Source organism: Pleurodeles waltl, chromosome 5 (assembly GCF_031143425.1).
Source record: "Pleurodeles waltl isolate 20211129_DDA chromosome 5, aPleWal1.hap1.20221129, whole genome shotgun sequence".
Taxonomy (NCBI): Eukaryota; Metazoa; Chordata; class Amphibia; order Caudata; family Salamandridae; genus Pleurodeles; species Pleurodeles waltl.
In genome coordinates, this window is record NC_090444.1 from 53,088,113 (window position 1) to 53,664,828 (window position 576,716).

General features: G+C 46.9%; 1 protein-coding gene across 1 annotated transcript; it reads left to right on the forward strand.

The window, feature by feature from the left end:
- Positions 1-143,036: 143,036 nt before the first annotated feature.
- Positions 143,037-441,675, forward strand: LOC138295328 (uncharacterized). The gene is made up of 14 exons (XM_069233552.1): positions 143,037-143,130; positions 186,172-186,309; positions 201,501-201,647; positions 225,269-225,412; positions 236,079-236,225; positions 248,260-248,376; positions 249,202-249,270; positions 277,257-277,403; positions 321,109-321,225; positions 322,051-322,119; positions 327,246-327,314; positions 356,562-356,708; positions 393,288-393,434; positions 441,191-441,675. Exons 2-14 carry the CDS (start codon positions 186,219-186,221, stop codon positions 441,208-441,210), a joined length of 1,431 nt encoding a protein of 476 aa, XP_069089653.1. The 5' UTR covers positions 143,037-143,130; positions 186,172-186,218; the 3' UTR covers positions 441,211-441,675.
- Positions 441,676-576,716: the final 135,041 nt, after the last annotated feature.

Consider the following 576,716-nt stretch of genomic DNA (forward strand, 5'->3'; position numbering starts at 1 on the left):
TTCCTAGCACATACAAACTAAAACAGCAAATCTGGTCATCTGTTCACACCTCGACTGGGGCAAAGTCGAAATTTTAGGCCAACTGCGATCAAGCCCTGCTGGGCTACAGCAAGTAGGAGGCCTCGGTCGAAAGTTTACCTTCGGTCTTAGTCTTACCACATACATCTTGAAGAACACACTTAGGCATTGTCTCCAAAGGGACAGATTAGCAGAAGATGTGAATCAATTTTCAGCTCACGCCTTTTGATTGCCCGTTGCCACTATCTAATAGTTTTGAGACTTTGAACACCCTGGTGCAACTGGGCTGACTGTCATCCAATGGAAATGTACCCAGTGGAGAGCTGGTGGCTGATCTGATTCACAGCCTCCCAAAAAAGTACATCTTTCTCCCATTGTAGCTCCTGGGATTATTTCCTGGAATGTGGCAGGGCTCAAGGCTAAGTTAGCAAATCCAGATTGGCTAAGGTTTGTGGGCCAATACTCTCATATCTGCTGTCAAGATACCTGGCTATCAAGCCCTCCTCACATTAACAGTTTCACCACCTATTGTGCCCCAGCAGTTCAGTCATCATCAGGAAGGGCCAAGTGGGGGTCGGGTTATGTTTATGTCTGTACTTTTAAGGGGGGTGGTTGTACGTGTTGTTGATGTAACACCACATTATCTGGTTCTTCTTCTCAAATTAACCAAATCATTTGATGTTTTGTTGATTAATTATTATAACAACATTTTTGACTCATCAGTTACTAGTGTAGTCGAAGGTCTTGCACAAGTTAAGGAACAAAAGTAAGAAGGAACTTATAATTGTCTGGGTAGGAGATTTTAATTGCTCACTTGTGTGAACCTGAATTCTTAGATTCTTGCAGGACCACTGATGAGCAGGATTGTCTTTTCAGCACTTTAAACACTCTCCCTATGGGAATGCACTCAACAGAATGAATGTCGCCAACTCTATGATTTTTCCATCCCCCGAAGTTAAGGGGGTTCCTACATACGTAGGTGTAAGTGCTCAGTCTATAATTGATTTTATAGTCTACTCAAAAGACTTAACTCCCTTTGTATGGAAGCTTAGTGTGATCAACTTGTATGAGTGATAATAATCCCCTAATCTTGGAAACCCAGATGGGCCTGGACAAGGGTTCTGGTGCTGAGGTCCGGCAACCAAAGCTGAGACTCAACGGACAGAAAGGCCTGACTATCAAGTGGGAAACTATTGACAAAAGGAGCTTTCATAGAGACTTGATGATAAATAAGAAGGAAGAACTTATGGCTGTTCTGAGGGAAAACACCTCCGCGCATAAAGTTATTGGGGCATTTTCTGCCTTAACAAGCTAAATGGCATACAAGCTAGAGAGAGTGACCGTCAATATAGATAGGAACCCCCATGCATGTATGTTTGGCCATAAAGCCCTAAAGAAGGCCATTAGTATGTCCCCTCATAACCAGACTACTATTAAGTTGGCAATAAAGGTATATAAGGAAACCCTTGTAGCAAGGAAGAAAAACTGAGGGAGAAGGTTTGGGCCGAGCAAATCACAACTAAGACATGAGGGCTTTTTGGCTGGTAGTCAACTCCATCCCCTTGGCTGGCAGGGACAATGCTGTATTAGACACTGTCATCCCAGCCCGAGTGTGGGTGGAACATTTCTCTAATACTTTTGAAACTGAGGATCATACCCCCCGGAAGTAGTGAATGGCTCCACCGATGGGTTCGACATGTCGTTAGCTACAGCCTTTAGTAACTTGATTGAAGTAGCTGACTTTTTACAGGCCATTCAAGCGTGTCCCTCTGGCAAAGCCCCTGGACCTGACAGAATCCCTGCTGATGTATAGAAAACCCTACCAGAATTTTGGGGGCCTTTACTTACCAATGTTTTGAGATCTGCTGCCACAGGCCCCTCAATAGACACTTTGAGATAGGCGATCAGTGTGCCCATTTTTAGAAGGGGGACAAGGCTGAACCACAGTGCTTTCATCCAATTTTCCTCTTAGACAGCTCTGTAAAGATTTTAGGCCAAGTGGTACTAACAAAATTGGAGACCTGGGCCGCAGAGACCCATTGCTTATCAGAGGTACAGTTCGGGTTTCGTCCGGGGGTTGGGTACAATCGAACAGACCTGGAATCTAACTCTTATAGTACAAAAATATACCAAGGCCAAAAAAAGCTGTGTTCATCTACTCTTTATGGATCTGTCCTCTGCCTTTGACACAGTTGACAGATCCAAACTGTGGGCTATTATGTCAGACCTGGGGATGGACAAAGGTGTACTTTCTCTCCTCATCAGTCTCCACTCCTGTACTTCTGCTAGGGTTTGTTACAGTCAGAAGGGTGATTTCACAGCGGAATCTCCCTCTTTAAAGGGAGTTAGACAGGGATGTGTGTTGGACCCTTTCGTTTTCTTCTCTATATAAATGGCCTAGAAGACTATTTGCACAGGACGGGCTAGAATCTGCCCTTCATTAATTCCTAACCAATACCAGTATTACACTACGCGGATGATACTGTCTTTATTTCAAGGACAGCAAATGCCTTTAATCTTTGTTGGATGCCTTTAATATCTTTATGAGGAGCCTTGCCCTGAGAACAAATAGAACAAAGTCCTATGCGATGAATAGTGGACCAAACTTATCTAAAACGAATAAATTTGTTCTTGAAGGCTCAGAAATACTAAAAGTCCCCAACGTCACTTATCTTGGGGTCCGATAGATGTTGGTTTTAAATGGAAATTTTTAATGAGTGTTCATGTCTCACAATTTCAAAGAACCATAGATGCTGTTTTTAGGTTCTCAAAGAAGCTGGATCACAAACCAGTGAGGGAAATGTTGACTGTTTTTAGGAATGTAAATGCTCTCCTATTGCGTCGTTTGGAGCAGGGGTGTGGGGTTATAGCAATAGCATGAGCCTCCACGAAGTGGAGAACAAGTTTCTGAGGAGGTTGCTAGTGGTATAGCAATCCATCCAGCTGCTTTTTGTCATAACAGAGATTGGCTTGAGGTGCTTTACGGATTATATAAGATCGCAGCCGCTATTGCTTAGGCTCAGAGTATGGCTGAATCCTGAAGCTTAATTTTGTAGGTCCATGATTTCAGATTGTCTGTCATTGGCCCGGTCTATGAATATTCCTTGACTCAGATATGCTAATACTTTATTTTCCTGTCTTGGGGTCGGGGAACATTTCCATGCTCCTAAATATTTCCCAGTCACGGCTAAAGAGGGAACTAAGAAGTTATACTGGCATTTTATTTTTTAATCGAATGTGACTAGCAAGACATTATGTTGCAGTCGCCATACCGTAAGATGTACCTCACAATCCTTTCTTCTGAGCGGCATAGGTTTTAATTCTCCAGATTCCCATTTGAAGTCTGCACATTTCTTAGTTGCATTCTCCATTCAAGGTGCTTGGTTTAAAAAACTCCCGCCGTGCACATGTGACAGCAAATCTCTTCAAAGCACTTTGCACTTTATAATTTTTTGTAATTTATATAGTGTACGTATGAGAAGGTTGCTCTGTCCCGTGCTTTTCACTTCAGGTATCAGGTCTAGTCATTTAGCATGCTTCTATCTGCATGATTAGGGAAGTGAATTGACAATATATGCTGTGTTAAATTTTATCCTCAGTGCCATTCGAATTCGTAAATTTTATCAACCTTCGTAATATGTGTTTTATTCTTATATTGCAATTTATATTTTTAGCTGACCAATGTATATTTAACAGATTGTGACTTTTATGGCTCTCTTGAATCGAATAAAGTATTTTTTACTGACTGACTGACTAATGGCTTCATTACGACTTTGGTGGTCCTTTTCTAGGGCCACCGAAGCCGCTGCTGCAAAAGACCGCCAGTCCTGGAGGTCTTTTGCCCGCAATATTAGGAGTGTTCCGCTGGGCCACAACATTGACGCCGGCTCATAATTGAGCCAGTGGCAATGTTGTAGTGAGTCCACTGCCCTGGTGGATTATAACCGCTGGGACCACCAGGCTGCAGCCTGGCGATGTCGGCTGAATGACCATGACGGCTCCTCCACGATCATAATGGGGCAGTCGGGCCACCCCATCTGAGGCGGTCCGACCGCCACCCCGTCTGAGGCAGTCTGACCGCCATCACGAGGGCCTTAGTCTATTTCTTGAAAATCTTCTTCAGCGAGGCAGAGTCACCAATCAGATCCGACCTCCCTGGAGCCCTCTTGGATACGCGCCACTGGAGACCTCTGCAAAGATTTCTACATTCAGACTTGGGCAAATCTTCGGTCGGCCAAAGCTAAATCTTGATCCAACGTCGCTGGAGCCCTCCTCGGATACGCTGTGAGGGATGTCCCGGTCAACTTTTTACCTTCAGACTTAAACACTTTTTTGGAGCTTTTTCTCTCCGACCTCAGATGACCCTCCACAGCAAGCCAATTTCGAGTCAACATTGTCTCATTGCCTTTCCAGGAGCCCCCAGTGAAATCCTGAAAGTCTGGGGCTCCGGAGCTTCTAAGCGGCACTAACCTGCAAGTCAGGCCAGGTCGTGGTTGACGTAAGCTGGCTTGACTCTCAATGGCGGGTCGGTCCCTTTATGGAGCTTTTTCTGAAACTTCTTCGACTGTCTGGATCTTTTTCCAGAAGGTCTTTTAGGAGTCCACAGCTCACCCCAAGGTTGCAGCTCTGAGTTGCTCCTTGAGGGCTGGGACTCCAACTCCCAGAATGCACCTGACGCAAACTCCAAATTACCACTGGACAGCTGGTCCTTCTTCCTCTGATGTTGTTCCTTGTAGGGATCTGAGGTGCGGATGCAGCTTTGCCATATTTATCCTTGCCCCTGGGGTGGAAATCATGGGGGGGCAACAACCCCCTTGGATTACCACTCCTGGGAAGTGTGGCATAAATCAATCCAAGGGAGCAACATTTCTTAAAAATGGCAGAAACTGAATTTTGGAAGTTAGGTCTGGCTTAGCCCACCCACTGGTATGGCCAAACAATCCTAAACACACCCCTCTCCTGCCCTCTCCTAATCTAATGAAGAGGGCACCTAATTGTCTGGGGTGGAAGGAAATGGGGGAGGTCCGGAGCTGTTCCAAATGCCCTTCACTTACTTTGAAGATCAGTTTGGCTGCTCTCCCCCATCCTGTTTCACCATCTGCTAAGGCAGCTCTCCTCCCCAGGCACATCCTTTGTGTTCAGCCAAGGCCACTTCACACCTCATCAAGGCAGCCTGGCCAGGCTGCCAGAGGCTGGCCAATCAGAGAAGGGCACTATGGAGCTGAAGTTGTCAACTTTCAGGTAGAGTTTTAAAACTCTTTACCTGAACTAGTTATATTAAATACAACAATGACAAGTTGTGGGATTTATTATAATAATTAAATTGATACAAAACTCAAGGAATCTGGCTTTTATGGGGACTTTGTTAATTAAAATAAAATCCCACCATTTTAGCCTATAGAGACCAATCACTACAGTGAGGGATAATTAATTTGGCTTTGCTCCTCACCAAGCCTTATAAAACAATTGTATACAGTAAGGTCCCTGCTTATAGTTACATGGCACCCAACCCTAGGGGCACTTAGGGCACACCTTAGGGGTGACAAAGATGTGAAAATAAGGTAGTTGAAGAGGTAGTTGAAGACTTTGGAAGTACTATTAATTCCAAAGTCGAATTTGCATATAACTTTAGTTTAAAAGCAGCCAGCAAGGCAGGCCTACCTTTTAAATTACCCTGGGCACCTCAGCAATGCACCTACGTGTGCAACGCCTATGCTAGGGTCCCTAACCCTACATGACCTACCATATACTAGGGATTTATAAGTAGGGTGACATAGCCAATTATAATTAGCCTAATTTGCATACTCATTTTACACAGAGCACAGGCCCTGGGACTGGTTAGCAGTACCCAGGGTACCATCAGAGTCAGGAAAACACCAGCAAAACATTAGGGTGCCTCTGCAACTAGCCATGTTTCCTCATGTGGCAGTAAATAATTTGGTTCAAATGCCGAAAAAAAAATTTTTGATGGTTTGCGAGATTCGTGGATCAACCCACGAGGCTCAGCGTGGCCAGGGTCTAAATCTGCAGGTGATCCGCTAATCTTGCGTACCATCAAAAAAAACAAATGATATTCATACACCCACTGAAACACCCAGAGAAACACCCTCACACCCACTCTCACAATTAGAGAGACAGTTTTAAACCCACTCTGACATCCAGGGAGATAGAGACACACTCAGAGAGACACTGTTCCATCCACTCTCAATCTCACAGAGACGCTCTCACACAGAGAGACACTCTGACATCCAGGCAGAGACTGCCACACACACTCTCACAGAGATGCTGTCACGTCCACTGACACACCCACACAGACAATGTCACGCTCACTCTCAGACACAGAGACACAGTCTCACACCAACTCTCTCATCCAGGCAGACACTATCACATTAATCTCACACTCAGACAAAGACTCTCATGCTCAATCTCACACCAACATAGATGCTCTCACAGGTAGTCTCACATCCAGAGACACACTCTGACACTCTCTCCCACACCCAGACAGGCACTCTCACACACACTCTCATAGCAAGATAGACACTCTCACATCCACTCTCACAGCTAGAGAGACACTGTCACATCCACTCTCATACCCAGAAAGACACTCTCACACTCACTGTCACAATCAGAGAGATACTCTCATACCCACTCTCACATCCAGGTAGACACTGTCAAAATCCCTCTCACACCCAGTCAGAGAATCTCACACTCAGTCTCACACTAACATAGATGCTCTCACATGTAGTCACACACCCTGATACACTCTCTGACACTCAATCTCTCACCCAGAGAAGCACTCTCACACACACTGGCATAGAAAGATAGACATTCTCACACCCACTCTCACAGCTAGAGAGATGCTGTGACATACACTCTGATAGAAAAATGCACAGACACTCTCATGCTCACTCTCACACTCAGACAGGCACTCTCTCACCCATTGTCACATCAAGATAGAGACTTGTATACCCTCTCTTATATTGAGGCAGACACTCAGACACACAGTTTTACACTGAGGCACACTCTTGAACACAGTCTCACGTCCAGATAGATACTCTCACTCACATTCACACATGGAAGGAAACAGTCAGTTGTAAAGGGTCCCGGTAAAGGGTGCCGGGCCAATATGTGGGCACTGATGCATATAAAGGAGTTAGGGTAGGAGTTTCCTGGCCCCATAAGTTTTTATAAATATGGCATATTGAAAAAATATATACAGAATGTCAAAAATAGTATTTCTTTACTTTACAAGATTGGGCATGGACCACGGATCTGAACGACATTTGAAAAAAAATAGTGTATAAAAATAGATATATTTGTATATGGATTGGCTCTGAAAAGAACCTTTGTGTTTATGATGTATAGGTGATTACTAAAAATGACAGAGGATGCAATCTTTCAAGTTTGCAAGAACGCCTTGTTGCCTCTGTCTGTTAGGTGCACTCTATCATTTCTGTATATACCAGCCATACTGAATCATATGTGTTAGAAATTGGGTTTCTGGTTGGCTAGGGTATGCACCTAAGCCAGGCAGAACCCACCCACTCTAGTCAGGGCAAGGGAGTTACACATCCAAGATAACCCCTGCTCACCACCTTGGTAGCTTGGCACGAGCAGTCAGGCATAACCCGGAGGCAACGTATAAAGCATTATCATAACACACACAATGCACGTGACGCAATATGTGCACCACAAAGTAAACACAACACTGAACTAAGTAAAAATAAACTGTATTTCACAAAACATATTTAGACCAAACATTACATGTCAGTAATACCCTGCTACCTTAGCAGTTGTCAGAACGTTCTACAGGTTACTAATACTCTGCAAGAATAAGCAGTAGTCACATTTGAACATTTAAGTACTCAGGATTCTGCAACATAAGCAGTAGTCAGGAATCATAGTAAAGAAATAAAGGCACTTGTCATAAAAATATCACTCATGCCTACATTAGGAACATTATAAAACCATATGGCACAAAACAGCACGTCAGACCCCTAAAAGGCACATCAGCAAATATATGGTGTAAAAAGATACAGGTAAACATAATCCATTCACCACGTCCATACTAGGAACATTGGAAGTCTTATGAGCTTTTGAAAATACCTGTCTTATGCTGCCTAGACACCTCTAGCGCCATAATGTTGACAGGAAGGGCCCCGGGCGCTTTCTGCGCAAAACAGGGGCCGTGAGTTGACCCTGGGAGGACGAGACACACCCTGTCTGGTGGTGGGTGTTGTGACCTTTCCTGAGGCCCGTGCCTATACAGCACTGACACAGTCTGTGGGCCCCCCCACGGGTCATGACTGACCCTCGTGGGGGGGAAGCCACCAAAACAAAGGCTCTAGGTTGCCAGGGCGTCCACGCCCCTAAGGCAGCGGCCAGGGGGGAAGTAACTCCCTTTCCGCCCCTGTGCCTGCAATGCCGAAGACAGCCACCCTCGTCCTCGGTATGGCTCCCTGAGGAAAGGGGGAGAGTCCGACACCTTTCCCAGCTAGCTGCGCTCCTCTCTGGAGTTGAGCGCGAGCCCTCTGGGGCTTCAAAAAGGCACGGTCACACCCATGGCCTGAGGGAGTCATTGACCAGCCCGTCCCCCAAATGGGGCGAGGTGCGCTTCTGCTTGATCCGGGCTGCGGCAGTGATTCTCGCAGAAGGAAGGGCCCAGGGGGCACTCTTCCAGTGCTCCTGTTCCCCGGGGGGATTCAACACAGCGCGGTTCAGACGCGCTTGGCAATCTTCAAAGGCCCGGGCTGCGGTGGTGACTTCTGCATGGGAACATGCTTTTCAAAGCACAGAAACCCGCAAATGGGCCCCAGGCTTCGGCTGTGAATCTCCGGCACAGCAATGCGCATAGAAGCGCAGGGGTCATAAGGAAAAAACGCTCTTCCAGGGGCTTTATGAGAAGCTGCAGTACTCCTTCTATTTTTGGTGAGTTGCAGGGGTCAGGGGCCACAGAACCCTGCTCCTAGAGACAGATGAGGGGAGGGAAGCACAGGCTAGCAGGCCCAAAAACAGGCCAGCACAAGGGATGCAGATGGTGGCAGTTCCTCCTAGTGACCAGGCAGGTGTTCTGCCTTCCTACTTATCTCGTATCAGAGCTTACAGAACCTCTTTGGAATGCACTTCTGAGTTCAAAGAAGACCTTTATTGTTGTTAATTCTTCCCCACCCACAAGTTCTTGAGAGACGAATTAATAGACCTCAAGCACACGTTCAAATGAGTAAAAGTAGTCGCAGCAATGAAAACAAAATATATCACAGTACTTCTCAGTTGCAATGTACACAGCAGATTATATATTGAATGCAAAGCATATAAATCAAAATGCATCACCGTTTGAGCAAGGCGGCAGGGCCTAACTCAGCTTCATCTTTCTGGGGTCTGCAAGTTGATGACTCCGGTCAACTGCAAGAAAGAGATTATCTACCCAAACGGGAGACTGGAAGCTGGCACCTTGTTCCAGCCTGAAGTCAAGCAGATTCGAACCTAAATCCCTGAAGCCCAGATTCATCCTTACAAAAGCGTGCCCCCTCCTCTCAGACTCGGGAAAACTACGCAAGCCTTTGGAGACTGGCCAGATCTCCTAGACTTCTCCTCCTCCCAAGCCTGAGCAGAAAGGAAAACACCAAATGTACTCTCTCTTATCATGTCTAGTCTGGTGTGAAGAAAACAGCACCGTTCATCTTCTGGAAAAACACAGCTTGGAAGAATACAGACATCTGCGATGTTTCAACTGCAATGTCTAACTCCATGTTAAAGCCAATAGGCAGCTAACCTAAATATCAAATGTAATGTCTAATGTCATGTCAAAGCCAATAGGCAACTAGCCTAAATATCAAATGTAATGTCTAATATCATGTCAAAGCCAATAGGCAGCAAAGCTGAATACAGAGTGTAATGTCTAATATCATGTCAAAGCCAATAGGCAGCTAAACTGAATACAGCATGTCAAAGCCAATAGGAAGAATACAAAATGTAATGGCTAATGCCGTGTCAAAGCCAATAGGCAGCTGAACTGAACAAAACATATAGGGGGTCATTTTGACCCTGGCGGTCATTGACCGCCAGGGCCAACGACCACGGAAGCACCGCCAACAGGCTGGCGGTGCTTCCTGGCCAATTCTGACCGCGGCGGTAAAGCCGCAGTCAGAAAAGGGAAACCGGCGGTTTCCCGCCGGTTTTCCCCTGGCCATAGGAATCCTCTATGGCGGCGCTGCAAGCAGCGCCGCCATGGGGATTCCGACCCCCTTCCCGCCAGCCTGTTCCTGGCGGTTTACACCGCCAGAAAGAGGCTGGTGGGAACGGGTGTCGTGGGGCCCCTGGGGGCCCTTGCAGTGCCCATGCCACTGGCATGGGCACTGCAGGGGCCCCCTAACAGGGCCCCATTAAGATTTTCAGTGTCTGCTTGGCAGACACTGAAAATCGAGACGGGTGCAACTGCACCCGTCGCACCCCAGCAAATCCGCCGGCTCCATTCGGAGCCAGCTTCATCTTTGCTGGGGCTTTCCCGCTGGGCTGGCGGGCAATCTTTTGAAGATCACCCGCCGGCACAGCGGGAAAGTCAGAATGGTCCCCGCGGTCATTTGACCGCGGGCGGTGTTTGGGCGGTTTCCGCCCGGCGGGCGGCTTCCGCCGCCCGCGGGGGTCAGAATGACCCCCATAATGTGCTACTGGTGAAGATTGAGCAACTAATATGCGCAGTGGTGAAACACAAAGTCATTGGTCAAACACAATTAATAGCATCACAGCAGGTCACAGGTCAGCACAGCAACAGCAGTCCAAGGTGGGTCATGGTAAGTCCATCCAGCAGCGTCCTGTGTCCAGTTCCAGAAGAGTCTCTGGAGTCCCAAGAATGTCTAATTTGTGGGGAAAAATCCCCTGTATTTATACTCAGTTCTGCAAAGCATTTTCAATGAGGAGGAGAGGGTGTTTGAAACAGTTTCAACTGGTTCTAGGAGTGCTCCCTCTCTCCTCCAGCACAGGCTCCAAACATCAGTTGGGGGTAAACGACCCTATTGTGTGAGGCCAGGGCATGGCTTTTGCAAATGCAGGTGTGCCCCGCCTCCCCCTTCTCTCAGCATAGGAAGGCTATTCAGCATGCAGATGCACCTCTGTGACACGTCCACCCTCCCTGTGTACAGGCTGTCTGAAAAGTATGCACAAAGCCCAACTGTCATTCTGCCCTGACGTGGATTGGAGTCAAGCTGCAAAACAAGTCATAAGCACAGATAAATGCTCACTTTCTAGAAGTGGCATTTCTGTAATGATAATAAAAGATCCACCTACACCAGTAAGTAGCATTTCTCACTACCATTACAACCATACCAAACATGCCTACGCTACCCCTCATGATTCAGACAATACGCCTTACACATAAGGCAGGGCATTTCCAATGCAATCCTCTGAGAAGGCAGCACTCACAGCAGTGAGAAACAAAAAAAAGGCTGTTTGTCACTACCAGGACAGGCCACATTACTATGTACATGTCCTACCCTCTACATACATGGCACCCTGCCCACAGGGCTAGCTAGGGCCTACCTTAGGGGTGACTTACATGTAGTAGAAGGGGTATTCTGGGCCTGGCAAGTAAATTTAGATGCCAGGTCCCTGTGGCAGAAAACTGTGCACACAGGCCCTGCTCTAGCGGGCCTGAGACAGGTTTGAAAGGCTACTTCAGTGGGTGGTCAAGCAGCGCTGCAGGCCCACTAGTAGAATTTAATTTACAGGCCCTGGGTATATGGATACCACTTTACAAGAGACTCATAGGTAAATCAAATATGCCAGTTAGGTATAATCCATATAAGTTAATCATACCAAGTTTACAAGGGAGAGCATATGCACTTTAGCACTGATTAGCAGTGAAAATGTGCTCAGAGTCATAACATCAGCCAACAAAGGTCAGAAAAATAAGGAGAAAAAAGGCAAAAAGTTTGGGGAATGACCCTGTAAAAGGACCAGGTCCAACAGTATGTTATGGTCCCCTGAGAAATGCAGAAACAGTTTTATTAACATGTTTCCTGGATTTGTCTATTTGTGGGCCGAATTAGGTTGACCTGTTCCTGTTTGAAGAAACCAAGGCAGTGTGCGGGAAGAGTGTCATTATTTTTCCAAAGGTATCCTTCACTAGGATTTCCAAACCAACCCCTGTGACTGTGCCCAGGTCATCGCCACCACAGTGCGCAATCATAAAGTCTTGATGTTGGCAATCCTTCATGGTTTCAAGTAATTTATGCCACTTTAACCCTCTCTGACAAACCCAAGTAATAATCACACAAGCAAGCAAGCCAGAGCAAGGATCTCCAAGACTGAGATGTGGAGATGCCGAAGCTGGGGCATGAACGGAGAGGAGCAGTTTGAGGCTGAGTCGGGATCACAGGGGGAGGCTGAGATAAGAGCAAAGATAAGGGGGAAGGCCCCTCTATCTCTGTGTCCAGTACTCTGCTCCTCATCTGCTGCCCATCATCCACCGCCCACTATCCATGCCCTGCCCTTCTCAGGTGGTAGGCAGCAGAGGCAAGCAGGAAGCCGCAGGACAGAGCAGACAGAACGGGACAATCGGTGAGGAGCTGCAGGGCGGAGAGGATCTATAGCGATGTTGTCCCATCGCCACCTGAATCAATTGACCTACTGGCCTGTTGTGGTACTGTAGCTCAGCTGCTTTGCTACCTCCTGCCACCTATGCAACCTGCAACCCCATATACCAGTGCATACATTAGCAATCAGCAACAAGTGAACCTTGCAGCGACCCTGCAAACCAGCAACCCAATATTCAGCATTTTTTCAGTGTGTGAGTAAGGGCCCCTCGGCCAGCCCTTGCAGCCTTGCAGTATCTGCAGCATATGCCTATCTGCCCATTGTCTGCTTGCCTGCTTTCCTGCAAACTGTTAATTAAACTGCTAGCCATCGCTTACCCGGCCTGACCCTCCGGTGACTCACCTATTAGTTATCTGCCTGTCAGCAAAGAGGGATAAGACAGTGACAGTACCAAGCCCGTCTTCAGCAGCACAATCCAACACACTTCAGCATAGTTCAGCAATGTAGGAGAACATTGCTTGTGAGGGGTGTTCAGCGAGCTCAGCATCCCTAGTCGGCTGCTGCTGAAAGTGCACCCCAGTGGGATTTCGTTGGAAGCGGCCCAACTAGGTTTTGGTGCGGCTTGTGGAAACCTGGTGAGACCCACTCACAGTTACCTCACTCCTTCTTAACCCACCTGAGCTGCTCCAGGACTGTCCTTGTTCACCACACCCCACCAGGAATTGTATTCATCTATCTTCAGACTGCAGCATTATAGCCAGTGGCCTGTCTTTCTTCGACTCAGTGAAACCAGCAAAGCCAGTGAAACCAGTATCATCCACGCAGTGGAGTACCTGAGCACAATAAGAAAGCAACTATAGATTACGGAATAAGCAGCGCCCTTGACCGCTGACCCCCCGTCCCTGACATATAGCGGGTAGCAGGACACCCCGGCTACACTGGCTAAAAATGCCTTCTGGCAAGACCAGAACCCTCCCAATTTCTCACCAGAAAAAGAGACCAACTCAGGCAAAAGGGGTTGAAATTCCTGAGGTAATGGTGAATATTATTGACCAAGCTACGCTTTCACAGGGCAGCACTTCAGCCACAACTACCCAGGTGGAAACACAGGTCAAGACCAATCAAACAGCCTCCAGGACTGTGGAAGAAATTCTCACTGTCACTAAGCGTCAGTCTAAAATTGTTGCTAATTTATTTTTTCTCAAGGATCCGGTATCAACAATCTATGCAGCAAACTCAATTATTGCAGGCTTGCCATCTCCAATGGAACCCACAATTATTAGTCAAGTAGCTGCCTTTTTGCTTAATGAGCCTCCTCTTGACAGTTCCGCTCCCCAGGGCAACCCAGAGAGCAACATACAAAAGAATCGTTCTTCACTCACTTCCATGGAATGAGAAGCAATGGTAGCAATTTATGGTGATGGATACACTGGGTGGAACCATACCTTCTTAATGTCGTGCTCACCAGAAGGATTTTGCTGCGACCCAAGGGGCTGCTTTGGCAGCAGTACACACTTTGATACTACAGCAGACCCAGACATACTGGAGTTTCTGAATGCCATTCATGACTCTCTCCAGCTCACCGCTGATTCTATTAACTCCCAGTCAGCAAAAATGGACACTCACATCAAATTGTTAAACACTCTGGCAGTCTTTACTGAATGGGTTGACTCGAAAATTGCAAATCTTATCAACTTGATAGTCAGAGCCCAGACATCAGCTGACTCCTGGCTACCTATTTGTTCTTGCTCTTGCTCTCCAATCTTGGACAAGCTGGCATCCCTACCAGAAATATTAAGTAGCAGCTTTGAAGATCTGAAAAGCGCTTTGACACAACATGCAGTGGTCAATCCTAAGTCTGCTAGCAATACCATGAGTGGCCAGCTCCTGCTGTTTCGAACCACACACTCCTCCACTCTGACCTCCTCACGGCCAGCATGTTAGGAATCCCCCAAGTCGCATGATCGGGAACTTACATGTGAGCATTCAACTCCGGAGATCAATCAAAAAGTGGAGCCCATCAAAGCTATCCTACGAGGCTCCCGCCCTCAGAGTAGTACTTTGGATAGGCAGAATTCAGGTCTAGCAACCGGCTCCGAAGACTACCCTCTAAAACCAAGTGATATCCCAGCCGTAAACAACTCACCGTCCAAGACCCTAAAGAAAAGCCGAGGGAAAGGGCGGAAGCTTAGGATGAAAGGACTCAGGAGGAAGAATATCAACTCCTTTTTCAGTAATCAAGCAGGCAGGACAAAAATGACATTCAGTTCCCCCTTAGGGTAACAGAGTGGCCCTGGAAGGGCAAAGTAAGAGTATTTCGCCAAGTGCCCCCATACTCAAGCATACGTTCTCTCAGAGACCATTGCCCAATGCTAACAAACAGGCAAATCAGTCAACTTTTTCTTCTCCTCCAAATCAACCCCAAGCATGCATCTTTGACACAGAAACAAGGAATAACGCCATAGGCAGTCCTCATGTGTTGGCGAGAAAGTCTTCTCAGAAAACACTGCCCAATGATCCCAGACTGGTGAATCAGTCAAGTCTTGCTTCCTCTTTAAATCAATCCCTAGGCACCCCAGTGCCTTTCAAACAGCCTCTCTCAATGTTGGCAGCCACCCAAGACACTGCTTATTGTAACAACAAACTTTGACAAAACGTCTTGCCTGGTTGAAGTGTCTTTGGACCCATTATATCAAGGAACCACCAGTCTTAGTCCGCAGGGCAGCAACCATTCACATATATATATGTTTATATATATATATATATATATATATATATATATATATATTTATATACATGCACACAGACACAAAAATATATGCAAGTCAATAAATGTTTTTTCTATGGAAACATGGTACTAATTATAACTACCGAGAAGCGATCGCCACTAGGTAGTTATAGTTAGGACCACGTTTCGATTAAAAAACATGTATTGACACACCTATATCTTTAGCATAGTTTGATGAATCTTTACAAAACTTTCCAAAAAAGTGCATGGAACATTTTGTGGTGATCTGTCAAGTGGGCACCAAGAAAAAGAGGGGTGTCAAAAAAGTAATGTTTCCCATTTTAATTCCCATAGGACCTTCGAACAAGGCTACAGCCCGAACCACTGGACGGAATTTCACCACATTTGGCAGAAAGGTAGCTTTCGGTACGCAGATTGTGCTTTAACTTATTTGGTGTAAATAGAAGCTCTGTAATTGGCTGGCCACAACATGAACAGAAAGTTGTGGCTTTGAATTTAAGGTCTATGGACATTGTCCCTGGAGCTGGAAAACAAAATGAAAAGTAGCATAAGGGATCAGGAGGGGTACCCTGACTCCAGGAGTATGATATACAGGTGTTTGAGGATCAAATTATGGGTTTAAAATGATTTTTCTTCACCATGCATGATATGCGCGATTAATTAAGATTAATAAAGATTTGTCGCAAATAAGCAAAAAAGAAAATAAAAGAAATAATTCACAGACTCATTTGTACACTCATTCATTCACTCATAAATGCACTCACAGGCTCATGCAACCACTCACACACCCACTCTGACACTCATGCACCCACCTAGACCCACTCATAGACTCCCACTTTCAGACTCACTCAGACACTCATGCACCCACTCACAAACCCACTCAGACCCTCAGGTATCCACTCACGCACTGACATACCTACTAATACACCCACTTAGAAACAGACGGGCCCATTCAGACCCTAATGCACCCACTCACAAACCAACTCAGACCCTTATGCACCCAGTCACAGACCCACTCAGGCACTGACTCACCCACTCTCAGACCCACTCAGACACTGATGTACCCACTCACAGACCCACTCAGACCCTCATACACCCACTCACAGACACTCTCAGACACTGACACACCCACTCACAGACCAGACCAACTCAGACTCTCACACACCCAGTCACATACCCACTCAGACCCTCACTCACTCAGTCACAGACCCACTCAGACCTTCAAGCACCCACTCACAGACCCACTCAGACACTAATGCACACACTCAGACACCCACTTAGACACTTAGGGCCTCATTATGACCCTGGCGGGCGGCGGAGGCCGCCCGCCAGGATCCCGCCCTCCAAATTACCGCGCCGCGGTCAAAAGACCTTCCCACGAGGATGCCGGCTCGTAATCGAGCCGGCGGAGTGGAAAGGTGCGACGGGTGCTGTGGCACCCGTCGCGTATTTCAGTGTCTGCAAGGCAGACACTGAAATACTTTTCGGGGCCCTCTTATGGGGGCCCCTGCCGTGCCCATGCCATTGGCATGGGCACGGCAGGGGCCCCCAGGGGCCCCGCGACCCCCCCTACCGCCATCCTGTTCATGGCGGCTTTCCCGCCATGAACTGGATGGCGGTAGGGGGGGTCAGAATCCTCATGGCTGCGGAGCGCGCTCCGCAGCCATGGAGGATTCCAAAGAGCAGCGGAAAGTCAGCGGGAGACCGCTGACTTTCCGCTTCTGACCGCGGCTGAACCGCCGCGGTCAGAATGCTCATTGGAGCACCGCCAGCCTGTTGGCGGTGCTCCCGTGGTCGGTGGCCCTGGCGGCCACCGGCCGCCAGGGTCAGAATGACCCTCTTAGACACTGAAACACCCATTCAGAGAACCATTCAGACTCTCATATTCCCAATCACAGAACCACTCAAACCCTCAAGCACCCACTTTCACACCCAGACAGACATTCTCATAACCAGAGACACTCTCTCACACCTAGTCTCACACAAAGAGAGACAGGCTGCTCAGCTGTGCATGGTGCAGGGTTCGGTGGTTATCGGGTTTGGCTGCAGGGCCTAGCCGCATGCCAGCGGCCGTGCACAGTGCATGTTTGGGTGGTTATCAGGGGTTGACCACAGGGCCAGCAGCCATGCGCAGTGTAAGGTTAGGTTTTTATAGGGGTTGGCCGCAGGGCTGTAGGAGGCTGGCCTGGTTTGTAGCGGGTACCTAAGGTACTTACACCTTATACCAGGTCCAGTTATCCCTTATTAGTTAAATGTAAGCCGTGTTCTAGTAGTTTAGGCTGTCTAGAGGTAGCTGTATCAAAGCAGATTAGGGTGAACTAGGAGACATGAAAAGCTCCTGCAATACCACTATAGCTATACAGTACTTATAAACAATAAAAGTTCAATACTCAGTGTTACCAAAATAAAGGTACTTTATTTTAGTGACACAACGCCAAAAATATCTTAAAGGCAATAGTCCTTCTGGAGGTAAGTAGTATACACAATATATACACTAGTAACCAAAATCAGGTACGTACACAGTCAGAAAATAGTGCAAACAGTAGAAAATACCATAGATTGCAATAGGCCTAGGGACAACACAAACCATATACTAAAATAGTGGAATGCAAATAATGAATTGCCACCTAGTCAAGTGTAGTGTGTAGAAGGGCACTGGGAGAGTAAGGAAACACCAAAGAAAATACCCCACCCCAGAGCCCAGGGAGACAGGAGTAAAGTACAGCAAGTTTCCTCAGGACACACTACAAGTCGTGATAAAGGATTTTGCAAGGACTAAGCAAGACTGCAAGAAACCAACAATGGATTCCTGGACCTGAAGACCTGGGAAGAGAGGAGACTAAGGGGGTCATTCCGACCCTGGCGGTCATGGACCGCCAGGGCCGGGGACCGCGGATGCAACGCCAACAGGCTGGCGGTGCATCAGGGGCCATTCTGACCGCGGCGGTAAAGCCGCGGTCAGAAAAGGGCAACCGGCGGTTTCCCGCCGGTTTACCCCTGGCCCAGTGAATCCTCCATGGCGGCGCTGCTCGCAGCACCGCCATGGGGATTCCGACCCCCTTCCCGCAACCCTGTTCCTGGCGGTCTTGACCGCCAGGAACAGGATGGCGGGAACGGATGTTGTGGGGCCCCTGGGGGCCCCTGCAGTGTCCATGCCACGGGTCTGGGCACTGCAGGGGCCCCCTAACAGGGCCCCATAAAGATTTTCAGTGTCTGCCTAGCAGACACTGAAAATCGCGACGGGTGCCACTGCACCCGTCGCACAAAAGCAACTCCGCCGGCTCCATTCGGAGCCGGCTTCATCGTTGCTGGGGCTTTCCCGCTGGGCGGGCGGGCGGCCTTTTGGCGGTCGCCCGCCCGCCCAGCGGGAAAGTCATAATGACCGCCGCGGTCTTTTGACCGCGGAACGGTCGTCTGGCGGTTCCTGCCAGGCGGGCGGCTACCGCCGCCCGCGGGGGTCAGAATGACCCCCTAAGTCCAGAAGTCACAGATACGTCCAGGAAGAACAGGAGCCCCTGCCAACCTAGAACAAGGTGCAAAAGTGGATTCTCCTGTTGGAAGAAAAGTGCAGAATTGCACCAAAGAAGATAGCAGGTTCCTGCATGATGCAAGAGATGTCCCACGTTGAGTCATTGGACGCAGGCAGTTTTTGGCACTGGATTCCTCCAACAAGCCTTGGTTTAAGCAAGTTTGCGGTTTGCATCAAAATGTCACTGTCCGGGCCCAGGAGGGACCTGGGGGTCTCAACTCAGACTGAAGAGACAGAGGGGGCTCTCAGCACTTCAGAGAGCTCTCAGAAGACCAGGCAGCACCCACTGGAGTTCCAGGACACAGGGACAAAGAAGATGAAAAATGCTGCTGTTACAGCACTACCAAGGAAGGTCCCACGCCGCCCGAGAACAAGTCAGCAAGATGTGCATCACAGGATAGAGTGCTGAGGACCTGGGCTACACTATGCATGAAGGATTCTTGGAAGAAGTGTACAAAAGCCCAAGGAGCTGGAGAAGACGTGGAGCACAGGCGTACTGTTGCAGCACGGGGAGGCAAGCTCTTACCTCCTTCAAATTTGGACAGCTGGAACATAGGACATTCTGGGTCATGTCGGTCCACCACCTGTGTTCCAGGGAGCAGGCTCGTAATCAGGAGAGGAGTCCAAGAGTACCGTTCGTCATCGTAGAAGGGTGCATGCTGAAGCAGGGAAGCGACTCCGTCACTCCACGGGAGATTCCTTCGGTTCTTCTGGTGCAGGATGAAGACAGGCAGTCCTCAGAGTGTGCACACCTTGGAAACTATTGCAAATGCTGGCTGGAGCTGAAGTTGCAGCTTACAGTTGCCTTCCTGGAATCTTTGTTGCAGTTGTAGAGTTCCTGGAGCAGTCTGCGGTTGATCCGAAGGCAGAAGGTGAAGCAAAGGTTGAAGAGGAGTCCTGCTGGGTTCTTGCAAACTGAATCTGAGGAAACACCCAGAAGAGAGACCCTAAATAGCCCTGAGAGGGGGATTGCTCACCTAACCAGGTAAGCATCTAGCAGGAGGGGTTTCTGACGTCACCTGCTGGCACTGGCCACTCAGATGCTCCCAGAGATCCCTGACCATCCTGAAAACAAGATGGCAGCACCAAGGGACACTCTGGAGGAGCTCTGGGCACCACCCCTGGGGTGGTGATGGACAGGGAAGCGGTCACTCCCCTTTCCTTTGTCCAGTTTCACGCCAGAGCAGGGACTGGGGGTCCCTGAACCACTGTATACTGGATTATGCAAGGAGGGCACATTCTGTGCCCTTTAAAGCATTTCCAGAGGCTCTGGGGGGATACCCCTCCCATACCTGTAACTCTTATTTCCAAAGGGAGAGGGTGTAATACCCCTGTCCCAAAGGAAATGAATTGTTCTGCCTTCCTGGTATTGGGCTGCCCAAGCCCCAGGAGGGCAGAAACCTGTCTGTGAGGTGCCAGCAGCTGGGGCTGCAGTGGAAACCTCAGAGAGCTGGTATGGCAGTACTGGGGGTCCATGGTGGAGCCCCCAGGGTGCATAGAATTGCCCTCAATACCAGAATCGAATTGGGGTTACAATTTCTCAATCTTAGACCCCTCACATGGCCAGGTTCAGGGTTACCATTGTGAAGCTACATATATATGTTGACCTATGTATAATGGCATCCCGGCACTCACCAAGGCCCTGATTACGACCCTGGCGGTTGGAGATAAAGCGGCAGTAATACCGCCAACAGGCCGGCGGGAAAAATAATTGAATTATGACCATGGCGGAAACCGCCAACACAGACAGCCACTTTAACACACCTACCGCCACGGCGATAGCAACAAGCACTGCAGCGGTAACCGCCAACAGCCAGGCGGAAGAGTGTAATAATATAAAATACTAGAAATACGTCCTCAAAAATCAAAACAATATTTACAGATATACAAAGGAAGGGACACTGCCCAGTCCATAATGTCCGTGGGCCACAGGGCCATATCACACAGGCCAAGGCCCCAGTTGACTCCTGCATCAATAGGGAGAAAACACTGCTGGGGCATCAGGTCGAAAATACACAGGCACCTCAGGGGGAAGGGAAAGGAGGGACACCTCAGCCGGAAGATCGTACACTGCCACTGCTCCTGGAGGGGGCTACATGCCCTCTGCGATGTACTGGGTAGTGCAAGGCCACAGTTTCTCAAGTGGGTGGTTTGCCCATTGCTTGGTCCTGGGGAGTGCAAAGCCACAGTCTCTCAAGTGGGTGGTTTGCCCACTGCTGGGTCCTGGGGAGTGCAAGGCCACAGTCTCTCTAGTGGATGGCTTCTCCACTGGTTCTGGAGGGGGCATTGTGCCCAGTGTGATATCATCCTGGCAAGGAGGGGGTGAGTGGATGTCTTCTTCCACTCGTCCTTGAGGGGGCTTTGTGCCCAGTGTGCTTCGTCCTGGCAAGGAGGGGGTGAGAGGATGCCTTCTTCCACTGGTTTCTGGAGGGGGCTTTGTGCCCAATGTGCTTCATCCCGGCAAAGAGGGGGTGAGTGGATGCCGTCTTCCATTGGTCCTGGAGGGGGCATTGTGCCCTGTGATGCAGCACATGGGGAATGCAAGGTCACAGTCTCTCACCTAGGTGTCAGATCTACGAGATTTGCTGTGGGCAGGATGCATGACACTCCATGGAGGCAGGACTACAGTCCATCCGTCGGCGGCGATGGCCGCTTAGTGGTGACAGTGCCGGTGCTGGTGTCGGTGCTGCCTGTGGTGGGGGGAGGCTCCAGCCTTCCCCTGCAGTCTCGGATGGCTGCCCACTGGAGCTGTTGCTTCTGGCAGTGGTGCTGGTGGCGGTGCTGCTGGAAGTACTGCTGGCGCTACTAGTCAGTGGTGGGGGGAGGCTCCAGCCCTTCCCCCGCAGCCTTGAACGGCTGAAGCGCCATTGTTGGTGGTAGGGGCTCAGATCCTGTCACAGCACCAGGCCGCCTGTCCCTCCTGCCCGCAGGGGCAGGCCATTTGCCCTTTCCCTTGGCAGCTGGTGGCGCCTCCTTGCCCTTGGCAGCTGGTGGTGCATCCTTGGCCTTGACAGCTGGTGGTTGTTCCTTGGCCTTGCTCTTGGCAGCTGGTGCAGGCACACTGCCAGTGCTGATGGGTGTCTCCTTGGAGCCGTTCACACCTGCAGTAGCTGCTGAAACTACAGTGGCCGTGGACTGGCCTAAAGTAAAGGACGGGGGGAGGGGTAATGAGGAGGTCAAGGGTGGAGAGGAAAAGCTTCTTAGGGACACCGGGGCGGGAAGAGGGTGAAGGTTTGGGAGTGGAGGAAGAGAGAGTGGTTGTAGGAGGTGTCTGTCTGCTGTGTTTGGGTGCAGGTGCATGGGCTGGATGCTGTTGTGAGGTGGATGGCTGTTGGGTGCCTGAGTGCTTTTGTTTGTGTACTTTGGGAGTAGGGGGCACAGACACAGTAGGAGAGGACACAGGGGATGGTGACTGCCAGTGAGGGGTGTGTAGTGATAGGCGTGCTGGTGATGGAGGTAGTGGATGAGGATGTAGTGCAGGCAGGTATGAGTGGAGATGCTACTGGGAGGGAGGTGGACGAGGAGGAGGAGGGGGCACAGTGGAGGTGTGTCTGCTTCTGGATGGTGTTTGTGTGAGTACCTGTGGGATGATGTGTGGTGCTTGTGTTTGCCTGAGCCACTCCTGCATGTTGTCTTGGGTGCATGCTGGTCTGATTGTGTGCTTGGGATAGGTTGGGATTCAGGGGATTGGGACTGGGTAGAGGAAGTTGGAGGGGGGAGGCTAGAGACAGGGACAATGGCTGCAATCAGGGAGGAGGCCAGAGCCTGGAATGATCTATGTTGGGCTGTCACACCAGAGTGAATTCCCTCCAGGAATGCATTTGTATGTTGCAAATGCCCTGCCAGCCCCTGGATGGCATTCACTATGGTTGACTGCCCAACAGAGATGGATTGCAGGAGGTCAAAAGCCTCCTCTCTCAGGGCAGCAGAGCTAACTGGGGCAGGGCCTGAGGTGCTTGGGACGAAGGAGATGCCCACCCTCCTGGGTGAGCGGGCACAGAAAACTCGCGAAGGGGCTTCTGGGATAGCGGTGCTGGTACGAGGGGAGGTGGCTGTACCTGTACTTGGGGTGGCCACAGAGCTGTCTGCCACCAGCAGGGAGCTTCCATCGGAGGAGGTATCACTGTCAGAACTGTCCCCTGCTCTCTCCGTCGTGCTGCTCCCCTCGTCCTCTGTCCCACTGGTGCCCTAACGGGCTGTGGATTCAACCTCCAGGGCCATGTGGGATGCAGCTCCCTCTGTCGCCGGTGCCTCTGCTCCTCCTGCAGATGATGCTAATGCACAGAAGGACAGAGTGACAAAACAAAAAGGTGGGGGGAAGAGATAGAGGATACACTTGGTCAATGCCAGCAACAATACCACCGTTGGCATACACAACACACAGGGGACAGCCCTATGCACTTTGCGATGCACTACCACTCACAATGCTAGTCACCAGGCCATGGACAGTAATACCTAATGCCAATAGTAGCATACCTGAGACCCATAGATCCCTGCCCAGTAGTAGATGCCCACTAGCAAGTTTGGGGGTGGAGTGCATCAGTCCCTGCCCAACATGTAACCTACCCTGCAATGTTCGGCCTGGCCTAAGGGCACCCAGAGGCCAACATCCCTGACACCACCCCTCCACACTCAAGTAGTATATTGGGAACTGTACTCACCCCCTTGTGGCTGCTGTGATGCTCTCAAGCGCCCATCCATCTCCGAATAGGCTGCCGCCAGTATGCAGAACATCAGGGAGGGTCAGGGTTCGATGGGCACCACTTCCTCATTGGGAGGCCCTCCCCAGATGGGCCTCTGCCGTCTTCCTTGCCCAGAGTCTCAGGTCCTCCCACCGTTTCCAACAGTGGGTGCTCCACCTGCCATAGACCTCCAGGGCCCTCACGTTCTTGGCGATGGCACACCGTATACACTTTTTCTGATGGCACTGACCTGCAGAAAAATGAAAGGGGAAAAAGGGATCAGTCATACTGTCCGGCCTGTTACACCCAAGGCCCACCATATCCCTCCCATCCCCTTACGCACATACATTGCCCACCATACATGCTGCACACTGCCCAGGACCCCCCCCCTTACACGAGGACTTCACACAAATCACACCATGCATTCATGCCCCATGCATCGTGCCTAGAGTGTACTCACCTGTTGGTCTGGAGGTCCATAAAGCAATCGGTACTGGGGTAGGACCCCATCCACCAGTTTCTCCAACTCCGCAGTGGTGAAGGCAGGGGCCCTTTCCCCAGTGACTCGAGCCATGGTCGCTTCTAGATACAGGTCACAGCAGCACTTGAAGTATAGGTCCTCTCCTATTAAAGGTCAGGTAGCAAGTGAGTGAACACATAGAAAATGTCATGTCCGGTGCAGTGCGTACCGTCACCGCCGGCGTACATCACCATTGGCCACTGTAACCTATACGGCCCAATGATAACCAATGAGGAGTTGCACGGCGATACTCGACCGCCTCCTGCAACAGCACACAACATCAGCGGCATTACCTCATTTCCACCTGTCCCTCCACACAGGACAGGCGTCTGCCATTTCAGGGGGGGGCAGGCCATTGCACCTAACTGCGTCACAGCCGACATAAGCACATTTTGGGAATAAACATAAAGATACTGTTTCTGTCACAACATGCAATGCATTGTACATTGAGGAAATTTTAAGAACTGACCAGATGCTCATCATTTTGCCCCCTAGAGTACAACCGTTGAGGATGAATAGAAGATGGAGGCATCCCCCCATGTACAGGCCCCCGGTGGACTTCGCAACAATGGAGGACAGGCACATTATCCTCACCTACAGACTTGATAGGGCAACAATCCAAGAACTGTGTGCCCAATTGGAGCCAGACCTGATCTCAGCTATCTGTCAGCCCACTGGGATCCCCCCTCTTGTGCAAGCCCCATCTGTGCTTCATTTCTTGGCGTGTGGCTCCTTCCAAGTGACAGTGGCCATGACAGCAGGAATGTCTCAGCCAATGTTCACAAACGTGCTGACCAGAGTGTTGTCTGCCCTGATGAAACACATGTGCAGCTACATCATTTTCCCCCAGGTGGAGGATTTGGCCACAGTGAAAGGTGATTTTTATGCAATGGGACAAATCCTCAACATTATTGGGGCAATAGATGGTACACATATTGCATTTGTCCCCCCTTGGAGAAATTACCAGGTGTTCAGAAATCAAAAGAGCTTTCACTCCATGAATGTGCAGATGGTGTGTTTGGCGGACCAGTACATCTCACATGTCAATGCTAAGTATCCTGGGTCTGTGCATGATGTCTTTATCCTGAGGAATAGTAGCATCCCAAATGTGATGGGTCAACTCCAGAGGCACCGGGTGTGGCTAATAGGTGAGCCCATGGTCCCCACCCAGTGTATGTTGGTATGGGGTTACCCCTAAGGGTTAGTGTGTGGCTAACAAGTATCCCTCGATATTTGCAGTTGACTCTGGTTACCCCAACCTCTCATTGCTACTGACCCCAGTGAGAAATCCCAGGAGAAGGGCAGAGGAACGTTATAATGAGGCACAAGGGCGAACAAGACGAATTATAGAGTGAACCTTTGGCCTCCTGAAGGCCAGGTTTCGGTGCCTCCATCTAACAGGTGGATCCCTGTGCTACTCTCCCAAGAAGGTGTGCCAGATCATCGTGGCATGTTGCCTAACCTTGTTGGTTGACATGTCCTGAGGACAGAGGGATGGGCCCACTGGGGGGAGAGGCTCTGTGGTGATATGGGACTGTGCCAGGGTAACCAACTGTCCGGAGGTCCATGATGGGCCAGGTTGGTCATCCTGATCCAGGCGAGCAGAGCTGCTGTCATCACTGTGGGCCTCTTCTGGGGGGGACAGGATGTTGCTGGCACCTCCTCTCCGGTGACGTTGGGTGTGGGGCCTGTGGGGATGTAAATGCAGTGTTATTGTTTCTGCGTGTGACATCTTGTGCATGGGTGTGTTGCCCTGTATGGTTGTGAGAGCCCTGTGAGCTTTGCCTTGTGTGATTTGTTATTTTGTGGGCTAGGCGACTCTCTAGTGTGCATGCTGTGGTGATGGGTGTCCATGCAGGGCTGTGAGTGGTGTCCATGCATTGGTGGTGCATGCTGTGCTGGGTACTGGGATGGGTGGGTTTTGATGGTGGGGTGTGTGGGAGGTGGTGGAGTGATGGGAGTGAGGGTGAGGGTGGGAGTATGTGATGGTAGTCCTCCTTCTACTCCTGCCAGGCCCTCAGGATGCAGTATTGCCAAGACTTGCTCCTCCAATGTTGTTAATTGTGGGGGAGGAGGTGGGGGCCCACCACCAGTCCTCTGTACAGCTATCTGGTGTCTTGCAACCATGGAATGCACCTTCCCCCATAGGTTGTTCCATCTCTTCCTGTCCACGATCCTCCACCATAGCTCCATCTTCCTTGCAATGGATGTCTGCTGCACCTGTGATCCGAATAGCTGTGGCTCTACCTGGATGATTTTCTCCACCATGACCCTTAGCTTCTCCTCTGAGAACCTGGGGTGTCTTTGTGGTGCCATGGGTGTAGTGTGTGTGACGGTGTGTGAGGTGATGTGTTAGGGTGTGTGCTGTGAGGTGCGTGGATGGTGTATGGGTGATGGGGTTCTGTGGCTCTGGCTCTGTGGGTGCTCTTGGTGTGTCTCTCTCTCAGTTGTCAATTTCTTTGAGTCACAAAGGGATGTGGGTGGTGTGTGTGGGTGTTTTATAGTGGTGTGGGTGTGTGGGTGTGGTGTGTGTATGAGTGTCAGGTGTGTGTAGTTTGAATTGTCCAATGTGGTGTTGTCTTGTGTGTGTATGTGTATTTTGAGCACGGGGGTATGTACCGCCAATGGTTTACTGTGGTTGAATGTCTGCCGCAATGATTCGTGGGTTGTAATGCTGTGGGCGTAGTTCTGTTGGCGTAACGGTGTGGGTTTTGCTACCGCCAGTTTATCACTGACCTTTGGGCTGGAAGACTTGTGTTTGTGTCCGTTTAGAGATGGATTGCTATGTGTGGGTCATAATACGGGTAGCAGTATACCGCCGCAATCGTGGTATGTTGGCAACAGACGGCATGGAGGTAAGCTGGACTTACCGCCAATGTCATAATGATGGCCCAAGTCTGGGAAATTGGTCCTGGACAATGTGGGTGCACCTCTGCTAGTGCAAGTGCAAGGATGCCCTCACACACAGTAACTTTACACCTAGCCTTCAGGTTCTGAAGGTTAGACATATAGTTGACTTATAAGTTACCTGGTGCAGTGAAAATGGCTGTGAAATAGTGCTTGCACTATTTCACTCAGGCTGCAATGGCAGTCCTGAAGGAGTGTTTGTGTGAGCTCCTTATGGGTGGCAAAAGAAATGCTGCAGCCCAGAAGGATCTCTTGGTACCCCAATGCCCTGGGTACCTAGGTACCATATACTAGTGACTTATTAGGGGTTCCAGTATGTCAAGCTGGAGTGGAACATGGAGTCACTAGACTATAGTGACACATTTGGACACAGAGAGAGCATGAGCACTGGAGTTCTGGTTAGCAGGACTCCAGTGACACAATTAAGCATACTGACAACACAATAAAACATACTGACATATAGGTCACAAACTATGAGCACTGGGGTCCTGACTAACAGGATCCCAGTGAGAAAGTCAAAACACACTGACAAACAGGCAGAAATTGGGTGTAACATACCAAGAAAGACTGTACTTTCCTACCCAATGCCCCAAACTGAGGAACAATAAAGCTAACCTTGCCCAGATGAGTCTTCATTGTCTAAGTGGAAATATATGTAAAGTCCACTTGCATTGGATTGGTTACTCCAAGGTCTATGTTCCACTGTAAAGTCCATCCCCTGTTGGGAAATGGACCACCTAAACAATTTAGGGTTTTCTCTTTTCATCTGTTTTAACCATAAGAGAGGTTTGTGGTCTGCCTGAACTATGAAGTGAGTCCCAAATAAGTGTGGTCTCAACTTCTTCAGGGCCCAGATCACAGCAAAGACCTCCCTCTCTATGGCTGACCAACACTTTTCTCTAGGGTTTAACCTCCTGCTGATAAAAGCAACAGGTTGATCCTGGCCCTGTGAGTTTTGTTGTGAAAGCATTGCCCCAACCCCCAGTTCAGAAGCATCTGTCTGGGCAATGACTTTTTTAGAGTAATTCGGGCTCTTTATGACAGGTGCAGTGCATATAGCCTGCTTAAGCTCCTCAAAAGCTTTCTGACAGCTGGCTGTCCATAATACCTTCTTGGGCATTTTCTTAGAGGTGAGATAGTTCTTAATGAACTTCCTGTAATACCCAGTGAGGCCAAGTACGGCTTTGGCCTGGGCCTGAGTGGGAGGGGAGCCCAGTCTAAAATAGTCTGGATCTTCCCCTGTAGTGGTTCAATCTGTTCCCCACTGTCTAGGTGTCCCAGATAAACTACCTTTCCCTGCCCTATCTGGCATTTTGAAGTCTTAATAGTGAGGCCTGCCTTTTGCAAGGCTTCCAAAACTTTCCACAGGTGGGCCAGGTGGTCATCCCAGGTGGAACTAAATACTGCAATGTCATCTAGATATGCTGCACTAAATACTTCCAGACCTTGGAGGACCGTGTTCACCAGCCTTTGGAAAGTGGCAGGTGCATTTTTTAGACCAAAGGGCATAACTGTAAACTGATGATGCCCCCCAATGGTTGAAATTGCTGTCTTTGGTTTAGCATCCTCTGATAGCTTGATCTGCCAATACCCTGTAGTCAAGTCAAAGGTGCTCAGATACTTGGCAGATGCCAGTGCTTCTATCAGCTCATCTGCCTTGGGTATAGGGTGAGTATCTGTTTTTGTAACTGTATTGAGCCCCCTGTAGTCTACACAAAACCTCATTTCCCTTTTACCATTTTGAATATGAGGTTTGGGGACAAGCACCACTGGGCTGGCACAGGGGCTGTCTGAGTGCTCAATTACTCCTAGGTCCAACATCTTCTGAACCTCAGATTTAATACAGTCTCTGACATGGTCAGGCTGCCTATAAATCTTACTTTTGACAGGAAAACTGTGTCCAGTATCAATATTATGCTCACACCAAGAGGTTTGACCAGGTGTAAGTGAAAAGAGTTCAGAGAATTGGCCTAGGAGGTTCTTGCAGTCCTCCTTTTGCTCTGCTGTAAGGCGGTCTGAAAAGGACAACCCCCTCCACTGAGCCATCAGCTGCAGTGTTGGAGAAGAGGTCAGGATCACTATCATCTTCCTGCCCCTCATCAGTGGCCATGAGTAGGGTCAAATGTGCTCCTTTCATAGTAGGGTTTAAAGTGGTTGACATGAGGTGACCTCACCCTTCTTTTCACAATAAGATGTGGTCCACTCCATTTGTCCTGGAGTGCTCTTGGTGCCACAGGCTCAAAAGCCCACACCTTCTGTCCTGGGTGGTACTCAGTAAGGACAGCTTTCTGGTCATGCCATTGCGTTTGAAGCTCTTGGCTGGACTGAAGGTTTTTAGTGGCCTTTTTCATGTACTCAGCCATTCTTGATCTTAGGCCAAGCACATAATCCACAATGTTTTGTTTAGCTCCCACCCCTCTTTGACAAATGGACCCCTAACAGGGTGACCAAAAAGAAGTTCAAAGTGGCTGTAGCCCACTCCCTTCTAGGGTACCTCCCTGTAGGTAATAAGGAGGCATGGCAGTAGGACATCCCATCTCCTTCTGAGTTTTCAGAGAGTCCTATGATCATACCTTTGAGAGTTTTGTTAAATCTCTCAACTAATCCATTTGTTTGTGGATGATAGGGTGTGGAGAATATATAGGTTACACAACATTCCTTCCTTTTAATTATGCAGACATGAAGTTACTACCCCTGTCTGATACTAACTCTTTAGGGAAGCCCACCCTGGAAAATATTCCCAGGAGGGCCTTTGCCACTGAAGGAACTGTAGTGGTCCTTACTGGGATGGCTTCTGGGTATCTTGTGGCATAGTCCACTACCACTAAGATGAATCTGTTTCCAGAAGCAGTTGAAGGGTCAAGGAGGCCAACAATATCAACCCAACCCTCCCAAAGGCCACCCCAACCACTGGCAATGGGATTAAGGGGGCCTTTGGGGTGCCACCAGTCTTGCCACTGGCTTGGCAAGTGACACAAGAATGACAGAACTCTTTTGTGTCCTCTGATATGTGAGGTCACTGAAAGTGAAGGACCAGGAACAGAGTTGTGTCGCTCCCGTGTGACCTTCCAAGCCAGTGGCAAGACTGGTGGCACACCTAAGGTCCCCTTAATTCCACTTCCTGTGGTTGGGGTGCCCTTTGAGAGGGTAGGGGTTGGCATTGTTGGCCCCCTTGCCCTCCAACAGCTTCAGGCAATAGGTTTATCCTTGTGGTAGTGGACCATGCCACTAGGTATCCTGAAGCTATTCCCTTAAGGACCACTACAGCTCCTGCAGTGACAAAAGCCCTCCTGTGAATATTTTCCAGAGTGGGTTTCCCTAAGGAAGTGGTGTCAGACAGAGGTAGTAACTTCATGTCTGCATACCTCAGAGCTACGAGGAAGGAGTGTGGTGTAACTTACAAGTTCAATACTTCTTATCATCCACAAACAAATGGTCTGGTTGAGAGGTTTAATAAGAGACTCAAAGGCATGATCATGGGACTCCCTGAAAAACTCAGAAGGAGATGGTGTAGGTAGGTAGCCTCTTTCTAGCCTTGTTACCCCCACTTTTGGCCTGTTTGTGAGTATATGTCTGGGTGTTTTTACTGTCTCACTGGGATCCTGTTAGCCAGGACCCCAGTGCTCATAGTGAAAACCCTATTTGTCAGTGTGTTTCATATGTGTCACTGGGACCCTGCTAGCCAGGACCCCAGTGCTCATAGTTGGGGCCTGAATGTGTGTACCTGTGTAGTGACTAACTGTGTCACTGAGGCTCTGCTAACCAGAACCTCAGTGCTTATGCTCTCTCTGCCTTTAAAATTGTCAATATAGGCTAGTGACCATTTTCACCAATTCTAATTGGCACACTGTAACACCCTTATAATTCCCTAGTATATGGTCCCTAGGTACCCAGGGTATTGGGGTTCCAGGAGATCCCTATGGGTTGCAGCATTTCTTTTGCCACCCACAGGGAGCTCAGACAAATCTTACACAGGACTGCCACTACAGCCTGAGAGAAATAACGCACACATTATTTCACAGCCATTTTCACTGCACTTAATTAACTTAGAAGTCACCTATATGTCTAGCCTTCACTTGCTGAAGGTTGGGTGCAAAGTTACTAATTGTGAGGGCACCCTTGCACTAGCAAAGGTGCCCCCACATAGTTCAGGGCCATTTCCCTGGACTTTGTGAGTGCGGGACACTATTACACGTGTGCACTACATATAGGTCAATACCTATATGTAGCTTCACAATGGTAACTCCAAACATGGCCATGTAACATGTCTAAGATCATGGAATTGTCCCCCCATTCCAAATCTGGTATTGGGGTGCCAATCCCATGCATCCCCGGGGCTCCACTATGGACCCTGGGTACTGCCAAACCAGCTCTCTGGGGTTTTCTCTGCAGCTACCGCTGCTGCCAACCCACATACAGGGTTCTGCCCTACTGGGGTCTGGGCAGCCCAATCCCAGGAAGGCAGAACAAAGAATTTCCTCTGAGAGAGGGTGTTACACCCTCTGCCTTTGGAAATAGGTGTTAAGGGCTGGGGAGGAGTAGCCTCCCCCAGCCTGTGGAAATGCTTTAAAGGGCACAGATGGTACCCTCCTTGCATAAGCCAATCTATACCGGTTTAGGGCACCCCCCAGTCCCTGCTCTGGCACGAAACTGGACAAAGGAAAGGGGAGTGACCACTCCCCTGTCAATCACCACCCCAGGGGTGGTGCCCAGAGCTCCTCCAGTGTGTCCCAGACCTCTGCCATCTTGGATCCAGAGGTGTGAGGGCACTCTGGAGGCCTCTGAGTTGCCAGTGCCAGCAGGTGATGTTAGAGAACCCTCCTGATAGGTGCTTACCTGACTATGTGGCCAATCCTCCTCTGATGGCTATTTAGGGTCTCTCCAGTGGGCTTTTCCTCAGATAATGACTTGCAAGAATTCACCAGAGTTCCTCTGCACCTCTCTCTTCAACTTCTGCCAAGGATCGACCGCTGACTGCTCCACGACACCTGCAAAAATGCAACAAAGTAGCAAGAAGACTACCAGTGACATTGTAGCGCCTAATCTGCTGGCTTTCTCAACAGGTTCCTGGTGGTGCATGCTTTGGGGGATGCCTGCCTTCATCCTGCACTGGAAGCCACGAAGAAATCTCCTGTGGGTTGATGGAATTTTCTCCCTGCTCCAGGAAGCACCAAACTTCAGCGTCACCGGTTCTCTGGGACCCCTCTCATCCTGACGAGCGTGGCCCCTGGAACACAGGTGGTGGACCCAAGTGACCCAGACTGTCCAGTGGTCCAACTGTCCAAATATGGAGGAGGTAAGTCCTTGCTTCCCCTCTCCAGACAGTAATCCTGTGCTCTGTGTGAACTGTAGCTCCTAAGGCTCCTGTGCACATTTCCAAGGAATCCTTTGTGCACAGCCAAGCCCAGGTCCCCAGCACTCTGTCCTGCATTGCTCAACTCTCTGAGTTGACCACCGGCTTCGTGGGACCCTCTTTTGTTGTGTTGAGATGACCGCCATTCTCAGTCGCTTGAACCCGTGTTCAAGGACTTCTGTGGGTGATGCCTTCTTGTGCGTGGCCTCTCTACGTTGCTGAGGATCCCCTCTGTTCCCTTTCCCAAGTGGCAACATCCTGGTCCTTCCTGGGCCCGGGCAGCACCCTTTTTCTTTCTACTGTAACATTTGCAGCTAACAAGGCTTGTTTGCGGTATTTTGCCAAAGAAACAACTCTGCATCCTCCAGCACTCCGTGGAACATCTTCTGCACAAAGGAGAAGTTAGTTGCAGAATCTTCAGCTTCTTCCATCCGGAGGCAACCATTTTGCACCTTCATCCATGGTTTAGTGGGCTCCTGACCCCCCCTCGACACTTTCACGACTCTTGGACTTGGCCCCCTTCCTTTGCAGGTACTCAGGTCCAGGAATCCGTCTTCAGTGCATTGCAGTCTGTTGTGGTCTTTGCAAAATCCTCTATCACGAAATTAGTGTGTTTCTTGGGAAATAGTAGTTCTTTACTCCTACTTTTGAGGGTCTTGGGGTGGGGTATCTTGGACACCCTTAGTGTTTTCTTACACTCCCAATGACCCTCTACACACTTTACTAGCCTAGGGGTCCATTCATGGTTCGCATCCCACTTTCAGAGTATATGGTTTGTGTTGCCCCTAAGCTTATTGCATCCTATTGTATTCCACAGTGTTTTCAATATTTTCCTAACTGTTTACTTACCTGATTTTGGTTTGTGTGTATATTTTGTGTATTTTACTTACCTCCTAAGGGAGTATATCCTCTGAGATTTTTTTGGCACATTGTCACTAAAATAAAGTACCTTTATTATTAGTAACCCTGAGTATTGTGTTTCTTATGATATAGTACCTATATTATATAAGTGGTATAGTAGGAGCTGTGCATGTCTCCTAGTTCAGCCTAAGCTGCTCTGCTATAGCTATCTCTATCAGCCTAAGCTGCTAGAACACTACTAGTCTACTAATAAGGGATAACTGGACCTGGCACAAGGTGTAAGTACCATTGGTACCCTTATAAGCCAGGCCAGCCTCCTACACTTGTCACCCCCTGTATGAGCTTTCCTGCTCACCTTTGTTCTGACCCATTTGACTGCCTTGTTTCCCAATTCTTAGAGAGAGGTCAGATCTGAGTCCACAAGATACTGGTGTAACAAATCAGACACACAATTGTTAAGAATATACTTTCTCAAGGTTAGATTATATAAGCTCTCATAATCAGACACCTTGCTGCCATGTAATCAACCTTCTAAGGTCTTCACGGAACAGTCCACAAAGTCTGTCCAATCTTGTGAGGATTCTTTTCTGGTTACTCTGAACTTAATTTGGTATTGCTTAGTGGTTAAGACAAATCCATCCCAGAGAGCTGTCTTCAAAACATTGTAATTATTTGAATCATCTACGCTGACAGTAAGGAGCATTTCTCTCTCCTTGCCAGAGAAGGACAACCACATAATAACAGCCCACTGTACCCGAGGGACCCTTTAAACTTTACAGGTCCTCCCAAGTGCAGTAAACCACTTGTAGATGTCATCCCCCTTCTTGTAATGGGGAACAATCTTGTGCAAGTTTCTAGAATCAAATGTGTTCTCCCTAACACTAAAGTTTCTGAAGCTACTGCTGCTGCTGCCACCATAGGGAACTAACACCAACCCCTGTCTTTCCTTTTCCACAGCTAGGGATTCCCTATCTAAGTCTAACTGTTCCTGTTGTTGCCTCGGTCTGGCTTCCTCCAGCCTCAGATTTCTGAGTTCCCTATCTAGGGAGTTTTCCTCAGGGTTGGATGTGGGTGACACTTCTGAAACTGAAGGGACATGGGAGTGGGCAGAGATTGATCTTTCCCTAACTTGCGTAATCCTAGCTACCTGGCTTCTAGGTGTGAAGGGAGTTCTACCTGAGTGTGACCCCCTTCCTCTACCAGCTACACTAGCAGGTCTTTTATTGGAAAGATCTGTGGAATGACCCTCCCTGAAGGCTGGGTGCAGAGTTCCTGTGTGTGAGGACACCCCTGCACTAGCAGAGGTGCCCCCACATCATCCAGGACCATTTTCCCAGATTTCGTGAGTAAAAGGGACTCCATTTTATGCGTGCACTGGACATAGGTCCCTATGTCCAGCTTCACAATGGTAGCTCCGAATATGGTCATGTAAGTTGTCTAACATCTGGGAATTATACCCCAATGCTGATTCTAGCATTGCTTGTATGATTCCATGCACTCTGGGGGCTCTACAGTGGATCCCAGTACTGCCATGCCAGCCTTCGAGGTTTTCAAGGCAACCCTTGCTGCTATCACCTCATAGACATGTGTTTGCCCTCCTGTTGCTCAAGCAGCTCGAGCCTAGGAAGGCAAAACAAAGCATTTTCTTTGGGAGAGGGGTGTTACACCCTCTCCCTTTGGAAATAGGCGTTTCAGGCATGGGAGGGGTAGCCTTCCCGAGCCTCCGGAAATGCTTTTAAGAGCACAGATGGTGCCTTCCTTGCATAAGCCAGTCTACACCAGTTCAGGGACCCCCAGTCCCTGCTCTGGCCGGAAACTGGACAAAGGAAAGTGGAGTGACCACTCCCCTGTCCATCACCACCCCAGGGGTGGTGCCCAGAGCTCCTCCACAGTGTCCTTGGGTTTTGCCATCTTGGATTCCAAGGTGGTGGGGCACTCTGGAAGCATCTGAGTGGCCAGTGCCAGCAGGTGATGTCAGAGCTCTCCCCTGATATGTGCTTACCTGTGTAGCTGACCAATCCCCTTAAAGGGCTATTTAGGGTCTCTCCTCTGGGTTTCCTCAGATTCGGATTTCAAAACTCCAGCAGGAATCCTCTGAAACCTTTACTTCACCTTCAACTGAAGAAACTGCATCTGGACCCTCCAGGTACTCTACAAACCGAAACAAAGAAGCAACATTGTATTTTCAGCTCCTGCCGGCAACTGCAACTGTTTCCAGGTTTTGCGTCCTCAGAGGGCTGCCTGTTTTCAGCCTGCACAAGAAGAATGAAGGAATCTCCCTTGAAGTGAAGGAGTCACTTCCTTGCCTCAGCAGGCACCCCTCTGCAGCGACGACTGGTGGCTTGGGTCTCCTCTCCAGAAGAATTGCCTGGATCCAGCAACACGGGTGGTGGACTGAAGTAGTCCCGACAGTCCTGACGTCCAACTATTAAACTTTGGTGGAGCTTGCCTACCCACGCAAGACAGTACCCCCATGTACTGCGTGTTTTACAGTTGCCAAGGCTTGTTGGCATCCGTCCACAAAGTTCTTCATGTACCGTGCAGGTCCAGCCCACAGCACTCTATCCTGTGAAGCACAGCTTCCTGCGTGGTTCTCCGGTGGCATAGGATCCCTTTGTGAAGGGCTACATGGGCTTCCTTTTATACCTTCTTTGTCCCCGTGCTGTGGGACTCCCATGAATGCTGCCTAGTGTTCTGAGAGCTCTCTGAGTTGCTGGGAGCCCCCTCTGCCTCCCTATTCTTGGTAGAGGCCACCAGGTCCCTCCTGGTACCGGGCAGCACCATTTTCTGCTAATCGCAAGCTTTGCGTGTGCCAAGGTTTGTTGGCAGAATCCAGCAACACAAACCAGACTGCAATCATCAATCCGGCGTGGGACATCATCGGCACCAACCAGGAACCCGCATCCGTCTCTTGGGTGCAGTACTGACTGTTGTTCTACACCGGTGGTTTTATTTTTGCACCTTCATCTGGATTAACAGGTGCTCCTGTTCTCCCTGGACTCTTTAGTGCTTCTTGGACTTGGTCCCCATCTTCCACAGGTCTTCAGGTCCAGGAATCCATTGTTGGTGTCTTGCAGTCTCTTCTGGTTCTTGCATAATCTTCTATCACAACTTTTTGTGTGTTTCAGGAAACTTAGGCCCTCATTCCGACTCTGACGGTCGGCGGTAATTTGGGGAAAGGTACTGCCAACAGGCTGGTGATACCTTTTCCCAAATTAAGAATTAAGACATCAGCACACAAGCCCCCACACAGGAATGCTAGCACTGGTGTACACGCACACCCAACCATTGCACACCATGAAACACACGCATGCAATAATCATGTACTTATACCCCCGCAGGAACCCAAAGGAACGTCACCACACCAGAGGGTCCAGACAACACCACTCCACCCCCAGAAGAGGCCCACAGTGACGACAGCAGCCCTGCCCTACTGGATCTTGATGACCAGCCCGGACCATCGTGGGCCTCAGGACAGTCGGTTCCCCTTGCCCAGCCACAGCCCAACACCAAGCTGCCACCCTCTGGTAACACCAGCACAGCACCCACCCAGCGGGCCCATACCTCCCTACCCAGGACAGGTCAATCAGCGGTGTGTCCACCACTACAGGGCACCCAGGCTAACCCAACACCCCAACAACAACAGGGACCTGGGGGCAGTGGTAGTGGGCACACGGTCCAGGGGATGGAGGCACAGGAACATAGGGGAACTGGGAGGGCTGCTGTGCGACAGAGGGAGGACAGGCCAAGGGAACCTACTCTCAATGAGGCCCTCTCCTCCATCATAGGAGCATACCACCACTCCCAGGAGACGATGGCAACGGTCCTATACAAGTTGCAGGAGACCCTGCGTCTGCAGGAGGAGCAGTATTTGGGGTTCAGGGAGGAGCTCAGGACCATCGGCTCCACCCTGGGCACCATCGTAGGGGTGCTGATGGACATTCAAAAGACCTTGAGGGACACCGTGGCACTCCAAGGGGCCCTTGACACTAGCCAGGACGATGAAATGCCCACCACCTCCGCCGACGCTAGTGGACAGGATGCCCCGCCACAGGACCAACACACCAGCACCCCACCCCCTGCAGACGGACAACCACCACGAAAGCGGTCCCTGAGATCCAGGAACAGGACAGAGCAAGATGGCAAGACCCCCGCCAGGAAATAAGACTACCCTGATTGTCCCCCCACTGTCCGACTTTGTTACCCTGTCCAATTCAGAACTGCCCCAGCTCCACTTCCAATGGCCAGATGTGCAATGTACCTGTGAGACTAATAGACTGGACTCTGCCATGGACATTCTTCCACCATAACCCATCCCCATTTCACAACCCCCCTTCATGTTTATGCACTTAAATAAACACCCTTGAAACACTAATAAAACTGGAGTCAGTCTATGATTTGGAACTTTGTATTGTCAATTACAGTGTCAAAAAGGGTTACCCATTGGAAGGGCAACATACCAAAGTCACACATCACAAGCCCTTCAAGGGTGCAAGCTGTTGACACGTAGGTTACCACATTTGTGAAACTGAAATGGAAGGGGACAACTCAGTTAACAAATAGTGAGTACAGGATAGAGGTAGACATGTGAAAGTTAATGTAATGTGAAACCTGAAAATGTTCTCTCCTGTGTTTCACTGGAAATATTGCTGGATGACTGACTCCCTGTTGTCGTTTTTTTCTTCCTCAGATTCATCCTCATCACTGTCCACAAGCTCCACAGGATCTACCGCTGCTACAACACCGTCATCTGGATCATCCTCCTGCAGAAAAGGCACCTGGCGTCGCAAATCCAAATTATGGAGCATGGAGCAGGCGATGATGATGTCGCACACCTTCTTCGGTGAGTAGAATAGGGACCCACCTGTCATATGGAGGCACCTGAACCTGGCCTTAAGGAGGCCGAAGGTGCGTTCGATCACCCTCCTAGTCCGTCCATGGGCATCATTGTACCGTTCCTCTGCCCTGGTCCTGGGATTCCTCACTGGGGTCAATAGCCAGGAAAGGTTGGGGTAACCAGAGTCCCCCAATAGCCATACACGGTGCCTCTGGAGTTCACACATCATATCAGGGATGCTGCTATTCCGCAGGATGTAGGCGTCATGCACAGAGCCAGGGAACATAGCATTTACCTGCGAGATGTACTGGTCTGCCAAACATACCATCTGTACATTCATCGAATGTTAACTCTTCCTGTTCCTGTACACCTGTTCACTCCTGCGGGGGGGGGGAACCAGAGCTACATGTGTCCCATCAATGGCACCTATGACATTGGGGATATGTCCAAGGGCATACAAGTCACCTTTCACTGTAGGCAAATCCTCCACCTGAGGGAAAATGATGTATCTCCTTACGTGTTTCAGCAGGGCAGACAACACTCTGGACAAAACGTTGGAAAACATAGGTTGGGACATCCCTGATGCCATGGCCACAGTCGTCTGAAATGACCCACTTGCTAGGAAATGGAGCACTGACAGCACCTGAACGTCAGGGGGGATTCCAGTCGGATGGCGGATTGGTGACATCAGGTCTGGCTCCGACTGGGTACAAAGTTGCTGGATTGTGGCACGGTCAAACCGGTAGGTCACGATCAAATGTCTCTCTTCCATTGTCAACAGGTCCACCAGCGGTCGGTACACCGGCGGATTCCGCCATCTTCCCATATGTCCCAACTGACGTTGCCTAAGAAGGACAACAGCAAAGAAACAGTCACCATTCCTCCAGGTATGTACCCACAGTCATAAACAAGACTACAACAGACAATTAACCCTTCCGGGATATGTTTTGAGTGTAGGCCTCGGTATGTGTGATGCAGTAGTAAATGAAGCCATGTGGGCCCCTGAAATGGCGGCTGCCTGACCTCTAAACTGGGACAATGGAATTGTGGGGTAACTGCGCTGGTGTTGGACACCGTCGCGGTAGGCGGTCGTAGACCGCGGCGCAATGCTGCATTGGTTAACATTGGACCCTATGGGTCCCAGAAGCCAATAAACAGGTGCGCCGGCGGTGATGATGCGCCCCGCCGCGGACGTCACCGCCATTTTTCATCTCTTCAGTCACTAGATACCTGACCTTCGACAGGAGAGGACCTACACTGCCAGTGCTGCTGTGACCTTGGTCTGGAAGCGACAATGGCTGCTGCGTCTGGGGAAAGGGCCCCTGCCTTCACTGCACAGGAGTTGGAAAACTTGTGGATGGGGTCCTCCCCCAGTACATGCTACTCTACGGTCCTCCAGACCAACAGGTCAGTACACAGGGAGCACGTTGGATGGGCTAGGCCTGGGTGGACAGGGCTGGGTGGGAGAGGGAAGGGGCAGAGTTCTAAGAACAGAAATGCATGGGGATGAATGGGCCACATGCCCAGAGTTGGGAGGGGGCCACTCACATTGACGATGCAGTTGGTAATGACTGTTCCTCTTTCCTTGTGCATGTCATGGAGGTCAGCGCCCACCAGAAGAGGGACATTTGGCGTGCCATCGCCAAGGAAGTCCGGACCCTGGGGGCTCACCAGAGACGGGGCACCCACTGCCAGAAGTGATGGGAGGACATTAGCCGCTGCAGCAAGAAGACGGCGGAGGCTCAGCTGGGGATGGCCTCCCAACGTGGGAGGGGTGCCCGTCGCACCATGACCCCTCTGATGTTCCGGATCCTGGCGGTGGCCTACCCGGAGTTGGATGGGCGCTTAAGGACATCACAGCAGACACAAGGGGGTGAGTACAACCTCATTCTGTGGACTTTGCGTGCAGTGGGGGTGTCTGGGTGGGGGAGGTGGGCTGTGGGTGTCCCTAGGCCAGGGCGAGTTAGGTAGGCAAGGCCCCTCCGTAATGTAGGCCATGTGGAACTCGACCCCAGCTCAGAACAGTGGCAAGTTGAGGTATAGTTGCCCCTTTGCCATCCATGTGCGCAGATTTCTACCATTGCCATGTAGGCCATATCCCAGAAATTGCATGTGCAGAGGCCAGGAGCACGGCGTAATGCATGGGGCTGCTTCGTCTGCCTTGTCCGCCAACGGTAGCGGTATGCCATGCACTAAAACTCTCTTTCTTTTGTCTCCCCCCCTTTTCCTGCTCTCCCTGTCCTTTTGTACATCAGCATCATCAGGCGGAGGTACAGTGGCACCGGAGCACGAGGGAGCTGCATCCCACATGGCCATGGAGGGCCACACCACAGACTCTGAATGCACCAATGGGACGGAGGGCGAGGGGAGCTTCACGTCGGCCACAGGATCACCAACCAGCGACACTGACTCGTACGCCGATGTGAGCTCCCCTGTGGTGGCGGCACCATCTGTGCGCCCCACTTCTACAGGTACAGCCGCCACCTCCCCTGCCAGCGCCACCCTCCCAGCAGCCCCTCAGCGTTCGCCCTGTGCCCGCTCACCCTGGAGGGTGGGCATCACCTTCGCCCCAGGCACCTCAGGCCCTGCCCCATTCACCCCTGCTGCCCTCAGTGAGGAGGTCATAGACCTCCTCAGGTCACTCACTGTTGGGCAGTCTACCATTGTGAATGCCATCCAGGGTGTAGAACGAGAGTTGAAACACGGTAATGCATTCCTGGAAGGCATTCATTCTGGTCAGGCTGTCCTTCAGCGAACCCTGCAATCTCTGGCCTCCGCACTGATGGCAGCCATTGTCCCTGTGTCCAGCCTCCCCCCTCCAACTTCCTCCACCCAGACCCAATCCCCTGTACCCCAGCCCATCCCACGCACACCTACAGACCAGCATGCACACAAGTCAACACCCAAAAGTAGCTCAAGCAAACATAGACACCACACACACCACAGACACTCACACAAGCATCACACCCATACAGACACAGCAACATCCACTGTCTCCACTGTGTCTCCCTCCTCCTCTTCTCCCTCCTCCCTCCCAGTGTCGTCTACACACACACCTGCATGTACCACATCTACAGGCACTATGACTCGCACCAGGACACCCAGCACCACAAGCCGCTCACCTGCACTCACCACCTCCACTGCCATTTACACGTCCCCTGTGTCCTCTCTCAGTGTGTCTGTGACGCCCCCTCCCAAAGTACCCAAACGCCGGCAATCACTCACCCAACATCCATCCACCTCACGACAGACTCCAGGACCTGCACCTGCACCCAAAACAGCTAAAGTGACATCTCCTAAAACCACCTCCTCTTCCTCCACTCCCAGACCCCCTCCAGCTACCCATCCCAGTGTCCGTCAGAAACTGTCCCTATGTCAAATTGACCTTTTTGCACCCACCCCCCTCCAATTCATCAGTCCTGTCGTAGCACCTCAGCCAAAAAGCCTCCAGTACCAGTGGCGCGTGTTCCAGGTTTTTGGAGTGCACCGTCCACCAGGGCAGGCAGTAGGACCCGGAGCCAAGGCACTGTCAGCCCACCCCCTGTAAAGGCTCTGAAATCGGTAGAGAGTGGACGACAGGACCGTGTCAAGACTCCTGGTGGGACAACAAGTGAAATGGGATCCAAGGCGATTGGTGAGTCAGCTGTAACTCCAAAGAAGGTGGGAAGGTCCCGAGGAAGTCTCCCCAACCTGTTGTGAGTGTCACGGCGGAGAAGTGCGCCATCATTTCCGGCGGTCCAGACACAATCGCCAGCACTGTCGTTACTGGTCAGGAGACCACCGCCAGAGTCACAGCCCAGGAGGGCTCAAGTATTGTTACTGGTCAGGAGACCACTGCCAGAGTCACAGCCCAGGAGGGCTCAAGTATCGTTAGTGGTCAGGAGACCACCGCCGGATTCATTGCCCAGGAGGGCCCAAGTATCGTCAGTGGTCAGGAGACCACCGCCGGAGTCACAGCCCAGGAGGGCTCAAGTATCATTACTGGTCAGGAGACCACCGCCAGAGTCACAGCCCAGGAGGGCTCAAGTATTGTTTCTGGTCAGGAGACCACCGCCGGAGTTACAGCCCAGGAGGGCTCAAGTATCGTTAGTGGTCAGGAGACCACCGCCGGAGTCATTGCCCAGGAGGGCCCAGGTATCATCACTGGTCAGGAGACCACCGCCGGAGTCACAGCCCAGGAGAGCTCAAGTATCGTTACTGGTCAGGAGACCACCGCTGGAGTCACAGCCCAGGAGGGCTCAAGTATTGTTACTGGTCAGGAGACCACCGCCAGAGTCACAGCCCAGGAGGGCACAAGTATCGTTACTGGTCAGGAGACCACCGCCGGAGTCATTGCCCAGGAGGGCCCAAGTATCGTCACTGGTCAGGAGACCACCGCCGGAGTCACAGCCCAGGAGGGCTCAAGTATCGTTACTGGTCAGGAGACCACCGCCGGAGTCACAGCCCAGGAGGGACCAGGATCCCACAGCACCGCTGGCCAATGATGGAACGTCAAGCCACACACCAATGTCCAGTGTGGAGTTCGTCATGCCACACACCAATGCCCAGTGTGGAGTTCGTCATGCCACACACCAATGTCAGTATCCGAACTGCCATGTCAGAGCACCGCTGAACAGTCCATAGACCGCCATGGCAAAGCACCGCTGAACAAGGCAAAGACTGCCATTGTGAAGACCGCTGAACAGGGCAAAGACCGCCATGTCAGAGCACCGCTGAACAAGGCAAAGACTGCCATGGTGAAGACCGCTGAACAGGGCAAAGACCGCCATGTCAGAGCACCGCTGAACAGTCCATAGACCGCCATGGCAAAGCACCGCTGAACAAGGCAAAGACTGCCATGGTGAAGACCGCTGAACAGGGCAAAGACCGCCATGTCAGAGCACCGCTGAACAAGGCAAAGACTGCCATGGTGAAGACCGCTGGGCAGGGCAAAGACCGCCATGTCAGAGCACCGCTGAACAGTCCATAGACCGCCATGGCAAAGCACCGCTGAACAAGGCAAAGACTGCCATGGTGAAGACCGCTGAACAGGGCAAAGACTGCCATGGTGAAGACCGCTGAACAGGGCAAAGACATCCATGGAGAAGACCGCTGAACAAGGCAAACACCGTGTGGGTATGAATAGGCCGCCACATCAGGCATCCTTATCCCATGTGCAGCTGGGACAGTGACAGGACAGGAACTTTCACGGGGAGACTCATCCTGTCTGGGTACCAGTCCCACCCAGTACCAGTAGAGAACTGCATCTACTTGCGAAAACGTGGCTTTGCACACCCCAGGATTGAACAGTGGGCAAACCACCTACTGTAGAGACTTGTGAGACTGTGGCTTTGCACTCCCCAGGATGGCACAGTGGGCAACCCACCCACTGTAAAGACTTGTGAGACTGTGGCTTTGTACTCCCCAGGATGGCACAGTGGGCAAGCCACCCACTGTAGAGACTTGAGAGACTGCAGCTTTGCACTCCTCAGGATACATCAATTGGCATGTAGCCACGTCGTGGATCTGGCTTCGCATTCATATGGCTGAGGTGCCCCCCCTTCCCTTCCCCCTGAGGTGCCTGTAGTGTTTCTATCTGATGCCCCAGCAGTGTTCTCTCGGATTTTGGTCAGGTATCTATTGTGGGCCTCGCCCATGCATTTTTGGACTGTTGGTGCACGGACATTGTTGTGTACATATCTGCACTACTTCTTGTATTGTATATATAATTATGACAGATTTCGAGATATATATCAGTATATTTTTGTATGACATGTATATTGGCACATTACAATGTTTGACCGAAATTCGCTTTGTGTTTTCATTCTTCCGGGGGGATTGTGGGTTGTTCATGTGATATTTTTGACTGCATTGGTGTGTATGTTGTGATATACGAGGGTGGGGTTGGGGGTGTTTGGTGGGTGTCCCCCTAACTTTTGCCTCCCCCTCCCCTGTGTCGTAGATGCAGTACTCACCGGTATCTTCTGCGCCTACGTCGCTGTTGTTCGTAGAGAAGCAGAAAGGCAAGGACAGGTAGGATTTGGAGTTCCGGCTCCATGGAGTCGTCGTTCCTCGTGGAGTGTGTTGAGGTGAGCGTTTTCCCATAGCAAAAGCTGTTTCCGCCGTGTTTTTATCCACGGAGAATCCGCCCTGGAAAAGGTGGCGGATTGGTGTGTTGTGATACTGTGGGCGGTACATTGTCTTCCGCCTGTCTGTTGGCGGTGACCGCCGCGCTGTTTGTCTGTACCGCCATGGCGGGCGAAGTGTTAAAGTGGCTGTCTTTGTTGGCGGTTTCCGCCAGGGTCATAATTCCCTTTTTTTGTCCGCCGGCCTGTTTGCGGTATTACCGCAGCTTTAACACCGTCCGCCAGGGTTGTAATGACCACCTAAGAGTTAGGTAAAGTAGGTAATTTTCTTTCTTTTCACTTTACTCTAACTCACTACACTATGGGGGTCATTATGACTAGTACCGCCAACAGGCTGGCAGTACATACCGCCACATTATGACATTGGCGGGTTGGCTGAAGCCAACCCGCCAATGTACCACACCGACCACCTTGGCGGTAGCAGGCCCCGGTCTGAGATAACAATCTCCAACCCTGCAGCCGCTACTGTCCCTTTGGCGGCATTATAACCCTGCCTACCTCCATAGTTTTTATAGCGTTTGTAACGCCAAGAAAACCATGGTGGTAGGACCTACCAGTGACAGGAAAGGAATCTGGCTGTGGTCATATTATGGCGGACGGATGTTATCTGCGGGGACGATCTTTTGGTGGCCGTTGCCACGGCGATAGGCGGTACTTACCACCAAAGATATAATGTGGGCCTATGTCTTCCTCTGAGGCCACTCTTGGAGACATGAGAACTCCCTATGAGAATCTGACTTTCAAAGTTCTAAGGGGGCTTTGCTCAGGGAGAAACTTAGAGGTAGGGAAGAACCATAATAAGAATTTCCTTTTAAGTCTTCTTCTCCAGGATGACCAGGAGCATTCTTGTAACCAGGAAGAGGAGAGGGAGGGGGATTATAACCATTTAGATTCAGAGGATCAGCCTGAAAATTCAGGGGAGGGCTCTTTACAAAATCTTCCCCCAGCAAACCATCTAGTGCAGCTGGCCGTAGGAGGGTTTCACATACAGGTAGAGCTCCCTTTACACCTAGAGGTCAGGTCACTAGGGTTGCCAACGCTAGGAAAAGAGCTACCTCTGTACATTCCCATGTCACCTCAGTTTCTGAGGGGTCCCACACATCCAATCCAGGTGATGACTCCATAGACAGGGAGCTCAGAAAGCTGAGTTTGAAGGAGGCCAGGCTGAGGCTGCAGCAGGAACAGCAGGCCCTCGATAGGGAGGCCTTAGCTGTTGAAAGGGAGAGGCAGGGGTTAGGTTTAGATACCAATGGTGGCAGCAGCAGTTTCAGGAGTTATGGAGTCCGGGGACACCATTGACTCTAGAAACTTACATAAAATTGTTCCCCCATACAAGGTGGGGGATGACATCCAAAAGTGGTTTGCTGCATTTGAGGGGGCCTGTAAAGTTCAAAGGGTCCCTCATAGGCAGTGGGCTGCAATTCTGTAGTTGTTCTTCTATGATGAAGGGAGGGACAGAGTCCTCACTGTTAGGGAGGAGGATTCAAACATTTATGGCATTCTTAAACATGAACTCATAGATGGTTTTGGGCTCAACACATAGCAACGCAGAGTCAAGTTCAGGGAAACCAAGAAAGAATCCTCACAGGATTGGGTTGACTTTGTGGACTGTTCAGTCAAAGCTTTAGAAAGTTGGTTACATGGCAGCAAAGTGTTTGACTGTAGGAGGCTGGCCTGGCTTATAGTGGGTACCTAGTGGTACTTACACCTTGTGCCAGGTCCAGTTATCCCTTATTAGTAGATTAGAGATGTTTTAGCACCTTAGACTGATAGAGGTAGCTATAGCAGAGCAGCTTAGGCTGAACTAGGAGACATGCAAAGCTCCTACTATACCACTTATATCACTTAGTACTATATCATAAGAAACACAATACTCAGAGTTACTAAAAATGAAGGTACTTTATTTTAGTGACAATATGCCAAACGTATCTCAGAGGATATACTCCCTTAGGAGGTAAGTAAAATACACAAAATATATACACAAACCAAAATCAGGGGAGTAAAACACTTAGGGGGTCATTCTGAACCTGGCGGTCATGGACCGCCAGGGCCAACGACCGCGGAAGCACCGCCAACAGGCTGGCGGTGCTTCTTGGGCCATTCTGACCGCAGCGGTAAAGCCGCGGTCAGAAAAGGGCAACCGGCGGTTTCCCGCCGGTTTACCCCTGGCCCAAGGAATCCTCCATGGCGGCGCTGCTTGCAGCGCCGCAATGGGGATTCCGACCCCCTTCCCGCCACCCTGTTCCTGCCGGTTTTTACCGCCAGGAACAGGATGGCGGGAACGGGTGTAGTGGGACCCCCTAACAGGGCCCCATAAAGATTTTCAGTGTCTGCAAAGCAGACACTGAAAATCGCGACGGGTGCCCTTGCACCCGTCGCACCCCTCAAACTCCGCCGGCTCCATTCGGAGCCGGCTTCATCGTAGGAGGGGGTTTCCCGCTGGGCCGGCGGGCGGCCTTCTGGCGGTCGCCCGCCGGCCCAGCGGGAAAGCCAGAATGACCGCCGCGGGGTGCGGTCATTCGGCGGTTCCCTCCAGGCGGGCGGCTCCCGCCGCCCGCCGGGGTCAGAATGACCCCCTTAGAATGTTAGAGCAAACACTGTAGAACACAGTAGAATGTAATAGGAGACAATAGGCCTATGGGCAACACAAACCATATATTCTGAAAGTGGAATGCGAAAAACGAAGAGACCCCAGGCCTAGTATAGTGTGTAGAGGGTCGCTGGGAGTATAAGAAAACACTAAGGGTGTCCAAGATACCCCACCCCAAGACCCTGAAAAGTAGCAGTAAAGTTACCCTACTACCCCAGAAAGACAGTAAAGTCGAGATAGGGGATTCTGCAAAGACAACAACTGACTGCAACTCACTGAAGATGGATTCCTGGACCTGAGGACCTGTAAAGGATGGGGACCAAGTCCGAAAGTCATAAAAGTGTCCGGGGGTGCAGGAGCCAACTAAACCCCGGATGAAGGTGCAAAAGGGCTGCCTCCGGGTGGAAGAAGCCGAAGATTCTGCAATAACGGAAGGTGCCAGGAACTTCCCCTTTGGTCAGAAGATGTCCCACGAAGTGCTGGAGGATGCAGAGTTGTTTCTACACAGAAGGACCACAAACAAGCCTTGCTAGCTGCAAAGTCGCAGTTGAGGATAAATGATGCTGCCCGGGCCCAGGATGGACCAGGAGGTCGCCACTTGGAAGCGGAGACAGAGGGGGCGCCCAGCAACACGGGGAGCCAATGCAGAAGCAGGCAGCACCAGCAAAAGCACTTGAACAGGCATTCAAGAAAGCTGAACACAACAGTCAACTCAGCAACACAAAAGAAGGTCCCACGAAGCCGGAGGTCAACTCAGCAAGTTGGACAATGAAGGACGGAGTGCTGGGGACCTGGGCTAGGCTGTGCACAAAGGAATTCTTGCAAGAGTGCACGGAAGCCCTAACTAGGGCTGCCCAGACCCCAGGAGGGCAAAAACCTGTCTGAGGGTTGGCAGCAGCTGCAGCTGCCAGGAAAACCCCAGAGAGCTAGTTTGGCAGTACCCAGGTTCTATGCTAGATCCCCGGGGATGCATGGGATTGTCCCCCCAATACCAGAATGGTATTGGGGGGACAATTCCATGATCCTAGACATGTTACATGGCCATGTTCGGAGTCACCATTGTGACGCTACATATAGGTATTGACCTATATGTAGTGCACGCGTGTAATGGTGTCCCCGCACTCACAAAGTCTGAGAAAATTGCCCTGAACAATGTCAGAGTACTTTGCCTAGTGCCAGGGTGCCCTCACACTTAGTAACTTTGCACCTAATCTTCACCAGATGAGGGTTAGACATATAGGTGACTTATAAGTTACTTAAGTGCAGTGAAAATGGCTCTGAAATAACGTTGATGTTATTTCACGCAGGCTGCAGTGGCAGTCCTGTGTAAGAATTGTCTGAGCTCCCTATGGGTGGCAAAAGAAATGCTGCAGCCCATAGGGATCTCCTGGAATCCCAATACCCTGGGTACCTAGGTACCATATACTAGGGAATTATAAGGGTGTTCCAGTGTGCCAATGAGAATTGGTAAAATTAGTCACTAGCCTACAGTGACAATTTTAAAAGCAGAGAGAGCATAAACACTGAGGTTCTGGTTCGCAGAGCTTCAGTGATTCAGTTAGGCACCACACGGGGAACACATACAGGGCATACGTTATGAGCACTGGGGTCCTGGCTAGCAGGATCCCAGTGACATAGGCAAGAACAAACATACACACACGTAAAAATAAGGGTAACATGCCAGGCAAGATGGTATTTTCCTACACTGACTATGAGGGTCTATATAATCTGATTTTGAAAGAGCATATTTTGAATAGTTGTGTGTCTGATTTGTTACACCAATACTTGGTAGACTCAGATCTGACCTCTCCCCAAGAATTGGGAAATAAGGTAGACAAATGGGTCAGAACAAGGGTGAGCAAAAAAGCTTATACAGGGGATGACAAAGAAATAATAAAGATGGTGAAAGAAATCTCAGGACAAGCATGAGGACAAGCATAAACATAAAGATTCCTCTTCAGGTCCACAACACTCCTCTGGGGGTGGGGATAAAATGTTTTCTTCTTCCTCTTCTACACACAATAATAAGCCTTGGTGCTATCTGTGAAGAGATAAAGGCTATAGGCCAAGGTATAAGTCCTGCCCAGTTAAAGCCCCTTAGGCTACCACCACTACTACATCCACTTCAACTTCTAGTACCCCTAGTAGTAGTAGTAATAGTGGTGGGGCTACTGGTAATAGTCAAACTAAAGGTGTGGTTGGGTTCACTTTTGGGTCCATCATAGAAACTGGGGTAGGTGTAGAAACTCCCAAGACAGTTTATGTCTCACCTGATGGCATTGGCCTTGCCAGCTTGGCTGCTTGTCCCCTTAACATGAATAAGTACAAGCAGGCAATTGAAATACATGGTGTTGAGGCCCAGGCCTATAGTGACACAGGTGTCAGTATGACTTTGGTACCTAAAACTTGGTATCATCTGCACAATACCTCCTTGGACAGAAGTACCAGGTTACTGATGTCAACAACTCCACTCAGTCTCTCTCCTTAGCTGTAGTGGAACTTAGGGGTGGAGTACTGTCCCTAAGCAGGTGGCTGTGTTACCTAGCTTTCCTGTAGACTGTCTCTTAGGTAATGACCTGGAGGCCTCAGGCTGGGATGAGGTAGAGTTTAGGGCCCATGCATCCATTCTGGGCATCCCTGAGGAAATGCTTCCTCTCATTTCAAGTGAAATGAAAAAGCAAAAAAAATAAGGAGCCCTGAAGCCTCAGGATTCTCCTCGCCGTACAGGTAAAAAGGGTACCAAAGTATCCCTTCCCCACCCTACCAATAAGAATACCATTCCTGTGGTGGGAGGTACCTCTCCGATGGTGGAACCTGTACCAAGGGAGTCCACAGCTACCACAGCTAACATCCCAGGGTAAAAGTCCCCTTCTGTGAAAACACAGAAACAAACGAGCATGACTGTACTATATTGGTAAATTTAGAGCAACACTCCAGTCCCCCAGGGAAACTTAAATGCAGTACCCCCGCACTACCTCTGAAAACATAGGACAGCAGCCCTGTCCTTATGTGGAGCCTTTAGGACAGCAGCCCTGTCCTGCACTAACCCAAGAGGGACAGCAAACCTGTCCTCTCATAGAGCAATGAGGACAAACGTTTTGCCCTGCTCTTACCTTGCTAAGACAGCATACCTGTAGGAAAGTACCATCTTGCCTGGCATGTTACCCCCATATTTCACTGTATGTATGCTGTTTCAGTCCATGTGTCAATGGGACCCTGCCAGGCAGGGCCCCAGTGCTCATAAGTATGTGCAATGTATGTGTTCCCTGTGTGATGCCTAACTGTCTCACTGAGGCTCTGCTCACCAGAACCTCAGTGGTTATGCTCTCTCTGCTTTCCAAATTTGTCACTAACAGGCTAGTGACTAAATTTACCAATTCACATTGGCATACTGGTACACCCATATAATTCCCTTGTTTATGGTACTGAGGTACCCAGGGTATTGGGGTTCCAGGAGATCCCTATGGGCTGCAGCATTTCTTTTGCCACCCACAGGGACCTCTGACAATTCTTACAGAGGCCTGCCACTGCAGCCTGAGTGAAATAACGTCCACGTTATTTCACAGCCATTTACCACTGCACATAAGTAACTTATAAGTCGCCTATATGTCTAACCTTCACCTGGTGAAGGTTGGGTGCAAAGTACTTAGTGTGTGGGCACCCTGGCACTAGCCAAGGTGCCCCCACATTGTTCAGGGCAATTTCCCCGGACTTTGTGAGTGCGGGGACACCATTACACGCGCGCCCTACACTTAGGGCACCACCTATGTGTAGCGTCACAATGGTAACTCCGAACATGGCAATGTAACATGTCTAAGATCATGGAATTGTCACCCCAATACCATTCTGGTATTGGGGGGACAATTCCATGATCCCCCGGGTCTCTAGCACAGAACCCGGGTACTGCAAAACTGCCTTTCCAGGGTTTCACTGCAGCTGCTGCTGCTGCCAACCCCTCAGACAGGTTTCTGCCCCCCTGGGGTCCAGGCAGCCCTGGCCCAGGAAGGCAGAATAAAGGACTTCCTTAGAGAGAGGGTGTTACACCCTCTCCCTTTGGAAAAGGTGAGAAAGGCTGGGGAGGAGTAGCCTCCCCCAGCCTCTGGAAATGCTTTGATGGGCACAGATGCTGCCCATCTCTGCATAAGCCAGTCTACACCGGTTGAGGGATCCCCCAGCCCTGCTCTGGCGCGAAACTGGACAAAGGAAAGGGGAGTGACCACTCCCCTGACCTGCACCTCCCAGGGGAGGTGCCCAGAGCTCCTCCAGTGTGCCCCAGACCTCTGCCATCCTGGATTCAGAGGTGTTGCTGGCACACTGGACTGCTCTGAGTGGCCAGTGCCAGCAGGTGACGTCAGAGTCTCCTTCTGATAGGCTCTTACCTCTCTTGGTAGCCAATCCTCCTAACCTGGTAGCCAAACCTCCTCTTCTGGCTATTTAGGGTCTCTGCTTTGGGGAATTCTTCAGATAACAATGCAAGAGCTCATCGGAGTTCCTCTGCATCTGCCTCTTCGCCTTCTGCCAAAGGATCGACCGCTGACTTCTCAGGACGCCTGCAAAACCGCAACAAAGTATCAAGACGATTACTAGCAACCTTGTATGGCTTCATCCTGCCGGCTTTCTCGACTGTTTCCAGGTGGTGCATGCTCTGGAGGTAGCCTGCATCCTCTCTGCACCTGGAGCTCTGAAGAAATCTCCCGTGGGTTGACAGAATCTTCCCCCTGCAACCGCAGGCACCAAAAGACTGCATCACTGGTCCTCTGGGTCACCTCTCAGCATGACGAGCGCGGTCCCTGGAACTCAGCAACTCTGTCCAAGTAACTCCTACAGTCCACTGACTCTTCAGTCCAAGTTTGGTGGAGGTAAGTCCTTGCCTCCCCACGCTAGACTGCATTGCTGGGTACCGCATGATTTGCAGCTGCTCCGGCGCCTGTGCACTGTTCCAGGATTTCCTTTGTGCACAGCCAAGCCTGGGTCCCCAAGACTTCTTCCTGCAGTGCACAACCTTCTGAGTTGTCCTCCGGCGTCGTGGGACTCCCTTTTGTGACTTTGGGTGGACTCTTATTCACTTTTCTTCTAAGTGTCTGTTCAGGTACTTCTGCGAGTGCCGCCTGCTTCTTTGAGGGTTCCTTGAGTTGCTGGGTGCCCCCTCTGTCTCCCCCTCCAAGCGGCGACATCCTGGTCCCTCCTTGGCCACAGCATCACCCAAAAACCTCTACCACGACCCTTGCAGCTAGCAAGGCTTGTTTGAGGTCTTTCTGAATGGGAACACCTCTGCAAGCTTTATTGCGACGTGGGACATCCATCTTCCAAAGGAGAAGTTCCTAGTCCTCTTCTGTCTTGCAGAACTCCAAGCTTCTTCCAATAGGTGGCAGCTTCCTTGCACCCTCAGCTGGCATTTCCTGGGCTCCTGCCCACTCTCGACCCTGTCGCGACTATAAGACTTGGTCCCCTTGTCTTACAGGTACTGAGGTCCGGAAATCCACTGTTGTTGCATTTGCTGGTGTTTGTTCTTCCTGCAGAACCCCCCTATCACGACTTCTGTGCTCTCTGGGGGTAGTAGGTGCACTTTACACCTACCTTTCAGGGTCTTGGGGTGGGCTATTTTTCTAACCCTCACTGTTTCCTTACAGTCCCAGCGACCCTCTACAAGCTCACATAGGTTTGGGGTCCATTCGTGGTTCGCATTCCACTTTTGGAGTATATGGTTTGTGTTGCCTCTATACCTATGTGCTCCTATTGCAATCTACTGCAATTTTACACTGCTTGCATTACTTTTCTTGCTATTACCTGCATAATTTTGGTTTGTGTACATATGTTTTGTGTACATATATCTTGTGTATATAACTTATCCTCATACTGAGGGTACTGACTGAGATACTTTTGGCATATTGTCATAAAAATAAAGTATCCTTATTTTTAGTACTTCTGCGTATTGTGTTTTCTTATGATATTGTGCAGATGACACCAGTGGTATAGTAGGAGCTTTACATGTCTCCTAGTTCAGCCTAGGCTGTGTTGCCATAGCTACCTTCTATAAGTCTAAGCTGCTAGAAACACATCTTGTACACTAATAAGGGATAACTGAACCTGGCACAAGGTGTACCTCTGGTACCCACTACAAGACAGGCCAGCCTCCTACAATACCTGTCCAGCATTGCAATCCATAGGAAAGCAGCCCTGTTTTGACATAGGATCCCAGGGACAGTCACACTTCCCCATTTTAATACTTTTTAACCTTACAAATAAGGAATCTCAGAACACACACTTGGACTGTTCTCTAGCTAAAAATCTTCAAACAGGGCGGTTCAACTTCCCACAGGGAAGGGACCATACAGTGGATGATAAAGGGAGTAAACACTCTAGTGCAGATCTACACTCCACTTATCACCAGTTAGACAATAAAGTCTCAACTGGCCAAGGTTAGCCTTATTGTCCTTCGTTTTGGGGGAGGGGGGAGTTGTGTGAGAAAATAGCCTCTTTCTAGCATTGTTACCCCCATTTTTGGCCTGTTTGTCAGTGTGTTTGACTGTGTCACTGGGATACTGCTAGCCAGGACCCCAGTGTTTATGGTTTTTGGCTTGTTTATTAGCATGTTTGACTGTTTTGTCAGTATGCTTGACAGTGTCACTTGGATCCTGCTAACCAGAAACCCAGTGCTTATGCTTTCTCTCTTCCCAAATTTGTCACTACATACTGGTAACCCAGTATTTTATCACAAATTGGCATACTGGTGCCCCCTTATAAGTCCCTAGTATATGGTACTTAGGTACCCAGGGCATTGCGGTTCTAGGGGATCCCTATGGGCTACAGCATTACTTTGGCCACCCAAAGGGAGCCCATGCAATGGATTCTACAAGACTGCCATTACAGCCTGTGGGAAATGGTGTATGCACCATTACACAGCCATTTACACTGCACAAGGTCACTTATAAGTCACCTATATGTCTAACCTTCATTTACTGAAGGTTAGGTGCAAAGTTACTAAGTGTGAAGGCACCCTTGCACTAGAAGAGGTGCCTCCACATAGTTCAGGGCCATTTCCCCGGACATTATGAGTGCGGGGACTCCATTACACGCTTGCACTACATACAGGTCAATACCTACATGTAGCTTCACAATGGTAACTCCGAATATGACCATGTAACATGTCTAAGATCATGGAATTGTCCCCCCATTCCAAATCTGGTATTGGGGTGCCAATTCCATGCCTTCTGGGGGCTCCACCATGGACCCCCAGTACTGCCAAACCAGCTCTCTGAGGCTTGCACTGCAGCTTTTAAGTGGGGGTCCAGTGTGTCAATTGAATTTGGTAAATGAAGTCACTAGCCTATAGTGACAAATTTAAAAGCAGAAAAAGCATAAGCACTGAGGTTCTGGTAAGCAGAGCCTCAGTGACACAGTTAAGCACTACTGACAACACACACATTAGGCCACAAACTATGAGCACTGTGGTCCTGGCTAGCACGGTCCCAGTGAGACAGGCAAAACACACAGACAAATAGGGTTTTCACTATGAGCACTGGGGCCCTGGCCAGCAGGATCCCAGTGACACAGTAAAAACACATTGACACACACTCACAAACAGGCCAAAAGTAGGGGTAACCATGCTAGAAAGAGGCTACTTTCTCACAGTCCATTGGAAGGGATAGCCATGGATGGTAACCCTTGTTGTGATGATTGAGAGGGGCAAGGTATCACATTTTTCCCAGTTCACCCGATAGCCGGACAGGGTTGCAAAATCGGCTATGTGTTGTAAGATTGCCGACAGGGAGCTGTGTAGATTCCGATGAGTGAGTAGGATATCGTCCGCATAAAGGTAAAGTGTAAATGTACCTCCCCGGAGGGGCGTCCCGGCGTGGAGGGGCGGCTGGCGAATGGTTGCGGTGAACGGCATCAAAGCCAGCAGGAACAAAAGTGAGGAGAAGGAACGGACAGGAAGCTGCCACAATTAACCTGGGGCGAGGGGTTATCATATAATAGTCAGATTTTGAGTATGAATTCATCTCCAAGGCTGGATCAGTGCAATGTAGAGAATAGGTATGTCCAATCTATGTGACTGAACGCCTTTTTGGCGTTGGGGGACAGTGCCAGGACTTCCTCCGGCAGGTCCCTAACCTCCTGGAGGACATGTGGCAGGGTGCAGAGATGATTTCTAGAAATGCATCCTGGCACAAATCCCATTTGGGCATTAAGTATAAGGGAAAGGATGACTTTACGGAGATGGGTGGCTAGCACACACGCAAGGATCTTGATTTCGCAGTTCAGAAGAGAGATGGGGCGGTAACTGCCACACAACAGAGGGTTCTTCACCAGTTTGGGGAGGACTGCTATGACTTCCCTGTTGGAAATGGGACCCATGAATCCCACCTAGACAGTCTCGTGGAAAGATTAATGGAGGGAGTCGACGATCTTCTCACCGGCCCATTTACAGATATTCTGCGGGAATGCCGTTGTCCCCTTGCGCCTTATTGTATGGGAGTTTGGAAATGGCTTGTGCAATCTCCGCCTTGCTGATCCCACCCTCGAGGAGGGCCTTTCCCTCTTCTGATAGACTGGGTAGCTGTGTGTTCTCCATGAACACCTCTACCTGGTTAACGTCAACTGTTGTTTCAGGAGTGTAGAGTGTACTGTAGAAGGCTGCAAACTCATTAACTATGTCTTGTGGGTGAGTGAGGAGCACGTAGTTTGAGGAGTGGATGGCAGGGACTGCCTGCCCTGCCTCCATTTGACGCAATTGGACATCCACCTTTTTCCCCTTGTTCGTAGTGGCGGCCTTTCAGGCGCAGTAGTGCAGGCTCCGCTTTGGACGTGAATAGTTTATTGAGGGCTGCTCTGGCTTGTTCAAGATGTCGACAGTAATGTGTGATGAGGGATGAACCACCGTCTCTCAAATGGGCCAGCGACTACAGGTGCCCTTGGGTCTCCACCGCTGGTCTGCGGATACCGGGAAATGCTTCTTCCTCCACTGCGTGCCCGTCAGCACGCAGATCGCACAGATCAAACGGCCATCCGTGTTCTTGGCCAGACCATGCCCCTAGGGCCAGCATCTTAAGGAGGGGAACCCTGCCTGCTGCTGATAAAAGGAGAGCTTGCCAAAAGGCAACAGTCAACTTCAACCTCTGGCGAGCCATTCCATAGTTCCCATTAAACATATCAATGGGAGAGTGATAAATTTTAACACCCAAGTATGGAAGACAATGAAGCTCCACTTTCAGGTCCAGTGGGGGGTCTTGTGGGGCTATGTCCCCACCAGTGGGGAAAAGCTTTGTCCTCAACCAATTTTCCTGCAGTCCTGACACCTTGGCAAAACTTTCCAATAGGGCCCTGGCTCCCTGAAGGTCCTCCGCTGTATCCCGCAGTAACATGAAAAGGTCATTGGCGTACAGAGCTTCCTCTAGATAGTATCCCCTGTCTGAATGCCCTTGTAATGGACCCTGATCAAGCTAACACCGCCAGAGGGTCCATAGCAATGGAAAATAGTAAGAGGGATAGCAGGGACCCCTGCTGCATGCCCCTCTCCACTGCAAAGCTCTCTGAAATGTATTGACCTGTCTGCACTCGAGCCATGGGGCTAGTATAGAAAATATGCATCCAGGCTATAAAGTCTGAGTCTTTTCCCATTAGACCCATGACATCATATGAGTAGTTCCACTTAAGACTCTCAAACACATTCTCAATATCAACTGGCAATACAGTAGCTTTGTTTTTATCACACATGTCATCCTCTAGCATGGTCATGAAATGCCTTATATTGAAGGCAGTGTTGCTTTTGGGAATGAAGCCGTCTGCTTGTGGTGGATCAGATCCATCATAAAACGTCCCACTAACCTTTGTTTTTTTAAGTGAATTTCTATAGATTTTTAAATTATATATCCTGACTATAACAGCCCCATAACCTTTGTTTTTTTCAGTGAAATTCATTTTTTTTTAGATTATGGGGGTCATTCTGACCCTGGTGGTCGGTGTTAAAGTGGCGGCCAACCCGCCAACAGGCAGGCGGTCCAAAAAATGGAATTCTGACCCTGGCGAGAACCGCCAACAGAGCCCGCCACTTTAACACTCCGACCGCCACGGCGGGAAAAACAAACAGCGTGGCGGTCAACGCCAACAGCCAGACGGGAGACAATGTACCGCCCACCCTATCACGACCCACCAATCCGCCACCTTTTCCGGGGCGGTAGCCCCGCCGATAAAAACACGGCGGAAACAGACATTTCGAACGGAAAACGCTCACCTCTACACACTCCACGAGGAATCTGGACAGCATGGAACCGGAACTACACATCCTCCCAGCCATTGTCTTCCTGCTCCTCTACCAGTAGCACGAACGCCGGCGCAGAAGACAACGGTGAGTACTGCACCTACGACACAGGGGAGGGGGGAGGCAAAAAATTACGGGGACACACATACGCGACACTCCCACCCTCACCCACAACTACATACACATCAATGCAGAGCAACAACTCAGAGTGACACCCCCCAAACCCACCGGAAGAATGCAAAGACAAAATAAAATTATCATTAAAATTGAACTATATTGTACGGCTAAGTAAAAAAAAATATATAACATCTTTAACAATATATACATATGTCAAATGTCCTGGCCATATTGGCTATCAGCCATTGTTCGTGGGCCAATGGGCCTAAACACATGGGCAAAGCCGACACAGGAGACCCGAATCCATTGGAGAGAACACTGCAGGGGCATCAGATAGTAAAACTACAGGCACCTCAGGGGGAAGGGAAGGGGGGGCACCTCAGCCACATGAGTCCACGACGCCAGATCCACGAGGGGCCTCCATGGCCACTGTTCAATCCTGGGGAGTGCAAAGCCACAGTCTCTCAAGTCTCTACAGTGGGTGGATTGCCCACTGTACCATCCTGGGGAGTGCAAAGCCACAGTCTCACAAGTCTCTACAGTGGGTGGATTGCCCACTGTACCATCCTGGGGAGTGCAAAGCCACAGTCCATCAAGTGGATTACAGACTCCACTGGTTCTGGAGGAGGCATGGTGCCCAGAGTGCTTCGTGAAGCCCTGCCCGACACAGATCCGGGCCTGCCCCTTCTGCCAATGGGCCAGCGGAGCTTGAGACGGCGGTACTCTGTTCAGCGGTGCCTGACTTGAAGGGCCCAGCGGAGCAGTGCTTGAGATGAAGGACCCAGCGGAGCGATGCAGAGACGGCGGTGCCCAGCGGAGCGGTGCTTGAGATGAAGGGCCCAGCGGAGCGGTGCTTGAGATGAAGGGCCCAGCGGAGCAGTGCTTGAGAGGAAGGGCCCAGCGGAGCAGTGCTTGAGAGGAAGGGCCCAGCGGAGCGGTGCTTGAGAGGAAGGGCCCAGCGGAGCAGTGCTTGAGAGGAAGGGCCCACCGGAGCGGTGCTTGAGAGGAAGGGCCCAGCGGAGCGGTGCTTGAGAGGAAGGGCCCAGCGGAGCGGTGCTTGAGAGGAAGGGCCCAGCGGAGTGGTGCAGAGACGGCGGTGCCCAGCGGAGCGGTGCCTGACTTGAAGGGCCCAGCGGAGCGGTGCTTGAGATGAAGGGCCCAGCGGAGCGGTGCAGAGACGGCGGTGCCCTGTTCAGCGGTGCTTGACACGGCGGTGCCATGTTCTGCAGTGCTTGACACGGCGGTGCCCTGTTCAGCGGTGCTTGTCTTGAAGGGCCCTGTTCAGCGGTGCTTGACACAGCGGTGCCATGTTCAGCGGTGCTTGACACGGCGGGGCCCTGTTCAGCGGTGAAGAGACGGCGGTGCCCTGTTCAGCGGTGCTTGAGACGGCGGTGCCCTGTTCAGCGGTGCTTGACAAGGCGGGGCCCTGTTCAGCGGTGCAGAGACGGCGGTGCCCTGTTCAGCGGTGCTTGTCTTGAAGGGCCCTGTTCAGCGGTGCTTGACACGGCGGTGCCATGTTCAGCGGTGCTTGACACGGCGGTTGTGAGAAGGTAGCCTCTTTCTAGCCTTGTTACCCCCACTTTTGGCCTGTTTGTGAGTGTATGTCAGGGTGTTTGTCACTGTTTTCACTGTCTCACTGGGATCCTGATAGCCAGGCCTCAGTGCTCATAGTGAAAACACTATGTTTTCAGTATGTTTGTTATGTGTCACTGGGATCCTGCTGGTCAGGACCCCAGTGCTCATAGGTTTGTGGCCTATATGTATGTGTCACTGGGACCCTGTCACACAGGGCCCCAGTGCTCATAGGTGTGCATGTATATGTTCCCTGCGTGGTGCCTAACTGTCTCACTGAGGCTCTGCTAACCAGAACCTCAGTGGTTATGCTCTCTCATTACTTTCAAATTGTCACTAACAGGCTAGTGACCAATTTTACCAATTTACATTGGCTTACTGGAACACCCTTATAATTCCCTAGTATATGGTACTGAGGTACCCAGGGTATTGGGGTTCCAGGAGATCCCTATGGGCTGCAGCATTTCTTTTGCCACCCATAAGGAGCTCTGACAATTCTTACACAGGCCTGCCACTGCAGCCTGAGTGAAATAACGTCCACGTTATTTCACAGCCATTTTACACTGCACTTAAGTAACTTATAAGTCACCTATATGTCTAACCTTTACCTGGTAAAGGTTAGGTGCAAAGTTACTTAGTGTGAGGGCACCCTGGCACTAGCCAAGGTGCCCCCACATTGTTCAGAGCCAATTCCCTGAACTTTGTGAGTACGGGGACACCATTACACGTGTGCACTACATATAGGTCACTACCTATATGTAGCTTCACAATGGTAACTCCGAATATGGCCATGTAACATGTCTATGATCATGGAATTGCCCCCTCTATGCCATCCTGGCATAGTTGGCACAATCCCATGATCCCAGTGGTCTGTAGCACAGACCCTGGTACTGCCAAACTGCCCTTCCTGGGGTTTCACTGCAGCTGCTGCTGCCGCCAACCCCTCAGACAGGCAGCTGCCCTCCTGGGGTCCAGCCAGGCCTGGCCCAGGATGGCAGAACAAAGAACTTCCTCTGAGAGAGGGTGTGACACCCTCTACCTTTGGAAAATGGTGTGAAGGCAGGGGAGGAGTAGCCTCCCCCAGCCTCTGGAAATGCTTTGTTGGGCACAGATGTGCCCAATTCTGCATAAGCCAGTCTACACCGGTTCAGGGACCCCTTAGCCCCTGCTCTGGCGCGAAACTGGACAAAGGAAAGGGGAGTGACCACTCCCCTGACCTGCACCTCCCCTGGGAGGTGTCCAGAGCTCCTCCAGTGTGCTCCAGACCTCTGCCATCTTGGAAACAGAGGTGCTGCTGGCACACTGGACTGCTCTGAGTGGCCAGTGCCACCAGGTGACGTCAGAGACTCCTGCTGATAGGCTCCTTCAGGTGTTAGTAGCCTTTCCTCTCTCCTAGGTAGCCAAACCCTCTTTTCTGGCTATTTAGGGTCTCCGTCTCTGGGGAAACTTTAGATAACGAATGCATGAGCTCAGCCGAGTTCCTCTGCATCTCTCTCTTCACCTTCTGATAAGGAATCGACTGCTGACCGCGCTGGAAGCCTGCAAACCTGCAACATAGTAGCAAAGACGACTACTGCAACTCTGTAACGCTGATCCTGCCGCCTTCTCGACTGTTTTCCTGCTTGTGCATGCTGTGGGGGTAGCCTGCCTCCTCTCTGCACCAGAAGCTCAGAAGAAATCTCCCGTGGGTCGACGGAATCTTCCCCCTGCAACCGCAGGCACCAAAAAGCTGCATTACCGGTCCCTTGGGTCTCCTCTCAGCACGACGAGCGAGGTCCCTCGAATCCAGCAACTCTGTCCAAGTGACCCCCACAGTCCAGTGACTCTTCAGCACAAGTTTGGTGGAGGTAAGTCCTTGCCTCACCTCGCTGGGCTGCATTGCTGGGAACCGCGACTTTGCAGCTACTCCGGCCCCTGTGCACTTCCGGCAGAAATCCTTTGTGCACAGCCAAGCCTGGGTCCACGGCACTCTAACCTGCATTGCACGACTTTCTAAGTTGGTCTCCGGTGACGTGGGACTCCTTTGTGCAACTTCGGCGAGCACCATTTCACGCATCCTCGTAGGGCCTGTTTCTGGCATTTCTCCGGGTGCTACCTGCTTCAGTGAGGGCTCTTTGTCTTGCTCGATGTCCCCTCTCTCTTCATGTCCAATTTGCGACCTCCTGGTCCTTCCTGGGCCCCAGCAGCGTCCAAAAACGCCAAACGTACGATTTGCGTGTAGCAAGGCTTGTTGGCGTCCTTCCGGCGGGAAAACACTTCTTCACGACTCTCCAAGGCAAGAGGGATCCGTCCACCAAAGGGGAAGTCTCTAGCCCTTTTCGTGCCTGCAGAAACCTCAGCTTCTTCTGTCCAGTCGAAGCTTCTTTGCACCCGCAGCTGGCATTTCCTGGGCATCTGCCCATCTCCGACTTGCTTGTGACTTTTGGACTTGGTCCCCTTGTTCCACAGGTACCCTAGATTGGAAATCCACAGTTGTTGCCTTGCTGGTTTGTGTCTTTCCTGCATTATTCCTCTAACACGACTATTTTGTCCTTAGGGGAACTTTAGTGCACTTTGCACTCACTTTTCAGGGTCTTGGGGAGGGTTATTTTTTCTAACTCTCACTATTTTCTAATAGTCCCAGCGACCCTCTACAAGGTCACATAGGTTTGGGGTCCATTCGTGGTTCGCATTCCACTTCTGGAGTATATGGTTTGTGTTGCCCCTATCCCTATGTTTCCCCATTGCATACTATTGCAACTATACATTGTTTGCACTGTTTTCTAAGACTATACTGCATATTTTTGCTATTGTGTATATATATCTTGTGTATATTTCCTATCCTCTCACTGAGGGTACACTCTAAGATACTTTGGCATATTGTCATAAAAATAAAGTACCTTTATTTTTAGTATAACTGTGTATTGTGTTTTCTTATGATATTGTGCATATGACACTAAGTGGTACTGTAGTAGCTTCACACGTCTCCTAGTTCAGCCTAAGCTGCTCTGCTAAGCTACCATTATCTATCAGCCTAAGCTGCTAGACACCCTATACACTAATAAGGGATAACTGGGCCTGGTGCAAGGTGCAAGTACCCCTTGGTACTCACTACAAGCCAGTCCAGCCTCCTACATTGGTTGTGCAGTGGTGGGATAAGTGCTTGAGACTACTTACCACTCTTGTCATTGTACTTTTCATAAGAGAAAAATATACAAAACAAGGTCAGTGTATATACACATAGCCAAAAAGTTTTGCATTTCCTCTTTTCACTCTTTTCTAAGTGCTGAAAAGTACTTCTAAACTTTCAAAAAGATCTTAAAAGTTTAAAAAGTTTTATTTCTGTCTTTCCAAAAAGTTCTGAAAACTTGTTTCTCTTTTTCTATCACTTTAACTCTCTCTAAAAAATGTCTGGCACAGGCCAAAGTGTTGATCTGTCCAAACTTGCATTTGACAACCTTAGCTGGAAAAGAGCAAGGAGTCTCTGTATAGAGAGAGGTTTGAGTGTAGGGAAGAACCCTGCCTTGGAACTGTTAATTAACATGCTTAGAGAACAGGATAAGGCCAGAGGTGGCCCATCTGTTGAAAAAGTACCTAATAGTTCCCAATCTGATTCAGGGACTCCCCCAGGAAAAGATTCAGGAAAGAAACTTCCTAGCCTGCCCATTACTAGACAATCTAGCATAGATGGTAATGATGATGAGCCACACCAAAGAAATAGTGTTGTCTCACATCATAGCAAAAACATTTATTCTCACCATACTGGTAGTAATGTTTCTGTAAACCAAGCTGTTAGGGTGCCTTCTGTAAGGGACAGGTCTCCTTCTGTTCATTCCCATCATAGCTCTGTTTCTAGAAATGTCCCTCCCACCAACCCTGATGACAGAATGTTAGAGAGGGAACTCAATAAGTTGAGGGTGGAACAAACCAGACTGAAGCTTAAAAAGCAACAGCTGGATTTGGATAGACAGTCTTTTGAATTAGAGAAGGAAAGACAGAAGTTGGGTTTAGATACCCATGGTGGCAGCAGCAGTATTCCCCATAGTCATCCTGCAAAAGAGCATGATTCCAGGAATCTGCACAAGATAGTTCCCCCTTATAAGGAGGGGGATGACATTAACAAGTGGTTTGCTGCACTTGAGAGGGCCTGTGTTGTACAGGATGTCCCTCAAAGGCAGTGGGCTGCTATCCTATGGCTATCATTTAGTGGAAAAGGTAGGGATAGGCTCCTTACTGTGAAAGAAAATGATGCCAATAATTTTACAGTTCTTAAGAATGCACTCCTGGATGGTTATGGCTTAACCACTGAACAGTACAGGATAAAGTTCAGAGAGACCAAAAAGGAGTCTTCACAAGACTGGGTTGATTTCATTGACCATTCAGTGAAGGCCTTGGAGGGGTGGTTACATGGCAGTAAAGTTACTGATTATGAAAGCCTGTATAACACAATCCTGAGAGAGCATATACTTAATAATTGTGTGTCTGATTTGTTGCACCAGTACCTGGTAGACTCTGATCTGACCTCTCCCCAAGAATTGGGAAAGAAGGCAGACAAATGGGTCAGAACAAGGGTGAACAGAAAAGTTCATACAGGGGGTGACAAAGATGGCAATAAGAAGAAAGATGGTGAAAAATCTCAAGATAAGCATGGGGATAAGGGTAAAACCAAAGATCCCACTTCAAATCTTAAACACTCTTCAGAGGGTGGGGATAAAACAAATTCTTCCTCTTCTTCCCAACCTGCACACATTAAAAAGCCTTGGTGCTTTGTGTGTAAAAATAGAGGCCATAGGCCAGGGGATAAGTCCTGTCCAGGTAAACCCCCTGAGCCTACCACCACTAATACATCAAGCTCTAGTGCCCCTAGCAGTAGTGGTACTAGTGGTGGGACTGCTGGCAACAGTCAAGCAAAGGGTGTAGTTGGGTTCACTTATGGGTCCATAGTGGAAACTGATGTCATCAGTCCCAAGACAGTTTCTGTCACACCTAGTGCCACTGGCCTTGCCACACTGGCTGCTTGTCCCCTTACAATGGATAAGTACAGGCAGACAGTTACAATAAATGGTGTTGAGGCCTTGGCCTACAGGGACACAGGTGCCAGTTTCACTTTGGTGACTGAAAACCTAGTGCACCCTGATCAACACATCATTGGACAACAGTATAAGATTATTGATGTCCATAACTCCACTAAGTTTCTTCCCTTAGCTATAATTCAGTTTAGTTGGGGTGGAGTTACTGGCCCTAAGCAGGTGGTGGTATCACCTAGCTTGCCTGTAGACTGTCTCTTAGGTAATGACCTAGAGGCCTCAGGTTGGGCGGATGTAGAGTTTTATGCCCATGCAGCCATGCTGGGCATCCCTGAGGAATTGTTCCCTCTCATTTCTACTGAAATGAAAAAGCAAAGGAGAGAAGGCCTGAAAACTCAGGATCCCTCTCCATCAACAGGTAAAAAGGGTATCACAGTATCCCCTAACCACCCTACCATTCAGGATACCATTCCTGTGGTGGGAGAAACCTCTCCTGGGGTGGCACCTGTTCCAAGGGAATCATCAGCTGGCAAAGCTGGATTCCCTGAGGTAGAAGTACCTCTCTGTGGGATAACTAACAGTGGTGACAAAAAGAGCACCATTTTAGTTAACATGGAGCATCCCTCCAACCCTCCCAGAGAAACTTTAGTGCAGAAACCCTGCACTGCCTCACAACACTTAGGACAGCATCCCTGCCCTAGTGTGGAGCTAATAGGACAGCATCCCTGCCCTGCTCCAACTCAAGAGAAACAGCATCCCTGTTCTCTCTTCCAGCCAAATGGACAAAGTTTTTGCCCAGCTATGGCTTTATTGAGACAGCATCCCTGTCTGGCATTTCCATCACTACAAATAGGTTCAGTGGACAATTCCCACTGCTCTAAACTAAAACTTACTGATAGAAACTCTGAAAATACATCTTCACATTGTTGCTTAGCTAAAAAACTTCAAACAGGGTGGTTTACATCCCCACAGGGAAGTAACCATATAGTGGATGATAAAGGGAGTAACCAGTCTATTGCAGAGCTACTCTCTACTTATCACCACTTAGACAATAAAGTCTCAACTGGCCAAGGTTAGCCTTATTGTCCTTCGTTTGGGGGGGGGGGGTTGTGTGAGAAGGTAGCCTCTTTCTAGCCTTGTTACCCCCACTTTTGGCCTGTTTGTGAGTGTATGTCAGGGTGTTTGTCACTGTTTTCACTGTCTCACTGGGATCCTGATAGCCAGGCCTCAGTGCTCATAGTGAAAACACTATGTTTTCAGTATGTTTGTTATGTGTCACTGGGATCCTGCTGGTCAGGACCCCAGTGCTCATAGGTTTGTGGCCTATATGTATGTGTCACTGGGACCCTGTCACACAGGGCCCCAGTGCTCATAGGTGTGCATGTATATGTTCCCTGTGTGGTGCCTAACTGTCTCACTGAGGCTCTGCTAACCAGAACCTCAGTGGTTATGCTCTCTCATTACTTTCAAATTGTCACTAACAGGCTAGTGACCAATTTTACCAATTTACATTGGCTTACTGGAACACCCTTATAATTCCCTAGTATATGGTACTGAGGTACCCAGGGTATTGGGGTTCCAGTAGATCCCTATGGGCTGCAGCATTTCTTTTGCCACCCATAAGGAGCTCTGACAATTCTTACACAGGCCTGCCACTGCAGCCTGAGTGAAATAACGTCCACGTTATTTCACAGCCATTTTACACTGCACTTAAGTAACTTATAAGTCACCTATATGTCTAACCTTTACCTGGTAAAGGTTAGGTGCAAAGTTACTTAGTGTGAGGGCACCCTGGCACTAGCCAAGGTGCCCCCACATTGTTCAGAGCCAATTCCCTGAACTTTGTGAGTACGGGGACACCATTACACGCGTGCACTACATATAGGTCACTACCTATATGTAGCTTCACAATGGTAACTCCGAATATGGCCATGTAACATGTCTATGATCATGGAATTGCCCCCTCTATGCCATCCTGGCATAGTTGGCACAATCCCATGATCCCAGTGGTCTGTAGCACAGACCCTGGTACTGCCAAACTGCCCTTCCTGGGGTTTCACTGCAGCTGCTGCTGCTGCCAACCCCTCAGACAGGCAGCTGCCCTCCTGGGGTCCAGCCAGGCCTGGCCCAGGATGGCAGAACAAAGAACTTCCTCTGAGAGAGGGTGTGACACCCTCTCCCTTTGGAAAATGGTGTGAAGGCAGGGGAGGAGTAGCCTCCCCCAGCCTCTGGAAATGCTTTGTTGGGCACAGATGTGCCCAATTCTGCATAAGCCAGTCTACACCGGTTCAGGGACCCCTTAGCCCCTGCTCTGGCGCGAAACTGGACAAAGGAAAGGGGAGTGACCACTCCCCTGACCTGCACCTCCCCTGGGAGGTGTCCAGAGCTCCTCCAGTGTGCTCCAGACCTCTGCCATCTTGGAAACAGAGGTGCTGCTGGCACACTGGACTGCTCTGAGTGGCCAGTGCCACCAGGTGACGTCAGAGACTCCTGCTGATAGGCTCCTTCAGGTGTTAGTAGCCTTTCCTCTCTCCTAGGTAGCCAAACCCTCTTTTCTGGCTATTTAGGGTCTCTGTCTCTGGGGAAACTTTAGATAACGAATGCATGAGCTCAGCCGAGTTCCTCTGCATCTCTCTCTTCACCTTCTGATAAGGAATCGACTGCTGACCGCGCTGGAAGCCTGCAAACCTGCAACATAGTAGGAAAGACGACTACTGCAACTCTGTAACGCTGATCCTGCCGCCTTCTCGACTGTTTTCCTGCTTGTGCATGCTGTGGGGGTAGCCTGCCTCCTCTCTGCACAGAAGCTCTGAAGAAATCTCCCGTGGGTCGACGGAATCTTCCCCCTGCAACCACAGGCACCAAAAAGCTGCATTACCGGTCCCTTGGGTCTCCTCTCAGCACGACGAGCGAGGTCCCTCGAATCCAGCGACTCTGTCCAAGTCACCCCCACAGTCCAGTGACTCTTCAGCCCAAGTTTGGTGGAGGTAAGTCCTTGCCTCACCTCGCTGGGCTGCATTGCTGGGAACCGCGACTTTGCAGCTACTCCGGCCCCTGTGCACTTCCGGCAGAAATCCTTTGTGCACAGCCAAGCCTGGGTCCACGGCACTCTAACCTGCATTGCACGACTTTCTAAGTTGGTCTCCAGCGACGTGGGACTCCTTTGTGCAACTTCAGCGAGCACCATTTCACGCATCCTCGTAGGGCCTGTTTCTGGCACTTCTCCGGGTGCTACCTGCTTCAGTGAGGGCTCTTTGTCTTGCTCGACGTCCCCTCTCTCTTCAGGTCCAATTTGCGACCTCCTGGTCCCTCCTGGGCCCCAGCAGCGTCCAAAAACGCGAAACTCACGATTTGCGTGTAGCAAGGCTTGGTGGCATCCTTCCGGTGGGAAAACACTTCTGCACGACTCTCCAAGGCGAGAGGGATCCGTCCACCAAAGGGGAAGTCTCTAGCCCTTTTCGTTCCTGCAGAAACCTCAGCTTCTTCTGTCCAGTCGAAGCTTCTTTGCACCCGCAGCTGGCATTTCCTGGGCATCTGCCCATCTCCGACTTGCTTGTGACTTTTGGACTTGGTCCCCTTGTTCCACAGGTACCCTAGATTGGAAATCCACAGTTGTTGCATTGCTGGTTTGTGTCTTTCCTGCATTATTCCTCTAACACGACTATTTTGTCCTTAGGGGAACTTTAGTGCACTTTGCACTCACTTTTCAGGGTCTTGGGAGGGTTATTTTTCTAACTCTCACTATTTTCTAATAGTCCCAGCGACCCTCTACAAGGTCACATAGGTTTGGGGTCCATTCGTGGTTTGCATTCCACTTCTGGAGTATATGGTTTGTGTTGCCCCTATCCCTATGTTTCCCCATTGCATCCTATTGTAACTATACATTGTTTGCACTGTTTTCTTAGACTATACTGCATATTTTTGCTATTGTGTATATATATCTTGTGTATATTTCCTATCCTCTCACTGAGGGTACACTCTAAGATACTTTGGCATATTGTCATAAAAATAAAGTACCTTTATTTTTAGTATAACTGTGTATTGTGTTTTCTTATGATATTGTGCATATGACACTAAGTGGTACTGTAGTAGCTTCACACGTCTCCTAGTTCAGCCTAAGCTGCTCTGCTAAGCTACCATTATCTATCAGCCTAAGCTGCTAGACACCCTATACACTAATAAGGGATAACTGGGCCTGGTGCAAGGTGCAAGTACCCCTTGGTACTCACTACAAGCCAGTCCAGCCTCCTACAGCGGTGCCCTGTTCAGCAGTGCTTGACACGGCGGGGCCCTGTTCAGCGGTGCAGAGACAGCGGTGCCCTGTTCAGCGGTGCTTGTCTTGAAGGACCCTGTTCAGTGGTGCTTGACACGGCGGTGCCATGTTCAGCGGTGCTTGACACGGCGGGGCCCTGTTCAGCGGTGCTTGTCTTGAAGGGCCCTGTTCAGCGGTGCTTGACACGGCGGTGCCATGTTCAGCGGTGCTTGACACGGCGGTGCCATGTTCAGCGGGTCTTGACACGGCGGAGCCCTATTCAGCGGTGCAGAGACGGCGGTGCCCTGTTCAGCGATGCTTGAGACGGCGGTGCCCTGTTCAGCGGTGCTTGACACGGCGGGGCCCTGTTCAGCTGTGCAGAGACGGCAGTGCCCTGTTCAGCGGTGCTTGTCTTGAAGGGCCCTGTTCAGCGGTGCTTGACACGGCGGTGCCATGTTCAGCGATGCTTGTCTTGAAGGGCCCTGTTCAGCAGTGCTTGTCTTGAAGGGCCCTGTTCAGCGGTGCTTGTCTTGAAGGGCCCTGGTCAGCGGTTCTTGACATGTGTCTCCAGGGCACCAGATCCGGCCAATATTTGGAGTTCACTCGCCATCCGACTTCTCGCTTGCGGGGCCCTCCTGTGCTGGAGTCCTGGGCCCGTGGGTGTCCTCCTTCACACCCGGAATGGGGCTGGTGGGGCCCTCCTGGGCAGCTCGCCTGCTGCCGGACTTGTCGGCCGTTCTGCCCTTACCATCCTTCCGTGATTCTCTGTGGCCCTTGCCTCCCTTTGTCGATGTGCCAGGTAACACCCCACTTCCTGACGGTGCCAGGGTAGGGCCTTTGGAGGCTGCTGTCTGTGGCCTCTCGCGCCGGCCCTTACCTTTCTTTGTTTTTTTCCCAGGGGGTGGGCTGGCTGTCCCTTTACTGCTGGCCGATGTTGCTGCCCTTGAAGGTGGCGGACTCCAATATCCCTGTACTATGGTCCTTGTAGGTCCAGGGGTTGTGGTGGCTGAGGTGCTGATTGGAATCTTACGAGATGGAGGGGGTGGGTCAGGTGATGGAAAGAGGTTAATTTTGGAGAGCAAAAACTTTTTAGGAGCAGTGGGAAGGGTAGGTGCAGTGGGTATGGGATTGGAGGAAGAGGATGTGGTTATAGGAGAGTCAAGTGTGGTGTCTTTGGGTGCAGGTGCTTGTGACGGAGGCTGTCGTGAGGTGGATGGCTGTTGGGTGGGTGGCTGTCTGCGTTTGTGTGGTTTGGAAGAGGGGGTGACAGACACACTGGGAGAGGACACAGGGGACGTGTAAATGGCAGTGGGGGTGGTGACTGCACTTGTGCGGAGTGTTCTGGTGGGTGTGTTGGTGATGGACGTAGTGGCTGATGATGTTGTGCATGCAAGTGTGAGTGGAGACGTCACAGGGAGGGAGGGGGGAGACGAGGAGGAGGGGGACACAGAGGAGGCAGTGGCTGTTGGCATGTCTGCATGTGGATGTTGTTTGTGTGAATGCTTGTGTGATCTGTGGTGCTTATGTCTGGATGAGCTGCCCATGGGTGTTGAGGTGTGTGCAGGCTGGTCTGTAGGTGTGTCTGGGATAGACAGAGGTACAGGGGAGTGGGACTGGGATGAGGAAATTGGAGGGGGGAGGCAGGAGACAGGGACAATGGCTGCCGTCAGTGCTGAGGCCAGAGCGTTGAACGATCGCTGATGGGCAGCCTGACCCGAATGAATGCCCTCCAGGTATACATTGCTCCTGTGCACCTCCCTTTCTACACCCTGGATGGCATTCAAAAGGGTAGACTGCCCAACAATGAGCGTCCTGAGGAGGTCAATGACCTCCACACTGAGGGCAGCAGGGGTAACTGGGGCAGGGCCTGAGGTGCCAGGGGCGAAGGTGATGCCCGCCTTCCTGGCTGAGCGGGCACGGGGCGAACGCTGAGGGGCTGCTGGGAGGGCGGAGCTGGTGCGCTGGGTGGCGGCTGTACCTGTTGTTGTGGTGGGCACGGATGTTGCCGCCACCACAAGGGAGCTCCCTTCCGAGGACGTGTCTGTGTCGCTGGTGTCTCCACGTGTCCCCGTTGTGGAGCTCCCCTCGCCCTCCGTCTCACTGGTGAACTCCGAGTCGGTTGCATGGCCCTCCAGGGCCATGTGAGATGCAGCTCCCTCGTGCTCCGATGCCACTTCTCCTCCGCCTGATGATGCTAATGCACACATGTACCGGAAGAGCAGCAAAAAAGGGGGGGGGGGAATAAAGACATGTTGAGTTCATGCATTGGCGACACAGTTGGCGGAGAGGACAGACCCAGAAGCCCCCTGCACTACGCCGCGCACTTGGTGTACACTACTCAATCATTGGGACTTGGCCTACAAGCCTATGGACGACAAATGCACACATAGGTGACACAGGGCCATGGATAGCTGTACTTGGCACCTTACAGAGGTAGGGGGCGGGGCACAGGGCCATGCCTTACGGAGGGGCCTAGCCTACAGAAATCGCCCTGGCATAGAGATACCCACAGCCCTCCTCCCCCACCCAGACACCTCCACTGCGCGCTAAGATACCAGAATGTGCTGGTACTCACCCCCTTGTGTCTGCTGTGATGTCCTCACGCGCCCATCCAAATCTGGGTAGGCCACCGCCAGGATCCAGGACATCAGGGGGGTCAATTGACGTGTGGCACCCCTCCTACGTTGGGAGGCCATCCCCAGCAGAGCCTCCGCGGTCTTTCTGCTCCCGCGGCGGATGTCGTCCCACCTCTTGCGCCAGTGGGTGCCCCGTCTGTTGTGGACCCCCAGGGTCCGGACGTCCTTGGCGATGGCACGCCAAATGTCGATTTTCTGATGGGCGCTGACCTATGTGACATGTACAGGGGGAGAAAATAAAATATCATCATTTTCTGCATGCTCTATGTGAGTGCCCCCCCCTTCCCACCCTTGCCATATGGCACATGCTCTCATCTGTCGTGTGATGCATGCCTCATTCGCTCCCCTCCCCACCATCGTTCATCCACCCCACTCAACACAGGCATTGCCCACAAAGCATGCTCCCAGTGGACTTACCTGTTGGTCTGGAGGACCGTAGAGTAGCGTATACTGGGGGAGGACCCCATCCACGATTTTCTCCAATTCTTCAGAATTGAAGGCAGGGGCCCTTTCCCCAGTCGCTTGAGCCATTGTCTCTTCCAGACCGAGGTCACAGCAGCACTTGCAGTATAGGTCCTCTCCTGTGGATGATCAGGTATCGAGTGAGTAAGCAGATAGAAAATGGCGGTCACGCCCGCACTTCGTCATTGGCTCCTGAAACCCATAGGGTTCAATGTTAACCAATGCGGCTTTGCGCCGCGGTCTTCGACCGCCTACCGCCACGGTGTGCCACGCCAGCGCATTTACCTCACATCCCATTGTCGCACTTCACAGGTCAGGCCGCCGCCATTTCAAGGCCCCACATGGCTTAATTACTACTGCGTCACACATACCTAGGCCTTGCATCAACACTCATACAAGCCATTCAATGCATTGAGAATCGTGTACTGTGCAAGCTGTGGGAACGTACCTGTGGGTTGATTCAATCTGTGCTCCATGTTGTCCTTCCTAGGCACCGTCCGCTGGGACTTGCGGGGAGACGGAGGAATGTTCCTGTGTACAGACCGCCGGTGGACCTGTCGACAATGGAAGAAAGACATGTCATACTGACATACAGGCTTGACCGAGCCACTATACGGGAATTGTGTGCCCAGCTGGAGCCAGACCTGATGTCACCCATCCGCCAACCCACAGGGATCCCACCTCTAGTGCAGGTGCTGTCAGTACTCAATTTTTTGGCAAGTGGGTCATTTCAAACAACAGTGGCCATTTCTTCAGGGATGTCTCAGCCTATGTTTTCAAAGGTGCTGTCCAGAGTCTTGTCTGCCCTGATGAAATACATGCGGAGCTACATCGTTTTCCCTGAGGTGGGGGATTTGCCTAGAGTGAAGGGTGATTTCTATGCCCTTGGACATATTCCCAACATCATTGGTGCCATTGATGGGACCCATGTGGCTTTGGTACCCCCCAGAGAAAGTGAACAGGTGTACAGGAACAGAAAATGTTATCATTCCATGAATATCCAGGTGGTCTGTTTGGCTGACCAGTACATCTCCCATGTAAATGCCAAGTTCCCAGGGTCAGTGCATGACACGTACATCATGCAAAATAGCAGCATCCCTTACGTGATGGAACTACTCCAGAGGCACCGTGTGTGGCTAATTGGTGACTCTAGTTACCCCAACCTGCCGTGGCTACTGACCCCAGTGAGGAATCCCAGGACAAGGGCAGAGGAACGGTACAATGATGCCCATGGGCGTACTAGGAGGGTGATCGAGCGGACATTCAGCCTCCTGAAGGCCAGGTTTAGGTGCCTGCATATGACAGGTGGATCCCTAATGTACTCACCAAAGAAGGTGTGTCATATCATTGTGGCCTGCTGTATGCTTCACAACCTGGCTTTGCTACGCCAGGTGCCTTTCCTGCAGGAGGATGCTCCAGATGTTGGTGTTGTGGCAGCTGTGGAGCCTGCGAAGAGTGAAGAGAAGGAAGACGAAGAGGACGACACAGACAACAGGAACACAGTAATACTGCAGTATTTTCAATAACACACAGGTAAGAATCAACACCGGCATATTACATTTACTTAAAGACTACTGCCTCTCTACTGACTGACCTTTCCCCCCAGTGTATGGTAACTGAGTTTGACTTTCCCTTCCAATTTCAGAGATGTGGGCCCCACTGCGTGACATCTGCTTTGTTTCCCCATGGACTACAGCTGTGTGACAGTGGTATGTTGTCATCACAATGTAACTGGACAATTTTGAACGGTTATGTCTAACACATTTGTTTAAAAATACAGGCAGACTCCAGATGAATTTTGTGCAATAAGTATGTTTATTAAAGTGCTCAAATTTGGGAAATGGTAGAAAATCGGTGATGGGTGATGGTGGAGGAATGTCCATGGCAGAGTCCAGATTCTCAGTCTCACAGGTGCACTGCCCATATGCCTGTGGAAGGTGGAGCAGGGGCAGTTTAAGGTTGGACAGGGTGAAAATGTGGGACAGTGGGATGACACCAGGGGGTATCCTTTCCTGGCGGGGGTCTTGGCATCCTACTCTGTCTTCTTACGAGATCTCAGGCACCGCTTGCGGGTGGTTCTCCTTCTGCAGGGGGTGGGGTTCGGGTGGCCCGTTGTTGTTGTGTCGGGGCCTCCTGTCCACTAGCGCCGGCGGAGGTGGTAGCCTGTTCTTGGTCCATGCTAGTGACAGGGGCCCTTTGTGGTGCCACATGGTCCCGCAATGTGGTGACAATCTGGTTGAGTGCCACAACGATGGTACCCATTGCGGAACTAATGTTTCTCAGTTCTTCCCGGAACCCCATGTACTGTTCCTCCTGCAGAACCTGGATCTCCTGGAACCTGGCCAGGACCGTCGCCATCGTCTCCTGGGAGTGGTGGTATGCTCCCATGATGGAGGTGAGGGCCTTGTGGAGAGTGGGTTCCCTGGGCCTGTCCCCCCCCTGTCGCACAGCAGCCCTCCCAGTTCCCCTGTTTCCCTGGGCCTCTGTCCCCTGGACCGTGTGCCCACCACCACTGCCCCCAGGTCCCTGTTGTTGTTGGGTGGTGGGTTAACCTGGGTGCCCTGTAGTGGTGGACACACCGCTGATTGACCTGTCCTGGAAACAGAGGCATGGGCCCGCTGGGTGGGTGCTGTGCTGGTGTTCCCAGAGGGGGGTAGGTCTGCTGTGGCCTGTGGCTGTCTGAGGGGAACCGACTGTCCCGAGGTCCCCGATGGGCCGGGCTGGTCATCTGGGTCCAGGGAGACAGAGCTGCTGTCATCACTGGGGGCCTCTTCTGGGGGTGGAATGGACATTTCTGGACCCTCCTGGGCGGTGTGGTGGCGTTCGGGTCCTGCAGGGGTATAAGAGTATGGTTATTGCTTCTGTGTGTGCCATAGCGTGCAATGTGTGGGTGCCCTTGTACCCCAGCGCTGGCATTCCCTTGTGGGAGCAGTTGTGACGGTGGTTTGTGGGGGGGATGGGTATGTGCAGTGGGCATGCTTAGGTGATGGGTGTCCATGGTTTGTGGTGGCATGCAGGGCTTGGTGTTGGGATGGGTGGGTTGTGCTGGTGAGACATTAGCAAGGAGGATGTGTGATTGGGGGGGGAGGGTGGGGGTATGAGTTGGCATGCTGGTGGGCGGGGGGGATGAAGTAGTTGAGATTAGACTTACCAGAGTCCATTCCTCCGCCTACTCCTGCGAGGCCCTCAGGATGCAGGATGGCCAAGACCTGTTCCTCCCATGCTGTAAATTCTGGGGGTTGAGGTGGGGGTCCGCCGCCAGTCTTCTGCACCGCGATGTTATGTCGGGATACCATGGAACGCACCTTCCCCCGTAGGTCGTTTCACCGCTTCCTGATGTCGTCCCGATTTCTGGGATGCTGTCCCACAGCATTTACCCTGTCCACTATTCTGCTCCATAGCTCCATCTTCCTGGCAATGGTGTTGTGCTGCACCTGTGTCCCGAAGAGCTGGGGCTCTACCCGAAGTATTTCCTCCACCATGACCCTGAGTTCTGCGTCTGAGAACCTGGGGTGTCTTTGGGGTGCCATGGGGTGGTGTGGATGAGGTGTGGGGTGGTGTTTGCGGTGATGAGTGTGGTGAGTGTGATGGTGTGCGGTGTTTTGTGCGTGGATGTAGTGTGGGTGATGATGTTGTGTGCCTCTGTGTGATGGGGTTGTCAATAGCTGTGCTCTCTCTCTCGCCTTCTCTCAGAATTTCTGGTTGTAGGGGTTTGTGGGTGATGTGGGTGTGTGTTTTATAGTTGATTGGATGTGTGGGTGTGGTGTGTGTATGTGTTTCAGGTGTGTGTATTTCAAATTGGCCAATGTGGCTGTGTTTTGGAGCTGGGTGTGTATTTTGACCGCAGCGGTGTGTAACGCCAATGGAATACCGCGGTTGAAAGACCGCCGTGTGGATTCGTGGGTCGTAATGGCATGGGCGTATTTCTGTTGGCGTGACAGTGGAGGTTGGGTCATCGCTAGTTTTTCGCTGCCCGTTGGTGTGGCGGACTTCTGTGGATGTCGGGTTTTTGGCGGTTTGCCTGTTGCGGGTCAGAATGACCGTGGCGGTTTACCGCGACCGCGGCGGTGTTATGGCGGTCTTCTGACCGGCGTTAAGCGCCTTTTACCGCCGAGGTCAGAATGACCACATATATTTCCTGACTATAACGTTACATATACTTCTGTATTTATTTTTGAAAATTTGCAAGGTTTTTAAGGATTTTTAAGTATGACATCCATGAAACCATTATTTTGCTGAATGTTAGAGGTTCATTTAGTTTTTTCATGCTGTCTCAAACTTTTCACAGTGGTCCTGTCAGTGGCTATGTTGGCAAATAACTTTGTGTCAAACCGGCTGTTAGGGTCTTGTACTTAGTATGTCAGTGGCAGTATGAGTCGGTGACTGCTTGAACGAAATAGTGTGAGAATGTCCATACTTTAACATATAGGCCCTTATTACAACCCTGGCGCTCAGTGATAAAGTGGCAGTAACATGGACAACAGGCCTGCGGTAATTATCGCCAAATTATGACCATGGCGGAAAGAGCTCAGATAGACAGCCACTTTACCACACCTACTGCCAGGGCAGAAACAACAGCCACCACGGCGGTAGCCGCCTACAGCCAGACGGAAGACAATGTTACGCCCACTGTATTATGACAGCCCAATCCGCCACCTTTGATGGGGCGGTACCAACGACATCAAACGCCTGGCGGAAACACTGCACAGAAGGGAAAGGACTCACCATGGGAGACACAGGCAACAACCACGCCGCCATTGAGCCCGAGCTGAAAATATTTCCGATGATTTATTTATGTCCTGCTCCACCACGGACACCAACGATGGCGAAGGCAACCACGGTGAGTACAGACGCCTAGCACACAGGGGAGGGGGAGAGGAAAAAGAGAGTGACACACCCACCGCCCACCCCATCACCATACACACAATCAGATGCAATAAGAAAACATATTTACCCCATACCCCTCAGGAATAATGCAAGGACTACAGGAATAGATGAAAGTTAGTGTAATAATATAAATACAGTAAAAATACGTACATCCAATCTAAAAGTATACACATATGTACAATTCAAGAGACAATACCCAGTCCTCAATGTGCGTGGGCCACAGGGCCACATGACAAAGTCCAAGGCCCCACTTGTCTCCTGCCACAACACGGAGAGAACACTGCAGGGGCATCAGTTGGAAAATAGGCAGGCACCTCGGGGATGGGGAACGGGGGGGCACCTCAGCCGGCAGATGGAACAAATCCACCGGTCCTGGAGGGGGCAACATGGCCATTGCTCTGTCCTGGGGAGAGCAAGGTCACAGTCTCTAGAGTGGGTGACTTGCCCACATGCTCTGGAGGGGGCATTGCGCCCTGTCCTCTTTATCCTGTGGAGGATGGGGTGAGTGGGTGCCATACCCACTGGTTTTGAAGGGGGCATAGTTCCCTGTTGTTAGAAATGGGGTTTTTGGTTGGCAGTCAGGTTACCCTCTGACCAAGCAAAAGCCCTCACTCTAGTCAGGGTAAGTCACACACTATCCAAGATTATCCTGTGCCCACCCTCTGGTAGCTTGGCACGAGCAGTCAGGCGTAACTTAGAAGGCAATGTGTAAAGTATTTGTGCAATAAATCATACAATACCACCATATAGCACCACAAAAATACACCACACAGTGTTTAGAAAAATATATAATATTTATCAGGATAATTGTAGGTCAAAAAGAATAAAGTTGCAATGGAAAATTGTAGAAATATCACAGAAAAGTGATATAAAGGGGGTCATTCCAATGTTGGCGGGCGGCGGAGGCCGCCCGCCACAATTCCCCCCTCCGAAATACCGCGCCGCGGTCAAAAGACCGCGGCGGGTATTACAAGTTTTCCCCTGGGCTGGCGGGCGGTTGCTGAAAAACCGCCCGCCAGCCCAGGGGAAAACGACCTTCCCACGAGGATGCCGGCTCGTAATCGAGCCGGCGGAGTGGGAAGGTGCGACGGGTGCAGTGGCACCCGTCGCGTATTTCAGTGTCTGCAAGGCAGACACTGAAATACTTTGCGGGGCCCTCTTACGGGGGCCCCTGCCGTGCCCATGCCATTGGCATGGGCACGGCAGGGGCCCCCAGGGGCCCCGCGACCCCCCCTACCGCCATCCTGTTCATGGCGGCTTTCCCGCCATGAACAGGATGGCGGTAGGGGGGGTCGGAATCCTCATGGCTGCGGAGCGCGCTCCGCAGCCATGGAGGATTCACACGAGCAGCGGAAAGTCGGCGGGAGACCGCTGACTTTCCGCTTCTGACCGCGGCTGAACCGCCGCGGTCAGAATGCTCGTTGGAGCACCGCCAGCCTGTTGGCGGTGCTCCCGTGGTCGGTGGCCCTGGCGGCCACCGGCCGCCAGGGTCAGAATGACCCTCAAAGTGTCTTAAGTCTTTAGGATATAAACAAAGTCTCTTTCAAGCACAAGTACCTGGTTGGGAGTGGAAAAATCTCCTCAGAGGGCCACAAGAGAAGAGGTGCGTGGAAAAAGGGTGTGTGCGTCGATTTCTCCCCAGCACACACGGACTTGCGTCGTTATTTTCCACGCGAGGAAGTCGGGCGTCGTTTTCCGGCGCGCGGACAGTCTCTTTCTGTGGATCGCGGGGATTACCAGATGTCCGGGGTCTGTGCGTGGATTTTCCTACTTGTTCTCCGGCTGCGCGTCGGTCTGCGGGGCTGCGCGTCGAAATTACGATCTCACGGCAGGCGTTGCGTCGATTTCTCCTCTAGACATCGATCTGCGGGGCTGCGCGTTGAAATTATGATCTCACAGCAGGCGTCGCGTCGATTTCTCCTCTAGAGGTCAGGCGGCGTTGTCCTTGCGAGGCCGTGCGTCGGATCTTCGATCGTCCCAAGAGCGTCGCGTCGATCAGCGTCGGAGTGTGGCGTTTTTCTCGCCGCGAAACAAGCTGTGCGTCGAAATGTTCGTTGCACGGAGTGTCCAAGTAAAAGAGAGAAGTCTTTTTGGTCCTGAGACTTCAAGGAACAGGAGGCAAGCTCTATCCAAGCCCTTGGAGAGCACTTTCACAGCCAGACAAGAGTTCAGCAAGGCAGCAAGGCAACAGCAAGGCAGCAGTCCTTTGTAGAAAGCAGACAGGTGAGTCCTTTGAGCAGCCAGGCAGTTCTTCTTGGCAGGATGTAGTTTCTGGTTCAGGTTTCTTCTCCAGCAAGTGTCTGATGAGGTAGGGCAGAGGCCCTGTTTTATACCCAAATGTGCCTTTGAAGTGGGGGAGACTTCAAAGAGTGGCTCAGAAGTGCACCAGGTCCCCTTTCAGTTCAATCCTGTCTGCCAGGGTCCCAGTAGGGGGTGTGGCAGTCCTTTGTGTGAGAGCAGGCCCTCCACCCTCCCAGCCCAGGAAGACCCATTCAAAATGCAGATGTATGCAAGTGAGGCTGAGTACCCTGTGTTTGGGGTGTGTCTGAGTGAATGCACAAGGAGCTGTCTACCAAGCCCAGCCCGACGTGGATTGTAAGGCACAGAAGGATTTAAGTGCAAAGAAATGCTCACTTTCTAAAAGTGGCATTTCTAGAATAGTAATATTAAATCCGACTTCACCAGTCAGTAGGATTTTGTATTACCATTCTGGCCATACTAAATATGACCTTCCTGCTCCTTTCAGATCAGCAGCTGCCACTTCAACAGTGTATGAGGGCAGCCCCAATGTTAGCCTATGAAGGGAGCAGGCCTCACAGTAGTGTGAAAACGAATTTAGGAGTTTTACACTACCAGGACATATAACTACACAGGTTCATGTCCTGCCTTTTACCTACACAGCACCCTGCCCTAGGGGTTATCTAGGGCACACATTAAGGGTGACTTATATGTAGAAAAAGGGGAGTTCTAGGCTTGGCAAGAACTTTTAAATGCCAAGTCGATGTGGCAGTGAAACTGCACACACAGGCCTTGCAATGGCAGGCCTGAGACAAGGAGAAGGGGCTACTTAAGTGGGTGGCACAACCAGTGCTGCTGGCCCACTAGTAGCATTTAATTTACCAGCCCTATGCACATAGAGTGCACTTTACTAGGGACTTATAATTAAATTAATAGTCCAATCAGGTATGATTCCAGGTTACCATGTTTTAGGGGAGAGAGCATATGTACTTTAGCCCTGGTTAGCAGGGGTAAAGTGCGCAGAGTCTATAAACCAGCAAAAACAGTGTCCAAAACGTGGAGGGAGGCTGGCAAAAAGTTAGGGGTGACTACCCTAAGGTTGTCAGGTCTAACACCTGTGATCTTCATCCTGGGGAGGATGGGGTGAGTGGGTGGCTTTCCTACTGGTTCTGGATGGGGCATCATGCCCTGTGATGCAGATCTAGTGAAGGGCAAGGTCACAGTCTCTCAAGTGGGTGTCATTCCCACTGGATTTGCAGGAGGAGGCCGCACAACAGCCCATTGAGGCAGGTCTACAGAATGTCCGCCGGCAGTGACGGATGCTCAGTGGTGGCAGTGGTGGTGGTTCTGGTGCTGCTGCTGGTGGTGGTTGTGGGTGCAAGCTCCTGCTCATCCCCTGCAGCCTCGCACGGCTGCCCACTGCTGCTGGTGGTGGTGCGGCTGCTGGTGGTGATGGTGGTGGGGGAAGCTCCTGCCCATTCCCTGCTGTCTCGGACGGCTGCCCACTGCTGCAGGTGGTGGTGGTGCTGCTGATGCTGCTGGTGGTAGTTGTGGGGGGAATTCCTGCCCATCCCCTGCAGCCTCGGATGGCTGCACAACCATGGTTGGTGATGGGTGCTCCGACTGAGTCCCAGCACAAGGCCCCTTCTTCTTCCTGCCTGCTGGTAGAGGCCCCTTGCCCTTCCAGGCAGCAGCTGGGGATGGCTCCTTGCCCTTTCTTACAGCAGCTGGGGCTGGCTCCTTGCCCTTCCTGGCAGAAGCTGGGGATGTCTCCTTGCCCTTCAGGGCAGAAGCTGGGGCTGGCTCCTTGCCCTTCCAGGCAACAGGTGGGGATGGCTCCTTGCCCTTCCTGGCAGCAGCTGGGGATGGCTCCTTGCCATTCAGGGCAGCAGCTGGGGATGACTCCTTGCCCTTCCTGGCAGCAGCTGGGCCTGACTCTTTGCCCTTCCTATCAGCAGCAGCGGATGGCTCCTTGCCCTTCCTGGCAGCACTTGGGGCAGGCACCCTTTCAGTGAAGCAGCCTGGTGCACTTGATCCTTTCCCACCACGAGTGGTTGTGGACACTACTGGGCCCGTGGACTGGGTGGCTGAGGTGCTTGCCTGGGTTTTAGCCACCGTGGCCAGACATGAAGGATGGAGGGGAGGGGTAGGGAAGAGATCAATGGTGGAGAGGAAAAGCTGCTTAGGGACATTGGGGTGGGGAAAGGGAGAAGATATGGGAGTGGAGGTAGAGGGAGTGGTTGTGGGAGGTGTCTTTCTGCTGTGTTTGGGTGCAGGTGCATGGGCTGGATGCTGTTGTGAGGTGTATGGCTGTTGGGTGTCTGAGTGTTTGCGTTTCTGTACCTGGGGGGGGGGGCAGACACAGTGGCAGAGGACACAGGGGACGTGTGCATAGCTGTTGTGGTGGTGACTGCCAGTGAGGTGTGTGTTCTGATAGGTGTGCTGGTGATGGCGGTAGTGGATGTGGATGTAGTGCATGCAGGTGTGAGTGTAGACAGAACTGGGAGGGAGGTGGAGGAGGAGGATGGTGACACAGTGGAGGCAGTGGGTGTTGGTATGTCTGCATCTGGATGGTGTTTGTGTGAGTGCCTGTGGGATGATGTGTGGTGCTTGTGTTTTTCCGTACCACTCTTGTGTGTTGTCTTGTGTGCATGCTCGTCTGCCTGTGTGCTTGGGATAGGTTGGGGTTGAGGGGAACGGGATTGGGTAGAGGAAGTTGGAGGGGGGAGGGTGGAAACAGGGACAATGGCTGCCATCAGAGAGGAGGCCAGACCCTGGATTGATCTCTGTTGAGCCACCAAGCCAGTGCGAATGCCCTCCAGAAATGCATCGGTCTGGTGCATTTGGGCTGCCAGCCCCTGGAAGGCATTCACAATGGTTGACTGCCCAACAGAGATGGATCTCAGGAGGTCACTAGCCTCCTCACTCAGGGCAGCAGGGCAGCAGGGCTCACTGGGGCAGGGCCTGAGGTGCCTGGGGCGAAGGAGATGCCTACCCTCCAGGGTTAGCGGGCACAAGCAACTCGATGAGGGGCTGCTGGTAGGGCGGTGCTGGTATAGGGGTGGCGGATGTACCTGTAGCTGGGTGGTCACAGAGGTGTCTGCCAACACCAGGGAGCTTCCATCAGAGAAGGTATCACTGTCAGAACTGTCCCCTCCAGTCTCCACCGTGGTGCTCCCCTCACCTCCATCCCACTGGTTCCCTCAGTATCAGTGGACACTGCCTCCTGGGTCCTGTGGGATGCAGCTCCCTCTGTCACCGGTGCCACTGCTCCTCCACCAGATGATGCTAATGCACATAAGGACAGGATGACAGATCAAAAAGGGGGGGAAACAAAGGATACACTTGATCAATGGATGCACCAACACCACCGTTGGCGTACACAGCACCCTCACACACAAAGAACAGGCCTACACACTATGCAATGCACTACCAGTAACAATGTTAGTCACCAGGGCATGGGGAGGGACATATACCGCCAATTGCAGCATACCTGGGACCCATACAGCCCTGCCCAGTAGTGAATACCTACAAGCTAGGTAGGAGGACTATCACATCAGAACCGTGGCCAATATGGGACCTACTCTGCAATGTCAGGCCTGGCCTAGGGGCTCCCATAGACACACATCCCCCACCCGGATGCCACCCCACCAGGCGTAAGCAGTAATGATGGGCACTGTACTCACCCCCTTGTGGCTGCTGTGATGCCCTCAAGCGCCCATCCAGCTCCGGATAGGCCACCACCAGTATGCGGACCATCAGGGGGGGTCAGGGTTCAACAGGTACCCCTTCCGTGTTGGGCCTCTGCCGTCTTCCATGCCCAGCGTATCAGGTCCTCCCACCGTTTCCGACGGTGGGTGCTCTGCCTGCCGTAGGCCCCCAGGGTCCGCACGTCCTTGGCGATGGCACGCCATATACCCTTTTTTTGATGGGCGCTGCCCTGCAGAGAAAATGCACAGGGGGAAAGGTGTTAGTCAGACAGTCCTGCCTGTTACACTCATGGCCCACCATACCCCTTCCAATCCCCATTTGCACAGACCTGCCGAGCACACAAGCAGCACGCCACCCAAGAGACATCCATCAACCCCCCAATACACGAGGCCTTCACACACACCACTCCATGCATTCATGAACCATGCATCGTGCTCACAATGTACTCAGCTGTTGGTCTGGATGCCCAGACAGTAGTCCGTACTGGGGTAGGACCCCATCCACCAGTCTCTCCAACTCCGGCAAGGTGAAGGCAGGGGCCCTTTCCCCAGTCACACGCCCCATGGTAGGTTCCAGACACAGGTCACAGCAGCACATGCAATGTAGGTTCTCTCCTATTGAAGGTCAGGTAGCAAGTGAGTGAACAAACGGAAAATGGTGGTGACGTCCGCGGTGATGCATACCGTCACCGCCGGCGTACATCACCATTGGCCACTGTACCCTATAGGGCCCAATGTTATCCCTTGAGGCGTTGCACGGAGGTTCCTGACTGCCTCCCGCAACAGTGCACAGCGTCAGCGGAATTACCTCACTTTCACCTGTCCCTCCACACAGGACCGTCGAACGCCATTTCAGGGGGGGGCAGGCCCTGTATTATAACTGCGTCACAGTTCACAATTGTACATACAGGAAAGATGCCACTTATACACTTCAAATTAACTTCATGCATTGTACTGTTGTGGCTACGATGTTCAGTTTGTGACTGACTCCTCACTCTTTTGCCCCGCTGCGGATGAATAGGAGATGGAGACATACCCCCATGTACAGACCCCTGGTGGACTTGGCAACAATGGAGAACAGGCACATCATCCTCACCTGTAGACTGGGCAGGGCCACAATCACAGAGCTGAATGCCCAATTGGAGCCTGGCTTGATATCTGCTATCCGTCACCCCACCGGGATCTCACCTCTTGTACAAGTCCTATCTGGGCTCCATTTCTTGGCACCTGGTTCTTTCCAAGTGACAGTGGGCTTGGCAGCAGGAATGTCACAGCCATTGTTCTCAATAGTGCTGATAAGAGTGCTGGATGCCCTGATTAAACACATGTGCAGCTACATTGTTTTCCCCCAGGTGGAGGATTTGGCCACAGTGAAGGCTGACTTCTATGCAATGGGACATATCCCCAACATCATTGGGGCAACTGATGGCACACATATTGCATTTGTTCCCCCACGGCAAAATGAACAGGTGTTCAGAAATTGAAAGAGTTTTCACTCAATGAATGTCCAGATGGTGTGCCTGGTGGACCAGTACATCTCCCACGTCAATGCTAAGTATCCTGGGTCTGGGCATGATGCCTTTATCAAATCAAATCAAATCATTAACATTTATAAAGCGCGCTACTCACCCGTGCGGGTCTCAAGGCGCTAGGGGAAAAGGGGGGGTTACTGCTGCTCGAATAGCCAGGTTTTTAGGAGTCTCCGGAAAGCGGAGTGGTCCTGGGTGGTCCTGAGGCTGGTGGGGAGGGAGTTCCAGGTCTTGGCTGCCAGGAAGGAAAAAGATCTCCCACCTGCTGTGGAGCGACGGATGCGAGGGACGGCAGCGAGTGCGAGACCAGAGGAACGGAGGAGGCGGGTGGGGACGTAGAAGCTGAGGTGTTGGTTGAGGTATTCCGGTGGAAGGCTTTGTGTGCGTGGGTGAGAAGTCGAAGGGTGATCCTTTTGCTGACTGGGAGCCAATGCAGGTGTCTCAGGTGTGCGGAGATGTGGCTGTTGCGGGGTACGTCACGGATGAGGCGTGCCGATGCGTTTTGAATGCGTTGTAGGCTATTTTGCAGTTTGGCTGTGGTCCCGGCGTAGAGGGTGTTGCCGTAGTCCAGGCGGCTCGTGACGAGGGCGTGGGTCACGGTTTTTCTAGTGTCGGCGGGGATACAGCGGAAGATCTTGCGGAGCATGCGGAGGGTGAGGAAGCAGGCGGAGGACACGCCGTTGACTTGCTTGGTCATGGTGAGAAGGAGGGTCCAAGATGAAGCCGAGGTTGCGGGCGTGGTCTGTGGGGGTCGGTGCGGTGCCGAGGGCCGTGGGCCACCAGGAGTTGTCCCAGGCGGACGGGGTGTTGCCGAGGATGAGGACTTCCGTTTTTTCAGAGTTCAGCTTTAGGCGGCTGAGCCTCATCTAATCTGCGACGTCCTTCATACCCTCTTGTAGGTTGGTCTTGGCGCTGGCGGGGTCCTTGGTGAGGGAGAGTATAAGTTGAGTGTCGTCGGCGTAGGAGGTGATGGTCATGTCGTGCTTGCGTACGATGTTGGCGAGGGGGCTCATGTAAACATTGAAGAGTGTCGGGCTGAGCGATGAGCCTTGAGGTACGCCGCAGATGATCTCAGTGGGTTCTGAGCGAAACGGAGGGAGGTAAACTCTTTGGGAACGGTTTGCGAGGAAGGAGGCGATCCAGTCCAGGGCCTAGCCTTGGATCCCGGTGGAGCGGAGGCGGGTGATTAGGGTGCGGTTACAGACGGTGTTGAAGGCAGCCGAGAGGTCGAGGAGAATGAGGGCGACTGTTTCACCGTTGTCCATCAGGGTTCTGATGTCGTCAGTGACTGAGATGAGGGTGGTTTCTGTGCTGTGGTTGGTTCGGAATCCGGTTTGTGAAGGGTCGAGCAGGTTGTTGTTTTCCAGGAAGGTGGTCAGCTGTTTGTTGACGGTCTTCTCTATTACCTTGGCTGGGAAAGGCAGAAGAGAGATGGGGCGGAAGTTTTTCAGGTCGCTCGGGTCAGCCGTAGGTTTCTTTAGTAGGGCGTTGACTTCGGCGTATTTCCAGCATTCAGGGAAGGTAGCAGAAGAAAAAGAAGAGTTGATGACGGTCTGGAGGTGCGGGGCGATGATGTTGTCGGCTTTGTTAAAGATGAAGTGAGGACAGGGGTCCGAAGGGGCGCCGGAGTGGATAGAGTTCATGATGGATTTGGTTTCTTCAGTGTTGATGTGGGTCCAGTTGTTGAGGGTAATAGCCGGAGGTGCGGGTTCGGTGGTGTTATGTTGGGTCTGTTGTCCGAAGCTGTCGTGGAGGTCGCTGATCTTGCGATGGAAGAAAGTGGCGAGTGATTCGCACAGATCCTGTGAGGGCGTGACGGCGTTGGCGTTGGGGTTGGATAACTCCTTGACGATGCTGAAGAGTTCTCTGCTGTTGTGGCTGTTTTTGTCCAGTCTGTCGGTGAAAAAGTTCCTGAGGAACAGCAGCATCCCAAATGTGATGGCCCAACTGCAGAGGCATAGGGTGTGGCTAATAGGTGAGCCCTGGTTCCCACCCAGTGGATGTTGGTCTATGGGTGCGGTGTGGGCCATATAGGATTGTATGTTGCTAAATGTTGTCCCTCAATATTTGCAGGTGACTCAGGTTACCCCAACCTATCATGGCTACTGACCCCTGTGAGGAATTCCAGGACAAGGGCAGAGGAACGTTATAATGAGGCACATGGGTGAACAAGAAGGATTATCGAACATTCCTTTGGCCTCCTGAAGGCCAGGTTTCGATGCCTCCATCTAACAGGTGGATCCCTGTTCTACTCACCCAAGAAGGTCTGCCAGATAATCGTTGCATCCTGCATGTTGCATAACCTTGCCTTGAGACACCGTGTGCCTTTTCTGTAGGAGGAGGAGGCTGGAAATGGCCGTGTGGCAGCAGTGGACCCTGTGGACAGTGAGGATGAGGAGGCAGAGGATTAGGATGAGGATAACAGAACTGGAGTGATTTTACAATACTTCCAATGACACACAGGTAAGACAGTGTAACTTCACATTTCAATGTCATTTGTTTGTTTCACATGAATCTGAGAGGAGCCACAAATTTCCTTCCACTCAGCGTTCTCCCAAGTCTCCCGGTAAAATTGATACCTCACTTGTGTGGGTAGGCCTAGCGCCCGCGACAGGAATTGCCCCAAAACACAACATGGACACATCCCATTTTTTGACAGAAAACAGAGGTGTTTTTTGCAAAGTGCCTACCTGTAGATTTGGGCCTCTAGCTCAGCCGGCACCTAGGGAAACATACCAAACCTGTGCATTTCTAAAAAATAGAGACCTAGGGGAATCCAAGATGGGTTGACTTGTGGGGCTCTGACCAGGTTCTGTTACCCAGAATCCTTTGCAAACCTCACAATTTGGCTAAAAAAACATATTTTCCTCACATTTCGGTAACAGAAAGTTCTGGAATCTGAGAGGAGCCACACATTTCCTTCCACCCAGCGTTCCCCCAAGTCTCCCGATAAAATTGATACCTCACTTGTGTGGGTAGGCCTAGAGCCTGCGACAGGAAATGCCCCAAAACACAACATGGACACATCCCATTTTTTGACAGAAAACAGAGGTTTTTTTTGCAGAGTGCCTACCTGTAGATTTTGGCCTCTAGCTCAGCCGGCACCTAGGGAAACCTACCAAACCTGTGCATTTTTTAAAACTAGAGACCTAGGGGAATCCAAGATGGGGTAACTTGTGGGGCTCTGACCAGGTTCTGTTACCCAGAATCCTTTGCAAACCTCAAAAGTTGGCTAAAAAAACATATTTTCCTCACTTTTCGGTGACAGAAAGTTCTGGAATCTGAGAGGAGCCACAAATTTCCTTCCACCCAGCGTTCCCCCAAGTCTCCTGATAAAAATGGTGTGGGCAGGCCTGCTGCCCGCGACAGGAATAGATCACACAACGGTCAATGTTGGTCCTTACATGAGGAAGCTGTTGACCCTGGGGTGATCCATTCCTGACGCAGGCACTAGGTGTAGGCGCTCAAGTGGGGTAGTGTTTTTATCAGGACAGGTGAGGAATCACTGGGTGGTAGGAATTTTGTGGATCCCAGCATATTCCTGTAGTTTGTGTGACAGAAATGCGAGAAAAATAGAGTTTTTATTCAACATTTCAGCTTTGCACGGTATTCTGAGTAAGAAAACTTTGGGGAATCCACACAAGTCACACCTCTGTGGACTCCCCTGAATGTCTAGTTTCCAGAAATGTTTGGGTTTAGTGTGTTTCTCTATATGGCCGCCGAACCCAGGACCAAAAACACAGGTGCCTGCCTTACAAAACCAGTTTGTTTTGCGATAGATAATTTTGATGTCTCCACAATACGATTTGGGCGGTGGAATTTGGGGCTGAACTAAAATGGGGAGCTCGCAAGAGAGCACTCTCTCTCTCTGCTTGCCACCGCATTCACCTGCTCTCTGGGTTGGGCTAACCCACTATTACCCCGTTGCACAGACTGTGCTTGCGAAGGGACAGCAGGACTGTCCTCATCACCTCCCTCATAATTTACTGGAAGAGGAGTTATCGAATGGGACTCCTCCGACTGAAAAATCACTCCCAGAGTCTGCGCCATTGTCCTATCCCTCAGTCTCTGATCCTATGTCAGAGCTGTCCTCTATAACCCGAGTGACGGCAGCAGTCATCCATCAAGATGCCATCTCTGCTATTGGCTCAACTGTTGCTCTAAAACACTAGCCTACGTAGACAGTCACAAAATCAATGGTGTGTGTGAGATACGTGCAACAGTAGAGGCCACCTTACCTGCGCTTCTTCCCTCAATCAGCACGTTCTTTCAAGTCACTCAAAAAACACCTTGTCACATACCATTCATCACAGTCTTTAGCACCTCCTGCACCCAGTCCAACAATCATTATTGGTGCTCCCACTCCCTCCTCGGATTCCCTCATTACCACCCAGCAAAAGTTCCCTTCATCTCTCCATAGCCGCCCTCCACCCCGCACATACATTTCATTTGTATTATAGCGCAGGTAATGGCTGACTTTACTAATTTGTAATGGCTGACTTTACTAATGTACTCAGCTATTTACATAAAATACAGATTTGCTCTTTGCAGTAGGCATATAAACCTTCTGCGCTTCTTTATGGCACTAAAACTAGACAAGTCTGACCCTTTTGTAGCAGAAACATAATCACAATACTTACTTGACTTTTTTATTGCTGCCTAAAAGCTACAGTTGAAATGCGTCAGTTGAAGTATGTGCATTGCTTTGAAGACGCAAGCTGCAACTGCAAGACAACTGGTAGCAAATATATATATATATATGTATATATATATATATATATATATAGATCACTTTTATATGTGGGTCTGGTTTTCCTGGGGGCCGATCTCAGCCCCCAGGGAAACCATACAAGTATTGACAAAAGTGATTTATATATATATACATATATTGTATTGGAATGTCCATGCCATCTTTGGTATGTGGGAAGCACTAAACATGCAGTGAAAAAACGCATTCTTGAACATATGCGTGCTATTACAACAAAGGACCCTCATTACCCTGTAGCTAGACACTTTCAAGATATTCATAATTCTGACACTACCTTATTATCTTATTTCGGTATTGAACATGTGCCATCTCATCATAGAGGTGGGAACAGGGAGCTGATTTTACGTAAAAAAGAATCTCGACATATTGTTGATTTGGAGACCAAGACACCGAAAGGTTTGAATATGGGGGAAGAGTTAAACACCCATCTATTTAATGATTAATAAGATGAATTTGTTTTGAAACATGAAAGTGTTGATGATGTATTACATTTTTTTATAGCAGTTTCTTAGTGTGAGGAGCAGTGTTCCTCTGATTATCTTTGATTTTGATTTTAATTATGTCATTTTGATTATGTCTTTTCAGAATGGTGGGGTCCGGCTGGATTCCTGATTCCTGAATTATTTATTGCTTGTTTTATCACGTGGTGATGCATATTAATATCATAGAAATTGTGTTGGGTTGTTCCTTTCTTTTTCTTTTTAGAAGTTTATTAGGATTCAATATGGAAAATATATAAAATATACTATTGATATCATTTGATAATTGGGGGATTCTGATTTGAAATAACAAAGATATATATGGTATGTGAATTTTATCATCTTTTACAGGAGGGTAAGACACCTAGATGTTTTAAATATATTTAAGCAAAATCTAATTTAATAATTTTAACAATAAGTTTTTTTACTGAATATATACATGTGAATTATAATTATATTTATATTTATATATATTCATATACATTGATATTTTCAGTATTTATTGTGTTATTGATTGTAATATAAGTATCTAACCTCTGTATAGTTGATTAAGTTATTATTAATGAGATAGATATACATATATTTACTTCATACTCATTCAGCTCCTCAATTTGATTTAATTTAATTTAAATTTAAATTTAAGTTTAAAATTTGAAATTTAATTTTTTTGTAAAGAAAGGTAATTAACTCAGTCCTGTTTCTATGACTATGTTCTTTTTGGGTATTTAAGGCTGTGTATATGGGTTAAAATTATACATGTGATCAAGGCTGCTTGTCAGCCGAAACGCGTTGTGTTTGAAATAAATACTCTACTTATGATTTCCTGAGTGTGCGGCTTTATAGTTACTTTTATTGTGGATATATATATATATATATATATATATATATATATATATATATATATATATATATATATAGATAGATCTATCTCTATATATATAGATCTATATTTTTTTAACTTGTTGTATGGTTTCCTTGGGGGCCAAAATGGCCCCCAGGGAAACCCAACAACAGCTAAAAAAAATATACAGACCTGAATTTAACATATGTATCCTTATTCAATAACATTCAAATCGATTTCTTCTGAACTGATGTGTGCAATATCTTACTGTAAACCTTAAGTATGATAGCCTTGCTATCCAAATGCATCAATGTAGGTGAATGTACATCTCCTCACTACTGTTTAACCCTTTAGGTTCTTTGGTGTCGAATGTTAATATGTATTTGGATTCTAATTTTCTTAACTTCTTTTCTCTGTCACCTCCTCGAATGTCTTTCTTAATACCATCTATGACACTATATGAGATGTCCTCTATTTTGCCTCCATGTCTATCATGTATGTGTCTAGCTACTGGGTAAGAATCATCTTTGTTCGAAATTGCCCTCAAATGTTGCAGAATCCTTCTATGCACTTGTAATTTTGTGCTGCCCACATATATTTTGGGACAGTTACACTTCAAAATGTAAACTACAAAATCACTTTTGCAGTTATATCTGCCCTTAATACGATGAACAATCTTCTCATTTATTTCAACGAATTTTATGTTTTCACTATTCCTGCAAGCTTTGTATTTGGAACATCTATAGAAGCCATCTTGTGCTTAAATCCAATTCTTTTTAGACTTGTCCTGTCTTACGTCACCCTTTACTAGGATATCCTTCATCGAAGTTCCTATCCTATATGTGATTAAGGGTTTAATGGGTAATTGCTCCCCTATTACTGGATCACTTCTCAATACGTGCCAGTGTTTCTTCAACAATTTTCTCACATCATAATGTGCAGTATTATAGGTTGTTAAGTTTTGTGTAACACGTACGATGGTTGGTTGCAAACAACAACATGAAAGTATTTAAACTGAGCCAATATGGCTATCGACAGGTTGAAGAAGGCGGCAACGCCGAAACGCGTCCCTGTTGGCGATTAAATAAGTAACTTGCTGTGTTCGTGGAGTGCTGTCTTTCTTCGTAAACGTGGAAGAAATGTGTTGATATATATATATATACAGATATATATATGTGTATATATATATATATATATATATATATATATAGATCACTTTTATATGTGGGTCTGGTTTTCCTGGGGCCGATCTCAGCCCCCAGGGAAACCATACAAGTATTGACAAAAGTGATTTATATATATATATATATATATATATATATATATATATATATATATATATATATATATATATATATAGATCTATCTCTATATATATAGATCTATATTTTTTTTACTTGTTGTATGGTTTCCTTGGGGGCCAAAATGGCCCCCAGGGAAACCATACAACAGCTAAAAAAAATATTGCCCCCACAGGGGATCGCCCTACCCACGGGCGACCCCCTGTCCATTTCTTTTTTTTATTTAAAAAATATATATATATATGCCCCCGGGGGGGGGGGGCAGCCCGGTTTCCGAGGGAGCCGACCCCCCAAGTGAAATCCCTGGTGTCTAGTGGTGTTTCCTGGACCCCGATCGCAGCTGTGCTGCGATCGGGGGCCAGGAAACACTTTCAGGAAGGCCTTGTAAGAAAGGGGAGAGTCTTATGAGGCCTTCCCGAACGTGGGGAAGGCCGTTTGGGGCCGTTTTCCCCATTGGAGCTGCTCCGATGGGGAAATCCACAAAGTGACGTCAGCGCGCCTCGTGGCGCGCTGACGTCACAAAGGGACGGGTGGGGGGTGGGGGGAGACACAGAAAAGCTTCTGTGTCTCCCGGGGAGAGAAAAAAAAAATCCTCTGGTGCGACGCATCTAAGGCTATAACACTGATCACAGCCAAAGTGATTGTAAAAACTATATGGCTGCATTTTCGTTCTCAGAAAGCAGCTATTACCCACAAATATACTGGCTTGCCAGTGCTATGTACCACTGTATCCCGCAAATTTATCACAGTACACCTAGGCCCAATATATAATTAAGGCAGTGCTGTATTATTGGATTGCGGTACTCTTGTGTTACTCATGGTGTCACATAGGCAATACAATAATTAAGCCAGATTTACAAAGGAAAACTCCGCACACTATAATCTACATTGCTGCTAAATTTCACATTCATTCATGTGCCACATTACTGTAGCTATGCCATTATACACTATAGCACTCTACGCCACTTCTCTCTATGTCACTCCAGTGTACAACACTCTGCTCCATACCACTCCTCTCTATGATATTATACTGTACACAACTCCACTCTATGCCAGTCCACTCTATGCTACTACACTGTATGCAACTCCATTCTAGTCTTCATCAGTGTACGCCACTACACTGTATGCCAATTCACTATATGTTACTCCAGTATATGCTATTCCACTCTGTGCCATTCCACTGTATGTCACTCTGCTCTATGATATTCCACTGTGTGCCACTCCACTGCATGCTACTCCAATCTACTCCACTCCATTCTACGCCATTCCATTGAAAGCCACTCCACTGCACCCCACTTCAGTGTATGCTATTACCCTCTACTCAATTCTGATGTACTCCCTCCAGCCTACACCAGTACACTGTTCACCACTGCACTGTATTCTATTCCATTAAATGCTATGCCAATCTACACCACTCTGCAGTACTCCAATGCCTTATTCCATTGTATGCAACTCCATTATTGCCATGCCACTCTATGTCATTGAATTGTGCACCACACTACTCTAAGCCACTGTAGGAAAGTACCATCTTGCCTGGCATGTTACCCCCATTTTTCACTGTATATATGTTGTTTTAGTTGTATGTGTCACTGGGACCCTGTTCTCCAGGGCCCCAGTGCTCATAAGTGTGCCTGAATGTGTTACCTGTGTAGTGACTAACTGTCTCACTGAGGCTCTGCTAATCAGAACCTCAGTGGTTATGCTCTCTCATTTCTTTCAAATTGTCACTAACAGGCTAGTGACCAATTTTACCAATTTACATTGGCTTACTGGAACACCCTTATAATTCCCTAGTATATGGTACTGAGGTACCCAGGGTATTGGGGTTCCAGGAGATCCCTATGGGCTGCAGCATTTCTTTTGCCACCCATAGGGAGCTCTGACAATTCTTACACAGGCCTGCCACTGCAGCCTGAGTGAAATAACGTCCACGTTATTTCACAGCCATTTTACACTGCACTTAAGTAACTTATAAGTCACATATATGTCTAACCTTTACCTGGTAAAGGTTAGGTGCAAAGTTACTTAGTGTGAGGGCACCCTGGCACTAGCCAAGGTGCCCCCACATTGTTCAGGGCCAATTCCCTGACGTTTGTGAGTGCGGGGACACCATTACACGCGTGCACTACATATAGGTCACTACCTATATGTAGCTTCACAATGGTAACTCCGAATATGGCCATGTAACATGTCTAAGATCATGGAATTGCCCCCTCTATGCCATCCTAGCATTATTGGGACAATTCCATGATCCCAGTGGTCTGTAGCACAGACCCTGGTACTGCCAAACTGCATTTCCTGGGGTTTCACTGCAGCTGCTGCTGCTGCCAACCCCTCAGACAGGTTTCTGCCCCCCTGGGGTCAAGCCAGGCTTGTCCCAGGATGGCAGAACAAAGGACTTCCTCTGAGAGAGGGTGTTACACCCTCACCCTTTGGAAAATGGTGTGAAGGCAGGGGAGGAGTAGCCTCCCCCAGCCTGTGGAAATGCTTTCTTGGGCACAGATGTGCCCAATTCTGCATAAGCCAGTCTACACAGGTTCAGGGACCCCTTAGCCCCTGCTCTGGCGCGAAACTGGACAAAGGAAAGGGGAGTGACCACTCCCCTGACCTGCACCTCCCCTGGAAGGTGCCCAGAGCTCCTCCAGTGTGCTCCAGACCTCTGCCATCTTGGAAACAGAGGTGCTGCCAGCACACTGGACTGCTCTGAGTGGCCAGTGCCACCAGGTGACGTCAGAGACTCCTTCTGATAGGCTCCTTCAGGTGTTAGTAGCCTATCCTCTCTCCTAAGTAGCCAAACCCTCTTTTCTGGCTATTTAGGGTCTCTGTCTCTGGGGAAACTTTAGATAACGAATGCAAGAGCTCATCAGAGTTCCTCTGCATCTCTCTCTTCACCTTCTGCCAAGGAATCGACTGCTGACCGCGCTGGAAGCCTGCAAAACTGCAACATAGCAGCAAAGACGACTACTGCAACTCTGTAACGCTGATCCTGCCGCCTTCTCGACTGTTTTCCTGCTTGTGCATGCTGTGGGGGTAGTCTGCTTCCTCTCTGCACCAGAAGCTCCGAAGAAATCTCCCGTGGGTCGACGGAATCTTCCCCCTGCAACCGCAGGCACCAAAAAGCTGCATTACCGGTCCCTTGGGTCTCCTCTCAGCACGACGAGCGAGGTCCCTCGAATCCAGCAACTCTGTCCAAGTGACCCCCACAGTCCAGTGACTCTTCAGTCCAAGTTTGGTGGAGGTAAGTCCTTGCCTCACCTCACTGGGCTGCATTGCTGGGAACCGTGACTTTTGCAGCTACTCCGGCCCCTGTGCACTTCCGGCAGAAATCCTTTGTGCACAGCCAAGCCTGGGTCCACGGCACTCTAACCTGCATTGCACGACTTTCTAAGTTGGTCTCTAGCGACGTGGAACTCCTTTGTGCAACTTCGGCAAGCACCATTTCACCCATCCTCGTAGTGCCTGTTTCTGGCATTTTTGTGGGGGCTACCTGCTTCAGAGAGGGCTCCTAGTCTTGCTCTGTGTTCCCTCTCTCTCCTGGTCCAATTTGCGACCTCCTGGTCCCTCCTGAGCCTCAGCAGCGTCCGAAAATGCTAACTGCACGATTTGCAGCTAGCAAGGCTTGTTTGCGTTCTTTTGGCGGGAAAACACTTCTGCACAACTCACCACGGTGAGAGGAATCTGTCCACCAAAGGGGAAGTCTCTAGCTCTTTTTGTTCCTGCAGAAACCGCAGCTTCTTCTGTCCAGTAGAAGCTTCTTTGCACCCGCAGCTGGCATTTCCTGGGCATCTGCCCATCTCCGACTTGCTTGTGACTTTTGGACTTGGTCCCCTTGTTCCACAGGTACCCTAGATTGGAAATCCACAGTTGTTGCATTGTTGGTTGGTGTCTTTCCTGCATTATTCCTCTATCACGACTTCTTTGTCTTTTGGGGAACTTCAGTGCACTTTGCACTCACTTTTCAGGGTCTTGGGGAGGGCTATTTTTCTAACTCTCACTATTTTCTAATAGTCCCAGCGACCCTCTACAAGGTCACATAGGTTTGGGGTCCATTCGTGGTTCACATTCCACTTTTGGAGTATATGGTTTGTGTTGCCCCTATCCCTATGTGTCCCCATTGCATCCTATTGTAACTATACATTGTTTGCACTGTTTTCTAAGACTATACTGCATATTTTTGGTATTGTGTACATATAACTTGTGTATAATTGCTATCCTCATACTGAGGGTACTCACTGAGATACTTTGGCATACTGTCATAAAAATAAAGTACCTTTATTTTTAGTATATCTGTGTATTGTGTTTTCTTATGATATTGTGCAAGTGACACTTGTGGTACTGTAGTAGCTTCACACGTCTCCTAGTTCAGCCTAAGCTGCTCTGCTAAGCTACTATTATCTATCAGCCTAAGCTGCTAGACACCCTATACACTAATAAGGGATAACTGGGCCTGGTACAAGGTGCAAGTACCCCTTGGTACTCACTACAAGCCAGTCCAGCCTCCTACATTGGTTGTGCAGTGGTGGGATAAGTGCTTGAGACTACTTACCACTCTTGTCATTGTACTTTTCATAAGAGAAAAATATACAAAACAAGTTCAGTGTGTGTACACATTGCTAAAAAGTTTTGCATTTCCTCTTTTCACTCTTTTCTAAAGTGCTGAAAAGTACTTCTAAACTTCCAAAAAGTTCTTAAAAGTTTTAAAAGTTTTTTTTTTCTGTCTTTCTAAAAGTTCTGAAAACTTTTTTCTCTTTTTCTATCACTTTAACTCTCTCTAAAAATGTCTGGCACAGGCCAAAATGTTGATCTGTCCAAACTTGCATATGATCACCTTAGCTGGAAAGGAGCAAGGAGTCTCTGCATAGAGAGAGGTTTGAGTGTAGGGAAGAATCCTTCCTTGGAACTGTTAATTAACATGCTTAGAGAACAAGATAAGGCTATAAGTGCCCCATCTGTTGAAAAAGTACCTAATAGTTCCCAATCGGATTCAGGGACTCCCCCAGGAAAAGATTCAGGAAAGAAACTTCCTAGCCTGCCCATTACTAGACAGTCTAGCATAGTTGGTAATGATGATGAGCCACACCATACAAATAGTGTCGTCTCACATCATAGCAAAAGCATGTATTCTCACCATACTAGTAGTAATGTTTCTGTTAGCCAAGCTGTTAGGGTGGCTTCTGTAAGGGACAGGTCTCCTTCTGTTCATTCCCATCATACCTCTGTATCTAGGAATGTCCCTCCCACCAACCCTGATGACAGAATGTTAGAGAGGGAACTCAATAAATTGAGGGTGGAACAAACCAGACTGAAGCTTAAAAAGCAACAGCTGGATTTGGATAGACAGTCTTTTGAACTAGAGAAGGAAAGACAGAAGTTGGGTTTTGAAACCCATGGTGGCAGCAGCAGTATTCCCCATAGTCATCCTGTAAAAGAGCATGATTCCAGGAATCTGCACAAGATAGTTCCCCCTTATAATGAGGGGGATGACATTAACAAGTGGTTTGCTGCACATGAGAGGGCCTGTGTTGTACAGGATGTCCCTCAAAGGCAGTGGGCTGCTATCCTATGGCTATCATTTAGTGGAAAAGGTAGGGATAGTCTCCTTACTGTGAAAGAAAGTGATGCCAATAATTTCCATGTTCTTAAGAATGCACTCCTGGATGGTTATGGCTTAACCACTGAACAATACAGGATAAAGTTCAGAGAGACCAAAAAGGAGTCTTCACAAGACTGGGTTGATTTCATTGACCATTCAGTGAAGGCCTTGGAGGGGTGGTTACATGGCAGTAAAGTTACTGATTATGACAGCCTGTATACCTTGATCCTGAGAGAGCATATTCTTAATAATTGTGTGTCTGATTTGTTGCACCAGTACTTGGTGGACTCTGATCTGACCTCTCCCCAAGAATTGGGAAAGAAGGCAGACAAATGGGTCAGAACAAGGGTGAACAGAAAAGTTCATACAGGGGGTGACAAAGATGGCAACAAGAAGAAGGATGGTAAGTCTTCTGACAAGGGTGGGGACAAATCTAAAAATGAGTCTTCATCAGGCCCACAAAAACACTCTGGTGGGGGGTGGTGGGCCCAAATCCTCTTCAAATCAGAACAAGGAAAAGAAACCATGGTGCTATTTATGTAAGATAAAAGGCCATTGGACAACAGATCCCAGTTGTCCAAAGAAAAGCACCAACGCTCCTACCACTACAACCCCTACTGCTACACCTAGTGTCCCTACTAATAGCAGTGGTGGTGGGAGCAAACCTACTAATAGCCAATCCAAGGGAGTAGCTGGGCTCACTTTTGGTAATTTAGTTGGGGTTGGCCTTGTTAGGGAGGCCACAGAGGCTGTGTTAGTCTCTGAGGGGGCTATTGATTTAGCCACCTTAGCTGCTTGTACCCTTAATATGGATAAGTACAGGCAGCTACCCCTAATAAATGGTGTTGAGGTTCAGGCCTACAGGGACACTGGTGCCAGTGTGACTATGGTCATAGAGAAACTGGTCCACCCTGAACAACACCTACTTGGTCACCAGTACCAAGTAACCGATGCTCACAACAACACACTTAGCCACCCCATGGCTGTTGTTAATCTCAACTGGGGGGGGGTTACTGGTCCAAAGAAAGTTGTGGTAGCCACAGATTTACCTGTAGACTGTCTACTAGGAAATGATTTGGAGACATCAGCTTGGTCAGATGTGGAGTTGGAGGCCCATGCAGCAATGCTGGGCATCCCAGGGCATATTTTTGCTTTAACCAGGGCTCAGGCCAAAAAGCAAAAAGGACAGGGAAGCTTGGATCCTGGAACAATGGACCAAGTGCTCCCTAAAGCTAGGGCTAGTAGAAGCAAACCACTTCCTACTATCCCTCCCTCTACAGTGGATTCTACTTCTGAGGAAGAAGAATTCCCTCCCTGTGCAGAACCTACACCAGAGGAGCTGAAAGCAGACACTGCTAAGCTTTTGGGTGAAGGGGGGCCTGCCAGAGAGGAGCTAAGTGTGGCACAGCAAATCTGTCCCACATTAGAGGGTCTGAGACAGCAAGCTGTCAAACAGGCTAATGGGGATGTCAGTGACTCTCACAGAGTTTACTGGGAGAACAACCTCTTGTACACTGAGCATAGGGATCCTAAACCTGGAGCTGCCAGGAGACTAGTGATTCCTCAGAAGTACAGAAAGTTCCTCCTAACTCTGGCACACGACATTCCCCTAGCTGGGCATCTAGGACAAATGAAAACTTGGGACAGGCTTGTTCCCCTGTTTCATTGGCCTAGGATGTCTGAGGACACAAAAGATTTTTGTAAGTCCTGTGAAACCTGTCAAGCCAGTGGCAAGACAGGTGGCACTCCAAAGGCACCCCTTATTCCACTGCCTGTGGTTGAGGTTCCCTTTGAAAGGGTAGGGGTTGACATAGTTGGCCCCCTTGACCCTCCTACTGCTTCAGGCAATAGATTTATCTTGGTGGTAGTGGACCATGCCACAAGATATCCTGAAGCTATTCCTTTAAGGACCACTACAGCTCCTGCAGTGGCAAAGGCCCTCCTGGGAATATTTTCCAGGGTGGGCTTCCCAAAGGAAGTAGTATCAGACAGGGGAAGCAATTTCATGTCTGCATACTTAAAGGCCATGTGGAAGGAGTGTGGTGTAACTTATAAGTTCACAACACCCTATCATCCACAAACAAATGGACTGGTGGAGAGATTTAACAAAACTCTCAAAGGCATGATTATGGGTCTCCCTGAAAAACTCCGCAGGAGATGGGATATCCTTCTACCATGCCTCCTTTTTGCCTACAGGGAGGTACCCCAGAAAGGAGTGGGCTTCAGCCCCTTTGAACTTCTTTTTGGACACCCTGTTAGGGGTCCACTCACACTTGTAATGGAGGGTTGGGAACAACCTTTAAAAGCTCCTAAGCAGGATATTGTGGACTATGTACTTGGACTCAGATCAAGGATGGCTGAGTATATGAAAAAGGCCAGTAAAAACCTTCAGGCCAGCCAAGAGCTCCAGAAGCAATGGCATGATCAGAAGGCTGTTTTGGTTCAGTACCAACCAGGGCAGAAAGTGTGGGTCTTGGAGCCTGTGGCCCCAAGAGCACTCCAAGATAAATGGAGTGGTCCCCACACAATTGTTGAAAAAAAGGGTGAAGTCACCTATTTAGTTGACTTAGGCACTGCAAGGAGTCCCCTTAGGGTACTCCATGTAAACCGCCTGAAACCCTACTATGACAGGGCTGATCTCACCCTGCTCATGGCAACTGATGAGGGACAGGAAGAAGACAGTGATCCTCTACCTGATCTCTTCTCTTCCACAGAACAAGATGCTCTTGTGGAAGGTATAGTTTTGGCTTATTGTCTTACTGCTGAGCAGAAAGATAATTGCATAAATCTCCTAGATCAATTCTCTGAACTCTTCTCTACTGTGCCAGGTACCACTTCTTGGTGTGAGCACACTATAGATACTGGAGACAGCTTGCCTGTCAAAAGTAAGATCTATAGGCAGCCTGACCATGTCAGGGACTGCATAAAGCAAGAGGTCCAGAAAATGTTAGAACTAGGAGTGGTTGAGCACTCTGAAAGTCCATGGGCTTCTCCTGTGGTACTTGTACCAAAACCCCATTCCAAAGATGGAAAGAAGGAAATGCGGTTTTGTGTAGACTACAGAGGTCTCAACTTGGTAACCAAAACTGATGCTCACCCTATACCCAGGGCAGATGAGTTCATAGATACACTGGCATCTACCAAGTATCTAAGCACTTTTGACTTGACTGCAGGGTATTGGCAGATCAAATTGTCAGAAGATGCTAAACCTAAGACTGCATTTTCAACCATTGGAGCACATTACCAGTTCACTGTAATGCCTTTTGGTTTGAAAAATGCACCTGCCACTTTTCAGAGGTTGGTGAACACAGTCCTGCAAGGGCTGGAAGCTTTCAGTGCAGCATATCTGGACGATATAGCTGTCTTTAGCTCCAGCAGGGATGAGCACCTGGTCCACCTATGGAAAGTTTTAGAGGCCCTGCAAAAGGCAGGCCTCACTATCAAGGCTTCAAAGTGCCAGATAGGGCAGGGTAAGGTGGTTTATCTGGGACACCTTGTTGGTGGGGAACAGATTGCACCACTTCAGGGGAAAATCCAAACAATTATTGATTGGGTTCCCCCTACTACACAGACTCAGGTGAGAGCCTTCCTAGGCCTCACTGGGTATTACAGGAGGTTCATTAAGAACTATGGCTCCATTGCAGCCCCTCTTAATGACCTCACTTCCAAGAAGATGCCTAAAAAGGTATTATGGACAGCAAACTGTCAGAAAGCTTTTGAGGAGCTGAAGCAGGACATGTGCTCTGCACCTGTCCTGAAAAGCCCTTGTTACTCTAAAAAATTCTATGTCCAAACTGATGCATCTGAATTAGGAGTAGGGGCAGTCCTATCACAACTTAATTCTGAGGGCAAGGATCAACCTGTTGCTTTTATTAGTAGAAGGTTGACCCCTAGAGAAAAGCGTTGGTCTGCCATAGAGAGGGAGGCCTTTGCTGTGGTCTGGGCTCTGAAGAAGTTGAGGCCATACCTGTTTGGCACTCACTTCATTGTTCAAACAGACCACAAACCTCTACTTTGGCTAAAACAAATGAAAGGGGAAAATCCTAAATTGTTGAGGTGGTCCATATCCCTACAGGGAATGGACTATACAGTGGAACATAGACCTGGGAGTAGCCACTCCAATGCAGATGGACTCTCCAGATATTTCCACTTAGACAATGAAGACTCATCAGGTCATGGCTAGTCTTATTGTCCTTCGTTTGGGGGGGGGTTGTGTAGGAAAGTACCATCTTGCCTGGCATGTTACCCCCATTTTTCACTGTATATATGTTGTTTTAGTTGTATGTGTCACTGGGACCCTGTTCTCCAGGGCCCCAGTGCTCATAAGTGTGCCTGAATGTGTTACCTGTGTAGTGACTAACTGTCTCACTGAGGCTCTGCTAATCAGAACCTCAGTGGTTATGCTCTCTCATTTCTTTCAAATTGTCACTAACAGGCTAGTGACCAATTTTACCAATTTACATTGGCTTACTGGAACACCCTTATAATTCCCTAGAATATGGTACTGAGGTACCCAGGGTATTGGGGTTCCAGGAGATCCCTATGGGCTGCAGCATTTCTTTTGCCACCCATAGGGAGCTCTGACAATTCTTACACAGGCCTGCCACTGCAGCCTGAGTGAAATAACGTCCACGTTATTTCACAGCCATTTTACACTGCACTTAAGTAACTTATAAGTCACATATATGTCTAACCTTTACCTGGTAAAGGTTAGGTGCAAAGTTACTTAGTGTGAGGGAGCCCTGGCACTAGCCAAGGTGCCCCCACATTGTTCAGGGCCAATTCCCTGAACTTTGTGAGTGCGGGGACACCATTACACGCGTGCACTACATATAGGTCACTACCTATATGTAGCTTCACAATGGTAACTCCGAATATGGCCATGTAACATGTCTAAGATCATGGAATTGCCCCCTCTATGCCATCCTAGCATTATTGGGACAATTCCATGATCCCAGTGGTCTGTAGCACAGACCCTGGTACTGCCAAACTGCCTTTCCTGGGGTTTCACTGCAGCTGCTGCTGCTGCCAACCCCTCAGACAGGTTTCTGCCCCCCTGGGGTCAAGCCAGGCTTGTCCCAGGATGGCAGAACAAAGGACTTTCTCTGAGAGAGGGTGTTACACCCTCTCCCTTTGGAAAATGGTGTGAAGGCAGGGGAGGAGTAGCCTCCCCCAGCCTGTGGAAATGCTTTCTTGGGCACAGATGTGCCCAATTCTGCATAAGCCAGTCTACACCAGTTCAGGGACCCCTTAGCCCCTGCTCTGGCGCGAAACTATACAAAGGAAAGGGGAGTGACCACTCCCCTGACCTGCACCTCCCCTGGGAGGTGCCCAGAGCTCCTCCAGTGTGCTCCAGACCTCTGCCATCTTGGAAACAGAGGTGCTGCCAGCACACTGGACTGCTCTGAGTGGCCAGTGCCACCAGGTGATGTCAGAGACTCCTTCTGATAGGCTCCTTCAGGTGTTAGTAGCCTATCCTCTCTCCTAAGTAGCCAAACCCTCTTTTCTGGCTATTTAGGGTCTCTGTCTCTGGGGAAACTTTAGATAACAAATGCAAGAGCTCATCAGAGTTCCTCTGCATCTCTCTCTTCACCTTCTGCCAAGGAATCGACTGCTGACCGCGCTGGAAGCCTGCAAAACTGCAACATAGTAGCAAAGACGACTACTGCAACTCTGTAACGCTGATCCTGCCGCCTTCTCGACTGTTTTCCTGCTTGTGCATGCTGTGGGGTTAGTCTGCCTCCTCTCTGCACCAGAAGCTCCGAAGAAATCTCCCGTGGGTCGACGGAATCTTCCCCCTGCAACCGCAGGCACCAAAAAGCTGCATTACCGGTCCCTTGGGTCTCCTCTCAGCACGACGAGCGAGGTCCCTCGAATCCAGCAACTCTGTCCAAGTGACCCCCACAGTCCAGTGACTCTTCAGTCCAAGTTTGGTGGAGGTAAGTCCTTGCCTCACCTCACTGGGCTGCATTGCTGGGAACCGTGACTTTTGCAGCTACTCCGGCCCCTGTGCACTTCCGGTGGAAATCCTTTGTGCACAGCCAAGCCTGGGTCCACAGCACTCTAACCTGCATTGCACGACTTTCTAAGTTGGTCTCCGGCGACGTGGGACTCCTTTGTGCAACTTCGGTGAGCACCGTTTCACGCATCCTTGTAGTGCCTGTTTCTGGCACTTCTGCGGGTGCTATCTGCTTCAGAGAGGGCTCCTTGTCTTGCTCGACGTTCCCTCTCTCTCCTGGTCCAATTCGCGACCTCCTGGTCCCTCCTGAGCCTCAGCAGCTTCCGAAAACGCTAACTGCACGATTTGCAGCTAGCAAGGCTTGTTGGCGTTCTTTTGGCGGGAAAATACTTCTGCACAACTCTCCACGGTGAGGGGGATCCGTCCACCAAAGGGGAAGTCTCTAGCTCTTTTTATTCCTGCAGAAACCGCAGCTTCTTCTGTCCAGTAGAAGCTTCTTTGCACCCGCAGCTGGCATTTCCTGGGCATCTGCCCATCTCCGACTTGCTTGTGACTTTTGGACTTGGTCCCCTTGTTCCACAGGTACCCTAGATTGGAAATCCACAGTTGTTGCATTGTTGGTTGGTGTCTTTCCTGCATTATTCCTCTATCACGACTTCTTTGTCTTTTGGGGAACTTCAGTGCACTTTGCACTCACTTTTCAGGGTCTTGGGGAGGGCTATTTTTCTAACTCTCACTATTTTCTAATAGTCCCAGCGACCCTCTACAAGGTCACATAGGTTTGGGGTCCATTCGTGGTTCACATTCCACTTTTGGAGTATATGGTTTGTGTTGCCCCTATCCCTATGTGTCCCCATTGCATCCTATTGTAACTATACATTGTTTGCACTGTTTTCTAAGACTATACTGCATATTTTTGGTATTGTGTACATATAACTTGTGTATAATTGCTATCCTCATACTGAGGGTACTCACTGAGATACTTTGGCATATTGTCATAAAAATAAAGTACCTTTATTTTTAGTATATCTGTGTATTGTGTTTTCTTATGATATTGTGCAAGTGACACTTGTGGTACTGTAGTAGCTTCACACGTCTCCTAGTTCAGCCTAAGCTGCTCTGCTAAGCTACCATTATCTATCAGCCTAAGCTGCTAGACACCCTATACACTAATAAGGGATAACTGGGCCTGGTGCAAGGTGCAAGTACCCCTTGGTACTCACTACAAGCCAGTCCAGCCTCCTACATTGGTTGTGCAGTGGTGGGATAAGTGCTTGAGACTACTTACCACTCTTGTCATTGTACTTTTCATAAGAGAAAAATATACAAAACAAGTTCAGTGTGTGTACACATTGCTAAAAAGTTTTGCATTTCCTCTTTTCACTCTTTTCTAAAGTGCTGAAAAGTACTTCTAAACTTCCAAAAAGTTCTTAAAAGTTTTAAAAGTTTTTTTTTTCTGTCTTTCTAAAAGTTCTGAAAACTTTTTTCTCTTTTTCTATCACTTTAACTCTCTCTAAAAATGTCTGGCACAGGCCAAAATGTTGATCTGTCCAAACTTGCATATGATCACCTTAGCTGGAAAGGAGCATGGAGTCTCTGCATAGAGAGAGGTTTGAGTGTAGGGAAGAATCCTTCCTTGGAACTGTTAATTAACATGCTTAGAGAACAAGATAAGGCTATAAGTGCCCCATCTGTTGAAAAAGTACCTAATGGTTCCCAATCGGATTCAGGGACTCCCCCAGGAAAAGATTCAGGAAAGAAACTTCCTAGCCTGCCCATTACTAGACAGTCTAGCATAGTTGGTAATGATGATGAGCCACACCATACAAATAGTGTCGTCTCACATCATAGCAAAAGCATGTATTCTCACCATACTGGTAGTAATGTTTCTGTTAGCCAAGCTGTTAGGGTGGCTTCTGTAAGGGACAGGTCTCCTTCTGTTCATTCCCATCATACCTCTGTATCTAGGAATGTCCCTCCCACCAACCCTGATGACAGAATGTTAGAGAGGGAACTCAATAAATTGAGGGTGGAACAAACCAGACTGAAGCTTAAAAAGCAACAGCTGGATTTGGATAGACAGTCTTTTGAACTAGAGAAGGAAAGACAGAAGTTGGGTTTTGAAACCCATGGTGGCAGCAGCAGTATTCCCCATAGTCATCCTGTAAAAGAGCATGATTCCAGGAATCTGCACAAGATAGTTCCCCCTTATAAGGAGGGGGATGACATTAACAAGTGGTTTGCTGCACATGAGAGGGCCTGTGTTGTACAGGATGTCCGTCAAAGGCAGTGGGCTGCTATCCTATGGCTATCATTTAGTGGAAAAGGTAGGGATAGGCTCCTTACTGTGAAAGAAAGTGATGCCAATAATTTCCATGTTCTTAAGAATGCACTCCTGGATGGTTATGGCTTAACCACTGAACAATACAGGATAAAGTTCAGAGAGACCAAAAAGGAGTCTTCACAAGACTGGGTTGATTTCATTGACCATTCAGTGAAGGCCTTGGAGGGGTGGTTACATGGCAGTAAAGTTACTGATTATGACAGCCTGTATAACTTGATCCTGAGAGAGCATATTCTTAATAATTGTGTGTCTGATTTGTTGCACCAGTACTTGGTGGACTCTGATCTGACCTCTCCCCAAGAATTGGGAAAGAAGGCAGACAAATGGGTCAGAACAAGGGTGAACAGAAAAGTTCATACAGGGGGTGACAAAGATGGCAACAAGAAGAAGGATGGTAAGTCTTCTGACAAGGGTGGGGACAAATCTAAAAATGAGTCTTCATCAGGCCCACAAAAACACTCTGGTGGGGGTGGTGTGCCCAAATCCTCTTCAAATCAGAACAAGGAAAAGAAACCATGGTGCTATTTATGTAAGATAAAAGGCCATTGGACAACAGATCCCAGTTGTCCAAAGAAAAGCACCAACGCTCCTACCACTACAACCCCTACTGCTACACCTAGTGTCCCTACTAATAGCAGTGGTGGTGGGAGCAAACCTACTAATAGCCAATCCAAGGGAGTAGCTGGGCTCACTTTTGGTAATTTAGTTGGGGTTGGCCTTGTTAGGGAGGCCACAGAGGCTGTGTTAGTCTCTGAGGGGGCTATTGATTTAGCCACCTTAGCTGCTTGTACCCTTAATATGGATAAGTACAGGCAGCTACCCCTAATAAATGGTGTTGAGGTTCAGGCCTACAGGGACACTGGTGCCAGTGTGACTATGGTCATAGAGAAACTGGTCCACCCTGAACAACACCTACTTGGTCACCAGTACCAAGTAACCGATGCTCACAACAACACACTTAGCCACCCCATGGCTGTTGTTAATCTCAACTGGGGGGGGGGTTACAGGTCCAAAGAAAGTTGTGGTAGCCACAGATTTACCTGTAGACTGTCTACTAGGAAATGATTTGGAGACATCAGCTTGGTCAGATGTGGAGTTGGAGGCCCATGCAGCAATGCTGGGCATCCCAGGGCATATTTTTGCTTTAACCAGGGCTCAGGCCAAAAAGCAAAAAGGACAGGGAAGCTTGGATCCTGGAACAATGGACCAAGTGCTCCCTAAAGCTAGGGCTAGTAGAAGCAAACCACTTCCTACTATCCCTCCCTCTACAGTGGATTCTACTTCTGAGGAAGAAGAATTCCCTCCCTGTGCAGAACCTACACCAGAGGAGCTGAAAGCAGACACTGCTGAGCTTTTGGGTGAAGGGGGGCCTGCCAGAGAGGAGCTGAGTGTGGCACAGCAAACCTGTCCCACATTAGAGGGTCTGAGATAGCAAGCTGTCAAACAGGCTAATGGGGATGTCAGTGACTCTCACAGAGTTTACTGGGAGAACAACCTCTTGTACACTGAGCATAGGGATCCTAAACCTGGAGCTGCCAGGAGACTAGTTATTCCTCAGGAGTACAGAAAGTTCCTCCTAACTCTGGCACACGACATTCCCCTAGCTGGGCATCTAAGACAAATGAAAACTTTGGACAGGCTTGTTCCCCTGTTTCATTGGCCTAGGATGTCTGAGGACACAAAAGATTTTTGTAAGTCCTGTGAAACCTGTCAAGCCAGTGGCAAGACAGGTGGCACTCCAAAGGCACCCCTTATTCCACTGCCTGTGGTTGGGGTTCCCTTTGAAAGGGTAGGGGTTGACATAGTTGGCCCCCTTGACCCTCCTACTGCTTCAGGCAATAGATTTATCTTGGTGGTAGTGGACCATGCCACAAGATATCCTGAAGCTATTCCTTTAAGGACCACTACAGCTCCTGCAGTGGCAAAGGCCCTCCTGGGAATATTTTCCAGGGTGGGCTTCCCAAAGGAAGTAGTATCAGACAGGGGAAGCAATTTCATGTCTGCATACTTAAAGGCCATGTGGAAGGAGTGTGGTGTAACTTATAAGTTCACAACACCCTATCATCCACAAACAAATGGACTGGTGGAGAGATTTAACAAAACTCTCAAAGGCATGATTATGGGTCTCCCTGAAAAACTCCGCAGGAGATGGGATATCCTTCTACCATGCCTCCTTTTTGCCTACAGGGAGGTACCCCAGAAAGGAGTGGGCTTCAGCCCCTTTGAACTTCTTTTTGGACACCCTGTTAGGGGTCCACTCACACTTGTAAAGGAGGGTTGGGAACAACCTTTAAAAGCTCCTAAGCAGGATATTGTGGACTATGTACTTGGACTCAGATCAAGGATGGCTGAGTATATGAAAAAGGCCAGTAAAAACCTTCAGGCCAGCCAAGAGCTCCAGAAGCAATGGCATGATCAGAAGGCTGTTTTGGTTCAGTACCAACCAGGGCAGAAAGTGTAGGTCTTGGAGCCTGTGGCCCCAAGAGCACTCCAAGATAAATGGAGTGGTACCCACACAATTGTTGAAAAAAAGGGTGAAGTCACCTATTTAGTTGACTTAGGCACTGCAAGGAGTCCCCTTAGGGTACTCCATGTAAACCGCCTGAAACCCTACTATGACAGGGCTGATCTCACCCTGCTCATGGCAACTGATGAGGGACAGGAAGAAGACAGTGATCCTCTACCTGATCTCTTCTCTTCCACAGAACAAGATGCTCTTGTGGAAGGTGTAGTTTTGGCTGATTGTCTTACTGCTGAGCAGAAAGATAATTGCATAAATCTCCTAGATCAATTCTCTGAACTCTTCTCTACTGTGCCAGGTACCACTTCTTAGTGTGAGCACACTATAGATACTGGAGACAGCTTGCCTGTCAAAAGTAAGATCTATAGGCAGCCTGACCATGTCAGGGACTGCATAAAGCAAGAGGTCCAGAAAATGTTAGAACTAGGAGTGGTTGAGCACTCTGAAAGTCCATGGGCTTCTCCTGTGGTACTTGTACCAAAACCCCATTCCAAAGATGGAAAGAAGGAAATGCGGTTTTGTGTAGACTACAGAGGTCTCAACTTGGTAACCAAAACTGATGCTCACCCTATACCCAGGGCAGATGAGTTCATTGATACACTGGCATCTGCCAAGTATCTAAGCACATTTGACTTGACTGCAGGGTATTGGCAGATCAAATTGTCAGAAGATGCTAAACCTAAGACTGCATTTTCAACCATTGGAGGACATTACCAGTTCACTGTAATGCCTTTTGGTTTGAAAAATGCACCTGCCACTTTTCAGAGGTTGGTGAACACAGTCCTGCAAGGGCTGGAAGCTTTCAGTGCAGCATATCTGGACGATATAGCTGTCTTTAGCTCCAGCTGGGATGAGCACCTGGTCCACCTATGGAAAGTTTTAGAGGCCCTGCAAAAGGCAGGCCTCACTATCAAGGCTTCAAAGTGCCAGATAGGGCAGGGTAAGGTGGTTTATCTGGGACACCTTGTTGGTGGGGAACAGATTGCACCACTTCAGGGGAAAATCCAAACAATTATTGATTGGGTTCCCCCTACTACACGGACTCAGGTGAGAGCCTTCCTAGGCCTCACTGGGTATTACAGGAGGTTCATTAAGAACTATGGCTCCATTGCAGCCCCTCTTAATGACCTCACTTCCAAAAAGATGCCTAAAAAGGTATTATGGACAGCAAACTGTCAGAAAGCTTTTGAGGAGCTGAAGCAGGCCATGTGCTCTGCACCTGTCCTGAAAAGCCCTTGTTACTCTAAAAAATGCTATGTCCAAACTGATGCATCTGAATTAGGAGTAGGGGCAGTCCTATCACAACTTAATTCTGAGGGCCAGGATCAACCTGTTGCTTTTATTAGTAGAAGGTTGACCCCTAGAGAAAAGCGTTGGTCTGCCATAGAGAGGGAGGCCTTTGCTGTGGTCTGGGCTCTGAAGAAGTTGAGGCCATACCTGTTTGGCACTCACTTCATTGTTCAAACAGACCACAAACCTCTACTTTGGCTAAAACAAATGAAAGGGGAAAATCCTAAATTGTTGAGGTGGTCCATATCCCTACAGGGAATGGACTATACAGTGGAACATAGACCTGGGAGTAGCCACTCCAATGCAGATGGACTCTCCAGATATTTCCACTTAGACAATGAAGACTCATCAGGTCATGGCTAGTCTTATTGTCCTTCGTTTGGGGGGGGGGGTTGTGTTGGAAAGTACCATCTTGCCTGGCATCTTACCCCCATTTTTCACTGTATATATGTTGTTTTAGTTGTATGTGTCACTGGGACCCTGTTCTCCAGGGCCCCAGTGCTCATAAGTGTGCCTGAATGTGTTACCTGTGTAGTGACTAACTGTCTCACTGAGGCTCTGCTAATCAGAACCTCAGTGGTTATGCTCTCTCATTTCTTTGAAATTGTCACTAACAGGCTAGTGACCAATTTTACCAATTTACATTGGCTTACTGGAACACCCTTATAATTCCCTAGTATATGGTACTGAGGTACCCAGGGTATTGGGGTTCCAGGAGATCCCTATGGGCTGCAGCATTTCTTTTGCCACCCATAGGGAGCTCTGACAATTCTTACACAGGCCTGCCACTGCAGCCTGAGTGAAATAACGTCCACGTTATTTCACAGCCATTTTACACTGCACTTAAGTAACTTATAAGTCACCTATATGTCTAACCTTTACCTGGTAAAGGTTAGGTGCAAAGTTACTTAGTGTGAGGGCACCCTGGCACTAGCCAAGGTGCCCCCACATTGTTCAGGGCCAATTCCCTGAACTTTGTGAGTGCGGGGACACCATTACACGCGTGCACTACATATAGGTCACTACCTATATGTAGCTTCACAATGGTAACTCCGAATATGGCCATGTAACATGTCTAAGATCATGGAATTGCCCCCTCTATGCCATCCTAGCATTATTGGGACAATTCCATGATCCCAGTGGTCTGTAGCACAGACCCTGGTACTGCCAAACTGCCTTTCCTGGGGTTTCACTGCAGCTGCTGCTGCTGCCAACCCCTCAGACAGGTTTCTGCCCCCCTGGGGTCAAGCCAGGCTTGTCCCAGGATGGCAGAACAAAGGACTTTCTCTGAGAGAGGGTGTTACACCCTCTCCCTTTGGAAAATGGTGTGAAGGCAGGGGAGGAGTAGCCTCCCCCAGCCTGTGGAAATGCTTTCTTGGGCACAGATGTGCCCAATTCTGCATAAGCCAGTCTACACCGGTTCAGGGACCCCTTAGCCCCTGCTCTGGCGCGAAAATGGACAAAGGAAAGGGGAGTGACCACTCCCCTGACCTGCACCTCCCCTGGGAGGTGCCCAGAGCTCCTCCAGTGTGCTCCAGACCTCTGCCATCTTGGAAACAGAGGTGCTGCCAGCACACTGGACTGCTCTGAGTGGCCAGTGCCACCAGGTGACGTCAGAGACTCCTTCTGATAGGCTCCTTCAGGTGTTAGTAGCCTATCCTCTCTCCTAAGTAGCCAAACCCTCTTTTCTGGCTATTTAGGGTCTCTGTCTCTGGGGAAACTTTAGATAACAAATGCAAGAGCTCATCAGAGTTCCTCTGCATCTCTCTCTTCACCTTCTGCCAAGGAATCGACTGCTGACCGCGCTGGAAGCCTGCAAAACTGCAACATAGTAGCAAAGACGACTACTGCAACTCTGTAACGCTGATCCTGCCGCCTTCTCGACTGTTTTCCTGCTTGTGCATGCTGTGGGGGTAGTCTGCCTCCTCTCTGCACCAGAAGCTCTGAAGAAATCTCCCGTGGGTCGACGGAATCTTCCCCCTGCAACCGCAGGCACCAAAACGCTGCATTACTGGTCCCTTGGGTCTCCTCTCAGCACGACGAGCGAGGTCCCTCGAATCCAGCAACTCTGTCCAAGTGACCCCCACAGTCCAGTGACTCTTCAGTCCAAGTTTGGTGGAGGAAAGTCCTTGCCTCACCTCACTGGGCTGCATTGCTGAGAACCGTGACTTTTGCAGCTACTCCGGCCCCTGTGCACTTCCGGCGGAAATCCTTTGTGCACAACCAAGCCTGGGTCCACGGCACTCTAACCTGCATTGCACGACTTTCTAAGTTGGTCTCCGGCGACGTGGGACTCCTTTGTGCAACTTCGGTGAGCACAGTTTCACGCATCCTCATAGTGCCTGTTTCTGGCACTTCTGCGGGTGCTATCTGCTTCAGAGAGGGCTCCTTGTCTTGCTCGACGTTCCCTCTCTCTCCTGGTCCAATTTGCGACCTCCTGGTCCCTCCTGAGCTTCAGCAGCGTCCGAAAAAGCTAACTGCACGATTTGCAGCTAGCAAGGCTTGTTGGCGTTCTTTTGGCGGGAAAGCACTTCTGCACAACTCTCCACCATGAGTGGGATCCGTCCACCAAAGGGGAAGTCTCTAGCTCTTTTCTTTCCTGCAGAAACTGCAGCTTCTTCTGTCCAGTAGAAGCTTCTTTGCACCCGCAGCTGGCATTTCCTGGGCATCTGCCCATCTCCGACTTGCTTGTGACTTTTGGACTTGGTCCCCTTGTTCCACAGGTACCCTAGATTGGAAATCCACAGTTGTTGCATTGTTGGTTGGTGTCTTTCCTGCATTATTCCTCTATCACGACTTCTTTGTCTTTTGGGGAACTTCAGTTTCACTTTGCACTCACTTTTCAGGGTCTTGGGGAGGGCTATTTTTCTAACTCTCACTATTTTCTAATAGTCCCAGCGACCCTCTACAAGGTCACATAGGTTTGGGGTCCATTCGTGGTTCACATTCCACTTTTGGAGTATATGGTTTGTGTTGCCCCTATCCCTATGTGTCCCCATTGCATCCTATTGTAACTATACATTGTTTGCACTGTTTTCTAAGACTATACTGCATATTTTTGGTATTGTGTACATATAACTTGTGTATAATTGCTATCCTCATACTGAGGGTACTCACTGAGATACTTTGGCATATTGTCATAAAAATAAAGTACCTTTATTTTTAGTATATCTGTGTATTGTGTTTTCTTATGATATTGTGCAAGTGACACTTGTGGTACTGTAGTAGCTTCACACGTCTCCTAGTTCAGCCTAAGCTGCTCTGCTAAGCTACCATTATCTATCAGCCTAAGCTGCATGACACCCTATACACTAATAAGGGATAACTGGGCCTGGTGCAAGGTGCAAGTACCCCTTGGTACTCACTACAAGCCAGTCCAGCCTCCTACAGCCACTCCATTCTATGCTAGTCCATTCGACGCCACTCTACCCTATGACACTCCACTATATGCTATTTCATTCTATCCCACTCCACAGTACACTGCTCCAGTGTACACCACTCCACTGTATGCCACTCCACTCTATGCTATTCTACCCTACTCCACTTCACTCTACTCAACAATACTCTAGTCCACTATACAACACTGTACGCAGCTATTTGTATGACACTGCACCCCACTTTACTCCACTCTGACACAGTGCTTCACTCTATTCCATTACTCTACTGTACCCCACTCTAAGCTACGCCCCTCAATGCCATTGTACTCTATAACTGCTGTGTGCCAATCCACTGTACCACACTCTACACCACTGTACTGTACACCACTCTACTCTATAAAAATCAACTGTAGCCTGTATGCTAACCTATTCTACTGTAGTCTACATCACTTTCCAATACTGTACGATACCCCTTATACCTCGTGCCCCGCCATGCACAGTTTTTTCCTAAAAATGTTTATTGCAAATATTGCATTGATATTTTCAAGCATGTTATCAAAGATGTCATGGGTGCCCTAATTTGTGGGACAATTAGCAGTGCAAGGAGCGTGTGAGAGCTTGAGAGCAGGAGTTACAGTTACCTTAGGGCATGAGTTATAGTTGCTTGAGGTAACCCTAACTATAACTGCTGAATTTCTATGGTTATGTATGCTAGAAATGTGAGCCTAACTATAACGCCCATCTAAACTTTATTTTTTCAGTGAATTTCTATGTTTAAAAAAATATCTATTTCCTAACTATAGCGTCTCTTTAACCTTTGTTTTTTCCAGTGAATTTCTATGGTTTTTTAACGTATACTAAATGAGTCCAATCCCTTCTAAGCACCCAAACTTGCACTGTGCACGCCCTTCTCCCATGAGCAAGGGAGGTTGCCCGCAAGACCTTGCCTGCAGCCAGACCCTGTGGCCAACTTCCCCTAACCACTCAACCCCATACTTTTAGCCATGTGTGTCACGAGTTGACCGCGACCTCTGTGGGTGTGAGAATAGATGTAAGAGGGTGTGAATGACTGTCAGATTGTCTGTCTGGGTGTGAGAGTGTGAACATAAGTGTTTTAGTGGGTGTGTCAGTGTGTGCGTGGGTCTGTGAGTGGGTGCATGAGGGTGTGAGTGGGTCTGTGAGTGGGTGCATGAGTCTCTAAGTGAGTGTGAGTGGGTGCGTACGTTTCTGAGTGGGAGAAATTGATTGATGGAGAGAAAGAGAGAAAGAAAGTGAGAGGGGAAGAGATAGAGATTTTTTAGGCTTTAGTGTCTCATATAGTTAGAATGAGATATTTGGGTTTAATTTAAAATAAAATAAAATATTTATTATTTGAAATAAAAATATTTTTTTTATTTAAAAAAATGGCAATAAGTCCAGCTGGACTTGAATCCCCAAACCTCAATGTGAAGGTCTAACGACCTTCACACTGAGCTCCAGGAGTTTTTTTTCCCCTTTATGGGCTTTCTGGGATCACGAGGGAGTCCTCAAGGGCTCCCCCAAGAGCCCTCGGGCTACCTGACACTGCATGATGAGGCCTTAAGGCTTTCCTGCAGTGCCATTGCTTCATTTGAAAGCAGCTCCGTGCTTGTGAACGCATTTAATCTCTAAAGCTCCACTGTTTGACAGCCAGACCTGCTTTAAACGTCCCACAGTCAAACAGCAGAGAGTTTGCTCTGGCTTGACATATCATAACAGTCCTGGGGAGGTGGCGATCCCGAGGGCAGTGGGGAGGCAGGTGGACCCCCCTCTCCTGAATAAACAATATAAGCCAGAGGAGGTGACTGTCCCATGGCAGCAGGAGGGGGCCAAGAGCCCCCCGCATTTCTAATAAAATTGGCCCCGGGACTTGACCCACCCTCAGGCTTTTTAATAAGGAAGCGCTGGAGACCGCACTTCTGTTTTTTTTTCTATGGTGGATCCACAGATCCGCTGCGGATCTGACCATAAAATTAAAAAAAATGTTTTTTTGACCTGGTGGGGACCCCACCACCAGAGCTAAGGGGTCATGGTGTTCATACCGTTGGCCCCGTTTGTGTTTTTTTATATTATTTTCTGAGACTCAGCTGAAGCTCAGTCCGAAGATGTCTGACAACACTTGAAGTGTTATCAGCCAATCAGATCTCTGCATGAGATCGGGAGGGGTAGAGAATCCTTTGCGTCCATATATATACAAATTTGGATTTCCTTGAATTTCTCAAAAACAACTGACTGGATTTACACCAATTAACAAATAGTCCCTTTCTGGACCAAGAGCTACCTTTCTGTCAAATTTGGTGTAATTTCATCCAGTGGTGTTTGCGCTATCGCTGTTCAATTTTTCCTATGGGAATTAACATTGGAAAAGCTCTAAATCCCCCCCTCATTTATCTCGTCCCCGCTTGATGGATCACCCTGACATTTACCAGACAGCAGCTCACATGACTGTTAAATATTTTGGGAAACTTTCATCAAGGTTCGTCAAGCAACACCAAAGATATAGGCAAGAAAAAACAGCTTTGTCTGTGGAAACATGGTCCTAACTATAACTACCTAGTGGCGACCGCCACTAGGTAATATATATATTCACGGAAAAACCAAAGGTTAGATGGACGTTATAGTTAGGATCTGCATTTACTCGTACAAAACTGTAGACATTCAGCAGTTACAGTTACCTGAGCTAACTATAACTTGGGCTCCCGTAATTCACTGCTTATGACCTCACATATTACATTACTCATGACATGGTCAGTGATATCACTGATGACATCTGTAAACTGTAAAACTTTGCACAGCGCACTATTCACCCGTTAGGGTCTCAAGGCGCTGTACACATACCGCTGTGGAACCCCTCCTGGTTTTTCCCTGAGAATGCCCACTCCTGGGCAACATCCAAGGTGAAGCCAGGTATCCCAGCGCTGTTGGGGCCGTTGTGGAGATTAAGCAAGCTATTGCCCAGAGTTACAGAGTGGGACCCATGAATTAGATTAGGCACTGATGCGAGAATTAGCAGGTCTGAGGAAATTGAGCCCAAGACCCGCTGAGGCAGGAATTGAACCCTGGTCCAGGGCCAGATTTCTGCATCAGGGTCTGCTGCTCTAACCATTAAGCCACACTTCTCCACTTGAGCTGTACTTCTCCACCTCATATGATATCACAGATGACATCATCCCCACAAACAGTCATACACCCACTCATTTGTTGATACCAACTCTTGATTACACACACCTCTACTCACACACTTATTCAGAGATGCATTAAAGTAATGATATACCGACCTTCATTTAGTCAAATTTCTTCTAGTAGCGATAGTGATCAGACCATTAATGATAAAAATGTGCGTTTGGATGATATTGTTTGTCCAACCATCAAATGGAAGAAATCTGCCCCCAGAACTGAGGTGTGACCAAGATGAAAAGTTCTAAATCCAGTGGGCCTGAGAAGGTCTTCCCCCAGACACGTAAGACACAACTAGTAGGGAAGAGACCGCTGGAGAATATAACAGGACCCTAGCACGTAGAGAGCAATTGTCTGTGCCGAGCTTTTGCTGAGGCTCAATTCTGGAAAGTAGTTAATACTCTGTTTTTTAGGCCAGACTCAAATAAGGGAGTTGAGGTCCATATCCCAGAGCACAGTTGGATTATTCTCTTTACAAAGGTGTATTCATGTAATATGGATGAATGCAAAAATACTGTGTTAGAAGGATTTGATAATTATATCAGTGACAAAGTAGATATATATTTGAGTGATGTGACACTGGCAATTAATTGCTCAACCCTCAATGAGACCCCTGGTCCTAATGGTGTTCCAGGCGATCTTTTTAAGAACAATCTTGATTTATGGGCGCCAAGTTTGGTTCATGTTTTTAGAACTGCCCTAAGCACCGCCCATCCCTTAACATGGTTCAAAGCCACCATTGTGTAAATTTTAAAAAAGGCTGCAGGAACGATCCTGCGTGCTATTGCCCTATCTCTTTGATCGATGCCACAGTAAAACTTTTTGGGAGAATTCTCCTGGATCGCCTGGAAGCATGGGCTTTGACAATAATATTATTTCAGAATCACAGTATGGTTTTCGGAAGGCGGTGGGGACAGTTGATCAATGTGGTAATCTCCATATGCTCAGAGAAAACTATGTGGGGGCAAAACAAGGGTATTTGTATTTGCCGTTTATGGATCTAACAGCGGCATTTGATAATGTTGTTAGAAGTAAATTATGGGCAATGCTGATTGGGAAAGAGAAAACCCTAGGCTAATATGTCTGCTGGTGCAACTACATAGTAATGAGGAAGCTAAGATCAGATACGGCCAAGATGGGGAATGCACCCATTTCTCTAAGGGTGAGAAAGAGGTCAGGCAAGGGTGCATTCTGGCCCCCTTTCTGTTTACATTTTATATAAACATCTTAGAGAAAGCCTTGATAGACGAAAAGGCAGACCCTCCTAAGATTGAAGGCAGACCACAACCGGTTCTAATGTATGCCCATTATTGAGTTCATGACAGCGCTAGGTTTGACCACAATCAAATCAAAATATATACTATGGTCTATGGCTGCCCGAGAAGTAGAGTGCCCCGCTTTTATATCCAAGGCATCAGTTTGAACCGTGTGAATACATTCAGGTATTTGGGGATTCCTTTTGACAGTGAGTGTAAATGGAATCACCTTAGAGAAATAAAGGTCATGCAATACAATCAGGTGGTAGTAGCATTGCGCAAATTTATTACTAAATTGGGTTGTGCCCCATGAAAGCCTATCCGTACTATTTATAAGGTACGGCCTACATCAAGTGTTAGGAGTGGTGCTGGGGTGCGGGGATATATGGGTGCTCGATCTTTGCAAATCAGTGAAAACTACTTTTTGAGAAGTTTACTTTCACTCCCTCCAAGTGTACCTGCCATTATTCCGCATGAGGAACTGGGACTCCCTTTTATTGAGGATCTGATTAAGTTAGCCCCCCTATCTCTCTGGATGCCTGTTTGGATTAGACCAGAAGCGGCCCTTACTCAGTCTTTGCTCAAGAACTGTGTGAGACTGGTCGGGGTGCAGAGGTGTTTGTGGATTAGTTATGTTAAGGAAACTGTAGGCAGACTTAATAGGTCAGGCCTATTTTTTAATCCTAGGTCCATAACTAGACAGGATGCTACACTCGTTAAAAATGAATTTTATGGAAAAATGGTGGATGATAGATGGAGGCGTGACTTGCGGAAAGGCATGGTGGCAGAGTACCTTCCTCTATGTACTATGCCGAATATTGAACCCTATCTGTTAGTTGTCCCACAACACCATAGATTTCATTTGATGAGGTTTCAGAACACCAACGACAACAACTCCACCACCCCACTCAACAAACTCGACAACCTCGTCCTCAAGCAGCTCATCACGACACCCACCCACTCCGCTGGTCACACGCTCAACCCCATATTCTCTGCCAGAAAACATGTCTCCTTCAGCCACACCACTGAACTCCACTGGACCGACCACCACTGCATCCACTTCTCCTCGAGAAACCCACAACACACCATCTCTGTCAGCGGATTCCCCCCTGCAGATGGAACAAGGTCACTGAAGACCAGCTGATCACCACCCTCTCCCGGAACCCACCTATCGACACCACCGACAACGACACAGCAGCCTGCAACCTCAGGCAAAGGATCGATGACTGTGACAACACTCTCGCCCCGATCAAGAAACCTTCTAACAGACGCACCGACAGAAAGGCCTTCTGGTTCACCATTGACCTCCAAGAATTCAAGCAAACATGCTGAAGACTCAAGAAAAAGTGGCACCAAGAATATACCCCGGACAACCACACAGCCTTCACTTCAAGAACGCCATCCGCAGACACCACCAACTCATCCAAACGGCCAAAAGAACCGCCTTTAAATAACACATCGACAACAATGCGCACAGCTACAAGGAACTCTTCAACATTGTGAAGGAACTCTCCAACCCCGGCGCCAACATCAAGGACATCCCACCATCACAAGACCTCTGCAACTCCCTATCCACCTTCTTCTACCGCAAGATTGCAGACATCCATGACAGCTTCAATACCCAGACGCCCAAGTCAACCACTGACACCGCCCCCAAGCCACACCAGCCTCCTGCTCTCCTGGACCCCCATCAACTACGACGACACCATCCAAATCATGAACACCATCCACTCCGGCTCACCATTCGACCCCTGCCCTTTCAACAAAGTGAGCTCTGTCATCGCACCCCAACTCCAGAAGATCATCAACAGTTCTTTTGAGACTGCCACCTTCCCGGAGAGCTGGAAACACACTGAGATGAACTCCCTCCTCAAGAAACACAAGGCAGACCCAAAGGACCTCAAGAACTTCCTGCCCATCTCCCTGCTCCCTGCTCCTCTTCACAGCAAAAGCCATAGAGAAAATTGTCAACAAGCAACTGACCCGCTTCCTCGATGAGAACAACAACCTGGACCTGTCCCAATCCGGATTCCGCAGCAACCACAGCACCAAAACCGCCCTCATCGCCGCCACCAACGATATCAGGACCATACTTGACAACGGCGAAACCGCAGCCCTCATCCTCCTGGACCTCTCAGCCTTGTTCGACACAGTCTGCCACCACACCCTCCGCACACGCCTCAACGATTCAGGGATCCGTGACTAAGCCCTGGACTGGATCACCTCCTTCCTCACCGGCAGAACCCAGAGAGTCTGCCTCCCTCCATTCCGCTCTGAAGCCACTAAAATCATCTGCAGCGTATCCCAGGGATCGTCCCTCAGCCCGACCCTCTTTAATGTCTACATGGCTCCTCTCGCAAACATTGTCTGATCTCACAACCTCAACATCGTCTCATATGTTGATGACACTCAGCTGATCCTCTCACTCACCAAGGACCCCACCACCACCAAAACCAACCTCCACGAAGGAATGAAGGCCATCGCCGAATGGATGAAGAGCAACTGCCTGAAACTGAATTCTGACAAAACTTAGGTCCTCATCCTCGCTCCACCCCCTCCGCCTGGGATGACTCCTGGTGGCCTGCCACACTGGGAACTGCACCACAACCCACCGACCACGCCCAAAACCTGGGCTTCATCGTGGACTCATCGCTATCAATGACCCAGCAAGTCAACGCCGTCTCCTCCGCCTGGCTCAACACACTCCGCATGCTTCAGAAGACCTACAAATGGATCCCCACTTGAACCAGAAGGACGGTCAGCCAAGCCCTCGTAAGCAGCAGACTGGACTACGGCAACGCCCTCCACGCAGGAACCATGGCCAAGCTCCAGAAAAGACTGTAACGCATAGAGAACGCCACTGCATGCCTCATCCTGGACATTGCCCGCCACAGCCATATCACAGTCCACCTGACTTCCCGTCAACAAGAGAATCACGTTCAAACTCCTCACCCATGCTCACAAGGCACTGCACAACACCGGACCAGAATACCTCAACAGGTGGCTCTCCTTCTACTCCCCGACCCGACAGCTTCGCTCCGCTGACCTTGCCCTCGCCACCATCCCACACATCCACAGAACGACCACCAGCAGCAGATCGTTCTCCCACCTCGCCACCAAGACATGGAACACTCTCCCGATCCACCTGCGACAGACACAGGACCTACTTACCTTCAGGAGACACCTCAAGACTTGGCTGTTCGAGCAGTAGCAGCCCCCCCCTCAGCACCTTGAGACCCTCACGGGTGAGTAGTGCCCTTTACAAATGCCTTGATTGATTGATTGATTTATCTCGGACTGCCTCACTTTCTGGTGGCTTATTCACCAAAGGTAAATTGCCACAGGGATTTATTACCCTGTCTATTTGACAATCACAAATGCACATGTTTCTATTTTGTGAATTATAAAAAGAGCAGAGAAGGGCTTTTTTACTCCCAATTCTTAGATCATTGAATATTAGGAGGTGTAAGGAAGCAATCTTTTATCTGCAGTTATTACAATCTGCTGTGTAGTGCTATCTATTGTTTTATTGTGTGAGTGATAAAAGAGAGGGAAAAAGCGGGGAACTGATTGTTAAATGTATGGAACTTTTTGCTGGGTATTAGCACATCTTATACTATTCATTTAAATCAAATTTGACATATTGACCATTTTAATAGATATCTGACATTTTAATGATTTTAACTTGTGTAATTTTGCCCTTGATTTATCTTATCTGGATTTTTTTTCAATTAACTTGTGTAATGTTTTATCTATGTCCTTTTATGGATATTTTTAAAGATCTGAATAAAGATTATGACTGACGGACTGACTAACTCACAAATGTTATTTATTTACAATAGAACACAAAACTTATGTTACAATATTCGTGGAACTGTGACTCCAGTTCGGAACCGCATAGCCGCTCTATGTATGAAGAGTAATCTGGCATTTTATTTGTTATTTTTGAACCACACCTAGTTTTGGGTAAGGTCACTCTCTAAAACAATTATTTTTCTACTAGCTCTTGAAGGAGAAGCATCTTAGGTTGAACCTCCTGCTATAGAAGGTTCTAGAATGGATGAAGAGAGTGTTACATCACAACCTGTACAGTCTCAAGATATTCCTGAAAAAGATGATACTCAACAGGTGCCTTTTTCATCTAGAAAACAGAGTGATCTATGGAATTTTTTTCCCCTACCTAGTGGGGAAAAAAGTAAATGCAAGAATTGTGAAATGCAACATCTGTGAAAACAGCCTTCTCATGGTACATTAAAGAAACACAGCCATGGAACGCCAAGTATGTGGAAGCATCTGCGCACACTTTTTGAATGAACATATTAACGAATGATAAGAGAAAAAGAACTGACACATTTCGATGTAGAACCTGGTACACATCTAGCCATGCTACTGTTCAGAATATAAATATGCCAGCTACATGCATCGAATTAGGTTGAATAGTAACATCCTGCAACATCTGCCATAATATTGTGGTTGCAAATATAAATAATGTCAACTTCATTTTGCAGGTCAAAAACCACTGTTGCTATTTTTTTTCACAAGGTTTGTCTTCAAACTAGCTGTTATTGCACACTGCTGTGCTTTCATCATGCAAATGTATTGCATTCAAGTTTTTCCCAAGTTTCCAATACATTTCCTGAAAAAAATAAAACTTGTTCTATAAAAAACAAAAAAAAACAATTCTTGTTAGTACCATCACAAAATTAAACAAAGAGCCTTGTTTGAGTCTTTATTACTCACCAGTATGTCCATACCTGTGTGAGTTTAAATATAACTTTGTATTTCCATGTATGTCAATTTATCGGTTTCTGTATAGGTGTCTCAATCTATTCATAATTGTGTCCCTGGGTGTGTTAGTGTATGTGTAAATCTGACCCCGGGTATGTCTGAGTATATGATTGTGTCTACCTGTATGTTTGAATGGAAGCATTACTACATAACTGGCTCTTTTAGTTTATGCATTAGTGTCTGCCTTGGCCTCTCAGTGTATGCATCAGTGTGTATCTTGGTGTGTTAGTGTGTAATGTTTGTTTAAGAGTATTTTAAAACTATGACTTGTGTATCCTTTTTTTTTTTAGGTAATTATAATATTTTTCTCATACATACTTAGATATTAACCACAGATGTCTGTGGAAACAGGTCTAGGAATCCTTTCATTAAGCTCTCTCCCACAATGAATAGCACCAACACTGTACAGTGTTGCAAATCTCTGGATGTATTAATCTATACATCAGTGTGCATCTGAGTGTGTCAATGTATCCAATCATGAGGCCTCGGTGTGTTGGTGCATGCATGATTTTGCATTTGGGTGTCTCAGCATAAGCAGTAGTATCTGTATAGCTGTATCAGCGTTTGCATATGTTTGTAGATGGCTGTCTTAGTGTATGCATGAGTTTCTACCTGGCTATCTCATTGTATGCAACAGTGTGTGTTTAAGTGTGTCAGTGTATATATTAGTATGTATCTGGATGTATCAGTGTTTTCATCAGTGTCCATGCGGGCTTGTCAGTTTATGCAATAATGTGCACCAGAGTGTCTCACTGTGTGAATGGAAGTGTACCTGGGTGTGTTATTATATGCATAAGTGTGTGTCATTATGTGAATGAGAGTGTACCTGGGTGTGTCAGTTTCTAGATCATTGTGTAACTTTGTGTATTAGTATATGTGTAACAGTGTCCCTCCTTGGGTGTGTTACTGTATGCTATGGAGTATACATCAGTGTATCACTGTATACATAAATGTCTGGCTGGGTGTGTTAGTATATGCATCAGTATACACCAGCAAGTGTCAGTGTACAAATGACAGTGTACCTGTGTGCGTTAGCATATGCATAGGTGTCTGCCTGGGTGCCTTTCTATCTGCCTGAAAGTGTACCTGGGTGCATTAATGTATGGATCATTGTGTGCCTTTGTGTATTAATGTATGTATAAGAGTGTCCCTGGGTGTGTCAATGTGTGCGGATGTTTTAGTGTATACATACGTCTATGGCTGGATGTGTCTATGCATCAAAATGTACCCTGGTATGTCAGTGTACAAATGACAGTCTACCTAGCTCTGTTAGTATATGAATAACTATTGGTCTGTGTGTATCAGTGTTTTTTCATCAGACTATGGCCCTCATTACAACCCTAGCGGTAAATCCCGCTTACCGCCGTGCAGAAGACCGCCAACATACCGTTACGGCAGCAGAATTCCGCTACAGGTATTACGACCCACATCTCGGAATCCGCCACAATACAGACACCCACACAAGTCCGCCACACCAAAGGTCAGTGATAAACTGGCGATACCAAAACCCACACCGTTACGCCATCAGGAATACGCCCACACTATCACGACCCACGAATCAACACGGCGGTCATTCAACCGCGGTAAATCAATGGCGGTACACACCGCCGCGCTCAAAATACACACACATCTACAAAACACAACCACAGTGGACAATTCAAAAGACACACACTTGACACACATACACACAACACATCCACACACCCACAACACTTTAAAACACACACCCACATTACCCACAAACCCTTACAACCAAATATTTCGAGGAAGGCCAGAGAGAGAGATAAGCGAACACAACACCAGCATCCACAGGCACATAACACCATCACTAATACAACATCCATGCACAAAACACCACACACCCCAAAACATCACCACACACATCACCCCACACATCACTCACACCACATCATGGCACCTCAAAGACACCCCAGGTTTTCTGACGAGGAGCTCAGGATCATGGTGGAGGAAATCATCCGGGTAGAGCCACAGCTATTCGGAGCACAGGTGCAGTAGACCTCCATTGCAAGGAAGATGGAGCTATGGCGGAGAATCGTCGACAGGGTCAACGCAGTGGGACAGCATCCAGGAACACAGGATGACATCAGGAAGAGGTGGAACGACCTACGGGGGAAGGTACGTTCCGTGGTATCCAGACACCAGATTGCTGTACAGAGGACTGGCGGTGGACCCCCACCTCCTCCCCCAGAACTAACAACATGGGAGGAGCAAGCCTTGGCAATACTGCATCCTGAGGGCCTCGCAGGAGTAGCAGTAGGAATGGACTTTGGTAAGTCAGATCCTAACTACTTCATCCCCCCCATCCCACCTGCATGCCATCACATACTCCCACCCTCACCCCCATCACTCCACGATCTCCCACACACCCCACCATCACGCCCCACCACTCCCACAACCAAGCCCTGCATGCAACACCAAAGCATGGACCACCGTCACCAAAGCATGTCCAATATAGAAACCCACACAGCCCCCAAACCAACTATCACAAAAGGGCTAACACAATGACGCAAGCACAGGAGTAGAGGGTACCCCACCCAATGCAAAAGATGGCACACACAGATACTAAAACTATGCATTTACTCCCCAACAGGACCCCTACCCAACGTCACCGGACAGGAGGTGCCAGACATATCCAGTCCCCCCACAGAAGAGGCCCACAGTGATGACAGCATCTCTGCACGCCTGGATCAAGATGACCAGCCCAGCCCATCTGGGACCTCGGGACAGTCGGTTCCCCTGTCACAGTCCCAAAACACCACAGAGCCTCCCCCCTCAGCACCCACCCAGCGGGCCCATCCCTCTGTCCCCAGGACACGTCAATCAGCAGTGTGTCCACCACTACAAGGACCCCAGGCAAACCCACTAACACAAGACAATCAGGGACCTGAGGTCAGTGGCAGTGGGCACACGGTTCAGGGGACAGAGGCACAGGGTAACAGGGATGCTGTGCGACAGCGGGAGGACAGGCCCAGAGAACTGACACTCCACGAGGCACTCTCCAACATCATGGGAGCTTACCACCATTCCCAGGAGACCATGGGCACGGTACTGGCCAAGTTTCAGGAGACGCAGTGGCTGCAGGAGGAAAGCTACCTGGGGATCAGGGAGGACTTGAAGTCCATTAACACCACCTTGGTCACCATTTCAGGGGTGCTGGCAGACCTTGTCAACACCATGAGGGACACAGTGGCACAGAAACGGGCCCCTGACACTAGCCTGGACGATGAACAGCCCTCCACCTCCGCTGGCACTAGTGGACAGGAGGCACCCCCACAGGACCAACAGGACACCAGCACCCCACCCCCTGCAGAAGGAGAACCACCCCGGCAAGAGTCCCTGAGATCCAGGAACAAGACAGAGAACATTGCCAAGACCCCCGCCAGGAAATAACACTCTCCTGAATGTCACCCTTCTGTCCCCCTTTGTCACCCTGTCCACCTTAAACTGCCATTGCTCCACTTCCTATGCCCCATTGGACAATGCACCTGTGCAACAAATAGACTGGACTCTGCCATGGACATTCCTCCCTCCACCATCACCCCAGCCCATTTTACAACCCCCCCCCACTTATTTGCACAGAAATAAACATGCTTGAATCACAAACCAATCTGGAGTCAGTCTGTGCTTTCACAAATGGGTAATTGCAAAATATCTGGAAGATAGCAAAGTCAATGTACTTGTTCACATACCAATATAATACAGCTGTAGGCCAGCTGTAAACATAGCAGAGGACATAAAGTGGGACCCAGAACTCTGAAGTCAGGGTCCATACACTGAGTGAAAATAACAGACTTATGCTAGCTCCAACAATAGTATGGGATGTGGGAAGCAGTTCCATCTTCTTACCTGTGTCTTACTGGAAGTATTGCCTGATGATGTTGTTTCGGTTGTCGACATCTTTTTCTTCTGCCTCCTTTCCTTCACTGTCCACAGGCTCCACAGCTGCCACAAGACCACCATCTGGCCCATCCTCCTGCAGAAAACACACCTGGCGTCGCAATGCCAGGTTGTGCAGCATACAGCAGGCCACGATTATCTGGCACACCTTCTTCGGTGAGTAGTATAGGGAGCCACCTGTCAGATGGAGGCACCGGAATCTGGCCTTCAGGAGGCCGAAGGTGCTTTCGATCACCCTCCTAGTTCACCCATGTGGCTCATTGTAGCGTTCCTCTGCCCTTGTCCTGGGATTCCTTACTGGGGTCAGTAGCCATGACAGGTTGGGGTAACCAGAGTCACCTGTAAATGTCGAGGGACAACTGTTAGACGCACACTAACCCTTAGGGACAACCCCATACCCAGACACCTAGGTCAACTGTGTTGGGACCTTGGCCTCACCTATTAGACACACACAGTGCCTCAGGATTTGCCCCATCACATAAGGGATGCTGCTATTCCTCATGAAGTAAGCGTCATGCACTGATCCAGGAAACTTGGCATTCACATGAGAGATGTACTGGTCTGCCAAACACACCATCTGCACATTCATCGAATGGTAGCTCTTCCGGTTTCTGTACACCTGTTCATTCGTGCGGGGGAGTACAAATGACACATGTGTCCCATCAATGGCACCAATGATGTTGGGGATATGCCCCAGGGCATAGAAGTCACCTTTCACCGTGGGCAAATCCTCCACCTGAGGGAAAACAATGTAGCTGCGCATGTGTTTCAGCAGGGCAGACAACACTCTGGACAACACGTTAGAGAACATTGGCTGGGACATCCCTGATGCCATGGCCACTGTTGTTTGAAACGACCCACTGGCCAGGAAATGGAGTACAGACAGTACCTGCACTAGAGGGGGGATTCCTGTGGGATGGCGGATAGCAGAAATCAGGATTGGCTCCAACTGGGCACACAGTTCCAGAATAGTTGCACGATCAAGTCTGTATGTGATTATGAAGTGTCTCTTCTCCATTGTCGAAAGGTCCACCAGGGGTCTGTACACCGGAGGATGCCGCCATCTCATCACCTGGCCCAGCAGATGTGCCCTATGGAGGAGAACAGCGAGCAGAGGGTCATCCAACACTGAGGTATCACAATGTGTTATTTGCTGAAACGATGTAAATTCCCAATGTGCCTGTATCTGTCTGTATTCCCGGCCTAGATAGGTGTGACACAGTTTATATCCATCCCATGTGGCCCCCTGAAATGGCGACTGCCTGACCTGTAAGGTGGGACAAGGGGAAATGAGGTAACTGCGCTGGCATTGTACACCATCGCAGTGGTTAACATTGGGCCCTATGGGTCCCAGGAGCCAATGACGATGTACGCCGGCGGTGACGGTACGCACCGCCGCGGACGTGACCGTCATTTTCTATCAGTGCCCTCACTTGATACCTGACCTTCAACAGGAGAGGACCTAGACTGCAAGTGCTGCAGTGACCTGTGTCTGGAAGTGACAATGGCTCGAGTCATTGGGGAAAGGGCCCCTGCCTTCACTTCGGAGGAGTTGGAGAAACTAGTGGATGGGGTCCTCCCCCCCCAGTACACACAACTGTACGGTCCTCCAGACAAACAGGTGAGTACACAGTGAGCATGCTGCGTGGGCAATGCCTGTTTTGAGTGGTGTGGATGGAAGATACATGGGGGGGGCTGAGGCCTGCTTGTGCAGATGGTGAGTGTATGTATGTCAGGGCATGGGTGGGAACTGGTGGGCAATGAGTATGACGGTCTGAAGGGGTGAGTAATTTCCTTTCCTCCTGTACCTTTCCTCTAGGTCAGCGCCCACCAGAAGAAGGGAATTTGGCATGCCATCGCCAAGGAAGTCCGGACCCTGGGATTCTACCACCGACGGAGCACCCACTGCCGTAAAAGATGGGAGGACCCGCGCCACTGGAGCAAAAAGATGGCGGAGGCCCAGCTGGGGCTGGCCTCCCAACGTGGAAGGGGTGCCCGTCGCACCATGACCCCCCTGATGTTCCGGATCCTGTCGGTGGCCTATCCGGAGTTGGATGGGCGCTTGAGGGCATCACAGCAGCCACAAGGGGGTGAGTACAGTCTCCTTCAAATTACTCTGTGCGCATTACGAGGTGTCTGGGTGGGGAGGTGGGCAGTCGGTTCCCCTAGGCCAGGGTGAACTTGGTAGAACAGGTCCCTTGTTAGGCAGGCTCTGTGGCACCCCAACCCCACTAGTGGTAATAGCCATATACACCTAATCAGGCTCCTGTGACTTCCAGGAGTGCAGCTATTGGGCTTAGGCCTCGTACCCCATGGGCATGTGAAGTTGCTAGGAACTGTTAGTGCATGGCGTAGTGCAGAGGGCAGCTCCCTGTGTGTTGTGTCCGCCAACGGTAGTGGTGTTGCATGCACTGAACATGTTTTTCTTCAGTCTTCCTCCTCCCTTTTTGTATTGTCTCCCTGTTCTTGTGTGCAATAGCATAATCTGGCGGAGGAGCAGTGGCACTGGAGCAGGAGGGTGCTGCAACCCACTTGGCCCTGGAGGGTGAAGCAACGGAGTCTGAAGCCACCAGTGGGACGGAGGGCGAGGGAAGCTCCACGACGGGGACAGGAGCAGACACCAGCGACAGCTATTCCTCCGCTGATGGGAGCACCCTTGCGGTGGCGGGCCCCTCTGTGCCCACCGCATCAACAGGTACAGAAGCCACCCACCCTAGCAGCACCGCCCTCCCAGCAGCCCCTCAGCGTGTGTCCCGTGCCCGCTCACCCAGAAGGGTGGCATCTCCTTCGCCCCAGACACCTCAGGCCCTGCCCCAGTCAGCCCTGCTGCCCTCAGTGAGGAGGCTATTTACCTCCTGAAATCCCTCACTGTTGGGAAATCTACCATTGTGAATGCCATCCAGGGTGTTGAGAGGCATTTGCAACAAACACATGCATACCTGGAGGGCATTCATTCTGGGCAGGCGGCCCAACAGAGAGCATTTCAGGCTCTGGCCTCAGCACTGATGGCAGCCATTGTCCCTGTGTCCAGCCTCCCCCCTCCCCCCTCCAACTTCCACTACCCGACCCAATCCCCTGTACCTCAGCCTATCCCAAGCAGACCAGCATGCACACTCATCAACACACAAGAGTGGACATGGCAAACATAAGCACCACACATCCCCCAATCACTCACACAAGCACCATCCCCAAGCAGACATACCAACATCCAGTGCCTCCACTGTGTCCCTCTCCTCCATGTCTCCCTCCTCCCTGCCTGTCTTGTCTCCACTCACACCTGCATGCACTACATCCTCAGCCACTACCTCCAGCACACCCATCACCACACACCGTTCACGTGCAATAACCACCCCCACTTCCATTCACACATCCCCAGTGTCCTCTCCCAGTGTGTCTGTGAGCCCTCCTCCCAAAGTACACAAACGCAGGCACACACCCACTCAACAGCCATCCACCTCACAACAGCCTCCGGCCCATGCACCTTCACCCAAATTCAGCAAACGTACACCTCCTACAACTACAACCTCTTCCTCCACTCCCAAACCCCCTCCATCTTCCCGTCCCAGTGTGTCTAAAAAACTTTTCCTGTCAAGCCTTGACCTCTTCCCCTCACCTCCCCCCCCGTCCTTCCCCTAGGGCCAGGCTTTCCAGGTCCCAGCCCAGCACCTCAGCCACCAAATCCCCAGGCACTGTGGTGCCAGCAACTGCAGGCTCATCGAGTGCGCCACCCATCAGGACTGCCAGTGTGTCACGTAGCGAGGGCAAGGACATTCCGCCACCTGCCAAGGTGAAGAAGGTGCCTCATTCCGGAAAGGAAAAGCTGCACCTACCAGCCACCAAGGGCTCTGCCAAAACCAAAGGGGACAGTGGCAAGACACTTGCGGCACCAGCAAAGGTGGGGAAGGGACCAAGGCAGAAGAGCAGGACAGGGCACGGTGGCAGCGACTGAGGGACTAGTGTCACGCCTTCTGTCCACGACTACACCTACCTGTACGGCGGCGAACACCGCAACCTGCCCCACCACCTGCACAGCCACAGCACGTCTGCAGACTCAGCAACAGTCCCCAGCATCATCCCCAGTGGGCAGCTGTCCGAGGCTGCAGGGGGCGTCCTGCTGTGTCCCTCAACAGGTGCTGACCCATGCACCACCCCCAGCCCCGCCGCCACAGACACCGCCGCAAGGATGGCCACCAGCCCTGCGACGTGCCCGGACAGTGGCACCAACGCTGACATGCCTACCATCCCCAGTGGTCAGTCGTCCGAGGCTGGAGGTGACTTCCTGGACCCTGGGCAGCTTCCATGAGGCATGACTTCCATTACTGTTTGCACCTTCAGGTGGAAGGCGAAGCCGCAGCATTGTGTGGTATGTCTCAGCCTCCATGGCGTATCATGCTACCTGTTCCTAGCCAAGCTCGTGGCACACGCACCCAGGTGAGGGAATTGGACCGGCCACACTGCATGTGGAGCACTCTGGGCACAAAACCCCCTCCAGAACCAGTGGAGAATGACATCTACTACCTCAGTCCTTGGCAGGATGTAGCACTCTGGGCACAAAGCCCCCTCCAGAACCAGTGGAGAATGACATCCACTACCTCAGTCCTTGGCAGGATGTAGCACTCTGGGCACAAAGCCCCCTCCAGCACCAGTGGAGAATGACATCCACTACCCTAGTCCTTGGCAGGATGAAGCACTCTGGGCACAAAGCCCCCTCCAGAACCAGTGGAGAATGACATCCACTACCCCAGTCCTTGGCAGGATGAAGCACTCTGGGCACAAAGCCCCCTCCAGCACCAGTGGAGAATGGCAAACACTTGAGAGACTGTGGCTTTGCACTCCCTTACCTTTCTACCTTATTTTGTTTTTTACTGTCAGTTGTGTGCAGATAGTACATTTGTTTCATTTTTTTCCTTGTTTCTCTTTTGTCGGGCATTCTCAAACTTCTTACTTAAAAAAAAAAAAAAAACTATATCTGGAAACCAAATAAAGAATACATTTACACATGCAGTTAACAATAACATTTCCTAAAACAAAGTTTACTTCATACTAAGTTTGCAAACATACACTACATCACTGTTTAACTGTATCTGTGAGACTATATCTTAGACTGTTTATTACTGCATCGCTTAACACAAGTCTTTCCCCTACATCTATCAGTCAATGTAACACTGTATGTCTGCCTGTGTCACAATATTCATAAGTGTTATCTTGTTCACATCACTATATGTATCACTGTCTTCTTCACAGCATTTGTAAATGGGTCAATGTCCTCCCATATGTGTCACTCTATCGATATGTGTTGTGCTTAGTCTCTTACTATATGCATTAATCTCTCTCAAGATGTCTGACAGTATTCAGGACTGGGTGCATCACTATGTACATCAGCAAATATCTGGGAATATCAGCCTCTGCATAGCTGTATGTCCTGGCTATGTCAGTCTATCCATTAGTGTGTAGCTACCTGTCTCAGTGTATTCACCAATATGTTCCTTGCTATGTCGGTATGTCAGTGTATGTATATACCTCTATACCTCTATATATCACTGTGCACCTAAGTATCTCAGTATAACTATATATTTACCTGAGTGATTCAGTGTATTCATTGGTATGTGCTTGTGTCTGGTAGTGTATACAGCAGTATACCCCTAGGTGTGTTAGTGTCAGTCTGTCCATCTATTTCTGCCTGGCTGTCTTAGTGTATACTGTACATATGAATGATTCTCTGAATACATCAGTGTCCACTTGGCTGTGTCACTGTATGAACTAATATGTGCCTGGATCTGTTCTTAGATGCATAATTGCATTCATAGATGTAGCACTATATGCACTGTCACCTAGTTATTATAGTGTATGCATTACAATGCACCTGGGTGTCTCAGTCAATGCATCAGTGTCCACCTGGTTGTGTCAGTGCATGCAAGGTGCTTGCCAGGGTCTGTCACTCTACTCATTAGTAAGCGCCTAGGTATGTTAGTCTATATCCACAATGTGCATAGGTGTATCAGTGTACTGATCAGTGTGTGACTATGTATGTCAGTGTGTGCATCAGTGTGTCCATGATTGTGTTATTGGACCTATCAGTGTGAGCCTTGGTGTATGGCTTGGCATATTAGTATCTGCATTGGTGAATACACAAGTGACTATCACTATTTCACTAGATACGAGACTGACTGTATCTTTTTCTTATTAGCTATATAAGAACCATATGTTCTAGTAGAGTGCATATATACCTGGGCATAGGCCTCCACAACCTTTCATCTCAGTCAGTAAAACTCAAAACATCATGTTTCATCTTTTAATAAAAATATCCTCTCTTCTATAGTCTACATGCATCTCACTTTAGGGTGACTTTTTCACAACACACAATATAAACCTACGTAAACACATTTTCCAATGCCAAAATAACTCAAAAATAAAACTGCTAGTACCCTAAACCATATTTAAACCACACATTATATCAATACGAATCTATATAATCAATATATCAAACTACATATTATATTCAATAAATTACATCCTAAATACATCTATTACTACAGCCTATATACTTAAATTCTCTATGTGTACATCAATATACAAGCGATTGTTAATGTCTCTAAATGAGTATGTCTCCCTTTATATTTGTATGATTTTCTATCTCCTTAACAGTATACAATAAACAGTATAAAATATACCTTAAGATAGCAAGTGCACTTTAAACACAATTACAATTAAAAACACTTTTTTCTCTTTTATAGACATAGCAACCTCCTCTTCAGCCTACACACAGTATATCTGACCCCTTCACCTTCTACAGCAAAAGCAGTTCAACCTGCTCTCACCCAATCCTTTTTCTTACCTTTTCAAGTCATACACTTCACTCATATTAATGTCTAGCTCATAGTGAAATTACCCCTATCTCGCAAAACATGTGTGACTCTGCATGCATTCAACACTGCTTTTATAAATGCCCATTTCTGTATAGTCAAACACATTAAATTTTTAGAACGCAAAATAACATTTTTACCCATTAAATTACTAATTAGTGCATTCTCCATACTAACTTCAGCATACATGAGGGATGACTTTACTATACTGATAGAAACAGGAAACATCCATGAAACCACGTATCCAAGTTCAGATGAATACCGTTCTTATATAATGAACTACTTGTATAATTCCTTTACATAAATCACAAACCTAGTATTCATATATTTTATAGTATTTTGTGAAAACACTGCTCACTTTCTTTCACCTAATATTAATGTATTCGTATACTAACATTTTGCAAAATAAAGTACATTTCACTACCCATAAATGGTGATTCTCTTTCTTGTGCTCTATGTTTCTCTTACAGTATCAGTTAGAATTTCTTCCCACTGAACAGAGTTCAGAAAATCAACCACAAGAATGGAATTCTACTCTCATAGCAGGCAACCAGGAATGGCAACCTCTTCAACTCTCTGTTTTCAAGGTTACTGAGTCAGTAAACCAATCACAATCTCCCATTCATGTCAATACAATGTTCTACAACTTCTCACTGGTTTGTATAGTTAACCCTTTTCAGTGCTACAGAAGAGTTAGCCAATGATTTTCGCCATGAATTTTTAAGTGTGTGCTATGTCATTCTGATCACATTTTGTGAAATGATATGCTAAAACGCTGTTGCTGGAATATTTCTGTGTGTGTGGAGTGATAATCAGGAAGTATTCTTGTTGTCTTATTTGTGGTATACAAGAGTTGTGCAGTGTGTAGGTTTGTGCGTGTGCTCTTGTAGAGTGTGCAGGAGTTTGGATGACTGTAGGGTGCCAAATCACCCATTGTTAATTTTACCAAATGCACTTTTGTCGGGATGAGTGAGGGCTAGAAGAGATCCCTTGCAAGGGTTGAAAACACCCATTGTTAAGCAAGGGTTGGAAGACACCCGCTGTTAATTTTCACAAGATGCCTGTATGTTGGGATGAGTGAGGGTTGGAAGAGACCTATTGTGAGGATTGAAAGACACCCATTGTGAAGCAAGCGTCGAAAGGCACCCGTTGTTCATTTTCCCAAGATGCCCTGTCTGTGGGGATAAGTGAGGGTTAAAAGAGACCCATTGCGAGGGTTGAAAGATACCCTCGGTATGAAAAAAACTGTAATTTTCATAGATGCCCTGTGTGTTGGGATGAGTGAGGGTTGGAAGAGACCCACAGTTATTTTCACTAGATGCCCTCTGTGTTGGAATGAGTGTGAAGTGAAGAGTGAAGGGGTTATGTATGTTATGCACCCTAAGTAGAAGGGGGGTTTGTGTGTTGCACCCTATTGATGCATTTGTCCCACATGTATTACGCAGTGTAACGTGGGTGTTGTGATTTGCAACCTGATGTAGTATTAGTCTTTCCTTATGGGTAGCTTCAGTAAAGGGTGTTTGTCCATTTTCCTGCCATGTATTTATCTGTCTTGCTAATCTAGGAGTGTAATCGTATTTTTCTTGCTTGACTATTTGTGTTCCAGTATTTACAGAAATTACTGATTGTTGTGATTTCCATCTTTTGTCCTGTTGTATTTGTTTTGTTTTTGTAATGGGAAGAGATGTGTTGTAACCTGATGTTTTTATAATGCATCCTCCCCATGGTTACCTATTTTCCCTGCTGCTCAGCTAGTGTGTGTGATGTAATGAAATGTTGATGAAGGCTGGAGTTGGGAAAGTGGCAGTTGGGGAGAATAGACTGAGCAGTAGGATGCTGCTCCTGGTGTGGCATTTATCAATTTACCTATTTACTTGTAACCTGTAACTTAAGAGACTTCATCCTAACAAATCTACATCTTTTAAATACATGACTGTCAACCTGATTTCCTGCCTACAAGAGAGGTATCTTCATTTTCAACAGTAAATCAAGAAATAATTAGAGTACAAAGATAATGGAGAGTCTCAATAGCAACACAATTTTGACAATTCTGAGCGCGACTTCAATGGCATAACTTCTAGGATTCAAAGACAAAAACTTGGCAGAGCTGCATTGGAAGATAGAACTGGCAGCACTGGTGCAGGGAGAGAGAGTGCCAAAGGAGACAGCAATGTGAAGGTAATCAGACAGATCCTGGGAATTGGAGCTCACCTGTGTTGGAAAGCACAGTACTGGTAAGGGCCGGTAGGTACCTAAACTTAGCCATAGACCACAAACCCCTAGTAGGTCCAGTCAAGGTCTCATTAAATTAATCCTGGCTCAACCCTTTGTAGTTTGGCAATGAGCAGTTAGGATTAACTAGGTGGAAGATGTGTAGAGCTTTTATTAAGTAAAACACAAAACACAAACACACTAGCAATCTAACACTAATTGATATTAATAGATTATATTGTTATCTTTAAAATGACACTGAAATAACAAAAATCAAACAAAGTGAACCGGAGATATGATTTTTTAAAGATTAAGGCCCTCATTATGAACACAGCAGTAAATACCGCACCGCCGGCGGTGGCAGTAACAATCGCCAACAGACGTGCGGTCCAAACCGCCAAATAATGAACCAACTGAAACACAGGAATCCTGAAAACCACTCACCGCAAGCAGAGGAGTGCTGACAACGACGGCAGAGCCCACCCACAGTCCGACGGAAAGGCCCTACCCGCCCATCAAATAATGAAGCACTAGACCGCCGTCAGTTCCGGGGCGGTAACCACCGCCAAGCAAAGCCAGGAGGAAACTAACCAAATATAAGGAAACACTCACTAGAGGCTCACATAACACGCCAAAGCAGACATGGAGAGAGAGTTGCAGATCATGCTAGCCCTGCTCCTTGCCATATGCCTCCACAAACGAGACCGCCAATGAAGACGACGACGGTAAGTACCACAACCTACTAAACAAGGGAGGAAAGGGCACAGTTCCATACCCACCCACCCTGCAACGCTCCTACAACCCTTCACACAGCACAAGCCATATTCCCCACAGCAAGAGGTACCCGACACAAGGCAAATCCAACCTGCCCAAAGTAAACACATGTGCCCAACAACCCCAAACAATGAAACGAGAGACCACGGATCCAGAGTGTGCCTCAAACAACACAGGCCACACATTAACTTTTATTCAGCTCACAGAGCAACAGAAGTGCATAGAAGGCCAATGGCCAGTCCATGGTGCAAGAAGTCCGATGGGCCACAATGGCCCCAACTTGACTCCTAGAAGTGCAATGGTACTCCACCTCAGAGGGGCAACAATGGGGCATCCAGTCACCCCAGGGACAAGGGGCAGGGAGTGGTGGGGGTGGGGATTTACGACTGGGAAAGGGGGCTTAGATTTACGTTTGGAAGGTGGAGGGGGCTTAGGTTTAGTCACAGTAGCTGGTGGAGCGGACTTGGACTGGGGTGCAGCAGATGTTCCTGGGCCAGCACGGGATCTCTTCCACACAGGGGAGGTAGCGCGGGAATGGGAAGGGCGGACAGAGGTGGGCTGTGACGGGGGAGGAGTAGACAGGGCAAGGAGGTGAGGACAAGACGAGGTGGGCCAGTGGGTTCAAATAGGTCAACACAGGATAGGAAAAGTTTCTTAGGTGCAATTGGGGTGGACCTGGAGGAAGGCGTGGGAGTGGAAGTAGAGGGAGTGGTCGTGACAGGTGTAGGTGTGCGTGACGTGGATGCAGGTGACTGGACAGTATGCTGATGTGTTGTGGATGTGTGATGGGTGGGTGTTTTGGTACGTTTGAGTGTCTTGGGAGGAGGGGGGGTGGACAAAGTGGGACAAGACAGGCTGCCAGTGTAAATGGATGTTGAGTGTGCTGCATGTGTCAACTAAAGTAGTTGTGGTAAGTGCAGGTGTGGTGTCTGGGTGCATGAATGGATGTGTGCTATTGTGGTGACCGCATGAATAGGGTCAGCAACATTGAATGAGGGTGCAGTGCCTGTGGGTGTGCATGTACAGGGGACAGACAGGGAGACGGAAGAGGTGGACACACTGGGGGAAGTGGAAGTGATGTGTGTGCATGTGTATGTTGGCTGTGTGTATGCTTGTGGTGGGAGGTGTGGTGCTTGTGTTTTGAAGTGTGCTTCTTGTGTGTTGAGGTGTGTGCCTTCGTGTCAGAATGTGTTCTTTGGACGGGTGAAGGGAGTGGGGTGCTGGAAGGGGTAGAGGTGGTTGGAGGGGGGACAGAATGACCACTAACACTGGCTGCCGTCCAAGAGGAGGCCAGAGCCTGAAAAGATCTCTGTAGGTCAGACACAGCACCGTGAATGCCATCCAAATAGGCATTGGTCTGCTGCACCTCTGATGCTAGCCCCTGGATGGCATTGACGATGGTTGTCTGCCCTACAGAGATGGTTCTCAGGAGGTCAATAGCCTCCTCCGTGAGGGCAACAGAGCTGACTGCGGCAGGGGACGAGGTGCCTGGGGCAAATGAGACGCCCACCCTTCTGGGTGAGCGGGCACGGGCAACTTGGTGGGGAGCAACTGAGAAGGAAGTTATGGTATGGGGGTGGCGGAAAATGACAAAGTAGGGGTGGGCCCACTAGGGTCCTGCCACCACCAGGGAGCTCCCATCGGAGAAGGTATCAGAGTCACTACCTCCAGTGGTAGTTGCCTCCCCGTGGTACTCTCCTCGCCCTCCAACCCACTGGTGCCCTTGGCGTCGGACGACTCTGCCTCCGAGGATCTGTGGGCTGCTGCCTCCCCACTCGCCAGTGCCTCAGCTCCCTCGCCAGATGATGCTGATGCACACAGACATCACAAGAGAACAGGGATGGGGAGACAAAACAGGAGAGACACTTAAATAGCTGAATGGAGGTACATTAGTGGTTCACATATACACCCACCCAGAAAATGTTCCACCAGGCAGCACCTACCGCTATACACATGGCTATGCCCCTGCCTAGTGGCCAGAACCCTGTTCTACAGCCATTCCCCAACTACCTTAAGGACCTGACGTGCTGCAGACTTGGGCCATTGTGTAGATGGACATCAGTCACAGTCCCTGCCACTAGACAGCTTAAATACGAATGTACACACACATCCATCAAGGGGCCAAAAAATGGTATATGTACTCACCTCCTTGTGACTGCTGTGCAGCCTTCGAGTGCTCATCCAAGTCTGGGTACGCCACTGCCAGGATGCGTTGCATAATGGGGGTCAGTGCCCGACGGGCACCCCTTCCTCGTTGGGAGGACTTCCCCAGCTGGGCCTCACAGATCTTCCTCGCCCAGCGCCGCAGGTCCTCCCACCTCTTCCTGCAGTGGGTGCTCCGCCGGTTGTAGACCCCCAGGGTCTGCACCTCCTTGGCGATGGCATGCCAAAGTCCCCTCTTCTGGCGGGTGCTTACCTATAAGGGACACACAGAAAAGTTAAACTGAGGTCAGACACTGGCCAAACATATACAGCTGGCTATACGTTTACTATGGGATGGACATTTCAAACAGCCTAACAGTACACACACACGCAGCATGTCAGGAACTCTAGACCATACAGTGTCACAAGTGCACACATGTATGCAGCCAACACCCACAAATACACACATCCATGCACCCCAATCCTCCTACTCACCTGTACCTCTGGCCGACCGTAGAGCTTGGCGTTCAGGGGCAGGACCCTGTCCACGAGCTTCTCCAGTTCCTCGTTGGTGAAGGCCGGGGCCCTTTCCCCTGCAACATGTGCCATTTCCATGACCAGAGGCAGGACACAGCAGTACACTCAGTGGAGTACCTGCATGCATGAGATCAGGGAGTCAAGTGAAGTTGGGATGACGAGTTCTCGTACGCACTGCGGCGGTGTGCACCGTCACCGCTGGCGGCGATCATGATACGCTAAGAATAACTCCGAATATGGCCATGTAACATGTCTAAGATCATTGAATTATCCCCCCACACCAAATCTGCTATTGGGGTGCCAATTCCATGCATCCCCGGGGCTCCACTATGGACCCCAGGTACTGCCAAACCAGCTCTCTAGGGTTTTTCTCTGCAGCTACCGCTTCTGCCACCCCATGCACAGGGTTCTGCCCTCCTGGGGTCTGGGGAGCCCAGTCCCAGGAAGGCAGAACAAAGAATTTCCTCTGAGAGAGGGTGTTACACCCTCTCCCTTTGGAAATAGGTGTAAAAGGCCGGGGAGGGGTAGCCTCTCCCAGCCTCTGGAAATGCTTTGAAGGGCAGAGATGGTGCCCTCCTTGCTTAAGCCAGTCTACACCAATTTAGGGAACCCCCAGCCCCTGCTCTGGTGCAAAACTGGTCAAAAGGAAAGGGGAGTGACCACTCCCCTGTCCATCACCACCCCAGGGGTGGTGCCCAGAGCTCCTCCAGTGTGTCCCTGACCTCTGCCATCTTGGATCCAGAGGTGTGAGGGCACTCTGGAGGCCTCTGAGTGGCCAGTGGCAGCAGGTGACATCAGAGACACCTCCTGATAGGTGCTTACCTGACTAGCTGGCCAATCCTCCTCTGAGGGCTATTTAGGGTCTCTCCAGTGGGCTTTTCCTCAGATAACGACTTGCAAGAATTCACCAGAGTTCCTCTGCACCTCTCTCTTCGACTTTTGCCAAGGATCGACCGCTGACTGCTTCAGGACACCTGCAAAACTGCAACAAAGTAGCAAGAAGACTACCAGTGACATTTTAGCACCTAATCCTGCCGGCGTTCTTGACTGTTTCCTGGTGGTGCATGCTTTGGAGGCTGTGTGCCTTCATCCTGCACTTGAAGCCAAAAAGAAATCTCCAGTGGGACGACGGAATCTCCCCCTTGCTTCTGCAGGCACCAAACTTCAGCGTCACCGGTACTCTGGGACCCCTCTCATCCTGAAGAGTGTGGCCCCTGTAACACAGGTGGTAGACCCAAGTGACCCAGACTGTCCAGTGGTCCAACTGTCCAAATTTGGAGGAGGTAAGTCCTTGCCTCCCCTCGCCAGACAGTAATCATGTGCACTGTGTGAACTGTAACTACAAGGGCTTCTGTACACATTTCCACAAAATCCTGCATGCACAGCCAAGCCTAGGTCCCCAGCAATCTGCCCTGTGATGCTCAGCTCACTGAGTTGATCTCCGGTGTCGTGGGACCCTCTTTTGTAGTGTTGAGATGACTGCCATGTTCAGATTTCTTGAACCCAAGTTCAAGGACTTCTGCCAGTACTACCTTCTTGTGTGTGGGCTCTCTACGTTGCTGAGGGCACCCTCTGTCTCCTCTCCCAAGTGGCGATATTCTAGTCATTCCTGGGCCTGGACAGCATCCTTTTTTTTCATCTGCGACTCTTGTAGCTAGCAAGACTTGTTTGCGGTATTTTGCCAAGGAAACAACTCTGCATCCTCCAGTACTCCATGGGACATCTTCTGCATGAAGGAGAAGTTCCTAGCACCTTTTATTGTTCCAGAATCTTCAGCTTCTTCCATCTGGAGGCAGCCATTTTGCACCTTCAGCCGGGGTTTAGTGGGATCCTGCCCCCACCTGGACACTTTTGCAACTCTTGGACTTGGTCCCCTTCCTTTGAAGGTCCTCAGGTCCAGGAATCCGTCTTCAGTACTTTGCAGTCTGTTGTGGACCTTGCAAAATCCTCTATCACAACTTTAGTGTGTTTCTGGAGAAATAGTTGTACTTTACTCCTACTTTCCAGGGTCTTGGGAGGGGTATCTTGGACACCCTTAGTGTTTTCTAACACTCTCTGCGGGAGTATATCCTCTGAGATATTTTTGGCACATTGTCACTAAAATAAAGTACCTTTTTTTTAGTAACTCTGAGTATTGTCTTTCTTATGATATTGGCCGTCATTTCAACTTTGGCTGGCGGCAAGCGCCGCCCTCCAAGTTGAAACCGCCGGGCAGCCGCTGATGCGGCCGCACTCCCGCAGCGCCTATATGGAGATCCCCGCTGGGCCGGCGGGCGGAAACCTGGTTTCCGCCCGCCGGCCCAGCGGGGATCTAGGCCGCAACACGGGAGCTGGCTCCAAATGGAGCCGGTGTTGTTGTGGCAGTGCGACAGGTGCAGTTGCACCTGTCGTGCTTTTCACTGTCTGCGATGCAGACTGTGAAAATCTTCACGTGGCTGTACCAGGGGGCCCCTGCACTGCCTATGCCAAAGGCCCCCAGGACCCCCAGACTTCCCTTTCCGCCAGCCTTTTCATGGCAGTTCATACCTCCATGAAAAGGCTGGCGGGAGGGGGACTCATAATCCCCTGGGCAGCGCTGCAAGCTGCGCTGCCCTGGGGGATTACAACCGCCGGGACCAAAGTGCAGGAAACCACCGGTCCCGGCGCTGCGACCGCGATGCTTCCGTCGCGGTCGTAATCTCATGGTTTGCACTGCCAGTCTTTGACCGCCAGGGTTGTAATGAGGGCCATAGTACCTTTATGATATAAGTGGTATAGTAGGAGCTTTACATGTCTCCTAGTTCAGCCTAAGCTGCTCTTCTATAGCTACCTCTATCAGCCTAAACTGCTAGAACACTACTAATCTATTAATAAGGGATAACTGGACCTGGCACAGGGTGTAAGTACCATTGGTACCCAATATAAGCCAGGCCAGCCTCCTACACAGAGGCTGACCAATCAGAGAAGGGCACTACATGGCTGACATTGGTAACTTTTATCAAGAGTTCTGAATATCTTTCCCTGTGCAAGTTATATTAAATTCAACAGTGGCAAGTTGTTGGAGTTGTTGGATTTAAATTTTATACCAAATTGCTATATGTAGCTCCTTCCTATGGAAAATAAGACTTTATTATGCCCACTCACTACAATAGGGGAAAACAACTTTGGCTATTTGTCCCTCACTGGGGCTTATAAAGCATCTTTTATACATCCCTGCTTATAGTTATACTGCATCCAACTCCGGGGGAACTCAGGGCATATCTTAGGGGTGACTTATATGTAAATAAAGGTAGCTGGGTACTATGGAAGAGCTTTAAATTCCAAAGTCGAATTTAGAATTAAAAGCAGCCAGCAAGGCAGTCCTTCTTTTAAAATGGCACTGGACACCACAGCAGTACACCTATGGGTGTGATATCTATTCTGGGGACCCTAAACCAACATGCCTTACCATATACTAGGGAATTTTAGGTAGGTTGGTACGCACAATTATAATCAACCTAATTTGCATATGCCACTTTAATAAGAGCACAAGACCTGGGACTGTTTAGCAGTGCCCACAGCACCATCAGAGCCATTAAAACACCAGTATGAGTGAAAAAAGTGGACAAAAAGTGATGGGGCTTCTGCAATCAGCCCAGTTTTCCCACATACCGCGTGAGGGGAGGCTGCACTGGGGCTTGGAGAAGCAAAGACTAAAGAAGCCAGAAGGCACAACAGCAGAAACAAGGAAACTACAAACAGTGGGGAACAGAGCTCAGACAGAGGACAGTGCAAAAACCATATATGGATCAGTTTGTTGATCTGTACAGTCTAGGAACCATGATACCAATCAGGGCTCCATTTCCAGAAAGTCTTCTTGGCACAGACTAGATTTCATCATTTTGGCACTGTAAGCACCAAGACGGGAGTGAAAGCAGCAACTTAGGATCAGTAATCAGTGTGTTTGGTAGAATTTTGTTGTAAACTGAGGTGAAGGGGTGACCTCACTTTACTTGCTCAGTGACTTGCACAATATGGTTCAAAGTGCTCTATATGTTGATGCATAATAATACATACGCATGTATGAGGGGCAGTACAATTAGGTTGCATCACTGCTCCGTAATAAAGCTATTGCTTCATAGAGTCCTGGGCACATATAAACTTCACACTGTCTTCTGTCGCATTCAAGCAATATCTTTGTTCAGTGCTTCATACCACAACTATAAACATTTCAAAGAGCTGTACTTTGCTACTGTTAATTTATTTTTTGGTATTCAGTGAGAGTACATGTTGTATTGCCTTGCCCATTACTGGCCATATTTTTGTGAACATTGTACTGGGTTAATAAAAGCTACAGTCTCTTCAAGATTAAGTAAGGAACTTCCAATAATCATATCTTCAAATCCCCACTTAAAAAATAGCACTAAAAAATATGGGGCTGATTTAAGAAAGGTGACACTGCACCCAGTGCAGCGACACTTTCCTTGTGCCCCTTAGCACCCCCTACAGCCTCCATGTGTGCGGTGTATTTAAAATACGGCGCACCATGGCGCAGGGTAGTGGGCAATAGCATCAGAATTCCTGATGCTATTGATGTACTCTGCATGAGTAGCGCCAAAATCTTGGCGATACTTCTGCAGAGTACACAGGGGCCCATTGTATTCAATGGCATGCCCCGTTCAAATGCCTGCTCTGAGCAGGCGTTAAAAGTGCCAAAACAATGGCACAAGGAAATCTCTTAGATACCCTTGCACTATGTTTTTGCCCCCCCTAACAGGGGAACACCCCCCCTTGCATACATTATGCCCGGCCGGGCATAATGTGGTACATGGGTTTATAAAGTGGCACAAAGCATGCATTGCACCACTTTCTAAATATGTGATGTGTAAAAAGCCACTTTAGCACAGCCTTAGCATAAAAAAATTATGCTATGGTGTCGCTGAGGTGGAGGTAGGGCTTCTTAAATCAGGCCCTGTGTGCTTCATCACCATTTGAGGTTATCTGACACGCCCTGAAGAGAGGACTTGAGAAGCATAATAATCTTCTAATCACGGGTTGAAGAGGGGTGCTGTTGGGGGGGGCATTGCTGGGGCCCTAAAAGAGTGGACCCGGGGCACTTGCCCTCCTTACCCATGCCTGTGAACATTGCCGATCACAGGCTAGGTACACGTGTTTGCCAGGGGACCTCAGGTTGTTTTCGCAGACCTGCTCCTAACTTCTGATTCAGCAGTAAACACAAGTATAAACTTTGATGACGGTGCACCACTGCCTTTATTTGCTCATCCAAATCTCTTGAGCAATTTCAAAACTGCGATATCCAGTATTGTCATAGTCTGCAAAGAAAGAAGGAGGGTGAAGTCACCAACAAAAGACACTGAAGAAAACGACACGTTGTCAGGAAAATGCTGGAGGCTGCCACATGGACAGTTGTTAAACAATGATTGGCTAATGCCTGTTTTGATTAGCATCAGTTTCCCCTCCTTCTCTACCTGTAGTAACCCATAAATCCCAGACACAAGTGCAGCAGAGATTCAGATACCACTGTCTACACCACAACAAAGACTACAGGCACCATTGTGCTCCTTCCTGCCCTCCTTTGGGTCTGCAGAGCCCTTCCAGTGGAAAGAGAGGACTCTGCTGCAGGTGAGTGCGCAGAACTCGGGACTTCAAGACTCTCAGCATCTCTTTGGAGATTATGTTTCTTTGTCTAGATTCCCAGAAATAATTGTCTTGGTATCAGGCCCAGTTCTAGGGTGGGAAATTGACGGGGAGGGTTGGTTGGGGCCGGTCCTCCCAAGGTCAATGTATTATTGCAAAAGCATCCTTTGTTCTTATTGGTAATGATACACATGAATGTCTTGGCCTATTTCAGGTGTCTGGGATTGGTATGAAATCATCTGGATTTGTTGTTGTTTTCATGCTTATGTGAATGTGTGTGTGTGAGAGAGAGAGAGAGAGAGAAGTTGATGCAAAGACATATGCGATCAATGAAATCAACAAATACAAATTTGGCTCATAAAGACTGTCTTTTGAGAATGTGCAAAATCTAAAACTTGTAAATATGGGGTGAACAAACAAAGGTATGAGCTGTATAATAATAAACAACAGAAAATTAAAGAATGTATTACATGTAAAACAGACTACGTTGTCTCTGAGCTACTATGTACTTGTAACAGAAATTATGTAGATAGCACAACAAACAAAGTAAAACTCAGAATTCTCCAACATATACATGCAATAAAGAACTGAGAATGTCTGGGAGAAGCATACTGGGCACCCCAATGAATAAAGCTACTTTGGAATCAAACCAATAAAGCAAAAAAGCAAAAAGGAGAGCGGAAATGACTGTGGATTAAAATTATGAAGGAAAGAGTTGAGACTAATTGTACTGATGAAAACTAAGGCTCCTTTTAGTCAAAATTTGGATGCAAACTTGCATGTTCATTTTTAAGACAGCAGTATTAATATATGAAATGAAGAGCTTTCGTCTTCTTGTCAGTATTCAGACTTCTGAGAATAATGAACATAAAATAAGAGGAGCCTGGTTAGAAGAACTGAGAGTACTTGATGTATTTTGATATCTTGGAACTAAGATTTGAAAAGAGCTTTAACATGTATTTTACAATTTAAAGCACTTTAGTATTTTATGAGTTTAGAGTGAATGTGCATTTTATTGTTTAAAGCATTTCATGATAATGTTGGTTGAAATCTGAAATGTACTTTTGCATATAATGCACTTTTATTTGAATTTTGAGATATCTTTGTTTGAAATAATGAATGGTTTAATTCTTCCAATGGTCCTGAAATGTCAGAAAAGTATATGATGACATTAATATTATATTTGTACTTGCAGTTTATTATGCTTCATTACTTGTACAAGTCACTTTCCATGAGATTTTAGGAGGCTTGTAATTTCATGTAATTTGAATAATATTTGTTAAAAAAGTATCAAATAATTGAATGACTTACAAAATTACATTGGGATTGTCCTAAAAAGTGTAACAATAATTTAACATGATTATTTGTTCATATTATTATTAGATATATGCAATACGTTCTCTCATCTGGGAAAGGAGAAGACAATAAAAAGTATAACGAAGCGAATGTAAGATTTGCTGCCTGGCCTTAACTTCTTTTGTTTGTGGTTTATGTGGAAATCTATTATTTCATTTAGGGACATATGTAGGATTATGCACTTTACAGTGATTTTGTTAGTTCCCAAGAAATATTTATTTTGTAGTGGATCCTACTTAGTTATATTGGGAATCAGGAGTTTGCTTAGCCTTCTGGCTTGCAGACCTGCGCCCTGTCACCTGGTGACTTCTAACCTACTTAGCCTGCTCTGCTTTAGCACATTTATTTAATTATTTCTTCCAAGATGGCTGCTATGTTTACTGTCACGTTGTAGATGCTCCTCAGACTCGGTGCGATGCAAATAAGGGTCCGCCTCCTGACTCCACCAAGTCACCTATATAAACCACGGTGCATTGGAGTAATCGGGTGAGGGAAGGAAGGGGAAGGAACAGCAGGGACGGGATATCTGTAAAGAGAGGAATACACAGTGTTAATATCACATTGCCTGTCTACTCTCGCAATGTCTCGCTAAAGTACCGACCGTACCTGCCCATAACTCATGAGGGCAGAACTAATCCAACACCTATCTGTGCTCCATCTAAATCACAGATGGACGCCCCAAGCCAACAATTAATACCGATGATCTCTAATGGGTTGCTCAACACCCACTTTATATACAAGATAGTCACGAAATAATGAGGAGACAGAAACGAAGAGAAAGGGAATAAAATTAACGATGATAAGAACCTATCTCGTAGTCCTTTCTATGACTCAGTTAATCCACTAAGCCCCATGTCATAGTCACGCAATTTGTAGGAATAACCCGGTGTTATTTCATTACGTATTGAAAAGAAAAATCGTCCCGGCAGTTCAATTCCCGCAAAAATAAACATTAACCCCTTGTCGTAGCCAAACATATAATGTTCTCTGGCCCCAAGGATAATCGTTCGTGCTTTATTGGTAACTCAAACAAAAGACCGCCGTGCTTCAGAAGTTACCAGTGTCCTTGTCGAACTGTAAAAAGAAAGGCGAGGGATTCCGGCACCAAATCGTCTCACCGCTTACCACCTCTCCTTCGTGGCAGGTTCTCCTGGGAAAAAAAACTCGACACTCCCCCTGATATCGGGAAGGTCCCAGGCTCCACGGAAAACCGGAGGAGGAATTAAACCTCCTAAGCAAACAACTCAACCTCGGAAACGCCGTCAGCAAGAGCCCTCGTTGTCCATCCGACTGGTTTCTAGGAAACGAATAACGCACATTACTTCCTGTATGTGCTTGCTTTTTAAGCGATCTCTTCCCCTCTAGGCGTCATGGGATATGTAGTCCAAAAGGACTATGTTATCCCGATCAGCAATGTAGGCGCCGTGGCTAACACCTGACAGTACGCCCGCCTCCAAAGCGCCTCCTAGGACCAGGTTTAGAGGGATGACGGGCATGAAACAGCCGTACTGCCCTAGGGGCATGGACATTGCTTTCCGGCTCCCATGAATCGTCCTCAGCATTGTACCCCTTCCATGAAACCAAGTACCACAGCTTACCCCCCCGTCGTTTGGAATCCAACACTCTGCGCACCTCGTACTCCAGCTGCCCATCTCTGACCACCGGAGGCACCGCCTGCCGGGTCGCTGAAAGAGCCGGTTTCAAAAGGCTGCAATGAAATACCGGATGGATCCTTAAGGAAGCAGGTAAGTTGAGACGATAAGCCACAGGGTTTATCTGGCGTAACACCTCATAGGGACCAATGTAACGAGGATGAAAGACGCTACGCATCTTGAAGCGTATATACTTGGTGGAAAGCCACACTCTATCGCCTGGCTGATATGCCGGCCCCTCACGCCGATGTTCATCACCCCACTTTTTATACTGTTCTTTGGCCTTCTCCAGATTGAGTCGTATCTTCTTTTGCACGGATTGGAGATTCTTAATCATGGCATGAACCGTAGGTTGATCCGTGACTTCCCTAGGTATGTTTATGGGCAACATTTCCGCGTGGAACCCCGTGTTAGCACGAAAAGGAGATTCTCGTATCGAGCTATGCCAAGCATTGTTGTATGATAGTTCTGCCAGCCATAGCAACGAAACCCAGGATTCGTGAGCGTCCTTTGCATAGCACCTCAGATATTTTTTCAGGGTTTGATTGAGGCGCTCCGTCTGGCCATCGGTTTGTGGGTGGAAACTGGTGGACAGTGCGGATTCAATGCGCAGCACCTTGCACCACATACGCCAAAACCTAGCAACAAACTGGGGGCCTCTGTCCGAAATAATGGTTCTCGGTAGACCATGTAACCGCACCACTTGAGACAAAATTAGATGGGCGGTTTGACTGGCTGTAGGCAGATTTCTACAAGGGAGAAAATGACCCATCTTGGTAAGGCTGTCGATTACCACCATGATAGCGTTGTACCCCTGATCCATTGGTAATCCTACCACAAAATCCACGCTAATGTTTTGCCATGGTTTATCCGGAGTGGGCAAAGGTATCAGTCTGCCCTGGCTCTTCGCGTTTTCTCCCTTGGCCCGTGCACTTATCTCACACCGAGCCACCCAGGCCGCAACGTCTTTAGCCCAACCTTCCCACCTGAAATGTCGTTGAACTATTTGCGCCGTTTTGGTGTAACCAGGATGACCAGCCGTTACCGCATCATGACACCAATTAAAGGCTTGCACTCGGAGTTCACGTGTTGGCAAATACAAACGATTACCTTGCAACGGTATTCCATGCTTAAGGGTACGGTCCTGACTTAACTCTGCCCATTTCTTCCACTGAGCAGCAGACTTATGCTTAGAAACCTTTTCTAAGAAATGGGAGATATGAAGGGCACAAAGCACTCTTTCAGGTTTGATGATTGCTTCCTCAGGTCTTGAAGCGATGGTTCTCACGTCCTCTTGTCGAGACAGTGAATCTGCCTTGCGATTGTCAACCCCAGGACGGAAGGTCACCACAAACTCGTATTCTGAAAAAAACAGCATCCACCTCATTTGCCGCTGGGTAAGTTGTCTTGCCTCCCTCATATACTGCAGATTTCGGTGATCAGTATATACCGTGACCGGGTGTTGAGCTCCCCATAGGTAGTGTCGCCATTCCTGGAATGCCTTTTTGATGGCTAACAATTCCTTTTCTGCCACCGTATAGTTAAGTTCCGCAGCCGATAGTTTCCTAGATAAAAACGCAACAGGATGAAGCTGTCCGGTGGTTTTGTTTCTTTGTGATAACACGGCCCCTATCGCTATATCCGAGGCATCCGCTTCGACGATAAAAGGGGCATCCGGCTGTGGATGTTGAAGTATAGGTGCGGAGCAGAAGGCCTGTTTCAAAAAGCAAAAGGCCTCCTCTGCTTCCTCTGACCAAACAAAAGACACCCCCTTTCTTAGTAACCTTGTTATAGGTGACACAATGTGAGAAAAATGAAAGATGAATCTTCTATAGTAATTGGAAAACCCAAGGAAGCATTGCACGTCTCTCACACTAGTGGGTACTGGCCACTCCTGAACAGCCTGTATTTTTCTTGTCGACATGCAAAACCCTTCAGGGCTTAAATCCACCCCCAAGAACTCAACCTTCCGGACATGGAACTCGCATTTGCTCAGTTTGCAAAAAAGACTATGCTGTCGCAATGCTAGGAGTACTAAGGAAACATGGTCAAAGTGGCGCTCCCGGGATGTGGAATACACCAGAATGTCATCTATATAAACGATCACGAAACGGTCTACGTATTCCTTGAGAACATCGTTCAGAAAATACTGGAATGCCGCCGGGGCGTTACACAAACCGAACGGCATTACCAAGTACTCAAACAGACCATAACGGGTTTTGAACGCCGTTTTCCACTCGTCCCCTTCGCGGATTCTGACCAGATGGTAAGCTCCCTTCAGGTCCAACCTTGTATAGATTACCGCCTCTTTCACCTGTTCCAATAATACAGGAATAAGAGGAAGAGGGTATCTATTCCTCACTGTATTCTTGTTCAGCATTCGATAATCGATGCAGGTTCTCAACTCTTTATTAGCTTTAGCTATGAAAAAGAGTGGAGAGGCTGCCGGAGAACAAGATGGTCTAATGAACCCGATCTCCAGGAAGTGATCCAAGTATTTTCTCAAATGCTTGGTTTCTGGGTCTGATAGAGCATATACAGGAAGGAAGGAGAGCTCCAGGAATCAGATCTATCTTGCAATCATATACACGATGGGGTGGCAATGTCTCAGCCTGACCTTCGTCGAACACATCCTCGAACTCGGCATAAACAGAGGGCAATATCACTGTTTTCTCCATCACTGTGGCCAACTGTAACCCTTGAGCCAATGCTAACATGGGGGATTCGTCATACAAGAAGCAGATATTCTCACACCTCGAGGACTGAAAACTAACCGTCTTGGTTTGCCAATCTATAACAGGATTGTCTTTTCTTAACCAGGGCATTCCTAAAATAATTTCATACTGAGGAGCCTCTATTATATCCAGTCTAATTCTTTCTTTATGTTCCGGAGATACCCCATTGAAGATCAACCCAACGTCCTCAGTATGTTCTGTAAGGGGCCCAGATTTCAGCGGTGTACCATCAACCGCCAACACTATTTCGGGGTCCTTTCTCGGAATGCTAGGAAGTCCCAATCTCCTAACCACCCCTGCATCTATGAAATTTCCCGTGGCTCCGGAGTCTATCATCGCCCATACTGGAAACTTTTGTTCTTTGGACACCAGCTCCACTGCTAACAAAAGGTGGGACGCCTTTTCCTCCTGTGGAAAAAGGGCTAAGGAAGTTAACCGTAACACCGGTTGGGGTTCTATAACGGGCAATTCCTCTTTCTCCGAAGTTTTTCCTGCCGTAACCGCTGCCTTTTGAGTGGGGGAGTAGGAGAATCTCTTACGTGGTTTCTGGGGACAATCTCTTACATAATGACCCTTCCTGCCGCAATACATGCACAACCCCTGTACCCTCCTACTCTCCTTCTCGGACTTCGACAAGGGTGCCCTAACGGCTCCCACGTCCATAGGCTCCCCACCTATATCATTGGGAGTAGAAACAGATCGCACTTCCCTTTCTGGAATGCCTGGTCGCCTATCCCCCGCTCTACGCTCTCCCCTTCTTTCTGCTAATCTGTGATTCAGTCTCAGGGTAAGATTCACAAGATCTGTACAAGTGGAAGGCTGCGGGTCTATTTGAGCGAGTATATCCTTCATGTCGTCTCGTAAACCTTGATGATAGAGAGACATTCTCTTCTCCTCTGGCCACCCTGATTCTGCCACCAATCTATTAAAGGTCGTGAGATAAGAGAACAGATCAGACCTCCCCTGTCTCAACTCCAGTAATTCCCTGTCAGCACTAAAAGTGGTTGTTCTATGATCAAACACCCTCTCGAAAGCCGTCCGAAAGGCATTCCAGTCCGATAACAAGGGGTCATCGTTCCTGACTAATGGTACGGCCCAATTGGCTGCGTCTCCCGAGAGATAAGAAATAGCGAACATTACCCTGGAAAGGTTAGAGGGAAAAGACGCGGGTCTACAAGAGAATTGTAGAGACAACTGAGTTAGAAAGGCCTGAACTTTCCTGGGGTCCCCTGAATACCGTTCCGGGCTGGCCAAAGGGATAGGAGGGGAGACATTCACGGTTACCTGTGGTGTGGATGCTGAAGCATCGAAGGGATTCCTAGTAAGCCTTTCTACCTTTTCCTTTAACGCTGCTGCCTCCACCCTAGAATTAGCCAACTCTTGTTGCACTACTACTAACGCCTGTAATACATCATCCATAGATGCCATCTTTGTATCACACCGAGCGGGAGGAGCGTTATTCGTGGGTGCGTTATTCTGTCACGTTGTAGATGCTCCTCAGACTCGGTGCGATGCAAATAAGGGTCCGCCTCCTGACTCCACCAAGTCACCTATATAAACCACGGTGCATTGGAGTAATCGGGTGAGGGAAGGAAGGGGAAGGAACAGCAGGGACGGGATATCTGTAAAGAGAGGAATACACAGTGTTAATATCACATTGCCTGTCTACTCTCGCAATGTCTCGCTAAAGTACCGACCGTACCTGCCCATAACTCATGAGGGCAGAACTAATCCAACACCTATCTGTGCTCCATCTAAATCATAGATGGACGCCCCAAGCCAACAATTAATACCGATGATCTCTAATGGGTTGCTCAACACCCACTTTATATACAAGATAGTCACGAAATAATGGGGAGACAGAAACGAAGAGAAAGGGAATAAAATTAACGATGATAAGAACCTATCTCGTAGTCCTTTCTATGACTCAGTTAATCCACTAAGCCCCATGTCATAGTCACGCAATTTGTAGGAATAACCCGGTGTTATTTCATTACGTATTGAAAAGAAAAATCGTCCCGGCAGTTCAATTCCCGCAAAAATAAACATTAACCCCTTGTCGTAGCCAAACATATAATGTTCTCTGGCCCCAAGGATAATCGTTCGTGCTTTATTGGTAACTCAAACAAAAGACCGCCGTGCTTCAGAAGTTACCAGTGTCCTTGTCGAACTGTAAAAAGAAAGGCGAGGGATTCCGGCACCAAATCGTCTCACCGCTTACCACCTCTCCTTCGTGGCAGGTTCTCCTGGGAAAAAAAACTCGACACTCCCCCTGATATCGGGAAGGTCCCAGGCTCCACGGAAAACCGGAGGAGGAATTAAACCTCCTAAGCAAACAACTCAACCTCGGAAACGCCGTCAGCAAGAGCCCTCGTTGTCCATCCGACTGGTTTCTAGGAAACGAATAACGCACATTACTTCCTGTATGTGCTTGCTTTTTAAGCGATCTCTTCCCCTCTAGGCGTCATGGGATATGTAGTCCAAAAGGACTATGTTATCCCGATCAGCAATGTAGGCGCCGTGGCTAACACCTGACATTTACAGTTAGGAAGATGTTTTGATTTCACGTTATCAGTGCCACTCTGTGAAGGTGTCATTATCAGCTTCAAAGACAAGTAATATCCATACGTTTTCACATCATGTCCCTTTCCCACGTACGTGAGACAGGGACATAATGTACATTTGGAGGGAATTGTTTATATAATTGCCACCTCAAGCATGCCTTCTCATCTATTGTTTGGGAAAATACCCCCGTCAGGGGTCCTACAAGAGCTAGGAATCCAGATGCTGTAGACATTATCTATGCTACACGTTGTCTTGATGCAGACCCAGCCTTCGTGTCACCACGGAGTCTGATTTAGAGACCTCATTCCAAGGTAACAAGCGTTGAGGGGTGGTTCTCATGGACACGGTACTGGCAGATTAGGTTTATCACACCTAGCGCTCTTTAGGTTATAAATTAGGTGTATCATGCTAGGGTATTACGGCCTATTTTACAGCTTATGTTTTTACAATATGGTGTGGGTCTTCGTATTCATGAATCTCAACTTTACCATTCCGCGTCTTGCATCGTTCATTATTCTAATCATTGTAGCTCATGCATTTTACAGTAGATTGCGGTGTTGTTAATAAAACCTATTGAAAACTTCACTGCATCTCCTTCATTGCCTGTGTGTGACTTAGACTCGTTGCTCAAGTGAGAAAAGGGTAATCTCCATTCTACTGCGACTCTCCTGAGATGTCGCACTCTTGAATCCATGTGTAAAGGCCGACAGAAATCACCTATTACTGTTTGGGTTTTTGGTGAGGTACTGCTTGTGTGCCGGAAGGGTTGGGCCGACAGCTGCAACTTGTTGTAGGAATAGCCTAGTCGCCTACAAACAAAAGTGCTGTCATCCCTAAACCAGCAGTCTTGCCTAGAGCAAGAGTCCAACTATGACAATTTTGCCTTTTAAATTAACTTTTGTCATTGTATTAGTGATTTTTAATCAAATGGATACAAAAAGAGGAAAGGGATAATGTAAGAAACACCATTTTACTTTTGGGAATCGAACCAAATGACAAATGAAAGAATAGAAAATATAAGGTGAAATTAAATGAATACCTTGGAAACAGGAGATAGACCATGTTTTGTATTTGGTTACCATTCTAGTGGTTTTTAGAAAGAGTGAAAAGACTACACTATGTTGTGTTAAAAAGCATGCTGATATTCTTGAACTCTATGGTCTAGTTGAAGGTGAAATTCTGGAATGCATCGGCCTTTGGGTGCATGTGTGTATTTGTGGTGAAGATTCAATAGAAAATAAAGAAAATAATTGGCCTACAAAGATCGTGGTGCTGCTTCTCTTTTCTGGGGGAAGAAACATACATTTGTATATATATATATATATATATATATATATATATATATATATATATATCGAAACAAAACCGTCCTTTAACGGCGTGCTCCTCGGGTGGTGCCTGCGTCAGGGATGGACCAATTCCCAGCAATTAATTCTTTCCAAAAGTAATTTGCAGCACTCCAAAAGACTTTGGGGGTGATTCTGACCCCGGCGGGCCAGGGTCGGCGGGAGCACCGCCAACAGGCTGGCGGTGCCCCGCAGGGCATTCTGACCGCGGCGGTACAGCCGCGGTCAGAAGAGGAAAACCGGCGGTCTCCCGTCGGTTTTCCGCTGCCCTTCTGAATCCTCCATGGCGGCACAGCTCGCTGCGCCGCCATGGGGATTCAGACACCCCATACCGCCATCCTGTTCCTGGCGGTTCGCCCGCCAGGAACAGGATGGCAGTATGGGGTGTCGTGGCATGGGCACTGCCGGGGCCCCCGTAAGCGGGCCCTACTTTGAATTTCACTGTCTGCATTGCAGACAGTGAAATTCGCGACGGGTGCAACTGCACCCGTCGCACCTTCCCACTCCGCCGGCTCAATTCTGAGCCGGCGTCCTCGTGGGAAGGGTTTTTGCACTGGGCTGGCGGGCGGCCTTTTGGCGGTCGCCAGCCAGCCCAGTGCAAAAGCCAAAATACCCTCAGTGGTCTTGCGACCGCGGAGCGGTATTTTGGAGGGGGGAAGTCAGACTTAGAATGACCCCCTTTGTATCAATATTTATTTTTCTTCAGAACAACCATCCTCATCACCAGCGCGTTTCGACTATCACAGTCTTGATCACGGTAATTGAGTGCATTGTTTACGTTGCCTATATATATGTACTTCCACTCTCTGCCATTAAGCAGCATTCTGGGAAATGTAGTGCAACTAAACAAAATACAACCTAAACACAACTAAAACCATTGTGCATACCACTCTTGCGGTACCCCATACCTTTCCAACTACATTGATGTTCCTATTTCCCTTCCCCAACTTATATTTTATATATACATGGTTCTCTCATTAAAAGTATGTCAGCTGACAGGTAACATTACAATTATTCTCTCAATCTGTCATTGTGGCCATCTACTGGATAGTCTCCTCGTTCCTTTTGCTATATATTTCCCCACTTCGTTCACCATGGATACATTTGGGTCCACTTCTTTAACTCTTTTATCTTTTTTATCTTTGTTATCTCATCACTTACACCACCTTTACCGTGATACGTAGTCTATGTGTGTCACCATATGTTGTATAGGTTTATTCTTGGGATTTAGTATTGCTATTGTCACACATATTTATGTATTATATATATATACTTCTTGGACTATGTTTCACCTAATAAGTACTAATACATTTTAATCGGACCCCTTATCCCATGGAAACATACCCAATGTTTATCAATGGCCCTAGCCTTGTATTATCTATCTTTACAAGATGTTTTACCCTTCCAACCAATATGAAGCTGGTGACATTACATGAATCATATGCATTTCCTTTCTGGCATAGACATTACATTCTATTTGAATCATACACCTTTCTCTGTGCTCTATACTTAAGCCACTGGATCTGTGGACTATAGTCTTTATCTGTTTCTCCCAACCCTTATCTGCGTGGTTGTTATAAATTTCCTTGTCCCCGTTGAGTCCATATGGCACTTAGTCTTGAGTTTGATAATCATTTTGGACTCCAAACGTCTCATTTTCAGTATCCTATTACCTCCCCTTTCATGTTTTTTCACACAGGTAATTCCATAATATCGTATATATTGCCAGTCTGCTTCATCATGTCACTGTAGGTGCTTTGTTAGGGCATAGCTCCTATCTCTGTTTTGTACCGCCCTTGTATGTTCCAATATAAAATAATTTAGAGGGCATATTGTGCTGCCCACATATCGTAAGCCACACAAACAAACTATAACATACATGGTCAAGAAAAAAAAGTGTAAGGAATTCTTGGACATATTAAATATCAATGATCTGGGTCTACAATTCACGTACAAAATGAGCAGGACAAGGATAGAAGTTTTTGATGTGACTATATATATTGAGGATGAGAAAATACAGACAACGCTATACCGTAAGACAACAGCAACCAATAGTGTACTACATGGCTCGAGCTTCCACCCGATATCACTAAAGAAGTGTATTCCTTATGGGGAATTGATCAGGATGAAAAGAAACTGTTCTGATGCAAAAGAAATGGAAATTAAGTTTAGAGAAACACAACAGAGGTTCCTTAAGAGAGGATATAAGTATTGGAATGTAAAACAAGGGGAAAAAAGAGCAAGATCTATGACACGTACACAGATACTGATGAACAGTCAGAATTCAGTGAAAGAGGAGGATAATACAACCATCAGACTGATTCTGACTTATAGTAAAGAAAATCATAAAATTCTGAATATTTTAAATAAACATTGGACTGTGATAAAAAAAAGATCAAGATATTGGTAAACTCATAGGGATGCAACCGGATGTGACATATAGAAGGGTACCCTCATTGAGAGACTATTTGGTAAAGAGCCACTTTAAGTTGACAACACAAGAGAATTGGCTACAAGACAAAAAAACAAAGGATTCACACATTGCAATAAATGCAAGGCTTGTGGCAATGGCATCAATAAAAAGGACTTCTTGGATTTCAAAGGAAGAAGTATACCCATAGAAGGGAAAATAACATGTGACACCTCATTTGTTGTGTATGTTGTAGAGTGTTTGTGTGGCTGCAAACTGGATTACAGCAACGTACTCTACGCCAGCATCACAAAGAAGCTACAAACAAGACTACAGAGAATCTAGAATGCAGCAGCCAGACTCATCCTTAACATCTCCCGCCACACTCACATCTCCACCCAACTCGGAGACCTTCACTGGCTCCCTGTCACAAATGCATCACCTTCAAGCTACTGACACACACCTACAAGGCACTGCACAACATCAGACCGGCCTACCTCAACCCCCACCTGACTTTCTACACCCCTGCCAGACAACTCTGATCCTTCCAACTCGCTCTCACCGCCATCCCACGAGTCAGGAAGAGCACAGCTAGAGGCAGATCCTTCTCTTACCTTGCAGCTCGGAGCTGGAACACGCTCCCACTCAACCTCAGACAGGCCCCATCGCTGAAACAGTTTACAAAGGACCTCAAGACCTGGATCTTCGAATGATCAGCATGCCTTGAGACCCCACAGGTGATAAGCTGTGCTCTATACGTACTTGATAGATTGGTTGATTGATATAGATAGATAGATATTGAGAAATATATTTATATTCACTGAAAAAAACAAAGGTTACATGAACATCATAGTTAGGCTCACATTTTAAACATACAAAATCATAGAAATTCAGCTGTTAGAGTTATTTTAAGTAACTATAACTCGTTACTGAAAGTAACTAGAACTCGTGCCCCCTCCATACACAGTTTTCTCATCAATGTGCTTACTAATGTTACATTAATATTTTTTTTAATGATGTTATAAAATATGTCATGAGTGCTGTCATAGCTGGGGTAATTAGCAGTGAATGGCAAGGGCGTTAGTTATAGTTACCTTAGGGCACGAGTTATAGTGCAAATGTGGGTGCAAACTGAAGCCATCTTGATTGAATCAAACTGGTAAAATTTAAAACATTTAGGTTCAAATTTAAGAAGGGCCTAGTGCCAACTATCGCCACATTACCGTCTTTTTTTACACTAATGTGGCAATAGTATGACAAAAAACACTGCGCCATATTCACAAAGTGGTGCAATGCACGCATTGCTACACTTAGTAAAAACTTGTGCCACAATATGCCTGCACCACACAAAACGTATGCAGTAGGGGGGGTTCCTCCATTAGGGGGGCCGCAAAAATGGTGCAGTGGAATTTATGAGATTCCACTGTGCCAAATTTATAGACATTTTTAATACCTGCACTGAGCAGGCATTAAAGGGAGGTACACCATTATTTTTTAATGTTAATGGGGCTCAATGGGCTGCAAAAAAAGTTACGCTTTCTCACAGAAAGTGCCACTTTTCTTAAATCTGGGCCTAAATTTAGAAAGGAACAAAATGAGGAGGTTCATTTTGTCATTGAGATTATGATTAGTGCTGCAGCAAGAAAAATTAGGACACTTCCCTTGAGGACCCCTTCCCGTTTGTGAATGGGTTACCACCTCCATATAGGAGTAGGTAAATGAGAATGTTATGCAACCGCATTTTGGTTGCATAAATTCACACATACCAGTGTGATTTAGTTTTAGGAAGGGATGTCTTAAATTCACTCCTTCCTAAAACCAAATCGCAAAAGCAAAATGAGATTCAGTAACAAGTTACAGAGTCACATTTTGCCTTTGGTACATTGTCAAAATCATTTTCTGGTTGCAAACGGCCCAATGGGCAATTTGTGACAGGAAAAATTATTTGTACATCTGGCCCTAAGTCCTGACTATAACTACCTACTGATACCCCACAATAGGTAATATATATATATATATATATATATATATATATATATATATATATATTCTATTTTACTATACTATACATTCTATTCAGCAATCAATAGCCTCACAAGACATATGAACAGAAAGAGCAGTCCAGCAGGAAATTTTATTCACTGCTGAGATAAACACACATCTTGTCACTGAACGTCTTTCTAGACGTGACATTTTAAGCTGCATTTATCACTGCCAGGACATCTGCACAGAGTGAAATTACCAAATGGTACATTCTGGAGAGCCATATTTAAGATAGTTTTTCCAAATGAGCTATTGGTTTTAGAGATTGTTCTGAAATTATCCCACAGAATATTTGATATGAAGAGATGTCATGTTTTTGTCGGTCTGGTGACTTTCCACAAGGTCCCAGGGTCACCATCGCACAACAGCCAGATCCAGCTCTTCACCCTGCACTGTCTCTATTCTCAGGGCTCCCTGCCTTATTCTTTGATCAGTGAGTTTTGAAAAAAGAGGAAAGAGCATTTAAACGCACATTCTGGAGGGAAAAACAAGCAATAGAACTCAGGAATAAGAAAGTGGAAAAAGCAAATAAACACAGACAGGGAAAAGAAAGAGAATAGAGAAACAAAGTCAGAGAAAAGGTGGGAAAATAGAAGGAAGGAAATGATAATATGGACAGAGTAAAGAGAGGTGTAAAAGAGAGGCACAGAGAAGGGAGACAGGGAGTGTTTAGTGACAACAAGTGTGACATTGAAAGGTAGAGGGGGATTAGCGGAAAGGCTGCCGTAAAAGAGGAATGAGGCACAGGAATGAGTGACAGAAACTGAGAGAAGTATGGGTGAGTGGAAAGAGGGCTAGAGTCAAACAGAAAAAATAAAACAAAAACAGAAGAAGGGGAAAGGAAGCAATGAAAAAGAAAGGGCATGAGACACAACCCAAGGAGCAAAAAAGAAGACAGGGAGAAAGAAAGGAACATAAGCAGTCAAAATAATAGTAGAGAAAACTAAAGATAAAAAGTAACAGAACATTTTGTTCTTTTTAGACTCCTCTGCCACTAGACTCAAAGACCCACCGCAGCACCCCTGATCACAGTTCCCATTATTTTTTGGACAATTCAAGATCTGCTTGTACATGAAGGTAGCCTGGAAATGGCACCAAATAAAGAAGGTTGATCTTCCAAGAAATCTTCATTTACACTTATTGCTGAGGCCTTTGTGCCCCCTGGGAATGAAGCCATGGACCCTATGGGGGTGCAATCCACAGTTTGAAGTCATCTGCTCTAGCCTGATGCATGGTGTGACCTGGTACAAATCTGTTATTTGTCTTACAGAGAATTGCTTAAACCATGGCTTCCAATGTTTGGGGGCAGTGCAGGGGCCCACCTGCCCAGCGCTCTTGAAATGCACACTGCCTGCTGTGCAGACAGTGTGCATTTCAAGGGTGCTGGTGCAATTATGAGCTGGCAGCAATGCCGTTGCACCTTTCCAACTGGGCTGATGAGTGGGAACCTTGGCTCCTGTCTGTTAGCCTAGTGGGAAAGTTGTAATAGGGCCAGTGGGGAGACTGCCACCTCGACGGGGGAGTCTCCTTACTACAGGTCTTGCGATCAGCAAAGTCGACCCCAAAACTTATAATCAGGCCCTTTATTTGAAAACATCCAGGATTAGGATTTCATTTGCTGCTGGACAAAGAACAGCAGAAATAATGTTTGCCCAACCTCACTTGTAATGATTGGCATCTAATTCCTCCCTGTCAGCTAAATGTTCCAATTAATCTGAAAAATGGCCATTGTCCAAACTATCAGGGCCCCACTGCTTTTTCATGCGAAACACTTTGGTGAGATGGCAGAGAAGATTTCTGAGAACAGGAAGATTTAAGATCTGATGCCAAGCATGTGATTCTTTTTTAATAGAATGATCAGTTGCCAGAACCAGAAAAACAGCAAGGGTAACACCACCAACAACTAAATGATATGACAAAATAGACATACTCAAACACTTGTTAACCACACATGAAAAATAAATGATTGTGAATGATAGAAGAACAATAATTTATGCTACTAGCAGCAGTTTACAAAAGTTAACACCATGTAACACATGGATGATAGATGGCATTGATGATGGATGGCATATTCAGGCCCCTTTAATAATCCACTCTTAGTATGGAATACGTAACTAAGATAGAATTTGCAAATGCAATTAAAAAACCACAGGGCAGAATTATTAAAGGCTTGTTTTGCCCTTGTGTGACGCATCAATGCAAAGCAGCAAAGTCCATAAATGGGATTTACTAAGCCATGCAAAGCCACCTTGGCTCTTTGTGGTTTAGTAAATCCAATGCAACACAAGGTAGCACATATCTCTGCCTTGCATTACCCTGCAGCACAGAGGCTATGCAAAGGCGGAGTGTGAGCACTCGCACACATCCACCCATGGTTATTCACACAATCACAGATTTCTTACTGCCAGGGAGCTTGGGATTGATCTAAAAAGCTGCACCTTCCTGACCAAGGAGTAACAAGGAGAAATATCTTTATTTCTCCTCATTACTTCTTCTTTCTATGCCTGCTGCATTCTGCAATATGCATAGAAAGAGGAAAATGCCTCTCTAGATCCTATTTGAGAAGGCAAAAATGGCTTCCTTCTCTTAAAGCATCCTGCTGGTAACAAAGGCACCATTAGAGCATGACACAAGGTTGCCTGCATTGGCATTAGGCAGCACACAGTGCAACATGAGGCAGCAGAAATGTGCCACATCTTGCTAAACATTGTGCATTCCTGCTGTCACCCTTTCATTCAGCACAAGTTGTTTTGCTGCATTTCGTGAAATGTTAGTAAATCTGCCCCTACTAGTTTTAGCATGTGGCTCTTTAAACATTATGACATTCTATTTAAATGCCCTATTAATTATGAAACAAAACTACCCCTGCTAATGTATGATTTGAAGATACCTGGTTGGGCCACCTGTACTGATAAGGACACATCTGTCAACCCAAGTATCACAATTTCATATTGGAATGTCTATGACAGCACCATGCCCAAAGAAGCACAGATTAATAACACAGTGGAAGGGTGGTATGATTCTGTCCAAGACACACAATACACTATTATTTCTAGAAACAATTAAAAAGACCAAAGCTACCAGAAAGGCATCAAATCCTACCATGCAAAGCATTATTATTATCTAACATTCAAGGCCTACCATATCTCTTTTCCGTAGCAAGACTCCTACTTAAAAATTATCACACTAAATAACAACTGTTTTAATTTCCCAAAAAACTAAAAACATACTACTAATATTAACATTAAAGAAACTTTTGAGTATCAATTTTGAGGATAATTAAAAAATGATTCATAAATCATGATTATTAAGGCTGCAAATTAAATATTGTATTAATAAAATTCATCAAACATTTCTCTCTTATTCACCTACTCTAACATAATGCGAAGGGAGAATTATTCTTTGTAAAATAACATACATGCCATCAACAAATTAACATTGCCCACCCAATAATATGCAGCCCAGATTTACCATGACTTTGCATCAGGTTTGCATTACTTTTTTAACAGAACCTGATGCAAAGTCTACTGGTAGAATTTACCATCCAGAGCAAGTTGAGATTTGCATTCTGTTGTACCACAAAGTAACTAAAGAGAGTGAAATGCTTCTGCTTTGCTTTACTTTGCATCAGGGGGACGTTCAATGGGTGGAAATGGGCGTTCCCATACAATCACCTATGAGCTTTGACGCAAATCCCTATCTACAAACAAATTGTAGACAGGAATTTATACCACATTTTGCACCTCCGTGGGGCAGGTATAACAAAAAGAAATGTTTTCAGTGTTCCTTGTTTGTCCCTCCATCAGCACACACACAAAGAGTGAAGATATTTGTACAAAAACTATGCTTATAAAAATGCAGACACCCATGCACCATGGCCCATGGGTGTTAAAAATGCACCAGTGCAGGAAGAGATAGAACAGTAAATATGGAGCTGTGCTGCTCTCTCCAGTTCAAGCAACACAGTCTAGCAAATTTACTTGTTCTGCTGTGTTGTGTGATTTCTTTGTATATTTGGTCCTAAATATATAAAATTACACATTCAACTTTATACCTGAAGTCTTCTTCTACACCCCGAACCGGCATCTCCACTCCGCTGACCTCGCCCTCGCAACTGTCCTACGCGTCTGCAGAACTACAACTGGCGGTAGATTATTCTTGCACCTCGCCGCCAAAACGTGGAACACTCTTTCTACCCACCTGTGCCAAACCAAAGACCTTCTTACTTTCAGGAAACTTCTCAAGACCTGGCTGTTCGAGTATTAAGCACCGCCCCCTCTCACGTCCCCCTCCCCTCCTCAGCACCTTGAGACCCTCACGGGTAAGTAGTACGATTTACAAATTCCTGATTGATTGATTGATTGGTTAGCGATATTATGAGTCCATAGTAACTATTCTAAAGAAGATCCCCAAAAATGCTGAAATAAACAAGCCACAAATAAAACATCCAGTACAATCTCAGTAATACAGGTAATCCATCCAAACCTCGCAAAATATAAAAGGAAAACTGAATAATCATGGACAAAAATATTTTGGGACCAAATATAGCAAGCTATTCTTCCTTGAAAAAAAATGTACACATATTGAGGTTAAAATATAAACTCAGATTTCCAAAAATAAAACCTGTAATACAAAACACATGTAAATCAAACCAAGCAACATTTACAACCCACATATAAAAAAATAACACAAATGACAAGCATTCATAAAAATCACATCGAAAATACATAACAAATACAAAGATAACAGGCTCTGCCACATTAACCAAAAGTAGTTAATACATACTACACTACAACAAACAAAGGCCTGATTACGAGTCTATAGACTGCTACACTTGTGGTGGCGGTCTGGACTGCCGCCAATGCAGCAGTCTGATCATCACATTACAACCCTGGCAGTTGTACCACCAGCTCTGCCAGGATCTCATATTCTGTTGGTCCGGAGGATGGTGGCGGTCCCAATCTTGCAGCGCTGCCTGGGGATTATGAACTTACTTTTCAGACATTTATAGAGAGCAATATGGAAAAACACACAAAAATTGGAAAGACAGAGAAGGAGAGAGACAAAATAGTCACACGGAGACAAAGCAGGAACCTGCACTAGAGAAAAAAAGTGGCTCGGGATGTTCTGTAGTGGATTAAAGAGGCCTGAGGTGGATTCAAGACAAGGTAGCTTTAGTAATGGGTACACTGACATTGACTAGTGCAGAGCTTTGGGCACCGGCACTGATTTTTTTACAAATTAACCACCTTAGGTGATACCAAGCAATGCCCAAGCTGTATGCCCCCTACCCATCTTCTATGATTTGTGAGCTCCTTTTGATACTTTGAGCTGAGTGGAGGAGTTGCCAGCCTCAAGGTGTGAGTATTCCAATGATTCATGCCAACTGCCGTGGCACACAATTTTCTATTTTTAATGACTACCAAAAATGAAAGATGCCACTAAAATCTGATTGAATATGATTTTTGGCAGGCCAATTTACCTGACATCTGGCTTGACTGTAGGTTGAGTGGTAGTGGGAGATACTTTGGTTATGACATCACTACAATAAACACATTAACCACAGTCACAGAATTTTCAAATACAAAAATTCTCACTTGTCTCATTAAGGCCAGTGTCTTTGTCTACATTTCTTTGATTGTTATTACTAGTCTGATGAACTATTAAGTTTCCCAAATTTACCTTCAGTGGTTCTAAGATTAAGGGGCATATTTATACTCTGTCTGTGCCGAATTTGCAACAAAAGTTTTGACGCAAATTCAGCGCAAACCTAACACCATATTTATACTTTGACGCCCGAGGCCGCGAACGCCAAAATTCCGTGGTGTGTGTTATTTTCTGGATGTGTGAAACCGCCTTGTGTTAATGACATGCAAGGTAGGCATTCCCGTCCAAAAAATGACTTAAACACCCGTGCGCCATATTTATGCACAAATCCAGCACGGCTGGAAGGCGGAGGCGGAAAATGGCACACAGCCCGATTTGCGTCAGAAAATAACACCTGGGTCAGGGCAGCTGTTAAAATGAGGCAAACACACCACTACTTAAGGAAAACACACAGAAGCAACATCAGAGCTCCAAAAGGAAGACATGGAGGTGTTATTCATCCTGCATGCACGAAGGCACAGAGCACAGGACCAACAGCAGCAGCTTCCACAACCCCAACAGGAACCCCAAAGGCAACGCAGAAGGCAGGAGAGGATATTCCGGGCCAGGACAACCCTTCTGGGCTTCAGGGAACATGACATCATCCAGAGGTACAGACTAAACTGGCAAGCCATACAGCAGCTGCTGTGCCACATTGACCCACAGTTGTCGCCCAGCTTGCAGACACCCCACATCATTCCACCAGAGACCAAGCTGCTAGCTGTCCTCCACATGTTGGCAAGTGGCTCTTTTCAAACCACTGGTGCCCTGGTTGCTGGGATCTCACAGCCCTCACTCTCTGCCTTCCTACCCAAGGTACTGGATGCCATCATCTCCCTCACACCCTGCCACATCAGCTTCCCCAACACACAGCAGAAGCAGCAGGAGACAAAACAGGGCTTTTACCAAATCAACGGCTTCCTATACGTTCTTGGTGCCATTGACTGCACACATGTACGGATTGTTCCACCTGCTGCAACCGAGCATCTATACTGCAACAGGAAGCACACACACTCCATCAATGTGCAGGCCATTGTGGATCACCGTGGATTGATCACCAACATCGTGGCAAAGTATCCTGGGAGTGTACATGATTCATTTATCTTCCGCCACTGCACCATCAATCAACACTTCCAGGATGGACGATATGGAAATGGCCTACTTGCTGGTAAGTACAAAAACCGACTTATACACACACAGCACAGCAACCCTGTAGGACACACAACACATACACCACTACATTGACACGTGGCCAGGAAGACACTGAGGTTGTGACACTGCTAGTCATGTTTGATATCCTGACCCAATGGGATACACACCTAGGGACAAATGACAGATGCAAATAACAACAGATGCCACTACAGAGACACACGGGAACAATTTAAAACCACACAGTGACAATGACATGCCTTAACTGGCAGTACAACTTGGAAGATGAATCTTCCAACATCACATCAATAACACTCAATCACATACCCTTCCAACCAATATGTACTGTGTAAGGGGTGTTTAATGTGTTTCGCTGCAGGTCAAACACCATGAGACACATAGCATGATGATGATAACTGTAATGAATGGGACATGGAATCATTGATGCTGTACCAGCATCTCACATCACTCCTGGGGTGATATCGCCCGCTACTAATAAGCAAGTGGACTGGGCTAAGAACACATATTGATGTGACAATATTGCAAAGTGCACATTGCTACACATACGGATTGAGACAATTACACATATACACAACCGATGTACAGGCATATGGACCTTCTGACACTTAAACCTTCACCCCCACAACCAAGTTAGCCACATTACGTGGACCAGGTTCAGTAGTGTAGGTACACGTTTGAACATGAGCCAACTTGGCGAGGGCAAAAAAATAGTTTTGCCTAGACCTTGTCACACATGGGATATTTGTGCATTGTCAATAGTCAACACTTCAGTGCTGCCAACCTATGGAGATGTGTTGTACATTGTCACCTAGCCAAATCAAAGGGCCTCACTGATGTTTAACAAATTCTATTTCATATGTTGAATTGTATGGGATGTTCAGGCCATATAGATGTAACCGTGTTACCACCACTGTGGAATTGATTCTGTGTATGGAAGTATCATGTCACCCCCAGTTAAGACACATGGACATCTCTTTCATATGACATAATGCATGGGAGTATACAATGTGCTGCAAGTGTACAAAAACACTGCTGACATCCGGTCAATCAGCCAAACACCAGTTCAGATAATGAAACAACCCAATGCTGATGGCACATCCTAGAAGCCTAGGATTCCACACAATAACAAAACACAGATGAGTCACAGACAACACAAGAGAACAACTGCCATGCAAAGTGATAATCATGGTGCAACTCCATCAAAAATGTTCACTCATTTTCTCTTTCAGCTGATCAGGGGTATGGGATCCAGCCATGGATCATGACCCCATTTGCAAACCCAAGCACTGCAGCAGAGCGTGCCTATAATGAGGCACATCAGAGGACACGCACCATAGTTGAGATGTCCTTTGGCATTCTGAAGTCAAGATTCAGGTGCCTCGACATCACCGGAGGCAGCCTCTCATATTCACCGGAAATGGTCTGCAAGATCATTCTGACCTGTGTCAACCTGCACAATATATCTGTAAGGAGGAACATTCCCCTCTATGAACCAGACCCACAAATGCCTGAAGAGGAGGAAGATGAGGATGCTGTCCATCAACATGAAGGGGATCATCCAAACACTGCAGCAGGATTGCGTTGGAGACAACACATTGTACAAAATTACTTTTAACTAAAGTCACCATCTCCACTTTCTTATCATATGTCATTAAACATCTAATCTAATCACTAAATCATGGCCTGGGTAATTATTTATGCATCACATGATCCGTAGGAATCAGAGTTTAGCCTCCTGGAGCAGTGCAGTAAGACATATTAGGATACTGAAAAAGCCATATCACAATTGTTGGGTATGAATGTACACCCAACTTCACACACAGTGTAAATGACATATATTGTGTTCATTTCACATTTGAAGGGCAATATCAGAGTAGCACAGCTATGGCACACATCCATGTTGGCAACATGGTTCATCGCAGCATATGGCACACAACTAAGACACCATCAATCACAAGTAAAAAATCTGCTTCATACACGAGGCAGTGGATTTGCAATTGCATTGGTAACAGGAATGTATGACCAGACCCTTGACAGCAGTAAGTGTGACATCAGCTATCTCTGCAAGGAGCATGTGTGACAAGAAGTCCATGTAAGCTAAAAATGGATGGCACGCGTGCCCCAAGTATGACAAGCACTGCTCACAAGACATGCCCTGTGTATGCCATCCCAGTTTATAAGTTCTGTCACAGGCATTTATTCAGTCGCTCCCCACCCTTCTCTAGGTGGCCCTGTAACAGGACTATTTGTACCCTGATAATCCTTCATCTACACACACCCAGACTCACATTCTGACTCCAGTGCGGTTCCCTCTTTAGTATGGCTTGCCATAGTCCTAGTTCATCTGTCTGCATGGACTTCATGTCTGATAATGCACTGCCTGGTAGTCTGTAGGACCTGTAATCACCTGTCCATTGCTTCCCATGTGAAAGGTACTATTGGCCCTTTGAACTTGATTCTCACCTACAGGACTTGTGAGAGACTGAAGCTGCACACACCTGTGAGCACTACCATGCAGACCAGCCATTTGAACCTGCACTGCCATTGCTGCTGCCTGGAACTGCTTACAAGCTGCCATTTTATGTATATCCTTGTTGTGCATTGTCATATAAACCACTTGTGTAACACAGCCCTTGGGTTATTGTGTAACGTTGCAGCCTACAGCACAAATCCAGTTTTCGTTTTTTCCACAGTGTTGTTCAGGCTTTTCCCAGTCTAAGTCTGTTCACTGTGCATTTTCTTTGTTCATGTAAGTTCCTGACAGAGCGAGCATCCTGTTAGCCTGATTGTTACCTGTCTTTGTGTTACCATAGACGTTCCCTGTGGCTACATTTCTCTCATAGATGCTTTCCATGCCCTCACTTTCCTCCTGGGGTATTGTGTCTGGTAGGTCTATGATGAATCCACAAATATATTGTATAGTTTAATCAGTTTACATATGGTATCAAGGTTTGGGACATGTATTCAAATAGTCTAACCCCGGCCCTATCCCTTGACTTTGTTTCATGTATTTATGCGTGACAAACAGTGACAGTGTACTATGGCTGTATACATGGATTGAGTATGGTGCCTCCAGCACAACAAACAACGTTTGCTAATGTGCATGAAAGGACAAAACATATCTGTGCCCTCACGGTCCACACACAGATTCACATTGGCTGCAACCCAATGATGGTGGTTGCATGGTGACTAGCTGTGAGATTAATCAGCACAGAGGCACTGATGTTCCCTTTTGCAGTGGGAATTTTCAATACCACCCTGTGTACAAATGTTGTGATCAATCAATCAATCATTGGATTTATAAAGCGCACTACGTACCCGTGAGGGTTTCAAATCGCTGGGGGCGGGGGAGAGCTGGTGTTACTGGTCGAAGAGCCAGGTCTTGAGGAGTCTTCTGAAGGTGAGTAGGTCTTGAGTCTGTCGTAGGTTGGTGGGGATGGTGTTCCAGGTTTTGGCGGCGAGGTATGAGAAGGATCTGCCGCCGGAGGTCTTTCTGCGGATGCGGGGACGACAGCGAGGGCGAGGTTAGAGGAGCGGAGCTGACGGGTGGGGGTGTAGAAGCTGAGTCTGTTGTTTAGGTAGGCTGGCCCGGTGTCGTGGAGCTCTTTGTGAGCGTGGGTTAGAAGCTTGAGAGTGATTCTTTTGTCCACGGGAGCCAGTGAAGGTTTCTCTGGTGGTGGGAAGATGTGGCTGTGGTGGGGTACGTTGAGGATCAGTCGGGTGGAGGCGTTTTGGATGCGTTGGAGGCGTAGTAGGTCTTTAGCTGGGATGCCTGTGTAGAGTTTGTTGCCATAGTCCAGCCTGCTGCTGACGAGGGCCTGTGTCACTGTTCTTCTTGTTTCTGTCGGGATCCACTTGTAGATTCTGCAGAGCATGCAGAGTGTGTTGTAGCAGGAGGAGGAAACTGCATTGACCTGTTTAGACAAGGTGAGGGAGGAGTCGAGGATGAAGCCCAGGTTGCAAGTGTGGTTGGTCGGTGTTGGTGGGGTTCCTAGTGCGGTGGGCCACCAGGAGTCGTCCCAGGCGGAAAGGGTGGATCCGAGGATGAGTACCTCCGTCTTGTCCGAGTTCAGTTTCAGACAGCTGATTCTCATCCATTCGTCGATGGATTTCATCCCCTCGTGGAGGTTGGTTTTGGTAGTGCGCGGGTCTCTGGTGAGTGAGAGGATGAGCTGGGTGTCGTCGGCGTAGGTGAGAATGTTGAGGTTGTGTTGTCAGGCCACTTGTGCCAGGGGGGCCATGTGGATGTTGAACAGCGTCGGGATGAGGCAGACTGTGTCGAAGGCAGCAGATAGGTCCAGGAGGATGAGGGCTGATGACAGCTGCCGGGTTCTATTTATTGATCCATTACGTTTGTGAGCACAGCAAGGTTGCCCTGTTGTCAGCCTCATAAAACTTCTGCAGTGCCAAAGCTGGACTATCCCCATGTGTGTTGTCGATTCCCCTTTGGCTTTCGGTCAATTCTGCTTTGAAGGATACTCTGTTAATGCAGGGAATGGATCCACAGACTCATGAGTAGACATGCACGTAACAGTGATAACATGGAGGACAATAATGACACAGGGTACACATGACCACACACTTGAACTAGACACCTTTTGCAATTAACCACTGAAAATTTGTGAACACATGCAGCTTGGTCTGCTGGTCCTCCACTGCCACAGGATAAACATAGGTCATTTGTATGACTCAAATTGTGGAGTGACATTACATTTAAACACTGTACCTACATAGCATTTTCAAATGACTGACTCATGGCTAATATACAAACAAGTGACCAGGATGTGGTTTCCAACATTCCTGTACATGTGATGGCTTACTCATTGCCATTATCAAACGTCCTCTATCTATTCTGTGCATAGTTTGTCATGGGAGATGTATTGTCCCAAATGTCAGTGCAGTTCACACAACATTAGATGCTACGTGTATGACAAACACATCTCTACAATGAATAGTTTCTGATGGTTGTCCACATTTACAACACATGCATACAAGCACATTAGTGAAAGCACGTCTTGTGACGTTCACACAGAGGCCCAACAAAAATTGAAATAGCCAATTCACAGACATTAACACACAGGCAATGAGTTAATGTATTAATTTGCGTAGCCCTGCTATCCTCTATTGACACACAACCTGCTCAAACTGGGTAATACTAATTTTTATTCAAAAAGTTTGGCTACCTATTGCGTCGGTGAAGAGTGCTCATGTGGTACAACAACATGAGTGTCATGGTCGGCAGTAGTGTGGTCTGTCACATGTGCCCAAACACTGGAACACACAATACAGGTGCAAACAGCCTATCTCTGTACAGTTACAACTTTCATGTAATTTAAAAATGAGAGAAATGGCACAAACACAGTAAAAGACAGATATTTTGATGCAAACAAGTAAAAAAAGACGCATATGCGTCTAAAATTGCCGCATATGCATTGAAAAATGACGCTCACAGCCATTATACATCCATTGGCCCCGAGCGGTAATTTCTACACTGTACCCCATGAAATTGGTTAGCAATGCAAAATATTTTGAAATATGAATGCGGGGTAATTTTTAAGCATTTGCGTCACAAAAATTTGACACACAGACTATAAGCGTCATAAAATTTTTATGCATCATGATAAAAACGCACTGCATTTGAGGCAGGAAGTGATGTAATAGGATATCCTGTTTGCAGAAATTATACAGTGGGTGTACTTTCACTTTCACTTTGCAGTTTGTGATTTTTCTAGACTGTGTGGCTGTGCTGAGAGATTTGTCTGTCTAATTTGTGCTTTTGTCTCCTGTGTGCCATCCTATTTGTCATCTGTTTTATTTGTAATTGTCTAAGTGTGTATTTGTCATATTTGGTGTCTAATTTTGTCTCTGTACTGTTGGGAGTGTGTAGTGGGTATTGGTAGTTTGGGAATAGTTCGGCTGTTTGTGGGTTATTTTACTTTCATTTTCCTCTCTCCTTTCCCTTTATTTTCCTCTGTACTCTTTACTAGTACTATTCTTTCTGTCATGTTGGGTAGTCCACGTCTGGGGAGAATAGGTGAGGAAGAGCTGGGGGCATTCATTTGGCTGGTGTGCCACTTCCTCCTCCTGATGATTGAAGCAGGTGGCAGGGTGATACAGGGGTATCACTAGAGGCGAGGAGGCTCAGGTGGTCTAAGGTGCTGTACCATCTGTGTCGCATTTTCAACACACCGCGCAAGGACCACCAACTGAAGCACCGCTGGGCTGACCTTGTTCCCAGAGAGCAAGACCTGCTGGACCACCTGGTTCTTGTGATCGGTGGCCCTGTTGGTGAGTACAATTCAGAGTAATGTGCACATGTAAATGCTCTGTAGTGACAGTAGCAGATTTAATAATATGCTGCAGGCAATGTTTTTGGCCATGTGGAATGCAAGTTAAACATACAGTGGCCCTGAGTTATACAATAATTGCTACACATTTGTTGACGCAACAGCTGCACAAACTTATAAAACACAACTTGATCTTGTAAATTAGTGCTGCTTTTACGTCAATAGATGATGGTAATGCAGCTCAAACATATGTTTTATCCATGGTCTGTGAGTGTACTAGGAAAGAGATGTATTTCACAAGCTAAAGCAAGAAATTAATGTGGTCCCCAATTATTTTGAAAACATGTCTCAACTGTATTCCGGGCCATACGTACAAAGTTCTTCCTAACCTCAGGTAATCTCAGACTGATAGTTTGACTTGGTTTGAGCCGCAATTAAATTAGGAATGGATGCCAAAGTAATGCACATGGGTTCATAGCTAAATGTTTGGTGCTACTTTCCATAGCTGTAGCGTAAAACATGAAGCAAATGCTGCAAATTGAGGAATAACAAATATCCCTGGCCCTCTGTTCTTTGTTCCTGTGTTTTAAATTGGGCACAATAGCTGGAACAGAACTGATGCATATGCCATCTGTGTTACTTAATAGCCATGCACTTCTCATAAGTTATTGGGTCATCATGGATACCTGAAGGTGGGGAATGCATGGTCACAATGTATTACTTGCATGATGTTGTACAAGGGACCCCTGACCAATTCCATCATATATATAAAGTCCTCAAATACGTTGCTACTATACGTTTGGTACACCCCTGCTGATCTAGTGCAGCATATGTACAATAGCTAACTTCCCAGTATGAAGGCTATCACAGACATGGGTGTATGCTAAAATCAGAAGACCAGCATTCCTGTGACTGCTGCCATTCCCAAGGTACATACAAATTCAAACCTACATCATCATGATTGACACAGTAGGATATTTTCTAAACCATGTTTCAATAATAGGACAGTGTCAGTTTGCTGTATACCCGCTGATCTCTCAACTTGGCTAATGTAAGATGATGAATGTGGCTAACTGTGAATTCCAATACCCAATATGGGTACACAGGGCAATGAGTGACACACTCAGGTGCAATGACTACACCTGTGCCCATGCATGGTGTCATGGATGACAAAAATATACACTGTCAGCATATATTTCTTTGTTGCATTAATTTAGATAAATGGCCAATCCATGTTTAGCGTCAGATTGTCTTCAAGTAACGCATATGATCCCTGCCATTATGTTGTCATAGGGGGCATATGTGGCTCAGGGTACACTGTAACATATGCAACCTACACACAACACAGGCCCACATTTAAGGGACCATAGAAAGCATAATAAATCATGAGCTTAACTCCAACCACCTGAGCATCACACAGTAACTGATTGTCCCTTGATGCACAAGCCACAATACCTGAGTGACAGGTATTGCAGTGCACCAGGAATGTGGCTTTGCATGTCTCTCATAACAACAAATGATGATGAAATGGAGTACACTCTATAAATGAGTATGCAAACAATTGAGGAATCATGTTTGTCACCACATGATAGTTAGGGCCACTGCATGTGTGTATATGTGTGTGTATCACTCACTGGAGTGACAGGGTCTTTACATGTTTGCAGTGGTATGTATGTTGGAGTATCATCATGCCTGAGGGGCTGGACTCAGATATAATGTCACATACAGTAATTTTACTTTAAAGTGTTGTACAGTACACAGACATTGAGCACATTTCACCCTTCCATGCTTTACAGGTGGACCTGTCCCTTACACAATTGGAGAAGTGGCTCTATTTGCGGACCCAGGCATATCCAGTAAGTGTTGATATTTCAGTTCTGTGTTGTGTTTGCAGCTGTTGTGTGATTGACTCCTGTGTGTTGGACACATAGCGAGGTATGATGTGCTGGCACATGATCTGATATGTGACTTGACTGGAGTTTGACTTATTTGTCCATATTTGAGTTGGACATTCAGTGGCGTAGAGTCATATTTTGGGATTGTAGTGCAGCCCTGTAGGCATGGCCATGTGAATAGTGTGACATTTGTTGTTACATTTCTTGTAATGAAAAATTTGCAGAGGGATATTTTCATGATTTATGTCAGCAAGTCATACCCTGAATCACACAGAGTAGGGATACCAAAGTATTACCCACAGACTTGAGCCTCCCTGTTCACTAATGAACATATTAGACTGCATGTTTGACTTCCTAGCACCATCTAGCTCCACATGTTGTGCTACGTTTATGTGGCACTTGCGTAAAATGTCATAGGTGAGCATGCAGCTCATGCCCAGATGGGTGCTTGCATCTATGTGCTTGTTGTAGGACAGGTATTGGTGGTATCAAATGAAGTTGGCAATTGTCCACAATTAGGGACATAAATGTGGATGGAATTGTCCAATGTTTGTGTCTATCCTATTTGGACACCCTCCTTACCTGTGGTGGACTGACTGAACCCATGGACAGCTGCCCAAAACTTCCTGGCTGTCCTTGATGTTTGAACGCATGTGTTTCTTGTCCATTCCCCCCTGAGGACAGGCTTAGGGTTATGAAATATGTGTACCTAGGTGTGAGGATCTAAGTGTAGTACACAGACATGTAATTCTGTAATTCATTTGTTCCAACCTAGAATACCAACTCTTGACTAGCAACTGCATACCATCCTGGCAATTCCATTTACAAATCACAGATCTCGTGGCCCTTGATTGTCATCCAGAAGATAGTCATTAGTTTGCCTGTCACATGTGGAGGACTTGCAGCATTTGTTATGTGACTAATGGCAGAACAATGATACTTAGAGCATTTAAGTATGTACACATCTTTTTGAGCATTGCTGTGCTGTTAGATAGGACATGTGTAGGCTGCGTTGGCATGTACTTCCTCAGGGACAATCTGTGATCTGTACTGTGATTTGGCCGGTTTCAGATACCTTAGATGTATTTCTTGATTATCATCAGTAGCTGTATCACACAATGATGTAACTAATGTTTGGCTTAATCTTTTTTAACAGCAGCCAATATGGATGCCAACCAGATCCGCAAATTCCAGAGGAGGGCAATGAGTTACTGCCACTTTCTGGATGTTGAGTCTGGGTTCCACCACATGGCACAGCATTATCGCCATGAGAGAGCCACAGGGGTGTGGAGGGCATTTGCCCAAGGGGGCCCATCTGTGTTCACAACAGCCGCCACCACCAGCACCACCACAACGACCCAAGTGGCAGTAAGGATGACAGCCACCACTGCAGGTCCATCAACATACTCCGCTCCTGGACCACTGACAGCACCACCTGCACCTCCCCCTCCAGGCATAGCACCAGCAACTACACAACCCTCCACAACTGTCTCACTGACCACCCCTGCTGCAGTCATTGACAATGTGGAATTTCGTTCAATGCAACGTGACATGAAACGGATGTTGCACAGACTGGACAGGCTGGAGCAGGAGGTGTCCCAGATCAACAGGAGAGTGCGAGGGATAAAGAAGACCCTGCGGAGGGCGAACTGTGACTTGGAGACCCTCAGCCATGATTCCCTCTCCTCCCTCCTCTTTCCTGGTTCTTACATTTAGTGGGTATAGGGGAGTTAGAGTTAGGTTAGACTAAGCTGTTAGTTTAGTTAGTATTAGTGGGTTGGGGGGTGGCGGGTATAACATTTTTACATGTGGTTTTTTTTGTGGGTGGGTGGGGGATGATGTTGGGGTTTTTTTGTATTAAAAAAAAATTATTAAAAAATTACAAAAAAATATATAATTGTTTAGGATAAGATAGTATGTGTTTAGGTTAGTATACGTTGTCCTCCATGTGTCCCGTCACATAAGGGGGGTGTGGGGCTGATGTTTAGAGTGTTTAGTTATATGTGATAAGTACGTTTAGCTTATGGTAGTTAGGGCCAGTTGTGGGTAATGTGTAGTTAAGATAGGTTAGGTTAGTTAAGGTATTTCCCCTAGTTTTATTATCCTTATTTACGGTTCAATAAATATTTAGGTACTCCTTTACAGTATGTGTCTTATGCTTGGGGGTCAGTGCCTTGGCATGGGTGAACAGTGTCAATTTAGTATTTGCATTTGTGTTCCATCCTGCATCCAAATCCCAATTGACCTGTCACATTGGCATCTACACAAAAGCTACTTTGCTAAGAATCTGCCATCCACTGCACCCACCACTCAAGGTTACTATTGTTCCCAATGTGTAGTTAAGTTTGGATGTATGTTTTCAATCTGTCATACTTTGAAACAAGATTTTGTACTGAGGACCACCCACTGTGGTACGTCTGCCTGCAGCCTGATGTTCATGTGAACCCTGATAAGGAGAGTGATGGTATAATGTCATGTAGTGTAGTATACATAACTCATACCTATCATTTATTACATTGTACTGCAAGGTTACTTATTTGTACGTACACTCGTACACATCCATTCCTGATGTATGGTGTGTGTGATGAAATTGTTAAGTCAAATGTCACATACCTAAAGATTGTCTGGAAGAAAAAATTGAAGACAATGATTTTCTGCTTAGACATCCCTTGGAGCAGAGTTATTCTGTCTAACACAGCATTATTCTGTAATATTTCTATTTACTTCAGATTTAACCCTCATGAAGGGCAGATAATGGTACAATCCAGACCCCAGTGCATAGTTATCTGCCCACAATCTTTCAAGACAGTTGTATTGACATTCTATGGGCATTGACATGAGGCTAACATCACTAATCTCCCTTACAGTTGATGTGTCACATTACACAGAGACAAAGTGGTTGTGTAAGTGCTATTTATTTTAAAGTGCTGTAGTGCTATATTTACATAGTCCAGGATTGTGAGTCCATGAATGTGACGCTTTCTAGTGTGATACTACACAAGTTCAAAAGGACATGTCATTGGACATGCTGGGGTGAAGTGTCATACAGTGCAGAGGGACATTAATTGCCAATGAGGTAGTGAGAGACAATCACAGAGCATACTGTCAAGGTAAACATTGGGCTGGAGAACAGTGCTTGTGAGCAGCTATTTAAAGACTGGCATGTTACAAAGCACAGGACTTTGGTTATAAGTGCCCATGTGGCAGGGACTAGTGCTACTGAGTACTCTTATGGGTGAAGGTGATCTGTTCCACATCTTCATCTTCTGATGTGTGTGTCATCTCCTCTGCCCTTGGTGGTGGTGGGCTTGAAGGGACAACACACATTTCAGTGTTTGAAGACGTGGAGTCTGAAATCACGGTAGCTGCCAACTGTGGGGCTATTAAGGGCAGTACTGCAGCAAGGAGGAGCTGCTGGTTCTTAAGTATAGCAGCTACATCATTGTGGTATGCAGCCAGGTCGACCCTGAGGGGGTCAAGATTGCATTTGTGCACACGTTGAAAGGTTTGGTGTTGGAGGTGTTGTGTCAACTCCCTTAATGCTGTGCTGTGCTGTTTCTTTCACACTTTGTTGAAGTTCTTGCAAGATAGATGTTCGCCCTTGCATGGCTGCTGCCTGTTCAGCAGATGACATCATGCACAAACGCACACCCTCTAGGCTGGCTGCCATATTTTGCATCCCCACCAGTACCTCCTTGGTCAGCTCCCTCTGTACTCCAACTACAGTCCTCTCAAAGCTGGTACCAGTGTCGTCAGAGTCCTCAGCTGGGTTGGAGCTGGCAGGTTGTACAATTGGGGTGGTAGGTGGGTCCTCTGTGATGGGTGCTACTTCTGTGCTCCTCCTTGCGACAGAAGGTGGGATCTGGAGGATTACAAGGACATCTTGGAGGGTCTGCTGGCTGATGTTTGTCAGCTTGTCATCCATGTCATCAGGGAAGTCCAGGACAGGCATATCCCTAGGAGAGCCATCATCCTCTGCAATGAGATATTGTACAATTAGTGTGTCTGTTCTGTGGCATTTGTAACATGACGTGCCTGACTTCCCATTAGTTGTACATTGTGATCTTGGTTCCTGTTCATTGTTACTGTCATTAAGATTAGCATTCTCCCAGGCCTCTGCCCCACCTGCATGTCACATGTAGTGTGGGCAGTTTGGGGAATTGTCTGTGTCACATCCTCTAGGTGTACTGTCTGCCCAAATTGTATGTTGCCACCTTATTGTACAACTCAACCCTCCGTCTACTTTCATTCTCATGTTGTGGCCTTGCACTGGCTGTGGGTGTTCTGATGGCACTTGCACCACACTTAACAATCTGGGACTGACCCAGTCTCAGATATTTCACATCCAGCTATATGTTGCTGAGACCTAGCGTATACTATGTATAGCACTGGCATGGCACAATACAGATGTGAGCATTGGTAGTGTGTAACGTTGATGTTGGGAAATGTGTGCAACATAGGATTGCACTGATGGTCCTAGCAGGGTTCCATTTCCTTTTCTGACTGTGCAGGTGTGTTTCACTAGCCGGAAACATATGTCCTCCCCTTCAATGCTGTTGTCTGAGCAGTATGACAGTTGGGATGTTGCATGGTGTCATTGCAGCTATTGTGACCCAGGCACATGGTGGACCCTGACATGTGCAGCATGGGTATGACATTACTGCTGTGTACCTCATAATGTTTATGACAATGGCTGATGTTTGTAGCGATTATGGACATTAGCATTTGACAGGATTAGCAAATTTTTATTGATTACAGGGGATTGATAACGCTGGCATCCTGAACCCTCTAATTTGGGTGTGTTTGATGTATGGGCACCTAACTGCCATTGGCTACTTGACCTGCACACACAGCAGAGGTGGTAGTGGCAACTGTTGTCAATGTTAAATTCCCTTTGCGGATATGGCCTGAGACTGTTAATTAAGCACTAGTTCATGTAGCAAGAATACCAGCTGTCGTGTGACCCCAATGCAAAGGTTGTTGGCGTAGTGTTGTACTGTGCCCCAGGTTTGCCCTGCACAGCCCATGCCCCCGTGCTGTGCCCCTTTGCCCTTTCCACTCCCTGATTATCATGACTTACATGCATTGTGTAGTAGTTATGTCCCCCATCCTGCTTGCAGTTAACAATTAGGCATTTTTGTCCCCCATGCGATTTACCCTGCATCTGTGTTGTTTCCTGGTAGTCTGCGCTGTCCTGTCCTTGAATCTCGGTGACGATCTCCTCAGGGATGACGGCTGCCACCATCTCCTCCATGTGGTCCAAGGCCTCCTGTGCTGCTCGACTCCCACCTCCAGTCTGCAGTGCTGCCTTCCTGTTCCTTGCCATCTTTTCCTTTGTCCTGCGCTTGCAGTTATGCCAGAGTTTCTTGCACTCAATGACTGTTCTCCGTACTTCTGCCACACTTTTTATCTTGTCAACAATTTGTTGCCAAATTGCCTCTCTCCTACTAATTGGCAATTTTGAGGTGACAAAAAGTTGGTGCTGGTGTTCCGTCACCTCTTTCACCAGTATTTCCTGCTCCTCTGCACTGAATCAACACTTCCTTTTCTTCATCTCCCTCTCCTGGGTCTTGTGTGGGTCCTCCTGGCTGGTTCCTGGTTGGTTGTCATCTTCCTGTGGTCTCTCAAAGCTTCTGGGATCCATTTTGGCTCTCCTTTGCACATTTTGCTGTGTTTGCACCGCTTTTTGATGCAATTGCGGCAAAAAAAGGCGCGTGTCCGGTTTTCAACGTCATAAACCAGATCTAAGTCATTTTCGCTGCGTTAACGTAATTTTTCTTTACGACGTGGCACATTGGTTTGAGTAAAAAAAAATGACTCAAACCAGTGGTTTGCGCCGCCGAGCGTCAATGTATAAATTTGACGCCCGAGCTGCGCAAAGAAATGTTGTTAGCCGACGTTACATTTTTTGACGCAAAACTGCGTCGGCGCAGTTTTGCGTCAGAAAGTGTAAATATCGGCCTAAGTTTATAACAAGCATAAGGCCTAGTCAAATTGTTGCTCCTCTTTATTTACAACGTTATTAAGGGCCCTCCAGCCCGAACAGGGCTAGTTTTTACCAGTACAAAACACACATATTAGCATTTTTCCAATCAAGAAAAATATGTATGTTTCCTTTTCTTATTGCTCATTTTCAGTTCCTCAATTTAAAAAGAACCAAAAGGCATATATTAATACAATACAAAACGCAGTCACAAGAGATCCTAAAATAATAACTGAAGGCCTAGGCACTTCTTTATCTGAGCCATAATACTTGAGCTGCCCTAATAAAGCATGCACAAAGAGGGCCCAGGGTGGCTGGATTCATACCAGTGTTGTGGAAAAATAAACAAGAACTTTGAAAAAGAGTTTATCAGTTTCAATGCCTGCAAGGGTGTCTTATATATACCAACATGGAAGCTGCAGGAATGTAACCTAACTCCCACAGCCCACTCTAAAGCAATAGGATCACTCAAAATATTCCCATAATGGCATCAATAATCAATGTACTGAAGGCCATTGTTGCACAAACTGACCCAGACCAACGTAGGGCTGCTTAATAACATGGAGATGCACAAAGCCACCCAAGGGCCCTGTAAGATCTTAAAGGCAAATGTTCAAGAACCAAACGGCATCACGAGAAAGAAAGTACGTTTATTTTTATAAATAAAGCCCCAGCCATCGATTCCACTTCACCGTCAGTCAATCCTCCAACCGTCTTCTCCCCGTTGCGAACTGCGCAATCCCTCAGAGACCGCACGAGGATTCTTCCTCGGCATCTCCGTGGAGACCTGCGCGCTGCGCCGCTCGGCGCGCGCGACGCGCGCGGCACGGCTCCAATACATCACACATCTCCCCCGCTTATAATGAACAAATATTTAAACAAAGAAACATATCTTAACTACATATACATCATGAACATTGACCAAACACAACCGTATGTAATAAAAAAACAAATAAAATAACTGCATTCCAAACGGATACACCAAAAACCCTTTTAGATAAATAACATTCGATTTAGACCATAGTCATTCAGCTGTTCAGGATAGAATCCTGCAATCTCTTTAATTCTAACCTCACCGACTCTTGTAGTGCCAACGGTATTTTCCTCACTTTGGCTACTACCGGAGTGGCACCCTTCTTCAGTCTAATTCTATGTCTGTATCCTTTTAAACAACCGAATTTCTCCACAAACACTTCAGGAAATTCAGAGATCACTTCACCTTCCACACCCTTAACACACTGTATTTGCACTTGTGGTTGTGCATTGGGATTCAATATTACCCCCAACAATCTTTGATGTGCCCAACTTAAAAGATTGTCCCCCTTATTGGACACATAAACTTTACCAACTAAATGTCTCCCTTTCAATTCAAGATGACCCTCAAAGAATCCTAAAATTTTTATTGGTTGACCACCATAACCACCCGGGTGTACGTCCATTTTATTTAAAACCTTAACTTCCTTTGCTAATAAGTCAAAGCTTTTCTTGGAAATTATTGTTAATTGCGAACATGAATCAAACCTCATCAAAAGATCAACTCCCTCTACTTTCATCACTTCGCTTGGATGTTCTTCATTTTTTTTCCATGTTTCAACTTGGAAAACTACTTCCTGAGACACTTCTTTAATCTCCTTCACAGTGTTGCCATTACCATACCTTTTCTTCTTGTTACGACAACATCTATAGTAATGACCTTTTTTACCACAGCCATTGCACACTACATTTAAGGCAGGGCACATACTAGCATTAGCCTTGTGGCCAATTTTCCCACATCGAAAACATTCCTCTTTAAACTTAGACTCACATTCTCCTTTAAACTTAGACTCCTCATCTTTTCTCCTCACAGTATTAAGTTCTTTGCTTTTTACTTCACATATCACCTCATCCACCTTTGAAGATTCATAAGTCATAACCTTGTTACTGCCTAGCTCTTTAACACATTTAAGCATATGTTCAACTCCTTTTGCTACCAAAATCACTTCTTCTAAAGGTGGTTCATCCTTTAACCACAATTCTTCCCTAATTTTGTCACTACTACACCTAAGTACAAATTGATCCCTCATTCTTTCGTCTACTGAAGATCCAAATTTACAAAAGGCTGCCAGTTTTCGCAAACTAGTAATGTATTCTTCCACCGATTCATCTTTTCCTTGTTCTCTTCTACCAAAATAATACCTCTCCATTATCGTACTGACTCTTGGTATATAATGTTTGTCCAATTTTTTAATGCACAACTCATATTCATTCAAATTTCTAGATTCTTCAAGACTTAACTCTGGTAGATTTTCAAGTACCTCTTGACCTTCACCTCCTAAACAGTGCATCAAAAGTGCATGTTTTCTCTCTGCGCTGAGTGTTGGCCCACACACTCTAGCATAATGAACAAACATTTTCTTCCATTTAGCCCAAGAATAAGTAGGATCACCAGGACTGCTTAAGAAAAAGGGGGGGGGGTGTAACGTTCTGCATTGTTAAATATCAGATAATTTAAACAACTAACACAAATACATAAACTACGTTAGTGTAAGCTGAAAACAGAATCCTAACTTCTCCAAATTCCTATATAATATTCATCACACACATTTTACATTTTCTGAATACTTAAATGAATCCCAAAACCCTTCCCCCAAAGGTGTGCCTATCACCGTGCAATGTTTGTGACAGGCAAATTCGCTTTCAAGTCAAAGGTGTGCCTATCACCGCATACAGATGCTACAGATCATTTCATAAAATTGGATCCATCATTGAAAAATGGTGTTGAACAAAAGAGCAAAACATCCTCCTTTAACGGTGATTCACGACTATCCCTTTAAGAGGAAACCATTCCTATAAGTCTTGAAAGCATTTCCAACACTGCTGAAAAGAGACACTTCCCCTTTAACACTGTTCTCCAAAAGTGCCTTTACGACTATCCCTTTAAGAGGAAACCACACCTCCGTGAACTCATGAAATCCGGCTGATTTCACTTCTTTTCTTCAATTCCAAGTGCACTTCCTTCGACTGCCTCCAAGAAAAATGGGACTTTGGTTTCCCAAAACAAGTCTTCACTCGATGTTGGGGCAAAATTTAATCCACCTCGTCGCCAGTGTAAGATCTTAAAGGCAAATGTTCAAGAACCAAACGGCATCACGAGAAAGAAGGTACGTTTATTTTTATAAATAAAGCCCCAGCCATCGATTCCACTTCACCGTCCGTCAATCCTCCAACAGTCTTCTCCCCATCGCGAGCTGCTCAATCCCTCAGAGACCGCACAAGGATTCTTCCTCGGCATCTCCGTGGAGACCTGCGCGCGGCGCGCGCGGCGCGGCACGGCTCCAATACATCACAGGCCCCATGAGAGGTCAGATGCCTGCATCCCGCCAAGGCTTTAGCCATCTGTTCTTTTGTATGACCCCTTCTGGAGGAGTAAGCTCACAGTTGCAAAAGGGACTACCTGCACCCGATTAGAAACTGCTAAGCAGTTGGCTTGATAGCACCCATGGTGCTACGCAGTACCTTGATATCGTCTTTGGTGCTTAGCAATATGATTTGATAGCACCCAAGATGCTAAGCAATATGCCTTGATACCGCCTACGGAGTAGGATTTTGGCATCTCCCACTACGTGCCCTTCTTACTTTGAGTTTTATGGATAAAGGAATGGGTTTGTCCTTTAGTGCATGCATTTTAAATCCACTTATTGGCTGGCAGCATTGGAGACTGGATGATGGTGAAGACAGAGCACAGAACAAGCACAGACTGCTGGTGGCTGCAATACATACTGCATGGGCCAGCGTGCAGTTACATGTGCACCAGGTAAAGATGTGAGAAAATGCCAGTAGGGCGCATTAGTATAGCAGCACACGCTAGAGATGGAGATGGGAAACTAAGTTCAAAGCTTGATTTCAATGGAGAATCGGTGACTCCCAGCACAGAGCTCCTCGCCGGTGCAGCCACAAAACAAGTGTTAGACAAGGCAGAGACGACTCAGAGCTCCCAAGTCAGGGCTATAAGTGGGATGAAGAAACTGGGAGGTCTTTCAAGGGGGCATGGCCTGTATAAATAAGGGTGCGGCTTGAAAAATTTTAAGCTCAAAATCTGCACTTAGCATAGTGTGTCACTCACCTGGTATTTTCCTGCTTCTCTCCGTCATTGCATCTAGATATATAATACAGCAAGCAATATCTCACCTAAAACAAGACAGAACTATTGACTTTGTCAAAGATGGTTAGTTGCATGCAATAAGTGCAACAATGGCTTTGTTGTATATAGTATTAAAAATGCTTCAGATCTGAAATTATTGGGTTGTGAAATAACTATAACGAGTCTCTAAAGCTGCAGTGAAAGGCGGTGGTGCAGCCAAGTTAAGACAGGAATCAGCCCACTTAAAGCCATGTGCCATGTGCCCCCGCCATGGAAGACTCCTTTGACCAAGCGCGCACTGCAGCTGGTTGGCCCATTTCTAAAGTGATGGATAGATGGCTCATGAGGTCACGCTCGCCACAAACACTGTGGCCCTCATTATGACTTTGGTGGTCAATTTAATTGACCACCAAAGCCAAACCTGCCAGACAACCGCCAGTGCAGCAGGTGAGCAGATCGCCATATTATGAGTGGTGGCTGCTCTCCGCCAATATTGAGACAGAAAGCAGCCATCATTCGTTCTGGTGGTCGACGCTGCAGAGGCTGTTCCCTCGCCGGCACCGCCATGCCAGAATCTCTCTGCCCGCTATATAATGAGCATTACTATGGCTTGGCGGTGTCCTGCTGGTGTGGCGGTGGCAGAGAGGGAAGACTGCCAGGACTCAGCCCCTCCAGGCATCCTTCTCAACTCAGACGGTAAGTGAGAATCTGAAAATGGAGGGGGTCTGTGTATTTGGGTGCATGTGTGCGTGTCTGCGGGGGGTGGTGAATACGTGTGTGTATGCAAATGAATGTGAATGAGTGTATGCGTGTATGTGCGCATGTATTGGGGTATCTGAGTGGATGCATGCGAGTGAGTGGGGGTGTCTGAGTGGATGCTTGCGAGTGAGGGGGGATTTTGAGTGGATGTATGCGTGTGCTGCATGTGTGTGTATGTGAATGCATGCATGCATGAAGGGGGCTTTCTGAATGTGTGGATGGGTGATGAGTTGTGCGCATGTGCGGGGACATGTGTGTATGTGTGTGCCGGCAACATGAATGGAAATTATTGTTGCCGGGTGCGTGACCGCCAGGGTTTTCGTGGCGGGGTGACCACCACAGAAAGCCTGGCAGTTTGCAACCTCGTAATTCAGGCCACCGGATTAGAGGAGGTCACTGCCAGCCCATGTGGTGCGAACGCGGGACAGGCAGAGTTATGGAGGTTTGGCCTCAGCCAAACCTCACAACTCGTAATACGGCGGTCTTCACCGCCTGCTCCGGGACGGTGAGACCCCCATAGTGAGGCTGGCAGACTCCCCAAGCCTCGCACGTCAGGACCACTCAAGAAGTCAAGACACAGGGAGGGGGCACCTCATGGAGTGACATCACCCGGCACCCGCTCACATTTTCATCTTGCAGGCAGGAAGCTCAGCTGCCAAGCCCTGCAGCCAGACAACTATATTACATTTGGGATTGTATTCTCCCTAATGGGGCGGCTTCTGGGGCTATTGTTGGGAGACAAAGAAGCCCCTGTTATCTGTCTGCGGAGGCCCGGGGCCAGAAGAAACAGGCCCTGGGGCAGTAGAGTGTCTCAGAGGCTGCAAATCACATCAGGGACACAATGACGTGTAAAAAACTTCAGACAGCAAAAACAACTCTATCAGGTTTGCAGCTTTGTCGCGAGAGCGCACACTTTAAACAAATCACAGAGAAGATCTGCAGCATGAAACTGGAAAGAGGATGCAAGCAGAAGACCCCCTACCCTTAATTTGTTTATAGTGGCTCCTGCACTTGTGGGCTACCATAGTGGGTGAAATAGGTAGCTCAGCGAGCTGAGCACTCACTGACAAGATCAGCAGGTTACAGATTCAAATCTCTGCAAAGTCAGACGTTCATCTTTTTAATGTTGCTAAACTGGTGCAAAGTTTGCTTGGTTTCAAATAACTGCATATAAAAGGTGGTATGTTAAAGCGCCTTATGGACAACATTAGGAACAAGTTAAGGAGCGCATTTCTGTACCAGTTCTTTCACCACCAGGCTCTTTTTCTGGTCTAAATAACTCTTTGTTGTACTTTTATACACTTGGAAATTCTTAAGGTTTCACATTGCCTCTAAACCGGTTTATGCTCACGGGGCAGATCAGGCTGGCAGCGATGCGGGCCATGGGTGTTTGTTTTCTCTCATGACTTCTAAGGAGGCTCCAATGGATACAAAAAAACGCAAGCCAAGGGAAAAGACAGAATTCAGGCTTCCTAAAGAAAACAAGCCAAATAAATGTCTTATCAGCCAAATCCTCTAATCCGCTCCAGCTGCACTCTGAAGGTCACATGTGCCTGGGCAGGGGGGGAGGTGGATGTGTACAGCCCATGTGCACCCTGCTCGAATGCCAGGTGCTCTGCTCCCCTGTACAAGCCAGTTACCAGTGCATTTTGCTTTATATGGTAAATAAACTATGTGCTGTAAAAGGAGCACAGAGGGTTAAAAACCCCACCACCCAGGAAACCAGAAAAAGGCAAAAGGGGCTGATGCAAAACAAGACAGAAGAAAGTAAAATGTGCTTTTTGTCACCAAATTAAGCACGTCTGCCATGGTACTCTCATTAGCACAAAAATAGTGCCAGGGAATGGGACTACCTGCTTGGTAGTTTGTCTACAGCCTGAAACTTGAGTATATGGAACAAACAAAAGCATAGACAAGCAAAAACTAGAGCACCCGTGGCAATGTATATGTGCAGCGGCTGCCGCCGCAAATCTCTTGGAGCGCCCAGGTGGAGTTTTGGATCGGGATGGGGGAAATTTACTAAATAATATTTTTTTTTAAAACAAGCGCAATCATGCTGTGTAAAACCCAGCGAGATCGCGCTGTGTAGGAATTAAAAAGAAAAAGTAGTCCAGAAACCATGCAGAAAACATGGAGCCTCATATGTTTTCAGTAGTTTACCAGTGTTGTCGAGGAGGGCTAAAGAAGGCGAAAGGCCTTGACGTATGAATGCCTTTCGCAAATGAAATCAAGTGAATTTTAAAAGGCAAGCCCACTGATGGACATGCGGTGGGCGTGGTTAAAAGCCCAAACAGATTACAACAGAGGCCAGAGCCCATATCTGCAAATTTTTTGCATTTCCAAAATTGCGATTTCTGAACCAGAAATCGCAATTTTGGAAATGCAAAACCCCAGGGTGCTGGGGGCCTAAGGTCCCCTCTGCTGCACCCCAATTTTTTTTTTGTTCACCATGTAAGGTGCACACATGCCAAAAGGACATATGTGCTTTACATGTACAATTTAAAAATGCACTTTAAATGCATTTTTACATTTTGCACATGGTTACCACCAAGTTCAACTTGGTGGTAATGTAGCAAATCCGAAATGCCAAAATCGCATTTAGGAATTGCTTCATACATGTGCTAAGGAAGAGCAAATAAGGATTCCTTGTTTGCGATTTGTAATTTAGAGAGTCGCAATTTGCGACTCTCTAAACAGGTTCGCAATTTTAAGGAATCGCTATTTTAGCGATTCCTTAAAATTGCGTTCAAAATGTATTTCATACATTGTGAAATGGCATTTTGCATTCGCAAACGGGCATTCACACCGTTTGCGAATGCAAAATGCTTTCATACATCTGGCCCTAAATCCCTTGGGGAATTCCCATGGTTGACTACAGTAGTCAAACATCTATTCTGTCTTTAACAAAAGAAGTTCACAATGACGAAAATTGGTTTGTCTGGGAGTGTCTATAATGCTGCAGGTTTTGGCAGGGGTGGTTTTAAAAATACTTGGCTGGTGTTGAGTCTGTCTTTTCCTGTGTCATCCATCCCTTCTTCTCTTCCTGTGCCATCCTATAGATCCCAGACACTGGTGCAGCAGTGGTTCTGATATTGCTGAAGACCTCATGATGAAGACTCCAGGTGCCATTCTGCTCCTTGCTGTCCTCCTTGGGTCCTACAAGGCGCTTCCAGCGGAGGAAGAAAACTTACCTGAAGGTGAGTACACAAGGATCAGGCTTTCAGCATCTGACTGCTCAAGTCATCTGAGTGATCGAGGTTGTGTCTTTTTCTAAAGAGCTGTAGGGGTCTGTGCTATGCCACTGTGTTGTTTCCTGGTGGCGCATGCTGCAGGATACAATAGTAGCTGGATTACTCCTAAGTGCTCTGCCCGGTGCTAGGGGCATATTATTGTGAACACGGTTATCACCAGCTGTGGCACACCAGTGCTGTGCTGGATGCATGCAAGATGCTCCATATAATATACTTGACGAAAATCGTGGAAGTGCAAGAAATTGCACCATGAAAAAGTTCAGCCCCTTCTGTACTATTACACATGTACATACGCTACACAACCCATGTTTATCCCTGAATGTGGCACTTTAGTTATTGTTACTTGCCTATTCACTGTCTTTTCTGACACACTGTGTGGTGTGGAGGAATACGCTATCTCTGAGTGTGACCCTGTAGTTATTGTTACACTCCCATTTGCTGTCTCCTCTGACACACACAGGAAGATACTACCTCTGAGCTTGATACTGTAGTTATTGTTCCATGTCCAGTCACTGCCATCTCTGACACATTGCTAGGTGTGAAGGAAGGTGATATCTCTGAGTGTAACCATTTAGTTATTGCTCCATGTCCATTCCTTGTCTCCTCTGACACACTGCTAGGTGTGGATGAAGGCGCTATCTCTGAGTGTGACCCTGTAGTTAGTGTTGCATGCCCATTCACTGTCTCCTCTGACGCACTGCTAGGTGTGGATGAAGATGCTATCTCTGAGTGTGACCCTGTAGTTAGTGTTGCATGCCCATTCACTGTCTCCTCTGACTCACTGCTAGGTGTGGATGAAGGTGCTATTTCAGAGTGTGACCCTGTAGTTATTGTTGCATGCCCATTCACTGTCTCCTCTGACGCACTGCTAAGTGTGGATGAAGGCGCTATCTCTGAGTGTGACCCTGTAGTTATTGTTGCATGCCCATTCACTGTCTCCTCTGACGCACTGCTAAGTGTGGATGAAGGCGCTATCTCTGAGTGTGACCCTGTTGTTATTGTTGCAAGCCCATTCACTGTCTCCTCTGACGCACTGCTAAGTGTGGATGAAGGCGCTATCTCTGAGTGTGACCCTGTTGTTATTGTTGCATGCCCATTCACTGTCTCCTCTGACGCACTGCTAAGTGTGGATGAAGGCGCTATCTCTGAGTGTGACCCTGTAGTTATTGTTGCATGCCCATTCACTGTCTCCTCTGACGCACTGCTAGGTGTGGATGAAGGCGCTATCTCTGAGTGTGACCCTGTAGCTAGTGTTGCAAGCCCATTCACTGTCTCCTCTGACGCACTGCTAAGTGTGGATGAAGGTGCTATCTCTGAGTGTGACCCTGTAGTTATTGTTGCAAGCCCATTCACTGTCTCCTCTGATGCACTGCTAGGTGTGGATGAAGGCGCTATTTCAGAGTGTGACCCTGTAGTTATTGTTGCATGCCCATTCACTGTCTCCTCTGACGCACTGCTAAGTGTGGATGAAGGCGCTATCTCTGAGTGTGACCCTGTAGTTATTGTTGCATGCCCATTCACTGTCTCCTCTGACGCACTGCTAAGTGTGGATGAAGGCGCTATCTCTGAGTGTGACCCTGTTGTTATTGTTGCAAGCCCATTCACTGTCTCCTCTGACGCACTGCTAAGTGTGGATGAAGGCGCTATCTCTGAGTGTGACCCTGTAGTTATTGTTGCATGCCCATTCCTTGTCTCCTCTGACGCACTGCTAAGTGTGGATGAAGGCGCTATCTCTGAGTGTGACCCTGTAGTTATTGTTGCATGCCCATTCACTGTCTCCTCTGACGCACTGCTAGGTGTGGATGAAGGCGCTATCTCTGAGTGTGACCCTGTAGTTATTGTTGCATGCCCATTCACTGTCTCCTCTGACGCACTGCTAAGTGTGGATGAAGGTGCTATCTCTGAGTGTGACCCTGTTGTTATTGTTGCATGCCCATTCACTGTCTCCTCTGACGCACTGCTAAGTGTGGATGAAGGCGCTATCTCTGAGTGTGACCCTGTAGTTATTGTTGCATGCCCATTCACTGTCTCCTCTGACGCACTGCTAGGTGTGGAGGAAGGTGCTTTTTAGGAGTGTGACCCTGTTGTTATTGTTGCATGCCCATTCACTGTCTCCTCTGACGCACTGTTAGGTGTGGATGAAGGCGCTATCTCTGAGTGTGACCCTGTTGTTATTGTTGCATGCCCATTCACTGTCTCCTCTGACGCACTGCTAGGTGTGGATGAAGGCACTATCTCTGAGTGTGACCCTGTAGTTATTGTTGCATGCCCATTCACTGTCTCCTCTGACACACTGCTAGGTGTGGATGAAGGTGCTATCTCTGAGTGTGACTCTAGTTATTTCTCCATGCCCATTCTCTTTTCTGAGGCAGCACATGTAAAAGATAGTCCTATACCTGAGGATGGAATTGGGTACACAGCAAACAAATTGTAAGACCATTTCTAAAGACCATAAAAAATGTGTGTGTACTTTACATGATGCATCAAAACAAAAAAAGTTATCAACGTTAATGACGTGTAAGTTGAGTGCAAAGAACTCACAAACAGTACTTGTGGTGTGATTACTTAAAAGAACTATATGTGCCCTGCACTCCTGTCTTGAGAGCAGTTCCATCTGAAACCCTGCAGGTTGTATAATAGGTGAAAAGATAGCTCTACTCGAAAAAATCACAACCTACATAAAAGGCGCTGGAAAATCAAATGCCCAATATCTTGATAAGATTCCTATGACCATATTAAAACAGAATAATAAAGATTGGAGTACTCTCTTGTTCCCAAGTTTTGATGGGCCAAATTCTAAGCACCTGTAAAGGAAGTACCTTGCCGCCTCATAACAAGCACTGGCAAAGTCAATAGAGGTTTTGCCATGGCTTGTCCGATGGTTAATTATTTATTATTGCAAGCGTATGCCACGAAAACAAAAATTGCATTCCACCACTCTATTGTGGTGCCTGTGTTCTTGCAATATTCAATCTAAATCAAAATAAGCATTTGCAATGCAATGGGTCTCGCATATGCTTGAGTTAGAGCCATTAACGTTGTAAACTCCTAACTGAACTGATCTTGCCACATCAATCGAAAATGGAAAGTAAAACAGTTTCACATAAGCGAGCCGATTCACAGCGTCACGGCCACCATGAGCATGAGCGCTAATGAGAGACGCAAAAGGAAAAAGAAGTTTGCTCGCAGTCAAACCTATCGGCAAACGTGCATTTAGCCATGTAACAGGGGCGATGGCCTAGCTGATAACAAACCCTTCCTAAGGAGGGACAAGCGTAAACCATTAACCAATGTCATCTAAGCATTTTTGAAGGGCAAGCCCATGAACGAGTGGTAGTCATGGGCGTGAGTTGGGCGTTGTTAAAAGCGTCAGAAGAAAATCGCTTGCACGCTGCTAAGCTCAACCTAAAAAGGGGCGTGGTAAAATAAAATATCTATTTGCCCAGGGTCACACAATTTGGTAAAGCGGGGACGCTGGGATTAATTAAAGGTTTTTTTGTTTATATACTGTGGAATTTAGTCATGAATTGATTATCTCTTTCTCTCAAAAGTTTTACATCAAAGGTTATTGGTTTAGATTTAATTCTTGATGCGGGAGATTATACTGTGAACGTTGTAGTGTCCTGCTGGACACCTTCTAGTGTTTTGCCAGCCACTCTGCTGAGGGCCGGCCTTCCATTTACACCCCACACAGGCGTCACCGGTCAGGTGACCCTGAAAATAAAAAGGGCCGGGTGCACGTGCCCAGGGCCAGTTCTACCGACCATGCCACTGTGTCTGGGTGACTTATTTCAGTAGCATGAGGGCCCAGGGCCCCAACACTACAAAGGTCAGGCAGAGGCCATACGATCGCTATGATCATTTTGTGCTTGAGGTGTAAATACTCACTCGAGCTGGACCGGAGCCATGTTTTTGGATCGGGCAGCGCCTTGCCCGCTTCGACTTAATATCCTTGACAAGGCGCCAAAGCACTTTCAACAGAGAGGCAGCTCCCTACTCCACTCGTCAGGACCATGGGTGAGAGCTCAGTCAGATGGATATGGACTTCGAGTTTACCTCAGTCTGATACACAAGTCTGACTACGGGCCCCGCTTGATCAGCACGGGAGGTTAGGAGCCTGACCTACCCATGAAAATGTGGAAAGTGATTTTACTCAAAAGACGAGGACTGCCTTAAGGGGCCTGCCATGTGTAAGAACGGACACATTCAAAGCTGATACTTCAGCCATGTAACTTTTAGTAACTCTGAATGAAAGCGGTACGCTAGCAATTAATAAGCAGGAGGAGGCGGATATGCCCTAGCTCGAGCCTTTTAGAAAAAATATGACAGAGCCAATCAAAATCCTTACCTGAAACCTCCAGTTTTGTGTCAAAAGTGGACTTCACCCAGCTGCAGAGATACCCGAGCTAGAAAGTTGCCCCAAAGTTATGGGTAACACTTTGTTAGTGCTAGCCTTTAAGGCAACGTATGATCGGATCTCTGAGTACATACTTACGATGTCAAAAACCAAACTACAAGTCAGAGAATAAATCATTCTGTTAGCAAAAAAAGACACACAGGCTGCTTTAATGTTCAACATGACAATAGACAACGATGGGAGCTTTAAGGGTCATATTTATACTTTTTGACGCAAAACTGCGCTAACGCAGTTTTGCGTCAAAAAAATTAGCGTTAGCCGGCGGCGCTGCCTGGTGTGCGTGAAAAAAAACGACGTACACCAGGCAGCGCCGGCGTAGGGGGATATGGAGCTTGGGCGCCAAAAAATGGGGCAAGTCAGGCTGAGTCAAATTTTTCGCCTCAACCCGATTTGCGCCATTTCTTTTGACTCCCAACCCCCATTGAAATGACTCCTGTCTTAGCAAAGACAGGAGTCATGCCCCCTTGCCCAATGGCCATGCCCAGGGGACTTCTGTCCCCTGGGCATGGTCATTGGGCATAGTGGTATGTAGGGGGGCACAAATCAGGCCCCCCTATGCCACAATTTTTTTTTTTAAAAAACACTTACCTGAACTTACCTTAATGTCCCTGGGATGGGTCCCTCCAGCCTTGGGTGTCCTCCTGGGGTGGGCAAGGGTGGCAGGGGGTGTCCCTGGGGGCATGGGAGGGCACCTCTGGGCTCCTTCCGAGCCCACAGGTCCCTTAACGTCTGCCCTGACCAGGCGCTAAAAAACGGCGCAAAAGCGGCCAGACGTCATTTTTTTTGACCCGCCCACTCCCGGGCGTGAATTTTGCCCGGGAGTGTAAATACGGCGCACATGCCTCAGAGTCAAATTTTAGACGGGAACGCCTACCTTGCATATCATTAACGCAAAGTAGGTGTCCACGCTAAAAAATGACGCAAACTCCATGGACTTTGGCGCTAGACGCGTCTAATGCCAAAGTATAAATATGGAGTTAGTTTTGCGTCGGAATTGCGTCAAAAAAAATGACGCAATTCCGGCGCAAACAGAGTATAAATATGCCCCTAAGTATCCATGAGTTGCTAGCCCACACCTTGAACGTTAAACACTCCAATGTCCCACATGCCACATGTACTGGTCCGAGTGACCCTATTTCCTGTAAAACTTTTACCCAAGCTTGACATTTATGCCAACATGTTTGTGTGATGGCATTGTTAAGCCCGTGCATAAAATGGTCAAAGTAGAACTTCAAGTCCCAGAATGCAAAGTGCTAATGACCATGCAGTCAGGCTTGAGGAATAGCGTCACATGGCCTTGGACAACTTGGTACATTTTCAGGTGACAGCGGAAACAACTGCATGGCGATGCTTAGTTTGTCAGACATTCTAGACAGGGATACTCATAGGCAATCAAATAGAAAACTAGAGAAAGCTCACACACACACCTACAAGATAGCAACTGTAATTAGATCGTAGAAAAAGTATCACACAGTTACACAGCATAAGCAGGATCTTGTCTCCCATAGAATGCACAAGCAATCACAAATGACTGCTAGGCCTAACACATTTCTAGCACAAACAGTGCAGCCCAAAACAGGCCAAATCAATGCACCAGGGACCATAATTTAAAACGAAAATACATAAGCACATTTTGTGTTTTTTTTAAACTACATACTCTCCTTTAATTCACATAAGCAGTTGCATATGTGTTAGCCCACTGGCAGCTCATGTGGCATATGTATTGTGAATGTGTCATCTGACAGGAGTGATGCGGTCAATCAAAAAACTTGGATGTGACAGGGACTATGCAACACAATATAACACCACCACCTCCTGGACTCATAAAACAGTAAAATAAATCTGTAGCCACAGCAAATCAGGCGGAAATGGAAATAACTACCCGCTAAAATGACACCGGATGCAGTATAACTCCGATGTGCCGCTGGTGATATAACACATTGAGTTGGTTAGTTTACAGTGGGTTAACTGGGTCTGCATTGGTCATACCGCCACAAGTAAACAGCTGTCACCTTTTGTCTGGCACAATTGTCAAAATCCAGCTCTGCCAGCACTTTCAAAACAAAAGAAACCAGCCGACGGCCACAAAGCAAACACACATAAGGAAACAGAAGGTAGCTCTCAGTGAAACGTACCTGCAAACGTGCAATTATCTAAGTTACCGATAAAAGTGCAATTATCTATGTAACAGGATCGATGTCATGCAAAGCACGTGACTACCACCCAGCGAGATCGCGCTACCTACGAAACAAAGAGAAAAAGTAGTCCTGAAACCATCCTGAAAACATGGAGCCTCATATGTTTTCAGTAGTTGGCCGGTGCGCTCGAGGAGGGCTAAACACCAGAAAAGGCATGACATATGCATGTCTTTCACTATTCAAATCAAGCCAATTTTAAAAGGCAAGTCCACGAACCAACCAAAGTGATGGGCGTGGTTACAAGTCCATAGAGAGATAACAAAAGAGACAGAGCACTTTGCACGCTCGACCCTAAAAATAGTACTTACCCAATGCTTATAATAGTTTATTTATTCATTCTAATACATGACTCTTTTAGGTAAAAAGAAAAGTGTCTAATGGCTTTGAAATATTGTTACCTGAATGCATATTATACATATAAAAAGATGATTACAAAATATTTTTTAAATAATAATAATTTGAAAAGTAAAGTGTTTGCACAACAAGTGAGGCACTGAAGTGCACTTATTTTTAGTTGAATGTGCACATGTGGTCAGACAAAATAGCATCACTCACAATGCAATAGCGACACCAGCCAATCAGCGTTTACACATTGACCTATGATTTATTGTGTAGTGGATGGAACCAAAATATGAATGGCCGCTGAAAAAAACCCATGGATGAAGAGGGAAGACCAACCATCCCTCTTTACCTGTGTATATGTACATATTTTTATTGAAGATTTTTTAAATATATTAGCTGGTGAGAAGTCTAAAGATTTGTCAGGGTCAGACCTTACTAAAAGCCTTCACTTATTGTTCACAATGGAGAGTTTATATATCTAAGCCGCTGTTGACAGACCCCAGTCATGTTCTGTGGCTAACCTCTAATCTTGTGAAGGGACGTCATTTAGGGGTTGCCAGAGGTCACAACTGCGACCTGTGGCTTCTATCCTGCAACCTCTGATACTGCCTTTGTGAACCATGGCCTTGGAGATGGCAAAATGTGTGCTAAGAACATGGGGGCAGCTCCACAGTCTTTGTTTTCTTTGCATGTTTCTCATTATACTAATAGTGAATAATATTCATTTATTCACTTTTAGTGTAATTTAAAATGGAGCACACTTAGCTGGAACCGGACCTTTGGTGCCAGCTGAGTTAAGTTCTTGATTTTAAATGCATGATGCATGTATGTACGTGGGTGGGAATGTGCCTAAGTGATAGATGCAGTGTGTTTGTGTAAGCAAGTGTATGTGTGAGAGAAAGTGAGTGAGAGTCAGTGACAGGTAGTGAGTGAGACTGTGTGGGACTAAGGCTCAGATTTACTGTGATTTGATGCAAGGCAATGCAGTATTAAAGCTGCTGGACTGCAAGTGTCAAAAGGAGAGAGACAAATGTGCCATATTGGTGCACTTTTGGCAGTCATGCACCAATGTGCACTCTCTGAGGCATAGGTTTTGTAACAAAAGGGGTCTGATCCAGTTAAAAAACTATGCTGTAATGCTTCTTTCAATTTGTGTGTGTGTTGTATGATGCTGTACACATGCAAAGTTAGAAAAACAAGGCAAAATCAAAACATTTCTCTTCAGTACACCTGCCTGAAGGATGCGTAAAACTGTGGTGAAAATTTACGTTTAGCAATGTTTGTAGATAAGGATTGCATGATAACCCAAAGGTAGTTGCATGGGAATGCTCATGCACCCCCCATGGAATACCTCTTTGACTCAAAATAATGCAAAGCAGCACTTTGCATTACTTTCTGTTTCTAACCATTGCAAATCCTAATTTGTGTTGGATAGTAAATCCCATTCGAACATTTTGCGCATTTTGCGTCAGGTTTGCATCACAAAAGTGAAGCATGCCTGGTGGAAAACATTAGAAAACCTGGGACAGAGTTTCAGTAAGTAGAGCGACTGAGAATGAGTGATATTAAGAGTGAATATAAGTGAGTGATTGAAAGTGAGTAAAGCATGAGTATAAGAGGGTGTAAGAGAGTGTGAGAGAGAATGAATGAGAGAGATTTGGTGTGAATGAGGAAAAGAGTGTGAATGAGTAAATGTGAGTGTGCCAGCTAACTCCTCAAAACAAATGACGAAATTCATTAGTAGTTCTGCTGAGCTCACCAAAGCTGTGTCCTCTAGCCACTACTCAAACAGGTTCTCCCCCTGGGATTCAAAAGCGCATAGTGGCAATGAGAGTATGGGAAATATAATCCAGGGTAAGCTATCCTTAAGGGAATCATTGACAACAGAATTCAAAGAATTAAAAGGTTTATTGAGAATTTTGTTGGAACACACTAAGTGATGTGGATCTGAGTAACACCATAGGGTTACATCATCCAGTCGCTGCTGAGCCTATTAAACACTCTTGTAAGGCCCAATTCCACTCTAGTTGGGGGAATAGTCAAAGCAGTTGAATGCAAAGGCAGCGGGAGCCCAGAGGGTTTGTGCGGACAATGTCACTCCTCTTTGTGTCCATCCTGGCCCATGGGTAGATGACAAACCTAGGCATTTTTCTATTTCCTAGTATATCAGTCTTCTATGGCCCATCAACCATGAGAAGGTTGGAGAGAGATTTCCATCAAATTCCTCCTACTAGGCTGAACTCTCATGACACACTTTTGCAATGAACTAATGCATATACTAAAATAAGCGTACAAAAACAAACTGACAATGCAATGTATATGATAAATGCTCCCAAATTAGGTTGTAATGCAAGGGAAGGTTGGGAGTCCTTGAAAAATAGAGAAATATACTGGATAAGGTTCAAGCTTCAATGTTTGTCTTTAGTATGCTGTGATATTTTAGGTGCCAAGTGCATTCTGAGTGATGCTGGAGTGTCAGATTACATTAAAATGTATGTAAGAATATGAGATATGGTGAAACTTAGAGCCCCTTTTATGTTCAATCACCAATCCAAACTTTCCCTGCTTAATGAAGCTTAAATCAATCAGGAAGCTGCTATATCTGCTCCCAAAAGATACCCTAAAACTTTTTCCCAGGCTCTTGTACCATCTTGCATAGATTAAGCCAAGAGCCACTATCTTGGTCTTCCAGCTTTCCTGATCTATAGACTTCAGATCATACCAAATACAGCTGCAAGGCTGATACGGCGGGTCCCGCATCACCTAAACATCTCACTCCATCTGAAGCAGCTCACTTGGCTACATTTGGCAAAAAGGATTCAAGTTAAGGCCCTCACTTGTTTTTAGAGCACTGGAGGGCCAAGGCCCCCGTTACCTGAGAAGCAGACTTGGAAGGTACCACCAGAAGAAGTCCCTGAGATCTAACCACCTTTGACTTATGCATATCCCCAGGTTTGCTAAAGTCAGTTGTGGTGGTAGTATTTTTTCAGTACTAATGACAAAACTCTGAAATTCTCTGCCAATCAAACATTGTATGGCCAAGTCCAAACACTGTTTTAGGAAGCAATTAAAAACTTGGATCTTTGACCAAAAGTAGTCAGGGTAAACCCCCTTCTGTTCTCACTCTCTGTTTTAGAGTGCTGGGACACTTCAGCTCAAGCAGTTGAGTGCTTTACATATTCCATTGATTGATAGTAGAAATCTGAGGAACAATTCCTTACCTATACCTGCTTTAACACCTGCAGGTACTGCTCAGGCTACAAGAGACCCATGTCATCTAATAGGAACATCCATTTTCAAGCAATTACAGATCATACCTCGTCTAATTTGGAGTCCATAGATTGACTCTCTTTCCCTGCAGTGACATCCCATCAAATAGGCTTGTCTAGGACGAATTATACTCTGCACTATGAGACATTTCCATCTCTAAGCCCTGATACTGTGACAGAATCAAGTCGGGTAGCTTACGACTCTACAGAGATCTCTATAGTGCACCACATGGATGTAATTATTGGTGTCTCCTCTCCCAAGCATGCTGACTTTCAATCTGTTGAGACCTTAAATAGACTTTCATGAAGCATCGCTGGGCTTAGACAAAAACTCTCAAACCCCTTTTGGCAGAATTATATTGAGTGATTCCATCTCTGTATGTTACATGAAACCTGGTTAACGTATTTACCTCATAAACCAGGATGTAAAACATTCTGGCCCTCATTGCGACTTCGCGGTCTTTCAAAAAGACAGTGAAGCCGGGGGGCCACTTTACCGCCAGTGCTGCCGGTATTGGTGGCTCTCTATTATGACTTTTTCACTGGCCCAGCGGACGGAAACAGCATTTCTGTCCGCTGGCCCAGCAGAAAAGTCACATCAACATTGCAGCCGGCTCATAATAGAGCCGGCAGCAATGTTGATGTGCAGCGGGTGCAGCAGTACCCGTCGTGCATTTCACTGCCCGAAATTCAGGCTTGGAGGAAGCCTGGTAGTCAAGTGCAGGGGCCGGCGGTATGGCTGTGGCTAATGCGCCACGGTCATAATACACTGGCGGTGGTACCGTCGGCCGCCAGGGTCATAATAAGGCCCTCTGTGTTAACGCCATTGCCTCTACCAGTGCCATGGGGCCTTGATGTTTAGGGTAAATCTTGGATTAAAATCTACACTCTAAAAGGGCGCAGATTGTATTTCTTTAATTTTACATCAGGCCGAGACAGAGGAACATGGAATCCACCACCACTAATGTATCAGAAAATTTTATGAACACCATTAAAACAAAGAGCAGTATTGTCATTGGAGGGTATTAATATTACATATGAGCTACTTTGTGGCTTTGATCTGGCCACAGTGGAGGAGGATGTGTCATGGGGTATACTCTCTCTTCACTCTAGCTCTTATGTCCCCTGTGTGGTGGCCACCATGCAGATGGCCCTTTTTATAGTAAAAATGGCCTGCTGACTTTTAATGGCAGATCTGATTCATACAAGCTAGGTTCTTCCACCTTTAAGAGAGGTGTGACTAGATCAAAGATCGAATATTTTCACTATGTGGACAAGGTGTTAAATCTCAAGATAGATATCTGAGATGATAGTAATCATTACTAATGTTGTCAGAATCTTTTATCGAGAAACTGGGTGTCTCTGTCAGCACCCCTGCTTTATTACCAATGGTGGGAAATGATTGTAGGTCAATTAAGTGGCCCTTGATATTGGGAAACACAAAGGTTTAAACTGATATTTCTAATGCTTATTCTAGGGTTCCCTGTTTCTGATAACCCTATAGTCGAGACACATAATATTTGGCTGGTACTTTAAAAGCACTTTTAACCAAAGCGTCAGCAAAGCTGCACTTTCAATAGAAAACATCTTGAGTAATCCCTGGTAAATGTAGGAAAGTTGCAGGCAAAAACAGTCCTAATGAAAGCTTTAAAATCTAAATCCTATGTGAGGCATGGGTAGCTAGAGCTCAGTATGCGGGAGCACTGGAAGCAGCCAAGCATAACCGGGATAATTCAAACTGGTTAGATTTAGTTGAGACAGCAAAGTATGGAGACAATAGGACCTTCTGGGAAATCATAGCCCATGGAACCAAGGAACCAGGCTCACAGAATGAATCATATTTGACTTCAAACAAATGGGTGGAACACTTTGCTAATCTCTACTAATATGGCAATAATGATGATGATGACCTACTCTCCACAGCCCGTCTAACCTTGTATGTGGTTACTCAATTAGGGACATGTCAGTACAACCATATTGTATCCTTGGGGAGACAAAAGTAGCCATAGAGGCTATGAAATCGTGCAAGGCCCCTGGGCCATATAAATTCCCAAGGGAGTTACTGCAACACAATCTATCAATATGGTACCCAACTATTAATCTGTTGTGTAATTCTATAGCTTTAGGAGTCCCAATACCTGGAAAGGTGCAGGAATATTTCCCATACACAAAAAAGGAGATTGATACAATCAGGAAACAATAGACCAATTAGCCTCCTGGACACTCTACAGAAGGTCTATGTGAGGCAGATTCTGAATAATCTTCCAGACTGGATAGAGGTCAATAACTTTGTGTCACCTTATCAGGAGGGATTTAGATCAAGAGGGACCACAGTAGATCAGGTGTTTAGGTTCATTCTTATTATCTGGAAATACACAAAATTGAATGTTGTCCATTTATATATTGCTTTTGTAGATCTAAGGACAGCTTTTGATCTATTTCTGAGGGGTTCGTTGTGGTCTTCACTCAAGGAGCTGGGAGCTCCTGCGGGCTTTCTTATCCAAGTAAAAAGATTACATCATGAGAATTATGTTCAGGTCCACTGGGGACCTTAGGGTGAACTTAGTGATCATATCCCTAAATGTATGTGTGTAAGACAAAATTGTGTGCTTGTGCCTACACTTTTCTCACTTTACATATATGATGTTATCATGGCTCTCCTAAAATGCAATAATGACTCTCCAAAGTTAGATGGGGTCCAGTTCCCGCCCTTTTATTCACAGATAATACCCTTCTGATATGCCAAACATCTGGAGGCTTGCAGCAATTATTGGATAATTTTAACACATATTGTGAAAACAAGGGACTGGAGATTAATGCTACTAAGACCAAATTTAGGGGGATCAGACCCCACAAGTCATTCAGAGGGGATTTATTTCTGCAGCAGAAGATGCTTGAACGTGTACCAAAACTTTAGTTTCTGGCTATTATGCTTGATAGTAAATTATCCTGTACTTCGCACATTCAAAACAAAGGGCAGTATTTCAGCATAGAGCTATGGCAATCTTTAAAAATCATCAGGCAACATTGCCCAGACCAGTCTTCCCACTATTGACCTCTATAACTTAAAAGCACAAGTAGTGGCCCTATATGGTGCCAAAATTTGGGGGACATTCAAATGTTAAAAGGCTGACCCAGAGTGAGAATACGTGTCCCAAAAGCACTCCCCTTATCCCCATGTTCTATGATGGTGCACTCAAGAGAGAAGAGCATGTAGCAGTGTTAAGGCCTCTTCTCTTCTGGGTGAGGATTTGGACAGTACAGGAGCTTGCTCCATATCAGAAGGGTATGAGAGAACTTTTGGAACTAGATGAGAACACCACTTTTCCCTGGTTCAGGTATATTGAATCTTGGCTCACCAAACTGTGGCTTTGGACTTTCTGAACTGACCCTTCCTTCCTAACATTGTCTTCCAAAACCCAAATAAAATTCATATTTTGGGATCATTTTATCACTAGCACATCACAGCTCTCGTTTAGGTAGATTATCAACTCAATTTTTGAAATTTAAACCCTGACCCTATTTCAAGAGTGTCTGGATACCCGCCAATCCCAATTGGCCTAGACCCTGTACATAAAGTTCTGTTATGATATATTATAAATATAGGGGCATATTAACAAGCTCCATGCGCCAACAGTGAGTCACCTTTGTGGTGCTCTGGCACTGCAGAGTGCAGACCCTTATCTACGAAGCCATGCACAGCTTTTCATAGCCTCGTAGATAAGGTGTAAGGCAATGCAGCACAAGTCACTGTGTTTCCTTACACCACGATATGGGAGAGCTCCATGGGCATTGTGGTGGGTTTTCCTATGCAAAATCCATGGGTTTTGGCACATACTGAGTTTTACAAAGATGTGTAAACTTGAGAAGGCATCAAAATCATACACCTCATCAAGGGAGGAGGTTCGAGGAGAAATACATTTGTTTTTCCATGTTTTTTCTCCTACTGCATGTGCTGCATTCTGGAAAAAAACCTCCATGGATTGTTTCTGTGCAGGTGCCTCTTCCTACATAAAACAGCCCAGCCAACAAGGCAGACACCCTTGCATCATGGTACAAGGGTGCCTGCGTTGGTGCTAGTGGTATAGAAAAGAAAAGTAGAGAACAGTATGGGAGGCAGGAGTGTTATAGAGAAAAGCAGTAGAATAAGAGAGCAAGGAGTAGAAGAAAGAACGGAAGAGGAAAGAACAGTAGAGAGAATAACGGTGGGCTGATGAACTGTACAGAGAAGATTGATGCTAGGAAACATGGTGAAAGAAGGAGAGATGGAGAAAAGAGCTGTAGAAAAACTTCTGGACAGCGAGGAGCACTAGAAAAGAGTGGTATAGAGAGGTCCAGTGGAGTCAGGAGTGGTACGTTGAAGTGAAGGGGTGAGGAGTGATAGAAAAAAGAGTGGCAAGAAATAAGAGATTAAGGGCCAGATGTAGCAAAGGGTTTTTCCCATGCTGTGTCAATGGGAAAATGTGTTCGTACATATGGCCTAAGGCACATTAGGGAGAACAGCAATAGAAAGAATAGGGTAGAGTGGAGATCAGTAGAGCTATCAGCAGTATGGAGATGAGTATACGTAGGACAGAAGTAAAATGAGGAGTGCTAGAGAAGAGCTGTAGACTGAGTCACAGAGAAATAGTGCGGGGAAGACAAATAGGAGCAGTAGAAGAGGGAGGAGGATGATATGAGAGGGAGGAAAGGGGTTCTATATGAGGCACCTTAATGTAACCTACAAGAGATGGTAGTTTCAGCTGTGTGCGGTTTCTCTGAAGATATTGGAAGCTTTTTCCCCTTAGTTCCAAAGGAGTCAAGCAATCTATAAGGATAATTCAGTGTGAGGATCTGTGAACAGCCTGTGGCAGTTGTGCTGTTAGCTCAGGATGGCTGTGTTTTTAGTTCAATCCTGTTGGTGTTTTACAGATGCACCACATCCGGGGACCTTCCCCAAAGAAATAGATGCGTGCAATCTGCCCCTGCCTCCCCACCAGTGCCAAAGTGACACAGACTGTCAGAAGACTCAGAAGTGCTGCAACCTCTGCAGGAAAAGATGTGTGTCTGCTGTGAGAGGTAAAGTATCTTCAAACAATCTACCATCTTGGGGGTCTGGAGTCAGTTACTAAGCTCTACTGCTTCCTTTCCACAAACAGCACCCAAAAACCTTTGAGTGAGTTATTGGGATTTAGAAGACCAACATTACAGAATACTACATGAGATAGCATAACACGACATGACATAGCATAACATTGCATAAGATAAGATAAAATGACATGATATACCATAGCATAAAATTACATTAAATAGAATAACATGGCATGACATAGCATAATACAACATTACATAAGATAGCATGACATGACATGACATAGCATTACATAACATTACAAAATATAAATGACATGGCATAACATAACTTTATAATTCTATTGGCCTCACATAATATGATTTCTTTCTCCTGCTGTTCTCATCTTTTTCTTGCTTTGCACAATTTAAGGAGTATATAATTGAGTGCACTTGAATATGAATTAAAAACACAATTAAAAATTCTCAAGTATAAAGAACAAAAACGTTCTATTCCATATTATCTTCCATTATTACACAGTGACAGTCACTACTGTGGAGTTATGATTCACACTACACTTTCCACAGAAATATCTTTTTTTTATTTGCCCATCAATGTGGCCTTTTTGGATGAACGTGCGCCAAATTTGGCCTTTGTCTACTGCAGCGAGGTGAGGTCCAGGTTGTTACACTTCATGCAAACCTGTGCACATTAAAAAGGTTAAGGTGATAGGGACTCAAAAAATGAGCTTTCCCATTTTAGATACCATTATACATTTTGCTCTCAGTTACAACAACTGAACCTATTCACACTTTGAAACTGGACATTTTCTGGGAAAGCATGCTTCTGTAAATCCTTTCAGTAGTTTTTGAGAGACTGACATTTAAAAAACATGCCAGTGAAATGGTTTGAAATTGTTTTGTATATATTAGCCATTTGAAGTCACAATTTTGAAAAATGATTTCTGTCAACTAGATTGACCGATAAAGGGTATAATTTTTCCCTGAAAGTTTGATAATCACAATTTTGTTAAAAAAAACAACAAAAACGAAGCTGAGGAAAAATAATTCCTACAGAAATGGGAGGGCACTGTGAGACGTGCCACACTATACTCCAGGTGGGTGCTCGGGCCCTCTGAAACAAGCATTTGCAATGTAACAGGGTCTTGCATTCCTCCGAGTGAGAGCTATTAGCAGTTGTTAACTCCCAACCGGATTTTTCTTGCTGCATTAAATGAAAAAAAAACGCACAATCAAGTTGCTTACAGTTCACTCGTAGTGAAACCTATCGGCAAAAGTGCAATTATCTACGTAACCATCAAAAGTGTAATTAACTATGTAACAGGGTCGTTGTTATGCAAAGTGCTCGACTCCTGCCAAGAGAGATCGCGCTGCGAAAAAAAGATAAAAAGTAGTCCATAAACCTGACGGGAAACAGCGAAAATCGCACGTTTTCAGTACTTGGTCGCTGCGCTCTAGGAGGGCTAGCCACCGGAAAAGGCATGACGTATGCGTGCCTTCCACTAATGAAAGCAAGCAGATTTTAACAGGCAAGCCCACGAACCAATGAAAGACACTGATGTGACATGGACGGGGCTCCAGGCCCTTTTCTAACTCCTAAATCGTCTCACAAGCAAAACGCATGAGCAAGCGCATGCGATGCAGGCTCGACCCTGACAAGAAAAACGAGGACACATTCAGGAAAAACTAATGCCCAAATTTAGGAAGGGCCTAGCGCCACCTAGTGTCACATTAGAATAATTTTTTATGGTGTGTGGAGGTAGATTGGCAAAAACGCTGTGCCCAATTTACAAGGTGGTGCAATGCATGCATTGCACCACTTTGTAAATCTTTGCGCCACATTATGCCTCTGTCAGGCATAATGAATGCAAGGGGGGGGGGGGTTCCTCCATTAGGAGGCCCAGAAAAGTGGGATTCCACGGCAACATTTTTCTCGGAATTTTAATGACTGCTCAGTGCAGGCATTAAATTGAGGCACACAATTGTTTCATAATGGGCCTCTATGAACTTTAGAGGATTAGTGCCAATCAGAAATTATGATGCTATTGATCCTAACGTGCGCCGTATCATTAATAATATGGCGCACACATGGTGGCATTAGGGGGGGTGCAATTGGCACAAAAAAAGTGGCCCTTCATTTAATGAAGCACCACTTTTCCTAAATCTGGGCCTAGGTGTACTAGTGTAAAATTTTGATTTTCATACCCGGACAGGTGCTGCAGGTCAGGCCAAATATCAAACCTTCTGGGCACCTCATAGTGTGCTCATCAAAACGCAGTGATGAAGGGTCGATGGCAGGTGAATGACATACATAAAAAAAAACTAAAAAAAACCTAGCAATTCGCAGAAAAACACACAGTTAAAGGTTGCTTATGTTTCAGTGAATACAAAACCATGAAACCACTGAAATTTGCTATTTATGCTAAGCACTGCAGACACGCCATACCTCACACCATATTCCTTGTTGTACCCATTTGCTGAGGGAGCTTGATTAAAAGCTTTTGGAAAAAAGCTTTTAATCAAGCTCCCTCAGCAAACGGGTACACTGGGTGTGGCACATGTTACAATGTGCATTGCCCACATTTCATGCAAAACTGGGGAATTTCAGGCATTTTAAAGGATTCTAATCACTGAAATACACCTGACCTGTCACTGTGGTTCTTCAGTGAGTAACTAATGGAAGCCTCCTTTTAACACCTGTTCTGAGCGGGCATTAAATGTGTCAAAAACAATGACACATAGAAATCTCTTGACTTTCTTTGCACAATGTTTTTGCCTCCGCTAACAGGGGAATGCCCTCTTTGCATACATCATGCCTGGTGCAGGCATAGTATTGCGCAAAAGGTTGCAAAGTGGTGCAATGCATGCATTGCGCCATTTTGTAAATATGGCGCAGCGTTTTTGGCCTTCTAATGCCACATTAGTGTAAAAAGAATGATGCTAATGTGGCATTAGAATGGTGCTAGGAGCTCCTATATGTCCCTTAGACTTTTGGTCTAAGTTTACCTTTGTGAATCGGGGCAATGGTGTGGTATCAGAACATAGCTCGCAGGTAGGGTTACCACCTAGCCGGTTCTCACCTAAATCACCTAATGCCGGTATTTTTAACCCTTATCTATACACACATCAAACAGCACACACAAATAGAAAGCCTTTTTACATGTGCTAATGATCCCTGGCTAACTATTAAAGTAAACAAAGGCAGAAAGTCATGTTGCAAGTGAATTCATACGCTGTTGTTTGCAGTCCTATTTGGTGTCACTTCCGGGTCTTTGGAGATTCTGAAAGCAACAACACTGCACTCAGGAAATTGTCTGGCGTGGGTTTCAAGCCTTAAATACAGAGACGTCATTTAGGGGTCACCAGGGGTGTTGTTGAAAGTCATAATATATTCATCAATCCTTCATTCTCTCCATACGATTCTGTGAGAAATAGCAGAATTAGGCCACACTCATCCTTTTACTAGATGTGTCCATTAATGGAACGTCAAGATATATATATCATACCTAATCTACTATGAGAGGGACCCCGAAGTACATAAGTGGCTCCCACCATAACTTACTTAAGTAGGATTGTTTACTTATGTATGTAACATAATTCCCTATTTTAGAGTGCACGCCTTCTTATGCATGTGACTTGAAAGATAAAAATAATGAAAAACAATCTCACTCACATGTATGCATGCCAAGTGCATAATGGGCACATCACACCTCACACGTATTCATTACACTGCCAACAAAAAAGTAATAGCACAAAACAGTGTTAAAAGTTAAGGAATTCCATACATACAATGTTTTATTCTTCTATCTTCCATACAACAGGGGTGTGTCTAACTGGGACTGTGATGAATGTCTGCTGTGATGTACACATATCTTTAGTTACGATGTTAGTAATTTCAACCAGGGCATAACACTGATACGTCTTTCTCATTTTCTAAGCAATTCTGAGACTTATAGGATGCTTTTCCTACTGAAAATCTGTGGGTGAGGGCATTGTGTAGTTCGCATGTGAAATCCACAGTTGATTACTTTGCATCATAAAGTCATGAAGTATCTCTGCAAATGTTGTTTTATTAACAGATAAGTCTGGTGTGTGCCCTACAGTTATATAAACCTGCATGATCATTCCTCTGCCCAGAACATGCAACAGTGACAGCGACTGTTTTGGGGTCAAAACGTGCTGCCAGCATGGCTGTGGCTTTGGATGTATAGACCCTGTGACAGCTACAGTAGTAGTACAAACCTGTCCATGAACAGGGCACAGATTCACTGCTCTGATCCCATTACAGCTTGTTAGATAATGTGATGTTTACACCATAGAGATCTCTTTGGAAACTCCAAGCTGAATACCAGTGGTCCATAACCTATCCTTAAATTTACAAAAGTTGTAAGAAATCTACTAAGTGTATGCCTCATTATAGCCCCATTTTAGAGATCGCATGGACATCGTACATGCTGCATTGCCCATTCTTAAACTGTACTCTTTACCATTCCAAAACAGTTATCAGTAGAAGCCCTGCATTGTATTTGGGGCTCTTGTTAGATGGAATCACAAATGTTTCTTTATTTAACTACACGACTTGCATCTGGTGTAGGATCCTTCTGCAGCAATGAAAAGATCTGAACCACAGCAAAGAGTTGTACTAAGCAAGGCAGGGAGAAGGAAGAAACTGCCAAATTAAGCGACATGGCCCAATCCTATATTACAGAATGAATCACATGGCAATCTACCCCACTCATAAAGCAGTGATTCCTTCTCAGAAACACGCAACTACCGGCAGAACTCACCTGAGATAAGAGAAACTGCTGAGCAAAAAAGTGACAGCCTCAATCCAGCCCCAATCCAGCCAGCAACGCAGGGCCATTGCACTCAGTCAGCAGTAGAGTTGAATTGCCATCATACGGATAGGCATCGATCATGTGATGCCCAACAGATAGAGCCATATTGACCTGTGAAGAAGCATCATCACTGATCCGTGCAACCTCATAAACTGGCAAGTGCCCATGCAATAAAAAGAACAAAATATCTTGGAGGGAAATAAGAGAGAATTTCGGTCCAGCACACGTCTTCCCAGTCAATACTGTGCTTAGCAAACAAGGAGGGCTGTTCTGTAAAGAAGCCAGATTAGCCAAACTATGGTAAAAAGGTCCCTTCAGTTTCACAGGAGTAGCCTTTATAGGATGCACAGTACCTCACCCACCAAAGCTGTATGTTTCAGTATCAGGTCATCAGCATTGTGGGGTCTATGGATCCCCAGACTACTCCTGGTCACAGGTTTATCCTCTTTGTCCGAGGGGAGCTCCAATAATCAACACAGCCGCCAGGGGGCTCTTCTACAGAGATCTTTTCCTGTCTGTTTGTCTGATGGTGTTCAGTCTGAAAACAATCATTCTTTTGTGCTGTGAGTGCAGATCAGGGTGGTGCCAATAAATAAAATTAACACCCAAATCAATGTTATTCCGGGTGGATGTCCTTGTTAAGGTAAAAGAAAGTCTAACATCTGCGATGTGGACTGTCCCAGTGTTCAGTATGTAGCCAAAATGTGTCCTAGAGGGTCAATGGCAATTCATCAGGACCATAATCACAAACATCTAATCTACTGTGGGGGACAACCCAAAGGGCAGAAATGGTGCCCTCTGTAAGTAACTTAAATGCAATTGTTTACTTATATATATATATGACATAATCCCCCATTTTGAGGGGTTACGTTGTTTTATGCATTGTACTTGAAAACTAAACATTACAACAAATAAACAACACATATTAAAAACCTGCAATATTGTTTTGTGCTTTAAAATGTGTACTGTGTCACCAAATTGCACGCACATGTGTGCATGCTGAGGTGGATATTTACAAGAAAGTGGTGCATCGGTCCTGATGTGCCACTCTTCTTGCTTCACCCTTGCCCCACCTAACGACACCATGGTTGTGCCATTTTTAGAATGCGGCGCACCCTGGCGGTCATTAGCACAACATCGTCACAATTCTTGACACTGTAGCGGCGCTTTCCTGTACTAGCGTCAATAGCGACAATAGTGCAGCAAAGCAAAGGCAGACCCATGGGTGGGTCATTTGAATGCGTGCCTTGAGCAGGCATTAAAAATGATGGAAAAAATGGTGCAGTGAAATGATGTAAATTTCACTGCACCATTTTTTTGGGCCTTCCTGCACAGAAACACCCCCTTGCATACATTATATCTGGCGCAGGCATAATGTGGCGCATGGGGTTACAAAGTGGCGCAATGCGTGCATTTCACTACTTTGAAAATATGGCGCGGGGCAAAGGCAATGATGCTATGGCGGTGCTAAGATAGCACAATGTGCCCCTTAGTGTCATAGTGGGCACAGAACAGCACACTTAACACAATGACGAATGTGAACTCCTAATGGTTCAGAGTCATGATACAAGTGGTAAGGAAAATATATCAGTTGCGTACCCATTTCCCACGTTTTTTTAGAGCCCCTGGGTACAAATGGATGTAAACTCCCTTGCCGCTATAAGCGGATCGATACAAGGATTACTGAAGGGTAATATAGAGGGAAATACTCTTTTGGCAGTTTGAGTTCTCTGATTCACTTATTTGCTAATTGTTAATCTTTGCTGAGTACCTGCCCACATCCACAAACATAAACATGGGTTGCAGCAGGGTGGTTGGCTTTTTTATGGAGACTGTGGCTAATGCAGATAGCAGTGCATTGAGTCACCGCATGAGTGTGTAACTTATTTATGCTTGGGAATGTTCCAGCGCATCTAGGGGCAGATTTATGGAAAGTGGTGCTGCTCCTTAGCGCCCCCTACCGCTACCATGTGTGCACCATATTTAAAATACGTGGCACCATGGCGCAGAGTAGGGGGCAATAGCGTCATTTTTCATGACGCTATTGATGTACTCTGCAGGAGTAGCGCCAAAATATTGGCCCTACACCTGCAGAGTATATAGGGGACCATTATAAATAATAGAAGCCCCCTTTTACCGCCTGCTTTGAGCAGGCATTAAAAGTGGCGTTCAAAATAACGCAAGGAAATCTCTTTGATTCTTAGGCCATTTTTCCGCCCCCTTTCTAACAGGAGAAGGACCCCGTTGCGTACATTATGCCTTGCACAGGCATAATGTAGCAGAAAGAGTTACAAACTTTGTAAACAAGGAGCTAGGATTTTGACCTTGTTGGGCGACATTAGTGTAAATAAAAATTACGCTAATGTGGCGCATGGTGGCACTAGGGGATTATAAATATGCCCCCTACTATGTAACTCCATGCACTGAGTTATAAAAACCTGTTCAGCTCTAAAAGGCAACAGGTTGGTATTTTTGAGTGCCATCTTTGAAATGACAAGGGCCATATGAAAATGCATTTTGGCATATTTATGCTGCTGTGATGTGACTATAGTGCATTACTTTTCGAAGTCGGAGGGTATGTGAGTTTCAAGTGCGATTGGAGTAACATAACAAATAAAATCTGCCCTCAGTATTACACATAAACATCAGTACATGTTGATGGCGTTCCAGCCTTGACCTGTAGCCACTCCAACACCACCCACAGCCAAAGGCCATGCATGGCCAGGGGTTGGCTGCCACATGTGGTTGGGTGCAGGGCCTGCCCACAGACCAGGCCCTATGGCCAACCTCTGCCATGCATAGTCTAACACTGTGGTTGGCCATCTGTGGGGAGGGTTGGGTGCTAGACCTGGCCCAGGCCAAAAGGTAGAGATGGGTCATACATGACAAAGGTAGTTAGATTTTAACTTAACATTTTAAAAAAACGTAGAAATGCAGTGAAAAAACACTACCATTTATAAACAATAAAACTCTAAAACACACCAGATATACGTAACTGACATAAGTAAGACTTGCACCTCTGTGATGCGCTTCTTATGACCTCACAAATTACATCAATAATGGAATCTGAAATCTATGGCAGCAAAAGTTATATATATATATATATATATATATATATATATATATATATATATATATATATATATATATATGTCAGTTACATATAACAGACACATTTCAGTTTTTTTAGTTTTTAAATTGAACTATCTACCTCATTTGTTACTCCACATCGTGAAGTTCTCATGTGAAATAGAATTGGTGATATTTGTCTGCTGATAAATTTGCATCATCCTCTCATTTGATTTGCCTGCAAATGTTTTACTTACTAATAAGCCTGCCATATGTCCTGCAGTAGGACTCATGTGTGACATATTTCCTCTGCCCAAATTTGCAACAGTGACACCTACTGCAAAGGGATACAGAAGTGCTGCCAGCAATCATGTGGTTATGGGTGTACAAACCCTGTGAGCAGAGGTACAGTACCAATCCAACCCTGTCTATAAACAAGGGCATAGATTAAGGGACATATTTATACTTGTTTTGCGCCGAATTTGGGTCATTTGTTTAATGCAAATTTGGTGCAAAACTGACTCGATATTTATACGCTGGCGCTAGACCCATCTAGCACCAAGGTTATGGAGTTAAAGTAATTTTTTGGACATTGAAACCTACCTTGCGTCAATGAGATGCAAGGTTGCGTTCCTGTGCAAAAAATGACTCTATGGCCTTAGTGCCATATTTATCCCCTGTATTAAAATCACGCATGGGGGAGGAGGGGTCAAATAATGGTGCAAAGCTTGCTTTGCACCATTATTTAATGCCTGGGTCAGGGCAGGGGTTAGGGGCCCTGTGGGCCTATTTCCATGGTGGAACACAAGGAAATAAGCCCACAGGTGCCCTCCCCAGGCTCCAGGGACACCCCCACCCACACCAAAGGGACAGCAGAGGATGAGGACCCCATTCCAGGTAAGTATAGGTAAGTACAGGAAAGTTTTCCTTTTTAAACTGCCATTGGTGGCCCTGAAATGGGCCCCCCAACATGGCATTGGGTGCCATGGCCATGAGCGGGGAACCCTGGCCCACTGTGCTCGCCATTGGGGTGATGGGCATGACTCCTGTCTTCTAAGACATTACCGCCAAAATTTACACACCCACACAAGTCCACCACACCAAAGGTCAGTGATAAACTGGCGAAAACAAAACTGACACCGTCACACCAACAGAAATACGCCCACACTATCACGACCCACGAATCCACGCAGTGGTCTTCCAACCGCGGTATTCCATTGGCGGTACACACCGCAGCGCTCAAAATACACACACATCTACAAAACACAGCCACATTGGACAATTCGAAATACACACACCTGATACACATACATACACCACTCCCACTCACCCAATACAACATAAAACACACACCCACATCACCCACAAACCCCTACGCCCAAAATTTCTGAAAGAAGGCCAGAGAGAGACACTACAAACTACAACCAAGCATCCACAGGCACACAATACCTTCACCCACACTACTTCCACGCACCTCACACAACACACCACTAAATATCACCCCACACATCACAACACACACCACCCCACACATCACCCACACCACCCCATGGCACAGTGGGACAGCACCCATGAACAAGGGATGACATCAGGAAGAGGTGGAACGACCTACGGGGAAAGGTGCGTTCCGTCGTATCAAAACACCACCTGGTGGTTCAGAGGTCTGGCGGCGGACCCCCACCTCCTCCCCCACAACTAACAACATGGGAGGAGCAAGTCTTTTCTATTCTGCATCCTGAGGGCCTTGCTGGAGTAGATGGAGGAATAGACTCTGGTAAGGCAATTCTTCACTACTATATCCCCCACCCTACCTGCATGCCATCACATACCCCCACCTTCGCCCTCACCCCCATCACTCCAACTCCTCACAAATGTCCCAATATCACAAACCACACATCCCAACACCAAGCCCTGCATGCAACAACAAAGCATGGACACCCATCACCAAAGCATGGCCACTGCACATACCCATACACACCTCTAAACCATCATCACACAAGCTCCCACACAGGAATGCTAGCACTGGGGTACACAGGCACCCACCCATTGCACACCATGGAACACACAGATGCAATAATCATGCTTTTATACCCTTGCAGGACCCCTACCCAACGTCACCGCACAGGAGGGTCCAGACATGTCCACACCACCAACAGAAGAAGCCCACAGTGATGACAGCAGTTCTGTCCAACTGGATCTAGATGCCCAGCCCGGCACATCTGGTCCTCAGAACAGTTGGTTCCCCTCACGCTGGCACAGTCCACCACAGAGCTACCCCCCTCTGGAAACACCAGCACAGCACCCACCCAGCAGGCCCATACCTCTGTCCCAAGGACACATCAAGGAGCAGTGTGTCCACCAATACAGGGAACCCAGGCTAACCCACCACCCCAACAGCAACAGGGACCTGGGGGAAGTGGCCACACGGTCCAGGGGACAGAGGCCCAGGGAAACAGGGGAACTGGGAGGGCTGCTGTGCGACAGAGGGAGGACAGGCCCAGGGAACCGACTCTCCACGAGGCCCTCTCCAACATCCTGGGAGCCTACCATCACTCCCAGGAGACAATGGCAACGATAATGGCCAAGTTCCAGGAGACCCAGCGGCTGCAGGAGGAACAGTATTTGGGCTTCAGGGAGGAACTCAGATACATCAATTCCACCCTGGGCACCATCGTAGGGGTGCTGAGGGAAGTCCTCAACACCAGGAGGGACACTGTGGCACAACAAGGGGCCCCTGACAGCCAGGACGATGAACTGCCCACCACCTCCGCCGGCGCTAGTGGACAGGAGGCACCGCCACAGGACTACCACACCAGCACCCCACCCCCTGCAGAGGAAGAACCACCCCGCAAACCGTCCCTGAGATCCAGGACAAAGACAGAGAACGATGCCAAGACCCCAGTCAAGAAATGAGACCACCCTGAATGTCATCCCCCTGTCCCACTTTGTAACCCTGTCCATCCATCAACTGCCCCAGCTCCACTTCCTATGCCCCTTTGGACAATGCACCTGTGAGACCAATAGACTGGACTCTGCCATGGACATTCCTCCACCATCACCCCTCACCATTTTACAACACCCTCCAATATTTAGCACTTAAATAAACACCCTTAAAGCACAAAACAATCTGGAGTCTGTGATTTCGAAATGTTTTATTAGCAATTACAGTGACAAAATGCTCTTTCAATAGTAATGTCAACATACCTATGTCACACAGCTATAGTCCATGAGGAAACAAAGCAGATGTCACACAGTGGGACCCACATCACTGAAATCGTAAGGGAAAGTGACAACTCAGTGACCATACACTGTGTGAAAAGGACAGACAGTAGAGAGGTAGTAGTGATAAAGTACATGTAGGAGGCAGGTTTGTTTACTTACCTGTGTCTCACTGGAAGTATTGCAGGATCACAGAGTCCCTGTTGTCGACGTCATCTTCTTCTGCTTCCTCGTCTTCGCTGTCCACAGGCTCCACAGCTGCCACAACACCTCCATTTGGACCATCCTCCTGCAGAAAAGGCACCTGTCATCGCAAAGCTAGGTTGTGAAGCATACAGCAGGCCACGATGATCTGGCACACCTTCTTTGGTGAGTAGAATAGGGAACCACCTGTCATATGGAGGCAGCGGAACCTGGCCGTCAGGAGGCCAAAGGTCCTCTCTATAACCCTCCTAGTTCGCCCATGTGCCTCATTGTAGCGTTCCTCTGTCCTGGGATTCCTCACTGGGGTCAGTAGCCATGACAAGTTGGGGTAGCCAGAGTCACCTGCAAACTGTTAGACACACACCAACCTGTAGGGATATCTCCAGACCCAGACAAATATTCCCAACAATTTTGTTCCAGGTGCTCACCTAATAGCCACACATGGTGACTCTGGAGTTGCCCCATCACATAAGGGATGCTGCTATTCCGCAGGATGTAAGTGTCATGCACTGAGACAGGGAATTTGGCATTAACATGGGAGATGTACTGGTCGGCCAAACACACCATCTGCACATTCATCGAATGGTAACTCTTCCGGTTTCTGTACACCTGTTCACTCCTGCGGGGGGGGACCAAGGCCACATGTGTCACATCAATGGCACCTATGATGTTGGGGATATGTCCCAGGGCATAGAAATCACCTTTCACTGTAGGCAAATCCTCCACCTGAAGGAAAACGGTGTAGCTCCGCATGTGTTTCAGCAGGGGAGAGAACACTCTGGACAATACGTTGGAAAACATAGGTTGGGACATCCCTGATGCTATGGCCACTGTTGTTTGAAATGACCCACTTGCAAGGAAATGGAGTACTGACAGCACCTGCACTTGAGGGGGGATTCCTGTGGGATGGCGGATAGCTGACATCAGGTCCGGCTCCAACTGGGCACACAATTCCAGGATTGTGGCACGATCAAACCTGTAGGTGATGATTACATGCCTTTCCTCCATTGTCGACATGTCCACCAGTGGTCTGTACACCGGAGGATGCCGCCATCTCCTCACATGTCCCAGCGGACGGTGCCTATGAAGAACAACAATGAGCACAGAGTCAACCAACGTTGAGCCGAGGCCTAGGTATGTGTGACGCAGTTATAATTCAAGCCATTTGGGCCCCTGAAATGGCGGCTGCCTGACCTGCAATGGGATGTGAGGTAACTGCGCTGGCGTTGTACACCGCCGCGGTAGGCGGTCAAAGACCGCGGCGCAATTCTGCATTGGTTAACATTGGACCCTATGGGTCCCAGGAGCCAAGGACGATGTACGCCGGCAGTGACGGTACGCACCGCCGCGGAGGTGACCGCCATTTTCTATCTGTTCAATCACTCGATACCTGATCTTTGACAGGAGAGGACCTACACTGCAAGTGCTGCTGTGACCTCAGTATGGAAGAGACAATGGCTAGTGCATCTGGGGAAAGGGCCCCTGCCTTCACCACAGAGGAGTTGGAGAAACTCGTGGATGGAGTCCTCCCCCAGTACACGCTACTCTACGGTCCTCCAGACAAACAGGTAAGTAAACTGGGAGCATGTTGTATGGGCAATGCCTGTGTGGAGTGTGGTGGATGAAAGAGAGGGGGGGTGAGAATAAGGCATGCATGAAACGACAGTGAGTGCATGTGCAACAAGGCAAGGGTAGGGATGCGGGCCAATGACTGTGACGGTGCAGTTGGTAATAATTTCTCTTCTTCCCCTGTACAATTCCTGTAGGTCAGCGCCCACCAGAAGAAGGATATTTAGCGTGCCATCGCCAAGGACGTCTGTACCCTGGGGGTCTATCAGAGACGGAGCACCCACTGCCATAAAAGATGGGAGGACATTCGCCGCTGGAGCAAGAAGACGGCGGAGGCCCAGCTGGGGATGGCCTCCCAACGTGTGAGGGGTGCCCGTCGCACCATGACCCCCTGATGTTCAGGATCCTGGTGGTGGTGTACCTAGAGTTGGATGGGTGCTTGAGAGCATCACAGCAGCTACAAGAGGGTGAGTACACTCTAATTCTGCTGATTCAGCGCGCAGTGGAGATGTCTGGGTGGGGGAGGTGGGCTGTGGGTTTCCCTAGGCCAGGGCGAGTGTGCTTTTAAGTCCCCTTTTTCATGCAGAACCTGTGGCACCTTCCCCACCTGGGTACAGTGCCAATTACACCTAGTCCGGCTCCTGTGACATCCATGTGTGCAGATATCGGCCATAGCCTTGTAGGCCATTTACCAGGCATTGAATAGTGGACCCCAAATGTGCGGCGTAATGCAGGGGGCTTCTGTGTCTGTCGTGTCCGCCAACGGTAGCGGTAATACATGCTCTCACCTTGTTTTTCTTCTGTCTCCCCCCCCTTTTGTGGTCTCCCTGTACATGTGTGCATTAGCATCGTCAGGCGGAGGAGCAGTGGCACCGGAGCAGGAGGAAGCTGCATCCCACATGGCCCTGCATGGTGACACTACGGACTCTGAGTTCACCAGTGGGACGGAGGGCGAGGGGTGCTCCACGGCGGGGACAGGAGCTGACACCAGCGAAACGGACTCGTCCTCTGATGGGAGCTCCCTTGTGGTGGCGGCCCCATCTGTGCCCCCGCATCTACAGGTACAGCCGCCACCCCCCCTCCAGCACCGCCCTTCCAGCAGCCCCTCAGCCTTTGCCCCGTGGCCGCTCACCCAGGAGGGTGGGCATCTCCTTTGCCCCAGGCACCTCAGCCCCTGTCCCAGTCACCCATGCTGCCCTCAGTGAGGAGGCCATTGACCTCCTCAGGTACCTCACTGTTGGACAGTCTACCATTTTGAATGCCATCCAGGGTGTAGAGAGACAGTTGCAACAAAGCAATGCATTCCTGGAGGGCATTCATTCTGGTCAGGCAGCCCTTCAGCAAGCTTTTCAGACTCTGGCCTCAGCACTGATGGCAGCCATTGTTCCTTTCTCTAGCCTCCCCCCTCCAACTTCCTCCACAAAGACCCAATCTCCTGTACCTCAGCCTACCCCAAACACACCATCAGACCAGCATGTACATACCTCAGCACACAAGGGAAGCTGTGGCAAACATAAGCACTTCACATTCCAGAGGCACTCACGCAAGCATCACACACATGCAGACATACCAACACCCACTGCCTCCACTGTGTCCCCCTCCTCCTCGTCTCCCTTCTCCCTCCCTGTCTCTTCTCTTCTCACACCTGCATGCACTATATCTACAGCCACTACGTCCATCACCAGCACAACCACACCAACACCCCGCTCACGTGCAGTCACCACCCCCACTACCATTCACACATCCCCTGTGTCCTCTCCCAGTGTGTCTGTGACGCCACCTCCTGAGGTACACAAACGCAGGCACACACCCACCCAACATCCATCCACCTCACGACAGCCTCCAGCGCATGCACCTTCACGCAAAGTCACCAAACATACACCTCCTATAACCACAACCTCTTACTCCACTCCCAAACCCCCTCCAGCTACCCGTCCCAGTGTTCCTAAGAAACTTTTCATGTCCACCCTTGACCTCTTTCCCTCACCTCCCCCACCCCGTCAGTCTCCTAGGGACCGACTCTCCAGGTCCCAACCTAGCACCTCAGCCACAACATCTCCGGGACCAGTGGTGCCAGTAGTCACCGGATTCTGGAGTCCACCAGACAGCAGGGCACCCAGTGTGGCAAGGAGCCACAGCACGGACAGTCCCCCACCTGTCAAGCATCAAAAGGTGGCCAGTGCCCAGCAGGAGAGTGGGAACACAACAGCCAGCAAAGCCGCTCCCAGGGGCACAGGTGGGAGTGTGGAGTCAGCAGCAACACCTTCCATGGTGGGGAAGGGGCCCAAGAAAGCCGCAAATTCGGGGAGGATCACCATGGTGGAGAAGACTACCAGCAGCCCAGCTGTGCCAGACAGAACCGCCATCAGCCCCGCAGGGGCAGAGAGGACCGCCAGGAGGAGCCCCCTGGGCCAGACAGAACCGCCAGCAGCTGAACCGCTGGGCCAGACAGAACTGCCAGCAGCTGAACTGCTGGGCCAGACAGAACCGCCAGCAGCTGAACCGCTGCCCAAGATAGGACCGCCACATGCAGCGCTGCCAAAGACAGGACCGCCACAAGCACCGCTGCCAAAGACAGGACCACCACTTGCACCGCTGCCAAAGACAGGACCGCCACAAGCACAGTTGCCAAAGACAGGACCGCCACATGCACCGCTGGCAAAGACAGGAATGCCACAAGCACCGATGCCAAAGACAGGACCGCCACATGCACCGCTGCCAAAAACAGGACCGCCACATGCAGGATGAAGCACTCTGGACACCATGCCCCCTCCAGAACCAGTGGAGTATCACGCCCACTACCTCTGTCCTTGGCAGGATGAAGCACTCTGGGCACCAAGCCCCCTCCAGAACCAGTGGAGAAAGGCATCCACTACCTCTGTCCTTGGCAGGATGAAGCACTCTGGGCACCAAGCCTTCTCCAGAACCAGTGGAGAAAGGCATCCACTGCCTCTGTCCTCGGCAGGATGAAGCACTCTGGGTACCAAGCCCACTCCAGAACCAGTGGAGACTGTTATACACTTGAAAGACTGTGGCTTTGCACTCCCCATGATATAGCAGTGTGCAACCCACCCACTGTAGTGACTTGAGAGACTGTGGCTTTGCACTCCCCAGGATGTAGCAGTGGGCAACTCACCCACTGTAGAGACTTGAGAGACTGTGACTTTGCACTCCCCAGGATAGAGCAGTGGGCAACCCACCCACCGTAGAGACTTGAGAGACTGTGGCTTTGCACTCCCCAGGATTGCACAGTGGGCAAACTACCCACTGTAGAGACTTGAGATACTGTGGCTTTGCACTCCCCAGGATATAGCAGTGGGCAACCCACCCACTGTAGAGACTTGAGAGACTGTGGCTTTGCACTCTCCAGGATTGAACAGTGCGCATGGGGCCCCCTCGTGGATTTGGCGTCGTGCACTCAACCGGCTGAGGTGCCCCCCCTTTCCCTTCCCCCTGAGGTGCCTGTTTTATTTCAATCTGATGCCCCTGCAGTGCTCTCTCCGTCACGTTCGGATATCTTGTGTGGGCCTCGCCCATACAGTGTGGGCCCAGTGGTCCACAGACTTTAATGCTGGAATACCCTGGACTAATATTCTTGGTGTATATATTTGTAAATAGTGTATGTATATTATTTGACTACAGAATTTTAATATATTGCAATCGTTCATCTCATTTCCTTTTGTCTTTGCATTCTTCCGGGGGATTGGGGGTGTAACTGTAATGTATCATGATGTATTTGTGTGTGTGTTGTAGTGGGTGAAGGTGGGGGTGTTGCGTGAGTGTGAGTGTGTTCTGTTTTTTCCCTCCCCCCTCCCCTGTGTCGTAGGTGCAGTGCTCACTGTGGTCTTTTGCGCCGGCGTTTGTGCTCCTGGTAGAGGAGCAAGAAGATGAAGGCTGGGAATATGTGAATGTCTGGTTACATGGCGTCCTGGTTCCTCGTGGGGTGTGCAGAGGTGAGCATTTTCCCTTCGGAGTTCTGTTTCCGCTGTGTTTTTGTTCGCAGTGAATCCACCCCGGAAAAGGTGGCGGATTGGCCTGATGTAATACTGTGGGTGGTACATTGTCTCCTGCATGTCTGTTGGCGGTGACCGCCGTGCTGTTTGTTTGTACTGCCGTGGCGGTCGGAGTGTAAAAGTGGCTGTCTTTGTTGTAATTCAATTTTTTTATAACGCCGGCCTGTTGGCGGTCTTACCGCCGCTTTAACACCGACCGCCATGGTTGTAATGACCACCATAACCTTTCCACATGTGTGTTAGAAATTGTTTTTTTTGGTTGGCAGTCAGGTTATCCCCTGTCCAAGAAATGACCCTCACTCTGGTCAGGGTAAAAGAGAATCACCCTAAGTTAACCCCTGCTCACCCCCTTGGTAGCTTGCACGAGCAGGCAGGCTTAACTTCAGAAGCAATGTGTAAAGTATTTGTACCAACACACACAGTAATACAATGAAAACACTACAAAATAACACAACACAGGTTTAGAAAAATAGTTAATATTTATGTGAACAAAACAAGACCAAATAGGATAACATACACAACATACAGTTAAAAAATATTAATTTACCACTTAATAGCATGAAAACAGTGCCTTGAGGCACAAATACTGCAAGTTGGTATTATGCGATGTCGTGATGGAGTTGTTTCCTACAATGCAACGCCAATGGCGTAGTTTATGGAGTCGTTCGACCTCCAAGTACAGTACCTTAAGAAACAAGTAGAAAACAGGCTGATGCACGGAGTTGGGGAGAGCGGCATCGCTGGGTCTGATGCTGCTTCAGTTATGGTGAAGCGGTATCAGATGTGAAGTCGGTCCCTTTGTTCTGACAGATGCAAAGTCCGGCGGAGTCACGATGCTACGGGGCAACCTCACCGGGTTGTGATGATGTCACAGGGCTGCAGGCGCGGCAATGGCATTGGGCACTGGTTTTTGTCCAGGAATTCACTTCCAGGGGTCCAGGAACTGGAATGGCACCCTCTTGCAGGCTAGAGTCCACAGCAAGTAGACTCAGGTCTGTCTGGTGAAGCCTTTGCTGTCCCTGAGGCTTCAAAACAGGAGGCAAGCTCTAATGCAAGCCATTAGAGTTACTTCTCAAGCAGGAATATACCACAAGGTCCAGTCTCCGTCCCCTTGCACAGGCAGAAGCAGCAACTGCAGAATAGCCCAACACAGCACAGTCACAGGCCAGGGCAGCACTTCTACTCAGCTCTTCAGCTCTTCTCCAGGCAGAGGTTCCTCTTGAATCCTTGAAGTAATCTAATTTTCAGGGGTTTTGGGTCCACTACTTATACTCCTTTCTGCCTTTGAAGTAGGTAAACGTCAAAGAAAAGTCTCTCTTGTTTGAAAGCTCCTGCCTTGCCCAGGCTAGGCCCCAGACACACACTAGGGGGTTGGAGACTGCATTGTGTGAGGGCAGGCCCAGCCCTTTCAGGTGTAAGTGACCACTCCTCCCCTCCCCTGAGCACAGATGGCCCATCAGGATATGCAGGCTACACCCCAGCTCTCTTTGTGTCACTGTCTAGAGAGAAGTGCCAACAGCCCAACTGTCAAACTGACCCAGACAGGGAATCCACAAACAAGCAGAGTCACAGAACGGTTTAAATAAGAAAATGCCTACTTTCTAAAAGTGGCATTTTCAAACACACAATCTAAAAACCAACTTTACTAAAATATGTATTTTTAAATTGTGAGTTCAGAGACCTCAAACTACACATTTCTATCTGCTCCTAAAGGGAATTTGAGCTTTAATAAAATTTAAAGCTCGCCCCTATGTTAACCTATGAGAGAGATAGGCCTTGCAACAGTGAAAAACGAATTTGGCAGTATTTCACTGTCAGGACATGTAAATCACATAAGTACATTTCCACCTTTAACATACACTGCACCTGCTCATGGGGCTACCTAGAGCCTCCCTTAGGGGTGCCTTGCATATATAAATAGGGACGGTTTAGGCTTGGCAAGTGGATACACTTGCCAAATCGAATTGGCAGTTGAAAACTGCAGACAAAGACACTGCAGTACAGGTCTGAGCCATGTTTACAGGGCTACTAATTTGGGTGGCACAACCAGTGCTACATGCCCACTAGTAGCATTTGATTTACAGGCCCTGGACACCTCTAGTGCACTGTACTAGGGACTTACTAGTAAATCAAATATGCCAATAATGGAAATCCAATTACACATACATTTCACATAGGAGCACTTGCACTTTAGCACTGGATAGCAGTGGTAAAGTGCCCAGAGTATCAAATACAGCAAAAACAGAGTCCAGCACACATCAACAACTTGGGGAACAGAGGCAAAAAGTTAGGGGGGACCACACCAAGGATGCCAAGTCTAACAATGTGCAACATGGAGTTGGCCCCAGGGCCCAGCCTGATGTAGACCTCATTGCCAGCCCCTCATTGTTAAACAACCCTACTTTTTGTAACGTTTATTTATTAGTACTGTTGCACTCCCATTGTAGCTCAGAGCCGTCTGGGCTGTCTGCTGCAGGAGTCCCACATGACCACAAGGGGTTCTTGTGGACTTCTGCAGGAGCTTTTGACTGCTCCTTCAAAGCTCTTCAGTGCATCAGGACCACTGAGTCCATAGTACCAAGTAGGCTAATGAGGAAAAAGGCCTTCACAGATTTCTATGTTGTGGTCCCACCGGACTCCTATGGGACCAACCGTACTGATGTCTTTACATTTTGAACTCAAAAACATCTGAGCACATTTTCTCAAAATCATGAAAATATCATACTTTCTGGGTTAATATCTTTATATAGTCGCCACTAGGTAGTTATAGTTAGGACCATGTTTCCATAGAACTAGAGCTATTTAAGGAAAAAAAAAAACTATAGATATCTAGGGATGCAGCTCCTCCACAAATCTACTGCAGGTCAATCCACAGATCCACCCACCACAGGAAGAATCTGATTGGCTGGCCACAATCTGGCAGGGAGATTGTGGCCACCATTTTGATGATCATCCCCAGCAGGGCTCAGAGCGGATCTCGGTGTAAATCCACCAGTGCATCTACAGATCTTGTAAAACTTCAAAAAATATGTACAAATGCTTGTACACACTTTTGGCATCCCTCTACACACTCTCACACTCAGTCACAGACATTGTCACACCCAGTGTCTCAGCCAGACACTCACTCTCACATGCAGCCTCCCTGCCAGACACACTATTTCATACCCAGTCTCACATCCAGACATAACCCTTTCACACCCAGTCTGACATTCTAATACACCCTCTCACAACCAGACAGACACTATCACAACTGCTCTCATAACAATACAGACACTCTCACACCCACTCTCACACCCAGATAGGCACTCTCTGTAGGAAAGTACCCTATTTCTTGGCATTGTTACCCTCTTTTCTGCCTGATGCCAGCTTGTTTAATTGTGTTCACTGGGATCCTGCTAACCAGGGGCCCAGTGATTATGCTCTCACTCCCAAAACTCTGTATTTCATCCCACAATTGGCATACTGGCCTTCCATGGAAGCCTTTAGTTTATGGTACCTAGGTACCCAGGGCATTGGAGTTTCAGGGGATCCCTATAGGCTGCAGCAATTTTTCTATCACATATAGGGAGCCCATGCAAAGGGTTCTGCAGCCTGCCATTGCAGTCTGCGTGAACCGGGTGCATGCACCCATTTTCACTATAGATCAATGCACCAGGTCACTATAAGTCACCCCTATGGTAGGCCCTCTCAGCTCGGGGAAAAGGATGCATGTACCTGTTTGTGAGGGCACCCCTGCACTAGCAGAGGTGCCCTCACAAACTTCAGACCCACTTTCCTGGACTTTGTGAGTGCAGGAACGCCACTTTACGTGTGTACTGGACATAGGTCACTACCTATGTCCAGCTACACAATGGTAACTCTGGATCTAGGCATGTTTTGTATCAAACATGTTGGAATCATCCCCCAATATTTTCGCAAGTATTGGTTGCATGATTACATGCACTCTGGGGGCTTCTTAGAGGACCCCCAGCATTGCTTCCACATCCTTCTGAGGTTTTCCAGGCAGCCTCAGCTTCTGCCACCCCTCAGACAGGTTTCTGCCCTCCTGTTGCTTGACCAGATCAAGGCCAGGAAGGCAGAGCAAAGGATTTCCTTTGGGAGAGGGGTGTTACACCCAATCCCTTAGGAAATAGGTGCTAAATGGCTTGGGAGGGGTAGCTTCCCCAAGCCACGGGTATGCTTTGAAGGGCACATTTGGTGCCCTTCATGAATAAACCAGCCTACACCAGTTCAGGAACCTACAGTCCCTGCTCATGCACAAAACAGGACAATGGAAAGGGGAGTGACCACTCCCCTGTCCATCACCACCCCAGGGTTGGTACCCAGAGCTCCTCCAGAGGGTTCCTGGGTTTTGCCATCTTGAATCCAAGGTTGACAGGGAACTCTGGGAGCATCTGAGTGGCCAGGCCAGGCAGGTGACATCAGAGCCCCCTCCTGATAGGTGGTCCCCCAGCTAGGTGACCAATCCCCCTTTCAGGTCTCTCTTTTGGGTGATTCCTCAGATTCGGCGTGCAATATTCCAGCAAGATCCCTATGCATCACTTCCTTCTACCTCTGACCAAAGAAACTGCTCCTGGACTCTCTAGGACCTGACAATCTGCAACAAAGATAAGGATTTTGCCTGGCCCCTTCCAGCTTTTGCAACATTTCCCCGGTTGTGCATCCTTTGCGGACAGCCCGTCTTCAGTCTGCACAGGAAAGAAGAAGGAATCTCCCTTGAAGTGAAGGAGTCACTCCCCAACATCTGCAGGCATCAACAGCAACAACAACTGGCTGCTTGAATCCCCTCTGCTGCTGAGCTGCGTGGATCCTGCAACAAAGAAAGTGGTCAGAAGCGGGTACCAGCTGTCCAACTTGGGTGGCGGTAAGCCCTTGCCTTCCCACGAAGGACAGTACCCCTGTGCACTGCATCCTTTGCAGTTGTCAAGGCTTGTTGACACTTCTTCCAAGGAGTCTTCAGTCTTCCCGTAGCTCTAGCTACTAGCACTCCTTCCTGTGATGCACAGCAACCTGAGTGGCTCTCCTGCATCGTGGGAGTTCTTTTTGTAGTGCTGCATGGGCTCCATTTGCATCTTCTGTGTTCCCATCCTGTGGGACGTCCGTGCATGTTGCCTGTGCTTCTCTGGGCTGTCTGCGATGCTGAGGCCCCCTCTGACTCCACCTCCCAGGTTTAGTCCTCCTGGACCTTGCTGGTCCCCTTCAGCTCCACTTTCCACCAACCGCGAGTCTTGCCTGTGCCAAGGCTTGTTGGTGGAATCCAGACAAGCAAACCTGACTGCAATCTTCCTTCCGACCTGGGACATCACCTGCATCCTCCAAGAACTCAACTCTATCTCCAACTCAAGGGCTGCATTGCTGTCTTTTTTCCCTCACCGTCGACCAACTCCTGCTATCTTCAGCTTGGTGGGTAGGGGCTCCTGCCCCCATTGGACTCTGCTGTGTATTCTCTACTCAGTCCCCTCTTTCCACAGGTCTTCCTCCTCAGGAATCCACCGTTGGTTTCTTGCAGTCATCTCTGGGTTTTGCAATTCTCTTCTTTTCTTCTAAGTTGGTGTTCTGGGGAAATTCTAGTAATTTACTTCTGCTCTCCTGGTTGCTTGGGGGTGTTGTGGTACTTACCTTTGTGTGTTCCTGGTACCCCTATCAACCCTCTACACACTCCACTTACCTGGGTGGGGGTGACACTCTTGCATTCCATCTTTTTAGAGTATGGTTTGTGCTCCCCGAGGTCCCCTATTCTCTATTGTGTTTTATATTATTTTGACTGTTTTCTAAATGTTCTAATGCCTATTTCTGATAACTAGTCTATATAACTTGTGTATTACTTCACCCCAAGTGAGTATTGTCTCTATAGTAATTTTGGTGTTGTGTTACCATAATAAAGTACTTTACTTTTTGTAACACTGAGTTTATTCTTTCATGTGTGTAAGTGATGTGTGATTACAGTGGTATTGCATGAGCTTTGCATGTCTCCCAGATAAGCCTTGACTGATCACCCACAGCTACCTCTAGCAAACCTGGCTTCTAGACACTGCCTACATTTCACTAATAGGGGATACCTGGTATAAGTGTAAATACCTTAGGTACCCACCACACACCAAGCCAGATTGTTACACTCTCACACCCACAGTCGCACCCGGACAGACACTCTCACACCCACTGTCACACCAACACAGACACTCTCAGACCCAGATAGGCATTCTCACACCCACTCTCACACTCACTGTTATACCAACGCAGACACTCTCACAACCATTATCACACCCAAAGACCTAAATCAGGCGCCATGTGGCAAATGTAATGTTGAGTCACCTATATTCATTACATCGTCAACAAACGTGATAACACAAAACAGTGTTGAAAGATAAAGCATTCTATCCATACAATACTTTACTATACTATCTTCCATACAGCAGGGGTGTGTCTAACTGAGACTGTGATGAATGGTGGCTGATGTGATGGACACATATCTTTAGTTACTATCTTTATAATTTCAACCAGGGCTTCACACTGATGAGTCCTTCTTCTTTTCTAAGAAATTCTGAGACTTATAGGATGCTCTTCCTACTGAAAATCCATGGGTGAGGGCATCACGCAGTTCTCGTGTGAAATTCACAGTTGTTGATATTTTTCCCCTGGTGATTATTTTGCATCATAAAGTCATGTAATATTTCTGCAAATGTTGTTTTATTGATAGAGAAGTCTGGTGTGTGCCCTACAGTAAAATTTACCTGCATGATGAGTCCTCTGCCCAGAACATGCCACCATGATACTGACTGTGTTGGGGTCCAGAAGTGCTGCCAGCATGGCTGTGGCTTTGGATGTACAGACCCTGTGACAGGTACAGTACTAATGCAAGCCTGTCTATGAACAGGGCACAGATTCACTGCTCTGATCCTATTACAGCTTGTTAGATAGTGTGATGTGTTGATGTGCACACCATAGAGCTCTCCTTGGAAACTGCAAGCTGAATCCCAGCGGTCCATAATCTAACTTTCAATTTACAAATTTACCAAGTGTATGCCTAATTATAGCCTCATTGCAAGTTTTGGGAAGCTCTTCGACATTCCATATGGAGTATTGCTCATTATTCAAATGTACTCGTTACCATTCCAAAATAGTTATCAGTAGAAGCCCTGCTTCATATGTGGGGCTCTTGTTAGATGGAATCAAAATTGTTTCTTAATTGATGTGGTAGTCTTGCATCTGGTGTGGGAAAACACTTAAAGACATGTGATTCTATAACCTGAATTCCTGAACTAAACCATTAGACATTTCATTAAGCATTTAACAATGCTTTTTGACAGGGCATGTTTTTTGTCTAAGAACGCCTGGGTGTTTCATAGTAGATGTGCGCTCCTTAGATTGTGTGCTGGCAGCAGTGTGTGCCTGAGGGCTCCGTGTGCTCAGAATGTAGGCCCATATAAATGAAGAATAGCGCACAACTGTGCTAATGCAGTTGTGTGTCATTTTTCGCAACGCTTGCTAACACCATTCCTTAAAGCCATTCGTGTGTCATATTTATGGAATGACGCACAGTGGCACTAAGGAATGGCTAGCAAAAAAAAAAAGACGCTAGTCGGGGTGGCTTTAGGGGGAATGGCGCTAGTGGGTCGGAAATGATGGTAGGCTGGTTAGCGGGAAAACTTTTGCTGCTAATCAGCCGAGCGACAGGTACTGATGCACAAGCAGCCAAAAAATAACTCCTGCCTAGCGGGCTTAGTGCCATTATATAGGTCCTCTTCCCACCCGCATGTAGTTTCTGCGCCAGGAGGTAAATATGGCTCTGGGGGGGGGGCTAGCATCATGTTTAGAATGGGAACGCCTACCTTGCATCTCAGTGACGAAAGATGGGTTTGCGCATCCTAAACTTAGTGCTAACTCCAAACTTTTGACTCTTGATGGGCATAGAATCGAAATAAAAATATAGAGTTAGGTTAGCACCATTTTAGTGCCAAAATAAGTGCTAAGGTGACGCTAACCATCTATAAATATGTTCCTTAGGGGCAGATTTAAGGAAAGTGGTGCTGCACCGAGTGCAGCGCCACTTTCCCTGCGCCCCTTAGTACCCCCCTACCGCCACCATGTGTGCGTCATATTTATAATACGGTGCACCATGGCGCAGGGTAGGGGGCTATAGTGTCATTTTTCTTGACGCTATTCATGTACTCTGCAGGAGCAGCTCCAAAATGTTGGCGCTACTCTTGCAGAGTACATAGGGTCCCATTCTAAATAATGGAAGCCCCCTTTTAATGCCTGCTCTGACCACCTTGCACCAATTTTCCAGCCCCCCCTAACAGGGGAACGCCCACTTTGCATACAGTATGCCTGGCGCAGGTATAATGTAGCACAAAGGGTTACAGAGTGGCACTATGCATGCATTGCGCTACTCAGTAAATATGGCACAGGGATTTCAGCCCTGTTGGGCCTCATTAATGTAAAAAACAATGGTGCTAGTGTGGTGCAAGATGGCACCAGGGGACCATAAATATGCCCTTTAGTTTCTTACCTGCATCCATTGTTTAATCAAGCACCAATGTTTTCTAAGCTTCTTCAATTATGGACTTAGGGCCAGATGTAGCAAAGGGTTTGCGCCTCGCAAACGGCGAAAATCGCCGTTTGCGAGGCGCAAAAGCCTCTTTGCTATTCAGAAATGCATAATGCGAGTCGGGACCGACTCGCAATATGCATTTCAGAATCGCAAATAGGAAGGGGTGTTCCCTTCCTATTTGCGATTCGGAGTGGAATGCAATTCCATTTGTGACCGCATATGCGGCCGCAAATAGAGTCGCAGTTACCATCCACTTGAAGTGGATGGTAACCCACTCGCAAATTGGAAGGGGTCCCCATGGGACCCCTTCCACTTTGTGAATGGACCCACAAATATTTTTTCAGGGCAGGGAGTGGTCCAAGGGACCACTCCCTGCCCTGAAAAAATACCGAAACTAAAGGTTTCGTTTTTTTTTTAAGTGCAGTTTGTTTTCCTTTAAGGAAAACGGGCTACACTTAAAAAAAAAACTGCTTTATTTAAAGCAGTCAAGAACATGGAGGTCTGCTGACGACAGCAGGCCTCCATGTTTGCGAGTGCCTAGACTCGCTATGGGGCCGCAATTTGCGACCCACCTCATGAATATTAATGAGGTGGGTCATTGCGACCCCATAGCGAGTCGCAGTCGGTGTCTGAGACACCGTACTGCACAACATTTTGCGAGTTGCAAATAGCGAGTCGCTATGACTCGCTATTTGCAAGTCACAAAATGTTTCTTTGCTACATCTGGCCCTTATTGTCTAATTAGGCCACAATCTGTTTGAAGGCATGGAGTGTGTGCCGGGTGAGTTGTGTGCTGATGTTGTAAATGCTTTTAGATCAATTAGGCATTAGTTGGCCTTTAAATAAAACCCTTTCAAGTTTCCTATTTGACTCCATTCTTAAGAGAACTTTTCACCTTATTCCGGTAAGTGAGGGAGTTGGGCCTAAACCTTCTCTTAACTTTAAACAGCTATGTGGTTTTGGCTTAGTCCTGATGTTGTGTGATATTTTTGTGTTTCGTATTTTTTACATCATGTTACTTGTTTATATACCATACAACATTCCCCTCTCTATTTGATATTTCATCTACTTCATTCAGACCTGCCCTTGGCAGCAGGTCATACATGTTGTCCTACTAACCTACTACCTGTGTTGGAATTCTAACTGAAAACGCCCCTGCCACCTTAGCGGTTATTCTCCAAATGCATGCTAAAATTACTTGTATCATACAACCTATCAGTAACAAGCTCACAGTAATTGGTAACAAAGTCCCCAACAGTCCCGACATCCATGATGGTAGTGGTGCAAACCAACCACTGAACCACTATCTGGTGCACCTCCTTCCTCTATCATTTTAGTATCAAAATGATGCAGTGTCTGTATTGCTTCTGATGAAGTTCGATTTTCTCTATCAGTTGCTGGGATGAATGTGCAGCATGCAGATCTTATCTTGCTGCACTCCACCTTGCATGACTGTCATAAGGTCCAGTACGTAACGGTGTTGCAGCATAATCATTCTTAGGGTACACATTTCCTCTTCTATGGCTGAAGCCATCATTGGTGGTGTTGATGAGTTTGAGGAGCTACCACCTTGTGATTTGGATTCAACGAGCTGTTGCTTTAGCTTGGACAAATGGCAGGATGCTCCCAAAGAAAAGTTCAGCATCGTTGAACAGCCTCTATTCTTGGGCAACTTCGTTCCAGGTAATTGTACCATAATATTCTGCAGTTCTTGTTCTTCTGTTGAGATGTAGCAAAGGCGTTTGAAGGCTCATGGGGTGTTTATGTAAAGCAGATATGTTTATTCCAGGGATCAACAAAACTGGAGCATGCAAAGTTACTGTGCATCAGATCCCACCCCAGTTGTGTGGTAACTGTGCATACACCAGTTCCCCACACTGTCAGAAGAAATCCATGACGCCTGAGGTGCCTCCCTGCATGTTAGTGTGGAAAACTGTGACCTTGCAACCAATATTTTGACCTACGTAAATGGTGCCATTTCCTCCCTGCACCCGTTCTCGGCCTGCCGTTTTATGGCAGAGCTACCGCCATTAAATGGCTGGCAGAGAACAAGGTCATAATTGTGCTTGCAGGGCTTTCCCTGGCAGATTATGACCGCCGCAACTACCAGACCTCCGAGATCTCTGATCCTGGAAGTGCTGGTGGTCACATCATGGCACGACTGCCAGAGTTAAAATATGGCACTCGAACCACTGCATTGGCGTAGGTCCAACCGCCATCCGCAAGGGGGCCTAAGTGTCATAGCTGGCACAGCACAGGCCACTTCACACAGTGACAGATGGGACTCGCTAATGGAACAAAATCATGATACGAGTAGTAAGGAAAATATATCAGATGTTCATGCATTCCCCAGGTTGTTCAGGTCCCCTGGGTATACATGGATAAAAGAATCCTCTGTAGCTATTAGGAGGATCAATAAAAATATTACTGAGATATAATGTAGAGGGAAATACCCATGTGGCACTTTGAGTGCTCTGATTCACTTATTTGCCAATTTGTAATCTTTGCTGAATACCTACCTACATCCACAAACTCAAACATGGGTTGCAGCAGGGTGGTTTGCTTTTTCATGGAAACTGAGGCTGATCCATATAGCAGTGCGTTGCGTCACTGTGTCAGTGTATAACATAATGATACCTGGGAACGTGCCAGCAAATTTAGTATGTAACTCCATTAGACAAGTAAAATTAATTATTTAAGTCTTAAATGCAATAGTTTGGTATATTAAAGTGCTATCTTTGAAAGTTCAAGGTGCATAGGAAAATGCATATCAGAGCTATGTAAGCTAGTTCTCATCCATTTGGCGAAACTGGTTATGGCATTGCAGAAATTACTTCTGGTGGTGGTCTTTGCTGAGTAAGAGGATGAGTTGTCTGTTGCCTGAATAGGATATGATGTTGAATTTTAGGGATCTGACATGTTAGTGAGGGGAGCCATGTAGGTGTTGATGCTTGGGGTACGCTGCAGATGATGCTCTTACGTTTGGAGGGGAAGGGTGGTAGGTGGATTCTCTGCAGTCATCCTGTGAAGAATGAGGCAACCCATTTGAGGGCATTTTCCTGCACACCAATGCTGTTCGGTCTATTGAGGAGGGTGTTGTGGAATACAGTATTGAATGCCTTTGATAAGATGAGGAGGGTCAGGGCTGCTCTGTGGTCAAGGAGAGATCTGATGTCACCTGTGGCTGTGATATGGGCAGTTTCTGTGCTGTGGTTGGTGCAGAAGCTGGATTGGTAGGCCTCAAGGAAGTTGTTTTTCTCCAGGTGTTCTGTGAGCTGGTGGTTGATGGCCTTCTTGAGGACTTTTGTGGTGTATAGGAGCAGTGAGGTGGCGCAGTAATTTTTCAGTTCACTGGGATCTTCAGAGATTTTCTTGAGAAGCGGTTTTACCTCTGCATGCTTCCATTTGTTAGCGAAGGCTACCATTGTAATGGCGGCATTGAGGATGTTGATGAGTTCTGTACAGAATTCCTTAGTTCCTAGGTTGAATAAGTGATGGGGACTGGGATTGGTGTGTGCTCCAGAGTGGATGGTGGACATGATGGCTACAGTGTTGTACGTGGTGATCTGGTTTCATGTGGTAATTACTTGGTTGGTGTGAGTGGTTGGGTTGAGGTTGCTGAAGTTAATATCGGTGAGTTGGGGCTAGATGTTGTTGTAGATGTTGGCTATCTTGCTGTGCAAATAGTCTGATAGAGTGTGGCAGAGTTCTTGGGAGGGGAATTGTTAGAAATGGGGTCTCTGGTTGGCAGTCAGTTTGCACTCTGTCTAATCAGGGACCCTCACTCTAGTCAGGGCATTGGAGGTACACACTTAAGGTAACTGTTGCTCACCCCTTTGGTAGCATGGCACACGCATTCAGGCTTATCTCAAAGGCAAAGTGTAAAGTATTTGTACCAAAACACACAGCAATACAGTGAAAACACTACCAAAATGGACACCACACCATTGAGAAAAATAGGCAATATTTATCTAAATCAAACAAGACCAAAATTACAAAAATCCAACATACACAAGTGAAGTTATGAATTATTAAAATGTAGAATCTTAGTCCATAAAAAACAATGGATACATTGCTGTTAGATAAAGTACCTGGTTTGCGTCAAAAATAAAGCTGCACGGGCGAACGTGCTGCAGAAAAGTTAGAAATATGTCAATTCCATATTCTCAAGTGAGGCCGTGCATCGTTTCTTCTATGGTCGGGTAGGCAATGCACTGGTTTTCTCTCCCACAAGAGAGCGATGTGTCAATTTCTGGATGCAGTACCTCCGATCCGTGCAGGTTCACATTGATTTTGATGCCTTGCGATGATGCGTGCAAAATCCAGCTGCACGGTGATGAAAAACTGTGCTGCGTGGGGTTTGCGCCATTTTCAGCAGCCGCAAGTGGATATTGTGTCATTTCTTCAGCTGCAATGCAGGTGATGCATCGATTTCTCAACCACAATGCAGGTGGTACATCCATTTTCAGCTGCGATGCAGATGGCGCATCATTTTTAAAGTCGGGTTGCAGGTGGTGTGTCGATATTTTCCCTGCACGGCTCCTGTGCGTGGATTCCCACGTGGGTTCCACCAGCTTCACCTTTCAAGGGACCAGGGACTGGGGAGGGCACCACTTGGCAGTGTAAGAGTTTCAGCAGAGAGTCCAGGTGCTGGCAGAGGAAATCTTTGATGGCTCTGAGACTTCAAAACAAGAGGCAAACTCAGTCCAAGCCCTTGGAGACACTTCACTAGCAGGAATATACCACAAAGTCCAGCCTTTGTCCTCTTTTAGGCAGAAGCAGCAACTGCAGACCAACGCAGCAAAGCACAGTCACAGGCAAATGGGCAATACACCTCCTCTAGCTCTTGAGCTTGTCTCCTTTGGAGAGGTTCCTCTTGTATCCAGAAGCAATCTAAAAATCTGGGGTTTTGGGTCCAATACTTATACCCCTTTCTGCCTTTGAAGTAGGCAAACTTAAAAGGAACGTCTCTGTTGTTCACAAGATCCTGCCTTGCCCAGACTCACCCCAGGGGATTGGAGACTGCATTGTGTGAAGGCAGGCACAGCCCTTTCAGGTGTAAGTGACCACTCCTCCTTCTACCCTAGCCCAGATGGCCCATCAGAATATGCAGGCTACACCCTAGCTCTCTTTCTGTGACTGTCTAGTGTAGATTCACAAACAGCCTACTGTCAGTCTGACCCAGTGAGGGAATACACAAGCAGGCAGAGTCACAGAATGATTCAAGCAAGAAAATGCCCACTTTCTAAAAGTGGCATTTTCAAACTGACAATCTAAAAAAACAACTTTTCCAAAAGATCTATTTTTAAATTGTGAGTTTAGAGACCCCACACTATAGATCTCGATCTGCCACCAAAGGGAAACTGCACTTAAAAGTTATTTAAAAGCAGTCCCAATGTTAACCTATGAGAGAGATAGGCCTTGCAACATTGAAAACCTAATTTGGCAGTATTTCACTGTTAGGAGATAAAAACACTAAATAAAGAAACAGAAAATGAAAACAAAACTAAGAGAATAGAGCAAACATGATACAAAGGTAAAAAAGGAAGGAAGCTACTGAATGAAAGATAAAGAGGAAAGAAATAACAAAAGAAGTGTGAAAAAAAAATTAACATCAGAGAAAAAAGAGAGATGGTGAGAGAAACATGCAATAAAAGAACCAGGGCATGTATGTACTAACACATTTCCCACAGACACAGAATTGGAAAACAACTTTAACACTTAGGGTCCCGACTAGTAACTTGTGGCTTCCACATACAGATAGGAAAAAGAGGGATTTATAGTAAAACATGAATTGACAGATAAAGATAAGAAAAACAGCAGAGGAAGGAAGAAAGATCTAAAAAAAAAGTGAAAGGACGTTTACTGAGTGAAAGGAAAGAGCAAATAAAGAAGACAAAGAAAGAATGAAGGGAAGAGAAAATAGAGTGAAAGAATGAACACCTGATGAAAAAAGAGAGGAATGAAACAAGGAAAGAAATATAAAAGTTTTTATAAGTTTGAATGGGGAAGTAGCAAGAGGAAGAAGGAAATAAAAAAAAGGAGAGGAGTACAAATAAACAGTTGAAAAGAAAGAGCAAAACTGTTAATATGTGGATTTTAAGAGCTGGAAAGAGAAAAGTGAGGAAGAAAGAAAATATTGAGAGTAAAGGGAGTTAAGGAAAGAAAGGAGTGAGCTAAGTGAAACAGACCCTTCCAAATAAAGATGGCATCTAAGAATAGATTTAATTTGTTCCACTACATCCTCAAACAGAAGTCAGAGTGTGGAACAGCAGGAGGCACCGCAGAACAGCAGGAGGTTCATTAGGTGTATGTGAACCCTGATACAGCATTATTGTGGCACTTCAGATCAGGATTAGGGGTATAGACAGAGCTTAATCCTGGCCCTGTGCAGGAATAACAGAAAGGCAGTGGGTGAGGATTGAGAAACGGAGTGCTGTGTAACTTCTTGTATTGGAATAATGGGGCCCTGCAGGTTAGGGAGGATTGGAAGATTGCAGCAATTATTGGATAATTTTAACACATATTGTGAAAACAAGGGACTGGAGATTAATGCTACTAAGACCAAATTTAGGGGGATCAGACCCCACAAGTCATTCAGAGGGGATTTATTTCTGTAGCAGAAGATGCTTGAACGTGTACCAAAACTTTAGTGTCTTTCTATTATGCTTGATAGTAAATTATCCTGTACTTCGCACATTCAAAACAAAGGGCAGTACTTCTGCATAGAGCTATGGCAATCTTCAAAAATCATCAGGCAACATTGCCCAGACCAGTCTTCCCGCTATTGACCTCTATAACTTAAAAGCACAAGTAGTGGCCCTATATGGTGCCAAAATTTGGGGGACATTCAAATGTGAAAAGGCTGATCAAGAGTGAGAATATGTGTCCCAAAAGCACACCCCTTGTCCCCATGTTCTATGATGTTGCACTCAGGAGAAAAGAGCATGTAGCAGTGTTAAGGCCTCTTCTCTTCGGGGTGAGAATTTGGACAGTATAGGAGCTTGCGCCATATCAGAAGGGTATGAGAGAACTTTTGGAACTAGATGAGAACACCACTTTTCCCTGGTTAAGGTATATTGAATGTTGGCTCAAACCGTGGCTTTGGACTTTCTGAACTGACCCTTCCTTCCTAACATTGTCTTCCAAAACACAATTAAAATTCATATTTTGGGATAATATTATCACTAGCTTACATCACAGCTCTCATTTAGGTAGATTATCAACTCAATTTTTGAAATGTAAACTCTGAACCTATTTCGAGAGTGTCTGGATACCCCCCAATCCCAAATGGCCTAGACCCTGTACATAAAGTTCTGTTATGACATATTATAAATATAGGGGCATATTTACAAGCTCCATGCGGCAACAGTGAGTCACCTTTGGGGTGCTCTGGCACTGCAGAGTGCAGACCCTTATCTACAAAGCCATGCACAGCTTTTCATAACCTCGTAGATAAGGTGTAAGGCAATGCAGCACAAGTCACTGTGTTTCCATACACCACGATAGGGGGGAGCTCCATGGGCATTGTGGTGGGTTTTCCCATGCAAAATCCATGGGTTTTGGGACATTCTGAGTTTTACAAAGATGTGTAAACTTGAGAAGGCATCAAAATCATACACCTCCTCAAGGGAGGAGGTTCGAGGAGAAATACATGTATTTCTCCATGTTTCTTTCTCCTACTGCGTGTGCTGCATTCTGGAAAAAAACCTCCATGGATTGTTTCTGTGCAGGTGCCTCTTCCTACATAAAACAGCCCTGCCAACAAGGCAGACACACTTGCATCATGGTACTAGGGTGCCTGCGTTGGTGCTAGTGGTATAGAAAAGAAAAGTAGAGAACAGTATGGGAGGCAGGAGTGTTATAGAGAAAAGCAGTAGAGCCAGGAGTTGTGTGGAGCAGAGCAATAGAGTCAGGAGTAGTATAGAGAAGAGCAGTAGAGTCAGGAGTGGGATAGAGAAGAGCAGTATAGTCAGGAGTAGTATAGAGCAGAGCAGTGGAGTCAGGAGTGGTAAAGAGAGGAGCAGTAGAGTCAGGAGTGGTATAAATATGAGAAGTGGAATCAGGAGTGGTATAGGGAAGAGCAGTAGAGTCAGGAGTAGTATTGAGAAGAGCAGTGGAGTCAGGAGTGGTATAGAAAAGAGACGTAGAGTGAAGCATGTGAAAGAGGAGCAGTTGAAAGAAGAATAAGAGAGCAAGGAGTAGAAGAAAGAACGGAAGAGGAAAGAACAGTAGAGAGAATAACAGTGGGCTGATGAACTGTACAGAGAAGATTGATGCTAGGAAACATGGTGAAAGAAGGAGAGATGGAGAAAAGAGCTGTAGAAAAACTTCTGGAAAGCGAGGAGCACTAGAAAAGAGTGGTATAGAGAGGTCCAGTGGACTCAGGAGTGGTACGTTGAAGTGAAGGGGTGAGGAGTGATAGAAAAAAGAGTGGCAAGAAATAAGAGATTAAGGGCCAGATGTAGCAAAGGGTTTTTCCCATTCTGTGTCAATTGGAAAATGTGTTTGAACATATGGGCTAAGGCACATTAGAGAGAACAGCAATAGAAAGAATAGGGTAGAGTGGAGATCAGTAGAGCTATCAGCAGAATGGAGATGAGTGTACGTAGGACAGAAGTAAAATGAGGAGTGCTAGAGAAGAGCTGTAGACTGAGGAGTCACAGAGAAAATAGTGCGGGGGAAGACAAATAGGAGCAGTAGAAGAGGGAGGAGGATGATATGAGAGGGAGGAAAGGGGTTCTATATGAGGCACGTTAATGTAACCTACAAGAGATGGTAGTTCAACTGTGTGCAGTTTCTCTGAAGATATTGGAAGCTTTTTCTCCTTATTTCCAAAGGAGTCAAGCAATCTATAAGGATAATTCAGTGAGAGGATCTGTGAACAGCCTGTGGCAGTTGTGCTGTTAGCTCAGGATGGCTGTGTTTTTAGTTCAATCCTGTTGGTGTTTTACAGATGCACCACATCCGGGGACCTGCCCCAAATTACTAGCTGCGTGCAATCTGCCCCTGCCTCCCCCAGAGTGCCACAGTGACACAGACTGTGCGAAGACTGACAAGTGCTGCAACCTCTGCGGGACAATATGTGTGTCTGCTGTGAGAGGTAAAGTATCTTCAAACAATCTACCATCTTGGGGGTCTGGAGTCAGTTACTAAGCTCTACTGCTTCCTTTCCACATACAGCACCCAAAAACCTTTGAGTGAGTTGTTGGGATTTAGAAGACCAACATTACAGAATACTACATGAGATAGCATAACACGACATGACATAGCATAACATAACATTACATAAGATAAGATAAAATGACATGATATACCATAGCATAAAATTACATTAAATAGAATAACATGGCATGACATAGCATAATACAACATTACATAAGATAGCATGACATGACATAGCATTACATACCATTACATAAGATAAATGGCATGGCATAACATAACTTTATAATTCTATTGGCCTCACATAATATGATTTCTTTCTCCTGCTGTTCTCATCTTTTTCTTGCTTTGCACAATTTAAGGAGTATATATATGAGTGCACTTGAGTATGAATTAAAAACACAATTCAAAATTCTCGAGTATAAAGAACAAAAACCTTCTATTCCATATTAGCTTCCATTATTACACAGTGACAGTCACTACTGTGTAGTTATGATTCACACTACACTTTCCACAGAAAAAATCTTTTTTTATTTGCCCATAAATGTGGCCTTTTTAGATGAGCGTGCGCCAAATTTGGCCTTTGCCTACTGCAGCGAGGTGAGGTCCAGGTTGTTACACTTCATGCAAACCTGTGCACATTAAAAAGGTTAAAGTGATAGGGAGTCAAAAAATGAGCTTTCCCATTTTAGATCCCATTATACATTTTGCTCTCAGTTACAACAACTGAACCTATTCACACTTTGAAACTGGACATTTTCTGGGAAAGCATGCTCCTGTAAATCCTTTCAGTAGTTTTTGAGAGATTGACATTTAAAAAATATACCAGTGAAATGGTTTGAAATTGTTTTGTATATATTAGCCATTTGAAGTCACAATTTGGAAAAATGATTTCTGTCAACTAGATTGCCTGGTAAAGGGTATAGTTTTTCCCTGAAAGTTTGATAATCACAATTTTGTAAAAAAAAAAACAACAAAAACGAAGCTGAGGAAAATTAATTTCTACAGAAATGGGAGGGCACTGTGAGACGTTCCACACTAAACTCCAGGTGGGTGCTCAGGGCTCTCTGAAACAAGCATTTGCAATGCAACAGGGTCTTGCATTCCTCTGAGTGAGAGTCATTAGCAGTTGTTAACTCCTAACCGGATTTTTCTTGCCGCATTAAATGGAAAAAAAACGCTCAATCAAGTTGCTTACAGTTCACTCGTAGTGAAACCTATCGGCAAAAGTGCAATTATCTACGTAACCATCAAAAGTGTAATTAACTATGTAACAGGGTCGATGTTATATAAAGTGCTCGACTCCTGCCAAGAGAGATCGCGCTGCGAAAAAAAGATAAAAAGTAGTCCATAAACCTGACGGGAAACAGCGAGCCTCGCATGTTTTCAGTACTTGGTCACTGCGCTCTAGAAGGGCTAGCCACCAGAAAAGGCATGACGTATGCGTCCCTTCCACTAATGAAAGCAAGCAGATTTTAACAGGCAAGCCCACGAACCAATGAAAGACACTGATGTGACATGGACGGGGCTCCAAGCCCTTTTCGAACTCCTAAATCGTCTCACAAGCGAAACGCATGAGCAAGCGCATGCAATGCAGGCTCGACCCTAACAAGAAAAACGAGGACACATTCAGGAAAAACTAATGCCCAAATTTAGGAAGGGCCTAGCGCCACCTAGTGTCACATTAGCATCATTGTTTGTGGTATGCGGGGGTAGATTGGCAAAAACTCTCTGTCAGGCATAATGAATGCAAGGGGGGGGTGTTCCTCCATTAGGAGGCCCAGAAAAGTGGGATTCCACTGCGCCATTTTTCTCGTAATTTTAATGACTGCTCAGTGCAGGCATTAAATTGAGGCACACAATTGTTTTATAATGGGCCTCTATGAACTTTAGAGGATTAGTGCCAATCAGAAATGATGATGCTATTGATCCTAACGTGCGCTGTATCATTAATATGGCGCACACATGGTGGCATTAGGGGGGCGCAATTGGCACAAGATAAGTGGCCCTTCATTTAATGAAGCACCACTTTTCCTAAATCTGGGCCTAGGTGCACTAATGTAAAATTTTGATTTTCTGACCCGGGCAGTTGCTGCAGGCCAGGCCAAAGATCAAACCTTCTGGGCAACTCGTAGTGTGCTCATCAAAACGCAGTGATGAAGGGTTGATGGCAGGTGAATGAAATACATAAAAAATAAACTTTAAAAAAACTAGCAATTCACAGAAAAACACCCAGTTAAAGGTTGCTCATGTTTCAGTGAATACAAAACCATGAAACCACTGAAATTTGCTATTTATGCTAAGCACTGCAGACACGCCATACCTCACACCATATTCCTTGTTGTACCCGTTTGCTGAGGGAGCTTTTAATCAAGCTCCCTCAGCAAACGGGTACACTGGGTGTGGCACATGTTACAATGTGCATTGCCCACATTGCATGCAAAACTGGGGAATTTCAGGCATTTTAAAGGACTCTAATCACTGAAATACACCTGACCTGTCACTGTGTTTTCTTCAGTGAGTAACTAATGGAAGCCTCCCTTTAACACCTGTTCTGAGCGGGCATTAAACGTGTCAAAAACAATGACACGTAAACATCTCTTGACTTTCTTTGCAGAATTCTTTTGCCTCCGCTAACAGGGGAATGCCCCTTTGCATACATCATGCCTGGTGCAGGCATAGTATTGTGCAAAAGGTTGCAAAGTGGTGCAATGCATGCATTGTGCCATTTTGTAAATATGGCGCAGCGTTTTTGGCCTTCTAATGCCACATTATTTAAAAAAGAATTATGCTAATGTGGCATTAGAATGGTGCTAGGAGCTGCTAAATGTCCCTTAGACTTTTGGTCTAAGTTTACCTTTGTGAATCGGGGCAATGGTGTGGTATCAGAACATAGCTCGCAGGTAGGGTTGCCACCTAGCCGGTTCTCACCTAAATCACCTAATGCCGGTATTTTTCACCCTTATCTAGACACACATCAAACAGCACACACAAATAGAAAGCCTTTTTACATGTGCTAATGATCCCTGGCTAACTATTAAAGTAAACAAAGGCAGAAAGTTATGTTACAAGTGAATTCATACGCTGTTGTTTGCAGTCCTATTTGGTGTCACTTCCGGGTCTTTGGAGATTCTGAAAGCAACAACACTGCACTCAGGAAATTGTCTGGCGGGGGTATCAAGCCTTAACGTCATTTAGGGGTCACCAGGGGTGTATGTGAAAGTCATAATATATTCATCAATCCTTCATTCCCTCCATACGATTCTGTGAGAAATAGCAGAATTAGGCCAGACTCATCCTTTCACTAGATGTGTCTATTAATGGAACGTCAAGATATATATATCATACCTAATCTACTATGAGGGGGACCCAGAAGTGCATAAGTGGATCCCACCATAACTTACTTAAGTAGGATTGTTTACTTATGTATGTAACATAATTCCCTATTTTAGAGGTCACACCTTCTTATGCATGTGAGTTGAAAGATAAAAATAATGAAAAACAATCTCACTCACATGTATGCATGCCAAGTGCATAATGGGCACATCACACCTCACACGTATTCATTACACTGCCAGCAAAAAAGTAATAGCACAAAACAGTGTTAAAAGATAAGGAATTCCATACATACAATGTGTTACTCTACTATCTTCCATACGACAGGGGTGTGTCTAACTGGGACTGTGATGAATGTCTGCTGTGATGTACACATATCTTGAGTTACGATGTTAGTAATTTCAACCAGGGCATAACACTGATAAGTCTTTCTCATTTTCTAAGCAATTCTGAGACTTATAGGATGCTTTTCCTACTGAAAATCTGTGGGTGACGGCATTGTGTAGTTCGCATGTGAAATCCACAGTTGATTACTTTGCATCATAAAGTCATGAACTATCTCTGCAAATGTTGTTTTATTAACAGAGAAGTCTGGTGTGTGCCCTACAGTTAAATATACCTGCACGATCAGTCCTCTGCCCAGAACATGCAACAGTGACAGCAACTGTTTTGGGGTCAAAAAGTGCTGCCAGCATGGCTGTGGCTTTGGGTGCAGAGACCCTGTGACAGGTACAGTACTAGTACAAATCTGTCTATGAACAGGGCACAGATTCACTGCTCTGATCCTATTACAGCTTGTTAGATAATGTGATGTTCACACCATAGAGATCTCTTTGGAAACTCCAAGCTGAATACCAGTGGTCCATAATCTACCCTTAAATTTACAAAAGTTCTAAGAAATGTACTAAGTGTATGCCTCATTATAGCCCCATTTTAGAGATCGCATGGACATCGTACATGCTGTATTGCTCACTCTTAAAATGTACTCTTTACCATTCCAAAACAGTTATCAGTAGAAGCCCTGCATTGTATGTGGGGCTCTTGTTAGAAGGAATCACAAATGTTTCTTTATTTAACTACACGACTTGCATCTGGTGTAGGATCCTTCTACAGCAATGAAAAGATTTGAACCACAGCAAAGAGTGGTACTAAGCAAGGCAGGGAGAAGGAAGAAACTGCCAAATTAAGCGACAGTGCCCAATCCTATATTACAGAATGAATCACATGGCAATCTACCCCACTCATAAAGCAGTGATTCCTTCTCAGAAACATGCAACTACCGGCAGAACTCACCTCAGATGAGAGAAACTGCTGAGCAAAAAAGTGACAGCCTCAATCCAGCCCCAATCCAGCCAGCAACGCAGGGCCATTCCACTCAGTCAGCAGTAGAGTTGAATAGACATCGATCATGTGATGCCCAACAGATAGAGCCATATTGACCTTTGAAGAAGAATCATCACTGAGCCGTGCAACCTCCTAAACTGGCAAGTGCCCCTGCAATAAAAAGAACAAAATATCTTGGAGGGAAATAAGAGAGAATTTTGGTCCAGCACATGTCTTCCCAGTCAATACTGTGCTTAGCAAACAAGGAGGGCTGTTCTGTAAAGAAGTCAGATTAGCCAAACTATGGTAAAAAGGTCCCTTCAGTTTCACAGGAGTAGCCTTTATAGGATGCACAGTACCTCACACACCAAAGCTGTATGCTTCAGTATCAGGTCATCAACATTGTGGGGTCTATGGATCCCCAGACTACTCCTGGTCACATGTGTATCCTCTTTGTCGGAGGGGAGCTCCAATAATCAACACAGCCGCCAGGGGGATCTTCTACAGAGATCTTTTCCTGTCTGTTTGTCTGATGGTGTTCAGTCTTAAAACAATCCTTCTTTTGTGCTGTGAGTGCAGATCAGGGTGGTGCCAATAAATAAAATTAACACCCAAATCAATGTTATTCCGGGTGGATGTCCTTGTTAAGGTAAAAAGAAGTCTAACATCTGCGATGTGGACTGTCCCAGTGTTCAGTATGTAGCCAAAATGTTTCCTAGAGGGTCAATGGCAATTCATCAGGACCATAATCACAAACATCTCATCTACTATGGGGGACAACCCAAAGGGCAGAAATGGTGCCCTCTGTAAGTAACTTAAATGCAATTGTTTACTTATATATATATGACATAATCCCCCATTTTGAGGGGTTACGTTGTTTTATGCATTTTACCTGAAAGCTAAACATTACAACAAATAAACAGCACATATTAAAAACCTGCAATATTGTTTTGTGCTTTAAAATGTGTACCGTGTCACCAAATTGCATGCACATGTGTGCATGCGAAGGTGGATATTTACAAGAAAGGGGTGCATCAGTCCTGATGTGCCACTCTTCTTGCTTCACCCTTGCCCCACCTAACGACACCATGGTTGTGCCATATTTAGAATGCGGCGCACCCTGGCGGTCGTTAGCACAACATCGTCACAATTCTTGACACTGTAGCGGCGCTTTCCTGTACTAGCGTCAATAGCGACAATAGTGCAGCAAAGCAAAGGCAGACCCATGGGTGGGTCATTTGAATGCGTGCCTTGAGCAGGCTTTAAAAATGATGGAAAAAATGGTGCAGTGAAATGATGTCAATTTCCCTGCACCATTTTTTTGGGCCTTCCTGCACATAAACACCCCCTTGCATACATTATATCTGGCGCAGGCATAATGTGGCGCAAGGGGTTACAAAGTGGCGCAATGCGTGCATTTCTCTACTTTGTAATATATGGCGCGGGGGAAAGGCAATGATGTTATTGCGGTGCTAAGGTAGCACAATGTACCCCTTAGTGTCATAGTGGGCACAGAACAGCACACTTAACACAATGACGAATGTGAACTCCTAATGGTACAGAGTCATGATACAAGGGGTAAGGAAAATATATCAGTTGCGTACCCATTTCCCAAGTTTTTTTAGAGCCCCTGGGTACACATGGATGTAAACTCCCCTGTCGCTATAAGCGGATCAATACAAGGATTACTGAAGGGTAATATAGAGGGAAATACTCTTTTGGCAGTTTGAGTTCTCTGATTCACTTATTTGCTAATTTTTAAATCTTTGCTGAGTACCTGCCCACATCCACAAACATAAACATGGGTTGCAGCAGGGTGGTTGGCTTTTTTATGGAGACTGAGGCCAATGCAGATAGCAGTGCATTGAGTCACTGCATGAGTGTGTAACTTATTGATGCCTGTGAATGTTCCAGCGCATCTAGGGGCACATTTATGGAAAGTGGTGCTGCTCCTTAGCGCCCCCCTAACGCTACCATGTGTGCACCATATTTAAAATACGTTGCACCACTGCGCAGAGTAGGGGGCAATAGCGTAATTTTTCATGACGCTATTGATGTACTCTGCAGGAGTAGTGCCAAAATATTGGCCCTACACCTGCAGAGTACATAGGGGACCATTATAAATAATAGAAGCCCCCTTTTACCGCCTGCTTTGAGCAGGCGTTAAAAGTGCCGTACAAAATAATGCAAGGAAATCTCTTTGATTCTTAGGCCATTTTTCCACCCCATCCTAACAGGGGAAGGACCCCTTTGCATACATTATGCCTGGCACAGGCATAATGGAGCACAAAGAGTTACAAATTGGCGCAATGCATGCATTGCACCACATTGTATACAAGGAGCTAGGATTTTGACCTTGTTGGGCCACATTAGTGTAAACAGAAATTACGCTAATGTGGCACATGGTGGCGCTAGGGGATTATAAATATGACCCCAACTATGTAACTCCATGCACTGAGTTATAAAAACTTGTTCAGGTCTAAAAGGCAACAGGTTGGTATTTTTGAGTACCATCTTTGAAATGACAAGGGCCGTATGAAAATGCATTTTGGCATATTTATGCTGCTGTGATGTGACTAGAGTGCATTACTTTTCGAAAGTCGGAGGGTTTGTGAGTTTCAAGTGCGATTGGAGTAACATAACAAATAAAAACTGCCCTCAGTATTATTCATAAACATCAGTACATGTTGACGCCGTTTCAGCCTTGACCTGTAGCCACTCCATCACCACCCACAACCAAAAGCAATGCATGGCAAGGGGTTGGCTGCCACATGTGGTTGGGTGCAGGGCCTGCCCACAGACCAGGCTCTATGGCCAACCTCTGCCATGCATAGTCTTACACTGTTGTTGGCCATCTGTGTGGAGGGTTGGGTGCTAGACCTGGCCCAGGCCAAAAGGTAGAGATGGGTCATACATGACAAAGGTAGTTAGATTTTAACTTAACATTTAAAAAAACATAGAAATGCAGTGAAAAAACACTACCATTTATAAACAAAAAAACTATAAAATACACCAGATATACGTAACTGACATAAGTAAGACTTGCACCTCTGTGATGCGCTTCTTATGACCTCACAAATTACATCAATAATGGAATCTGAAATCTATGGCAGCAAAAGTTATATATATATATATGTGTGTCAGTTACGTATAACAGGCCCATTTCAGTTTTTTTAGTTTTCAAATTGAACTATCTCCCTCATTTGTTACTCCACATAGTGAAGTTCTCATGTGAAATAGAATTGGTGATATTTGTCTGCTGATAAATTTGCATCATCATCTCATTTGATTTGCCTGCAAATGTTTTACTTACTAATAAGCCTGCCATATGTCCTGCAGTAGCATTTCTTTTGCCACCCATAGGGAGATCTGACAATTCTTACACAGGCCTGCCACTGCAGCCTGAGTGAAATAACGTCCACATTATTCCACAGCCATTTACCTCTGTACTTAAGTAACTTATAAGTCACCTATATGTCTAACCTTCAACTGGTGAAGGTTGGGTGCAAAGTTACTTAGTGTGTGGGCACCCTGGCACTAGCCAAGGTGCCTCAACATCGTTCAGGGCAAATTCCCTGAACTTTTTGAGTTAGGGGAAACCATTTCACGCGTGCACTATACATAGGTCACTTCCTATGTATAGCGTCACAATGGTAACTCCGAACATGGCCATGTAACATGTCTAAGATCATGGAATTTTCACCCCAATGCCATTCTGGCATTGGGGAGACAATTCCATGATCCCACGAGTCTCTAGCACAGACCTGAGTACTGCCAAACTGCCTTTCCCAGGGTTTCACTGCAGCTGCTGCTGCTGCCAACCCCTCAGACAGGTTTCTGCCCTCCTGGGGTCCAGCCAGGCCTGGCCCAGGAAGGCAGAACAAAGGACTTCCTCAGAGAGATGGTGTTACACCCTCTCCCTTTGGAAAAAAATGTCAGGGCTGGGGAGGAGTAGCCTCCCCCAGCCTTTGGTTATGCTTTAATGGGCACAGATGGTGCCCATCTCTGCATAAGCCAGTCTACACCGGTTCAGGGATCCCCCAGCCCTGCTCTGGCGCAAAACTGGACAAAGGAAAGGGGAGTGACCACTCCCCTGACCTGCACCTCCCATGGGAGGTGCCCAGAGCTCCTCCAGCGTGCCCCAGACCTCTGCCATCTTGGATTCAGAGGTGTGCTGGCACACTGGACTGCTCTGAGTGGCCAGGGACAACAGGTGACGTCAGAAACTCCTTCTGATAGGCTCTTACCTGTGTTACTAGCCTATCCTCCTTCCTAGGAAGCCAAACCTCCTTTTCTGGCTATTCAGGGTCTCTGCTTTGTGGAATTCTTCAGATACCGAATGCAAGAGCTCACCAGAGTTCCTCTGCACTTCTCTCTTCACCTTCTGCCAAAGGATCGACCGCTGACTGCTCAGGACGCCTGCAAAACCGCAACAAAGTAGAAAGACGACTACTGCAACCTTGTATCGCTTCATCCTGCCGGCCTTCTCAACTGTTTCCTGGTGGTGCATGCTCTGGGGGTAGCCTGCCTCTTTCTTGCACAGGAGCTCTGAAGAAATTTCCCGTGGGTCGACGGAATCTTCCCCCTGCAACTGCAGGCAGCAAACAACTGCATCACCGGTCCTCTGGGTCCCCTCTCAGCATGACGAGCGTGGTCACTGGAACTCAGCAACTCTGTCCAAGTGACTCCCACAGTCCAGTGACTCTTCAGTCCAAGTTTGGTGGAGGTAAGTCCTTGCCTCCCCACGCTAGACTGCATTGCTGGGTACCGCGTGATTTGCAGCTGCTCCGGCTCCTGTGCACTCTTCCAGGATTTCCTGGTCCTGTGTCCCCGACATGCTAACCTGCAGTGCACAACCTTCTGAGTTATCCTCCAGTGTTGTGGGACTCCCTTTTCTGACTTCGGGTGGACTCCGGTTCACTCCTCTTCTAAGTGCCTGATCTGGTACTTCTGTGGGTGCTGCTTGCTTCTGTGAGGGCTCCCTGACTTGCTGGGCGCCCCCTCTGTCTCCTCATCCAAGTGGCGACATCCTGGTTCTTTCCTGGGCCTCAGCAGCATCCAAAAACCCTAACCGCGACCCTTGCAGGTAGCAAGGCTTGTTTGCGGTCTTTCTGCGTAGGAACACCTCTGCAAGCTTCTTCACAACGTGGGACATCCATCCTCCAAAGGGGAGGTTCCTAGTCCTCTTCGTTCTTGCAGAAACCAAAGCTTCTTCCATCCAGTGGCAGCTTCTTTGCACCCTCAGCTGGCATTTCCTGGGCATCTGCCCACTCTCAACATTGCTGCGACTCTTGGACTTGGTCCCCTTGTTTCACAGGTACTCAGGTCTGGAAATCCACTGTTGTTGATTTGTTGGTGTTGGTCTTCCTTGCAGAAACCCCCTATCACGACTTCTGTGCTCTCTGGATGTTATAGGTGCACTTTACACCTACTTTTCAGGGTCTTGGGGTGGGCTATTTTTCTAACCCTCACTGTTTTCTAACAGCCCCAGCGACCCTCCACAAGCTCACATAGGTTTGGGGTCCATTCGTGGTTCGCATTCCACTTTTGGAGTATATGGTTTGTATTGCCCATATACCTATGTGCCCCTATTGCAATCTACTCTAACTTTACATTGCTTGCACTACTTCCTTTTGCTATTACTGCATATTTTTGGTATTGTGTACATATATCTTGTGTATATAACTTATCCTCATACTGAGGGTACTCACTGAGATACTTTTGGCATATTGTCATAAAAATAAAGTACCTTTATTTTTAGTATATCTGTGTATTGTGTTTTCTTATGATATTGTGCATATGACACCAGTGGTATAGTAGGAGCTTTGCATGTCTCCTAGTTCAGCCTAAGCTGCTTTGCTATAGCTACTTTCTATCAGCCTAAGCTGCTAGAAACACCTCTTCTACACTAATATGGGATAACTGGACCTGGTAAAGAGTGTAAGTACCCCTTGGTACCCACTACAAGCCAGGCCAGCCTCCTACATTGGCTGTGCAGCGGTGGGATAAGTACTTGTAACTACTTACCACTTTGTCATATTGTACTTTTCATAAGAGAATAATATACAAAACAAGTTCAGTGTATCTACACCTAACCAAAAACTTTTGCTTTTCTTCTCTTACACTATCTGCTAAGTGCTGAAAAGTACCTCTAAAACTTTCTAAAAGTTTCAAAAAGTTGAAAAAGGATTTTTTTCTGTTCTTTAAAAAGTCCTGAAAGTATTTGTCTCTTTTATCTGTCTCTAAACTTTCTTCTATCATGTCTGGTGTAGGAACTCCTCTTAATTTAGTCAATACAACTTATTAGCACCTTAACTTTAAGAGCCTAAGGAGTCTCTGCATTGAGAGAGGTTTAGTGGTAGGAAAGAACCCTTCTAGAGATTTGCTGTCTAATATGCTTGTTGAGAATGATAAGGCCCCGGGTGGCACCTCATCGGAAAAGTTAGTAGACAGCTCACACTCTGACTCAGGGGAGCCCCTTGAGGTAGTGGTACAGGGTTCTCTTCCTAATCTGCCCCTTAGCAGAACACCTGGCATAGCTGGTAGTAATAGAATCTCCCATCACAGTAGGGATGTTTTTGTTCCTGGAGGCCAGGTTGTTAGGGTGCCAACTGTTAGGGACAGGTCTCCCTCTGCTCATTCAAAATATTCTTCTGTGTCAAAACATTCCCAACCCACCCACCCTGATGACAAAATGTTAGAAAGGGAACTCAATAAGTTGAGAGTGTAAGAGACCAGGCTGAAGCTTAAACAGCAACAGCTGGCTCTAGACAGGGAATCCCTAGACTTAGAAAAAGAGAGACAGAGGTTGGGATTTGGACCCCATGGTGGCAGCAGCAGTATTCCTGATAGCAATCCTGTGAGAGATCATGATTCTAGGAATCTGCATAAGATAGTTCCCCCTTACAAGGAGGGAGATGACATTAACAAGTGGTTTGCTGCACTTGAGAGGGCCTGTATGGTATAGGGGGTCCCTCAAAGGCAGTGGGCTGCTATCCTATGGCTATCTTTCAGTGGAAAGGGTAGGGATAGGCTCCTTACAGTTAAAGAAAGTGATGCCAATAATTTTACAGTTTTGAAGAATGCACTCTTAGATGGATTTGGCTTAACCACTGAACAATACAGGATTAAGTTCAGAGAAACCAGAAAGGAGTCCTCACAAGACTGGGTAGACTTTGTTGACTATTCAGTGAAGGCCTTGGAGGGGTGGTTACATGGCAGTAAAGTTTCTGACTATGAAAGCCTGTACAATCTAATCCTGAGAGAGCATATTCTGAATAACTGTGTGTCTGATTTGTTACACCAATATATAGTGGACTCAGATCTGACCTCTTCTGAAGAATTGGGAAACAAGGCAGACAAATGGGTCAGAACAAGAGTGAACAGAAAAGTTCATACAGGGGGTGACAAGGATTGCAAGAAGAAAGATGGTAAGTCTTCAGACAAGGGTGGGGACAAATCTAAAAATGAGTCTTCATCAGGCCCACAAAAACACTCTGGTGGGGATGGTGGGTCCAAACCCTCTTCTAATCAAGTAAAAAAACCCTGGTGCTATTTATGTAAAGTTAAAGGTCATTGGACAACTGATGCCAATTGTCCAAAGAAAAGCACCAAGCCTCCCACTACCACAATCCCTACTGCAACCTCTAGTGCCCCTAGTAATAGCAGTGGTGGTGGGAGCAAACCTACTAATAGCCGATCCAAGGGAGTAGCTGGGCTCACTCTTGGTAATTTAGTTTGGGTTTGTCTTGTTAGGGAGACCACAGAGGCTGTGTTAGTCTCTAAAGGTGTCATTGATTTGGCCACCTTGGTTGCTTGTCCCCTTAATATGGATAAGTACAAGCAACTGCCCCTAATCAATGGTGTTGAGGTTCAGGCCTACAGGGACACAGGTGCCAGTGTTACCATGGTAATAGAGAAACTGGTACACCCTGAAAAACAACTACTTGGTCACCAGTACCAAGTGGCAGACGCTCATAAAAACTCTCTTAGCCACCCCATGGCTGGTGTGAATCTCAACTGGGGGGGGGCGGTTACTGGTCTGTGGGGGATTGGGGTTGTTATCTTGGATACAGAGAACACAGACGCAGATTTTTAACCCTTAACAGGGGTTTTTCTTTCTTTATTTTAAGTTCTAGGAGAGGTGGAACACAGTGATAGGATGGTAGCCTTTTTTTCCTCTCATTTGTTGCTCTTCCTCCAATCTGTAGGACTTTGCAGGTCTTTAATGGTTTCCTTAAATTTTTCTTTTCCAGGTGGCGAGTTTCAGGTGTCCTCCCCTGGGTCCACGATTTCCCTCGGAAGAACAAAAGAGGATACAGCAGGTAAGTGGGACGGTATTTTCTTGGTCTACTGATTTCTGTGATTAGTGAGGGGAGGGGTGGAGCTGTGAGGGAGTAGTGAGGGACTAACAAAACAAACACTAATAGGTCTTGTGGAATTTTTACTTTAGTGGGATGGTTAGGATTTTGTGAGGAGGAGGGGGTTTTTGATCTCTCTATTAGTCGAGTGGCAGGGTGCCCTGGGAGTTTCCCCCGTCTTTCACCTCCTGTCTTTTCCCACCCTCTCTCTCTCTCTCCCCCTCCCCTTCTTTCCCCTTATTGTTGCTGCCCTTAAAAAGGGTCCGTACCTTGTGCAGCCACGACCCTCCTGGGCCGTGGCAGGCTGCTTCGTGTCCTCTTTGTCTTTCTGCTCCGGCCGTCTTTTCTGTGTCGGGATCTTCTCTCCGCTCCTGGTCTCCTCGTTCGGGTGCTCAATGGAAATCCTTTGGCTCCGGTTTCTCCTCTCTCCTCTTGTTCGCGGCGTCTTCATTATTTAAAGTTCCGGCAACCCGGAAGTCTGGGGCCAATTGCCGTCTCCGCCTCTACGCGTCTCCATGCCGACGTGGGCGGAAGTCGGGGAAGGTGCCGGGCGAACGCCAATTCTGGATGTTCGTAGGCGAGGCGAGCGACGCCCGCCTACATGGTCCAAAGAAAGTTGTGGTTGCCTCAGATTTACCTGTAGACTGTCTACTAGGGAATGATTTAGAGACAGCTTGGGCAGAAGTGGAGTTGGAGGCTCATGCAGCAATGCTGGGCATTCCTGTGCATATTTATTTTTGCTTTGACAAGGGCTCAGGCCAAAAAGCAAAACGAACAGGGTGACTTGGATCCTGGAACATTGGACCAAGTGCTCCCTAAAGCTAGGGTTAGTAAGGGTAAATCCCTACCCACTATCCCTCCCTCTACTGATGATTCTACTTCTGAGGAAGAAGAATTTCCCCCCTGTGCAGAACCTTCACCAGAGGAGCTGGAAGCAGACACTGCTGAGCTTTTGGGTGGAGGGGGACCTGCCAGGGAGGAGCTGAGTGTGGCACAGCAATCCTGTCCCACATTAGAGGGTCTCAGACAGCAAGCTGCAAACAACAAAATGGGGATGTCAGTGACTCACATAGAGTTGACTGAGAGGACAACCTCTTGTACACAGAGGCAAGAGATCCAAAACCTGGAGCAGCCAGGAGATTGGTCATTCCCCTGCAGTACAGAGAGTTCCTCCGAACTCTGGCACACAACATTACCTTGGCTGGACATTTGGGTCAGATTAAAACATAGGAAAGGCTTGTCCCCCTGTTTCACTGGCCTAGGATGTCAGAGGACACAAAAGATTTTTGTAAGTCTTGCGTGACCTGCCAAGCCAGTGACAAGACTGGTGGCAATCCAAAGGCTCCCCTTATTCCACTGCCTGTGGTTGGGGTTCCCTTTGAAAGGGTAGGGGTTGACATAGTTGGCCCCCTTGGCCCTCCTACTGCTTCAGGTAATAGGTTTATCTTGGTGGTAGTGGACCATGCCACAAGATATCCTGAAGCTATTCCTCTAAGGACCACTACAGCTCCTGCAGTGGCAAAAACCCTCCTGGGAATCTTTTCCAGGGTGGGTGTCCCAAAAGAGGTTGTATCAGACAGGGGTAGCAACTTTAATTCTGCATACTTGAAGGCCATGTGGAAGGAATGTGGTGTAACATACAAATTCACCACAGCTTATCATCCACAAACAAATGGACTGGTAAAGAGGTTTAATAAAACTCCCAAAGGAATGATAATGGGACTCCCTGAAAAACTCAGGGGAAGATGGGATGTCCTGTTACCTTGCCTCCTTTTCACTTACAGGGAGGTATCCCAGAAAGGAGTGGGCTTCAGCCCCTTTGAACTCCTATTTGGGCACCCTGTAAGAGGTCCTCTAACACTTATGAAGGAGGTTTGGGAACAACCTTCAAAAGCTCCTAAGCAAGATATAGTGGACTATGTACTTGGCCTAAGATCCAGAATGGCAGAGTACATGAAAAAGGCCAGTAAAACCTTCAGGCCAGCCAAGAGCTCCAAAAGCAATGGCATGACCAGAAGGCTGTTCTGATTCAGTACCAACCAGGACAGAAGGTGTGGGTACTGGAGCCTGTGGCCCCAAGAGCACTCCAAGACAAATGGAGTGGACCCCATCTCATTGTTGAAAAGAAGGGCGAGGTCACCTACTTGGTTGACCTGGGCACTGCCAGGAGTCCCCTTAGGGTGCTCCATGTCAATCGCCTAAAACCCTACTATGACAGGGCTGATCTCACCCTGATTATGGAAACAGATGAAGGACAGGAAGAAGAGAGTGACCCTCTCCCTGATCTCTTCTCTTCCACAGAACAGGATGCTCTAGTGGAAGGTGTAGTTTTGGCAGACTGTCTCACTGCTGAGCAGAAAGACAACTGCATAAATCTCCTAGGTCAGTTTTCTGAACTCTTTTCTACTGTGCCAGGCACCACTTCTTGGTATGAGCACACTATAGATACTGGGGACAGCATGCCTGTCAAAAGTAAGATCTATAGGCAGCCTGACCATGTCAGGGACTGCATAAAACAAGAAGTTCAGAAAAGGTTTGAACTAGGAGTGGTTGAACATTCTGAAAGCCCATGGGCCTCCCCTGTGGTGCTTGTACCGAAGCCTCACTCAAAAGATGGGAAAAGGGAGATGAGGTTTTGTGTAAATTACAGAGGTCTCAACGAGGTAACAAAAAATGATGCTCACCCTATACCCAGGGCAGTTGAGCTCATAGATACACTGGCATCTGCCAAGTATCTAAGCACCTTTGATTTGACTGCAGGGTATTGGCAGATCAAGTTATCAGAGGATGCTAAAGCAAAAACAGCATTTTCAACTATTGGAGGGCACTACCAATTCACAGTAATGCCCTTTGGTTTGAAAAATGCACTTGCCATGTTTCAGAGGTTGGTGAACACAGTCCTGCAAGGGTTGGAGGCTTTTAGTGCAGCATATTTGGACGATATAGCTGTTTTAGCTCCACCTGGGATGTTCACCTGGTCCACCTGTGGAAAGTTTTAGAGGCCCTGCAAGAGGCAGGCCTCACTATCAAGGCTTCAAAGTGCCAGATAGAGCAGGGGAAAGTGGTTTATCTGGGACACCTGGTAGTTGGAGAACAGATTGCACCACTTCAGGGAAAAATCCATACAATCATGGATTGGGTTCCCCCTACAACTCAGACCCAGGTAAGAGCCTTCCTAGGCCTCACTGGGTATTACAGGAGATTCATTAAAAACTATGGCTCCATTGCAGCCCCACTTAATGATCTCACTTCCAAGAAAATAACTAAAAAGGTATTGTGGACAGCTAGCTGTCAGAAAGCTTTTGAGGAGCTCAAACAGGCCATGTGCACTGCACCTGTCCTAAAAAGCCCATGTTACTCCAAGAAATTCATTGTTCAAACTGATGCATCTGAATTAGGGGGAGGGGCAGTCTTATCACAATTCAATTCTGAGGGCCAGGATCAACCCATTGCTTTTATCAGCAGGAGGTCGACCCCTAGAGAAAAGCGTTGGTCTGCTATAGAGAGGGAGGCCTTTGCTGTGGTCTGGGCACTGAAGAAGTTGAGGCCATACCTGTTTGGCACTCACTTCATTGTTCAGACAGACCACAAACCTGTACTTTGGCTAAAACAAATGAAAGGTGAAAACCCTAAATTGTTGAGGTGGTCCATATCTCTACAGGGAATGGACTATACAGTGGAACATAGACCTGGGAGTACCCACTCCAATGCAGATGGACTCTCCAGATATTTCCACTTAGACAATGAAGACTCATCAGGTCATGGCTAGTCTTATTTTCCTTCGTTTGGGTGGGGGTTGTGTAGGAAAGTACCATCTTGCCTGGCATGTTACCCCCATATTTCACTGTATATATGTTGTTTTAGTGTATGTGTCACTGGGACCCTGCCAGCCAGGGCCCCAGTGCTCATAGGTGTGCCCTATATGTGTTCCCTGTGTGATGACTAACTCTCACTGAGGCTCTGCTAACCAGAACCTAAGGGGTTATGCTCTCTCTGCTTTCCAAATTGTCACTAACAGGCTAGTGACCAATTTCACCAATTCACATTGGTATACTGGAACATCATTATAATTCCCTAGTATATGGTACTCAGGTACCCAGGGTATTGGGGTTCCAGGAGATCCCTATGGGCTGCAGTATTTCTTTTGCCACCCATAGGGAGCTCTGACAATTCTTACACAGGCCTGCCACAGCAGCCTGAGTGAATTAACGTCCATGTTATTTCACAGCCATTTACCACTGTACTTAAATAACTTATAAGTCACCTATATGTCTAACTTTCACCTGGTGAAGGTTGGGTGCAAAATTACTTAGTGTGTGGGCACCCTGGCACTACCCAAGGTGCCTCACATCGTTCAGGGCAAATTCCCCGGACTTTGTGAATGCCGGGACACAATTTCACGCGTGCCCTATACATAGGTCACTACCTATGTATAGCGTCACAATGGTAACTCCGAACATGGCCACGTAACATGTCTAAGATCATGGAATTGTCACCCCAATGCCATTCTGGCATTGGGGAGACAATTCCATGATTCCCCGAGTCTCTAGCACAGACCCGGGTACTGCCAAACTGCCTTTCCTGGGGTTTCACTGTAGCTGCTGCCAACCCCTCAGACAGGTTTCTGCCCTCCTGGGGTCCAGCCAGGCCTGGCCCAGGAAGGTAGAACAAAAGACTTCCTCAGAGAGAGGGTGTTACACCCTCTCCCTTTGGAAAAAGGTGTCAGGGCTGGGGAGGAGTAGCCTCCCCCAGCCTCTGGAAATGCTTTGATGGGCACAGATGGTGCCCATCTCTGCATAAGCCAGTCTACACCAGTTTAGGGATCCCCCAGCCCTGCTCTGGCGCGAAACTGGACAAAGGAAAGGGGAGTGACCACTCCCCTGACCTGCACCTCCCAGGGGAGGTGCCCAGAGCTCCTCCAGTGTGCCCCAGACCTCTGCCATGTTGGATTCAGAGGTGTGCTGGCACACTGGACTGCTCTGAGTGGCCAGGGCCAGCAGGTGACGTCAGAGACTCCTTCTGATAGGCTCTTACCTGTGTTACTAGCCTATCCTCCTTCCTAGGTAGCAAAACCTCCTTTTCTGGCTATTTAAGGTCTCGGCTTTGGGGAATTCTTCAGATACCGAATGCAAGAGCTCACCATAGTTCCTCTGCACTTCTCTCTTCACCTTCTGCCAAAGGATTGACCGCTGACTGCTCAGGACGCCTGCAAAACCGCAACAAAGTAGCAAAGACGACTACTGAAACCTTGTATCGCTTCATCCTGCCGGCCTTCTCTGCTGTTTCCTGGTGGTGCATGCTCTGGGGGTAGCCTGCCTCCTTCTTGCACCAGGAGCTCTGAAGAAATCTCCTGTGGGTCAACGGAATCTTCCCCCTGCAACCGCAGGCAACAAACGACTGCATCACCTGTCCTCTGGGTCCCCTCTCAGCATGACGAGCGTGGTCCCTGGAACTCAGCAACTCTGTCCAAGTGACTCCCACAGTCCAGTGACTCTTCAGGCCAAGTTTGGCGGGGGTAAGTCTTTGCCTCTCCACGCTAGACTGCATTGCTGGGTAACGAGTGATTTGCAGCTGCTCCGGCTCCTGTGCACTCTTCTAGGATTTCCTTTGTGGACAGCCAAGCCTGGGTCCCCGACACTCTAACCTGCAGTGCACAACCTTCTGAGTTGTCCTCCGGCGTCATGGGACTCACGTTTCTGACTTTGGGTGGACTCCGGTTCACTCCTCTTCTAAGTGCCTGATCCGGTATTTCTGTGGGTGCTGCTTGCTTCTGTGAGGGCTCCCTGACTTGCTGGGCGCCCCCTCTGTCTCCTCATCCAAGTGGCGACATCCTGGTCCGTCCTGGGCCACAGCAGCATCCAAAAACCCTCACCACAAACCTTGCAGCTAGCAAGGCTTGTTTGTGGTCTTTCTGCGTGGGAACACCTCTGCAAGCTTCTTCACGGCGTGGGACATCCATCCTCCAAAGGGGTACTTCCTAGTCCTTTTCGTTCTTGCAGAAACCAAAGCTTCTTCTATCCGGTGTCAGCTTCTTTGCACCCTCAGCTGGCATTTCCTGGGCATCTGCCCACTCTCGACATTGTCGCGACTCTTGGACTTGGTCCTCTTGTTTCACAGGTACTCAGGTCCGGAAATCCACTGTTGTTGCTTTGCTGGTGTTGGTCTTCCTTGTAGAAACCCCCTATCACGACTTCTGTACTCTCTGGGGGTTATAGGTGCACTTTACACCTATTTTTCAGGGTCTCTGGGTGGGCTATTTTTCTAACCCTCACTCTTTTCTTACAGCCCCAACGACCCTCTACAAGATCACATAGGTTTGGGGTCCATTTGTGGATCGCATTCCACTTTTGGAGTATATGGTTTGTGTTGCCCCTATACCTATGTGCTCATATTGCAATCTTCTGTAACTTTACATTGCTTGCATTGCTTCCTTTTGCTATTACTGCATATTTTTGGTATTGTGTACATATATCTTGTGTATATTTGGCATCCTCATAGTGAGGGTACTCACTGAGATACTTTTGGCATATTGTCATAGAAATAAAGTACCTTTATTTTTAGTATATCTGTGTATTGTGTTTTCTTATGATATTGTGCATATGACACCAGTGGTATAGTAGGAGCTTTGCATGTCTCCTAGTTCAGCCTAAGCTGCTCTGCTATAGCTACCTTCTATCAGCCTAAGCTTCTAGAAACACCTGGTCTACACTAATAAGTGATAACTGGACCTGGTACAGAGTGTAAGTACCCCTTGGTACCCACCACAAGCCAGGCCAGCCTCCTACAGACACCTACTGCAAAGGGATACAGAAGTGCTGCCAGCAATCATGTGGTTATGGGTGTACAAACCCTGTGAGCAAAGGTACAGTACCAATCCAAACCTGTCTATAAATAAGGGCATGGATTAAGGCACATATTTATACTTGTTTTGCGCTGAATTTGGGTCTTTTTTTAATACAAATTTGGTGCAAAACTGACTCGACATTTATACGTTGGCGCTAGACCCATCTAGCACCAAGGTTATGGAGTTAAAGTCATTTTTTGGACCTGGAAACCTACCTTGCGTCAATGAGATGCAAGGTAGGCATTCCCGCGCAAAAAATGACTCTATGGCCTTAGCGCCATATTTATTCCCTGTATTAAAATCACGCATGGGGGGAGGAGGGGTCAAATAATGGTGCATAGCTTGCTTTGCACCAATATTTAATGCCCCATTTTTTTGATGTTAGCCTACCCTTTGCACCAGCTTGCACCATTCCATAAATATGGTGCCCTGCTGGCGCACAAGAATGGTGCAAGCCGGTGCAAAACTTTTTGATGCTAAACTGCCTTAGTGCAGTTTTGCACCATAAAGTATAAATATGCCCCTAAGTGATCAGACACTATTATGGTTTTTTAGATAATGTAATGTGTTGATGTGCACTTGTCTGCAAGATGCAGATCATGTTAGAATCCCAATGGTCCCAAATCCGGCCATTAAACTTACAAAGTTGTGACAAAATTACCATGTGTATTCCTAATTGTACCCCTGCTGCAAAATTTGGAAAAAACCTAGACATTATAGAGTATTTCTCATTATTAAAATGCACACTTGATCATTCCAAATGAGTTATAAGTAGATACCTGGCTTCATCAGGTGTTGGGCTGTTGTTAGATCAAAACATGTAGCTTTTTGTACCATATTTACTTTCACTGGAAGTCTTGCTTCTGGTGTGGAACCAGTCCAATAGCTATGAAAATATCTGTATTGCAGCAAAGTGCACCATTATACATAGCAGGAGTGTAGGTGATGGGATCTCCCTCTTTAATCCCCCTGGATTATTTTGCTTTTAGACTTCGACCTTTACAGTGTGTAAGTCTCACTACACAAGTTTCACTCACTGTAAATTCTGTGTAAACAGACAAAGAGTATTAACCACCAGTGTTTAAGATAAATCTGCTGCACAGCTAGGGCAAGAGACTCCGGGCTAGTCACATGTGAAAAAAAGGGCACATGAATATGTGCACTTGTGTGGACTGTGTGAGTGGCATTTGAACCATGTGAAGCCCCATATCTGCGCAAAGGTAGCCTGAGGGAAGATGTGGTGACCTTCTATTGGCCAAGAGTCCTGGCTTCTAGAACGTTCCACCCCCAACTTGAAAACTCCTACACAAGGGAGAGACTGATGTACAGACATTAGACCTGGGGGTTACAGCAGTAGAAGAATGTCCAGCTGGAAGAAGCCACCTGATGAAACTGCAAGGATGGTATGAAGGACTAGAGTGGTTTTCTCCAGGACCAGTGGTGCTGGCCCATTTATGACCTCTAAGGAACAATAGGAGGAATGGACCTACTATGGGACTCGGAAGGGTTTGCCTGAGAATTCTGTGGATTAGTTCTGCAGCTGGTGTTCCCTATCAGGCCAATTGCTACTGACTCCACAGACATCTAGGTGCCTTGCAAGATGACTAAAGCAAGGTTGCCTGGAGAGTGTGGCAGAGGGTATTCAATTTGTTGGTTTCTGAGAAGGCTATGCAAGATGCTCACACAAGCAGGAAAAAGCACCAGGAGTCAGGCAGTGGACAGGTCTTATGCAGGGAGCTAGGAAATACAGTTCTTAACCAAAAGTGTCCGTTGCATGCTGGAAGGCTTGAAAAACATGCTAGTGGTGATCATAGCTGGCTACCAGGAACACACGGAGCCAAAATAAATAGAAATTGACTGTATGGGTGGGACATATCTGCAATTAAAGCTCAGTTTCTGGTAGACACCCAGCATGAAATGGAGCATTCACACTCTACTGCAAAACCTTGAAAACCCAATGCCCTAAAGGTCACTGCAACTTTCCTCTTCCAGTAAGTGAATGGGGAGGTAGCCTGTGTAGAGCTTTATCCCCTGAGCATAATTATGCCTCCCTTCCTATGTCTCCACCCCTAAAGACATCATCTGCCGCATCCCCCAGGGCTTCTCCCTCAGCCCTATCCTCTTCAACATCTACATGACCTCCTTAGCCAACATTGCATGTATCTACTGACTCAACATAATCTTCTATGCTGATGGCACCCAGCACGTCCTCTCCCTCACTGACAATGCAACCTCCACATACACCAACTTCTAAAACACCATGACCAACATTGCCACCTGGATGAAGACCAACTGCCTCAAGCTGAACTCAGGCGAAACATGGATCCTCACATTCAGAAACAAGCCATCCCCATGGGATGACTTGTGGTGGTCCACCACCCTCGGCCCCTCTCCCACACTCTCCAACCACGCATGCAACCTCAGAATAATCCTGGTTACCCGACTCACTTTGAAAAAACAAATCAACGCTGTGTCCTCCGCCTGCTTCCACACATTCCGGATGCTCCGCAAGATGTTCCACTGGATTCCCCTCTTAACCGAGAAAACAGTCATCCAGGATCTCAAAAAAATCCGCCTCGACAATGGTAACGCACTCCATGCCAGCTCACTACCCACCTCCAGACCATCCAAAGCACTGCAGCAAGTTCTCAACCTCATCAGAAGAACCAGCATCTCTCCACACCTCAGGGCCCTCAATTGGCTCCCCGAACAGCACAGATGTCTTCAAGCTCCTCACCCACGCCTACAAGGCCCCCTTCAACGCCAGACCCACCTATCTCAACAACCGCCTCACCTTTCACCAACCTAACAGAGCATTCAATCATCAACCTGTGCCCAGGCCCATGTACCCAAATCCATAGTGAACTACTCTGAAAGGTGATCTTTTTTCCTCGCCCCCAGACTGGAACAACCTTCCCCTTCACCTATGCACATCCCCCTTAATGGAGAACTTCAGAAAGCAGCTCAAGACGTGGATTTTTGACTGCCATGTCCCACTGGGCCTGACCCACAGCACCACCACAGTGCCTGGAGACCCCCCCTGGGTGATAATCCTGCGCTCAAATGAACCACCTGATTGATTGATGCCCCAGGGACAACCGTCTCCACTCAGATCTATGCATAAACAAACCATCTGGGGACCCTTATCCAGAGGCACATTGTCCGCCCCCATGCCTATCTGGGGAGGTTGGGTGCCATAGCTTGTTTATGTATGCCAGTAGCCAGTGAAGGCAGGGGACTTATTGCTTCTGTCTGTGGGCTAGAGCCAAGGAACAGTTGTGGCTCCCACTACAGGAAGGGTGCTCCTAACTGCCCCAATTGGAAAAAGAGGTTGTGGGAAAACCCTACTGAACAAGTCCATAATATTAAAAGAAATACAAGTAACGTGGAAGCCACTTATTAAATATTCATCACCTGGTGGCAGAAGTGCCACAAAAGCATTAGTGATGACACTTTCAATGGAAAACTTGCTTCCTTGTAGACATCAGCAGAATGCAGAAACACCACCAACATTTTGGAAATGTGTTGTGGGTGGGGAACTGCATGGATTGCAGCACCCTTCCAGAAGAGGCCCCAACAAAAGTCACCTTAACTCTCCCATATAGTTTTAATTATGCCACTGGTAAGAGGTTTTGCTACTTTTCCAAGCTTTCGAGCAGCTTTGGCCCATAGGCTCTAGAATGTGAAGACCTCTGTTGAGGGGTCCTATAGTTGTAGAAGCACTTTAATAAAAGTAAAACAAACTCCATGTCATATTTTTTTTTAATGTAATGTTTTGTTGACAATATTAATAATTAACAATGCACAGTTGTATATTGCTATGAAAAGTACTTAATATTGGCACTGTTCCAAATTGATTTCAACGGTGTTGCAGTGGTGAACTATAACATGTTAACATGTTTTCTACATTTGCTAGTAGGATGATAATATGACACAGCCGAAAGGCATGTCTTCTTGATACTGATAGTCAGAGAAAGCTAATAGGTCTGCCTTACTGAAACTGACACCCTCTTGTATGACATTTTGTGTAGTATAGGCAAAGAAAATTATAATTATATGATTTAGGACTTGCTAGGCCTGTACAGTATTATGAGGGTAAGGCTAAAAGTATTTCCATCTACCTTACTGCACTTTTTTCTGTAATTCATTATCCTAGGTATAACCTCCACCATCAGTGATGGAATAAGTGTGGTCATAGCACCATAGCAGTGTACATTTTACTTAGGACAGCTATGTATAACTGGTGAATTTCAGTGTTTTTTCTGTTTTTAAGTTGTTTGTTTTTTCTATTTAGAAGACCTGTGTATAAGACCACTTTAACCTAGGTTGCTTACAGTGAATTCCAAGATTTTTTAATGAAAGTTAAAATAATACTACCTTACTTACATATAACCTCACTTTAAAATCAGTTTCTTTTCAGTGAATTTCTGCTTTTTTAAAGTAGTCACCCCCTTGCGCAGCCTTAGGCTGTACCCAGCAGGAGGTAGACTGTATGGTCTGGCAGAGCACCACCACACGTTGGTGCCAAACTCCCCACACATGTGACTTGCAATCATGTATGTCATGGGTTGGATGCAGGGGCTGGCATGTGGTCATGCCGTGTGCCAACCCCCATGGGTGGGAAAATCCCTGTCACACATAACCTTTACACATGTGTGTTAGAAATTGTTTTTTTTGGTTGGCAGTCAGGTTACACCCTGTCCAAGAAATGACCCTCACTCCAGTCAGGGTAAAAGAGAATCACCCTCAGTTAACCCCTGCTCACCCCCTTGGTAGCTTGCACAAGCAGGCAGGCTTAACTTCAAAAGCAATGTGTAAAGTATTTGTACCAACACACACAGTAATACAATGAAAACACTACAAAATAACACAACACAGGTTTAGAAAAATAGTTAATATTTATCTGAACAAAATAAGACCAAATAGGATAAAATCCACAACATACAGTTAAAAAATATGAATTTAACACTTAAAAGCATGAAAACAGTGCCTTGAGGCATAAATACTGCAAGATGGTATTATGCGATGTCGTGATGGAGCTGTTTCCTACAATGCACCGCCAATGGCGTTGTTTACGGAGTTGTTCGAACTCCAAGTACAGTACCTTAAGAAACAAATAGAAAAAAGGCTGATGCACGGAGTTGGGCAGAGCGGTGGTGCTGGGTCCAATGCTACATCAGTTATGGTGCCACGGGACAGAAGGACAGAGGCGTCACGCAGCGGGGTCGGGCCCTCACTACAGGTCCGTTTAGGTGAAGCGGTATCAGATGCAAAGTCGGTCCCTTCGTTCTGACAGATCCAAAGTCCGGCGGAGTCACGATGCTGCAGGGCAACCTCACCGGGTTGTGATGATGTCACAGGGCTGCAGGCGCTGCAATGGCATCGGGCCGTCATGGATGTTGGACTTACGACACGCCAGTGTCAGCGAAGTCGGGAGGGATCAGCAGCTGCAGCGATGTGAGGCCTACAGAGTTGTCAGACTTCTACAAGGTCAATAGCCTTGGGGCAGGTGGCGTTGTAGTTCCGGGGTAGTGCCATCAGCTTACTGGGTCATCAGCATCGCACTCAGTGAGGTCCACGGCCTCGGGGCAAGCAGCGTCATGGTTCCAGGCAGCAGCATCTTTTGCGAAGTCGCACAGCATCGTCCAACGTCGTTAGACTGGTTTCTGTCCAGGAAATCACTTCCAGGGGTCCAGGAACTGGAATGGCACCCTCTTGCAAGCTAGAGTCCACAGCAAGTAGACTCAGGTCTGGCTGGTGAAGCCTTTGCTGTCCCTGAGGTTTCAAAACAGGAGGCAATCTCTAATCCAAGCCATTAGAGTTACTTCTCAAGCAGGAATATACCACAAGGTCCAGTCTCCGTCCCCTTGCACAGGCAGAAGCAGCAACTGCAGGATATCCCAACACAGCATAGTCACAGGCCAGGGCAGTACTTTTCCTCAGCTTTTCTCCAGGCAGAGGTTCCTCTTGAATCCTTGAAGTAATCTAATTTTCAGGGGTTTTGGGTCAACTACTTATACTCCTTTCTGCCTTTGAAGTAGGTAAACTTCAAAGAAAAGTCTCTCTTGTTTGAAAGCTCCTGCCTTGCCCAGGCTAGGCCCCAGACACACACTAGGGGGTTGGAGACTCCATTGTGTGAGGGCAGGCACAGCCTTTCAGGTGTAAGTGACCACTCCTCCCCTGAGCACAGATGGCCCATCAGGATATGCAGGCTACACCCCAGCTCCCTTTGTTTCACTGTCTAGAGAGAAGTGCCAACAGTTCAACTGTCAAACTGACCCAGACAGGGAATCCACAAACAAGCAGAGTCACAGAACGGTTTAAACAAGAAAATGCCTACTTTCTAAAAGTGGCATTTTCAAACACACAATCTAAAAACCAACTTTACTAAAATATGTATTTTTAAATTGTGAGTTCAGAGACCCCAAACTCCACATTTCTATCTGCTCCTAAAGGGAATTTGAGCTTTAATAACATTTAAAGCTAGCCCCTATGTTAACCTATGAGAGAGATAGGCCTTGCAACAGTGAAAAACAAATTTGGCAGTATTTCACTGTCAGGACATGTAAAACACATAAGTACATTCCCACCTTTAACATACACTGCACCCTGCCCATGGGGCTACCTAGAGCCTACCTTAGGGGTGCCTTGCATATATAAATAGGGATGGTTTAGGCTTGGCAAGTGGGTACACTTGCCAAATCGAATTGGCAGTTGAAAACTGCAAAGTCGCTGCAGTGCAGGTCTGAGCCATGTTTACAGGGCTACTAATGTGGGTGGCACAACCAGTGCTACATGCCCACTAGTAGCATTTAATTTACAGGCCCTGGCATACTGGCCTTCCATCCATCCTAGTTTATGGTACCTAGGTACTCAGGGCATTGGAGTTGCAGGGGATCCCTATAGGCTGCAGCAATTATTCTGTCACCTATAGAGAGCCCATGCAAAGGGTTCTGCAGGCCTGCCATTGCAGTCTGCGTGAACAGGGTGCATGCACCCATTTTCACTATAGATCAATGCACCAGGTCACTATAAGTCACCCCTATGGTAGGCCCTCTCAGCCCAGGGAACAGGATGCATGTACCTGTGTGTGAGGGCACCCCTGCACTAGCAGAGGTGCCCTCACAAACTTCAGAAAACTTTCCTGGACTTTGTGAATGCAGGAACGCCATTTTACGTGTGTACTGGACATAGGTCACTACCTATGTCCAGCTACATAATGGTAACTCTGGATCTAGGCATGTTTTGTATCAAACATGTTGGAATCATCCCCCAATATTTTTGTAAGTATTGGTTGCATGATTCCAGGCACTCTGGGGGTTTCTTAGAGGACCCCCAGCATTGCTTCCACATCCTTCTGAGGTTTTCCAGGCAGCCTGAGCTGCTGCCACCCCTCAGACAGGTTTCTGCCCTCCTGTTGCTGACCAAGGCCAGGAAGGCAGAGCAAAGGATTTCCTTTGGGACAGGGGTGCTACACCCTATCCCTTAGGAAATAGGTGCTAAATGGCTTGGGAGGGGTAGCTTCACCAAGCCAGTGGTATGCTTTCGAGGGCCACTTTTGGATGAATAAACCAGCCTACACCAGTTCAGGGACCTCCAGTCCCTGCTCAGGCACAAAACAGGACAATGGAAAGGGGAGTGACTACTCCCCTATCCATCAGCACCCCAGGGGTGGTACCCAGAGCTCCTCCAGAGGGTCCCTGGGTTTTGCCATCTTGAATCCAAGGTTGACAGGGAACTCTGGGAGCATCTGAGTGGCCAGGCCAGGCAGGTGACATCAGAGCCCCCTCCTGATAGGTGGTCCCCCAGCTAGGTGACCAATCCCCCTTTCAGGTCTCTCTTTTGGGTGATTCCTCAGATTCGACTTGCAAGATTCCAGCAAGATCCCTCTGCATCACTTACTTCTACCTCTGACCAAAGAAACTGCTCCTGGACTCTCTAGGACCCGACAATCTGCAACAAAGACAAAGACTTTGCCTGCAACATTGTTTCTCTGGCCCCTTCCAGCTTTTGCAACATTTCCCCGGTTGTGCATCCTCTGCGGACAGCCCGTCTTCAGTCTGCACAGGAAAGAAGAAGGACTCTCCCTTGAAGTGAAGGAGTCACTCCCCTGCATCTGCAGGCAGCAACAGCAACAACAACTGGCTGCTTGAATCCCCTCTCCTGCTGAGCTGCGTGGATCCTGCAACAAAGGAAGTGGTCAGAAGTGGGTCAGACAGTCCTCTCTACCAGCTGACCAACTTGGGTAGAGGTAAGCCCTTGCCTTCCCACGAAGGACAGTACCCCTGTTCACTGCATCCTTTGCAGCTGCCAAGGCTTGTTGAGACTTCTTCCAAGGGGTCTTCAGTCTTCCTGTAGCTCTAGCTACTAGCACTCCTTCCTGTGATGCACAGCAACCTGAGTGGCTCTCCTGCATCGTGGGACTTCTTTTTGTAGTGCTGCATGGGCTCCATTTGCACCTTCTGTGTTCCCATCCTGTGGGACGTCTGTGCATGTTGCCTGTGCTTCTCTGGGCTCCCTGCGATGCTGAGGCCCCCTCTGACTCCACCTCCCAGGTTGAGTCCTCCTGGACCTTGCTGGTCCCCGGCAGCTCCACTTTCCACCAACCGCGAGTCTTGCCTGTGCCAAGGCTTGTTGGTGGAATCCAGACAAGCAAACCTGACTGCAATCTTCCTTCCGGCCTGGAATATCACCTGCATCCTCCAAGAACTCAACTCTAACTCCAACTCCAGGGCTGCAGTGCTGACTTTTCTTCCTCACCGTCGACCAACTCCTGCTAACTTCAACTTGGTGGGTAGGGGCTCCTGCCCCCACTGGACTCTGCTGTGTCTTCTGGGCTCAGTCCCCTCTTCCACAGGTCTTCCTCCTCAGGAATCCACTGTTGGTTTCTTGCAGTCATCTCTGGGTTTTGCAAGTCTCTTCTTTTCTTCTAAGTTGGTGTTCTGGGGAAATTCTAGTAATTTACTTCTGCTCTCCTGGTTGCTGGGGGGTGTTGTGGTACTTACCTTTGTGAGTTCCTGGTACCCCTATCAACCCTCTACACACTCCATTTACCTGGGTGGGGGTGACACTCTTGCATTCCATCTTTTTAGAGTATGGTTTGTGCTCCCCTTAGGTCCCCTATTCTCTATTATGTTTTATACTATTTTGACTGTTTTCTAAATATTCTTAGGCCTATTTCTGATAACTAGTGTATATAACTTGTGTATTACTTCACCCCAAGGGAGTATTGCCTCTATAGTGATTTTGGTGTTGTATTACCATAATAAAGTACCTTTATTTTTGTAACACTGAGTGTATTCTTTCATGTGTATAAGTGATGTGTGACTACAGTGGTAATGCATGAGCTTTGCATGTCTCCTAGATAAGCCTGGACTGATCACCCACAGCTACCTCTAGCAAACCTGGCTTCTAGACACTACCTACGTTTCACTAATAGGGGATACCTGGACCTGGTATAAGTGTAAATACCTTAGGTACCCAACACACACCAAGCCAGATTTTTACACTCTCACACCCACTGGCGCACCTGGACAGACACTCTCACACCCACTGTCACACCAACACAGACACTCTCACACCCAGATAGGCATTCTCACACCCACTCTCACACCTAGACAGACACTCTCACTCCCACTGTTATACCAACGCATACACTCTCACAACCATTGTCACACAAAAACTGTCTGCTGCTGCGGCGATTTGGCAGTAATAGTGCCAAGATCTAAATCAGGCCCCATGTGGCAAATGTAATGTTGAGTCACCTATATTCATTACATCGTCAACAAACGTGATAACACAAAACACTGTTGAAAGATAAGGCATTCTATTCATACAATACTTTATTATACTATCTTCCATACAACAGGGGTGTGTCTAACTGAGACTGTGATGAATGGTGGCTGATGTGATGGACACTTATCTTTAGTTACTATCTTTATAATTTCAACCAGGGCTTCACACTGATGAGTCCTTCTTTTCTAAGGATGCTCTTCCTACTGAAAAGCCATGGGTGAGGGCATCATGCAGTTCTCGTGCGAAATTCACAGTTGGTGATATTTTTTCCCCTGGTGATTATTTTGCATCATAAAGTCATGTCATATTTCTGCAAATGTTGCTTTATTGATAGAGAAATCTGGTGTGTGCCCTACAGTGAACTTTACCTGCATGATGAGTCCTCTGCCCAGAACATGCCACCATGATACTGACTGTGTTGGGGTCCAGAAGTGCTGCCAGCATTGCTGTGGCTTTGGGTGTAGAGACCCTGTGACAGGCACAGTACTAATGCAAGCCTGTCTATGAACAGGGCACAGATTCACTGCTCTGATCCTATTACAGCTTGTTAGATAATGTGATGTGTTGATGTGCACACCATAGAGCTCTCCTTGGAAACTGCAAGCTGAATCCCAGCGGTCCGTAATCTAACTTTAAATCTACAAATTTACCAAGTGTATGCCTAATTATAGCCTCATTGCAAGTTTTGGGAAGCTCATAGACATTCCATATGGAGTATTGCTCATTATTCAAATGTACTCGTTACCATTCCAAAATAGTTATCAGTACAAGCCCTGCTTCATATGTGGGGCTCTTGTTAGATGGAATCAAAATTGTTTCTTAATTTATGTGGTAGTCTTGCATCTGGTGTGGGATCTTTCTACTAGCTGTGAAAAGATTTGAACTGGAGCAAAGCACTGAAAGTACACAAAGTGGAAAGAAGGAATAAACTGTCATCTGAAGATACAATGCCCAATCCTATATCACAATAGCATACAATAATGTCTCAACCGTATCAATCAAAATAGCTTTGCAAAGTTCATTATTAATAATAAGAAAAAGGGAAACACACAAATCAAGTTACTGAGGTCATATTTACAAGATCAGAAAGATAATATAAAGCAGCATAAGCAGCTGTCTGAATCATATGCACTAAATAACACATGAATGCGTTACGAGGTGGGCAAAACGCTCCCAACTCAAATAGAAATGCAGACTCTTCTTGGCAATTCAAAGACAGTATGTACTAACTGTTGTGACAGGGAGAAGATCACTACAGACTGCACCTCAGCACCCTCAAGCTACCTAAGCAGTTTATCTCAAATGCCTGTTCCCGCAGGCAGACCTTTTTATACAATTCAATGCAAGGCTTTATTCCACATAGTAAATAATAAGTAATTTGTAAGTTACAAATTCAAGGCAGAAAACACTTAAAGACATGTAACTGTATAACCCTGAATTCCTGAACTAAACCATTAGACATGTCATTAACCATTTAACAATGCTTTTTGACAGGGCATGTTTTTTGTCTAAGAACGCCTGGGTGTTTCATAGTAGATGTGCACTCCTTAGATTGTGTGCTGGCAGCACTGTGTGCCTGAGGGCTCTGTGTGCTCAGAATGTAGGCCCATATAAATGAAGAATAGCGCACAACTGCGCTAATGCAGTTGTGTGTCATTTTTCTCAACGCTGGCTAACACCATTCTTTCAAGCCATCCGTGTGTCATATTTATGGAATGACGCACAGTGGCACTAAGGAATGGCTAGCAAAAAAAAAAAGACGCTAGTCGGGGTGGCTTTAGGGGGAATGGCGCTAGTGGGTCAGAAATGATGTTAGGCTGGTTAGCAGGAAAACTTTTGCTGCTAGTCAGCCGAGCGACAGTTACTGATGCACAAGCAGCCAAAAAATGACTCCTGCCTAGCGGGCTTAGTGCCATTATATAGTTCCTCTTCCCACCCGCATGTAGTTTCTGCGCCGGGAGGTAAATATGGCTCTAGGGGGGGGGCTAGCATCATGTTTAGAATGGGAACGCCTACCTTGCATCTCAGTGACGAAAGATGGGTTTACGCATCCTAAACTTAGTGCTAACTCCAAAATTTTTACTCTTGATGGGCATAGAATCGAAATAAAAATATAGAGTTAGGTTAGCACCATTTTAGTGCCAAAATAAGTGCTAAGGTGACGCTAACCATCCATAAATATGGCCCTTAGGGGCAGATTTAAGGAAAGTGGTGCTGCACCGAGTGCAGCGCCACTTTCCCTCCGCCCCTTAGTACCCCCCTACCGCCACCATGTGTGCGTCGTATTTATAATACGGTGCACCATGGCGCAGGGTAGGGGGCTATAGTGTCATTTTTCTTGACGCTATTCATGTACTCTGCAGGAGCAGCTCCAAAATGTTGGCGCTACTCTTGCAGAGTACATGGGGGCCCATTCTAAATAATGGAAGCCCCCTTTTAATGCCTGCTCTGAGCACCTTGCACCAATTTTCCAGCCCCCCCTAACAGGGGAACGCCCACTTTGCATACAGTCTGCCTGGCGCAGGTATAATGTAGCACAAAGGGTTACAGAGTGGCACAATGCATGCATTGTGCTACTCAGTAAATATGACGCAGGGATTTCAGCCCTGTTGGGCCTCATTAATGTAAAAAATAATGGTGCTAGTGTGGTGCAAGGTGGCACCAGGGGACTATAAATATGCCCTTTAGTTTCTTACCTGCATCCATTGTTTAATCAAGCACCAATGTGTTCTAAGCTTCTTCAATTATGGACTTATTGTCTAATCAGGCCACAATCTGTTTGAAGGCATGGAGTGTGTGCCGGGTGAGTTGTGTGCTGATGTTGTAAATGCTTTTAGATCAGTTAGGCATTAGTTGGCCTTTAAATAAAAACCCTTTCAAGTTTCCTATTTGACTCCATTCTTAAGAGAACTTTTCACCTCATTCCGGTAAGTGTGGGAGTTGGGCCTAAACCTTTTCTTAACTTTAAACAGCTATGTGGTTTTGGCTTGGTCCTGATGTTGTGTGATATTTTTGTGTTTCGTATTTTTGACATCATGTTACTTGTTTATATACCATACAACATTCCCCTCTCTATTTGATATTTCATCTACTTCATTCAGACCTGCCCTTGGCATCAGGTAATACATGTTGTCCTACTAATCTACTACCTGTGTTGGAATTCTAACTAAAAAAGCCCCTGCCACCTTAGCGGTTATTCTCCAAATGCATGCTAAAATTACTTACAATCTATCAGTAACAAGATCACAGTAATTGGTAACAAAGTCCCCAACAGTCCCGACATCCATGATGGTAGTGGTGCAAACCAACCACTGAACCACTATCTGGTGCACCTCCTTCCTCTATCATTTTAGTATCAAAATTATGCAGTGTCTGTATTGCTTCTGATGAAGTTCGATTTTCTCTATCATTTGCTGGGATGAATGTGCAGCATGCAGATCTTATCTTGCTGCACTCCACCGTGCATGACTGTCATAAGGTCCAGTACGTAACGGTGTTGCAGCATCATCATTCTTAGGGTACACATTTCCTCTTCTATGGCTGAAGCCATCATTGGTGGTGTTGATTAGTTTGAGGAGCTACCACCTTGTGATTTGGATTCAACGAGCTGTTGCTTTAGCTTGGACAAATGGCAGGATGCTCCCAAAGAAAAGTTCAGCATCGTTGAACAGCCTCTATTCTTGGGCAACTTCGTTACAGGTAATTGTACCATAATATTCTGCAGTTCTTGTTCTTCTGTTGAGATGTAGCAAAGTCATTTGAAGGCTCATGGGGTGTTTATGTAAAGCAGATATGTTTATTCCAGGGATCAACAAAACTGGAGCATGCAAAGTTACTGTGCATCAGATCCCACCCCAGTTGTGTGGTAACTGTGCATACACCAGTTCTCCACACTGTCAGAAGAAATCCATGACGCCTGAGGTGCCTCCCTGCATGTTAGTGTGGAAAACTGTGACCTTGCAACCAATATTTTGACCTACATAATGGTGCCATTTCCTCCCTGCACCCATTCTCTGCCTGCCTTTTTATGGCTGAGCTACCGCCATTAAATGGCTGGCAGAGAACAAGGTCATAATTGTGCTGGCAGGGCTTTCCCTGGCAGATTATGACCGCCGCAACTACCAGACCTCCGAGATCTCTGATCCTGGAAGTGCTGGTGGTCCCATCATGGCACGACTGCCAGAGTTAAAATATGGCACTCGAACCACTGAATTGGCCTAGGTCCAACCGCCATCCGCAAGGGGGCCTAAGTGTCATAGCTGGCACAGTACGGGCCACTTCACACAGTGACAGATGGGACTCGCTAATGGAACAAAATCATGATACGAGTAGTAATGAAAATATATCAGATGTTCATGCATTCCCCAGGTTGTTCAGGTCCCCTGGGTATACATGGATGAAAGAATCCTCTGTAGCTATTAGGAGGATCAATACAAATATTACTGAGATATAATGTAGAGGGAAATACCCATGTGGCACTTTGAGTGCTCTGATTCACTTATTTGCCAATTTGTAATCTTTGCTGAATACTTACCCACATCCACAAACTCAAACATGGGTTGCAGCAGGGTGGTTTGCTTTTTCATGGAAACTGAGGCTGATCCACATAGCAGTGCGTTGCGTCACTGTGTCAGTGTATAACATAATGATACCTGAGAACGTGCCAGCAAATCTAGTATGTAACTCCCTGAGACAAGTAAAATAAATTATTTAAGTCTAAAATGCAATAGTTTGGTATATTAAAGTGCTATCTTTGAAAGTTCAAGGTGCATAGGAAAATGCATATCAGAGCTATGTAAGCTAGTTCTCATCCATTTGGCGAAACTGGTTATGGCATTGCAGAAATTACTTCTGGTGGTGGTCTTTGCTGAGTAAGAGGATGAGTTGTCTGTTGCCTGAATAGGATATGATGTTGAATTTTTGGGATCTGACATGTTAGTGAGGGGAGCCATGTAGGTGTTGATGCTTGGGGTACGCTGCAGATGATGCTCTTAGGTTTGGAGGGGAAGGGTGTTAGGTGGATTCTCTGCAGTCATCCTGTGAAGAATGAGGCAACCAATTTGAGGGCGTTTTCCTGCACACCAATGCTGTTCGGTCTATTGAGGAGGGTGCTGTGGAATACAGTATTGAATGCCGTTGATAAGATGAGAAGGGTCAGGGCTGCTCTGTGGTCAAGGAGATATCTGATCTACCATTGCAATGGCGGCATTGAGGATGTTGGTGAGTTTTGTACAGAATTCCTTAGTTCCTAGGTTGAATAAGTGATGGGGACTGGGATTGGTGTGTGCTCCAGAGTGGATGGTGGACATGATGGCTACAGTGTTGTACGTGGTGATCTGGTTTCATGTGGTGATTACTTGGTTGGTGTGAGTGGTTGGGTTGAGGTTGTTGAAGTTAATATTGGTGAGTTGGGGCTAGATGTTGGCTATCTTGCTGTGCAAATAGTCTGATAGAGTGTGGCAGAGTTCTTGGGAGGGGAATTGTTAGAAATGGGGTCTCTGGTTGGCAGTCAGTTTGCACTCTGTCTAATCAGGGACCCTCACACTAGTCAGGGCATTGGAGGTACACACTTAAGGTAACCGTTGCTCACCCCCTTGGTAGCATGGCACACGCATTCAGGCTTATCTCAAAGGCAAAGTGTAAAGTATTTGTACCAAAACACACAGTAATACAGTGAAAACACTACCAAAATAGACACCACACCAGTTCAGAAAAATAGCCAATATTTATCTAAATCAAACAAGACCAAAATTACAAAAATCCAACATACACAAGTGAAGTTATGAATTATTAAAATGTAGAATTTTAGTCCATAAAAAACAATGGATACATTGTTGTTAGATAAAGTACCTGGTTTGCGTCAAAAATAAAGCTGCACGGGCGAACGTGCGGCAGAAAAGTTAGAAATATGTCAATTCCATATTCTCAAATGAGGCCGTGCATCGTTTCTTCTATGGTCGGGTAGGCAATGCTCCGGTTTTCTCTCCCACAAGAGAGCGGTGTGTCAATTTCTGGATGCAGTACCTCCGATCCGTGCAGATTCACGTTGATTTTGACGCCTAGCGATGATGCGTGCAAAATCCAGCTGCACGGTGATGAAAAACTGTGCTGCGTGGGGTTTGCGCCATTTTCAGCAGCCGCAAATGGATATTGTGTCATTTCTTCAGCTGCAATGCAGGTGATGCATCGATTTCTCAACCACAATGCAGGTGGTACATCCATTTTCAGCAGCGATGCAGGTGGCGCATCATTTTTAAAGTCGGGTTGCAGGTGGTGTGTCGATATTTTCCCCGCACGGCTCCTGTGCGTTGATTTCCACGTGGGTTCCACCAGCTTCACCTTTCAAGGGACCAGGGACTGGGGATGGCACCACTTGGCAGTGTAAGAGTTTCAGCAGAGAGTACAGGTGCTGGCAGAGGAAATCTTTGATGGCCCTGAGACTTCAAAACAAGAGGCAAACTCAGTCCAAGCCCTTGGAGACACTTCAGTAGCAGGAATATACCACTAAGTCCAGCCTTTGTCCTCTTTTAGGCAGAAGCAGCAACTGCAGACCAACGCAGCAAAGCACAGTCACAGGCAAATGGGCAATACTCCTCCTCTAGCTCTTGACCTTGTCTCCTTTGGAGAGGTTCCTCTTGTATCCAGAAGCAATCTAAAAATATGGGGTTTTGGGTCCAATACTTATACCCCTTTCTGCCTTTGAAGGAGGCAAACTTAAAAGGAATGTCTCTGTTGTTCACAAGATTCTGCCTTGCCCAGACTCACCCCAGGGGATTGGAGACTGCATTGTGTGAAGGCAGGCACAGCCCTTTCAGGTGTAAGTGACCACTCCTCCTTCTACCCTAGCCCAGATGGCCCATCAGGATATGCAGGCTACACCCTAGCTCTCTTTCTGTGACTGTCTAGTGTAGATTCATAAACAGCCTACTGTCAGTCTGACCCAGTGAGGGAATACACAAGCAGGCAGAGTCACAGAATGATTCAAGCAAGAAAATGCCCACTTTCTAAAAGTGGCATTTTCAAACTGCCAATCTAAAAAACAACTTTTCCAAAAGATGTATTTTTAAATTGTGAGTTCAGAGACCCCACACTAGACATCTCGATCTGCCTCCAAAGGGAAACTGCACTTAAAAGTTATTTAAAAGCAGCCCCAATGTTAACCTATGAGAGAGATAGGCCTTGCAACATTGAAAAACTAATTTGGCAGTATTTCACTGTTAGGAGATAAAAACACACTAGTAAATGTCCTACCTTTAACATGCACTGTACCCTGCCCATGGGGCTACCTAGGGCCTACCTTAGGGGTGCCTTACATGTATAACAAGCATTTTCAATGCAATGGATCTCACATTTTTTTGAGTTAGAGCGACTGGCATTGTACATTCATAACTGGACTTTTCTTGCTACACAGATTGGTCAACCCTGCCACATAATTTCATCTTTTCCTGCCATGTCATTCCAGTGGTCCAGGATTTAACTAAAGCACCTCCATTTACCTTATTCCTCTATCTTAGAAAAATATACATTTATCATATAAACCTTTAACAGAAATAAACTTTTGGCATGAGAGTGTAATGCTCATGCACCATAAGAAAAATATATTTTGGGATGGATTGGATGGTGAAAGGAAAGAGGGAGTCAGGAGTAAATATGGAGAGGACAAGTGGCGTAGTTACATTGTCATGGGCTCTGGAGTAAGAAGGGAAAATGGTTGACTGCAATTTCAGTAGGAAAATAGAGCAGTAATTAGAGTTGAGTGAAGCCCATAGGTTCCGGTGCCACTGCACCTGTTGCTCTTTTGATAACTAGACCTCGGGAGAGAAAGCGAATGGAGCAGAAAAAGCGAAGCAAAATGAATACAACAAAGAAAAGGAAGAAAGAGAAAGGGGTCACAAAGAAATAAAAGAAGTAAGGGAAATAAAGAAACAGAAAATGAAAACAAAACTAAGAGAATAGAGCAAACATGATACAAAGGAAAAAAGGAAGCAAGCTACTGAATGAAAGATAAAGAGGAAAAAAATAATGAAAGAAGTGTGAAAAAAAAATTAACATCAGAGAAAAAAGAGAGATGGTGAGAGAAACACGCAATAAAAGAACCAGGGCATGTATGTACGAACACATTTCTCACAGACACAGAATTGGAAAACAACTTTAACACTTAGGGTCCCGACTAGTAACTTGTGGCTTCCACATACAGATAGGAAAAAGAGGGATTTATAGTAAAACATGAATTGACAGATAAAGATAAGAAAAACAGCAGAGGAAGGTAGAAAGATCTAAAAAAAAAGTGAAAGGACGTTTACTGAGTCAAAGGAAAGAGCAAATAAAAAAGACAAAGAAAGAATGAAGGGAAGAGAAAAAGAGAGGAATGAAACAAGGAAAGAAATATAAAAGTTTTTATAACTTTGAATGAGGAAGTAGCAAGAGGAAGAGGGAAATAAAAAAAAAGAGAGGAGTAGAAATAAACAGTTGAAAGAAAGAGCAAAACTGTTAATATGAGGATTTTAAGAGCTGGAAAGAGAAAAGTGAGGAAGAAAGAAAATATTGAGAGTAAAGGGAGTTAAGGGAAGATAGGAGTGAGCTAAGTGAAACAGACCCACCCAAATAAAGATGGCATCTAAGAATAGATGTAATTTGCTCCACTATATCCTCAAACAGAAGTCAGAGTGTGGAACAGCAGGAGGCACCGCAGAACAGCAGGAGGTTCATTAGGTGTATGTGAACCCTGATACAGCATTATTGGGGCACTTCAGATCAGGATTAGGGGTATAGACAGAGCTTAATCCTGGCCCTGTGCTGGAATAACAGAAAGGCAGTGGGTGAGGATTGAGAAACGGAGTGCTGTGCAACTTCTTGTATTGGAATAATGGGGCCCTGCAGGTTAGGGAGGATTGAAAGATTGCAGCAATTATTGGATAATTTTAACACATATTGTGAAAACAAGGGACTGGAGATTAATGCTACTAAGACCAAATATAGGGGGATCAGACCCCACAAGTCTTTCAGAGGGGATTTATTTCTGTAGCAGAAGATGCTTGAACGTGTACCAAAACTTTAGTGTCTGGCTATTATGCTTGATAGTAAATTATCCTGTACTTCGCACATTCAAAACAAAGGGCAGTACTTCTGCATAGAGCTATGGCAATCTTCAAAAATCATCAGGCAACATTGCCCAGACCAGTCTTCCCGCTATTGACCTCTATAACTTAAAAGCACAAGTAGTGGCCCTATATGGTGCCAACATTTGGGGGACATTCAAATGTGAAAAGGCTGACCAAGAGTGAGAATACGTGTCCCAAAAGCACTCCCCTTATCCCCATGTTCTATGATGTTGCACTCAGGAGAGAAGAGCATGTAGCAGTGTTAAGGCCTCTTCTCTTCTGGGTGAGGATTTGGACAGTACAGGAGCTTGCGCCATGTCAGAAGGGTATGAGAGAACCTTTGGAACTAGATGAGAACACCACTTTTCCCTGGTTCAGGTATATTGAATCTTGGCTCACCAAACTGTGGCTTTGGACTTTCTGAACTGACGCTTCCTTCCTAACATTGTCTTCCAAAACACAATTAAAATTCATATTTTGGGATAATATTATCACTAGCTTACATCACAGCTCTCGTTTAGGTAGATTATCAACTCAATTTTTGAAATGTAAACTCTGACCCTATTTTGAGAGTGTCTGGATACCCCCCAATCCCAATTGGCCTAGACCCTGTACATAAAGTTCTGTTATGACATATTATAAATATAGGGGCATATTTACAAGCTCCATGCGCCAACAGTGAGTCACCTTTGTGGTGCTCTGGCACTGCAGAGTGCAGACCCATATCTACGAAGCCATGCACAGCTTTTCATAGCCTCATAGATAAGGTGTAATGCAATGCAGCACAAGTCACTGTGTTTCCTTACACCACAATAGGGGAGAGCTCCATGGGCATTGTGGTGGGTTTTCCCATGCGAAATCCATGGGTTTTGGCACATTCTGAGTTTTACAAAGATGTGTAAACTTGAGAAGGCATCAAAATCATCACCTCCTCAAGGGAGGAGGTTCGAGGAGAAATACATTTATTTCTCCATGTTTTTTCTCCTACTGCGTGTGCTGCATTCTGGAAAAAAACCTCCATGGATTGTTTCTGTGCAGGTGCCTCTTCCTACATAAAACAGCCCTGCCAACAAAGCAGACACCCTTGCATCATGGTGCAAGGGTGCCTGCGTTGGTGCTAGTGGTATAGAAAAGAAAAGTAGAGAACAGTATGGGAGGCAGGAGTGTTATAGAGAAAAGCAGTAGAGTCAGGAGTTGTGTGGAGCAGAGCAATAGAGTCAGGAGTAGTATAGAGAAGGGCAGTAGAGTCAGTAGTGTGATAGAGAAGAGCAGTAAAGTCAGGAGTAGTATAGAGCAGAGCAGTGGAGTCAGGAGTGGTAAAGAGAGGAGCAGTAGAGTCAAGAGTGGTATAAATATGAGAAGTGGAATCAGGAGTGGTATTGAGAAGAGCAGTGGAGTCAGGAGTGGTATAGAAAAGAGACGTAGAGTGAAGCATGTGAAAGAGGAGCAGTTGAGAGAAGAATAAGAGAGCAAGGAGTAGAAGAAAGAACGGAAGAGAAAAGAACAGTAGAGAGAATAACAGTGGGCTGATGAACTGTACAGAGAAGATTGATGCTAGGAAACATGGTGAAAGAAGGAGAGATGGAGAAAAGAGCTGCAGAAAAAATTGTGGACAGCGAGGAGCGCTAGAAAAGAGTGGTACAGAGAGGTCCAGTGGAGTCAGGAGTGGTACGGTGAAGTGCGGGGGTGAGGAGTGATAGAAAAAAGAGTGACAAGAAATAAGAGATTAAGGGACAGATGTAGCAAAGGGTTTTTCCCATTCTGTGTCAATGGGAAAATGTGTTCGTACATATGGCCTAAGGCACATTAGAGTGAACAGCAATAGAAAGAATAGGGTAGAGTGGAGATCAGTAGAGCTATCAGCAGAATGGAGATGAGTGTACGTAGGACAGAAGTAAAATGAGGAGTGCTAGTGAAGAGCCATAGACTGAGGAGTCACAGAGAAAATAGTGCGGGGGAAGACAAATAGGAGAGTAGAAGAGGGAGAAGAAGGATGATATGAGAGGGAGGAAATGGGTTCTATATGAGATGATAGTTTCAGCTGTGTGCAGTTTCTCTGAAGATATTGGAAGTTTTTTCCCCTCATTTCCAAAGGAGTTAAACCATCTATAAGGATAATTCAGTGTGATGATCTGTGAACAGCCTGTGGCAGTTGTGCTGTTAGCTCAGGATGGCTGTGTTTTTAGTTCAATCCTGTTGGTGTTTTACAGATGCACCACATCCGGGGACCTGCCCCAAAATACTAGCTGCGTGCAATCTGCCCCTGCCTCCCCCAGAGTGCCAAAGCGACACAGACTGTCCGAAGACTGAGAAGTGCTGCAACCTCTGCGGGAAAATATGTGTGTCTGCTGTGAGATGTAAAGTATCTTCAAACAATCTACCATCTTGGGGGTCTGGAGTCAGTTACTAAGCTCTACTGCTTCCTTTCCACATACAGCACCCAAAAACCTTTGAGTGAGTTGTTGGGATTTAGAAGACCAACATTTCAGAATACTACATGAGATAGCATAACACGACATGACATAGCATAACATAACATTGCATAAGATAAGATAAAATGACATGATATAGCATAGCATCAAATTACATTAAATAGAATAACATGGCTTGACATAGCATAATAGAACATTACATAAGATAAATGACATGGCATAACATAACTTTATAATTCTATTGGCCTCACATAATTTGATTTCTTTCTCCTGCTGTTCTCATCTTTTTCTTGCTTTGCACAATTTAAGGAGCATATATATGAGTGCACCTGAGTATGAATTAAAAACACATTTCAAAATTCTCGAGTATAAAGAACAAAAACGTTCTATTCCATATTGTCTTCCATTATTACACAGTGACAGTCACTACTGTGTAGTTATGATTCACACTACACTTTCCACTGAAAAATATTTTTTTATATGCCCATAAATGTGGCCTTTTTGGATGAGCGTGTGCCAAATTTGGCCTTTGCCTACTGCAGCAAGGTGAGGTCCAGGTTGTTACACTTCATGCAAACCTGTGCACATTAAAAAGGTTAAGGTGATAGGGAGTCTAAAAATGAGCTTTCCCATTTTAGATCCCATTATACATTTTGCTCTCAGTTACAACAACTGAACCTATTCACACTTTGAAACTGGACATTTTCTGGGAAACTATGCTCCTGTAAATCCTTTCAGTAGTTTTTGAGAGATTGACATTTAAAAAACATGCCAGTGAAATGGTTTGAAATTGTTTTGTATATATTAGCCATTTGAAGTCACAATTTTGAAAAATGATTTCTGTCAACTAGATTGCATGGAAAAGGGTATAATTTTTCCCTGAAAGTTTGATAATCACAATTTTGTAAAAAAAAAAAAAAAAACGACAAAAACGAAGCTGATGAAAATTAATTTCTACAGAAATGGGAGGGCACTGTGAGACGTGCCACACTATACTCCAGGTGGGTTCTCAGGGCTCTCTGAAACAAGCATTTGCAATGCAACAGGGTCTTGCATTCCTCTGAGTGAGAGTTATTAGCAGTTGCTAACTCCTAACCGTATTTTTCTTGCCGCATTAAATGGAAAAAAAACGCACAATCAAGTTGCTTACAGTTCACTTGTAGTGAAACCTATCAGCAAAAGTGCAATTATCTACGTAACCGTCAAAAGTGTAAATAACTATGTAACAGGGTCAATGTTATGTAAAGTGCTCGACTCCTGCCAAGAGAGATCGCGCTGCGAAAAAAAGATAAAAAGTAGTCCATAAACCTGATGGGAAACAGCGAGCCTCACATGTTTTCAGTACTTGGTCACTGCACTCTAGAAGGGCTAACCACCAGAAAAGGCATGACGTATGCGTGCCTTCCACTAATGAAAGCAAGCAGATTTTAACAGGCAAGCCCACGAACCAATGAAAGACACTGATGTGACATGGACGGGGCTCCAAGCCCTTTTTTAACTCCTAAATCGTCTCACAAGCGAAACGCATGAGCAAGCGCATGCGATGCAGGCTCGACCCTAACAAGAAAAACGAGGACACATTCAGGAAAAACTAATGCCCAAATTTAGGAAGGGCCTAGCGCCACCCAGTGTCACATTAGCATCATTGTTTGTGGTATACGGAGGTAGATTGGCAAAAACGCTGTGCCCAATTTAGAAGGTGGTGCAATGGAAGCATTTCACCACTTTGTAAATCTTTTCGCCACATTATGCCTCTGCCAGCAGGATGTATAGACCCTGTGACAGGTACAGCACTAGTACAAACCTGTCAATGAACAGGGCACAGATTCACTGCTCTGATCCCATTACAGCTTGTTAGATAATGTGATGTTTACACCATAGAGATCTCTTTGGAAACTCCAAGCTGAATACCAGTGGTCCATAATCTAACCTTAAATTTACAAAAGTTGTAAGAAATGTACTAAGTGTATGCCTAATTATAGCCCCATTTTGGAGATCACATGGACATCGTACATGCTGTATTGCTCATTCTTAAACTGTACTCTTTACCATTCCAAAACAGTTATCAGTAGAAGCCCTGCATTGTATGTGGGGCTCTTGTTAGATGGAATCACAAATGTTTCTTTATTTAACTACACGACTTGCATCTGGTGTAGGATCCTTCTACAGCAATGAAAAGATCTGAACCACAGCAAAGAGTTGTACTAAGCAAGGCAGGGAGAAGGAAGAAACTGACAAATTAAGCAACAGTGCCCAATCCTATATTACAGAATGAATCACATGGCAATCTACCCCACTCATAAAGCAGTGATTCCTTCTCATAAACATGCAACTACCATCAGAACTCACCTCAGATGAGAGAAACTGCTGAGCAAAAAAGTGACAGCCTCAATCAAGCCCCAATCCAGCCAGCAACGCAGGGCCATTGCACTCAGTCAGCAGGAGAGTTGAATTGCCATCGTAAGGATAGGCATCGATCATGTGATGCCCAACAGATAGAGCCATATTTACCTGTAAAGAAGCATCATCACTGATCCGTGCAACCTCCTAAACTGGCAAGTGCCCATGCAATAAAAAGAACAAAATATCTTGGAGGGAAATAAGAGAGAATTTCGGTCCAGCACATGTCTTCCCAGTCAATACTGTGCTTAGCAAAGAGGGAGGGCTGTTCTGTAAAGAAGCCAGATTAGCCAAACTATGGTAAAAAGGTCCCTTCAGTTTCACAGGAGTAGCCTTTATAGGATGCACAGTACCTCACCCACCAAAGCTGTATGCTTCAGTATCAGGTCATCAACATTGTGGGGTCTATGGATCCCCAGACTACTCCTGGTCACAGGTTTATCCTCTTTGTCCGAGGGGAGCTCCAATAATCAACACAGCCGCCAGGGGGCTCTTCTACAGAGATCTTTTCCTGTCTGTTTGTCTGATGGTGTTCAGTCTGAAAACAATCATTCTTTTGTGCTGTGAGTGCAGATCAGGGTGGTGCCAATAAATAAAATTAACACCCAAATCAATGTTATTCCGGGTGGATGTCCTTGTTAAGGTAAAAAAAAAGTCTAACATCTGGGATGTGGACTGTCCCAGTGTTCAGTATGTAGCCAAAATGTGTCCTAGAGGGTCAATGGCAATTCATCAGGACCATAGTCAAAAACATCTAATCTACTATGGGGGACAACCCAAGGGGCAGAAATGGTGCCCTCTGTAAGTAACTTAAATACAATGGTTTACTTATATATATATGACATAATCCCCCATTTTGAGGGGTTACGTTGTTTTATGCATTGTACCTGAAAGCTAAACATTACAACAAATAAACAACACATATTAAAAACCTGCAATATTGTTTTGTGCTTTAAAATGTGTACTGTGTCACCAAATTGCACGCACATGTGTGCATGCTGAGGTGGATATTTACAAGAAAGTGGTGCATCAGTCCTGATGTGCCACTCTTCTTGCTTCACCCTTGCCCCACCTAACAACACCATGGTTGTGCCATATTTAGAATGCGGCGCACCCTGGCGGTCGTTAGCACAACATCGTGACAATTCTTGACACTGTAGCGGCGCTTTCCTGTACTAGCGTCAATAGCGACAATAGTGCAGCAAAGCAAAGGCAAAATTTACACACCCACACAAGTCCACCACACCAAAGGTCAGTGATAAACTGGCGAAAACAAAACTGACACCGTCACACCAACAGAAATACGCCCACACTATCACGACCCACGAATCCACGCGGTGGTCTTCCAACCGCGGTATTCCATTGGCGGTACACACCGCTGCGCTCAAAATACACACACATCTACAAAACACAGCCACATTGGACAATTCGAAATACACACACCTGATACACATACATACACCACTCCCACACACCCAATACAATATAAAACACACACCCACAAACCCCTACGCCCAAAATTTCTGAAAGAAGGCCAGAGAGAGACACTACAAACTACAACCAAGCATCCACAGGCACAATACCATCAGCCACATTACTTCCACGCACCTCACACAACACACCACTAAATATCACCCCACACATCACAACACACACCACCCCACACATCACCCACACCACCCCATGGCACCGCAAAGACACCCCAGGTTCTCTAAGGAGGAGCTCAGGGTCATGGTGGAGGAAATCGTCCGGGTAGAGCCACAGCTATTCGGATCACAGGTGCAGCACACCTCCATTTCTAGGAAGATGGAACTATGGCACAGAATAGTGGACAGGGTCAACACAGTGGGACAGCACCCATGAACAAGGGATGACATCAGGAAGAGGTGGAACGACCTACGGGGGAAGGTGCGTTCCGTCGTATCAAGACACCACCTGGCGGTTCAGAGGTCTGGCGGCGGACCCCCACCTTCTCCCCCACAACTAACAACATGAGAGGAGCAAGTCTTGGCTATTCTGCATCCTGAGGGCCTTGCTGGAGTAGATGGAGGAATGGACTCTGGTAAGGCAATACTTCACTACTATATCCCCCACCCTACCTGCATGCCATCACATACCCCCACCTTCGCCCTCACCCCCATCACTCCAACTCCTCACAAATGCCCCAATATCACAAACCACACATCCCAACACCAAGCCCTGCATGCAACAACAAAGCATGGACACCCATCACCAAAGCATGGCCACTGCACATACCCATACACACCCCTAAACCATCATCACACAAGCTCCCACACAGGAATGCAAGCACTGGGGTACACAGGCACCCACCCATTGCACACCATGGAGCACACAGATGCTATAATCATGCTTTTATACCCATGCAGGACCCCTACCCAACGTCACTGCACAGGAGGGTCCAGACATGTCCACACCACCAACAGAAGAGGCCCACAGTGATGACAGCAGCTCTGTCCAACTGGATCTAGATGCCCAGCCCAGCACATCTGGGACCTCAGAACAGTCGGTTCCCCTCACGCTGGCACAGGCCACCAGAGACCTTCCCCCCCTGGAAACACCAGCACAGCACCCACCCAGCGGGCCCATACCTCTGTCCAAGGACACGTCAAGCAGCAGTGTGTCCACCACTACAGGGAACCCAGGCTAACCCACCACCCCAACAGCAACAGGGACCTGGGGGCAGTGGCAGTGGGCACACGGTCCAGGGGACAGAGGCCCAGGGAAACAAGGGAACTGGGAGGGCTGCTGTGCGACAGGGGGAGGACAGGCCCAGGGAACCGACTCTCCACGAGGCCCTCTCCAACATCCTGGGAGCCTACCATCACTCCCAGGAGACAATGGCAACGATACTGGCCAAGTTCCAGGAGACCTAGCGGCTGCAGGAGGAACAGTATTTGGGCTTCAGGGAGGAACTCAGATACATCAATTCCACCCTGGGCACCATCGTAGGGGTGCTGAGGGAAGTCCTCAACACCAGGAGGAACACTGTGGCACAACAAGGGGCCCCTGACACTAGCCAGGACGATGAACTGCCCACCACCCCCGCCGGTGCTAGTGGACAGGAGGCACTGCCACAGGACCACCACACCAGCACCCCACCCCCTGCAGAGGAAGAACCACCCCGCAAACCGTCCCTGAGATCCAGGACAAAAACAGAGAACGATGCCAAGACCCCCACCAAGAAATGAGACCACCCTGAATGTCATCCCCATGTCCCACTTTGTAACCCTGTCCATCCATCAACTGCCCCAGCTCCACTTCTTAAGCCCCTTTGGACAATGCACCTGTGAGACCAATAGACTGGACTCTGCCATGGACATTCCTTCACCATCACCCCTCACCATTTTACAACACCCTCCAATATTTAGCACTTAAATAAACACCCTTAAAGCACAAAACAATCTGGAGTCTGTGATTTCGGAATGTTTTATTAGCAATTACAGTGAAAAAATGCTCTTTCAATAGTAATGTCAACATACCTATGTCACACAACTATAGTCCATGAGGAAACAAAGCAGATGTCACACAGTGGGACCCACATCACTGAAATCGTAAGGGAAAGTGACAACTCAGTGACCATACACTGGGTGAAAAGGACAGACAGTAGAGAGGTAGTAGTGGTAAAGTACATGTAGTAGGCAGGTTTGTATTCTTACCTGTGTCTCCCTGGAAATATTGCAGGATCACAGAGTCCCTCTTGTCGACGTCATCTTCTTCTGCTTCCTCGTCTTCGCTGTCCACAGGCTCCACAGCTGCCACAACACCTCCATTTGGACCATCCTCCTGCAGAAAAGGCACCTGTCATCCCAAAGCTAAGTTGTGAAGCATACAGCAGGCCACGATGATCTGGCACACCTTCTTTGGTGAGTAGAATAGGGAACCACCTGTCATATGGAGGCAGCGGAACCTGGCCTTCAGGAGGCCAAAGGTCCTCTCTATAACCCTCCTAGTTCGCCCATGTGCCTCATTGTAGCGTTCCTCTGCCCTTGTCCTGGGATTCCTCACTGGGGTCAGTAGCCATGACAGGTTGGGGTAGCCAGAGTCACCTGCAAACTGTTAGACACACACTAACCTGTAGAGATATCCCCAGACCCAGACAAATATTCCCAGCGATTTTGTTCCAGTTGCTCACCTAATCGCCACACACGGTTCCTCTGGAGTTGCCCCATCACATAAGGAATGCTGCTATTCCGCAGGATGTAAGTGTCATGCACTGAGACAGGGAATTTGGCATTAACATGGGAGATGTACTGGTCGGCCAAACACACCATCTGCACATTCATCGAATGGTAACTCTTCCGGTTTCTGTACACCTGTTCACTCCTGCGGGGGGGACCAAGGCCACATGTGTCACATCAATGGCACCTATGATGTTGGGGATATGTGCCAGGGCATAGAAATCACATTTCACTGTAGGCAAATCCTCCACCTGAGGGAAAACGGTGTAGCTCCGCATGTGTTTCAGCAGGGGAGACAACACTCTAGACAATACGTTGGAAAACATAGGCTGGGACATCCCTGATGCTATGGCCACTGTTGTTTGAAATGACCCACTTGCAAGGAAATGGAGTACTGACAGCACCTGCACTTGAGGGGGGATTCCTGTAGGATGGCGGATAGCTGACATCAGGTCCGGCTCCAACTGGGCACACAATTCCAGGATTGTGGCACGATCAAACCTGTAGGTGATGATTACATGCCTTTCCTCCATTGTCAACAGGTCCACCAGTGGTCTGTACCCCGGAGGATGCCGCCATCTCCTCACATTTCCCAGCGGATGGTGCCTATGCAGAACAACAGCGAGCACAGAGTCAACCAACTCAGAGGTACGTAAACACAGCTTACTCAGAAAACCATTCATAACCCGATTTATGCCTGTATGAGTGTTGAGCCGAGGCCTAGGTATGTGTGACGCAGTTATAATTCAAGCCATTTGGGCCCCTGAAATGGCGGCTGCCTGACCTGTAAAGTGGGACAATGGGATGTGAGGTAACTGCGCTGGCGTTGTACACCACCACGGTAGGCGGTCGAAGACCGCGGCGCAATTCTGCATTGGTTAACATTGGACCCTATGGGTCCCAGGAGCCAATGACGATGTACGCCGGCAGTGATTGTAAGCACCACCGCGGACGTGACCGCCATTTTCTATCTGTTCAATCACTCGATACCTGATCTTTCACAGGAGAGGACCTACACTGCAAGTGCTGCTGTGACCTCAGTCTGGAAGAGACAATGGCTAGTGCGTCTGGGGAAAGGGCCACTGCCTTCACCACGGAGGAGTTGGAGAAACTCGTGGATGGGGTCCTCCCCCAGTACACGCTACTCTACGGTCCTCCAGACAAACAGGTAAGTAAACTGGGAGCATGCTGTATGGGCAATGCCTGTGTGGAGTGTGGTGGATGAAAGAGAGGGGGGGGGGGTGAGAATGAGGCATGCATGAAACGACAGTGAGTGCATGTGCAACAAGGCAAGGGTAGGGATGCGGGACAATGACTGTGACGGTGCAGTTGGTAATAACTTCACTTTTTCCCCTGTACAATTCCTGTAGGTCAGCGCCCACCAGAAGAAGGATATTTAGCGTGCCATCTCCAAGGACGTCCGGACCCTGGGGGTCTCTCACAGACGGAGCACCCACTGCCATAAAAGATGGGAGGACATTCGCCGCTGGAGCAAGAAGACGGCGGAGGCCCAGCTGGGGATGGCCTCCCAACGTGGGAGGGGTGCCCGTCGCACCATCACCCCCTGATGTTCAGGATCCTGGTGGTGGCGTACCCAGAGTTGGATGGGTGCTTGAGGGCATCACAGCAGCAACAAGAGGGTGAGTACACTCTCATTAAGCTGATTCAGCGTGCAGTGGAGATGTCTGGGTGGGGGAGGTGGGCTGTGGGTTTCCCTAGGAAAGGGCGGGTGTGCTATTAAGTCCCATTTTTCATGCAGAACCTGTGGCACCTTCCCCACCTGGGTACAGTGCCAATTACACCTAGTCCGGCTCCTGTGACATCCATGTGTGCAGATATCGGCCATAGCCTTGTAGGCCATTTACCAGGCATTGAATAGTGGACCCCAAATGTGCGGCGTGGTGCAGGGGCCTTCTGCATCTGTCGTGTCCGCCAACGGTAGCGGTAATACATGCACTCACATTGTTTTTCTTCTGTCTCCCCCCCCTTTTGTGGTCTCCCTGTACATGTGTGCATTAGCATCATCAGGCGGAGGATCAGTGGCACCGGAGCAGGAGGGAGCTGCATCCCACATGGCCCTGCATGGTGACACTACGGACTCTGAGTTCACCAGTGGGACGGAGGGCGAGGGGAGCTCCACGGCGGGGACAGGAGCTGACACCAGCGAAACGGACTCGTCCTCTGATGGGAGCTCCCTCCAGCACCGCCCTTCCAGCAGCCCCTCAGCCTTTGCCCCGTGGCCGCTCACCCAGGAGGGTGGGCATCTCCTTTGCCCCAGGCACCTCAGCCCATGCCCCAGTCACCCCTGCTGCCCTCAGTGAGGAGGCCATTGACCTCCTCAGGTACCTCACTGTTGGACAGTCTACCATTTTGAATGCCATCCAGGGTGTAGAGAGACAGTTGCAACAAAGCAGTGCATTCCTGGAGGGCATTCATTCTGGTCAGGCAGCCCTTCAGCAAGCTTTTCAGACTCTGGCCTCAGCACTGATGGCAGCCATTGTCCCTGTCTCTAGCCTCCCCCCTCCAACTTCCTCCACAAAGACCCAATCCCCTGTACCTCAGCCTACCCCAAACACACCATCAGACCAGCATGCACACACCTCAGCACACAAGGGAAGCTCTGGCAAACACACATCCCAGAGGCACTCAAGCAAGCATCACACACATGCAGACATACCAACATCCACTGCCTCCACTGTGTCCCCTTCCTCCTCGTCTCCCTTCTTCCTCCCTGTCTCTTCTCACACCTGCATGCACTATATCTACAGCCACTACGTCCATCACCAGCACACCCACACCAACACCCCGCTCACGTGCAGTCACCACCCCCACTACCATTCACACATCCCCTGTGTCCTCTCCCAGTGTGTCTGTGACGCCACCTCCCGAGGTACACAAACGCAGGAACACACCCACCCAACATCCATCCACCTCACGACAGCCTCCAGCGCATGCACCTTCACCCAAAGTCACCAAACATACACCTCCTATAACCACAACCTCTTACTCCACTCCCAAACCCCCTCCAGCTACCCGTCCCAGTGTTCCTAAGAAACTTTTCATGTCCACCCTTGACCTCTTTCCCTCACCTCCCCCACCCCGTCAGTCTCCTAGGGACCGACTCTCCAGGTCCCAACCTAGCACCTCAGCCACAACATCTCCGGGACCAGTGGTGCCAGTAGTCACCGGATTCTGGAGTCCACCAGACAGCAGGGCACCCAGTGTGGCAAGGAGCCACAGCACGGACAGTCCCCCACATGTCAAGCATCAAAAGGTGGCCAGTGCCCGGCAGGAGAGTGGGAACGCAACAGCCAGCAAAGCCGCTCCCAGGGGACAGGTGGGAGTGTGGAGTCAGCAGCAACACCTTCCAAGGTGGGGAAGGGGCCCAAGAAAGCCACAAATTCTGGGAGGATCACCATGGTGGAGAACACTACCAGCAGCCCCGCTGGGCCAGACAGAACCACCATCAGCCCCGCTGGGCCAGAGAGGACCGCCAGCAGGAGCCCCGCTTGGCCAGACAGAACCGCCAGCAGCTGAACCGCTGGGCCTGACAGAACTGCCAGCAGCTGAACTGCTGGGCCAGACAGAACCGCCAGCAGCTGAACCGCTGCCCAAGACAGGATCGCCACGTGCACCGCTGCCAAAGACAGGACCGCCACAAGCACCGCTACCAAAGACAGGACCGCCACCTGCACCGCTGTCAAAGACAGGACCGCCACAAGCACCGTTGCCAAAGACAGGATCGCCACAAGCACCGATGCCAAAGACAGGACCTCCACATGCACCACTGCCAAAGACAGGACCGCCACATGCAGGATGAAGCACTCTGGACACCACGCCCCCTCCAGAACCAGTGGAGTATCACACCCACTACCTCTGTCCTTGGCAGGATGAAGCACTCTGGGCACCAAGCCCCCTCCAGAACCAGTGTAGAAAGGCATTCTCTACCTCTGTCCTTGGCAGGATGAAGCACTCTGGGCACCAAGCCCCCTCCAGAACCAGTGGAGAAAGGCATCCACTGCCTCTGTCCTTGGCAGGATGAAGCACTCTGGGGACCAAGCCCCCTCCAGAACCAGTGGACACTGTTATCCACTTGAGAGACTGTGGCTTTGCACTCCCCATGATATAGCAGTGTGCAACCCACCCACTGTAGTGACTTGAGAGACTGTGGCTTTGCTCTCCCTAGGATGTAGCAGTGGGCAAACCACCCACTGTAGAGACTTGAGAGACTGTGGCTTTGCACTCCCCAGAATAAAGCAGTGTGCAACCCACCCACTGTAGAGACTTGAGAGACTGTGGCTTTGCACTCCCCAGGATAGAGGAGTGGGCAACCCACCCACTGTAGAGACTTGAGAGACTGTGGCTTTGCACTCCCCAGGATTGCACAGTGGGCAAACCACCCACTGTAGAGACTTGAGAGACTGTGGCTTTGCACTCCCCAGGATATAGCAGTGGGCAACCCACCCACTGTAAAGACTTGAGAGACTGTGGCTTTGCACTCCCCAGGATTGAACAGTGGGCATGGGGCCCCCTCGTGGATTTGGCGTCGTGCACTCAACCGGCTGAGGTGCCCCCCCTTTCCCTTCCCCCTGAGGTGCCTGTTTTATTTCAATCTGATGCCCCTGCAGTGTTCTCTCCGTCACGTTCGGATATCTTGTGTGGGCCTCACCCATACAGTGTGGGCCCAGTGGTCCTGGACTTTAATGGTGGAATACCCTGGACTATATATTTGTAAATAGTGTATGTATATTATTTGACTAGTGGATTTTAATATATTACAATCGTTCATCTCATTTCCTTTTGTCTTTGCATTCTTCCGGGGGATTGGGGGGGTGTAACTGTAATGTATCATGATGTATTTGTGTGTGTGTTGTAGTGGGTGAAAGTGGGGGTGTTGCGTGTTGCATGTGTGTGTTCTGTTTTTTCCCTCCCCCCTCCCCTGTGTCGTAGGTGCAGTTCTCACTGTGGTCTTTTGCGCCGGCGTTCGTGCTCCTGGTAGAGGAGCAAGAAGATGAAGGCTGGGAATATGTGAAGGTCTGGTTCCATGGCGTCCTGGTTCCTCGTGGGGTGTGCAGAGGTGAGCGTTTTCCCTTCGGAGTCCTGTTTCTGCCGTGTTTTTGTTTGCAGTGAATCCACCCCGGAAAAGGTGGCGGATTGGCCTGATGTAATACTCTGGGTGGTACATTGTCTCCCGCCTGTCTGTTGGCGGTGACCGCCGTGCTGTTTGTTTGTACTGCCGTGGCGGTCGGAGTGTAAAAGTGGCTGTCTTTGTTGGCGGTTTCCGCCACGGTTGTAATTCAATTTTTGTTATAACGCCGGCCTGTTGGCGGTCTTACCGCCGCTTTAACACCGACCGCCAGGGTTGTAATCACCACCATAACCTTTCCACATGTGTGTTAGAAATTGTTTTTTTTGGTTGGCAGTCAGGTTATCCCCTGTCCAAGAAATGACCCTCACTCTGGTCAGGGTAAAAGAGAATCACCCTCAGTTAACCCCTGCTCACCCCCTTGGTAGCTTGCACGAGCAGGCAGGCTTAACTTCAGAAGCAATGTGTAAAGTATTTGTACCAACACACACAGTAAAACAATGAAAACACTACAAAATAACACAACACAGGTTTAGAAAAATAGTTAATATTTATCTGAACAAAACAAGACCAAATAGGATAACATCCACAACATACAGTTAAAAAATATGAATTTACCACTTAATAGCATGAAAACAGTGCCTTGAGGCACAAATACTGCAAGTTGGTATTATGTGATGTCGTGATGGAGTCGTTTCCTACAATGCAACGCCAATGGCGTAGTTTACGGAGTCGTCGACCTCCAAGTACAGTACCTTAAGAAACAAGTAGAAAACAGGCTGATGCACGGAGTTGGGGAGAGCGGCATCGCTGGGTCCGATGCTGCATCAGTTATGGTGCCACGGGACACAAGGACAGAGGCGTCACGCAGCGGCGTGGGGCCCTCACTACAGGGCAGTTTAGGTGAAGCGGTATCAGATGCGAAGTCGGTCCCTTTGTCCCTTTGTTCTGACAGATGCAAAGTCCGGCGGAGTCACGATGCTGCGGGGCAACCTCACCGGGTTGTGATGATGTCACAGGGCTGAAGGCGCGGCAATGGCATTGGGCCGTTATGGATGTTGGACTTACGACACGCCAGTGTCAGCGAAGTCGGGAGGGAGCAGCGATGTGAAGCCTACAGTGTTGTCGGACTTCTACATGGTCAAAAGCCCTAGGGCAGGTGGTGTTGTAGTTCTGGGGTAGTGGCGTCAGCTTACTGGGTCATCAGCATCGCACTCAGTGAGGTCCACGGCCTCGGGGCAAGCAGCGTCATGGTCCCAGACAGCAGCATCCTTTGCGAAGTCGCACAGCATCGTCCAACGTCGTTAGACTGGTTTTTGTCCAGGAATTCACTTCCAGGGGTCCAGGAACTGGAATGGCACCCTCTTGCAAGCTAGAGTCCACAGCAAGTAGACTCAGGTCTGGCTGGTGAAGCCTTTGCTGTCCCTGAGGCTTAAAAACAGGAGGCAAGCTCTAATCCAAGCCATTAGAGTTACGTCTCAAGCAGGAATATACCACAAGGTCCAGTCTCCGTCCCCTTGCACAGGCAGAAGCAGCAACTGCAGGATAGCCCAACACAGCATAGTCACAGGCCAGGGCAGCACTTCTCCTCAGCTCTTCAGCTCTTCTCCATGCAGAGGTTCCTCTTGAATCCTTGAAGTAATCTAATTTTCAGGGGATTTGGGTCCACTACTTATACTCCTTTCTGCCTTTGAAGTAGGTCAACTTCAAAGAAAAGTCTCTCTTGTTTGAAAGCTCCTGCCTTGCCCAGGCTAGGCCCCAGACACACACTAGGGGGTTGGAGACTGCATTGTGTGAGGGCAGGCCCAGCCCTTTCAGGCGTAAGTGACCACTCCTCCCCTCCCCTGAGCACAGATGGCCCATCAGGATATGCAGGCTACACCCCAGCTCCCTTTGTGTCACTGTCTAGAGAGAAGTGCCAACAGCCCAACTGTCAAACTGACCCAGACAGGGAATCCACAAACAAGCAGAGTCACAGAACGGTTTAAATAAGAAAATGCCTACTTTCTAAAAGTGGCATTTTCAAACACAATCTAAAAACCAACTTTACTAAAATATGTATTTTTAAATTGTGAGTTCAGAGACCGCAAACTACACATTTCTATCTGCTCCTAAAGGGAATTTGAGCTTTAATAAAATTTAAAGCTAGCCCATATGTTAACCTACGAGAGAGATAGGCCTTGCAACAGTGAAAAACGAATTTGGCAGTATTTCACTGTCAGGACATGTAAAACACATAAGTACATTCCCACCTTTAACATACACTGCACCTGCCCATGGGGCTACCTAGAGCCTCCCTTAGGGGTGCCTTGCATATATAAATAGGGACGGTTTAGGCTTGGCAAGTGGATACACTTGCCAAATTGAATTGGCAGTTAAAAACTGCAAACAAAGACACTGCAGTACAGGTCTGAGCCATGTTTACAGGGCTACTAATTTGGGTGGCACAACCAGTACTACATGCCCACTAGTAGCATTTGATTTACAGGCCCTGGACACCTCTTGTGCACTGTACTAGGGACTTACTAGTAAATCAAATATGCCAATCATGGAAAGCCAATTACACATACATTTCACATAGGAGCACTTGCACTTTAGCGCTGGATAGCAGTATCAAAGACAGCAAAAACAGAGTCCAGCTCAAATCAACAACTTGGGGAACAGAGGCAAAAAGTTAGGGGGTACCACACCAAGGATGCCAAGTCTAACAATGTGCAACATGGAGTTGGCCCCAGGGCCCAGCCTGATGTAGACCTCATTGCCAGCCCCTCATTGTTAACCAACCCTACCTGAATGCTCAACCTCCCACAGACTCTAAAACCACACTTTACTTTTTTAATGTTTTTTTATTAGCACTGTTGCACTCCCATTGTAGCTCAGAGTTGTCTGGGCTGTTTGCTGCAGGAGTCCCACATGACCACAAGGGGTTCTTGTGGACTTCTGCAGAAGCTTTTGACTGCTCCTTCAAAGCTCTTCAGTGCATCAGGACCACTGAGTCCATAGTACCAAGTAGGCTAATGAGGAAAAAGGCCTTCACAGATTTCTATGTTGTGGTCCCACCGGACTCCTATTCGACCAACCGTACTGATATCTTTACATTTTGAACTCAAAAACATCTGAGCACATTTTCTCAAAATCATGAAAATATCATACTTTCTGGGTTAATATCTGTATGTAGTCGCCACTAGGTAGTTATAGTTAGGACCATGTTTCCATAGAACTAGAGCTATTTAAGGAAAAAAAAACTATAGATATCTAGGGATGCAGCTCCTCCACAAATCTACTGCAGGTCAATCCACAGATCCACCCACCACAGGAAGAATCTGATTGGCTGGCCACAATCTGCCAGGGAGATTGTGGCCACCATTTTGCTTTATTGGGAAATGGTCGCCGGGGCTGACATGAGGGGGACAATGTACAAGATGGGGTCAGGGAAGAGGTCCCTGACTCCAGGGGGATCATATAAAGGTGCCTTAGATATACATAACTTGTAAAAAATGCATAAGTAATATTTTTTATGTTTTCTGAGCTCTGATGATCCCCAGCAGGGCTCAGAGCGGATCTCGGTGTAAATCCACCAGTGCATCTACAGATCTTGTAAAACTTAAAAAAATATGTAAAAATGCTTGTACACACTGTTGGCATCCCTCTACACACTCTCACACTCAGTCACAGACACTGTCACACCCAGTATCTCAGCCAGACACTCAAACTCACATGCAGCCTCCCAGCCAGACACACTATTTCATACCCAATCTCACATCCAGACATAACCCTTTCACACCCAGTCTGACATTCTAATACACCCTCTCACAACCAGACAGACACTATCACAACTGCTCTCATAACAATACAGACACTCTCACACCCAGATAGGCACTCTCTGTAGGAAAGTACCCTCTTTCTTGGCATTGTTACCCTCTTTTCTGCCTGATGCCAGCGTGTTTAATTGTGTTCACTGGGATCCTGCTAACCAGGGGCCCAGTGATTATGCTCTCACTCCCAAAACTCTGTATTTCATCCCATAATTGGCATACTGGCCTTCCATGGAAGCCCCTAGTTTATGGTACCTAGGTACCCAGGGCATTGGAGTTGCAGGGGATCCCTATAGGCTGCAGCAATTATTCTGTCACCTATAGGGAGCCCATGCAAAGGGTTCTGCAGGCCTGCCATTGCAGTCTGCGTGAACCGGGTGTATGCACCCATTTTCACTATAGATCAGTGCACCAGGTCACTATAAGTCACCCCTATGGTAGGCCCTCTCAGCTCGGGGAAAAGGATGCATGTACCTGTTTGTGAGGGCACCCGTGTACTAGCAGAGGTGCCCTCACAAACTTCAGACACACTTTCCTGGACTTTGTGAGTGCAGGAACGCCATTTTACGTGTGTACTGGACATAGGTCACTACCTATGTCCAGCTACATAATGGTAACTCCGGATCTAGGCATGTTTTGTATCAAACATATTGGAACCATCCCCCAATATCTTCGCAAGTATTGGTTGCATGATTACATGCACTCTGGGGGATTCTTAGAGGACCCCCAGCATTGCTTCCACATCTTTCTGAGGTTTTCCAGGCAGCCTCAGCTTCTGCCACCCCTCAGACAGGTTTCTGCCCTCCTGTTGCTTGACCAGATCAAGGCCAGGAAGGCAGAGCAAAGGATCTCCTTTGGGAGAGGGGTGTTACACCCAATCCCTTAGGAAATAGGTGCTAAATGGCCTGGAAGGGGTAGCTTCCCCAAGCCACGGTATGCTTTGAATGGCACATTTGGTGCCCTTCATGAATAAACCAGCCTACACCAGTTCAGGGACCTACAGTCCCTGCTCAGGCACTAAACAGGACAATGGAAAGGGGAGTGACCACTCCCCTGTCCATCACCACCCCAGGGTTGGTACCCAGAGCTCCTCCAGAGGGTCACTGGGTTTTGCCATCTTGAATCTAAGGTTGGCAGGGAACTCAACTCTGGGAGCATCTGAGTGGCCAGGCCAGGCAGGTGACATCAGAGCCCCGTCCTGATAGGTGGTCACCAAGCTAGGTGACCAATCCCCCTTTCAGGTCTCTCTTTTGGGTGATTCCTCAGATTCGGCTTGCAAGATTCCAGCAAGATCCCTCTGCATCAGTTACTTCTACCTCTGACCAAAGAAACTGCTCCAGGACTCTCTAGGACCCGAGAATCTGCAACAAAGTTAAACATTTTGCCTGCAACATTGTTTCTCTGGCCCCTTCCAGCTTTTGGAACATGTCCCCGGTTGTGCATCCTCTGCAGACAGCCCGTCTTCAGTCTGCACAGGAAAGAAGAAGGAATCTCCCTTGAAGTGAAGGAGTCACTCCCCTGCTTCTGAAGGCACCAACAGCAACGACAACTGGCTGCTTGAATCCCCTCTCCTGCTGAGCTGTGTGGATCCTGTAACAAAGGAAGTGGTCAGAAGTGGGTCAGACAGTCCTCTCTACCAGCTGTCCAACTTGGGTGGAGGTAAGCCCTTGCCTTCCCACGAAGGACAGTACCCCTGTGCACTGCATCCTTTGCAGTTGTCAAGGCTTGTTGGCACTTCTTCCAAGGAGTCTTCAGTCTTCCTGTAGCTGTAGCTACTAGCAGTCCTTCCTGTGATTCACAGCAACCTGAGTGGCTCTCCTGCTTCGTGGGACTTCTCTTTGTAGCGCTGCATGGGCTCCATTTGCACCTTCTGTGTTCCCATCCTGTGGGACTTCTGTGCATGTTGCCTGTGCTTCTCTGGGCTCTCTGCGATGCTGAGACCCCCTCTGACTCCACCTCCCATGTTTAGTCCTCATGGACCTTGCTGGTCCCCAGCAGATCCACTTTCCACCAACCGCGAGTCTTGCCTGTGCCAAGGCTTGTTGGTGGAATCCAGAAAAGCAAACCTGACTGCAATCTTCCTTCCGGCCTGGGACATCACCTGCATCCTCCAAGAACTCAACTCTAACTCCAACTCCAGGGCTGCAGTGCTATCTTTTCTTCTTCACCGTCGACCAACTCCTGCTATCTTCAGCTTGGTGGGTAGGGGCTCCTGCCCCCACTGGACTCTGCTGTGTCTTCTGGACTCAGTCCCCTCTTTCAACAGGTCTTCCTCCTCAGGAATCCACCGTTGGTTTCTTGCAGTCATCTCTGGGTTTTGCAATTCTCTTCTTTTCTTCTAAGTTGGTGTTCTGGGTAAATTCTAGTAATTTACTTCTGCTTTCCTGGTTGCTGGGGTGTGTTGTGGTACTTACCTTTGTGTGTTCCTGGTACCCCTATCAACCCGCTACACACTCTACTTACGTGGGTGAGGGTGACACTCTTGCATTCCATCTTTTTAGAGTATGGTTTGTGCTCCCCTGAGGTCCCCTATTCTCTATTGTGTTTTTAACTATTTTGACTGTTTTCTAAATATTGTTATGCCTATTTCTGATAACTAGTGTATATAACTTGTGTATTACTTCACCCAAAGGGAGTATTGCCTCTATAGTAATTTTGGTGTTGTGTTACCATGATAAAGTACCTTAATTTTTGTAACACTGAGGGGGTCATTCTGACCCTGGCGGTAGGTGATAAAGCGGCGGCCAACCCGCCAACAGGCTGGCGGTCCAAAAATTGGAATTCTGACCCTGGCGGGAACCGCCAACACAGGCCGCCGCTTTAGCACTCTGACCGCCACGGCGGGACAAACAAACAGCGCGGCGGTCACCGCCAACAGCCAGGCGGCAGACAATGTACCGCCCACACTATCACGACCCATCAATCCGTCACCTTTTCCGGGGCGGGAGCCCCGCCGATAAAAACACGGCGGAAACAGACATTTTCAATGGAAAACGCTCACCTCGAGACACTCCACGCGGAAACCGGGCATGATGGAACCCGAACTCCACATCCTCCCAGTCATTGCCTTCCTGCTCTTCTTCCAGGATCACGACCGTCGCCGCAGACGACAACGGTGAGTACTGCACCTACGACACAGGGGAGGGGGGAGGAGGAAAGGTTACGGGCACACACATACGCAACACACCCACCCCCACCCTCAACCCCACCCAAATACCTACACACCAATGCTGATTAAAAAGTCAGAGTGACACCCCCAAACCCCTCAAAAATAAATGCAAAGACAAAAGGCCATAATCGTAAAATTAAAACAAATTATATTAGTAAGTAAGTATAGCGAACTCAGCAATATAAAAATAAATATTTACACATTTTTAACGAAATATTTACAGTGAGCCAAAGTCCGGCACAGTTATACAACTGCAAATGTCCGTGGGCCAATGTCCAGTAACACACGGGCAAAGCCCACACACGAGACAGACTCCATTGGAGAGAACACTGCAGGGGCATCAAAGAAATTAAAAACAGGCACCTCAGGGGGAAGGGAAGGGGGGTTACCTCAGCCACATGAGTCCACGACGCCAGATCTACAAAGCTCCTCCATGCCCACTGTTCCATCCTGGGGAGTGCAAAGCCACAGTCTCTCAAGTCTCTACAGTGGTTGGTTTGTCCACTGTGCCATCCTGGGGAGTGCAAAGCCACAGTCTCTCAAGTCTCTACAGTGGTTGGTTTGTCCACTGTGCCATCCTGGGGAGTGCAAAGCCACAGTCTCACAAGTCTCTACAGTGGTTGGTTTGTCCACTGTGCCATCCTGGGGAGTGCAAAGCCACAGTCTCTCAAGTCTCTACAGTGGTTGGTTTGTCCACTGTGCCATCCTGGGGAGTGCAAAGCCACAGTCTCTCAAGTCTCTACAGTGGTTGGTTTGTCCACTGTTCCATCCTGGGGAGTGCAAAGCCACAGTCTCACAAGTGGATAACAGACTCCACTGGTCATGGAGGAGGCATGGTGGGCAGAGTGCCTCGTGAAGCCATGCCCGACACAGATCCGGGGATACCAATGGGCAAGCGGTTCTTGAGATGAGGGCCCAGCGGAGCGGTGCTTGACAGGAGGGCCCAGCGGAGCGGTGCTTGAGATGAAGGGCCCAGCGGAGCGGTGCTTGAGATGAAGGGCCCAGCGGAGCAGTGCTTGAGATCTTGAGATGACGGCCCAGCGGAGCGGTGCTTGAAAGGAGGGCCCAGCGGAGCGGTGCTTGACAGGAGGGCCCAGCGGAGCAGTGCTTGACAGGAGGGCCCAGCGGAGCGGTGCTTGACAGGAGGGCCCAGCGGAGCAGTGCTTGACAGGAGGGCCCAGCAGAGCGGTGCTTGACAGGAGGGCCCAGCGGAGCAATGCTTGAGATGAGGGCCCAGCGGAGCGGTGCTTGACAGGAGGGCCCAGCGGAGCGGTGCTTGACAGGAGGGCCCAGCGGGCCAGTGTTTGAGATGAAGGGCCCAGCGGAGCGGTACTTGTCTTGGCAGGCCCTGTTCAGCGGTGCTTCTCACAGCGGCCCCTCTTCAGCGGTGCTTGTCTTGGCGGGGCCCTGTTCGGCGGTGCTTGTCTTGGCGGGCCCTGTTCAGCGGTGCTTGTCTTGGCGGGGCCCTGTTCAGTGGTGCTTCTCTTGGCCGGGCCCTGTTCAGCGGTGCTTGTCTTGGCGGGGCCCTCTTCAGCTGTGCCTGTCGTGTGCCTCCAGTGCCCCACACCTGGCCAATACTTGCCCCTCATTCTGCATCTGTGCCTTCCTTTGCGGGGCCCTCCTTTGATGGAGCCCTGGGTCTCCTCGGATACCCCCAGGATGGGGCTGTTGGGGCCCTCATGGCCAGGTCGGCTGCTCCCTGCCTTTTGCTCCTTGGCAGACTGTACGTGGCCCTTGGCTCCCTTCCCCGTGGTGGCAGGTGAGGGTGTAAGGCTACCGTCCTTGGGGGCAGGAGTGTCAGGCCTGTCGCGCCTGCCCTTGAGTTTTTTGCTCCTCTTCCCAGGGGGTGGGCTGGCGGTGCCTTTGCTGCTGGTCGATGTCCCAGACCAAGGAAAGGGCGGACTCCAAAAACCAGGCACGACGTGCTTGGGAGTTGCTGAGCTGGTGGTGGCTGAGGTGTTTGGGGAACTCTTACGGGACGGAGGGGGTGGGTCAGGTGAGGAAAAGAGGTCAAATTTAGAGAGGAAAAATTTCTTTGGAGCCATGGGAAGGGTAGCTGGACTGGGTATGGGAGTGGAGGAAGAGGACGTGGTTGTAGGAGAGTCAAGTGTGCTGTCTTTGGGTGCAGGTGCTTGGGCTGGAGGCTGTCGTGAGGTGGATGGCTGTTGTTTGGGTGCCTGCCTGCGTTTGTGTGGTTGGGAAGCGGGGGTGACAGACACAGTGGGAGAGGACACAGGGGACGTGTACATGGCAGTGGGGGTGGTGACTGCACGTGTGCGGAGTGCTCTGGAGGGTGTACTGGTGATGGGTGTACTGGCTGATGGGGGTGTGCATGCAGGTGTGAGTGTAGACGTCACAGGGAGGGAGGAGGGAGACGAGGAGGTGGGGGACACAGAGGAGGTAGTGGCTGTTGGCATGTCTGGATCTGGATGTTGCTTGGGTGAATGCTTGTGTGTTTTGTGGTGCTTATGTTTGGATGAGCTTCTCTTGGGTGTTGAGGTGTGTGCAGGCTTGTCTGTAGGTGTGGATGGGATAGGCAGAGGAACAGGGGAGTGGGACTGGGTGGAGGCAGTTAGTAGAGGGAGACTGGAGACAGGGACAATCGCTGCCGTCAGTGCTGAGGCCAGAGAGTTGTACGATCGTTGATGGGCAGCCTGACCCGAATGAAGGCCCTCCAGGTATGCATTGCTTTGATGCACCTCCCTCTCCACACCCTGGATGGCATTCAAAAGGGTAGACTGGCCAACAATGATGGTCCTCAGGAGGTCAATGACCTCCTCACTGAGGGCAGCAGGGGCGACTGGGGCAGGGCCTGAGGTGCCTGGGGCGAAGGAGATGGCCGGCTTCCTGCCGAGGGGCTGCTAGGAGGGCGGAGCTGGTGCGCTGGGTGGCGGCTGTACCTGTAGTCGAGGTAGGCACGGATGGTACCACCACCGCAAGGGAGCTCCCATCCGAGGACGTGTCGCTGTCACTGACGTCTGCACGGGTCCCCGTTGTGGAGCCCCCCTCCCCCGTCTCACTGGTCACCTCGGAGTCCGTTGCATGGTCCTCCGGGGCCATGTGAGCTGCAGCTCCCTCTTGCGCCGATGCCACTTCTCCTCCGCCTGATGATGCTAATGCACACATTCACAGAAAAACAAAGAAAATGGGGGGGGGGGGTGGAAAAATAAAGACAAGTTGAGTGCATGCATTGTGTACACCGTTGGCGGAGAGAACAGACACAGAAGCCCCCTGCACTACGCTGCGCACTTGGGGTACACTACTCATTCACTGGGACATGGCCTACATGCCTATGGGCGACAAATGCCCACACAGAATACACAGGTCCATCAATAGCGTTACTATGCACCCTACAGAGGTGGGGGGCGGGGGCACAGGACCATACCTCACGGAGGGGCCTAGCCTACAGAAATCGCCCTGGCCTAGGGATACCCACAGCCCTCCTCCCCCAACCAGGCACCTCCACTGCGCGCAAAGATAGAAGAATGTTCTGGTACTCACCCCCTTGTGTCTGCTGTGATGCCCTCAAGCGCCCATCCAAGTCGGGGTAGGCCACCGCCAGGATCCGGGACATCAGGGGGGTCAAGGTACGACTGGCACCCCTCCTAGGTTGGGAGGCCATCCCCAGCAGAGCCTCGGCGGTCTTCCTGCTCCCGCGGCGGATGTCCTCCCACCTCTTGCGGCAGTGGGTGCCCCGTCTGTTGTGGACCCCCAGGGCCCAGACGTCCTTGGCGATGGCATGCCAAATCTCAATCTTCTGATGGGCGCTGACCTATGTGACATGTACAGGGGTGTAAAAAAAAATCATAATTTTTCTGCATGGTGGGTGTGAGTGGCCCCCCCTCCCCAACCTTGCCATGTGGCACATGCTCTCATCTGTCGTGCCATGCATTCCTCATTCGCTCCCCTCCCCTCCATCGTACATCCACCCCACTCATCCCAGGCATTGCCCACTAAGCATGGTCCCAGTGTACTCACCTGTTGGTCTGGAGGACCGTAGAGTAGCGCATACTGGGGGAGGACCCTGTCCACGAGCTTCTCCAACTCTTCTGAACTGAAGGCGGGGGCCCTTTCACCAGTAGCAGCAGCCATTGTCATTTCCAGACCGAGGTCACAGCAGCACGTGCAGTATAGGTCCTCTCCTGTGGATGATCAGGTCTCGAGTGATCAAGCAGATAGAAAATGGCGGTTACGGCCGCGGCGGTGAGTACCGCGGCGGTGCGTACCGCGACCGCCGGCGCACTTCGCCATTGGCTCCTGAAACCCATAGGGCTCAATTTTATCCAATGCGGCTTTGCGCCGCGGTCTTCGACCGCCTACCGCCACGGTGTGCCACGCCAGCGCAATGACCTCACTTCACATTGTCACACTTCACAGGTCAGGCAGCCGCCATTTCAAGGGCCCACATGGCTTAATTCCTAATGCGTCACACATGCCTAGGCCTTGCATCGACACTCATACAAGCCATTCATTCCATAGTAAAATCAGTACTGTACAAGCTGTGGGAACTTACCTGTGGGTTGATTGACTCTGTGCTTGCTGTTGTCCTTCCTAGGCACCGTCCGCTGGGTCTTGCGAGGAGAAGGAGTAATGTTCCCGTGTACAGACCGCTGGTGGACCTGTCGACAATGGAAGAACGACATGTCATCCTGACCTACAGACTCAACTGTGCCACTATACAGGAACTGTGTGCCCAGCTGGAGCCAGAGCTGATGTCACCCATCCGCCAACCCACAGGGATCCCCCCTCTAGTGCAGGTGCTGTCAGTACTCCATCTTGTGGCTAGTGGATCATTTCAAACTACAGTGGCCATATCTTCTGGGATGTCTCAACCTCTGTTTTCCAAAGTATTGTCCAGAGTGTTGTCTGCCCTGATGAAATACATGCGGAGCTACATAATTTTCCCTGAGGTGGGTGACTTGCCTACAGTGAAGGGTGATTTCTATGCCCTTGGACACATTCCCAATATCATTGGTGCCATTGATGGTACCCATGTGGCTTTGGTCCCCCCAAAAGACGATGAACAGGTGTACAGGAACCGAAAGAATTATCATTCGATGAATGTCCAGGTGGTCTGTTTGGCTAACCAGTACATCTCCCATGTAAATGCCAAGTTCCCAGGGTCAGTGCATGACGCGTACGTGATGCGAAATAGCAGCATCCCTTATGTGATGGAACAGCTACAGAGACAGCGTGTGTGGCTAATTGGTGACTCGGGTTACCCCAACCTGCCGTGGCTATTGACCCCAGTGAGGAATCCCAGGACTAGGGCAGAGGAACGGTACAATGATGCCCATGGGCGTACTAGGAGGGTGATCGAGCGGACCTTCGGCCTCCTGAAGGCCAGGTTTAGGTGCCTGCATATGACAGGTGGATCCCTAATGTACTCACCAAAGAAGGTGTGTCATATCATTGTGGCCTGCTGCATGCTTCACAACCTGGCTTTGCGACGCCAGGTGCCTTTCCTGCAGGAGGATGGTCCAGATGGTGGTGTTGTGGCAGCTGTGGAGCCTGCGGAGAGTGAAGAGGAGGAAGACGAAGAGGACGACACAGACAACAGGGACAGAGTGATAGAGCAGTATTTCCAATGACACACAGGTAAGAATTTACTCCAGCATTTCAAACTATCTGTAACAGTACAGGCTCTCTACTGTCTGACCTTTCCCCCCAATGTATGGTATCTTAGTTGTGGATTTCCCTTCCTATTTCAGGGATCTGATCCCCACGGAGTGCCCTCTGGTTTCTTTCCCCATGGACTGCCGCTGTGTGACACTGGTATGTTGTCATCACAATGTAACTGGACTTTTTGGGTTGGTTATGTCCATTACCTTTGCTTTAACGAAAATAAATTACAGACTCCAGATGGTTTTGGTGCAATAATTGTGTTTATTAAAGTGAAGAAATGGGTGAATAGTTCAAAAAGGGTGATGGGTGATGGTGGAGGCATGTCCTTGGCAGAGTCCAGACTATTGTTTGCACAGGTGCATTGTCCATATGCCTGTGGAAGGTGGAGCAGGGGCAGTTCTGGGTTGGACAGGGTGAACAAGTGGGACAGTGGGATGACATCCGGGGGGATCCTTTCCTGGCGGTGGTCTTGACAACCTACTCTGTCTTCTTCCTGGATCTCAGGCCTTTCTTGCGGGGTGGTTCCTGTTCTGCAGGGGGTGGGGTCCGGGTTGGCCATTGCTGTTGTGTGGGGGCCTCCTGACCACTAGCGGCGGCGGAGGTGGTGGGCTGTTCTTCCCCCATGCTAGTGGCAGGGGCCCTTTGGGAGGCCACAAGGTCCCGCAATGTGGTAACAATCTGGTTGAGTGCCACCACGATAGTACCCATTGCGGAACTGATGGTGCGCAGTTCGTCCCGGAACCCCATGTACCGTTCCTCCTGCAGTGCCTGGATCTCCTGGAACCTGGCCAGGACCGTCGCCATCGTCTCTTGGGAGTGGTGGTAGCCTCCCATGATGGTGGTGAGGGCCTCTTGGACAGAGGGTTCCCTAGGCCTGTCCTCCCTCTGTCGCACAGCAGCCCTCCCAGTTCCCCTTTGTTCCTGGGCCTCTGTCCCCTGGACGGTGTGCCCACTACCACTGCCCCCAGGTCCCTGTTGTTGTTGGGGTGGTGGGTTACCCTGGGTGCCCTGTAGTGGTAGACACACCGCTGCTTGACCTGTCCTGGAGACAGAGGCATGGGCCTGCTGGGTGGGTGCTGTGCTGGTGTTTCCTGAGGGGGGTAGGTCTGCTGTGGCCTGTGGCTGCCTGAGGGGAACCGACTGCCCAGAGGTCCCCGATGGTCCGGGCTGGTCATCAGGTTCCAGGTCGACAGAGCTGCTGTCATCACTGGGGGCCTGTTCTGGGGGTGGGATGGACATTTCTGGACCCTCCTGAACGGTGTGTTGGCGTTCGGGTCCTGCAGGGGTAAAAGAGTATGATTATTGGTTGTGTGTGTGCCATGGCGTGCGATTTGTGTGTGGCCTTGTCCCCCAGTGGTGCCATACCCTTGTGGGAGGAGTTGTGAGGGTGGTTTGTGGGGGGGGATGGGTATGTGCAGTGGTCATGCTTAGGTGATGGGTGTCCATGGTTTGTGTTGGCATTCAGGGGTTGGTGTTGGGTTGGGTGGGTTGTGCTGGTGAGACATTATCGGGGAGGATGTGTGATGGGGGATTGGGGGTGAGGGTGGGGGTGTGGGTTGGAATGCTGGTGGGGTGGGGGGGATAAAGTAGTTGAGATTCGACTTACCAGAGTCCATTCCTCCGGCTACTCCAGCGAGGCCCTCAGGATGCAGGATGTTCAAGACCTCTTGCTCCCATGCTGTGAATTCGGGTGGGGTGGAGGGGGGTCCGCCGCCAGTCTTCTGCACCGTGATGTTGTGTCTTGACACCATCGAGCGCACCTTCCCCCGTAGGTCGTTCCAGCGTTTGCGGATGTCCTCCCGATTTCTGGGATGCTATCCCACAGCGTTGACCCTGTCTACGATCCGTTGCCATAGCTCCGCCTTCCTGGCTATAGTGGCGTGCTGCACCTGTGTGCCGAAGAGCTGGGGCTCTACCCTTATTATTTCCTCCACCATGACCCTGAGTTCTTGGTCCGAAAACTGTGGGTGTCTTTGGGGTGCCATGGGGTGGTGTGGATGAGGTGTGGGGTGGTGTATGTGGTGATAAGTGTGTTGGTGTGTGGTGCTTTGTGCGTAGATGTGGTGTGGGTGATGGTGTTGTGTGCCTCTGTGTGATGGGGTTGTCAATTGCTGTGCTTTCTCTCTCTGTCCTTCGTCTCTGATTTGTGGTTGTAGGGGTTTGTGGGTGATGTGGGTGTGTGTTTTATATCGTATTGATTGTGTGGGAGTGGTGTGTGTATGTGTTTCAGGTGTGTGTATTTCAAATTGTCCAATGTGTCTGTGATTCGGAGCTGGGTGTGTATTTTGACCGCGGCGGTGTGTACCGCCAATAGAATACCGCGTTTGAATGTCCGCCGCGTGGATTCGTGGGTCGTAATGGCAAGGGCGTATTTCTGTTGGCGTGACAGTGGAGGTTTGGTCATCTCCAGTTTATCGCTGGCCGCTGATGTGGCGGACTGCAGTGGAGGTCGGATTTTTGGAGGTTTGGCAGTTGTGGGTCATAATGACCGTGGCGGTTTACCGCGGCCGCGGCAGTATTATGGCGGTCTTCTGACCGGCGGTAAGTGCCTTTTACCGCTGAGGTCAGAATGACCCCCTGAGTGTATTCTTTCATGTGTGTAAGTGATGTGTGACTACAGTGGTATTGCATGAGCTTTGCATGTCTCCTAGATAAGCCTTGACTGATCACCCACAGCTACCTCTAGCAAACCTGGCTTCTAGACACTGCCTACATTTCACTAATAGGGGATACCTGGACCTGGTATAAGTGTAAATACCTTAGGTACCCACCACACACCAAGCCAGATTTGTACACTCTCACACCCACTCTCACACCTAGACAGACACTCTCACTCCCACTGTTATACCAACGCATACACTCTCACAACCATTATTACACCCAAACTGTCTGCTGCTGCAGCGATTTGGCAGTAATAGTGCCAAGATGTAAATCAGGCCCCATGTGGCAAATGTAATGTTGAGTCACCTATATTCATTACATCGTCAACAAACGTGATAACACAAAACACTGTTGAAAGATAAGGCATTCTATTCATACAATACTTTATTATACTATCTTCATTACAACAGGGGTGTGTCTAACTGAGATTGTGATGAATGATGGCTGATGTGATGGACACATATCTTTAGTTACTGTCTTTATAATTTCAACCAGGGCTTCACACTGATAAGTCCTTCTTTTCTAAGAAATTCTGAGACTTATAGGATGCTCTTCCTACTGAAAATCCATGGGTGAGGGCATCACGCAGTTCTCGTGTGAAATTCACAGTTGGTGATATTTTGTCCCCTGGTGATTATTTTGCATCATAAAGTCATGTCATATTTCTGCAAATGTTGTTTTATTGATAGAGAAGTCTGGTGTGCGCCCTACAGTAAACTTTACCTGCATGATGAGTCCTCTGCCCAGAACATGCCACCATGATACTGACTGTGTTGGGGTCCAGAAGTGCTGCCAGCATAGCTGTGGCTTTGAGTGTACAGACCCTGTGACAGCCACAGTACTAATGCAAGCCTGTCTATGAACAGGGCACAGATTCACTGCTCTGATCCTATTACAGCTTGTTATATAATGTGATGTGTTGATGTGCACACCATAGAGCTCTCCTTGGAAACTGCAAGCTGAATCCCAGTGGTCCGTAATCTAACTTTAAATTTACAAGTTTACCAAGTGTATGCCTAATTATAGCCTCATTGCAAGTTTTGGGAAGCTCATAGACATTCCATATGGAGTATTGCTCATTATTCAAATGTACTCGTTACCATTCCAAAATAGTTATCAGTAGAAGCCCTGCTTCATATGTGGGGCTCTTGTTAGATGGAATCAAAATTGTTTCTTAATTGATGTGGTAGTCTTGGCATCTGGTGTGGGATCTTTCTACTAGCTGTGAAAAGATTTGAACTGGAGCAAAGCACTGAAAGTACACAAAGTGGAAAGAAGGAATAAACTGCAATCTGAAGATACAATGCCCAATCCTATATCACAATAGCATACAATAATGTCTCAACCGTATCAACCAAAATAGCTTTGCAAAGTAAATTCTTAATAATAAGAAAAAGGGAAACACACAAATCAAGTTACTGAGGTCATATTTACAAGATCAGGAAGACAATATAAAGCAGCATAAGCAGCTGTCTGAATCATATGCACTAAATAACACATGAACGCGTTACGAGGTGGGCAAAACGCTCCCAACTCAAATAGAAATGCAGACTCTTCTTGGCAATCCAAAGACAGTATGTACTAACTGTTGCGACAGGGAGAAGATCACTACAGACTGCACCTTAGCACGCTCAAGCTACCTAAGCAGTTTATCTCAAATGCCTGTTCCCGCAGGCAGACCTTTTTATACAATTCAATACAAGGCTTTATTCCACATAGTAAACAATAAGTAATTTGTAAGTTACAAATTCAAGGCAGAAAACACTTAAAGACATGTGACTGTATAACCCTGAATTCCTGAACTAAACCATCACACATTTCATTAACCATTTAACAATGCTTTTTGACAGGGCATGTTTTTTTGTCTAAGAATGCATGGGTGTTTCATAGTAGATGTGCACTCCTTAGATTGTGTGCTGGCAGCACTGTGTGCCTGAGGGCTCCGTGTGCTCAGAATTTAGGCCCATATAAATGAAGAATAGCGCACAACTGCACTAATGCAGTTGTGTGTCATTTTTCTCAACACTGGCTAACACCATTCCTTAAAGCCATCCGTGTGTCATATTTATGGAATGACGCACAGTGGTACCATACAACATTCCCCTCTCTATTTGATATTTCATCTACTTCATTCAGACCTGCCCTTAGCAGCAGGTAATACATGTTGTCCTACTAATCTACTACCTGTATTGGAATTCTAACTGAAAACGTCCCTGCCACCTTAGGGGTTATTCTCCAAATGCATGCTAAAATTACTTGTATCATACAATCTATCACTAACAAGATCACATTAATTGGTAACTAAGGGCCAGATGTAGGAAACACCAATTTTGCAACTTGCAAATTGCGAGTCTGACCGACTCGCAATTTGCAACTCGCAAAATTGGATGCAGAAAGGTGTCTCAGACACCTTCTGCAACTCGCTATGGGGTCGCAAAGACCCACCTCATCAATATTCATGAGGTGGGTTGCAGTTTGCGACCCCATAGCGAGTCCCTGCACTCACAGGGATGGTGGCCTGCTGTAGTCAGCAGACCTCCATATCTGTAACTGCTTTGTAAATAAAGCCGTTTTTTTTTTTCATTTTGCAGCCCGTTTTCCTTAAAGGAAAACGTGCTGCAAAACGAAAACTAAACCGAAACCATTTGGTTTCGTTTTTTTCAGAGTAGGCAGTGGTCCATAGGACCACTGCCTGCTCTGAAAAAATATTTTTTTCGGCATTCACACAGGGGAAGGGGTCCCATGGGGACCCCTTCCCTTTTGTGAATGAGTTACCACCAGTGTGACACTGGTGGTAACTGCGAGTTGGTTTGCGACTGAATTCGCGGTCTCAAAGCAACTCTGAATTGCGATGCGGTCGCACATAGGAAGGGAACACCCCTTCCTATTTGTGAGTCGCATTCCCAAATTGCGAGTCGGTACCGACTCGCAATTTGGGAATGAGCATCGCGTTCGGCCGTTTGCATGCCGCAAACTGCAATTTTTGCAGTTTGCGACATGCGAACGGCTTCGTACATCTGGCCCAAAGTCCCCAACAATCCCGACATCCATGATGGTAGTGGTGCAAACCAACCACTGAACCACTATCTGGTGCACCTCCTTCCTCTATCATTTTAGTATCAAAATTATGCAGTGTCTGTATTGCTTCTGACGATGTTCGATTTTCTCTGTCATTTGCTGGGATGAACGTGCAGCATGCAGATCTTATCTTGCTGCACCCTACCTTGCATGACTGTCATAAGGTCCAGTACGTGACGGTGTTGCAGCATCATCATTCTTAGGGTACACACTTCCTCTTCTATGGCTGAAGCCATCATTGGTGGTGTTGATGAGTTTGAGGAGCTACCACCTTGTGATTTGGATTCAACGAGCTGTTGCTTTAGCTTGGACAAATGGCAGGACGCTCCCAAAGAAAAGTTCAGCATCGTTGAACAGCCTCTATTCTTGGGCAACTTCGTTCCAGGTAATTGTACCATAATATTCTGCAGTTCTCGTTCTTCTGTTGAGATGTAGCAAAGTCATTCGAAGGCTCATTGGGTGTTTATGTAAAACAGATATGTTTATTCCAGGGATAAACAAAACTGGAGCATGCAAAGTTACTGTGCATCAGATCCCACCCCAGTTGTGTGGTAACTGTGCATACACCAGTTCTTCACACTGCCAGAAGAAATCCATGACGCCTGAGGTGCCCCCCTGCATGTTAGTGTGGAAAACTGTGACCTTGCAACCAATGTTTTGACCTACGTAAATGGTGCCATTTCCTCCCTGCACCCGTTCTCTGCCTGCCTTTTTATGGCAGAGTTACCGCCATTAAATGGCTGGCAGAGAATGAGGTTATAATTGTGCTTGCAGGGCTTTCCCTGGCAGATTATGACCGCCGCAACTACCAGACCTCCGAGATCTCTGATCCTGGCAGTGCTGGTGGTCCCATCATGGCACGACTGCCAGAGTTAAAATATGGCACTCGGACCACTGCATTGGCGTAGGTCCAACCGCCATCCGCAAGGGGGCCTAAGTGTCATAGCTGGCACAGCACAGGCCACTTCACACAGTGACAGATGGGACTCGCTAATGGAACTAAATCATGATACGAATAGTAAGGAAAATATATCAGATGTTCATGCATTCCCCAGGTTGTTCAGGTCCCCTGGGTATACATGGATAAAAGAATCCTCTGTAGCTATTAGGAGGATCAATACAAATATTACTGAGATATAATGTAGAGGGAAATACCAATGTGGCACTTTGAGTGCTCTGATTCACTTATTTGCCAATCTGTAATCTTTGCTGAATACCTACCCACATCGACAAACTCAAACATGGGTTGCAGCAGGGTGGTTTGCTTTTTCATGGAAACTGAGGCTGATCCACATAGCAGTGCGTTGCGTCACTGTGTCAGTGTATAACATAATGATACCTGGGAACGTGCCAGCAAATCTAGTATGTAACTCCATGAGCCAAGTAAAATAAATTATTTAAGTCTAAAATGCAATAGTTTGGTATATTAAAGTGCTATCTTTGAAAGTTTAAGGTGCATATGAAAATGCATATCAGAGCTATGTAAGCTAGTTCTCGTCCATTTGGCGAAACTGGTTATGGCATTGAAGAAATTACTTCTGGTGGTGGTCTTTGCTGAGTAAGAGGATGAGTTGTCTGTTGCCTGAATAGGATATGATGTTGAATTTTTGGGATCTGACATGTTAGTGAGGGCAGTCATGTAGGTGTTGATGCTTGGGGTACGCTGCAGATGATGCTCTTAGGTTTGGAGGGGAAGGGCGGTAGGTGGATTCTCTGCATTCATCCTGTGAAGAATGAGGCAACCCATTTGAGGGCATTTTCCTGCACACCAATGCTGTTCGGTCTATTGAGGAGGGTGTTGTGGAATACAGTATTGAATGCTGTTGATAAGATGAGGAGGGTCAGGGCTGCTCTGTGGTCAAGGAGAGATCTGATGTCACCTGTGGCTGCGATAAGGGCAGTTTCTGTACTGTGGTTGGTGCAGAAGCTGGATTGGTAGGCCTCAAGGAAGTTGTTTTTCTCTAAGTGTTCTGTGAGCTGGTGGTTGATGGCCTTCTTGAGGACTTTTGTGGTGTATAGGAGAAGTGAGGTGGCGCAGTCATTTTTCAGTTCACTGGGATCCGCAGAGATTTTCTTGAGAAGCGGTTTTACCTCTGCATGCTTCCATCTGTTAGCGAAGGCTACCATTGTAATGGCGGCATTGAGGATGTTGGTGAGTTCTGTACAGAATTCCTTAGTTCCTAGGTTGAATAAGTGGTGGGGACTGGGATTGGTGTGTGCTCCAGAGTGGATGGTGGACATGATGGCTACAGAGTTGTACGTGGTGATCTGTTTCATGTGGTGATTACTTGGTTGTGTGAGTGGTTGGGTTGAGGTTGTTGAAGTTAATATTGGTGAATTGGGGCTAGATGTTGTTGTAGATGTTGGCTATCTTGCTGTGCAAATAGTCTGATAGAGTGTGGCAGAGTTCTTGGAAGGGGAATTGTTAGAAATGGGTCTCTGGTTGGCAGTCAGTTTGCACTCTGTCTAATCAGGGACCCTCACTCTAGTCAGGGCATTGGAGGTATACACTTAAGGTAACCGTTGATCACCCCCTTGGTAGCATGGCACACACATTCAGGCTTATCTCAAAGGCAAAGTGTAAAGTATTTGTACCAAAACACAGTAATACAGTGAAAACACTACCAAAATGGACACCACACCAGTTCAGAAAATTAGCCAATATTTATCTAAATCAAAGAAGACCAAAATTAAATAAAAAACAACATACACAAGTGAAGTTATGAATTATTAAAATATAGAATCTTAGTCCATAAAAAACAATGGATACATTGTTGTTACATAAAGTACCTGGTTTGCGTCAAAAATAAAGCTGCAAGTGCGAACGTGCGTCAGAAAAGTCAGAAATATGTCAATTCCATATTCTCAAGTGAGGCCGTGCATCATTTCTTCTATGGTCGGGTAGGCAATGCACCGGTTTTCTCTCCCACAAAAGAGCGATGTGTCAATTTCTGGATGCGGTACCTCCGATCCGTGCAGTTTCACGTTGATTTTGACGTCTAGCGATGATGCGTGCAAATTCCAGCTGCACGGTGATGGAAAACTGTGCTGTGTGGGGTTTGCGCCATTTTCAACAGCCGCAAGTGGATACTGTGTCATTTCTTCAGCTGCAATGCAGGTGATGCATCGATTTCTCAACCACAATGCAGGTGGTACATCAATATTCAGCTGCGATGCAGGTGGCGTATCATTTTTAAAGTCGGGTTGCAGGTGGTGTGTCGATATTTTCCCCACACGGCTCCTGTGCGTGGATTTCCACGTGGGTTCCACCAGCTTCACCTTTCAAGAGACCAGGAACTGGGTAGGCCACCACTTGGCAGTGTAAGAGTTTCTGCAGAGAGTCCACGTGATGGCAGAGTAAATCTTTGATGGCCCTGAGACTTTAAAACAAGAGGCAAACTCAGTCCAAGCCCTTGGAGACACTTCACTAGCAGGAATATACCACAAAGTCCAGCCTTTGTCCTCTTTTAGGCAGAAGCAGCAACTGCAGACCAACGCATTAAAGCACAGTCACAGGCAAATGGGCAATACTCCTCCTCTAGCTCTTGAGCTCGTATCCTTTGGAGAGGTTCCTCTTGTATCCAAAAGCAATCTAAAAATCTGGGGTTTTGGGTCCAATACTTATACCCCTTGCTGCCTTTGAAGTAGGCAAACTTAAAAGTAACGTCTCTGTTGTTCACAAGATCCTGCCTTGACCAGACTCACCCCAGGGGGTTGGAGACTGCATTGTGTGAAGGCAGGCACAGCCCTTTCAGGTGTAAGTGACCACTCCTTCTTCTACGCTAGCCCAGATGGCCCATCAGGATTTGCAGGCTACACCCTAGCTCTATTTCTGTGACATTCTAGTATAGATTCACAAACAGCCTACTGCCAGTCTGACCCAGTGAGGGAATACAGAAGCAAGAAAATGCCCACTTTCTAAAAGTGGCATTTTCAAACTGACAATCTAAAAAACAACTTTTCCAAAAGATGTATTTTTAAATTGTGAGTTTAAAGACCCCACACTATATATTTCGATCTGCCTCCAAAGGCAAAAAAACTAATTTGGCAGTATTTCACTGTTAGGAGATAAAAACACACTAGTACATGTCCTACCTTTAACAAGCACTGTACCCTGCCCCTGGGGCTACCTAGGGCCTACCTTAGGTGTGCCTTACATGTATAACAAGCATTTTCAATGCAATGGATCTCAAATTTTTTTTGAGTTAGAGCAACTGGCATTGTACATTCATAACTGGACTTTTCTTGCTACACAGATTGGTCAACACTGCCACATAATTCAATCTTTTCCGGCCATGTCATTCCAGTGGTCCAGGATTTAACTAAAGCACCTCCATTTACCTTATTCCTCTATCTTAAAAAAATATACATTTATCATATAAACGTTTATCAGAAATAAACTTTTGGCATGAGAGTGTAATGCTCAAAGCACCATAACAAAAATATATTTTGGGATGGATTGGAGGGTGAAAGGAAAGAGGGAGTCAGGAGTAAATATGGAGAGGACAAGTGGCGTTATTACATTGTCATGGGCTCCGGAGTAAGAAGGGAAAATGGTTGACTGCAATTTCGGTAGGAAAATAGAGCAGTAATTAGAGTTGAGTGAAGCCCATAGGTTTCTGGTCCCAGTGCTATTGCACCTGTTGCTCTTTTGATAACTAGACCTCAGGAGAGAAAGCGGATGGGGCAGAAAAAGAGAAGCAAAATGAATACAACAAACAAAAGGAAGAAAGAGAAATGGGTCACAAAGAAATAAAAGAAGTAAGGGAAATAAAGAACCAGAAAATGAAAACAAAACTAAGAGACTAAAGCAAACATGATACAAAGGAAAAAAAGGAAGGAAGCTACTGAATGAAAGATAAAGAGGAAAAAATAATGAAAGAAGTGTGAAAAAAAAATTAACATCAGAGAATAAAGAGAGATGGTGAGAGAAACACACAAAAAAAGAACCAGGGCATGTATGTACTAACACATTTCCCACAGACACAGAATTGGAAAACAACTTTGACACTTAGGGTCCCGACTAGTAACTTGTGGCTTCCACATACAGATAGGAAAAAGAGGGATTTATAGTAAAACATGAATTGACAGATAAAGATAAGAAAAACAGCAGAGGAAGGAAGGAAGAAAGATCTAAAAAAAAAGTGAAAGGACGTTTATTGAGTCAAAGGAAAGAGCAAATAAGAAAAACAAAGAAAGAATGAAGGGAAGAGAAAATAGAGTGAAAGAATCAACACCTGAAGAAAATAGGAGGAATGAAACACGGAAAGAAATATATACGTTTTTATAAGTTTGAATGAGGAAGTAGAAGAGGAAGAGGGAAATAAAAAAAGGAGAGGAGTAGAAATAAACATTTGAAAGAAAGAGCAAAACTGTTAATGTGTGGATTTTAAGAGCTGGAAAGAGAAAAGGGAGGAAGAATGAAAATATTGAGAGTAATGGGAGTTAAGGAAAGAAAGGAGTGAGCTAAGTGAAACAGACCCTTCCAAATAAAGATGGCATCTAAGAATAGATTTAATTTGCTCCACTACATCCTCAAACAGAAGTTAGAGTGTGGAACAGCAGGAGGCACCGCAGAACAGCAGGAGGTTCATTAGGTGTATGTGAACCCTGATACAGCATTATTGGGGCACTTCAGATCAGGATTAAGGGTATAGACAGAGCTTAATCATGGCCCTGTGCTCGAATAACAGAAAGGCAGTGGGTGAGGATTGAGAAACGGAGTGCTGTGTAACTTCTTGTATTGGAATAATGGGGCCCTGCAGGTTAGGGAGGATTTGAAGATTGCAGCAATTATTGGATAATTTTAACACATATTGTGAAAACAAGGGACTGGAGCTTAATGCTACTAAGACCAAATTTAGGGGGATCAGACCCCACAATTCATTCAGAGGGGATTTATTTCTGCAGCAGAAGATGCTTGAACGTGTAGCAAAACTTTAGTGTCTGGCTATTATGCTTGATAGTAAATTATCCTGTACTTCGCACATTCAAAACAAAGGGCAGTACTTCCGCATAGAGCTAGGGCAATCTTTAACAATCATCAGGCAACATTGCCCAGACCAGTCTTCAGAATTTTGGTCCAGCACACGTCTTCCCAGTCACTACTGTGCTTAGCAAACAAGAAGTGCTGTTCTGTAAAGAAGTCAGATTAGCCAAACTATGGTAAAAAGGTCCCTTCAGTTTCACAGGAGTAGCCTTTATAGGATGCACAGTACCTCACCCACCAAAGCTGTATGCTTCAGTATCAGGTCATCAACATTGTGGGGTCTATGGATCCCCAGACTACTCCTGGTCACAGGTATATCCTCTTTGTCGGAGGGGAGCTCCAATAATCAACACAGCCGCCAGGGGGCTCTTCTACAGAGATCTTTTCCTGTCTGTTTGTCTGATGGTGTTCAGTCTGAAAACAGTCATTCTTTTGTGCTGTGAGTGCAGATCAGGGTGGTGCCAATAAATAAAATTAACACCCAAATCAATGTTATTCCGGGTGGATGCCCTTGTTAAGGTAAAAAAAAGTCTAACATCTGCGATGTGGACTGTCCCAGTGTTCAGTATGTAGCCAAAATGTGTCCTAGAGGGTCAATGGCAATTCATCAGGACCATAGTCACAAACATCTAATCTACTATGGGGGACAACCAAAGGGGCAGAAATGGTGCCCTCTGTAAGTAACTTAAATACAATTGTTTACTTATATATATATGACATAACCCCCCATTTTGAGGGGTTACGTTGTTTTATGCATTTTACCTGAAAGCTAAAAATTACAAAAAATAAACAACACATAATAAAAACCTGCAATATTGTTTTGTGCTTTAAAATGTGTACCGTGTCACCAAATTGCACGCACATGTATGCATGCGAAGGTGGATATTTACAAGAAAGTGGTGCATCAGTCCTGATGTGCCACTCTTCTTGCTTCACCCTTGCCCCACCTAACGACACCATGGTTGTGCCATATTTAGAATGCGGCGCACCCTGGCGGTCGTTAGCACAACATCGTGACAATTCTTGACACTGTAGCGGCGCTTTCCTGTACTAGCGTCAATAGCGAAAATAGTGCAGCAAAGCAAAGGCAGACCCATGGGTGGGTCATTTGAATGCGTGCCTTGAGCAGGCATTAAAAATGACGGAAAAAATGGTGCAGTGAAATGATGTAAATTTCACTGCACCATTTTTTTGGGCCTTCCTGCACAGAAACACCCCCTTGCATACATTATGTCTGGCGCAGGCATAATGTGGCGCAAGGCGTTACAAAGTGGCGTAATGCGTGCATTTCACTACTTTGTAAATATGGCGCGGGGCAAAGGCAATGATGCTATGGCGGTGCTAAGGTAGCACAATGTGCCCCTGAGTGTCATAGTGGGCACAGAACAGCACACTTAACACAATGACGAATGTGAACTCCTAATGGTACAGAGTCATGATACAAGGGGTAAGGAAAATATATCAGTTGCGTACCCATTTCCCAAGTTTTTTTAGTGTACCCTGGGTACACATGGATGTAAACTCCCCTGTCGCTATAAGCGGATCAATACAAGGATTACTGAAGGGTAATATAGAGGGAAATACTCTTTTGGCAGTTTGAGTTCTCTGATTCACTTATTTGCTAATTTTTAAATCTTTGCTGAGTACCTGCCCACATCCACAAACATAAACATGGGTTGGAGCAGGGTGGTTGGCTTTTTTATGGAGACTGAGGCCAATGCAGATAGCAGTGCATTGAGTCACTGCATGAGTGTGTAACTTATTGATGCCTTTGAATGTTCCAGCGCATCTAGGGGCAGATTTATGGAAAGTGGTACTGCTCCTTAGCCCCTCCCTAACACTACCATGTGTGCACCATATTTAAAATACGTGGCACCATGGCACAGAGTAGGGGGCAATAGCGTAATTTTTCATGACGCTATTGATGTACTCTGCAGGAGTAGCACCAAAATATTGGCCCTACACCTGCAGAGTACATAGGGGACCATTATAAATAATAGAATCCCCCTTTTACCGCCTGCTTTGAGCAGGCGTTAAAAGTGCCGTACAAAATAATGCAAGGAAATCTCTTTGATTCTTAGGCCATTTTTCCGCCCCATCCTAACAGGGGAAGGACCCCTTTGCATACATTATGCCTGGCACAGGCATCATGGAGCACAAAGAGTTACAAATTGGCGCAATGCATGCATTGCACCACTTTGTATACAAGGAGCTAGGATTTTGACTTTTGTTGGTCCACATTAGTGTAAACAGAAATTACGCTATTGTGGCACATGGTGGCGCTAGGGGATTATAAATATGACCCCAACTATGTAACTTCATGCACTGAGTTATAAAAACTTGTTCAGGTCTAAAAGGCAACAGGTTGGTATTTTTGAGTGCCATCTTTGAAATGACAAGGGCCGCATGAAAATGCATTTTGGCATATTTATGCTGCTGTGATGTGACTAGAGTGCATTACTTTTTGAAAGTCGGAGGGTATGTGAGTTTCAAGTGCGATTGGAGTAACATAACAAAAAAAACTGCCCTCAGTATTATACATAAACATCAGTACATGTTGACGCCGTTTCAGCCTTGACCTGTAGCCACTCCATCACCACCCACAACCAAAAGCAATGCATGGCAAGGGGTTGGCTGCCACATGTGGTTGGGTGCAGGGCCTGCCCACAGACCAGGCTCTATGGCCAACCTCTGCCATGCATAGTCTTACACTGTGGTTGGCCATCTGTGTGGAGGGTTGGGTGCTAGACCTGGCCCAGGCCAAAAGGTAGAGATGGGTCATACATGACAAAGGTAGTTAGATTTTAACTTAACATTTAAAAAAACATAGAAATGCAGTGAAAAAACACTACCATTTATAAACAAAAAAACTATAAAATACACCAGATATACGTAACTGACATAAGTAAGACTTGCACCTCTGTGATGCGCTTCTTATGACCTCACAAATTACATCAATAATGGAATCTGAAATCTATGGCAGCAAAAGTTATATATATATATATATATGTATATATATATATATATATATATATGTGTCAGTTACGTATAACAGGCCCATTTCAGTTTTTTTAGTTTTCAAATTGAACTATCTCCCTCATTTGTTACTCCACATCGTGAAGTTCTCATGTGAAATAGAATTGGTGATATTTGTCTGCTGATAAATTTGCATCTTCATCTCATTTGATTTGCCTGCAAATGTTTTACTTACTAATAAGCCTGCCATATGTCCTGCAGTAGGACTCATGTGTGACATATTTCCTCTGCCCAAATTTGCAACAGTGACACTGTAGGAAAGTACCATCTTGCCTGGCATGTTACCCCCATATTTCACTGTATATATGTTGTTTTAGTGTATGTGTCACTGGGACCCTGACAGCCAGGGCCCCAGTGCTCATAAGTGTGCCCTGTATGTGTTCCCTGTGTGATGACTAACTGTCTCACTGAGGCTCTGCTAACCAGAACCTCAGTGGTTATGCTCTCTCTGCTTTCCAAATTGTCACTAACAGGCTAGTGACCAATTTCACCAATTCACATTGGCATACTGGAACACCCTTATAATTCTCTAGTATATGTACTGAGGTACCCAGGGTAGTGGGGTTCCAGGAGATCCCTATGGGCTGCAGCATTTCTTTTGCCACCCATAGGGAGATCTGACAATTCTTACACAGGCCTGCCACTGCAGCCTGAGTGAAATAACGTCCAAGTTATTTCACAGCCATTTATCACTGTACTTAAGTAACTTATAAGTCACCTAATTGTCTAACCTTCACCTGGTGAAGGTTGGGTGCAAAGTTACTTAGTGTGTGGGCACACTGGCACTAGCCAAGGTGCCCCAACATCGTTCAGGGCAAATTCCCTGAACTTTGTGAGTTAGGGGAAACCATTTCACGCGTGCACTATACATAGGTCACTACCTATGTATAGCGTCACAATGGTAACTCTGAACATGGCCATGTAACATGTCTAAGATCATGGAATTGTCACCCCAAAGCCATTCTGGCATTGGGGAGACAATTCCATGATCCCACGAGTCTCTAGCACAGACCCGGGTACTGCCAAACTGCCTTTCCCAGGGTTTCACTGCAGATGCTGCTGCTGCCAACCCCTCAGACAGGTTTCTGCCCTCCTGGGGTCCAGCCAGGCCTGGCCCAGGAAAGCAGAACAAAGGACTTCCTCAGAGAGATAGTGTTACACCCTCTCCCTTTGGAAAAAAATGTCAGGGCTGGGGAGGAGTAGCCTCCCCCAGCCTTTGGACATGCTTTAATGGCACAGATGGTGCCCATCTCTGAATAAGCCAGTCTACACTGGTTCAGGGATCCCCCAGCCCTGCTCTGGCGCAAAACTGGACAAAGGAAAGGGGAGTGACCACTCCCCTGACCTGCACCTCCCATGGGAGGTGCCCAGAGCTCCTCCAGCGTGCCCCAGACCTCTGCCATCTTGGATTCAGAGGTGTGCTGGCACACTGGACTGCTCTGAGTGGCCAGGGCCAGCAGGTGACGTCAGAAACTCCTTCTGATAGGCTCTTACCTGTGTTACTAGCCTATCCTCCTTCCTAGAAAGCCAAACCTCCTTTTCTGGCTATTCAGGGTCTCTGCTTTGGGGAATTCTTCAGATACCGAATGCAAGAGCTCACCAGAGTTCCTCTGCACTTCTCTCTTCACCTTCTGCCAAAGGATCGACCGCTGACTGCTCAGGACGCCTGCAAAACCGCAACAAAGTAGAAAGACGACTAATGCAACCTTGTATCGCTTCATCCTGCCGGCCTTCTCAACTGTTTCCTGGTGGTGCATGCTCTGGGGGTAGCCTGCCTCCTTCTTGCACCAGGAGCTCTGAAGAAATCTCCTGTGGGTCAACGGAATCTTCCCCCTGCAACCGCAGGCAACAAACAACTGCATCACCGGTCCTCTGGGTCCCCTCTCAGCATGACGAGCGTGGTCACTGGAACTCAGCAACTCTGTCCAAGTGACTCCCACAGTCCAGTGACTCTTCAGTCCAAGTTTGGTGGAGGTAAGTCCTTGCCTCCCCACGCTAGACTGCATTGCTGGGTACCATGTGATTTGCAGCTGCTCCGGCTCCTGTGCACTCTTCCAGGATTTCCTTTGTGCACAGCCTAGCCTGGGTCGCTGACACTCTAACCTGCAGTGCACAACCTTCTGAGTTGTCCTCCGGTGTTGTGGGACTCCCTTTTCTGACTTCGGGTGGACTCCCGTTCACTCCTCTTCTAAGTGCCTGATCTGGTACTTCTGTGGGTGCTGCTTGCTTCTGTGAGGGCTCCCTGACTTGCTGGGCGCCCCCTCTGTCTCCTCATCCAAGTGGCGATATCCTGGTCCCTCCTGGGCCACAGCAGCATCCAAAAACCCTAACCGTGACCCTTGCAGGTAGCAAGGCTTGTTTGTGGTCTTTCTGCGTAGGAACACCTCTGCAAACTTCTTCACAACGTGGAACATCCATCCTCCAAAGGGGAAGTTCCTAGTCCTCTTCGTTCTTGCAGAAACCAAAGCTTCTTCCATCCGGTGGCAGCTTCTTTGCACCCTCAGCTGGCATTTCCTGGGCATCTGCCCACTCTCAACATTGTCGCGACTCTTGGACTTGGTCCCCTTGTTTCACAGGTACTCAGGTCTGGAAATCCACTGTTGTTGCTTTGCTGGTGTTGGTATCCCTTGCAGAAACCCCCTATCACGACTTATGTGCTCTCTGGATGTTATAGGTGCACTTTACACCTACTTTTCAGGGTCTTGGGGTGGGCTATTTTTCTAACCCTCACTGTTTTCTTACAGCCCCAGCGACCCTCTACAAGCTCACATAGGTTTGGGGTCCATTTGTGGTTCGCATTCCACTTTTGGAGTATATGGTTTGTGTTGCCCCTCTACCTATGTGCCCCTATTGCAATCTATTCTAACTTTACATTGCTTGCACTACTTCCTTTTGCTATTACTGCATATTTTTGGTATTGTGTACATATATCTTGTGTATATTTGGCATCCTCATACTGAGGGTACTCACTGAGATACTTTTGGCATATTGTCATAAAAATAAAGTACCTTTATTTTTAGTATATCTGTGTATTGTGTTTTCTTATGATATTGTGCATATGAAACCAGTGGTATAGTAGGAGCTTTGCATGTCTCATAGTTCAGCCTAAGCTGCTTTGCTATACCTACCTTCTACCAGCCTAAGCTTCTAGAAACACCTCTTCTACACTAATATGGGATAACTGGACCTGGTAAAGAGTGTAAGTACCCCTTGGTACCCACTACAAGCCAGGCCAGCCTCCTACATTGGCTGTGCAGCGGTGGGATAAGTACTTGTAACTACTTACCACTTTGTCATATTGTACTTTTCATAAGAGAATAATATACAAAACAAGTTCAGTGTATCTACACCTAACCAAAAACTTTTGCTTTTCTTCTCTTACACTATCTGCTAAGTGCTGAAAAGTACCTCTAAAACTTTCTAAAAGTTTCAAAAAGTTGAAAAAGGTTTTTTTTCTGTTCTTTAAAAAGTCCTGAAAGTATTTCTCTCTTTTATCTGTCTCTAAACTTTCTTCTATCATGTCTGGTGTAGGAACTCCTCTTAATTTAGTCAATACAACTTATTAGCACCTTAACTTTAAGAGCCTAAGGAGTCTCTGCATTGAGAGAGGTTTAGTGGTAGGAAAGAACCCTTTTAGAGAATTGCTGTCTAATATGCTTGTTGAGAATGATAAGGCCCCGGGTGGCAGCTCATCGGAAAAGTTAGTAGACAGCTCACACTCTGACTCAGGGGAGCCCCTTGAGGTAGTGGTACAGGGTTCTCTTCCTAATCTGCCCCTTAGCAGAACACCTAGCATAGCTGGTAGTAATAGAAGCTTCCATCACAGTAGGGATGTTTTTGTTCCTGGAGGCCAGGTTGTTAGGGTGCCAACTGTTAGGGACAGGTCTCCCTCTGCTCATTCAAAATATTCTTCTGTGTCAAAACATTCCCAACCCACCCACCCTGATGACAAAATGTTAGAAAGGGAACTCAATAAGTTGAGAGTGGAAGAGACCAGGCTGAAGCTTAAACAGCAACAGCTGGCTCTAGACAGGGAATCCCTAGACTTAGAAAAAGAGAGACAGAGGTTGGGGTTTGGACCCTATGGTGGCAGCAGCAGTATTCCTGATAGCAATCCTGTGAGAGATCATGATTCTAGGAATCTGCATACGATAGTTCCCCCTTACAAGGAGGGAGATGACATTAACAAGTGGTTTGCTGCACTTGAGAGGGCCTGTATGGTATAGGGGGGCCCTCAAAGGCAGTGGGCTGCTATCCTATGCCTATCTTTCAGTGGAAAGGGTAGGGATAGGCTCCTTACCGTTAAAGAAAGTGATGCCAATAATTTTACAGTTTTGAAGAATGCACTCTTAGATGGATTTGGCTTAACCACTGAACAATACAGGATTAAGTTCAGAGAAACCAGAAAGGAGTCCTCACAAGACTGGGTAGACTTTGTTGACTATTCAGTGAAGGCCTTGGAGGGGTGGTTACATGGCAGTAAAGTTTCTGACTATGAAAGCCTGTACAATCTAATCCTGAGAGAATATATTCTGAATAACTGTGTGTCTGATTTGTTACACCAATATCTAGTGGACTCAGATCTGACCTCTTCTGAAGAATTGGGAAACAAGGCAGACAAATGGGTCAGAACAAGAGTGAACAGAAAAGTTCATACAGGGGGCGACAAGGATTGCAAGAAGAAAGATGGTAAGTATTCAGACAAGGGTGGGGACAAATCTAAAAATGAGTCTTCATCAGGCCCACAAAAACACTCTGGTGGGGATGGTGGGTCCAAACCCTCTTCTAATCAAGTAAAAAAACCATGGTGCTATTTATGTAAAGTTAAAGGTCATTGGACAACTGATGCCAATTGTCCAAAGAAAAGCACCAAGCCTCCCACTACCACAATCCCTACTGCAACCTCTAGTGCCCCTAGTAATAGCAGTGGTGGTGGGAGCAAACCTACTAATAGCCGATCCAAGGGAGTAGCTGGGCTCACTTTTGGTAATTTAGTTGGGGTTTGTCTTGTTAGGGAGACCACAGAGGCTGTGTTAGTCTCTGAAGGTGCCATTGATTTGGCCACCTTGGTTGCTTGTCCCCTTAATATGGATAAGTACAAGCAACTGCCCCGAATCAATGGTGTTGAGGTTCAGGCCTACAGGGACACAGGTGCCAGTGTTACCATGGTAATAGAGAAACTGGTACACCCTGAAAAACAACTACTTGGTCACCAGTACCAAGTGGCAGACGCTCATAAAAACACTCTTAGCCACCCCATGGCTGTTGTGAATCTCAACTGGGGGGGGGGGTTCACTGGTCTGTGGGGGATTGGGGTTGTGATCTGGGATACAGAGAACACAGATGCAGATTTTTAACCCTTAACAGGGGTTTTTCTTTCTTTATTTTAAGTTCTAAGAGAGGTGGAACACAGTGATAGGATGGTAGCCTTTTGTTCCTCTCATTTGTTGCTCTTCCTCCAATCTGTAGGACTTTGCAGGTCTTTAATGGTTTCCTTAAATTTTTCTTTTCCAGGTGGCGAGTTTCAGGTGTCCTCCCCTGGGTCCACGATTTCCCTCAGAAGAACAAAAGAGGATACAGCAGGTAAGTGGGACGGTATTTTCTTGGTCTACTGATATCTGTGATTAGTGAGGGGAGGGGTGGAGCTGTGAGGGAAGTAGTGAGGGACTAACTAAACAAACACTAATAGGTCTTGTGGAATTTTTACTTTAGTGGGATGGTTAGGATTTTGTGAGGAGGAGGGGGTTTTTGCTCTCTCTATTAGTCGAGTGGCAGGGTGCCCTGGGAGTTTCCCCTGTCTTTCACCTCCTGTCTTTTCCCACCCTCTCTCTCTCTCTCCCCCTCCCCTTCCTTCCCCTTATTGTGGCTGCCCTTAAAAAGGGTCCGTACCTTGTGCAGCCACGACCCTCCTGGGCCGTGGCAGGCTGCTTCGTGTCCTCTTTGTCTTTCTGCTCCGGCCGTCTTTTCTGTGTCGGGATCTGCTCTCCGCTCCTGGTCTCCTCGTTCGGGTGCTCGATGGAAATCCTTTGGCTCCGGTTTCTCCTCTCTACTCTCTTTCGCTGCGTCTTCATTATTTAAAGTTCCGGCAACCCGGAAGTCTGGGGCCGATTGCCGTCTCCACCTCCACGCGTCTCCATGACGACGTGGGCGGAAGTCGGGGAAGGCGTCGGGCGAACGCCAATTCTGGATGTTCGTAGGCGAGGCGAGCGACGCCCGCCTACACACCCCTTCCCATGAACGGGACTGGTAGAGTACCGTGGAGTCCGGACAGCGGGAGAGAAAGTCAGCGGGACACTGCCGTGCCCCTGGGATGTGACGGACCTGAAATGTAAAGGGTTGCAATTCAAGGAACCAGCGTAATACTCGTGAATTGGTATCCTTATGGGAAGACAACCATGTTAAGGGGGCATGATCAGTGTAAAGGATGAAAGGACGCCCCAGGAGGTAATATTGTAAACACTCTATCGCCCACTTTATGGCAAGGCATTCCTTCTCGATGGTAGGGTAGTTTAGTTCTCTAGGTAACAACTTCCTACTGATATACACAATGGGGTGATCGTACCCCTGCTCATCTGGCTGTGCTAATACGGCCCCCAATCCTACATTCGAGGCGTCGGCAAAAAGATGAAAAGGTCTGGAAAAATCGGGACATCGTAATATGGGTTCACTAGATAGGGCTTCTTTTAGCCAGTGAAATCCCTGGAGTTGCGCGGGGGAAAAAGGGGGAAGGGTATTTGAGTACTGTTTCTTTAATAGGTCAGTCAAGGGGGCTGTAATGGTCGAGTACTGAGGTATGAACCGTTGGTAATACCCTACCAGCCCCAGGAATGAACGGAGTTCCTTCTTAGTCTTTGGAAGTGGTATTTGTCTAATGGTGGCTACCTTATCTTTTTGGGGACTCAGTACTCCCTTACCGATGACATAACCAAGATAGGAAATCTGGGTCTGTCCTAGGACACATTTTTTGGGGTTGGCGGTAAGGCCTGCGGCTGCTACTGCTGAGAATATTTTTCCTAGGTGTAGGAGATGGTCTGACCAGGTAGAGCTAAAAATGACAATGTCGTCGAGATAGGCAGCCGTAAAGTCATGGAAGGGTCTCAGAAGACGATCCATCAACCGTTGGAACGTAGCCGGGGCACCATGAAGGCCGAATGGGAGGACGGTAAATTGATATAACCCCGAAGGGGCAACGATCGCTGTCTTCTCTTTGTCTGAGGGAGCTAAGGGAATCTGCCAATATCCCTTCGTCAAGTCAATAGTGGTCATAAAGCGGGCTTGTCCGATTTTTTCTAACACCTCATCCACCCGGGGAATGGGATAGGTATCAAAAAGTGATACCTCATTGAGTTTCCGAAAGTCGATGCAGAAGCGGACCGACCCATCCGGTTTCGGCACCAGTACTATAGGAGAACACCATGGGCTAGTGGACATCTCAATAACCCCAAGAGATAACATTTTTGTTATTTCTTCCTCTATAAGGATTTTCCTCGCTTCGGGGATACGATAGGGAAGTTGGCGTACAATTTTGCCCTCAGGTGTTCGTATATGATGTTGGACCCAAGAAGTTTTGCCTGGCAGTTCGGAGAAGAAACGGGCATGACTTTGAATAAGCTTCATTATTTGCCGTGTCTCCATCTCAGAAAGGGACTCTTTGACCCTGGGAAGTTTTTGTGGGTCTACTTGGGAGATGGGACATAGTTCTAATGCTAGTGGTTGATTCGGGGTGATCAGGTACGCCCTTGCTGGTGCATGGCTTCCATTTTCCGGGTCTTCCCATTTCTTTAATAGATTGATGTGATAAATTTGGGTTCGTCTGGGTTGGGTGTTTAGTTCCACCAAGTAGGTAACCGGTGTGACCGCTTTTATTATCCGATACAGCCCTTGTCATTTGGCTATCAGCTTATGTTCCGAGGTGGGTCGGAGGATTAATACTTTATCGTCGGGTTGTAGTACCCGTAGTTTAGTACCCTGATCATAGTAATTTTTTTGAGTGTCTTGTGCCTTCTCTAAATGTTGTCTCACCTCCTCCCACACTGTCTGGAGATGGACTTTTAATTTGTGAATATAGTCTAGGATGGGTCGCTCCTCGTTATTCTCCTCTTCCCATAATTCTGCCGCCATATCTAGTAGATTTCTAGGTTGCCTCCCAAATACAAGTTCAAACGGGCTATGCCCGGTAGAGGATTGCTCGTGCGTTCTTATTGCATATAACACTAGGGGAAGTTTTTGATCCCAGTCTTTCCCAGTTTCGCTCACTATTTTCCTCAAAAGGGTTTTGATCGTACGATTATATCGTTCCACTAAACCATCCGTTTGTGAGTGATATACTGATGTCTTGATTTGGAGAACACCTAGGGACTTACATATCTGTTTCATCAGTCCAGATACGAACGGTGTTCCCTGGTCGGTAAGAAGTTCTTCAGGAAACCCCACTCGGGCAAAGAACGTTATCATTGCTTGTGCAACTGCTTTAGTGGTGATACTAGTGAGTGGAATTGCCTCAGGATATCTGCTTGCATAATCTACTAAGACGAGAATATGAGTGTGTCCTTTACTGGATGGCAGAAGGGGCCCAACTAGGTCCATACCGACACGTTTGAAGGGAGTATCAATAATCGGTAATGGCCGTAACGGGGCTCTCCTAATGGCTCCTGGTTCTACCAGTTGACATTTCGGACAGTGGGCACAATATCACCGGATATGTGCATATACTCCAGGCCAGTAAAACCGTCTTAGTAAATATTCCTCTGTTTTCTCCCGGCCACAATGACCTCCCCCCGGTTGGTTATGGGCTAGGAAGAGGACCTGTGTTCTATATGGTTCGGGGACTACGAGCTGCCTCTTTTCCTTATTTGCGCTGGTGATTACTCTATACAGCAAGTCCTTGTGTACCAAGAAGTAGGGACCTACCGCCCCAGTAGGGGCATTTTTGGCAGTCTTCCAGGTATTCACTAGGATAGGATCTTCGTGTTGACTCATTCTAAAAGACATGGGGGCAGAGTCTATATTGGCCACCAATCTCCCCTCTTCTTTTCGTTCTGGTTTGGTTACAAATTTATGTTTCTCTGCTCTCCTTTCCTTTCGGGTCAACTTTTTCCTTGTGGGGGGGCTACATATGGAGCCATCCCAGAAAGGGGCCGTACCCCACCACTCATCTACTGGATTATGTTTCCGTGTTTGATCCAGAATCTCGTAGAATCTCTGATAATCAGTCCCAATAACGCACTCCTCTATTAAGTTATCCATGAGCCCCATGGAAAGAGGGTCAAGGTGAGTGTTCCATCCAACTTCTACCCTTGCAAGTGGATACTGAGCACGGTCTCCATGAATACAACATATGGTTACCCACTGATCATCAGTCTCTGGTACAGGGTGTATTATACTACGACGTATCACCGACCGACTGCATCCGGAGTCAATCAAGGCCATGACCGGAGACCCATTTATCCTAAGGGGGTGTTTAAAGGACACATCACTTTTTCCCAGGCATAGAACCCTTCCCCGAGTCACGCCTATTTCCATCGGTTCTACTCCCTCATGTTTTTTTGGACATCCGCGGGCGATATGACCCCACTCCCCACAACTAAAACACTGAGGTTGTTGCATGGGACTTCTTTCCGTACTGCGTGAGGGTCCTGGTTCTTCTGTTATTCGTCTGGGAGAAAAATGAGGAGGAGTTATAGGCAATTTCCCCAAAGGTCGGGTTGGCTGATGTTTAACCTCCCCTGACCTGTGGTAGGCGCATGCTAGCTCGACGGCCGTCTCGGTGTCTATTTTTGGGTGTTGCCTTATCCAGTTTCGGGTGCTGATCGGCAGGGAATCTAAGTACTGTTCTAGGATTATCACTTTGATAACGTCCTCACGGTCAGTCCTTATGGGTCCCAGCCATTTTAGTCCCAGGTCCTTCACCCGGTAATAATAGGTTCGCAGGTCTTCATTGGGCCCCCATTTTACCTTTCTGAATTTTGCCCTGGAATACTCAGTGTCATGTCCCACACGCTCCAAAATACTTTTCTTTATCTCAGAGTATGGGGTGATACCACCCGGATTGGCAGCCTGATAAGCAGATTGAAGAGTGCCCGTTAGGAGGGGGGCAATATATTGGCCCCACCTATCTTCAGGCCATTGGGCGGAGGAGGCTACTCTTTCGAAGTTCGTGAAAAAAGAATCAGGGTCTTCCCCCTCCTGATACTTTTGCAATACCGAACTTGGCACATTTGGATGCACCTTGCTGGCAGCGATGGTGTCGATTAATTTTTTTAACGCAGTCTCATGGACCAGTTGATTACTGGCCATGATAGTCGCCTTACTTTTTAGAGCGGATTGCAGTGCCTCTCTGTCCTCCTTGGCCTCTCTTTGTTGTGCTTCCCACAGTAACTGGAGGTGGCGCTGAACTTCCGCAAGTTGTTTAATCATGTCCTCGAGACCAGGTTTGTCCTCCATGATAGCACTGTCTCTGTAACCCGTCGGGACCCTAATCCCACTTCTGACACCACTGTGGGGGATTGGGGTTGTGATCTGGGATACAGAGAACACAGACGCAGATTTGTAACCCTTAACAGGGGTTTTTCTTTCTTTATTTTAAGTTCTAGGAGAGGTGGAACACAGTGATAGGATGGTAGCCTTTTTTTCCTCTCATTTGTTGCTCTTCCTCCAATCTGTAGGACTTCGCAGGTCTTTAATGGTTTCCTTAAATTTTTCTTTTCCAGGTGGTGAGTTTCAGGTGTCCTCCCTTGGGTCCACGATTTCCCTCAGAAGAACAAAAGAGGATACAGCAGGTAAGTGGGACGGTATTTTCTTGGTCTACTGATTTCTGTGATTAGTGAGGGGAGGGGTGGAGCTGTGAGGGAAGTAGTGAGGGACTAACTAAACAAACACTAATAGGTCTTGTGGAATTTTTACTTTAGTGGTATGGTTAGGATTTTGTGAGGAGGAGGGGGTTTTTGCTCTCTCTATTAGTCGAGTGGCAGGGTGCCCTGGGAGTTTTCCCCGTCTTTCACCCCCTGTCTTTTCCCACCCTCTCTCTCTCTCTCCCCCTCCCCTTCTTTCCCCTTATTGTTGCTGCCCTTAAAAAGAGTCTGTACCTTGTTCAGCCACGACCCTCCTAGGCCGTGGCAGGCTGCTTCGTGTCCTCTTTGTCTTTCTGCTCCGGCCGTCTTTTCTGTGTCGGGATCTGCTCTCCGCTCCTGGTCTCCTCGTTCGTGTGCTCGATGGAAATCCTTCGGCTCCGGTTTCTCCTCTCTCCTCTCGTTCGCGGCGTCTTCATTATTTAAAGTTCCGGCAACCCGGAAGTCTGGGGCCGATTGCCGTCTCCGTCTCCACGCGTCTCCATGACGACGTGGGCGGAAGTCGGGGAAGGCGTCGGACGAACGCCAATTCTGGATGTTCGTAGGCGAGGCGAGCGACGCCCCCCTACATGGTCCACAGAAAGTTGTGGTTGCCTCAGATTTACCTGTAGACTGTCTACTAGGGAATGATTTAGAGACATCAGCTTGGGCAGAAGTGGAGTTGGAGGCTCATGCAGCAATGCTAGGCATTCCTGGGCATATTTATTTTTGCTTTGACAAGGGCTCAGGGCAAAAAGCAAAAAGGACAGGGTGACTTGGATCCTGGAACAATGGACCAAGTGCTCCCTAAAGCTAGGGTTAGTAAGGGTAAATCCCTACCCACTATCCCTCCCTCTACAGATGATTCTACTTCTGAGGAAGAAGAATTTCCCCCCTGTGCAGAACCTTCACCAGAGGAGCTGGAAGCAGACACTGCTGAGCTCTTGGGTGGAGGGGAACCTGCCAGGGAGGAGCTGAGTGTGGCACAGCAATCCTGTCCCACATTAGAGGGTCTCAGACAGCAAGCTGCAAACAACTAAATCGGGATGTCAGTGACTCACAAAGAGTTTACTGAGAGGACAACCTCTTGTACACAGAGGCAAGAGATCCAAAACCTGGAGCAGCCAGGAGATTGGTCATTCCCCTGCAGTACAGAGAGTTCCTCCTAACTCTGGCACACAACATTACCTTGGCTGGACATTTGGGTCAGATTAAAACATGGGAAAGGCTTGTCCCCCTGTTTCACTGGCCTAGGATGTCAGAGGACACAAAAGATTTTTGTAAGTCTTGCGTGACCTGCCAAGCCAGTGACAAGACTGGTGGCACTCCAAAGGCTCCCCTTATTCCACTGCCTGTGGTTGGGGTTCCCTTTGAAAGGGTAGGGGTTGACATAGTTGGCCCCCTTGGCCCTCCTACTGCTTCAGGTAATAGGTTTATCTTGGTGGTAGTGGACCATGCCATAAAATATCCTGAAGCTATTCCTCTAAGGACCACAACAGCTCCTGCAGTGGCAAAAACCCTCCTGGGAATCTTTTCCAAGGTGGGTTTCCCAAAAGAGGTTGTATCAGACAGGGGTAGCAACTTTATGTCTGCATACTTGAAGGCCATGTGGAAGGAATGTGGTGTAACATACAAATTCACCACAGCTTATCATCCACAAACAAATGGACTGGTAAAGAGGTTTAATAAAACTCCCAAAGGAATGATAATGGGACTCCCTGAAAAACTCAGGAGGAGATGGAATGTCCTGTTACCTTGCCTCCTTTTTGCTTACAGGGAGGTATCCCAGAAAGGAGTGGGCTTCAGCCCCTTTGAACTCCTATTTGGGCACCCTGTAAGAGGTCCTCTAACACTTGTGAAGGAGGTTTGGGAACAACCTTCAAAAGCTCCTAAGCAAGATATAGTGGACTATGTACTTGGCCTAAGATCCAGAATGGCAGAGTACATGAAAAAGGCCAGTAAAACCTTCAGGCCAGCCAAGAGCTCCAAAAGCAATGGCATGACCAGAAGGCTGTTCTGATTCAGTACCAACCAGGACAGAAGGTGTGGGTACTGGAGCCTGTGGCTCCAAGAGCACTCCAAGACAAATGGAGTGGACCCCATCTCATTGTTGAAAAGAAGGGCGAGGTCACCTACTTGGTTGACCTGGGCACTGCCAGGAGTCCCCTTAGGGTGCTCCATGTCACTCGCCTAAAACCCTACTATGACAGGGCTGATCTCACCCTGATTATGGAAACAGATGAAGGACAGGAAGAAGAGAGTGACCCTCTCCCTGATCTCTTCTCTTCCACAGAACAGGATGCTCTAGTGGAAGTTGTAGTTTTGGCAGACTGTCTCACTGCTGAGCAGAAAGACAACTGCATAAATCTCCTAGGTCAGTTTTCTGAACTCTGTTCTACTGTGCCAGGCACCACTTCTTGGTGTGAGCACACTATAGATACTGGAGACAGCATGCCTGTCAAAAGTAAGATCTATAGGCAGCCTGACCATGTCAGGGACTGCATAAAACAAGAAGTTCAGAAAATGTTTGAACTAGGAGTGGTTGAACATTCTGAAAGCCCATGGGCCTCCCCTGTGGTGCTTGTACCGAAGCCTCACTCAAAAGATGGGAAAAGGGAGATGAGGTTTTGTGTAGATTACAGAGGTCTCAACCAGGTAACAAAAAATGATGCTCACCCTATACCCAGGGCAGTTGAGCTCATAGATACGCTGGCATCTGCCAAGTATCTAAGCACCTTTGATTTGACTGCAGGGTATTGGCAGATCAAGTTATCAGAGGATGCTAAAGCAAAAACAGCATTTTCAACTATTGGAGGGCACTACCAATTCACAGTAATGCCCTTTGGTTTGAAAAATGCACTTGCTATGTTTCAGAGGTTGGTGAACACAGTCCTGCAAGGGTTGGAGGCTTTTAGTGCAGCATATTTGGACGATATAGCTGTCTTTAGCTCCACCTGGGATGATCACCTGGTCCACCTGTGGAAAGTTTTAGAGGCCCTGCAAAAGGCAGGCCTCACTATCAAGGCTTCAAAGTGCCAGATAGGGCAGGGGAAAGTGGTTTATCTGGGACACCTGGTAGTTGGAGAACAGATTGCACCACTTCAGGGGAAAATCCAGACAATCATGGATTGGGTTCCCCCTACAACTCAGACCCAGGTAAGAGCCTTCCTAGGCCTCACTGTGTATTACAGGAGATTCATTAAAAACTATGGCTCCATTGCAGCCCCACTAAATGATCTCACTTCCAAGAAAATGCCTAAAAAGGTATTGTGGACAGCTAGCTGTCAGAAAGCTTTTGAGGAGCTCAAACAGGCCATGTGCACTGCACCTGTCCTAAAAAGTCCATGTTACTCCAAGAAATTCATTGTTCAAACTGATGCATCTGAATTAGGGTGAAGAGCAGTCTTATCACAATTCAATTCTGAGGGCCAGGATCAACCCATTGCTTTTATCAGCAGGAGGTCGACTCCTAGAGAAAAGCGTTGGTCTGCTATAGAGAGGGAGGCCTTTGCTGTGGTCTGGGCACTGAAGAAGTTGAGGCCATACCTGTTTGGCACTCACTTCATTGTTCAGACAGACCACAAACCTGTACTTTGGCTAAAACAAATGAAAGGTGAACACCCTAAATTGTTGAGGTGGTCCATATCTCTACAGGGAATGGACTATACAGTGGAACATAGACCTGGGAGTACCCACTCCAATGCAGATGGACTCTCCAGATATTTCCACTTAGACAATGAAGACTCATCAGGTCATGGCTAGTCTTATTGTCCTTTGTTTGGGGGGGGGGGGTTGTGTAGGAAAGTACCATCTTGCCTGGCATGTTACCCCCATATTTCACTGTATATATGTTGTTTTAGTGTATGTGTCACTGGGACCCTGCCAGCCAGGGCCCCAGTGCTTATAGGTGTGCCCTGTATGTGTTCCCTGTGTGATGACTAACTCTCACTGAGGCTCTGCTAACCAGAACCTCAGGAGTTATGCTCTCTCTGCTTTCCAAATTGTCACTAACAGGCTAGTGACCAATTTCACCAAATCACATTGGTATACTGGAACACCATTATAATTCCCTAGTATATGGTACTGAGGTACCCAGGGTATTGGTGTTCCAGGAGATCCATATGGGCTGCAGTATTTCTTTTGCCACCCATAGGGAGCTCTGACAATTCTTACACAGGCCTGCCACAGCAGCCTGAGTGAAATAACGTCCACGTTATTTCACAGCCATTTACCACTGTACTTAAGTAACTTATAAGTCACCTATATGTCTAACTTTCACCTGGTGAAGGTTGGGTGCAAAATTACTTAGTGTGTGGGCACCCTGGCACTACCCAAGGTGCCCCACATCGTTCAGGGCAAATTCCCCGGACTTTGTGAATGCGGGGACACCATTTCACACGTGCCCTATACATAGGTCACTACTATGTATAGCGTCACAAAAGTAACTCCGAACATGGCCATGTAACATGTCTAAGATCATGGAATTGTCACCCCAATGCCATTCTGGCATTGGGGAGACAATTCCATGATCCCCCGAGTCTCTAGCACAGACCCGGGTACTGCCAAACTGCCTTTCCCGGGGTTTAACTGTAGCTGCTGCCAACCCCTCAGACAGGTTTCTGCCCTCCTGGGGTCCAGCCAGGCCTGGCCCAGGAAGGTAGAACAAAAGACTTCCTCAGAGAGAGGGTGTTACACCCTCTCCCTTTGGAAAAAGGTGTCAGGGCTGGGGAGGAGTAGCCTCCCCCAGCCTCTGGAAATGCTTTGATGGGCACAGATGGTGCCCATCTCTGCATAAGCCAGTCTACACCGGTTCAGGGATCCCCCAGCCCTGCTCTGGCGCGAAACCGGACAAAGGAAAGGGGAGTGACCACTCCCCTGACCTGCTCCTCCCAGGGGAGGTGCCCAGAGCTCCTCCAGCGTGCCCCAGACCTCTGCCATGTTGGATTCAGAGGTGTGCTGGCACACTGGACTGCTCTGAGTGGCCAGGGCCAGCAGGTGACGTCAGAGACTCCTTCTGATAGACTCTTACCTGTGTTACTAGCCTATCCTCCTTCCTAGGTAGCAAAACCTCCTTTTCTGGCTATTTAGGGTATCTGCTTTGGGGAATTCTTCAGATACCGAATGCAAGAGCTCACCAGAGTTCCTCTGCACTTCTCTCTTCACCTTCTGCCAAAGGATTGACTGCTGACTGCTCAGGACGCCTGCAAAACCGCAACAAAGTAGCAAAGACGACTACTGCAACCTTGTATCGCTTCATCCTGCCGGCCTTCTCTGCTGTTTCCTGGTGGTGCATGCTCTGGGGGTAGCCTTCCTCCTTCTTGCACCAGGAGATCTGAAGAAATCTCCTGTGGGTCAACGGAATCTTCCCCCTGCAACCGCAGGCAACAAACGACTGCATCACCGGTCCTCTGGGTCCCCTCTCAGAATGACGAGCGTGGTCCCTGGAACTCAACAACTCTGTCCAAGTGACTCCCACAGTCCAGTGACTCTTCAGTCCAAGTTTGGCAGAGGTAAGTCTTTGCCTCTCCACGCTAGACTGCATTGCTGGGTACCGAGTGATTTGCTGCTGCTCCGGCTCCTGTGCACTCTTCAAGGATTTCCTTTGTGCACAGCCAAGCCTGGGTCCCCGACACTCTAACCTGTAGTGCACAACCTTCTGAGTTGTCCTCCGGCGTCGTGGGACTCACTTTTCTGACTTCGGGTGGGCTCCGGTTCACTCCTCTTCTAAGTGCCTGATCCGGTACTTCTGTGGGTGCTGCCTGCTTCTGTGAGGGCTCCCTGACTTGCTGGGCGCCCCCTCTGTCTCCTCATCCAAGTGGCGACATCCTGGTCCGTCCTGGGCCACAGCAGCATCCAAAAACCCTCACCGCAAACCTTGCAGCTAGCAAGGCTTGTTTGTGGTCTTTCTACGTGGGAATACCTCTGCAAGCTTCTTCACGGCGTGGGACATCCATCCTCCAAAGGGGTAGTTCCTAGTCCTTTTCGTTCTTGCAGAAACCAAAGCTTCTTCTATCCGGTGGCAGCTTCTTTGCACCCTCAGCTGGCATTTCCTGGGCATCTGCCCACTCTCGACATTGTCGCGACTCTTGGACTTGGTCCTCTTGTTTCACAGGTACTCAGGTCCGGAAATCCACTGTTGTTGCTTTGCTGGTGTTGGTCTTCCTTGTAGAAACCCCCTATCACGACTTCTGTACTCTCTGGGGGTTATAGGTGCACTTTACACCTACTTTTCAGGGTCTCTGGGTGGGCTATTTTTCTAACCCTCACTGTTTTCTTACAGCCCCAGCGACCCTCTACAAGCACACATAGGTTTGGGGTCCATTCGTGGATCGCATTCCACTTTTGGAGTATATAGTTTGTGTTGCCCCCATACCTATGTGCTCCTATTGCAATCTACTGTAACTTTACATTGCTTGCATTGCTTCCTTTTGCTATTACTGCATATTTTTGGTATTGTGTACATATATCTTGTGTATATTTGGCATCCTCATACTGAGGGTACTCACTGAGATACATCATTCACAGTTTTTCTGCATAACAAACGAGCAGAAACAGAAATTCGGGTACAAAGATCAAGTCAAGACCTCAAGATCAAGAAGGCAACTTTTACATAACAGTGAACTGGATTCATAAACAGCGTTTTTCTAATTTAAGGATCTGATCGGATTTAAGTACCTTTATTTTTAGTATATCTGTGTATTGTGTTTTCTTATGATATTGTGCATATGACACCAGTGGTATAGTAGGAGCTTTGAATGTCTCCTAGTTCAGCCTAAGCTGCTCTGCTATAGCTACCTTCTATCAGCCTAAGCTTCTAGAAACACCTCGTCTACAGTACTAAGTGATAACTGGACCTGGTACAGAGTGTAAGTACCCCTTGGTACCCACCACAAGCCAGGCCAGCCTCCTACAGACACCTACTGCAAAGGGATACAGAAGTGCTGCCAGCAATCATGTGGTTATGGGTGTACAAACCCTGTGAGCAAAGGTACAGTACCAATCCAACCCTGTCTATAAATAAGGGCATGGATTAAGGCACATATTTATACTTGTTTTGCGCTGAATTTGGGTCTTTTTTTAATACAAATTTGGTGCAAAACTGACTCGACATTTATACGTTGGCGCTAGACCCATCTACCACCAAGGTTATGGAGTTAAAGTCATTTTTTGGACCTGGAAACCTACCTTGCGTCAATGAGATGCAAGGTAGGCATTCCCGCGCAAAAAATGACTCTATGGCCTTAGCGCCATATTTATTCCCTGTATTAAAATCACGCATGGGGGGAGGAGGGGTCAAATAATGGTGCAAAGCTTGCTTTGCACCATTATTTAATGCCTGGGTCAGGGCAGGGGTTAGGGACCCTGTGGGCTTATTTCCATGGTAGAACACCAGGAAATAAGCCCACAGGTGCCCTCCCCAGGCTCCAGGGACACCCCCACCCACACCAAAGGGACAGCAGAGGATGAGGATCCCATCCCAGGTAAGTATAGATAAGTACAGGTAAGTTTTCTTTTTTAAAGTGCCATTGGTGGCCCTGAAATGGGCCCCCTACATGGCATTGGGTGCCATGGCCATGGCCAGGGGACCCTGGCCCACTGTGCTCGCCATTGGGGTGGTGGGCATGACTCCTGTCTTTTCTAAGACAGGAGTCATGTGGTATGGATAGTTCTGTGTCAAAAAATGATGCTAGGCTGGTTAGAGTCATTTTATTTTTTTAAACTCTAACCTGCCTAATGTCAATATTTGGTGCCAAACCCCCTTCTCCCATACCACCACCCCAACACCATTTTTTTGATGTTAGCCTACCCTTTGCACCAGCTTGCACCATTCCATAAATATGGTGCCCTGCTGGCGCACAAGAAGGGTGCAAGCCGGTGCAAAACTTTTTGATGCTAAACTGCCTTAGTGCAGTTTTGCACCATAAAGTATAAATATGCCCCTAAGTGATCAGACACTATTATGGTTTCTTAGATAATGTAATGTGTTGATGTGCACTTGTCTGCAAGATGCAGATCATGTTAGAATCCCAATGGTCCCTAATCCGGCCATTAAACTTACAAAGTTGTGACAAAATTACCATGTGTATTCCTAATTGTACACCTGCTGCAAAATTTGGAAAAAACCTAGACATTATAGAGTATTTCTCATTATTAAAATGCACACTTGATCATTCCAAATGAGTTATAAGTAGATACCTGGCTTCATCAGATCAAAACATGTAGCTTTTTGTACCATATTTCCTGTCACTGGAAGTCTTGTTTCTGGTGTCGGACCAGTCCAATAGCTATGAAAATATCTGTATTGCAGCAAAGTGCACCATTATAGATAGCAGGAGTGTAGGTGATGGGATCTCACTCTTTAATCCCCCTGGATTATTTTGCTTTTAGACTACGACCTTTACTGTGTGTGAGTCTCACTACCCAAGTTTCACTCACAATAAATTCTGTGTAAACAGACAAAGAGTATTAACCACCAGTGTTTAAGATAAATCTGCTGCACAGCTAGGGCAAGAGACTCCGGGCTAGTCAAATGTGAAAAAAAGGGCACATGAATATGTGCACTTGTGTGGACTGTGTGAGTGGCATTTGAACCATGTGAAGCCCCATCTCTGCGCAAAGGTAGCCTGAGGGAAGATGTGGTGACCTTCTATTGGCCAAGAGTCCTGGCTTCTAGAACGTTCCACCCCCAACTTGAAAACTCCTACACAAGGGAGAGACTGATGAACAGACATTAGACCTGGGGGTTACAACAGTAGAAGAATGTCCAGCTGGAAGAAGCCACCTGATGAAACTGCAAGGATGGTATGAAGGACTAGAGTGGTTTTCTCCAGGACCAGTGGTGCTGGCCCATTTATGACCTCTAAGGAACAATAAGAGGAATGGACCTACTATGGGACTCGGAAGGGTTTGCCTGAGAATTCTGTGGATTAGTTCTGTAGCTGGCTGATCCCTATCAGGCCAATTGCTACTGACTCCACAGACATCTAGGTGCCTTGCAAGATGGCTAAAGCAAGGTTGCCTGTAGAGTGTGGCAGAGGGTATTCAATTTGTTGGTTTCTGAGGAGGCTATGCAAGATGCTCACACAAGCAGGAAAAAGCACCAGGAGTCAGGCAGTGGACAGGTCTTATGCAGGGAGCTAGGAAACACAGTTCATAACCAAAAGTGTCCGTTGCATGCTGGAAGGCTTGAAAAACATGCTAGTGGTGATCATAGCTGGGTACCAGAAACACACGGAGCCAAAATAAATAGAAATTGACTGTATGGGTGGGACATATCTGCAATTAAAGCTCAGTTTCTGGTAAACACCCAGCATGAAATGGAGCATTCACACTCTACTGCAAAACCTTGAAAACCCAATGCCCTAAAGGTCACTGCAACTTTCCTCTTCCAGTAAGTGAATGGGGAGGTAGCCTGTGTAGAGCTTTATCCCCTGAGCATAATTATGCCTCCCTTCCTATGTCTCCACCCCTAAAGACATCATCTGCTGCATCCCCCAGGGCTTCTCCATCAGCCCTATCCTCTTCAACATCTACACGACCTCCTTAGCCAACATTGCATGTACCCACTGACTCAACATAATCTTCTATGCTGATGGCACCCAGCATGTTCTCTCCCTCACTGACAATGCAACCTCCACATACACCAACTTCTAAAACACCATGACCAACATTGCCACCTGGATGAAGACCAACTGCCTCAAGCTGAACTCAGGCGAAACATGGATCCTCACATTCAGAAACAAGCCATCCCCCTGGGATGACTTGTGGTGGTCCACCACCCTCGGCCCCTCTCCCACACTCTCCAACCACGCATGCAACCTCAGAATAATCCTGGTTACCCCACTCTCCTTGAAAAAACAAATCAACGCTGTCTCCTCCGCCTGCTTCCACACATTCCGGATGCTCCGCAAGATGTTCCACTGGATTCCCCTCTTCACCGAGAAAACAGTCATCCAGGATCTCAAATACATCCGCCTCGACAATGGTAACACACTCCATGCCAGCTCACTACCCACCTCCAGACCATCCAAAGCACTGCAGCAAGTTCTCAACCTCATCAGAAGAACCAGCATCTCTCCACACCTCAGTGCCCTCAATTGTCTCCCCGAACAGCACAGATGTCTTCAAGCTCCTCACTCACGCCTACAAGGCCCTCTTCAACGCCAGGCCCACCTATCTCAACAACCGCCTCACCTTTCACCAACCTAACAGAGCATTCAATCATCAACCTGTGCCCAGGCCCATGTACCCAAATCCATAGTGAACTACTCTGAAAGGTGATCTTTTTTCCTCTCCCCCAGACTGGGACAACCTCCCCCTTCACCTATGCACATCCCCCTTACTGGAGAACTTCAGAAAGCAGCTCAAGACCTGGATTTTTGACTGCCATGTCCCACTGGGCCTGACCCACAGCACCACCACAGTGCCTGGAGACTCCCCCTGGGTGATAATCCTGCGCTCAAAAGGAACCACCTGATTGATTGATGCCCCAGGGACAACCGTCTCCACTCAGATCTATGCATAAACAAACCATCTGGGGACCCTTATCCAGAGGCAAAACCACTTGGGAGGGCACATTGTCCGCCCCCATGCCTATCTGGGGAGGTTGGGTGCCATAGCTTTTTTATGTATGCCAGTAGCCAGTGAAGGCAGGGGACTTATTGCTTCTGTCAGTGGGCTAGAGCCAAGGAACAGTTGTGGCTCCCACTACAGGAAGGGTGCTCCTAACTGCCCCAATTGGAAACAGAGGTTGTGGGTGTCAAAACCCTACTGAACAAGTCCATAATATTAAAAGAAATACAAGTAATGTGGAAGCCACTTATTAAATATTCATCACCTGGTGGCAGAAGTGCCACAAAAGCATTAGTGATGACACTTTCAATGGAAAACTTGCTTCCTTGTAGACATCAGCAGAATGCAGAAACACCACCAACATTTTGGAAATGTGTTGTGGGTGGGGAACTGCATGGATTGCAGCATCCTTCCAGAAGAGGCCACAACAAAAGTCACCTTAACTCTCCCATATAGTTTTAATTATGCCACTGGTAAGAGTTTTTGCTACTTTTCAAAGCTTTCGAGCAGCTTTGGCCCATAGGCTCTAGAATGTCAAGACCTCTATTGAGGGGTCCTATAGTTGCAGAAGCACTTTAATAAAAGTAAAACAAACTCCATGTCATATTTTTTTTTAATGTAATGTTTTGTTGACAATATTAATAATTAACAATGCACAGTTGTATATTGCTATGAAAAGTACTTAATATTGGCACTGTTCCAAATTGATTTCAACGGTGTTGCAGTGGTGAACTATAACATGTTAACATGTTTTCTGCATTTGCTAGTAGGATGATAATATGACATAGCCAAAAGGCATGTCTTCTTGATACTGATAGTCAGAGAAAGCTAATAGGTCTGCCTTACTGAAACTGACACCCTCTTGTATGACATTTTGTGTAGTATAGGCAAAGAAAATTATAATTATATGATTTAGGACTTGCTAGGCCTGTACAGTATTATGAGGGTAAGGCTAAAAGTATTTCCATTCACCGTACTGCACTTTTTTCTGTAATTCATTATCCTAGGTATGACCTCCACCATCAGTGATGGAATAAGTGTGGTCATAGCACCATAGCAGTGTACATTTTACTTAGGACAGCTATGTATAACTGGTGAATTTCAGTGTTTTTTCTGTTTTTAAGTTGTTTGTTTTTTCTATTCAGAAGACCTGTGTATAAGACCACTTTAACCTAGGTTGCTTACAGTGAATTCCAAGATTTTGTAATGAAAGTTAAAATAATACTACCTTACTTACATATAACTTCACTTTAAAATCAGTTTCTTTTCAGTGAATTTCTGCTTTTTTAAAGTAGTCACCCCCTTGCGCAGCCTTAGGCTGTACCCAGCAGGAGGTAGACTGTATGGTCTGGCAGAGCACCACCACACGTTGGTGCCAAACTCCCCACACATGTGACTTGCAATCATGTATGTCATGGGTTGGATGCAGGGGCTGGCATGTGGTCATGCCGTGTGCCAACCCCCATGGGTGGGAAAATCCCTATCACACATAACCTTTACACATGTGTGTTAGAAATTGGTTTTTTTGGTTGGCAGTCAGGTAACCCCCTTACCAAGAAATGACCCTCACTCTAGTCAGGGTAAAAGAAAATCACCCTCAGTTAACCCCTGCTCACCCCCTTGGTAGCTTGCACGAGCAGGCAGGCTTAACTTCAAAAGCAATGTGTAAAGTATTTGTACCAACACACACAGTAAAACAATGAAAACACTACAAAATAACACAACACAGGTTTAGAAAAATAGTTAATATTTATCTGAACAAAACAAGACCAAATAGGATTAAATCCACAACATACAGTTAAAAAATATGAATTTAACACTTAAAAGCATGAAACAGTGCCTTGAGGCACAAATACTGCAAGTTGGTATTATGCGATGTCGTGATGGAGCTGTTTCCTACAATGCACCGCCAATGGCGTTGTTTAAGGAGTTGTTCGAACTCCAAGTACAGTACCTTAAGAAACAAATAGAAAACAGGCTGATGCAAGGAGTTGGGGAAAGCGGTGGTGCTGGGTCCAATGCTACATCAGTTATGGTGCCACGGGACAGAAGGACAGAGGCGTCACGCAGCGGGGTCGGGCCCTCACTACAGGTCAGTTTAGGTGAAGCAGTATCAGATGCAAAGTCGGTCCCTTCGTTCTGACAGATGCAAAGTCCGGCGGAGTCACGATGCTGCAGGGCAACTTCACCGGGTTGTGATGATGTCACAGGGCTGCAGGCGCTGCAATGGCATTGGGCCGTCATGGATGTTGGACTTACGACACGCTAGTGTCAGCGAAGTCGGGAGGGATCAGCAGCTGCAGCGATGTGAGGCCTACAGGGTTGTCAGACTTCTACAAGGTCAATAGCCTTGGGGCAGGTGGCGTTGTAGTTCCGGGGTAGTGCCGTCAGCTTACTGGGTCATCAGCATCGCACTCAGTGAGGTCCACGGCCTCGGGGCAAGCAGCGTCATGGTTCCAGTCAGCAGCATCTTTTGCGAAGTCGCACAGTATCGTCCAACATCGTTAGACTGGTTTCTGTCCAGGAATTCACTTCCAGGGGTCCAGGAACTGGAATAGCACCCTCTTGCAAGCTAGAGTCCACAGCAAGTAGACTCAGGTCTGGCTGGTGAAGCCTTTGCTGTCCCTGAGGTTTCAAAACAGGAGGCAATCTCTAATCCCAGCCATTAGAGTTACTTCTCAAGCAGGAATATACCACAAGGTAAAGTCTCCGTCCCCTTGCACAGGCAGAAGCAGCAACTGCAGGATAGCCCAACACAGCATAGTCACAGGCCAGGGCAGTACTTCTCCTCAGCTCTTCTCCAGGCAGAGGTTCCTCTTGAATCCTTGAAGTAATCTAATTTTCAGGGGGTTTGGGTCCACTACTTATACTCCTTTCTGCCTTTGGAGTAGGTAAACTTCAAAGAAAAGTCTCTCTTGTTTGAAAGCTCCTGCCTTGCCCAGGCTAGGCCCCAGTCACACACTAGGGAGTTGGAGACTCCATTGTGTGAGGGCAGGCACAGCCCTTTCAGGTGTAAGTGACCACTCCTCCCCTGAGCACAGATGGCCCATCAGGATATGCAGGCTACACCCCAGCTCCCTTTGTGTCACTGTCTCGAGAGAAGTACCAACAGTTCAACTGTCAAACTGACCCAGACAGGGAATCCACAAACAAGCAGAGTCACAGAACGGTTTAAACAAGAAAATGCCTACTTTCTAAAAGTGTCATTTTCAAACACACAATCTAAAAAACAACTTTACTAAAATATGTATTTTTAAATTGTGAGTTCAGAGACCCCAAACTCCACATTTCTATCTGCTCCTAAAGGGAATTTGAGCTTTAATAACATTTAAAGCTAGCCCCTATGTTAACCTATTAGAGAGATAGGCCTTGCAACAGTGAAAACCGAATTTGGCAGTATTTCACTGCCAGGACATGTAAAACACATAAGTACATTTCCACCTTTAACATACACTGCACCCTGCCCATGGGGCTACCTAGAGCCTACCTTAGGGGTGCCTTGCATATATAAATAGTGATGGTTTAGGCTTGGCAAGTGGGTACACTTGCCAAATCGAATTGGCAGTCGAAAACTGCAAAGTCGCTGCAGTGCAGGTCTGAGCCATGTTTACAGGGCTACTAATGTGGGTGGCACAACCAGTGCTACATGCCCACTAGTAGCATTTAATTTACAGCTCTAGTGCACTGTACTAGGGACTTACTAGTAAATCAAATATGCCAATCATGGAAAGCCAATTACACATACATTTCACATAGGAGCACTTGCACTTTAGCACAGGATAGCAGTGGTAAAGTGCCCAGAGTATCAAAGATAGCAAAAACAGAGTCCAGCACACATCAACAACTTGGGGAACAGAGACAAAAAGTTAGGGGGACCACACCAAGGATGCCAAGTCTAACAATGTGCAACATGGATTTGGCCACAGGGCCCTGCCTGATGTAGACCTCATGGCCAGCCCCTCATTGTTAAACAACCCTACCTGAAATGGTCCCCAGAGTTGAAATGAGGGGGACAATGTACAAGATGGGGTCAGGGAAGAGGTCCCTGACCCCGGGGGGATCATATAAAGGTGCCTTAGATATGCATAACTTTTAAAAAATGCATAAATAATATTTTTTATGTTTTCTGAGATCCGATGATCCCCAGCAGGTCTTAGAGTGGATTTTGGTGTAAATCCACTGGTGTATCTACAGATCTTGTAAAACTTCAAAAAAAATGTACAAATGCTTATACAGACTTTTGGCATCCCTCTACACACTCACACTCAGTCACAGACACTGTCACACCCAGTGTCTCAGCCAGACACTCACTCTCACATGGAGCCTCACAGCCAGACACACTATTTCATACCCAGTCTCACATCCAGACATAACCCTTTCACACCCAGTCTGACATTCTAATACACCCTCTCACAACCAGACAGACACTATCACAACTGCTCTCATAACAATACAGACACTCTCACACCCACTCTCACACCCAGATAGGCACTCTCTGTAGGAAAGTACCCTCTTTCTCGGCATTGTTACCCTCTTTTCTGACTGATGCCAGCGTGTTTAATTGTGTTCACTGGGATCCTGCTAACCAGGACCCCAGTGATTATGCTCTCACTCCCAAAACTCTGTATTTAATCCCACAATTGGCATACTGGCCTTCCATCCATCCTAGTTTATGGTACCTAGGTACTCAGGGCATTGGAGTTGCAGGGGATCCCTATAGGCTGCAGCAATTATTCTGTCACCTATAGAGAGCCCATGCAAAGGGTTCTGCAGGCCTGCCATTGCAGTCTGCGTGAACAGGGTGCATGCACCCATTTTCACTATAGATCAATGCACCAGGTCACTATAAGTCACCCCTATGGTAGGCCCTCTCAGCCCAGGGAACAGGATGCATGTACCTGTGTATGAAGGCACCCCTGCACTAGCAGAGGTGCCCTCACAAACTTCAGAAAACTTTCCTGGACTTTGTGAGTGCACGAACGCCATTTTACGTGTGTACTGGACATAGGTCACTACCTATGTCCAGCTACATAATGGTAACTCTGGATCTCGGCATGTTTTGTATCAAACATGTTGGAATCATCCCCCAATATTTTTGCAAGTATTGGTTGCATGATTCCAGGCACTCTGGGGGTTTCTTAGAGGACCCCCAGCATTGCTTCCACATCCTTCTGAGGTTTTCCAGGCAGCCTGAGCTGCTGCCACCCCTCAGATAGGTTTCTGCCCTCCTGTTGCTTGACCAGATCAAGGCCAGGAAGGCAGAGCAAAGGATTTCCTTTGGGACAGGGGTGCTACACCCTATCCCTTAGGAAATAGGTGCTAAATGGCTTGGGAGGGGTAGCTTCCCCAAGCCAGTGGTATGCTTTCGAGGGCCACTTTTGGTGCCCTTCATGAATAAACCAGCCTACACCAGTTCAGGGACCTCCAGTCCCTGCTCAGGCACAAAACAGGACAATGGAAAGGGGAGTGACCACTCCCCTGTCCATCAGCACCCCAGGGGTGGTACCCAGAGCTCCTCCAGAGGGTCCCTGGGTTTTGCCATCTTGAATCCAAGGTTTACAGGGAACTCTGGGAGCATCTGAGTGGCCAGGCCAGGCAGGTGACATCAGAGCCCCCTCCTGATAGGTGGTCCCCCAGCTAGGTGACCAATCCCCCTTTCAGGTCTCTCTTTTGGGGGATTCCTCAGATTCGACTTGCAAGATTCCAGCAAGATCCCTCTGCATCACTTACTTCTACCTCTGACCAAAGAAACTGCTCCTGGACTCTCTAGGACCCGACAATCTGCAACAAAGACAAAGACTTTGCCTGCAACATTGTTTCTCTGGCCCCTTCCAGATTTTGCAACATTTCCCAGGTTGTGCATCCTCTGCGGACAGCCCGTCTTCAGTCTGCACAGGAAAGAAGAAGGAATCTCCCTTGAAGTGAAGGAGTCACTCCCCTGCATCTGCAACAGCAACAACAAGTGGCTGCTTGAATCCCCTCTCCTGCTGAGCTGCGTGGATCCTGCAACAAAGGAAGTGGTCAGAAGTGGGTCAGACAGTCCTCTCTACCAGATGTCCAACTTGGGTGGAGGTAAGCCCTTGCCTTCCCACGAAGGACAGTACCCCTGTGCACTGCATCCTTTGCAGCTGCCAAGGATTGTTGACACTTCTTCCAAGGGGTCTTCAGTCTTCCTGTTGCTCTAGCTACTAGCACTCCTTCCTGTGATGCACAGCAACCTGAGTGGCTCTCCTGCATCGTGGGACTTCTTTTTGTAGTGCTGCTTGGGCCCCATTTGCACCTTCTGTGTTCCCATCCTGTGGGACGTCTGTGCATGTTGCCTGTGCTTCTCTCGGCTCCCTGCGATGCTGAGGCCCCCTCTGACTCCACCTCCCAGGTTGAGTCCTCCTGGACCTTGCTGGTCCCCGGCAGCTCCACTTTCCACCAACCGCGAGTCTTGCCTGTGCCAAGGCTTGTTGGTGGAATCCAGACAAGCAAACCTGACTGCAATCTTCCTTCCAGCCTGGAATATCACCTGCATCCTCCAAGAACTCAACTCTAACTCCAACTCCAGGGCTGCAGTGCTGACTTTTCTTCCTCACCGTCGACCAACTCCTGCTAACTTCAGCTTGGTGGGTAGGGGCTCCTGCTCCCACTGGACTCTGCTGTGTCTTCTGGGCTCAGTCCCCTCTTTCCACAGGTCTTCCTCCTCAGGAATCCACCGTTGGTTTCTTGCAGTCATCTCTGGGTTTTGCAAGTCTCTTCTTTTCTTCTAAGTTGGTGTTCTGGGGAAATTCTAGTAATTTACTTCTGCTCTCCTGGTTGCTGGGGGGTGTTGTGGTACTTACCTTTGTGAGTTCCTGGTACCCCTATCAACCCTCTACACACTCCATTTACCTGGGTGGGGGTGACACTCTTGCATTCCATCTTTTTAGAGTATGGTTTGTGCTCCCGTTAGGTCCCCTATTCTCTATTATGTTTTATACTATTTTGACTGTTTTCTAAATATTCTTATGCCTATTTCTGATAACTAGTGTATATAACTTGTGTATTACTTACCTCCGAAGGGACTATTGCCTCTATAGTAATTTTGGTGTTGTGTTACCATAATAAAGTACCTTTATTTTTGTAACACTGAGTGTATTCTTTCATGTGTGTAAGTGATGTGTGACTACAGTGGTATTGCATGAGCTTTGCATGTCTCCTAGATAAGCCTTGACTGATCACCCACAGCTGCCTCTAGCAAACCTGGCTTCTAGACACTACCTACGTTTCACTAATAGGGGATACCTGGATCTGGTATAAGTGTAAATACCTTAGGTACCCACCACACACCAAGCCAGATTCTTACACTCTCACACCCATTGGCGCACCCGGACAGACACTCTCACACCCACTGTCACACCAAAACAGACACTCTCACACCCAGATAGGCATTCTCACACCCACTCTCACACCCACTGTTATACCAACGCAGACACTCTCACAACCATTGTCACACCCAAACTGTCTGCTGCTGCGGCGATTTGGCAGTAATAGTGCCAAGATGTAAATCAGGCCCCATGTGGCAAATGAAATGTTGAGTCACCTATATTCATTACATCGTCAACAAACGTGATAACACAAAACACTGTTGAAAGATAAGGCATTCTATTCATACAATACTTTATTATACTATCTTCCATACAACAGGGGTGTGTCTAACTGAGACTGTGATGAATGGTGGCTGATGTGATGGACACTTATCTTTAGTTATTATCTTTATAATTTCAACCAGGGCTTCACACTGATGAGTCCTTCTTCTTTTCTAAGTAATTCTGAGACTTATAGGATGCTCTTCCTACTGAAAATCCATGGGTGAGGGCATCATGCAGTTCTCGTGTGAAATTCACAGTTGGTGATATTTTTCCCCTGGTGATTATTTTGCATCATAAAGTCATGTAATATTTCTGCAAATGTTGTTTCATTGATAGAGAAGTCTGGTGTGTGAACTACAGTAAACTTTACCTGCATGATGAGTCCTCTGCCCAGAACATGCCACCATGATACTGACTGTGTTGGGGTCCAGAAGTGCTGCCAGCATAGCTGTGGCTTTGAGTGTACAGACCCTGTTACAGCCACAGTACTAATGCAAGCCTGTCTATGAACAGGACACAGATTCACTGCTCTGATCCTATTACAGCTTGTTAGATAGTGTGATGTGTTGATGTGCACACCATAGAGCTCTCCTTGGAAACTACAAGCTGAATCCCAGTGGTCCCTAATCTAACTTTAAATTTACAAATTTACCAAGTGTATGCCTAATTATAGCCTCATTGCAAGTTTTGGGAAGCTCATAGACATTCCATATGGAGTATTGCTCATTATTCAAATGTACCCGTTACCATTCCAAAATAGTTATCAGTAGAAGCCCTGCTTCATATGTGGGGCTCTTGTTAGATGGAATCAAAATTGTTTCTTAATTTATGTGGTAGTCTTGCATCTGGTGTGGGATCTTTCTACTAGCTGTGAAAAGATTTGAACTGGAGCAAAGCACTGAAAGTACACAAAGTGGAAAGAAGGAATAAACTGCAATCTGAAGATACAATGCCCAATCCTATATCACAATAGCATACAATAATGTCTCAACTGTATCAACCAAAATAGCTTTGCAAAGTCAATTCTTAATAATAAGAAAAAGGGAAACACACAAATCAAGTTACTGAGGTCATATTTACAAGATCAGAAAGACAATATAAAGCAGCATAAGCAGCTGTCTGAATCATATGCACTAAATAACACATGAACACGTTACGAGGTGGGCAAAACGCTCCCAACTCAAATAGAAATGCAGTCTCTTCTTGGCAACCCAAAGACAGTATGTACTAACTGTTGCGACAGGGAGAAGATCACTTCAGACTGCACCTCAGCACGCTCAAGCTACCTAAGCAGTTTATCTCAAATGCCTGTTCCCGCAGGCAGACCTTTTTATACAATTCAATACAAGGCTTTATTCCACATAGTAAATAATAAGTAATTTGTAAGTTAGAAATTCAAGGCAGAAAACACTTAAAGACATGTGACTGTATAACCCTGAATTCCTGAACTAAACCATCACACATTTAATTAACCATTTAACAATGCTTTTTGACAGGGCATGTTTTTTTGTCTAAGAACGCATGGGTGTTTCATAGTAGATGTGCACTCCTTAGATTGTGTGCTGGCAGCACTGTGTGCCTGAGGGCTCCGTGTGCTCAGAATTTAGGCCCATATAAATGAAGAATAGCGCACAACTGCACTAATGCAGTTGTGTGTCCTTTTTCTCAACACTGGCTAACACCATTCCTTAAAGCCATCCGTGTGTCATATTTATGGAATGACGCACAGTGGTACCATACAACATTCCCCTCTCTATTTGATATTTCATCTACTTCATTCAGACCTGCCCTTAGCAGCAGGTAATACATGTTGTCCTACTAATCTACTACCTGTGTTGGAATTCTAACTGAAAACGTCCCTGCCACCTTAGGGGTTATTCTCCAAATGCATGCTAAAATTACTTGTATCATACAATCTATCACTAACAAGATCACAGTAATTGGTAACTAAGGGCCAGATGTAGGAAACACCAATTTTGCAACTTGCAAATTGCGAGTCTGACCGACTCGCAATTTGCAACTCGCAAAATTGGATGCAGAAAGGTGTCTCAGACACCTTCTGCGACTCGCTATGGGGTCGCAAAGACCCACCTCATCAATATTCATGAGGTGGGTTGCAGTTTGCGACCCCATAGCGAGTCCCTGCACTCACAGGGATGGTGGCCTGCTGTAGTCAGCAGACCTCCATGTCTGTAACTGCTTTGTAAATAAAGCAGTTTTTTTTTTTCATTTTGCAGCCCGTTTTCCTTAAAGGAAAACGTGCTGCAAAACGAAAACTAAACCGAAACCATTTGGTTTCGTTTTTTTCAGAGTAGGCAGTGGTCCATAGGACCACTGCCTGCTCTGAAAAAATATTTTTTCCGGCATTCACACAGGGGAAGGGGTCCCATGGGGACCCCTTCCCTTTTGTGAATGAGTTACCACCAGTGTGACACTGGTGGTAACTGCGAGTTGGTTTGCGACTGAATTCGCGGTCTCAAAGCAACTCTGAATTGCGATGCAGTCGCAAATAGGAAGGGAACACCCCTTCCTATTTGTGAGTCGCATTCCCAAATTGCGAGTCGGTACCGACTCGCAATTTGTAAATGAGCATCACGTTCGGCCGTTTGCATGCCGCAAACTGCAATTTTTGCAGTTTGCGACATGCGAACGGCTTCGTACATCTGGCCCAAAGTCCCCAACAATCCCGACATCCATGATGGTAGTGGTGCAAACCAACCACTGAACCACTATCTGGTGCACCTCCTTCCTCTATCATTTTAGTATCAAAATTATGCAGTGTCTGTATTGCTTCTGACGATGTTCGATTTTCTCTATCATTTGCTGGGATGAACGTGCAGCATGCAGATCTTATCTTGCTGCACCCTACCTTGCATGACTGTCATAAGGTCCAGTACGTGACGGTGTTGCAGCATCATCATTCTTAGGGTACACACTTCCTCTTCTATGGCTGAAGCCATCATTGGTGGTGTTGATGAGTTTGAGGAGCTACCACCTTGTGATTTGGATTCAACGAGCTGTTGCTTTAGCTTGGACAAATGGCAGGACGCTCCCAAAGAAAAGTTCAGCATCGTTGAACAGCCTCTATTCTTGGGCAACTTCGTTCCAGGTAATTGTACCGTAATATTCTGCAGTTCTCGTTCTTCTGTTGAGATGTAGCAAAGTCATTCGAAGGCTCATGGGGTGTTTATGTAAAACAGATATGTTTATCCCAGGGATAAACAAAACTGGAGCATGCAAAGTTACTGTGCATCAGATCCCACCCCAGTTGTGTGGTAACTGTGCATACACCAGTTCTCCACACTGCCAGAAGAAATCCATGACGCCTGAGGTGCCCCCCTGCATGTTAGTGTGGAAAACTGTGACCTTGGAACCAATATTTTGACCTACGTAAATGGTGCCATTTCCTCCCTGCACCCGTTCTCTGCCTGCCTTTTTATGGCAGAGTTACCGCCATTAAATGGCTGGCAGAGAACGAGGTTATAATTGTGCTTGCAGGGCTTTCCCTGTCAGATTATGACCGCCGCAACTACCAGACCTCCGAGATCTCTGATCCTGGCAGTGCTGGTGGTCCCATCATGGCACGACTGCCAGAGTTAAAATATGGCACTCGGACCACTGCATTGGTGTAGGTCCAACCGCCATCCGCAAGGGGGCCTAAGTGTCATAGCTGGCACAGCACAGGCCACTTCACACAGTGACAGATGGGACTCGCTAATGGAACAAAATCATGATACGAATAGTAAGGAAAATATATCAGATGTTTATGCATTCCCCAGTTTGTTCAGGTCCCCTGGGTATACATGGATAAAAGAATCCTCTGTAGCTATTAGGAGGATCAATACAAATATTACTGAGATATAATGTAGAGGGAAATACCAATGTGGCACTTTGAGTGCTCTGATTCACTTATTTGGCAATCTGTAATCTTTGCTGAATACCTACCCACATCCACAAACTCCAACATGGGTTGCAGCAGGGTGGTTTGCTTTTTCATGGAAACTGAGGCTGATCCACATAGCAGTGCGTTGCGTCACTGTGTCAGTGTATAACATAATGATACCTGGGAACGTGCCAGCAAATCTAGTATGTAACTCCATGAGCCAAGTAAAATAAATTATTTAAGTCTAAAATGCAATAGTTTGGTATATTAAAGTGCTATCTTTGAAAGTTCAAGGTGCATAGGAAAATGTATATCAGAGCTATGTAAGCTAGTTCTCATCCATTTGGCGAAACTGGTTATGGCATTGAAGAAATTACTTCTGGTGGTGGTCTTTGCGGAGTAAGAGGATGCGTTGTCTGTTGCCTAAATAGGATATGATGTTGAATTTTTGGGATCTGACATGTTAGTGAGGGGAGCCATGTAGGTGTTGATGCTTGGGGTACACTGCAGATGATGCTCTTAGGTTTGGAGGGGAAGGGCAGTAGGTGGATTCTCTGCAGTCATCCTGTGAAGAATGAGGCAACCCATTTGAGGGCATTTTCCTGCACACCAATGCTGTTTGGTCTATTGAGGAGGGTGTTGTGGAATACAGTATTGAATGCTGTTGATAAGATGAGGAGGGTCAGGGCTGCTCTGTGGTCAAGGAGAGATCTGATGTCACCTTTGGCTGCGATAAGGGCAGTTTCTGTACTGTGGTTGGTGCAGAAGCTGGATTGGTAGGCCTCAAGGAAGTTGTTTTTCTCCAAGTGTTCTGTGAGCTGGTGGTTGATGGCCTTCTTGAGTACTTTTGTGGTGTATAGGAGCAGTGAGGTGGCGCAGTCATTTTTCAGTTCACTGGGATCCGCAGAGCTTTTCTTGAGAAGCGGTTTTACCTCTGCATGCTTCAATCTGTTAGCGAAGGCTACCATTGTAATGGTGGCATTGAGGATGTTGGTGAGTTCTGTACAGAATTCCTTAGTTCCTAGATTGAATAAGTGGTGGGGACTGGGATTGGTGTGTGCTCCAGAGTGGATGGTGGACATGATGGCTACAGTGTCGTACGTGGTGATCTGGTTTCATGTGGTGATTATTTGGTTGTGTGAGTGGTTGGGTTGAGGTTGTTGAAGTTAATATTGGTGAATTGGGGCTAGATGTTGTTGTAGATGTTGGCTATCTTGCTGTGCAAATAGTCTGATAGAGTGTGGCAGAGTTCTTGGAAGGGGAATTGTTAGAAAAGGGGTCTCTGGTTGGCAGTCAGTTTGCACTCTGTCTAATCAGGGACCCTCACTCTAGTCAGGGCATTGGAGGTATACACTTAAGGTAACCGTTGATCACCCCCTTGGTAGCATGGCACACGCATTCAGGCTTATCTCAAAGGCAAAGTGTAAAGTATTTGTACCAAAACACACAGTAATACAGTGAAAACACTACCAAAATGGACACCACACCAGTTCAGAAAAATAGCCAATATTTATCTAAATCAAAGAAGACCAAAATTAAATAAAAACCAACATACACAAGTGAAGTTATGAATTATTAAAATATAGAATCTTAGTCCATAAAAAACAATGGATACATTGTTGTTACATAAAGTACCTGGTTTGCGTCAAAAATAAAGCTGCACGGGCCAACGTGCGTGAAGAAAAGTCAGAAATATGTCAATTCCATATTCTCAAGTGAGGACCGTTCATCGTTTCTTCTATGCACCGGTTTTCTCTCCCACAAAAGAGCGATGTGTCAATTTCTGGAAGCGGTACCTCCGATCCGTGCAGGTTCACGTTGATTTTGACGTCTAGCGATGATGCGTGCAAATTCCAGCTGCACGGTGATGGAAACCTGTGCTGCGTGGGGTTTGCGCCATTTTCAGCTGCCGCAAGTGGATACTGTGTCATTTCTTCAGCTGCAATGCAGGTGATGCATCGATTTCTCAACCACAATGCACGTGGTACATCAATATTCAGCTGCGATGCAGGTGGCGTATCATTTTTAAAGTCGGGTTGCAGGTGGTGTGTTGATATTTTCCCCATACGGCTCCTGTGCGTGGATTTCCACGTGGGTTCCACCAGCTTCACCTTTCAAGAGACCAGGAACTGGGTAGGGCACCACTTGGCAGTGTAAGAGTTTCAGCAGAGAGTCCAGGTGATGGCAGAGGAAATCTTTGATGGCCCTGAGACTTTAAAACAAGAGGCAAACTCAGTCCAAGCCCTTGGAGATACTTCACTAGCAGGAATATACCACAAAGTCCAGCCTTTGTCCTCTTTTAGGCAGAAGCAGCAACTGCAGACCAACGCATTAAAGCACAGTCACAGCCAAATGGGCAATACTCCTCCTCTAGCTCTTGAGCTCGTATCCTTTGGAGAGGTTCCTCTTGTATCCAAAAGCAATCTAAAAATCTGGGGTTTTGGGTCCAATACTTATACCCCTTGCTGCCTTTGAAGTAGGCAAACTTAAAAGTAACGTCTCTGTTGTTCACAAGATCCTGCCTTGACCAGACTCACCCCAGGGGGTTGGAGACTGCATTGTGTGAAGGCAGGCACAGCCCTTTCAGGTGTAAGTGACCACTCCTTCTTCTACGCTAGCCCAGATGGCCCATTAGGATTTGCAGGCTACACCCTAGCTCTATTTCTGTGACTGTCTAGTGTAGATTCACAAACAGCCTACTGCCAGTCTGACCCAGTGAGGGAATACAGAAGCAAGAAAATGCCCACTTTCTAAAAGTGGCATTTTCAAACTGACAATCTAAAAAACAACTTTTCCAAAAGATGTATTTTTAAATTGTGAGTTTAAAGACCCCACACTATATATTTCGATCTGCCTCCAAAGGCAAAAAAACTAATTTGGCAGTATTTCACTGTTAGGAGATAAAAACACACTAGTACATGTCCTACCTTTAACAAGCACTGTACCCTGCCCCTGGGGCTACCTAGGGCCTACCTTAGGGGTGCCTTACATGTACTGTATAACAAGCATTTTCAATGCAATGGATCTCAAATTTGTTTGAGTTAGAACGACTGGCATTGTACATTCATAACTGGACTTTTCTTGCTACACAGATTGGTCAACCCTGCCACATAATTTCATCTTTTCCTGCCATGTCATTCCAGTGGTCCAGGATTTAACTAAAGCACCTCCATTTACCTTATTCCTCTATCTTAAAAAAATATACATTTATCATATAAACCTTTATCAGAAATAAACTTTTGGCATGAGAGTGTAATGCTCAAAGCACCATAACAAAAATATATTTTGGGATGGATTGGAGGGTGAAAGGAAAGAGGGAGTCAGGAGTAAATATGGAGAGGACAAGTGGCGTTATTACATTGTCATGGGCTCCGGAGTAAGAAGGGAAAATGGTTGACTGCAATTTCGGTAGGAAAATAGAGCAGTAATTAGAGTTGAGTGAAGCCCATAGGTTTCTGGTCCCGGTGCTACACCTGTTGCTCTTTTGATAACTAGACCTCAGGAGAGAAAGCGGATGGGGCAGAAAAAGAGAAGCAAAATGAATACAACAAACAAAAGGAAGAAAGAGAAATGGGTCACAAAGAAATAAAAGAAGTAAGGGAAATAAAGAACCAGAAAATAAAAACAAAACTAAGAGACTAAAGCAAACATGATACAAAGGAAAAAAAGGAAGGAAGCTACTGAATGAAAGATAAAGAGGAAAAAATAATGAAAGAAGTGTGAAAAAAAAATTTACATCAGAGAATAAAGAGAGATGGTGAGAGAAACACACAATAAAAGAACCAGGGCATGTATGTACTAACACATTTCCCACAGACACAGAATTGGAAAACAACTTTGACACTTAGGGTCCCGACTAGTAACTTGTGGCTTCCACATACAGATAGGAAAAAGAGGGATTTATAGTAAAACATGAATTGACAGATAAAGATAAGAAAAACAACAGAGGAAGGAAGAAAGATCTAAAAAAAAAAGTGAAAGGACGTTTATTGAGTCAAAGGAAAGAGCAAATAAGAAAAACAAAGAAAGAATGAAGGGAAGAGAAAATAGAGTGAAAGAATCAACACCTGAAGAAAATAGGAGGAATGAAACACGGAAAGAAATATATACGTTTTTATAAGTTTGAATGAGGAAGTAGCAAGAGGAAGAGGGAAATTAAAAAAAGGAGAGGAGTAGAAATAAACAGTTGAAAGAAAGAGCAAAACTGTTAATGTGTGGATTTTAAGAGCTGGAAAGAGAAAAGGGAGGAAGAAAGAAAATATTGAGAGTAAAGGGAGTTAAGGAAAGAAAGGAGTGAGCTAAGTGAAACAGAACCTCCCAAATGAAGATGGCATGTAAGAATAGATTTAATTTGTTCCACTACATCCTCAAACAGAAGTCAGAGTGTGGAACAGCAGGAGGCACCGCAGAACAGCAGGAGGTTCATTAGGTGTATGTGAACCCTGATACAGCATTATTGGGGCACTTCAGATCAGGATTAGGGGTATAGACAGAGCTTAATCCTGGCCCTGTGCTGGAATAACAGAAAGGCAGTGGGTGAGGATTGAGAAACGGAGTGCTGTGTAACCTCTTGTATAGGAATAATGGGGCCCTGCAGGTTAGGGAGGATTGGAAGATTGCAGCAATTATTGGATAATTTTAACACATATTGTGAAAACAAGGGACTGGAGCTTAATGCTACTAAGACCAAATTTAGGGGGATCAGACCCCACAATTCATTCAGAGGGGATTTATTTCTGCAGAAGATGTTTGAACGTGTAGCAAAACTTTAGTGTCTGGCTATTATGCTTGATAGTAAATTATCCTGTACTTCGCACATTCAAAACAAAGGGCAGTACTTCAGCATGGAGCTATGGCAATCTTTAACAATCATCATGCAACATTGCCCAGGCCAGTCTTCCCGCTATTGACCTCTATAACTTAAAAGCACAAGTAGTGGCCCTATATGGTGCCTAAATCTGGGGACATTCAAATGTGAAAAGGCTGACCCAGAGTGACAACACGTGTCCCAAAAGCAATCCCCTTATCCCCATGTTCTATGATGTTGCACTCAAGAGAGAAGAGCATCTAGCAGTGTTAAGGCCTCTTCTCTTCTGGCTGAGGATTTGGACAATACAGGAGCGTGCGCCATATCAGAAGGGTATGAGAGAACTTTTGGAACTAGATGAGAACACCACTTTTCCCTGGTTCAGGTATATTGAATCTTGGCTCACCAAACTGTGGCTTTGGACTTTCTGAACTGACCCTTCCTTCCTAACATTGTCTTCCAAAACCCAATTAAAATTCACATTTTGGGATAATATTATCACTAGCTTACATCACAGCTGTCGTTTAGGTAGATTATCAACTACATTTCTGAAATGTAAACCCTGACCCTATTTCGAGAGTGTCTGGATACCCCCCAATCCCACTTGGCCTAGACCCTGTACATAAAGTTCTGTTATGACATATTATAAATATAGGGGCATATTTACAAGCTCCATGCTCCGACAGTGAGTCACCTTTGTGGTGCTCTGGCACTGCAGAGTGCAGACCCTTATCTACGAAGCCACGCACAGCTTTTCATAGCCTCATAGATAAGGTGTAAGGCAATGCAGCACAAGTCACTGTGTTTCCTTACACCACGATAGGGGGGAGCTCCATGGGCATTGTGGTGGGTTTTCCCATGCAAAATCCATGGGTTTTGGCACATTCTGAGTTTTACAAAGATGTGTAAACTTGAGAAGGCATGAAAATCATACACCTCCTCAGGGGAGGAGGTTCGAGGAGAAATATATTTATTTCTCCATGTTTTTTCTCATACTACGTGTGCTGCATTCTGCAGCACACATGCAAAGAGGAACAAAACCTCCATGGATTGTTTCTGTGTAGGTGCCTCTTCCTGCATAAATCAGCCCTGCCAAAAAGTCAGACACCCTTGCACCATGGTACAAGGGTGCCTGCGTTGGTGCTAGTGGTATAGAAAAAAAAAGGAGAGAACAGAATGGGAGGCAGGAGTGTTATAGAGAAAAGCAGTAGAGTCAGGAGTTGTATGGAGCAGAGCAATAGAGTCAGGAGTAGTATAGAGAAGAACAGTGGAGTCAGGAGTGGGATAGAGAAGAGCAGTAGAGTCAGGAGTGGGATAGAGAAGAGCAGTAGAGTCAGGAGTAGTATAGAGCAGAGCAGTGGAGTCAGGAGTGGTAAAGAGAGGAGCAGTAGAGTCAGGAGTGGTATAAATATGAGCAGTGGAATCAGGAGTGGTATAGGGAAGAGCAGAAGAGTCAGGAGTGGTATTGATAAGAGCAGTGGAGTCATGAGTGGTATAGAAAAGAGACGTAGAGTGAAGCATGTGAAAGAGGAGCAGTTGAGAGAAGAATAAGAGAGCAAGGAGTAGAAGAAAGAATAGAAGAAGAAAGAACAGTAGAGTGAATAACAGTGGACTGATGAACTGTAGAGAGAAGATTGATGCTAGGAAACATGGTGAAATAAGGAGCGATTGAGAAAAGAGCTGTCGAAAAAATTCTGGACAGCGAGGAGCGCTAGAAAAGAGTGGTATAGAGAGGTCCAGTGGAGTCAGGAGTGGTACGTTGAAGTGAAGGGGTGAGGAGTGATAGAAAAAAGAGTGGCAAGAAATAGGAGATTAAGGGCCAGATGTAGCAAAGGGTTTTTCCCATTCTGTGTCAATCGGAAAAAGTGTTCATACATATGGCCTAAGGCACATGAGAGAGAACAGCAATAGAAAGAATAGGGTAGAGTGGAGATCAGTAGAGCTATCAGCAGTATGGAGATGAGTGTACATAGGACAGAAGTAAAATGAGGAGTGCTAGAGAAGAGCTGTAGACTGAGGAGTCACAGAGAAAATAGTGCGGGGGAAGACACATAGGAGCAGGAGAAGAGGGAGAAGGAGGATGATATGAGAGGGAGGAAAGGGGTTCTATATGAGGCACCTTAATGTAACCTACAAGAGATGGTAGTTTCAGCTGTGTGCAGTTTCTCTGAAGATATTGGAAGCTTTTTCCCTTTAGTTCCAAAGGAGTCAAGCAATCTATAAGGATAATTCAGTGTGATGATCTGTGAACAGCCTGTGGCAGTTGTGCTGTTAGCTCAAGATGGCTGTGTTTTTAGTTCAATCCTGTTGGTGTTTTACAGATGCACCACATCCGGGGACCTGCCCCAAAATACTAGCTGCGTGCAATCTGCCCCTGCCTCCCCCAAAGTGCCAAAGCGACACAGACTGTCCGAAGACTAAGAAGTGCTGCAGCCTCTGTGGGTTCAAATGTGTGTCTGTTGTGAGAGGTAAAGTATCTTCAAACAATCTACCATCTTGGGGGTCTGGAGTCAGTTACTAAGCTCTACTGCTTCCTCTCCACATACAGCACCCAAAAACCTTTGAGTGAGTTGTTGGGATTTAGAAGACCAACATTACAGAATACTACATGCGATAGCATAACACGACATGACATAGCATAACATAACATTACATAAGATAAATGACATGGCATAACATAACTTTATAATTCTATTGGCCTCACATAATGTGATTTCTTTCTCCTGCTGTTCTCATATTTTTCTTGCTTTGCACAATTTAAGGAGTATATATATGAGTGCACTTGAGCATGAATTAAAAACACAATTCAAAATTCTCGAGTATAAAGAACAAAAACGTTCTATTCCATATTGTCTTCCATTATTACACAGTGACAGTCAATACTGTGTAGTTATGATTCACACTACACTTTCCACAGAAAAATCTTTTTTTATTTGCCCATAAACGTGGCCTTTTTGGATGAGCGTGCGGCAAATTTGGCCTTTGCCTACTTCAGCGAGGTGAGGTCCAGGTTGTTACACTTCATGCGAACCTGTGCACATTAAAAAGGTTAAGGTGATAGGGAGTCAAAAAATGAGCTTTCCCATTTAGATCCCATTATACATTTTGCTCTCAGTTACAACAACTGAACCTATTCACACTTTGAAACTGGACATTTTCTGGGAAAGCATGCTCCTGTAAATCCTTTCAGTAGTTTTTGAGAGATTGACATTTAAAAAACATGCCAGTGAAATGGTTTGAAATTGTTTTGTATATATTAGCCATTTGAAATCACAATTTTGAAAAATGGTTTCTGTCAACTAAATTGCCTGGTAAAGGGTATAATTTTTCCCTGAAAGTTTGATAATCACAATTTTGTAAAAAATACAAAACAACAAACACGAAGCTGAGGAAAATTAATTTCTACAGAAATGGGAGGGCACTGTGAGACGTGCCACACTATACTCCAGGTGGGTGCTCAGGGCTCTCTGAAACAAGCATTTGCAATGCAACAGGGTCTTGCATTCCTCTGAGTGAGAGTTATTAGCAGTTGTTAACTCCTAACCGGATTTTTCTTGCCGCATTAAATGGAAAAAAAACGCACAATCAAGTTGCTTATAGTTCACTCGTAGTGAAACCTATCGGCAAAAGTGCAATTATCTACGTAACCATTAAAAGTGTAATTAACTTTGTAACAGGGTCGATGTTATGTGTAGTGTTCTCGACTCCTGCCAAGAGAGATCGCGCTGTGAAAAAAAAATTAAAAGTAGTCCATAAACCTGACGGGAAACAGCGAGCCTCGCATGTTTTCAGTACTTGGTCACTGCGCTCTAGGAGGGCCAGCCACCAGAAAAGGCATGACGTATGCGTGCCTTCCACTAATGAAAGCAAGCAGATTTTAACAGGCAAGCCCACGAACCAATGAAAGACACTGATGTGACATGGACGGGGCTCCAAGCCCTTTTCTAACTCCTAAATCGTCTCACAAGTGAAACGCATGAGCAAGCGCATGCGATGCAGGCTCGACCCTAACAAGAAAAACGAGATCACATTCAGGAAAAACTAATGCCCAAATTTAGGAAGGGCCTAGCGCCACCTAGTGTCACATTAGCATCATTGTTTGTGGTATGCGGAGGTAGATTGGCAAAAACGCTGTGCCCAATTTACAAGGTGGTGCAATGCACGCAATTGCACCACTTTGTAAATCTTTGCGCCACATTATGCCTCTGCCAGGCATAATGAATGCAAGGTGGGGGTGTTCCTCCATTAGGAGACCCAGAAAAGTGGGATTCCACTGCGCCATTTTTCTCGTAAATTTAATGACTGCTCAGTGCAGGCATTAAATTGAGGCACACAATTGTTTTATAATGGGCCTCTATGAACTTTAGAGGATTAGTGCCAATTAGAAATTATGATGCTATTGATCCTAACGTGCGCTGTATCATTAATATGGCGCACACATGGTGGCATTAAGGGGGCGCAATTGGCACAAGATAAGTGGCCCTTCATTTAATGAAGCACCACTTTTCCTAAATCTGGGCCTAGGTGCACTAGTGTAAAATTTTGATTTTCATACCCGGGCAGGTGCTGCAGGTCAGGCCAAAGATCAAACCTTCTGGGCAACTCATAGTGTGCTCATCAAAATGCAGTGATGAAAGGTCGATGGCAGGTGAATGACATACATTTAAAAAAACTAAAAAAAACCTATCAATTCACAGAAAAACACACAGTTAAAGGTTGCTTATGTTTCAGTGAATACAAAACCATGAAACCACTGAAATTTGCTATTTATGCTAAGCACTGCAGACACGCCATACCTCACACCATATTCCTTGTTGTACCCGTTTGCTGAGGGAGCTTGATTAAAAGCTTTTGGAAAAAAGCTTTTAATCAAGCTCCCTCAGTAAACGGGTACACTGGGTGTGGCACATGTTACAATGTGCATTGCCCACATTGCATGCAAAACTGGGGAATTTCAGGCATTTTAAAGGACTCTAATCACTGAAATACACCTGACCTGTCACTGTGTTTTCTTCAGTGAGTAACTAATGGAAGCCTCCCTTTAACACCTGTTCTGAGCGGGCATTAAACGTGTCAAAAACAATGACACATAGAAATCTCTTGACTTTCTTTGCAGAATTCTTTTGCCTCCGCTAACAGGGGAATGCCCCCTTTGCATACATCATGCCTGGTGCAGGCATAGTATTGCGCAAAAGGTAGCAAAGTGGTGCAATGCATGCATTGCACCATTTTGTAAATATGGCGCAGCGTTTTTGGCCTTCTAATGCCACATTAGTATAAAAAGAATGATGCTAATGTGGCATTAGAATGGTGCTAGGAGCTGCTAAATGTCCCTTAGACTTTTGGTCTAAGTTTACCTTTGTGAATCTGGACAATGGTGTGGTATCAGAACATAGCTCGCAGGTAGGGTTGCCACGTAGCTGGTTCTCACCTAAATCACCTAATGCCGGTATTTTTAACCCTTATCTATACACACATCAAACAGCACACACAAATAGAAAGCCTTTTTACATGTGCTAATGATCCCTGGCTAACTATTAAAGTAATCTTTCAGGCGCGCGTCTCCGGGTAGGTTTAGCGGCTGGGCAAGAGGAAGATATCAATGCATTCTCCATTTGTCTGAGAGCTACGCGTCCCTAGGATGCCTGGTTTCCACCTGGGATGGGCGGACTATTGGGTGCCTGACCGTGACGACTAATGACGTACAGTAAGTGACTTTTTCAGCACACACTGCACTCTCTTTTGTAGGAGAAGTGACGAACTCTGGTCCTGATGAAGCGCATGAGCGCGAAACATGTTGACCCCTTGGTGGAAGGATAGAGTATTTCTCTTCTTTCCCCGCATATAAGGAGTGACGGGGGTCATTATTTCCTCCAAAACACTCCTTCACTGATTTTAATCTTGGCCTGATAGCCAGTTTAGAACCATTAAATTCAACCTTTGGGTATACAGAGCCAATTTTAACACCACATAGCACTCTCCTTTTTTCCTTTTTTTGTCAGCACGTACTGCAGATACCTACGGATCTGCGTAACCACTTTTCAGTATAGAGTCACCACCATTGGGATGGTGACCCATCAGATATTGCAGTGCCGGTCTGGCGAGGAGCAAGCCCGATGATGATGCCTAGCGTCTTCATTGACGCATGAGGGCACTCCTGACAATATACCTTTACCCGGCGCCCTATCTGGACTTTTCCCTTCTTTTTGGAACAGTGTACTCTTTTATTTTTATTAGTGCCTATACAGGGAGAACGTACACTGGACCAGTAATCTCCCAGTCCCTCTCATTGCTTAACTATTAAAGTAAACAAAGGCAGAAAGTCATGTTGCAAGTGAATTCATACGCTGTTGTTTGCAGTCCTATTTGGTGTCACTTCCGGGTCTTTGGAGATTCTGAAAGCAACAACACTGCACTCAGGAAATTGTCTGGCGTGGGTATCATGCCTTAAATACAGAGATGTCATTTAGGGGTCACCAGGGGTGTATGTGAAAGTCATAATATATTCATCAATCCTTCATTCTCTCCATATGATTCTGTGAGAAATCGCAGAATTAGGCCAGACTCATCCTTTCACTAGATGTGTCCATTAATGGAACATCAAGATATATATATCATACCTAATCTACTATGAGGGAGACCCCGAAGTGCATAAGTGGCTCCCACCATAACTTACTTAAGTAGGATTGTCTACTTATGTATGTAACATAATTCCCTATTTTAGATGTCACGCCTTCTTATGCATGTGACTTGAAAGATAAAAAAATAATGATAAACAATCTCACTCACATGTATGCATGCCAAGTGCATAATGGGCACATCACACCTCACATGTATTCATTACACTGCCAACAAAAAAGTAATGGCACAAAACAGTGTTAAAAGATAAGGAATTCCATACATACAATGTGTTACTCTACTATCTTCCATACGACGGGTGTGTCTAACTGGGACTGTGATGAATGTCTGCTGTGATGTACACATATCTTTAGTTACGATGTTAGTAATTTCAACCAGGGCATAACACTGATAAGTCCTTCTCATTTTCTAAGCAATTCTGAGACTTATAGGATGCTTTTCCTACTGAAAATCTGTGGGTGAGGACATTGTGTAGTTCGCATGTGAAATCCACAGTTGATTACTTTGCATCATAAAGTCATGAAGTATCTCTGCAAATGTTGTTTTATTAACAGATAAGTCTGGTGTGTGCCCTACAGTTATATAAACCTGCATGATCATTCCTCTGCCCAGAACATGCAACAGTGACGGTGACTGTTTTGGGGTCAAAAAGTGCTGCCAGCATGGCTGTGGCTTTGGATGTACAGACCCTGTGACAGGTACAGTACTAGTACAAACCTGTCTATGAACAGGGCACAGATTCACTGCTCTGATCCCATTACAGCTTGTTAGATAATGTGATGTTCACACCATAGAGATCTCTTTGGAAACTCCAAGCTGAATACCAGTGGTCCATAATCTAACCTTAAATTTACAAAAGTTCTAAGAAATGTACTAAGTGTATGCCTAATTGTAGCCCCATTTTGGAGATCGCATGGACATCATACATGCTGTATTGCTCATTCTTAAACTGTACTCTTTACCATTCCAAAACAGTTATCAGTAGAAGCCCTGCATTGTATGTGGGGCTCTTGTTAGATGGAATCAGAAATGTTTCTTTATTTAACTACACAACTTGCATCTGGTGTACGATCCTTCTACAGCAATGAAAAGATCTGAACCACAGCAAAGAGTTGTACTAAGCAAGGCAGGGAGAAGGAAGAAACTGCCAAATTAAGCGACAGTGCCCAATCCTATATTACAGAATGAATCACATGGCAATCTACCCACTCATAAAGCAGTGATTCCTTCTCATAAACATGCAACTACCGGCAGAACTCACCTGAGATAAGAGAAACTGCTGAGCAAAAAAGTGACAGCCTCAATCCAGCCCCAATCTAGCCCGCAACGCAGGGCCATTGCACTCAGTCAGCAGTAGAGTTGAATTGCCATCGTAAGGATAGGCATCGATCATGTGATGCCCAACAGATAGAGCCATATTGACCTGTAAAGAAGCATCATCACTGATCCGTGCAACCTCATAAACTGGCAAGTGCCCCTGCAATAAAAAGAACAAAATATCTTGGAGGGAAATAAGAGAGAATTTTGGTCCAGCACACGTCTTCCCAGTCAATACTGTGCTTAGCAAACAAGAAGTGCTGTTCTGTAAAGAAGTCAGATTAGCCAGACTATGGTAAAAAGGTCCCTTCAGTTTCACAGGAGTAGCCTTTATAGGATGCACAGTACCTCACCCACCAATGCTGTATGCTTCAGTATCAGGTCATCAGCATTGTGGGGTCTATGGATCCCCAGACTACTCCTGGTCACAGGTTTATCCTCTTTGTCGGAGGGGAGCTCCAATAATCAACACAGCCGCCAGGGGGCTCTTCTACAGAGATCTTTTCCTGTCTGTTTGTCTGATGGTGTTCAGTCTGAAAACAGTCATTCTTTCGTGCTGTGAGTGCAGATCAGGGTGGTGCCAATCAATAAAATTTACACCCAAATCAATGTTATTCCGGGTGGATGTCCTTGTTAAGGTAAAAAGAAGTCTAACATCTGCGATGTGGACTGTCCCAGTGTTCAGTATGTAGACAAAATGTGTCCTAGAGGGTCAATGGCAATTCATCAGGACCATAATCAAAAACATCGAATCTACTATGGGGGACAACCCAAGGGGCAGAAATGGTGCCCTCTGTAAGTAACTTAAATGCAATTGTTTACTTATATATATATGACGTAATCCCCCATTTTGAGGGGTTACGTTGTTTTATGCATTGCACCTGAAAGCTAAAAATTACAACAAATAAACAACACATATTAAAAACCTGCAATATTGTTTTGTGCTTTAAAATCTGTACCGTGTCACCAAATTGCACGCACATGTGTGCATGCTGAGGTGGATATTTACAAGAAAGTGGTGCATCAGTCCTGATGTGCCACTCTTCTTGCTTCACCCTTGCCCCACCTAACGACACCATGGTTGTGCCTTATTTAGAATGCGGCGCACCCTGGCGGTCGTTAGCACAACATCGTCACAATTCTTGACACTGTAGCGGCGCTTTCCTGTACTAGCGTCAATAGCGACAATAGTGCAGCAAAGCAAAGGCAGACCCATGGGTCGGTCATTTGAATGCGTGCCTTGAGCAGGCATTAAAAATGACAGAAAAAATGGTGCAGTGAAATGATGTAAATTTCACTGCACCATTTTTTTGGGCCTTCCTGCACAGAAACACCCCCTTGCATACATTATGCTTGGCGCAGGCATAATGAGGCGCACGGGGTTAAAAAGTGGCGCAATGCATGCATTTCTCTACTTTGTAAATATGGCGCGGGGGAAAGGCAATGATGCTATGGCGGTGCTAAGGTAGCACAATGTACCCCTGAGTGTCATAGTGGGCACAGAACAGCACACTTAACACAATGACGAATGTGAACTCCTAATGGTACAGAGTCATGATGCAAGTGGTAAGGAAAATATATCAGTTGCGTACCCATTTCCCAAGTTTTTTTAGAGCCCCTGGGTACACATGGATGTAAACTCCCTTGCCGCTATAAGCGGATTATTACTGAAGGGTAATATAGAGGGAAATACTCTCTTGGCAGTTTGAGTTCTCTGATTCACTTATTTGCTAATTGTTAAGTCTTTGCTGAGTACCTGCCCACATCCAGAAACATGTTCCAGCGCATCTAGGGGTAGATTTATGGCAAGTGGTGCTGCTCTTTAGTACCCCCCTACCGCTACCCTGTGTGCACCATATTTAAAATACGTGGCACCATGGTGCAGAGTAGGGGGCAATAGCGTAATTTTTCAAGACGCTATTGATGTACTCTGCAGGAGTAGCGCCAAAATATTGGCCCTACCGCTGCAGAGTACATAGGGGACCATTATAAATAATAGAAGCCCCCTTTTACCGCCTGCTTTGAGCAGGCATTAAAAGTGCCGTACAAAATAACGCAAAGAAATCTCTTCGATTCTTTGGCCATTTTTCCGCCCCCTCCTAACAGGGGAAGGACCCCGTTGCGTACATTATGCCTGGCACAAGAATAATGCAGCACAAAGAGTTACAAATTGGCACAATGCATGCATTGCACCACTTTGTAAACAAGGAGCTACGATTTTGACCTTGTTGGGCCACATTAGTGTAAATAAAAATTACGCTATTGTGGTGCATGGTGGCGCTAGGGGATTATAAATATGCCCCCTACTATGTAACTCCATGCACTGAATTATAAAAACCTGTTCAGGTCTAAAAGGCAACAGGTTGGTATTTTTGAGTGCCATCATTGAAATTACAAGGGCCGTATGAAAATCCATTTTGGCATATTTATGCTGCTGTGATGTGACTAGAGTGCATTACTTTTCAAAAGTCGGAGGGTATGTGAGTTTCAAGTGCGATTGGAGTAACATAACAAATAAAATCTGCCCTCAGTATTATACATAAACATCAGTACATGTTGATGGCGTTCCAGCCTTGACCTGTAGACACTCCATCACCACCCACAGCCAAAGGCCATGCATGGCCAGGGGTTGGCTGCCACATGTGGTTGGGTGCAGGGCCTGCCCACAGGCCAGGCCCTATGGCCAACCTTTGCCATGCATAGTCTAATACTGTAGTTGGCCATCTGTGGGGAGGGTTGGGTGCTAGACCTGGCCCAGGCCAAAAGGTAGAGATGGGTCATACATGACAAAGGTAGTTAGATTTTAACTTAACATTTTTAAAAAACGTAGAAATGCTGTGAAAAAACACTACCATTTATAAACAATAAAACTCTAAAATACACCATATATACGTAAATGACATAAGTAAGACTTGCACCTCTGTGATGCGCTTCTCATGACCTCACAAATTACATCAATAATGGAATCTGAAATCTATGGCAGCAAAAGTTATATATATATATATATATATATATATATATATATATATATATATATATGTCAGTTACATATAACAGACACATTTCAGTTTTTTAGTTTTCAAATTGAGCTATCTCCCTCATTTGTTACTCCACATCGTGAAGTTCTCCTGTGAAATACAATTGGTGATATTTGTCTGCTGATAAATTTGCATCATCATCTCATTTGATTTGCCTGCAAATGTTTTACTTACTAATAAGCCTGCCATATGTCCTGCAGTAGGACTCATGTGTGACATATTTCCTCTGCCCAAATTTGCAACAGTGACACCTACTGTAAAGGGATACAGAAGTGCTGGCAGCAATCATGTGGTTATGGGTGTACAAACCCTGTGAGCAGAGGTACAGTACCAATCCAACCCTGTCTATAAACAAGGGCATAGATTAAGGGACATATTTATACTTGTTTTGCGCCGAATTTGGGTCATTTGTTTAATGCAAATTTGGTGCAAAACTGACTCGATATTTATACGTTGGCGCTAGACCCATCTAGCACCAAGGTTATGGAGTTAAAGTAATTTTTTGGACATTGAAACCTACCTTGCGTCAATGTGATGCAAGGTTGCATTCCTGCGCAAAAAATGACTCTATGGCCTTAGTGCCATATTTATCCCCTGTATTGAAATCATGCATGGGGGAGGAGGGGTCAAATAATGGTGCAAAGCTTGCTTTGCACCATTATTTAATGCGTGGGTCAGGGCAGGGGTTAGGGGCCCTGTGGGCCTATTTCCATGGTGGAACACCAGGAAATAAGCCCACAGGTGCCCTCCCCAGGCTCCAGGGACACCCCCACCCACACCAAAGGGACAGCAGAGGATGAGGACCCCATTCCAGGTAAGTATAGGTAAGTACAGCAAAGTTTTCTTTTTTAAAGTGCCATTGGTGGCCCTGAAATGGGCCCCCCAACATGGCATTGGGTGCCATGGCCATGACCGGGGGACCCTGGCCCACTGTGCTCGCCATTGGGGTGATGGGCATGACTCCTGTCTTTTCTAAGACATTACCGCCAAAATGTACACACCCACACAAGTCCACCACACCAAAGGTCAGTGATAAACTGGCGAAAACAAAACTGACACCGTCACACCAACAGAAATACGCCCACACTATCACGACCCACGAATCCACGCGGTGGTCTTCCAACCGTGGTATTCCATTGGCGGTACACACCGCTGCGCTCAAAATACACAAACATCTACAAAACACAGCCACATTGGACAATTCGAAATACACACACCTGATACACATACATACACCACTCCCACACACCCAATACAATATAAAACACACACCCACATCACCCACAAACCCCTACGCCCAAAATTTCTGAAAGAAGGCCAGAGAGAGATACTACAAACTACAACCAAGCATCCACAGGCACACAATACCATCACCCACATTACTTCCACGCACCTCACACAACACACCACTAAATATCATCCCACACATCACAACACACACCACCCCACACATCACCCACACCACCCCATGGCACCGCAAAGACACCCCAGGTTCTCTGAGGAGGAGCTCAGGGTCATGGTGGAGGAAATCGTCCGGGTAGAGTCACAGCTATTCGGATCACAGGTGCAGCACACCGACATTTCTAGGAAGATGGAGCTATGGCACAGAATAGTGGACAGGGTCAACACAGTGGGACAGCACCCATGAACAAGGGATGACATCAGGAAGAGGTGGAACGACCTACGGGGGAAGGTGCTTTCCGTCGTATCAAGACACCACCTGGTGGTTCAGAGGTCTGGCGGCGAACCCCCACCTCCTCCCCCACAACTAACAACATGGGAGGAGCAAGTCTTTGCTATTCTGCATCCTGAGGGCCTTGCTGGAGTAGATGGAGGAATGGACTCTGGTAAGGCAATTCTTCACTACTATATCCCCCACCCTATCTGCATGCCATCACATACCCCTACCTTTGCCCTCACCCCCATCACTCCAACTCCTCACAAATGTCCCAATATCACAAACCACACATCCCAACACCAAGCCCTGCATGCAACAACAAAGCATGGACACCCATCACCAAAGCATGGCCATTGCACATACCCATACACACCCCTAAACCATCATCACACAAGCTCCCACACAGGAATGCAAGCACTTGGGTACACAGGCACCCACCCATTGCACACCATGGAACACACAGATGCAATAATCATGCTTTTATACCCCTGCAGGACCCCTACCCAACGTCACCACACAGGAGTGTCCAGACATGTCCACACCACCAACAGAAGAGGCCCACAGTGATGACAGCAACTCTGTCCAACTGGATCTAGATGCCCAGCCCAGCACATCTGGGACCTCAGAACAGTTGGTTCCCCTCACTCTGGCACAGGCCACCACAGAGCTTCCCCCCTCTGGAAACACCAGCACAGCACCCACCCAGCGGGCCCATACCTCTGTCCCAAGGACACGTCAAGCAGCAGTGTGTCCACCACTAAAGGGAACCCAGGCTAACCCACCACCCCAACAGCAACAGGGACCTGGGGGCAGTGGCAGTGGGCACACGGTCCAAGGGACAGAGGCCCAGGGGAACAGGGGAACTGAGAGGGCTGCTGTGCGACAGGGGGAGGACAGGCCCAGGGAACCGACTCTCCACGAGGCCCTCTCCAACATCCTGGGAGCCTACCATCACTCCCAGGAGACAATGGCAACGATACTGGCCAAGTTCCAGGAGACCCAGCGGCTGAAGGAGGAGCAGTATTCGGGCTTCAGGGAGGAACTCAGATATATCAATTCCACCCTGGGCACCATTGTAGGGGTGCTGAGGGAAGTCCTCAACACCAGGAGGGACACTGTGGTACAACAAGGGGCCCCTGACACTTGCCAGGACGATGAACTGCCCACCACTTCCGCCGGCTCTAGTGGACAGGAGGCACTGCCACAGGACCACCACACCAGCACCCCACCCCCTGCAGAGGAAGAACCACCCCGCAAATCGTCCCTGAGATCCAGGACAAAAACAGAGAACGATGCCAAGACCCCCGCCAAGAAATGAGACCACCCTGAATGTCATCCCCCTGTCCCACTTTGTAACCCTGTCCATCCATCAACTGCCCCAGCTCCACTTCCTATGCCCCTTTGGACAATGCACCTGTGAGACCAATAGACTGGACTCTGCCATGGACATTCCTCCACCATCACCCCTCACCATTTTACAACACCCTCCAATATTTAGCACTTAAATAAACACCCTTAAAGCACAAAACAATCTGGTGTTTGTGATTTCGAAATGTTTTATTAGCAATTACAGTGACAAAATGCTCTTTCAATAGTAATGTCAACATACCTATGTCACACAGTTATAGTCCATGAGGAAACAAAGCAGATGTCACACAGTGGGACCCACATCACTGAAATCGTAAGGGAAAGTGACAACTCAGTGACCATACACTGGGTGAAAGGGACAGACAGTAGAGAGGTAGTAGTGATAAAGTACATGTAGTAGGCAGGTTTGTATTCTTACCTGTGTCTCACTGGAAGTATTGCAGGATCACAGAGTCCCTGTTGTCGACGTCATCTTCTTCTGCTTCCTCATCTTCGCTGTCCACAGGCTCCACAGCTGCCACAACACCTCCATTTGGACCATCCTCCTGCAGAAAAGGCACCTGTCATCCCAAAGCTAAGTTGTGAAGCATACAGCAGGCCACGATGATCTGGCACACCTTCTTTGGTGAGTAGAATAGGGAACCACCTGTCATATGGAGGCAGCGGAACCTGGCCTTCAGGAGGCCAAAGGTCCTCTCTATAACCCTCCTAGTTCGCCCATGTGCCTCACTGTAGCGTTCCTCTTCCCTTGTCCTGGGATTCCTCACTGGGGTCAGTAGCCATGACAGGTTGGGGTAGCCAGAGTCACCTGCAAACTGTTAGACACACACTAACCTTTAGGGATATCCCCAGACTCAGACAAATATTCCCAACGATTTTGTTCCAGGTGCTCCCCTAATAGCCACACACGGTGCCTCTGGAGTTGCCCCATCACATAAGGGATGCTGCTATTCCGCAGGATGTAAGTGTCATGCACTGAGCCACGGAATTTGGCATTAACATGGGAGATGTACTGGTCGGCCAAACACACCATCTGCACATTCATCGAATGGTAACTCTTCCGGTTTCTGTACACCTGTTCACTCCTGCGGGGGGGGACCAAGGCCACATGTGTCACATCAATGGCACCTATGATGTTGGGGATATGTCCCAGGGCATAGAAATCACCTTTCACTGTAGGCAAATCCTCCACCTGAGGGAAAACGGTGTAGCTCCGCATGTTTTTCAGCAGGGGAGACAACACTCTGGACAATACGTTGGAAAACATAGGCTGGGACATCGCTGATGCTATGGCCACTGTTGTTTGAAATGACCCACTTGCAAGGAAATGGAGTACTGACAGCACTTGCACTTGAGGGGGGATTCCTGTAGGATGGCGGATAGCTGACATCAGGTCCGGCTCCAACTGGGCACACAATTCCAGGATTGTGGTACGATCAAACCTGTAGGTGATGATTACATGCCTTTCCTCCATTGTCGACAAGTCCACCAGTAGTCTGTACACCGGAGGATGCCGCCATCTCCTCACGTTTCCCAGCGGACGGTGCCTATGAAGAACATCAGCGAGCACAGAGTCAACCAACTCAGAGGTACGTAAACACAGCTTACTCAGAAAACCATTCATAACCCGATTTATGCCTGTATGAGTGTTGAGCTGAGGCCTAGGTATGTGTGACGCAGTTATAATTCAAGCCATTTGGGCCCCTGAAATGGCGGCTGCCTGACCTGTAAAGTGGGACAATGGGATGTGAGGTAACTGCGCTGGCGTTGTACACCGCCACGGTAGGCGGTTGAAGACCGCAGCGCAATTCTGCATTGGTTAACATTGGACCCTATGGGTCCCAGGAGCCAATGACGATGTACGCCGGCAGTGACGGTACGCACCGCCGCGGACGTGACCGCCATTTTCTATCTGTTCAATCACTCGATACCTGATCTTTGACAGGAGAGGACCTACACTGCAAGTGCTGCTGTGACCTCAGTCTGGAAGAGACAATGGCTAGTGCGTCTGGGGAAAGGGCCCCTGCCTTCACCACGGAGGAGTTGGAGAAACTCGTGGATGGGGTCCTCCCCCAGTACATGCTACTCTAAGGTCCTCCAGACAAACAGGTAAGTAAACTGGGAGCATGCTGTATGGGCAATGCCTGTGTGGAGTGTGGTGGATGAAAGAGAGGGGGGGTGAGAATGAGGCATGCATGAAACGAAGGTGAGTGCATGTGCAACAAGGCAAGGGTAGGGATGCGGGCCAATGACTGTGACGGTGCAGTTGGTAATAACTTCTCTTTTTCCCCTGTACAATTCCTGTAGGTCAGCGCCCACCAGAAGAAGGATATTTAGCGTGCCATCGCCAAGGACGTCCGGACCCTGGGGGTCTATCACAGATGGAGCACCCACTGCCATAAAAGATGGGAGGGGATTCGCCGCTGGAGCAAGAAGACGGCGGAGGCCCAGCTTGGGATGGCCTCCCAACGTGGGAGGGGTGCCCGTCGCACCATGACCCCCTGATGTTCAGGATCCTGGTGGTGGCGTACCCAGAGTTGGATGGGTGCTTGAGGGCATCACAGCAGCAACAAGAGGGTGAGTACACTCTCATTCTGCTGATTCAGCGCGCAGTGGAGATGTCTGTGTGGGGGAGGTGGGCTGTGGGTTTCCCTAGGCCAGGGCGAGTGTGCTATTAAGTCCCCTTTTTCATGCAGAACCTGTGGCACCTTCCCCACCTGGGTACAGTGCCAATTACACCTAGTCCGGCTCCTGTGACATCCATGTGTGCAGATATCGGCCATAGCCTTGTAGGCCATTTATCAGGCATTGAATAGTGGACCCCAAATGTGCGGCGTAGTGCAGGGGGCTTCTGTGTCTGTCGTGTCCGCCAACGGTAGCGGTAATACATGCACTCACCTTGTTTTTCTTCTGTCTCCCCCCCCCTTTTGTGGTCTCCCTGTACATGTGTGCATTAGCATCATCAGGCAGAGGAGCAGTGGCACCGGAGCAGGAGGGAGCTGCATCCCACATGGCCCTGCATGGTGACACTACGGACTCTGAGTTCACCAGTGGGACGGAGGGCGAGGGGAGCTCCACGGCGGGGACAGGAGCTGACACCAGCGAAACGGACTCGTCCTCTGATGGGAGCTCCCTTGTAGTGGCGGCCCCATCTGTGCCCCCAGCATCTACAGGAACAGCCGCCATCCCCCCTCCAGCACCGCCCTTCCAGCAGCCCCTCAGTCTTTGCCCCGTGGCCGCTCACCCAGGAGGGTGGGCATCTCCTTTGCCCCAGGCACCTCAGCCCCTGCCCCAGTCAGCCCTACTGCCCTCAGTGAGGAGGTCATTGACCTCCTCAGGTACCTCACTGTTGGACAGTCTACCATTTTGAATGCCATCCAGGGTGTAGAGAGACAGTTGCAACAAAGCAATGCATTCCTGGAGGGCATTCATTCTGGTCAGGCAGCCCTTCAGCAAGCTTTTCAGGCTCTGGCCTCAGCACTAATGGCAGCCATTGTCCCTGTCTCTAGCCTCCCCCCTCCAACTTCCTCCACAAAGACCCAATCCCCTGTACCTCAGCCTACCCCAAACACACCATCAGACCAGCATGCACACACCTCAGCACACAAGGGAAGCTCTGGCAAACATAAGCACCACACATCCCAGAGGCACTCACGCAAGCATCACACACATGCAGACATACCAACATCCACTGCCTCCACTGTGTCCCCCTCCTCCTCGTCTCCCTTCTCCCTCCCTGTCTCTTCTCACACCTGCATGCACTATATCTACAGCCACTACGTCCATCACCAGCACACCCACACCAGCACCCCGCTCACGTGCAGTCACCACCCCCACTACCATTCACACATCCCCTGTGTCCTCTCCCAGTGTGTCTGTGACGCCACCTCCCGAGGTACACAAACGCAGGCACACACCCACCCAACATCCATCCACCTCACGACAGCCTCCAGCGCATGCACCTTCACCCAAAGTCACCAAACATACACCTCCTATAACCACAACCTCTTACTCCACTCCCAAACCCCCTCCAGCTACCCGTCCCAGTGTTCCTAAGAAACTTTTCATGCGCACCCTTGACCTCTTTCCCTCACCTCCCCCACCCCGTCAGTCTCCTAGGGACCGACTCTCCAGGTCCCAACCTAGCACCTCAGCCACAACATCTCCGGGACCAGTGGTGCCAGTAGTCACCGGATTCTGGAGTCCACCAGACAGCAGGGCACCCAGTGTGGCAAGGAGCCACAGCACGGACAGTCCCCCACCTGTCAAGCATCAAAAGGTGGCCAGTGCCCGGCAGGAGAGTGGGAACACAACAGCCAGCAAAGCCGCTCCCAGGGGCACAGGTGGGAGTGTGGAGTCAGCAGCAACACCTTCCAAGGTGGGGGAGGGGCCCAAGAAATCCGCAAATTCTGGGAGGATCACCACTGTGGAGAAGACTACCAGCAGCCCCGCTGGGCCAGACAGAACCGCCATCAGCCCCGCTGGGCCAGAGAGGACCGCCAGCAAGAGCCCCGCTGGGCCAGACAGAACCGCCAGCAGCTGAACCGCTGGCCCAGACAGAACTGCCAGCAGCTGAACTGCTGGGCCAGACAGAACCGCCAGCAGCTGAACCGCTGCCAAAGACAGGACCGCCACATGCACCGCTGCCAAAGACAGGACCGCCACAAGCACCGCTGCCAAAGACAGGACCGCCACCTGCACCGCTGCCAAAGACAGGACCGCCACAAGCACCGTTGCCAAAGACAGGACCGCCACATGCACCGCTGCCAAAGACAGGACCGCCACAAGCACCGATGCCAAAGACAGGACCGCCACATGCACCGCTGCCAAAGACAGGACCGCCACATGCAGGATGAAGCACTCTGGACACCACGCCCCCTCCAGAACCAGTGGAGTATCACACCCACTACCTCTGTCCTTGGCAGGATGAAGCACTCTGGGCATCAAGCCCCCGCCTGAACCAGTGGAGAAAGGCATCCACTACCTCTGTCCTTGGCAGGATGAAGCACTCTGGGCACCAAGCCCCCTCCAGAACCAGTGGAGAAAGGCATCCACTGCCTCTGTCCTTGGCAGGATGAAGCACTCTGGGCACCAAGCCCCCTCCAGAACCAGTGGAGACTGTTATCCACTTCAGAGACTGTGGCTTTGCACTCCCCATGATATAGCAGTGTGCAACCCACCCACTGTAGTGACTTGAGAGACTGTGGCTTTGCACTCCCCAGGATGTAGCAGTGGGCAAACCACCCACTGTAGAGACTTGAGAGACTGTGGCTTTGCACTCCCCAGAATAAAGCAGTGTGCAACCCACCCACTGTAGAGACTTGAGAGACTGTGGCTTTGCACTCCCCAGGATAGAGCAGTGGGCAACCCACCCACTGTAGAGACTTGAGAGACTGTGGCTTTGCACTCCCCAGGATTGCACAGTGGGCAAACCACCCACTGTAGAGACTTGAGAGACTGTGGCTTTGCACTCCCCAGGATATAGCAGTGGGCAACCCACCCACTGTAGAGACTTGAGAGACTGTGGCTTTGCACTCCCCAGGATTGAACAGTGGGCATGGGGCCCCCTCGTGGATTTGGCGTCGTGCACTCAACCGGCTGAGGTGCCACCCCTTTCCCTTCCCCCTGAGGTGCCTGTTTTATTTCAATCTGATGCCCCTGCAGTGTTCTCTCCGTCACGTTCGGATATCTTGTGTGGGCCTCGCCCATACAGTGTGGGCCCAGTGGTCCACGGACTTTAATGGTGGAATACCCTGGACTAATATTCTTGGTGTAAATATTTGTAAATAGTGTATGTATTTTATTTGACTACTGAATTTTAATATATTGCAATCGTTCATCTCATTTCCTTTTGTCTTTGCATTCTTCCGGTGGATTGGGGGGTGTAACTGTAATGTATCATGATGTATTTGTGTGTGTGTTGTAGTGGGTGAAGGTGGGGGTTTTGCGTGTGTGTGTTCTGTTTTTTCCCTCCCCCCTCCCCTGTGTCGTAGGTGCAGTACTCACTGTGGTCTTTTGCGCCGGCGTTCGTGCTCCTGGTAGAGGAGCAAGAAGATGAAGGCTGGGAATATGTGATGGTCTGGTTCCATGGCGTCCTGGTTCCTCGTGGGGTGTGCAGAGGTGAGTTTTTTCCCTTCGGAGTCCTGTTTCCGCCGTGTTTTTGTTTGCAGTGAATCCACCCCGGAAAAGGTGGCGGATTGGCCTGATGTAATACTGTGGGTGGTACATTGTCTCCCACCTGTCTGTTGGCGGTGACCGCCATGCTGTTTGTTTGTACTGCCGTGGCGGTCGGAGTGTAAAAGTGGCTGTCTTTGTTGGCGGTTTCCGCCACGGTTGTAATTACAAAATTTTAGAACACCGGCCTGTTGGCGGTCTTACCGCCACTTTAACACCGACCACCAGGGTTGTAATGACCACCATAACCTTTCCACATGTGTGTTAGAAATTGTTTTTTTTGGTTGGCAGTCAGGTTATCCCCTGTCCAAGAAATGACCCTCACTCTGGTCAGGGTAAAAGAGAATCACCCTCAGTTAACCCCTGCTCACCCCCTTGGTAGCTAGCACGAGCAGGCAGGCTTAACTTCAGAAGCAATGTGTGAAGTATTTGTACCAACACACACACTAATACAATGAAAACACTACAAAATAACACAACACAGGTTTAGAAAAATAGTTAATATTTATCTGAACAAAACAAGACCAAATAGGATAACATCCACAACATACAGTTAAAAAATATTAATTTACCACTTAATAGCATGAAAACAGTGCCTTGAGGCACAAATACTGCAAGTTGGTATTATGCGATGTCGTGATGGAGTTGTTTCCTACAATGCAACGCCAATGGCGTAGTTTATGGAGTCGTTCGACCTCCAAGTACAGTACCTTAAGAAACAAGTAGAAAACAGGCTGATGCACGGAGTTGGGGAGAGCGGCATCGCTGGGTCTGATGCTGCATCAGTTATGGTGCCACGGGACAGAAGGACAGAGGCGTCACGCAGCGGCGTCGGGCCCTCACTACAGGGCAGTTTAGGTGAAGCGGTATCAGATGCGAAGTCGGTCCCTTTGTTCTGACAGATGCAAAGTCCGGCGGAGTCACGATGCTGCGGGGCAACCTCACCGGGTTGTGATGATGTCACAGGGCTGCAGGCGCGGCAATGGCATTGGGCCGTTATGGATGTTGGACTTACGACACGCCAGTGTCAGCGAAGTCGGGAGGGATCAGCAGCTGCAGCGATGTGAAGCCTACAGTGTTGTCGGACTTCTACAAGGTCAATAGCCTTGGGACAGGTGGTGTTGTAGTTCCGGGGTAGTGGCATCAGCTTACTGGGTCATCAGCATCGCACTCAGTGAGGTCCACGGCTTCGGGGCAAGCAGCGTCATGGTTCCAGACAGCAGCATCCTTTGCGAAGTCGCACAGCATCGTCCAACGTCGTTAGACTGGTTTTTGTCCAGGAATTCACTTCCAGGGGTCCAGGAACTGGAATGGCACCCTCTTGCAAGCTAGAGTCCACAGCAAGTAGACTCTGGTCTGGCTGGTGAAGCCTTTGCTGTCCCTGAGGATTCAAAACAGGAGGCAAGCTCTAATCCAAGCCATTAGTTACTTTTCAAGCAGGAATATACCACAAGGTCCAGTCTCCGTCCCCTTGCACAGGCAGAAGCAGCAACTGCAGGATAGCCCAACACAGCATAGTCAAAGGCCAGGGCAGCACTTCTCCTCAGCTCTTCAGCTCTTCTCCAGGCAGAGGTTCCTCTTGAATCCTTGAAGTAATCTAATTTTCAGGGGTTTTGGGTCCACTACTTATACTCCTTTCTGCCTTTGAAGTAGGTAAACTTCAAAGAAAAGTCTCTCTTGTTTGAAAGCTCCTGCCTTGCCCAGGCTAGGCCCCAGACACACACTAGGGGGTTGGAGACTGCATTGTGTGAGGGCAGGCCCAGCCCTTTCAGGTGTAAGTGACCACTCCTCCCCTCCCCTGAGCACAGATGGCCCATCAGGATATGCAGGCTACACCCCAGCTCTCTTTGTGTCACTGTCTAGAGAGAAGTGCCAACAGCCCATCTGTCAAACTGACCCAGACAGGGAATCCACAAACAAGCAGAGTCACAGAACGGTTTAAATAAGAAAATGCCTACTTTCTAAAAGTGGCATTTTCAAACACACAATCTAAAAACCAACTTTACTAAAATATGTATTTTTAAATTGTGAGTTCAGAGACCGCAAACTACACATTTCTATCTGCTCCTAAAGGGAATTTGAGCTTTAATAAAATTTAAAGCTAGCCCCTATGTTAATCTATGAGAGAGATAGGCAGTGAAAACCGAATTTGGCAGTATTTCACTGTCAGGACATGTAAAACACATAGGTACATTCCCACCTTTAACATACACTGCACCTGCCCATGGGGCTACCTAGAGCCTCCCTTAGGGGTGCCTTGCATATATAAATAGGGACGGTTTAGGCTTGGCAAGTGGATACACTTGCCAAATCGAATTGGCAGTTTAAAACTGCAAACAAAGACACTGCAGTACAGGTCTGAGCCATGTTTACAGGGCTACTAATTTGGGTGGCACAACCAGTGCTGCATGCCCACTAGTAGCATTTGATTTACAGGCCCTGGACACCTCTAGTGCACTGTACTAGGGACTTACTAGTAAATCAAATATGCCAATAATGGAAATCCAATTACACATACATTTCACATAGGAGCACTTGCACTTTAGCACTGGATAGCAGTGGTAAAGTGCCCAGAGTATCAAAGACAGCAAAAACAGAGTCCAGCACACATCAACAACTTGAGGAACAGAGGCAAAAAGTTAGGGGGGACCACACCAAGGATGCCAAGTCTAACAATGTGCAACATGGAGTTGGCCCCAGGGCCCAGCCTGATGTAGACCTCATTGCCAGCCCCTCATTGTTAAACAACCCTACCTGAATGCTCAACCTCCCACAGACTCTAAAACCACACTTTACTTTTTTTAACGTTTTTTTATTAGTACTGTTGCACTCCCATTGTAGCTCAGAGTCGTCTGGGCTATCTGCTGCAGGAGTCCCACATGACCCCAAGGGGTTCTTGTGGACTTCTGCAGGAGCTTTTGACTGCTCCTTCAAAGCTCTTCAGTGCATCAGGACCACTGAGTCCATAGTACCAAGTAGGCTAATGAGGAAAAAGACCTTCACAGATTTCTATGTTGTGGTCCCACCGGACTCCTATGGGACCAACCGTACTGATATCTTTACATTTTGAACTCAAAAACATCTGAGCACATTTTCTCAAAATCATGAAAATATCATACTTTCTGGGTTAATATCTTTATATAGTCGCCACTAGGTAGTTATAGTTAGGACCATGTTTCCATAGAACTAGAGCTATTTAAGGAAAACAAAAACTATAGATATCTAGGGATGCAGCTCCTCCACAAATCTACTGCAGGTCAATCCACAGATCCACCCACCACAGGAAGAATCTGATTGGCTGGCCACAATCTGGCAGGGAGATTGTGGCCACCATTTTGCTTTATTGGGAAATGGTCCCCTGGGCTGACATGAGGGGGACAATGTACAAGATGGGGTCAGGGAAGAGGTCCCTGACTCCAGGGGGATCATATAAAGGTGCCTTAGACATACATACCTAGTAAAAAATGCATAAGTAATATTTTTTATGTTTTCTGAGATCTGATGATCCCCAGCAGGGCTCAGAGCGGATCTCGGTGTAAATCCACCAGTGCATCTACAGATCTTGTAAAACTTCAAAAAATATGTACAAATGGTTGTACACACTTTTGGCATCCCTCTACACACTCTCACACTCAGTCACAGACACTGTCACACCCAGTGTCTCAGCCAGACACTCACTCTCACATGCAGCCTCCCAGCCAGACACACTATTTCATACCCAGTCTCACATCCAGACATAACCCTTTCACACCCAGTCTGACATTCTAATACACCCTCTCACAACCAGACAGACACTATCACAACTGCTCTCATAACAATACAGACACTCTCACACCCAGATAGGCACTCTCTGTAGGAAAGTACCCTCTTTCTTGGCATTGTTACCCTCTTTTCTGCCTGATGCCAGCGTGTTTAATTGTGTTCACTGGGATCCTGCTAACCAGGGGCCCAGTGATTATGCTCTCACTCCCAAAACTCTGTATTTCATCCCACAATTGGCATACTGGCCTTCCATGGAAGCCCCTAGTTTGTGGTACCTAGGTACCCAGGGCATTGGAGTTGCAGGGGATCCCTATAGGCTGCAGCAATTATTCTGTAACCTATAGGGAGCCCATGCAAAGGGTTCTGCAGGCCTGCCATTGCAGTCTGCGTGAACCGGGTGCATGCACCCATTTTCACTATAGATCAATGCACCAGGTCACTATAAGTCACCCCTATGGTAGGCCCTCTCAGCTCGGGGAAAAGAATGCATGAACCTGTTTGTGAGGGCACCCCTGCACTAGCAGAGGTGCCCTCACAAACTTCAGACCCACTTTCCTGGACTTTGTGAGTGCAGGAACGCCATTTTACGTGTGTACTGGACATAGGTCACTACCTATGTCCAGCTACATAATGGTAACTCTGGATCTAGGCATGTTTTGTATCAAATGTGTTGGAATCATCCCCCAATATTTTCGCAAGTATTGGTTGCATGATTACATGCACTCTGGGGGCTTCTTAGAGGACCCCCAGCATTGCTTCCACATCCTTCTGAGGTTTTCCAGGCAGCCTCAGCTTCTGCCACCCCTCAGACAGGTTTCTGCCCTCCTGTTGCTTGACCAGATCAAGGCCAGGAAGGCAGAGCAAAGGATTTCCTTTGGGAGAGGGGTGTTACACCCAATCCCTTAGGAAATAGGTGCTAAATGGCTTGGGAGGCGTAGCTTCCCCAAGCCACGGGTATGCTTTGAAGGGCACATTTGGTGCCCTTCATGAATAAACCAGCCTACACCAGTTCAGCGACCTACAGTCCCTACTCAGGCACAAAACAGGACAATGGAAAGGGGAGTGACCACTCCCCTGTCCATCACCACCCCAGGGTTGGTACCCAGAGCTCCACCCGAGGGTTCCTGGGTTTTGCCATCTTGAATCCAAGGTTGACAGGGAACTCTGGGAGCATCTGAGTGGCCAGGCCAGGCAGGTGACATCAGAGCCCCCTCCTGATAGGTGGTCCCGCAGCTCGGTGACCAATCCCCCTTTCAGGTCTCTCTTTTGGGTGATTCCTCAGATTCGGCTTGCAAGATTCCAGCAAGATCGCTCTGCATCACTTACTTCTATCTCTGACCAAAGAAACTGCTCCTGGACTCTCTAGGACCTGGCAATCTGCAACAAAGATAAAGATTTTGCCTGCAACATTGTTTCTCTGGCCCCTTCCAGCTTTTGCAACATTTCCCCGGTTGTGCATCCTTTGCGGACAGCCCGTCTTCAGTCTGCACAGGAAAGAAGAAGGAATCGCCCTTGAAGTGAAGGAGTCACTCCCCAACATCTGCAGGCATCAACAGCAACAACAACTGGCTGCTTGAATCCCCTCTCCTGCTGAGCTGCGTGGATCCTGCAACAACGGAAGTGGTCAGAAGCGGGTCAGACAGTCCTCTCTACCAGCTGTCCAACTTGGGTGGAGGTAAGCCCTTGCCTTCCCACGAAGGACAGTACCCCTGTGCACTGCATCCTTTGCAGTTGTCAAGGCTTGTTGACACTTCTTCCAAGGAGTCTTCAGTCTTCCTGTAGCTCTAGCTACTAGCACTCCTTCCTGTGATGCACAGCAACCTGAGTGGCTCTCCTGCATCATGGGAGTTCTTTTTGTAGTGCTGCATGGGCTCCATTTGCATCTTCTGTGTTCCCATCCTGTGGGACGTCTGTGCATGTTGCCTGTGCTTCTCTGGGCTCTCTGCGATGCTAAGGCCCCCTCCGACTCCACCTCCCAGGTTTAGTCCTCCTGGACCTTGCTGGTCCCCGGCAGCTCCACTTTCCACCATCCGCGAGTCTTGCCTGTGCCAAGGCTTGTTGGTGGAATCCAGACAAGCAAACCTGACTGCAATCTTCCTTCCGGCCTGGGACATCAACTGCATCCTCCAAGAACTCAACTCTAACTCCAACTCAAGGGCTGCAGTGCTGTCTTTTCTCCCTCACCGTCGACCAACTCCTTCTATCTTCAGCTTGGTGGGTAGGGGCTCCTGCCCCCACTGGACTCTGTCCCCTCTTTCCACAGGTCTTCCTCCTCAGGAATCCACCGTTGGTTTCTTGCAGTCATCTCTGGGTTTTGCAATTCTCTTCTTTTCTTCTAAGTGGGTGTTCTGGGGAAATTCTAGTAATTTACTTCTGCTCTCCTGGTTGCTGGAGGGTGTTGTGATACTTACCTTTGTGTGTTCCTGGTACCCCTATCAACCCTCTACACACTCCACTTACCTGGGTGGGGGTGACACACTTGCATTCCATCTTTTTAGAGTATGGTTTGTGCTCCCCCGAGGTCCCCTATTCTCTATAGTGTTTTATATTATTTTGACTGTTTTCTAAATATTCTAATGCCTATTTCTGATAACTAGTCTATATAACTTGTGTATTACTTCACCCCAAGGGAGTATTGTCTCTATAGTAATTTTGGTGTTGTGTTACCATAATAAAGTACTTTACTTTTTGTAACACTGAGTGTATTCTTTCATGTGTGTAAGTGATGTGTGACTACAGTGGTATTGCATGAGCTGTGCATGTCTCCCAGATAAGCCTTGACTGATCACCCCCAGCTACCTCTAGCAAACCTGGCTTCTAGACACTGCCTACATTTCACTAATAGGGGTTGCCTGGACCTGGTATAAGTGTAAATACCTTAGGTACCCACCACACACCAAGCCAGATTTTCACACTCTCACACCCACTGTCGCACCCGGACAGACACTCTCACACCCACTGTCACACCAACACAGACACTCTCACACCCAGATAGGCATTCTCACACCCACTCTCACACCTAGACAGACACTCTCACAACTTTTATACCAACGCAGACACTCTCACAACTTTTATCACACCCAAACTGTCTGCTGCTGCGGTGATTTGGCAGTAATAATGCCAAGATCTAAATCAGGCCCCATGTGGCAAATGTAATGTTGAGTCACCTATATTCATTACATCGTCAACAAAAGTGATAACACAAAACAGTATTGAAAGATAAGGCATTCTATACATACAATACTTTATTATCCTATCTTCCATACAACAGGGGTGCGTCTAACTGAGACTGTGATGAATGGTGGCTGATGTGATGGACACATATCTTTAGTTACTATCTTCATAATTTCAACCAGGGCTTCACACTGATAAGTCCTTCTTTTCTAAGAAATTCTGAGACTTATAGGATGCTCTTCCTACTGAAAATCCATGGGTGAGGGCATCACGCAGTTCTCGTGTGAAATTCACAGTTGGTGGTATTTCTGCAAATGTTGTTTTATTGATAGAGAAGTCTGGTGTGTGCCCTACAGTAACATTTACCTGCATGATGAGTCCTCTGCCCAGAACATGCCACCATGATACTGACTGTGTTGGGGTCCAGAAGTGCTGCCAGCATAGCTGTGGCTTTGGATGTACAGACCCTGTGACAGCCACAGTACTAATGCAAGCCTGTCTATGAACAGGGCACAGATTCACTGCTCTGATCCTATTACAGCTTGTTAGATAGTGTGATGTGTTGATGTGCACACCATAGAGCTCTCCTTGGAAACTGCAAGCTGAATCCCAGTGGTCCGTAATCTAACTTTAAATTTACAAATTTACCAAGTGTATGCCTAATTATAGCCTCATTGCAAGTTTTGGGAAGCTCATAGACATTCCATATGGAGTATTGCTCATTATTCAAATGTACTCGTTACCATTCCAAAATAGTTATCAGTAGAAGCCCTGCTTCATATGTGGGGCTCTTGTTAGATGGAATCAAAATTGTTTCTTAATTGATGTAGTAGTCTTGCATCTGGTGTGGGATCTTTCTACTAGCTGTGAAAAGATTTGAACTGGAGCAAAGCACTGAAAGTACACAAAGTGGAAAGGAGGAATAAACTGCCATCTGAAGATACAATGCCCAATCCTATATCACAATAGCATACAATAATGTCTCAACTGTATCAACCAAAATAGCTTTGCAAAGTAAATTCTTAATAATAAGGAAAAGGGAAACACACAAATCAAGTTACTGAGGTCAGATTTAGAAGATCAGAAAGACAATATAAAGCAGCATAAGCAGCTGTCTGAATCATATGCACTAAATAACACATGAACGCGTTACGAGGTGGGCAAAACGCTCCCAACTCAAATAGAAATGCAGACTCTTCTTGGCAACCCAAAGACAGTATGCACTAACTGTTGCGACAGGGAGAAGATCACTACAGACTGCACCTCAGCACGCTCAAGCTACCTAAGCAGTTTATCTCAAATGCCTGTTCCCGCAGGCAGACCTTTTTATACAATTCAATACAAGGCTTTATTCCACATAGTAAATAATAAGTAATTTGTAAGTTACAAATTCAAGGCAGAAAACACTTAAAGACATGTGATCCTATAACCCTGAATTCCTGAACTAAACCATTAGACATTTCATTAACCATTTAACAATGCTTTTTGACAGGGCATGTTTTTTGTCTAAGAACGCCTGGGTGTTTCATAGTAGATGTGCACTCCTTAGATTGTGTGCTGGCAGCACTGTGTGCCTGAGGGCTCCGTGTGCTCAGAATGTAGGCCCATATAAATGAAGAATAGCGCACAACTGCGCTAATGCAGTTGTGTGTCATTTTTCTCAACGCTGGCTAACACCATTCCTTAAAGCCATCCGTGTGTCATATTTATGGAATGACGCACTGTGGCACTAAGGAATGGCTAGCAAAAAAAAAAAGACGCTAGTCGGGGTGGCTTTAGGGGGAATGGCGCTAGTGGGTCAGAAATGATGTTAGGCTGGTTAGCGGGAAAACTTTTGCTGCTAGTCAGCCTAGTGAAAGTTACTGATGCACAAGCAGCCAAAAAATTACTCCTGCCTAGCGGGCTTAGTGCCATTATATAGGTCCTCTTCCCACCCGCATGTAGTTTCTGCGCCGTGAGGTAAATATGGCTGTGGGGGGGGCTAGCATCATGTTTTGAATGGGAACGCCTACCTTGCATGTCAGTGACGAAAGATGGGTTTGCGCATTGAAAACTTAGTGCTAACTCCAAAAGTTTGACTCTTGATGGGCATAGAATCGAAATAAAAATATAGAGTTAGGTTAGCACCATTTTAGTGCCAAAATAAGTGCTAAGGTGACACTAACCATCCATAAATATAGCCCTTAGGGGCAGATTTAAGAAAAGTGGTGCTGCACCGAGTGCAGCGCCACTTTCCCTGCGCCCCTTAGTACCCCCCTACCGCCACCATGTGTGCGTCGTATTTATAATACGGTGCACCATGGCGCAGGGTAGGGGGCTATAGTGTCATTTTTCTTGACGCTATTCATGTACTCTGCAGGAGCAGCTCCAAAATGTTGGCGCTACTCTTGCAGAGTACATAGGGGCCCATTCTAAATAATGGAAGCCCCCTTTTAATGCCTGCTCTGAGCACCTTGCACCAATTTTCCAGCCCCCCCTAACAGGGGAATGCCAACTGTGCATACAGTCTGCCTGGCGCAGGTATAATGTAGCACAAAGGGTTACAGAGTGGCACAATGCATGCATTGCGCTACTCAGTAAACATGGCGCAGGGATTTCAGCCCTGTTGGGCCTCATTAATGTAAAAAATAATGGTGCTAGTGTGGTGCAAGGTGGCAGCAGGGGACTATAAATATGCCCTTTAGTTTCTTACCTGCATCCATTGTTTAATCAAGCACCAATGTGTTCTAAGCTTCTTCAATTATGGACTTATTGTCTAATCAGGCCACAATCTGTTTGAAGGCATGTGTGTGTGCCGGGTGAGTTGTGTGCTGATGTTGTAAAGGCTTTTAGATCAGTTAGGCATTAGTTGGCCTTTAAATGAATACCATTTCAAGTTTCCTTTTTGACTCCATTCTTAAGAGAACTTTTCACCTTATTCCGGTAAGTGTGGGAGTTGGGCCTAAACCTTTTCTTAACTTTAAACAGCTATGTGGTTTTGGCTTGGTCCTGATGTTGTGTGATATTTTTGTGTTTCGTATTTTTTACATCATGTTACTTGTTTGTATACCATACAACATTCCCCTCTCTATTTGATATTTCATCTACTTCATTCAGACCTGCCCTTGGCAGCAGGTAATACATGTTGTCCTACTAATCTACTACATGTGTTGGAATTCTAACTGAAAACGCCCCTGCCACCTTAGCAGTTATTCTCCAAATGCATGCTAAAATTACTTGTATCATACAATCTATCAGTAACAAGATCACAGTAATTGGTAACAAAGTCCCCAACAGTCCCGACATCAATGATGGTAGTGGTGCAAACCAACCACTGAACCACTATCTGGTGCACCTCCTTCCTCTATCATTTTAGTATCAAAATTATGCAGTGTCTGTATTGCTTCTGATGAAGTTCGATTTTCTCTATCATTTGCTGGGATGAATGTGCAGCATGCAGATCTTATCTTGCTGCACTCCACCTTGCATGACTGTCATAAGGTCCAGTACGTAACGGTGTTGCACCATCATCATTCTTAGGGTACACATTTCCTTTTCTATTTCTGAAGCCATCATTGGTGGTGTTGATGAGTTTGAGGAGCTACCACCTTGTGATTTGGATTCAACGAGCTGTTGCTTTAGCTTGGACAAATGGCAGGATGCTCCCAAAGAAAAGTTCAGCATTGTTGAACAGCCTCTATTCTTGGGCAACTTCGTTCCAGGTAATTGTACCATAATATTCTGCAGTTCTTGTTCTTCTGTTGAGATGTAGCAAAGGCATTTGAAGGCTCATGGGGTGTTTATGTAAAGCAGATATGTTTATTCCAGGGATCAACAAAACTGGAGCATGCAAAGTTACTGTGCATCAGATCCCACCCCAGTTGTGTGGTAACTGTGCAAACACCAGTTCTCCACACTGTCAGAAGAAATCCATGACGTCTGAGGTGCCTCCCTGCATGTTAGTGTGGAAAACTGTGACCTTGCAACCAATATTTTGTCCTACGTAAATGGTGCCATTTCCTCCCTGCACCCGTTCTCTGCCTGCCTTTTTATGGCAGAGCTACCGCCATTAAATGGCTGGCAGAGAACAAGGTCATAATTGTGCTTGCAGGGCTTTCCCTGGCAGATTATGACCGCCGCAACTACCAGACCTCCGAGATCTCTGATCCTGGAAGTGCTGGTGGTCCCATAATGGCACGACTGCCAGAGTTAAAATATGGCACTCGAACCACTGCATTGGCGTAGGTCCAACCGCCATCCGCAAGGGGGCCTAAGTGTCATAGCTGGCACAGCACAGGCCACTTCACACAGTGACAGATGGGACTCGCTAATGGAACAAAATCATGATACGAGTAGTAAGGAAAATATATCAGATGTTCATGCATTCCCCAGGTTGTTCAGGTCCCCTGCGTATACATGGATAAAAGAATCCTCTGTAGCTATTAGGAGGATCAATACAAATATTACTGAGATATAATGTAGAGGGAAATACCCATGTGGCACTTTGAGTGCTCTGATTCACTTATTTGCCAATTTGTAAACTTTGCTGAATACCTACCCACATCCAAAAACTCAAACATGGGTTGCAGCAGGGTGGTTTGCTTTTTCATGGAAACTGAGGCTGATCCACATAGCAGTGCGTTGCGTCACTGTGTCAGTGTATAACATAATGATACCTGGGAACGTGCCAGCAAATCTAGTATGTAACTCCATGAGACAAGTAAAATAAATGATTTAAGTCTAAAATGCAATAGTTTGGTATATTAAAGTGCTATCTTTGAAAGTTCAAGGTGCATAGGAAAATGCATATCAGAGCTATGTAAGCTAGTTCTCATCCATTTGGCGAAACTGGTTATGGCATTGCAGAAATTACTTCTGGTGGTGGTCTTTGCTGAGTAAGAGGATGAGTTGTCTGTTGCCTGAATAGGATATGATGTTGAATTTTTGGGATCTGACATGTTAGTGAGGGGAGCCATGTAGGTGTTGATGCTTGGGGTACGCTGCAGATGATGCTCTTAGGTTTGGAGGGGAAGGGTGGTAGGTGGATTCTCTGCAGTCATCCTGTGAAGAATGAGGCAACCCATTTGAGGGCATTTTCCTGCATACCAATGCTGTTCGGTCTATTGAGGAGGGTGTTGTGGAATACAGTATTGAATGCCGTTGATAAGATGAGGAGGGTCAGGGCTGCTCTGTGGTCAAGGAGAGATCTGATGTCACCTGTGGCTGTGATATGGGCAGTTTCTGTGCTGTGGTTGGTGCAGAAGCTGGATTGGTAGGCCTCAAGGAAGTTGTTTTTCTCCAGGTGTTCTGTGAGCTGGTGGTTGATGGCCTTCTTTAGGACTTTTGTGGTGTATAGGAGCAGTGAGGTGGCGCAGTAATTTTTCAGTTCACTGGGATCCGCAGAGATTGTCTTGAGAAGCGGTTTTACCTCTGCATGCTTCCATTTGTTAGCGAAGGCTACCATTGTAATGGCGGCATTGAGGATGTTGGTGAGTTCTGTACAGAATTCCTTAGTTCCTTGGTTGAATAAGTGATGGCGACTGGGATTGGTGTGTGCTCCAGAGTGGATGGTGGACATGATGGCTACAGTGTTGTACGTGGTGATCTGGTTTCATGTGGTGATTACTTGGTTGGTGTGAGTGGTTGGGTTGAGGTTGTTGAAGTTAATATCGGTGAGTTGGGGCTATATGTTGTAGATGTTGGCTATCTTGCTGTGCAAATAGTCTGATAGAGTGTGGCAGAGTTCTTGGGAGGGGAATTGTTAGAAAAGGGGTCTCTGGTTGGCAGTCAGTTTGCACTCTGTCTAATCAGGGACCCTCACTCTAGTCAGGGCATTGGAGGTACACACTTAAGGTAACCGTTGCTCATCCCCTTGGTAGCATGGCACACGCATTCAGGCTTATCACAAAGGCAAAGTGTAAAGTATTTGTACCAAAACACACAATAATACAGTGAAAACACTACCAAAATGGACACCACACCAGTTCAGAAAAATAGCCAATATTTATCTAAATCAAACAAGACCAAAATTACAAAAATCCAACATACACAAGTGAAGTTATGAATTATTAAAATGTAGAATCTTAGTCCATAAAAAACAATGGATACATTGTTGTTACATAAAGTACCTGGTTTGCGTCAAAAATAAAGCTGCACGGGCGAACGTGCGGCAGAAAAGTTAGAAATATGTCAATTCCATATTCTCAAGTGAGGCCGTGCATCGTTTCTTCTATGGTCGGGTAGGCAATGCACCGGTTTTCTCTCCCACAAGAGAGCAATGTGTCAATTTCTGGATGCAGTACCTCCGATCCGTGCAGGTTCACATTGATTTGGACGCCTAGCGATGATGCGTGCAAAATCCAGCTGCACAGTGATGAAAAACTGTGCTGCGTGGGGTTTGCGCCATTTTTAGCAGCTGCAAGTGGATATTGTGTCATTTCTACAGCTGCAATGCAGGTGATGCATCGATTTCTCAACCACAATGCAGGTGGTACATCCATTTTCAGCTGCGATGCAGGTGGCGCATCATTTTTAAAGTCGGGTTGCAGGTGGTGTGTCGATATTTTCCCCGCACGGCTCCTGTGCGTGGATTTCCACGTGGGTTCCACCAGCTTCACCTTTCAAGGGACCAGGGACTGGGGAGGGCACCACTTGGCAGTGTAAGAGTTTCAGCAGAGAGTCCAGGTGCTGGCAGGGGAAATCTTTGATGGCCCTGAGACTTCAAAACAAGAGGCAAACTCAGTCCAAGTCCTTGGAGACACTTCACTAGCAGGAATATACCACAAAGTCCAGCCTTTGTCCTCTTTTAGGCAGAAGCAGCAACTGCAGACCAACGCAGCAAAGCACAGTCACAGGCAAATGGGCAATACTCCTCCTCTAGCTCTTGAGCTTGTCTTCTTTGGAGAGGTTCCTCTTGTATCCAGAAGCAATCTACAAATCTGGGGTTTTGGGTCCAATACTTATACCCCTTTCTGCCTTTGAAGTAGGCAAACTTAAAAGGAACGTCTTCACAAGATCCTGCCTTGCCCAGACTCACCCCAGGGGATTGGAGACTGCATTGTGTGAAGGCAGGAACAGTCCTTTCAGGTGTAAGTGACCACTCCTCCTTCTACCCTAGCCCAGATGGCCCATCAGGATATGCAGGCTACACCCTAGCTCTCTTTCTGTGACTGTCTAGTGTAGATTCACAAACAGCCTACTGTCAGTCTGACCCAGTGAGGGAATACACAAGCAGGCAGAGTCACACAATGATTCAAGCAAGAAAATGCCCACTTTCTAAAAGTGGCATTTTCAAACTGACAATCTAAAAAACAACTTTTCCAAAAGATGTATTTTTAAATTGTGAGTTTAGAGACCCCACACTATACATCTTGATCTGCCACCAAAGGGAAACTGCACTTAAAAGTTATTTAAAAGCAGTCCCAATGTTAACTTATGAGAGAGATAGGCCTTGCAACATTGAAAAACTAATTTGGCAGTATTTCACTGTTAGGAGATAAAAACACACTAGTAAATGTCCTACCTTTAACATGCACTGTACCCTGCCCATGGGGCTACCTAGGGCCTACCTTAGGGGTGCCTCACATGTATAACAAGCATTTTCAATGCAATGGATCTCACATTTTTTTGAGTTAGAGCGACTGGCATTGTACATTCATAACTGGACTTTTCTTGCTACACAGATTGGTCAACCCTGCCACATATTTTCATCTTTTCCTGCCATGTCATTCCAGTGGTCCAGGATTTAACTAAAGCACCTCCATTTACCTTATTCGTCTATCTTAGAAAAATATACATTTATCATAAACCTTTATCAGAAATAAACTTTTGGCATGAGAGTGTAATGCTCAAAGCACCATAAAAAAATATATTTTGGGATGGATTGGAGGGTGAAAGGAAAGAGGGAGTCAGGAGTAAATATGGAGAGGACAAGTGGCGTAGTTACATTGTCATGGGCTCTGGAGTAAGAAGGGAAAATGGTTGACTGCAATTTCAGTAGGAAAATAGAGCAGTAATTAGAGTTGAGTGAAGCCCATAGGTTCCTGGGCCCGGTGCCACTGCACCTGTTGCTCTTTTGATAACTAGACCTCAGGAGAGAAAGCGAATGGGGCAGAAAAAGAGAAGCAAAATTAATACAACAAACAAAAGAAAGAAAGAGAAAGGGGTCACAAAGAAATAAAAGAAGTAAGGGAAATAAAGAAACAGAAAATGAAAACTAAGAGAATAGAGCAAACATGATACAAAGGAAACGAAGGAAGGAAGCTACTGAATGAAAGATAAAGAGGAAAACAATAATAAAAGAAGTGTAAAAAAAAATTTAACATCAGAGAAAAAAGAGAGATGGTGAGAGAAACACGCAATAAAAGAACCAGGGCATGTATGTACTAACACATTTCCCACAGAATTGGAAAACAACTTTAACACTTAGGGTCCCGACTAGTAACTTGTGGCTTCCACATACAGATAGGAAAAAGAGGGATTTATAGTAAAACATGAATTGGCAGATAAAGATAAGAAAAACAGCAGAGGAAGGTAGAAAGATCTAAAAAAAAAAGTGAAAGGACGTTTACTGAGTCAAAGGAAAGAGCAAATAAAAACGACAAAGAAAGAATGAAGGGAAGAGAAAATAGAGTGAAAGAATGAACACCTGATGAAAAAAGAGAGGAATGATACAAGGAAAGAAATATAAAAGTTTTTATAAGTTTGAATGAGGAAGTAGCAAGAGGAAGAGGGAAATAAAAAAAGGAGAGGAGTAGAAATAAACAGTTGAAAGAAAGAGCAAAACTGTTAATATGTGGATTTTAAGAGCTGGAAAGAGAAAAGTGAGGAAGAAAGAAAATATTGAGAGTAAAGGGAGTTAAGGAAACAAAGGAGTGAGCTAAGTGAAACATACCCTCCCAAATAAAGATGGCATCTAAGAATAGATTTAATGTGTTCCACTACATCCTCAAACAGAAGTCAGAGTGTGGAACAGCAGGAGGCACCGCAGAACCGCAGGAGGTTCATTAGGTGTATGTGAACCCTGATACTGCATTATTGGGGCACTTCAGATCAGGATTAGGGGTATAGACAGAGCTTAATCCTGGCCCTGTGCTGGAATAACAGAAAGGCAGTGGGTGAGGATTGAGAAACGGAGTGCAGTGTAACTTCTTGTATTGGAATAATGGGGCCCTGCAGGTTAATGAGGATTGGAAGATTGCAGCAATTATTGGATAATTTTAACACATATTGTGAAAACAAGGGACTGGAGATTAATGCTACTAAGACCAAATATAGGGGGATCAGACCCCACAAGTCATTCAGAGGGGATTTATTTCTGTAGCAGAAGATGCTTGAACGTGTACCAAAACTTTAGTGTCTGGCTATTATGCTTGATAGTAAATTATCCTGTACTTCGCACATTCAAAACAAAGGGCAGTACTTCTGCATAGAGCTATGGCAATCTTCAAAAATCATCAGACAACATTGCCCAGACCAGTCTTCCCGCTATTGACCTCTATAACTTAAAAGCACAAGTAGTGGCCCTATATGGTGCCAAAATTTGGGGGACATTCAAATGTGAAAAGGCTGACCAAGAGTGAGAATACGTGTCCCAAAAGCACTCCCCTTATCCCCATGTTCTATGATGTTGCACTCAGGAGAGAAGAGCATGTAGCAGTGTTAAGGCCTCTTCTCTTCTGGGTGAGGATTTGGACAGTACAGGAGCTTGCGCCATATCAGAAGGGTATGAGAGAACTTTTGGAACTAGATGAGAACACCACTTTTCCCTGGTTCAGGTATATTGAATGTTGGCTCACCAAACTGTGGCTTTGGACTTTCTGAACTGACCCTTCCTTCCTAACATTGTCTTCCAAAACACAATTAAAATTCATATTTTGGGATAATATTATCACTAACTTACATCACAGCTCTCGTTTAGGTAGATTATCAACTCATTTCTGAAATGTAAACTCTGACCCTATTTCGAGAGTGTCTGGATACCCCCCAATCCCAAATGGCCTAGACCCTGTACATAAAGTTCTGTTATGACATATTATAAATATAGGGGCATATTTACAAGCTCCATGCGCCAACAGTGAGTCACCTTTGTGGTGCTCTGGCACTGCAGAGTGCGGACCCTTATCTACGAAGCCATGCACAGCTTTTCATAGCCTCATAGATAAGGTGTAAGGAAATGCAGCACAAGTCACTGTGTTTCCTTACACCACGATAGGGGGGAGCTCCATGGGCATTGTGGTGGGTTTTCCCATGCAGAATCCATGGGTTTTGGCACATTCTGAGTTTTACAAAGATGTGTAAACTTGAGAAGGCATCAAAATCATACACCTTCTCAAGGGAGGAGGTTCGAGGAGAAATATATTTATTTCTCCATGTTTTTTCTCCTACTATGTGTGCTGCATTTTGCAGCACACATACAAAGAGGAAAAAAACCTCCATGGATTGTTTCTGTGCAGGTGCCTCTTCTTACATAAAACAGCCCTGCCAACAAGGCAGACACCCTTGCATCATGGTACAAGGGTGCCTGCGTTGGTGCTAGTGGTATAGAAAAGAAAAGTAGAGAACAGTATGGGAGGCAGGAGTGTTATAGAGAAAAGCAGTAGAGTCAGGAGTTGTATAGAGAAGAGCAGTAGAGTCAGGAGTGGGATAGAGAAGAGCAGTAGAGTCAGGAGTAGTATAGAGCAGAGCAGTGGAGTCAGGAGTGGTAAAGAGAGGAGCAGTAGAGTCAGGAGTGGTATAAATATGAGCAGTGGAATCAGGAGTGGTATAGGGAAGAGCAGAAGAGTCAGGAGTGGTATAGGGAAGAACAGTAGAGTCAGGAGTGGGATAGAGAAGAGCAGTAGAGTCAGGAGTAGTATAGAGAAGAGCAGTAGAGTCAGGAGTGGTAAAGAGAGGAGCAGTAGAGTCAGGAGTGGTATAAATATGAGCAGTGGAATCAGGAGTGGTATAGGGAAGAGCAGAAGAGTCAGGAGTGGTAAAGAGAGGAGCAGTAGAGTCAGGAGTGGTATAAATATGAGCAGTGGAATCAGGAGTGGAATAGGGAAGAGCAGTAGAGTCAGGAGTGGTATTGATAAGAGCAGTGGAGTCAGGAGTGGTATAGAAAAGAGACGTAGAGTGAAGCATGTGAAAGAGGAGCAGTTGAGAGAAGAATAAGAGAGCAAGGAGTAGAAGAAAGAAAAGAAGAGGAAAGAACAGTAGAGAGAATAACAGTGGGCTGATGAACTGTACAGAGAAGATTGATGCTAGGAAACATGGTGAAAGAAGGAGAGATGGAGAAAAGAGCTGCAGAAAAAATTCTGGACAGCGAGGAGCACCAGAAAAGAGTGGTACAGAGAGGTCCAGTGGAGTCAGGAGTGGTACGGTGAAGTGCGGGGTGAGGAGTGATAGAAAAAAGAGTGCCAAGAAATAAGAGATTAAGGGCCAGATGTATCAAAGGGTTTTTCCCATTCTGTGTCAATGGGAAAATGTGTTCGTACATATGGCCTAAGGCACATTAGAGAGAACAGCAATAGAAAGAATAGGGTAGAGTGGAGATCAGTAGAGCTATCAGCAGTATGGAGATGAGTGTACGTAGGACAGAAGTAAAATGAGGAGTGCTAGAGAAGAGCTGTAGACTGAGGAGTCACAGAGAAATAGTGCGGGGAAGACAAATAGGAGCAGTAGAAGAGGGAGAAGGAGGATGATATGAGAGGGAGGAAAAGGGTTCTATATGAGGCACCTTAATGTAACCTACAAGAGATGGTAGTTTCAGCTGTGTGCAGTTTCTCTGAAGATATTGGAAGCTTTTTCCCCTTAGTTCCAAAGGAGTCAAACCATATATAAGGATAATTCAGTGTGAGGATCTGTGAACAGCCTGTGGCAGTTGTGCTGTTAGCTCAGGGTGGCTGTGTTTTTAGTTCAATCCTGTTGGTGTTTTACAGATGCACCACATCCGGGGACCTGCCCCAAAGAAATAGATGCATGCAAGCTGCACCTGCCTCTCCCAAAGTGCCAAAGCGACACAGACTGTCCGAAGACTCAGAAGTGCTGCAACCTCTGCGGGAAAAGATGTGTGCCTGCTGTGATAGGTAAAGTATCTTCAAACAATCTACCATCTTGGGGGTCTGGAGTCAGTTACTAACCTCTACTGCTTCCTTTTCACATACAGCACCCAAAATCCTTTGAGTGAGTTGTTGGGATTTAGAAGACCAACATTACAGAATACTACATGAGATAGCATAACACGACATGACATAGCATAACATAACATTGCATAAGATAAGATAAAATAACATGATATACCACAGCATAAAATTACATTAAATAGCATAACATGGCATGACATAGCATAATACAACATTACATAAGATAGCATGACATGACATGACATAGAATTACATAACACTACATAAGATAAATTACATGGCATAACATAACTTTATAATTCTATTGGCCTCACATAATATGATTTCTTTCTCCTGCTGTTCTCATCTTTTTCTTGCTTTGCACAATTTAAGGAGTATATAATTGAGTGCACTTGAATATGAATTAAAAACACAATTCAAAATTCTCGAGTATAAAGAACAAAAACGTTCTATTCCATATTATCTTCCATTATTACACAGTGACAGTCGCTATTGTGTAGTTATGATTCACACTACACTTTCCACAGATTTTGTTTTTTTTATTTGCCCATCAATGTGGCCTTTTTGGATGAGCATGCGCCAAATTTGGCCCTTGTCTACTGTAGCGAGGTGAGGTCCAGGTAGTTAAACTTCATGCAAATCTGTGCACATTAAAAAGATTAAGGTGATAGGGAGTCAAAAAATCAGCATTCCCATTTTAGATCCCATTGTACATTTTGCTCTCAGTTACAACTGAACCTATTCACACTTTGAAATTGGACATTTTCTGGGAAAGCATGCTTCTGCTTCCTTTGAGTAGTTTTTGAGAGATTGACATTTAAATAACATGCCAGTGAAAGGGTTTGAAATTGTTTTGTATATATTAGCCGTTTGAAGTCACAATTTTGAAAAATAATTTCTGTCAACTAGATTGCCTGATAAAGGGTATAATTTTTCCCTGAAAGCTGATAATCACAATTGTGTTAAAAAAAACACAAAAAAACGAAGCTGTGGAAAAATAATTTCTACAGAAATGGGAGGGCACTGAGAGAAGTGCCACACTACACTCCATGTGGGTGCCCAGGGCTCTCTGAAACAAGAAAAACGAGGACACATTCAGGAAAAACTAATGCCCAAATTTAGAGAAGGCCTAGCGCCACCTAGTGTCACGTTAGCATCATTTTTTATGGTGTGTGGAGGTAGGTTAACAAAAACGCTGTGCCCAATTTACAAGGTGGTGCAATGCATGCATTGCACCACTTTGTAACTCTTTGCACCACATTATGCCTCTGCCAGGCATAATGAATGCAAGGGGAGCGTTCCTCCATTAGGAGGCCCAGAAAAGTGGAATTCCCCTGCGCCATTTTTCTCGTCATTTTTAATGACTGCTCAGCACCTGGGCTCTCTTGCTAAGAGTCCTGACTTGCCAGGTGGTGCCAAATACAGTTCCTGTGCCCTTGGGAGTAAGTTCTGGTGCAACCAAGAAGAAACCATGTACATCGACTCCAGAGCGACTTCGGAATAGGTGCCTCGGTCTGACTCCGTGCAGCTGTAAAGACCTGAGCCGTGGTCTCCACTGAGTACAAAAATCGAGACCAATGTTGCAGGTTCCACACCGCTAAAGCACCTGTGAAGTCCCACCACAGCTTGAGTCCCGAGTGCAGTGTCACTGACGCTCGTGACACCCAACTCTTACTCCACCACAGCACCTGTGACACGCCTTGTGTCTTGACCTGCTGGATTCATCGACCCCACCTTGTCAAAAGAAACTGATGCCTCGCCACTGATGCCGCATCACCTCCTCTGCAACTGTAAGGAACCGATGCCTCACCTCTCCCGCCTAGCAGGAAGGAACCAACACCTCTCCTGCCTAGCAGTAATGAACCAATGCCTCCCTTCCCCAGCAGCAGTAAGGAACCAACACCACACCGACTCCAGTGACGCCTCACTTCCCTGACTCCATGTAGTTTTTGTTTCCTCATTTTCCAGGGTACTGTACCTGGGGTCCGTGCGACTCCGTGACCAGCCCACACTCCCACCCGAGTGGCGTTGCACTATTGGGAATGACTCTGTCAAGACGTTGTGATAGCCTCAGTTGGAGCTATTGTGTTTCTAAGTGCTATACTAATATTTAGGGCCTGATTACGAGTTTGGTGGTCAGCCCGCCAGACTGCCATGTTGGCGGTCCCCAAACAAATGCTGCGCTGGCCGTCCCCAGAACACCATTTTATGATTTATACAGGAAGGACCATCATCCACCAAGCAAAAAAGGCAAACTGGCAAGCAAAAAAGGCAGACCGCCAGTGGCACAGGGGCTTCGATTTAGGGCGGTCTGACCTCCAGTGCCATCAGCACCTGGACCAAACACCAAGCCTACTTCAAACACACAGTTGCCGTGGCAGTCAACCACCTCGGTCCTCGTTCAGCAAAGTAACAGACAAGTGCACACTGGATGAATTCAAAACAACACAGCTGACACACATTGGCCAAGTGGACACACCTACAAAGGACACTATAAAACACACCCTTCACAAACCACAATCCTTTGTATTGCCACTGTAGCACAGCAAGACAGACCACAAATCATTTTGTCAATTTTTGGTCATAAGTCAGTGCTTTTTTCCCCCATCCCATTTTACACCTTTCACACACATCATCTATTTTTTCCCCATATTCACCTGTCTTGTTTAATTAGTCACTTTCATCCCCCTTTGATTTCTAGGCATGTCACGGCCCGAAACCCATGATTTTTAGAGGATGAGTTGAGAGTCATGGTGGATGAAATCATTAGAGTAGAGCCACAATTGTTTGGAGCCTAAGTCCATTACAATCCTCTCAGTAGGGAAATTAAAATGTGGGACAGGATAGCCGATAGAGTGATTGCTGTAGACACCATCCTGCGCACAAAGGAGGACATTAGTAAGAGGTGGAACAACCTCAGGGACAAGGTCATTTCCCTGATCACCAGGAAGCAGCTGGAGGCCAAGGAGACTGGCAGTGGCCCTCACAGTGCCCTGTTAAGACTCTTTTCCTGGGAGGAGAAGGTCTTGGCCATCCTGCATCCTCAGGGCTTGACAGGAATAACTGGGGGAGTGGAGTCTGGCAAGTCACAACACAATGTCACAAAACTGCAATGTCATGCATGCTCACAGCTTAGCTGTTGCCACTGTCTTGTTCATGTACCTCAACAAAATTCAATACCCAGAGTATCTGAGTTGTAACACTGTCAATCTGTATAACATTTCGAGGGCCTTCTATAAGTACTTGCAAATCCCTGGGCCTCTACATCATACAAAGGATTAATGGCATCTGCTGATGCAATCAGACTTTGTCATAGTAAGGGGTGCCATATAGCAGTGGAGATTTCTCTGGGGCCATTGTGTTGTGGATTTTAGAGACATATCTCACAGACAATTTGCACATTTTGTTTACAGTATACATTTTCATGCCAAATATGGAGTATATCTGAGCAACATTAGTACTACCTCCATGACTCCATTGGTACAATTTACACATGGTGAAGTGTGCATTGTTGATATGTTTCCAGTGTGACATGAGTATTTCCATGTCACCTTCTTCAGGATACTGTACTGTTGTCAGGAACATGGCAGGATTTTGGAACATCATTTCTTGTTGTGTTATTGTGTATGTGATGAATAGATGTCTGCATGACCTTGTGTGGGATCTGTTGGAATGAACTTGACATTGGCATACTATTGTATGACAACAGGTAACAGGTATGCTCCACAAGGCAAAACATTGAATGTGATATGGTCTCCTACTTGTTCAATGGTTACTGTGATTGCACAACTTCACCCATGCAATTGGAGTTGTCTGAGATCCTGTTTTTCCTGTGGGCAACTGTTGACAGTTCATGTGGCATGCATGCATATGGTATGGTACATGTAGGAGGCACCTGGATGTAGTTTGTTGCTATGGACTACTTGACATCATGGTAATGTTTGCTAATCACAGCTGATGCATTTGCAGCATCATCCCAGGCAAGTGAATGAGACAGGGTGCAACCAACTGGGGAAGCATCTGGCCACAGTGCCTCCAGTCATGACACCACCAACACAGAGGGATCCAGTAGCCCGGAGGGTGAGGGGAGTGCCACAGAGGACACAGGATTGACCTTCTCATCTTCTCATCTTCATATTCTACCTCCAGTGCCACTCCCTAGTGGTGGGGGACCCATCAGGACCTGCTCCTGTACCATCCTTGTCCGCCACCCTCAGTTCTATCACCATCCTCCCTGTTGCTTCCCACCCAGTTGGCCATGCCCACTCACCCAAGAGGGTTGGTGTCTCCTTTGCCCCAGCCACCGCAGCACAAGTCCCTGTTACCCCTGCTGCCCTGAGTGAGAAGACGATTAACCTCCTGAGAAATATCTCTGTGGAGGAGATTGCCATTGTGAATGCCATCCATGGGTTAGCAAGCCAACCTCATCAGACAAATGCTTTCCTAGAAGGCTTTCTATTCTGGCCTAAAGAGATCTTTTCAGGCTCTGGCCTCCTCACTGATGACAGTAATCCACCCCCAATTCTCTCTCCCACCACCTCTCTCTTCCCAATCAAAACTCCCTATTGCCCTACCGGTCCTAAGCACACAGACACATCCGCATGAACCTACCTCAACACACACAAGCAGCAAACATCGACACAAACACCACAAGACACACCAGCATGCATGCACTCGGCATTTACCCACAGACACCACATCAGCCACCATTTCAACAGACACCCCCACCTACCCACACACCACATCCACATACCCACAGACACCACCACAACACCCAGTGACACATCCTCCACACCCACCATACACCCAGACAACAGCTCACAACCCACGGACCCTCACTCCTCAGGAACCATACCCCCAGAGACCACCACAACACCCACAGAGACATCCACCACATCCAGCATACCCACAGACACCACCCGAACAGACACACACATCCACCATCCCTCATCACCCAGTACCTCCACCTGCCAGCCCCCCTAAAATGCACAAATGCCCACACCCACACACATAATAGACAGCACCCAAACACAGACATACCTCGCAGATGTACACACCCAAGGCATCTACACCCACAGACAAGCCCACCACTCCATCAACCTCCAACTCCCCAATCCCTTCTGATGACCCTACCTGTTTTCCCAAGGAGAGTATTCTTTTCGACCTTACCCTTTCCCCTGTTACCTCCAAACTCCCTCCCAAACTCAAAAGGCCCCCACCTACAGCCCAACCCATCCCTTTGACATCCAGGTCCTCCCCTGTCACGCCTTTTCCCCTGCAAGCACCCACACCCATCCCCCCACAAGGAGATGCCCACCCCTCTGAAGAAAAAGCCCCCCCTCCCAAATCCATCCATCCAAAATATGACCACACCACACATAAGGATGGACTCTGAGGTGCCTGTCTGCCACTTGATACCCCTTCCTGTAGAGGGTCCCTGGCAGCGACTGGAGTCTAGGTTGGGCACAGTAATGTGCATGGACTCACATAGAGTGGCCAATGGCCTTTGCTTTTCAGCATTTGAATTGAATAAACCCAAGCTGTTATTTTGTTGGGAGCACATTTGCCCTACCATTACTTTTCTACCTTTATGTTGTTCCTGAATCACTTGTGTATGCCTACAGTTGTGTGTGTTTCACCCTGATTGCTGATCCAGTTGCTGTTTTTTGCAATATCTGATTTAGTGGGCAGTGCTGGTCACCTAAGACAAGGGCAGGTGTTCAGTGTATGGATATATTGGTATTGATCCAATCGGGGTGTCATTGCATTGTGTTATGTTTGCTAGGGTAAGTATTTCATCTAGTGTTGGCCAATGTCAGCATGTATGGTGTTAGATTTGTCCCCCTGATATGGATTGTACTTTCATCTCATGTGTGGGAGGTAGAGTTTTGTTTGTCCACACATGTAGGGTGTTCAATAGTGGTAGCTTCCTTTGCATTTGATTGACCCTGTGTCCATTTTGATGTTTGTACCTTACAGCGACTTCATCTAGAAGTATGGCCTATGCTGTTGCTGTTGTGTGTGCTTTCTTGACTTGCACTTACACATTTGGCAGATAGGCATGTCACCCTGCTCAAATATTGTTTGTCCCTGAGATATATGAAGGGCCGGTTCCTGTGCAAAGGCAGTTTTAGGGGCATGTGCACCGTGAAATGTGTCCCAGAGCAGCCTCTTCCCATGAATGCTGATGCTGCCATTCCTATTCTGCAGGTATTGTTTGCATTGTGAGATTTGGATATTTGTTTCACAACCTATTATGCATCCCATTGACCTTCCATTGTGTTGCAATGTGGGTGCTGTATTGGTCCATCAATGAGCAGCACCTGCTGCAGGACGTGTGTGATGGGCTCCATGGTGGCACAGGATGTCTAATACGGCCTGTAGGTGAGTTGCTTCCTTTATTCTCTCCATTTCCAACTCCTGGGTTGTGGTGGTTGGACTGCCACAGTCATGTTGGCAGTATGCAATATCATAATGTTCCCAACGGAAGCACTGGCTCCCTCGGCTTGTTTGGCCGGCCTCGCCACCGCGGTGGTCTGCGCTGCCTGGTGGTGGCAGTGGGACATTGGTGGACTTTCCCCTATGGGACTGCCAGAATTGTAATACGGTGGTCCAACAGCCAAGCAGATGGTGGTTGAACCGCCAAACTCGTAATGAGGCCCTTAATCTTTGAAAATGTGTATCTTTGCTTGTGTATGTTGGATTTATTGTTGTTTCGGTCTTGTTTTATTCAGATAAATATTGGCTATTTTTCTAAACTGGTGTGGAGTACTTTTGTGGTGTTTTCACTGTGTTACTGTGTGTGCGTGTAAAAATACTTTGCACATTGTCTGTGAGATAAGCCTGACTGCTCATGCCAAGCTACCAAGGCTTTGAGCAGGGGTTATCTTAGCTGTGTGACTCCCTTGCCCTGACTAGAGTGAGGGTCCCTACTTGTACAGGGTGCAAACCACTGCCAACTAGAGACCGCATTTCTAACACCTCCCTTTACCTCTACCCGCAAAGTGTGTTATTTAGAAAAATACTTACCTGTGTGATAAAGTACTGTGTGCCAAATGTGGAAATACTTACCTGCGTTATAAATTGATGCATGTAATGGATTCGTTGTAAAGGCTGGTTCCTTGTTTTATATTCTGTTAAATGTGTGGTATATTCATTTCAGCTAATTCATTTTAGTACATATCAAACCCTTTGAGAATATGTAATATTACATTTAATATGTAATGTTAATTTTAAAGCAAATCAACATCAGTTCAATGCAAGCATATTCATTTAAACAGGGTAATATTCATTTAAACATGGCATGTGTTCACTTTGATATGTACTTTATTCATTTCAAAGTATGCTACATTTATCTCACATAGTTCAATATTCATGTCAAAAAGTGTCAAATTCATTTTAATGAATGTCATATTCATTTTGATATGGGTCATATTAACTTCACCAGATGTCATATTCATGTCAAAGTGGCTCATATTCATCTTAACATGTGTCATATTCCTTTCAATGAATGCAATTCATTTCAATGGATGTCATATTCACCTTAACACCTGTCATAATACTTTTAACACTAGTCATATCCATTTAATTATTTCATTTCAATACATGAAATATGTGTTTTGCTGTGTATCATATCACTTTCAAAGCATAACATATTCATTTTGACAAGTTTCATTTTAATTTCAGCATTAAACATATTCATTTTAAGACATGTTGACTTCATTTCAGTGAGCTCATATTCATTTCAATGCATGTCATATTCATCTTAGCATGTGTCATATTCCTTTCAATGGATGCTTTATTCATATTAACACATCTTAATTTTAACTTGAATCATATCCATTGCAACATATATCATAATCATATTCATTTGAGTATGACTGACATATCTCAGTAGATTTCTTATTCAATTCGGTGTGTGTTATTCATATTAATCACTAAGTATCATATTCACTCTACCAGGTTTCATATTTGTTTTGGTTCAATTCAAATTCACTCTGCCAGGTATCATAATTATTTTGACACATAGTACATTCATTCTGGTGTGTGTCATTTTTATTTTGCAGCACGCTATGCATTTCAGAAGGTGTCCTATATGGGGAGCTGTAATTTTGACATGAACGGCTTCCCATAACTCTAATCACTGAAATGCAACTGACCTGTAACTGTGTTTTCTTCAGTGAGTAACTAATGGAAGCCTCCTTTTAACACCTGTTAAACAATCTCACTCACATGTATGCATGCCAAGTGCATAATGGGCACATCACACCACACACGTATTCATTACACTGCCAACAAAACAGTAATAGCACAAAACAGTGTTAAAAATTAAGGAATTCCATAAATACAATGTTTTATTCTACTATCTTCCATACAACAGGGGTGTGTCTAACTGGGACTGTGATGAATGTCTGCTGTGATGTACACATATCTTGAGTTACGATGTTAGTAATTTCAACCAGGGCATAACACTGATAAGTCTTTCTCATTTTCTAAGCAATTCTGAGACTTATAGGATGCTTTTCCTACTGAAAAGCTGTGGGTGGGGGCATTGTGTAGTTCGCATGTGAAATCCACAGTTGATTACTTTGCATCATAAAGTCATGAACTATTTCTGCAAATGTTGTTTTATTAACAGAGAAGTCTGGTGTGTGCCCTACAGTTAAATATACCTGCACGATCATTCCTCTACGCAGAACATGCAACAGTGACAGCAACTGTTTTGGGGTCAAAAAGTGCTGCCAGCATGGCTGTGGCTTTGGATGTATAGACCCTGTGACAGGTACAGTACTAGTACAAGCCTGTCTATGAACAGGGCACAGATTCACTGCTCTGATCCTATTACAGCTTGTTAGATAATGTGATGTTCACACCATAGAGATCTCTTTGGAAACTCCAAGCTGAATACCAGTGGTTCATAACCTAACCTTAAATTTACAAAAGTTATAACAAATGTACTAAGTGTATGCCTCATTAGAGCCCCATTTTGGAGATCGTATGGGCATCGTACATGCTGCATTGCTCATTCTTAAACAGTACTCTTTACCATCCCAAAACAGTTATCAGTAGAAGCCCTGCATTGTATGTGGGGCTCTTGTTAGATGGAATCACAAATGTTTCTTTATTTAACTACACGACTTGCATCTGGTGTAGGATCCTTCTACAGCAATGAAAAGATCTGAACCACAGCAAAGAGTTGTACTATGCAAGGCAGAGAGAAGGAAGAAACTGCCAAATTAAGCGACAGTGCCCAATTCTATATTACAGAATGAATCACATGGCAATCTACCCCACTCATAAAGTAGTGATTCCTTCTCATAAACATGCAACTACCGGCAGAACTCACCTGAGATAAGAGAAACTGCTGAGCAAAAAAGTGACAGCCTCAATCCAGCCCCAATCCAGCCAGCAACGCAGGGCCATTGCACTCAGTCAGCAGTAGAGTTGAATTGCCATCGTAAGGATAGGCATCGATCATGTGATGCCCAACAGATAGAGCCATATTGACCTGTGAAGAAGCACCATCACTGATCCGTGCAACCTCATAAACTGGCAAGTGCCCATGCAATAAAAAGAACAAAATATCTTGGAGGGAAATAAGAGAGAATTTCGGTCCAGCACACGTCTTCCCAGTCAATACTGTGCTTAGCAAACAAGGAGGGCTGTTCTGTAAAGAAGTCAGATTAGCCAAACTATGGTAAAAAGATCCCTTCAGTTTCACAGGAGTAGCCTTTATAGGATGCACAGTACCTCACCCACCAAAGCTGTATGCTTCAGTATCAGGTCATCAGCATTGTGGGGTCTATGGATCTTCAGACTACTCCTGGTCACAGGTTTATCCTCTTTGTCCGAGGGGAGCTCCAATAATCAACACAGCCGCCAGGGGGCTCTTCTACAGAGATCTTTTCCTGTCTGTTTGTCTGATGGTGTTCAGTCTGAAAACAGTCATTCTTTCGTGCTGTGAGTGGAGATCAGGGTGGTGCCAATAAATAAAATTAACACCCAAATCAATGTTATTCCGGGTGGATGTCCTTGTTAAGGTAAAAAAAAGTCTAACATCTGCGATGTGGACTGTCCCAGTGTTCAGTATGTAGCCAAATTGTTTCCTAGAGGGTCAATGGCAATTCATCAGGACCATAATCAAAAACATCAAATCTACTATGGGGGACAACCCAAAGGGCAGAAATGGTGCCCTCTGTAAGTAACTTAAATACAATGGTTTACTTATATATATATGACATAACCCCCCATTTTGAGGGGTTACGTTGTTTTATGCATTTTACCTGAAAGATAAACATTACAACAAATAAACAACACATATTAAAAACCTGCAATATTGTTTTGTGCTTTAAAATGTGTATTGTGTCACCCAATTGCATGCACATGTGTGCATGCGAAGGTGGATATTTACAAGAAAGGGGTGCATCAGTCCTGATGTGCCACTCTTCTTGCTTCACCCTTGCCCCACCTAACGACACCATGGTTGTGCCATATTTAGAATGCGGCGCACCCTGGCGGTCGTTAGCACAACATCATCACAATTCTTGACACTGTAGCGGCGCTTTCCTGTACTAGCGTCAATAGCGACAATAGTGCAGCAAAGCAAAGGCAGACCCATGGGTGGGTCATTTGAATGCGTGCCTTGAGCAGGCATTAAAAATGACAGAAAAAATGGTGCAGTGAAATGATGTAAATTTCACTGCACCATTTTTTTGGGCCTTCCTGCACAGAAACACCCCCTTGCATACATTATGCTTGGCGCAGCCATAATGTGGCGCAAGGGGTTAAAAAGTGGCGCAATGCATGCATTTCTCTACTTTGTAAATATGGCGCGGGGGAAAGGCAATGATGCTATGGCGGTGCTAAGGTAGCACAATGTACCCCTGAGTGTCATAGTGGGCACAGAACAGCACACTTAACACAATGACGAATGTGAACTCCTAATGGTTCAGAGTCATGATACAAGTGGTAAGGAAAATATATCAGTTGCGTACCCATTTCCCAAGTTTTTTTAGAGCCCCTGGGTACACATGGATGTAAACTCCCCTGTCGCTATAAGCGGATCAATACAAGGATTACTGAAGGGTAATATAGAAGGAAATACTCTTTTGGCAGTTTGAGTTCGCTGATTCACTTATTTGCTAATTGTTAAGTCTTTGCTGAGTACCTGCCCACATCCACAAACATAAACATGGGTTGCAGCAGGGTGGTTGGCTTTTTTATGGAGATTGAGGCCAATGCAGGTAGCAGTGCATTGAGTCACCGCATGAGTCTGTAACTTATTGATGCCTGGGAATGTTCCAGCACATCTAGGGGCAGATTTATGGAAAGTGGTGCTGCTCCTTAGCGCCCCCTACCGCTACCATGTGTGCACCATATTTAAAATACGTGGCACCATGGCGCAGGGTAGAGGGCAATAGCGTAATGTTTCGTGACGCTATTGATGTACTCTGCAGGAGTAGCACCAAAATATTGGCCCTACACCTGCAGAGTACATAGGGGACCATTATAAATAATAGAAGCCCCCTTTTACCGCCTGCTTTGAGCAGGCGTTAAAAGTGCTGTACAAAATAATGCAAGGAAATCTCTATGATTCTTAGGCCATTTTTCCGCCCCCTCCTGACAGGGGAAGGACCCCTTTGTATACATTATGCCTGGCACAGGCATAATGTAGCACAAAGAGTTACAAATTGGCGCAATGCATGCATTGCGCCACTTTGTACACAAGGAGCTAGGATTTTGACCTTGTTGGGCCACTTTAGTGTAAACAAAAAATACGCTAATGTGATGCAAGGTGGCGCTAAGGGATTATAAATATGCCCCCTAGTATGTAACTCCATGCACTGAGTTATAAAAACCTGTTCAGGTCTAAAAGGCAACAGGTTGGTATTTTTGAGTGCCATCTTTGAAATGACAAGGACCGTATGAAAATGCATTTTGGCATATTTATGCTGCTGTGATGTGACTAGAGTGCATTACTTTTCGAAAGTCGGAGGGTATGTGAGTTTCAAGTGCGATTGGAGTAACATAAAAAATAAAAACTGCCCTCAGTATTATACATAAACATCAGTACATGTTGATGGCGTTTCAGCCTTGACCTGTAGCCACTCCACCACCACCCACAGCCAAAGGCCATGCATGGCAAGGGGTTGGCTGCCACATGTGGTTGGGTGCAGGGCCTGCCCACAGGCCAGGCCCTATGGCCAACCTCTGCCATGCATAGCCTAACACTGTGGTTGGCCATCTGTGGGGAGGGTTGGGTGCTAGACGTGGCCCAGGCCAAAAGGTAAAGATGGGACACACATGACAAAGGTAGTTAGATTTTAACTTAACATTTAAAAAAACATAGAAATGCAGTAAAAAAACACTACCATTTATAAACAGAAAAACTCTAAAATACACCAGATATACGTAACTGACATAAGTAAGACTTGCACCTCTGTGATGCGCTTCTTATGACCTCACAAATTACATCAACAATGGAATCTGAAATCTATGGCAGCAAAAGTTATATATATATATATGTCAGTTACGTATCACAGGCATATTTCAGTTTGTTTTTTTTTAAATTGAACTTTCTCCCTCATTTGTCACTCCACATCGTGAAGTTCTCATGTGAAATAGAATTGGTGATATTTGTCTGCTGATAAATTTGAATCATCATCTCATTTGATTTGCCTGCAAATGTTTTACTTACTAATAAGCCTGCCATATGTCTTACAGTAGGACTCATGTGTGACATATTTCCTTTGCCCAAATTTGCAACAGTGACACCTACTGCAAAGGGATACAGAGGTGCTGCCAGCAATCATGTGGCTATGGGTGTACAAACCCTGTGAGCAAAGGTACAGTACCAATCCAACCCTGTCTATAAATAAGGGCATGGATTAAGGGACATATTTATACTTGTTTTGCGCCGAATTTGGGTCATTTTTTTAATGCAAATTTTGTGCAAAACTAACTCGATATTTATATGTTGGCGCTAGACTCATCTGGCACCAAGGTTATGGAGTTAAGGTCATTTTTTGGACATAAAAACCTACCTTGCGTCAATGAGATGCAAGGTAGGCATTCCCGTGCAAAGCATTACTCGATGGCCTTAGCGCCATATTTATCCCCCATATTAAAATCACGCATGGGGGGAGGAGGGGTCAAATAGCAAGCTTTGCACCATTATTTAACGCCTGGGTCAGGGCAGGGGTTAGGGGGCCTGTGGGCCTATTTCCCTGGTGGAACACCAGGAAATAAGCCCACAGGTGCCCTCCCCAGGCTCTAGGGACACCCCACCCACACCAAAGGGACAGCAGAGGATGAGGACCCCATCCCAGGTAAGTATAGGGAAGTACAGGTAAGTTTTCATTTTTAAAGTGCCATTGGTGGCTCTGAAATAGGCCCCCCTACATGGCATTGGGTGCCATGCCCAAGACCAGGGGACCCTGTCATATGGATGGTTTTGTGTCAGAAAATGATGCTAGGCTGGTTAGAGTCATTTCTTTTTTAACTCTAACCTGCCTAATGTCAATATTTGGTGCAAAACCCCCTTCTCCCAAACCGCCACCCCAAAACCATTTTTTTTAAATGTTAGCCTACCCTTTGCACCGGCTTGCACCATTCCATAAATATGGTGCCCTGCTGGCGCACAAGAATGGTGAAAGCCGGTGCAAAACCTTTTGATGCTAAACTGCACTAGTGCAGTTTTGCACCAAAAAGTATAAATATGCCCCTAAGTGATCTGACACTATTATGGTTTCTTAGATAATGTAATGTGTTGATGTGCACTTGTCTGCAAGATGCAGATCATGTTTGAATCCCAATGGTCCCAAATCCGGCCATTAAACTTACAAAGTTGTGACAAAATTACCATGTGTATTCCTAATAGTAGCCCTGCTGCAAAATTTGGAAAACACATTGACATTATAGAGTATTTCTCATTATTAAAATGCACACTTGATCATTCCAAATGAGTTATAAGTAGGTACCTGGCTTCATCAGCTGTTGGGCTGTTGTTAGATCAAAACATGTAGCTTGTTGTACCATATTTACTGTCACTGGAAGTCTTGCTTCTGGTGTGGGATCAGTCCAATAGCTATGAAAATATCTGTATTGCAGCAAAGTGCACCATTATACAAGGCAGGGGTGTAGGTGATGGGATCTCCCTATTTAATCCCCCTGGATTATTTTGCTTTTAGACTACGACCTTTACTGTGTGTGAGTCTCACTACACAAGTTTCACTCACTGTACATTCTGTGTAAACAGACAAAGAGTACTAACCACCAGTGGTTAAGATAAATCTGCTGCGCAGCTAGGGCAAGAGACTCTGGGCTAGTCACATGTGAAAAAAGGGCACATGAAGATGTGCACTTGTGTGGACTGTGTGATTGACATTTGAGCCATGTGAAGCCCCATATCTGCGCAAAGGTAGCCTAAGGGAAGATGTGGTGACCTTCTATTGGCCAAGAGTCCTGGCTTCTAGAACGTTCCACCCCCAACTTGAAAACTCCTACACAAGGGAGAGACTGATGAACAGTTACGACAGTAGAAGAATGTCCAGCTGGAAGAAGCCACCTGATGAATCTGCAAGGATGGTATGAAGGACTAGAGTGGTTTTCTCCAGGACCAGTGGTGCTGGCCCATTTATGACCCCTAAGCTAATAGGTCTGCCTTACTGAAGCTGATACCCCCTTATATGACATTTTGTGTAGTATAGGCAAAGAAAATTATAATTATTTGATTTAGGGCTTGCTAGGCCTGTACTGTATTATGAGGGTAATGCTAAAGGTATTTCCATCTACCTTACTGCACTTTTATTTCTGTAATTCATTATCCTAGGTATAACCTCCACCATCATAGATTTCAGGTGTCATCAGTGATGGAATAAGTGTGGTCATAGCATCATAGCAGTGTACATTGTACTTAGGACAGTTATGTATAAATGGTGAATTTCAGTGTTTGTTCAGTTTTTAAGTTGTTTGTTTTTTTCTATTTAGAAGACCTGTGTATAAGACCACTTTAACCTAGGTTGCTTGCAGTGAATTCCAAGATCCTTTAATGAAAGTTAAAATAATACTACCTTACTTACATATAACTTCACTTTAAAATTAGTTTCTTTTCTGTGAATTTCTGCTTTTTTAAAGTAGTCACCCCCTTGCGCAGCCTTAGGCTGTACCTTAGGCTGTACCCCAGATTTAAGGAAAGTGGTGCTTCACCGAGTGCAGCGCCACTTTCCCTGCGCCCCTTGGTACCCCCCTACCGCCACCATGTGTGCGTCGAATTTATAATACGGTGCACCATGGCGCAGGGTAGGGGGCTATAGTGTCATTTGTCAATATGCTATTCATGTACTCTGCAGGCGCAGCTCCAAAATGTTGGTGCTACTCCTGCAGAGTACATTGGGGCCCATTTTAAATAATTGAAACCCCCTTTTAATGCCTGCTCTGAGCAGGTGTTAAAAATGCCGTAAAAAATGATGCAAGGAAATCTCTTGGATTTCCTTGCACCAATTTTCGACCCCCCCTAACAGGGGAACGGCCCCTTTGCATACAATATGCCTGGCACAGGTATAATGTAGCACAAAGGGTTACAGAGTGGCACAATGCATGCATTGCGCCACTCTGTAAATACTGCGCAGGGATTTAAGCCCTGTTGGGCCTCATTAATGTAAAAAATAATGGTGCTAGTGTGGTGCAAGGTGGCACCAGGGGACTATAAATATGCCCTTTAGTTTCTTACGTGCATCCATTGTTTAATCAAGCACCAATATGTTCTAAGCTTCTTCAATTATGGACTTATTGTCTAATCAGGCCACAATCTGTTTGAAGGCATGAAGTGTGTGCGGGGTGAGCTGTGTGCTGATGTTGTAAATGCTTTTGGATCAGTTAGGCATTAGTTGGCCTTTAAATAAAAACCCTTTCAAGTTTCCTATCTGACTCCATCCTTAAGTGAACATTTCACCTTATTCCGGTAAGTGTGGGAGCTGGGCCTAAACCTTTTCTTAACTATAAACAGCTATGTGGTTTTGACTTGGGCCTGATGTTGTGTGATATTTTTGTGTTTCGTATTTTTTACATTATGTTACTTGTTTATATACCATACAACATTCTCCTCTCTATTTGATTTTTCATCTACTTCATTCAGACCTGCCCTTGGCAGCAGGTAATACATGTTGTCCTACTAATCTACTACCTGTGTTGGCATTCTAACTGAAAATGTCCCTGCCACCTTAGCGGTTATTCTCCAAATGTATGCTAACATTACTTGCATCATACAATCTATCAGTAACAAGATCACAGTTATTGGTAACAAAGTCCCCAACAGTCCCGACATCCATGATGGTAGTGGTGCAAACCAACCACTGAACCACTATCTGGTGCACCTCCTTCCTCTATCATTTTAGTATAAAAATTATGGAGTGTCTGTACTGCTTCTGACGAAGTTCGATTTTCTCTATCATTTGCTGGGATAAATGTGCAGCATGCAGATCTTATCTTGCTGCACCCCACCTTACATGACTGTCATAAGGTCCACTACATAATGGTGTTGCAGCATCATCATTCTTAGGGTACACACTTCCTCTTCTATGGCTGAAGCCATCATTGGTGGTGTTGATGAGTTTGAGGAGCTACCACCTTGTGATATGGATTCAACGAGCTGTTGCTTTAGCTTGGACAAATGGCAGGATGCTCCCAAAGAAAAGTTCAGCATCATTGAACAGCCTCTACTCTTGGGCAACTCTGTTCCAGGTAATTGTACCATAATATTCTGCAGTTTTCGTTCTTCTGTTGAGATATAGCAAAGTTATTCGAAGGCTCATGGGGTGTTAATGTAAAGCAGATATGTTTATTCCAGGGATCAACAAAACTGGAGCATTCAAAGTTACTGTGCATCAGATCCCACCCCAGTTCTGTGGTAACTGTGCATACACCACTTCTCCACACTGCCAGAAGAAATCCATGATGCTGGAGGTGCCCCCCTGCATGTTAGTGAGGAAAACTGTGACCTTGCAACCAATATTTTGTCCTACGTAAATGGTGCCATTTCCCCCCTGAACCCGTTCTCTGACAGCCTTTTTTATGGCAGAGCTGCCGCCATTAAATGGCTGGCAGAGAACAAGGTCATAATTGTGCTGGCAGGGCTTTCCCTGGCAGATTATGACCACCACAACTACCAGACCTCCGAGATCTCTGATCCTGGCAGTGCTGGTGGTCCCATCATGGCACGACTGCCAGAGATAAAATATGGCACTTGGACCACTGCATTGGCGTAGGTCCAACCACCATCCGCAAGGGGGCCTAAGTGTCAAAGCCGGCACAACACAGGCCACTTCACACAGTGACAAATGTGACTCGCTAATGGAACAAAATCATGATACGAGTAGTAAGGAAAAGATATCAGATGTTCATGCATTCCCCAGGTTGTTCAGGTCCCCTGGGTATACATGGATAACAGAATCCCCTGTAGCTACCAGGAGGATCAATACAAATATTACTGAGATATAATGTAGAGGGAAATACCCATGTGGCACTTTGAGTGCTCTGATTCACTTATTTGCCAGTTTGTAATCTTTGCTGAATACCTACCCACATCCACAAACTCAAACATAGGTTGCAGCAGGGTGGTTTGCTTTTTCATGGAAACTGAGGCTGATCCACATAGCAGTGTGTTGCGTCCCTATGTCAGTGTATAACATAATGATACCTGGGAACGTGCCAGCAACTCTGGTATGTAACTCCATGAGCCAAGTAAAATAAATTATTTCTAAAATGCAATAGTTTGGTATATTAAAATGCTATCTTTGAAAGTTCAAGTTGCATAGGAAAATGCATATCAGAGCTATGTAAGCTAGATCTCATCCATTTGGCGAAACTGGTTATGGCATTGCAGAAATTACTTGTGGTGGTGGTCTTTGCTGAGTAAGAGGATGAGTTGTCTGTTGCCTGAATAGGATATGATGTTGAATTTTTGGGATCTGACATGTTAGTGAGGGGAGTCATGTAGGTGTTTATCCTCAGGATACGTTGCAGATGATGCTCTTAGGTTTAGAAGGGAAGGGTGGTAGGTGGATACTCTGCATTCATCCTGTGAAGAATGAGGCAACCCATTTGAGGGCATTTTCCTGCACACCAATGCTGTTCCGTATATTGAGGAGGGTGTTGTGGAATACAGTATTGAATGCCGTTGATAAGATGAGGAGGTTCAGGGCTGCTCTGTGGTCAAGGAGAGATCTGATGTCACCTGTGGCTGTGATAAGGGCATTTATTGTGCTGTGGTTGGTGCAGAAGCTGGATTTGTAGGCCTCAAGGAGGTTGTTTTTCTCCAGGTGTTCTGTGAGCTGGTGGTTGATGGCCTTCTTGAGGACTTTTGTGGTGTATAGGAGCAGTGAGGTGGCACAGTAATTTTTCAGTTCACTGGGATCCGCAGAGATTTTCTTGAGAAGCGGTTTTACCTCTGCATGCTTCCATCTGTTAGCGAAGGCTACCATTGTAATGGCGGAATTGAGGATGTTGGTGAGTTCTGTACAGAATTCCTTACTTCCTAGGTTGAATAAGTGGTGGGGAGTGGGATTGGTGTGTGCTCCAAAGTGGATGGTGGACATGATGGCTACAGTGTTGTACGTGGTGAGCTGGTTTCATGTGGTGATTACTTGGTTGGTGTGAGTGGTTGGGTTGAGGTTGTTGAAGTTAATATCGGTGAGTTGGGGCTAGATGTTGTTATAGATGTTGGCTATCTTGCTATGCAAATAGTCTGATAGAGTGTGGCAGAGTTCTTGGTAGGGGGATTGTTAGAAATGGGGTCTCTGGTTGGCAGTCAGTTTGCACTCTGTCCAACCAGGGACCCTCACTCTAGTCAGGGCATTGGAGGTACACACTAAAGGTAACCCTTGCTCACCCTCTTGGTAGCATGGCACACGCAGTGAGGCTTATCTCAAAAGCAAAGTGTAAGGTATTTGTACCAAAACACACAGTAATACAGTGAAAACACTACCAAAATGGACACCACACCAGTTCAGAAAAATAGCCAATATTTATCTAAATCAAACAGGACCAAAATGACACAAATCCAACATACACAAGTGAAGTTATGAATTATTAAGTTATAGAATCTTAGTCCATAAAAAACAATGGAAACATTGTTGTTCCATAAAGTACCTGGTTTGCGTCAAAAATAAAGCTGCACGGGCGAACGTGCGTCAGAAAAGTCAGCAATATGTCAATTCCATATTCTCAAGTGAGGCTGTGCGTCGTTTTTTCTATGGTCAGGTAAGCAATGCACCGGTTTTCTTTCCCACAAGAGAGCGATGTGTCAATTTCTGGATGCAGTGCCTCCGATCAGTGCAGCTTCACGTTGATTTTGACGCGTAGCGATGATGCGTGCAAAATCCAGCTGCACGGTGATGGAAAACTGTGCTGCGTGGGGTTTGCGCCATTTTCAGCAGCCACAATTGAATATTGTGTCATTTCTTCAGCTGCAATGCAGGTGATGCATCGATTTCTCAACCACAATGCAGGTGGTACATCCATTTTCAGCCGCGATGCAGGTGGTACATCATTTTTAAAGATGGGTTGCAGGTGGTGTGTCGATATTTTCCCCGCACGGCTCCTGTGCGTGGATTTCCACGTGGGTTCCACCAGCTTCACTTTTTAAGGGACCAGGGACTGGGTAGGGCACCACTTGGCAGTGTAAGAGTTTCAGCAGAGAGTCCATGTGCTGGCAGAGGAAGACCTTGATGGCCCTGAGACTTCAAAACAGGAGGAAAGCTCAGTACAACCCCTTGGAGACACTTCACAAGCAGGAATATACCACAAAATGCAGCCTTTGCCCCCTTTCACAGACAGAAGAGGCAACTGCAGGATAGCTCAACAAAGCACAGTCGCAGGCAGGGGCAGCACTTCTCCTCAGCTCTTCGGCTATTCTCCTGGGCAGAGGTTCCTCTTGAATCCAGAAGTAATCTAAAATTTGGGGTTTGGGGTTCACTACTTATACCCCTTTCTGCCTTTAAAGTAGACAAACTTCAAAGGAAAGTCTCTTGTTTACAAGATCCTGTCTTGCCCAGGCCTGGCTCCAGACTCACACCAGGGAGTTGGAGACTGCATTTGCGTGAGTGCAAGCACAGCCCTTTTATGTGTAAGTGACCAATCCTCCCTCTACTCAAGCCCAGATGGCCCATCAGGATATGCAGGCTATACCCCAGCTCCCTTTGTGTCACTGCCTAATGGAGATCCACAAACAGCCCAACTGTCAGTCTGACCTGGACAGGGAATATGCAAGCAGACAGTGTCACAGAATGGTTTGAGCAAGAAAATGCCTACTTTCTAAAAGTGGCATTTTCAAACTGACAATCTGAAAGAAACAACTTTACCAAAAGATTCCTTTTTAAATTGTGAGTTCAGAGACACCAAACTCCAAATCTCCATTTGCTCCCAAACGGAAACTACACTTCAAAGTTATTTAAAGGCAGCCCCCATGTTCACCTATGAGAGAGGAAAGGCCTTGAAACAGTGAAAAACGAATTTGGCAGTATTTCACTGTTTGGACATGTAAAAACACATCCCTACCTTTAACATACACTGCATCCTGCCCATTGGGCTACCTAGGGCCTACCTTAGGGGTGCCTTACATGTATAAAAAGATATGTTTTGAGCCCAGCAAGTGGGTACACTTGCCAGGTTGAATTGGCAGTTTAAAACTACACACACAGACACTACAGTGGCAGGTCTGAGACATGTTTACAGGACTACTCATGTGGGTGACACAACCAGTGCTGCAGGTCCACTAGTAGCATTTGATTTACAGGGCCTAGGTACCTGTAGTGCACTTTATTAGGGACTTACTAGTAAATCAAATATACCATTCATGAAAAGCCAATTACACATACAATTTACGCAGAGAGCACTTGTACTTTAGCACTGAGTAGCAGTGGTAAAGTGCCCAGAGTTCCAAAACCAGCAAAAACTATGTCCATCACACAGTCAAACCATGGGAAGCAGAGGCAAAAAAGACAGGGGAGACCACGCCAAGGATGCCAGGTCTTACAGGCGTATAGTGTTCTTTGTGGCAGATGGGCTGAAAAATTCGCCAACTGTGGTGAGAGGAGCTGGGGGGCTTGGTGGTACTGTCCTGGGCACCTGAAATGATGAAGTGGATGACGGCGTGGTCGGTCTGTGGCGTGGCTATATTTGACGCTGTCTCTAGATATGAAGATCAGGTCCTGTGAGTGTCCTGTTTTGTGTGTGGGGTCAGTGACCAGTTGGATGAGCCTGATGTTGTTTATACTCTCCAGGAGAATGGTGATTTTGGTGTCTTTGGGGTCATCAAGGTTGAAGTTGAGGTTACGGAATAGGATGTAGCATTTGGAGTCAATGGTGAGAGGGGTGTTGAAGTTGGAGCTGGTGTTGCAGAAGGTGGGTCAAGGTCCAGGGGATTGATAGGCAAGGGTAGGAGGTCCAGGGAATAGATCTTCAAGGGAGCCTCTAATGGTCTTTTTAGCATCAATTAAAAGTTGGAATTTGAGGTGTTCATGATAGCTGTGGGGTAGTCCTCAGTGGCAATGCAACAGATACTTTCCCTGTGGATGATGGCTATGCCTCACCCAAGTTGGTTTGTGCGGTCTTGGAGTATCATCGTGTAGCTGACTAGCCTTGCCGTGGTGATATTGGTGTTTGAGGAGGAGTTGAGTGAAGTCTTGTGATGAAGAGCACGTCGGGAGTGAGGGTGGTGGTGGGGTCCCACATTTCTGTGGAGTGTTTCCAGAGGGATCAAGCATTGAGTAGAAGGCACTGAAGGAGTTCTGGGGCATTCAAGTTCCTCAGGTTCGGTGAGGTGAGAATTCCTGTGGGTGCAAGGGGTCCTATGTTGAAGGAAAAGTAGCAATCTTGGCAGGTGAAATGTTTTTCAGTTGATCTGGAGGATGTGGTGCAACAGTTTGTCATGGCATCTAGGATCCAGGGCTTGCAGCTCAGTGGTGGAGTACCGGTAGGGAGTAGGAGGGCCAGGATTCCTGGAGATGGGTGGGGTCCTGGCATGGACTGGTGCAGACAGACTTTCATTTGGCGAGCCTTTGGCATGTCAGCAGCTTGCCTGCTGCATGCAGCTGCAGTGTTGCCTTCATTAAGCAGGTCCTGGGGGAGGGTCACGGAAGGCAATGGGTGGAGCCAGCGGGTGGTAGAAAATGGGCAGAAAGGGAGCAGCAGGAAAATTCAAAAGGACCGACAGGGAAAGACAATGAACATTACAATGACAATACAATGAAAATACAATTGCAAGCATCAATAATGAAATCTGGTCTCTATGTGGCGCAAGACATACATATGTCAGATAGGTATAACAGGCAAATGTCAGTGTTTTTTTTTTTTAACATTGCTTAGATTTTAACTATCTGCCTCATGTGCTACTCCACATCGTAAAGTTCTCATGTGAAGTTCACAGTTGGTGATATTTTTTCTGCTGGTTATTAATTTGCTCATCAACCCATTTAATAGATGTATATCTTTTTTTCACTTACAGAGAAGCCTGGGGCACGATTCACAAAGGTGGACTTACACCTATAGTCTAGCCTAAGTTTAGACCAAAAGGAGAAGGGGCTGATTTAAAAGCCTCTAGTGCCTCATTGAGCCACATTAGCGTCATTTTTTTTAATGCTAATGTGGTCCAATGAGGTCAAAATCTCTGCACCAAATTTACAAAGTGGTGCAATGGATGCATTGAGCCACTTTGTAATGCTTTGCACTACATTATGCCTGTGCCAGGCATAATGTATGCAAAGGGGGCGGTCCCACATTACAGAGGCCAAAAAGTGGTGCAAAGAAACCTAGGATATTTTTTTGCATAATTTTTATTGGCAAAAGGGGCACACCATTGTTTTTAATGGGCTTTGCAGGATTAGCGTCAACATTTTTGATGCTAATCTTGCGAAGCTCCGAACAAGCGTAAAAAATGTCGACACTAGTACCCCTAATTATCACTATGGTGCGCCATATCTTAGATACGGGGCACACATGGTGGTGTTCAGGAGGTGTTAAGGGGCACAAGAAAAGTGCCACTGCACTGGGTGCAGCTCCACTTTTCCTAAATCGGGCCCTAAGTTTAGATCTAAAGTCTAACTTTACTCATAGTAAACTTAGACTTTCAGTTTAAGTTTAGACTTGTGGTCTTAATCTAGACAAAAAGTAAATAGAGAGTGCTAACAACCAGCATTTAAGATAAATCTGCTGCTGAGCATCTAGGGTAATGGGCTCTGAGCTACCTGCATGCGAAAACAAGAGAACATGCATATGCACGATTGTTCAGACTGTGGGAGTGAGACTACTCTCATATCTCTGCAAGGATGATGTGGTACCCAGGGACTGGCCAGTCTAGAATGCTCCAACCCCACTCAAAAACTCATGCACAACAGATAGTGATTAGAAGACATTGGACCTGGGAGTTAAGGTGGTAAAAGAATGCCCAGCTGAAAGGAGATGACACTTGATGAAACTGCAAGGATGGGGTGAAAGACTGGAGTGGGTTTCTCCAGGGCCAGTGATGCTGGCCACTTCGTGACCCCAAGGAAACAGTTGGAGGTTTAACCTGCTGTGGAATCATGTACAATTTGCTGGAGACTTCTGTGGACTAGGTCTGCACCTGAGTGACCCCTATCAGGCCAATTGCCACTGACTCTACAGACATCTAGGGACCCTGCAGGATGGGTAAACCCAAAGGGCCTGTGGAGTGTGTCAGAGAGAGCCTTCTATTTGTTGATTATGAGCATGCTGTACAAGATGCTCAACCAAGCAGGAGAGAGCACCAGGAGTCAGGTAGAGAACAGGTCTGAAGGTGGTACAGACATCCATCTCTCAAGCAAAAGTGCTTTTGCATGCCTAAAGGCTTGGAAAACATGCTACTGGTGGCTAGAGCTGGCTCCCAGGAGCAAACAGAGCCAAAATTGATAAAAATCGACTGTATGTGTAGGACATATCTGCAATTAAAGTTCAGTTTCCTGGGGGGCACCAAGCATGAAATGGAGCATATAGCATTCTACTGGAAAATCTTGAATACCCAAAACCCTGAATGGTCCTACAACATTTCTCCCCTGGTAAGTGAATGGGGAATGAACCTGGGAAGAGCCTCACCTTCTGAGCATATTTATGTTACGGGGGCAACATCTACAAACCATCCTGGGGACTTATATCCAGGGGTGAAAGCCACGGGCCAGGGCACATTATAGGCCTGCCATACCCATGTCGGTAGAGGTTGGGTGCACCAGCTCTTTTATCACTGCCAGTAGCATGTGCAGTCAGGAGACTGTATTGCTTGTGTCTGCAGGCTGGAAAAGTTGTGGCTCCCACCACAAATTGGGTTTTCCAAACTGCCCTCAACTCAAAAACGAGGCTGTGGGTACTAAAATGATTCTGCACAATGCCACAAAATTAATAGAAATAGGACCGACATGGAGGCAACTTATCAAATATTCATCAGCAGGTCCTAGGAGGTCTCCAACAGCCCTAGTGATGGTTCTATCAACAGAAATATTGCTTCCTTGTAGACAAACATGGAATTCATGAGCACCAATCACATTTTGAAATGAGTTGTGAGGGACTGCATGCCACATTTTCTGAGAAGAGGCCCCGTCAAAAGTTGACCTAACTTTTCCATGGAGGTATAATTATGGTACCTTTCAAAGCTGTCCGGGAGCTTTGTCTTATATTCTATAGAGTGCTCAACCTCTTTTGGAGGGACCTAGGGTTGAGGCAGCACCTTACTGAAAATAAAGCAAACTCCATGACAAATGTTTTTTTAATATATTGCTTTGTTGACAATATTGATGTTTAACAGTGCAAATGTTTTATATTACTATGAACAGTATTGAGTGAAATTAGGTTGGACACAGGGCCTGGCCTGTGGTAGGTCCTGCGGCCAACCACTCAATTTTAAGCAACGCCACATAATCGGTCAACCTCCCAACAACACAGCAATCAAAGTTTTCTTTTTCTGAAATATTTTTGTAGTCCTACAGTTCTGTGGAAACACAGGGTGGTCTATGATATCTGCTGTAGGTTTCCTGCATGCCCACCTGGGGAACTTCTGGACTTCTGCAAGAGATTTTGGCTTTGAGAGCTCCTGCCAAGCTCCTTGGTTCCTCAGGGCTGCTGAGTCTCATTGTATCAAGTAGGCTGATGGGGGAAAAAAGCCCTCATGACCCATCAGATTGCTATATTGTGGACCTGTGGATTCCCATGGAACAAACCGCACAGATATGTATGTTTTGAACTTTCATTTCTCAAAAACATCTGATCACATTTTCACTAAATAAAAAAAAAACATGCTTTGTGGGTTAAGATCTAAAAAATAGAAGGGGACAGGGTAGGAACATCCTGATCCCCCAGAGCCAAAAAGCATTTTTAAAACATTTTTCTAGTGAAAATAACTAAGGACCTGTGGATCTCATGAAAAAGTACAAATAAAGCACAGTTTACCACACTTGTTTATAGTTGAGTGCCTGGGTGGGCCATATCATAGGCACATATATAAATATAGATTTTGAGGAGGGAGCTCACATGGACTCCCTCCCCATGGCTGATATTGGCCCCAGGGACCGTCACCTGCTTGGGGGCGGACCAACATTAAAAGGAGCAAAGGGGAGCTGTGCAGCTCCCCTCCCAGACTGTTTACAGCCCCAATGACCACCACCTCCCCGGAGCAAGGACGAAGTAATGCAGAGGAGGAAGACCCTCCTCCTGGACCTATAACAGCCCCAAGGACCACCACCTCCTGGAACCAGCTCAAATTAGAAAAAGGGAGAGAGCGGCTGTGTAGTGCCTCATCTTGGTCCATTTTCTGTACTGGGGACCACCACCTCCCCACGGCAAGACCTGCAGAAACAAAGGAGGGGGGTGCATGGCCCTCCTCCTGGAGTCATTAATGGTCCTGGGGACTGCCACCCCCCAGGGCCTGCTCCCAATGTCCTGAAGTGCCCCCCTGAGGTACATAGTTGTATGCTGGCTCTTGTTGGGAAAATTGACAGTACCCGCCAGGGTACAGCAAAGAAGAGAGAACAAACATTGACTCCCAGAGGCAGGAGCAGGAAAACTGCAACCGCTTGCTGGCAGTAGACTTTTCATCTATTTTCCTGCTTGCCTGAAAAAAAAGTGGGCAGACCCTGGGGCTAAAATCAGCATGCACCCTCTGCCCCTGAACTAAACGCCTGGACCCAAGGGAATGGGGTCCCTGGAGCCAACAATTGGCCCAGGGAGTGGTCCATGTGCCCCCCCCCATTTTTTTTTTATTGGCTGGACCCTGGGTGACAGCATCCTTGGGACCAAAATCAACCAGGGGAGCACCTCTTTAACTAATTGGCTGGCCTCCAGGGATAGGGTCCTCGGGGTGAAAATATGACCAGGAAGGGGGGAGGTGCTCCCTTATTTGTAAATGGGTGGCCAAGGAGATTGGATCCCTGGGGCCGTAATTTGCCCAGGGGGGGGCTGGGTGCTCCTTTCCCAGGTAGCCTACGTCTGGAGGATGGGCCACAGGGGCTGGTGTTGGGTGCCTGTGGGGAGTTTGCTGCAAGGCCTGGCCACAGGCCACTTCCTATACCCAACCTCTGGTGTTCACAGCTGAAGACTGTGTGTGGTACGGGGTGCCTACAGGTAGTTGGGCACAGGTCCTGGTAACCGGCCATGTCCTGGGGCCAACCCCTACGCTCATGGCCGAAGGCAGTGCATGGTGCAAGGTTGGATTAAAATAAGGTAAATAATATTTAGCATTAAGAAATCATAGAAATTCACTAAAGGAAGCAAAGGTTAGGGGGACGATATACTTAGGAAATAGAATTTTAAAAAAACTTAGAAATTCACTCAAAACCAAAGGCTAGCAGGACTTTACAGTTAGGTTCAGATTTTATGTGGAAAAAAAACATAGATTTTTAACAGTTATAGTTATAATTATCCCAACACATTATAACTCACGATCTAAGTAACTATAAATTGCACACTCACCATGCGCTCAACTCACATATTACATCAGTATTGGCATGTTCTTCAATATCATTCATAATATAACTGCAACATTCACTCCAATATTAGTGATGAGAAAACTGTGCATGGGGGGCACAAGCTTGGCCATAAATGGCAGGGAGTTGGTTGCAGGGTCTGGCCATCAGCCATGACCTGTGACCAAATCCGCGGCATGCAGCCAATCCCACATTGTGAGTCTGTGGGTGGGCGTGTGAGTGGCCAGGCCACTCAAAAATAGACCAAAAGGAGGAGGCCATGCACCTCCTTCTCCAGGTCAATTTTGGTCCCATGGGACCCCATCCCCTGGGGCACAGCCAATTATTGGAAGGGGGGGGGCTGCATGTCCCCCCTCCATGGGCTGAGTTTGACCTTGGGGACATGCTTGTTGCCAGGAATATTTGCTTTGGAGAGAATGGCCCCAGTAATAACAACATCAAGAGAAAGTTCCAACCAGGTCATATTGCCTTAAAGTGTTCAGAGAAATATCTACTGTTTTAATGTGATTTGAAAGCAGATGATGTATTTTCCTTTGCATTTTAATGATTATAGTACACAGGTCCCTGTGGATATTTGGTGAAAATGCACAGCAATTTTTTATTTTAAAGCATGTTATGTAAAAAATCAACAGAATTTTCAATTACCATTTTACAGGATGACGCAGGATGGTCAGGTTTTCGATAAGAGGGTTTGGGAACATTAATGGACATTGGTGTGCATATAGCATTTGTAAGCTTTGCAGCGCTAGTTAAAATGTTTCACGTCAACTTTGGACACTCCACCCGAGTAGTTTTGTCTGATGTTGTGGCAGATGAAACATCACACAGCTTATTGGGACATTTACCATAGCCGCCACTGGATATAATCAAAATGCAATGTTACAGGAGATTTGGGAAATTTTTTAGGAAGCAAAAAAAAAAATGAATAAGATTACTGAAAAATGGACAGAAGAAAGACATATTTTAGGTATTTTCTCAACACCAAGAGTGTCAGAAAAACCCATAAATACCAAGAAGTACCTCCTGGAAAATATATGTCAAAGTATAGGATTTCATGCTAATATTATAGAGATTGAGTTTGCATGAGCGTTCTAAAAATGTGTGTAACTGCTTCACGTCAGTGACAGATTCTTACTGTACCAAAACATCTGTGAGAGCTCTACGCTAGCCCAATATTGCCAATTTTCTATTAGTTCATCTCAAAGTTCTTATTTGGAACTTTATTCAGGTTTAAAAAATATCCAATGTTTCAATCCTCAGCTGGAGTGCACATCCACTTTTAATTCAGTTATAGCTACCTAGGGCCGACTTTTAGTTACTTCAAATCACCATAACAATAACTTATGAATTTATGTGGCTTTGTGCGAGTAAAATCTGAACCTAGCTATAACGTTCCTGTACGCTGTGGTTTCTTAAGAGGATTACTAAATTTTTTTTTCAAATTCTATTTCCTAACTATAACGTCCTTGTAACCTTCGTTTTTTTTCAGTGAATTTCCATGTTTTTGAACGTTAAGTAATATTTAATAATTTTAAATTTAACCAAACATTGTTGCGCACGGCCTTCGGAAAACCCTTCATAAGCCCCCAACCCCACATACAGCGTTTGGTTTTGGGTTGGGGGACGGCCAGGCTCCTGCGGCCTACCCCTTATAAGCACCCAAACCAGCTCTGCATGGAAGCGGTTGCCACAGACCAGGCGCTGTGGCCACGCTCCAATGAGCAGCCAACCTTGCACCAAGAATGGCCTTTAGAGGTGGAAGGTGGGGGGGGTTAGCTGAGGGTGTAATCTGCAGGTATGTCCTGATGCCAAACACACCATAAGCATCCAACCCTGTACCACTCACAGCTTTCAGTTGGGTGTGGCAGTGGTTGCCACAAGGGCGGGTCTGTGGACAACCCCCAAAGAGCCCCTCGCCCTGCCAGATTTGGACCCCAGCCACCCCATCCCAAGGCCAGCCAATTTTTGAAAAAGGGAGGAGACTGCGATGCCTGGAACGATTTTGGTCTCAGGGACCACAATCTCTGGGGCTTGGCCCATTATTAAAGTGGTTGGAGCCATGTGGTCTCCCTTCCCAGGCTGAATTTGGCCCTGGGGACACTATCACCTAGGCCCAGCAAATTAACATGTGCCCTAAGACAACTATAACTCGCACCCTTGCCATGCACATCATCAATATTTTTTAGTGCAAATGATAAAGTGATAATATCAAAGATATCGTAGAAGATGTCATGAGTGATGTAATATCTGGGGTAATTAGCAGTAATTGAGGAGTGCACAAGGGAGAGTTACCTTATATCACAAATTATAATTATTTGAAATAACTTTAAATATAACAGCTGGATAGTTTTGTGTGGGTAAAATCTGAGCCTAAATAAAACATCCATGTAACATTTGTTTTTTAGAGACTTTCTTAGATTTTTTTGTATTCTATTTCCTAACTATAATGTCCTTGTAGCCTATGTTTTTTTCAGTGAATTTGTAGGGTTATATTAACATTATGCAAGATGCAAATTCCCCGAACTTTGTGAGTGTGGGGACACCATTACACGCGTGCACTACACATAGGTCACTACCTATGTGTAGCGCCACAATGGTAACTCTGAACATGGCCATGTAACATGTCTAAGATCATGGAATTGTCATGACCAACTGAACCATACAGGCCCTCTCAAGTGCAGCAACCCAGTTATTGTCATCCCCCTCCTTGTAAGGGGGTACTATCTAATGCAGATTCCTGGAATCTTGTTCTCTAACAGGATTGCTATCAGTAATACTGCTGCTGCCACCATGGGGAACTAACCCCAATCTCTGTCTTTCCCTCTCTATATCCAGGGATTCCCTGTCTAAGGCCAGCTGCTGCTGATTAAGCTTCAGTCTGGTCTCTTTTATCCTCAGCTTTCTGAGTTCCCTTTCCATTAAGTTATCCTCAGGGTGGGAGGCTTGGGAATGTTTGGACACAGAGGAGATTTGGGAATTTGCAGAGAGAGACCTGTCCCTAAATGGTTGGACCCTATTAACCAGGCCTTTAGGAGTAAAAGATGCCCTACTAATGTGTGAACCTCTCCCACTACCAGTGTCACTAGGGGGCCTGCTAGAGGGCAGGAATTTGGAAGAACCCTCCCCACCATCTTCAGGGAACTCCTCTGAGTCTGACTGGGAAGCCTCCCCTTTTTCCACCCTTTCCTGGGATGTCCCAGACTGGTTCTGGTCATCCTTTATGAGAAGGTTAAAAATAAACTCTTTTGTTGGATTCTTACCAATGCTTAAACCTCTATCCAGACAGAGATCCCTCAAACGTTTGAAGTTTAAACTCTCATAAGTTGCCTGAACAACTTTGGGAGTGACCTCTACTAAAGACATGATAGAAAAAGGTTTAAGACAGAGAGAGAAAAAGTTTTAGAACTTTTAGAAAGCACAGAGAAAAAACGTTTTCAAACTTTTGAAAACTTTTTAAAGTTTTCAGAACTTTTCAGAAACTTAGTAGAAAGTTTTAAAGCAGAAAAGTAAACTGTTTTGGTTCAATGTACATATACTGAACAATTTGGTATATGATTTTCTCATGAAAAGCACTAAATGACAAAGTGGTAAAGCAGTTACAAGTACTTATCCCACCGCTGCACCACCAATGTAGGAGGCTGGCCTGGCTTATAGTGGGTACCTTGTGGTACTTACACCTTGTGCCAGGTCCAGTTATCCCTTATTAGTAGAATAGAGGGGTTCTAGCAGCTTAGGCTGATAGAGGTAGCTATAGGAAAGCAGCTTAGGCTGAACTAGGAAACATGCAAAGCTCCTACTATACCACTTATATCATATAGCACAATATCATAAGAAACCAAAATACTCAGAGTTACTAAAAATAAAGGTACTTTATTTTAGTGACAATATGCCAAAAGTATCTCAGAGGATACCCTCACTTAGGAGGTAAGTAATATACACAAATTATATGCACACAAACCCAAAACAGGTAAGTAACAGTTAGAAAATGAGTGCAAACAATTTAGAATCACAATAGAATGCAATAGGTAGGAATAGGCCTGGGGCAACACAAACCATATACTCCAAAAGTGGAATGCGAATCACGAATGGACCCCAGGCCTATGGTAGGTTGTAGAGGGTCGCTGAGACTGTAAGAAAACAGTAAGGGTGCCCAAGATACCCCACCCCAAGACCCTGAAAAGTAGGAGTAAATTCACCCTTCTACCCCAGAAAGACAGAATAGTCATGATAGGTTATTCTGCAAGAACCACAAGCACCAGCAAAACACTGAAGACACATTCCTGGACCTGAGGACCTGTAAAGGAAGGGGACCAAGTCCAAGAGTCACACAAGTGTCCAGGGGGGAGCAGGAGCCCACTAAACCCCGGATGAAGGTGCAAGAGGGCTGCCTCTGGGTGGAAGAAGCCAAAGATTCTGCAACGACGGAAGGGGCCAGGAACTTCTCCTTTGGATGGAAGATGTCCAACGGCGTGCTGAAGGTGGCAGAAGTGTTTCCACGCAGAAATACTGCAAACAAGCCTTGCTAGCTGCAAGAGTCATGGTTGAGGATTTTGGGTGCTGCTGGAGCCCAGGAAGGACCAGGATGTCGCCCCTTGTAGGAGGAGAAGGAGGGGGCGCTCAGCAACTCAGAAAGCCACTGCAGAAGCAGGCAGCACCAGCAGAAGTACCAGAGCAGGCACAATCTGAGGACAGCGGTTGACTCAGAGTCACAAAGGAGGGTCCCACAATGTCGTATTTCAACTCAGGGAGTTGGGCAATGCAGGACGGATTGCCGGGGACCCAGGCTAGGCTGTGTACAAAGGAATCCTTGGAAAAGTGCACAGAAGCCGGAGCAGCTGCAGATCACGCAGTGCACAGGATTACTGTCTGGCATGGGGAGGCAAGGACTTACCTCCACCAAATTTGGACATAAGGGCCACTGGACTGTGTGAGACACTTGGACCCAGCTCCTGTATTCCAGGGATCATGCTCATCAGGATGAGAGGGAACCCAGAGGACCGGTGATGCAGAAGTTTGGTGCCTGCGTTAGCAGGGGGAAGATTCCGTTGACCCACGGGAGATTTCTTCTTGGCTTTCAGTGCAGGGTGAAGGCAGACATCCCTCAGAGCATGCACCACCGGGAAACAGTCGAGAAAGCCGGCAGGATGAGGTGCTACAAGGTTGCTGGTAGTCTTCTTGCTACTTTGTTGTGGTTTTGCAGGCTTCCTGGAGCAGTCAGCGGTCGATCCTTGGCAGAAGTCGAAGAGGGAAGTGCAGAGGAACTCTGGCGAGCTCTTGCATTCATTATCTGAGGAATAGCTCAGAGGAGAGACCCTAAAGAGCCCAAAAAGGAGGTTTGGCTACTGAGAAAGGAGGCTTGGCTACTAAGAGAGGTAAGCACCTATCAGGAAGGGTCTCTGACGTCACCTGCTGGCACTGGCCACTCAGAGCAGTCCATTGTGCCCCAACACCTCTGAATCCAAAATGACAGAGGTCTGGGACACACTGGAGGAGCTCTGGGCACCTCCCCTGGGAGGTGCAGGTCAGGGCAGTGGTTCTCTGCTAGAGACCCGGGGGATTATGGAATTGTCCACCCAGAATGGTATTGGGGTGACAATTCCATGATCCCCCGGGTCTCTAGCACAGAACCCAGGTACTGCCAAACTGCCTTTCCGGGGTTTCCACTGCAACTGTTGCTGCTGCCACCCCCTCAGACAGGTTTATGCCCCCTGGGGTCTGGGCAGCCCAGTCCCAGGAAGGCAGAACAAAGGATTTCCTCCGAGAGAGGGTGTTACACCCTCTCCCTTTGGAAATAGGTGTGAAGGGCTGGGGATGAGTAGTCTCCCACAGCCTCTGGAAATGCTTTGATGGGCACAGATGGTGCCCATCTCTGCATAAGCCAGTCTACACAGGTTTAGGGAATCCCTAGCCCTGCTCTGGCTCGAAACTGGACAAAGGAAAGGGGAGTGACCACTCCCCTGACCTGCACCTCCCGGGGGGGGGGTGCCCAGAGCACCTCCAGTGTGTCCCAGACCTCTGCCATCTTGGATTCAGAGGTGTTGGGGCACAATGGACTGCTATGAGTGGCCTGTGCCAGCAGTTAACGTCAGAGACCCCTCCTGATAGGTGCTAACCTCTCTTAGCAGCCAAGCCTCCTTTCTCAGTAGCCAAACCTCCTTTTTGGGCTATTTAGGGTCTCTCCTCTGGGCTATTCCTCAGATAACGAATGCAAGAGCTCAGGAGAGTTCCTCTGCACTTCCCTCTTCGACTTCTGCCAAGAATCGACCGCTGACTGCTCCAGGACGCCTGCAAAACCGCAACAAAGTAGCAAGAAGACTACCAGCAACCTTGTAGCGCCTCATCCTGCCGGCTTTCTCAACTGTTTCCCGGTGGTGCATGCTCTGAGGGCTGCCTGCCTTCACCCTGCACTGGAAGTCAAGAAGAAATCTCCTGTGGGTCAACGGAATCATCCCCCTGCCAACGCAGGCACCAAACTTCTGCATCACTGGTCCTCTGGGTCCCCTCTCATGTTGACGAGTGTGGTCCCTGAAAGACAGGAGCTGGATCCAAGTGTCCCCGACAGTCCAGTGTCCCTTCTGTCCAAATTTGGTGGAGGTAAGTTCTTGTCTCGCCATGCCAGACAGTAATCCTGTGTACTGCGTGAACTGCAGCTGCTAGGGCTCCTGTGCACTTTTGCAAGACTTCCTTTGTGCACAACCTAGCCCAGGTCCCAGCACTCCGTCCTGCATTGCCCAACTTGCTGAGTTTTGGACTCCGACTTCGTGGGACCCTCTTTCGTTGTGGTGAGTTGACCGTCATGCTCAGATCTTCTGAACACCTGGTCAGGTGCTTCTGCGGGTGCTGCCTGCTTCTGCATGGGCTCTCCGTGTTGCTGATTGCCCCCTCTGTCTGCTACTCAAAGGAGCGACCTCCTTGTCCTTCCTGGGCCATGGCAACACCAAAAATCCTCAACCACAGCAGCTAGCAAGGTTTGTTTGTGGTCTTTCTGCGTAGAAACAAATCTGCATCCTCCAGCACGCTGTGCGACATCTTCTGACCAAAGGAGACATTCCTGGCACCTTCCGTTGTTGCAGAATCTTTGGCTTCTTCCACCCAGAAGCAACCCTTTTGCACCTTCATCTGGGGTTTAGTGGGCTCCTGCCCCCCCTGGACACTTGCGTGACTCTTGGACTTGGTCGCCTTCCTTTACAGGTCCTCAGGTCCAGGACTCCGTCTTCAGTGCTTTGCAGTCAGTTGTTGTCTTTGCAGAATTCCCTATCTCGACTTTACTGTCTTTCTGGGGTAGTAGGTTAACTTTACTCCTACTTTTCAGGGTCTTGGGTTGGGGCATCTTGGACACCCTTAGTGTTTTCTTACACTCCCAGCAACCCTCTACACACTATACTAGGCCTGGGGTCCATTCGTGGTTCGCATCCCACTTTTGGAGTGTATGGTTTGTGTTGCCCATAGGCCTATTGTCTCCTATTGCATTCTATTGTGTTCTACAGTATTTGCACTACTTTTCTAACTGTTTACTTACCTGATTTTGGTTTGTGTGTATATTTTGTGTATATTACTTATCTCCCAAGGGAGTATATCCTCTGAGATACTTTTGGCATATTGTCACTAAAATAAAGTACCTTTATTTTTAGTAACTCTGAGTATTGTGTTTGCTTATGATATAGTGCTAAGTGATATAAGTGGTATGGTAGGAGCTTTGCATGTCTCCTAGTTCAGCCTAAGCTGCTCTGCTATAGCTACCTCTATCAGCCTAAGGTGCTAGAAGACTTCTAATCTACTAATAAGGGATAACTGGACCTGGCACAAGGTGTAAGTACCACAAGGTACCCACTGTAAGCCAGGCCAGCCTCCTACATTGGTGGTGCAGCGGTGGGATGAGTACTTGTAACTGCTTTACCACTTTGTCATTGGTGCTTTTCATAAGAAAACCTTATACCATATACTTCCGAATATACACAGTAACCTAACCAGTTTAACTTTCCTTCTCTAAAAAATTTTAAAACGTTTCTGAAAGTTTTCTGAAAACTTTCAAAAGTTTTCAAAAGTTTTCAAAAGTTTTTCTCTGTTCTTTTAAAAGTTCCAAAAACTTTTTTTCTCTCTGTCCTAAACTTTTTCTGTCATGTCTGCAGTAGAGCTTACTTCCACAGTTGTCCAGGCAACATATGGGAATCTAAACTTTAAAAGTTTGAGGGGTCTCTGCATTGAAAGGGGTTTAGCATTTGGAAAGAATCCTACAAAAGGTCTTCTCCTCAGCCTTCTCCTAGAAAGTGACCAGTACCAGTCTGGCCCATCCCAGGATCAGGAGGTAGAGGAGGGGGGTACCCAGTTAGACTCAGAGGAGTTCCATGAGGTTGCTGGGGAGGGTTCTTCCAAGGACCTGCCAGCTAACAGGCCATCTAGTGACACTGGTAGTGGGAGGGGGTCACACACTAGTAGGGTACATTTCACTCCTAAAGGCCAGGTTACTAGGGTCCAGCCAGTTAGAGACAGGTCCAACTCTGCCAATTCCCACATTTCTTCTGTGTCTCACAATTCCCAAGCCTCCCACCCTGAGGATAATATTATGGAAAGGGAACTCAGAAAGCTGAGGTTGGAAGAGGCCGGCTGAAGCTTAAACAGCAGCAGCTGGCCTTAGACAGGGAATCTCTGGATGTGGAAAGGGAAAGGCAGAGGTTGGGGTTAGTTCCCCATGGTGGCAGCAGCAGAGTTTTTGATAATAATCCTGTTAGAGAGCAAGATTCCAGAAACCTGCATAAGATAGTCCCCCCTTACAAGGAGGGGGATGACATTAACAAGTGGTTTGCTGCACTTGAGAGGGCCTGTATGGTACAGTTGGTCCCTCAAAGGAAGTGGGCTGCTATCTTGTGGCTATCTTTCACTGGCAAGGGTAGTGATAGGCTCCTTACTGTCAGAAAAAGTGATGCTTACAATTAAAAAGATTTGAAGGATGCACTCTTTGAAGGATTTGGCTTAACCACTGAACAATACAGGATTAAGTTCAGAGACACCAGAAAAGAGTCCTATCAAGACAGGACAGACTTTGTAGACTGTTCAGTGAAGGCCTTGGAGGGTTGGTTACATATCAGTAAGGTGACTGACTATGAAAGCCTGTATAATCTAATCCTGAGAGAGCATATTTTGAACAATTGTTTGTCTGATTTGTTGCACCAGTACTTGTTAGACTCAGATCTGACCTCTCACCAAGAATTGGGAAAGAAGGCAGACAAATGGGTCAGAACAAGAGTTCATACAGGGGGTGACAAGGATGGTAAGAAGAAAGATGGTAAGTCTTCTGACAAGGGTGGGGACAAAGATAAAAAACATTCTGAGTCTTCATCAGGCCCACAAAAATCCTCTGGGAGTGGTGGGTCCAAATCCTCTCCCCACAATCAGAAAAAGCCTTAGTGTTATTTATGTAAAGTAAAAGGCCATTGGGCAAGTGATGCCACTTGTCCAAAGAAAAACACCAAACCTCCCACCTCCACAACCCCAACTGCAAACTCTAGTGCCCCTAGTAATAGCAGTAGTGGTGGGAAATCTACTACAAATAGCTAATCCAATGGTGTAGCTGGGCTCACTATTGGCAGTGTAGTTGGGGTTGGTCTTGTTAGGGAGACCACAGAGGCTGTTTTAGTCTCTGATGGTGGCATTGACTTGCCACCTTGGTTGCTTGTCCCCTTAATATGGGTAAGTACGAGCAACTACCCCTAATTAATGGTGTTGAGGTTGAGGCCTACAGGGACACAGGAGCCAGTGTAACTATGGTTATAGAGAAACTGGTTTACCCTGACCAACACCTACTTGGTCAGTAGTACCAAGTGACTGATGCTCACAATAACACACTTAGCCACCCCATGGCTATTGTGAATCTCAACCGGGGGGGAGTTACTGGTCCAAAGAAAGTTGTGGTAGCCACTGAATTAACTGTAGATTACTTACTAGGCAATGATTTGGAGACATCAGCTTGTGCTAAAGTGGAGTTGGAGGGTCATGCAGCAATGCTGGTCATTCCTGGGCATATTTGTGTTTTGAAAAGGGCTCAGGCCAAAAAGCAAAAAGGACAGGGAAACCTGGATCCTGGATCAATGGACTAAGTGCTCCCAAAGCTAGGGGTAGGAAGGGCAAATCCTTGCCCACTATCCCTCCCTCACCAGAAGATTCCCCTTTTGAGGAAGAGGAATCCTCTCCCTGTGCAGAACCTACACCAGATGAGCTGGCAGCAGATACAGATGAGCTTTTGGGTGCCGGGGGCCCTGCTAGGGAAGAGCTGAGTGTGGCACAGCAGACCTGTCCCACACTAGGGGGTTTGAGACAGCAAGATGTCAAGCAGCCGAATGGGGATGTCAGTGATAGACATAAGGTGTATTGGGAAGACAACCTCCTGTATACTGAGTCAAGGGACCCTAAACCTGGAGCTGCCAGGAGATTGGTCATCCCTTTGCATTACAGAGAGTTTCTTCTTACCTTGGCACATGACATTCCCTTGGCTGGGCATTTGGGTCAAAGTAAAACTTGGGACATGCTTGTCCCCCTATTTCACTGGCCTCATATGTCAGAGGACACCAAAGAGTTTTGTCGCTCTTGTGTGACCTGCCAAGCCAGTGGCAAAACTGGTGGCACTCCAAAGGCCCCCTTAATTCCACTTTCAGCAGTTGGGGTGCCCTTTGAAAGGGTAGGGGCTGACATAGTTGCCCCCCTTGACCCTCCATCAGCTTCAGGCAATAGGTTTATCCTTGTGGTAGTGGACCATGCCACTATGTATCCTGAAGCCATCACATTAAGGATCACTACAGCTCCTGCAGTGGCAAAGGCCCTCCTGGGAATCTTTTCCAGGGTGAGTTTCCCTAAGGAAGTGGTGTCAGACAGAGGTAGTAACTTCATGTCTACATACCTCAAAGCAATGTGGAAGGAGTGTGGTGTAACATACAAGTTCACCACTCCGTATCATCCACAAACAAATGGTCTTGTTGAGAGGTTTAATAAAACTCTCAAAGGTATGATAATGGGACTCCATGAAAAACTCAGAAGGAGATGGGATGTCCTGTTACCTTGCCTCCTTTTTGCTTACATCGAGGTTTCCCAAAAAGGACTGGGCCTTAGCCCCTTTGAACTCCTCTTTGGGCACCCTGTGAGAGGTCCCCTTGCACTTGTTAAGGAGGGTTGGGAACAACCTGTAAAGGCTGCTAAACAGGACATAGTGGACTATGTACTTGGCCTAAGATCAGGTATGGCTGAGTACATGAAAAAGGCCAGTAAAAACCTTCAGGCCAGCCAGGAGCTGCAAGAGCAATGGCATGACCAGAAGGCTGTCTTGACCCAGTACTACCCATGACAGAAGGTGTGGGTATTGGAGCCTGTGGCCCCAAGAGCACTCCAGGACAAATGGAGTGGACACCATCTAATTGTTGAGAAAAAGGGTGAGGTTGCCTACTTGGTAGACCTGGGTACTGCCAGGAATCCCCTTAGGGTGCTCCATGTCAACCGCCTAAAACCCTACTATGACAGGGCTTATCTCACCCTGCTCATGGCAACTGATGAGGGACAGGAAGAAGAGAGTGACCCTCTCCCTGATCTCTTCTCCACCGCTGAAGCTGATGGCTTAGTGGAGGGAGTAGTACTTGCAGATTGTCTTACTGCTGAGCAGAAAGATAACTGTGTAAATATTTAAAGTCAGTTTTCTGAACTCTTCTCACTAATACCAGTACCACTACTTGGTGTGAGCATACAATCAATACTGGAGACAGTTTACTTGTCAAAAATAAGATTTATAGGCAGCCTGACCATGTCAGGGACTGCATTAAACAAGAAGTTCAGAAAATGTTGGACTTAGGAGTGATTGAGCCTTCAGAAAGCCCATGGGCTAGCCCAGTGGTGCTGGCTCCAAAACCTCACAGTAAAGATGGAAAAAGAGAGGTGAGGTTTTCTGTTGACTATAGACGGCTCAACCAAGTAACCAAGACAGATGCTCACCCTATACCCAGGGCAGGTGAGCTGATAGATACACTGGCTTCTACCAAGTATCTAAGCACTTTTGATTTAACTGCACGGTATTGGCAGATTAAGTTATCAGAAGATGCAAAACCTAAAACTGCATTCTCAACCATTGGAGGGCACTATCAATTCACTGTGATGCCCTTTGGTCTGAAGAATGCACCTGCCACTTTTCAAAAGTTGGTGAACACAGTCCTGCAAGGGTTGGAAGCTTTTAGTGCAGCACATCTAGGCGATATAGCTGTCTTTAGCTCCACCTGGGATGATCACCTGGCCCACCTGTGGAAAGTTTTGGAGGCCCTGCAAAAGGCAGGCCTCACTATCAAGGCCTCAAAGTGCCAGATAGGGCAGGGAAAAGTGGTTTATCTGGGCCACCTAGTAGGTGGGGAACAGATTACACCAATCCAGACCATTATGGAATGTGCTCCCCCCTACAACTCAAACCCAGGTGAGAGCCTTTTTAGGCCTCACAGGGTACTATAGGAGGTTTATTAATAATTATGGCTCCATTGCAGCTCTTCTTAATGACCTCACTAGTAAAAAGATGCCTAAAAAGGTATTGTGGACAGCTAGCTGTCAAAAAGGTTTTGATGAGCTCAAACAGGCCATGTGCTCTGCACCGGTCCTAAAAAGCCCTTGCTACTCCAAAAAGTTCATAGTCTAGACTTATGCTTCTGAATTAGGGGTTGGGGCAGTGCTATCACAGCTTAATACTGAGGGCCAGGATCAACCTGTTGCTTTTATTAGCAGAAGGTTGACCCCTAGAGAAAAGTGTTGGTCTGCCATAGAGAGGGAGACCTTTGCTGTGGTCTGTGCACTGACAAATTTGAGACCATACCTGTTTGGAACTCACTTTATTGTTCAGACAGACCACAAACCTCTACTTTGGCTAAAACAAATGAAAGATGAAAACCATAAATTGTTGAGGTGGTCCATATCTCTACAGGGAATGGACTATACAGTGGAACATAGACCTGGGAGTACCCACTCCAATGCAGATGGACTCTCCAGATATTTCCGCTTAGAGAATGAAAACTCATCTGGGCAAGGTTAGCCTTATTGTCCCTCGTTTAGGGGGGGTTTGTGTTGGAAAGTACCATCTTGCCTTGCATGTTACCCCCATTTTTACTGTATGTATGTTTGTTTTTGCCTGTGTCACTGGGATCCTGCTAGCCAGGACCCTATTGCTCATAAAGTGTGCCCTGTATGTGTTCCTTGTGTGGTGCCTAACTGTATCACTGAGGCTCTGCTAACCAGAACCTCAGAGTTTATGCTCTCTCTGCTTTTAAAATTGTCACTGCAGGCTAGTGACTAATTTGACCAATTCTGATTAGCACATTGGAACACCCTTATAATTCCCTAGTTTATGGTACCTAGGTATCCAGGGTATTGGGGTTCTAGGAGATCCCTATGGGCTGCAGCATTTCTTTTGCCACACATAGGGAGCTCAGACAATTCTTACACAGGACTGCCACTGCAGCCTGAGTGAAATAATGTCCACGTTATTTCACAGCCATTTTACACTGCACTTAAGCAACTTATAAATCACCTATATGTCTAACCCTCACTTAGTGAAGGTTAGGTCCAAAGTTACTAAGGGCCATATGTACGAACACATTTTCCCATAGACATAGAATGGGTAAAACCCTTTGATACATCTGGCCCTAAGTGTGTGGGTGCCCTGGCACTAGCCAAGCTGCCCCCACATTGTTCAGGGCAATTTCCCTGGACTTTGTGAGTGCGGGGACACCATTACACGCGTGCATTACATATAGGTCAATACCTATATGTAGCCTCACAATGGTAACTCCGAACATGGCCATGTAACATGTCTAGGATCATGGAATTGTCACCCCAATACCATTCTGGTATTGGGGGGACAATTCAATGCATCCCCGGTGCTCCAGCATAGAGCCCGGGTACTGCCAACCTAACTCTCTGGGGTTTTCTCTGCAGCTACCGCTGCTGCCAACCCTCAGACAGGTTTCTGCCCCCTGCGGCCTGAGCAGCCCAGTCCCAGGAAGTCTGAACAAAGGATTTCCTCTGAGAGAGGGTGTTACACCCTCTCCCTTTGGAAATAGGTGTTAAGGGCCTGAGAGGAGTAGCCGCTCCTGGCCTCTGGAAATGCTTTGAAGGGCACAGATGGTACCCTTCTTGCATAAGCCATTCTACACCGGTTCAGGGATCCCCAAGCCCTGCTCTGGCGTGAAACTGGACAAAGGAAAGGGGAGTGACCACTCCCCTGACTAGCACCTCCCAAGGGAAGGTGCCCAGAGCTCCTCCAGTGTGTCCCAGACCTCTGCCATCTTGGATGCAGAGGTGTGAGGGCACAATGGACACCCTTGAGTGGCCAGTGCCAGCAGGTGACGTCAGAAACCCTTCCTGATAGGTGCTTACCTTTCTCTGTAGCCAATCCTCCTCTGAGGGCTATTTAGGGTCTTTCTTGCTCGTATCTCACCAGATAACGAATGCTAGAGCTCACCAGCGTTCCTCTGCACTTCCCTTTTTTACTTCTGCCAAGGATTGACCGCTGACTGCTCCAGGATGCCTGCAAAACCGCAACAAAGTAGCAAGAAGACTACCAGCAACATTGTAGCGCCTCATCCTGCTGGCTTTCTCGACTGTTTCCTGGTGGTGCATGCTCTGAGGGCTGCCTGACTTCACCCTGCACTGGAAGCCAAGAAGAAATCTCCCGTGGGTCGACGGAATCTTCCCCCTGCCAACGCAGGCATCAAACTTCTGCCTCACCGGTCTTCTGGGTCCCCTCTCATCTTGACGAGCATAGTCCCTGGAACACAGGAGATGGATCCAAGTCTCCCCGACAGTACAGTGCCCCTTCTGTCCAAATTTGGTGGAGGTAAGTCCTTGCCTCCCCACTCCAGACAGTAATCCTGTGTACTGCGTGAACTGCAGCTGCTAGGGCTTCTGTGCAGTTTTGCAAGACTTCCTTTGTGCACAGCCTAGCCCATGTCCCCAACACTCCGTCCTGCATTGCTCAACTTGCTGAGTTGGACTCCGACTTCGTGGACCCTCTTTTGTTGTGCTGAGTCGACCATTGTGCTCAGATCTTCTGAATGCCTGTTCAGGTGCTTCTGCGGGTGCTGCCTGCTTCTGCGTGGGCTCTCCATGTTGCTGAGTGCCCCCTCTGTCTGCTCCTCCAAGGGGCGACCTCCTGGTCCTTTCTGGGCCCTGGCAGCACTTAAAATCCTCAACCGCTCTTGCAACTAGCAAGGCTTGTTTGCGGTCTTTCTGCGTGGAAACAACTCCGCATCCTCCAGCACGCCGTGGGACATCTTCTGACCAAAGGAGAAGTTCCTGGCACATTCTGTTGTTGCAGAATCCTTGGCTTCTTGCACCCAGAGGCAGCACTTTTTCACCTTCATCCGGGGTTTAGTGGTTTCCTGCCCCCCCCCAGACACTTGCGTGACTCTTGGACTTGGTCCCCTTCCTTTACAGGTTCTCAGGTCCAGGAATCCGTCTTCAGTGCTTTGCAGTCAGTTGTTGTCTTTGCAGAATCCCCTATCTCGACTTTACTGTCTTTCTGGGGTAGTAGGGTAACTTTGCTCCTACTTTTCAGGGTCTTGGGGTGGAGTATCTTGGACACCCTTACTGTTTTCTTACACTCCCAGCAACCCTCTACACACTTCACTAGGCCTGGGGTCCATTCGTGGTTCGCATTCCACTTTTGGAGTATATGGTTTGTGTTGCCCCTAGGCCTATTGTCTCCTATTGCATTCTATTGTGTTCTACAGTATTTGCACTACTTTTCTAACTGTTTACTTACCTGATTGTGGTTTGTGTGTATATTTTGTGTATATTTCTTACCTCCTAAAGGAGTATATCCTCTGAGATACTTTTGGCATATTGTCAATAAAATAAAGTACCTTTATTTTTAGTAACTCTGATTATTGTGTTTGCTTATGATATAGTGCTATGTGATATAAGTGGTATAGTAGGAGCTTTGCATGTCTCCTAGTTCAGCCTAAGCTGCTCTGCTATAGCTACCTCTATCAGCCTAAGCTGCTAGAACACTTCTAATCTATTAATAAGGGATAACTGGACCTGGCACAAGGTGTAAGTACCACAAGGTACCCACTATAAACCAGGCCAGCCTCCTACAGTCTTCAATTCCTTGATTGTATTCAGATAAATCCATGGTTAGGCACCACTTTAGCAACTATTTGTATTTACTATGCTTCATTGTTCTTTATCATTAAACAATAAGACATCCACCACACAATTCATATTACTTGTATTCACCTCTGCGACTGCCTAACAATGTCCTTTGATAGCTCCATCCTTCATAGGAGTTCCATATACAACTCTTGTCGAACTCACATCTCAATGGACAAAATAATACATCCAGGAACCTCATATTTTATTACACTTGTGGAGGCAGCCTCAATACACCATATGCCACCTGTTTGTATTGTCCCTTGTTTCTTCAACAGTGAACTTCCTCCAGATGCAGTGTATTGTTCCATGCTCCTTCCTGCTTCCACATTTTCCTTCAATGCTCACATCCCACAGCAGACTCTTACTTCTTCTTTTCATTTTGTACCCACTTGCAATCTTTTCCTACTACCTTGAAGCTAACCTGCTATCCCAAAACGTCATTACGCCAACTTGCACATGTAAAGAATGGACCCTTTTGAGGACAAAAATAACAAAGCATTGGTGGATATTTACATCCCTGTTTAAATACACTATAATGGTTTTTCCATTTCACAAACCTTTGCAGTACTGCACCTAGAAAGCTGCGCCAAGCAGAGTTACCTCATATAACTACTGTTAGAAATGGGGTCTTTGGTTGACAGTCAGGTTACCCCCTGTTCAAGCAAGGACCCTCACTCTAGTCAGGGTAAAAGAGAATCATCTTCAGCTAACCCCTGCTTACCCCCTTAGTAGCTTGGCAGAGCAGTAGGCTTAACTTCAGAGCGCTAGGTGTAAAGTATTTGTACCAACACACACAGTAACTTCATGAGAACACTACAAAATGACACAACACCGGTTTAGTAAAATAGGAAATATTTATCTAAACAAAACAAGACCAAAACGACAAAAATCCGACATACACAAGTCAAGTTATGAATTTTTAAAGATTAAACTCAAAAATAGCGCTTGGAAACAAAAATGCTTCGATGAGATGTTAACACGGTGTCGTGACGGAGTCGTTTCCAACAAGCCGACACCAGCGGCGCAGGACACGGAGTCGTGTAGACCCCCAAGTACAGTACCTTTGGTGAAGAGTGAAAACAAGCCGATGCGCAAAGTCGGGGATCGCGGCGTCTGTGCGACACGTTGAATCCACGCACTTCGAGCGGCGTCGGTCACGACGTGGTGCGGCGACTTTCACGGAGTCGTGGACTTCAGCAGGGCTGCAGCGGTGTCGGGCCTGCGAAGAGCGTCGCGTTCCAGCAAGGGTCACGGCGTCGGGTGCAGGTGGCGTTACCGGATTCAGCAGCGGCGTCGGTCCGGAGTCGTCTGAAGTCGATTTCCTTGGATTTCCACCCGCTTTCCTATCAAGGGCCCAGGGACTGGATAGGGCACCACTTGTCAGAGCAGGAGTCTCTCCAGAGACTCCAGGTGCTGGTAGAGAGAAGTCTTTGCTGTCCCTGAGACTTCAAACAACAGGAGGCAAGCTCTAAATCAAGCCCTTGGAGATTTCTTCACAAGATGGAGGGCACACAAAGTCCAGTCTTTGCCCTCTTACTCTGACAGAAGCAGCACTGCAGGAAAGCTCCACAAAGCACAGTCACAGGCAGGGCAGCACGTCTTCCTCAGGTATCAGCTCTTCTCCAGGCAGAGGTTCCTCTTGGTTCCAGAAGTGTTTCTCAAGTCTGTAGATTTGGGTGACCTTCTTATACCCATTTTAGTCTTTGAAGTCACCTTTCTTCAAAGGGGACTCACACCTACTTGTGAAATCCTGCCTTGCCCAGGCAAGGCATCAGACACACAGCAGGGGGTTGGAGCCGGCATTGTAAGAGGCAGGCACAGTCCTTTCAGGTGAGACTGACAACTCCACCCCTCCCTCCTAGCAGAGATGGCTAATCAGGAAATGCAGGTTACACCCCAGCCCCCTTTGTGTCACTGTCTAGTGCGAGGTGAAAAACAACCCAACTGTCAAACTGACCCAGACAGGGAATCCACAAACAAGGCAGAGTCACAGAATGGTTTAAGCAAGAAAATGTTCACTTTCTAAAAGTGGCATTTTCAAACGCACAATCTTAAAATCAACTTTACTAAAAGATGTATTTTTTAATTGTGAGTTCAGGGAACCCAAACTCCACATGTCCATCTACTCTCTAGGGGAATCTACACTTTAATCATATTTAAAGGTAGCCCCCATATTATCCTATGAGAGAGACAGGCCTTGCAACAGTGAAAAACGAAGTTGGCAGTATTTCACTGTCAGGACATATAAATCACATTACTATATGTCCTACCTTATCCATACACTGCACCCTGCCCTTGGGGCTACCTAGGGCCTACCTTAGGGGTGCCTTACATGTAAGAAAAGGGAAGGTTTAGGCCTGGCAAGTGGGTACACTTGCCAAGTCGAATTTACAGTGTAAAAATACACACACAGACACTGCAGTGGCAGGTCTGAGACATGATTACAGAGCTACTTATGTGGGTGGCACAACCAGTGCTGCAGGCCCACTAGTAGCATTTGATTTACAGGCCCTGGCACCTCTAGTGCACCTTACTAGGGACTTACTAGTAAATCAAATAGGCCAATCATGGATAAACCAATTACATACAATTTACACGGAGAGCATATGCACTTTAGCACTGGTTAGCAGTGGGAAAGTGCTCAGAGTTCAAAAGCCAACAGCGACAGGTCAGAAGAAAATAGGAGGCAGGAGGCAAAAAGATTCAGGATGACCCTGCATAAGCAAAAGTCCAACAACTACACATGTCTTGTGACATCTCCAAGGTGATCCTATGTAGAGTATTCTACACAGCATAGTTTTCTGCTCAGGGAAATAGAGCCCCCTGCATAATCCCACTCTTCTGCCTGTGGAGAAGGCCCTTTCCCTACACCTGCATCAAATGTGAGGATGGCCCATCCCCCTTCCCATCATGGAAGGAGAGTTACTGCAGCTGTTGGCTGGAGTACATTTTCCAACCATTTCCAAGATTGGAAAGGGTCAGATTATAATTTACATTTATGGATGTTTACACATTCTTAGCCAGGCATTGTAGATTTCACTGTTCTTGAAACTGCAGAGGTAAATCTATTCAAGCCAGTCTGGAATCTAGAAAGGTGTCAATGAATGTATTCCCTAAACCATAAACACGTTTGCATCTCAACCTTTGTAACCCAATATGTTCTTCACACAGAGGGCCAGATTTACAAGGTTTTAGCGGTACCGGAGCATCTATTTTACTGACGCATGGTGCCTTTCACTGCACCATATCTAGATGGAGGCATTAAGCCACTTTTTGTAATGCCGTCTTCTAAACATGGGCCCCTTCAACACAATTTTCTGCGTCAGAGGGGCGTGCAATGGTGGTTGCTGTGGGTGTTCCACCCCAACACCCATTGCTTTTGACGCTGCCCCAGATTAACAAGAAGACATAAATCTGAGGCAACGCCAAAATCTAACGCCACCCTATGGGTGGAATCAGCATGACACAACAAGGAGGAATACTTTTAATCCTCCTCGTTTTTGCTCTTTCTATGTGTGCTGCATTCTGCTGCACACATAGAAAGAGCAAAAGGCCATGAATGATTGTGTATGTGCAGGAAGGTGTACTTTCTTGCACATAAACAATCATTCCAATCATTCCAAAATGACACTTTGGTACTTCTATGTGTGCTGCATTTTGCAGCACACATAGAACTGAAAAATCACCAATGTAGATAGTTTATGTGCAGGAAGGGGGAAAAAAAACAATCTATTCCCTCAATGCAGACACCTTTGCACTATGGTGCAAGGATGCCTACATTGACGCAGGCAGCTTAATTCAGCACCGGCCTGGGGGCAAACACAGGGGTGCTCCGTATTCCTGTAAATATAACGCATCCCTGCGTTTTAAAAGCGGTGCGGTGCAGCGCGGCACTGCTATTTTTGGCGCAGCAGTACGCTGCGCTGCTCCACTTTGTTGTAAATCTGGGCCATAGTGTTTATAAAATCTCTTGACACTCTTCAAATTGCTTTCCAAAATATCCAAAACAAGCTGAATGGGGAAATGCAGGATGATCTGAAGAGTTTGGGGTTGAATGTTGTAAATGCAGTGATGTTGATATTTCACAGTGAGCAGAATTAATGGGGATAGACTTTGTGTAAAGAGATTTAGGAGAGCTCATGATACCTGAGTCTTTGCTTTCATGGTCTTCTAGCGTTTATCAACATGTCAGTGAAGAATTATACACATTATACAGGTGAAGGGCCTGCATCAGCTCTTTCCCTGTTGAAACTAATGTTGAACCCTATCATTTTTTTCATATATAATAACATTACAATAAATATGATTTTGTTTTTGTTTGTTAACTTAAAAGCCAATAGAAATAACCAACTAGTGCATACTGTCTAATTGTACAAAGACTTGATCCCTCTGCATGAGACCTGCCACAAGTGTTTTGCACCCACTAACCAATAACAAGCATCTGTGTATGAAGGATGTTACACTGGGATTCCTTGTATGTGTAGTCAGTGCATGTATCATAGTGCACATATAGTGATTTGTGTCTCATGCACTGTGCTTGTATGTTTACAGATTCCTCCATACCAGCCTGAATCCACCCTCATATGAAGTTCAAACTCCTGGGACCAGAAGGATTGTGGTCCACGCTTCCACCGCGGAGACAGGAAACTCACCATGTTCAGTCTGGTTTTGTAGCAATGGCCTCTTTGGTATTGAGGGAAGCTCTTCATTGCTGACCTCTTTCACAGCTTCATTGCTTGGATCACCTAATTGATAATGCTTCATTTATTGTCAAATATTATTAATTGGCTCATGGAATAAAAAATATGTGGCACACCTTCAAGGCTAATTATTCTCTTTTATGCAAACATCCACTTGTCTATTAAAATCCATTTAGTTGTTATTCTAAATAATTCTCTTAACATCAAGAATGTTTGACTTTTCTAGTGAATTTCCCATCCAGTAATCGATCAAGCCTCGATCTTGTTTTTCTTGGACTGTATTACTTATTTTAGGAGCTACGCCAATATGCAGGTGTTCACCCTGTAAAATAAAAGGATGATGTGATGCATCTCAAATAAAGTTCATTAAAGATTACAATATTTATTGTCCTTAGTTCCTGAAATCCATTACACTTTGATTCACTTTAAGTTCCATCTTCCTTAGTTTATGTAAAACATAACTTTTGTATGTATTGTAATCCTTAATTTCAAACTACCTTGGGCCTGCTGCAGTAAAGCATTCTTATCTATCCAGAGCCTGTGCCGTGTACACTAGAAGGCTTCAAAACCGGAACCATTAAAGTGCAAAAGCACCACAAACCCCACCCATATTATCAGCACAAACACTCTAACAGTGTGAAGCACAGCCAGCCAGCTGGCAGGAGAACTGATCTTTTGGCATTTCAAAAAACATTTAACACTATGAACAACTCTTTGAGAAAAAAGCATGGATGATATTTACTGGCTCCCCAGCGGAGTGGTTGTGCCGATTACTCGGCTACCATTTTTTAGTGTCGAGCCTGGGTCGAATGCGAGTGCGCATGCGTTTCACTTGTGAGATGCTTTAGTAGTAAGAAAAGGGCTCAGAGCCCCGTCCATGTCACGTCATTGTCTTTTATTTGTTCGTGGGCCTGCCTCTTAAAATCTGCTTGCTTTCATTAGTTGAAGGCAGCATACGTCACGCCTTTTCCGGTGGTTATCCCTCCTCAAGCGGAGCGACCAAGTACTGAAAACATGCGAGGCTCGCTATTTTCCGTCCGGTTTGCGGACTACTTTGCAGCGCAATCTCGCTCAGCAGAAGTTGAGCGCTTTCCATGACATCGACCCTGTTACATAGTTAATTGCACTTTTGCCGACAGGTTTCACTACGAGTGAACTGTAGCAGCGTGATCGCGCTCTTTTTTTCCATTTAATGTGGCAAGAAAAGTCAGGTTGGGAGTTTACAACTGCTAATAGCTCTAACTCGGAGAAATGCGAGACCCGTTGCATTGCAAATGCCTGTGATGACTTGAGATGTTTTCGTCTCACAGTCATATTGCTTTTTGAGGAAAATTAGAAGATTAAAATAAAAAAAATACAGCATGGAAATTAGCAACCAGTGATTTGCAAATGTGATTGAATTGGAAGCAGCGCGCAGTGTTTGATTTCATGTGCACGCGTCGTGTGATCTGCTTCTCCTACAAACGAAATTCTGGAATCCGCGCGGCCATCTGGAAAAACTTTGTTTTGTAGCGTTAATTATTAATTATGTTCACTAGTGAAGGGATTGAGATTGAGGGCTACTGTGATGCAATAACTGTCATGAGTGTGTTCATCTTTTGTGGCACATTATTTTTTGTGGCTATGCAATCAGTGACACAGTAATGTGAATATTCTTTAGCGTTGTCATTAAGGGCATTTGTCTGACACTGAAATTTGTGATGGGCCAGTAATTGTGAAGTAGAAATTATTTTGCACAATAGTTAAGAAAAAGACGAATTCACTTGTGTGATAATTGTGATGGCCATTTTATCTGAAATATTATGTGTGATAGACATAGGCACTGTATTAATAAATGTTTTAGAAATGTCTTCTGGCACAATAATTGTAGTGGTCATGTTCTACTGCCCGCTTTACTTTGACAGCACATGTCACTACGAAATTAACTGTACTGAGTATATTTTTCTGAAGCATTAATTATAATGAACGTGTTTATAAAATACGTTTGTGATGGCATAATCAAGTGTAAAGGTAATTCTGACTGGCATATTTTATGGCTTCAATCTGTTCTATTACTGGCATATTTTAAGCTTGCACAGGTGTACAAGGGTATTCTCTTCAGTTTTTGGAAATCCTGATGTTCATATCTCGTAAGCACTGAATCTGAAAGGGAACTATGCCATGTCACTGTTGGCATTACTGTGTGGCACAATATTGCAAAAGACATCATATTATTGTTTATGGCCAGTAGTTCTACACAAATCATTATTGATGATGAAGATCATTTCTTTTGTTAGAGTGTTTTATATGTTTACTACTCCTAATGAGTGTTGTTTTCCTTTGTACATTAATACATACAGAAATCATGTAAGTGACACATTTTTAGTGTCGAGCGGGCAAGCGCTCTGGCCTGTTGTAATCTCTGTGGGCTTTTACCACGCCCATTCTTGCTATTCATTCTCTGTTGTGCTTATTTTAAATACTTCATTTTTATTGGCCCATTTTGTGAAATGTCCCTCCTTTGTGTGTCGAGTTCCCTCCCAGGCAAATTCACTTAGTGAACATTTTTGTTGGCCATCACACTACATCATGCTTCCTCCTGTTACAGTGTGTGATGGCCCCTCCTCCGGTTTAGTTTTTCCTTTCATCCCAGCCGTGATCCTTTTTAGTCATTCACGCAGGGAGCCAATAACTCTCGCACTCACGCTCATTGCAGCTGCGGCGCTTTGAATTGCCTTGCTTATGTCAACTGTTTTACTTTTCATTTTCAATTTATGTGTCAAGAAAAGTCCAGTTCGGAATGTACAAGGCTAATAGCTCTAAGTCGAGCAAATGCTAGACCCATTGCATTGTAAATGCTTGTTATTTCTTCAAGCAGTTTCTTTTACCCAATACTCCGACCAGCAACACAGTGAAAGGACTGAATGTTTACCACCTGCTGTGGTTTGTTCACGGACTTCGAAAAAAGGGAAACTGCACAGGATTGAGATGGCAGACTGTAATAACGCGCCACACACTAATGTAGTAGAACGAGGTTTATTGACAGACTCCTTGCACAGCACCTCATCTCCTGTCTGCCTCCTGCTCAGCTCTCTACCAACATTCTAAGTGCACTCCCGGTTGTTCCATACTCCAACATTCTGTAGGAGAACCTTTGAATGCTCCACTATTACAAGGAAATGTGGTACATATAATTACACAAGGTTAAGTTTCCTAAAAGATAAGATTATAATGTTTGTATAATGATTACACTATATAACTTGAATAATATTCCTATGTGAGTTGTAACACTTCCCCCTTTCCACCAAAACATAATAGAGTCTGCATCTCAATTGTATATTACTACTGCATAATATAGGGCCATATGTAGGAAGCCGTTTGCATGGTGCAAACTGCGAAAATCGCAGTTTGCGCCATGCAAACAGCCTAACGCGATGCTCATTCACAAATTGCGAGTCGGTACCGACTCGCAATTTGTGAATGCGACTCGCAAATAGGAAGGGGTGTTCCCTTCCTATTTGCGACTTGCATCGCAATTCGCAGTTACCACCAGTGTCACACTGGTGGTAATTCATTTGCAAAAGGGAAAGGGTCCCCATGGGACCCCTTCCCCTTTGTGAATGTGGGCATAAAGGTTTTCTTCAGAGCAGGCAGTGGTCCAGTGGAGCACTGCCTACACTGAAAAAACGAAACCAAATGTTTTCGTAATTATTTTCATTTTGCAACTCGTTTTCCTTTAAGGAAAACGGGCTGCAAAATGAAAAAAAAAAAGCTTTATTTAAAAAGCAGTCACAGAAATGGAGGTATGCTGACTTCAGCAGGCCACCCATCCCTGTGAGTGCAGGGACTCGCTATGGGGTCGCAAAATGCGACCCACCTCATTAATACTAATGAGGCGGGTCTTTGTGACCCCATAGCGATTCGCAGAAGGTGTCTGAGACACCATTCTGCATCTGATTTTGCGACTTGCAAATTGCGAGTCACTCAGACTCGCAATTTGCAAGTCGCAAAATCGGATTTTGCTACATCTGGCCCATAGTCCTTGTGCCATGTTGGACGAATATTCCTCCTTGGGGGATCAGTTGGGCTTCTCCTCGTCGTAGTATCATTCAGTTCCTTGCTATTTCCCTGTTCAACCTCCAACTCGCTGCCTTGGTCTCGAGTTATGTGGTCCATACTCAATGTGCGACCGTCCTCCAGGGTCACAACATTCTAATGCACCTTCGCTATTCTCAAAGGTTTAGAGAATTTGCTGCCTTCCTTCCGAGTGGGTCCAGGGAGTTTTACTCTGACCCATTGCCCAATGACCCATTGTTTATTTCTTGTGCCCTATTTGTTGTCGTACCAGTCCCGGTACTCCCTCTGGTTCTTTCGTACTTTCGTTACAACCTCCTCTTGTCGTACCCAACAGGGTTCGCCACCTGTCAACCAATTAGGATTCAATTTAGTCCCTGGTAGCCTTCCTTTGAGTGAGAGGAACAGGGATATCCCTGTGACCAAATTGGGTGTGGTGTGATATGACCACAACATTTGTTTGAGCGCCACTTCACTAGATTCTCGTGACATAGTCGCTAACTGCAAACACTCCTTGATCATCCTGTTAACTCTTTCCACGAGGCCATTAGCTTTGGGGTTATACAATGCTGTCCTAAAGTGCTGGACCCCACTTTTCCTCAAGAACTCATCCATGCCCCCTGATGTGAATTGTACGCCATTGTCTGTAACAATGGTACTTGGGATCCCTTCTCTGGTGAATGCCTCCTTCAAGAAATCCATGACATCTTGTGTTGTCACATTATGCACGATTTTAGTCATCACCCAATGTGAGTGATAATCGACTAAGACTTGCTCCTGTTGAAATTTGTCGTGGGTAGGTACTCCAGCAGCTAGCAAAACCTGCAGTTCTGAAGGTGATCCAGATGCCAAGACATGATTAGCTTCTTGCTTCGCATTCTGCTTTCTCTCTGGAACAGGTGTGATGGACATTGAAGCCCTAGTCTGTTTCTTGCAAACCTGGATGGTCCCAGTCTCTTCCTGAGACTGACGTTCAGCTCTGGCCAACACAGCTGATGTATGCATGCCATGTAGGATTCTGGTCCTAATATTAAACCAGGGGCAATTATATCATGACCCTAGAAACATTTAGGATCTTGCTTCTCTTCCTCCTACATTGATTATGGCTAACTTGACATTGATCTCCAACTCAACTCGGTCAATCGAGTAATCCATGCCACCTCCATTCTCTACCAAGCCTGTGCCATTGCCACAGAGAGAATATTCCTCATGTTTGAAATCCTTATTCCCATTGTAAAGCATAGACCTACATATTCAAGAGTGTAGGAATCTTCCTTACATTGATAGTGGCTTCTAACCCAATGCTGTTTGGATGCTTGTCCTTAAGAGTATTTGAGTCCCTTTCCCAAGAGCCCATTGCAACTAAGTTCACAAAATACTGACTACAATGGGTGCAGCTGGTACAAGGTCTTTCATCTGACAGTCTCTTTTGTAGGGCCCTTCCTTGTGACACCTAAACAAGTCATCACCCTTAGTTTGGATGGATCTTCCTATCCTCCCTTATCCGTGTGTTCCTCTTGTGTTCCTGACTTGGAACCCAAATACCTTTTTGCCTTTGACCTCTGTTGGACCTTTGGGAATTGCAATGACCCTTCCTTCTACTATGGAACCAGTCTATTAATAGTTCCACTCTCGCTGTTGGCTTAGAACCATGCTGCTCCAGCCCTTTGTTAACCCTGTCAGATAACCAATTATCAGCTAACAACAGAAAGTTCTCTAAATCTTTTTCTCTCAAAACAGACAGCTATTTCTCACAGGGGATAGAGCATTCCTTTTTGGGGCATCGTATAACAATAAACTGGTTTAGAGTTTGGAAATGTTTGGCCTCCATCCACCTCATCCACTCACTTCAACCACACAGCACACCATGATTCAAAGTGACCAACAGAACACGATCCACTCATTTGCTTACTTTGAATCTCTGATATACTGTGCTAAATTGTGCCAAATCATCTGAAGAGAACGTCCTTTTTTGCTCAAGGATCATCTGATCAACCATAGGACTGACATTTCTTCTATAAGCAGACAATTCATTAACGTGACCCTAACCACATCCTTAAAAACCTAAAGTCTAGACATTATCTCAAAACTCACATACCATTTCAAACTATACTTGTACACAAGCTGTTTTAAAATCTTGGCAGGTACACCTGCACAGGTTGAATTGAAATTGCTTTTCTCAGATGTATCTGTCTCTGCTGCTATATTGAACTCTTCCTTTTCTAAGGCTATTCTCTTTCTCTCCATCGCCCTCTCTCTCGTTCTTATTTCCCTTTTCTTCCTTTCCCATGTTTGTTTTTCTCTGGTCCTCCCCTCCTATCACTTCCACTACCTTTTCTCTTGTTTGCTGTTAGTTTATTTCCAGTCTTTCCTCTCAAACATGCTAGCCTTCTCTTCTTCATCAACAATAGCACTTTAGGGCACCAACGGCAGGATAAGGGCCTTAGCCAGACTTAACCCACACAGGGGAACCACTATTGAAGTTGGTGACTGTCTTACCCTTGAAATTGGAAAGGGCTTATGGGAGATCTCAAAGAACACATAGAAGGAAAATGTCAAGGGTGTCTGGAGAAATCCTGTGCTAAATATCTAAGAAGAGCCTAACACCACAGTACTTCCACCATAGGTTCCTAAGAGGGTAACCTTTCAAGAGTCTAATAAAGTTTCTTGCCTACCACCCAGTTTCTCTAACTCGTCTTTTAAAAACTTACAAGTACTTCTCTAACTTTTTGGGCTTCTCTCCCAACAAGATATGTTAATTGATATATGGACAACGTGTTGAGATCTGCTTCCCTCATCCTTGTATCTTCCAGTTTAATGTGTAGGTAATTAAATGTTTAGCTGAACTTACTGTTCTCCTCAAAATGTTTGTAACTGGAACATATAGATCTCAAACTGCTTGCCACTAATTGTCTGAACCTGTGTGGGGCTGCATGGCAGTTGAAGGGTACAGTGCCCCAGCCTCGTTGGTTGAGGCGATTTGCCACTAATATCCTACCTGTTCTGACGATTGGGTCATGTACAACTATTTCCACACTTGACTCAGGGAAGAGAGAATTAGCAGTTGCAGGCTTCTCAGGGAGATAGTTTGGAAGGCAAAAGCTCAGAACTGATCACATAACTAATTAAACAATAACATCTAAAACAAAAGTTCTTTAATCGCAAAGCAGACATAAATACTACACAAAGTGGTGTCTATTGGGCAGCTGCAGCCTCTGTGGCAAACAAGTCTTCTTGCTTTAATTGTTAATTCATTGACAGTGGCAGCATTAGGCTTCTGAGCCCATGGTAGACAGTGCGGCAACAGGCAGGCCCTTGATGTGGTAGAGAGAATGGAGACCCCTTCCAGGTGCTGGTCAATCCTGGCCTCACTTTGTGGCAGAGATAGCCTTTCCTGGGTGTTCATCCGGGCTTCTTCTCCTGGACAGTCCCTCCTCCTGCAGGGCCAGGCAGACTTCTTCCCTCCCCCGCAGGCAGGTGGGCTTCTTGGCACTTAAGGCAGACCCCAAGCTCCACCAACAGAAAGTGCAGACTTCAAGAAATATCCTTCAGATCTGAAGCACTGGCTGTCCAGCAGACACCAGACCTGGTTGAACAGCAGCTTTTTGACTACTCTGAGTACTCGAGTACTTTTAGTGCAAAGAATTTAAATCCAGACAGCACCCTGGGTTTCAGATACAATTAAAAGCTAAAAAAAGAAATGTTGCAAGCAAGAGAAAGTCAGGAAGTAAGATGATAAAATAGCAGAACAATAGAAATATAAGGTGCTGATTAGAAAATATAAACATACTATTACAGATGTAAATTATTTACATTAAAAAAAGACATGGTACAAAAACCCCACTGAAGAGCTTTTTTTCAGTGGTGAACCATTAGACTAACTCTCGCTATAAAGGTTTTACTCAGGTTTTTTTCTGTCAAATTAGCTAGCTTCTTCCAAATCAAATTCAGTACAATCTATTGTTATATGGTTCCTACTATGATAATAGGACTGCACACATTAGGACAGCAGAACTTCGTAATGTGGGTACAAAGTCCTTCACATCAATAGTAACTGTTGGCCCAATTCCTGGCTAGGTCACAGTGCCTCATCTGGACTTCCAAATAATAGGGATGGAAAGAGATTATGGAGACCTCAACATTACTCTTATACTCCCCAGGGAAGGCGAGAAACAAAGGAGATACAAGATAAGTTTTCAATACATTATTGAAACAATCGCAATCTAGAATATAACAAGTGAGCAGCAATAATTACTCAGATCAAACAAGTCAGAGTAATCAGCATTATAAGCAACCATGATGAACGTAGTTCTAGAGGCTCCTATCTAATCCTAAAACTATGCTGATAGCATAGTGTATGTACCCTTCTGCCTGGCCCAATCTTAGGGATTAGCCACAGCCCCAAATTTAAAGGCTATGTCCGGAGTCAGCCTGCAGCATAGATGGCAATCCTTACTGGGCTGATAGATTAGCACCAGCAGAGCTGCATGTCGAACACAGCATTTGTCCCAGGGTGGTCGTGGCTGGCATGCCTTCTGCCCCTTCACGGTCAGTGCATCATTTATATATTAAACTCAGGCTGTGTTGGAAGCACAGCGCTGATGCAATGTTGTGTCTAAATGTTAGAAGCTATCTCTTGAACAAGCAACACAAACCATGATATAATGTACAGTATTCTTACCCTTGGACAGAAAGTACTAATTATATACCTTGCAAGGGCTAAGCAAGCAGCTCATTATGTATATTTCTAAAATAAAAGCAAGCTAATACAAGTGTGTGAACGGTTCTTGCTAGAAAGGCCATACTTATGTAAATGTGAAATATAAAATAAAGCTAGAAAGAGCGGGACCAACTCGGGTCCAAGAGGTCCTTATTACACTGGATTCATGAAGCAGGTCAGGTTATAGATGCTTCTCATCCTAATGCAGAAAGTTAAAAAAATGTATGCCCCTAATGGAAGTACAAATCACACACTTCATTTTGATGAGTAAATTGGGTTCTTCTTCGGACCCTTGTTTGCTGCACATTATACTGAGAGTTCCTGAGCTTACCTCTAAATATCTCATGTTGCTATTCAATATGATTATTGATTTGACCATATTTAGTAGTGTCAGGATGGATACCTCTCATTAAGAAATCATCTGCTAGTCCTAGAGAATAAAAAATGAGTGGCCCATCCCATTGTGGATACATTTTAAAAAGGGCTTCAAACTCGGAGCTAACATAAGTAATAGATACACATGGGTGATTTGACGATTCACAAATCGACTTTAGTAGTGGCCACGAAGTCTGCCCTGGTAACAACAACCAATGAGATCAGAAATAGTGTAGGTAGAGGTGGTTCAGCTATACCTATATTATTAGACCTTTTGGTCACATTTGATACCGTGAGCTACTCCGATCTAATGTCCCATCTCATCAAACCCTACAATTGCTGCAATCTTTTTTATCAAATAGGTCATAGATGGTGACTGGTAAACAATATTGTTCCAAACATTATTACCTGCTTTGTGAGGTGCCCCAACTTTTTATATTATGTCTCCACCCAAACAGTCTTGATTAGTTCTTTGGGCATATCTGTCTTCTCTTATGCTGATGACAACAGATATTGGTCACTATGGCCCTCATTCTGACCCTGGCGGTCCTGAACCGCCAGGGCCACGGGCAACGGAAGCACCGCCAACAGGCTGGCGGTGCTTCAGTGCCCATTCTGATCGCGGCGGTAAAGCCGCGGTCAGAAAAGGGGATCCGGCGGTTTCCCGCCGGATTTCCCCTGGGCCGGAGGATCCTCCATCGCCGCCATGGGGATTCCGACCCCCTTCCCGCCATCCTGTTCCTGGCGGTAAAACCCGACAGGAACAGGATGGCGGGAACGGGTGTTGTGGGGCCCCTGGGGGCCCCTGCACTGCCCATGCCACTGGCATGGGCAGTGCAGGGGCCACCTAACAGGGCCCCTGCAGGATTTTCACTGTCTGCTATGCAGACAGTGAATATCGCGACGGGTGCTACTGCACCCGTCGCACCCCTGCAACTCCGCCGGCTCCATTCGGAGCCGGCTTCATTGTTGCAGGGGCTTTCCCGCTGGGCCGGCGGGCGATCTTTAGGCGGTCGCCCGCCGGCCCAGCGGGAAAGTCGAAATGACCCCCGCGGTCTTGTGACCGCGGTGCGGTCTTTTGGCGGTTTCCGCCCGGCGGGCGCCGCCCACCGGGCTCAGAATGAGGGCCTATATGTGATGACAACCAGAGGCTATATTGATTTTTCAAAAATTAAACAGTAAGTGTTATTGTTTGGATGAATGACAACTGTTGTAGTTGAACACACAGAAAACAGAAGTTCTTGTTTTTGGAAACCAAGGAAATACCTGTTCTGCTCCATGGTGACCAATGGAGTTAGGTAATCTTGCTGTTCCACTCAAATCAGCTAGAAACCAGGGTACAGTCTATGATGAGTTGCTTGCTTTCAACACATAATATCTGTTATTTTGTAATGTTCTCTGATTTTAAAAATACTAAAAAACATCTTTCAATACATTTCCTTGACTTCTCATAAGGCAATGGTATCGTGAAGAAGGTGACATGGAAATACTCATGTCACACTGAAAACATATCAACAATGCACACTTCACCATGTGTAAATTGTACCAATGGAGTCATGGAGGTAGTACTAATGTTGCTCAGATATACTCCATATTTGGCATGGAAATGTATACTGTAAACAAAATGTGCAAATTGTCAGGGAGATATGTCTCTAAAATCCACAACACAATGAATTGCATAAACCAGTCTACACTGGTTCAGGGACCCCCAGTTCCTCTTCTGGTGTGAAACTGGACAAAGGACACCCTAGGGGTGGTGCTCAGAGCTCCTCCAGAGTGTCCCTCTTTTTTGCCATCTTGGATTCAAGGTCGGCAGGGAACTCTGGGAGCATCTGAGTGGCCAGTGCAGGCAGGTGATGTCAGAGCCCCATACTCATAGGTGGTCACCCGGCTAGGTGACCAATCCCCCTTTCAGGGCTATTTAGGGTCTCTCTCTTGGGTGGTTCCTCAGATTTGTTTTGCAAGACTCTAACAGGATTCCTCTGCACCCTCCACTTTGACTTCTGACTGAAGAAACTGCATCTGGATGCTCCAGAACCCGACAAGCTGCAACAAAGAAGCAAGGTGCTGCCTGCAACATTGTATCCATGGCTCCTTCCAGCAACTGCAACATTTTCCCGGTTGTGTATCCTCTGAGGACAGTCTGGGGGTCATTCTGACCCCCGCAGGCGGCGGTCGCCGCCCACGTGGAGGGAGCCGCCATATGGCCGCTCCGCGGTCGAAAGACCGCGGAGGCCATTCTGGCTTTCTCGCTGGGCTGGCGGGCGACCGCCAGAAGGCCGCCCGCCAGCCCAGCGGGAAACCCCTCCCCACGAGGAAGCCGGCTCCGAATGGAGCCGGCAGAGTGGGTATGTGCGACGGGTGCAGTGGCACCCGTCGCGTATTTCAGTGTCTGCATAGCAGACACTGAAATACAAAGTGGGGCCCTCTTACGGGGGCCCCTGCAGTGCCCATGCCATTGGCATGGGCACTGCAGGGGCCCCCAGGGGCCCCGCAACACCCCATACCGCCATCCTGTTCCTGGCAGGAGACCCGCCAGGAACAGGATGGCGGTATGTGGGGTCAGAATCCCCATGGCGGCGCAGCGCGCTGCGCCGCCATGGAGGATTCTCATGGGCAGCGGAAAACCGTCTGGAGACCGCCGGTTTTCCTCTTCTGACCGCGACCGAACCGCCGCGGTCAGAATGCCCTGCGGGGCACCGCCAGCCTGTTGGCGGTGCTCCCGCCAACCCTGGCCCCGGCGGTCATGGGCCGCCGGGGTCAGAATCACCCCCTCTGTCTTCAGCCTGCACAAGAAAGAAGAAGGAATCTTCCTTGGAGTGAAGGAGTCACTCCTCTGCATCTGCAGGCACCAACTGCAAAGACAACCGGCTGTGTGGATCCCTTCTCCTGCTGAGCTGCATGGATCCTGCAAAACAGGTGGTAGACTGAAGTGGTCCCGACTGTCCTCTCTTCCGCTGTCCAACTTGCGTAGAGGTAAGCCCTTGTCTGCCCATGCAGGTCAGTACCATCAATCACAGTGTCATTTGCAGCTGCCAAGGCATGTTGGCATCTTTTACAAGGGATCTTCAGGCATCTTGAAGCTCCAGCCCCCATCACTCCATGCTGTGACGCACAGCTCCCTGAGTGGTTCTCCAACGGAATGGGACCCCTTTTCGTACTGCTGTGTAGGCTCCCTCTTCAACTGTCATCTCCTCGTCCTGTGGGACTCCTGTGGGGGCTGCCTGTGCTTCTGTGGGCTCTCTGTGTTGCTGAGAGCCCCCTTTGGCTCCCCCTCCTGGGTAGATTCCACCTGGTCCTTCCTGGTCCCCGACAGCTCCACTTGCAGCCAACTGCTAGTTTTGCGTGTGCCAAAGCTTGTTGGTGGAATCCAAAGAGGCAAACCAGACTGCAATCCTCCTTCTGGCATGGGACATCACCTGCATCCTCCAGGAACTCAACTTTGTCTTCCTGGTTGCAGTGCTGACTTTCCTTCATCACTGTCGACTCCTCTCTTGCACCTTCAGTCTGGTGGGTAGGGGCTCCTACCCTTCCTGGACTCTGCTGTGCTTGCTGGATTTGGCCTCCTTCTTCCACAGGTCGTCTTGTCCAGGAATTCTCTGTTGGTGTCTTGCAGTCTCTTCTGGGCTCTTCTGGGCTTTGCATTCGTCTTCTTTTCTTCCAAGTAGGTGTTCTGGGGAAATTACAGTGATTTACCCCTGCTTTCCTAGTCATTGGTGGGTGTTGTGGTACTTACCTTTGGGCTTTCCTAGTACTCCCAGGACCCCTGTACACACTCAGCTTACCAAGGTAGGGGACCGACTCTCGCATTTCAGTTTTTTAGTATATGGTCTGTGCTCCCCCAGGTCCATTATCTTCTATTGTGATTTTCACTAATTGCACTGTTTTCTAACTGTTTTTATGACTATTTCTGCATACTAGTGTATATAACCTGTGTATTACTTGCCTCTTACCTTTATTTTTGTAACACTCTGTGTTTTCTTTAATGTGTGTAAGTACTGTGTGTGACTACAGTGGTATTCTATGAGCTTTGCGTGTCTCCTAAATAAGCCTTGGCTGCTCATCCACAGCTACCTCTAGAGAGTCTTGCTTCGAGACACTGACTACACTACACTAATAAGGGATACATGGACCTGGTATAACATGTAAGTACCTTGGGTACCCACCACACACCAGCGTCCTACAACTGACTACACGCAGCTTGTCCTCTTACTGTCAACAGACCCTATCAAGACGAAGAGCAACATCCACAACTATTTGAACAGTATATCCACCTGAATGAAGGACAACTTCCTGAAGCTCAGCACGGATAAAACAGAGGTTCTGATCGTTAGCAGACACACTACTCTCTGGAATGACTCCTGGTGACCAGCGGAGCTCGGACCCGCCGTCACACCAAAGGATCACACCTGCGACCTCAGCATCATTCTCAACAGCAAACTCTCCATGAAATACCAGGGCAATGCTGTTTCCTCACCCTGATTCTACATGTTCTGCACGCTCCTTAAGTGGCTTCCTATCAGCATGAGAAAGACAGTGACGCAGGCCTTCACCACCGACTGGACTACAGCAATGCACTCTATGCAGGCACCACCACTGAAGTCATGCAAAGACTCCAAACAATCCAGAACGCAGCTGCAAGACTGATCCTCAACCTTCCAGAGAGAGACCACATCACCCAGCACATGGAGGATCTACAATGGCTCCCAATCCAGACAAGAGGCCTCTTCAAGCTCCTGGCCCATGCCTAGAAAGCGCTCCATAACCAATGAACCACCTACGTGAGCCACTGCCTTCACCTCCACCAACTGAACAGTAACCTTGGCTCAGCACACCTCACCCTCACAAAGCTACCATTTCTACAACGCTCCTTCTCCCACTTTGCTGCCAAAGCCTGGAATGCCCTCTCCGTCCTCTAGTTCAGAAAGGGACTAGAAACCTGGATTTTTAAACTAAAACCTGCATCAAGCACCTGGATATCCACTCAGGTGACAAGCCATGCTATACAAATAATACCTGATGGAGTGATTGGTGTAAATTACTTGCAAATGTACGTTACCTGTGTAAATAGCCAGTACCAATATACCAGTACCGATATTTTACAATTAGTGTATTTTATAACAGGAATTTCCCCAGTGTGCCAGTATTTAGTCTCACACCAGTCCATCTTGGTAAGAATTGTCACAAGTATCCCGGCTAAAGTATTTTGCCCTGGGTATCTACAAGGCAAAACATACCTTTGGTATGCCAGGGCAGTGACAAACTTGTAAGTATCACATCACATTCTTGCTCACACTCAAATTTACTCATTATTCAAAGTGTTTATTTCGTAAAACTCATTCTTTAAAAACACGTCCTTCATAGAATAATGATCTTAAAAATAAAAGCAGTCACACTGCTATAATATTTACATTGACTGGGGACATTGTTACATAGAACAACAAATCTTTGACAGCTTTACAGTTAGTAGTACAAAAAAAGTGCAAGTGTTTCTTTAGAACATTTAAAATAAACTGTAGGAAGTTGGCTTTGTATGCACTATTTCAAAGTAAGGAATAGTATGCACAGAGTCCAAGGGTTCCCCTTGGAGGTAAGATAGTGGCAAAAAGAGATAATACTAATGCTCTATTTTGTGGTAGTGTGGTGGAGCAGTAGGCTTATCAAAGGAGTAGTGTTAAGCATATGTTGTACACACACAAGCAATAAATGAGGAACACACACTCAGAGACAATTCCAGGCCAATAGGTTATTGTATAGAAAAATATCTTTTCTTATTTTATTTTAAGAACCACAGGTTCAAATTTTACATGTAATACTTCAAATGAAAGGTATTGCAGGTAAGTACTTTCGGAACTTTGAATAATCACAATAGCATATATACCTTTCAAATAAATCAAATATAGCTATTTTAAAACTAGACAGTGCAATTTTCAACAGTTCCTGAGGGAGGTAAGTATTTGTTAGTTTTTGTAGGTAAGTAAACCACCTACGGGGTTCAAGTTTGGGTCCAAGGTAGCCCACCGTTGGGGGTTCAGAGCAACCCCACAGTTACCACACCAGCAGCTCAGGGCCGGTCAGGTGCAGAGTTCAAAGTGGTGCCCAAAACGCATAGGCTTCAATGGAAAAGGGGGTGCCCCGGTTCCAGTCTGCCAGCAGGTAAGTACCCGCGTCTTCGGAGGGAAGACCAGGGGGGTTTTGTAGGGCACCGGGGGGGACACAAGTTAGCACAGAAAGTACACCCTCAGCAGCACGGGGTCGGCCGGGTGCAGTGTGCAAACACGCGTCGGGTTTGTTGTTGAAATCGATGGGAGACCAAGGGGCCTCTTCAGCGATGCAGGCAGGCAAGGGGGGGGGGCTCCTCAGGGTAGCCACCACCTGGGCAAGGGAGAGGGCCTCCTGGGGGTCACTCCAGCACTGGAGTTCCGATCTTTCAGGTCCTGGGGGCTGCGGGTGCAGAGTCTTTTCCAGGCGTCAGGATCTTGGAGTCAGGCAGTCGCAGTCAGGGGGAGCCTCGGGATTCCCTCTGCAGGCGTCACTGTGGGGGCTCAGGGGGAGCAACTCTGGCTACTCACAGTCTCGTAGTCGCTGGGGAGTCCTCCCTGAAGTGTTGTTTCTCCACAAGTCGAGCCGGGAGCGTTGGGTGCAGAGTAGCAAGTCTCACGCTTCCGTCTTGAAGTTGCTTCTTTGGAAACAAAGTTGCAGTCTTTGGTGAACAGGGCCGCTGTTCTAGGGAGTTTCTTGGTCCTTCTAGAGCAGGGCAGTCCTCTGAGGATTCAGAGGTCGCTGGTCCCTGGGGAGAGCGTCGCTGGAGCAGTTTCTTCAGAAGGGGGGAGACAGGCCGGTAGAGCTGGGGCCAAAGCAGTTGGTGTCTCCGTCTTCTCTGCAGGGTTTTTCAGCTTAGCAGTCCTCTTCTTAGGTTGCAGGAATCTGAGTTCCTAGGTTCAGGGGAGCCCCTAAATACAGAATTTAGGGGTGTGTTTAGGTCAGGGAGGGCAGTAGCCAATGGCTACTAGCCCTGAGGGTGGCTACACCCTCTTTGTGCCTCCTCCCAAGGGGAGGGGGTCACATTCCTATCCCTATTGGGGGGATCCTCCATCTGCAAGATGGAGGATTCCTAAAAGTCAGAGTCACTTCAGCTCAGGTTGCCTTAGGGGCTGACCTGACTGGTCAGCGACTCTTCCTTGTTTTTCTCATTATCCCCTCCGGCCTTGCTGCCAAAAGTGGGGCCGTGGCCGGAGGGGGCGGGCAACTCCACTAGTTGGAATGCCCTGTGGTGCTGTAACAAAGGGGGTGAGCCTTTGAGGCTCACCACCAGGTGTTACAGCTCCTGCAAGGGGGAGGTGATAAGCATTTCCACCCAGTGCAGGCTTTTTTACTAGCCAAAGAGTGACAAGGGCACTCTCCCCATGTGGCTAGCAACATGTCTCAAGTGTTGCAGGCTGCTAAAACCAGTCAGCCTACACGGGTAGTTGGTTTAGGTTTCAGGGGGCACCTCTAAGGTGCCCTCTGGGGTGTATGTTACAATAAAATGTACACTGGCATCAGTGTGCATTTATTGTGCTGAGAAGTTTGATACCAAACTTCCCAGTTTTCAGTGTAGCCATTATGGTGCTGTGGAGTTCGTGTGTGACAGACTCCCAGACCATATACTCTTATGGCTACCCTGCACTCACAATGTCTAAGGTTTTGCTTAGACACTGTAGGGGCACAGTGCTCATGCACTGGTGCCCTCACCTATGGTATAGTGCACCCTGCCTTAGGGCTGTAAGGCCTGCTAGAGGGGTGACTTATCTATACTGCATAGGCAGTGTGAGGTTGGCATGGCACCCTGAGGGGAGTGCCATGTCGACTTACTCGTTTTGTCCTCACTAGCACACACAAGCTGGCAAGCAGTGTGTCTGTGCTGAGTGAGGGGTCCCCAGGGTGGCATAAGATATGCTGCAGCCCTTAGAGACCTTCCTTGGCATCAGGGCCCTTGGTACCAGGGGTACCAGTTACAAGGGACTTACCTGGATGCCAGGGTGTGCCAATTGTGTAAACAAAAGTACAGGTTAGAGAAAGAACACTGGTGCTGCGGGCCTGGTTACCAGGCCTCAGCACACTTTCAAATCAAAACATAGCATCAGCAAAGTCAAAAAGTCATGGGGTAACCATGCCAAGGAGGCATTTCCTTACACAACCCCCCGCCCCCAAACGAAAGAGGATGAGACTTACCTTTCCCAAGAGAGTCTTCATTTTCTAAGTGGAAGAACCTGGAAAGGCCATCTGCATTGGCATGGGCAGTCCCAGGTCTTTGTTCCACTATAAAGTCCATTCCCTGTAGGGAGATGGACCACCTCAACAGTTTTGGATTTTCACCTTTCATTTGCATCAGCCATCTGAGAGGTCTGTGGTCAGTTTGAACTACAAAGTGAGTACCAAAGAGGTATGGTCTCAGCTTCTTCAGGGACCAAACAACAGCAAAGGCCTCCCTCTCAATGGCACTCCAACGCTGCTCCCTGGGGAGTAACCTCATGCTAATGAAAGCAACAGGCTGGTCAAGGCCATCTTAATTCCATCCTCAGTAACATTTGTTGACGCTTCATATTAGATGCTGGACTTTAATAGTGCAATGATATCTTCTTATTTAAAAGATTTCTTTCACATGTTACCTTTTGGTACCTTGGGGACCCTTAGACTAGTTTCTTGTTGGCACACCAAAGGGTTTAAATGACTTACATATTTCTATTAGAACTTTGTATCATTCAATAGGATGAATCTTAATTTATTTTCTATATTCTGAGCCCACCCCTTGCAGAAAATGCCACCTTTACTTTCACAATTTCCTTCTTTATCCTCTTTTCAGCTCTGCACCCCCGAAATATGCTTTTATATTCAGGGATTTCCAGCCCACACAGGGCAAGAAAAATGTTCCCACATTATCCTGGCCGTGTGCAGCCTCAGAACGGCGGTGTGCTAACGCCCTGTCAGAGGGGTTTCCTGCAGTGCTGGACACTGTGGTACCTTTCACTACACCTCGCAGTGAGTCAGATGAGACAGTGAATGGGCATGCAGCAATAACTACAGTCACACTCAGAAATAGCATTTTCCTCCACACCTATACAGTGTGTCAGGGGAGACAGTAACTGGGTATCCAACAGTAACTACTGGGTCACAGTCAGAGATGGCATCTTCCTCCACATCTAGCAGTGAGTCAGAGGAGACAGGGAATAGGCATGGAGCAAAAACTACAGGGTCACACTCAGAGATAGCACCTTCCTCCACACCTCGCAGTGAGTCAGAGGAGACAGTGAATAGGCATGCAGCAAAAACTACAGGGTCACACACAGATAGCACCTTCCTCCACACCTAGCAGTGAGTCAGAGGAGACAGTGAATAGGCCTGCATCAGTAACTACAGGGTCACACTCAGAGATAGCACCTTCCTCCACACCTCGCAGTGAGTCAGAGGAGACAGTGAATGGGCATGCAGCAAAAACTACAGGGTCACACACAGATAGCACCTTCCTCCACACCTAGCAGTGAGTCAGAGGAGACAGTGAATAGGCCTGCATCAGTAGCTACAGGGTCACACTCAGAGATAGCACCTTCCTCCACACCTCGCAGTGAGTCAGAGGAGACAGTGAATGGGCATGCAGCAAAAACTACAGGGTCACACTCAGAGATAGCACCTTCCTACACACCTAGCAGTGAGTCAGAGGAGACTGTTAATAGGCCTACATCAGTAACTACAGGGTCACACTCAGAGATAGCACCTTCCTCCACACCTATGCAGTGTGTCAGGGGAGACAATAACTGGGTATGCAACAATAACTACTGGGTCACAGTCAGAGATGGCATCTCCCTCTACACCTAGCAGTGAGTCAGCAGAGACAGTGAATAGGCATGGAGCAATAACTACAGGGTCACACACAGATAGAACCTTCCTCTACACCTAGCAGTGAGTCAGAGGAAACAGTGAATAGCCATGGAGCAATAACTACAGAGTCATGCTCAGAGACAGCATCTTCCTCAACACCTAGCAGTGCATCAGAGGAGACAGTGAATAGGCATGGAACAATAACTACAGGGTCACACACAGATAGCACCTTCCTCCACACCTAGCAGTGCATCAGAGGAGACAGTGAATGTGCATGCAGCAAAAACTAGAGTCACACTCAGAGATAGCATCTTCCTCAACACCTAGAAGTGCGTCAGAGGAGACAGTGAATAGGCATGGAGCAATAACTACAGAGTCACGCTCAGAGACAGCATCTTCCTCCACACCTAGCAGTGCATCAGAGGAGACAGTGAATGGGCATGCAGCAATAACTAGAGTCACACTCAGAGATAGCATCTTCCTCAAAACCTAGCAGTGCGTCAGAGGAGACAGTGAATGGCCATTTAGCAATAAATACAGAGTCCCACTCAGATAGTATCTTCCTCTATACCTAACAGTGAGTCAGAGGAGACAGTGAATGGGCATGCAGCAATAACTTGAGTCTCACACTCAGAGATTAAACATGTCAGTCACAGAACACGTGCTAACAAATGATTCCAACAGTCATTATGTTTTATTTGGTTCTTCTGAACTTGCAGTGTAAGGCAATCACAATATTGCTTGGCACTAGTCACAACAGTAGCTTTAAACCCTGCGAAAGGCTCTTTGCATTGGATCTAGTGATTGTAGTGGACTTTCTGATACATTACACGCTCCTGCTGAGAATTAATGCTCCTGGGTACTGTGTCAGCACTTGAAGTATTAGAGTATTTTCAGATATCCTTTTCAGAAAGATTTTCAAAACGTATGTTCAGGGCCTGTCAACATTAGAAAGCATATTACCCAATACAGAATTCCAGAATCTTCTTATATTTCTGCATTGATTCTCTGGAAAGAGACACAACCTCAACCCATCGGATGAATTGTGCAGTCAGAGCCTGAAGGCCGATCCTTATGTAGTCACTTGCAGGATACTGTGATTTATTGCATAACACAGGAAGAGGATCAAGGAGGGATGATGCTGGCAAAGATGGGCTGGGCACCAGCCAAAGATGTTTTGAAACCGCCCCTGTCAAAAGCTGCAGCAATATAGACACTCACAGATAACCTGAATTTGAAACTTTCTCAAGGGAGGTGGCTGTGAAATAAATGCCAGTTACACAATGCACAATAAATATTGAGGTTGCTCAAGATAAGATAAGATCTGTGTGCTGTCTTTCATCAAAGTTGAGTACATATTGAGGCAGTCAGAGCTGTTGAAATAATCACCAGGACATTACTGCATGAGGGACCTAAGTAGAGCATAGCTTTGCCTCTTGCGACCCCTGGCACTGCTTTTAGGATCCCTGTCTAAATGGGTCTAGAGAAGAAGGCAATTCGTAGCTTAATAGCACTGTTTACAGGTGTGCAGCTTCATGGGGGGGCTGTAGGAAAGTACCATCTTGGCTGGCATGTAACCCTCATTTTTACTTGTGTGTCAGTTTGTTTTTGCCTGTGTCACTGGGATCCTGCTAGCCAGGACCCCAGTGCTCATAGTTTGTGGCATATATGTGTTCCCTGTGTGGTGCCTAACTGTATCACTGAGACTCTGCTAACCAGATTCTCAGTGTTTATGCTCTCTCTGCTTTTAAAATTGTCACTGCAGGCTAGTGACCAATTTCACCAATTCACATTGGCATACCGGAACACCCTTATAATACCCTAGTATATGGTACCTAGGTACCCAGGGTATTGGAGTTCCAGGAGATCCCTATGGGCTGCAGCAATTCTTTCGCCACCCATGGGGAGCTCAGACAATTTTTACACAGGACTGCCACTGCAGCCTGAGTGGAATAACGTCCATGTTATTTCACAGTCATTTTACACTGCACTTAAGTAACCTATATGTCTAACCCTCACTTGGTGAAGGTTAGGTGCAAAGTTACTAAGTGTGAGGTCACCCTGGCACTAGCCAAGGTGCCCCCACATTGTTCAGGGCAATTTCCCTGGACCTTGTGAGTGCAGGGACACCATTACACGCATGCACTACACATAGGTCAATACCTATATGTAGCTTCACAATGGTAACTCCGAACATGGCCATGTAACATGTCTAAGATCATGGAATTGTCCCCCAGTGCCAAATCAGGTATTGGGGTGCCAATCCCATGCATCCCCGGGGTCCAGCATGGACCCCAGGTACTGCCAAACTAGCTCTCTGGGGTTTTCTCTGCAGCTACCGCTGCTGACAACCCTCAGAGAGGTTTCTGCCCTCCTGGGGTCTGGGCAGCCCAGTCCCAGGAAGGAAGAACAAAGGATTTCCTCTGAGAGAGGGTGTTACACCCTCTCCCATTGGAAATAGGTGTTAAGGGCTGGGGGGGAGTAGCATCCCCAGCCTCTGGAAATACTTTGAAGGGCACAGATGGTGCCCTCCCTGCATAAGCCAGTCTGCACCAGTTCAGGGAGCCCCCAGCCCATGCTCTGGTGCGAAACTCGACAAAGGAAAGGGGAGTGACCACTCCCCTGTCCATCACCACCCCAGGGGTGGTGCCCAGAGCTACTCCAGTGTGCCCCACACCTCTGCCATCTTGAATGCAGAGGTGTGAGGGCACAATGGGGACCTCTGAGTGGCCAGTGCCAGCAGGTGACATCAGAGACCCCTCCTGATAGGCTCTTACCTGGTTAGGTAGCCAATCCTCCACTGGGGCTATTTAGGGTCTCTCCTGTGGGTTCCTCTTCAGATAATGAATGCAAGAGCTCACCAGAGTTCCTCTGCATCTCTCTCTTCAACTTCTGCCAAGGATCGACTGCTGACTGCTCTAGAACGCCTGCAAAACCGCAACAAAGTAGCAAGATGACTACCAGCAACATTGTAGCACCTAATCCTGCCAGGTTTCTCAACTGTTTCCTGGTGGTGCATGCTCTGCGGGCTGTCCGCCTTCACCCTGCACTGGAAGCCAAGAAGAAATCTCCTGTCTGTCGACAAGATCTTCCTCCTGCTAACGCAGGCACCAAACTTCTACATCACCGGTCCTCTGGGTCCCTGCTCAACTTAATGAGCGTGGTCCCTGGAACACAGGAGCTTGCTCCAAGTGACTCAAACAGTCCAGTGGTCCTTGTGTCCAAATTTGGGGGAGGTAAGTCCCTGCCTCCCTACACCAGACAGTAATCCTGTGTACTGCATGTTCTGCAGCTGCTAGGCCTTCTGTGCACTTTTGGAAGGATTCCTTCGTGCACAGCACAGCCCAGGTCTCCAGAACTCCATCCTGCATTACTCAACTCACTGAGTTGAAAACCGGCTTCGTGGGACCCTCTTTTGTTGTGTTGAGATGACCACCGTGCTCAGATTTCTTGAATGCCTGTTCAAGTGCTTCTGCGGATGCTACCTGCTTCTGCATGGGCTCCCTCTATTTCTGAGCGCCCCCTCTGTCTCCTCCTCCAAGTGGCTACCTCCTGGTCCTTCCTGGGCCCAGGCAGCACCCATTATCTTCAACTGCAACTCTTGCAGCTAGCAAGGCTTGTTTAGGTCTTTCTGCATGAAAACAACTCTGCATCCTCCAACACACGCTGAGACATCTTCTGACGAAAGGAGAAGCTCCTGACACCTTCCGTTGTTGCAGAATCTTTGACTTCTTCCACCCGGAGGCAGCCCTTTTGCACCTTCATCTGGGGTTTAGTGGGCTTCTGCCCCCCTGGACCCTTGCGTGTCTCTTGAACTTGGTCCCCTTCCTTTACAGGTCCTCAGGTCCAGGAATCTGTCTTCAGTGCTTTGCAGTCAGTTGTTGTCTTTGTAGAATCCCCTATCTCGACTTTACTGTCTTTCTGGGGTGGTAGGGTAATTTTACTCCTACTTTTCAGGGTCTTGGGGTGGGGTATCTTGGACACCCTTAGTGTTTTCTTAAAATCCCAGCAACCCTCTACACACTACACTAGGCCCGGGGTCCATTTATGGTTCGCAGTCCACTTTTGGCGTATATGGTTTGTGTTGCCCCAAGGCCTATTGTCTCCTATTGCATTCGATTGTGTTCTACAGTGTTTGCACTACTTTTCTAATTGTTTTACTTACCTGATTTTGGTTTGTGTGTATATTTTGTGTATTTTACTTACCTCCTAAGGGAGTATATCCTCTGAGATACTTTTGGCATATTGTCACTAAAATAAAGTACCTTTATTTTTCGCAACTCTGAGTATTGTGTTTCTTATGATATAGTGGTATATGATATAAGTGGTATAGTAGGAGCTTTGTATGTCTCCTAGTTCAGCCTAAGCTGCTCTGCTATAGCTTCCTCTATCAGCCTAAGCTGCTAGAACACTTCTAATCTACTAGTAAGGGATAACTGGACCTGGCACAAGGTGTAAGTACCACTAGGTACCTTCTATAACCCAGGCCAGCCTCCTACAATGACACTTTAGTTGACTGAAAGCTACTTCACTTCACTCTAATGCACTCCACTCCACTCCACTATAATGCACTCCATTTCACTCTACTGTACGAAACACCAATCCACTCTATGGCAGTCTACTTCACTACACACTATGCCACTCCATTCTACTGCACTCCATGCCACTCTTCCCTAAGACATGCCACTCCACTCTATAACACTTTATTCTACCCTACCCTATGCTACTCCACTCCACTATTTCCTCTCTACTCAAAGGTACAACACTTTACCAGACTCCATGAGACGCCATTCTACTTTATGATATGTCATTCCACTTAATGACACATCACGCCTGTAGGAAAGTACCATCTTGCCTTGCATGTTACCCCCATATTTCACTCTATATATGTTGTTTTAGTGTATGTGTCACTGGGATCCTGCCAGCCAGGGCCCCAGTGCTCAAAAGTGTGCCCTGTATGTGTTCCCTGTGTGATGACTAACTGTCTCACTGAGGCTCTGCTAACCAGAACATCAGTGGTTATGCTCTCTCTGCTTTCTAAATTGTCACTAACAGGCTAGTGACCAATTTCACCAATTCACATTGGCATACTGGAACACCCTTATAATTCCCTAGTATATGGTACTGAGGTACCCAGGGTATTGGGGTTCCAGGAGATCCCTATGGGCTGCAGCATTTCTTTTGCCACCCATAGGGAGCTCTGACAATTCTTACACATGCCTGCCACTGCACTTCATTTATTCGCTTATTTCACAGCCATTTACCACAGCACTTAAGTAACTTATAAGTTACCTATATGTCTAACCTTCACCTGGTGAAGGTTGGGTGCTAAGTTACTTAGTATGGGGGCACCCTGGCACTAGCCAAGGTGCCCCCACATTGTTCAGGGCAAATTCCCCGGACTTTGTGAGTGCGGGGACACCATTACACACGTGCACTATACATAGGTCACTACCTATGTATAGCGTCACAATGGTAACTCCGAACATGGCCATGTAACATGTCACAAATAGATGGAATTGTCACCACAATGCCATTCTGGCATTGAGGAGACAATTCCATGATCCCCCGAGTCTCTAGCACAGACCCGGGTACTGCCAAACTGCCTTTCCGGGGGTTTCACTGCAGCTGGAAAAAGGTGTCAGGGCTGGGGAGGAGTAGCCTCCCCCAGCCTCTGGAAATGCTTTGATGGGCACAGATGGTGCCAATCTCTGCATAAGCCAGTCTACACCGGTTCAGGGATCCCCCAGCCCTGCTCTGGCGCGAAACTGGACAAAGGAAAGGGGAGTGACCACTCCCCTGACCTGCACCTCCCAGGGGAGGTGCCCAGAGCTCCTCCAGTGTGCTCCAGACCTCTGCCATCTTGGAAACAGAGGTGCTGCTGGCACACTGGACTGCTCTGAGTGGCCAGGGCCAGCAAGTGACGTCAGAGACTCCTTCTGATAGGCTCCTTCAGGTGTTGCTAGCCTATCCTCTCTCCTAAGTAGCCAAACCTCCTTTTCTGGCTATTTAGGGTCTCTGCTTTGGGGAATTCTTCAGATACCGAATGCAAGAGCTCACCAGAGTTCCTCTGCACTTCTCTCTTCACCTTCTGCCAAAGGATCGACCGCTGACTGCTCAGGACGCCTACAAAAACGCAACAAAGTAGCAAAGACGACTACTGCAACCTTGTATCGCTGATCCTGCCGCCTTCTCGACTGTTTCCTGCTGGTGCATGCTCTTGGGGTAGCCTGCCTCCTTCTTGCACCAGGAGCTCTTAAGAAATCTCCAGTGGGATGACGGAATCCTCCCCCTGCAACCGCAGGCAACAAAAGACTGCATCACCGGTCCTCTGGGTCCCCTCTCAGCACGACGAGCATGGACCCTGGAACTCATCAACTCTGTCCAAGTGACTCCCACAGTCCAGTGACTCTTCAGTCCAAGTTTGGTGGAGGTAAGTCCTTGCCTCCCCATGCTAGACTGCATTGCTGGGTACCGTGTGATTTGCAGCTGCTCCGGCTCCGGTGCACTCTTCCAGGATTTCCTTCGTGCACAGCCAAGTCTGGTTCCCCGACACTATAACCTGCAGTGCACAACCTTCTGAGTTGTCCTCTGGCGTTGTGGGACTCCCTTTTGTGACTTTGGGTGGACTCTGGTTCACTCCTCTTCTAAGTGCCTGTTCCGGTACTTCTGCGGGTGCTGCCTGCTTCTGTGAGGGCTCCCTGACTTGCTGGGTGCCCCCTCTGTCTCCTCATCCAAGTGGCGACATCCTGGTCCCTCCTGGTTTCACAGCAGCATCCAAAAACCCTAACCATGACCCTTGCAGCTAGCAAAGCTTGTTTGTGGTCTTTCTGCGTGGGAATACCTCTGCAAGCTTCTTCACAACGTGCGACATCCATCCTCCAAAGGGGAAGTTCCTAGTCCTCTTCGTTCTTGCAGAAACCAAAGCTTCTTCCATCTGGTGGCAGCTTCTTTGCACCCTCAGTTGGAATTTCCTGGGCATCTGCCCACTCTCGACATTGTCGCGACTCTTGGACTTGGTCCCCTTGTTTCACAGGTACTCAGGTCCGGAAATCCACTGTTGTTGCTTTGCTGGTGTTGGTCTTCCTTACAGAAACCCCCGAGCACGACTGTGCTCTCTGGGGGTTGTAGGTGCACTTTACACCTACCTTACAGGGTCTTGGGGTGGGCTATTTTTCTGACCCTCACTGTTTTCTTACAGCCCCAGTGACCCTCTACAAGCTCACATAGGTTTGGGGCCCATTCGTGGTTCGCATTCCACTTTTGGAGTATTATGGTTTGTGTTGCCCCTATAACTATGTGCTCCTATTGCAATCTACTGTAACTTTACATTGCTTGCATTACTTCCTGTTGCTATTACTGCATATTTTTGGTATTGTGTACATATATCTTGTGTATATTTGGCATCCTCATACTGAGGGTACTCACTGAGATACTTTTGGCATATTGTCATGAAAATAAAGTACCTTTATTTTTAGTATATCTGTGTGTTGTGTTTTCTTATGATATTGTGCATATGACACCAGTGGTATAGTAGGAGCTTTTTGCATGTCTCCTAGTTCAGCCTAAGCTGCTCTGCTATAGCTACCTTCTATCAGCCTAAGCTGCTAGAAACATCTCTTCTACACTAATAAGGGATAACTGGACCTGGTACAGAGTGTAAGTACCCTTTGGTACCCACTACAAGCCAGGCCAGCCTCCTACAACGCCACACTACAATTTGCTGCTCCACTTCATGCTATTCCACTGTACATCGCTCGAGTGTATGACACTCCACTGTATGCCATTCCACTCCATGCTATTCCACAGGACACTGATCCACTGTATGGCACAATCATCTACAACACTCTATGACACAACACTGTACTGCGCTCCCTTCTATGCCACTGTGCTCTGTGCCACTCCACTCTACACCCCTCCACTGTAACAGACTGTACGATACGCCAGTCTATAAAATAACACTCCACTCTACTGTTTGACACACCACCTCACTCTATGTACACCACTGTATCCCACTCCACTCTACGCTAGTCCATTCTAAGTCACTCCGCTCAATGCCATAACCCTAAATGCCTCTCTACTCTGTGCCACTCTACTCCACATACAGCACTCTCTGGCATGCCACGAAAATGTATGCCACAACACTCTATGCCACTCCACTCTGTGCCACTCTACTTTATGCCACTCCACTCTATGCACTCCACTGTATGGCCTTTACCTCTATGCCACTCCAGTCATGCTATTCCACTCTATGCCATTCCTTTCTATGCCACTCCACTCTATGCCACTCGGCTCTACACACCTCCACTTCCTGACATTACACTTATGGCGCTACACTGTACAACACTGTTCTTCACTGCACTGTACGACATTCCACTTAGCGGCACTCCAGGACACTGGACTCTCTAATTTAAAAAACATTTACATTAAATAGCACATTGAAATTCAATAAAAATAACAAAGGTTGAAGCTCAGTTGTAGTAAGAGAAAGTTATGTTTTCTTTCAATAGAGACCAAACTTACTCTACACAAAGATTAGAAATTATAAAGTTAGGGTTATACCATAAACTTTTAATTTATGCACCACTTTCAAATTAATATAACTTTATTTGTTCTTTCTATAGAATCCAAATTTAAACTACACAAACATTAGCTTACACCTTCACGATGTACTGCTTATACACTTTTATAATACCAACCTCATACCATATAAAATCATAGCTAGTGAGTTGAACGCACTATATATTACCTAGTGGCAGTTGCCATTAGGTAGTTATAGTTAGGACCACATTTCATAGTAAAAGCATTTTTTGATTTGCCTATATCTTTAGCACTGTTTGATGAATCTTCACGAAATATTCCAAAAAAGTGACCTTGTGATTCTTGTTGCACAGGGAAAGTTTTGGGGTGATCTGTCAAGTGGGGGCCGAGAAAAAGGGAGTGATCAAAAAAGTTGCATTTCCCATCTTAATTCCCATTGGCCCTTTAGACACGACTACAACCAGAACCACTGGATGGAATTAAACCAAATTTGGCAGAAAGCTACCTTTCGGTACGCAGATTGTGCTTTCGCTTATTTGGTGTAAATCCATTCAGTAGCTTTTGAGACATTAAAGGGAAAACAAATTTGTATCTCTCTGGCCGTGACAACTTTGCGAAGATTAAGAGCAAATGCAGAGCTCTGAATGGCTGACAGTACTTCAAAACAGGAACTTTTAGCAGCCATGTAGGGACTCAGCTTCAGCCGAGTCCCACAGAAAAAATATAAAAAAAGGGAAAGGGGCCAGGGTACAGACATCCTGACCCCTTACCTCTTTTGGAGGGGTCCCAGAGGGACACCACCAGGGCTAAAAAGTATATATTTTTTAAATTGTTGCTGCAAATTCACAAAAAATTGTGAATTAACTGCAAAAAAGTTAAACAAAATGAGTGTGGGCTCTCACACTTTTTCCTGCGAGGCCCTCAGGTGGGCCAGGTCCTGGGGGCATTTACATTTTAATGCGGGGGACCTCCAGTTCCCCATAGCCCTGGGGACTGCCATCTTTCTGGGGCTTTAAAAAAAAGAAACATAGGGGCTGCCCAACCTCTCCCCGCACAGACCTGGGGACCACCACCTGCTTGGGTTTTCAAACTATTGTAATGGGCAGGGAGTCCTAGCCCCTCCTCAGCCGCAGGGACCACCATCTCCCCAGGCTTTAAATGAATATGTTGTGGGGGCCACATGACCCCCTGCAGCTTTAGGGACCACCATCTGCCTGGGGTATTCCTGTAACTCTGAGCGGGGTCTCGCTGGGTGGTTGGGTGGGTGGTTTCTCACACTATAGAGTACTTCTTGAAACAGCAGCATTGATCACAACACAGTTGATCTACATGCTCAAAGGCTCAGACCATGCTGTATTCGATTGTTTGGCATATCAGTACACGACATGCATACTCAATTACTTGGCACAGTGGCTAAGTCTTGCTGGATTTGATCGCTTGGCACAGCAGCTCATGTCACACTTTTGCTGACAACTTTAAGTACAGAAACTAGGCAGTGCCTTGTCTTCAAGATTCCAATGTGGAATCACAGAGGAGACTGTTGTCTGCTGACACCAAGTCTCACAATGTACTCTCCTTAGTCCTCCAAGCATTTAGACCCACCAAATTGGGATCACACCACATCTCACTCCTCATTGACAGCCACTACTCCTTCAGGGTTGGTAGACTCCTTCCTTCTCTCAGCAGACAGACTGCATTCTAAGCACTCACTGGAGGTGATTAGCTCTTACAGCAATGGGTTGGCTTCAGCTTGTGTCATTCATGTCTGAGAAAATGCGTGTCAGTAGACACATTCCATAATTTAACAGATGTCCTTGTTGAACTTTGTACTGAAACAGCAAGTGGGTCAGTGGGTCAGTGGGTCCCACTTCTATGCCTGTATAATGTACAAAGCAGACAGATGACATGGACCCACTGTCTGCACTTGCAGACCCAGTGTGAGGTTGTTCTCCGTTCAAGTGTCCTCTTGGTCCTGCTCCCCAGATGCAATTGTTGTCTCCAGCAAGTATTAAAAAAACAAGGCTCACAAAGAGTTAAGCTTTCTGGACCTGCCTCTCATCAGGTACACTAAAGAGAGATCAGTGGAAAGATAAAAGGATGGCCTCACCTGGGCATCCCTTTTACCTTGACAAACAGAGTCTGCAGTCCCACTCTTCACTTCCACCATCTACGAAATAGCAGTGCTATAGGAAGACTAATCAGCAGCTCCTCTTAGCAAAAGGCCTAATCAAATTTCTAAACGAGTATTTTCTCCGTTCTCCCCACTTCATCATCTAGGTCTTCTGTTTCCACCTTCTGGATTGTTTGCAAAAGACTTCCATTGATTTGGAAAACAACATCACCTAATCCTGTGCAGAAGGCAATACAATAAGCATTCAAAATGGAACCCTCATCCCTCCATTGCTTTGGTTCACTCATTGACACAATGTATGTGCCAAGAAGTCCATGTATACAAACATGCACAATATTTACTTGGGTTGTTATTCCTAGGATTCGGGTAAGCGCTTTTAAACAAATCTTTACATTGTGGGTCAAGAAGCTTCCACTCCAGTGACAGTGGCAGCAAGAACTGGAACAACTATGGAGTTACTGTATGTTGTCACCACCAATTTATGCATGAAACCCATGACAGGGATAGTAGTTCACTATTTGCTCATGAGGGCACATTCAGGGTACTTTACCTGGTAACATGACAGATCCCTGGTCCTCATTCATGTTAAGGGACAGGCACTCCCTCAATCAGTATACAACCAGGATACAAGATGCCATTAATCAGGCACTCAGTGAAGGGGTACAAGACTACACCACATCAATTAGATATTCTAATTCCAACAATTAGCAGACATAAAATCACTTTGTAAAAAGGCCCTTTTATGAGTCCAAAATGCGTTTCCAGTTGGGAATGTAAATAGCAACTTGAATTCAGCTAATGAGCTTAGCTGTCCTTACACCCCTGCATTTTCAGACAATCACAGAATTTGGCAAATTGTGACCTACCTAATTAATACTCATTATACAGGTAATTTTGCATCCCTCTGCAAATGGACAACTTGTAATGCGACAAATTAGTATACATGAGCCATCTCACATTGTACATCTATTCACAAACTAGTTGGTCTGTGAAGGGATCTTCATAGATCAGGCCCTCAGTATTCTGGGCTTATTTCATAACTAGTATCCTGCTGACAACATGGTTTTATCGCTGTTTGAGAAAATTCAGCATATGTTACATATTATACAAAGGCTCTGTTAGCTAATGGAAAAAATACTATGACAGATTTTGCTATGCTATAACTGAAAGCAGAAAGGCCTCAGGTTTCATTGAAAGTTTTGTGGAGATTCATGTCTATATTTTTAGTCTTCACAATTTCCATATAAAATGCAAGCACACGTTCTCTATCAATAACTAGTCACTGTGATGTGAGGAAAAAAGTTAACCATTCCCTTTAATCGTTGCTGTATATTCAGCACCATATTTGAAAACATCATATGGCAGTATTATTGATAAGGAAATCAAATTATAGCATAAACTAATGATCTGGCTGTTTTAATAAGATCTCCAATGACACTGTTGCCAACAATAAATAGGGAAGGAAAGGAATTTCAGTGGGGCTGTGATTACCTGTTCAAGTCTTAGGTACAAAGGGAGGTTGTACCAATTTTGCAGTCAGAGTACAGGAGGCAGTGAACCTAAAGGTATACTGTAATCTGAAGAGGTAGAGATCCAGTTGCAAACAAATAGGTTCCAAGTCTCTTGTTACATGCCTACTGCAGCTTGCACTGCCAATTGCCCCTGCAGCACTGTGAATGACAGTGCCAACTCAAATACTAATAGTTCAAGACCCCAAAAGCTATCAAAATGTCTTGGGCAGAAGGTATTAGTCATTTTAATGTATATTGAGTTAATAAACAACTGCTGTTGTGCTCATCTTTAAATTAGACAGACAGTGCCTCATGAGACCATACTCAGTGTTACCAAAAATAAAGGTATTTATTTGGGTGACACAGTACCAAAAATATCTTAGAGACAATACTCCTTCTGGAGGTAAGTATTATACACAATATATACACTAGACACCAAAATTAGACAAGTAAATAGTCATGGAACAATGCAAACAGTAGGAAATCCTATGGAATGCAATGGGAGAAAATAGGTCTAGGGGCAACACAGACCATATACTAAAAAAGTGGAATGTGAATCACGAATTCCCCCCTAGACAAGTGCAGTGTGTGCAGAAACGCTGGGAGAGTAAGAATACAGTAAAGGTAAGTAAATTAACCCACCCCAGAGCCCAGCAAAGCAGGAGTAAAGTACTGCAAGTTTCCTTAGGACACACTACAACTCATTTTGGGGATTTTGCAGCAGCCAACCAACTCTTCAAAGAACAACTGCTGGATTATTGGACCTGAAGACCTGCAAAGGAAGGAGACCAAGTCCAGAAGTTGAAAGAAGTTCCAGGAAGGACAGGAGCCCCTGCCAACCCAGAAGAGGGTGCAAAAGAAGAGTCCCTGGTTAGTTGAAGGCTGTAGAAATGCACCCTAGGAAGATGCCAGTGGGTTCCTGCATAATGCAAAAGTTGTCCCACGGCATGAAAACTGTTGCAGATGAGATTTCGTGTTTGAGGGCACCAACAAGCCTTGGCTACGGCAAAAGAGCATTTTTCATCAAAATGGCGCTGGATGGACCCAAGAGGGACCTGGAGGCCTCAACTCTGTATGAGTAGGAAGAGGGGGCACTCAGCACTTAAGAGAGCCCTCAGGATGCCTGCCAGAACCCCCAGAAGCCACATGATCTGGGTTCAAAGGAGGTGCAAAATACAGTTGGTGCAGCACAACAAAAGAAGGTCCCACGCCACTGGGGTCCTGGCTAGCAGGATCCCAGTGACACAGTAAAATCACACTGACACACACTCACAAACAGGCCAAAAGTGGGGGTAACCATGCTAGAAAGAGGCTACTTTCTAACAAAGACTGCAACAAAAATTCAGGAAATGAGATACAGTCAGTCAAAATGATCATTAATCGGTTAATTAAAACCATAAAAGGCATTGCAATGTATCTTCGTCTTGTAATGTGCCAAACGGGAAATGACATCACAGGAAAATACTCTCCTATAGCTTGGAATAGGGAACTAAGATTTCTTCCAGTGAACTGACCATTGTCTAGGAAGGGCTGCTTACAATGTTATTATTTGTTACCCTTTTTCAAATTCTCATGGTGTTCATTCAAAAACAAATAAGAAGCCCGCGTTTGGCATTCTGTTTGCCATGTTGGATTTTGAAGTCCCTTTGTCACCCTTTGCACTTCACACAACTCAGCAAATCCCTTCAGTTTACAGTGAGAGCAAAATGCAGGAACATTCCAGGTGGTGGGGACACTCAGCCTTTCAGTGAGTGCAGTGTATGACAGTTCTCCTGAGCCGCTAGCGTGCAAAACTTTGCGTTCTCTTGCGTTGCTCCCAGCTGCCCTTTCAAGCAAGACTCTTACACAGAATCAGAAGCAAGAAACCCCTGTAGGTGGTAGTGTACTCTACAAATACCTATAGTATAACATTACAAAGAAGCACAGAAGACAGAAAGAAGTTGCTAGGATAATGAAGGAGCTCTCACCTGCTGATAGAGTCACTTAAAGCTTAACTCCTTCACTGGAGTTTTGTCACCAATTGAATGATTTGTTTCATAAATAAAATACAATTAACTAGAGACAGCATTGTTAGATATTCAAGTTACGTGAAGACAGCAGAACCTGGCATAATTATCTACAAGAGCAGATGACAAAATCAAATCAGGAACACAATAGTCCAATTTATCCCCATAGAAGTCTTCACAATGATAAACATGGCTTCCATTAGATTAGGATTAGATTATGCATTGTTTAACCTGCACTGGTTAAGTGAGATGGTTCTTGTGTTACTTATGTTTTTCGTGAGCTCTTTGTTCCTTTTGGAATCTTTTGTAGTCTCCTATATCTGTTTAGAGTAGAAGACTTTGTCAGGAAAAATCACATAGTTGTTATGCTCATATAATATTATCAAAAGTTTAATTACAAAATGTATAAAAACAGATTTGTTGTGCAAGAGGTCTCCTAAATGATGCTCTCCATAGGTTGCCAGTGGGGCAAAATGAGGCCGCTCACTTCATATACAAAATGTCGTACCCATGCTACCCCACGGCACTGGGCAAACAGAATAGAATGAGTACTCACCCGGTCCTGCTCAGCTTAGGTTTAGTCTTATTTTAAGGGAATTGGTTAATTTTCTTGCAATCTGTCCAGCTACCTGCCTTTATTTGCAGGATTGGCACACATCGCAGTCTTATAAAACAGAGCATTAAAACAGCAGTGCCTTCTACCACTCCCGCTGTCTACACTGTTCCTCAGGATAAGAAAAAGGTAATACAGTGTCTGTTTCCCAATCTCAATCCGTGATCTACATTCACTCTGCATTCATGCATGAATCTTGTGTATGCTTAGGAAATGATAAATCCTTCAGGCATGAGTATTTAATGAGTTTACACTGGTAATACTACCACTGCATACAAATGCACTCCATATCAATGAAAAATAAAAAAAAATATTGAAGATTCTGCAGATCAGCAATGATGGACTGGAGATTGAATTTCTGATGTTATGAATGGGAATATATGAAATGAACAGCACAAAATCCATTGGCACTGGCTTCAGGAAAGATCTAAATTGTTCAAGTGGCAATAAAAAGAACTATAAAGATAATGTTTGAATAAAGGGTTTTTTAAGAACTACTTCAAATCGCCGTGCGATTTCTCAATTTCCAGAATAAGTGCTTACTACATGTCTGGTTGATTTATGACATAGGACTTATTTGTTTATTGAAGTTCAAATGCTGAGTTATGTTTTGTACTTGGCTTTATGTAAATAGTGATATACCATGCTTTATTTCTTTATTGTTCCAGATTTATAATAAACATACAAAAGTCATTTACATTAAAATGTATTGTGAAAATATTTTTTACTGTTTTTTTACAACTTTTATACATTTTTTTAATTACCAATATATTGTAGCATAGGGAGCTGTAGAGAAAATTGCCACAGTACAGTTAATTTAATTTTTAATGAAATACTTCATTAGTCTACATATTTTAAATGTAAATGTTTGCTTAAAGATTTATAACCAAAAAATACCACATAAAGAAAAATAATATAGTTTATCATGTATTAATATTTATTAAAATAGATGTATAGAATAAATTAAACATAGTCAAACTTTTAACATACTTCACCAGTGCAGCATAATTTGACAGATAAAAAAAAACATCTTTCAGCAAAGTTTATGACCACATTCCTAAAATCGAATAACATCAGACCTACTGATAATGCACTAAAGCACTGAACCCTATAATCCCACAATTGAATAAATGTGAGCATGTGCTAAAGTAAACAAGTGTTTATGTAATCATGTACGAATGCTAGATAAAGCGATACTAAAGTGCTGGTGTGCTGGAAGAAAACATAAAGTTAGAACCGTCAGGGTCCACCATGTGCCTGACCGTCAGGGTCCACCATGTGCCTGGGTCACAATAGCTGCAATGTCACAATAGCTGCAATGACACCATGCAACATCCCAACTGTCATACTGCTCAGACAACAGCATTGAGGGGGAGGACATATGTTTCCGGCTAGTGAAGCACACCTACACAGTCAGAAGAGGAAATGGAACCCTGCTAGGACCATCAGTGCAATCCTATGTAGCACACATTTCCCAACATCAACGTTACACACTACCAATGCTCACATCTGTATTGTGCCATGCCAGTGCTATATATAGTATATGCTAGGTCTCAGCAACATATAGCTGGATGTGAAATATCTGAGACTGGGTCAGTTCCAGATTGTTAAGTGTGGTGCAAGTGCCATCAGAACACCCACAGCAAGTGCAAGGCCACAACATGAGAATGGAAGTAGACGGAGGGTTGAGTTGTACAATAAGGTGGCAACATACAATTTGGGCAGACCGTACACCTAGAAGATGTGACACAGACAATTCCCCAAACTGCCCACACTACATGTGACATGCAGGTGGGCCAGAGGCCTGGGAGAATGCTAATCTTAATGACAGTAACAATGAACAGGAACCAAGATCACAATGTGCAACTAATAGGAAGTCAGGCACGTCATGTTACAAATGCCACAGAACAGACACAATAATTGTACAATATCTCATTGCAGAGGATGATGGCTCTCCTGGGGATATGCCTGTCCTGGACTTCCCTGATGACATGGATGACGAGCTGACAAACATCAGCCAGCAGACCCTCCAAGATGTCCTTGGAACCCTCTAGACCCCACCTTCTGTCGCAAGGAGGAGCACAGAAGTAGCAGCCATCACAGAGGATCCCACCCACCACCACAATTGTACAACCTGCCAGCTCCAACCCAGCTGAGGACTCTGACGACACTGGTACCAGCTTTGAGAGGACTGTAGTTGGAGTACAGCGGGAGCTGACCAAGGAGGTACGGGTGGGGATGCAAAATATGGCAGCCAGCCTAGAGGGGGTGCATTCGTGTATGATGTCATCTGCTGAACAGGCAGCAGCCATGCAAGGGCGAACATCTATCTTGCAAGAACTTCAACAAAGTGTGAAAGAAATCAGAACAGCATTAAGGGAGTTGACACAACACCTCCAACACCAAACCATTCAACGTGTGCACAAATGCAATCTTGACCCCCTCAGGGTCGACCTGGCTGCATACCACAGTGATGTAGCTGCTATACTTAAGAACCAGCAGCTCCTCCTTGCTGCAGTACTGCCCTTAATAGCCCCACAGTTGGCAGCTACCGGGATTTCAGACTCCACATCTTTAAACACTGAAATGTGTGTTGCCCCTTCAAGCCCACCACCACCAAGGGCAGAGGAGATGACACACACATCAGAAGATGAAGATGTGGAACAGATCACCTTCACCCGTAAGAGTACCCAGTAGCACTAGTCCCTGCCACATGGGCACTTATAACCAAGGTCCTGTGCTTTGTAACATGCCAGTCTTGCAACAGCTGCTCACAAGCACTGTTCTCCAGCCCACTGTTTACCTTGACAGTATGCTCTGTGATTGTCTCTCACTACCTCATTGGAAATTAATGTCCCTCTGCACTGTATGACACTTCACCCCGGCATGTCCAATGACATGTCCTTTTGCACTTGTGTATTATCACAATAGAAAGCGTCACATTCATGGACTCACAATCCTGGACTACGTAAATATAGCACTACAGCACTTTAAAATAAATAGCACTTACACAACCACTTTGTCTCTGTGTAATGTGACACATCAACTGTAAGGGAGATTAGTGATGTATGCCTCATGTAAATGCCCATAGAATGTCAAAACAACTGTCTTGAAAGATTGTGGGCTGATAACTATGCACTGGGGTCTGGATTGTACCATTATCTGCCCTTCTTGGGGGTTAAATCTGAAGTAAATAGAAACATTACAGTATAATGCTGTGTTGGACAAAATAACTCTGCTCCAAGGGATGTCTAAGCAGAAAATCATTGTCTTCAATTTTTTCTTCCAGACAATCTTTAGGTATGTGACATTTGACTTAACAATTTCATCACACACACCATACATCAGGAATGGATGTGTACGAGTGTACGTACAAATAAGTAACCTGGCAGTACAATGTAATAAATGATAGGTATGAGTTATGTATACTACACTACATGAGATTATACCATCATTCTCCTTATCAGGGTTCACATGAACATCAGGCTGTAGGCAGACGTACCACAGTGGGTGGTCCTCAGTACAAAATCTTGTTTCAAAGTATGACAGATTGAAAACATACATCCAAACTTAACTACACATTGGGAACCATAGTAACCTTGAGTGGTGGGTGCAATGGAGGGCAGATTCCTAGCAAAGTAGCTTTGATGTAGATGCCAATGTGACAGGTCAATTGGGATTTGGATGCAGGATGGAACACAAATGCAAATACTAAATTGACACAGTTCACCCATTCCAAGGCCCTGACCCTCAAGCATAAGACACATACTGTAAAGGAGTACCTAAATATTTATTGAACCGTAAAAAAGGATAATAAAACTAGGGGAAACACCTTAACTAACCTAACCTATCTTAACTACACATTAACCACAACTGTCCCTAACTACCCTAAGCTAAACTTACTTATCACATATAACTAAACACTCTAAACATCAGACCCACACCCCCCTTATGTGACGGGACACATAGAGGACAACGTATACTAACCTAAACACATACTATCTTATCCTAAACAATTATATATTTTTTTGTAATTTTTTTATTATTATTTTTTTTAATACACAAAAACCCAACATCATCCCCCACCCACCCACAAAAAAAACACATGTAAAAATATTATACCCGCCACCTCCCAACCCACTAATACTAACTAAGCTAACAGCCTATTCTAACCTAACACTAACTCCCCTATACCCACTAAATGTAAGAACCAGGAAAGAGGAGGGAGGGAGGGAATCATGGCTGAGGGTCTCCAAGTCACAGTTCGCCCTCCGCAGGGTCTTCTTTATCCCTCGCACTCTCCTGTTGATCTGGGACACCTCCTGCTGCAGCCTGTCCAGTCTGTGCAACATCCGTTTCATGTCACGTTGCATTGAACGAAATTCCACATTGTCAATGACTGAAGCAGGGGTGGTCTGTGAGCCAGTTGTGTAGTTTCTGGTGCCATGCCTGGAGGGGGAGGTGCAGGTGGTGCTGTCAGTGGTCCAGGAGCGGACGATGTTGATAGACCTGCAGTGGTGGCTGTCATACTTACTGCCACTTGGGTCGTTGTGGTGGTGCTGGTGGTGGCGGCTGTTGTGGACACAGATGGGCCGCCTTGGGCACATGCCCTCCACACCCCTGTGGCTCTCTCATGGCAATAACGCCGTGCCATGTGGTGGAACCCAGACTCAACATCCAGAATGTGGCGGTAACTCATTGCCCTCCTCTGGGAATCAGGGATCTGGTTGGCATCCATATTGGCTGCTGTTAAAAAAGATTAAGCCAAACATTAGTTACATCATTGCGTGATACAGCTACTGCGCCGCCTTGGGGATTCTGACACCCCCTACCGCCATCCTGGTCCTGGCGGTTCGCCCGCCAGGAACAGGATGGCGGTAGGGGGTGTCGCGGGGCCCCCGTAAGAGGGCCCCGCTAGTATTTCACTGTCTGCATAGCAGACAGTGAAATACGCGACGGGTGCAGTAGCACCCGTCGCACCTTCCCACTCCGCCGGCTCGATTACGAGCCGGCTTCATCGTGGGAAGGTTGTTTTCCCCTGGGCTGGCGGGCGGCCTTTTGGAGGCCGCCCGCCAGCCCAGGGGAAAACTTGGAATACCCTCCGCGGTCTCTGGACCGCGGAGCGGTATTTTGGAGGGGGGAAGTCTGGCGGGCCTAGAATGAGGGCCTTAGACTGGGAAAAGCCTGAACAACACTGTGGAAAAAACAAAAACTGGATTTGTGCTGTAGGCTGCAACGTTACACAATAACCCAAGGGCTGTGTTACACAAGTGGTTTATACGACAATGCACAACAAGGATATACATAAAAGGGCAGCTTGTAAGCAGTTCCAGGCAGCAGCGATGGCAGTGCAGGTTCAAATGGCTGGTCTGCATGGAAGTGCTCACAGGTGTGTGCAGCTTCAGTCTCTCAGAAGTCCTGTAGGTGAGAATCAAGTTCGAAGGGCCAAAAGTACCTTTCACATGGGAAGAAATGGACAGGTGATTACAGGTCCTACAGACTACCATGCAGTGCATTATCAGACATGAAGTCCATGCAGACAGATGAACTAGGACTATGGCAAGCCATACTAAAGAGGGAACTGCACTGGAGTCAGAATGTGAGTCTGGGTGTCTGTAGATCAAGGATTATCAGGGTACAAATAGTCCTGTTACAGGGCCACCTAGAGAAGGGTTGGGAGAGACTGAATAAATGCCTGTGACAGAACTTATAACCTGGGATGGCATGCACAGGGCATGTCTTGTGAGCAGTGCTTGTCATACTTGGGGCACGCGTGCTATCCATTTTTAGCTTACATGGACTTCTTGTCACACATGCTCCTGCAGAGATAGCTGGTGTCACACTTACTGCTGTCAAGGGTCTGGTCATACATTCCTGTTACCAATGCAATTGCAAATCCACTGCCTCGTGTATGAAGCAGATTTTTTACTTGTGATTGATGGTGTCTTAGTTGTGTGCCATATGCTGCAATGATATATGTCATTTACACTGTGTGTGAAGCTGGGTATACATTCATACCCAACAATTGTGATATGGCTTTTTCAGTATCCTAATCTGTCTTACTGCACTGCTCCATGAGGCTAAACTCTGATTCCTAGGGAACATGTGATGCATAAATAATTACCCAGGCCATGATTTAGTGATTAGATTAGGTGTTTAATGACATATGATAAGAAAGTGGTGATGGTGACTTTGGTTAAAAGAAGTTTTGTACAATGTGTTGTCTCCAACGCAATCCTGCTGCAGTGTTTGGATGATCCCCCTCATGCTGATGGACAGCATCCTCATCTTCCTCCTCTTCAGGCATTTGTGGGTCTGGTTCATAGAGGGGAATGTTCCTCCTTACAGATATATTGTGCAGGATGACACAGGTCAGAATGATCTTGCAGACCATTTCCGGTGAATATGAGAGGCTGCCTCCGGTGATGTCGCGGCACCTGAATCTTGACTTCAGAATGCCAAAAGACATCTCTACTATGCTGCGTGTCCTCCGATGTGCCTCATTATAGGCACGCTCTGCTGCAGTGCTTGGGTTTGCAAATGGGGTCTTGATCCATGGTAGGATCCCATACCCCTGATCAGCTGAAATAGAAAATGAGTGAACATTTTTGATGGAGTTGCACCATGATTATCACTTTGCATGGCAGTTGTTTTCTTTTGTTGTTTGTGACTCATCTGTGTTTTGTTATTGTGTGGAATCCTAGGCTTCTAGGATGTGCCATCAGCATTGGGTTGTTTCATTATCTGAACTGATGTTTGGCTGATTGACCGGATGTCAGCGGTGTTTTTGTACACTTGCAGCACATTGTGTACTCCCATGCATTATGTCATATGAAAGAGGTGTCCATGTGTCTTAACTGGGGGTCACATGATACTTCCATACACAGAATCAATTCCACAGTGGTGGTAACACGGTTGCATCTATATGGCCTGAACATCCCATCCAATTCAACATATGAAATAGAATTTGTTAAACATCAGTGAGGCCCTTTGATTTGGCTAGGTGACAATGTACAACACATCTCCATAGGTTGGCAGCACTGAAGTGTTGACAATTGACAATGCACAAATATCCCATGTGTGACAAGCTCTAGGCAAAACTATTTTTGTGCCCTCACCAAGTTGGCTCATGTTCAAACGTGTACCTACACTACTGAACCTGGTCCACGTAATGTGGCTAACTTGGTTGTGGGGGTGAAGGTTTAAGTGTCAGAAGGTCCATATGCCTGTACATCTGTTGTGTATATGTGTAATTGTCTCAATCCGTATGTGTAGCAATGTGCACTTTGCAATATTGTCACATCAATATGTGTTCTTAGCACAGTCCACTTGCTTATTAGTAGCGGGCAATATCACCCCAGGAGTGATGTGAGATGTTGGTACAGCCTCAATGATTCCATGTCCCATTCATTAAAGTTATCATCATCATGCTATGTGTCTCATGGTGTTTGACCTGCAGCGAAACACATTACACACCACTTACACAGTACATATTGGTTGGAAGGGTGTGTGATTGAGTGTTATTGATGTGATGTTGGAAGATTCATCTTCCAAGTTGTACTGCCAGTTAAGACCATGTCATTGTCACTGTGTGGTTTTAAATTGTTCCCGTGTGTCTCTGTAGTGGCATCTGTTGTTATTTGCATCTGTCATTTGTCCCTAGGTGTGTGTCCCATTGGGTCAGGATATCAAACATGACTAGCAGTGTCACAACCTCAGTGTCTTCCTGGCCACATGTCAATGTGGTGGTGTATGTGTTGTGTGCCCTACAGGGTTGCTGTGCAGTGTGTATATAAGTAGATTTTTGTACTTAGCGACAAGTAGGCCATTTCCATATCGTCCATCCTGGAAGTGTTGATTGATGGTGCAGTGGCAGAAGATGAATGAATCATGTGCACTCCGAGGATACTTTACCACGATGTTGGTGATCAATCCACGGTGATCCACAATGGCCTGCACATTGATGGAGTGTGTGTGCTTCCTGTTGCAGTATAGATGCTCGGTTGCAGTAGGTGGAACAATCTGTACATGTGTGCAGTCAAAGGCACCAAGCACGTGTAGGAAGCTGTTGATTTGGTAAAAGCCCTGTTTGGTCTCCTGCTGCTTCTGCTGTGTGTTGGGGAAGCCGATGTGGCAGGGTGTGAGGGAGATGATGGCATCCAGTACCTTGGGTAGGAAGGCAGAGAATGAGGGCTGTGAGATCCCAGCAACCAGGGCACCAGTGGTTTGAAAAGAGCCACTTGCCAACATTTGGAGGACAGCTAGCAGCTTGGTCTTTGGTGGAATGATGTGGGGTGTCTGCAAGCTGGGTGACAACTGTGGGTCAATGTGGCGCAGCAGCTGCTGTATGTCTTGCCAGTTTAGTCTGTACCTCTGGATGATGTCATGTTCCCTGAGGCACAGAAGGGTTGTCCTGGTCCGGAATATCCTCTCCTGCCTTCTGCGTTGCCTTTGGGGTCCCTGTTGGGGTCCCTGTTGGGGTTGAGGAAGCTGATGCTGTTGGTCCTGTGCTCTGCGCCTTCGTGCATGCTGGATGAATAACACCTCCATGTCTTCCTTTTGGAGCTCTGATGTTGCTTCTGTGTGTTTTCCTTAAGTAGTGGTGTGTTTGCCCCATTTTAACGCCTGCCCTGACCCAGGTGTTATTTTCTGACGCAAATCGGGCTGTGTGCCATTTTCTGCCTCCGCCTTCCAGCCGTGCTGGACTTGTGCGCGGTAGGATAAATATGGCGCACGGGTGTTTAAGTCATTTTTTGGACGGGAACGCCTACCTTGCATGTCATTAACACAAGGCGGTTTCGCGCATCAAGAAAATGACGCACACTGCGGAATTTTGGCGTTCGCGGCCTCGGGCCTCAAAGTATAGATATGGTGTTAGGTTTGCACCGAATTTGCGTCAAAACTTTTGTCGCAAATTTGGTGCAGACAGAGTATAAATATGTCCCTTAATCTTAGAACCACTGAAGGTAAATTTGGGAAACTTAATAGTTCATCAGACTAGTAATAACAATCAAAGAAATGTAGACAAAGACACTGGCCTTAATGAGACAAGTGAGAATTTTTGTATTTGAAAATTCTGTGACTGTGGTTAATGTGTTTATTGTAGTGATGTCATAACCAAAGTATCTCCCACTACCACTCAACCTACAGTCAAGCCAGATGTCAGGTAAATTGGTCTGCCAAAATTCATATTAAATCAGATTTTAGTGGCGTCTTTCATTTTTGGTAGTCATTAAAAATAGAAAATTGTGTGCCACGGCAGTTGGCATGAATCATTGGAATACTCACACCTTGAGGCTGGCAACTCCTCCACTCAGCTCAAAGTATCAAAAGGAGCTCACAAATCATAGAAGATGGGTAGGGGGCATACAGCTTGGGCATTGCTTGGTATCACCTAAGGTGGTTAATTTGTAAAAGAATCAGTGTCGGTGCCCAAAGCTCAACACTAGACAATGTCAGTGCACCCAATACTAAAGCTACCTTGTCTTGAATCCACCTCAGGCCTCTTTAATCCACTACAGAACATCCCCAGCCACTTTTTCTCTCTAGTGCAGGTTCCTGCTTTCTCTCCGTGTGACTATTTTGTCTCTCTCCTTCTCTGTCTTTCCAAGTTTTTGTGTGTTTTTCCATATTGCTCTGTGTTAATGTCTGAAAAGTAAGTTCATAATCCCCAGGCAGCGCTGCAAGATTAGGACCGCCACCATCCTCCGGACCGACAGATTATGAGATTCTGGCAGAGCTGGCGGTTCAACTGCCAGGGTTGTAATGTGATGATGAGACTGCTGCATTGGCGGCAGTCCAGACCGCCACCACAAGTGTAGCAGTCTATAGACTCATAATCAGCCCATTGTTTTTCTATGTGACTTTTATTAATGCTTGTCATTTGTGTTGTTTTTTTATATGTGGGTTGTAAATGTTGCTTGGTTTGATTTACATGTGTTTTGATTTACAGTTTTATTTTTGGGAATCTGAGTTTATACTTTAACCTCAATATGTGTAATGATTTTTTTCAAGGGAGAATAGCTTGCTATATTTGGTCCCAAAAATTTTTTGTCCAAGATTATTTAGTTTTCCTTTTATATTTTGCGAGGTTTGGATGGATTACCTGTATTACTGAAATTGTACTGGATGTTTTATTTGTGGCTTGTTTATTTCAGCATTTTTGGGGATCTTCTTTAGAATTGTTACTATGGACTCATAATATCGCTAACCAATCAATCAATCAATCAGGAATTTGTAAAGCGCACTACTTACCCGTGAGGGTCTCAAGGTGCTGAGGAGGGGAGGGGGAAGTAAGAGGGGGTGGTGCTTACTGCTCGAACAGCCAGGTCTTGAGAAGTTTCCTGAAGGTAAGGAGGTCTTTGGTTTGGCGCAGGTGGGTGGGAAGAGTGTTCCACGTTTTGGCGGCGAGGTGCAAGAATAATCTACCGCCAGTTGTAGTTCTGCAGACGCGTGGGACAGTTGCAAGGTCAGCAGAGTGGAGATGCCGGATCGTGGTGTAGAAGAAGACTTCAGGTATGAAGTTTAATGTGTAATTTTATATATTTAGGACCAAATATACAAAGAAATCACACAACACAGCAGAACAAGTAAATTTGCTAGACTGTGTTGCTTGAACTGGGGAGAGCAGCACAGCTCCATATCTACTGTTCTATCTCTTCCTGCACTGGTGCATTTTTGACTCCCATGGGCCATGGTGCATGGGTGTCTGCATTTTTATAAGCATAGTTTTTGTACAAATTACTTCACTCTTTGTGTGTGTGCTGATGGAGGGACAAACAAGGAACACTGAAAACATTTCTTTTTGTTATACCTGGCCCACGGAGGTGCAAAATGTGGCATAAATTCCTGTCTACAATTTGTTTGTAGATAGGGATTTGCGTCAAAGCTCATAGGTGATTGTATGGGAACTCCCATCTCCACCCATGGAACGTCCCCCTGATGCAAAGTAAAGCAAAGCAGAAGCATTTCACTCTCTTTAGTTACTTTGTGGTACAACAGAATGCAAATCTCAACTTGCACTGGATGGTAAATTCTACCAGTAGACTTTGCATCAGGTTCTGTTAAAAAAGTAATGCAAACCCGATGCAAAGTCATGGTAAATCTGGGCTGCATATTATTGGGTGGGCAATGTTAATTTGTTGATGGCATGTATGTTATTTTACCAAGTATAATTCTCCTTTCGCATTATGTTAGGGTAGGTGAATAAGAGAGAAATGTTTGATGAATTTTATTAATACAATTTTTAATTTGCAGCCTTAATAATCATGATTTATGAATCATTTTTTAACTATCCTCAAAATTGATACTTAAAAGTTTCTTTAATTTTAATATTAATAGTATGTTTTTAGTTTTTTGGGAAATTAAAACAGAGTTGTTATTTAGTGTGATCATTTTTAAGTAGGAGTCTAGCTACGGAAAAGAGATATGGTAGGCCTTGAATGTTAGATAATAATAATACTTTGCATGTTAGGATTTGATGCCTTTCTGGTAGCTTTGGTCTTTTTAATTGTTTCTAGAAATAATATTGTATGGTGTGTCTTGGACAGAATCATACCACCCTTCCACTGTGTTATTAATCTGTGCTTCTTTGGGCATGGTGCTGTCATAGACATTCCAATATGAAATTGTGATACTTGGGTTGACAGATGTGTCATCATCAGTACAGGTGGCCCACCAGGTATCTTCAAATCATACATTAGCAGGGGTAGTTTTGTTTCCTAATTAATAGGGCATTTAAATAGAATGTCATAATGTTTAAAGAGCCATATGCTAAAACAAGTAGGGGCAGATTTACTAACATTTCACGAAATGCAGCAGGACAACTTGCGCTGAATGAAAGGGTGACAGCAGGAATGCACAATGTTTAGCAAGATGTGGCACATTTCTGCTGCCTCATGTTGCACTGTGTGCTGCCTAATGCCAATGCAGGCAACCTTTTGTCATGCTCGAATGGTGCATTTGTTACCAGCAGGATGCTTTAAGAGAAGGAAGGCATTTTTGCCTTCTCAAATATGATCTAGAGAGGCATTTTCCTCTTTCTATGCATATTGCAGAATGCAGCAGGCATAGAAAGAAGAAGTAAGGAGGAGAAATAAAGATATTTCTCCTTGTTACTCCTTGGTCAGGAAGGTGCAGCGTTTTAGAGCAATCCCAAGCTCCCTGGCAGTAAGAAATCTGTGATTGTGTGAATAACCATGAGTGGATGTGTGCGAGTGCTCACACTCCGCCTTTGCATAGCCTCTGTGCTGCAGGGTAATGCAAGGCAGAGATATGTGCTACCTTGTGTTGCATTGGATTTACTAAACCACAAAGAGCCAAGGTGGCTTTGCATGGCTTAGTAAATCCCATTTATGGACTTGTGCTGCTTTGCATTGATGCGTCACACAAGGGCAAAACAAGCCTTTAATAATTCTGCCCTGTAGTTTTTTAATTGCATGTGCAAATTCATTCTTAGTTACGTATTCCATACTAAGAGTAGATTATTAAAGGGGCCTGAATATGCCATCCATCATCAATGCCATCTATCATCCATGTGTTACATGGTGGTAACTTTTGTAAACTGCTGTTAGTAGCATAAATTATTGTTCTTCTATCATTCACAATCATGTATTTTTCATGTGTGGTTAACAAGTGTTTGAGTACGTCTATTTTGTCATACCATTTAGTTATTGGTGGTGTTTCCCTTGCTGTTTTTCTGGTTCTGGCAACTAATCATTCTATTAAAAAAGGATCACATGCTTGGCATCAGATCTTTAATCTTCCTGTTCTCAGAAATCTTCTCTGCCATCTCACCAAAGTGTTTCGCATTAAAAAGCAGTGGGGCCCTGATAGTTTGAACAATGCCCATCTTTCAGATTAACTGGCACATGTAGCTGACAGGGAGGAATTAGATGCCAATCATTACAAGTGAGGTTGGGAAAACATTATTTCTGCTGTTCTTTGTCCAGCAGCAAATGAAATCCTAATCCTGGATGTTTTCAAATAAAGGGCCTGATTATAAGTTTTGGGGTCGGCTTTGCTGATCGCAAGACCTGTGGTAAGGAGACCCCCCCGTCGAGGTGGCAGTCTCCCCACTGGCCGTATTACAACTTTCCCACTAGGCTAACAGACGGGAACCAAGGTTCCCACTCATCAGCCCAGTGGGAAAGGTGCGACAGCATTGCTGCCAGCTCATAATTGCACCAGCACCCTTGAAATGCACACTGTCTGCACAGCAGGCAGTGTGCATTTCAAGAGTGCTGGGCAGGTGGGCCCCTGCACTGTCCACAAACATTGGAAGCCATGGTTTACGCAATTCTCTGTAACACAAATAACAGATTTGTACCATGTCACACCATGCATCAGGCTAGAGCAGATGACTTCAAACTGTGGATTGTACCCCCATAGGTTCCATGGCTTCATTCCCAGGGGGCACAAAGGCCTCAGCAATAAGTGTAAATGAAGATTTCTTGGAAGATCAACCTTCTCTATTTGGTGCCATTTCCAGGCTACCTTCATGTACAAAAAGATCTTGAAGTGTCCAAAAAAGCATGGGAACTGTGATCAGGGGTGCTGCGGTGGGTCATTGAGTCTAGTGGCAGAGGAGTCTAAAAAGAACAAAATGTTCTGTTACTTTTTCTCTTTAGTTTTCTCTACTATGATTTTGACTGCTTATGTTCCTTTCTTTCTCCACGTCTTCTTTTTTGCTCTTTGGGTTGTGTCTCATGCCCTTTCTTTTTCATTGCTTCCTTTCCCCTTCCTCTGTTTTTGTTTTATTTTTTCTGTTTGACTCTAGCCCTCTTTCCACTCACCCATACTTCTCTCAGTTTCTGTCACTCAGTCCTGTGCCTCATTCCTCTTTTATGGCAGCCTCTCCGCTAATCCCCCTCTACCTTTCAATGTCAAACTTGTTGTCACTAAACACTCCCTGTCTCCATTCTCTGTGCCTCTCTTTTACACCTCTCTTTACTCTGTCCATATTATCATTTCCTTCCTTCTATTTTCCCACCTTTCCTCTGACTTTGTTTCTCTATTCTCTTTATTTTCCCTATCTATGTTTATTTGCTTTTTCCACTTTCTTATTCCTGAGTTCTATTGCTTGTTTTTCCCGCCAGAATGTGTGTTTAAATGCTCTTTCCTCTTTTTTCAAAACCCACTGATCAAAGAATAAGCCAGGGGGCCCTGAGAATAGAGACAGTGCAGGGTGAAGAGCTGGATCTGGCTGTTGTGCGATGGTGACCCTGGGACCTTGTGGAAAGTCACCAGACCGACAAAAACATGACATCTCTTCATATCAAATATTCTGTGGGATCATTTCAGAACAATCTCTAAAACCCATGGCTCATTTGCAAAAACTATTTTAAACATGGCGCTCCAGAATGTACCATTTGGTAATTTCTCTCTGTGCAGATGTCCTGGCAGTGATAAATGCAGCTTAAAATGTCACGTCTAGAAAGACTTTCAGTGACAAGGTGTGTGTTTATTTCAGCAGTGAATAAAATTTCCTGCTAGACTGCTCTTTCTTTCCATACGTCTTGTGAGGCTATTGATTGCTGTATAGAATGTATAGTATAGTAAAATAGAATATATATATATATATATTTATATATATATATATATTACCTATTGTGGGGTACCAGTAGGTAGTTATAGTCAGGACCTAGGGCCAGATGTACAAATAATTTTTCCTGTCACGAATTGCCCATTGGGCCGTTTGCAACCAGAAAATGATTTTGACAATGTACCAAAGACAAAATGTGACTCTGTAACTTGTTACTGAATCTCATTTTGCTTTTGCGATTCGGTTTTAGGAAGGAGTGGATTTAAGACATCCCTTTCTAAAACTGAATCACACTGGTATGTGTGAATTTATGCGACCAAAATGTGGTTGCATAACATTCTCAATTTACCTACTCCTATATGGAGGTGGTAACCCATTCACAAACGGGAAGGGGTCCTCAAGGGAAGTGTCCTAATTTTTCTCTCTACAGCACTAATCATAATCTCAATGACAAAATGAACCTCCTCATTTTGTTCCTTTCTAAATGTAGGCCCAGATTTAAGAAAAGTGGCACTTTCTGTGAGAAAGCGTAACTTTTTTTGCAGCATATTGAGCCCCATTTACATTCAAAATAATGGTGTACCTCCCTTTAATGCCTGCTCAGTGCAGGCATTAAAAATGCCTATAAAGTTGGCACAGTGGAATCTCATAAATTCCACTGCACCATTTTTGCGGCCCCCCTAATGGGGGAACCCCCCTCCTGCATACGTTTTGTGTGGTGCAGGCATATTGTGGCACAAGGTTTTACTAAGTGTTGCAATGCGTGCATTGCACCACTTTGTGAATATGGCGCAGTGTTTTTTGTCATACTATCGCCACAATAGTGTAAAAAAATGACGGTAATGTGGCGATAGTTGGCATTAGGCCCTGCTTAAATTTTTGCCTAAATGTTTTAAACTTTACCAGTTTGATTCAATCAAGATGGCTTCAGTTTGCACCCACATTTGCACTATAACTCGTGCCCTAAGGTAACTATAACTAACGCCCTTGCCATTCACTGCTAATTACCCCAGCTATTGCAGCACTCATGACATATTTTATAACATCATTAAAAAAAATATCAATGTAACATTAGCAAGCACATTGATGAGAAAACTGTGTATGGAGGGGGCACGAGTTCTAGTTACTTTCAGGCACGAGTTATAGTTACTTAAAATAACTCTAACAGCTGAATTTCTATGATTTTGTATGTTTAAAATGTGAGCCTAACTATGATATTCAAGTAACCTTTGTTTTTTTCAGTGAATATAAATATATTTCACAATATCTATTTATCTATATCACTCAACCAATCTATCAAGTACGTATAGAGCACAGCTTATCACCTGTGGGGTCTCAAGGCATGCTGATCATTCGAAGATCCAGGTCTTGAGGTCCTTTGTGAACTGTTTCAGCGATGGGGCCTGTCTGAGGTTGAGTGGGAGCGTGTTCCAGCTCCGAGCTGCAAGGTAAGAGAAGGATCTGCCTCTAGCTGTGCTCTTCCTGACTCGTGGGATGGCGGTGAGAGCGAGTTGGAAGAATCGGAGTTGTCTGGCAGGGGTGTAGAAAGTCAGGTGGGGGTTGAGGTAGGCCGGTCTGATGTTTTGCAGTGCCTTGTAGGTGTGTGTCAGTAGCTTGAAGGTGATGCATTTGTGACAGGGAGCCAGTGAAGGTCTCTGAGTTGGGTGGAGATGTGAGTGTGGCGGCAGATGTTAAGGATGAGTCTGGCTGCTGCATTCTAGATTCTCTGTAGTCTTGTTTGTAGATTCTTTGTGATGCTGGCGTAGAGTACGTTGCTGTAATCCAGTTTGCTGCCCACATATCGTAAGCCACACAAACACTCTACAACATACACAACAAATGAGGTGTCACATGTTATTTTCCCTTCTATGGGTATACTTCTTCCTTTGAAATCCAAGAAGTCCTTTTTATTGATGCAATTGCCACAAGCCTTGCATTTATTGCAATGTGTGAATCCTTTGTTTTTTTTCTTGTAGCCAATTCTCTTGTGTTGTCAACTTAAAGTGGCTCTTTACCAAATAGTCTCTCAACGAGGGTACCCTTCTATATGTCACATGCGGTCGCCTCCCTATGAGTTTACCAATATCTGGATCTTTTTTTTTTTATCACAGTCCAATGTTTATTTAAAATATTCAGAATTTTATGATTTTCTTTACTATAAATCAGAATCAGTCTGATGGTTGTATTATCCTCCTCTTTCACTGAATTCTGACTGTTCACCAGTATCTGTGTACGTGTCATAGATCTTGCTCTATTTTCCCCTTGTTTTACATTCCGATACTTATATCCTCTATTAAGGAACCTCTGTTGTGTTTCTCTAAACTTAATTTCCATTTCTTTTGCATCAGAACAGTTTCTTTTCATCCTGATCAATTCCCCATAAGAAATACACTTCTTTAGTGATATCGGGTGGAAGCTCGAGCCATGTAGTACACTATTGGTTGCTGTTGTCTTACGGTGTAGCGTTGTCTGTATTTTCTCATCCTCAATATGTATAGTCACATCAAAAACTTCTATCCTTGTCCTGCTCATTTTGTACGTGAATTGTAGACCCAGGTCATTGATATTTAATATGTCCAAGAATTCCTTACACTGTTTCTCTTGACCATGTATGTTATAGGTTGTTTGTGTGGCTTACGATATGTGGGCAGCACAATATGCCCTCTAAAAAAATGTATATTAGAACATACAAGGGCGGTACAAAACGGAGCTAGGAGCTATGCCCTAACAAAGCACCTACAGTGACATGATGAAGCAGACTGGCAATATATACAATATTATGGAATTACCTGTGTGAAAAAACATGAAAGAGGAGGTAATAGGATACTGAAAATGAGACGTTTGGAGTCCAAAATGATTATCAAACTCAAGACTAAGGTGGTCATTCCAACCCTGGCGGTCGGTGTTAAAGCGGCGGCTAAACCGCCAACAGGCTGCCGGTAAAAAAAAAGGAATTCCGACCCTGGCGGAAACCGCCAACAGAGACCGCCACATCAACACACTGCCCGCCACGGCGGGACAAACAAACAGCGTGGCGGTCCCCGCCAACAGACAGGCGGGAGTCAATGTACCGCCGACCCTATCACAACCTACCAATCCGCCACCTTTTCCGGGGTGGTAGCCCCGCCGATAAAAACACAGCGGAAACAGCCATTTCGAACGGAAAACGCTCACCTCCATACACCCCACGAGCAATCTAGACAGCATGGAACCCGAACTCCACATCCTCCCAGCGATAGTCTTCCTGCTCCTCTACCAGGAGCACGAACGCCGGCGCAGAAGACAACGGTGAGTACTGCACCCACGACACAGGGGAGGGGGGAGGCTAAAAATTACGGGGACACACATACGCGACACATCCACCCCCACCCTCACCCACTACAACACACACGTCAATGCATAGCAACACATCAGAGACACACCCCCCAAACACCCCGGAAGAAAGCAAATACAAAAGGAAATGATTCTAAACATTGGAATATATTGTATTACTGGCTTAAAAATATATAACACATCAAAAACTCTTATACATAAATGTACAAGTCCGAGCATTGTAGCAGGCATTGTCCGTGGACCACTGGGCCCAAATCACATGGGCAAAGACCACACAGGATATCTGACTCCAACGGAGAGAACACTGCAGGGGCATCAGATAGCAAAACTACAGGCACCTCAGGGGGAAGGGAAGGTAGGACACCTCAGCCAGATGAGTGCACGACGCCAGATCCACGAGGGGCCTCCATGGCCACTGTTCAATCCTAGTTAGTGCAAAGCCACAGTCTCACAAGTCCAGACAGTGGGTGGGCTGCCCACTGTTACATCCTGGGGAGTGCAAAGCCACAGTCTCACAAGTCCAGACAGTGGGTGGGCTGCCCACTGTTACATCCTGGGGAGTGCAAAGCCACATTCTCACAAGTCCAGACAGTGGGTGGGCTGCCCACTGTTACATCCTGGGGAGTGCAAAGCCACAGTCTCACATGTCCAGACAGTGGGTGGGCTGCCCACTGTTACATCCTGGGGAGTGCAAAGCCACAGTCTCACAAGTCTCTACAGTGGGTGGGTTGCCCACTGTTCAATCCTGGGGAGTGCAAAGCCACAGTCTCTCAAGTCTCTGCAGTGGGTGGGTTGCCCACTCTACCATCCTGGGGAGTGCAAAGCCACAGTCTCACTAGTGGATAACAGTCTCCACTGGTTCTGGAGGGGGACTGGTGCCCAGAGTGCTTTGTGCAGCCCTGCCTGACACAGATGCGGGCCAGCCCCTGCCGCTAATGGGCCAGCGGTACTTGAGACGGCGGTGCCCAGTTCAGCGGTGCTTGAGACGGCGGTGCCCAGTGCAGCGGTACTTGAGATGAAGGGCCCAGTTCAGCGGTGCTTGAGATGAAGGGCCCAGTTCAGCAGTGCTTGAGACGGCGGTGCCCAGTTCAGCGGTGCTTGAGACGGCGGTGCCCAGTGCAGCGGTACTTGAGACGGCGGTGACCAGTTCAGCGGTGCTTGAGACGGCGGTGCCCAGTGCAGCGGTACTTGACACGGCGGTGCCCAGTTCAGCGGTGCTTGAGATGGCGGTGCCCAGTGCAGCGGTACTTGAGATGAAGGGCCCAGTTCAGCGGTGCTTGAGATGAAGGGCCCAGTTCAGCGGTGCTTGAGACGGCGGTGCCCAGTTCAGTGGTGCTTGAGACGGCGGTGCCCAGTTCAGCGGTGCTTGAGACGGCGGTGCCCAGTGCAGCGGTACTTGAGATGAAGGGCCCAGTTCAGCGGTGCTTGAGATGAAGGGCCCAGTTCAGCGGTGCTTGAGACGGCGGTGCCCAGTCCAGCGGTGCTTGAGACGGCGGTGCCCAGTGCAGCGGTACTTGAGACGGTGGTGCCCAGTTCAGCGGTGCTTGAGACGGCGGTGGCCAGTGCAGTGGTACTTGAGATGAAGGGCCCAGTTCAGCGGTGCTTGAGATGAAGGGCCCAGTTCAGCGGTGCTTGAGACGGCGGTGCCCAGTGCAGCGGTACTTGAGATGAAGGGCCCAGTGCAGCGGTGCTTGAGACGGCGGTGCCCAGTGCAGCGGTACTTGAGATGAAGGGCCCAGTTCAGCGGTGCTTGATACGGCGGTGCCCAGTGCAGCGGTACTTGAGATGAAGGGCCCAGTTCAGCGGTGCTTGAGACGGCGGTGCCCAGTGCAGCGGTGCTTAGGGTGAAGTGCCCAGTTCAGCGGATCCGGCCATGTCGTGGAGGTCATTTGCCACCTGTCCTGTGGCTCGCAGGGCCTTCCTGCCCATCTGTCCTGTGGCTGGCGGGGTCCTCCTGGGCTGCAGTACCGGGCCTGTTGGTGTCCTCCTGCCCACCAGGGATGGGGCTGGCGGGGCCCTCCTGGCCAGCTGGGCTGATGGCGGTGTTGTCGGGCGTGCTGCCCTTCCCAGCCTTCCCTGATCGCCTGTGGCCCTTCCCCACCTTGGGCGGTGTGCCAGCTGGCTCCACACTTCCTGCTGGAGCCATGGTTGGGGTTTTAGTCCCTGGTGTTTTCACCCTCTCGCGCCTGCCACTGCCTATCTTCGGATGTTTCTCCGGGGGTGGGCTGCCCGTGCCTTGGCTCCGTACTGAACTGGCTCCCCTTGAGGGTGGGGGACTCCACAGTCCATGGCAGACTGTCATGACAGGGCCCGGTTTTGTTGTGGCTGAGGTGCTGACTGGAGTCCTATGAGATGGACGGGGTGGGGGAGTTGTTGGAAAGAGGTTAAGTTTGGACAGGAAAAGCTTTTTAGGAGCAGTGGGATGGGTAGGTGTAGTGGGTATGGGAGTGGAGGAAGAGGTTGTGGTTGTAGGAGTTTTAAGTCTGGTGTCTTTGGGTGCAGGTGCTTGGGCTGGAAGCTGTCGTGAGGTGGATGGCTGTTGGGTGGGTGGCTGCATGCGTTTGTGTATCTTGGAAGAGGGGGTGACAGACACACTGGGAGATGACACAGGGGACGTGTAAATGGTAGTGGGGGTGGTGACTGCACGTGTGCGGGGGGTTCTGGTGTGTGTGCTGGTGATGGACGTAGTGGCTGAAGATTTTGTGCATGCAGGTGTGAGTGGAGACGTCACAGGGAGGGAGGAGGGAGACGAGGAGGAGGGGGACACAGTGGAGGCAGTGGGTGTTGGTATGTCTGTATGTGGATGTTGCTTGTGTGAATGCCTGTGTGATGTGTGGTGCTTATGTCTGGCTTAGCTTCCCTTGGGTGTTGAGGTGTGTGCAGGCTGGTCTGATGGTGTGTCTGGGATAGGCAGAGGTACAGGTGATAGGGTATGGGTGGAGGAAGTTGGAGGGGGGAGGCTAGAGACAGGGACAATGGCTGCCATCAGTGCTGAGGCCAGAGTGTTGAACGATTGCTGAAGGGTAGCCTGACCAGAATGAATGCCCTCCAAGTATGCATTACTCTGGAGCACCTCTCTTTCGACACCCTGGATGGCATTCAAAATGGTAGACTGCCCAACAGTGAGCGTCCTCAGGAGGTCAATGACCTCCTCACTGAGGGTAGCAGGGGTGACTGGGATAGGGCCTGAGGTGCCTGGGGCGAAGGAGATGCCCACCTTCCTGGGTGAGCGGGCACGGGGCAAACGGTGAGGGGCTGCTGGGAGGGCAGTGCTGGTAGGGGGGGTGGCGGCTGTACCTGTAGTTGCGGGGGGCACAGATGTGGCCGCCACCACAAGGGAGCTCCCTTCAGAGGACGAGTCTGTGTCACTGATATCTGCACGAGTCCCCGCTGTGGAGCTCCAATCGCCCTCCGTCCCACTGGTGAATTCGGAGTCCGTTGCATGGCCCTTCATGGCCATGTGGGATGCAGCTCCCTCGTGCTCCGATGCCACTTCTCCTCCGCCTGATGATGCTAATGCACACGTGAACAGGAAGACCACAAAAAGGGGGGGGGGGAAATCAAGACATGTTGAGTGCATGCATTGGCGACACCGTTGGCGGACAGGACAGACACAGAAGCCCCCTGCACTACGCCGCGCACTTGGGGTCCACTACTCAATCCGTGGGAAATGGCCTACAAGCCTATGGACGACATCTGCACACATAGATGACACAGGGCCATGAATAGCTGTACTTGCCACCCTACAGAGGTGGGGGGCGGGGGCACAGGGCCATGCCTTACGGAGGGGCCTAGCCTACAGAAATCGCCCTGGCCTAGGGATACCCACAGCCCTCCTCCCCCACCCAGACACATCCACTGCGCGCAAAGTCACCAGGATTAGATTGTACTCACCCCCTTGTGTCTGCTGTGATGTCCTCAAACGCCCATCCAAATGGGGGTAGGCCACCACCAGGATCCGGGACATCAGGGGGGTGAAAGTCTGACTGGCACCCCTCCCACGTTGGGAGGCCATCCCCAGCTGAGCCTCCGCCGTCTTCCTGCTCCAGCGTCAGATGTCCTCCCATCTCTTCCGGCAGTGGGTGCCCCGTGTCTGGTGGACCCCCAGGGTCCGGACGTCCTTGGCGATGGCACGCCAAATATCGATCTTCTGGTGGGCGCTGACCTATGTGACATGTACAGGGGGAGAAAAATAGTCATCACCTTCTGCATGCTCAATGTGAGTGGCCCCCCATCCCTACCCTTGCCATGTGGCACATGCTCTCATCCGTCGTTTGATGCATGCCTCAATCGCTCCCCTCCCCACCATCTCTCATCCACCCCACTCAACACAGGCATTGCCCACAAAGCATGGTCCCAGTGTACTTACCTGTTGGTCTGGAGGACCGTAGAGTAGCGCATACTGGGGGAGGACCCCATCTACAAGTTTCTTCAATTCCTGAGCAGTGAAGGCAGGGGCCCTTTCCCCAGTCGCATGAGCCATTGTCTCTTCCAGACCGAATTCACAGCAGCACTTGCAGTGTAGGTCCTCTCCTGTCGAAGATCAGGTATCGAGTGATTAAGCAGATAGAAAATGGCGGTCACGCCCGCGGCGGTGCGTACCGTGGCGGTGCGTACCGTGACCGCCGGCGCACAACGTCATTGGCTCCTGAGACCCATAGGGTTCAATGTTAACCAATGCTGCTTTGCGCCGCGGTCTTCGACCGCCTACCGCCACGGTGTGCCATGCCAGCGCATTTACCTCACATCCCATTGTCACACTTCACAGGTCAGGCAGCCGCCATTTCAAGGGCCACATGGCTTAGTTTCTACTGCGTCACACATACCTAGGCCTTGCATCAACACTCATACAACCCATTCAATGCATTGGCAATCGTGTTCTGTGCAAGCTGTGGTTACGTACCTGTGGGTTGATTGACTCTGTTCTCGCTGTTGTCCTTCATAGGCACCGTCCGCTGGGACATGCGAGGAGATGGAGGAATCTTCCGGTGTACAGACCGCTGGTGGACCTGTCGACGATGGAGGAAAGACATGTCATACTGATATACAGGCTTGACCGAGCCACTATTCATGAACTGTGTGCCCAGCTGGAGCCAGACCTGATGTCACCAATCCGCCAACCCACAGGGATCCCCCCTCTAGTGCAGGTTCTGTCAGTACTCCATTTCTTTGCAAGTGGGTCATTTCAAACAACAGTGGCCATTGCATCAGGGATGTCCCAGCCTATGTTTTCCAAGGTGTTGTCCAGAGTGTTGTCTGCCCTGCTCCAACACATGCGGAGCTACATCGTTTTCCCTGAGGTGGGGGATTTGCCTACAGTGAAGGGTGATTTCTATGCCCTTGGACATATCCCCAACATCATAGGTGCCATTGATGGGACACATGTTGCTTTGGTCCCCCCCCAGCAGGAGTGAACAGGTGTACAGGAACAGGAAGAGTTATCATTCCATGAATGTACAGATGATGTGTTTGGCTGACCAGTACATCTCCCAGGTTAATGCCAAGTTCCCTGGGTCAGTGCATGATGCGTACATCATGCGGAATAGCAGCATCCCTTACGTGATGGGTCAACTCCAGAGGCACCGTGTGTGGCTAATTGGTGACTCTGGTTACCCCAACCTGTCATGGCTACTGACCCCAGTGAGGAATCCCAAGACAAGGGCAGAGGAACGGTACAATGAGGCCCATAGGTGAACTAGGAGGGTGATCGAGCGAACCTTTGGCCTCCTGAAGGCCAGGTTCAGGTGCCTCCATATGACAGGTGGATCCCTATTCTACTCACCAAAGAAGGTGTGCCAGATCATCGTGGCCTGCTGTATGCTTCACAACCTGGCTTTGCGATGCCAGGTGCCTTTTCTGCAGGAGGATGGTCCAGATGGTGGTGTTGTAGCAGCTGTGGAGCCTGTGGAGAGTGAAGACGAGGAAGCCGAAGAGGACGACATAGACAACAGGAACACAGTAATACAGCAGTATTTTCAATGACACACAGGTAAGAATCCACACCCGCATATTACATTTACTTAAAGACTACTACCTCTCTACTGTCTGACCTTTTCCCCCAGTGTATGGTAACTGAGTTGTGACTTTCCCTTCCGAAATCAGAGATGTGGGCCCCACTGCGTGACATCTGCTTTGTTTCCCCATGGACTACATCTGTGTGACAGTGGTATGTTGGCATCACAATGTAAATAAGCATTTTGGCACGGTACTGTCTAATACATTTGTACAAAATCACAGCCAGACTCCTGAATGTTTTGTGCAATAACTGTGTTTATTTCAGTGCTCTATATCAGTGGGTGGTTGCATATCGGTGAGGGGTGATGGTGGAGGATTGTCCATGGCAGAGTCCAGACTATTAGTATCACAGGTGCATTGTCCAAATGCCTGTGGAAAGTGGAGCAGGGGCAGTTTAAGGACGGACAGGGTGACAATGTGGGACAGTGGGATGACAATCAGGGAGGTATCCTTTCCTGGCGGGGGTCTTGGCATCTTACTCTGTCTTCTTCCTGGATCTCAGGGCCCGCTTGCGGGGTGGTTCTCCTTCTGCAGGGGGTGGGGTGCTGGTGGCCTGTTGGTCCTGTGGCGGGGCCTCCTGTCCATTAGCGCCGGCAGAGGTGGTAGGCAGTTCTTGGTCCATGCTAGTGTGAGGGGCCCTTTGTGGTGTCACAGTGTCCCGCAATGTGGTGACTACCTGATTCAGAGCCCCTACGATGGTGCCCAGGGTGAAACTGATGTTTCGTAGTTCCTCCCTGAACCCCATATACTGTTCCTCCTGCAGGAGCTGGATCTCCTGGAACCTGGCCCGTACCGTCGCCATCGTCTCCTGGGAATGATGGTAGGCTCCCATGATGGAGGAGAGGGCCTCGTGGAGAGTGGGTTCCCTGGGCCTGTCCCCCCCCCTGTCGCACAGCAGCCCTCCCAGTTCCCCTGTTTCCCTGGGCCTCTGTCCCCTGGACCGTGTGCCCACTACCACTGCCTCCAGCTCCCTGTTGTTGTTGGGGTGGTGGGTTAGCCTGGGTGCCCTGTAGTGGTGGACACACCGCTGATTGACGAGTCCTGGGGACAGAGGTATGGGCCCGCTGGGTGGGTGCTGTGCTGGTGTTCCCAGAGGGGGGAAGGTCTGCTGTGGCCTGTGGCTGTCTGAGGGGAGCCGACTGTCCCCAGGTCCCTGATGGGCCGGGCTGGTCATCTAGATCCAGGTCGACAGAGGTGCTGTCATCACTGTGGGCCTCTTCTGGGGGTGGAGTGGACATTTGTGGACCCTCCTGCGCGGTGATGTGGCGTTCGGGTCCTGCAGGGGTATAAAAGTATGGTTATTGCATCTGTGTGTGCCATAGCGTGCAATGGGTGGGTGCCCGTGTACCCCAGTGCTGGCATTCCCGTGTGGGGGCTTTTGTGACTGTGGTTTGGGGGGGATGGGTATGTGCAGTGGGCATGCTTTGGTGATGGGTGTCCATGCTTTGTGGTCGCATGCAGGGTTTCGGGTTGGGATGGGTGGGTTGTGATGGTGAGACATTTGCAAGGAGTAGGTGTGATGGGGGTGAGGGTGAGGGTATGAGTTGGCATGCTGGTGGGGTGGGGGGGATGAAGTAGTGAAGATGAGACTTACCAGAGTCCATTCCTCCACCTACTCCTGCGAGGCCCTCAGGATGCAGGATCGCCAAGACCTGCTCCACCCATGTTGTAAATTCTGGGGGAGGAGGTGGGGGTCCGCCGCCAGTCCGCTGCACCGCGATGTTGTGCCTGGATACCATTGAACGCACCTTCCCCCGTAGGTCGTTCCACCGCTTCCTGATGTCGTCCCTATTTCTTGGGTGCTGTCCCACAGCATTGACCCTATCGACTATTCTGCTCCATAACTCCATCTTCCTGGCAATGGTGGTGTGCTGCAACTGTGTCCCGAAAAGCTGTGGCTCTACCTGTACAATTTCCTCCACCATGACCCTGAGTTCATCCTCAGAAAACCTGGGGTGTCTTTGCGGTGCCATGGGGTGGTGTGGGTGATGTGTGTGGTGGATTGTGTGGTGATGTGTATTGGTGTGTTGTGTGAAGTGCGTGGTAATATTGCTGGGTGAAAGTAAAATGCGCGTCTGGGTGTTCGGATCTCTTTTCTCTGTGCGTGTTCCCGATTCTGTTGGAGTGGAGGTTTGCTTGTGATGTGGGTGTGTGTTTTATATTGTATTGGGTGTGTGGGAGTGTTGTTTGTATGTGTATCAGGTGTGTGTATTTGTAATTGTCCAATGTGGCGGTGTTTTGTAGAAGTGTGTGTATTTTGAGCGCAGCGGTGTGTACCGCCAATGGAATACCGCGGTTGAAAGACCGCCGTGTGGATTCGTGGGTCGTGATAGTGTGGGCGTATTTCTGTTGGCGTGCCGGTGGAGGTTTGGTCGTCGCCAGTTTCTCGCTGGCCTTTGGTGTGGCGGACTTTTGTGGATGTCTGTATTTTGGCGGTTTGCCTGTTGTGGGTCAGAATGACCGTGGCGGTTTACCACGGCCGCGGCGTTGTGTTGGCGGTCTTCTGCACGGCGGTAAGCGCCTTTTACCGCCAAGGTTGGAATGACCCCCTAAGTGCCATATGGACTCAACGGGAACGAGGAAATGTATAATCATTTATAACAACCACGCAGATAAGGGTTGGGAGAAACAGATAAAGACTATAGTCCACAGATCCAGTGGCTTAAGTATAGAGCACAGAGAAAGGTGTATGATTCAAATAGAATGTAATGTCTATGCCAGAAAGGAAATGCATATGATTCATGTAATGTCACCAACTTCATATTGGTTGGAAGGGTAAGACATCTTGTAAAGATAGATAATACAAGGCTAGGGCCATTGATAAACTTTGGGTATGTCTCCATGGGATAAGGGGTCCGATTAAAATGTATTAGTACTTATTAGGTGAAGCGTAGTACAAGAAGTACATATATATAATACATCAATATGTGTGACAATAGCAATACTAAATCCCAAGAATATACCTATACAATATATGGTGACAAACATAGACTACGTATCACGGTAAAGGTGGTGTAAGTGATGAGATAACAAAGATAAAAAAGATAAAAGAGTTAAAGAAGTGGACCCAAATGTATCCATGGTGAACAAAGTGGGGAAATATATAGCAAAAGGAACGAGGAGACTATCCAGTAGATGGCCACAATGACAGATTGAGAGAATAATTGTAATGTTAATTGTCAGCTGTCATACTTTTAATGAGAGAACCATGTATATATAAAATATAAGTTGGGGAAGGGGTATAGGAACATCAATGTCATTGGAAAGGTATGGGGTACCACAAGAGTGGTATGCACAATGGTTTTAGTTGTGTTTAGGTTGTATTTTGTTTAGTTGCTCCACATTTCCCAGAATGCTGCTTAATGGCAGAGAGTGGAAGTACATATATATAGGCAACGTAAACAATGCACTCAATTACCGTGATCAAGACTGTGATAGTCGAAACGCGCTGGTGATGAGGATGGTTGTTCTGAAGAAGAATAAATATTGATACAAAGGGCCTCATTCCGAGGCCGGCGGGCGGCGGTCGCCGCCCTCCTGGCGGGAACCGCCATATGGCCGCTCCGCGGTCGAAAGACCGCGGAGGCCATTCTGGCTTTCCCGCTGGGCTGGCGGGCGACCGCCAGAAGGCCGCCCGCCAGCCCAGCGGGAAACCGCTTCCCACGAGGAAGCCGGCTCCGAATGGAGCCGGCGGAGTGGGAAGGTGCGACGGGTGCAGTTGCACCCGTCGCGAATTTCAGTGTCTGCTTAGCAGACACTGAAATTCTTTGTGGGGCCCCCAGGGGCCCCACGACACCCCATACCGCCATCCTGTTCCTGGCGGGCGAACCGCCAGGAACAGGATGGCGGTATGGGGTGTCGGAATCCCCATGGCGGCGCAGCAAGCTGCGCCGCCATGGAGGATTCCCCAGGGCGGCGGGAAACTGGTGGGAGACCGCCAGTTTCCCGTTTCTGACCGCGGCCAAACCGCCACGGTCAGAATGCCCTGCGGAGCACCGCCAGCCTGTTGGCGGTGCTCCCGCCGACCCCGGCCCTCAGAATCACCCCCAAAGTCTTTTGGAGTGCTGCAAATTACTTTTGGAAGGAATTAATTGCAGAGAATTGGTCCATCCCTGACGCAGGCACCACCCGTGGAGCACGTCGTTAAAGGACTGTTTTGCTTCGATATATATATATATATATATATATATAAATATATATATATATATATATATATATATATATATATATAAACAAATGTATGTTTCTTCCCCCAGAAAAGAGAAGCTGCACCACGATCTTTGTAGGCCAATGATTTTCTTTATTTTCTATTGAATCTTCACCACAAATGCACACATGCGCCCAAAGGCCGATGCATTCTAGAATTTCACCTTCAACTAGACCATAGAGTTCAAGAATACCAGCATGCTTTTTAACACAACATAGTGTAGTCTTTTCACACTTTCTAAAAACCACTAGATAGGTAACTAAATACAAAACATGGTCTATCTCCTGTTTCCAAGGTATTCATTGAATTTCACCTTATATTTTCTATTCTTTCATTTGTCATTTGGTTCGATTCCCAAAAGTAAAATGGTGTTTCTTACATTATGGCTTTCCTCTTTTTGTATCCATTTGATTAAAAATCACTAATACAATGACAAAAGTTAATTTAAAAGGCAAAATTGTCGTAGTTGGACTCTTGCTCTAGGCAAGACTGGTGGTTTAGGGATGACAGCACTTTTGTTTGTAGGCGACTAGGCTATTCCTACAACAAGTTGCAGCTGTCGGCCCAACCCTTCCGGCACACAAGCAGAACCTCACCAAAAACCCAAACAGTAATAGGTGATTTCTGTCGGCCTTTACACATGGATTCAAGAGTGCGACATCTCAGGAGAGTCGCAGTAGAATGGAGATTACCCTTTTCTCACTTGAGCAGCGAGTCTAAGTCACACACAGGCAATGAAGGAGATGCAGTGAAGTTTTCAATAGGTTTTATTAACAACACCGCAATCTATTGTAAAATGCATGAGCTACAATGATTAGGATAATGAACGATGCAAGACGCGGAATGGTAAAGTTGAGAGTCCTGAATACGAAGACCCACACCATATTGTAATAAACATAAGCTATAAAATAGGCCGTAATACCCTAGCATGATGAACCTAATTTATAACCTAAAGAGCGCTAGGTGTGATAAACCTAATCTGCCTGTACCGTGTCCATGAGAACCACCCCTCAACCCTTGTTACCTTGGAATGAGGTCTCTAAATCAGACTCCGTGGTGACACGAAGGCTGGGTCTGCATCAAGACAACGTGTAGCATAGATAATGTCTACAGCATCTGGATTCCTAGCTCTTGTAGGACCCCTGACGGGGGTATTTTCCCAAACAATAGATGAGAAGGCATGCTTGAGGTGGCAATTATATAAACAATTCCCTCCAAATGTACATTATGTCCCTGTCTCACGTACGTGGGAAAGGGACATGATGTGAAAACGTACGGATATTACTTGTCTTTGAAGCTGATAATGACACCTTCACAGAGTGGCACTGATAACGTGAAATCAAAACATCTTCCTAACTGTAAACATAGCAGCCATCTTGGAAGAAATAATTAAATAAATGTGCTAAAGCAGAGCAGGCTAAGTAGGTTAGAAGTCACCAGGTGACGGGGCGCAGGTCTGCAAGCCAGAAGGCTAAGCAAACTCCTGATTCCCAATATAACTAAGTAGGATCCACTACAAAATGAATATTTCTTGGGAACTAACAAAATCACTGTAAAGTGCATAATCCTACATATGTCCCTAAATGAAATAATAGATTTCCACATAAACCACAAACAAAAGAAGTTAAGGCCAAGCAGAAAATCTTATATTCGCTTCGTTATACTTTTTATTGTCTTCTCCTTTCCCAGATGAGAGAACGTATTGCATATATCTAATAATAATATGAACAAATAATCATGTTAAATTATTGTTACACTTTGAACAATCCCAATGTAATTTTGTAAGTCATTCAATTATTTGATACTTTTTTAACAAATATTATTCAAATTGCATGAAATTACAAGCCTCCTAAAATCTCATGGAAAGTGACTTGTACAAGTAATGAAGCATAATAAACTGCAAGTACAAATATAATATTAATGTCATCATATACCTTTCTGACATTTCAGGACCATTGGAAGAATTAAACCATTCATTATTTCAAACAAAGATATCTCAAAATTCAAATAAAAGTGCATTATATGCTAAAGTACATTTCAGATTTGAACCAACATTATCGTGAAATGCTTTAAACAATAAAATGCACATTCACTCTAAACTCATAAAATACTAAAGTGCTTTAAATTGTAAAATACATGTTAAAGCTCTTTTCACATCTTACTTCCAAGATATTAAAATACATCAAGTACTCTCAGTTCTTCTAACCAGGCTCCTCTTATTTTATGTTAATTAATCTCAGGAGTCTGAATATTGAGAAGAAGAAGAAAGCTATTCATTTCATATATTAATTCTGCTGTCTTAAAAATGAACATGCAAGTTTGCATCCAAATTTTGACTAAAAGGAGCCTTAGTTTTCATCAGTATAATTAGTCTCAACTCTTTCCTTCATAATTTTAATCCACAGTCATTTCCGCTCTCTTTTTTGCTTTTTTGCTTTATTGGTTTGATTCCAAAGTGGTTTTATTCATTGGGGTGCCCATTATGCTTCTCCCAGACATTCTCAGTTCTTTATTGCATGTATATGTTGGAGAATTCTGAGTTTTACTTTGTTTGTTGTGCTATCTACATAATTTCTGTTACAAGTACATAGTAGCTCAGAGACAACGTAGTCTGTTTTACATGTAATACATTCTTTCATTTTCTGTTGTTTATTATTATACAGCTCATACCTTTGTTTGTTCACCCCATATTTACAAGTTTTACATTTTGCACATTCTCAAAAGACAGTCTTTATGAGCCAAATTAGTATTTGTTGATTTTATTGATCGCATATGTCTTTGCATCAATTTCTCTCTCTCTCTCTCACACACACACACACACACATGCACCCCCCACACTCACACACATACACACACACACAAACACACACATTCAAATGAGCATGAAAACAACAACAAATCCAGATGATTTCATTCCAATCCCAGACACCTGAAATAGGCCAAGACATTCATGTGTATCATTACCAATAAGAACAAAGGATGATTTTGCAATAATACATTGACCTTGGGAGGGCCGGCCCCAACCAACCCTCCCCCTCAATTTCCCACCCTAGAACTGGCCTGATACCAAGACAATTATTTCTGGGAATCTAGACAAAGAAACAGAATCTCCAAAGAGATGCTGAGAGTCTTGAAGTCCCGAATTCTGCGCACTCACCTGCAGCAGAGTCCTCTCTTTCCACTGGAAGGGCTCTGCAGACCCAAAGGAGGGCAGGAAGGAGCACAATGGTGCCTGTAGTCTTTGTTGTGGCGTAGACAGTGGCATCTGAATCTCTGCTGCACTTGTGTCTGGGATTTATGGGTTACTACAGGTAGAGAAGGAGGGGAAACTGATCTAATCAAAACAGGCATTAGGCAATCATTGTTTAACAACTGTCCATGTCGCAGCCTCCAGCATTTTCCTGACAACGTGCCGTTTTCTTCAGTGTCTTTTGTTGGTGACTTCACCCTCCTTCTTTCCTTGTAGACTACGACAATACTGGATATCCCTGTTTTAAAATTGCTCAAGATATTTGGACGAGCAAATAAAGGCAGTGATTGCACAATCATCAAAGTATATACTTATGTTTACTGCTGAATCAGAAGTTAGGAGCAGGTCTGCGAAAACAACCTGAGGTCCCCTGGCAAACACGTGTATCTTGCCTCTGAGCGGCAATGTTCACAGGCATGGGTAAGGAGGGCAAGTGCCCCGGGTCCACTCTTTTAGGGCCCCAGCAATGCCCCCCCCCAACAGCACCCCTCTTCAACCCGTGATTAGAAGATTATTATGCTTCTTAAGTCCTCTCTTCAGGGCGTGTCAGATAACCTCAAATGGTGATGAAGCACACAGGGCCTGATTTAAGAAGCCCTACCTCCACCTCAGCGACACCATAGCATAATTTTGTTATGCTAAGGCTGTGCTAAAGTGGCTTTTTACACGTGACATATTTAGAAAGTGGTGCAATGCATGCTTTGTGCCACTTTATAAACCCATGTACCACATTATGCCCGGCCGGGCATAATGTATGCAAGGGGGGGGTGTTCCCCTGTTAGGGGGGGCAAAAACATAGTGCAAGGGTATCTAAGAGATTTCCTTGTGCCATTTTTTTGGCACTTTTAACGCCTGCTCAGAGCAGGCATTTGAACGGGGCATGCCATTGAATACAATGAGCCCCTGTGTACTCTGCATGAGTATCGCCAAGATTTTGGCACTACTCATGCAGAGTACATCAATAGCATCAGGAATTCAGATGCTATTGCCCCCTACCCTGCGCCATGGTGCGCCGTATTTTAAATATGCCGCACACATGGTGGCAGCAGGGGGGGGGCGGCAAGGGGCACAAGGAAAGTGTCACCTTTCTTAAATCAGCCCCATATTTTTTAGTGCTATTTTTTAAGTGGGAATTTGAAGATATGATTATTGGAAGTTCCTTACTTAATCTTGAAGAGACTGTGGGGGTCATTTTGACCCCGGCGGGCGGCGGGAGCCGCCCGCCTGGAGGGACCGCCGCGGGTATTCTGGGTTTCCCACTGGGCTGGCGGGCGACCGCCAAAAGGCCGCCCGCCAGCCCAGTGGGAAACACCCCTCCATGAGGATGCCGGCTCCGAATGTAGCCGGCGGAGTGGAGGATGTGCGACGGGTGCAGTAGCACCCGTCGCGAATTTCAGTGTCTGCTAAGCAGACAATGACATTCAGGGTGGGGCCCTCTTACGGGGGCCCCTGCAGTGCCCATGCCATTGGCATGGGCACTGCAGGGGCCCCCAGGGGCCCCACGACACCCCATACCGCCATCCTGTTCCTGGTGGGCGAACCGCCAGGAACAGGATGGCGGTATGGGGTGTCTGAATCCCCATGGCGGCGTAGCAAGCTGCGCCGCCATGGAGGATTCAGCAGGGCAGCGGGAAACCGGCGGGAAACCGGCGGGACACCGCCGGTTTTCCTGTTCTGACCGCGGCCATACCGCCGCGGTCAGAATGCCCTGCGGAGCACCGCCAGCCTGTTGGCGGTGCTCCCGCCGACCGCCGGGGTCAGAATCAGGCCCTGAAGCTTTTATTAACCCAATACAATGTTCACAAAAATATGGCCAGTAATGGGCAAGGCAATACAACATGTACTCTCACTGAATACCAAAAAATAAGATAATAGTAGCAAAGTGCATCTCTTTGAAATGTTTATAGTTGTGGTATGAAGCACTGAACAAAGATACTGCTTGAATGCGACAGAAGACAGTGTGAAGTTTATATGTGCCCAGGACTCTATGAAGCAATAGCTTTATTACGGAGCAGTGATGCAACCTAATTGTACTGCCCCTCATACATGCGTATGTATTATTATGCATCAACATATAGAGCACTTTGAACCATATTGTGCAAGTCACTGAGCAAGTAAAGTGAGGTCCCCCCTTCACCTCAGTTTACAACAAAATACTACCAAACACACTGATTACTGATCCTAAGTCGCTGCTTTCACTCCCGTCTTGGTGCTTACAGTGCCAAAATGATGAAATCTAGTCTGTGCCAAGAAGACTTTCTGGAAATGGAGCCCTGATTCGTATCATGGTTCCTAGACTGTACAGAGCCACAAACTGATCCATATATGGTTTTTGCACTGTCCTCTGTCTGAGCTCTGTTCCCCACTGTTTGTAGTTTCCTTGTTTCTGCTGTTGTGCCTTCTGGCTTCTTTAGTCTTTGCTTCTCCAAGCCCCAGTGCAGCCTCCCCTCACGCGGTATGTGGGAAAACTGGGCTGATTGCAGAAGCCCCATCACTTTTTATCCCCTTTTTTCACTCATACCAGTGTTTTAATGACTCTGATGGTGCCGTGGGCACTGCTAATCAGTCCCAGGTCTTGTGCTCTTATTAAAGTGGCATATGCAAATTAGGTTGATTATAATTGTGTGTACCAACCTACCTAAAAGTCCCTAGTATATGGTAAGGCATGTTGGTTTAGGGTCCCCAGGATAGATATCACACCCATAGGTGTACTGCTGTGGTGTCCAGTGCCATTTTAAAAGAAGGCCTGCCTTGCTGGCTGCTTTTAATTCTAAATTCGACTTTGGAATTTAAAGTTCTTCCATAGTACCCAGCTACCTTTATTTACATATAAGTCACCCCTAAGATATGCCCTGAGTTCCCCCGGAGTTGGATGCAGTATAACTATAACCAGGGACTGTATAAAAGATGCTTTATAAGCCCCAGTGAGGGACAAATAGCCAAAGTTGTTTTCCCCTATTGTCGTGAGTGGGCATAATAAAGTCTTATTTTCCATAGGAAGGAGCTACATATAGCAATTTGGTATCAAATTAAAATCCAACAACTCCAACAACTTGCCACTGTTGAATTTAATATAACTTGCACAGGGAAATATATTTAGAACTCTTGCTAAAAGTTACCAATGTCAGCCATGTAGTGCCCTTCTCTGATTGGTCAGCCTCTGTGTAGGAGGCTGGCCTGGCTTATATTGGGTACCAATGGTACTTACACCCTGTGCCAGGTCCAGTTATCCCTTATTAGTAGATTAGTAGAGTTCTAGCAGCTTAAGCTAATAGAGGTAGCTATAGAAGAACAGCTTAGGCTGAACTAGGAGACATGTAAAGCTCCTACTATACCACTTATATCATAAAGGTACTATGGCCCTCATTACAACCCTGGCGGTCAAAGACTGGCAGTGCAAACCATGAGATTACGACCGCGGCGGAAGCATCGCGGTCGCAGCGCCGGAACCAGTGGTTTCCTGCACTTTGGTCCCGGCGGTAGTAATCCACCAGGGCAGCGCAGCTTGAAGCGCTGCCCAGGGGATTACGAGTCCCCCTCCCGCCAGCCTTTTCATGGAGGTATGAACCGTTATGAAAAGGCTGGCGGAAAGGGGAGTCTGGGGGCCCCTGGGGGCCCCTGCACTGCCCATGCCTTTGGCATAGGCAGTGCAGGGGCCCCCTGGTACAGTCCCGTGAAGTTTTTCACTGTCTGCATCGCAGACAGTGAAAAGCGCGACGGATGCAACTGCACCCTTCGCACTGCCGCAACACCGCCGGCTCCATTTGGAGCCGGCTCTCGTGTTGCGGCCTAGATCCCCACTGGGCCGGCGGGCGGAAACCAGGTTTCCGCCCGGCGGCCCAGCGGGGATCTCCAAATAGGCGCTCGCCAAAGTTGAAATGACGGCCAATATCATAAGAAAGACAATACTCAGAGTTACTAAAAATAACGGTACTTTATTTTAGTGACAATGTGCCAAAAATATCTCAGAGGATATACTCCCGCAGAGAGTGTAAGAAAACACTAAGGGTGTCCAAGATACCCCTCCCCAAGACCCTGGAAAGTAGGAGGAAAGTACAACTATTTCTCCAGAAACACACTAAAGTTGTGATAGAGGATTTTGCAAGGACCACAACAGACTGCAAAGCACTGAAGACAGATTCCTGGACCTGAGGACCTGCAAAGGAAGGGGACCAAGTCCAAGAGTCGTGAAAGTGTCCAGAGGGGGCAGGAGCCCACTAAACCCCGGATGAAGGTGCAAAATGGCTGCCTCCGGATGGAAGAAGCTAAAGATTCTGAAACAACAAAAGGTGCTAGGAACTTCTCCTTCATGCAGAAGATGTCCCACGGAGTGCTGCAGGATACAGAGTTGTTTCCTTGGCAAAATACTGCAAATAAGCTTTGCTAGCTGAAGAGTCGCGGTTGAAGAAAAAGTTTGCTGCGCGGGCCCAGGAAGGACCAGGATGTCGCCACTTGGGAGAGGAGACGGATGGGGCCCTCAGCAACGTAGAGATTCCATGCACAAGAAGGTAACACCCACTGAAGTACTTGAACACGGGTTCAAGAAGTCTGAACATGGCTGTCGTCTCAACACAACAGAAGAGGGTCCCACGACACCGGAGATCAACTCAGGGAGCTGAACATCACAGGACAGAGTGCTGCAGACCAAGGCTTGGTTGTGAATGCAGGATTTCTTGGAAATGTGCACAGAAGCCCTTGCAGCTGCAGTTCACGTGGTGCACAGGATTATTGTCTGACGAGGGGAGGCAAGGACTTACCTCCTCCCAATTGGACAGTTGGACCACTGGACAGTCTGGGTCACTTGGGTCCACCACCTGTGTTCCATGGGCCACGCTCGTCAGGATGAGAGGGGTCCCAGAGTACTGGTGAAGTTTGGTGCCTGCTGAAGCAGGGGGAAGATTCAGTCGAGCCACTGGAGATTTCTTTGTGGCTTCCAGTGCAGGATGAAGGCAGGGAGCCCCCAAAGCATTCACCACCAGGAAACCGTCTAGAAATCCTGCAGGATTAGGCGCTACAATGTCGCTGGTAGTCTTGCTACTTTGTTGTAGTTTTGCAGGCATACTGGAGCAGTCAGCGGTTGGTCCTTGGCAGAAGTCGGAGAGAGAGGTGCAGAGGAACTCTGGTGAATTCTTGCAAGTCGTTATCTGAGAAAAAGCCCACTGGAGAGACCCTATTAACCCTCAGAGGAGGATTGACCAGCTAGTCAGGTAAGCACCTATCAGGAGGGGTCTCTGACGTCACCTGCGGGCACTGGCCACTCAGAGGCCTCCAGAGTGCCCTCACACCTCTGGATCCAAGATGGTAGAGGTCTGGGACACACTGAAGGAGCTCTGGGCACCACCCCTGGGGTGGTGATGGACAGGGGAGTGGTCACTCCCCTTTCCTTTGTCGAGTTTCACACCAGAGCAGGGACTGGGAGTTCCCTAAACCAGTGTAGACTGGCTTATGCAAGGAGGGCACCATCTGTGCCCTTCAAAGCATTTCCAGAGACTGGGAGAGGCTACCCCTCCCCGGCCTTTAACACCTATTTCCAAAGGGAGAGGGTGTAACACCCTCTCTCAGAGGAAATTCTTTGTTCTGCCTTCCTGGGACTGGGCTGCCCAGACCCCAGGAGGGCAGAACCCTGTCTATGGGGTGGCAGCAGCGGTAGCTGCAGAGAAAAACCCTAGAGAGCTGGTTTGGCAGTACCCGGGGTCCATAGTGGAGCTCTGGGAATGCATGGAATTGGCACCCCAATACCAGATTTGGCATGGGGGACAATTCAATGATCTTAGACATGTTACATGGCCATATTCGGAGTTACCATTGTGAAGCTACATAGAGGTATTAACCTATATGTAGTGCACGCATGTAATGGTGTCCCCACAGTCACAAAGTCCGGGGAAATGGCCATGAACTATATGGGGGCACCTTTGCTACTGCAATGGTGCCCTCACACTTAGTAACTTAGCACCTAACCTTCAGAAAGTGAAGGTTACACCTATAGGTGACTTATAAGTTACTTAAGTGCAGTGAAAATGGCTGTGGAATAACTGGTGCGTTATTTCACTCAGGCTGCAGTGGCAGTCCTGTGTAAGGTTTTTATGAGCTCCCTATGGGTGGCAAAAGAAATGCTGCAGCCCCTAGGGATCTCCTGGAATCCCAATACCATGGGTACCTAGGTACCATACATTAGGGAATTATAAGGGTGTTCCAGTGTGCCAATTAGAATTGGTAAAAGTGGTCACTAGCCTATAGTGACAATTTTAAAGGCAGAGCGAGCATAAGCACTGAGGTTCTGGTTAGCAGAGCCTCAGTGACACCGTTATTCACTACACAGGTATACACATTCATGCCACAAACTATAAGTACTGGGGTGCTGGCTATTGGGATCCCAGTGAGCAAAATCATTGTTTAACATGGTTGTCAATGGTCATGGAAATGGCACGTGTTGCAGGGGAAAGGGCCCCGGCCTTCACCAACGAGGAACTGGAGAAGCTCGTGGACAGGGACCTGCCCCTGTACGCCAAGCTCTACGGTCGGCCAGAGGTACAGGTGAGTAGGAGGATTGGGGTGCATGGATGTGTGTAGTTGTGGGTGTTGGCTGCATACATGTGTGCACTTGTGACACTGTATGGTCCAGAGTTCCTGACATGCTGCGTGTGTGTGTACTGTTAGGCTGTTTAAAATGTCCATCCCATAGTAACCGTAGAGCCAACTGTATATGATTGGCCAGTGTCTGACCTCAGTTTTACTTTTCTGTGTGTCCCTTATAGGTAAGCACCCACCAGAAGAGGGGACTTTGGCATGCCATCGCCAAGGAGGTTCAGACCCTGGGGGTCTACAACCGGCGGAGCACCCACTGCAGGAAGAGGTGGGAGGACCTGCGGCGCTGGGCGAGGAAGATCTGTGAGGCCCAGCTGGGGAAGTCCTCCCAACGAGGAAGGGGTTCCCGTCGGGCACTGACCCCCATTATGCAACGCATCCTGGCAGTGGCGTACCCAGACTTGGATGGGCACTCGAAGGCTGCACAGCAGTCACAAGGAGGTGAGTACATATACCATTTTGTGGCCCCTTGATGGATGTGTGTGTACATTCGTATTTATGCTGTCTAGTGGCAGGGACTGTGACTGATGTCCATCTACACAATGGCCCTCTTGGGGAGTAGGGGTGTTTGGGTCAAGTCTGCAGCACGTCAGGTCCTTAAGGTAGTTGGGGAATGGCTGTAGAACAGGGTTCTGGCCACTAGGCAGGGGCATAGCCATGTGCATAGCGGTAGGTGCTGCCTGGTGGAACATTTTCTGGGTGGGTGCATGTGTGAACCACTAATGTACCTCCATTCAGCTATTTACAAGTGTCTCTCCTGTTTTGTCTCCCCATCCCTGTTCTCTTGTGATGTCTGTGTGCATCAGCATCATCTTGCGAGGGAGCTGAGGCACTGGCGAGTGGGGAGGCAGCGGCCCACAGATCCTCGGAGGCAGAGCCGTCCGACGCCAAGGGCACCAGTGGGTTGGAGGGCGAGGAGAGTACCACGGGGAGGCAACTACCACTGGAGGTAGTGACTCTGATAACTTCTCCGATGGGAGCTCCCTGGTGGTGGCGGACCCTAGTGGGCCCACCCCTACTGTGTCATCTTCCGCCACCCCCATACCATCACCTCCCTCTCAGTTGCTCCACACCGAGTTGCCCGTGCCCGCTCACCCAGAAGGGTGGGCGTCTCATTCGCCCCAGGCACCTCGTCCCCTGCCCCAGTCAGCTCCACTGCCCTCACGGAGGAGGCTATTGACCTCCTGAGAACCATCTCTGTAGGGCAGACAACCATCGTCAATGCCATCCAGGGGCTAGCATCAGAGGTGCAGCAGACCAATGCCTATTTGGATGGCATTCACGGTGCCATGTCTGACCTACAGAGATCTTTTCAGGCTCTGGCCTCCTCTTGGACGGCAGCCAGTGTTAGTGGTCATTCCGTCCCCCCTCCAACCACCTCTACCCCTTCCAGCACCCCACTCCCTTCACCCGTCCAAAGCACACATTCTGACACGCAGGCACATACCTCAACACACAAGAAGCACACTTCAAAACACAAGAACCACACCTCCCACCACAAGCATACACACAGCCAACATACCCATGCATACACATCACATCCACTTCCCCCAGTGTGTCCACCTCTTCTGTCTCCCTGTCTGTCCCCTGTACATGCACACCCACAGGCACTGCACCCTCATTCAATGTTGCTGACCCTATTTCTGCAGTCACCACAATAGCACACATCCATTCATGCACCCAGACACCACACCTGCACTCACCACAACTACTTTAGTTGACACATGCAGCACACTCACCAGACTTGCAGACACCCTGACAACATCCATTTACACTGGCAGCCTGTCTTGTCCCACTTTGTCCACCCCCCCTCCTCCCAAGACACTCAAACGTACCAAAACACCCACCCATCACACATCCACAACACATCAGCATACTGTCCAGTCACCTGCATCCATGTCACGCACACCTACACCTGTCACGACCACTCCCTCTACTTCCACTCCCACGCCTTCCTCCAGGTCCACCCCAATTGCACCTAAGAAACTTTTCCTATCCTGTGTTGACCTATTTGAACCCACTGGCCCACCTTGTCTTGTCCTCACCTCCTTGCCCTGTCTACTCCTCCCCCGTCACAGCCCACCCCTGTCCGCCCTTCCCATTCCCGTGCTACCTCCCCTGTGTGGAAGTGATCCCATGCTGGCCCAGGAACATCTGCCGCACCCCAGTCCAAGTCCGCTCCACCAGCTGCTGTGACTAAACCTAAGCCCCCTTCACCTTCCAAACGGAAATCTAAGCCCCCTCTCCCAGTCGTAAATCCCCACCCCCACCACTCCCTGCCCCTTGTCCCTGGGGTGCCTGGATGCCCCATTGTTGCCCCTCTGAGGTGGAGTACCATTGCACTTGTAGGAGTCAAGTTGGGGCCATTGTGGCCCATCGGACTTCTTGCACTATGGACTGGCCATTGGCCTTCTATGCACTTCTGTTGCTCTGTGAGCTGAATAAAAGTTAATGTATGGCCTGTGTTGTTTGAGGCACACTCTGGATCCGTGGTCTCTCGTTTCATTGTTTGGGGTTGTTGGGCACATGTGTTTACTTTGGGCAGGTTGGATTTGCCTTGTGTCGGTAAGTACCTCTTGCTGTGGGGCATATGGCTTGTGCTGCTGTGAAGGGTTGTGGGAGCGTTGCAGGGTGGGCGGAGTGGGTGGGTATGTAACTGTGCCCTTTCTTCCCTTGTTTGGTAGGTTTTGGTACTTACCGTCGTCGTCTTCATTGGCGGTCTCGTTTGTGGAGGTATATGGCAAGGAGCAGGGCTAGCATGATCTGCAACTCTCTCCCCATGTCTGCTTCGGCGTGTTATGTGAGCCTCCGGTGAGTGTTTCCTTATATTTGGTTAGTTTCCGCCTGGCTTTGCTTGGCGGTGGTTACCGCCCCGGAACTGACGGCGGTCTAGTGCTTCATTATTTGATGGGCAGGTAGGGCCTTTCCGTCGGACTGTGGGTGGGCTCTGCCGTCGTTGTCGGCACTCCTCTGCTCGCGGTGAGTGGTTTTCAGGATGCCTGTGTTTCAGTTGGTTCTTTATTTGGCGGTTTGGACCGCACGTCTGTTGGCGATTGTTACTGCCACCACCGGCGGTGCGGTATTTACCGCTGTGTTCATAATGAGGGCCTTAATCTTTAAAAAAACATATCTCCGGTTCACTTTGTTTGATTTTTGTTATTTCAGTGTCATTTTAAAGATAACAATATAATCTATTAATATCAATTAGTGTTAGATTGTTAGTGTGTTTTGTGTTTTACTTAATAAAAGCTCCTCACATCTTCCACCTAGTTAATCCTAACTGCTCATTGCCAAACTACAAAGGGCTGAGCCAGGATTAATTTAATGAGACCTTGACTGGACCTACTAGGGGTTTGTGGTCTATGGCTAAGTTTAGGTACCTACCGGCCCTTACCAGTACTGTGCTTTCCAACACAGGGGAGCTCCAATTCCCAGGATCTGTCTGATTACCTTCACATTGCTGTCTCCTTTGGCACTCTCTCTCCCTGCACCAGTGCTGCCAGTTCTATCTTCCAATGCAGCTCTGCAAAGTTTTTGTCTTTGAATCCTAGAAGTTATGCCATTGAAGTCGCGCTCAAAATTGTCACAATTGTGTTGCTATTGAGACTCTCCGTAAGCTTTGTACTCTAATTATTTCTTGATTTACTGTTGAAAATGAAGATACCTCTCTTGTAGGCAGGAAGTCAGGTTGACAGTCATGTATTTAAAAGATGTAGATTTGTTAAGATGAAGTCTCTTACGTTACAGGTTCCAAGTAAATAGGTAAATTGATAAATGCCACACCAGGAACAGCATCCTACTGCTCAGTCTACTCTCCCCAACTGCCGCTTTCCCAACTCCAGCCTTCATCAACATTTCATTACATCACACACACTAGCTGAGCAGCAGGGAAAATAAGTAACCATGGGGAGGATGCATTATAAAAACATCAGGTTACAACACATCTCTTCCCATTACAAAAACAAAACAAATACAGCAGGACAAAAGATTGAAATCACAACAATCAGTAATTTCTGTAAATACTCGAACACAAATAGTCAAGCAAAAAAAATACGATTACACTCCTAGATTAGCAAGACAGATAAATACATGGCAGGAAAATGGACAAACACCCTTTACTGCAGCTACCCATAAGGAAAGACTAATACTACATCAGGTTGCAAATCACATCACCCACGTTACATTGCGTAATAAATGTAGGACAAACGCATCAATAGGGTGCAACACACAAACCCCCCTTCTACTTAGTGTGCAAAACATACATAACCCCTTCACTCTTCACTTCACACTCATTCCAACACAGAGGGCATCTTGTGAAAATAACTGTGGGTCTCTTCCAACCCTCACTCATCCCAACACACAGGGCATCTATGAAAATTACAATTTTTTTCATAGCAAGGGTATCTTTCAACCCTCGCAATGGGTGTCTTTTAACCCTCACTTATCCCCACAGACAGGGCATCTTGGGAAAATGTACAATGGGTGCCTTTCAACCCTTGCTTCACAATGGGTGTCTTTCAATCCTCACAATAGGTCTCTTCCAACCCTCACTCATCCCAACATACAGGCATCTTGTGAAAATTAACAGCGGGTGTCTTCCAACCCTTGCTTAACAATGGGTGTTTTCAACCCTTGCAAGGGATCTCTTCCAGCCCTCACTCATCCCGACAAAAGTGCATTTGGGAAAATTAACAATGGGTGATTTGGCACCCTACAGTCATCCAAACTCCTGCACACTCTACAAGAGCACACACACAAACCTACACACTGCACAACTCTTGTATACCACAAATAAGACAACAAGAATACTTCCTGATTATCACTCCACACACACAGAAATATTCCAGGAACAGCCTTTTAGCATATCATTTCACAAAATGTGATCAGAATGACATAGCACACACTTAAAAATTCATGGCGAAAATCATTGGCTAACTCTTCTGTAGCACTGAAAAGGGTTAACTATACAAACCAGTGAGAAGTTGTAGAACATTGTATTAACATGAATGGGAGATTGTGATTGGTTTACTGACTCAGTAACCTTGAAAACAGAGAGTTGAAGAGGTTGCCATTACTGGTTGCCTGCTATGAGAGTAGAATTCCATTCTTGTGGCTGATTTTCTGAACTCTGTTCAGTGGGAAGAAATTCTAACTGATACTGAAAGAGAAACATAGAGCACAAGAAAGAGAATCACCATTTATGGGTAGTGAAATGTACTTTATTTTGCTAATTGTTAGTATATAAATACATTAATATTAGGTGAAAGAAAGTGAGCAGTGTTTTCACAAAATGCTATAAAATATATGAATACTAGGTTTGTGATTTATGTAAAGGAATTATACAAGTAGTTCATTATATAAGAACGGTATTCATCTGAACTTGGATACATGGTTTCATGGATGTTTCCTGTTTCTATCAGTATATTAAAGTCATCCCTCATGTATGCTGAAGTTAGTATGGAGAATGCACTAATGAGTAATTTAATGGGTAAAAATGTTATTTTGCGTTCTAAAAATTTAATGTGTTTGACTATACAGAAATGGGCATTTATAAAAGCAGTGTTGAATGCATGCAGAGTCACACATGTTTTGAGAGATAGGGGTAATTTCACTATGAGCTAGACATTAATATGAGTGAAGTGTATGACTTGAAAAGGTAAGAAAAAGGATTGGGTGAGAGCAGGTTGAACTGCTATTGCTGTAGAAGGTGAAGGGGTCAGATATACTGTGTGTAGGCTGAAGAGGAGGTTGCTATGTCTATAAAAGAGAAAAAAGTGTTTTTAATTGTAATTGTGTTTAAAGTGAACTTGCTATCTTAAGGTATATTTTATACTGTTTATTGTATACTGTTAAGGAGATAGAAAATCATACAAATATAAAGGGAGACATACTCATTTAGAGACATTAACAATCGCTTGTATATTGATGTACACATAGAGAATTTAAGTATATAGGCTGTAGTAATAGATGTATTTAGGATGTAATTTATTGAATACAATATGTTGTTTGATATATTGATTATATAGATTCGTATTGATATAATGTGTGGTTTAAATATGGTTTAGGGTACTAGCAGTTTTATTTTTTAGTTCTTTTGGCATTGGAAGATGTGTTTACGTAGGTTTATATTGTGTGTTGTGAAAAAGTCACCCTAAAGTGAGATGCATGTAGACTATAGAAGCGAGGGAATTTTTATTAAAAGATTAAACATGATGTTTTGAGTTTTACTGACTGAGATGAAAGGTTGTGGAGGCCTATGCCCAGGTATATATGCACTCTACTAGAACATATGGTACTTATATAGCTAATAAGAAAAAGATACAGTCAGTCTCGTATCTAGTGAAATAGTGATAGTCACTTGTGTATTCACCAATGCAGATACTAATATGCCAAGCCATACACCAAAGCTCACACTGATAGGTCCAATAACACAATCATGGACACACTGATGCATACACTGACATACATAGTCACACACTGATAAGTACACTGATACACCTATGCACATTGTGAATATAGACTAACATACCTAGGCGCTTACTAATGAGTAGAGTAACAGACCCTGGCAAGCACTGTTGAATGCACTGACACAACCAGGTGGACACTGATGCATTGTCTGAGACACCCAGGTGCATTGTAATGCATACACTATAATAACTAGGTGACAGTGCATATAGTGCTACATCTATGGATGCAATTATGCATCTAAGAACAGATCCAGGAACATATTGGTGCATACAGTGACACAGCCAAGTGGACACTGATGTATTCAGAGAATCATTCATATGTACAGTATACACTAAGACAGCCAGGCAGAAATAGATGGACAGAGTGACACTAACACACCTAGGAGTATACTGCTATATACACTACCACACACAAGCACATACCAATGCATACACTGAATCACTCAGGTAAATATATAGTTATACTGAGATACTTAGGTGCACAGTGATATATAGAGGTATAGAGGTATATACATACACTGACATACCGACATAGCAAGGAACATATTGGTGAATACACTGAGACAGGTAGCTACACACTAATGGATAGACTGACACATCCAGGACATACAGCTATGCAGAGGCTGATATTCCCAGATATTTGCTGATGTATATACTGATGCACCCAGTCCTGAATACTGTCAGACATCTTGAGAGAGATTAATGCATATAGTAAGAGACTAAGCAAGACACATATCGATAGAGTGACACATACGGGAGGACATTGACCCATTTACAAATGCTGTGAAGAAGACAGTGATACATATAGTGATGTGAACAAGGTAACACTTATGAATATTGTGACACAGGCAGACATACAGTGTTACATTGACTGATAGATGTAGGGGAAAGACTTGTGTTAAGCGATGCAGTAATAAACAGTCTAAGATATAGTCTCACAGATACAGTTAAACAGTGATGTAGTGTATGTTTGCAAACTTAGTATGAAGTAAACTTTGTATTAGGAAATGTTATTGTTAACTACATGTGTAAATGTATTCTTTATTTGGTTTCCAGATATAGTTTTTTTTTTTTTTAAGTAAGAAGTTTGAGAATGCCCGACAAAAGAGAAACAAGGAAAAAAAAGAAACAAATGTACTATCTGCACACAACTGACAGTAAAAAACAAAATAAGGTAGAAAGGTAAGGGAGTGCAAAGCCACAGTCTCTCAAGTGTTTGTCATTCTCCACTGGTGCTGGAGGGGGCTTTGTGCCCAGAGTGCTTCATCCTGCCAAGGACCGGGGTAGTGGATGTCATTCTCCACTGGTTCTGGAGGGGGCTTTGTGCCCAGAGTGCTTCATCTTGCCAAGGACCGGGGTAGTGGATGTCATTCTCCACTGGTGCTGGAGGGGGCTTTGTGCCCAGAGTGCTTCATCTTGCCAAGGACCGGGGTAGTGGATGTGATACTCCACTGGTTCTGGAGGGGGCTTTGTGCCCAGAGTGCTACATCCTGCCAAGGACTGAGGTAGTGGATGTCATTCTCCACTGGTTCTGGAGGGGGCTTTGTGCCCAGAGTGCTCCACATGCAGTGTGGCCGGTCCAATTCCCTCACCTGGGTGCGTGTGCCACGAGCTTGGCTAGGAACAGGTAGCATGATACGCCATGGAGGCTGAGACATACCACACAATGCTGCGGCTTCGCCTTCCACCTGCAGGTGCAAACAGTAATGGAAGTCATGCCTCATGGAAGCTGCCCAGGGTCCAGGAAGTCACCTCCAGCCTTGGACGACTGACCACTGGGGATGGTAGGCATGTCAGCATTGGTGCCACTGTCCGGGCACATCGCGGGGCTGGTGGCCATGCTTGCGGCGGTGTCTGTGGTGGCGGTGCTTGCGGCGGTGTCTGTGGCGGCGGGGCTGGCGGTGGTGCATGGGTCAGCACCTGTTGAGGGAGACAGCAGGATGCCCCCTGCAGCCTTGGGCGGCTGCCCACTGGGGATGATGCTGGGGACTGTTGCTGAGTCTGCAGACGTGCCGTGGCGGTACAGGTGGTGGGGCAGGTTGCGGTGTTCGCCGCTGTACAGGTAGGTGTATTCGTGGACAGAAGGCGTGACACTAGTCCCTCAGTCGCTGCCACCGTGCCCTGTCCTGACCTGCTCTTCTGCCTTGGTCCCTTCCCCACCTTTGCTGGTGCTGCAAGTGTCTTGCCACCGTCCCCTTTGGTTTTGGCAGAGCCCTTGGTGGCTGGTAGGTACGGCTTTTCCCTCCGGGATGCGGGCACCTTCTTCACCTTGGCAGGTGGCGGAATGTCCTTGCCCTCGCTACGTGACACACTGGCAGCCCTGATGGGTGGCGCGCTCGATGAGCCTGCAGTTGCTGGCACCACTGTGCCTGGGGATTTGGTGGCTGAGGTTCTGGGCTGGGACCTGGAAAGCCTGGCCCTAGGGGAAGGATGGGGGGAGGTGAGGGGAAGAGGTCAAGGCTTGACAGGAAAAGTTTTTTAGACACACTGGGACGGGAAGATGGAGGGGGTTTGGGAGTGGAGGAAGAGGTTGTGGTTGTAGGAGGTGTACGTTTGCTGAATTTGGCGGAAGGTGCATGGGCCGGAGGCTGTTGTGAGGTGGATGGCTGTTGGGTGGGTGTGAGCCTGCGTTTGTGTACTTTGAGAGGAGGGCTCACAGACACACTGGGAGAGGACTCTGGGGATGTGTGAATGGAAGTGGTGGTGGTTATTGCACGTGAACGCTGTGTGGTGATGGGTGTGCTAGTGATGGAGGTAGTGGCTGAGGAAGTAGTGCATGCAGGTGTGAGTGGAGACAAGACAGGGAGGGAGGAAGGAGACATGGAGGAGAGGGACACAGTGGAGGCAGTGGATGTTGGTATGTCTACATGGGGATGGTGCTTGTGTGAGTGCTTGGGGGATGTGTGGTGCTTATGTTTGCCATGTCCACTCTTGTGTGTTGATGAGTGTACATGCTGGTCTGCTTGGGATAGGCTGAGGTACAGGGGATTGAGTCGGGGTAGTGGAAGTTGGAGGGGGGAGGCTGGACACAGGGACAATGGCTGCCATCAGTGCTGAGGCCAGAGCCTGAAATGCTCTCTGTTGGGCCATCTGCCCAGAATGAATGCCCTCCAGGTATGCATTTGTTTGTTGCAAATGCCTCTCAACACCCTGGATGCCATTCACAATGGTAGATTTCCCAACAGTGAGGGATTTCAGGAGGTCAATAGCCTCCTCACTGAGGGCAGCAGGGCTGACTGGGGCAGGGCCTGTGGTGTCTGGGGCGAAGGAGATGCCACCCTCCTGGGTGAGCGGGCACGGGACACATGCTGAGGGGCTGCTGGGAGGGCGGTGCTGGTAGGGTGGGTGGCTTCTGTACCTGTTGATGCGGTGGGCACAGAGGGGCCCGTCACCGCAAGGATGCTCTCATCAGCGGAGGAATATCTGTCGCTGGTGTCTGCTCCTGTCCACGTCGTGGAGCTTCCCTCGCCCTCCGTCCCACTGGTGGCTTCATACTCCGTTGCTTCACCCTCCAGGGCCAAGTGGGTTGCAGTTCCCTCCTGCTCCGGTGCCACTGCTCCTCTGCCAGATGATGCTATTGCACACAAGAACAGGGAGACAATACAAAAAGGGAGGAGGAAGACAGAAGAAAAACATGTTCAGTGCATGCAACACCACTACCGTTGGCGGACACAACACACAGGGAGCTGCCCTCTGCACTACGCCATGCACTAACAGTTCATAGCAACTTCACATGCCCATGGGGTACGAGGCCTAAGCCCAATTGCTGCACACCTGGAAGTCACAGAAGCCTGACTAGGTGTATATGGCTATTACCACTAGTGGGGTTGGGGTGCCACAGAGCCTGCCTAACAAGGGACCTGTTCTACCAAGTTCGCCCTGGCCTAGGGGAAGCGACTGCCCACCTCCCCCACCCAGACACCTCGTAATGTGCACAGAGTAATTTGAAGGAGACTGTACTCACCCCCTTGTGGCTGCTGTGATGCCCTCAAGCGCCCATCCAACTACGGATAGGCCACCGCCAGGATCCGGAACATCAGGGGGATCATGGTGCGACGGGCACCCCTTCCACGTTGGGAGGCCCCCCCATGTATCTTCCATCCACACCAATCAAAACAGGCATTGCCCACGCAGCATGCTCACTGTGTACTCACCTGTTTGTCTGGAGGACCGTACAGTTGTGTGTACTTGGGGAGGACCCCATCCACTAGTTTCTCCAATTCCTCCGAAATGAAGGCAGGGCCCTTTCCCCTATCCCTAGAGCAATTGTCGCTTCCAGACAAAGGTCACAGCAGCACTTGCAGTGTAGGTCCTCTCCAGTTGAAGGTCAGGTATCAAGTGAGGGCACTGATAGAAAATGGCGGTTACGTCCGCGGCGGTGCGTACCGTCACCGCCGGCGTACATCGTCATTGGCTCCTGGGACCCATAGGGCCCAATGTTAACCACTGCGATGGTGTACAATGCCAGCGCAGTTACCTCATTTCCCCTTGTCCCACCTTACAGGTCAGGCAGTCGCCATTTCAGGGGGCCACATGGGATGGATATAAACTGCGTCACACCTATCTAGGCCGGGAATACAGACAGATACAGGCACATTGGGAATTTACATAGTTTCAGCAAATAACACATTGTGATACCTCAGTGTTGGATGACCCTCTGCTCGCTGTTCTCCTCCATAGGGCACGTCTGCTGGGCCAGGTGATGAGATGGCGGCATCCTCCGGTGTACAGACCCCTGGTGGACCTGTCGACAACGGAGGAGAGACACTTCATAATCACATACAAACTTGATCGTACAACTATTCTGGAACTGTGTGCCCAGTTGGAGCCAATCCTAATTTCTGCTATCCGCCATCCCACAGGAATCCCCCCTCTACTGCAGGTACTGTCTGTACTCCATTTCCTGGCCAGTGGGTGTTTTCAAACAACAGTGGCCATGGCATCAGGGATGTCCCAGCCAATGTTCTCTAACGTGTTGTCCAGAGTGTTGTCTGTCCTGCTGAAACACATGCGCAGCTACATCGTTTTCCCTCAGGTGGAGGATTTGCCCACGGTGAAAGGTGACTTCTATGCCCTGGGACATATCCCCAACATCATTGGTGCCATTGATGGGACACATGTGTCATTTGTACTCACCCGCACAAATGAACAGGTGTACAGAAACCGGAAGAGCTACCATTCGATGAATGTGCAGATGGTGTGTTTGGCAGACCAGTACATCTCTCATGTGAATGCCAAGTTTCCTGGATCAGTGCATGACGCTTACATCATGAGGAATAGCAGCATCCCCTATGTGATGGGGCAAATCCTGAGGCACCGTGTGTGTCTAACAAGTGAGGCCAAGGTCCCAACACAGTTGACCTAGGTGTCTGGGTAGGGGGTTGTCCCTAAGGGTTAGTGTGTGTCTAACAGTTGTCCCTCAACATTTACAGGTGACTCTGGTTACCCCAACCTGTCATGGCTACTGACCCAGTAAGGAATCCCAGGACAAGGGCAGAGCAACTCTACAATGAAGCACATGGGCGAACTAGGAGGGTGATCGAACGCACCTTCGGCCTCCTGAAGGCCAGATTCCGGTGCCTCCATCTGACAGATGGCTCCCTATACTACTCACCGAAGAAGGTGTGCCAGATAATCGTGGCCTGCTGTATGCTGCACAACCTGGCATTGCGACGCCAGGTGTGTTTTCTGCAGGAGGATGGGCCAGATGGTGGTCTTGTGGCAGCTGTGGAGCCTGTGGACAGTGAAGAAAAGGAGGCAGAAGAAGAAGATGTCGACAACCGAAACAACATCATCAGGCAATACTTCTAGTGAGACACAGGTAAGAAAACGGAACTGCTTCCCACATCCCATACTATTGTTGGAGCTAGCATAAGTCTGTTATTTTCACTCAGTGTATGGACCCTGACTTGTTACTTTCCCTTTTCATTTCAGAGTTCTGGGTCCCACTTTATGCCTCTGCTATGTTTACAGCTGGCCTACAGCTGTATTATACTGGTATGTGAACAAGTACATTGACTTTGCTATCTTCCAGATATTTTGCAATGACCCATTTGTGAAAGCACAGACTGACTCCAGATTGGTTTGTGATTCAAGCGTGTTTATTTCTGTGCAAATAAGTGGAGGGGGTTGTAAAATGGGCTGGGGTGATGGTGGAGGGAAGAATGTCCATGGCAGAGTCTGGTCTATTTGTTGCACAGTTGCATTGTCCAATGGGGCATAGGAAGTGGAGCAATGGCAGTTTAAGGTGGACAGGGTGACAAAGGGGGACAGAAGGGTGACATTCAGGAGAGTGTTATTTCCTGGCGGGGGTCTTGGCAATGTTCTCTGTCTTGTTCCTGGATCTCAGAGACTCTTTGCGGGGTGGTTCTCCTTCTGCAGGGGGTGGGGTGCTGGTGTCCTGTTGGTCCTGTGGGGGTGCCTCCTGTCCACTAGTGCCGGCAGAGGTGGAGGGCTGTTCATCGTCCAGGCTAGTGTCAGGGGCCCGTTTCTGTGCCACTGTGTCCCTCATGGTGTTGACAAGGTCTGCCAGCACCCCTGCAATGGTGACCAAGGTGGTGTTAATGGACTTCAAATCCTCCCTGATCCCCAGGTAGTTTTCCTCCTGCAGCCGCTGGGTCTCCTAAAACTTGGCCAGTACTGTGCCCATGGTCTCCTGGGAATGTTGGTAAGCTCCCATGATGTTGGAGAGTGCCTTGTGGAGTGTCAGTTCCCTGGGCCTGTCCTCCCCCTGTCGCACAGCAGTCCTCCCAGCTTCCCTGTTATCCTGTGCCTCTGTCCCCTGAGTCGTGTGCCCACTGCCACTGACCCCAGGTCCTTGATTGTCTTGTGTTAGTGTGTATGCCTGGGGTCCCTGTAGTGGTGGACACTCTGCTGATTGACGTGTCCTGGGGACAGAGGGATGGGCCCGCTGGGTGGGTGCTGAGGGGGGAGGCTCTGTGGTGTTTTGGGACTGTGACAGGGGAACCGACTGTCCCGAGGTCCCAGATGGGCTGGGCTGGTCATCTTGATCCAGGCGTGCAGAGATGCTGTCATCACTGTGGGCCTCTTCTGTGGGGGGACTGGATATGTCTGGCACCTCCTGTCCGGTGACGTTGGGTAGGGGTCCTGTTGGGGAGTAAATGCATAGTTTTAGTATTTGTGTGTGCCATCTTGTGCATTGGGTGGGGTACCCTCTACTCCTGTTCTTGCGTCATTGTGTTAGCCCTTTTGTGATAGTTGGTTTGGGGGCTGTGTGGGTTTCTATACTGGACTTGCTTTGGTGACGGTGGTCCATGCTTTGGTGTTGCATGCAGGGCTTGGTTGTGGGAGTGGTGGGGCGTGATGGTGGGGTGTGTGGGAGATGGTGGAGTGATGGGGGTGAGGGTGGGAGTATGTGATGGCATGCAGGTGGGGTGGGGGGGATGAAGTGGTTAAGATCTGACTTACCAAAGTCCATTCCTCCTGCTACTCCTGCGAGGCCCTCAGGATGCAGTATTGCCAAGACTTGCTCCTCCCATGTTGTTAGTTCTGGGGGAGGAGGTGGGGGTCCACCGCCAGTCCTCTGTACAGCAATCTGGTGTCTGGATACCACAGAACATACCTTCCCCCGTAGGTCGTTCCACCTCTTCCTGATGTCATCCTGTGTTCTTGGATGCTTTCCCACTGCGTTGACCCTGTCGACGATTCTCCGCCATAGCTCCATCTTCCTTGCAATGGATGTCTACTGCACCTGTGCTTCGAATAGCTGTGGCTCTACCCGGATGATTTCCTCCACCATGACCCTGAGCTCCTCGTCAGAAAACCTGGGGTGTCTTTGAGGTGCTATGATGTGGTGTGAGTGATGTGTGGGGTGATGTGTGTGGTGATGTTTTGGGGTGTGTGGTGTTTTGTGCATGGATGTTGTATTAGTGATGGTGTTGTGTGCCTGTGGATGCTGGTGTTGTGTTCGCTTATCTCTCTCTCTGGCCTTCCTCGAAAATTTTGGTTGTAAGGGTTTGTGGGTAATGTGGGTGTGTGTTTGAAAGTGTTGTGGGTGTGTGGGTGTGTTGTGTGTATGTGTGTCAAGTGTGTGTCTTTTGAATTGTCCACTGTGGTTGTGTTTTGTAGATGTGTGTGTATTTTGAGCGCGGCGGTGTGTACCGCCATTGATTTACCGCGGTTGAATGACCGCTGCGTTGATTCGTGGGTCGTGATAGTGTGGGCGTATTCCTGATGGCTTAACGGTGTGGGTTTTGGTATCGCCAGTTTATCACTGACTTTTGGTGTGGCGGACTTGTGTGGGTGTCTGTACTGTGGCGGATTCCGAGATGTGGGTCGTAATACCTGTAGAAGAATTCCACTGCCGTAACGGTATGTTGCCGGTCTTCTGCACGGCGGTAAGCGGGATTTACCGCTAGGGTTGTAATGAGGGCCATAGTCTCATGAAAAAACACTGATACATACAGACCAATAGTTATTCATATACTAACAGAGCTAGGTAGACTGTCATTTGTACACTGACATACCAGGGTACATTTTGATGCATAAACACATCCAGCCATAGACTTATGCATACACTAAAACATCCGCACACATTGACACTCCCAGGGACACTCTTATACATACATTAATACACAAAGGCGCACAATGATCCATACATTAATGCACCCAGGTACACTCTCAGGCAGATAGAAAGGCCCCCAGGCAAACACCTATGCATATGCTAACGCACACAGGTACACTGTCATTTGTACACTGACACTTGCTGGTGTACACTGATACATATACTAACACACCCAGCCAGACATTTATGTATACAGTGATACACCGATGTATACTCCATAGCATACAGTAACACACCCCAGGAGGGACACTGTTACACATATACTAATACACAAAGTTACACAATGATCTAGAAACTGACACACCCAGGTACACTCTCATTCACATAATGACACACACTTATGCATATAATAACACACCCAGGTACACTTCCATTCACACAGTGAGACACTCTGGTGCACATTATTGCATAAACTGACAAGCCTGCATGGACACTGATGAAAACACTGATACATCCAGATACATACTTATATATACACTGACACACTTAAACACACACTGTTGCATACAATGAGATAGCCAGGTAGAAACTCATGCATACCCTAATACAGCCATCTACAAACTTATGCAAACGCTGATACAGCCATACAGATACTACTGCCTATGCTGAGACACCCAAATGCAAAATCATGCATGCACCAACACACCGAGGCCTCATGACTGGATACATTGACACACTCAGATGCACACTGATGTATAGATTAATACATCCAGAAATTTGCAACACTGTGCAGTGTTGGTGCTTTTCATTGTGGGAGAGAGCTTAATGAAAGGATTCCTAAACCTGTTTCCACAGACATCTGTGGTTAATATCTAAGTATGTATGAGAAAAATATTATAATTACCTTAAAAAAAAGGATACACAAGTCATAGTTTTAAAATACTCTTAAATAAACATTACACACTAACACACCAAGATACACACTGATGCATACACTGAGAGGCCAAGGCAGACACTAATGCATAAACTAAAAGAGCAAGTTATGTAGTAATGCTTCCATTCAAACATACAGGTACACACAATCATATACTCAGACATACCCGGGGTCAGATTTACACATACACTAACACACCCAGAGACACAATTATGGATAGATTGAGACACCTAAACAGAAACCGATAAATAGACTTATACATGGAAATACAAAGTTATATTTAAACTCACACAGGTATGGAAATACTGGTGAGTAATAAAGACTCAAACAAGGCTCTTTGTTTAATTTTGTGATGGTACTAACAAGAACTGTTTTTTTTGTTTTTTATAGAACAAGTTTTATTTTTATTTTTATTTTTTTCAGGAAATGTATTGGAAACTTGGGAAAAACTTGAATGCAATACATTTGCATGATGAAAGCACAGCAGTGTGCAATAACAGCTAGTTTAAAGACAAACCTTGTGAAAAAAAATAGCAACAGTGGTTTTTGACCTGCAAAATGAAGTTGATGACATTAATTATATTTGCAACCACAATATTATGGTAGATGATGCAGGATGTTACCTTTCAACCTAATTCGATGCATGTAGCTGGCATATTCATATTCTGAACAGTAGCATGGCTAGATGTGTACCAGGTTCTACATTGAAATGTGTCAGTTATTTTTCTCTCATCATTCGTCAATATGTCCATTCAAAAAGTGTGCGCAGATGCTTCCACATACTTGGCGTTCCATGTCTGTGTTGTAATGTACCATGAGAAGGCTTTTTTCACAGATGTTGCATTTCACAATTCTTGCATTTACTTTTTTCCCCACTAGGTAGGGGGAATAAATTCCATAGATCACTCTGTTTTCTAGGTGAAGAAGGCACATGTTGAGTATCATCTTTTTCAGGAATATATTGAGACTGTACAGGTTGTGATGTAACACTCTCTTCGTCCATTCTAGAACCTTCTATAGCAGGAGGTTCAACCTAAGATGCTTCTAGGTGTGGTTCAAAAGTAACAAATAAAATGCCAGATTACTCTTCATACATAGAGCGGCTATACGGTTCCGAAATGGAGTCACAGTTCCACGAATATTGTAACATAAGTTTTGTGTTCTATTGTAAATAAATAACATTTGTGAGTTAGTCAGTCCGTCAGTCATAATCTTTATTCGTATCTTTAAAAATATCCATAAAAGGACATAGATAAAACATTACTCAAGTTAATTGAAAAAAAATCCAGATAAGATAAATCAAGGGCAAAATTACACAAGTTAAAATCATTAAAATGTCAGATATCTATTAAAATGGTCAATATGTCAAATTTGATTTAAATGAATAGTATAAGATGTGCTAATACCCAGCAAAAAGTTCCATACATTTAACAATCAGTTCCCCGCCTTTTCCCTCTCTTTTATCACTCACACAATAAAACAATAGATAGCACTACACAGCAGATTGTAATAACTGCAGATAAAAGATTGCTTCCTTCCACCTCCTAATATTCAATGATCTAAGAATTGGGAGTAAAAAAGCCCTTCTCTGCTCTTTTTATAATTTACAAAATAGAAACATGTGCATTTGTGATTGTTACATAGACAGGGTAATAAATCCCTGTGGCAATTTACATTTGGTGAATAAGCCACCAGAAAGTGAGGCAGTCCGAGATCAATCAATCAATCAATCAAGGCATTTGTAAAGGGCACTACTCATCCGTGAGGGTCTCAAGGTGCTGAGGGGGGGCTGCTACTGCTCAAACAGCCAAGTCTTGAGGTGTCTCCTGAAGGTAAGTAGGTCCTGTGTCTGTCGCAGGTGGATCGGAAGAGTGTTCCATGTCTTGGTGGCGAGGTGGGAGAACGATCTGCTGCTGGTGGTCGTTCTGTGGATGTGTGGGATGGTGGCGAGGGCAAGGTCAGGGGAGCGAAGCTGTCAGGTCGGGGAGTAGAAGGAGAGCCACCTGTTGAGGTATTCTGGTCCGGTGATGTGCAGTGCCTTGTGAGCATGGGCGAGGAGTTTGAACGTGATTCTCTTGTTGACGGGAAGTCAGGTGGACCGTGATATGGCTGTGGCGGGCAATGTCCAGGATGAGGCATGCAGTGGTGTTCTGTATGCGTTACAGTCTTTTCTGGAGCTTGGCCATGGTTCCTGCGTAGAGGGCGTTGCCGTAGTCCAGTCTGCTGCTTACGAGGGCTTGGCTGACCGTCCTTCTGGTTCCAGTGGGGATCCATTTGTAGGTCTTCCGAAGCATGCAGAATGTGTTGAAGCAGGCGGAGGAGACAGCGTTGACTTGCTGGGTCAATGATAGCGATGAGTCCACGATGAAGCCCAGGTTGCGGGCGTGGTTGGTGGGTTGTGGTGCAGTTCCCAGTGTGGCAGGCCACCAGGAGTCGTCCCAGGCGGAGGGCGTGGAGCGAGGATGAGGACCTAAGTTTTGTCAGAATTCAGTTTCAGGCAGTTGCTCTTCATCCATTCAGCGATGGCCTTCATTCCTTCGTGGAGGTTGGTTTTGGTGGTGGTGGGGTCCTTGGTGAGGGAGAGGATCAGCTGAGTGTCATCAACATATGAGACGATGTTGAGGTTGTGAGATCAGACAATGTTTGCGAGAGGAGCCATGTAGACATTAAAGTGGGTCAGGTTGAGGGACGATCCCTGGGGTACGCCGCAGATGATTTTAGTAGCTTCAGAGCGGAATGGAGGGAGGCGGACTCTCTGGGTTCTGCCGGTGAGGAAGGAGGTGATCCAGTCCAGGGCTTAGTCACGGATCCCTGAATCGTTGAGGCATGTGCGTAGGGTGTGGTGGCAGACTGTGTCGAACAAGGCTGAGAGGTCCCGGAGGATGAGGGCTGCGGTTTCGCCGTTGTCAAGTATGGTCCTGATATCGTTGGTGGCGGCGATGAGGGCGGTTTTGGTGCTGTGGTTGCTGCGGAATCCGGATTGGGACAGGTCCAGGTTGTTGTTCTCCTCGAGGAAGCGGGTCAGTTGTTTGTTGACAATTTTCTCGATGGCTTTTGCCGTGAAGAGGAGCAGGGAGCAGGGAGATGGGCTGGAAGTTCTTGAGGTCCTTTGGGTCTGCCTTGTGTTTCTTGAGGGGGGAGTTGATCTCAGTGTGTTTCCAGCTCTCCGGGAAGGTGGCAGTCTCGAAAGAACTGTTGATGATCTTCTGGAGTTGGGGTGCGATGACAGAGCTCACTTTGTTGAAGATGTGGTGAGGGCAGGGGTCGAATGGTAAGCCAGAGTGGATGGTGTTCATGATTTGGATGGTGTCGTCGTAGTTGACGTGGGTCCAGCAGAGCAGGAGGCTGGTGTGGCTGGGGGGGCGGTGTCAGTGGTTGACTTTGGCGTCTGGGTATTGAAGCTGTCATGGATGTCTGCAATCTTGTGGTAGAAGAAGGTGGATAGGGAGTCGCAGAGGTCTTGTGATGGTGGGATGTCCTTGATGTTGGCGCCGGGGTTGGAGAGTTCCTTCACAATGTTGAAGAGTTCCTTGTAGCTGTGCGCATTGTTGTCGATGTGTTCTTTGAAGGCGGTTCTTTTGGCCGTTTGGGTGAGTTGGTGGTGTCTGCGGATGGCGTTCTTGAAGGCTGTGTGGTTGTCTGGGGTATGTTCTTGGTGCCACTTTTTCTTGAGTCTTCGGCATGTTTGCTTGAATTCTTGGAGGTCATTGGTGAACCAGAAGGCCTTTCTGTCGGTGCGTCTGTTAGAAAGTTTCTTGATCGGGGCGAGAGTGTTGGCACAGTCATCGATCCTTTGCCTGAGGTTGCAGGCTGCTGTGTCATTGTCGGTGGTGTCGATAGGTGGGTTCCGGGAGAGGGTGGTGATCAGCTGATCTTCGGTGACCTTGTTCCATCTGCAGTGGGGAATCCGCTGACAGAGATGGTGTGTTGTGGGTTTCTCGAAGGAGAAGTGGATGCAGTGGTGGTCGGTCCAGTGGAGTTCAGTGGTGTGGCTGAAGGAGACATGTTTTCTGGCAGAGAAAATGGGGTTCAGCGTGTGACCAGCGGAGTGGGTGGGTGTCGTGATGAGCTGCTTGAGGCCGGGGTTGTCGAGTTTGTTGAGTGGGGTGGTGGAGTTGTTGTCGTTGGTGTTCTGAAACCTCATCAAATTAAATCTATGGTGTTGTGGGACAACTAACAGATAGGGTTCAATATATGGCATAGTACACAGAGGAAGGTACTCTGCCACCATGCCTTTCCGCAAGTCACGCCTCCATCTATCATCCACCATTTTTCCATAAAATTCATTTTTAACGAGTTTAGCATCCTGTCTAGTTATAGACCTAGGATTAAAAAATAGGCATGATCTATTAAGTCTGCCTACAGTTTCCTTAACATAAATAATCCACAAACACCTCTGCACCCTGACCAGTCTCACACAGTTCTTGAGCAAAGACTGAATAAGGGCCGCTTCTGGTCTAATCCAAACAGGCATCCAGAGAGATAGGGGGGCTAACTTAATCAGATCCTCAATAAAAGGGAGTCCCAGTTCCTCATGCGGAATAATGGCAGGTACACTTGGAGGGAGTGAAAGTAAACTTCTCAAAAAGTAGTTTTCACTGATTCGTAAAGATCGAGCACCCAAATATCCCCGCACCCCAGCACCACTCCTAACACTTGATGTAGGCCGTACCTTATAAATAGTACGGATAGGCTTTAATGGGGCACAACCCAATTTAGTAATAAATTTGCGCAATGCTACCACCACCTGATTGTATTGCATGACCTTTATTTCTCTATGGTGATTCCATTAACACTCACTGTCAAAAGGAATCCCCAAATACGTGAATGTATTCACACGGTTCAAACTGATGCCTTCGATATAAAAGCGTGGCACTCTACTTCTCGGGCAGCCATAGACCATAGTATATATTTTGCTTTGATTGTTGTCAAACCTAGCGCTGTCATGAACTCAATCATGGGCACACATTAGAACCGGTTGTGGTCTGCCTTCAATCTTAGGAGGGTCTGCCTTTTCGTCTATCAAGGCTTTCTCTAAGATGTTTATATAAAATTTAAACAGAAAGGGGGCCAGAATGCACCCTTGCCTGACCTCTTTCTCACCCTTAAAGAAATGGGTGCATTCCCCCTCTTGGCCGTATCTGATCTTAGCTTCCACATTACTGTGTAGTTGCACCAGCAGACATATTAGCCTAGGGTTTTCTCTTTCCCAATCACCATTGCCCATAATTTACTTCTAACAACATTATCAAATGCCACTGTTAGATCCATAAACGGCAAATAAAAATACCCTTGTTTTGCCCCCACATAGTTTTCTCTGAGCATATGGAGATTACCACATTGATCAACTGTCCCCACCACCTTCCGAAAACCATACTGTGATTCTGAAATAATATTATTGTCAAAGCCGGTGGCATCGATCAAAGAGATAGGGCAATAGCACGCAGGATCGTTCCTGCAGCCTTTTTTTAAATTTACACAATGGTGGCTTTGAACCATGTTAAGGGATGGGCGGTGCTTAGGGAAGTTCTAAAAACATGAACCAAACTTGGCGCCCATAAATCAAGATTATTCTTAAAAAGATCGCCTGGAACACCATTAGGACCAGGGGTCTCATTGAGGGTTGAGCAATTAATTGCCAGTGTCACATCACTTTGTCACTGATATAATTATCAAATCCTTCTAACACAGTATTTTTGCATTCATCCATATTACATGAATACACCTTTGTAAAGAGAATAATCCAACTGTGCTCTGGGATATGGACCTCAACTCCCTCTTTTGAGTCTGGCCTAAAAAACTGCGTATTAACTACTTTCCAGAATTGAGCCTCAGCAAAAGCTCGTTACAGACAATTGCTCTCTACGTGCTAGGGTCCTGTTATATCCTCCAGTGGTCTCTTCCCTACTAGTTGTGTCTTACGCATCTGGGGGAAGACTTTCTCAGGCCCACTGGATTTAGAACTTTTCATCTTGGTCACACCTAAGTTCTGGGGGCGGATTTCTTCCATTTGATGGTTGGACAAACAATATCATCCAAACGCACATTTTTATCATTAATGGTCTGATCACTATCTCTACTAGAAGAAATTTGACTAAATGAAGGTCGGTGTATCATTATTTTAATGCATCTCTGAATAAGTGTGTGAGTAGAGGTGTGTGTATACAAGAGTTGGTATCAACAAATGAGTGGGTGTATGACTGTTTGTGGGGATGATGTCTTCAGTGATATCATATGAGGTGGAGAAGTGTGGCTCAAGTGGAGAAGTGAGGCTCAATGGTTAGAGCGGCAGACCCTGATGCAGAAATCTGGCCCGGGACCAGGGTTCAATTCCTGCCTCGGCGGGTCTTGGGCTCAATTTCCTCGGACCTGAAAATTCTTGCATCGGTGCCTAATCTAATTCATAGGTCCCACTCTGGGCAATAGCATGCCTAATCTCCACAACTGCCCCAACAGCGCTGGGATGCCTGGCTTCACCTTGGATGTTGCACAGGAGTGGGAACCTCACAGGGAAAAGCCAGGAGGGGTTCCACTGCGGTATGTGTACAGCACCTTGAGACCCTAACGGGTGAGTAGTGCGCTATACAAGTACAAAGTTTTACAGTTTACAGATGTCATCAGTGATGTCACTGACCATGTCATGAGTAATGTAATATGTGAGGTCATAAGCAGTGAATTACGGGAGCCCAAGTTATAGTTAGCTCAGGTAACTATAACTGCTGAATGTCTACAGTTTTGTACGAGTAAATGCAGATCCTAACTATAACGTCCATGTAACCTTTGTTTTTTCAGTGAATATATATATTACCTAGTGGCGGTCACCACTAGGTAGTTATAGTTAGGACCATGTTTCCACAGACAAAGCTGTTTTTTCTTGCCTATATCTTTGGTGTTGCTTGACGAACCTTGATGAAAGTTTCCCAAAATATTTAACAGTCATGTGAGCTGCTGTCTGGTAAATGTCGGGCTGATCCATCAAGCGGGGACGAGATAAATGAGGGGGGGATTTAGAGCTTTTCCAATGTTAATTCCCATAGGAAAAAATTAACAGCGATAGCGCAAAAACCACTGGATGGAATTACACCAAATTTGACAGAAAGGTAGCTCTTGGTCCAGAAAGGGACTATTTGTTAATTGGTGTAAATCCAGTCAGTTGTTTTTGAGAAATTCACGGAAATCCAAATTTGTATATATAGGGACGCAAAGGATTCTCTACCCCTCCCGATCTCATGCAGAGATCTGATTGGCTGATAACACTTCAAGTGTTGTCAGTCATCTTGGGACTGAGCTTCAGCTGAGTCTCAGAAAATAATATAAAAAAACACAAAAGGGGCCAACGGTATGAACACCCTGACCCCTTAGCTCTGGTGGTGGGGTCCCCACCAGGTCAAAAAAGCATTTTTTTTAATTTTATGGTCAGATCAGCAGTGGATCCACCATAAAAAAAACAGAAGTGCGGTCTCCAGCGCTTCCTTATTAAAAAGCCTGAGGGTGGGTCAAGTCCCGGGGCCAATTTTATTAGAAATGCCGGGGGCTCTTGGCCCCCTCCTGCTGCCATGGGACAGTCACCTCCTCTGGCTTATATTGTTTATTCAGGAGAGGGGGGTCCACCTGCCTCCCCACTGCCCTCGGGATCGCCACCTCCCCAGGACTGTTATGATATGTCAAGCCACAGCAAACTCTCTGCTGTTTGACTGTGGGACGTTTAAAGCAGGTCTGGCTGTTAAACAGTAGAGCTTTAGAGATGAAATGCTTTCGCAAGCACGGAGCTGCTTTCAAATGAAGCAATGGCACTGCAGGAAAGCCTTAAGGCCTCATCATGCAGTGTCAGGTAGCCCGAGGGACCGTGGGGGAGCCCTTGAGGACTCCCTCGTGATCCCAGAAAGCCCATAAAGGGGGAAAAAAACAAAACTCCTGGAGCTCAGTGTGAAGGTCGTTAGACCTTCACATTGAGGTTTGGGGATTCGAGTCCAGCTGGACTTATTGCCATTTTTTTAAATAAAAAAAATATTTTTATTTAAAATGATAATTTTTTTTATTTATTTTAAATTGAACCCAAATATCTCATTCTAACTATATGAGACACTAAAGCCTAAAAAAACTCTATCTCTTCCCCTCTCACTTTCTTTCTCTCTTTCTCTCCATCAATCAATTTCTCCCACTCAGAAACGTACGCACCCACTCACACTCACTTAGACACTCATGCACCCACTCACAGACCCATTCACACCCTCATGCACCCACTCACAGGCCCACGCACACACTGACACACCCACTAAAACACTTATGTTCACACTCTCACACCCAGACAGACAATCTCACAGTCATTCACACCCTCTTACATCTATTCTCACACCCAGAGAGGTCGCGGTCAACTTGTGACACACATGGCTAAAAGTATGGGGTTGAGTGGTTAGGGGAAGTTGGCCACAGGGTCTGGCTGCAGGCAAGGTCTTGCACATGGGAGAAGGGTGTGCACGGTGCAAGTTTGGGTGCTTAGAAGGGATTGGACTCATTTATTATACGTTAAAAAACCATCGAAATTCACTGGAAAAAACAAAGGTTAAAGAGATGCTACAGTTAGGAAATATATTTTTTTTTAAACATAGAAATTCACTGAAAAAAGAAAGTTTAGAGGGGCGTTATAGTTAGGCTCACATTTCTAGCATACATAACCATAGAAATTCAGCAGTTATAGTTAGGGTTACCTCAAGCAACTATAACTCATGCCCTAAGGTAACTGTAACTCCTGCTCTCAAGCTCTCACACGCTCCTTGCACTGCTAATTGTCCCACAAATTAGGGCACCCATGACATCTTTGATAACATGCTTGATAATATCAATGCAATATTTGCAATAAACATTTTTAGGAAAAAAATGTGCATGGCGGGGCACGAGGTATAAGGGGTATCGTACAGTATTGGAAAGTGATGTAGACTACAGTAGAGTAGGTTAGCATACAGGCTACAGTTGATTTTTATAGAGTAGAGTGGTGAACAATACAGTGGTGTAGGGTGTGGTACAGTGGATTGGCACACAGCAGTTATAGAGTACAATGGCATTGAGGGGCGTAGCTTAGAGTGGGGTACAGTAGAGTAATGGAATAGAGTGAAGCACTGTGTCAGAGTGGAGTAAAGTGGGGTGCAGTGTCATACAAATAGTTGCCTACAGTGTTGTATAGTGGACTAGAGTATCGTTAAGTAGAGTGAAGTGGAGCAGGGTAGAATAGCATAGAGTGGAGTGGCATACAGTGGAGTGGTGTACACTGGAGCAGTGTACTGTGGAGTGGGATAGAATGAAATAGCATATAGTGGAGTCTCATAGGGTAGAGTGGCGTCCAATGGACTAGCATAGAATGGAGTGGCTTAGAGTAGTGTGGTGCACAATGCAATGACATAGAGTGGCGTGGCAAATAATGGAGTTGCATACAATGGAATAGGGCATTGGAGTACTGTAGAGTGGTGTAGATTGTAATAGCATTTAATGGAGTAGAATACAGTGTAGTGGTGAACAGTGTACTGGTGTAGGCTAGAGGGAGTACATCAGAATTGAGTACAGGGTAATAGCATACACTGAAGTGGGGTACAGTGGAGTGGCTTTCAATGGTATGGCGTAGAATGGAGTGGGTTAGATTGTAGTGGCACGCAGTGGAATATCATAGAGCAGAGTGACATACAGTGGAATGGCACAGAGTGGAATAGCATATACTGGAGTAACATATAGTGAATTGGCATACAGTGTAGTGGCGTACACTGATGAAGACTAGAATGGAGTTGCATACAGTGTAATAGCATAGAGTGGACTGGCATAGAGTGGAGTTGTGTACAGTATAATAGCATAGAGTGGAGTGGTATGGAGCAGAGTGTTGTACAGTGGAGTGACATAGAGAGAAGTGGCGTAGAGTGCTATAGTGTATAATGGCATAGCTACAGTAATGTGGCACATGGATGAATGTCAAATTTAGCAGCAATGTAGACTATAGTGTGCAGAGTTTTCCTTTGTAAATCTGGCTTAATTATTGCATTACCTATGTGACACCATGAGTAACACAAGCGTTCCGCAATCCAATAATACAGCACTGCCTTAATTATATATTGGGCCTTGGTGTACTGTGATAAATTTGCGGGATACAGTGGTACATAGCACTGGCAAGCCAGTATATTTGTGGGTAATGGCTGCTTTCTGAGAACGAAAATGCAGCAATATTGTTTTTACAATCACTTTGGCTGTGATCAGTGTTATAGCCTTAGATGCGTTGCACCCGAGGATTTTTTTTTTCTCTCCCCGGGAAACACAGAAGCTTTTCTGTGTCTCCACCCGCCCCTTTGTGACGTCAGCGCGCCACGAGGCGCGCTGACGTCACTTTGTGGATTTCCCCATCGGAGCAGGAAGCGGCCTTGTGGCCACTTCCTGCTCCAAAGGGGAAAACGGCCACAAACCGCCTCCCCCACGTTCGGGAAGGTCTCATACGACTCTCCCCTTTCTTACAAGGCCTTCCTGAAAGTGTTTCCTGATCCCCGATTGCAGCACAGCTGCGATCGGGGTCCAGGAAACACCACTAGACACCAGGGATTTCACATAGGGGGGTCGGCTCCCTCGGAAACCGGGCTGCACCCCCCCGAGAGCATATTTTTTTTTTTTTCAAAAGGTCGGTGTCCCCTCAGGGGGGCGCGATCGCTCGCGGTCGCGCCTCCCCAGGGGCTACATTTTTTTTTTTTTTAGATAAAAAAAAGAAATGGACAGGGGGTCGCCCGTGGGCAGGGCGACCCCCTGTGGGGGCAATATTTTTTTTAGCAAGTGAGGTACCATTTTTATCGGGAGACTTGGGGGAACGCTGGGTGGAAGGAAATGTGTCCCTCCTCTCAGATTCCAGAAATTCTGTCGCCGAAATGTGAGGAAAATGTGTTTTTTTAGCCAACTGTTGAGGTTTGCAAAGGATTCTGGGTAACAGAACCTGGTCAGAGCCCCACAAGTCACCCCATCTTGGATTCCCCTAGGTCTCTAGTTTTCATAAATGCACAGGTTTGGTAGGTTTTCCTAGGTGCCGGCTGAGCTAGAGGCCAAAATCTACAGGTAGGCACTTTGCAAAAAACACCTCTGTTTCCTGTCAAAAAATGGGATGTGTCCATGTTGTGCTTTGGGGCATTTCCTGTCGCGGGCGCTAGGCCTACCCACAAAAGTGAGGTATCATTTTTATCGGGAGACTTGGGGGAACGCTAGGTGGAAGGACATTTTTGCCTCCTCTCAGATTCCAGAACTTTCTGCCACAGAAATGTGAGGAACATGTGTTTTTTTAGCTAAATTTTGAGGTTTGCAAAGGATTCTGGGTAACAGAACCTGGTCAGAGCCCCACAAGTCACCCCATCTTGGATTCCCCTAGGTCTCTAGTTTTAAAAAATGCACAGGTTTGGTTGGTTTCGCTAGGTGCCGGCTGAGCTAGAGGTCAAAATCTACACATAGGCACTTTGCAAAAAACAGCTCTGTTTCCTGTCAAAAAATGGGATGTGTCCACGTTGTGCTTTGGGGCATTTCCTGTCGCGGGCGCTAGGACTACCCACAGAAGTGAGGTATCATTTTTATCCGGAGACTTGGGGGAACGCTGGGTGGAAGGAAATTTGTGCCTCCTCTCAGATTCCAGAACTTTCTGCCACAGAAATGTGAGGGAAATGTGTTTTTTTAGCCAAATTTTGAGGTTTGCAAAGGATTCTGGGTAACAGAACCTGGTCAGAGCCCCACAAGTCACCCCATCCTGGATTCCCCTAGGTCTCTAGTTTTAAAAAATGCACAGGCTTGGTAGGTTTCCCTAGCTGCCGGCTGAGCTAGGGGCCAAAATCTACAGGTAGGCACTTTGCAAAAAACACCTCTGTTTTCTTTAAAAAAATGGGATGTGTCCACGTTGCGTTTTGGGGCATTTCCTGTTGCGGGTGCTAGGCCTACCCAGACAAGTGAGGTATCATTTTTATCGGGAGACTTGGGGGAATGCTGGGTGGAAGGAAATTTGTGGCTCCTCTCAGATTTCAGAACTTTCTGTCACCATAATGTGAGGAAAATGTGTTTTTTTAACCCTATTTTTTGAGGTTTGCAAAGGATTCTGGGTAACAGAACCTGGTCAGAGCCCCACAAGTCACCCCATCTTGGATTCCCCTAGGTCTCTAATTTTAAAAAATGCACAGGCTTGGTAGGTTTCCCTAGCTGCCGGCTGAGCTAGGGGCCAAAATCTACAGGTAGGCACTTTGCAAAAAACACCTCTGTTTTCTTTAAAAAAATGGGATGTGTCCACGTTGCGTTTTGGGGCATTTCCTGTCGCGGGCGCTAGGGCTACCCACACAAGTGAGGTATAATTTTTATCGGGAGACTTGGGGGAATGCTGGGTGGAAGAAAGTTTGTGCCTCCTCTCAGATTTCAGAACTTTCTGCCACAGAAATGTGAGGAACATGTGTTTTTTTAGCCAAATTTTAAGGTTTGCAAAGGATTCTGGGTAACAGAACTTGGTCAGAGCCCCATAAGTCACCCCATCTTGGATCCCCCTAGGTCTCTAGTTTTAAAAAATGCACAGGTTTGGTAGGTTTCCCTGGGTGCTGGCTGAGCTAGAGGCCAACATCTACAGGTAGGCACTTTGCAAAAAACACCTCTGTTTTCTTTAAAAAAATGGGATGTGTCCACGTTGTGTTTTGGGGCATTTCCTGTCGCGGGCGCTATGCCAACCCACACAAGTGAGGTATCATTTTTATCGGGAGACTTGGGGGAACGCTGGGTGGAAGGAAATTTGTGCCTCCTCTCAGATTCCAGAACTTTCAGTCACAGAAATGTGAGGAAAATGTGTTTTTTTAGCCAAAGTTTGAGGTTTGCATAGGATTCTGGGTAACAGAACCTGGTCAGAGCCCCACAAGTCACCCCATCATGGATTCCCCTAGGTCTCTAGTTTTCAAAAATGCACAGGTTTGGTAGGTTTCCCTAGGTGCCGGCTGAGCTAGAGGCCAAAATCTACAGGTAGGCACTTTGCAAAAAACTGCTCTGTTTTCTGTGAAAAAATGGGATGTGTCCACGTTGTGTTTTGGGGCATATCCTGTCACGGGCGCTAGGCCTACCCACACAAGTGAGGTATCATTTTTATCGGGAGACTTGGGGGAACGCTGGGTGGAAGGAAATTTGTGCCTCCTCTCAGATTCCAGAACTTTCTGCCACAGAAATGTGAGGAACATGTGTTTTTTTAGCCAAATTTTGAGGTTTGCAAAGAATTCTGGGTAACAGAACCTGGTCAGAGCCCCACAAGTCACCCCATCTTGGATTCCCCTAGGTCTCTAGTTTTAAAAAATGTACAGGTTTGGTAGGTTTCCATGGGTGCCGGCTGAGCTAGAGGCCAAAATCTACAGGTAGGCACTTTGCAAAAAACACCTCTGTTTTCTTTAAAAAAAATGGGATGTGTCCACGTTGCGTTTTGGGGAATTTCCTGTCGCGGGCGCTAGGCCTACCCACACAAGTGAGGTATCATGTTTATCGGGAGACTTGGGGGAACGCTGGGTGGAAGAAAGTTTGTGTCTCCTCTCAGATTTCAGAACTTTCTGCCCCAGAAATGTGAGGAACATGTGTTTTTTTAGCAATATTTTGAGTTTTGCAAAGGATTCTGGGTAACAGAACCTGGTCAGAGCCCCACAAGTCACCCCATCTTGGATTCCCCTAGGTCTATAGTTTTAAAAAATGTACAGGTTTGGTAGGTTTCCTTGGGTGCCGGCTGAGCTAGAGGCCAAAATCTACAGGTAGGCACTTTGCAAAAAACACCTCTGTTTTCTTTAAAAAAAATGGGATGTGTCCACGTTGCGTTTTGGGGAATTTCCTGTCGCGGGCGCTAGGCCTACCCACACAAGTGAGGTATCATTTTTATCGGGAGACTTGGGGGAACGCTGGGTGGAAGAAAGTTTGTGTCTCCTCTCAGATTTCAGAACTTTCTGCCCCAGAAATGTGAGGAACATGTGTTTTTTTAGCCAAATTTTGAGGTTTGGAAAGGATTCTGGGTAACAGAACCTGGTCAGAGCCCCACAAGTCACCCCATCTTGGATTCCCCTAGGTCTCTAGTTTTAAAAAATGCACAGGTTTGGTAGGTTTCCCTAGGTGCCGGCTGAGCTAGAGGCCAAAATCTACAGGTAGGCACTTTGCAAAAAACTGCTCTGTTTTTTGTGAAAAAATGGGATGTGTCCACGTTGTGTTTTGGGGCATATCCTGTCGCGGGCGCTAGGCCTACCCACACAAGTGAGGTATCATTTTTATCGGGAGACTTGGGGGAACGCTGGGTGGAAGGAAATTTGTGCCTCCTCTCAGATTCCAGAACTTTCTGCCACAGAAATGTGAGGAACATGTGTTTTTTTAGCCAAATTTTGAGGTTTGCAAAGAATTCTGGGTAACAGAACCTGGTCAGAGCCCCACAAGTCACCCCATCTTGGATTCCCCTAGGTCTCTAGTTTTAAAAAATGCACAGGTTTGGTAGGTTTCCCTAGGTGCCGGCTGAGCTAGAGGCCAAAATCTACAGGTAGGCACTTTGCAAAAAACACCTCTGTTTTCTTTAAAAAAAATGGGATATGTCCACGTTGCGTTTTGGGGAATTTCCTGTCGCGGGCGCTAGGCCTACCCACACAAGTGAGGTATCATTTTTATCGGGAGACTTGGGGGAACGCTGGGTGGAAGGAAATTTGTGCCTCCTCTCAGATTCCAGAACTTTCAGTCACAGAAATGTGAGGAAAATGTGTTTTTTTAGCCAAAGTTTGAGGTTTGCAAAGGATTCTGGGTAACAGAACCTGGTCAGAGCCCCACAAGTCACCCCATCTTGGATTCCCCTAGGTCTCTAGTTTTCAAAAATGCACAGGTTTGGTAGGTTTCCCTAGGTGCCGGCTGAGCTAGAGGCCAAAATCTACAGGTAGGCACTTTGCAAAAAACACCTCTGTTTTCTTTAAAAAAATGGGATGTGTCCACGTTGCGTTTTGGGGAATTTCCTGTCGCGGGCGCTAGGCCTACCCACACAAGTGAGGTATCATTTTTATCGGGAGACTTGGGGGAACGCTTGGATTCCCCTAGGTCTCTAGTTTTAAAAAATGTACAGGTTTGGTAGGTTTCCTTGGGTGCCGGCTGAGCTAGAGGCCAAAATCTACAGGTAGGCACTTTGCAAAAAACACCTCTGTTTTCTTTAAAAAAAATGGGATGTGTCCACGTTGCGTTTTGGGGAATTTCCTGTCGCGGGCGCTAGGCCTACCCACACATCATTTTTATCGGGAGACTTGGGGGAACGCTGGGTGGAAGAAAGTTTGTGTCTCCTCTCAGATTTCAGAACTTTCTGCCCCAGAAATGTGAGGAACATGTGTTTTTTTAGCCAAATTTTGAGGTTTGGAAAGGATTCTGGGTAACAGAACCTGGTCAGAGCCCCACAAGTCACCCCATCTTGGATTCCCCTAGGTCTCTAGTTTTAAAAAATGCACAGGTTTGGTAGGTTTCCCTAGGTGCCGGCTGAGCTAGAGGCCAAAATCTACAGGTAGGCACTTTGCAAAAAACTGCTCTGTTTTTTGTGAAAAAATGGGATGTGTCCACGTTGTGTTTTGGGGCATATCCTGTCGCGGGCGCTAGGCCTACCCACACAAGTGAGGTATCATTTTTATCGGGAGACTTGGGGGAACGCTGGGTGGAAGGAAATTTATGCCTCCTCTCAGATTCCAGAACTTTCTGCCACAGAAATGTGAGGAACATGTGTTTTTTTAGCCAAATTTTGAGGTTTGCAAAGAATTCTGGGTAACAGAACCTGGTCAGAGCCCCACAAGTCACCCCATCTTGGATTCCCCTAGGTCTCTAGTTTAAAAAAATGTACAGGTTTGATAGGTTTCCCTGGGTGCCGGCTGAGCTAGAGGCCAAAATCTACAGGTAGGCACTTTGCAAAAAACACCTCTGTTTTCTTTAAAAAAAATGGGATATGTCCACGTTGCGTTTTGGGGAATTTCCTGTCGCGGGCGCTAGGCCTACCCACACAAGTGAGGTATCATTTTTATCGGGAGACTTGGGGGAACGCTGGGTGGAAGAAAGTTTGTGTCTCCTCTCAGATTTCAGAACTTTCTGCCCCAGAAATGTGAGGAACATGTGTTTTTTTAGCCAAATTTTGAGGTTTGCAAAGGATTCTGGGTAACAGAACCTGGTCAGACCCCCACAAGTCACCCCATCTTGGATTCCCCTAGGTCTCTAGTTTTAAAAAATGTACAGGTTTGGTAGGTTTCCCTAGGTGCCGGCTGAGCTAGAGGCCAAAATCTACAGGTAGGCACTTTGCAAAAAACACCTCTGTTTTCTTTAAAAAAAATGGGATGTGTCCACGTTGCGTTTTGGGGAATTTCCTGTCGCGGGCGCTAGGCCTACCCACACAAGTGAGGTATCATTTTTATCGGGAGACTTGGGGGAACGCTGGGTGGAAGAAAGTTTGTGTCTCCTCTCAGATTTCAGAACTTTCTGCCCCAGAAATGTGAGGAACATGTGTTTTTTTAGCCAAATTTTGAGGTTTGCAAAGGATTCTGGGTAACAGAACCTGGTCAGAGCCCCACAAGTCACCCCATCTTGGATTCCCCTAGGTCTCTAGTTTTAAAAAATGCACAGGTTTGGTAGGTTTCCCTAGGTGCCGGCTGAGCTAGAGGCCAAAATCTACAGGTAGGCACTTTGCAAAAAACACCTCTGTTTTCTTTCAAAAAATGGGATGTGTCCACGTTGCGTTTTGGGGCATTTCCTGTCGCGGGCGCTAGGCCTACCCTCACAAGTGAGGTATCATTTTTATCAGGAGACTTGGGGGAATGCTGGGTGGAAGGAAATTTGTGGTTCCTCTCAGATTCCAGAACTTTCTGTCACCATAATGTGAGGGAAATGTGTTTTTTTAGCCAAATTTTGAGGTTTGCAAAGAATTCTGGGTAACAGAACCTGGTCAGAGCCCCACAAGTCACCCCATCCTGGATTCCCCTAGGTCTCTAGTTTTAAAAAATGTACAGGGTTGGTAGGTTGCCCTGGGTGCCGGCTGAGCTAGAGGCCAAAATCTACAGGTAGGCACTTTGCAAAAAGCACCTCTGTTTTCTTTAAAAAAAATGGGATGTGTGCACGTTGCGTTTTGGGGAATTTCCTGTCGCGGGCGCTAGGCCTACCCACACAAGTGAGGTATCATTTTTATCAGGAGACTTGGGGGAACGCTGGGTGGAAGAAAGTTTGTGTCTCCTCTCAGATTTCAGAACTTTCTGCCCCAGAAATGTGAGGAACATGTGTTTTTTTAGCCAAATTTTGAGGTTTGCAAAGGATTCTGGGTAACAGAACCTGGTCAGAGCCCCACAAGTCACCCCATCTTGGATTCCCCTAGGTCTCTAGTTTTAAAAAATGCACAGGTTTGGTAGGTTTCCCTAGGTGCCGGCTGAGGTAGAGGCCAAAATCTACAGGTAGGCACTTTGCAAAAAACACCTCTGTTTTCTTTCAAAAAATGGGATGTGTCCACGTTGCGTTTTGGGGCATTTCCTGTCGCGGGCGCTAGGCCTACCCTCACAAGTGAGGTATCATTTTTATCAGGAGACTTGGGGGAATGCTGGGTGGAAGGAAATTTGTGGTTCCTCTCAGATTTCAGAACTTTCTGCCCCAGAAATGTGAGGAACATGTGTTTTTTTAGCCAAATTTTGAGGTTTGCAAAGAATTCTGGGTAACAGAACCTGGTCAGAGCCCCACAAGTCACCCCATCTTGGATTCCCCTAGGTCTCTAGTTTTCAAAAATGCACAGGTTTTGGTAGGTTTCCTTAGGTGCCGGCTGAGCTAGAGACCAAAATCTACAGGTAGGCACTTTGCAAAAAACAGCTCTGTTTCCTATCAAAAAATGGGATGTGCCCACGTTGTGCTTTGGGGCATTTCCTGTTGCGGGCACTAGGCCTACCCACACAAGTGAGGTATCATTTTTATCGGGAGACTTGGGGGAACGCTGGGTGGAAGGAAATTTGTGCCTCCTCTCAGATTCCCGAACTTTCTGCCACAGAAATGTGAGGAACATGTGTTTTTTTAGCCAAATTTTGAGGTTTGCAAAGGATTCTGGGTAACAGAACCTGGTCAGAGCCCCACAAGTCACCCCATCTTGGATTCCCCTAGGTCTCTAGTTTTCAAAAATGCACAGGTTTGGTAGGTTTCCCTAGGTGCCGGCTGAGCTAGAGGCCAAAATCTACAGGTAGGCACTTTGCAAAAAACACCTCTGTTTTCTTTCAAAAAATGGGATGTGTCCACGTTGCGTTTTGGGGCATTTCCTGTCGCGGGCGCTAGGCCTACCCTCACAAGTGAGGTATCATTTTTATCAGGAGACTTGGCGGAATGCTGGGTGGAAGGAAATTTGTGGTTCCTCTCAGATTCCAGAACTTTCTGTCACAATAATGTGAGGGAAATGTGTTTTTTTAGCCAAATTTTGAGGTTTGCAAAGGATTCTGGGTAACAGAACCTGGTCAGAGCCCCACAAGTCACCCCATCTTGGATTCCCCTAGGTCTCTATTTTTAAAAAATGTACAGGTTTGGTAGGTTTCCCTGGGTGCCGGCTGAGCTAGAGGCCAAAATCTACAGGTAGGCACTTTGCAAAAAACACCTCTGTTTTCTTTAAAAAAAAATGGGATGTGTCCACGTTGCGTTTTGGGGAATTCCCTGTCGCGGGCGCTAGGCCTACCCACACAAGTGAGGTATCATTTTTATCGGGAGACTTGGGGGAACGCTGGTTGGAAGAAAGTTTGTGTCTCCTCTCAGATTTCAGAACTTTCTGCCCCAGAAATGTGAGGAACATGTGTTTTTTTAGCCAAATTTTGATGTTTGCAAAGGATTCTGGGTAACAGAACCTGGTCAGAGCCCCACAAGTCACCCCATCTTGGATTCTCCTAGGTCTCTAGTTTAAAAAAATGCACAGGTTTGGTAGGTTTCCCTATGTGCCGGCTGAGCTAGAGGCCAAAATCTACAGGTAGACACTTTGCAAAAAACACCTCTGTTTTCTTTCAAAAAATGGGATGTGTCCACATTGCGTTTTGGGGCATTTCCTGTCGCGGGCGCTAGGCCTACCCTCACAAGTGAGGAATCATTTTTATCAGGAGACTTGGGGGAATGGTGGGTGGAAGGAAATTTGAGGTTCATCTCAGATTCCAGAACTTTCAGTCACCATAATGTGAGGGAAATGTGTTTATTTAGCCAAATTTTGAGGTTTGCAAAGAATTCTGGGTAACAGAACCTGGTCAGAGCCCCACAAGTCACCCCATCTTGGATTCCCCTAGGTCTCTAGTTTTCAAAAATGCACAGGTTTTGGTAGGTTTCCTTAGGTGCCGGCTGAGCTAGAGACCAAAATCTACAGGTAGGCACTTTGCAAAAAACAACTCTGTTTCCTATCAAAAAATGGGATGTGTCCACGTTGTGCTTTGGGGCATTTCCTTTTGCGGGCACTAGGGCTACCCACACAAGTGAGGTATCATTTTTATCGGGAGACTTGGGGGAACGCTGGGTGGAAGGAAATTTGTGCCTCCTCTCAGATTCCAGAACTTTCTGCCACAGAAATGTGAGGAACATGTGTTTTTTTAGCCAAATTTTGAGGTTTGCAAAGGATTCTGGGTAACAGAACCTGGTCAGAGCCCCACAAGTCACCCCATCTTGGATTCCCCTAGGTCTCTAGTTTTAAAAAATGCACAGGTTTGGTAGGTTGCCCTGGGTGCCGGCTGAGCTAGAGGCCAAAATCTACAGGTAGGCACTTTGCAAAAAACACCTCTGTTTTCTTTAAAAAAAAAGGGATGTGTCCACGTTGCGTTTTGGGGAATTTCCTGTCGCGGGCGCTAGGCCTACCCACACAAGTGAGGTATCATTTTTATCGGGAGACTTGGGGGAACGCTGGGTGGAAGAAAGTTTGTGTCTCCTCTCAGATTTCAGAACTTTCTACCCCAGAAATGTGAGGAACATGTGTTTTTTTAGCCAAATTTTGAGGTTTGCAAAGGATTCTGGGTAACAGAACCTGGTCAGAGCCCCACAAGTCACCCCATCTTGGATTCCCCTAGGTCTCTAGTTTTAAAAAATGCACAGGTTTGGTAGGTTTCCCTAGGTGCCCTCTGAGCTAGAGGCCAAAATCTACAGGTAGGCACTTTGCAAAAAACACCTCTGTTTTCTTTCAAAAAATGGGATGTGTCCACGTTGCGTTTTGGGGCATTTCCTGTCGCGGGCGCTAGGCCTACCCTCACAAGTGAGGTATCATTTTTATCAGGAGACTTGGGGGAATGTTGGGTGGAAGGAAATTTGTGGTTCCTCTCAGATTCCAGAACTTTCTGTCACCATAATGTGAGGGAAATGTGTTTTTTTAGCCAAATTTTGAGGTTTGCAAAGAATTCTGGGTAACAGAACCTGGTCAGAGCCCCACAAGTCACCCCATCCTGGATTCCCCTAGGTCTCTAGCTTTAAAAAATGTACAGGGTTGGTAGGTTTCCCTGGGTGCCGGCTGAGCTAGAGGCCAAAATCTACAGGTAGGCACTTTGCAAAAAGCACCTCTGTTTTCTTTAAAAAAAATGGGATGTGTCCACGTTGCGTTTTGGGGAATTTCCTGTCGCGGGCGCTAGGCCTACCCACACAAGTGAGGTATCATTTTTATCGGGAGAATTGGGGGAACGTTGGGTGGAAGAAAGTTTGTGTCTCCTCTCAGATTTCAGAACTTTCTGCCCCAGAAATGTGAGGAACATGTGTTTTTTTAGCCAAATTTTGAGGTTTGCAAAGGATTCTGGGTAACAGAACCTGGTCAGAGCCCCACAAGTCACCCCATCTTGGATTCCCCTAGGTCTCTAGTTTTAAAAAATGCACAGGTTTGGTAGGTTTCCCTAGGTGCCGGCTGAGGTAGAGGCCAAAATCTACAGGTAGGCACTTTGCAAAAAACACCTCTGTTTTCTTTCAAAAAATGGGATGTGTCCACGTTGCGTTTTGGGGCATTTCCTGTCGCGGGCGCTAGGCCTACCCTCACAAGTGAGGTATCATTTTTATCAGGAGACTTGGGGGAATGCTGGGTGGAAGGAAATTTGTGGTTCCTCTCAGATTCCAGAACTTTCTGTCACCATAATGTGAGGGAAATGTGTTTTTTTAGCCAAATTTTGAGGTTTGCAAAGAATTCTGGGTAACAGAACCTGGTCAGAGCCCCACAAGTCACCCCATCTTGGATTCCCCTAGGTCTCTAGTTTTCAAAAATGCACAGGTTTTGGTAGGTTTCCTTAGGTGCCGGCTGAGCTAGAGACCAAAATCTACAGGTAGGCACTTTGCAAAAAACAACTCTGTTTCCTATCAAAAAATGGGATGTGTCCACGTTGTGCTTTGGGGCATTTCCTTTTGCGGGCACTAGGGCTACCCACACAAGTGAGGTATCATTTTTATCGGGAGACTTGGGGGAACGCTGGGTGGAAGGAAATTTGTGCCTCCTCTCAGATTCCAGAACTTTCTGCCACAGAAATGTGAGGAACATGTGTTTTTTTAGCCAAATTTTGAGGTTTGCAAAGGATTCTGGGTAACAGAACCTGGTCAGAGCCCCACAAGTCACCCCATCTTGGATTCCCCTAGGTCTCTAGTTTTAAAAAATGCACAGGTTAGGTAGGTTGCCCTGGGTGTCGGCTGAGCTAGAGGCCAAAATCTACAGGTAGGCACTTTGCAAAAAACACCTCTGTTTTCTTTTAAAAAAATGGGATGTGTCCACGTTGCGTTTTGGGGCATTTCCTGTCGCGGGCGCTAGGCCTACCCTCACAAGTGAGGTATCATTTTTATCAGGAGACTTGGCGGAATGCTGGGTGGAAGGAAATTTGTGGTTCCTCTCAGATTCCAGAACTTTCTGTCACCATAATGTGAGGGAAATGTGTTTTTTTAGCCAAATTTTGAGGTTTGCAAAGGATTCTGGGTAACAGAACCTGGTCAGAGCCCCACAAGTCTCCCCATCTTGGATTCCCCTAGGTCTCTATTTTTAAAAAATGTACAGGTTTGGTAGGTTTCCCTGGGTGCCGGCTGAGCTAGAGGCCAAAATCTACAGGTAGGCACTTTGCAAAAAACACCTCTGTTTTCTTTAAAAAAAAATGGGATGTGTCCACGTTGCGTTTTGGGGAATTTCCTGTCGCGGGCGCTAGGCCTACCCACACAAGTGAGGTATCATTTTTATCGGGAGACTTGGGGGAACGCTGGGTGGAAGAAAGTTTGTGTCTCCTCTCAGATTTCAGAACTTTCTGCCCCAGAAATGTGAGGAACATGTGTTTTTTTAGCCAAATTTTGAGGTTTGCAAAGGATTCTGGGTAACAGAACCTGGTCAGAGCCCCACAAGTCACCCCATCTTGGATTCTCCTAGGTCTCTAGTTTAAAAAAATGCACAGGTTTGGTAGGTTTCCCTATGTGCCGGCTGAGCTAGAGGCCAAAATCTACAGGTAGGCACTTTGCAAAAAACACCTCTGTTTCTTTCAAAAAATGGGATGTGTCCACATTGCGTTTTGGGGCATTTCCTGTCGCGGGCGCTAGGCCTACCCTCACAAGTGAGGAATCATTTTTATCAGGAGACTTGGGGGAATGGTGGGTGGAAGGAAATTTGTGGTTCATCTCAGATTCCAGAACTTTCAGTCACCATAATGTGAGGGAAATGTGTTTTTTTAGCCAAATTTTGAGGTTTGCAAAGAATTCTGGGTAACAGAACCTGGTCAGAGCCCCACAAGTCACCCCACCTTGGATTCCCCTAGGTCTCTAGTTTTCAAAAATGCACAGGTTTTGGTAGGTTTCCTTAGGTGCCGGCTGAGCTAGAGACCAAAATCTACAGGTAGGCACTTTGCAAAAAACAGCTCTGTTTCCTATCAAAAAATGGGATGTGTCCACGTTGTGCTTTGGGGCATTTCCTGTCGCGGGCACTAGGCCTACCCACACAAGTGAGGTATCATTTTTATCGGGAGACTTGGGGGAACGCTGGGTGGAATGAAATTTGTGCCTCCTCTCAGATTCCCGAACTTTCTGCCACAGAAATGTGAGGAACATGTGTTTTTTTTAGCCAAATTTTGAGGTTTGCAAAGGATTCTGGGTAACAGAACCTGGTCAGAGCCCCACAAGTCACCCCATCTTGGATTCCCCTAGGTCTCTAGTTTTAAAAAATGCACAGGTTTGGTAGGTTGCCCTGGGTGCCGGCTGAGCTAGAGGCCAAAATCTACAGGTAGGCACTTTGCAAAAAACACCTCTGTTTTCTTTTAAAAAAATGGGATGTGTCCACGTTGCGTTTTGGGGAATTTCCTGTCGCGGGCGCTAGGCCTACCCACACAAGTGAGGTATCATTTTTATCGGGAGACTTGGGGGAACGCTGGGTGGAAGAAAGTTTGTGTCTCCTCTCAGATTTCAGAACTTTCTGCCCCAGAAATGTGAGGAACATGTGTTTTTTTAGCCAAATTTTGAGGTTTGCAAAGGATTCTGGGTAACAGAACCTGGTCAGAGCCCCACAAGTCACCCCATCTTGGATTCCCCTAGGTCTCTAGTTTTAAAAAATGCACAAGTTTGGTAGGTTTCCCTAGGTGCCGGCTGAGCTAGAGGCCAAAATCGACAGGTAGGCACTTTGCAAAAAACACCTCTGTTTTCTTTCAAAAAATGGGATGTGTCCACGTTGCGTTTTGGGGCATTTCCTGTCGCGGGCGCTAGGCCTACCCTCACAAGTGAGGTATCATTTTTATCAGGAGACTTGGGGGAATGCTGGGTGGAAGGAAATTTGTGGTTCCTCTCAGATTCCAGAACTTTCTGTCACCATAATGTGAGGGAAATGTGTTTTTTTAGCCAAATTTTGAGGTTTGCTAAGAATTCTGGCTAACAGAACCTGGTCAGAGCCCCACAAGTCACCCCATCTTGGATTCCCCTAGGTCTCTAGTTTTCAAAAATGCACAGGTTTTGGTAGGTTTCCTTAGGTGCCGGCTGAGCTAGAGACCAAAATCTACAGGTAGGCACTTTGCAAAAAACAGCTCTGTTTCCTATCAAAAAATGGGATGTGCCAACGTTGTGCTTTGGGGCATTTCCTGTTGCGGGCACTAGGCCTACCCACACAAGTGAGGTATCATTTTTATCGGGAGACTTGGGGGAACGCTGGGTGGAAGGAAATTTGTGCCTCCTCTCAGATTCCCGAACTTTCTGCCACAGAAATGTGAGGAACATGTGTTTTTTTAGCCAAATTTTGAGGTTTGCAAAGGATTCTGGGTAACAGAACCTGGTCAGAGCCCCACAAGTCACCCCATCTTGGATTCCCCTAGGTCTCTAGTTTTCAAAAATGCACAGGTTTGGTAGGTTTCCCTAGGTGCCGGCTGAGCTAGAGGCCAAAATCTACAGGTAGGCACTTTGCAAAAAACACCTCTGTTTTCTTTCAAAAAATGGGATGTGTCCACGTTGCGTTTTGGGGCATTTCCTGTCGCGGGCGCTAGGCCTACCCTCACAAGTGAGGTATCATTTTTATCAGGAGACTTGGCGGAATGCTGGGTGGAAGGAAATTTGTGGTTCCTCTCAGATTCCAGAACTTTCTGTCACAATAATGTGAGGGAAATGTGTTTTTTTAGCCAAATTTTGAGGTTTGCAAAGGATTCTGGGTAACAGAACCTGGTCAGAGCCCCACAAGTCACCCCATCTTGGATTCCCCTAGGTCTCTATTTTTAAAAAATGTACAGGTTTGGTAGGTTTCCCTGGGTGCCGGCTGAGCTAGAGGCCAAAATCTACAGGTAGGCACTTTGCAAAAAACACCTCTGTTTTCTTTAAAAAAAAATGGGATGTGTCCACGTTGCGTTTTGGGGAATTCCCTGTCGCGGGCGCTAGGCCTACCCACACAAGTGAGGTATCATTTTTATCGGGAGACTTGGGGGAACGCTGGTTGGAAGAAAGTTTGTGTCTCCTCTCAGATTTCAGAACTTTCTGCCCCAGAAATGTGAGGAACATGTGTTTTTTTAGCCAAATTTTGATGTTTGCAAAGGATTCTGGGTAACAGAACCTGGTCAGAGCCCCACAAGTCACCCCATCTTGGATTCTCCTAGGTCTCTAGTTTAAAAAAATGCACAGGTTTGGTAGGTTTCCCTATGTGCCGGCTGAGCTAGAGGCCAAAATCTACAGGTAGACACTTTGCAAAAAACACCTCTGTTTTCTTTCAAAAAATGGGATGTGTCCACATTGCGTTTTGGGGCATTTCCTGTCGCGGGCGCTAGGCCTACCCTCACAAGTGAGGAATCATTTTTATCAGGAGACTTGGGGGAATGGTGGGTGGAAGGAAATTTGAGGTTCATCTCAGATTCCAGAACTTTCAGTCACCATAATGTGAGGGAAATGTGTTTATTTAGCCAAATTTTGAGGTTTGCAAAGAATTCTGGGTAACAGAACCTGGTCAGAGCCCCACAAGTCACCCCATCTTGGATTCCCCTAGGTCTCTAGTTTTCAAAAATGCACAGGTTTTGGTAGGTTTCCTTAGGTGCCGGCTGAGCTAGAGACCAAAATCTACAGGTAGGCACTGTGCAAAAAACAACTCTGTTTCCTATCAAAAAATGGGATGTGTCCACGTTGTGCTTTGGGGCATTTCCTGTCGCGGGCACTAGGCCTACGCATACAAGTGAGGTATGATTTTAATCGGGAGACTTGGGGGAACGCTGGGTGGAAGGAAATTTGTGCCTCCTCTCAGATTCCAGAACTTTCAGTCACAGAAATGTGAGGAAAATGTGTTTATTTAGCCAAATTTTGAGGTTTGCATATGATTCTGGGTAACAGAACCTGGTCAGAGCCCCAAAAGTCACCCCATCTTGGATTCCCCTAGGTCTCTAGTTTTCAAAAATGCACAGGTTTGGTAGGTTTCCCTAGGTGCCGGCTGAGCTAGAGGCCAAAATCTACAGGTAGGCACTTTGCAAAAAACTGCTCTGTTTTCTGTGAAAAAATGGGATGTGTCCACGTTGTGTTTTGGGGCATATCCTGTCGTGGGCGCTAGGCCTACCCACACAAGTGAGGTACCATTTTTATCGGGAGACTTGGGGGAACGCTGGGTGGAAGGAAATTTGTGGTTCCTCTCAGATTCCCGAACTTTCTGCCACAGAAATGTGAGGAACATGTGTTTTTTTAGCCAAATTTTGAGGTTTACAAAGGATTCTGGGTAACAGAACCTGGTCAGAGCCCCACAAGTCACCCCATCTTGGATTCCCCTAGGTCTCTAGTTTTCAAAAATGCACAGGTTTGGTAGGTTTCCCTGGGTGCCGGCTGAGGTAGAGGCCAAAATCTACAGGTAGGCACTTTGCAAAAAACAACTCTGTTTCCTGTAAAAAATGGGATGTGTCCACGTTGTGCTTTGGGGCATTTCGTGTCGCGGGTGCTAGGCCTTCCCACACAAGTGAGGTATCATTTTTATCAGGAGACTTGGGGGAATGCTGGGTGGAAGGAAATTTGTGGTTCCTCTCAGATTCCAGAACTTTCTGTCACCATAATGTGAGGGAAATGTGTTTTTTTAGCCAAATTTTGAGGTTTGCAAAGAATTCTGGCTAACAGAACCTGGTCAGAGCCCCACAAGTCACCCCATCTTGGATTCCCCTAGGTCTCTAGTTTTCAAAAATGCACAGGTTTTGGTAGGTTTCCTTAGGTGCCGGCTGAGCTAGAGACCAAAATCTACAGGTAGGCACTTTGCAAAAAACAGCTCTGTTTCCTATCAAAAAATGGGATGTGTCCACATTGTGCTTTGGGGCATTTCCTGTCGCGGGCACTAGGCCTACCCACACAAGTGAGGTATCATTTTTATCGGGAGACTTGGGGGAACGCTGGGTGGAAGGAAATTTGTGCCTCCTCTCAGATTCCAGAACTTTCTGCCACCGAAATGTGAGGAACATGTGTTTTTTTAGCCAAATTTGGAGGTTTGCAAAGGATTCTGGGTAACAGAACCTGGTCAGAGCCCCACAAATCACTCCATCTTGGATTCCCCTAGGTCTCTAGTTTTAAAAAATGCACAGGTTTGGTAGGTTTCCCTAGGTGCCGGCTGAGCTAGAGGCCAAAATCTACAGGCAGGCACTTTTCAAAAAACACCTCTGTTTTCTTTCAAAAAATGGGATGTGTCCACGTTGTGCTTTGGGGCATTCCCTGTCGCGGGCGCTAGGCCTACGCACACAAGTGAGGTATGATTTTAATCGGGAGACTTGGGGGAACGCTGGGTGGAAGGAAATTTGTGCCTCCTCTCAGATTCCAGAACTTTCAGTCACAGAAATGTGAGGAAAATGTGTTTATTTAGCCAAATTTTGAGGTTTGCATATGATTCTGGGTAACAGAACCTGGTCAGAGCCCCAAAAGTCACCCCATCTTGGATTCCCCTAGGTCTCTAGTTTTCAAAAATGCACAGGTTTGGTAGGTTTCCCTAGGTGCCGGCTGAGCTAGAGGCCAAAATCTACAGGTAGGCACTTTGCAAAAAACTGCTGTTTTCTGTGAAAAAATGGGATGTGTCCACGTTGTGTTTTGGGGCATATCCTGTCGTGGGCGCTAGGCCTACCCACACAAGTGAGGTACCATTTTTATCGGGAGACTTGGGGGAACGCTGGGTGGAAGGAAATTTGTGGTTCCTCTCAGATTCCCGAACTTTCTGCCCCAGAAATGTGAGGAACATGTGTTTTTTTAGCCAAATTTTGAGGTTTGCAAAGGATTCTGGGTAACAGAACCTGGTCAGAGCCCCACAAGTCACCCCATCTTGGATTCCCCTAGGTCTCTAGTTTTCAAAAATGCACAGGTTTGGTAGGTTTCCCTGGGTGCCGGCTGAGGTAGAGGCCAAAATCTACAGGTAGGCACTTTGCAAAAAACAACTCTGTTTCCTGTAAAAAATGGGATGTGTCCACGTTGTGCTTTGGGGCATTTCGTGTCGCGGGCGCTAGGCCTTCCCACACAAGTGAGGTATCATTTTTATTGGGAGACTTGGGGGAACGCTGGGTGGAAGGAAATTTGTGCCTCCTCTCAGATTCCAGAACTTTCTGCCCCAGAAATGTGAGGAACATGTGTTTTTTTAGCCAAATTTTGAGGTTTGCAAAGGATTCTGGGTAACAGAACCTGGTCAGAGCCCCACAAGTCACCCCATCTTGGATTCCCCTAGGTCTCTAGTTTTAAAAAATGCACAGGTTTGGTAGGTTGTCCTGGGTGCCGGCTGAGCTAGAGGCCCTAAATCTACAGGTAGGCACTTTGCAAAAAACACCTCTGTTTTCTTTAAAAAAAATGGGATGTGTCCACGTTGCGTTTTGGGGAATTTCCTGTCGCGGGCGCTAGGCCTACCCACACAAGTGAGGTATGATTTTTATCGGGAGACTTGGGGGAACGCTGGGTGGAAGGAAATTTGTGCCTCCTCTCAGATTCCAGAACTTTCAGTCACAGAAATGTGAGGAAAATGTGTTTATTTAGCCAAATTTTGCGGTTTGCATATGATTCTGGGTAACAGAACCTGGTCAGAGCCCCAAAAGTCACCCCATCTTGGATTCCCCTAGGTCTCTAGTTTTCAAAAATGCACAGGTTTGATGGGTTTCCCTAGGTGCCGGCTGAGCTAGAGGCCAAAATCTACAGGCAGGCACTTTACAAAAAACACCTCTGTTTTCTTTCAAAAAATGGGATGTGTCCACTTTGTGCTTTGGGGCATTCCCTGTCGCGGGCGCTAGGCCCACGCACACAAGTGAGGTATGATTTTTATCGGGAGACTTGGGGGAACGCTGGGTGGAAGGAAATTTGTGGTTCCACTAAGATTCCCGAACTTTCTGCCACAGAAATGTGAGGAACATGTGTTTTTTTAGCCAAATTTTGAGGTTTGCAAAGGATTCTGGGTAACAGAACCTGGTCAGAGCCTCACAAATCACCCCATCTTGGATTCCCCTAGGTCTCTAGTTTTAAAAAATGCACAGGTTTGGTAGGTTTCCCTGGGTGCCGGCTGAGCTAGAGGCCAAAATCTACAGGTAGGCACTTTACAAAAAACACCTCTGTTTTCTTTCAAAAAATGGGATGTGTCCACGTTGTGCTTTGGGGCATTCTCTGTCGCGGGCGCTAGGCCTACGCACACAAGTGAGGTATGATTTTTATCGGGAGACTTGGGGGAACGCTGGGTGGCAGGAAATTTGTGGTTCCTCTCAGATTCCAGAACTTTTTGCCACAGAAATGTGAGGAACATGTGTTTTTTTAGCCTAATTTTGAGGTTTGCAAAGGATTCTGGGTAACAGAACCTGGTCAGAGCCCCACAAGTCACCCCATCTTGGATTCCCCTAGGTCTCTAGTTTTCAAAAATGCACAGGTTTGGTAGGTTTCCCTGGGTGCCGGCTGAGCTAGAGGCCAAAATCTACAGGTAGGCACTTTGCAAAAAACAGCTCTGTTTCCTGTAAAAAATGGGATGTGTCCACGTTGTGCTTTGGGGCATTTCGTGTCGCGGGCGCTAGGCCTTCCCACACAAGTGAGGTATCCTTTTTATCGGGAGACTTGGGAGAACGCTGGGTGGAAGGAAATTTGTGCCTCCTGTCAGATTCCAGAACTTTCTGCCCCAGAAATGTGAGGAACATGTGTTTTTTTAGCCAAATTTTGAGGTTTGCAAAGGATTCTGGGTAACAGAACCTGGTCAGAGCCCCAGAAGTCACCCCATCTTGGATTCCCCTAGGTCTCTAGTTTTAAAAAATGTACAGGTTTGGTAGGTTTCCCTGGGTGCCGGCTGAGCTAGAGGCCAAAATCTACAGGTAGGCACTTTGCAAAAAACACCTCTGTTTTCTTTTAAAAAAATGGGATGTGTCCACGTTGCGTTTTGGGGAATCTCCTGTCGCGGGCGCTAGGCCTACCCACACAAGTGAGGTATCATTTTTATCGGGAGACTTGGGGGAACGCTGGGTGGAAGAAAGTTTGTGTCTCCTCTCAGATTCCAGAACTTTCTGCCCCAGAAATGTGAGGAACATGTGTTTTTTTAGCCAGATTTGAGGTTTGCAAAGGATTCTGGGTAACAGAACCTGGTCAGAGCCCCACAAGTCACCCCATCTTGGATTCCCCTAGGTCTCTAGTTTAAAAAAATGCACAGGTTTGGTAGGTTTCCCTAGGTGCCGGCTGAGCTAGAGGCCAAAATCTACAGGTAGGTACTTTGCAAAAAACACCTCTGTTTTCTTTAAAAAAGTGGGATGTGTCCACTTTGCGTTTTGGGGCATTTCCTGCCGTGGGCGCTAGGCCTACCCTCACAAGTGAGGTATCATTTTTATCAGGAGACTTGGGGGAATGCTGGGTGGAAGGAAATTTGTGGTTCCTCTCAGATTCCAGAACTTTCTGTCACCATAATGGGAGGGAAATGTGTTTTTTTAGCCAAATTTTGAGGTTTGCAAAGAATTCTGGGTAACAGAACCTGGTCAGAGCCCCACAAGTCACCCAATCTTGGATTCCCCTAGGTCTCTAGTTTTCAAAAATGTACAGGTTTTGGTAGGTTTCCTTAGGTGCCGGCTGAGCTAGAGACCAAAATCTACAGGTAGGCACTTTGCAAAAAACAGCTCTGTTTCCTATCAAAAAATGGGATGTGTCCACGTTGTGCTTTGGGGCATTTCCTGTCGCGGGCGCTAGGCCTATCCACACAAGTGAGGTATCATTTTTATCGGGAGACTTGCGGGAACGCTGGGTGGAAAGAAATTTGTGCCTCCTCTCAGATTCCAGAACTTTCTGCCACAGAAATGTGAGGAACATGTGTTTTTTTAGCCAAATTTTGAGGTTTGCAAAGGATTCTGGGTAACAGAACCTGTTCAGAGCCCCACAAATCACCCCATCTTGGATTCCCCTAGGTCTCTAGTTTTAAAAAATGCACAGGTTTGGTAGGTTTCCCTGGGTGCCGGCTGAGCTAGAGGCCAAAATCTACAGGTAGGCACTTTGCAAAAAACACCTCTGTTTTCTTTAAAAAAAATGGGATGTGTCCACGTTGCGTTTTGGGGAATTTCCTGTCGCGGGCGCTAGGCCTACCCACACAAGTGAGGTATCATTTTTATCGGGAGACTTGAGGGAACGCTGGGTGGAAGAAAGTTTGTGTCTCCTCTCAGATTCCAGAACTTTCTGCCCCAGAAATGTGAGGAACATGTGTTTTTTTAGCCAGATTTTGAGGTTTGCAAAGGATTCTGGGTAACAGAACCTGGTCAGAGCCCCACAAGTCACCCCATCTTGGATTCCCCTAGGTCTCTAGTTTTCAAAAATGTACAGGTTTTGGTAGGTTTCCTTAGGTGCCGGCTGAGCTAGAGGCCAAAATCTACAGGTAGGCACTTTGCAAAAAACACCTCTGTTTTCTTTCAAAAAATGGGATGTGTCCACGTTGCGTTTTGGGGCATTTCCTGTCGCGGGCGTTAGGCCTAACCTCACAAGTGAGGTATCATTTTTATCAGGAGACTTGGGGGAATGCTGGGTGGAAGGAAATTTGTGGTTCCTCTCAGATTCCAGAACTTTCTGTCACCATAATGTGAGGGAAATGTGTTTTTTTAGCCAAATTTTGAGGTTTGCAAAGAATTCTGGGTAACAGAACCTGGTCAGAGCCCCACAAGTCACCCCATCTTGGATTCCCCTAGGTCTCTAGTTTTCAAAAATGCACAGGTTTTGGTAGGTTTCCTTAGGTGCCGGCTGAGCTAGAGACCAAAATCTACAGGTAGGCACTTTGCAAAAAACAGCTCTGTTTCCTATCAAAAAATGGGATGTGTCCACGTTGTGCTTGTGGGAATTTCCTGTCGCGGGCACTAGGCCTACCCACACAAGTGAGGTATCATTTTTATCGGGAGACTTGGGGGAACGCTGGGTGGAAGTAAATTTGTGCCTCCTCTCAGATTCCAGAACTTTCTGCCACAGAAATGTGAGGAACATGTGTTTTTTTAGCCAAATTTGGAGGTTTGCAAAGGATTCTGGGTAACAGAACCTGGTCAGAGCCCCACAAATCACCCCATCTTGGATTCCCCTAGGTCTCTAGTTTTGAAAAATGCACAGGTTTGGTAGGTTTCCCTAGGTGCCGGCTGAGCTAGAGGCCAAAATCTACAGGCAGGCACTTTACAAAAAACACCTCTGTTTTCTTTCAAAAAATGGGATGTGTCCACGTTATGCTTTGGGGCACTCCCTGTCGCGGGCGCTAGGCCTACGCACACAAGTGAGGTATGATTTTTATCGGGAGACTTGGGGGAACGCTGGGTGGAAGGAAATTTGTGCCTCCTCTCAGATTCCAGAACTTTCAGTCACAGAAATGTGAGGAAAATGTGTTTATTTAGCCAAATTTTGAGGTTTGCATATGATTCTGGGTAACAGAACCTGGTCAGAGCCCCAAAAGTCACACCATCTTGGATTCCCCTAGGTCTCTAGTTTTCAAAAATGCACAGGTTTGGTAGGTTTCCCTAGGTGCCGGCTGAGCTAGAGGCCAAAATCTACAGGTAGGCACTTTGCAAAAAACTGCTCTGTTTTCTGTGAAAAAATGGAATGTGTCCACGTTGTGTTTTGGGGCATATCCTGTCGTGGGCGCTAGGCCTACCCACACAAGTGAGGTACCATTTTTATCGAGAGACTTGGGGGAACGCTGGGTGGAAGGAAATATGTGGTTCCTCTCAGATTCCCGAACTTTCTGCCACAGAAATGTGAGGAACATGTGTTTTTTTTGCCAAATTTTGAGGTTTGCAAAGGATTCTGGGTAACAGAACCTGGTCAGAGCCCCACAAGTCACCCCATCTTGGATTCCCCTAGGTCTCTAGTTTTCAAAAACGCACAGGTTTGGTAGGTTTCCCTGGGTGCCGGCTGAGGTAGAGGCCAAAATCTACAGGTAGGCACTTTGCAAAAAACAGTTCTGTTTCCTGTAAAAAATGGGATGTATCCACGTTGTGCTTTGGGGCATTTCGTGTCGCGGGCGCTAGGCCTTCCCACACAAGTGAGGTATCATTTTTATCGGGAGACTTGGGGGAACGCTGGGTGGAAGGAAATTTGTGCCTCCTCTCAGATTCCAGAACTTTCTGCCCCAGAAATGTGAGGAACATGTGTTTTTTTAGCCAAATTTTGAGGTTTGCAAAGGATTCTGGGTAACAGAACCTGGTCAGAGCCCCAGAAGTCACCCCATCTTGGATTCCCCTAGGTCTCTAGTTTTAAAAAATGCACAGGTTTGGTAGGTTTCCCTAGGTGCCGGCTGAGCTAGAGGCCAAAATCTACAGGTAGGCACTTTTGCAAAAAACTGCTCTGTTTTCTTTCAAAAAATGAGATGTGTCCACGTTGTCTTTTGGGGCATATCCTGTCGTGGCCGCTAGGCCTACCCACACGAGTGAGGTACCATTTTTATTGGGAGACTTGGGGGAACGCTGGGTGGAAGGAAATTTGTGGTTCCTCTCAGATTCCAGAACTTTTTGCCACAGAAATGTGAGGAACATGTGTTTTTTTAGCCAAATTTTGAGGTTTGCAAAGGATTCTGGGTAACAGAACCTGGTCAGAGCCCCACAAGTCACCCCATCTTGGATTCCCCTAGGTCTCTAGTTTTCAAAAATGCACAGGTTTGGTAGGTTTCCCTGGGTGCCGGCTGAGCTAGAGGCCAAAATCTACAGGTAGGCACTTTGCAAAAAACAGCTCTGTTTCCTGTAAAAAATGGGATGTGTCTACGTTGTGCTTTGGGGCATTTCGTGTCGCGGGCGCTAGGCCTTCCCACACAAGTGAGGAATCATTTTTATCGGGAGACTTGGGGGAACACTGGGTGGAAGGAAATTTGTGCCTCCTGGCAGATTCCAGAACTTTCTGCCCCAGAAATGTGAGGAACATGTGTTTTTTTAGCCAAATTTTGAGGTTTGCAAAGGATTCTGGGTAACAGAACCTGGTCAGAGCCCCAGAAGTCACCCCATCTTGGATTCCCCTAGGTCACTAGTTTTAAAAAATGCACAGGTTTGGTAGGTTTCCCTGGGTGCCGGCTGAGCTAGAGGTCAAAATCTACAGGTAGGCACTTTGCAAAAAACACCTCTGTTTTCTTTCAAAAAATGGGATGTGTCCACGTTGCGATTTGGGGCATTTCCTGTCGCGGGCGCTAGGCCTACCCACACAAGTGAGGTATCATTTTTATCGGGAGACTTGGGGGAACGCTGGGTGGACGAAAGTTTGTGCCTCCTCTCAGATTCCAGAACTTTCTGCCACAGAAATGTGAGGAACATGTGTTTTTTTAGCCACATTTTGAGGTTTGCAAAGGATTCTGGGTAACATAACCTGATCAGAGCCCCACAAGTCACCCCATCTTGGATTCCCCTAGGTCTCTAGTTTTTAAAAAAGGAACAGGTTTGGTAGGTTTCCGTGGGTGCCGGCTGAGCTAGAGGCCAAAATCTACAGGTAGGCACTTTGCAAAAAACACCTCTGTTTTCTTTTAAAAAAATGGGATGTGTCCACGTTGCGTTTTGGGGAATTTCCTGTCGCGGGCGCTAGGCCTACCCACACAAGTGAGGTATCATTTTTATCGGCAGACTTGGGGGAACGCTGGGTGGAAGAAAGTTTGTGTCTCCTCTCAGATTCCAGAACTTTCTGCCCCAGAAATGTGAGGAATATGTGTTTTTTTATGCCAGATTTTGAGGTTTGCAAAGGATTCTGGGTAACAGAACCTGGTCAGAGCCCCACAAGTCACCCCATCTTGGATTCCCCTAGGTCTCTAGTTTTAAAAAATGCACAGGTATGGTAGGTTTCCCTAGGTGCCGGCTGAGCTAGAGGCCAAAATCTACAGGTAGGCACTTTGCAAAAAACACCTCTGTTTCCTATAAAAAAATGGGATGTGTCCACGTTGTGCTTTGGCGCATTTCCTGTCGCGGGCGCTAGGCCTACCCACACAAGTGAGGTATCATTTTTATCGGGAGACTTGGGGGAACGCTGGGTGGAAGGAAATTTGTGCCTCCTCTCAGATTACAGAACTTTCTGCCACAGAAATGTGAGGAACATGTGTTTTTTTAGCCAAATTTTGAGGTTTGCAAAGGATTCTGGTTAACAGAACCTGTTCAGAGCCCCACAAATCACCCCATCTTGGATTCCCCTAGGTCTCTAGTTTTAAAAAATGCACAGGTTTGGTAGGTTTCCCTAGGTGCCGGCTGAGCTAGAGGCCAAAATCTACAGGCAGGCACTTTGCAAAAAACTGCTCTGTTTTCTGTGAAAAAATGGGATGTGTCCACGTTGTGTTTTGGGGCATATCCTGTCGTGGGCGCTAGGCCTACCCACACAAGTGAGGTACCATTTTTATCGAGAGACTTGGGGGAACGCTGGGTGGAAGGAAATTTGTGGTTCCTCTCAGATTCCCGAACTTTCTGCCACAGAAATGTGAGGAACATGTGTTTTTTTAGCCAAATTTTGAGGTTTGCAAAGGATTCTGGGTAACAGAACCTGGTCAGAGCCCCACAAGTCACCCCATCTTGGATTCCCCTAGGTCTCTAGTTTTCAAAAATGCACAGGTTTGGTAGGTTTCCCTGGGTGCCGGCTGAGGTAGAGGCCAAAATCTACAGGTAGGCACTTTGCAAAAAACAGTTCTGTTTCCTGTAAAAAATGGGATGTGTCGACGTTGTGCTTTGGGGCATTTCGTGTCGCGGGCGCTAGGCCTTCCCACACAAGTGAGGTATCATTTTTATCGGGAGACTTGGGGGAACGCTGGGTGGAAGGAAATTTGTGCCTCCTGTCAGATTCCAGAACTTTCTGCCCCAGAAATGTGAGGAACATGTGTTTTTTTAGCCAAATTTTGAGGTTTGCAAAGGATTCTGGGTAACAGAACCTGGTCAGAGCCCCAGAAGTCACCCCATCTTGGATTCCCCTAGGTCACTAGTTTTAAAAAATGCACAGGTTTGGTAGGTTTCCCTGGGTGCCGGCTGAGCTAGAGGTCAAAATCTACAGGTAGGCACTTTGCAAAAAACACCTCTGTTTTCTTTAAAAAAATGGGATGTGTCCACGTTGCGATTTGGGGCATTTCCTGTCGCGGGCGCTAGGCCTACCCACACAAGTGAGGTATCATTTTTATCGGGAGACTTGGGGGAACGCTGGGTGGAAGAAAGTTTGTGTCTCCTCTCAGATTCCAGAACTTTCTGCCCCAGAAATGTGAGGAATATGTGTTTTTTTATGCCAGATTTTGAGGTTTGCAAAGGATTCTGGGTAACAGAACCTGGTCAGAGCCCCACAAGTCACCCCATCTTGGATTCCCCTAGGTCTCTAGTTTAAAAAAATGCACAGGTTTGGTAGGTTTCCCTAGGTGCCGGCTGAGCTAGAGGCCAAAATCTACAGGTAGGCACTTTGCAAAAAACACCTCTGTTTCCTATCAAAAAATGGGATGTGTCCACGTTGTGCTTTGACGCATTTCCTGTCGCGGGCGCTAGGCCTACCCACACAAGTGAGGTATCATTTTTATCGGGAGACTTGGGGGAACGCTGGGTGGAAGGAAATTTGTGCCTCCTCTCAGATTCCAGAACTTTCTGCCACAGAAATGTGAGGAACATGTGTTTTTTTAGCCAAATTTTGAGGTTTGCAAAGGATTCTGGGTAACAGAACCTGTTCAGAGCCCCACAAATCACCCCATCTTGGATTCCCCTAGGTCTCTAGTTTTAAAAAATGCACAGGTTTTGTAGGTTTCCCTGGGTGCCGGCTGAGCTAGAGGCCAAAATCTACAGGTAGGCACTTTACAAAAAACACCTCTGTTTTCTTTCAAAAAGTGGGATGTGTCCACTTTGCGTTTTGGGGCATTTCCTGCCGTGGGCGCTAGGCCTACCCTCACAAGTGAGGTATCATTTTTATCAGGAGACTTGGGGGAATGCTGGGTGGAAGGAAATTTGTGGTTCCTCTCAGATTCCAGAACTTTCTGTCACCATAATGGGAGGGAAATGTGTTTTTTTAGCCAAATTTTGAGGTTTGCAAAGAATTCTGGGTAACAGAACCTGGTCAGAGCCCCACAAGTCACCCAATCTTGGATTCCCCTAGGTCTCTAGTTTTCAAAAATGTACAGGTTTTGGTAGGTTTCCTTAGGTGCCGGCTGAGCTAGAGACCAAAATCTACAGGTAGGCACTTTGCAAAAAACAGCTCTGTTTCCTATCAAAAAATGGGATGTGTCCACGTTGTGCTTTGGGGCATTTCCTGTCGCGGGCGCTAGGCCTATCCACACAAGTGAGGTATCATTTTTATCGGGAGACTTGCGGGAACGCTGGGTGGAAAGAAATTTGTGCCTCCTCTCAGATTCCAGAACTTTCTGCCACAGAAATGTGAGGAACATGTGTTTTTTTAGCCAAATTTTGAGGTTTGCAAAGGATTCTGGGTAACAGAACCTGTTCAGAGCCCCACAAATCACCCCATCTTGGATTCCCCTAGGTCTCTAGTTTAAAAAAATGCACAGGTTTGGTAGGTTTCCCTGGGTGCCGGCTGAGCTAGAGGCCAAAATCTACAGGTAGGCACTTTGCAAAAAACACCTCTGTTTTCTTTTAAAAAAATGGGATGTGTCCACGTTGCGTTTTGGGGAATTTCCTGTCGCGGGCGCTAGGCCTACCCACACAAGTGAGGTATCATTTTTATCGGGAGACTTGAGGGAACGCTGGGTGGAAGAAAGTTTGTGTCTCCTCTCAGATTCCAGAACTTTCTGCCCCAGAAATGTGAGGAACATGTGTTTTTTTAGCCAGATTTTGAGGTTTGCAAAGGATTCTGGGTAACAGAACCTGGTCAGAGCCCCACAAGTCACCCCATCTTGGATTCCCCTAGGTCTCTAGTTTTCAAAAATGTACAGGTTTTGGTAGGTTTCCTTAGGTGCCGGCTGAGCTAGAGGCCAAAATCTACAGGTAGGCACTTTGCAAAAAACACCTCTGTTTTCTTTCAAAAAATGGGATGTGTCCACGTTGCGTTTTGGGGCATTTCCTGTCGCGGGCGTTAGGCCTAACCTCACAAGTGAGGTATCATTCTTATCAGGAGACTTGGGGGAATGCTGGGTGGAAGGAAATTTGTGGTTCCTCTCAGATTCCAGAACTTTCTGTCACCATAATGTGAGGGAAATGTGTTTTTTTAGCCAAATTTTGAGGTTTGCAAAGAATTCTGGGTAACAGAACCTGGTCAGAGCCCCACAAGTCACCCCATCTTGGATTCCCCTAGGTCTCTAGTTTTCAAAAATGCACAGGTTTTGGTAGGTTTCCTTAGGTGCCGGCTGAGCTAGAGACCAAAATCTACAGGTAGGCACTTTGCAAAAAACAGCTCTGTTTCCTATCAAAAAATGGGATGTGTCCACGTTGTGCTTGTGGGAATTTCCTGTCGCGGGCACTAGGCCTACCCACACAAGTGAGGTATCATTTTTATCGGGAGACTTGGGGGAACGCTGGGTGGAAGTAAATTTGTGCCTCCTCTCAGATTCCAGAACTTTCTGCCACAGAAATGTGAGGAACATGTGTTTTTTTAGCCAAATTTGGAGGTTTGCAAAGGATTCTGGGTAACAGAACCTGGTCAGAGCCCCACAAATCACCCCATCTTGGATTCCCCTAGGTCTCTAGTTTTGAAAAATGCACAGGTTTGGTAGGTTTCCCTAGGTGCCGGCTGAGCTAGAGGCCAAAATCTACAGGCAGGCACTTTACAAAAAACACCTCTGTTTTCTTTCAAAAAATGGGATGTGTCCACGTTATGCTTTGGGGCACTCCCTGTCGCGGGCGCTAGGCCTACGCACACAAGTGAGGTATGATTTTTATCGGGAGACTTGGGGGAACGCTGGGTGGAAGGAAATTTGTGCCTCCTCTCAGATTCCAGAACTTTCAGTCACAGAAATGTGAGGAAAATGTGTTTATTTAGCCAAATTTTGAGGTTTGCATATGATTCTGGGTAACAGAACCTGGTCAGAGCCCCAAAAGTCACACCATCTTGGATTCCCCTAGGTCTCTAGTTTTCAAAAATGCACAGGTTTGGTAGGTTTCCCTAGGTGCCGGCTGAGCTAGAGGCCAAAATCTACAGGTAGGCACTTTGCAAAAAACTGCTCTGTTTTCTGTGAAAAAATGGAATGTGTCCACGTTGTGTTTTGGGGCATATCCTGTCGTGGGCGCTAGGCCTACCCACACAAGTGAGGTACCATTTTTATCGAGAGACTTGGGGGAACGCTGGGTGGAAGGAAATATGTGGTTCCTCTCAGATTCCAGAACTTTCAGTCACAGAAATGTGAGGAAAATGTGTTTTTTTAGCCAAAGTTTGAGGTTTGCATAGGATTCTGGGTAACAGAAACTGGTCAGAGCCCCACAAGTCACCCCATCTTGGATTCCCCTAGGTCTCTAGTTTTAAAAAATGCACAGGTTTGGTAGGTTTCCCTAGGTGCCGGCTGAGCTAGAGGCCAAAATCTACAGGTAGGCACTTTGCAAAAAACTGCTCTGTTTTCTGTGAAAAAATGGGATGTGTCCACGTTGTGTTTTGGGGCATATCCTGTCGTGGGCGCTAGGCCTACCCACACAAGTGAGGTACCATTTTTATCGGGAGACTTGGGGGAACGCTGGGTGGAAGGAAATTTGTGGTTCCTCTCAGATTCCAGAACTTTCTGCCACAGAAATGTGAGGAACATGTGTTTTTTTAGCCAAATTCTGAGGTTTGCAAAGGATTCTGGGTAACAGAACCTGGTCAGAGCCCCACAAGTCACCCCATCTTGGATTCCCCTAGGTCTCTAGTTTTAAAAAATGCACAGGTTTGGTAGGTTTCACTAGGTGCCGGCTGAGCTAGAGGCCAAAATCTACAGGTAGGCACTTTGCAAAAAACACCTCTGTTTTGTTTCAGAAAATGGGATGTGTCCACGTTGCGTTTTGGGGCATTTCCTGTCGCGGGCGCTAGGCCAACCCACACAAGTGAGGTATGATTTTTATCGGGAGACTTGGGGGAATGCTGGGTGGAAGGAAATTTGTGCCTCCTCTCAGATTCCAGAACTTTCTGCCCCAAGAAATGTGAGGAACATGTGTTTTTTTAGCCAGATTTTGAGGTTTGCAAAGGATTCTGGGTAACAGAACCTGGTCAGAGCCCCACAAGTCACCCCATCTTGGATTCCCCTAGGTCTCTAGTTTTAAAAAATGTACAGGTTTGGTAGGTTGCCCTGGGTGCTGGCTGAGCTAGAGGCCAAAATCTACAGGTAGGCACTTTGCAAAAAACACCTTGGTTTTCTTTAAAAAAATGGGATGTGTCCACGTTGCGTTTTGGGGAATTTCCTGTCACGGGTGCTAGGCCTACCCACACAAGTGAGGTATCATTTTTATCGGGAGACTTGGGGGAACGCTGGGTGGAAGAAAGTTTGTGTCTCCTCTCAGATTCCAGAACTTTCTGCCCCAGAAATGTGAGGAGCATGTGTTTTTTTAGCCAAATTTTGAGGTTTACAAAGGATTCTGGGTAACAGAACCTGGTCAGAGCCGCAGAAGTCACCCCATCTTGGATTCCCCTAGGTCTCTAGTTTTCAAAAATGCACAGGTTTGGTAGGTTTCCCTGGGTGCCGGCTGAGCTAGAGGCCAAAATCTACAGGTAGGCACTTTGCAAAAAACAGCTCTGTTTCCTGTAAAAAATGGGATGTGTCCACGTTGTGCTTTGGGGCATTTCGTGTCGCGGGCGCTAGGCCTTCCCACACAAGTGAGGTATCATTTTTATCGGGAGACTTGGGGGAACGCTGGGTGGAAGGAAATTTGTGCCTCCTGTCAGATTCCAGAACTTTCTGCCCCAGAAATGTGAGGAACATGTGTTTTTTTAGCCAAATTTTGAGGTTTGCAAAGGATTCTGGGTAACAGAACCTGGTCAGAGCCCCAGAAGTCACCCCATCTTGGATTCCCCTAGGTCACTAGTTTTAAAAAATGCACAGGTTTGGTAGGTTTCCCTGGGTGCCGGCTGAGCTAGATGTCAAAATCTACAGGTAGGCACTTTGCAAAAAACACCGCTGTTTTCTTTCAAAAAATGGGATGTGTCCACGTTGCGATTTGGGGCATTTCCTGTCGCGGGCGCTAGGCCTACCCACACAAGTGAGGTGACATTTTTATCGGGAGACTTGGGGGAACGCTGGGTGGAAGAATGTTTGTGCCTCCTCTCAGATTCCAGAACTTTCTGCCACAGAAATGTGAGGAACATGTGTTTTTTTAGCCAAATTTTGAGGTTTGCAAAGGATTCTGGGTAACAGAACCTGATCAGAGCCCCACAAGTCACCCCATCTTGGATTCCCCTAGGTCTCTAGTTTTAAAAAATGCACAGGTTTGGTAGGTTTCCCTAGGTGCCGGCTGAGCTAGAGGCCAAAATCTACAAGTAGGCACTTTGCAAAAAACACCTCTGTTTCCTATCAAAAAATGGGATGTGTCCACGTTGTGCTTTGGCGCATTTCCTGTCGCGGGCGCTAGGCCTACCCACACAAGTGAGGTATCATTTTTATCGGGAGACTTGGGGGAACGCTGGGTGGAAGTAAATTGGTGCCTCCTCTCAGATTCCAGAACTTTCTGCCACAGAAATGTGAGGAACATGTGTTTTTTTAGCCAAATTTTGAGGTTTGCAAAGGATTCTGGGTAACAGAACCTGTTCAGAGCCCCACAAATCACCCCATCTTGGATTCCCGTAGGTCTCTAGTTTTAAAAAATGCACAGGTTTGGTAGGTTTCCCTAGGTGCCGGCTGAGCTAGAGGCCAAAATCTACAGGTAGGCACTTTGCAAAAAACTGCTCTGTTTTCTGTGAAAAAATGGGATGTGTCCACGTTGTGTTTTGGGGCATATCCTGTCGTGGGCGCTAGGCCTACCCACACAAGTGAGGTACCATTTTTATCGAGAGACTTGGGGGAACGCTGGGTGGAAGGAAATTTGTGGTTCCTCTCAGATTCCCGAACTTTCTGCCACAGAAATGTGAGGAACATGTGTTTTTTAGCCAAATTTTGAGGTTTGCAAAGGATTCTGGGTAACAGAACCTGGTCAGAGCCCCACAAGTCACCCCATCTTGGATTCCCCTAGGTCTCTAGTTTTCAAAAATGCACAGGTTTGGTAGGTTTCCCTGGGTGCCGGCTGAGGTAGAGGCCAAAATCTATAGGTAGGCACTTTGCAAAAAACAGTTCTGTTTCCTGTAAAAAATGGGATGTGTCAACGTTGTGCTTTGGGGCATTTCGTGTCGCGGGCGCTAGGCCTTCCCACACAAGTGAGGTATCATTTTTATCGGGAGACTTGGGGGAACGCTGGGTGGAAGGAAATTTGTGCCTCCTCTCAGATTCCAGAACTTTCTGCCCCAGAAATGTGAGGAACATGTGTTTTTTAAGCCAAATTTTGAGGTTTGCAAAGGATTCTGGGTAACAGAACCTGGTCAGAGCCCCAGAAGTCACCCCATCTTGGATTCCCCTAGGTCTCTAGTTTTAAAAAATGCACAGGTTTGGTAGGTTTCCCTAGGTGCCGGCTGAGCTAGAGGCCAAAATCTACAGGTAGGCACTTTGCAAAAAACACCTCTGTTTCCTATCAAAAAATGGGATGTGTCCACGTTGTGCTTTGGCGCATTTCCTGTCGCGGGCGCTAGGCCTACCCACACAAGTGAGGTATCATTTTTATTGGGAGACTTGGGGGAACGCTGGGTGGAAGGAAATTTGTGCCTCCTCTCAGATTCCAGAACTTTCTGCCCCAGAAATGTGAGGAACATGTGTTTTTTTAGCCAAATTTTGAGGTTTGCAAAGGATTCTGGGTAACAGAACCTGGTCAGAGCCCCAGAAGTCACCCCATCTTGGATTCCCCTAGGTCTCTAGTTTTAAAAAATGCACAGGTTTGGTAGGTTTCCCTAGGTGCCGGCTGAGCTAGAGGCCAAAATCTACAGGTAGGCACTTTTGCAAAAAACTGCTCTGTTTTCTTTCAAAAAATGAGATGTGTCCACGTTGTCTTTTGGGGCATATCCTGTCGTGGCCGCTAGGCCTACCCACACGAGTGAGGTACCATTTTTATTGGGAGACTTGGGGGAACGCTGGGTGGAAGGAAATTTGTGGTTCCTCTCAGATTCAAGAACTTTTTGCCACAGAAATGTGAGGAACATGTGTTTTTTTAGCCAAATTTTGAGGTTTGCAAAGGATTCTGGTTAACAGAACCTGGTCAGAGCCCCACAAGTCACCCCATCTTGGATTCCCCTAGGTCTCTAGTTTTCAAAAATGCACAGGTTTGGTAGGTTTCCCTGGGTGCCGGCTGAGCTAGAGGCCAAAATCTACAGGTAGGCACTTTGCAAAAAACAGCTCTGTTTCCTGTAAAAAATGGGATGTGTCTACGTTGTGCTTTGGGGCATTTCGTGTCGCGGGCGCTAGGCCTTCCCACACAAGTGAGGAATCATTTTTATCGGGAGACTTGGGGGAACACTGGGTGGAAGGAAATTTGTGCCTCCTGTCAGATTCCAGAACTTTCTGCCCCAGAAATGTGAGGAACATGTGTTTTTTTAGCCAAATTTTGAGGTTTGCAAAGGATTCTGGGTAACAGAACCTGGTCAGAGCCCCAGAAGTCACCCCATCTTGGATTCCCCTAGGTCACTAGTTTTAAAAAATGCACAGGTTTGGTAGGTTTCCCTGGGTGCCGGCTGAGCTAGAGGTCAAAATCTACAGGTAGGCACTTTGCAAAAAACACCTCTGTTTTCTTTCAAAAAATGGGATGTGTCCACGTTGCGATTTGGGGCATTTCCTGTCGCGGGCGCTAGGCCTACCCACACAAGTGAGGTATCATTTTTATCGGGAGACTTGGGGGAACGCTGGGTGGAAGAAAGTTTGTGCCTCCTCTCAGATTCCAGAACTTTCTGCCACAGAAATGTGAGGAACATGTGTTTTTTTAGCCACATTTTGAGGTTTGCAAAGGATTCTGGGTAACATAACCTGATCAGAGCCCCACAAGTCACCCCATCTTGGATTCCCCTAGGTCTCTAGTTTTTAAAAAAGGAACAGGTTTGGTAGGTTTCCGTGGGTGCCGGCTGAGCTAGAGGCCAAAATCTACAGGTAGGCACTTTGCAAAAAACACCTCTGTTTTCTTTAAAAAAAATGGGATGTGTCCACGTTGCGTTTTGGGGAATTTCCTGTCGCGGGCGCTAGGCCTACCCACACAAGTGAGGTATCATTTTTATCGGCAGACTTGGGGGAACGCTGGGTGGAAGAAAGTTTGTGTCTCCTCTCAGATTCCAGAACTTTCTGCCCCAGAAATGTGAGGAATATGTGTTTTTTTATGCCAGATTTTGAGGTTTGCAAAGGATTCTGGGTAACAGAACCTGGTCAGAGCCCCACAAGTCACCCCATCTTGGATTCCCCTAGGTCTCTAGTTTTAAAAAATGCACAGGTATGGTATGTTTCCCTAGGTGCCGGCTGAGCTAGAGGCCAAAATCTACAGGTAGGCACTTTGCAAAAAACACCTCTGTTTCCTATAAAAAAATGGGATGTGTCCACGTTGTGCTTTGGCGCATTTCCTGTCGCGGGCGCTAGGCCTACCCACACAAGTGAGGTATCATTTTTATCGGGAGACTTGGGGGAACGCTGGGTGGAAGGAAATTTGTGCCTCCTCTCAGATTCCAGAACTTTCTGCCACAGAAATGTGAGGAACATGTGTTTTTTTAGCCAAATTTTGAGGTTTGCAAAGGATTCTGGTTAACAGAACCTGTTCAGAGCCCCACAAATCACCCCATCTTGGATTCCCCTAGGTCTCTAGTTTTAAAAAATGCACAGGTTTGGTAGGTTTCCCTAGGTGCCGGCTGAGCTAGAGGCCAAAATCTACAGGCAGGCACTTTGCAAAAAACTGCTCTGTTTTCTGTGAAAAAATGGGATGTGTCCACGTTGTGTTTTGGGGCATATCCTGTCGTGGGCGCTAGGCCTACCCACACAAGTGAGGTACCATTTTTATCGAGAGACTTGGGGGAACGCTGGGTGGAAGGAAATTTGTGGTTCCTCTCAGATTCCCGAACTTTCTGCCACAGAAATGTGAGGAACATGTGTTTTTTTAGCCAAATTTTGAGGTTTGCAAAGGATTCTGGGTAACAGAACCTGGTCAGAGCCCCACAAGTCACCCCATCTTGGATTCTCCTAGGTCTCTAGTTTTCAAAAATGCACAGGTTTGGTAGGTTTCCCTGGGTGCCGGCTGAGGTAGAGGCCAAAATCTACAGGTAGGCACTTTGCAAAAAACAGTTCTGTTTCCTGTAAAAAATGGGATGTGTCCACGTTGGGCTTTGGGGCATTTCGTGTCGCGGGCGCTAGGCCTTCCCACACAAGTGAGGTATCATTTTTATCGGGAGACTTGGGGGAACGCTGGGTGGAAGGAAATTTGTGCCTCCTGTCAGATTCCAGAACTTTCTGCCCCAGAAATGTGAGGAACATGTGTTTTTTTAGCCAAATTTTGAGGTTTGCAAAGGATTCTGGGTAACAGAACCTGGTCAGAGCCCCAGAAGTCACCCCATCTTGGATTCCCCTAGGTCACTAGTTTTAAAAAATGCACAGGTTTGGTAGGTTTCCCTGGGTGCCGGCTGAGCTAGAGGTCAAAATCTACAGGTAGGCACTTTGCAAAAAACACCTCTGTTTTCTTTAAAAAAATGGGATGTGTCCACGTTGCGATTTGGGGCATTTCCTGTCGCGGGCGCTAGGCCTACCCACACAAGTGAGGTATCATTTTTATCGGGAGACTTGGGGGAACGCTGGGTGGAAGAAAGTTTGTGTCTCCTCTCAGATTCCAGAACTTTCTGCCCCAGAAATGTGAGGAATATGTGTTTTTTTATGCCAGATTTTGAGGTTTGCAAAGGATTCTGGGTAACAGAACCTGGTCAGAGCCCCACAAGTCACCCCATCTTGGATTCCCCTAGGTCTCTAGTTTAAAAAAATGCACAGGTTTGGTAGGTTTCCCTAGGTGCCGGCTGAGCTAGAGGCCAAAATCTACAGGTAGGCACTTTGCAAAAAACACCTCTGTTTCCTATCAAAAAATTGGATGTGTCCACGTTGTGCTTTGACGCATTTCCTGTCGCGGGCGCTAGGCCTACCCACACAAGTGAGGTATCATTTTTATCGGGAGACTTGGGGGAACGCTGGGTGGAAGGAAATTTGTGCCTCCTCTCAGATTCCAGAACTTTCTGCCACAGAAATGTGAGGAACATGTGTTTTTTTAGCCAAATTTTGAGGTTTGCAAAGTATTCTGGGTAACAGAACCTGTTCAGAGCCCCACAAATCACCCCATCTTGGATTCCCCTAGGTCTCTAGTTTTAAAAAATGCACAGGTTTGGTAGGTTTCCCTGGGTGCCGGCTGAGCTAGAGGCCAAAATCTACAGGTAGGCACTTTACAAAAAACACCTCTGTTTTCTTTCAAAAAATGGGATGTGTCCACGTTGTGCTTTGGGGCATTCTCTGTCGCGGGCGCTAGGCCTACGCACACAAGTGAGGTATGATTTTTATCGGGAGACTTGGGGGAACGCTGGGTGGAAGGAAATTTGTGGTTCCTCTCAGATTCCAGAACTTTTTGCCACAGAAATGTGAGGAACATGTGTTTTTTTAGCCAAATTCTGAGGTTTGCAAAGGATTCTGGGTAACAGAACCTGTTCAGAGCCCCACAAATCACCCCATCTTGGATTCCCCTAGGTCTCTAGTTTTAAAAAATGCACAGGTTTGGTAGGTTTCCCTGGGTGCCGGCTGAGCTAGAGGCCAAAATCTACAGGTAGGCACTTTACAAAAAACACCTCTGTTTTCTTTCAAAAAATGGGATGTGTCCACGTTGCGATTTGGGGCATTTCCTGTCGCGGGCGCTAGGCCTACCCACACAAGTGAGGTATCATTTTTATCGGGAGACTTGGGGGAACGCTGGGTGGAAGAAAGTTTGTGCCTCCTCTCAGATTCCAGAACTTTCTGCCACAGAAATGTGAGGAACATGTGTTTTTTTAGCCACATTTTGAGGTTTGCAAAGGATTCTGGGTAACATAACCTGATCAGAGCCCCACAAGTCACCCCATCTTGGATTCCCCTAGGTCTCTAGTTTTTAAAAAAGGAACAGGTTTGGTAGGTTTCCGTGGGTGCCGGCTGAGCTAGAGGCCAAAATCTACAGGTAGGCACTTTGCAAAAAACACCTCTGTTTTCTTTAAAAAAAATGGGATGTGTCCACGTTGCGTTTTGGGGAATTTCCTGTCGCGGGCGCTAGGCCTACCCACACAAGTGAGGTATCATTTTTATCGGCAGACTTGGGGGAACGCTGGGTGGAAGAAAGTTTGTGTCTCCTCTCAGATTCCAGAACTTTCTGCCCCAGAAATGTGAGGAATATGTGTTTTTTTATGCCAGATTTTGAGGTTTGCAAAGGATTCTGGGTAACAGAACCTGGTCAGAGCCCCACAAGTCACCCCATCTTGGATTCCCCTAGGTCTCTAGTTTTAAAAAATGCACAGGTATGGTATGTTTCCCTAGGTGCCGGCTGAGCTAGAGGCCAAAATCTACAGGTAGGCACTTTGCAAAAAACACCTCTGTTTCCTATAAAAAAATGGGATGTGTCCACGTTGTGCTTTGGCGCATTTCCTGTCGCGGGCGCTAGGCCTACCCACACAAGTGAGGTATCATTTTTATCGGGAGACTTGGGGGAACGCTGGGTGGAAGGAAATTTGTGCCTCCTCTCAGATTCCAGAACTTTCTGCCACAGAAATGTGAGGAACATGTGTTTTTTTAGCCAAATTTTGAGGTTTGCAAAGGATTCTGGTTAACAGAACCTGTTCAGAGCCCCACAAATCACCCCATCTTGGATTCCCCTAGGTCTCTAGTTTTAAAAAATGCACAGGTTTGGTAGGTTTCCCTAGGTGCCGGCTGAGCTAGAGGCCAAA

Bases quoted from the DNA above. Each gene is read 5' to 3' on its own strand.
- LOC138295328 (XM_069233552.1), top strand. From the start codon at position 186,219: ATGATGAAGACTCCAGGTGCCATTCTGCTCCTTGCTGTCCTCCTTGGG. The intron at 236,226-248,259 runs GTAAAGTATCTT...ACCAATATATAG, and splicing joins ATGTGTGTCTGCTGTGAGAG to TGGACTCAGATCTGACCTCT. The intron at 393,435-441,190 runs GTAAAGTATCTT...GTATGTTTACAG, and splicing joins ATGTGTGCCTGCTGTGATAG to ATTCCTCCATACCAGCCTGA.